The 572,537-nt window shown below is 51.4% G+C and overlaps 8 protein-coding genes and 1 non-coding gene across 15 annotated transcripts in view; 3 read left to right on the top strand and 6 right to left on the bottom strand.

Annotated features, from left to right (window-relative positions):
* Positions 1-180,088: 180,088 nt before the first annotated feature.
* NPHP4 (nephrocystin 4) lies at positions 180,089-317,111 on the bottom strand. The gene is made up of 31 exons (XM_061160531.1): positions 316,944-317,111; positions 315,907-315,963; positions 310,681-310,861; positions 302,213-302,365; positions 292,386-292,558; positions 291,243-291,307; positions 287,310-287,465; positions 276,641-276,777; positions 273,493-273,674; positions 272,687-272,813; positions 261,199-261,381; positions 248,669-248,807; positions 234,176-234,237; positions 232,236-232,346; positions 230,830-230,978; positions 230,482-230,673; positions 229,844-230,031; positions 207,093-207,253; positions 204,657-204,837; positions 199,094-199,219; positions 194,400-194,611; positions 191,119-191,345; positions 190,792-190,978; positions 189,829-189,912; positions 184,678-184,834; positions 184,073-184,158; positions 183,444-183,529; positions 182,264-182,435; positions 181,495-181,674; positions 181,093-181,236; positions 180,089-180,547 (listed from the first exon to the last, which is right to left on the bottom strand). The coding sequence occupies exons 3-31, from the start codon at positions 310,813-310,815 to the stop codon at positions 180,407-180,409; spliced, it is 4,296 nt and encodes a 1,431-aa protein (XP_061016514.1). The 5' UTR covers positions 310,816-310,861; positions 315,907-315,963; positions 316,944-317,111; the 3' UTR covers positions 180,089-180,406.
* Positions 317,112-317,363: 252 nt separating this feature from the next.
* KCNAB2 (potassium voltage-gated channel subfamily A regulatory beta subunit 2) lies at positions 317,364-412,659 on the top strand. 3 transcript variants are annotated; one of them, XM_061160529.1, is made up of 16 exons: positions 317,364-317,471; positions 354,617-354,745; positions 356,030-356,071; positions 383,682-383,725; positions 384,532-384,569; positions 393,803-393,882; positions 396,508-396,552; positions 398,279-398,323; positions 399,108-399,151; positions 400,096-400,182; positions 404,071-404,156; positions 405,860-405,980; positions 406,249-406,343; positions 407,208-407,328; positions 407,670-407,758; positions 409,819-412,659. In XM_061160529.1, the coding sequence occupies exons 2-16, from the start codon at positions 354,669-354,671 to the stop codon at positions 409,906-409,908; spliced, it is 1,104 nt and encodes a 367-aa protein (XP_061016512.1). In that variant the 5' UTR covers positions 317,364-317,471; positions 354,617-354,668; the 3' UTR covers positions 409,909-412,659. The 3 variants fall into 3 exon arrangements, with proteins under 3 accessions (XP_061016512.1, XP_061016511.1, XP_061016513.1); XM_061160528.1 differs by lacking the exon at positions 317,364-317,471 and adding an exon at positions 344,483-344,611; XM_061160530.1 differs by lacking the exons at positions 317,364-317,471; positions 356,030-356,071 and adding an exon at positions 344,483-344,611.
* A 568-nt stretch (positions 412,660-413,227) lies between these two features.
* CHD5 (chromodomain helicase DNA binding protein 5) lies at positions 413,228-481,458 on the bottom strand. Its single transcript, XM_061160527.1, has 42 exons — positions 481,350-481,458; positions 471,018-471,145; positions 462,974-463,153; positions 460,138-460,256; positions 459,332-459,570; positions 457,715-457,839; positions 456,418-456,541; positions 455,171-455,337; positions 454,756-454,977; positions 453,550-453,756; positions 453,107-453,318; positions 450,203-450,334; positions 450,009-450,117; positions 448,594-448,785; positions 448,307-448,507; positions 444,783-444,920; positions 444,573-444,694; positions 443,602-443,775; positions 443,082-443,223; positions 440,960-441,091; positions 437,973-438,090; positions 436,519-436,643; positions 435,257-435,488; positions 434,960-435,070; positions 434,503-434,675; positions 433,843-434,017; positions 433,323-433,415; positions 433,026-433,114; positions 432,561-432,694; positions 432,000-432,144; positions 431,482-431,641; positions 429,173-429,252; positions 428,797-428,929; positions 423,282-423,371; positions 422,540-422,677; positions 422,178-422,286; positions 420,247-420,379; positions 419,598-419,793; positions 417,865-418,028; positions 417,631-417,745; positions 417,477-417,530; positions 413,228-416,701 (listed from the first exon to the last, which is right to left on the bottom strand). The coding sequence occupies exons 1-41, from the start codon at positions 481,426-481,428 to the stop codon at positions 417,523-417,525; spliced, it is 5,865 nt and encodes a 1,954-aa protein (XP_061016510.1). The 5' UTR covers positions 481,429-481,458; the 3' UTR covers positions 413,228-416,701; positions 417,477-417,522.
* A 4,983-nt stretch (positions 481,459-486,441) lies between these two features.
* Positions 486,442-493,824, bottom strand: RPL22 (ribosomal protein L22). The gene is made up of 4 exons (XM_061160526.1): positions 493,695-493,824; positions 491,760-491,864; positions 489,497-489,621; positions 486,442-486,639 (listed from the first exon to the last, which is right to left on the bottom strand). Exons 1-4 carry the CDS (start codon positions 493,704-493,706, stop codon positions 486,495-486,497), a joined length of 387 nt encoding a protein of 128 aa, XP_061016509.1. The 5' UTR covers positions 493,707-493,824; the 3' UTR covers positions 486,442-486,494.
* A 408-nt stretch (positions 493,825-494,232) lies between these two features.
* RNF207 (ring finger protein 207) lies at positions 494,233-516,854 on the top strand. Its single transcript, XM_061160524.1, has 19 exons — positions 494,233-494,930; positions 502,030-502,186; positions 502,297-502,487; positions 503,370-503,502; positions 504,622-504,766; positions 504,855-504,936; positions 505,010-505,085; positions 505,166-505,291; positions 505,692-505,738; positions 506,000-506,072; positions 506,139-506,207; positions 506,761-506,829; positions 506,978-507,075; positions 507,816-508,002; positions 508,175-508,360; positions 508,654-508,705; positions 509,134-509,251; positions 514,542-514,622; positions 515,447-516,854. Exons 3-19 carry the CDS (start codon positions 502,297-502,299, stop codon positions 515,613-515,615), a joined length of 1,902 nt encoding a protein of 633 aa, XP_061016507.1. The 5' UTR covers positions 494,233-494,930; positions 502,030-502,186; the 3' UTR covers positions 515,616-516,854.
* A 34-nt stretch (positions 516,855-516,888) lies between these two features.
* ICMT (isoprenylcysteine carboxyl methyltransferase) lies at positions 516,889-526,476 on the bottom strand. The gene is made up of 5 exons (XM_061160523.1): positions 526,250-526,476; positions 525,330-525,418; positions 524,294-524,463; positions 523,322-523,539; positions 516,889-520,281 (listed from the first exon to the last, which is right to left on the bottom strand). Exons 1-5 carry the CDS (start codon positions 526,442-526,444, stop codon positions 520,099-520,101), a joined length of 855 nt encoding a protein of 284 aa, XP_061016506.1. The 5' UTR covers positions 526,445-526,476; the 3' UTR covers positions 516,889-520,098.
* Positions 526,477-527,511: 1,035 nt separating this feature from the next.
* TRNAG-UCC (transfer RNA glycine (anticodon UCC)) lies at positions 527,512-527,584 on the top strand. The gene has a single exon. It is a non-coding gene; the product is annotated as a tRNA-Gly (tRNA).
* Positions 527,585-537,438: 9,854 nt separating this feature from the next.
* On the bottom strand, positions 537,439-548,408 carry GPR153 (G protein-coupled receptor 153). Of its 2 annotated transcripts, XM_061160522.1 has the most exons (6): positions 548,323-548,408; positions 543,775-544,241; positions 543,036-543,465; positions 540,892-541,084; positions 540,123-540,310; positions 537,439-539,670 (listed from the first exon to the last, which is right to left on the bottom strand). In XM_061160522.1, exons 2-6 carry the CDS (start codon positions 544,128-544,130, stop codon positions 539,005-539,007), a joined length of 1,833 nt encoding a protein of 610 aa, XP_061016505.1. In that variant the 5' UTR covers positions 544,131-544,241; positions 548,323-548,408; the 3' UTR covers positions 537,439-539,004. The 2 variants fall into 2 exon arrangements, with proteins under 2 accessions (XP_061016505.1, XP_061016504.1); XM_061160521.1 differs by lacking the exon at positions 548,323-548,408 and having other exon boundaries at positions 543,775-544,306.
* A 3,160-nt stretch (positions 548,409-551,568) lies between these two features.
* ACOT7 (acyl-CoA thioesterase 7) overlaps positions 551,569-572,537 on the bottom strand; it is a 97,169-nt gene continuing 76,200 nt past the window's right edge. For all 4 annotated transcript variants that reach the window (XM_061160518.1, XM_061160520.1, XM_061160517.1 and 1 more), the window contains exons 8-9: positions 564,215-564,399; positions 551,569-551,945 (exon numbers count right to left, since the gene is read on the bottom strand). In XM_061160518.1, coding sequence (XP_061016501.1) covers positions 551,847-551,945; positions 564,215-564,399 — 284 coding nt within the window. In that variant the 3' untranslated portion in view covers positions 551,569-551,846. The remainder of the gene's footprint in view (positions 551,946-564,214; positions 564,400-572,537) is intronic.

The following is a 572,537-nucleotide window of genomic DNA, read 5'->3' as shown; positions in this document are numbered from 1 at the left end:
CCCCACCAGCCCCCAGACTCGGAAGTGAGAAACGCTTCCCTATGACATAGGTCTCTGAGATTTGGGGTCGTTTGTTATGCAGCATGATTTAAGAAATACAGATACCTATTTCATGTTTCCTACAGAACAAACAGCTAAAGGATTTAAAAAATACAATAGGAAAAACAAATTTTCAATTTTTTGAAGAAAATTGGCCACAACGTTTTTATGACAACAGGATGGAGAGGCCGTTTTACAATGAGACACAGAAAAGCCAGCACCATGCAGAAAAATACTGACAAATGTAGCTACGTTACAAGTGGAAAATAGGATCTGACAAAAGAGGCTATGAATAGAGTTAAAAGACAAAGATAATGCACAGCTAGAGAAAACATGTTTTTCAGATATTTGGCCACAAAAACACTCTTCAGCTCACACACAAACACACACACAGCACATAGAATTTAGCAAGAGAATCCAAAGATCCAGAGATGAAAATGCAATGCGTCAGTGAAGAAACTCAAAGGCCCAAGGGATACAAGGCTGGACAGTATCAGGAAACCTCACATTACAACAAGGAAATGTTATTTCACACCCAAGAGATTGGTAGGACGTTAGAATATGAAGATGAGCAAACAGGAAATTGCACGCTGCTGATGAAGCTGCAAAGGGAAGCTTCTGTCTTGAAGATCAGTTGGCTGTGTTTCATCAGCAGAACTGAAGATGGAAGATCCCAAGACCTCAAACCACACTGTGAAGGTGGTGCGGGGGAGGACCAGAGCATCAACATCACCTGAGGGAGGCAAGAGCACCACTTGCTTGTCAGATGTGCAGAATTCTAGACACATCCAGAAAACGTTGGTGAAGGGAAAAGCAAGCTACAGAAGAAACTGTATGGACAACTTGTATAAAATTTCACACATGAAAAAGATTCTATTTTCTTTATGGACAGGCATACTCAGTATTAAAATGTGGATGGGAGGAATACACACTGACTTCAAAATAGTGGGGAACGTGGGGGGAAGCTGGCAGACTAGATAAGGGGCGTAAAACTCATGCTTCAATTGAATCCGTCGTGTTTTATTCCCTAAAAAATAAACTCTGAAGCAAATGTGTCATAAAGCTGCCAGGCATTAAGTCTAACTGGTTGGTACATGAAAGCTGGATATCATTATTCTGCACCCTGTTTGGTGTGTTTGTAAGATTGTGTAATAGTTTTAAGAGATGAAATGCATGAAAGGAAGCATGCCTGAATGATGACAATGGTTATCGTTAGGTGGTAGGCTTATAGGTAGCTTCTTTTTTCTTTTTTTTTTGCTTTTATATTATCTTTTTTACTTTCACGAGAATATATTACTGTTATGATAGAAAAGCGTATATTTTGACCACTGTGTCATGAGCACGGCACACCCTGGGTTGGAAGGATGCTGAGGCAAGAACACAGTCATTCACCTGTCCAGTCCCTGGGGCAGCTCTGCAGAGAAAGATATGGACACTCATCCCCCACAGCCAGAGTTAAGAAGGCTCGATGTGAAATGAATCATTCCAGGAGAACTAAATCCCTGCCTTATCTAATTTTGTATCCTGAGGCTGATTAATTTAAACTCCAGAATAAAATAAACATCGGCCTTAAGTAAGGATTAAATACTCGGCAGGGTCCTTAATCGAGCAAACTGACATTGTACATTTTATGGTATGGACTGAGGGGGTCTGGGGTGGCAATAGGGGAGCAGAGGGAATGCCCTGAGCTTAGGAGAGAAAATAGCAATGTTTGGGGATTCTGGAGTGTATTCACCTTTGATCTCTTGTCTGGACACCAACAGAAAATGCAAGAGGCACAGAATGGTGGCTTTTCACCGAGGAAGAGGCCTCATGCTCTGTGTCCCCATGTCCTGTCCTCAAGGGGATGGTGTAATCAAGGAGTGAGGTCTGGAGAATGGAAGAAGTGCCTATGTTCTTAGAAAACAACAGAAAAGAGAATTCTCCCACCTAGGCATTACCACCAAACAGCTGCTAAGTGTGTGAACTAACAGCAAACATCCCCGGGTCTCTAATTGCAATGGGCAACCAAGAACAGTGAGATAGGTAAAGGATGGGGTGGCCTGAGTCGGGAGGAGGGAAGCAACTGATGGATGCTTCCAGGCCTTCAGCACAAAGCTGGACCATTATACCAAGGGTGAGCTCCATCTGCAGAGGGATCCCACATCCCCACTCCCATAGTGGCAGTAGCACAGGCACAGCAGCTATGAGAGGCCTGTGCAGCATCAATATAGTGGCAGAGCAGAGCCCAGAAGGCCTGGACTCAGGTCTGGCTGAGCCTCGACCAACTGTGTAACCTGAGCATCTCATCAGCCTCGGGTCCCCTGCAGGCACAGCAACGATGAAATCCCTCTGCAGGTATATATTAAGCAGATGCTTCATGTGCTATTGGCTGGGGCATAAAACAAGCCACAGTTCCTCCAGAGAAGGCATTTCCATAGTTGAACAGCAAAGTCAAGTTACTACAGCCAACCTGGGAGGGGGTAGGTATTGGGTAAAGAGGCAAGAAGCCTGGCCCCAAGTCCACCTCAGGGCATCAGGAATGTTTATGGATGGTCCACAAATGGCATCTTCTCTTCTCCCTCCTGAAATGCATAGTCATCCCTGTGAAGTCTCCCCAGGGATGCAGTGCATCTGAGAAAGAGAGGGCACAGAGTGTGCCTTCTTGGCATCACCAACCTCAGACTTCCTGCAGGAAAGCAAGCAACCCTCCTGGGTCCACAGGTGGTAGCTAAATGAACAGTAAGATGTTTGTGAAATCTTCAGTTCATGGACTTGGAACACATGCAGAGAGAGAAGCCGTGACTCTTCCCCACTGAGACAGCTTGGGTGTGGAAGTATCAAAAGGGATCCAAGTAGGAGAGATGGGAAGTCAGGAAAACGAGAAGGAATCTCTCAACGTGACTGATAAACACTGTCTCTGCCAATAGCAGCAATCATGAGTAGTAATGAGTGCTTTCTGAGGTGTAGATATCATATGTGTTGGCAAGCCTGTGTGCAGAGACTGTTGTTGTCTGGCCACAAATCTGTTAAATAATTGAGCACAATTGGTGGAATATGAGAGAGTTAGGTTCAAACTTGTCTTCTCACCATTTGCTTTCTGTTTACCCTATCTGATATTTATCCCCTTTTTCATCTTTTCCTGTCTCCTTTTGGGTTGAGTATTTTTATTCCATTTTATCTTCTTGGTTGGCTTATTAGGTGTAAATATCTGGTTTGGTTTGGCTTTGACTTTTTAGTAGTTGCTTTACAGTTGATAGTGCACATTTTAACTTATCATAGGCTACTGTCAAATGACATGCTGCTTCACATGTCAGTTTTTTTTGTTTAGTCACTAAGTCATGTCCGATTCTTTGCAATTCCATGGACTGTAGCCCACCAGGCTCCTCTGTCCATGGGATTTCCAGGCAAAAATACTGGAGTGGGTTGCCATTTCTTTCTCCAGGAGATCTTCCTGAGGGATTGAACCCAAGTCTCCTGCATTAGCAGGCAGATTCTTTACCACTGAACTACCTAGGAAGCCCTCACATATAGAATAAGAGCCCTAAATTAATACTTTCATCTCCCCTCTTTGGCTCTTGTATTATTGTTTTCATTCATTTTGCTGCTACATACACTATAAACCCCATAACCCATTGTTATTATTTTTATTTTTATTTAAATAGTCAACTATGTTTTAAAAACATTTTTTATGCTTTCACTTTTACTTATGTATTTACCATTTGGGGTGTGCTTCATTTCTTTGTGTAAATCCAAATTTCCATCTAGTATAGTTTTTCTACTGCCTGAAAGCTTTTGTTTATCATTTCTCATAGAGATAATCAGCTAGTAATGAATTCTTTAAGCTTTTTAAGTCTGAAAGCCTTTAATTTACTGCTGTATTTGAAAGGTCGTTTTGCTGGGTATAGAATTCTAGATTGACGATTGTTTCATCATTCATAATTTACAGACATTGTCCTGCTATCCGCTGGGTAGTGCTGTTACTGACTGGAAATCTGCCAACACTTTTATGTTTGTTCTTCTCTAAGTCACATATTTTTTTCCTCTGGCTTCTTCTACAATCTTTTCTTTTTCATTGGTTTTGAGCAATTTGATTATTATGTGCCTTAATATTGTTTTCTTTGTGTTTCATATGCTTGGGGTTCATTGGGATTCTTAGATATCTGGGCTTATACTTGTCATCAAATTTGAATTTCTTTATAAGTTCCTCAAATATTTTTTCTTCTCTCATTCTCGCTTCTTTCAGAAAATCTAGTTATACATATATTATATTTGTTGGAGCTGATTCTCTGTTCATTTTTTTCAGTATTTTCTTCCTGGTTTCATTTTTGATAGTTTCTATTGCTTATGTCTTCAAGTTTACAAATCTTTTCTTCTACAATGTTTGATCTGTTGTTAATCATCTCATCCAATATTTTTTTTATCTGAAACATTATACATTTCTTCTCTAGAAGCTCAGTGTTGGTCTTCCATGTCTCCACTTACCATGCTTAAGTTTCCTTTACCTTCTTGATGTGGAAAATCTAGTGATATTAAGAGTTTTAATGTAATTTTCTACTCATTCTAGTGCTGTTTCTGCATCTGTATCTTCTTACTGACTTTTCTTCTCATTACTGGTTGTAGTTTCCTATTTCTTTGCATGCCTGGTAATTTTTATTAGATGACAGACAATGAAAATTTTACCTTACCATGTACTGGATATTATTGTGTTTCTATAAATATTCTTGAGTTTTGTTCTGGGATGCAGCTAAGTTAAGTGAAAAGATGTTGGTCCTATGAAGATTTTCTTTTAATCTTTTTTAAATGGGACTAGAGAAACTTTGTCTTGGCATTAATTTTCCACACAACTGCAACTTTCTTTCTTTCTTTTTTTTTTTTTTGGGGGGGGGGGGTACTCTACCCAATGACCCAGAAAGTTAAGGTTTCTTCACCATTGCTGGTGAGAATATGAAGTGTGCCTAGTTCTGTGTGATTTCAAGCACTGCTCCTTTTCTTCCTTCCAGGTGATTCCTTTCCCCTAGACTTGAGTGATTTATTCACATACATACACTGACCAGTATCATGCTGAGACTAGAGACTTCCCTTTTCAATGTTCTCCTCTCCAGTATCTGGGTACTCACTCTGCATAATCTGTCTGCCTTGGTCTCCCCAGAATCCCAGCTCCAGCTCCCTTTCCACAACTTAGCTATATCACCAGACTCAGCCCAGAGTCTCCATCCCTGGGCCATGTCCTGGGAATTAAGCAGTTATAGGCAGTAAGTTGGAACAATCATGTGGCTCCATTCAGTTGTTTATGCTCTCTCAGGGACCATTGTCCTACACTGCCTGATGTCTCTGATAACCTATTATAGAGTTAGGATTTGAGCCTAAATTGTCTGACACTAGAGGGCTTCCCAGGTGACTAAGTGATGAAAAATCTGCCTGCCGCTGCAAGATGCACAAAAGATGTAGGTCAGTCTCTGGGTTGGAAAGATCCCCTGGAGAAGGAAATGGCAAGTCACTGCTATATTCTTGCCTGGAGAATCCCATGGACAGAGGAGCCTGGCAAGCTGTGGTTCAAGAGGTCACAGAGTTGGACACAACTGAGCGACTGAGCATGCAGCAAACATGCATGTCTGACACCAGAGGCCACGCTCTTAACCACTGGGCCATACCTGTCCCTCAGTCTCACCCTGAGGGTTTCACTAGCTTCCTAGAGAGGAGTGGTTGGGAGTTGCCGTCAGCACTATTCTATGTGTTATTAGTTGTTAGCTGACATTGGCTATCCTTATGTTACTGCTTAATAAGCTGCCTAGCACTCACTCCACAGTATGCAGCCTATCATGATTAACTGATCTGAGCCCCTCGCATCACCATTCCAAAGGTGCTGAGCTAGATCCACTTGGGGTCATTACCAGCCAAGATCTGGATGTTCAACAATTATAGTTAAGAGCCAGTGCTCCGAGTCAGCACATCAGGATGGCAGCCCTGTGAGAGAGGAGTCTCATGAAGACCACTCTCAGCAAGAACTCCACATGCTGCGAGTCTCGTCTCGGGGGTCTCATAGTACTGAATTGGGGAATTGAAAGTGATGGTTTCTCAGACTTTCTCCCTTAACAGCTAGGAGTTTATAATTATCCAAGTCCCCTCAGGGAAATGAAAACCATGATCCCTGATTCACCAGTGAATTTAGGAAAAGGAGATAGCAAAGAGTGGATCAGACCTATTCCTGGAATACACTAGACAGCTTCTGGAGATTAAAATAATGACCGCTAATGGATATACATGTTTAATGTTTCAGTTACTGGTAAAATTAATACCCTGTTTAATATTAATAGAAGCAGTGGATGTCTCTGGAGTTGTTAATCTGCTACCTTTCCACTACGTCAAGTATAAAAATAGCTCCCTGTGATTAGCCAGGTGGGCACAGATGGGTGGAGGGTGGAGAGGAAGGAGGGAGGAATTGAAGAGTAATAATGGGATGGTGACAACAGCATGCATTTTAAATGCATTATGGCTCATCAAGATTCTGAGAAAGAACATTTTCTTACAAGTACAGTTACTTTTTCAAACTTCATTCATGGGTTCTTTCCTATTCAATAAATATTTATTGGATGCTTTCCAGATGCCAGACACTGTGCTAAGCTATTTCCTGTTGTACCTTACTTAATCCTTGCAGCAACCTTTTGATGGGGATGCTCCTATTCCCATTTTAGGGATGATAATACTGAGGCTCAATGTCCCACAGGTAGGAAGGTGCAGAGACTGAACTGGAGCCCAGGTCTCTCTGAATCCAGAGCTGGAACTTCTAACTCCAAGCTTTCAAGGGTTTATTTTTTCTTTTCTAAATTGTCTTTAAATCCAGGATCATATAAACACTGCAGGAAATAAATAGGATGGTGAGACAGAAGATGACATAGCTGAGGTCCAGAAGGTCAGCACTTAGGCCCTGATTCCAGAAGAAGACTTGGAAAATTTACTTTCTTAATCACAATTTCAAATTTTCATCATAATTAAGCATATATGTGTTGAGTACCTACTCTGTGCCTGGCACTGTGCCAGACACAGAAATTGATGATCAAGATAGATACAGCCCCTGCCCTCAGGAAGCTCATAGTTTGTATTCTACTGGGAGAGACAACAAACATATGCAAAGACATTGCTGATAGAAACCAAACAAGTGCATAAACATAAAATAAACACAAGCTGTGTTGATTGCTATTAAGCAAACAAGGAGGAAACTGAGGCAGGGTGGGGAGGGACTGACTTAAAGAAAGTCATCACAGAGATTTCCCTGGTGGTCCAGCAGTTAAGACCACACTTCCACCACAGGAGGCATGGGTTCAATCCCTAGTCAGGTAGCTAAGATCCTGCATGCTGTGAGGCATGGCCAAAATTTTTTTAAAAGAAAGGAAGTAATCAAGTCTTCTCTGAAGAGATCTGTCTGTTAGGAGCCTTTGGATAAGCAGGAAAGACCACCTCTGTGTCCATCAGGGTAAAAGGGCATGATGTAGGGGCCAGGGTTTAGAGGAGGTCAGCAGTGGGGCTCTCCAAGGGTCCAGCAGAAGAAACCACCCTTGACAAAGCTACTGGAAAGTACACCTTCCAACCATATATCTACCTCCCTCCTTTCCTCTCTCTACTCAAGACCAAAACCCTAGGAAATACAGTGAAGAAGGGAGAATCCAGTTGGTCTCACTTGTGTCATGCGCCTGCCCCTTGGATGGGTAACAAAAAGGCATCTTCATGTTTGCTGCCCCATCAAGGTTATTCCTAAGAGGGGAGAAAAGATTATTTTTAAAAAATCATGTGCTATTAGGCATGGAGAATAGATGCAGCAGCCCCAGAAAAGTCAACCACAGGAGGAGACACTGCCTAGAACTGAGACTGAAGAATAAAGAACATTTGAAAGTGGAAGGAAATTCAGTCTAAGGAACAGCATGTACAAAGGCTCTGAGATGAGTGTGTATGTCAGGTAATAAGAGGTGAATTCCACTGTCTAAAGGAAAGGCAGTTGATCTGTACATAAAGATACACAGATAGGGTAAATATGTGTGTGTGGATAGATGACGATGACAAAGCATAAGAAGAAGGAAGAAAATGAGAGGAAGGAAGAAGGGAGAAAGAGAAGAAAGAATGAAAGATAATGAAAGGATTCATTGAAAATATAAGCTTGCAAAAGCAGATAGGTAGATGGGTGGATCAATGTGTGGAAGGATAGGTGGATGGATGGATGTGTTAATGACTGGATGGATGTGTGAATGAATGGATAGATAGTAGGTTGGACAGATGGGTGGATGTTGGATGGATAGAAGGTGGGATAGATCTTCCTGAGATGGTCTGTCTCCAAGTCTTCAGTCGTTCAGCATCACTTTCCATGGTCCTAATCATGATTGAATGTCAGGTCTGATATAAGCTGAACTGTATAGAGGGGCTCACTCTCAGAGTCAGGCAAGTGCTCTCAAGTAAACACCTCTTGAATTTGATGCTCTAGGAATCTTACTCATTTCACCCTAATCCTGGCCCCGTTTAGCGTTTCCCATAAACTTCTACTTCTTCTGTAAAGGAAATTGACATTCCATCAGAGACAGATGTCCCTGTAAGTGTGATGTGATGCAAATGCTCAAGTGTTCCAATGGTCTGTTCCACCTCCTGTCTTTTGATCCTTCACCAAGACAAGATGATGTAACAGAACAACTGTCTGCATGGCTCTAGACCTAGAACCATCAGCCTATTTTGCCTCTCTGGGCTTCAGTCTTCTTCTATGTAAAACAAGTGAGGTTGGACTCATCTCAAGTTCAAAATGAGGGTGGAAAAGAAAGGCAGAAGACCCCAAAAAACCTTTAGGGCAACCTCTCCTTAGATGGCTTGCACTGCCTCTTACCTACCTTCCCAGTATGATTTTACAAATATTCTTTCTACAAGTCCAGCACTGGACTAGACACTGGGGCACACAGACACTATCCCTGCCCTCCTGAAGCTTAGAGTCTGGATGTCAAGTCAGATTGTAAGTCAAGAAGGTTGAAAACCACAGTTGTAATATTTGCTCTGAGAGTCCAGTGGGCATCGGGACCCTGGACAGGGAGCCTATCCCAGACTTCAGTCAGAGAGGCTATCTGGAGGAGGCAACTATCACAGATGAACAGGAAAACATTAGGCAGATGATGGGGAAGAGATGACGAGCACACTCTGAAGTCTGGGGAAATGGAACACACCGTAACTCTGTGGACCCCTCATCAGGCCCCAGGGAATTTGTTCAACTGTGAGAGCATACTACTTCCAGCTTAGAGCATATGATTTCAGAGTCCTTACAACCCCTTCCCTCTGCCTCATGAGACTGGATCTTGCTGAGCACATGGAGGGGCTTTTCAGCTGTGATTTGTTGGAGCAGAAGAAGCAGAGGGTGTCATGCTTAACACACATGCCCTGTGGCAACCTGGCGTGAGATCTTAGAAAGATGATTAGGGTGTTTGTTCAAAGGACATGATTGCTACATTTTCTTTTCCACGTTAGATGTTTATGACTCCTTTTCCGTCTTCTGAGTGCTCCTACACCGGGCAGAGCTCGCTCTTCAAACCTCATCTCATTATCCATTTTCCCCTCGATTGCATATTTTAGGGGCTGGTAATAGGGCTGCCTACAGCGCTATGTATTACAGCCGAAGGATCTGCAGGACTCCAACACCCCCACACTCCCCCGCCAAGCAAAAGAGACAAAATATTTTCATTTCTAAGCCTCTAAGCCTAGAGGAAAAGAGTTATGCAACCGTGTGACTGCTATGACTTCTTAAGAGCCTTTGGTGACTGGAGAAGAAATCCAGTCTTAGCTGGCTTTTCTTAAATAACAAGTGTCTGGGCCACCTGACACTGCCAAAGGACTGAGGTGTCCTAAACATGTCTGCCATCATGCTCAGCTGCCTGTGCAGAGGCACCCAGCCCTTGCTCAAGACAGATGGCTTCTGGGATGAAGATGGGGGTGGGGCCATGCTAATTAAGCCCCTGCTCTGCAAAGGTGCTATGCCTTCTAGTGTCTAGTTTGCGTTAGTTTGCATGTGTATTAGTTACCAAAGCTGCGTACTAAATTATCACCAGCTCAGCAGATTTATCACACCACCCATTTATTTTTTTTAATTTTTATTGGAATATGTTGTTGCTCAGTTGCTAAGTCAAGTCTGACTCTTTGAGACCCCATGGGCTGCAGCACTCCAGGCTTCCCTGTCCTTCACTATCTCCCAGAGTTTGTTCAAACTCATGTCCATTGGAATATAGTTGATTTAAAGTGTTGTGTTAGTTTCAGATGTATAGCAAAGTGAATCTGTTATACAAACACATATATCTACTCTTTTTTAGAGTCTTTTTCCATTTAGGCCATTACAGAGCACTGAGTAGAGCTCCCTGTGCTATTAGGTCCTTATTAGTCATCTATTTTACATATAGTAGTATGTATGTCAATCCCAATATCCCAGTTTATCCCTCTCCCCCTTTACCCCCTGGTAACCATAAGTTTGTTTTCTCTATCTGTGACTCTATTTCTGTTTTGCAAATAAGTTTCTTTGTACAATTTTTTTAGATTTCACATATAAGCAAAACACCCATTATTATCATCTCATAGCTTCCAGGGTCAGGAGTCTAGGTTCAGTTCAGGCGGGTCCCCTACACAGGGTCTCAAGAGGCTGAAATCAAGGTGATAGGGAGCTTCTCATGTGAGAACCTTGGGGTTCTCTCCCAAACTCACTGGTTGTTGGATGAATTCAGTTCCCTGTGGTTGTAGGACTGAGACCCTCGGCTCCTCAGAGCCACTCACTGTTCCCTTCCATGGAGTCCCCTACACAGCAAGGATATTTGCCTCTTCAAGGTCAACAGAAAGTTGTCTGCAGCTTCATCTCTGACTTTTTCAGTCTTTGGTTTCTGGGCTCTTTTGTCAAAAGGCTCCCTGATTAGGTCAGGTCAGGCTCACCCACAACAATCCCTTTTTCATGAACTTAAAGTCAAGTGATTAGGAACACTTATCATATCTTTGGCCACCTGATGTGAAGACCTGACTCATTGGAAAAGACCCTGATGCTGGGAAAGACTGAGGGCAGCAGGAGAAGGGGGAGACAGAGGATGAGATGGTTGAATGACATCACTGACTCAATGGACATGAATTTGAGCAAACTCTGGGAGACAGTGAAAGACAGGGAAGCCTAGAGTGTTGCAGTCCATGGGGTCCCAAAGAATCAGACACAATTTAGCGACTGAACAACAATCATCTCTTCACTCACCATGCCGTATGCTGCTGCTGCTAAGTCACTTCACTAGGCTCCTCCGTCCCTGGGATTCTCCAGGCAAGAATACTGGAGTGGGTTGCCATTTCCTTCTCCAAACCATGCCGTATAAAGTAACCTAATTAGACAAATGTCATCCCATTGCATTCACAGCCCCTCCACACTCAAGGGGAGGGGATTATCCACGGGTGTGCCCCAAAAGGCCACCTTAAAAATATGCCCATGACAGTTTACAACACTTTTGTACTTGGGCTGCCTGTCTTCTGTGGCACTGCAGCTCAGGCTGCCTGGTTTGAATCTCTGCTCTGACTCATAATAGCTGTGTGACCTTGAGCAAGCCATCTAACCTCTCTGTGCCTCCTTTTTCTCATCTGTAAATTGGGTTCAATAATAGTACACACCTGCTAGGTCATTTTGAATGTTAAAGGACACAAACATGTGGCCGAGGGTATAAGGAGGACTCACTAAATGCCTGACTTTGCCTGCTCCCATCCATCTTCCCAGGGTGGGATCAGCACCGAGACATACTTTCCTCAGAGCACCACCCTCCCCTCTCCCCACCTCCAGCATCCCCCTCCATCCCAGGAGCACGAGGAGATGGAGCAATTAGCCTTCAGTAATGAAAGTACACAGAGCCATCAGCTGGGCTGCCATAGGGATTTATGAACTCCACGGAAGCTTGTACCGCTACAAGAGAGGTCATCAGGGGACCACTTCCGAGGTAAGAACAAAAAACATCTCACCCATCACTGCCAGGCACCCCCCCCCCCCATGGCAAGACATTAAGCATGCCTATCCCTTTCCACATTTTCCAATCCTTCTACAGCAAACCTGCCTTATTTTTATAATCAGACCCCTAAAAAAAAGAAAAGAAAAGAAACGCAGTAAACCTGATTTTTCATAGAAAAGCTTTGTGGTCAGAGACACCAGCTCCTGCCAGGTTGCCTCTGCAGGTGGAGCACTGCCAGGACGCCTGAGAGCTTGCATTTTGTTCTTTTCTTTTTTTAAAACAAAGATCCATTATGCAAATCGATCATAAAAATTTTAAAGCATCTTGTCCTGTCTCAATTAATTACAGCCTTTGTGGGCCCAGCTTCAGAAGCAGAGAAATTCTCGTGGTTCAGGAATGCTGCCCCAAGAGACAAAGCACTGGTCTGGTCCTGCCCTGGGTACTCTCTTGTCCCTTCAGCCCAAGCCTGCCTGTGTTCCTGACCACATCAACCTACTCATCACACTAGCCAGCTGGCCACCACACCCCACCACCATCTCACACACACACGCATGCACAACCCTTGGCAGCTGCTGCTCCTCCATCCTCCAAGAGGGTCCTTCTCCAACTGGACTGAAACTAATGGTCTGTAATTTATGGCTCAGCCCCTATGCTGCTGGCTAAGTGAAAGCAGCCACTTGGTTTAGTTCCACCCAGAGTGGAGAAGAGAACCAAGGCTGCAGAAACAGTAGTAATGACCACTTCTGTCCTCAAGTCTGCCCTCTGTCCCCTCCCCAGAAAGGAGCGCAGCCATGCCACTCCCCACAAGCCCTTTCTCCATCCTGAGAGCCATGCAGGACTGCTGAGACCAGCCCTGGCCCTCCCAAGTCTGGTGGCCAAATCTTCTCTGACATCCAGTCTCTCTTTCCTGAACATCCCATTCACTCACCAACCTACCCACCCAACCTGCATCCTGCCTTCTGCCTGCCAGAACCACTTCTGCCTTATTCTACAGAACCTCATTCTTAAGATGGGATTCTCAAAACTCATTCTCACTGTGGTCTAAGTGGCCAATAACCAATGAAAATATTGGCTGTGGATTCTCATCCCATTCTATTCACATTTTAAGAGGAAAGGCAACGGAGGATGAGGTGATTGGATAGCATCACTGACTCAACGGACATGAGTTTGAGCAAACGCCAGGAGATAGTGGAGGACAGGGAACCCTGGCATAGTGCAGTCCATGAGATCACAAAGAGTTAGATACAACTTAGCTACTGAACAACAATAACAACAACAAAAGGATGAATTCTTTGTACTAGTTTAATAGAATACTTGACATGTCAGAGCATAAAAGCGAAGTGTTTTACTTCCCTCCCAATAGCTGCTCCCTCTGTTCATCTCCTCCACTCTTCCTACTGAGTATCAGGGCCCTTGCTGACTTCATGGAAGGGATCACAACTTTCCTGCTTCACTGATCAGAGCAGCCTTTCATTCAAGGGCGTGTGTTTGGGCCAATGCAGCAGTACGCCTGCTTTTTCAAAGCATTCCGGACATAGAGGCTTAAACCAAAAGAGGAGAAAGTCCAACTGGGATGAGAAGGAGAGCCCAGGGCTTCCAGAAGACCCGTCAGTCACCCACTCCCACCTCACCCTCTGGCCCAGCAAGTCCATCCAAGAGCAACTCCAGCCTTGAAAACCCACCTACCCACCCCCCAACTCATGAGCTCCAGGACCACAGCTCTAAGGAGTGAGACCTCGGACATGAATGATCAGTTGCTCAGTGATGTCTGACTCTTTGCAGCCCTATGGACTGTACCCTACCAGAGTCCTCTGTCCATGGACTTTTCCAGGTGAGAATACTGGAGTGGGTTGCCATTTCCTACTCCAGGGGATCTTTGTGACTCAGGAATCAAACCCACATTTTTTGCGTCTCCTGTGTTGGCAGGCAGGTTCTTTACCACTGTGCCACCTGGGAAGCCCTTCTCACCCATCTTTCTTTCCTTTCCTCACCCTACCCAATCTTCAGTGAATTAAGTCAACGTCAATTTTATGACATCCACTCCACCCTGTAACACCTGTTGTTTGTTCACCTGGCTGGAGTCCCAGTCCTAACTAACTTATCTGCATCGCCCATGTCACCTTCTAACTGTCACACTGTGTTAGCAATTAGCCTCATGTAAAGCTTTGGAACTGAGAACCTCGTGTTGAGTCAAAACCAGTGAAAGCAGTCATATTGATTCAGGAGTCATGGACCAGGCCCCAGGCTTCGGGCTGCCTGCCTCACCCTCCCCGCAGCCTCAATGAGTCAAAGACACCACCAGTGTGTAGAGAAGTCTCCACACGCTACATGCTGCCGAATGCTCTTCCCACAATGTCCCCAGTTCACATCCACAGCCACCTCATTTTATGTCCCCATTTTGCAGAGCTGCACATTGAGGATCAGCCTAACTAAGGAACTGACCCCAAGGTACAGAGCTTGTAAGCTGTGCGGCCAGGATTTGAACCACTTGGGTTCTGGAGCCTGGGACCTTAAGCAGATGGCTTCCTGTTTTCTGGTACAAAGGACAAACAGCCTTTGAGAAGATGCACCAGCAATTAGGAGAGAAGGATCAAGGAGAGAGAAAGAGCAGCCGGGAGCCGCCTCTGCCGAAACCTTTCCAGCCCTGACTCTGTACCCAGTGTTGAAAGGCCTGCATTTTAAAACTCACAGTCTGAGATTTTGAGCTCAGGTTTTGAGCTCAAGGTTTGGAGCAAACCGTGTCTAACACTCCAGCTCAGGACAGCAGTGTTCACTGGAGAATCCATCCTGACAGAGAAGCTCCTTTGCAAAGATGCCAAGGGGAGAGAGAGAATGACCCTGCTCCTAGCAGAAGGATTCACTTGGGAACTGAATGTTGAAAAGTTGAGCCCCAGGCCCTGGTGGAAATGGTAACAGTTGTCCACGGCTCAGCACCCCAGGCTCCACTCTGATATCAGCCAACAGACAGAAAGGCACCCAGTTCTGCAGACGGTTACAAAGCGGGTGGCTCTGAGGACCACACAAAGGCATGACCTGTCCCTTCCCTCTGGATGTCCTGAGCTCCCAGCCCAGACCTAATCAGCCCACTACCAAGAGACACAGTCGAGAGTTCTAGAATCCCACGCTAGGAGGGCGTGGCCAGTGCTTCATGAGCTGCTCTCTGAAAAGCTAGAGGGTGTGGTTATCACTGTGCATCTGTCTGGTTTTTAACCTGGATCCATCAGTCAGGCTTGTGGAGTCTGGGAGGACACATCACCTTGAAGTTTCCACTTACTCCACAACAGAAGGCTCACAAGTCCTGCAGGAGAGTCAGTCCCTCTGACAGTGATCCCAGGCAGGACCTCCTGTGGCCACAAGACTTTCAGGCTGCAACAGCTCAGCATCAGCCAACTCACCCAGTGCCAATCACCCCCAGCTTCCCCCTGGTCGTCTTTATCTGGGGCCCCAGTAGGAAGCCAAGTGCTGGGGACCACTCCGTCCATAGGGAGCAGGGACCACTCTGTTCACGGGGAGCAGGTGTTTTCTAATGCATGAAGTAGCAGCAGGTGTGTTACATGCCTGGCTACAGGAATCACAGCCTGGATGTGACACTTTCACAACCGTCTTGGATGACATTGCCTCTTCTCACTTTGATCAGAACCCAGGCCAGGACTGCCGAAGGCCTTTGCAGGATGGAGATGAAGCAAGAAGCAGCAACTGGTTGTGAGATGTTACTTTAGGCCGAAAGAATGGAAGCCAGCACACACTGCCTCACTAGGACAACTCCTGCCTGCTCAGGCCTTGCTGGCAGGACACCTCCCACAGTGTCCAACCTGGGCAACCAGACATGGCAACCCTGCCCACTACTGTGGGGCTCCAATGCCAGCAAGCGAGCAAAGACGTTCTCAATGCATATTCGAAGAAGTTAAATTCCCAAGCATGAATTGAGTCAGTTCTACATCTCAGGCATAGAGATACCAAGTTAAGTGAATAAGACCTGGGAGAGCCCAGAGAAGGCAGGTGGATCCAGTAACCCTCAGTATCAGAAAGACACAGTAACCCACCCCAGTCTCATATGAGCTAAAAGGGGAAAGAGAATACACATAATGGGATGAGGGGTCAGACAGACACCTGAAGAGAACATTCCAGAAACCCAAAGAAGAACCCAGCACTCCTCAGTCATATAACGCCCTGAAGATGGGACTCTGCTTCTGTTTCCCTATCCCAATCCATACTCTGCTACACATAGCAGGACCCTCAATGCTCTAGATCCTTCTCTCTGTCACACCTCCAGCTTTCCACCTCTCTCCATCTTTGTGGTCCCCTTCCAGCAGCATCGGTCTCTGCTGGGAGCTTGCTGGGAATGCAGAGTCTCCAGCCCCACCCAAGAACTGCTGAGGCAGAACCTGCCCTTTACCAGATGCCCAGGGATTGATGGAGAGACACTGGAGAAGCCACAGTGTGGCCTGCACACAGACCCGGGTTTCATCCAGTCTCTCCTGGATTCCAGAGCCTTTCAGCTCATCTGTGACGTCTTCCCCTCGGATGAAGAACAGCTGATATCTCCCTCCTCTGCATGGCACCAGGCCCTGCACAGAACCTGCCCACCTTCCCCTACACGGAGCCACACACACCTGCTCACCTCTCCCTGCCAGCAGACCACATGCCTCTGGAAGGTAGGGATCAGGTTTATGCCTCTACACATCTCCAGAGTTAGCCCGCTGCCAGGCACGTGTGATGTGGGTTGTTCAGCTGAAATGCACATTTGTGAATGGACGAATAAACTGTGTCTTAGCTGTTTTATCACATCACACACTCTCAGGACATTGGCCAGCGGAGATGTGAGGACACCAGGCATAACTATCTTAAAGTCATGTGATTTGTTCACTGCCTTTTAAAATGTTGGAAGAAAAGACTGTGACCTTTTGGAGAGAACTGATTGATGGTGGGGTCTGGGGCGGGCTGTAAAGGCCGAGGCTGGGAGGGAGCCTGGTAAAGCAGCACTGCAGACTGAGCTCAGTTGGACGAGGGATTCCATTTGTCATTTTGTCCTTTTGTCCAGGTTTTTAAAGGTTCCTCTGAAATGGCTCTTTTGTGTGGGGCTGGGGCAATGGGAGAGGGGACAATATGGCAGGCAGCACCCCCACCCTAGTTCTTCCTGGCAAGACAACAACCATCTGAAAAGGAAGCGTCACTCTGCTTCTCAAAGAAATAAATTCCCAAAGTAGGAAGTGAGCCAATGCTTCAGCTCAGGCACAGAAATACAAAGATCTCAAAGGCTCAGAGATACCTTCTCAGAGAGTTTGGCTGGAGTGTTCTGTGCCTATACCTCCTTCGAGTTTCGGGAGCTGAGCTGAGGGAATCCAGGCTGTAGGGAAGAGTCCAGTGGGCCTGGGAAACAGAGCATGAATAGAATTATGCACCAGAGAGGTAAGACATACCACAAGGGGGTGGTGGGGTGTGGGGGTGGGCTGTAGTTACTAATTCATTTGGATGAAACCTCTAAACTATAATTAAGGAAGAATCTCTCCAACTCTGGAGCACACCGAACAATAAACAACTGCCTGCTTTGATTAATAGCCAGACCATTGCTGAATCTAGTGCCTGGAAACCAGAGCCTGCGGCAGTGTACTGACTCTGGAAGGCTTTCTCCACTGGGAAGGGCCAGCCTCTGGTCCTGGGACAGTGGTCCCTCCAGGCTGCCCTGCCCTGAATGGGGGAAAGACAGGGCCGTCTCATCAAATAGGTTGGGAACACACCAAATTGAACAAAACAACAAAATCCAAGTGCAAGAAGTATCTTGACTACGGAGCTTCTCAGAGCCCCAGCCCATACTGCCCATGTTGACTGTGACACCGCAAGAGAGGAAGAGGAGGGGCACTGATCCATTCCAGAACCCCTCCTGGGTGGGGAGGCGGGAGTTTGAAGTGAAATCTAGGAAAGCAACCTGAAAGAAAGTGCCCTCTCCTTTGGGGACACAGTGCTCCCAGCCCATCCCTTGTCTGCACTGGCCATTCTTACACGTGAACCATTATGTGGACATAAAATACACCCAGCCTTGTTCTCTACTCTTCCCAAAGCACTGACTCTCAGCTCCAGAGATTGTGTTAAATGTGGATAATAGCTTGTAAGCAGAAGACAGAGAAACTGAGGAACCCAGAGAAGGCTTCTGGAAAGGAGCTAAGTCTAGAATATTATCAGAAACAGTTAAAGGAACTGAGTCTTTATTTGGCAGGCTGCTGCTGCTGCTAAGTCACTTCAGTCATGTCCGACTCTATGCCCCCATAGACAGCAAGCAGCCCACCAGGCTCCGCTGTCCCTGGGGTTCTCCAGGCAAGAACACTGGAGTGGGTTGCCATTTCCTTCTCCAATGCATGAAAGTGAAAAGTGAAAGTGAAGTCACTCAGTTGTGTCCGACTCTTTGCGACCCCATGGACTGCAGCCTACCAGGCTTCTCCATCCATGGAATTTTCCAGGCAAGAGTACTGGAGTGGGGTGCCATTGCCTTCTCCGTATTTGGCAGAAGTGCAGATCAAAGAGAAACCACTACTATTGTTTAAAACCTATATCCTTTAAAGAGTCTCCCAACATCCAGGTTTTTTCCTTCTGATCAGAGGCTCTGTTCTTCCCACCTTTCCTGGAGTTAGGTATGTTCATGTTGACTTGCTCTGGCCAGTAGAATGGGAGCACAAGTTAGGTGTGGTCATGTGACTTGCTCTGGCCAATGGAATGAGAGCCCAAGTGAAGTATGATTATGGACTTGCTTTGGCCAGTGAAGGGAGCAGAAGTTAGGCATGGTCATGAGACTTGCTTAAGTTAGGTTTGGTCATGTGACACACTTTGACCAATGGCAGGGGAGCAGAATCCTGTGAGCCACCATGCTGCCTTCACCAGTCCATTGGTACCCAGGAACACTGCAGATGGTGAAGCCTCTGCACCCTGATTCCCAGAGGGAGGACAACATGCTTCAGAGCCCACAGTCAAACCAGCATGGACAGGGAGTATGAGAAATATGTTCAAGCCACTGAAACCTGGGGGCTGGTTGCTACCTCATCAAAATCAAGCCCGTTTTAACCAGTACAGAGGTTGACCCCAGAAGTAAGATGCTGCTGCCACAAAAATTCAAAATGTGTGACTTGGGCTTCATGATCAGGCAACGAGTTTAGAAAACTCAAGGCTGGAAAGATGGCAGCTGCTGTTAGGTGGTGGTGGACACTTGACAGCACCATCATCTGTGGTGACCTGAGAAGTGAATCATGTACCCAGCACAGCTACTGCCCTGAGGGAGGAGCTGGAAAGGAGACTGAAGAGCCTGTGCTGGCTGCTGTCAGAATTTAGCAAAGTGTTGAAAGAGAGAGGTGAGGTCAGAAAGGAAATGGCTAGTTTGCAGACACAAATGAAAGGGGGAACAGGGAATTCCCAAATTCAGGGACTCCTGGGTCTGGAAGAGTCAAGCTCTTCCCAACCACAAGTGGTAAAAGTAAACATTTTGAGAAAAGACTGCAAGTGAGCCACATGGTGAAGAGAGAACAGTGTCCCATCCAGAGATAAATGAATGGATTTGGAGGCTCAGGATAACAGCCCCAGTCAGGGGTGTGGCCCCCAGGTCATCCTTCCAGCTGGACAGAGTCACCCATGGAAAAAGTCTGTCCATGTGGTGCTCCCAACCAAGCCTGATTTCATGGGAAAGTGTGTTTCATTCTGAGGGGAAATCCTGTCCCTGTTCCACCCTCCTGTCGGTAGAGGGGAGCAGGCCATTGGTCTTTGTAGCTCATAGACACCTGAGCCAGAAGAGCCATGGGCAGGCCTGGGATCAAGGCCCCTATGCCTCCCCCGAAATCCTGGCCAAGCTCTGCTGGCAAGACTGAGGTTCCAGGGCTCCCCTTCCGAGTGGGCTGATAGCTGGCGAGGCCCCTTTATATTTATATTTGGAAATACAGCATTTGCTGATTAAAAATAGAATTAATGATATCTCTGTTCAACAGAAGAAGACAATTGTTTGGAGGAATTATAGTTTCCCTCCCCTTCAAATTTTCTGCAATCTATGGCATTTCCAAGCATACTGAATTTTTCAGACTATTTCTAAGAATAGCTTCTCCCAGGATCCACAGAGAGGGCATGAAATTTACCCTTTTCAGTAGAAGGAGAACTGTTCCCAAACCCTTGAAAGAGTCTGCCTGTGTTTGAAGCCACATGAAGTCACCAGAACAATAGTTCCTGGAAAATGTCTTTTTAGCTCACAGAATTGAAAGATTGCCCTTTTGTGTGCAAACCCACCAAGGAGCTGTGATGCCCACTGCTCTGCCCTCCAACATCCTTACCACCCGTTCTTCCCCACAGATGCCCACCCCCCAACCCAGGCCAGCCGTGGTTGGGACCCTCCAGCTCCAGCCTCCAAGACCCACCCCCACCACATGGAGTCCCATGCACATGTATAAATCACCACATTCCTCTGAAAACAATGTGCAGTCACCAGTAATAGAAACACATCTAAAAGGAGGCAGTGAGAAATAAAGAGGAAAGGAGAGAGTTGTCCAGTGAAAGCACACAAAACTAGAACAAAAAGAAAAACAACAGGCCGGGGGAAATAACAGCATCGAACATGACAGAGTCAATATCCCAGTGAGACAAGGACCTTGTACAGCCTTGTGTCTGTTTGGAGACAGTCATAAATGTGCAGTCAGGCAAACGAAGCAAAGCATAAGCCCGAGAGAGAGAGTGGGTGTGTGTGCATAAATGTGCAAATATGTGAGTATACGTATTAATTGTGGGTCCATATAACTGTGTGAGAATATAACGTGTGAGAATGTATGTTCACGTATGGAGTGTGTGTATGTATGATCCAAGGTGACTGGCAGTTCTGAAGTGAGAACATGAAGCCAGTGTGGTCCCCAACGTCCACCCTGACAGAGGGGGAGCTCAGACCCCAGCTCTGATGCTGTTCACCGACAGGCCTTAGGTGCAATTACTTAGCATCTCTAGTTTTGCTTCCTCATCTGTAGAATGGAAATAATCACTCAGCAGTGCAGATGAAGGTGATAATGCGTTGACTGGGCACGCTAACTTTCCCCTCCATGTTGGGGAATCTCCTTGCTACAGTCAGATATTCAGGCTGACCAGGTTTCCCTCTGGAGACTTTGGGCTGCTCATCTTCCCTGGTGGCAGAGACACACGGGTTCCATCTTGGGTTTTAACAAGAGAAAGGAACCAGGTTAGGCCTCGACCTGAGTAGGGAGGACCTCCATGAGCAGCAGGAGCCTCAGAAAACAGAAAGTGCCCAAGGAGTCAACTTCCCCCTCCTCCCGTGTGGACCCAGCCCTGCCACATGCAGCCAGGAGGTCACAAGGGCATGGATCTGGGGCTCAGGGTCTTACTATGAGGTTCAGGCCCTACCTCAGCCAGCTCCCAGCAAGATGGGGGCAAGTCACTGGAGTTCTTTCCCTGGCGGGGAGGACCGAATGAGACACACCATGGGTCTGATGCCCGCCCCCCTCCCCCAGTCTACACTGTCCCTGTCCTCATGTGAAGCAGAGACAGTTGGGCAGAACATGTGGTTAGAGTCACACCAGGTTGGGGTGGGCGAACTCTCAACACTGGTTTTAGTTGGCATCTACACTCTCTTTTTGGAAGAATTCCTTCCTGTTTCACAATGAACTCCCACGGGGCTATGAGAACATCCTCAAGACTCAGTGAAGAAAGGACAAAGGCAGGCTGGCACCATTCAGGCAGGATGAGAGAAAAATATGAGAGATATGACCCTCCTTGTTTAAAGAAATGCAAAGTGCCATACTGATGAAGTGCCGCTTTCAAAGTGCAGACAAACACTTTTATGATAATGAGGTTGGGGGGGGTCAGTGCTGACATTTTAATATACAGTGAAAGTTTTTATAATAATTCAAACATCCAACCTGGGGAGAGCATTTAAATAACCATGCGAAGGAATTCCAAGTTGCCATTTAAATGACTATGGGTGGCTATTGTCTTATAATTTATGCTTTTCCAGACTTTCTGAATCATCTATGTCCCAAGATGAGTATGCATGATTTTATCAAAAGCAAATAAATTAATTTTTTAAATTTATGGCCAGGGCTAAGAGTTAGGCATTTGAAAACAGTTGTATAAAGATGTGAAGACTCAGCATAAAGTTGGCCTTTTCTCAGATTTCCCCTAACGCTGCAAGGCTGTACTCTTAACAACAGAGAGAAATGAAGGTAAAACCTATTGGAGATGGTTTCTCAAGATTCTAAAGCAGACCCCATGGGGCCCAGTTAATCCAGGCCCTGCTCCCAGTGTCCTCCCAGGCCACCTCCTGTCCCAACCACATCCTCTCACACCTGATCATGACAACACAACTCATTTCCGTGCCTCTCACATCTCCCCCTCCTCCCAAGAAGACATAGTAAGGTCCTCACCCCCAGGACCTCAGATCAGAACCTTATTTGGAGAGGTTAAAGAGATCAAGTTAAAGCCAGGTCATCATGGTGAGCCCTCATTCAGTATGACAGCGTCCTTATTAAAAGGGGAAAGTTGGACCCAGAGAGAGATGCACACTGAGAGGAAATGCTGCAAGGACACGGGGAGAAGGCCACCGCCTGCAAGCCGAGGGGAGAGGCCTCAGAAGGACCCTGACCTGCCCACAACGGGATCTCAGACGTCTGACCTTCAGACTGTGAGACAGAATGGATTTGCACCGTCTAAGGCTCCCAGTCTGTGGTCATTTGTGATGGCAGCCACAGGAAACAAAAATAAGTCTGTCTCTAAAAGGCAGTTGGGGACATTTTTAAAAACCTGAGCGTGTCATAGCAATGACACACAAAAAACACATCTAAAAGCTTCCCATCACACTGCCCTCAGCAGAGGCTGGAATCTCAGCAGAGATCACAGCCCTGCTGATGAGGCTTCCCATCTACTTCAACCCCAGGACCTGCAAGGGCACTGGCTCCTCCCAGCCCCCCTTGCAAGGACCTTCCTGCTTGCCTCCCAGCTTTGTCACACACGTTCTCTGCACATGACTCTCTTCTCATGTCCTCCCTCCCTTCCCAACACGCAAATATGCCCACACACACAAACACAGGCACACACCTGCCCCTGCTAATTTCCCCTACTCCTTCAAGTGTCAGTTTAACCAGACACCTCTGCAGTTCCTGCCTGAACCTCATCTTCCTCCCAAGAGCTCTATCATCACGGGGGCTGGATCAGCCTCTGGGAACTTCAGGGCGCTTAGCCGCATGCAGGCATTCGCTGACAGCTGCCAGTTGAATCCCTCCTTGCTCACAGTGTGATAAGCAGAAATGATCCAGACTTAGCCAGGCATCCCCTGGGGACAGGACTCCCCATGACCAAGGGCCACAGTTCTCCAAACCTGAACTCCGCAAAGGCGTGGGTGGCATCTGCCTTCCTCCCCACCCTATCCATCACCAGGCACAGTTCCTGGCATCCAAGCTGGCCATGTGCGCCCAACCAAAGGGTTGGAGGATAACGAACCAGCCAGGGCAGGGCAGTCTCTGGTGGCTCAGCTGTAGCCTGACCTCACTGATGCTTTTGGTGTTGGAATGACCCCTGCAGGACCCCCAAGCAGCCTGGGCCATGCCCACATGAAACCCCCCATGGGGTTGTCTCTTGGTTCCTAGGTCTCTCTATCCACCGGGACCTTGTATACACATTCTCTCCATCAAGGTGAAAGCTACATAAGTAAAAACAAAGCGACAGAAGTGCAAATACCATCAGATCCCTCCCAGGCAGAGAGAGAATGTGCTGGCACTCTGATGGTTGTATTAACAATTTAATGGAGCCCCTAGCACCGGGGGACAGGCAGGTCTTGCCAGCAGGAGCAGCAGTGTTCTGCTGACATCAGTTCACACACACGGGAGACGGGCCAGGCCAGGACTCCTGGGTACTCAGGAATGGCTCCGCTGGGAAGTCTGGGAGCCTGACATTTTGGCATCCTCCACACCCTGGACAGAGGAGTCCCTGATGCTGACAAACCCTGAACTCTGCCCATTTACCACACTGTGGCTTCAGCCCTTCGGAGATGGACTGGAAGCAGGGCCCGTTTCTAGAGTCTGGTGTTTCTCATCTCAGCACCATCCACACTGACTAAGCAAAAGGCCAAGGGCCCTGATGGCTGGGACCACACACAGCCTCGTCCTCTTTTTAAGCCCTTTTCCAGTGGCTTCCCTGATGGCTCAGCAGTAAAGAATTCGCCTGCAATTCAGGAGACTCAGGAGGTGTGGGTTCAATCCCTGGGTTGGGAAGATCCTCTGCAGGAGGGAATAGCAACCCACTCCAGTATTCTTGCCTGGGAACTCCTATGTACAGAGGAGCCTGGCAGGCTACAGTCCACGGGGGTCACAGAAAAGTCAGACACGACTTAGTAACTGAACACGCATGCCAGTACAAAACTTGGCATTCAGTCAGTGCCCAATAAATGTTTGTCTAAATCGAAAGTGTTAGTTGCTCAGTCATGTCCGACTCTTGGCGACCCATGAAATGTAACCCACTAGGCTCCTCTGTCCGTGGGATTCTCCAGGCAAGAATACTAGAGTGGGTTGCTAGTCCCTTCTCCAGGGGACCTTTCCAATCCAGGGATCAAACCTGAGTCTCCTGCATTACAGACAGATTCTTTACCACTTGAGCCATGTGGGAAGCCCCAAATGAGTGGAGAACAATAAAGGGGGCAGGAAAGAGTTCATATGCCTGTGGTCAGAAAAGGCAGATTATGGCTTCAGGTAGGATGCTCAGAGGCAGCCCCTGATGCATGTTCCCCCTCTGATGCTCCTTTCCCTCTAACCAGCTCAGAAAGACTGAATACAAAGGGTGGGGCTCAGGGGGATCTTTGAAAGCTGATGCAAACTTGGGAACATGGACAGGCCCTCTGGAGGACTGAGGAAGGCTGAAGGGAGACAGTGGGGTCAACCAGGATGTTCTGCGACAGCAGATGGGTCTCCATGGCACCCAGACCACCCTCCCCCCAGTAAGATCTGGAAGATCAGTACCTTTGTCCCATTGATTGGCAGCGCTTAGTAGGGCCTATCCCACAGAAAGCAGTCAACAAACATTGTTTGAATAAATGGATGGATACTGCCATGGGGGAAGTCCCCAGGCCCTCCCACGAGGAAGTTACTAATGCGTGTTTCTACAATGCGGGTTCAATCCCTGGGTCAGGAAGATACCCTGGAGGAGGAAATGGCAACCCACTCCAGTATTCTTGCCTGGAGAATTCCATGGAGAGGAACCTGGAAGGCTACAGTCCATAGAGTCACAAAGAGTCAGACATCACCGAGCAACTGAGCACACACTTCATCCTGGAAACACCTCACACTGTTTGGATCACTTAGAGCCAAGGAGGGGCCGAGTCTGAGAACCCAGCTGCCACTTCCCAGCTTCCTGATCTTGGCAAGCCGGGACCTCACTGGGCCTCGCTCCTGCCAAGGAGTTCCAGGGGCTTCCTCAATGTCATCACTACTGTGTGAGCTCCAGGTCCCCAGCAGGCAGTTTCAATAAGCAGAGCATCTCCTGCAAGGAGGGAGGGGCTGAGCTGCAGCACATCCCCAGCAGGGTCTTCCAGGAACTCTTATGTCCCCCCAGGGTCCTTGGCAACCAGTCCAGCTGCCTTCCCTGTCCCTGCCAGAGCCCACTTCCCGGGCACAAAGACTTGCTTTGAATGGCAAGCTGTTTTCTTTATCTGTCTCATCTCACAGGGATGTGTCTTTGAATGAAGACCTGGTTACTTTTCTGTAAATAGTCAAGTCTGGGCTCAACATGTTAGAAAATCTTTTCAAAAGTTATCAAAAAAATGTGCACACACACATACACACATCCAGGGTGTTTGTATCATTTTAATAGGTTTCAGCTTTTCTGTTCTGTTGAGAAATACTGCAAGAAAAGTTGAAGGTTTCATATCTCAAAAATCAAATCAACAGGCACTTTTGAAAAACTGACACAAACAAATAGAAAAAACGGAAAAGAAGCAGAAAGAAAAGACTTTGTTCAGATGCCTTTCCCAGAGTCCACTGTGTTTCCGCTTAACTTCTTTTAAGTCAGAAGTTATCCTTATTCTGCTGCCTCCACCTGCTAGGCAGAAACCACACTTTTAACATAAAGGGAGAAAGTCCACATGTAATTTAGTGGTGATTATTCATCAACCATTCCTGAAAACAGATGCCCATGGCAGTGAAGGCCAGCTGATTTACCAGGAGGGAAAGATCTATATTTCCTGCACTAGAGTGATGTCACCAGGTTGGGTAATTGCCACATAAACAAGAAGTTAGTTACCCACTGACAAATTGAGCTTCTAGGATTTCTGAGTGCTTTTCATGCAGACAGTTGTGTGGATTCAAACAGTGAATTGAAATAGTCAAAGTCCCAGGGACCCATCCCCAACAGGAGAGAACAAAGGCCACTGGCAGGATTGCAGAACCTTCCATCTGTTCCACAAAGGTACCCATGACAATGAGGGACTGGACACACGAATCCTCTCCATCTGTAAAGGGTGAAGTTAAAAGCACACTCTCATGAGATACGAAGGCACATTGACTAGAGTGCCTGGAATCCAGGACACTGATGACGCCAGATGCTGGAGCTGTGGAGCAGCAAGAACACTCATTCACTGCTGGTGGGGATGCAGCCTGGTGCAGCCACTTGGGAGGAGAGGTGGGCAATTTCTTACAAAGGTTAACTTATCTTACCATACACTCCAGCAATCATGCTCCCTGGTATTTATCCAAATATGTTGAAGACTTGTCCACACAAAAACCTGCATGAGAATCTTCATAGAAGCTTTATTAGCGATTGTCAAAAACTATAAGCAACCAAGATGTCCTTCAGTAGGTGAATAGGTGAACAAACTGTGATAGGTCCAGACAATGGAGCATTATTCAGTGCTAAAAAGAAATGAGCTTGTCAAGTCACAAAAAAAGACATGGAGGAACCTTAAATGCATAGTGCTAAGTGAAATAAGCCAGTTTTAAAAGACTGCATACTTTATGATTTCAATTAGATGACATTCAGAAAAAGGCAAATCTATGGAGACAGAAAACAGTTCAGTGGTTGTCAGAGGTTTAGGGATAGAGAGGTTGAAATGGTAGAGCACAGAATATTTTAGAACAGTGCACTAATCCTACGTGATACCATGCACTTCTCAAAACACACAGAATTTTTACATCACAAAGAGTAAACCTTGGAACTTCCCTGGGGGTCCCCACCTTGCAATGCTGGGAACACACATTCTATCCCTGGTCGGGGAACTAAGGTCTCACATGCTATGGAATAACAAAGCCCATGTGCCTCAACTAGAGAGTCTGTGTGCTACTATGAAAGATCCCATGTGACCCAACAAAGATTCTGCATTTACAACTGAGATACAATGCCACCAAATAAATAAGTATTTTTTTAAAAGAGTAAACTTTAATGCACATAAAATTTTTTAAAAATCAATGAGAAGGTCAGGGGATTCCAGGACGGCATGGAGATTGTGACAAAAGAATTTAACTGTAATATAAGTGCATGATATAACCTCACTGGAGGGGTAGTGGGGGGATGTTAACCTAAGGTACATTTGAAATTGAGTAGCGTCTGTTGGACTAGAGATAAAAAGACATTGCACATAGGCATTGTACTCCAAAATCATTGCAGACTATAGCCAAGAAATGAAAGACACTTGCTCATTGAAAGAAAAGCTATGACAAACCTAGACAGCATATTAAAAAGCAGAGACCACTTCGTCAATAAAGGTCCATATAGAGAAATGCAAATCAAAACCACAATGAGGTACCATTACACGCCAGTCAGGATGGCTGCTATCCAAAAGTCTACAAGCAATAAATGCTGGAGAGGGTGTGGAGAAAAGGGAACCCTCTTACACTGTTGGTGGGAATGCAAACTAGTACAGCCGCTATGGAAAACAGTGTGGAGATTTCTTAAAAAACTGGAAATAGAACTGCCATATGACCCAGCAATCCCACTTCTGGGCATACACATTGAGGAAACCAGATCTGAAAGAGACACGTGCACCCCAATGTTCATCGCAGCACTGTTTATAATAGCCAGGACATGGAAGCAACCTAGATGCCCATCAGCAGATGAATGGATAAGGAAGCTGTGGTACATATACACCATGGAATATTACTCAGCCATTAAAAAGAATTCATTTGAACCAGTCCTAATGAGATGGATGAAGCTGGAGCCCATTATACAGAGTGAAGTAAGCCAGAAAGATAAAGAACATTACAGCATACTGACACATGTATATGGAATTTAGAAAGGTGATAACGATAACCCTATATGCAGAACAGAAAAAGAGACACAGAAACACAGAACAGACTTTTGAACTTTGTGGGAGAATGTGAGGGTGGGATATTTGAAAAGAACAGCATGTATACTATCTATGGTGAAACAGATCACCAGCCCAAGTGGGATGCACGAGACAAGTGCTCGGGCCTGGTGCACTGGGAAGACCCAGAGGAATCGGGTGGAGAGGGAGGTGGGAGGGGGGATCGGGATTGGGAATACATGTAAATCCATGGCTGATTCATATCAATGTATGACAAAACCCACTGGGAAAAAAAAAAATAATAATAATAAAAAGTAAAAAAGAAAAAAAAAAATTTTCAACTACAATAAATGTGTTTATGGTAATTCAAACAAAAAAGTGGTATATATTACAAAGTAATTTATTTCTCTTTGATTCTTTGTCATTCATGTATCAAAGATAATTGATATTCATAAGTTAACCTACTTTCTAGTGTAATTTTCCTGTGATGTGTGTAAATGTATGAATTTTTGTTTATTAAAATTATGATTTAAAAAAAAAAAAAAATGTCCATATAGTTAAAGCTACGGTTTTTCCAGTAGTCATGTACAGATGTGCGAGTTGGACCATAAAGAAGGCCAAGTGCCAAAGAATTAATGCTTTCAAACTGTGGTGCTGGAGAAGACTCTGGAGAGTCCCTTGGACTGCAAGGAGGTCAAACCAGTCAATCCTAAAGGAAATCAACTCTGCACATTCATTTGAAGGACCAATGCTGAAGCTGAAGCTCCAATACTTTGGACACCTGATATGAAGAGCCAATTCATTGGAAAAGACCCTGATGCTGGGAAAGATTGAAAGCAGGAGGAGAAGGGGGACAATAGAGGATGAGATGTTTGGATGGCATCACCAACTCAATGGACATGAGTTTGAGCAAACTCCAGGAGATAATAAAGGACAGGGAAGCCTGGTGTGCTACAGTCTGTGAGGTCGCTAGAAGTCGGACACAACTGAGCGGCTGAAAAACAATACATTGATACACAGGTTAGTGTGATCTTGTGATTAAAAGAAATACACATTTGGTCTTTGTCTCCATTTCTGACACAGAGCTCCTAAAACTTTGGGAATTTCTTAGTGATGAGAGCAGCAAAGGTATCTCTTACGTTAATGAGGTAACTTTGGCTGCACACTGTCTGAACCTATCTATATGTCAATCTCAGTTCAGTTCAGTCGCTCAGTTGTGTCTGACTCTTTGCAACCCCATGGACTGTGTCAATCTAGAAACAGAAACATCATAAGGACAGAAATCAGAGTTGGGTCTTGGGGGAGAGATTAGATGGTATAAGTACCCAAGGAAACTTTGGAGGGTGATGGAAATTTCCTGTATCTTGAGTATGACGATTACACTTACTGTATATGTTTATAAAAGCTCATCAAACTGTACATTGAAAAGAGTAATTTTGCATATGTAAATTGTCTTAATAAATCTTACTATTGCAAAAAAATTTAAAAAATCAGATTACTTTGGCACCACACATAAGGATGGGGACTGGTGGCCAAGAGAACCCACCATGTGATTAGAATCTGCCAATCCTCGCCTCCTCCAGGCAGATGACATGACCTTTGTTATTAAATGGTACATACATAGGCTAGAATAGGTACCCATGACTAATGAGGAGATAAAAACCAAGCTGGTTTTGGAAAAGACACATGGTTAGCCCGGGCAGAGCAGGGGGGATCCATCCACAGTGCAGGAGACTGAATCTGAGAGGGCAGATGGAGGAGGCAGCAGGAGCTGGGTGGGAAGGGAGGTCGATAGGGGGTCTGGGGGGCTGTCAGGAGTTTGCATGATACTCCCGCCACCGTGTTCATCTCGCTGCTGTTTTTGATGCCATGTCCATTCGATGAAGGGCTCTGCATCATAAGAGTGAGTCTGTGATTGTCAGCTAAGGAGAGGTTAAATACTGTTTGAAAAACCTTTTTCGTCTAATTTATGCTGTGCCTTTGAAGATGAAGAAGGGAGAGGAGAGACCATAACATCTTAGACCAGCAGAGGATGGGGGAGGGCTGTAGAATATCAATTCCAACCAATTCTATTCTAGCCCATAAAGGAGCCAGGACTCACGGAGAAAATCAGCCTTTCATAAAATTTCTTGGAAATCTGGTCAAGAAAACGTGCGTGTCTCCCACAGATAACACTGCTGTATTATAGGCATTTGACTTGATCAGTGGGCTATGGAAAAATAAAACACCCGTTTTAACACAGTGTCTGGAAATGCTGCCTAGCCATGGAAAGCCTGGGGGCTGGCAGGCTTCGGAACGGCCGGGAGGGTGGTTGGCACATGCTGCATCCTTCAGAATATCCCCAAAGTCCTTGAAGGACCCAGCCTTGGCCCACCGGGGGTGCCACTCAAGCCTGCAGTTTCCTTGGCCCCACTTCAGCCCTGCTGAGCCAGACACTGGGACTTCCCTAGTGGCTACAGCTTCTCTGGTGGCTCAGACGGCAAAGAATCTGCCTGCAACTCAGGAGACCCAGGTTTGATCCCTGGGTAGGAAGATCCCCTGGAGAAAGGAATGGCTACTCACCCCGGCGGTCTTGCCTGGAGAATCCCATGGATAGAGGAGCCTGGCAGGCTATAGTTCATCAGGTTGCAAAGAGTCAGACACAAGTGAGTAACTAACACTTCAACACAGTCCCCAGGAATCCTCCTTTGTAACACTTCCTCAGACAATTCTCTGCACTGGACAGGATGCCACAATGGATCTTCCAACTTGGTTTCTGCTGAGGGCCAAAATCAAGAGACCCCATGGTTACCCCCACCGTCCACAGCAGAGAGCCCCAGCATCTGTGTGTGACTGGCAAACCGGTCCCAGGTCCTCAGCCCAAGCCACCTGGAGGGCACGGGCCATCGGAGCTGAAGAGAAGGAGGCTGAAATCAGCAAGTCCACTTCTTGGGAAAGAGGCCAATCTGCTGTGAGCCCCTCTAGGCAATGGGTTGGAGTGTCCCTACCCTCCCCTGGAGGATCAGGAGGAGCTGCTAGGAGATTCTGGGAGAATATGACATGGTTCCCCAAAAGAGTGTGGAGTGGAGACAGAAGTCAGCTGAGTCCTAAAGAAGAGTCCAGAGCAGATGCTGTGAGCAGCACCTCCTCCAGGAGGCCAAAGGCAGAGAGGGCTGTGGGGGTCATGGGCCACCCAGTACAGGGCCAGCTGTGGGACTCCTGAGGACGAATGACTCCTGGGGCCAGTTTAAAAAGATTATTCTCAGGAGGCTGCCTGAAGGGGCAATGGGTTGGGAGCATCTCTGGAGAGTGGGTGGCAGGTGCCCTGGGCTGTCGGGGAAGCACGGGAGAGTGAGGATGGCCAGGCTAACATGGAGGAGCCAGAGAGCGGGGCCTCTCCAAGAAGCCCCAGAGCCTCAGCACCAAATGCTCTCTCTGTCCCACCATCTTCCCTCCCACTCCAACCTCAGAAGGACCACAGGTCTTGGAGCTGAGTGGGCAGTGGGTTCGGGTTGGCCAGAGCAAGGAAGGCCGCAAGCCCCCAGCCAGCCTGCACCACGGTTGCGGCCTCAGCCAGGCCTACCTCTGGGAGCAGACACTGATGTGGGACAGAGATCAGGTTTTGAGTGTTTTACTGGACTAAACACCCTGCTTTAAAGAAAGGTCAGACAGCTGTTGAAATTAACACAGACAATAAGACTGTATTTCCTTTATGTCTGTGTCTCCTTACTGCCCTGCACGTAGGATCATTGATCCTATCTTTCTAGCTCCCATAGACATAAAGAACAGACTTTTGTACAGAGTGGGAGAAGGAGAGGGTGGGATGATTTGAGAGAATAGCATTGAAATATAAACATTACCATATGTAAAACAGATAGCCAGTGGGAGTTTGATGTATGATGCAGGGAACCCAAAGCCGGTGCTCTGTGACAACCTGGAGGCATGAGGTGGGGAAGGAGGGGTCACATGTGTGCCTGTGACTGATTCATGTAGATGTATGGCAGAGGCCATCACAATATTGTAATTATCCTCCAATTAAAATAAATTAATGAATTTTTTTAAAAAGACTTTATTTTCTGAGAGGGACCAGGACATCGCGGGGTCTGGATGAGTTGTACATGTCAAGTGCTCAGCATACTTCGTGGATCTTCTTCACTCCAGGAAAGGCTTCTGCAGCCTGCAGAAGAACCAGAGGCCGCCTAAGTATTGAAGGACAGAAGCAACTCTCCTGGGCCCTGGACACCCCTTGGAAGCCAAGCTGACCACTTGAGAACTCTAGCCATCAAGTGACTAAAAACACTACTATGGCCCACCTCAAGGAGAGTGGGGTGGGACTCCCTGCTGTTGTCTCATGCCCACCACCTCCCCCACACACAAAACCTGGCATCTTTACACACACCACCAGGCTCCTCTGTCTTTGGGATTTCCCAAGCAAGAAAACTGGAGGGGGTTGCTATTTGCTTCTCCAAGGGATCTTCCCCACACAGGGATCAAACCCACATCTCCTGCATCTCTTTCATTGCAGGCAGATTCTCTATGCACTGAGCTATTGGAGAAGCTCCTCACATACACACTGTGTACCCCAAATCTACTCAGGCCCCCACTGCTGAGAGGCAGCCAGACAAGTCCTTTGATAGAGGCGGCAGAGGCTCCTAATTCCCTGCCCAATACCCAATCTCATCATCTTCTTTAGAAACAGAAGCCAGTTTCTAGCTGGGCAAAGATCAACCCAACTAAAAGACTACATATCCCAGCCTCCCTTGCACTAAATGTGGTCATGTGATCCAGCACTGACCAGTGAGATGTGAGCCTGGTATGGTACTTCCAGAAAGTCTCCCTAAGGGCCATCAACGAAATGGCAGGAGTTCCAGCACCATATTGCACCATGAGGATGAAGGCATGCTGGAGTGTTGATCTTAAACAATTTCCTACAGACACCCACCTCCAAGCCACTGTTATACAAAGAGTGATATAAAATATTTATCTTACTGCTGGGAAGCTTTTGATTAAATGCTGCCAAATTTAACCAAATCCAGGTTGGTGGATATACACAATCAAGGACCCCTCACATATATCATCTCGCCAAGCACACTCCCAGCCTGGCATGCAATCAGCAGATACCCAGGGCATGGTTAGCTTGGCCTCTCTTGTTTGCCTCAAGTAGGAAAAGCCTGGTATGGGGGTTTCACTCTCTATGCCAAGCCAAGGTGATTCACTGAGTTTACTGAAATCAGTGCCTAATGGAACTCAGAGGCAGGTGACAATGTGGCATTTGCTGGCTAACTCCATTAAGATTCCATGCCAGGAGAGAAGGTCTGAGCTGTGATTGGACCTGGATCTCCAGGCCCCAGTTTGGCCTAGGATGGGTCTTTGGGAAGATAAAATATTCACTGGAAGGATTGTTGCTGAAGCTGAAGCTCCAATCCTTTGGCCACCTGATGCAAAGAACTGACCCGTCATAAAAGACCCTGATGCTGGGAAAGATTGAAGGCAAAAGGAGAAGAAGGCACCTCAAATGATGCATCCTCACCAGCTCAATGGACATGAATATGAACAAACTCCGGGAGATAGTGAAGGACAGAGGAGCCTGGCATGTTGCAGTCCATGGGGTCGCAAAGAGTCAGACATGACTTAGCAGCTGAAAAACAACAATACAGCAGGCATCATGGGTTGAATTGTGTCACTACAAAAATCTTAGATGCAATTAGTTAAGAGGCAGTAAATAGGATGAGCCCTAACTCCATATGAATTATGTCCTAAAAAAAAAAAAAAAGAGGAAATTTGGACACAGATAACACAGAGAAAGAACTCTGTACTGAGGCTAGGGGTGATGTCAACACAAGCCAAGGAGCCACCAGAAGCCAGGAGAGAAGCCTGGAATATCCTTCCCCGGAGCCTCCAGAGGAAACACAGTCCCATCAACACCTCGATCTCAACTTGTAACATCGCAACTATGAGATAATAAATTCTGTTAAGTCACTCAGTGAGCCTAAACAGACTCACTTTGGCAGGTTACACCCACACCATCCTTGTCCTGCAGTTTACCTTCTAAGCATCACAGCTCACTGGATGTCTGGTACTCGATGTTTCTTGGGTAGGAGGACAGATGGGAGGATGGATGGATGGTTGAATAGATGGATAAGTGGATATTATGACATGGGTGCATGGATGGGTACGTGGGTGGGTAAATGAACAGATGAATAAGCAAATGAATGAATGAACATACAGGGCAGCCACCAGAAGCCTCAAGGAGTCTGCCAGATGCATGGCATGCCTATACATGCTCACAAATCAGTGCAGAGTATGCAGCTGGGAGCATGCATGTATCACACCCCCAGATTCCATGGAGATCAAGGCAGCCTCAACACCAGGAAAACAATAGGTCATCATTTTCTACATGACTGTCACAAACCACCCCAATCAATGATGACATCCATCTGGTTTTACTTTCCACATCGCCTATTTTTATTCCTTGTGAATAACAAAGGGGTCTCAAAGGAGGAAGCCATAGGAGGGTTTGCTGTAACGTGACTGGTGCCTGTCCCCAGGGAGGTGATGAGGCAGGTCCTTTCTTGAAGGAGGATGTCCTGCAGAATCTCTTTGTGAGACAGCTGGGCTGAGCAAGGGGCAGCAGGAAGGGGATGCCAGCTCCCAAGTGTGCCATCCTTGGGAGGCACCTCAATGGCACATGCTGGCCGACAACATGAGGGGGTCCAATTGCTGACGAAGATTAGATGGGACCAAGACCCTGGGGACAGAGCCACCTGTCAAGGTGCAAATCCAGGCATTAGAGAATGAGAAACCAGTCTCTCCCACTATGAGCACTTAGAGAGTGAACCTCACTGAAGCCTCGGCTTGGGACACTGTCCATCCTATTGACTTTGACTTGAGTCCAGAGGAACGGATGCCCAGCCGCTCCAGGAGAAGGAGAAAGACTGAGGGATGTCTAGGAGGAAAAGCGGCCCCAGAGGGGAACCCGCACTGCGATGCCAGAATAAGGCTCCTGCACCTCACTAACCCTTCTGGGCCTGGGCACAGCCTGGCTGAGCAGTCAACTTAAATAAACTGGCATGGTTGGCATCAGGCTGCCCCATGGGGCTCCAAACACCTAGCCTTATGGGTCCCCAGTGCATAGGCCACTGATTCTCTCTCCTCCAAAAAGAATAACTATTGGAAAAAACCCTATGAGAGATGAGAAATTTCTGGAAGCTGCTGCCAGAAGAAGCGGTTCTGCTATAAAGCTGTGGACTCATTTGGCTGGGCTTCTGGGGCATTCGCTGCCAGCACAGCCTCGGTTAATAAGTAATTAGAAGATAATTAACATTTGTAACATACAATGGGAAACATCTGGACCTACCGACTTATTAAAACCAAAGAACCTGATTAATCAATTGTGCAGTGAGATGGAAAACAGACTCAGGTTCAGGATCGGCTCCCCTGGGCTCGGCCCTCCCCACCTACCCCCAGGAAGGGTGTGCATCCCAGCCAAGCCCAACCCATTCTCAGGTCTCAATGTCAGAATACTCCAAGGTGAACTCTGTCCATCCAAGACATCCCAAGCTTCCCACTCACGCACGTGTCTCCAAGGATTAGAGGGAAGACGAGACCCAGCTCTCCCTCAATGTCTTAGTTCTCCTGGGATGGAAAGGCCAAGAGATGGGGAGTCACCTGTGTCCCTCTCTCCCCCTCTCCACTCCTCCTTCCCCAGACACTCACCTGGGAGTCCTGGGTGTGGCCGCTCACAAGGTACATCATGGAAGAATTAAAAATGCCTTTGACTCTCAGCCCTCACATCACCCCTGTGCACAGAGGAGACAAAAAATAACCAATGCAAAGCAGCCCAGCAGCCAGGACTGTGTCTGTGAAGATGAGTTGGTCCCCCCGCCCCCCCATTCCTCCTGCTTCTCCCTTCATCTTCTCAGCAGTGGGGCGGGGGGAGAGGGGGTGTGATGTGTGGGAACACATGTATCTGATGAGCCCAAACGCTCTCCCCAAGTGCCTTGGTTTTCAGCCAAAACATTAGGATGTTGCTCTACCAACTAATCACCCTCCCTCAGACAGGAGGGAGCTAAAATGAAAAACCTGGTGTTCCTGGCAACGTGGGGGAAAGCCAGTTACAGCTGCGGCAATTCCCTCCTGTGAAGTTGGGCAGAGTGGAAATCCTGAGGCTGTTCTCTGAATGTCACAGGAGCCGAGGCCTAGAGCGTGTTCTTTGAGAAATCTGGTCTGAGCTGTCTCCATTTTTTCTCCTCAGGGAGAAAGCAGCATGAAGAGAAACTCCAGAGGATGCACATAAGGTTCCTGGATGCTAGGATCCCCTCTCCCCGCCTGGGGCCATATTTATGTCTCCTCTTTCCTGCTCTGCTAGGGTCCAATCACTTGATTGGTGGGGGGAGCTGTCCATCATACATTTGAACCCTGAGGCCAAACTGACTGGGCAAGGGGTGGGAATGCAATATGAGCTGAACCAATGAGATACTTGTCCTGGGATTTTTCTCCCTCCTGGTAGGAGAAGGGAGTGTCTTGTCCAAGGCTGGAAGATGGCAAAGGAGGTCATTTGTAGCCCTGGCTCTGGTCGTAGAAAGGCAACATGTCTGAAAGAACAAAACCCCATGCAGAACCGAGGCAGGGTGTGGCTGACAGCACTCACGCCCCATTCCCTTGGACCAGCGCCATCCACTTCCCTGCTTAGACATGGTGAGCTGAAGGCAGTGTGGGCTGTGTTCCTGCTATTATTATTTCCAACCACAACTGACAAACGCAAATACCCTACTTTGGTTCTGATCATTCCTGGGAAAGGTATAGTCACTCAACTGGAGGGATCGATTCAGAGAAAGACAAAATAATTTTTAAAAGAAGATATGAGGTGGAGTAGGAAATGGCAACCCACTCCAGTATACTTGCCTGGAAAATTCCATGGACAGGGGAGCCTTGCTGGCTACAGTCCATGGGGTCACAAGAAAAAAGAAGAAAAAAAAGAAGAAGAAGAAGATATGAGGAAAAAAAGATAAAAGAAAGTGATATTTAGCAAGTTACTATGACGAATCAGCAAGGGAAAAGGTTTAGTCTACTTAGAAAAACAAACCAATTTAAGTATTTTTAAAACCTCATTTGCCTACAGCTCATGAATGTTTTAAGCAGAAATCATCTTACTTGGTTGTTTGCAGGCAACCTGTCTCTACCTAACTTCTATATGGTCTTGGGTTTGCAGCAGATTCTCTTTTTTTAAATAGCTATTTTTCTTCCTTCCCAGTGGAGCAAATGAAATAGGTGCTTCTTTAGGGGAAATGAGAGACCCCACAGGGGATATGGACAGCCCATGGAGAATGAAGGAGAACTTGAACAACTGGCAGATCCAGTGCCAAGATTCAGGGATCAAGGGAAAACTCTTCTACTTTGGGGCGGGGTTGGGGGGGAGTCAACATTGCCCCCCATGCCAGACCTAGAATCCTGAGATGTGGACAGGTGACCTGAGACCACCCTGGGCAAGACAGCCACCCAGGCAGAGGCACCAGCTATGTCCCAAGCTCTCCATTTTGCCTGGAACCCCTTGTAGTTTCACAAATGCCCTGGCTCCCATCACATATGGGAAACCTGAAGCTCACTGCCGAGAAGGAGCAAACAGGATTCACACTCAGGTCCAAATCCAAGATCTGGCTCTCAAACCCGTGTTCCTTCTGCCACGTGCCCTGGGTCATTGCTGGGTCATGACCCCCAGCCTCCTGTTCCCTCATTAGGGTCCTACCTCTTCGTGGTCAATCAAGACATAGAATGTAGCAGCAGGGCACCCCCTAACCCACCCCCTAATCCACAGTGGCAAGTCAGGCTGGCAAGGGCGATCATAGGAGGCAAAGTGGGCCCTCAGCCAACCCCAGAAGGGAAACTGGCCAAGAGAGAAAGTGCAGTCACTTAGGGCCATGAACTTACTAGTAACCAATTTGCAGAGAGCCTGTGCCACCGGCAAGGTCTGGACTGGCAATTGGGGTTCATCAGTTTTTAAATTATAGACGGCTGTATTGCTCCGTCAGGCCTGCCGCAGAACTGAGATGGAACGGCTGGGCGATGAGTGACAGCTCCAATAAACGCATTCCTGCCAGGAAAATAGCATTACCATGTGGAGGTGCTTTGGAAAGTATTGAACTTCAGGAAGAAATAAAATAAAAATAAAATGGCTCTGGCACTCCCGGGCGCTCTGTCATTATTGCCAGACACAGTGGGGAGGAAAAGAGCCCTACCATCAGATAAATCTCTCACTGTCCTTGGTGGAAAGGCACTGCATCACGGCTCATGAGCAGCTGGTCAAAAAGCTGGCATCTGGCACATGTGGGAACTTTTACCCAGCAAGAAAAGCCCCCCACCCCACTCCCTCCCATTGGGGTCATTTAAGGCAGCTGCCTCCATCACAGGCGGGGAAACTGAGGCCAAAGTCACCCAGCAGTCGAGTCAGTGGACCAGAGGTGTTTGAATGGGAAAGCACCAGGCAGGCTCCCCAGCACGCTCTTAACTGGGGGTGATCAAGGGCCTGCCCCCAGACTCGGGGACCTGCACAGTAGCAGTGCAGCCTGTGTGGGATGCTGTCTGTGACCTTGAGCAGTGATGACGTGCAGGTTAAAACCAGAACAGCCCCCAGACAATCCCCAGCCTGTGTTCGGAAGGCCCCAGTGATGGGCTGAATGCCAATCCTAAAGCCCAGCATCCATCCATCTGATCAACCTGCTCCTCTGTTCCCTGACCTCCAATCCCTGTGTCCTTTTCTTTCCTGGCAAGTGAGACCCATCCAAGGCCCTCCTCCAGCTCCTTCTCTCTGTACCAGGGTTTGGGGAAAAGCATAGGGTAAGCTCAGCGAGAACTGACTGCTGTCACTCAACTGCACCCCCAACCCTAAGGCAGCACCTGGCACGTAGCAGATGCTCAGCAAACTTGTGAACAGAGATTCAACAATAGACTTTGACACCAATAAGAGACTGGTTCCCAAACTTTTATCTCTGTGATACTCTTACCTCCCCCATGAAATCCCCTTGTCACCCGCGGCACAGAAGACTGATGATTGGGTGGCCAGACCTCCATGTGACTGCCAGGTCAGCACCTGGAGCCTGCGACTCTTCTACCTTCCACACTGCACTTGTCTTACCCAATTCCAAGAGGAGGTGCAAGCCTCTGGGGACCCACGAAGTATGCACCTCTCTTGCTTCGAAAATCAAGGAGGAACCAAAGAAGGGGTAAGGTACAAGAAGGCTAAGCTGGACCCAAGCGTGTCCCTAAAGTCACAGCCAGTGTAACTGGGCAGTCACTTTCCTCCCTGAGTCCACTTTCTTCAGCCACAAAGTGGAGGTAATGGCTTTACCTTGAAGACTCTAGTAGGGGAGAAAGCAGGAAATGCCCACCTACAGGCCCTCATCATCACTAAGGACTTGAGTTAATCCCTGGTTCTCTGACACCCCATCCAGCCACCAGGCATCTCTGCAAAGAGTTTTGATTCTAAAAAAGCATGCCTTATGTCTGGTCTCTTGTTACACAACCTCTCTGGGTTTGTCTCCTCACTCTTAGCATGTGCTGCTGTTCCCAGTGATGTTTTTACAGCTGCCTTTTTGAGCCATACAACCGGAAGTGATATTCGGGGCCTGGGGACTGTGTACCCTCATAAAGGCAACAGGGAATTTCCAAGATGGGTCATGGTCTTCCTGGTGGGGAAAGCCTCTGAAGATGTTTTCACCTAATTTTCCTTGACTCTGGGTTGGCTACCATTCACACCCACCCAACCCTGGCAGTGAAATCCCAGCTCAGTGCCGCAAGAAGGTCCTACTGACAGGAGGAAGGATCTTGTTGACCTGTCTCAGAGGGGAGGGTAGCTGGCCTGAAGAGGCAGCCTCATGAACAGGAGCCTTCACTGTGGTTTATGTGGAAGGGACCAGCAATGGGGCAAAGAAAGCAGACTTAGGATCAGCTGGTTTGGTTTGGATCATTTCAGTGGGTTCCGGGACACCAGCTGTCCTTCGTTGGCTAGCACCTTCCCTAGGGTAACTGAAGCAGATGGATAGTAGCCAAGAGTCTCAGGGTCTGATAAAGAAGGTGCGTGTGGAAGGAGCTCTGGACTTGAAAGTCACCGTCCCCCTGGGTCTGTCTCTGGGAACTGGTTGGTCCTGGGAAGGGGAACCCCCAGGCTCAGCAAGGCCCCAGCTGTCAAAGTATCAGAATACAGCAACTAAAAGACATGCCTAATACATATCCCCTCTGGAATCAGCCCAGGGAGGGTCCCAGTGCCCCCCACACAGAGGTTTTTGTGCAAAGGAGAATGTTCTCCATCCTCCAGGGAACACGGTAGTGAGCCAAGCACAGGGCTTGGTAAGCAGCTGCAGGCTGGACTGCAGCACCAGCTCCCCAGCTAGGCCAGGGGCCCTTGAGCAGTGCACAACCAGCACAACTGTTCAAGGGACCTTGAAGGGAGGCCTTGCCCTCCCTACCCAGGGCCTGATCCAAGCAAGCCAGGGCCAGCCAACTGCACGCCATGGAGACACCTGAAAGCACCCCCAGGCACAGCCCATCCTTGACCAGCTTGAGTTGTGTGGCTTGTGTTCTGCACACGAGTCTAAAATTTCCAAGTCAAGCAAAGCTATGTTTCAAAACCCTTGAGGAATAGACATCTTACTCATAAAAGATCAGGGCTTCCGAGGTAGTCCTAACAGTAAAGAGTCTGCCTGCCAATGCAAGAGGCATAAGAGATGAGGGATCAATCCCTGGGTCAGAAAGGTCCCCTGGAGAAGGCAACCCACTCCAGTATTCTTGTCTGGGAAATCCCATGAACAGAGGAGGCTGATGGGCTTCAGTCCATGAAATCACAAAGAGTTGGACATGACTGAAGCAACTTAGTCATGATGGAGTGACTGAGCCATAAAATATCAATGAGGGATGGGAACCATCAGAGAGGAGCAAATGCTCCCTTAAGAGCAGTGCTATATTACAGTGGCCAGGGAGGAAGGGTGGGAGGATGGGGTAGTTAGGAAGTTTGAGATGGACATGTACACATGGCTATATTTAAAATGGATAACTAACAAGGACCTACTGTGTAGAACATGGAACTCTGCTCGATGTTATGGGCAGCCTTAATGGGAGGGAAGTTTGGAGGAGAATGGATTAATGTATATGTATGGCTGATTCCCTTCACTGTTTGCCTGAAACTGTCACAGCATTTGTTAATTGATTATGGCCTGGGCTTAGTTGTTCAGTCATGTCCAACTCTTTGCGACCCCATGGACTGGAGTCCACCAGGTTCCTCTGTCCATGGGGATTCTCCAGGCAAGAATTCTGCAGTAGGTTGCCATGCCCTCCTCCAGGGGGTCTTCCCAACCCAGGGATCGAACCCAGGCCTCCCACATTGCAGGCAGATTCTTTAACATCTGAGCCACAAGGGAAGCCCTAGTCAACTATATCCAAATACAAAATAAATTTTTTTAAAAAAGAGAGAGAGAGCTGCTGTGTTCTGGGGACTGCCGCCTCCCCAGAATTCCCAGGCCAGACCTGGACCCCTTCTGGGGGTCCTGCAGGTGAACCCCGCCTCTCAGCCTTCTTTCCCCAAACTAGAAGGAGATCTTGGAGAAAGCAGCAGCCTCCATTAGAAACCAGAGAATAAAGCGTCCCCTTCAGTCTCCCTCTGCAAGGACCAGAGGGAGCCTCCAGAGTACAGCAGCGTGTGGTATGGCTGAATTGTCAGTGTTGTGAGTTCTGTTTTTGCAAAGTTGTTTTCTTTTTTTTTCCAAGCAAGAGAATGAAATGAAGGGACATCCTAACCTCGGGCTGTAACATGTTCGGTGAGAGGCAATTTCAAAGCAGAAAGATCAGCCAAAAGGAGAACGTGGTTTCTAAAACTAGATCCTGCAGAAAAGCAATCACTAGGATGCAGCCTGGGCACAACTCTCTGGCTGCCAAGGAGGCCGAAGCGAGTTCTGGTTCATCCAGGATGTGTCAATGGAGCCCCCCAATCTAGTTCAGTTCTGATCTTTTAAGGACAGATGTTTCTGGAAGCGATATTTGACTGTGGACACCCCACAAAGGCCATATTAGAGGAGCCCCATCCACTCACCAAGCCCAGCCTCAGAGAAGACTCAGACCCCAGTGGTCTCTTCTCCAACACTTCTTCCTCCTGCAGCCACGTTGCTCCTGAGACACTGGCCACAGATGCTATGGTCGGAGCCCACATCTGAAAACAGAGTCATGGCTGGTAGAGACAGCAAGCTCAGCCCTACAAGGACCCAGCCCCTTCTCCCCTTCAGGCAGTCTTCCCTTCAGGAGAGCCAATAGCCCCACAGACTAGGATGTCCTGGTCAAAATCCACAGTGTAGAACTTCACAAGAGAATGGTCTTCAAACCAAAGCCAAGCAGTCTCTGTAATAAAACATGTCTCCAAACACGAAACTTTCAAGTGTAAGGGGGCAAGCTTGACAGAGAAACTTAGAACCAAATAGGACCCTAGAAGTCACCCTAGAAGTCTGTGATGGGGGACAGGTCCAGACACCTGTGTTGCCATGGCAACAGAGATGCAGGGCTGGGGCCTCCACCAGGCCCTGCCCCCTTGTCCCATCGTGCAACTTCCACAGGCAGCCGCCATCACTGTGTGAAGAAGACCCATCCTTCTCAACCACCCTGGATCCAGCCTTTGAAATCCTGCATTTTAAATTGTCAGGAATCACCTTAGTGACACATGCTGTCCTGGCCTCCTTGGCTGAGAGCTAGTCTGTGATGGTTGATATTGACTCCGTGCATCTGACCAGCTGCTAGAGTAAAAGGAAAGTTACAGAATCAAGGGTCTGACTCGCTGCAGGGATTAGAAGCAGCTGAGAGTGTCCAGAAGTCATGTGTGTCGCTGGAAATAGACATGCAGAGCAGTCAAGCCACTGGGAGGGTAAAGGGGCCCCCGGGGCCCCCACTGGCAGTGTTGTCGCTGCCGCCACCACTTGCTGCTTCCTCGCCTCTGGAACTTTCCACTGGGTGCCATGGTGGCTCTCATGACAATGCCACTACCACCGAAGCACAAAACCTATCCAAAGAGGCATGAATGGACCTAGAGACTGTCACAGGGAGTGAAGTAAGTCAGACAGAGGAGAGCAAATACTGTATAGCAATGTTTATGTGTGGGGCCCAGAAAAATGGCACTGATGATCTTGTTTGCAGAACAGAAATGGGCTTCCCTGGTGGCTCAGCTGGTAAAGAATCCACCTGCAATGCGGGAGACCTGGGTTCAATCCCTGGGTGGGGAAGATCCCCTGGAGGAGAGAACAGCTACCCACTCCAGTATTCTGGCCTGGAGAAGTCAATGGACTGTATAGTCCTTGGGGTTGCAAACAGTCAGACACAACTGAGCGACTGTCACTTCAGACGCAGAGAACAAACTTATGTATACCGAGTGGCAGATAGGATGAACTGGGAGAATGGGATTGACATATATATACACTACTATATGTAAGGTAGATAACTAACGAGAACCTGTTGTGTAACACAGGGAATTCAGTGTTCTGCAGTGACCTAAACGGGAAGGAAATCCAAGAGAGGTGATATATGTATACGTACGGCTGATTCATTTTGTACAGCAGAAACTAACACATTGTAAAGCAACTATTCTCCAATAAAATTTAATTAAAAAATAAAACTAATGCAACACAAGTTCAAAAAGGACCACATATAAACATGTCAGCCTAGGAGCCCCAGCTCTGAAAAAGCCTGGGCACCACTGGAGGACACCTGAAGACCCCATGGCCGTCTTCTGTGAGGGGGTGGGAGGGGGCTGCTGGCTGGCCTCAAGCAACGCCTGCAGCAGCCCTTCTGTGGGGGCCCAGAGAGCCCCATGGCCAGGACCCCATGGACACTGGGTGGCTCCACATAAGCTTTGAGCTGAAAGGAACAGTCATGTGCCTAGAAACCCAGCTCTTCCATTTTGGGGTATTAAAAACCCCTTTGGGGAATGCTCCCACACTGGCGGTGGAACTGTAAGTTGGTGCAGCCAAGATGGAGAACAGTATGGAGTTTCCTCAGAAAACTAAAAATAGAGTTACTAAAAAGGATTCAGCAATCCCTTTCCTGGGAATATATCTGAACAAAGCTCTAATTCAAAAAGATACATTCACCCCTACATTCATAGCAGCTCTATTCACAATAGCCAAGACATGGAAACAATCTAAATGTCCATTGATAGATGAACGGATAAAGATGTGGTCCATATATATGATGAAATACTACTCAGCCATAAAAAGCAACTAAATAATGCCATTTGCAGCAACATGGATGCAACTAGAGAATGTCATACTAAGTGAAGTAAGTCAGAAAGAGAAAGACAAATGTCATATAATATCACTTACATGTGAAATCTAAAATATGTCATGAATGAAGGTATCTGTGAAACAGAAAGAGACTCACAAGGGATGGGGGAAGGAGAGAAATGGACTAGGAATTTGGAGTTGGTAGACGAAAACTATTACATTTAGAATGGAAAAACAAGATCTCACTGTATAGCTCAGGGAACTATATCCAATCGCCTGGGATAAGTCATAATGGAAAAGAATATTTTAAAAAGAATGTGTATATGTATCAGGTTGGTCAAAAAGTTTGTTTGGGTTTTTACACTACGGCTTATGGAAAAACTCAAATGAAACTTTGGCCAACCCAATGTAAAACTGAGTCACTTTTCTGTACAACAGAGATTGGCACAACATTGTAAATAAACTATGGAAAGTGAAAAAGTGAAAGTGTTAGTCACTCAGTCATGTCCAGCTCTTCGCAACCCCATGAACGGTAATCCATCAGTTTCCTCTGTCCTTGGGATTCTCCAGGCAAGATTACTGGAGTGGGTTTCCATTCCTTTCTCCAGAGGATCTTTCCAACCCAGGGGTCCCCTGCAGTGCAGGCAAATTCTTTACTGTCTGAGCCACTATGGAGTTTAACTTCAGTTTGAAAAAAAAAAAAAAAAAGAATATTTTTTTAAAAACCCTTTGGTTGGTGAAGCAGGAAGCAGCACCTTCACCCTCAGGGAGAGAGGTCACAGCTAGAGTGCCCTCCTGTGATAACTTCATAGAACCCTCAGCTCCATCAGACTACAGCCTAAAAAGCCACAACCACCCTCCCCAATGGAGACAAGGGAGAGGTGACTTCTCAGGACAAGACACACATTCAGGGCATCACCTCCAGGAAGCCTACCTTGACTTCCTTCTGCTGCAAGACAGGGGCCTTCCCAGTTCTCCTGGAGAACCTGGGCACATCGCCCGCCATCCTTGCTCTCAGCACACCTTGGTGGTGGTTTAGTTGCTAAGTCATGTCTGACTCTTGCGATCCCATGGACTATAGCCTGCCAGGTTCCTCTGTCTATGGGATTCTCCAGGCGAGAATACTGGAGTGGATTGCCATTTCTTCTCCAGAGGATCTTCCCCACCCAGGAATCAAACTCCCGTCTCCTGCATTACAGGCAGATTCTTTACCGAATGAGCTATGAGGGAAGCCCCCAGCATGCCTTATGGCTACCTTAATCCCATTTGGAGCAAGATGGGTATAAAAGCTAACATCACCCTGAATTGTAATCATTGGTTCACTTATCTCCCCCACAGGCAAAGATTGTGTTTGCCATGGCATGCACAGAACTTGGCAAGGTGCCTGCCTGTCATTAGGGCTGACATAATAAATGTCGCAGGGCTAATAATAACAATAATAATGGCCGACATGGACTGTGGGCTCTGGGCCAATGCAAGCACACCCTTTACCTGCCTGTGCCCTGCTGCTCTGTGCCCTGGGTGGGTGTGATGGGCTGTTTAGATGGGTTAAATCCCTCAGCCAGAGTAGGCTCATTGCCTACAGACAGAGGCTGTGGGTCCATGCACCCTCCACCCAACACTGCTGTGAGCTCACCCCAGGGCAGGAGGGGTGAGGGGAGGGAGTTTTGTCCTTGCAGCAAGGCAGGATGCAGGCACAGGGGCCTGGGCCAGGAGGCCTGAGACCCAGCCCAGTGTCTCCTGGAGAGGCCACAGCCTCACCCCACTCCAGCTGTCCTTTAAATGGTATAATACGAGTGAATGTGAAATGAATTCTAGTGCTCTCTCAGGGACCTCTGGGAAACCCCTGATCCTGGAAAGCGGAAACAGTAGTCAGAGTATGCAATGAAGACAAGAACCCAGAGATGGGGGGACGTGGGGGCAATGTCATGAGACATTGCCTGGTGAGGCTCCTGGAGGGAAGAACAAGCCAGTGCCCCATCTGCTCCCGAGGCCCCGTCTGCACCCGCGCCCTGCTCTGGGAGGCATCTGGAAGCATCTGGCCATGGTGTGAACAAATTGTTCCAGGCCTGTGGTGTGTTTGGACAGACTGATTAAGTTTCATTAAGTGTCTTTAAACAATTAATGCCTTCAAGAACACTGAAAATCATGATTAAGTCTGAACTAAATTCCAGGGACTTCCTTGGTGGTCCAGTGTTTAAGACTTCACCTTCCAGTGCTGGGGCTACTGGTTCAATCCCTGACTGGGGAGCTAAGATCCCTCACAGCGAAAAAACCAACACACACACACACACACATACAAGTAATATTGTAACAAATTCAATAAAGACATTTTCAAAAATGGCCCACATCAAAAAAAAATCTTATAAATGAATAAATGTCATTTTGAAATTTCACTTTCAGATCTGAATTAGTTACTGACAATTCTATTTGACTGGACTGAACTAGTATTTAAATGTAAAACTGAGCAGGGACCAGGACACCCAGAGGCATGGACAATCACTCTCTCAGAGTATGAGCACCAAGGGTCCAGTAGGTTTGGTTTTTCTCAGTTTCTGCTGGACTACACGTTTTGCTGTCATGCTCTGTCTGGCCAGTTTCCTCTTCCTCCCACTCACGCATCCTGCTCACTGAGTTTCAACTGCATATTCATTCCAACCCTGGTTGCAGATGTGAACATGTGACTCAGACCTAACCAATCAGAGGACTGCATTTCTCTGGCCGTAGTGATTGGTCCAGAGATGGGCATGTAATCCCAACTGAGCCAACAAATGCCATGGAATTTCTGCAGTGCCTGCTGGGAAGGAGATCTAGAGGATGGTGAGATCAGAGCAACAGCAGTCATCTTGCCATCATGAGGATACAACCAATGACAAAATGGAAAAGGAGCAGAATCAAAGCAATAAAGGGAGAGAGTGGACCTGGGGAGTCTATCTGAACCCCTGGATGACATCCTCCTTTCTAGCTGGATGGTTGAGTTTCCTGTCACTGGTGGTAGTTAAGTCGCTAAGACGTGTCTGACTCTTGCAACCCCATGGGCTGTAGCCCACCAGGCTCCTCTGTCCATAGGATTTTCCAGGCAAGAATACCAGAGTAGGTTGCCATTTCCTTCTCCAGGGGATCTTCCCAACCCAGGGATCGAACCTAAGTCTCCTGCACTGCAGGCAGATTCTAGTGGGTAAATAATTGCTCTATGGGAGGGAATTGGAAGGGCACGGGAGCTGGCGGGCCCTCCCCCAGCCCCCCGCCCCAGCTTGCTTCTCTCCCTCACGTTCATGGACAGGGCCAGGCAAACAAGATATTTGCAAGACCCTGAGAGTGAGCCTGTCCTTAAATTTCACTTACCTGCCAAGTCCTAGCCTGGTGTGGACAGCACATAACCTGCCAGAGCCGAGTCGGGCTGCGTGTCACTAGGGGGCACTTAAATTTGTTGATCTCAAGTTCCAATCCCAAGTTGCCCACCCCAACTGACCCCTAACAGGCCCCTCAGGACTTTGCTTTTCCCATCCACTTGGTGATAGAGGTGACAGGGTCCTCCTGGTATAATTCTTCTGGGACTGTTGTCAGCAAGCCGGTTCCAAAGCCCCCAACTCGCCTGTCTCTGGTCAGCCTGAACCTTCAAGGGACACAGCTGGCAACTGCCTGCTATTTGCTCACTGGGGACCTCGGTGAAACCCAACATGGGTTTTGCTCTGTGGCTCCTGGCGATGTCTGCCCTGGGAAGAGCCATTCAAAGAGGGGACTCGTTTCTGCACATCCTCTGCTGAGGCTCCCGGGACACAGCTCCCCCAGGTCTGTCCAGGCTGGCAAGTCAGGGCTATGACACCCCCGGCCCCCAACATCCAGGTCACAGAGCTGTCCTCCTCTGCCCAGGACCTGAGTACCGCACTTGGCATCGCTTGAAGCACGTCTCACACCCTAAGTGCTGGATGGCCTGCAGCTAATTAAACCCCGAGCAGCATGTCAGTCACTCTACAGACCCCAGGGGAAAAGAGAGACAACTTGAAACTCAGGGTGTGATCTGTGGTCAGCCTGCAGGGCACGGAGCAGTGAAGCTTGGGGAACAGCTCAGGCCCTTGCTGGCAAGGGAAGCAGCCCATCTCCTCAAGACAGAGGGACCCACACACCCACCCTCCTTCCTGTGCCTCCAACTCCACAGCCAAGAGTGGGTCCTGATGTGGAGAGACGAGAAAGAATAGGAGGCGCTGATGGAGAAATCCAAGTTTTCCCAGGTCTCTCTCATTGCTGCCACTTGCCCAGGGCATTGATGGGTACCCACCCAGCTCCGTCCTCATCAGCATCACCCCTCACACCATGAGGTCTTCACCGAGAGCTGCCACGTGCCCACAGCCATCCTGGGGGGCACAGGGAGCCAGTCCTGGCCGGCTACCCCTTCCCCAGTCCACAGCCCAGCCCTACCGTGGAAGCACTTACTTCTCCACTCACAGCCTCTGCCTCCTCCCACAGTGACAATAGAACCATCCATTCGTTAGACTATTGTGATCACACATGGCCAGCACTTAGTGGGGAGCTGGCACAAGCGGGTCCTCAGCCTAGCAGCAGTGTATTAGGGTCTCGGTGGGGTCATGAACTTCACTAGCACTTAGCCCAGGAGTGATTCCAGGGAGAATCATCTGAAGGCTGAACATAGCACTGTGCTCTGCGATGTCACAGAACAGGATGGAGGAGGGGGGTGGGCAGCCTGGCAGTGGGGAGGAAGGGGGTGGTCTTCTGGAAGGGGGTGTGGCCCAGGGGCAGACAGAGAAACCCAAAGATGGGGTGACCAAAGAAGGTCCCAGGCCCTTCTAATTCCCTCCCACAGAGCAATGCTTGAGCCAGGGGTCCGGTGCTGGGTCTGTTTGCATCTCAAAAAGGGCATAAACACAAAATAAACCTTAGAGCAAATTGCTGGGACAGGCAGGGGCGGTAGCCAGAGCAGCCAGAGGGAAGGTAGGGGTATGCTGTGCCCCCCAAGTTCCTGCTCTGAAAGGCCATAGGATCCCCCAGAGCTGGGAAGGGCAAGGCCCTAAATGAGGGTCCGGAGGGCAAGAAGTCTATCAGTCCTGGGACTGTGGGTGTGAGGAGAAGGGCCCACTGCAGGAGCCACAGGAAGGTAAATTCTGGGGGTCCTCAGCCACATACCAACCTATCTGTCAGAGACAAGGTTTCAGGTGAGCAGAACACAGAGGGTGGGCCACAGGGTTACGAGGGTCAGACCCCATCTCCAAGTTCTGGCCCGAAGTCTTTCATGCCTCCGGTACTGTGGGCGCAGTGGTTCTCACCTCAGGACTGTTGATGTTTGGGGGGACTCTGTTGTGGGGGGTTTTCCTGTGCACTGTGGGATGTCTAAGAGCATCTCTCCCCTCTACCCCACACCCACCACACATCCTCCCCACTGTGACAACCGATATGTCCCCAGACAAAATGTCCCTTAGGAGGCAAAATAACCCTTGATGGAGAACCACTGGATTAGTGAGAGGCCAAGTTAAGGTCTCCTTTTCAAAAGAGAGAAAAATAATAAATGCTCTTTCATTCCTTCCACAAATATTTATTAGGCAGTTACCCTGTACGGGGCACAGGTAACCTGTAGAGTTCACAGTCTCACAACATTCATCTACAGTAGAGGAGGCACTCAGATGTGCCTAGGTATTTAGTTCTTTAAATCTTGCTCCACATCTAGCGTCCTCTTAGCTAGGAAATGCAGTCTCCAGGAAGCAGCTTGCCATCTCCTGGAAATCGTCCCCAAGCCCAGAGTTGGGGCCTCAGGACCCCTCCCCTCTCCTCCAAGTACTCCCAGCACTGAGTCAGCTGAACCTTCTCTGCGAGACCTGAGACTTTTGATCTTCACTGGAGTACAGTTGATTAAACATGTCGTGTTAGCTTCTGCTGCACAGGAAAGTGAACCAGTTATACACACACATATATCCACTCTTTCTTACTTTATCTTGTTTTGTTTCTGGCCACACGTGAACAGCAACAACAGCATGTGGGAGCTTAGTTCCCTGACCAAGAATCAAACCCGGGCCCCTTTCAGTGGAAGTCCAGAGTCCTAACCACTGACCACAAGGGGAAGGAACCCCCTACCCACTCTTTCTAAGATTCTTTTCCCATGTATCATTACAGAGTACTGAGTAGAGTTCTCTGTGCTAATACCGTAGGTCTATTCATTATCTATTTTATATATTTGTTGTTGTTTTTCAGGTGCTAAGTTGTGTCTCACTCTTTGCAACCCCGTGAACTGCAACATGCCAGACTTCCCTGTCCTTCATTATCTCCTGGAGTTTGCCCAAACTCATGCCCATTGAGTCGGTGATGCCATCCAACCATCTCATCCTCTGTCATTCCCTTCTCTTCCTGCCCTCAATCTTTCCCAGCATCAGGGTCTTTTCCAGTGAGTCAGCTATTTGCATCAGGTGGCCAAAGTATTGGAGCTTCAGCTTCAGCATCAGTCCTTCCAATGAACATTCAGGGTTGATTTCCTTTAGGATTGACTGGTTTGATCTCCTTGTTGTCCAAGGGACTCTCAAGAGTCTTCTCCAGCACCACAATTCCAAAACATCGGTTCTTTGGCTCTCAGCCTTCTTTATGGTCCATCTCTCACATCCATACATGACTACTGAAAAAAACCACAGCTTTGACTAGATGGACCTTTGTTGGCAAAGTAATGTCTCTGCTTTTTAATATGCTGTCTAGGTTTGTCATAGCTTTCCTCCCAAGGAGCAAGTATCTTTCAATTTCATGTCTGCAGTCACCATCTGCAGTGATTTTGGAGCCCAAGAAAATAAAATCTATTACTGCTTCCACTTTTTCCCCTTCTATTTGCCAAAAAGTGATGGGACTAGATGTCATAATCTTAAGTTTTTGAGTGTTGAGTTTTAATCCAGTTTTTTCACTCTCCTCTGTCACACTCATCAGGAGGCCCTTGGGTTCTCCTTCACTTTCTGCCATTAGAGTGGTGCTACCTGCATATCTGAGGTTGTTGATGTCTATAGTAGGGTGTACACGTCAGTCTCAACCTCCCAGTGTATCCCTCCCCACCTCTTTATCCCCTGGCAACCGTAAGTTTGTCTTCTACGTCTGTGACTCCATTTCTATTTTGCAAATAAGTTCACTTGTACCATTTTTTCAGATTCCACATATAAGCAATATTATAGGATATTTGTCTTTCTCTGTCTGCCTTCCTTCACTCCGAATGACAGTCTTGAAGGACCCTGAGTCCTTACTCCCGCTACACACACTGTCTGTGTCCTCTTTCAGGCTAAACAAATCTCCCCTGATCTCTTTTTCACTTTGCTGTTTTGTATAAGCTGTTGGCATTAAATGGAAGTTAACTTGTAAGAACTCAGCATAACACCTTGGGGTTTTGTGTGTGTGTGTGTTCAGTCACTCAATCATGTCTGACTCTCTGCAGCCCCATGGACAATAGCCCACCAGGCTCCTATCCATGGAATTTTTCAGGCAAGAATACTGGAGTAGGGTGCCATTTCCTACTTCAGGGGATCTTCCCAACCCAGAAATCGAACCCACATGTCTTGCATCTCCTGCATTGGCAGGCAGGTTATTTACCACTCGTACCACCTGGGAAGCCCTTCGGGTTTCATGGAAGAGAATAAAGAACCATCACTATATGAGCTTGTCTCATAGCCCCAACTCTGTCCAAACTAGACCTTGGTCCTATTCATTCAGGGAGGACAGAGCTAGAACACAGAAAAACGGAGGAGGAGACCTCGGGTTCTGAACCTCCAGGGATTGAGTGGTAGTGATTTTTAGTACTTGCCCTTTTTTTCAACCTGTGCCGACATTAGAACCTACATGTACCCCCGTCTTGCCACAAGGAGCCCTGCGGTCTATCCTCAGATCCCAGGCGGGCAGCACAGAACCCAGCACTTGGTGTGTGCCCAGCAAAGGTTTGCAAGCTGAAATGAACTGAAGCCAGTACTATACTTTGTGATTTCTATGAAGCTTTCTAATTTCATAGAGAAAGCTGCGATGTTACAATCGACATGAAGCAGTTCTCAGCTTAAGGAAGCCAGTTGTTGATTCCATGACCCCAGCTCATGGGTTGCAGCTCCTGAACTTCAGGTAACCCATCAGAGGGCCAACAAATGCCCCTCACATCACCAGCCTGCAACCCCAGCCCCAGGAACAAGGACTCTGGTGACCCTCTGACAATCCACTAACGCTGAAGAGGAAAAGCACCTCCCTTGCTCTCTCCTAGCAGCAAAGCAAAGCCCAGGTCACCCTCCAGAGGAGGTTGGCCAGCCCATAAGCCCTGTTGAGTGGGGACCTCGGGACCTGCCACATAGAAACGTGGTCCAAGAACTTCCCCCAAGATGGGCAGAGGGAGAGACTGACGCTATATGAGGCCAACATGCCAAGTGCTCTGTGCTATTAATTAAAATTTGAAAATGAGCTCTGGAATTTAATTAACTATCCAAGTGCAAAGAATAGAGGTTTGGAGGTGTTTTTTTTTTTTTTTTTTCCTAACACATCTAGAATCCTTCATTAACAGCTGGAAATGTAGATTGCTTCACATAAGCGATGAACAATAGAGCAGAAAAGACACTTCTCATCTCTGAGAGTCGCAGTCTCAACAGCCATCAGTTACCAGTCACCCCTCATGGAGAAGGGCGTGCCGGCCAGGGCGCCTCAGGTGGCCCAGGGTGCAGCACCTGGAGCAGGGGTCCCAGCAGACTGAAGCTGCTGCAAACCAGCAGGAGAGCTCACAAAGTGACCAGAAGTTGATGGGGCCACCCACATCTGTAAAGCTCCTCCTCTGATTCCCCTACCCTCACCACAGGCCAGGGGAGAGGAGGAGGGGAAGGACTGTGAAGAACGACAGCCAGTATCAACATCTGGCTTGAAGGAACCCTTGGCTCTGGGGGGCACCACTACTGTCCCTTCTCCAGATGAGGGGACAGGCTCATGAGTTAGGATGAGGTCCTAACTCAAGGCATAGTTCTCCCTGGCCTCGGGTTTCTGTACATCTCAGAGAGGTAACAACAGCTTTGGTTGCAGACTATCTTGCCAAGGGTGTTTAAAATAGCAAACAGCATCATAGGGACTAGGAGACCATCTCTCTCCAGGGCAGAGACAGGTTTGTCTGCATCAGTATCATAAAGATGATGTCTCTCTCCAGGGCAAAAGGAGGCAGGTTTGCCTGTAGCTTATTCAGAAAGATAGCCCTAGATGCCCATCAACAGATGAATGGGTACAGAAATTGTGGTACATAAATGCAATGGAATGTTACTCAGCTTTAAAAAAGAATATATTTGAATCAGTCCTAATGAGATGGATGAACCCTAGAGTCCATTGTACAGAGTGAAGTAAGTCAGCAAGAGAAAGACAAACCTTGTATGTTAACGTATATGTATGGAATCTAGAAAGATGGTACTGACGAACCTATTTGCAGGGCAGCAATGGAGACCCTGACATAGAGAACAGACTTGTGGACACAGTGTGGGAGGGAGAGGGTGGGATGAATCGAGAGAGTAGCATGGAAACATATACATTACCGTATGTAGAATAGATAGCCAGTGAGAATTTACTGTGTGATAGAGGGACATCAACCCAGTGCTCTGTGACCACCTAAAGGGTTGGGATGGGGAGGGAGGTGGGAGAGAGGCTCAAGAGAGAGGGGACGTATGTATACCTGTGGCTGATTCATGCTGATGTATGGCAGAAACCAACACAAAATTGTAAAGCAAGTATCTTGCAATTTAAAAAAAAATTATTTTTTAAGCCTGAAGTCAGGATCCTGCACACTTAGCACCTAGGTCACGCGGTGTCACACTGGGGGCTGGGGGACAAAGAGGAGACAAGGAGACCAGGGAAGCTGGTGCCGCCCACTGTGCAAAGAGTAACAACAGCTTTGTCTCCGTGCCAGGGAGACCCTCTCTCATGTCTTCTGCCAGCGTCCATGAAAGGGTGGTTGGGAAAAACATTAGACCATCCACAGTCATTAGCGGGAGACACACGTCCAAGGTCGCACAGTCGAGAAACAAGCTGCAGGGCACTCTCCTGCACTATCGGTGGCAGTGTAAGTTGGTGCAGTCACTATGAAGAACAGTATGGAGGATCCTCGGAAAACTAAAAACACAGTTGTCATGTGATCGAGCAATCCCACTCCTGGGAATATATCTGGACAAAACTGTAATTCAAAAAGATACATGCACCTCTGTGTTCACAGCAGCACTATTCACAACAGCCAAGACTAGGAAGCAAACTAAAGGTCCCCTGACAGAGGAATGGATAAAGACATGGCACATATACACGATGGAATATTACTTACCCATAAAGAAGAATGAAATATGCATGTTTCGATGCTGTTCTCTCAAAACATCCCACCCTCGAATGGGGAATACATGTAAATCCATGGCTGATTCATGTCATTGTATGGCAAAAACCACTACAATATTGTAAAGTAATTAGCCTCCAACTAATAAAAATAAATGGAAAAAAAAGAATGAAATAATGCCATTTGAAGCAACATGGACACAAATAGAGACTGTCATACTAAGAGAAGTGAAAAAGAAAGACAAACATCATATGCTATCACTTATATGTGGAATCTAAAATGTGACACAAATGAACCTATACACGAAACAGAAACAGACTCGCAGACATCGAGGACAGACTTCTGGCTGCCAAGGGGGAGGTGCAGCGGTGGGGGGTGGAATGGGAGTTTGGGGTTAGCAGATGCAAGCTAGTACATAGAAAACAGAGAAGCAACAAGGTCCTCTGTGTAGCACAAGGAACTATATTCAATATCCTGAGAAAAACTGTAACAGAAAAGAATATTTTTTTAAAGGTACATATATATGTTTAACTGAGTCCTTTTGCTGTACAGTTGAAATTAAACTACTGCACAAGTGCACTCATTTCACACTCTAGCAAAGCAATGCTCAAAATTCTCCAAGCTAGGCTTCGACAGTACATGAACCATGAACTTCCAGATGTTCAAGCTGGATTTAGAAAAGGCAGAGGAACCAGAGATCAAATTGTCAACATTTGTTGGATCATAGAAAAAGCAAGAGAATTCCAGAAAAACATCTACTTCTGCTTCATTGACCACAGTAAAGTCTTTGACTGTGTGGATCATAACAAACTGTGGAAATACCAGACCACCTAATCTGCCTGCTGAGAAACCTATATGCAGGTCAAGAAGCAACAGTTAGGACCAGACATGGAACAATAGACTGGTTCCAAATTGGGAAAGGAGTATGTCAAGGTTGTCTATTGTCACCCTGCTTATTTAACCTCTATGCAGAGTACATCATGTGAAATGCCAGACTGGCTGAATAACAAGCTGGAATCAAGATTGCTGGGAGAAATATCAATAACCTCAGATATGCAGATAATACCACCATTATGGTAGAAAGCAAAGAGGAACTGAAGAACCTCGAGATGAAGGTGAAAGAGGTGAGTGAAAAAGCTGGCTTAACAACCTAGATGTCCATCGGCAAATGAATGGATAAGAAAGTTGTGCTACATATACACAGAGGAATATTATTCAGCTATTAAAAAGAACATGTTTGAATCAGCCCTAATGAGGTGGATGAAACTGGAGCCTATTAAACATAGCGAAGTAAGTCAGAAAGAAAAACACCAATACAATATATTAGCACATATATATGGAATTTAGAAAAATGGTAATGACAACCCTATATATGAGACAGCAAAAGAGACACAGATATAAAGAACAGAATTTTGGACTTTGTGGGACAAGGCGAGGGTGGGGTGATTTGAGAGAATAGCATTGAAACATGTATATTACCATATGTTAAATAGATCACCAGTCCAAGTTCAATGCATGGAACAGGGCACTCAAAGTCGGTGCATTGGGACAACCCTGAGGGATGGGATGGGGAGGGAGGTGGGAGGGGGTTTCAGGATGGGGGACACATGTACAGCCGTGGCTGATTCAGGGCAATGTATGGCAAAAACCTCCACAATATTGTAAAGTAATTAGCCTCCAATTAAAATAATAAATAAATTTTTTTTTTAAGTTGACTTAACTCAACGTTCAAAAAACAAAGATCATGGCATCTGGTCCTATCACTTCATGGCAAATGGATGGGAGAACAATATAAATAGTGACAGACTTTATTTCTGGGGGCTCCAAAATCACTACAGATGGTGACTACAGCCATAAAATTAAAAGATGCTTGCTCCTTGGAAGAAAAGCTATGACAAACCTAGATGGAATATTAAAAAGCAGAGACATTACTTTGCCAACAAAGGTCCATCTAGTCAAACTGTGGTTTTTCTAGTAGTTATGTATGGACATTAGACTTGGACTATAAAGAAGGCTGAGCACTGAAGAATTAATGCTTTTGAACTGTGGTGTTGAAGAAGACTCTTGAGAGTGAGTCCCTTGGACTGCAAGATCAAGCCAGTCAATCCTAAAGGAAACTAACCCTGAATGTTCATTGGAAGGACTGATGCTGAAGCTGAAGCTCCAATACTTTGGCCACCTGATGTGAAGAACCGACTCACTGGAAAGGACCCTGAGCCTGGGAAAGATGGAGGGCAGGAGGAGAAGGGGACAGAGGATGAGATGGTTGGATGGCATCACCAACTTGATGGACATGGATTTGAGCAAGCTCCAGGAGATGGTGAAGGACAGGGAAGCTGCAGTCCATGGGGTCGCAAAGAGTCAGACACAACTGAGCGACAAAGCAGAGCGCAGCGCAGCGCAGAGCTTCTCCATCTTATGCTGCAAAGAATACAATTAATCTGATTTCGGTATTGACCATCTGGTGATGCCCATTTATAGAGCCGTCCCTTCTCCTCAGCTCAGCAGAGTCCCCCACTCTGAAAGCCCCCCTCCCTCCCACAGTCTGTTGGGCTCTTGGGTGCACAAGCCATGGACATCTGGACTCACGGGGGTCCTGTCCAGCCCCGCAGCAGGAAATGGAGCGCTGACCTCTACTGTGACAGCCAGAACCTGGAGGCTCTTAGGGGCTTACCACCCGGCTCCAGGTCCCTCCCAGTAGCAAATCCAGTGGGGACTTGTTCTGTTTTCTGCTGAATCCCCAGTATCTATAAGAATACCTAGCACCCAAGAGATGCTCAAAAACTGGAAAATTGGGAAAGGGGAGGGAGAGATGAAGGCAGGAAAGAGAGAGAGGAGGGCCAAGAGTCAAGGGCAGGAACGCTTGAAGACCAAGATGGGCTTTTTGGCCAAATCTCAGAACCCAGGAAAGCTCAGTGTGGGGAATGTGCCATGTGCAGCCTTCTCAGCCTCTGCTGTGCCCACCTGCCAGGCCCTCTCATGGGTGCCCACACCCTCAGTGCCCGGCCTCAGGCTCCCCATGGCAGCACCCAGGAACACCATGGTGAGTGAGCCTGTGAGTGAAGGAAGGACCAGCCAGTGCAGCCTCACTGAGAGCATAAAGGTGTGGGCCCCAAATGATACACCTCTGGGCTGGAGGCAGCCACAGATCCCAGAATTGTCTGTGTCTCTGCTCAGAGGGGACACAGGTATAAAGAGTGTCCCTCACACCTAGGCTCTTAATGAACACCTCATAAGGAAGTCGGCTCAGAGAACAGAGATGCCTTGCCCAGGAGCCAGCTTCTAGAAAGTGGGGGAGGCAGGACGTGGCTAGCAGCCCTCCTGTTCCCCTCAGGATGCATCCCATCCCAGGGGGGGCTCTGCCCCTGATGCTACCTCCCACCCTGAGTAGAACAGGCTCTGAGCTGGTGGCCTGCGAGCAGCAGAAAAAAATGGATCCTCCAGCAGCCATCTCTTGATGGGCTATTAAGGTGCAGAGGCCACGTCCTGCCGAGGCATCTTGGGCCCTAATGTCACCTTATTAAGCTTTTCTGCTGGCATGAACGGTTATTCACATCCGGTCTCCACTCACAAGGCCCGCACCTCACGCAGTGCGAGTGCTGAATAATTAAAGGGAAAACAGTTCCCCAGCAGAACCGTGTGACCTTCTCCAAGAAGACACAAACCCCAGGGCACAAGCTTCTGACCGTGGATATAAATGACCCCGCAGCTGGGCTGCTCCTCCTCACCCAGCCCCCAGTTCAGAGCAGCCAGGGGCAGCAAGCAGGGGACGTGAACCATGCCCCCCTCTGCGTCCCCCAGATGATGCTTGATTCACTGAAAACAGTTTGCCTGGGGATTGTGTTTTCATTGCGATGCTTTCTGATGAATTTGGTTTGGGATTTCAGAGAGATAAAGATTTTTTTTTTAAGCAAACTGTCAGGCTTCCTGCTTGCCTCACCCTTGCAGGGCAGTGGGGACCTGGCCAGCTCTCTGTCCCCTGAACTGACCTCTGGCCCTGGGGAGGAAGTTTCCTTGGCTTTTGTCTGATCTGGCAGGCCAGCTGGCTGTCTATGACACAAACCCAAGGGCTCACGTGGCTGCGTGTGTGTGTGTGTGCACGTGAGAGCTCTGATCTGGGGCCAGGAGATACAGGTAGGGGACTCCCCTCCTAAGACGCACACATGCCATTGTTATGCAGCCTCTGGAGTCCACAGGTAAATCGGGTGAGGCCTTGGGAATCCCACAACCCTGGACTCGTTGATCTCCCAGGAGTAGGCCACGAGCACTGGTCCTTTGGGTTTGGTCCTGATGGATCCCGGCACTCCTCTCATGTCTGTAGTGTGTCCACGTCCTGTGCCCTCCCAAGATTTCTGCAAGTCCCTGAGGTTTCCATCTTCAGACTTCCATCTGCTCGAATCCTGGCCTTCTCCAAGCTCTCCAGCTCACTGTCTCTCCCACTTCTTTCCTCTTTCGTCTCCAGGATGGAGCTTCCCTGACTCTGTGCCCCCATGCACCAGACATCTCAAACTCATCAGTCCTTTCTTCCAAAGGCTTTTCCAGGGGAAAAGTGGAGGGGACAAGTGGAACCAGCCAGAGTGGAGGAGCAGACATCCCTTGGCCACCCAGCTACTTCCCAAAGGCAGGGGTCCCTGGAGGATTCTCCTGGGTTGTGAAACAATCAAAAGCACCCACAAGTCCTGATCTTCATGGCAGGCCCAGTCGCCTCTGCACCATCAACCTCATGGCTGATGTCCTCTGCATGATCTGGTTCTTCCCACAGGCCAGAGCAATTTACCTGAATCATTTATCATGGCATAAAGTGAGGAGAAACATGGAATCCTGGGTGGCCTTTCCCAACCACTGCCTCTTAACAGTTTTCCCGGGAGCCACCAGCTCTAAGCTGGACTGGGAGTTCTGGGAGGATCCTGTTCCTAGAGCCCACCACCCCCCACTCCCCATAGGTCTTCAGTAGACTTCATTCTAAAGTATATTTAATGTTGGAAATTAATTCAAATGAACCATCAAAGCCGTTATGTAAGCAGCTTACTTCTAAAGACCTGGGTCAGAGAGGGGACCTCAGGAGGCATTTACAGAAGCTCAGAGATAATGATCTGCTGCAATGAGCAGCCCCACGTCTGCACCAGGCCTTCCAGTGCAGCTGTGGAAGGCAGAATGGGGCACTCAGCACAGGGTAAGCCAGAGCAGGGCCACATGGGACCCCAGGGGCTCCCACCATCCACCTGTAGACCCTGCAGACGTGGGGGGGCCAAAAACAGAAGCAAAACAGGGCATGTTAGTAAACCAGACTTAGCACGTGCCTGCCAGCCCCTCTGCAGGGGCTCCAGGCTTGAGAACCAAGCTTCTCTGCTCTCTGCTCCCTCCCTGCCCTCACAGGTCCAGCCCCTCTGCTGTCCATAAACATGCTCTACCCCCAGCAGGGAATATCCTGCAGGACATTTTTATTTCACAAGGGAATTTCCTTCCTGTCCTTTGCATGCGTATAATTCAAGCTTACCCCTGATTTCTTCTGCGTCGCACTGAACAGAACTTCTCAGAAATGTTTCCAGCACTCAGTAGGCACAAAGAAAGAAAGAGAAGCAAATGACAATCACATGTATGTTCAACCTCCCTACTAAGCCCAGAAATGGAAATTAAAATGTGATTCCTTTTCACTTTTCAAATTGATCAAAAAGTTTTAATAAATTAGAAAGAGACTATTCCAGGCAGATAAAGATAGAGTGAAACAGACACTCAGAGACATTGAGGATGGGAAAGTAAATTGGCATAACCATCTGGAAAACAATCTGTCACTTTGTATCTATCAGCCAGGCCAGGCCAGAGTGTGCTACAGAAAAAACAACCAAAAATTGCAATGGCTGGTAGGAAAGTTTTGATCCATTCTTAAATCATATGTCTGAAGGAGTACAGTTGCTATACAGGGGGAGAGGGTAGTTTGCAGGTCATAGTGGTCCTCACTCAAGGGCCCATGTACACAAAACAGGAAATACCTAGAATGTGGCAACCTCTGTGCAGAGGAAAAAGAATGTGGCAGAGCAAGAATTGCCTCCAAACGTCTGCCCAGTGGTGACACGAATCACTCACTTCTGCTCATATTTCATTGGCCAAAGCAAATCATGTGCTTTGATTTCTAACACAGATATAGGATGACTGGCTGGAGAGATGGAAGGATGGATAAGTAGGTAGATAGATGGATGGATGAATAGATACTTAGATAGATAAATGTATATAGGTGGATGAGTGGATAAGTAGATGCACAGGTAGATAGATATAGATACATAGACAGGTAGATGGATGGGTAGATGGATAGACAGATGCATGAGTGGGTGGATAGATAGATACACACTTGGGTGGATGGATGTGTGGATAGAGAGAGAGAGATAATTGTCTACATAGATGTATGTTCTATAAGAGCATGGATTTTGGTCTGTTTTTTCATGGCAATAGTTTTTATGTTTGAACATCATTTGGGGTATAGTACACTTTTTGAGGCTTCCCAGGAGGCACAGTGGTAAAGGATCTGCCTGCCAATGCAAGAGACACAAGAGATGCAGATTTGATCCCTGAGTTGGAAAGATCCCCTGGGGAAGGAAATGGCAACCCACGCCAGTATTCTTCTGAAAAATTCCATGTACAGAGGAGACCAGTGGGCTACAGTCCAGGGGATCACAAAGAGTCGGACACAACTGAGTGACTGAGCACACACACACACTTTTTTAAAGGGAAAGATAGACAGATAGATGGAAGAGAGGTGAAAGAAAAAGCAATAACAAAATCAAAGGTGAAGGCAGAACTAAGAGAAAACCTATCAAGGGGAGAATGGTCCAGAGCAAAGGTATGTAATCTCTTAAGGGCTGGATGATGTAAGGAAGAGAAGACTATGGCCAGGCCAGGACCACTGGCCCAGGCACCATACGTGACCAGAGTTGGACACAACCCAGCAAGATCCATCCATGAGAGCTGCTTCTTCAACGCGGCCAGAAGAAATGTCTCCTCTCTGGGGAATGAGACTCCCCTACACTCTGGGGGAGGCTCCCCTGGGGCCAGGCGGGGCTAAGACCTGGAGGAGGTCAGAGCTCAGATCCAGTTGTACAGGCAGCTGGCTGAGCCTGGATTCCAATTACCTGGGCCATATGGTGTGTATGCATGTGTGCGTGTGTGTGTGTGTGTGTGTGCGTGCGTGCGTGTGTGTGTGTGTGTGTGTCTGTATGTGCCTGCCTGTCTGCATGTGAGCATATATGAGTTTGTATGTTTTCGTGTGTGCCTGTGTGTGCACACACACATTCTTTCTTTCCTTTATGCCTCTGTTTATTTATTTAATTTTGTACAAGCTGCTTTGATGCTTTCAACTGAAAAAAGTCCCAGCCAACCCACACATGAGACAGCAAGCCTACCTTCCCAGAACGTCCTGTGCTCAAGACAAGGACTGGTGTTGAATGTGTCTGGAATTCTGAGAATCCAGAGGTCACAGTGAGCCTCTACTGCTTCTGCCTCGGCCCCTCCCTGGACCTCAATCAATCCCCGGCCAGAGTTGAGAATCTGAGCTCAGAAGTCTGACGTTCAGCTCCAATAGTCAAATCAAGACACACACACACAGGCACACACACACACAGTCATCCTCACACAGACAAGATACAGACACACACATCTACGAGGGGCTTCCCTGTGGCTCAGATGGTAAAGAAACTGCCTGCAATGCGGGAGACCTGGGTTCAATCCCTGGGTTGGGAAGATCCCCTGGAGGAGACCATGGCAACCCACTCCAGTATTCTTGCCTGGAGAATCCCCATGGACAGAGGAGCCTGGAGGGCTCCAGTCCATGAGGTTGCAAAGAGTCAAACACAACTGAGCAACTAAGCAAGCAGCACACAGAGACCCGGCCAAGGCTGGAACACCTGGGTGTCACCCCACCTACCTGACTCATCAGAGGCCTTGAGATTGCCTGAAAGACCAAGTTTGCACGAGGAAATCCACATTTTCCCCCCAACACGGGCCTAGCACTCGGGCAAAGCCTTTTCCAAGCTGACATCAGCTCCACACAGAAGGTGTGGCCTTAGCATCACACCCCACACCGCATCTTCCTCCCTCTCTCCAGCCACCTGCCAGCTCTGGCCCCACAGGAGTGACTCTGGTAACAACCAGACACACGGGCAGAACCCTACACGACGGCTCTCACACACACATGTGTACATTCCAGGGAAGAACTGAAATCCCTGCTCCCGTTGCCACGGCAACCCAGCTCAGCGCTGTGGCAAGTTCTTTCACTGGAAGTGCTTATTTGGCTGAAGCCCCAGGAATCATCAACAGGAGATCGGGAACATTAAAACCCAGCAGGGGCCGCAGAGCATCTTGGAGGAGACGGCGACAGAAAGGACAGTCCCTCCAAAGACGCTGTCAACGGGAGCAAGAGCCATCTTCGCCGTCTGCTGAGTGACGGCAGCGCAGCAGGCCCCGGCTGAGTGCCCCACTGAATCCTTCGCTGCCTCATTTCTTCCATTTTACAGATGGGGAAGCTGAGGCTCGCAGAGGTTAAAGTGGTGGCCCAAGTCCACACAGGATCTAAAGCCATCTCAGAATGACTCTAGAGTCCACCATGCCCCTAAGCCGCGTGATGGGCCTCATGGCTCCTGAAAGTCACCAGCGGCAAGACCCTAGGACCCCCGGTGCCTGCAGCTCTAGAACGGCAGCTCATCTCCCAGGACACCCCAGCCCACAGCTCAGCTGGCCAGAAAGCCTGGAGTGGGTTGACCTTCAACACCAATAAAATCTATATCCAGGTTGCCACTGGTTTCCTCCCCGGGGCTGTCTGCCCCTGCCCCTAAGGCTGCTTCCAGCCACCCAGTGTCCACCCTCCAACCTGCTGTGAGCCTAGTGACCCCTGGTGGCAGCTGGGGGGCACTGCACCAAGATGTGGGCCTCCTCCCAGACCCCACACAAGGAAGGCACCAGTCCCAGGGGCTCCCTTAGGAGAATCTCCTGGAAGGTGCTTACAGTAGGGCAGGAAGGGAAACTTAGCTGGCACCCAGCATGTTTTAAGGTGATCAGGAGTGAACAGAGAAGCCAATAAGCACCCCCAGCATCTGCTGGAAACTGAAATGCTGTCTCATTTCAGTAAGTGGGCTGAGGCCCGTGGTCCTTCCCAAAGGGCACCAAGTGATTCTGCAGGCACAGGAGCCCATGCTGGATCCCAGGCAGGGTCTTAGGTGGAGGAGGGCCCTGCATACCCCCCACAGGAAGGGACCCCAGACCGCAAGGGCTGATGCTGGTGCCGGCTCACAGCAGGCTCCCCAGGAGCCACCCTCAATTCAAGCCCCCCAAAACCCCTGCTTGCTCTGTGCACAGGTGGCGCTGGGCTGCAGTGCTGGACGCGAACACTGAGCAGCACCCAGCAGACGGTGCAGACGGAGCCACCAAGGCGGCAGCCACGAGAAGGGTCCTTTCACCCAAATGTTTATCCACCCGTCACTTTAAAGTTCTTTCTTCAAAGCCCCTGGCATTTACTCAGTTGGCATCTGATTAAATTTCCCCTGCTTGAACTATTCAGATGTGCAAGTCCGTGTTATTCCAAATAAGAGGACTTACAATTCAAACAGTGAGGGAGCAAGTGTGCAGAGTGACCGCCGTCCCCAGGGGGTGTCAGACCCAGAAGGCTGCCGGCCTGTCTCAGCCCATCCTGCAGAGCTGTCCACGGGGAGCCTTGTGGTGCCAAAGGCTTCTGTGTCCCAGTCTACAGGGACCTGGGCCAGCAGGGGATCTCAGGGCTGGAGGAAGACTCTGAGGGGCCCACAACCTGGTCCCAGGACCCAGCTCTCTGCTGCTGGAACTGTGGGCTCTGGTATCCTAGGGTTCCAGGATCACAGCAGCTCCACATGGGACCCTGCAGAGGCCAGAGTCGTCTGCAGGTTCCCACGTCTTTACCAAACATGGAGATCCAGGCTATCTCTACCCCCCTTAGCTTGCCATGCCTTTGGTGGGCAGCACTCGGTGACCCAGACTGTTGGGTGGGAGCCACGGGCTGTCCCTTTTCACATTCTTCATGGAGAAGTCAGGGCAGGCTTGCCTGAGTAAGTAGGTGGCATCCCCTACCCCAGGCTGTGGGCACCATGTAGAGAGAAGACCAAGTGGCTCTGAGGCTCAGACCTTCACGCAACCCCCAAGGTCCTGGGCAGAGCCTCCTGTCTGGGAAAGACGGGCCCCAGAAGGCGCTTTAGCAGGTTGATGGGAGAAGGGAGGATAGAATGACATGGATCCAGGGGTCAGAGCACAGTCTGCTACTATTGTGACCTTGGGCAGGGTCCCTCTGTCTGATCTTCCTGTTTCCCCATCTCTTCAATGGAATCAAAGTGGCTCCTCCTCACAGGTTGTTTGAGGACCAGATGTACAGCTCACTGTGAGCCCCACACAAGAGCTGCTCAGTGAGGTTCATGCGTGGCCCTCCTCCAGGCTCTTCTGGAGGCCTCTCTCCCCTTGAGGCTGCCTTGGTGGTCAGCCAGGGGACAGCCGCCCTCCCTCCCCACCCAAGGCTCGGCCTGGCCCCAGTCCCACCCAGCATACCTGCTCCACTTCTGCTTCTGGCCACATGAAGCAGACCTCCCGGGACCCCTGCTTCCCCCAGCTCCCCAGTTTTTCTCCTACCAGCTCCTTCTTCCAGACTCAGGGACACACTTCTGCTCATCTTGGGGAAACTTGAGACTTTGGGGAGGGGGTAAATGAAAGAGAACAGTCTCCCAGAGCCCAGGAAAAATAGGTAGAGAGCATAGGTGGGTGGGAGCACCCTTGTAAAGGCCCCCATGTGGTTCCAGGGCTGTACCAGTGAGTCACTTTAAAGGCTATTACAACCATTCAAGGGCTTCCCTGGTGCCTCAGACAGTAAAGAATCCACCTGCAAGGTGGGAGGTCTGGGTTAGATCCCTGGGTTGGAAAGATCCCATGGAGGAGGACACAGCAACCCCACTCCAATATTCTTGCCTGAAGAATCCCCATGGACAAAGGAGCCTGGCGGGCTACAGTCCATGGGGTCGCAAAGAGTCGGACACGACTGAGCGACTAAGCGCAACACAGCAACCATTCAAAGTAGCACAGTCCTCAGGAAACAGAAGGGGAGAATGGCACTGGCCAATCAGACCACACTCCCTCTGGGGGTCCCGGGGGGGGCAGCCCCAGGATGCCATGCAGGCTACCTGGGCTGCTAACTGGCAACCTCCATGTCTGACCCCCGGGAACCTAGACAGGTGAATGGCATCAGCAGGCCCCCAGATGATGCTGAAGAGAGTCTGGGAGAGCCTGGAGCCCCAGCCAAAGAGAACGCTCCTGTTGGAAAACTTGGTGAAAGACAGTGGCCAGGCTCCCAGCACACCACAGCAAAGTCTCCTCCCCAAGTCAGCAAGGCTTGCATACATGACTAAGTTTCCCGGAGATGCCAGAAACTTTGCCATGGCGACAGGGAGCTCACAGAATCTGGATTCAGAGAATGGTTTAACCCCAGGGTGGGAGCATGACTCCCTCTGTGATGGGGCCACATGGGGGCTCCAGGCCATCTGCCCCCCCAAGCACTGGGCTGATCTCCCCCAGCTCTCAAGTCTGCCTGGAGTCAGCAAGGTCTCTGAGGTTCACGTTCATCAGTGCTTGACATTCTGGCTCCAACCACACCCCTCAAACCTAAGAAGAGCCACAGTCACAGTGTTAAGAGGGATAATTGCCATTTACGAGTGTCTGTGACAAGCCAGGGACTTGGCATCAGGTCACAGAATACTGCTCTAAACCCACATGAGCTGGGTGCTGCTCTAAGGTCATTCTCACTATTATTAGTGACCCAACTTAGAAATGAGAAAACCAAAGCCACAGGGAATTTGAATAACTTTCTCTGGAAGCAGCTGGACCAAAACGCAGACTCAGACTTGCCTCTGATCTTTGCCTGGGAGAAGTTCCCAGGTGCACCCCCACTTGCAGGCTGGGCCTGTGATCCTGATCAACTGCCCAGGATGGAAGTTGGGGGTCACCATGAAGCCCTCCTTGGCACAGGACCCAAGTCCAGAACCACAGTCCTAACTGGTAGTGGCCGGTCCCTCCTGCCCTCTGGGTCCCCTCCAGTAGCCTCGGATTTCTGCCAGGCCCAGGGCACACTCCCGGGAGAAACACACACTGGGACCCACTGCCGTGCCAGTCAGCCCACCAGGGCATCTCACCCTCATCTGGGTGCTGGGCTAGCCAGAGCCAGTGAGATCCCCTCGGACACAGCTGGAGGTGCGGCAGGCAAGCACTCACGGTGCTCCTGGGGGCTTTATTGAGCACCTGCTGTATGTTAGCACGTGGGTCAGAGGCGCCGTCTACAACCCCTGCCCTCCCGCGGCTTTCAATTCAGCAGAGAGGGGAGGATGGGAGTGAATAGACAATTCTGCAAGGGGATTAGAGCTGCTATTCAGGCCAGGAGAGAAAGACAGGGAGGAGAGAGGATGGACAGAGAAAAGGAGAGGCCCAGGGGTGAAGGTTACACTACAGGGGAGCAGACTGTGTGTCCCACCAGAGAAGAAGGGGACCAGGGCCAGTCCCACTCCAGGACACCCCAGGACACTGTGCCCCCACCCAGGCAGCTGCTGGGCTTTGCTTGGGCTTGGTGCTCGGGGACAGCCTGTCACATTCTGAGGTGTGGCTACACCTCCCCCTCAATGTCCAGGTTAAAATTTCCCTCTAGGCACAGGGCGAAGGTTCTAGATTCCTTCTCAGGCCCCACCAGCACCTGGAGCATCCCCCTCTGCAGTACCTCCCTCTTGCAGCCCCTCCAGCCAACCCAGCAGAGATCCACTTGGCCCTGTAACCAGGCCTGGCCTGCCTGGGACACCACGCCCTCTATCTGTCTGTCTGCACCTAGCCTCTTCCTGGCCTTCTCACCCTAATCTCCAGGAGCACCCTTCCCCAAGCAGCCCCATCAGTCAGCCCCAGCCAGTCAAGAGTCTACACTCTTCCAAATTGTTCCTGAGAGCAGATCTGTATGTCTAAGGCCACACTTCACTTCTTCCCGATGGAAGAAGGAGCTGCAGTGTGTCGGGGTTCAGACCCCAGACTGGACACGGTGGCCCATAGAACCTGTTCAGGTGAAGGCAGGAGTGAGAAGGACTCTCTGAGCATCACCTGAAGCAGGCCCAAAGGCCCTCCTGTGATGGGGACCTCTCCCCATGCCTGGAGGACAGAAACATCCACATCCCCAAGACGAGGGGATCCCAGATCACAGGAGTGATCTGAACAAACAGCCCCACCTTGGTTCACTACCCTGAGTCCACACCCTTGTCCCATCACATTTCCCCATAACTATTCACTCTTCATCCAACCTAACACAAAACCACTCAGGCTTCATCGTTTCCTTGAGTCTTCATTCTCTTATAAAGGTTCCCACATCACATAAAACTTATATTGAATAAACCTATATGCATCTCTCTTGTTTGCTATGGAGTCCCAGTGGACACCCTAGAAGAGTGGAAATAAAGGTGTTTTCTCCCCCTACAGGTGAGATCCCACTCGGGGGCCACAGGGAGGGGAGCGGGCGGTCAGCAGGTCCACACCTGTCTCACCTTAGCCCCTCCAAAATGAGTTTGTGATGCAGGTGCTTTTATTACCCTTATTTCACAGATTGGAGAAGGGGCTCCAAGACATTAAATAACTGTTCCAGGGTCACACAGCAAGTATCAGCAGAGCTGGGGTTTGAACTCAGTGTTGGTTCACACACTGGCTCCATCCCATGGAGGGCGAGCCAAGACAGAAGCAAGAAGCCGGCGCTCCAAGTCAGCAGGGCAGGCATGGGGAGAGGGAACTGACCCATGCAGCTCGTCTTGGGGCTGAAAGACCAACATATCCCCAAACCCACCGTCCAAAACCTTAAAAGTTCACAGAGGCCTTGACGGGGCTCAGATGGTCTTAACAATACATATCTCTCTTGGGGCTGCATGCTTAGAAATGACTCTGACTGCAAGAATGGGGTCCCAGCAGACATCCAAGAACAGGGAGGGGTGCAGATCCCCTGATGGCCAAGGTCCAGCTTGAGGGTCACCCGGGGGTCACATCCTCACAATGACCAAATCCAAGGGCTTCTCTCTCCTCTGTGCCTCTGCCACAGTGCCCAGTTCACCTCGTCCAGAGTCACGCACACACATAACACAATGGCAGCACTTCCTGGGCTAATATCTTTGCTTCTCAAAGGCAGGGGCTGCTCTGGTCCCCAGGCCCAAGGATGGAGGCACGGTGCCAGGCTAGGAATAAAAGTCTTCCAAACTGCAAATCCCTACAAAGGCTCACATCTCTTTCACATTCTTAGGGCTTGGGTGGGCTACCCAGGTGGCACTAGTGGTAAAGAATCTGTCTGCCAGTGCAGGAGACATGAGAGACTTGGGCTCAATCCCTGGGACAGGAACATCCCCTGGAGAAGGGAATGGTACCCCACTCAGCCTTCTTGCCTAGAAAATACCAGGGGCAGAGGAGCCTGGTGGGCTGCAATCCATGCGGCCGCAAAGAGTCAGGCAAAACTGTGTGACTGAGCACAAGAAAAAGCCTTGTACCTTATCAGTCACAGCCTCTGGGACAACTCCTGAAAACCTTATGGTGGTTTTCTGGGCCTTGCTTTTCTGTGGGTCCACTGCCCATCCTCTTCCTCACAGATGGTCCAGCCAAGCCTGCAGAACACCCTCAGCAGAGGCCAGTCTTCGTGTGCTAACATTGTATCATCCATGTAAGGGCTGTTCTTACTGATGTGGGGAGGGAGGAGGGGACAGGTCCTGGCTGCCATCCCATGGCATATAGGGGGTGCTGTGCATGTACCCTTGGGGATGCACCTGAAATGAGGTCCCTATTGCCCCTCCCATAGGAAGGCAAATTGATTTTAGTTATCAGAAACATGTACTTGTCAGTCTTTTCCATGAATCTCCTTGAAGATGAAGACTTTTATCAGGAACACTTTTCCAAAAACATGAGAGTAAAACAAAAATTGTCCGTAAATGACAAAAAAAAAAAACATTTTTTTATTTTTAATTAGAGGATAGTTACAATATTGCATTGCTCTCTGCCATACACCAACATGAATCAGCCATAGGTATACATATGTTCCTTCCCTCTTAAACCTGCCTTCCACTTCCCTCCCCATCCCAACCCTCTAGGTTGTCACATTAAAACAGTCATGGTTAAAATCTGATAAGACTTCATTATAATGAAATTGACAAGGAAATTGGATTGTCTCTGTGACATACATTTCAAAATTATAACTGATAACATTATATCAGGACATATCAGATTTTTAGAAATTTCATACAAATATACCCTAAAGAAAGTTGAGTATCACTCCTCATTTGACAATGCTTCCTGTGTGATTTAACATATGAAATAAGCCTAATTAGTTCACTATCTTCTTTTATAATGGGAGAAAAACACATCTTTTGAGATGTTCCAGGGACCTTCTGGAAAATCCCAAAGTTCAACATCAACAGACATTTGTTTAGAATTTTATTTTGGGGGGAGTGAAAGTTGCTCAGTAGTGTCCGATTCTTTGTGACCCCATGGACTATACAGTCTGTGGAATTCTCCAGGCCAGAATACTGGAGTGGGTAGCCGTTCTCCCTTCCCAACCCAGGGATCAAACCCAGGTCTCACATGTTGTAGGCGGATTCTTTACCAACTGAGCCACCAGGGAAGACCCTTACTTGGGGGAAGCTTATCAAAAATATCAAAGGCTTAAAACACTTGATTAAATAGGATTACAGGTCATTGTGATACAAAACTTAGTTATCCATTTAAACAAAGGGACAACTAAAGACTTCTCAGGCAACAATAGAAAGTTACATAGTTATTAAAAATAATAATAACTGGCTCTTTTAATAGAGAAGATTTGTTTTCCTTAAGTAATCAAACACAAGATGAAGCACAGGAAATTATGCTAATAAAACACAGAATCTTTGTTTTTCAGGCATACAGACACAACCTCATAGCTTTCATTCCAAAACTGTTAATTGTGAATCAGGTATCCACTCACATGGCTAAATGCTAATATTTGTAGAGAAGAGTTTTAAAATTTGTATTGTCTTTGACAAGTCATCTTATGGTGGCTATAAACTAGATTCGGGGCAAGGGAGCTTGTATAGTAGTCTGTATTTATAAAAAGCTTCCTTCCCCCTTATTTCAATTTTAAGCAAGCATGGGCAGTGTTTTAGTCATTTCTCAGGGTACTTACACCTCAGATGTGATAAGAGTTACAACTTTAAGGGACAGTGAAAGGATGCAAGTCTCCTCCCAGAAGTTTTAGGATACATTTCTCTATCACCGAAAGTCTAAGGTAATTCCTATTTAGAATTTTCTTTGTGTTGGAGGTTAGATGGTAGGGGGCACCCTGCCTCTCTGTCACTCCCCACAGCATCCTCACCTACATTCTCCTCACTTTCCCAGAGAATCTACCTTTTAATGTCCTGATCACATTTGTCATAAGCACTCGGACTTCCCTAGCTTTGCAAAATAGCACATTAAGGTCTCCTACTTATCCTCCTGCTCCCCACCTCATCTGCCAGCTCAAAGGGAGCAGAGAGGTGGACATGCACACATCCTCCTCTAAACTCAGCTCTGCCCCCCCACTTTCTGACTCAAGCTTCAGCCTCTGTTTGGGTATCAGGGTCCAGCTGACCCACCCATGGTGGAGGCCAGTCCTTTGCACAGCCATCCATTATTCTCTGTCGTAGCATGTTCTGCCTGGCTTCTCAAACTAGTGTATTAAAGCAACCAGTGTTTTCAGCATCTCCGTACTTAATGCAGCATCCACAAGCATCTGACATACAGGCTCTCCTCCTCACATAGAAGGTAATGGCCAGCCCAGAGCTTCTCCTGAGGACTCTTGTCCAAGTTCCCTGTTTCATGCTGATCTCACCAATGTTGATTCACCAATTGGCCCCTGAATATGAAGGGTGAGGAGAAACTAAAGAGGCTGACAACCCAGATTGGCAGGGGGCAGGTCAATGCACAGAGAACTTACTCACATGGCTTATCTTGGGCACCTGCCCACTGAATCTTAAAGGTTCATCAGTTCAGTTCAGTTCAGTCACTCAGTTGTGTCCGACTCTGCAACCCATGGACTGCAGTACCCCAGGCTTCCCTGTCTATCACCAACTCCCAGAGCTTGCTCAAACTCATGTCCATCAAGTCGGTAATGCCATCCAACCATCTCATCCTCTGTCGCCCCCTTCTCCTTCTGCCTTCAGTCTTTCCAAGCATCAAGGTCTTTCATAGAGAGGCCTTAAAGGGGCTCAGATGGCCTTAACACCTTGCTTTCTCAGGGCTGCGTCCTTGGAAACAGCTCCCACTGTGAGAATGGTAGACTTTCAAGGACAAGGAGAGGTGAGGAGACTCTGATGCCTAAGGCCAGCTCAAGAAACCTGGCAGTCAGGTCCTCTAGGTGACCTCCTCCAACCCCCTGCCCCCACCAGGCTCTCTGATGCCACAGTCTGAGTTCCTTTTGCTATTTCTGAAAATCTGATTTTTTCCTCTTTGGTTTCTGGTTCTCAACTCTCTTTATTCTGAGAACACCCTCTTCTGTTTTTAGGACAGACGGAGCAGTCAGTAAGGAAGTCTTGTGTGAAAGAATCCCCAGCAGGAGCATCATTTGGAAAGCAGGTTCACCCTAGAAATACTTTCCATCTTTTCCCTGCCAGTGACCAAAAACCCCTTCCAGGAAGAGAATGTTACAGGGCGAATTTTGTCACTTCCAAAAGGTATTATGGGCTTCCCAGGTGGCACAGTGGTAAAGAATCTGCCCTCAGTGCAGGAGAGATGGGTTTCATCCCTGAGTCAGGAAGATCCCCTGGAGAAGGGAATGGCAACCCATTCCAGTATTCTTCCCTAGAGAATTCCATGAACAGAGGAGCCTGGTGGGCTACAGTCCATGGGGTTGCAGAGTCAGACATGATTGAGCAACTAACACTTTCACACTTTCAAAGGCTTTGAAGTCCTAACCCCAAGTCCCTGTGTGTGTGGCTTTATCTGAAAGCAGAGTCTTTACAGATAATCAAGTTAAGATGATATCATTAGAGTCGACCGTAGTCCAAGATGACTGTGTGCTTATTAAAAGGGGAAATTAGGACAGAGATACACACATAGGAGGAGCATGGACTGAATTCTTCCTCACAGCCAGAAGGAACCAACCTGCTACCTCAGGTTCCTCTGGAACTGTGAGACAGCAGACCTCTGTTGTCTAAGTCCCCTGTCTCTGGTACATTGTTTCAGCAGCCCTTGTTTGTTGTTCAGTCACTCAGTCATGTCTGACTCTTTGTGACCCCATGAACTGCAGCAAGCCAGGTTTCCCTGTCTTTCACTATCTTCAGGAGATTGCACAAACTCATGTCCATTGAATCAGTGATGCCATCCAATCATGTCATCCTCTGTCATCCCCTTCTCCTCCTGCCTTCAATTTTTCCCAGCATCAGGGTCTTTTCCTATGAGTCAGCTCTTCACATCATGTGGCCAAACTATTGGAGCTTCAGCTTTAGCGTCAGTCCTTTCAATGAATATTCAGGGTTGAGTTCTTTAAAATTGACTGGTTTGATCTCCTGTAGTCCAAGGGACTCTTAAGAGTCTACTCCTGCACCACAATTTGAAAGCATCAATTCTTTGGTGTTCAGCCTTCTTTATGGTCCAACTCTCACATACATGACTACTGGGAAAGTCATAGCTTTGACTATATGGACCTTGGTTGGCAAAGTGATGTCTCTACTTCTAGCAGATTAATATAAATGACCAGACCAGGGTTTCTACAGCCCTCAGAATCTGGTAGAAACTCTGATAAGTAAAATAATGAGCTACCAACCCAAATGTTCTCTAGAATAGGGGCCCAACCTCTGGGCCACAGACCGGTACCTCCTATCAAGATCAGTGGCAGCATTAGATTAGAAATAAAGTGCACTATAAATGTAAGATACTTGAATCATCCTGAAACCATTCTCCCAACCCCGCCCCAACCCCAGTCCATGGAAAAATTGTCTTCCATGAAACTGGTGTCTGGTGCCAAAAAAGTTGGGGACTGCTGCTCAAGAAATATCACCGCCCTCACCTCATTCTGAGTAGGAGCAACCCAGCCAGTTGTGTTGAACATGAAGAATCTTGAAAGGTTATCTCAGCCCTGCATCCATGGCACTCACCACTTCGGGCAGGAATGTCGTCTCACTCCTCCCCAGGAAAGAGCCCTGGAAGGGCAGAGGCTGAGGACAGGGATGGTGAGAGGCAGCTATTCCCTGGAGCATTTGCAGCAGCCCAAGCAGGGAACTGATTTTCCAAAACCAGAGAGAGATTGAGATGCTTTGAGCACAGGCACTAACCAGGGTCACAGAACTGTTTATCTGGAATTGTTCTAAATAAAGCCTCCTGTCTGCCACTCGGATCCAGCGTGTGCTGCTCCTACAATAGCAACAAGTTTCCGTTATTAAGAGAGACAGCTCTCAGACCTGAAGGAGCAGGAATATTTGCAAATCCCATGCAAATTCTTCCGCACAAACCAGCTACTTAAAAAGCCTTTTGGGGAGAAGAAGCTTCCTGATTAGACACTTGTTCACCCTCTCCATTCCAGGGACAAGAGCTCCCCCCATTGTCACCTGCTGGCCACACGCACAGAAGCACCCACAGGCCTGAGTTGCAGCTGTGCCCTGAGCCAGATCCCCCCACTGTCAATTCAAGGCCATGAGTTAGGTGGAGGCCAGGCACCCCCTCATCCCCTCAGGCCCTGAATGCCCTCCCTGAGGCGGGGGAGGTGGAAGTAAGTACAAAGGCAAGAAGGCTCTAACCCTGTTGGCCACAGTTCTAGGTTGACCAGATGGCTCAGTGATGCCAATGAACTGAAGAGAAAGCAGAGATCCCAGGAACTCCAGAAAGCAGGGGCACCAAGTCCTGGTGCCAGAGGGAGCAGACAGAGGTATCAGGAGCTGTGGGTGGAAATCAAGTCACCAGATTTCATAAGAGGTTGAGTTGGGGAGGGGATGCTGGAGATTGCAGCCTGCTTCCTAGAGATCAAGTGACTCACAGTGGATGCTGCCATCCCACCCCAGAGCCCAGTGTCATGGACATTCAATAAATGGACAGCTCATTCAATAAATGAGCCCTTTCTGCCTCGGGTTCTCTGGGTCTGAGTCAGGCATACAAAGTAACATCTACCCTATGGCACTAAAGCAGCCACTGTGACTACAAATTGCCGTGTCCTTGGTACCCAGAGCTGACGCTTCACACCCAGGGCCCTGAAAGATGCTCAGTCATAATGAAGAGAAACCAGGAAGGCTTGGAACAAAATCTAAAAGTCATACTGATACAAAGAACCACTGAAGTTATCCATGAGATAGTGAAGGACAGGGAAGCCTGGCAAGAGGGAGTTCATGGGGTCACAAAGACTCAGACATGACTTAGCACCTGAGCAACAACAGCTAAGTTATTGAAAGTTTCTACTAAAATTAAATATGGCACTTAAGCACACAACATCCCTGGAAGTAGAAACTATCACTACTCCTATTTTCCAATCCAAGAAACCAAAGCACAAGAAATTTCATCATTTTCCTAAGGTCATCACAGCCCAGTCAGGAGACAAACTCAGTCCCTCTGGCTCAGAGTCTTGCCTGCACTGTCCTAATCTGCTCTCCTTGCCCTGAGTCTGCCCTTACCCATCACTGGAGACCCTACCCAGCACCTCCATGCTGGAAAGTTGTTGGGTAAAGCTATGAGATGTGGGATGCTCAATATTGTAAAGAAAATAAATAAATAAATAAAACTGGAAAAAAAGAAAGTACTAAACCAGACCAAGAGAGCTTAAGGCCCATTTCACAGGGGAACAAGCTGAGGCCCAGAGAGGAGAAAGGATTGCACACATCAGATTCTGACTCCAGGATGGTCTTCATCCTTGCATTACTGAACAGATGAGCAAGTAAGACTAAACAGATGAGCAAGTAAGAAAACAGGCTTCTGACTTGAATTTTGGGGGTGAGTGAGCCTTCTTGCTCAGGGTCTTGGGGTGACATGTTGGTGGGGCACTAGCCCTCAGTGATGAGAAAGGGGCAGAGGCAGACCAAGCTTGTGAGGGGACTGAGCTCTGTCCCAGGACAGAACATCAGCCCTGGCACCTACTGACCCAACACAGAGCTGAGGCCACAAACAGCTTCCAGTTCTCAGTTCCTTAACCTGCCCCTGGAGCTGGAGGCTGGGCAGCTGCTGGCCCTGCCCATCCTCAAAGGGAAGTGTGAGCCTGGTGGAGAGATGATTTCCCGAAACCATACACATAGCCCTGGTAGGGATTCTAGTCCTTAAGCTGCAGATTTTCAAGGCACTTTCCTCTGCTCATCTATAAACTCTCCCTTCTTGTGGACACTTGAGTCCAATGTGTGAACGGCTCCCTGGAAGGTGATGAACCAGGACGAGGAGGTGGCCAGGAGCCAGCAGGCAAGTGAGAAAAACATGGCTGAAGACACCCCACTCCCACTAAGAACCTCACACTTAACAATGGACTGTCATGCCCAACACCAGGCTTCCTATGCCTGCAGAGAAACTCCAGGAACAACAAAGGGCATGACCTAAGGTTCTCAGGGACCCCTGGCCAAGGCACCAACTGAAAACCCAACCATCTGTAAAGTTTCCTGTTTGAGCTTTGCTTTCCACTCTCCTTTGTATATCTGTCCCTTTGAACAGAAAACTGATGCTCTGCCTCTAAATCTTGGAGAGAAACAAATGTTGGAGCTGCCTCTCATTCACATAGGTATAACTGCAGAGCAAGACGCTGGGCCCCTCCCCACCCTGGCATGTGTCCCTGGTCCATACTTACAGGGAACTCTTTGCGGGGGCCAGAGTCCCACTGCCTGAGCACAAATCTTGGCTCTGCTCCTTTCTTAGCTGAGTGACTTTGACAAAATTGAGGCATCTCTCTGTGCCTCAGTTTTCCCATCTATAAAATAGAGGCATAATAATGCCTCTTACACTGAGAGTCCAGGCTTCCCTAGTGGTTCAGATGGTAAAGAATCTGCTGGCAATGTGGGAGACCCAGGTTTGATCCCTGGGTCGGGAAGCTTCCTTGGAGAAGAGAATGGCTACCCACTCTAGTATTCTTGCCTAGAGAATTCCATGGACAGAAGAGCCTAGCCAGCTACAGTCCAAGGGGTCACAAAGATTTGGACACGACTGAGTGACTAGCACTTTCACACCCTGAGAGTCCAAAGGCTAAATTATGCAATTCAGAAAACAGGTTTAGAGCCCTGCTAGACCTGATGGTCATTGTTGGAGTGAGCAGCTTGCAACGCTGAGGGAAGTCAGGATGGCTGGAAAGGAGGCCTCCAGGGGTTTCTCTGCAAAGCTCAGGAGTTGTTCAGGTTCTGGAAGACAGAATAAAAGGTGGGCATAGCAGGCAAGCCCCCCAGCTCTGCTGACCCAGTCCCTGGAAGCCAGAGCAGGTGTGGTGGCCCAAGGTAGGAGGCTTTGATGCCTATGCTTGTCCTCCATCCCTGGAGAAGGATTTCCCTCTCCTGTCTGTTCCCCAACAGCACTTCTGAAGATGAGATTTCACACCAGAAGAGGAGCTTTTAATGAGAGTGGCTGCAAACCTCTCCCCATTCTGACAAGAGAGCAGGCACTTGTCAGAGCTACTCGGGGATGCTTCACAGACTGGTCTTGAGGAGGTTTTGAGATCATCCTCAGCTCTGAGTGAGTGGGGGGTAGGCTTTCCCCTGTGCATCCTCAAGGAAACACCTACAAAGGTGGCATCTGGGAGGCAGGGGGACAGGGGAAACTTCTAGAAATAAGATCCAGTTGGAGGCACCAGGTGGGCCGTACTTTGACATCAGGAGGCTGGAGATGCTCGCCTCTCCAAAGCATCAAACCCACCCACCAAAATCACACCCAAGAGCTGGCAAGAGGGACCCACAACTTACATAGGTAAGGCAGGCCCATGACTGGAACTCACTCCACATACAGGCTGCAGGAGGAGATGCTGGGGGCCTGTCCATCTACCAGCCCTTTTTGAGTGAAAAAAGCTAAGAGCACCTGCAGTAATTTTCTGTCACTGCCATACAGACTGCAAACTCAGAGACAACACAAATCCATTATCTCATAATTGAATAGTTCAAAAGGATAACACGGGCCTCACAGGGCTTTTCCAGCTCCCAGAGGCCACCTGACACTCCTTGGCTCTTGCCCCCCTCCTCCATCTCCAAAGCCAAAGATGCTCTCTGACCCTGTTTCTGCCATCATCACATCTCTGCCTCAGACTCTGCCTCCTTTCACTTATAAGGACCCGGTGGCCACTTTGGATCAAGCTGGATAATTCAGGACACACACTCCCTGGGTCAAGGTCAGCTCAGGAGCACACTTGATTCCATCTGCAACCTTAATCCACACTCTGCCAAGTAACCTAACACATTCACGGTTGTGTGATTCAGACACAGACATCTCTGAGGCTGTTACTCTGTATACTAAGGTACCCATTGCAAGACAATAATAACACTTACTTAGTGTTTATTGTCTTCCTGGGCTTTAGATGCATCATGTGTTGCTTATTCTTCTAATTGGGCCCTTTTCTTGAATGAGGGACCAGAGGTTCTGGGAGGCTAAGGGATTTGCCTAAGGTCACAGCCTTCACTGTTGAGCCCAGGGATCGAGCTCAGGAGCCCAGTGTCAAAACAGCTCTCAGCCAGGCCCTGAGAAACCAGGACCACACCGACCACCCAGGGTGTGCACAGCTGGAGTCAGGGCCCCAGGCACACACCAGCCCCACCCCAAAAGCCCACATGAGTGTGCACTCGGGGCTGGGGGAGTGGGAGGGGTTCTGTGACAAGTCCTCAACCCACTGAGGGGCCTGCGAAACCTACGCACCCCAAGAAGATGGACTTTTCAACACTTGGGCAGCACGAAGGTGGGAGCCAAGATGCCTTTGAGGAAGGAAGCCCGTGATTATCTCAGCAACGGCTCCACCACGCCCCCGCGGTCTCCGGGCAGAGGAAAGAGCGCAGCACATTCTGGTGGCAACTTCATCTAAACACTGCCACAGCTCTAGGCCAACTGTTAGAATAACTTTTTGGTTGTTATTACGAAGTAATAGGTGTTTATTGTAGAAATTTTAGAAAAAGGAGACAAGCCAGATGAAGGGAATAAAAATTAGCCCAAATCCCAAACTGCAAATGTACCACTTGACATGTTTTTGTACATCCTTCCAGTGATTTTCCTAAGCATTCATTTCTGTTTTTCTAAAACAAGCTCTCTAAAAATGGGCTCACACTTTCTTCCTATCTGGCTAAATGCCTGCTCTCCTGAATATGTCACGAATATGTAAGGGGGAAACTTCTCCCCCTTCTCACCTCTACTCCACCTCAATCCCTCCCCAGACAAGGAAACTGATGCAGCCAAAATCTGGATCCCAAGAGGGCTGCACTTCCTAATGAGCAAGGTGGCCTGGTGTTAAGAGATCACATACACACATATAGGCATGTATACATATACACACATACATACACACATACACATTTACATAAACATCTGCATACATATCTGCACACACATGCACATATGTACACATTTGCATACATCAATATATACATGTGAATACATGCACAGGTGTAAATACATAGGAGTACAAACACATAAGCACACATACATACATGTACATATATCATCATACACACGTGTGTGCATATGTGTACACACATACAAATATATGTGTGCATGCACACATGGACAATGCCTATATTCACATGCACGTGTGCATACATATATAAACATATTCATATACAGACATATACATGTGCACATATGTATATGTAAACATATAATGCATATATGTATGCACACATATACAAATGCACATGTGCACATGGGTACCCATATGTGCATACATATATACATGTACACATGTGCATGCATATATACACATGCACACACATCCACATGTGATTGCATATGCATAGTGCATGTGTATGCGCATACACATGAAACCGTGTGTATATATACATGCACAAACACATACAGTCCTGTGTATTCGTGCACATACATGTATATACACACACATGCACTCACACACAGGCACTGCTCTCTCCTCTCCCTGCCCGGGGCTGTTCTCTGGGCTTTCCCTAACCATTTTGCTCTGCTCTTGTGTCCACCAGGGCCCCCTTGCACCCTTGTCATGGTCTCTGCAGTCTGGCAATTGGCAGACTTGGCCTTCAAAGGCAAATGAGTCCTACCTCAGCCTTGAGCCCAAGCTCTGCCTTCCAGGCTGCAGGGCAGGTCACAGGCCTGGGCCAGCCAACAGGACACTGTGTGTGCGGCCTTTCTGCTCCAGCTCCCGGGGCACACCGCTGCCCCAGGCTTCTGGGTCCCGGCCACATGCCACGTAAGATTCCTAGTGACTGTTTGGCCATGGTGTCCTTCCCACCCAAAGATCACAGTGGGAAACTTCAGGGCCTGTGTGGTATAGATTACATAGCCGTCCCCATTGAGGGACAAAGAGACAGCTCTCATGTCCCGAATCAGTACCCACAACATCGTGATCACCATCACACTCCTGGTGGTTTCCTGAGGATGAGGTGGTGAAATTATAGTGGGGAAAGGGCCCCCCCAAAGATCCCAAGCAGGCATGATAAAGGGGGGTCATTGCAGGGAAAGTCTGGGGGAGCCCAGTGCATGGAGGCAGGGTGATGCAGGCCTGAGGGTCTAGACAGGAAGGCACTGCTAAAATCTTAGTGCAAGAAAATCACTGAAAGATTTCAAAAGCATGGCTCTGGCTGCTGTGGGGAGAGTTTCAGGGACTTCCTGGCCCAACTTGTCCCTCCAGTCACTCCCCATCTTATCACTGAGGATGGTGCCCCATGCAACATTGGCCTTACCAGGGCAGAGTCAGAAACTGCTCATTAGTTCTTCCCCAAGCCTTGTATCTGCTGGAAGGATGCAGGCTCCCTGTGGGCAAGGCCCGACCTCTGGCATCCAGCCTGTGCCCACACAAAGAAGCACCTCACAGGGAATCCGGGCGGTACCCAGGCCGGAGCCTTGCCTCTTCATCCTTCCCAAGGTAGGCTCCCACTCACCTATGCTGAGAACTTCGCAACTTGGACAGGAGGATGAACAGCAGAGCAGCTGGGAGCTAATGGATCCCAGAACCAATCAATCCCCCATGGATGGTGAGGGAAAACCACATTGAGTATTATCTGATCTTGATGGACAGTGAGGTGACTACTAAGAGCTTTCTGATGAGGCAACACATCTTTATTGGCAGTATATACTATGTATATACTATATACATACAAACTAATGCTGAACATGAATGGCTTAGCAAGTAAAGAATCCACCTGCAATGCAGCAGACGTGGGTTCAATCCCTGGATCGGGAAAATTCCCTGAAGAAAGAAAATGTCAACTCACTCCAGTATCCTTGCCTGGGAAATCCCATGGACAGAGGAGACTGGTGGGCTACAGTCCATGGGGTTGCAGTCAGACACGACTGAGCATACTGACATATGCACTGTATATATGCTATATACATACATAGTAATGCTGAACATGAACTCTTACTTAAACTTCCTTCAAAATATCTTTTTAATTAACTTTTTAAAGATAACTGGAGATTCAGATGAAACTCTTGCTCAAAAAGATATATGCACTCCAATTTTCATAGCAACACTATTCATAATAGCCAAAACATGGAAACAATCTAAATGCCCATCAATAGATAAATGGATAAAAAAAAGATGTGGTCCATATATACAATGGAATACTACTCAGCCATAAAAAAAGAACAAAATAATACCATTTGCAGCAACATGAATGGACCTAGAGATTGTCATACTAAGTGAAGTAAATCAGAAAGAAAAATATCATATGAAAATATGATATTTCAAGACAAACACCATATTATATCACTTACATGTGGGATCTAAAATATGACACAAGTGAACTTATCTATGAAACAGAAAGAGACTCAAAAACATAGAGAGCAGACTTGTGATTGCCAAGGGGGAGGGGGTTGGGGGAGGGGTGAAGTGGGAGTTTGGGGTTAGCAGAGGCAAACTATTATATATAGAATGAATAAACAACATGGCCCTACTGTATAGCACAGGGAGCTGTGTTCATTAACCTGCAATAAATCATAATGGAAAAGAATGTGAAAAAGAATGTATACATGTGTATATGTATGTATAACTGAATCACTTTGCTGTACGGCAGAAATTAACACATTGTTAATCCCCTATACTTCAATAAAATATTTTTTTTAAAAAAAAGACCTAAGCATTGATATAATCAAGCTAGAGAACCTTACCATCAAGACAGAATTCCACATGCTGCCAGTTTATAGCCACACCCATCTGTAAGCCACGTCCTAGAGCTCCTACAACCATTACCCTAAGTCTCCATTCCTACAATTTTGTCTTTTCAAACATGTTACATAAATGTAATCATATAGCAAATAACCTTTAGGGATTGGCTCTTTTCACTCAGTGATATTCTCTGGGGAGTCATCCAGGTATAGTAAATATCAATAGTTCTATGGCCGGATACTATCACATGCTAGGGAGAGACCACGGTTCACTTAACCAAAGACTGTGAATGGACATCTGGGTTGTTGGAGGTTTTGATGATTACAAATCAAGTTGCTATAAACATTTTTATGCGGTTTTTGTGTGTGAATATAAGTCTTCAGGTTTCTGGGATAAATGCCTAGAGATTTCATCGCTAGGACATTTGGTAGTCACAAGATTAGTTTTTTTAGAAACTGCCAACCTGCTTTCCAGAAAGTCTGCACCATGTTACATTCCCAGCAGCCAGTTTTTCTACATTCTCAACAGCATTTGGTATCAGTTCAGTCAGTCCAGTCGCTCAGTCATGTCCGATTCTTTGCGACCCCATGAGTTGAAGCACGCCAGGCCTCCCTGTCCATCACCAACTCCCAGAGTTTACTCAAGCTCATGCCCATTGAGTCAGTGATGCCATCCAGCCATCTCATCCTCTGTCATCCCCTTCTCCTCCTGCCCCCCAATCCCTCCAAGCATCAGGGTCTTTTCCAATGAGTCAACTCTTCGCATGAGGTGGCCAAAGTATTGGAGTTTCAGCTTCAGCATCTGTCCTTCCAATGAACACCCAGGACTGATCTCCTTTAGGATGGACTGGTCGGATCTCCTTGCAGTCCAAGGGATGCTCAAGAGTCTTCTCCAACACCACAGTTCAAACGCATCAATTTTTCGGCGCTCAGATTTCTTTACAGTCCAACCCCCACATCCATACATGACCACTGGAAAAACCATAGCCTTGGCCAGACAGACCTTTGTTGTCACAGAAAACTAACCAATCTGATCACAGGACCACAGTCTTGTCCAACTCAATGAAACTAAGCCATGCTGTGTGGGGCCACCCAAGACGGTCGGGTCATGGTGGAGAGGTCTGACAGAATGTGGTCCACTGGAGAAGGGAATGGCAAACCACTTCAGAATTCTTGCCTTGAGAACCCCATGAACAGTAGGAAAAGGCAAATTGATAGGATACTGAAAGAGGAACTACCCAGATCAGTAGGTGCCCAATATGCTAATGGAGATCAGTGGAGAAATAACTCCAGAAAGAATGAAGGGATGGAGCCAAAGCAAAAACAATACCCAGTTGTGGATGTGACTGATGATAGAAGCAAGGTCCGATGCTGTAAAGAGCAATATTGCATAGGAACCTGGAATGTTAGGTCCATGAATCAAGGCAAATTGGAAGTGGTCAAACAGGAGATGGCATTTGGTATAGTCACTTTTTAAAATTTTAGCCAATCTGAAAGCTGTGTAAGAATACCTCATGATGGTTTTAATTTGCATTTCCCCAATGGTTAGTCAAGCTAAACATCTTCTCATGTGCTTACTTGCCATCTGCAGGTCTTCTCTGGTGAAAAGCCTGCTCATGACCTTTGCCCATGTTCTAATTGGATAGTTCTGGTCATTGAGTTTTGAGAGGTCTTTATATATTTGAGATACTACTCCTTTGTCAGATAAGTGGCTTACAAATGTTTGTCCCCACTCTACAGTTTGTCTTTTTATTCTTGTGACAAGGTCTCTCACAGAGCAAAAGTTTTACTTTTGATGAAGCCAAATTTGTTCATTTTTCCTTTAATAGATTGTGATTTTGCTGTCAGATCTAGGAACTCTTTGCCTGGACTATTTCCCCAAAGATATTCTTATATTTTTCTACATTTATATTTTACATTTAAGTTCATAATTAACTTTTAACTCATTTTTGTGTAAGGTGTGAGATTTAGTTCAAGCTTCAGTTTTTTGACCTCTATGTCCAGTTACTCTAACAGCATTTGGAACGATGCATTTTTCTCCCATTGAATTGCTTTTGTATCTTTGTCAAAAATCAGTTGGACAGGACTTCCTTGATGGCCCAGTGGTAAAGAACCTGCCTGCCAATGCAGGTAGGGACACAGGTTCAATCCCTGGTCCAGGAAGATCCTACATGCCACTGGGCAACTAATCCAGTGCACCTGTATTCTAGAGCCCGTGAGCCACAGCTACTGAACCCATATGCTGCAACTAGTGAAGCCCGCCTACTGCAGCTACTGAAGCTCGAGTGCTGCAATTTCTGAAGCCCGCAGCTCTAGAGCTCATGCTCCAAAACAAGAGGAGCCACTGCAAGGAGAACCCCACACACTACAACTAGAGACTAGCTAGTTGTAGCTACAACTACAACTAGCCCATGTTCCCCATAAGAGAAAGCCCGCACACAGCAATTAAGACCCAGAAAGCCAAAAATAAATAAATAAAATTTTTTAAAAATGAGTTGGGCATATTTGTCTGGATCTATTTCTGAGTTCTTCATCCTGTTCCATTGGTCTAGGTGACTTCCCTTTGCCCCTATGACACAATCTTGATGATAGTGGCTGTACATTTAGTCTTGACTCATAGACTGATTCTTTCATTGTGTTCTTTTTCAAATTTGCTTTAACTGTTCTAGTTCCTTTGTCTTTCCAAATAGACTTTTAGAATAATCTTGCCATTATCTACAAAAACAGTCCTGTTGAGATTTCTATAGGAATTGTGTTAAACTACTATATCAATTTAGAAAGAAATTATATCTTTACTATTTTTAGTCTTTGAAACCATGAACAAAACATACTGCTCCATTTATTTAGATCCTCTTCTATTTCTTTCATCAGAATTGTGTAGTTTAAACATACAAGTCCTACACATGTTTTATTAGATTTACACCTAAATGTTTCATTTTTGAGCAGTTCTAATAATATTGCAGTTTTAATTTTGATGTTCACTTGTTTGTTGCTAGTATATGGACATACAATTGATTTTTGTATGTTTATTTTGTATTCTGCAACCTTACTGAATTCATTTACTAGTTCAGGAAGGTATTTTTTGTAGATTCCTTGTAATAATCTGCATAACAAGATTATCGCTAAACAGGGATGGTTTTATTTCTTTCTTTTCAATCTGTATATCTTTTAATTCCTTTTCTTGCCTTATAGCTCTGGCTAGAACTTCCAACACTCAGTTGAATAAGAATGGTGAAAATGGACGTCTTTACTTTGTTCCTGATCTTATGTGAAAATTATCCAGTCACTAAGCAGTAAACACAAGCTTAGTTTTTATTGATGCTCTTTATCAAGTTGTGAAAATCCCCCCCATTCCTATTTTTCTGAGAAATTTTATCAATGGGTATAGAATTCTATCAAATGCTTTTTTTCCTGCATCAATTGATTTGGTCACGTAATTTTTCTTCTTTAGTCTGTAAATGTGGTGAGTTATACTGACTGATTTTCAAATACTGAACCAAATTTGCATTCCTGGAATTCCTTGGTTACGGTGTATAACTATTTTTACATATTGTTAAATTTTATTCACTAGTGCTTTGTGAAGATTTTTAAGTCTATATTCATGAGAAAAATTGGCCCTTGGTTTTCTTCTTTGTACTGTCTTTGGTTTAGATAACAAGGTAAAACTGGTTTCACAAAATGAATCACTAAGTTTTCTTTCCATTTCTACTTTCCTAAAGAGACTGTGAGAATTTATATTTAAATGTTTCACAGAATTCTCCAGTGAAAACTTCTTAGCCTGAAGATATCTTTTTGTGTATTTTTAAATTACAAATTTAATTTCCTTAATACTTACAGAGCTACTCAATTAATCTATTTCAAATTGCATGAGTTGTAGTTATTTGTGGATGTGGTTCATTTTTGAGGATGTGGTCCAATTTGTCTAACTTATCAAATTTACAGGCAGACAGTTTTCTGTAGTTATTCCTTTATTGTCCTGTTGATGACTGGGGAGTCTATAGTGATTTTCTCCATTTCATTCCTTATTCTGAGTCCATCCACCAAGCGTTTTTTTCAGTTATTTACCAGTTCTAAAATGTCCATTTGGTTCCTCTTTATATCTTCTATTCTTTTGTCTAGTCTTTTTAAGTTTGTATTTGCTTCAAAAGTATTCACAGTTTTTCATGAAGCATTTTTACCATGACTGCTTTAAAATCTTTGTCAGATAATTCTGATATCTTTGCCATGTCAGTGTTGATATTCATTGATTGTAATTTTTCAATCAGTTTGAGCTCTTACTGGTTCTTGCTACAATGAGCAAATTTTGATTGAAACCTGGGCATTGTTGTATTCTGCTGAGACTCTGGATCTTACTGAAACCTTCTGTTTCAGATGGTATTCTCTGGCACTGCTCCAGCAGTGGAGGTAGGGGAGGAGTGCTGCTTCATCCCTGCCAGGTGAAAGCTCCTCGATCTGCCTCTGTGGACACCTGACTAGAGGAGAGGAGGCTTTTATTACTGCTGGGAAGGGATGGGAGTTCCCAGCCCCACATGGTCTCCACTGACATCACACTTGGGGTGGTCTCACTGGTGCTTGGTGATGGTGAAGATCCAGATCCTTCATTGTGTGCGTGCATGCTATGCTTCAGTTTTGTCCAACACCGTGAGACCCTATGGACTGTGGCCTGCCAGGCTCCTCTGTTGATGGGATTCTCCAGGCAAGAACACTGGAGTGGGTTGTCGTACCCTCCTCCAGGGGATCTTCCCAACCCAAGGATCAAATCCACATCTCTTATGTCTCCTACATTGGCAGACACTTTACCACTCACACCACGTGGGAAGCCCAGACCCTTCCTTAGACCTCCTTTATTAGCACTAGAGAGAGGGGAGGGAGGGGCACCTCAACACATCCAGGTGGTGGCAGAAGTTAGGGCTCCCCAGCTGATACCACAGGAAAGGGGGACCTCATAACTATCTAGCAAGGATGACAGTCCCTGTTCTCCACCTGGCCTCCTCCTGTATGGCTCCAGTGGTGTTTGAGGTGCATAATCTGTGGGCTTTTTTTTTTTTTTCATTTATTTTTATTAGTTGGAGGCTAATTACTTTACAATATTCTAGTGGGTTTTGTCATACATTGACATGAATCAGACATCCATGGGCTTTTAAAGCGTTGCTCTTCAAAGCAAGCAAGCCTCTCCAACTGACATTCAATGTGGTGCTATCGTGTTTTCCTTGGTCGGTCTTGAGCTTTGCCTGAGGACAGAAGGACATTGCCTGTGCAGATGTGGCCATTACATACCCTTCCTGCCAAAGTCAGTGCTTGAAAAGTTGCGGGGGGCAGGGTTCAACACAAAGACGATCTCATCCTAAGGATACAATGATTATGGCCTAAAGATTCCAGAGAAAACATAGTAGGAAGAGGACTTGTTCTATGTCTAGGCTTGTTATTGTTCAGTCACTTGGTCGTGTCCAACTCTTTGTGACCTTGTGGACCGCAGCATGCCAGGCTTCCCTGTTCTTCACCATCTCCCTGAGTTTGCTCAAATTCATATCCATTGAGTCGATGATGCCATCCAACCATCTCATCCTCTGTTGCCCCCTTCTCCTGCTCTCAATCTTTCCTAGCATCAAGGTCTTTCCCAATGAGTCAGCTCAATCTCTATGCTATGTCACTGGAATATGTCTATTTCAATGTCTGTGTCAATGAAATTACAAGCATGATTGTAACATGGGAACCAGAGAGCAGATTTTTGTTCCCATCTTCCTACAACTCTAAGTAAGACTAGCATGTGTGGTCATCATCAATGAAGCACAGGGTCCTTTGAGACAAAGAGTTGCTGGAAGCCAGGGTTCACAGCCTTCACAGTGGATAATGCAGCATCATGAGTGATGATGTAGCTGGCAATGACTATATGGAATCAGGAGGTACAGGTTTGAGGTCAGGCTCCAAAGTGCCATGGCACTGAGTCATCACAGTATTGCCACCTCTTGCTCATAGCTGGAGAGATGAGATTAACCAAGAATGATGCATCTAACAGTAAAGACCAGGTGGAGAAGGTTTCTGAACCTCAACAAGAAGAGACAGCCCCTGGACACTGAAGAATTCTCATGTTTATGGCACAAATGGACAAACAAATATTCTTCCCCTCTGTTATTCTAAAGCTCCATCAGTAAATCCCTACACCTCACAGAGGCCCATACCTCATTCAGACTTCTGTGAAGGTTAAACTGATCACAGATGTCCTGCCCAGCCAAGGGGGGATGGAGGCAGGAAGGCCACCCCTCCTGGACCAGATGAGGATGAAAATACAAAACAACAGGGCAGCTGGATGAGAGGAGGAGACTCAGACCAAGACCTCCCTCCTCCCCCATCCCCAATTTCATCCCCACACCCGGGGGCCCCTGGCAGGAGGGTCAGGTCAATGAGGACCCACTTCCCACCCCGGGATGGAGCCTTGAAGCCAGCCAAGACCACGGGGCAGGAGGCGAAGTCAGCCATGTCCAGGTTCTCATGGTGGTGCTCTGGCCTGGGCACAGCATACGTGGCACTTCCATAGAAGAGGCTTGGAAAGGGGATCGGAGGACAGAGGCCCCCTCCCCAACTAGGCAGAGGGTCTGTGGATAGTGCACTGTGCCTGACCAAAGCCACCTGCGGAACCCAGCTTGGTTCCCCGAGAGTCAAGTTCTGTCCTTGTTTGCTTTTGTTGAATGTGTCTGTGTACAGGGGACAGGGAAGCAATTGTTTTTTATTAACTCTCTTTCTTAGCATTATGAATGCGCGTTTGACAAAAATCAGCAAACACAGAAAAGGAGGGGAAAAAAACACTGATAGTTTTATCACCCTAATAAAAACATGAAGTAATATAAGCTACATAATAGAAAGCTTAGAACACAAAAGAAAGCCAAAAAAATCAGAGGGAGAATTGGACTGAAGGCAAATGCATTCATCTTTCCAGCTCCCAGCACCCTCCCTCACCCCACCTCCCGGGACCCGCTGACCCCTCACACCACCCCAACTCCTGGCAACCACTGGTCTACTTTCTGTCTCCAAGGATTTGCCTGTTCTGGACGATTCATGTAAATGGAATCAGACTGTATGTGGTCTTTCATGACTCAATGTCATCATTTCTGTTCATGTAAATGGAATCAGACAGTATGTGGTCTTTCATGACTCAATTTCATCATTTCTGCACCCAATACAGGTAGGTGGCATGTTCTGTTTAGAATAAGAGTTTTCACCCCCTTTTTTATTCTTTGTTATGAAGTCTACCATCCATGAGTGAACCTAATATTTGGCCACATTCAGAATTCAGAAATGAATAAATCTGAAGCCAACTGCACACTCCGAGGGGGACTTGCCATTCAAAGTCAAAGCCGGTTTCCCCACAATAATGTTTCTCCCCATTGGCACTCTTGACCCTGGGGGTGACCACTCTGTGCTGGGCCGTCCAGCTCACTGTGGGATGTTTTGCAATATGCATCTCCTCCCCCAGGGCTTCCCTTGTGGCTTGGTTGGTAAAGAATCCACCTGCAGTGCGGGTGACCTGGGTTCGATCCCTGGGTTGGGAAGATCCCCTGGAGAAGAGAAAGGCTACCCATGCCAGTATTCCGGCCTAGAGAATTCCATGAACTATACAGTCCATAGGGTCGAAAGAGTTGGACACCACTGAGAGACTTTCACTGACTGTCCTCCCCAAGGGGATGCAGTACCAGAGCTCTCTGTAGGGGGCAGCAGGGCGCAGCGTGAGGAGGCTCAGACCACCTGGGCAAGAATCCCCTCTTCACCCCTTAGCTGCCTAGTCACCTGGGCACATGGCTCAGCCTCAGTTTCCCCATCTGTAAAGTGGGAACCCACCTCCCAGGGGTGTTGTGAGACTCAGATGTGAAAGTTAATATAAAGCGCTCAGTGGCAAATCCAGCATGTGCACTGGACTCCCGGAGTTCAGCTCATCCTCATCATCGGGTTCATCTGAGAGGCCCACCTTTGTTACCAGGCACCTGCCTAGAGCTGAAGGAAAGCGGGCCCACTGCAGCCTCAGATGCTCAGGGAGGCCCCTGCCAGCTGAAGCTCCCAGCCCCTCCGCCCATCACCCTCCCCAGGAACAGCCACTTGCAGGCTGGAGTCACTCTTGCTAGGCACCTCCAGAAACCAGCCCCGACCTCTGATGGGAGGGCCTGGCCCTTTCAGCACAAGTAATTCAATCAGTGGAAGGAGCCTCACAGCAGAGGCACAGCTACTGACATTTAACACGCCACACCCTCCTGGCAGCCAGCCTCTAGGACTAGCTCCAGCCAAATGTGCTTTTGTTTTGTTTTGTTTTGTTTTGTTTTCAAAAGGCAAATAAATGGGTCAGAAGCCAACCAGGAGAACCGGAAGCTGTCTCTGAAGGATAAGTTCCAAAGGATAAAGTTAGAGACTCGATTAAAGGAGATTTAATGAGTTAGAAAGAGATCAGAAACAGGACAGACCCAGGGCGTAAATCAAATATTAATCATCATAAAGGCAAGGCTTGCTAAGGCGTAAATCAACAGCACTGGGCCGACTTGCAAACATCTGCCTCTCTAAAGAGCTTCCAGAAATCCGGGGCTGAGATGGCAGGGGAAATGGGAGGTCGGAGGGGGCCACAGTCTCCATCAGCCAGAAGAACAGCATCCCCGGGAAACAAGGGGACTGTGTCGGCTGGCCCACTGCCCCTTGGAGCTTACATTCCCTGAAGTTGCTGGGCGGGACCCTGGAAAGGAGGAGCCCCACTCAGTCTCCCTGCTCTGCTGACCCTCCTTTGTGCCGGGCCGTCCTAGATGATGACATGCATCGTCTCTAGCCCACAATCCTCCTGTCATTGCACTCTTGCGCCGCCAAGCAAGCTGAGGCTCAGAGGTGTGAGTTAGCAGTGGAGTCAGTCTTCCTACCTGGGCCCTTTGGTTTAAAGACCTCCCTCCTCCCAGGACTCTACACTCTCCCCATCTCTCCCCGGGAAGTCTCTCCATCTGCCTTAAAGGGGAGAGTGACACATCCCTGTGGGTTGAAGAGGGGTTAAAGAGCCTGTCCCATCGCTGTTCTCAGTGCTGCCCATCAGCCTGTGCCTGCTCAGAGCACCAGATCCTCACCCGCCAGGAAGGGACCTGGTCACCTCTAAGCAGGATGGGAGCAAGGCCCACCCACCTCCCCTTGGCATGGACCACTTCTGCATCGAAATCCCGCACCTGCTGACCTTGGTGAGTTCCCAGGTCCGGCTGAAGGTGCTGGAGGGCTGGGGCCCCGGATGGCTCCCTCACCTTCTAGCTACTGTATGACCCTCCCAGGGCAGCCTTAACAATGCCACAAACTGGAGGCTTTAGAGCAGCAGAAGTTTATCCTCTCACAGTCTGGAGCCAGAATGTCTGAGATCAAGGTGTGCGCAGGGCTGTGGGCCCCCTGGAGTCTCCAGGGGAGAGTCCTTCCTATCTCTTCCAGCGTCTAGTGGCTCTATTCATTCCTTGGCTCATGGCAGCATCATTCCATTCTCGGCCTCCATTTTCACGTGGTCGTCTTCCCTCCTCCCTCCATGCCTGTTCTCTTCTACTTTTAGGGACACCAGTTAGGGTTAGGGTCCACCCAAACACAGTAAAGGAAATCAACCCTGAATATTCACTGGAAGGACTGATGCTGAAGCTGAAGCTCTGACTCATTGGAAAAGACCCTGATGCTGGGAAAGATTGAAGGCAGGAGAAGGGGACGACAGAGGATGAGATGGTTGGATGGCATCACTGACTCAATGGACATGAGTTTGAGCAAACTCTGGGAGATAGTGAAGGGCAGAAGCTTGGTGTGCTGCAGTCCACAGGGTCTCAAGGAGTCGGACACAACCGAGCAACTGAACAACAACAGATCCAATATGCCTTGGTCTTACCTCGATTATGTTGTATTAGAAAAAACCTTTCCAAAAAGGTCGCATTCACAGGTGCAGGGTTAGGGCTTCAGCATGTCTCCTGGGGACACAAGTCAAGCCCTGACAACTGGGAGGTGCGTCCAGGGCCGTGTGGACTGTGCACTGGCAGCTTCAGCTTCATCGGGAGTTTGTCCAAGATGCAGGATTCAAGTTGCCCCAGACCTGCTGGGCCAGGATCTGCACCTCACAAGCCCCAGGGCCCCCCAGGATACCCTTCTGCACAGCGTGCAGAGGTCCCCAGGGAGACTGGGCCAGTGGTCACAACCCCACCACCTTCTCAGCCCCATCATATCCCCTTCCCCAGAGTCCAACTCACCACCAACAGCTCACAATCACATCCTTCTCTCAAAGTCTGCTTCAGGAGACCCCACCTAAGAGAGGGGTTGAGGGCCCCAGAGACCCTGATCCTTTCTAGAAATCACTGCCCACAGCTGCCGGCTCACCTGGAACACAAATGCTCAGGGGTTAACTCACTTCACCCTGGCCAGAGATGGATGGAAGAGAGAGGCTAGTGGGGCAGGGGTCCACTGCTGGGAAGCCCCTTTCAACCTCCAGCACGAAGCGAGCCTATAGTGAAGGAGATGCTGGTGTGCAGCGAAGGCTCTTCCCCTCTTCCCAGCATCGACCATGACCCTTTCCACTGTCTCCCTGGCCCTCCCCGAACCTCACAGGATTCAGAGGGGGAATGGGCTGTGTGGTTGCATGGAAGCAGGTCCCCAGCCCCCAACTGGCCCCAGCTGACCAGTTTCTCTGGATTTTCTCAGGGACTTTTCTGGAAATGAGATCACCTGTACCAACTGCGGCTTTGAGCTCTCAGACCAAGGAAGACATGCAACGCTTCTGATCTTCCTTAAATTGCTCCGAGTTTACCACATGGGGCCAAGAAGCCCGATTCACTCTCTTTCTTCAGAACACACCTCCAGCCTCTTTTAAAATCTCCCAAAGAACAGGCTGACAGGACTGTCTCTGTTCCCATCAAACAAGGAAGTCGCTTCTTAATGGGAAGAAGGCGTCTGCAGACTCAGTGCAACAGCTTCTGTCTGAGCTGACTTTAAGGGAACCCAGCCCATCTCACTCTCTAATGGCTCACAGACTTGTTCTGAGAATGCATCTCAATGCCTGGAGACGTGGTGTTGCTGAAGTGTCCATGGTCTGGCTGTGGGATGTCCAGTCTCACCATGTGAGGACCTTGGCTGAGGGGCTCAGCCTCCATGAGAACCCAGGAGCCAGAGGCAAAGGGTTTGGGCACGTCCAGAGCAGACACCCAGATTCCAAAGAAGGAAGAGGAATTGGACTCGATTCCCAACAGCCAGGATGAGTTTAATTCAACGAACACTTATTTGATGCCTCTGATGGGCAGCTGGGGCCCGGGAGGTTCGTGTGTGTCCTCAGCATGGGCTCTGGGGTGAGAGCACTGGGCTCGGATCCCAGCTCCGAGCCTGAGCCAGAGCTCAGCGGGTGGTGTCACCTCTCGGTCTCAGTCTTTCTTTTCTGAAAGCAGGAATAATAAGAATACCTACCCCTGAGGGTCACAGTGAGAATCAGAATTCATGACACACATGTGGCTCAGCTGGTAAAGAATCACCTGCAATGCAGGAGACCTGGGTTCGATCCCTGGGTTGGGAAGATCCCCTGGAGAAGGGAAAGGCTACCTATTCCAGTATTCTTGCCCAGAGAATTCCATGGACAGTATAATCCATGGAGTCACAAAGAGTCAGACATGACTGAGCAACTTTCACTTTGACTTTCATGACATGCTAAGCATGGCAAATGGAAAAATATAACTGAAACTGCACAAGGACAGGCTGGACCAGAGAGGGGGTGCACTGGCCTCCATCACTGGGACATCTGAGGGTGGGGCCGACCTTGAGGGCTCTTTTTAAGATGTCACTGGGTGCATGTGTGTCTGTGTGTCCACCCTTCCTCACACGCTCTATCTCCCCGCCCCTCTTAGCTCCCCATTCCTCTGCATTGCTTCATTTTCAGATAAGTTCTCCCCACATGGCAGCAGGATGGCTCCCAGCAGACCAGGAGGTCCTGGCTTTTACTATGTTATGGCAGGTGAGGAAAGAGAGAGAATGAGAAAGAAAAAAAGGGCATCTTTCCCCATTACTCCAGCAAAACTCCCAGAGGTGACTCTGATTGGTCCTGCTTAAGCCTTGGCTAAATATAGATAGAGCTGGTCTCAGCTAACACAAAAATGCAATACAGTTTATCTTTCATGCTCCCTTTATTTCTGCTTTTCAGCCATTTCTACTACTCCAGTCACCATGGCTGAGGGATAGAGTTCTGCAGTTGGCTGACTGGAAGCATGTGATGCAGGCTGGACAGATAAAGTGATCAGTCTCTGCCACAGTGTCACAGAGTAAATGCTTAGTAAACATTAACTGCTCCTTTGTTGCTTCACAGAGAGGGTGTGCAGGCACCCAGCCAGGAGCTCCCCACCATGACAACACCCAGTGCTGAGCGCTGCAGAAGTCCGGGACAGCACCTGGCCCGCTCCCCTCCCACCCTCCCCCTGCCCTCCCCCACCATCTCTGCACTTCCCCTCCCATCCCGCCCTCTTCTCTCCTCCCCTCCTCTCCCTTCCACTCCCCTGAGACTGTACACTATCAGCTGGGCCTCCCTGGCCCACAGAGCCCTCTGTCTTCTCTGTTGCCCCGCTGGTGAACATCTTCACCCACACGACCCTGGCCCTGCCCAGGGACAGCAGCCCCTATTGTCTGCTTGTACATCAGAATCATCTTCTGGGAGGTCAGGTGCTGGTTGGTGTGTCGATGGCCCTTAGGTCTGTGCTAAGACTTCAAGTCAGAGGGACAGGACAGGGCCTGGGCTCTCACTGTCTACAGAAATGAGTCTTTGAGGGCACTTCCCATAGAGAGCACAGCCCTGGCTGCCCACCACCCTCACCCAAAAACATCATCAGAGCCCAAACACAGAAGAGCCAGGGAACTCCTGGAGAACCTGGTCTAAAGCCAAGGGTCCTGCCTGGAGGGTTGAGCAGTGGCTTGAGAAGAGGACCAGCCCCTCCACTAAGCCTAGCAGGGACGTCACAGAAGAAACACAGATGTCACAACTAACAGCTACCAGGAGAGGCTCCACCAGCGCTGGAGGACCACAGCCCCATGGCTCCCTCGGTACAGAGGTCAGGGCCCCGATGCACAAGCGCTGCATAGACTCTGACACACGGCTTCAGCCTCCATCAAAGGAGGTGATGATGAGATCACTAGCATTCATTGAGCCAGTCTATGGGAAATGGTTTAGATGCACAAATGCATTTAGCCTTCATCCAATGACCTTTATTCCCACTTCCTTGCACCAAGAGGTTAAACAAGGCACCCACAGCCCCACAGCCAGCAGACCAAGGCTGGAATTCAGCCCAGGCCTTGGACTCCAGAACCTATCCTCTGCCCACTGCCCACTGCCTACCACCCACTGCCCAGGACAGCCCAAGAAGACAGCCAGCAGGACTGGGGGACAGGGAGCTCTGTCCATGCAGAGGTAAGAGGGGCCGGCATTCCAGGAGAAGGAAACCTGCCAGGTGGAACCCTGCCAGGGCCACAGGGACCCTGAGGCCCTGCCAACCTCTAAACTTGATGCCTTTGACTGGGGAACATCTGACACTCTCCTAACCTGCTCACCACTCCGTGTGGTCAGTGGCACTACAGTCTCCACTTAGCAGATGAGAAAACTGATGACCATCAGCTTTTACGTGATGAGCAGGATCCTGTCTGGCTCAGTTCTGCCCCGGATGACTGTCTGAGCACTGGACACTCTGCCCTGGGCACTCAGCCCCTCGGCCAAGACTCCTTCTCCCACATCAGCCCCAGTGGAGTGATGGGAGTGGGTTGGGCTGTCCCCTGCAAGGGTTTGGGAGGAAGGGGCCCGGCTGGGAGGCGAGGGACAACCTCTCCCTTTCATGTCCCTCTCTTTTCTGCACATCAGTCAGGGGAAAGGAGAAGAGCTCACAGTGAGCATGAATCTGGCCAGTGAAGTGCCGGAGACACTGCCTCATTTGCCCCCTCTGTTCCCTGGCGCTTCAGCTCTGCCAGGCGACAAGCCACTGAAAGCGACGTGAGACTCACGCTTCACTTGCAGTCTGTACCCCCAGGTTTCAAAAGGGCTGTCTGGCGTCAGATCTGTGAATTGTTTAACAGGATTAATCCAACATGTGAGTGCTCTCCTGCTGCCTTGTTCCTGACAAGATGAGCTCTGATTCGAAGGAGCCAAAGGGGCTGGAAATCCAGGGATCCCCGCTCCCACTCATCCCCTGGAAGCTCCCACCAACCAGAGCTTCAGCCTGTTGTGTGTATTGCTGAGATGCTCTCAGGGACTGGGGGGCTGCTGGGACAGAAGCAAGACAGCCCTGCTGTGGGCAGCGGAGACCGAGAGCCCTGGTTCCCACCAGCAGTTCCCATTCACCCTGGCTTGCTGCCCTGCCCAGCCGCCATGCCCCACCCATTCCGCTTTGTCCAAAAACCCCAAGATCCAAGATCTGCTGGAGCTGCAAGACCCCAGGAGAGCTTCAAGCCTCAGATGCTACAGTAAATGTCAGAGGTGAAGGACTTGGATCCCAGGAGTAGAGGCGACAAGCTGGTGTTTACACTGAAAACAGAAGCGGAAGCCAGATGGCTTATGTTCAAACCCCAGCTCTGCCTCTTTCTATTGGAAAACAGTTGGGCATCTTAACCTCTCCGGGCCTCCATTTCATCATCTGTAAAATGAGGGCCTGATGCTGAAAGTGGGATCTGCATCCCAGGGGCTGTTGTGAGAATTAGATGAACTAGTCCAGGTCCAGACATTCAAGACAAGCATTCAAGCACACAGGATGTGCTGGATATTGTTGTTATTATATTACAGCTCTTAGACCATAGAATTATTATATATTATGTTCAATTCTGTTCAGTCGTGTCCAACTCTTTGGAACGCCATGGACTGCAGCATGCCAGGCTACCCTGTCCATCACCAGCTCCCAGAGCTTGCTCAAACTCATGTCCTTCAAGTCGGTGATGCCATCCCACCATCTCATCCTCTGTTGTCTCCTTCTCCTCCTGCCTTCAATCTTCCCCAGCATCAGGGTCTTTTCCAATAAGTCAGTTCTTCGCATGAGGTGGACAAATTATTCAAGTTTCAGCTTCAGCATCAGTCCTTCCAATGAATATTCAGAACTGTTTTCCTTTAGGTTTGACCGACTGGATCTCCTTGCAGTCCAAGAGACTCTCAAGAGTCTTCTCCAACACTACAGTTCAAAAGCATCAATTCTTCAGCACTCAGTTTCCTTTATGGTCAAACTCTCACATCCATACATGACTACTGGAAAAAACCATAGTTTTGAATAGATGGACCTTTGTTGGCAAAGTAATGTCTCTGCTTTTTAATACACGTCTAGGTTAGTCATAGCTTTTCTTCCAAGGAGAAAGCCGTGTTTTAATTTCACGGCTGCAGTCACCATCTGCAGTGATTTTGGAGCCCCAAAAATAAACTCTCACTGTTTCCATTGTTTCCCCATCTATTTTCCATGAAGTGATGGGACCAGATGCCATGATCTTAGTTTTTTGAATGTTGAGTTTTAAGCCAACTTTTTCACTCTCCTCTTTCACTTTCATCAAGAGGCTCTTTAGTTCTTCGCTTTCTGCCATAAAGGTGGTATCATCTGCATATCTGAGGTTATTAATATCTCTCCCAGCTATCTTGATTCCAGCTTGTGCTTCATCCAGCCGGCATTTCTCATAACATGCTCTACATGTAAGTTAAATAAGCAGGGTGACAAAATACAGCCTTGACGTACTCCTTTCCCAATTTGGAACCAGTTGTTGTTCCATGTCCATTTCTAACTGTTGCTTCTTGACCTGCATACAGATTTCTCAGGAGGCAGGTCAGATGGTCTGGTATTCCCATCTCTTGAAGAATTTTCCACAGTTTGCTGTGGTTCACACAGTCAAAGGTTTTGGTGTAGTCAATAAAGCAGAAATAGATGTTTTTCTGGAACTCTCTTGCTCTTTCTATGATCCAGTGGATGTTGGCAATTTGATCTCTGGTTCCTCTGCCTTTTCTAAATTCAGCTTTTATCACATAAATTGATTGCTGTTTTTGTTCAGTCACCAAGTTGAGTCTGACTCCATGGTTGCAAAGAGTTCTTTGCATGACTGCAGTACACCAATCTCCTCTGTCCTCCACTATCTCCCAGAGTTTGCTCAAATATATGTCCAATGAGTCAGTGATACTATCTAATGAACTCATCCTCTGCCACTCCATTTATGATATTGTTGGACTGCAAAGAGATCAAACCAGCCAATCTTAAAGGAAATCAACCCTGAATATTCTTTGGAAGGACTGATGCTGAAGCTGAAGCTCCAATACTTTGTTCACCTGATGTGAAGAGCCAACTCATTGGAAAAGACCCTGATGCTGGGAAAGCTTGAAGGCAATAGAAGAAGAAGGTGGCAGAGGATGAGACGGTTAGGTATCATCACTGACTCAATGGACATGAGTTTGAGCAAACTCTGGGAGATAGTGGAGGACAAAGGAGCTTGGCATGCTACAGTCCATGGGGTCACAAAGAATCAGACATGATTTAGCAATTGAACAACAACAAAAACAGATTATTATTATTGCCAAGTGATAGGCAGTAGACTAAACTTTTAACATGAATCATCATCTCCTTTAGTCCTCCCAACCACTCTCTAAGGCTGAAAACATTTATCCATTGTACAAATGAAGACCAGAGACTCTAAAGGTCAGGTGATTTGACCATGATTCCACAGTGAACAGTCAGCCAACCTAGATTCCAAACATAGGCCACTGGACTCATGAGTGACTTGACTTAATCCCAATCCTACTGTCAAGGGTCAAAAGCTCAAATCCCAGAGTACACCATGTAAAACACTGAGAAAAATTATATGGCAGACAGACACATGGGCTTAGCATTGCAGATGCTATAGGGAATGGTAGTGACTGTAGCAAACCACGGGGTGTGTCCAGGTGAAGGGGGCAGCTGCTTCCCAAGTCCAGGAGATGAGGACCATGGGGGAATATAGGCTAAGTGTGGCCAGAACTTCCTGTTTTTCCAAAGAAATATAGACTTTGATTTGACTTTTAAATGTTGGGAAATTATTTAATATTTTTTAAACACAGGATGACCCAAAATATATATATTGTTAAAAACTCTCTAAGGGCCAGATTTTACATGCAGTGCCCCAGCCTGGGGTCCCTGAATCTGTAGGGCCCTCACCTCTCCACAGGCTCATACAAGGGGCACTGGGCTCCAGTCCCCTGACCTCCCCTAGCGCCCTGTCCTTTCAGCCAGCCCAGTTTCTCCTGGCAGGAAGAAGCAGGCCTGAGCTGCAGGCCTGGGCTGGACCACAGGGCACAGCTCAGTTGTGCGCCCCAAATCACCGTCCCCCAAGCTTCCTGCCAGAGCAGTGCCTTCCCCAAGCCTGGCCCACCCCCACAGACCACAGAGCCAACCAGGGCAGGCAGGGTGGGCAGCAGCCTCTCCAGGGGAGGAGCCTGCGGGAGCAGCTCGTCCACTCCAGGCCCTTGAGTCCTTCTCAGTGTCAGCTGGATAAAGGGCACCTCGAAGCTCTGGAAACATTCCAGGGTCTCACAGAGAAGAGGTCTCTACTGAGGCCCCGAGCGCCTATGTTTTGATTCCTGGCTCACGCCAGGGCTTCCTCTGGTCTCTCATGGGTCCACCTGTGTCTCATGCATCAAAGTACCTCCTGGCCCCCAGGGCTGGGCAGTGTGTCTGGTGGAGAAACAAAGGAGCAGGAGGAAACACAGAAAGACAAAAGGAACAGGGGGGCCAGAGGCAAAGCGGGCCTGCACGTGCAGGATGGAGGGGAACATGACCCCAGATCCTCCCTCTGCAGCCGGCAGGCCCTTTCTGGAGCCCTTGGATCACCAGCCCCGGGCAGGGAACACAATGGCCTCTAGTGAAAGCACAACCTGGAACACATCAGGGTCATTTCCCCAGGGTGACTTTGAGTCCAGTCCAGAAAAGATGGCCCTCCCCAAAGACCTAGGACACGCCCCACCCCCATCTACCAAGCCCACCCTCAGTGGCAAACCACAGTTTTGTTTTCCTAAACCAGCTTGAATTTCCAAACCCATCTCCTGGGTATTGACCATTTGGCAAGTGCATTTAGGTCAATCACAAAATAATTTCCATGAAGTTAGTGATCTCAGGTGGCCTCGGCCTGCAGCAGCTTGAAGCGGGGCTTCAGTTCCCAGCCAGAGACTGAGGTCAGGCAGTTAGAGCACCAAATCCAAGCCACTGGAGCAGTGGTCAGTGAAAAGACCCTGGCTCTTCCACTTTGCAGAAAAGAATTCCCACAGAGATGGGAAGTGGTGAAAAAAGTAAAGCAATTACTAGGAAGAAAAAGAGTACCGTACATATGGACAGACATACAAATAGGCTCAGAGAGCCCCAGCCTCATGGTAGTTTAAATCACTTTTAAGGGGCATTTCTTCCAGGTTTCTTTTTGCCAATCATATTCCTTTGCCTGGTTCTGAGTCTGTATTTGGGACTTCCCAGGTGGCCCTGGGAACCCACCTGCCAATGCAAGAGATCCAGGAGATGCTGGTTTGATGCCTGGGTCGGGAAGACCCCCTGGAGGAGGAAATGGCAACCCACTCCAGTATTCTTGCGAGGAACCTGGTGGGCTACAATCCATGGGGTTGCAAAGAGTCGGACCTGACTGAGCGACTGAGCCTGCATGCAAGAGCCCATATTTGGTTTATCTTGGGCTCCTTCCATGTGTGAGTTCTCATCTCTCAGCCAAGATGGATTCTAGCAAGGAGGCCTATGGTTAGTTGCATCACTTACTATGGGGTGATGCTCCCTCTCTTTTGACCTCTAAGGAGCCTTTCTTTGTGTCTGTAAATGGGAGGTCTTCTTAACTTGGAGAATGAGGGACATTTGGTCTCTTATCTCCCATCTGGGCCTGTCCACCCTCCTCCATCATCCTGCTTTTATGCAATTTCTGCCCACAGGGGAGAAACTGTTCAGCCTATCTCCTGCCTCACTAGGAAGGAAACCACAGGTGAGAGACTGGCTGGTGAACACCAGCTCTCTGTGCCCCAGGACAGAAGCAGAGAGGGGTCAGACCCCCACGTCCTCTCCTTATAGAATTTACTGCCAGAATCGATGACACTCACTTGGAGAAACCCAGAGGCCTCGTGAAGCCAAGCCCCTCTCCCCCCACAACACACTGTGCAGAGGCACAGGCCCAGGGAGGGAAGGACCCTGCCAAGGTGACACAGAGGCACGCCACAGAGTACTCCCAGGGCCAGTCACCCTGAGTCCTGGGCCACAGAGCAGACAGGCTGGCCTCTGCCTCTGGGGTTGCACAGGAGAAGCCTGCTACTCTCTCAAAGAAAGCAGACTGGACTCCCAGAGACCATCCACAGGCCAGCCTGTCCCCTACCCATCGGATCCGACAGACACACTGCCTCATATCAAAGCCCATGAAAATACTTTGAACATTTCATACTTTAAAGCTCCCTTTGACTCTAAACCCAGGCCCGCAAAATACCTTTGCAGAAAAATAACCTCGATTTGTCATGGCACATTTTAACACATTTGTATGGTCCCTTGATCCAGCCTGGGCTGACAATAGCTCCCCGGTTTCACTTTAAATAAGAGCATTCACACGCAGAAGAAGAAGAATGGGGGTAAAATGGGCAATTACTTAAAAAAAAAAAAAATCACAAATGCAAAGACAGTTCGCTCTGCTGAGAACGGAGCCTGGCTTCCCGTGTGACAGATTCATAACCAGGCGGCTCTAACAGCGGATGACAGGCCCCCAACCTCCGAGGGAGAGAAGAGAATGAGGGTGAGGCATCTGTGGAGCGGGAAATGGGATTTGAGGCCCTTAATTTGCAGGTCACTGGTTTTAATTTATCCCCAACGCCCTGTCACTAGGAGTTCCTACGTCTGGCCGCTGGGGAAGAGCAGGCAGGCCTGGATGTTGACAGGCAGTGGGGGTCTGAGGGAGCTGATCCAGGAAGCCGCTGGTGGGAAGACTTGGCTGCAAGCGTTCAGGCACCTGAGGACCCTGGTTGGAGCTGAAAGTCTGTCTACAGCTGGCGGGGGGAGGGGAGGGCGGGTGCAGGTCCCCCTTCACTTCCGTTAGACCTCTAGTGCCTCCAGCCTAAAATCCGTGAGGTCCAGATTGGCCCAGGATCCCAGGATCCTTTACCACCCCCAGTTACTTCACAGGGAAAGTAGCTGCCCTCAGTCCTCATGTGCAGAATGTGGACTCTCCCAGCGACCCCAGCAGGTGGACCCATCTCTGCTCCCATTTCTCAGAGCTCAGAGAGGGCCAAGGTTTGCCCCAAAAGGGGGCAAGAGCCAGTCCTCAAACCCATGTGAGCCCAGCTCCAAAACCAGGGTGGCCACTGGCTCAGGCCACCTCCCACCTTCACAGCCTGTGTATACAGGTGAGTGGGTGCCTTTCAACACACAGTGGGAGGCCGTGCAGGCTTCAGAAGGAAGGAGGTTTGGGCACCTGCTACAACGAGGGAGAACCTTGAGGACGTTATGCTAAGTGAGCTAACGTGAAAGTGAAATCGCTCAGTCGGGTCCGACTCTTTGCGATCCCATGGACTGTAGCCTACCAGGCTCCTCAGCCCATAGAATTTCCCAGGCAAGAGTACTGGAGTGGGTTGCCATTTCCTTCTCCAGGGAATCTTCCCGACTCTGGGATCAAACCCAGATCTCCCGCATTTCAGGCAGAGGCTTTACCATCTGAGCCACCAGGGAAGCCCGAGTGAACTAAACCAGACCCAAAGAGTCAGATAACAGTATGATTCCACCAGTGTGAGGTCCCCAGGGGAGTCAAATTCACAGACACAGAAAGTAGAAGGGGCGGTGCCAGGAGTGGGGGAGTAGATATTTAATGGGGACAGTGTTTCAGTTGGAGCAGATGAAAAAATCCTGGAGACCAACAGCAGTAATGATTGCATAACAATATGAATGTGCTTAATGCCACAGAACTACATCTCAAAAATGGTTAAAATGGTGAATTTTACATTGTGTCTTTTTTTGATTGGCATGTGGTTGCTTTACAATGTTTTGTTGACCTCTGCTATGCAACAAAGTGAATCAGCTATAAATATACATATAACCTCTCTCTCAGATCTCTTTCCCACCCCCTCCCCCATGCCACCCCCACCCCTCTAGGTCGTCAGAGATCACCAAGCTGAGTCCCCTGTGCTACTTCTCACTAGTTATCTATTTTACACATGGTAGTGTATATATGTCAATGCTACACTCCCAATTTGTCCCACCCTCCCCTTCCCACACTGTGTCTACATGTTTGCTCTCTGCATCTTCATCTCTATTCCTGCCCTGCTGAGAAGTTCATCTGTACCATTTTTCTAGATTACACCCATATATGTGAATACTCACTGGAAAGATTGATGCTGAAGCTGAAGCTCCAATACTTTGGCCACCTGATGCAAAGAGCCGACTCACTGGAAAAGACCTTGATGCTGGGAAATATTGAAGTCAGGAAGAGAAGGGGGCAACAGAGGATGAGATGATTGGATGGCATCACCATCTCAATGGACATGAGTTTGAGAAAACCCTGGGAGATGGTGAAGGACAGGGAAGCCTGGTGTGCTGCAGTCCATGGGACTGGACATGACTGAGGGACTGAACAACAGCAGCAGCAATATGAAGCTTATTTTTCTCTTTCTGATTTACTTCACTCTCTATGACAGACTATAGGTCCATCCACATCTCTAAAAATGAACCGATTTCATTCCTTTTTATGGCTGAGTAATATGCCATTGTACATATGTACCACATCTTCATTTTTCATTCATCTGTCTATGGACATTTAGATTGCTTCCATGTCCTGGCTACTATAAATAGTGCCAGAACAAACACTGGGGTACATGTGTCCTTTTGCATTATGTTTTTCTTAGGGTATATGCCCAGGAGTGGGATTGCTAGGTCATATGGTAGTTCTATTTTCAGTTTTTAAGGAACCTCCATACTGTTCTCCAGAGTGCCTGGTTACATCCATTTTACCACTGACTTGGTCTCTTCCAGCCACTGTAATAAAACACCACAGACTGGGTCACTTGTGAACAACACTCACGGATTTCTCATAGTTCTCGAGGCAGGAAGTCCAAGAAGAGGGTGCCAGCATGGCTAGGTTTTAGTGAAGGCCTGCTTCCAGATTGCAGATGGCCAGCTCCTCATGTCCTCACATGTTTGGGGGGCAACAGAGCTCCTTGAGTTAGTCACTCAGCTGTGTCCAATTCTTTGCGACCCTATGGACAGCAGCCTGCCAGCCTCCGCTGCCCCTAGAATTCTCCAGATAAGAACACTGCAGTGGAAAGCCATTCCCTTTTCCAGGGGATCTTTCCAACCCAGGAATAGAACCCAGGTCTCTTGTATTGCAGGCAGATTTTTTACTATCTGAGCCACCTAGTAAGCATCAGGAGAGCTTCTTGGGGTCACTTTAATTAGAGCACTAATTCCAGTCTTGAGGGCACCATTCTCATCACCTAATCACCTTCCAGAGGCCTCACCCCCCAACACCATCAGCCTGGGAGGCTGAGATTTCAGTAGAAGATTCTGGGGACACAAACATTCAGTCTGTAGGAGCCATAGAAAGAAGATGCATTGTGGAGCCTGACATGTCTCCCTGCACTGCTTCCCTTCCACTCAGTCTCACTAAAGAGTCATTTCATAAGCAGGTTGCTCTGCTAGGCACGAGGGCTGGAGATGAAATATGGTTTCTACCCAGAGAGACCAGAGGCCCAGTGAGGGAGAAAAGGCTGGAAAACTCATAGCCCCTCACTGTGCCCACAGGTACGTGGCTCCATGCAGGGACAGCAGGCTGGGAGCCTGGCCGGTGTCCGGGAAGAGCCATGAGGGCCACGGGGCATCCTCCACCACAGGAAGGGTCTGCTCAGACCTTCCACTGCTAATAAAAAGTGGAGCACTCAAACATGAACACTTTCTCGCGCTTCATCCCAGAGCCCTCCAAGGCCACATGCAGAAGTTGAAGGTGCGCTAACACATACCTGCCCATCAGGTACTCTGTTTCCATTTGGGTCTCTATCAGAGTGAACCTGTGCTCTCAGCATGTGAAGAATGTGACGTTTCCTTATCACCTCCCTGGCCATTCTTCACGCTCCATCTACAGGGATGGTAGGGAGAGATGGATGTGGCCAGCGCCTCTGGCTCGCAGCACCACACGGAGCCAGGGTGTCAACCCAAGTCTCGCCTCGAACCTCGCTTCAAACATCATCCATCTCGAATTTATTAAATCTTGACCATGTCTCTTTGAGGTCTTTGTCATTTCCCGTGCCCAGGCTTATTTTTTACTTTTGGCAACTTGTCGAACAAGCTTTCCATGGAGCTATTGTTTCATGTAAATAGAAGTCCCTCGGTCTGGCTGTGATGGAGCACGCCTAATAGAATTGCTCATGTCGTATATAGATTCCATATCTGATTGTTGACAGCTTTCATCTTCAAAGAACCCATGCCATGAGGCCAGCCACACTGCTCAGCAGTGTCGCCAGATAGACACTCTGGATCACACGGTTGGTGCTTCTCCAGGCAGTCAGGACAAAGGCAAGGCTGATTCCCATGCCAACAACCTGGTGCCCCAGCAAGGAGGTTCTTATCTTTAAGACGCTTTCACATGAGTATGCCTTTGATGAACCTGATCCAAGGTGACCCACTGAAGTTGATCCTAGGATGGCCTGGGCCATTGGGGGATCATTGAGCATCACACACAGCTCTGAATATCTCCATTAACTAATTGGTGCTGCAGGGTTGCAGACTCTGCAAGGCTTCAGGTAGAGGTGGGACACAGCAGCGGGCAGTCCAGACCATGGGTAGTTGGCAAGCTGACCATGACGACCCTTTGATCATCAGCTCAATGGGTTGGACAGTCAGCCATGACTGAGAAATCTCCCAAACAGTGTCCTATAGATACAGCTGCCCACAAGGCAGATATCCCCTCTCTGGGAGGTGCCCCTGATCTATAAGGTGACCCCTGGCAGCTCATATATTCCACATGATCCCACCCCTGAGGGCAGCTCAGGAGCACACATCTGACCCAACTCGAGCTGATTGGATGGCCCCTCCTGGGATGGTTGGGTTGGGGCTGAGTGAAGAAATTGCCTGTCCAAGCAGCTAGTGGATAACCCACAAGCTCAAGGGCCAGGGCAGCCACAAAGATGGAGGAGAAACCTGGGCCGTGTAGTCAGGGAAGAACAAAGAGGAGAAGCAGAAGGGGAGGAGAGGTGGAAGCTGCCTGTCCTGCCAAGCTGAGGTTGTTTTATGTCCCTCCCTGCATTCCCAGGGATGTGCCCTAGGCTGGAGCAGCAGTGTTCTTGTCCAAGCTTTGTCATGCTGGCATCATTTCCATGGGGTCAGGAAGGTGAACCATCAAGGCAGGGCTGGTCCAGCCAGAGGAAATGGCAGTTGAGCCCAATTCTCAACTTCAATATGGAAAGCATGTGAGTTTCAAACCTGCTTTATGTAAAAATCTAATTTTCACTTAATCATGGGTGGTAATGATATTGATTTATGGAAAAACATCTTATTTGAAGCAATAAGTAGCCAACTTTGCCAGTGCGTGAAGAGTCAAAGAGAACCTGAATTCTCGAATTCATGAATGAGTCTCCTGGAATGACATTACTGGGTGGGTGTTTGATCTTTGGTTCCCTCTGAACATGTCAAAAGTCTTTGATGGTATCAGATCTGTAGATGAGAGGAAGAGGGAATGGACAGCCCAGAAGAGCCCAGAGCTAAGACTCAGGACATGGGTTCATCCTTTAAGAATAAAACATAAACTAAAAAAGAAGGCTGTGAGAGAAGGGATTAATTAAAACCTAAACTAAGAATCATACCAAAAATAAACAGATATATAAATAGATGGATAGATACATAGATATAGATGGATGGATGGAAGGATCGTTAGATAAACATGTGTGCATGCTCATTGCAACCCCACAGACTGTAGTCTGTCAGGCTCCTCTGTTCAAAGAATTCTCCAGGCAAGAATACTGGAGTGGGTTGCCATTTTCATCTCCAGGGGATCTTCCTGACCCAGGGATTGAACCTTCATCTCCTGAATCTCCTGCATCAGCAGGCAGGTTCTTTTCCACTGAGCCACCTACAAAACCCAATAGATAGAGACAGAGAGATAGATATAAATGCATGGATAGATAGATCCTAAGCTGGCTTTAACCACTTCTACTTTCTATTATATCTACTGCTGCATGACTAGTTAATACAAATGTTACCGGTTTACAATAATGCACATTTCTTACCTCTCTGTATCTGTGCGCTGGGATTCTGAGCACTGAAAAGCCAGACCCTCGACCCAGGATCTCAGAGGCTGAAGTCAAAGTGTTGGCTGGCTGTCTTCTCATCTGGAGCCCAAGGTCCTTTTCTGGCCCCATTCAGGGTGTTGGCAGAACCTAGTTCTAGCCCTTGTAGGGCTGAGGTTAGTTCCCATCAGTCTTAGCCCGTGCAGTCCACCCTCAGGTTTGAGCCGCCTGGCCTGATCACACATGGCAGTACTCTTCTTCAAGGCCAGAAGGAGATTGACTTCTGGAAGGTCCAGTCTCATTCAAGAACTCATCTGATTAGGTCAGGCCTATGAATTGCATGCTCAATTGCTCAGTTGTGTCCAACTCTTTGTGACCCCATGAGCTGTACCCTGCCAGGCTCCTCTGTCCATGGAGTGGGTTGCCATTTCTTACTCCAGGGGATCTTCTTTACCCAGAGATTGAATGTGCATCTCCTGCATTGGCAGGTGGATTCTCTACCACTGAGCCACCTGGGAAGCCCTTTGTCATGTTAAGTGACTTAATCACTGACACTTTAGTTCAGTTCAGTCACTCAGTAGTGTCTGACTCTTCGCAACCCCATGGACTGCAGCACACCAGACATCCCTGTCCATCACCAACTCCCAGAGCTTGCTCAAACTCATGTCCATCGAGTTGGTGATGCCATTGAACCATCTCATCCTCTGTCATCCCCTTCTCCTCCTGCCTTCAATCTTGCCCAGCATCAGGATCTTTTCCAATGATTCAGCTCTTCACATCAGGTGGCTAAAGTATTGGAGCTTCAGCTTCAGCATCAGTCCTTCCAATGAATGTTAAGGACTGATTTCCTTTAGGATTGATTGACTGTATCTCCTTGCAGTCCAAGGGACACTCAAGAGTCTTCTCCAACACCACAGTTCAAAAGCATAAATTCTTCAGCCCTCAGTTTTCTTTATGGTCCAACTATGGTCCAAAGCTATGACGACTAGAAAAACCATAGTTTTGACTAGACAGACCTTTGTTGGCAAAGTAATGTCTCTGCTTTTTAGTATGTTGCCTAGGTTGGTCATAGCTTTTCTTCCAAGGAGCAAGTGTCTTTTAATTTCATAGCTGCAATCACAGCCTGCAGTGATTTTGGAGCCCAAGAAAATAAAACTCTGTAATAGGTAAATATAATAGGTAGATAACTGAATCACTTAGCTGTATACCTGAAACTAACATGACATTGTAAATCAAATACACACTTTAATTTTTTTTCAGACTTCAATTTTTAAAAATAAAATACTGTATTGTACTTTTGAGTCTAGCTAAAGATTTTGATGTTCTCACCACAAAAAAGAAATGGCAACTGTGCGACAGGAGAGTAGTATTAGCTAAGGCCGTCAGTGGTGACCATTTTTCAATATACAAATGTGTCAAATCACCAGATCGTGCACCTTAACCTTGTATGATGTTCTATGTCAACTATGTCTCAATAAACCTGGGAAATAATGGACCTCAGCCACTCTGCCATGTGAATGAACTTGAGACCAGAACTTTTGGCTCGAAGGGCAAGACCTGAGTGTCTCAAGAAGCTCAAATCCTGTCTCTGCCAGAAATGAAGGAGTAACCCTCTGTGCTGGTTCTCCAAACTATTATCCTGGGGGGTCTTCGTAACCCTTTATTACAAACCACAAAGTATTGTTTGAAAGAAAATGAGTTGTGTTGAAAGAACCTGTCAGTAGGGCTCGGAATGCTTCCTGAGGTCACCTGAGAAAATCATTCTACAGGGAGGCGAAGGAATTACACAGCGTGGTCGACACTCCTGGGCACTCACGTCGCAATGCAGGTATTGGACAGTCTTTCAACAATCCCCTTAGAGAACAAGAGTCCATGGTGACCACTCAAAGATCACACAACTGCACTTATATGACAAAGTGAAAATGAATGATTCGTCTGTGTTAGAAAAATAGGTACATGTGGCCTAGAATAAAACTTTCAGTATCGGACACAGGTTCAAGGAGTCCTATAATCTTCTCTTCCTCATCCCCGACTTAACAGTTCAGTCCAAAAGCCCTTAGTCAGGGCCCAGCCAGGCAGCTGCAAGGGCTGGGGCAGGGGCTTGGGGGGACAGGGGTTCGTAGGGGCCATGGCCACATAGCACAACATGCCAGCTATGAACAGGAATGAGAATGGGAGGTTGGCCCCTGGAGTGGGAGCAGCTGGGAATTGCCCTGGTAACAACCTACTGCAGGGTGTTGGAGCCCCTGCAGGGTGAGGATAGAATAGGGGTTTGGAGCATCCAGTGTAGGATTCTGGCACCCAAGCAAAGCAGGGTGGGGGGTGGTGCAAGAGCTGAGGAGAGACAGTTGTGATAGAAGGAAGATTGGTTACAAACCAGTTCTAGCCTGCAGGGTTGGCTGAATAAATTATAGTCCCTCCATACCACAGGATATTATGTAGTCATTAAAGCCGACGTTGTAGAAAAACATTTAATGACATGAAAAGATGCTCATGAAATATTGAGGGGGATAAAGCAAGTTGAAAAAAACTATACGCAATGTTCCTAATGATGTCTATTGCGACTCCCTGCTGCTGTGTTAGAATCCAGCCAAACACTTGGTGTCCTATGGTTCTGCTCCTGGATTCTGTGGGCCCAGCATGGCTAGGGGGCATGGAAGGTGGGCTCCTCTCTACTCCTGGGCACAGCAGACCCTGGCTGAGATGGTGCACACAGCTCAGGAGGAACTGGAGGATACTTACAACATGGTGTCTTGACTCACATGCCCAGCACCTGGGCTGGGGTGCCTGAAGGACAGGGCAGCCAAGACGGTCAACCAGAGGGCCTACAGTGGACTTCCCAGGGCTCCTAGGGCCTGTGTTCTGCTGAACTAGGGGCACAGAGCATGGCCTTTTATGACCTAACACGGAAGCCATAGGGTAGTGTTCGCCTTACTCTATTAGTGGGGCTGGTCACAAAGACCCTCCCAGATGAGGGCACTGACCCCACTTCTCACTGGGAGGAGAGACCAAGCATTTGCAGCCATGGTTGAAAACCACCACATCCTTCCTCAAAATAAGCAGAATGGCCCCTGATGTCAACCACTGATTTCTAAGAGTGGTGAGATCCTAGGTGGGGTTTTCCTTCCTTATGATTCTCTGTGTTTTTTAAATATTCTGCAGTGATGATGAACTACTCATTAAATAGGAAAAAAGATATAAAATTTACCCCAAGCGTTTTCCTTCCCACAGGCTACTCACCACCATTTGCACCTCCTGGATGCACAGATGCCCTCTTCCTGTGGGTCTGCGGGGCGCCTGCCTGCCTGCCCATGAAGGAGCCCTTGTTGGGGGAGGGGGAAGGCTTCTCTCTCCTGCAGTGTTCCAGGGACAGCCTCCATGTCTCCTGAGGATCGTGGATAAAGACACAAACAGAACGGAGTTTAAGTCAGAGAACAAGGTACCTCAGACAAGTGGTAAGAAACCTCCATAAAAAGGAACAAAATCATGCCATTTGCAGAGATGTGGATGGACCTAGATTGATGCTTTTGAACTGTGGTGTTGGAGAAGACTCTTGAAAGTTCCTTGGACTACAAGGAGATCAAACCAGTCCATCCTAAAGGAAATCAGTCCTGAATAATGATTGGAAGTACTGATGTTGAAGCTGAAGCTCTAGTACTTTGGCCACCTGATGCGAAGAACTGACTCACTGGAAAAGACCCTGATGCTGGGAAAGATTGAAGGCAGGAGAAGGGGATGACAGAGGATGAGATGGTTGGATGGCATCACTGACTCAAAGGACATGAGTTTGAGCATGCTCTGGGATATAGTGAAGGACAGGGAAGTTTGGCATGCTGCAATCCATGGGGTCACAAAGAGTCGGACATGACTGAGCAACTGAACTGAACTGAGATGCTGGCAGGAAAGCCAGGAAGGTTGCTGCTTCCTCCTGTTTCTGCAGACTCTGGGTTCACTTGAGAAAGCTGAAGGTTTGATGACACAGGCTCATCCTCCTGCAGCCTCCAACAGGTGACACCTGACTGACTTGCTCCAGGTCCGTGGGCCCCCAAGGGAATTCCCAGGTGGTGTTAGTGGTTAAAAAAAAAAAAAAATCTGCCTGCCAATGCAGGATACAAAAGAGATAAGGCTCCATCCTGGGTCAGGAAGATTCCCTATAGGAGAAAATAGCAATCCACTCGAGTATTCTGGCCTGGAGAATTCCATGGACAGAGGAACCTAGTGGGTTACAGCTCATGGGGTTGCAGAGAGTTGGACATGACTGAACACACATGCACACACCTGGGCCCCCAAAGTGCCACGTGGGCACTCACACCTGGCTGTCACTCAGCCACATGATGGGCAAAGACTCCAGAAACAGTGGCTTTGCAATCCCAGACTCTCAGCAGTGGGAGGGTCCTCAGAAGTACCCCCACCACTTTTAGGAAAATAGCGTGCCTGGCAGATGCTCATCACATCCCACCTGAATACCTCCATGAGTGGGGAGCTCACCCCATTGTTTGACAGTTGTCATGAGAGCAATTTTCCCATCCAAAGACAAACATACTTCTATGTGGGTCAGATCAGGCCACTCCTTTGGCTGAGGTCCCCAAGATATCTTTCTACTCCCAGAACATAGCCAGTGGGACTCGCTGTGATGCACAAGGCTTGGCCCCCACAGAACTGCCTAACTCTCCAGCCTCAATTTGTTCCATCAGTGTGTGAACACCATCTCCCAACTTCTTGGGTATATCTCTCTGCCTCTTCCACCAGCTCCCCCTTTCCCAAACACCCTCAACAATGACTCTGTATTCTGCTTCTGGTCACCCTTCCCCTGACCCAAAATCAATCCTTCCCAATCTTGATTTTCTTCTATTTCATAGCCCTTAGCATAATGTGGAATTTCTATACTTGATTACTTTCTGAGGTATCTTCCTTCTCTATTAAGTTGTCAGCTCCTGCAGGGCAGGGGCTGGCTTGCTTTGTTCCCTGTTATAAACTTAGCAGCTGGAAAATGGGGGCCCTATTATAATAATCAGTATAATAGGTGCTTAAGGCAGGTGGAGAATGGATGGATGATGGATGGATGGAAGATAGATGGATGGATGGAAAGAAGGAAGATGGACAGATGGAAAATGGATGGAGGAAGGAAGATGGATGGATATACTGTTACTTTTTAATTCACACTCCCATTTAGTGAATACAGGCAGACATCACCTTATTAGGCTTTGCTTTATTGCTCTTCAAAGATATTGCATTTTTTACAAATGGAAGATTCGTGGTAATCCTGCATTGATGAAGTCTATCGGCACCATTTTTCCAACAGCATTTTCTCGCCTCATGTCTCTGTGTCACACTTTGGTGATACTCATAATAGTTCATAATTTTTCATTATTATTATATTTTTATGGTGATCTGTGATTAGTGATCTTTGATGTTACTACTACCAGTCACTGAATGCACAGATGATGTTTAGCAGTTTTTAGCAATAGGGTGTTTTTTAATTAAGGTATGCACATTTTTTATACATAATGCTATTGCACACTTAATAGACTACAGTAGAGTGTAATCATAACTTTTATATGCACTGGGGGAAAAAATTCATTGACTCATTACTTTGTGATACCCACTTTACTGCTGTGGTCTGAAGCTGGATCTGTAGTATCTCCAAGGTGTGCATGTGTTTCTGTCTTCCAGAGACAAAATTCTAATCCTGTTGATGGAAAAAATGGAAACAGTGACAGATTTTAATTTCTTGGGCTCCAAAATCACTGCGGAAGGTGACCACAGCCATGAAATTAAGACATTTGCTCCTTGGAAGAAAAGTTATGACAAAACTAGACAGCATATCAAAAAAAGCACAGACATTACTTTGCTGACAAAGGTTCATATACTCAAAGCTATGGTTTTTCCAGTAGTTATCTATGGATATGAGAGCTGGAGTACTGAGTGCTGAAGAATTGATGCTTTTGAACTGTAGTTTTGGAGAAGACCCTTGACAGTCCCTTGGACAGCAAGGAGATCAAACCAGTCAATCCTAAAGGAAATCAACTCTGAATATTCACTGGAAGAACTGATTCTGAAGCTGAAGCTCCAATACTTTGACCACCTGATGGGAAGAGCCAACCTTGATGCTAGGAAAGACTGAGGGCAAGAGGAAAAGGGGTGACAGAGGATGAGATGGTTGGATGGCATCACAGACTCAATGGACATGAGTTTGAGCAAACTCCAGGAGACAGCAAAGGACAAGGAATCCTGGTGTACTGCATGGGGTTGCAAATAAACAGACACGACTATGACTGAACCACAATACTGATGGGAATTACTAATACATGAATGTGGTTGGCCTTGCTCAGGACCACATTGCAAGTATTGGAAGATTCCCAGGCACCAAACGATGAGTTCCTACTTAGTCACTGGTGACCTTTGCCTCCTCCGATCATCCCTGTTGCCCTGGTCCCTCAGTCCTCTGTTCAGACCACTGTGCAGGGCTCCCAACTTTCCCTGACTGCTGTCCCTAAAAATAGGAGTGTCCTCTACATCTGGCTTAGCCACTATCTATGGAGAAAGACAGTTTTTTATTTTCAATTTGTCACAAACCTGTACTTTTGTAAAATATGGTAAAAATGAACTAGAAAAATGAAATGAGGAAAAGACACAAAATAAGAGCCCCCAATTTTTTATTAGATTCAACAGACATAAAATTACTCTGAAAATTGCTACACAGACTCTAAACACTTGCTCTGAATGTCTGTGCTTATCTTGTCCAAACTGACAAGTGAGGGACCGCCTTGGAGCAGCTGTGTGGATTTTGAGATGAGAGAGCAGGTGTGGGGCCGGCTGTCTGTGGCCCCAGCATGAGGCAAGGAGGCCAACAGACAATGCCCCACCTGCTTCCCCCGAGCCCAGAGAACCTGACCTAGACAGCCCACCTGCCCCGAGGCTGGCCCAGCTCCTTCCTCTTGCCGAGGGCCAGAATCCAGGCAAAATACCTGCCTTCAGCAAGCCGGTATTCAGTGTGGGGGAGGCAGAAAAGAGTTAATAACTAGATACAGGGATGTTGATGCTGAAAGTTGGATTCTGTGCACTGATGCCAGATTGAATCTCAGAGACAAGAGTTTTGGGTGAAGTAGAAAAGAATGGTCTTATTGCTTTGCCAGGCAAGGGGGGCCACAGCTGGTTCCTGCCCAGAAAAATTCTGTCCCCACCCAGGGGAGTTTGGCACAGAGTTTTATAGCAATAGTTCGAGGGCAAGGTTGCTGAAAAAGGATCAGGGTGTGTACAGGGCCTGCACTCCTTTAAATCAGGCCCCAGGTGGTTTCCTGATGGGCTTCTGTGGTTTTTGAGGTTATCGAACTCTGACTTTCTCTCTGGAATGAAGAGTGCTTCATCAAGTAGTTAACATCTTCCATTTGATGGGAGTTTAGTTCTGCAGAACATCTCAAAGATGCTGCTGTGTGCATCCCTTGAGGGGAACCAGGACCTGCCCCAAAGCTGCACCATTCTTTCTTGACTGCTCCTCCCTGTCTCTGCATCCTCTCCCTTCCCTGACTGGCAAATGCTTGAATCTGCCCTTTGGAACCCAGGGAAGGTCATGGAGACTGAAGTCTACTTCCTACAAACAAGAAACAGGGCACCCAGAAGGGCTTCTGTGCCCAGGAGCCCCACAGGGCCCTGCTTGGTTTCAGAGTCAGGCGGTGTATGTGAGAGGGCGGGACCACAGGAGGGTGATCTGAAAGGGCTGATGGAGATCACAGCGACCTGAATGCAAGCAGGACGGTGCCATGCTGACACCAGACAGAGCATCCCAGGCAGTGGGAAGAGCAGATGCCGAGGACTGAGAGGAGTGTTCCAGAAACACATCTTCCAGGAAGAGAAAGGAGGATGGGCGGACGGAGGGAGGCCCAGCACTGCCAGTTCACCATAGCTGAAAGCCTTTGGCCTTGAACCTGAGGGTGAGAAGCAAGCACACCTTGCCCTTCAGTCCCAGGTCGGGCTGTTTGGGATTAAGGCTAGCAGTCTCTCTCTCTCTCTCTCTGATGGCTTCTACATGTGTTACCTTGAATTTGATGCTGACTACAACAGCCTGTTTGTGGCCAATCAAACATACATTGCACATCTGCTTTAATTATTAAAGAGAACGGCGCACTTACCAGAAATAAGGAGTGTCTATGTTAAAAATAAAGATTAAATGCCTCTCTTTCTGAGACAACAATGCTGGTTACTCATTTGATGGTCAGATTCCCTTCCCAGGTGCCAAGGCCACACTGATGACCTGGGTATATGGGGATGTGGTTTTCTGAAACCAGAAGGAAGTTCTCCCTGACTTGATGTTCTCTGTTCTGACAAGACAGAAGACTGTGCTGAAAACTCTGCTTCTCTAGAGCAGATGCTCAGAGTAATCTGAGAGACTGACTGCTGGGCTACAGTCCTCAGTTTGGCTCAGGTAAACTCATTCCTAATATTATTGGTTGTTTATTGATGATTTTCATCAACAACAGGAACAAGTCAGATCTTTACACCCTATCATAGAGGGCAACTTCATGTGTCCCCACTTCAGTTTTATTGTTGGCACCCCCAACAAGAGAGTGTAGAGCAGGTATTAAAGTAAATAAAGGAAATATTCTTCTTTTAAGGAGAATATAAGGAGATAAGGAGAGCAACAAGTTGTCTTTCTCAGGGCCAGCAACCAGGAGCAGAGGAAAAGCTTCCAGAAGCTTTTACTGGGGTTCATGCTTTGGGAATGGACCACTGAGGGTTCTGAAGGGCTTCCCTGGTGGCTCAGCTGTAATGAGGGAGACCTGTAATGCAGGAGACCTGGGTTCGATCCCTGGGTGGTAAGATCCTCTGGAGAAGGGAACAGCTACCCACTCCAGTATTCTGGCCAGGAGAATTCCATAGATTGTATAGTCCATGGGATTGCAAAAGAGTTGGACACAACTGAGCGACTTTGACTTCACACTCACTGAGGCTTTTGTATCACACTCAGGAGGCCAGGGCCCCATGCAGCATCTGAAAGAGAGAGAAATAAGAAGAAAACCATAATATTCTCCACTAATAAAAAACAATGCCTCCCAGAGTTACTTTGGAGCAGATGAGGAATTGGAGGGCATTTAGCCCTTACAGAGTGAAATGTTCTGTTAAATTACTAAAAGGAGAGATTCTGGTTCCTTTGAACCTGAAAGATACAGTAATTACTGAACTAGATCTCTCAGCAGGAGATGTTTTATGGGACCTAATTAAAGCCAAGAGGGAGGAGCAAGTCATGAGAATTGGGTAAGAGGATCCATCAAGGGGCTCAGTGAGCAGAGCTTGGGCACAGCCACCAAGGTGGTCTCCAGGGATGGATGCGACCCACCCATACAGAAGCCAAAATGGTAAGGACCAGGGCTGGGGCTGCTCCCAGTCCCAGAGTGAGGCCAGGCTCTGAAGTGGTGCAGGGTGCATGAGTATCCCCTCCAGTGTCCTTCTTGAGGGCAGGTCATTTGTTCACACACAGGGACCCACAGAGACATGTGCACACACACACATGCACACACAAGTACAGAGACACATACACACAGATGCATGCACACACAGACACAAGCACATACAGGCACAGGGACATATCCACATGCAGAGGGATATATGCACACACAGGCATACACACACATGCACACACAGACATGTGCACACACACACACACACACAAACACATTCATAATACACACATATGCAGGGGTATGTGCATATCCATGATTTCCCTGGTGGTTCAGCTGGTCAAGAACCCAACTGCCAATGCAGGAGATGCAAGAGACACAAGTTCGATTCCTGGGTCAGGAAGATCCCCTGGAGAAGGAAATGGCAACCCACTCCAGTATTCTTGCCTGGAGAACCCCACAAATAGAGTAGCTTGGAGGGCTACAATCCACGGGATTGCAAAGTCAGACATGTCTTAGTGACTAAATAAGAACAACAAATGTGCATGTTCACAAGTGCACACATATACACACATGTACATAAACAGTCAACCAAAGCCCCGTGTGAGCCCAGCACTGCAGCTCTCCTCTTTGCAGTCCCATCTTCATCACTCACCTAAGCGGTCCACGCCCACCATGAACCCACTACCTTGTTGGAAAATCAAGACCACACGTGTCCAACTGAGACACACAGAAGAACCCAGAATCCCATTTTGTCCTTCAAGAGAAAAAGTTTCCTAGAATCAAGAATATAAAACCATCTGCATAACTGAATCGCTCTGCTGTACACTTGAAGCTAACACAGCACTGTAAATTAACTATCCTTCAGTAAAAATGTTTAAAAGGAAAAGAAAATCCTGGGATTTTTCTTTAATGGAGAAATGAGGTTTAACAAAGGGAAAGCGTCAGCTTGAAGCACAGCCAGAGGCGAGGCCCTTGGCAGGCAGGTGGGGGAGTCGGCTCATCTGATCGACTTCTAGTCCGACTTAGCAGAGACAGTGTGAGATGAAGAGGAAGGGGACATGAGAGACTTGGGGAGCTCTCCTTTGAGCAGAGAGGGACCAGCTCCTGCTCTGTGCTCCTCAGCTGAAGGGAGACCCCCACCCACCATTCCCAGAGAGCTCCTGTGTGGCAGCCCCGACCCCCATCAGAGAGGGCCCCACGCCTGCCATCTCCAGGGAGATTCCAGAGCTCTGCTGTAAGTTCTCCACCTGCAACTGCTTCAGCCCCCCTCCCCCAACCCCCATCCCCATCCCCAGGAAAGGGTCAAGCCTCTACCAGGCAATCAGCAGGCTCCGTCCAAAGCAATCAGGCATGCTGACAGCTCTCTTAGAAAAATGGGAGAAACGTGAGGTGAGCAAGGACATCATTTGGCTGTTTTTTCCCCCGAGGCATTTGTATTCCCATGGCATTTGGGCTGTGATTGCACCCAGCACTTTTGCCCCCATCCATTTTGTTTCACTGGCAGCTGCCAGCAGGGTGATGGAGTGCAGAGTGCCCAGAGTCAGGTGCCATGGCCAGCCCCTGCCCGCCTCTGTGGCCTCTGACAGACCCTTAACCTTATCAGCCTGCAAATGAGCAACATCAGGTTGGAGGCTTTGGACTTGTCATAGGAGATGCTCAGCACCCAGAGGCCTCTCCCAAGGCTGCTGCCAAGACCCCTAGGGGAAGAGGGATTAGGGAAGTGGAGGGCCTTGGTGCCAAGGAAAAGGGTGAACCCCCCAAGGGCACACCCTGAAGCTGCTTCCTTCTCCTTGTTCTGAAGCCCAGCGTGGACCTCCCTGACCACCACTGCTCTTGCTGAAGCCCTGGGGGCACATCTAAGCTCGTGGAGGGGGAAAGGTGAGTAGGGAGCCATGCAGAGCTATGAAGTCTCCTCTACCCCGGGTGGGGCGGAGGTCCCAGTGCTCCACCAGGGACCCCAGGCCCCATAGGGGCTGACTCAGCACAAGCAAAGACAGGCTCAGTCCCGCAAGTCCTGGAAAGTGACGAGCGGGGGAAGGAGCCTCTAATAGTTCAATAACCCAGACATCATCCTGGCAGAGCCACCTGGAGACCCTGGGCAGAGACCCTGGGGACCATGCTGGCGAGACCTGTGACCTGGGCGCAGGGTCTCAGAGAGGACAAGAAGGCAGTGCTTAGAGAGCAGGGATCCGGCTGCCTGGAGGAGCGTCCCAGGCCAGGAAGGTGCAGGTAGAGCCAACTTTGAAGGTCAACTAACAGGGGTCCATTTCCTGACAGCTGCCACTAATTAGGACCTGACTTGGGGAGACAGTTACCCCAGGGTCTCCCACTGGTCACAGGTCCACCTGCACACCTGAGCATCAGCCAGGGTCTCAACTCTGACCAGAAAGCTCAGCCTCTCCCAGCAGATGAATGCCTGTGTTACATCAGCAAGATGATGTAGGGGAGGCTGGAAAGGCCTTCCCTGTTGACAAGCAGGTAAAACCCAAACCGAAGGCTTCAGAAAGCTGGCTGGGAGCACTGATAGCCAGGGGGAGAAGGAAGCCGGGGACAGGATGGCCTCCCAGGCTGGGCCTTGTCCTGAGAAACACAGAGTCCTGGGAGAAACTCAAGGAGCCAGAGTGGAGTCAGAAGGGACCCCGCATCCCTTGCTGAGGGCAGAACAGGTAGCTGTGGGTGGACAGGGAGCCAGGGCATCTCGGGGGGCTCTGCCAAGCCCTGCCCCCAGCTCTGTTTTCTAATTGCCCAGAGCCAGGACTGGGTACAAGGCCCTGGTTCCCCAGAGCCTTAGAGACATGGATCTCTCTGCCAATGCCTGGACCCTGCAAAGCCAGGTGGTGGGTAAGACCAGCTATGGCTCTGCGTGATGTGGCCAGCAGCAGCTGGAAGCCCCTGACTGCATCCCTTCAAATCATATGAGATCCTGACTTCCCGAGTCCTGACCACAGACACTCAACCTCTTGGGGGTCCTGACAACTCTCAGAGTCACGCCCTTGAGCTCAGGACCTGCAGAACCAGGCAGAGGGCATTGACCCCAGCAGGTGGCCGCAGTCTCTCCTTGCGTCTCATCCCTGGCGGCAGACACAGGCTACACTGATGGTGCACGACATGGAAGAGCCCTGCTGTGCTGTTAAGAGAAATCAGACACACAAGACCACAGATTTGTTTATATGAAACACCCAGAATCAGTAAATCCACAGACTCAGAAAGCTGCTTAGTAGTTAACAAGACTGGCGGTGAGGTGGGAGAGGGTAAGGGGGAGACTGCTACGTGGTACAAGGTTTCCTTTAGGGATGATGAATTGCTTTGGAACTGGCAATGGTTGCCTAACGTGTGAATGTATCAAACAGCACAGAAGTATTTGCTTTGCAACGGTTAATTGTATGTTATGGCAATTTTACTTCGCTGGGAGAGTGGAGGAAGAAAAGAAAGGGAGAGAAAGAAAAAGGAAGGAAGGAAGAAAAGAGAGAGAGAAAGATGGGGAGAAAAGAGGGAAGGAAGATCAAAGTGGGTGTGATGAACACTAAACAGAAGACACCAGAAAGACAGGTATAAATCCAGACAGCCCCAGAAACAGGATTGCATAGTCACCTGCCCAAGGATATCACCTGAGGACAGATGGCTTGGGCAGCCAAATTTCCCCAGAGATGCAAGCATGTGCTAGTCAAGTCCCAAGTCCCCAGCCAGCAGCCCAGTTGGGAAGGGCACCTGAGGCTGGCTCACAGGGGGCTGGGTGCCATGGGGTGCCCCCTCCAAAACCTAAATGAGAACATCTGGGACTTGGCCTGCCTGCGCTCTGACCTCAACCACAGCCTCTCTGCTGACAGTGTGTTTCACCACAGATTTGACCTCAATTAGAAATGAGCCTTTCTAAAATGCTTAGAAACACACCTGCATGGGGCTCAAGTTCCCCTCTGCCATCTCCAGAGTGCATTGGAAAGAGATCTGAGCTGTGAAAGTGAAGCCCAGCTCCCCGTCCTAACCCCTCTCCAGGCAAGAGCCTGATTTTGGAAAGATCCTCCCAGTCACAAGAAACAACAGTGGCTCTAGGAGTCCCTGGAGTCCTCCCTTGGACACTGCTTCCCAGAGCATCAACCCAGAAGTGACTGCAAGAGACGCTGGAACGAGGGACCACTGGCCCTTCTAGACACATGAGGATGTGCTGATGCTGAAATGAAGTTTCAAGAAACAATTACAGCCTGTGCTGGACAGAAAACATAACACGATGGAAACCTTTAAAAATGGAAGATGTTGCTGTACCAAGGGAATTACAAACCAGCGGAGACTTGATTGGTGAGGGACTGCAGAGGGACTGTGATTATTCTGGGAGCCTGGAGGAGTGCACGGACACAATCAGTGAGGTCCATGTGCTAGCCACACCATTATTTGAAAAGATCCCTCCCCACCCACGGGAAGAGGAATAAACCCAACTCTGCTCTCCTCAGCCCTTTGGCCACCTCCCTGTACACTGAAACTCTGGAGGAAATGTATTTCTGGTATTCAGACCAGGTGAGTCCATGAGAGATGAAAGTAGTAGGTTCAAAGGTGACCCCCAAAAAGATATGTCCTCTTTTAAAGCTCCTAGAACCTGTGAGTGTTAATTTTGGGTGGCAGAAAAGGTCTTTGCAAATGTGACCTGAAGTTAAGGATCTCCACGTGAGGTCATCCTGGATTCTCTGGGCAGACTCTGAATCTGATGACAAGAGTTCTTATAAGAGACACAAAGGAGAGACACGAGGAGGAAAGCCGGTCACCTGAATACTGAGGCAAAGATCCACGTGATGCTCATGGGACTCTGCTCAGTGTTAATGCAGCAGCCTCTGCATAACACTGGGAAGGGAGTTTGGGGGAGAATGGATCCATGTATACGTATGGCTGAGTCCCTTCGCTGCTCACCTGAAACTATCATATTGTTAATCTGCTATGGTGGTGGTGGTTGAGCTGCTAAGTCATGTCCAACTCTTGCAACCCCATGGACTATAGCCTGCCAGGCTCCTCTGTCCATGGGATTCTCCAGGCAAGAATACTGGAGTGGTTGCCATTTCGTTCTCCAGGGGATCTTCCCAACCCCAGAATAGAACCCGGGTCTCCGCACTGTAGGCAGATTCTTTACTGACAGTCACCAGGGAAGCCTAATCTGCTATCAGTTCAGTTCAGTTGCTCAGTCGTGTCTGACCCTGTGCAACCCCGTGGACCGCAGCACGCCAGGCTTCCCTCTTCATCACCATCTCCTGGAGCTTGCTTAAACTCCTGTCCATCAAGTAGATGATGCCATCCAACCATCTCATCCTCTGTCATCCCCTTCTCCTCCTGCCTTCAATCTTTCCCAGCATCAGAATCTTTTCCAAAGTGTCAGTTCTTCACATCAGGTGGCCAAAGTATTGGAGCTTCAGCTTCAGCAGCAGTCCTTCCAAAGAATGTTCAGGACTTTAGGATTTCCTTTAGGATTGACTAGTTTGATCTCCTTGCTGTCCAAGGGACTCTCAAGACTCTTCTCCAAAACCACAGTTCAAAAGTGTCAGTTCTTTGGCACTCAACTTTCTTTATAGTCCAGCTCTCACATCCATACATGACTACTGGATAAACCATAGCTTTGACTAGACTGACCTTTGTTGGGAAAGTAATGTCTCTGCTTTTTAATATAGTCTAGATTTGTCACAACTTTTCTTCCAAGGAGCAAGCATCTTTTAATTTCATGGCTGCAGTCATCATCTGCAGTGATTTTAGAGCCAAAAAAATAATAATAAATTCTCTCACTGTTTCCATTGTTTCCCCATCTACTTGCCATGAAGTGATGGCCCCAATAGAAAACAAAAAGTTTAAAAAATAAAGGATCCATGTGATGCTGCCGTGAGGCTGGCTGGCAGTCACCAGAGGCTGGATGAGGCAGGATGGATCCACCTCCACAGAGCCTCCAGAGAGACCACAGCTCTGCTGACACCTTGATACAGGACATCTGCCTCCAGAGTTGTGGCAGAATCAACTTCCTCTTATTTATGATCATTTGCTATAATGGCCACAGGGAACTACTGCCCAGAGTCTAACCCTGTGAGCCTGACTCTCCCAAGGCCTGTGCCTGGCCTTCACCTGCTCAGGTACCCCTGTGGCTCTCTGTCAGCCCCACCGTAAAGGTCAAATTCCTTTGGGGTGTCCAGAAATGTCTGTGGTCAGGCCCTACGTGCCACTGTGAGGGAGTCAGCCCACTCCAGCTTGAAGCTGCCTCAATGCACCCTGATAAGCTGGGCTGCCAGAAACGGGGCATGGACTAGGTCCCTTATGGGATGCTCCTGGATTTTTTTAAAGTATTTATTTATTTATTTGGCTTTATCAGGCCTTAGTTGCTACATGGGGAATCTAATTCCATGACTGTGGATGGAACCTGGGCCCCCCACAGTGGGAAAGCAGACTCCCAGCCACTGGACCACCAGGGAAGTCCCACTCCTGGATTTAGAGACTGTGAACAGGGCAGGACAAGAGGATCCTGAGTCCACAGAGGACATCTTACTTTAACCAGCCGTGGGTCCAGGTCCTCCACTGGCCTTGCCAGGCACCACGTCTGGATGGTCCAGAGCCAAGGGACGGAAGTGCCAATTAATAGCAGGCCCACAGCCAGTCTTAGCAGATCTCAGAATCACCCCACTAGGACAAAGCCATCAGGGATGCAAGAACATTGTCTGCCTCGGCTGCCCATGGGTGGCACCGCTTGGCCCCATGAAAGCTAGGACCCAGCTGACAGCATCTTGCTTGTGGTGAGCAATGGGTGAGCCCAGCTTCCCGCCAGAGCCTTTCTGGTGCTTCTCCACAGAATAGCTGAGGCCCCAGCCCATCGCTGATGGGTGCAAATAGACGACCACCCCTGAGACCCTTTTCTGTTCATGGCTGGGCTCTGAGTCCTAGTGGCCAGAAGGCTCAGGACTGTGCCCTCGGGTAGGTGAGGCCATGGCGGTGGTCTGTCCCTGGTGGGCTCCTTGGTGGACTCTCGTTTTACTCAGGGAGTGGTCAGAAAGAAAAGAAAAAGCCCTGGGGAGGCAGTGGCTTACCACTGATAGTGCTCAGTGAGGGAATGACAGTCCCCGAGCACTCAGCCAGGCCCTTCCACCTACAGCGCAGGAGAGCGGCGCGGGGTGGCCCTGGACAGCTCGGACTTTGCTTTGAATCCTGGTTTAGCCACCTCCTGGCTGTGTGACCTTGGGCAAGTTACCTACCCTGTCTATGCCTGGTTTCCTCATGGGTAAGTTGGAAGTGATAATACTAATACCGGTCTCACAGGGTTATTGTGGGGGTGTGTCAGCATTTCCAAAATTAGGAAGAAAGAAACTCTTTATGAGTCATGGCCATCCCACCTATCAACTCACAGAATTGTCCTGAGGAAAAACAAAAAGTGATATGGTGGCTATTTGGCACAATCCCTGGAACACAGCCCACAGTGAAGAGTAGCTACAATCTGTCATCATCACCACCATCAGTTTTTTCATCTCGCTTTTCATGTGCAGCGGAATCACCAGTGTCTCTCGCATGGACTTCACAGGGCTGGAGGGAAGGCAACAAGTTAAATAATACCTCATAAATGCATTGTTTTAATTGTTCTGATCCCAAACAAAGCTGAGTTCTGTTTCTTTTAACCCCCTAACAAGGTTTTCAGTATTTACCCTTCGGTTGTCAGCTCCGTTATCCAGAAGTCTCACACCTTCCTCAGCTCAGGAGTCACTACCTCATGGTCTTTATGAGTTTGGGGCCCGTCTATTCCTCAAGATACAGGCATATTCCCCAGAGTCCACCCAGCCCAAACCAAGCCTCCCAGAAAAAACACCCATTGTATGTATTGAGCCTCTGACCTCTGAGCACTCAGCCATCCTCCATCCCCCAACCACAGTGAACTCACACACACACACACCTTCACATTCTCTCTTGCCTGCCACAATAAAATGCCACCCAAGTCTCTGGCCCTTCCCGATGAACCACTTTCATCAGTGACAGCATTTGGGTATCAGCTGGCATCACATGATGTATCTGAAAATGTCAAGCCCATTGAGTCAGACAGGAACAGTTTAAGAGAAGCTGAGCGAGTCTCTATAAGACTCCACTCTCTGCTGGAGCCTCAAGTGAGCAGAGAGAGAAGATGATTTCCCTCCTCAGATGGAGGTCAGTGCTTATCAAAGTGCTAAACACCTGAGCCTCCCCCACCCCAGCAAGCACTGACTCAGAGCAAACAAAAAAAAAAAAAAAAAAAAAGATAACAAGAGGGTCAGGAGTCAGGGACTTCCAGTCTTTTCCACAGCTTGGAAATATTGCATAGTTCTATGGCCCACAGAAGTCCTTCCTTCTTTCTATCCATCCATCCATTCATCTTCCCCTCTGTCCATCCCTCTGTCTGTTTATCGAGCCATCCTTCCTCTCATTCTTCCCTCTGTCCATTTCTTTGGTTCTCTCGGACATGATTCTTAGGATTTTCCTGGTGGTTCAGTGGCTAAGACTCCACTCTCCCAATTCAGGGCGCCCAGTTTCAATTCCTGGTCAGGGCACTAGATCCCACATGCCACACCTGGGACCCAGAGCAGCCAAATAAATAAATAATTTTTTTTTTAAAAGAAGTGCTTCTTTCCCCCAAGGGTTTTGCACACAGACTAGAACATTCCACAGTACCCTGGTCCTTGTAGGAGATTCACATAAATGTGTCATCCTGTTCTGTGTATCAACATTTCGGAGCTCCAGCTACAAACGATTCCAGAGGGCATTTTTAAACAGCAGTAAAAATATAAGACTAAACCCTGCGGGGGTTGTTCTTCAGAAAACATGACTTTTTAAGCACATCTCAGCAATAAAATAATTGTTTGGAATACTCGCACTATGTTTCCGTTTGACTCAGTTTTTACAAGGTTATCACAGCATTTGGATAAGCCAGATCTCCCTAGGGGAAGAGTATGAGGCAAATGCTACAGTCTGCTCAGAAACCTCATCGTGTTACCAGGAGGGGATGCTGCAGACCTTGGCTCACCAGGATCCCTTGTCCCTCACAGCAGAACCTCCATCACAGTAACTCATTCTTTCAAATGGGACCATCTCACTGGCAACCGCATGGCTCCCGCCTCCCCCTGATCTTGCCAGAGCAGTTGATTGAATGATTCTAGGTGGTGGAGAGTTTGAATATACCAAGTGAGAATTTCACCCCCACCCCACTCCGAGGAATACAGAAATAATGTAAGCAAATTAGAAAGAGAAGTATCAGATGTTGCTCTAGGTAGCTTTTTTTTTATTCTAAAGCTAGGCCACCAAATTTTTGTGTATCTTTTAACAAAAAATCAGCATAGGATCCTCCAGGTTGTCTCTTTAGGTTCTGGCCAGTTGGGACTTTGAAGGAGGAATATCAAAAGAAGCAGATGTCAATGCTACCCCGTTCCAGAAGTCCCCATGGAGAAAAGAGTGGTCAAGGTTTAGAGACCAGAATTACAGAAACAAGCTCCAAACTACCCTCATTTTCCATGAGCAACACCTTCCCCCAAACTTAACAAAATAAGCTGCGCTAAATATTTTGACTACCTTCATCTCTCTTTCTGCAATTTGGATCGACTTCAAGAGTCTTTCAGAATTGATTTGATGTAGTGCTGCTCTGTTTCATTATTGATTTCAGTTCCAGTGTAAAACAAGAAGTTTATGTCCACATTTAGAACATAAATGCTACCATGCTGTCTAAATATTATACTTCACTGTCAGACTGCATCAATGAAAGCGTAAACATTCTTTTAATTGACCTTCAGGCACTTTCTGGAAACAAAATTCATAGAGATGCCAGGATGGGAACCCCCTTTCAATACCGAATGGCTATGCAAACACTTGCAAAGCCATTACTCTTCATTAAAAAACAAAGACACGTGGAATCTTCCTTGACAAGAACCACCTCCACCTGTTTACTCCACGAAAACTGAAGGAACAATGAACAAGTGATGTATCCTCCAACGTGAAGGGCATGGTGGCTGGTCTTCAGCCACCTAAAAATCATTTTGGTTTTTCTTTTCCCCACCTCCGGTAACAAACAATGCTTTTAAGAAGTCAAGGGCAAGCATGTCCAGTACCATGGACAGAGCATTGAACTCCCTCCATGAAGTTTCCCAAAAGAAAAGAGTGTTTTGTTTTGCTTTTTAATTTCTCAATTTTTATCTTTTTATTATGTTTGGCTGTGCTGGATCTTCATTGCTACATACAGGCTTTCTATTGTTGCAGTGAGTGGGGGCCCCTCTCTAGTTACAGTGCATAGGCTCCTCACTCTAGTGGCTTCTCTTGTGGAGCACAGTCAGTGGTGCTCAGGCTTCAGTAGTGGTGATGCACAAGCTTAGTTGTCCTGTGGCATGTGGGATCTTCCTGGACCAGGGATCAACCCCCTGTCCCCTGCACTGGCAGAAAGATTCTTAACCACTGTACCACCAGGGAAGTATGTAAAAAAGTGTTAGGCTTCTACATGTCCATTTTCTTCTGGGGAGGAAGGGAAGAAGAGGGGGTGAGTTAATTCTGAATTAGATTTTTTTTTTCACATTCTGTACTTTAAACTGGAAGTCAGTAAACATTTTTATTTTTTCAAATTTATTTTATTAAAGTATGGTTGATTTATAATGTTGTTTGTTTCTGCTATAAAGAGATTAAGTTATATATATATATATATATATATATATTCTTTTTCATATTATTTTCCATTATGGTTTATCACAGGATATTGAATATAATTCCCTGTGCTATACAGTAGGAGCTTATTGTTTATGTATTTTACATAGTTTGTATCTGCTACTCCCCAGATCCCAGTTTATCCCTCCACACCACCCTCCCCTTGGCAACCACAAGTCTGTTCTCTATGCTGTGAGTCTGTTTCTGAAAAAACATTTTCTCAAAGAACCAGCTGCAAATATGTTGGCTTTGCAAACCTTAAGATCTCTGTCAAAACCACTCAACTCCAAGGGCGTCCCTTGTGGTTCACTGGTTAAGTACCATGGTTAAGTACTAGCATGGTTAAGATACCATGCTTCTACTGCAGGGTGCATGGGTTCTATCCCTGGTCAAGGAACTACAATTCTCATGTGCTATGGGGAAAGAAACTACTCAAGTCCCATGTTGTAACCCCAAAGCAATCAAGGACAGTATGCAAGTGAATGGCCAAGGCTGTGTTTCAATAAAACTGTATTTTTCTAATTTATTTATTTTTTAATGGAAGGATAATTGCTGTACAGAATTTTGGTGTTTTCTATCAAACCTCAACATGAATCGGCCATAGGTATACATATATCCCCTCCCTTTTGAATCTCCCTCTCATCTCCCTCCCCAGCCTACCCCTGTAGGTTGATACAGAGCCCCTGTTTGAGTATCCTGAGACATATTACTGTTGGCTATCTATTTTACATATGGTAATGTAAGCTTCCTCGTTACTCTCGCCATACATCTCACCCTCTCCTCCCCTCTTCCCATGTCCACAGATCTATTCTCTATGTCTGTTTCTCCATTCAGTTCAGTTCAGTTCAGTTGCACAGTTGTGTCTAACACTTCGTGACCCCGTGGACTGCAGCACACCAGGCTTCCCTGTCCGTGATCAACTCCCGGAGCTTGCTCAAACTCATGTGCATTGAGTTGGTGATTCCATCCAACCATCTCATCCTCTGTTGTCCCCTTCTCCTCCTGCCTTCAACCTTTCCCAGCATCAGAGTATTTTCCAATGAGTCGGTTCTTCACATCAGGTGGCCAAAGTATTCAAGTTTCAGTTTCAGCATCAGTCCTTCCAACGAATATTCAGGACTGATTTCCTTTAGGATTGACTGGTTTGATCTCCTTGCTGTCCAAGGGCTCTCAAGACTCTTTTTCAAAACCACAGTTCAAAAGCATCAATTCTTCAGTGCTCAGTTTTCTTTATAGTCCAACTCTCACATCCATACATGACTACTGGAAAAACCATAGCTTTGACTAGACAGACCTTTGTCAGCAAAGTAATGTCTCTGATTTTCAATATGCTGTCTTGGTTGGTCATAGCATGACTACTGGAAAAACCATAGCTTTGACTAGATGGATCTTTGTTGGCAAAGTAACGTCTTGCTTTTCAATATGCTGTCTAAATTGGTCATAGCCTTTCTTCCAAGGAGCAAGCATCTTTTAATTTCATGGCTGCAGTCACCATATGCAGTGATTTTGGAGCCCAAAAAAATAAAGTCCGTCACTGTTTCCATTGTTTCCCCATCTATTTGCCATGAGGTGATGGGACTGAATGCCATGATCTTTGTTTACTGAATGTTGAGTGTTAAGCCTACTTTTTCACTCTCCTCTTTCACTTTCATCAAGAAGCTCTTTACTTCTCCATTGCTGCCCTGAAAATAAATTGTTCAGTACCATTTTTCTAGATTCCATATATATGTGTTAGTATACAATACTTATCTTTCTCTTTCTGATGTACTTCACTCTGTATAATAGACTCTAGGTTCATCCACCTCATTAGAACTGACTCAAATGTGCTCCTTTTCATGGATGAGCAGTATTCCATCATGTATATGTACCACACTTCTTTGTCCATTAATCCGTCAATGGACATCTAGGTTGCTTCCATGTTCTAGCTATTGTAAATAGTGCTGCAATGAAAAATGGGATGCATGTGTCTTTTTCAATTTTTGTTTCCTCAGGATATATGCCTAGTAGTGGGATTGCTGAGCCATATGGTGATTTTATTCTTAGTTTTTAAGGAATCTCCATACTGTCTTCCATAGTGGCTATATCAATTTTCATTCCCACCAACAGTGCAAGAGGGTTCCCTTTTCTCCACACCCTCTCCAGCATTTACTGCTTGTAGACTTTTTGATGATGGCCATTCTGACTGGTGGGAGGTGATATCTCATTATAGTTTTGATTGGCGTTTCTCTAATAATGAGTGATGTTGAGCATCTTTTCATGTGTTTGTTACCCATCTGTATGCCTTCTTTGGGATGGGTAGTCAAGTGGGCCTTAGGAAGCGTCACTAAGAGCAAAGTTAGTGGAGGTGATGAAATCCCAGTTGAGCTATTTCAAATCCTAAAAGATGATGGTGTGAAAGTGCTGCCCTCAATATGCCAGCAAATTTGGAAAACTTAGCACTGGTCATGGGACTGGAAAATGTCAGTTTTCATTCCAGTCTCAAAGAAAGGCAATGCCAAAGAATGTTCAAACTACTGCACAGTTGCACTCATCTCACATGCTAGCAAAGTACTGCTCAAAATTCTCCAAGCCAGACTTCAACAGTACATGAACCATGAACTTCCAGATGTTCAAGCTGGATTTAGAAAAGGCAGAGGAACAAGACATCAAATTGCCAATATCCGTTGGATCATCGAAAAAGCAAGAGAGTTCCAGAAAAATATCTACTTCTGCTTCACTGACTACGCCAAAGCCTTTGACTGTGTGGATCACAACAAACTGTGGGAAATTCTTCAAAAGATGGGAACATCAGACCACCTGACCTGCCTCTTGAGAAATCTGTATGCAGGTCAAGAAACAACAGTTAGAACTGGACATGGAACAACAGACTGTTTCCAAATCAGGAAAGGAGTATGTCAATGATGTATATTTATTGTCACCCTGCTTATTTAACTTATATGCAGAGTACATCATGTGAAATGTCAGGCTGGATGAAGTACAAGCTGGAATCAAGATTTCTGGGAGAAATATCAATAACCTCATATATGCAGATGACACCACTCTTATGGCAGAAAGTGAAGAAGAACTAAAGAACCTCTTGATGAACATGAAAGAGGAGAGTGAAAAAGTTAGCTTAAAACTCAACATCCAAAAAACTAAGATCATGGCATTCAGTCCCATCACTTCATGGCAAATAGATGGGGAAACAATGGAAACAGTGAAGGACTTTATTTTTTCAGGCTCCAAAATCACTGCAGATGGTGACTGCAGCCATGAAATTAAAAGACGCTTGCTCCTTGGAAGAAAAACTATGACCAACCTAGACACCTTATTAAAAAAACAGAGACATTACTTTGCCAACAAATGTCCGTCTAGTCAAAGCTATGGTTTTTCCAGTAGTCATGTGAGCATTGGACTATAAAGAAAGCTGAGCACCAAAGAATTGATGCTTTTGAACTATGGTGTTGGAGAAGACTCTTGAGAGTGTCTTGGACTGCAAGGGGATCCAACCAGTCAATCCTAAAGGAAATCAGTCCTGAATATTCATTGGAAGGACTTATGCTAAAGCTGAAACTTGAATACTTTGGCCACTTGATTGGAAACTCATTGGAAAATGAGTTTTGGCCACTCATTGGAAAAGACTCTGATGCTGGGAAAGGTTGAAGGCAGGGAGAGAAGGAAATGACAGAGGATGAAATGGTTGGATGGCATCACTGACTCAATGGACATGAGTTTGAGTAAGCTCCAGGAGTTGGTGATGGACAGGGAAGCCGGACTCGCTGTAGTCCATGGGGTCGCAAAGAGTTGAACACAGCTGAGTGACTGAACTGAACTGATGTCTTCTTTGGAGAAATGTCTATTTAGGTCTTTTTCCCACTTTTGATTGGGCTGTTTGTTTTTCTGGTATTGAGTTGTATGAGCTGCTTCTGTATTTTGGAACTTAATCCTTTGTCAGTTGTTTCATTAAAACTTTAATTTAAAAGCAGGCAGATCTGGTCTGTGGACTATAGTTCACTAAAGCCTGCTTCAGGTTAGTAGTAAAAGTCCTAAGAAATGGACAGGGGCATCATGCAGATGAGAATGCTAGGGTATCTCTGATTTTAGAAGAACCATGACTGTGTAGCCAGGTCATGACTGCCCAAGGGATTTTCCAGTAGATCCACTTTGTATCTCTTGATACTCAACAAGGACCTAATGGTTTTTTGTTTTGTTTTGTTTCAGTTTATCATGCATTTTGACCTTCTTGAGTTTTGCCTCACAACCTTGAATGTGAGAAGGAAGAACTGAGACAGGGAAGAAAAATCTAGATACCAGTGAGCATCTTTCTAAAACTCACTCCTCTACCCTGACCCAGGCAGTCTTCCTGGAGCCAGAGTGAGCGTCAATATTCAGGAGAGTCAATATTCAGGCTACTAATCTCTCTCTAGCATCCTGGTAACAGCAGCAGTGACAGCCCACCTGCCACCCCCCACCCCACCCCCACCATTTGCCTCTGAAATGCCACAGGTCTAAACAGAAGGTTGGTAAGGGAAAAGCTTGTTCTTTGTTTTGGGGTTTTTTGTTTTGTTTTTTTAAAAAAAAAAAAAAAAACTTTTTATTTTGTGTTGGAGCATACTGGTCAAGGCTATGGTTTTTCCAGTGGTCATGTATGGGTGTGAGAGTTGGACTGTGAAGAAAGCTGAGCACCAAAAAATTGATGCTTTTGAACTAAGGCGCTGGAGAAGACTCTTGAGAGTCCCTTGGACTGCAAGGAGATCCAACCAGTCCATCCTAAAGGAGATCAGTCCTGGGTTTTCATTGGAAGGACTGATGCTGAAGCTGAAATTCCAGTACTTTGGCCACCTCATGCAAAGAGCTGACTCATTGGAAAAGACCCTGATGCTGGGAGGGATTGGGGGCAGGAGGAGAAGAGGACGACAGAGGATGAGATGGCTGGATGGCATCACCAACTCGATGGACATGGGTTTGAGAAGACTCCGGGAGTTGATGATGGACAGGGAGGCCTGGCGTGCTGTGATTTATGGGGTCGCAAAGAGTCAGACACGACTGAGCGACTGAACTGAACTGAACTGATAACCAGTTAAGAATGTTGTGGTAGATTCAGGTGAGCAGCAAAGGGACTCAGCCATACATGTACACGTATCCACTCTCCCCCAACCTCCCCTCCCATGCGTGCTGCCACATAACATCGAGTAGAGTTCCATGTGCTGTACAGTAGGTCTGTGTTGTTATCTGTTTTGAATAGAGCAGTGTGCACATGACCATCCAAAACTCCCTTACTATCCCTTCCCCACATCCTTCCTGCCCCACCCCTGGCAACGATAGGTTTATCCTCTATGTCTGTGAGTGAGTTTCTTTCTGTTTCGTGAGCTCATTTGTATCATTTCTTTTTGTTTTGAGGGATGTCATGCCATATTTCTCCTCTGTCTGACTTAGGGAAACTGATTCTTTAGAGAATAGAAGTAGGAGGCAAAAAAGGAAAGAACAGGCAGAACTGGGCTGAAAAGCTCCTTCAGGAGGGCTTTCCTTGGTTGTAGATCTGAATGCTTCTCTCATAATTAAACACTTTACTAGCTAATTGGCTTCAGCAATTAAAAAAAAAAAAAAGACTAGATTCAATTTCCACTCCCTTAAAATGCAATTTAGGCAATTTATGAAAAGCAACCAAATATACTGCAGAGGTGAATAGACTTTTTCTTGCCATAACCTTCCTTAAAAGCACTTGGAGAGGTAAAAAATATTCTAAATCAAAAGGAACGCCATACTCAATAAAATGGAAATTGGCATAATTAATTTAGTGGCTCCCTTACTATCATCAGGGACAAATAAAGAGGTCTGCCTCTACCCGTTAGGGTTCTTCCTGGATGAATCCACTTAGTAAGGTCACTTATGAAATAAGGAAGGATACAGCTGCTAGAGAAATGTTCAGAACCCGCATTGAACTTCCTGCTATTCAGAAAATGCACAGCCTTCGCAAGAAGAACAATCCTTGAAGAGAATGAGGCTGCAAATAACAGTCTCCAGTTGGAGTGAAGAGAAGTAGGCGACTGGTGTCTGAGGAATGAAGAGCAAAGCTGAGGCGGAAGATTCTAGAAGAGGGATAAGGATGTAACCAAGCAGGACCCTATGGGAACCTTCCTAGGACAGAAACCCCCACCATGTTCTCCATATGCCTCTTGTTTGTAGAAAAACTTTAGCTTCCTATGCCTTCCCTGAGTCCCAAAGAATAAATAACATCAGAGACATGAGAAAATGTAGAAAGAAAGGAAAGCAGTCAAACAAGACAATACAATAAGTTGAGACACTAAACAAAGTCAAGGACCTTTAGTTTCTCCCCAGGGGCTTTAGATAATATCCTGAACCATGTCCTTTGATCTGTTTTGCTGATGCTGAAACCTCCAGGCTCCTCTGTCCACGGAGAGGCTTTCTCTAGTTTTGCAGGACAGGGGCCACTCTAGCTGTGCTCGGGCTTCTCACTGGGGCAGCTTCTCTTTTTGCGGAGCACAGGTGCACAGGCTCCAGGCATGGGTGGAGTAGCTGAGGCCCCACAGGTTTAGTTGCTCCACGTCATGTGGGATCCTCCTGGACCAGGGACTGAACCTGTGTCCCCTGCATTAGCAGGCAGATTCTTAACCACCAGACCACCAGGGAAGGCCACCCTATTTTCTACAGCTATCTCTCCCACTCCAATCCTGGCACTGATACTCCTGGGCTACACTATTGTCCATTGCAGTGTCCCTTTCTAATCTATTACATAGTTCACTGGTGTATAATGCAAATCTTTATCCACTCATATATCCCAAGCACTTAGAACAATGCCTGCCACATAGGCAGCCCCACTAAGGACTGGATCAATAGACGAGTGAATGGACTATGGATCGAATGCTGGCTCTTCTGTCGTGCTCAGCTTGGGAGGTAAAAGGTCAGAAAGAACAAGTTCAGTGGTTATGAATCCAAGGTTCCACTACAGGGTCACTAGTTTGATCCCTGGTTGGAGAACTAAGATCCCATATGCTGTGCAGGGTGACCAATTATTTTTTTAATTTTTAATTAAAAAATAAAAATAAGAAAGAACAAGCCAGAGGTCCAACATCTCTCCCACAAGAACCTCTTTCTCTATTCTCAAGAAGCTTAGTTGTTGTTGGAGTTTTTTCCCCATCTCAGGGACTTGCCTGAGGCACTCAATAAATCCAGAACAAGAAGTCAAATCCAGGACTTGAACTTCAGACCGTGTGCTCCATCATTGAAGCCGCTGGAAGAAGTTCCAGGAGTTGTTCATGGGCATGCTCTATAAGCTCCCCAGGGCCACAGTGTGGGCAGGGGGAAGGAATGCAGTTGTTAAAGGTGCGCCTTATTTTGAATCTCAACAAGGTTGACCTGATAAGCAAGCACAGTTCCAAATGGGAGCAAAATCAAAGGCGAGGATCCAAAATCAGTTAAAAGCATTGGTAGGAACATTTAAATAAATCATTCACCCGTTCGTTTCCCTCCATTTTTCATACCTGCCAGAGCCACAAGACGCATCGTTTAAAAATTCATTCTAAGGTCAAAGAAGAAGAAAAACCTAAATTCGGGGAGTGTGAGAGCCCTCTGTTTTATTCTATGTATGGATTTTTTTTTGCATGGATTTTTTTTTTTAATGAAAATAAGCTGTGTGACCCAGGGGTGGGTGCTGTGGGAGGGGAGTCTAGACTCCAAAGGGTAATCAGAGACCGGGGGGATACGTCTGCCCTGAAGCCTGTATTGGGCAGGGGAGGTGGGCTAGGGGCTCACTCACCCTCTAGGAAGGACCACCTCTCTCTCATGTTACATGGCAACAGTGCTCAGGAGGAAGCCTCTTCATGGCAGGGTGCCCCTGCTCGCTGGGTCTCTCCCTCCTTGATTTAAGATGATATCATTTCTATTACCCTTGACCCACAGAAAGTCTGTCAAGTTTCCATCGTAAACCCTCTTCCAACTGACACCCTCCATTTAAAGGTCCTGTGACCTTGGGCCAGTCACTTAACCTCTCTGGGTGTCCATTTATCTCCCTGGCTCACTGTCAAGGCTGTCTGGAGATTCCAGTGGGAACAGGAAGAGGGATCCCCGCCCCCCACCTCAGTCATCTTCAACCTTCCTTGAAGGCTGGCTAACCCCCTTTCCTCTACCATCTCCTTCTAGAAACCAGTTTCAGCCTTTCATCTGCTTTCCTGTGATGGCTCTTCTCTGCAGTTTCCCCAGGCTTCACACACAGACACACACACACACATGCCCATGCTCATATGCTCCACCCTCACTCTGTCACACACCCACATTCATACACATGCTCTTTGTTGGTGTTTAGTAGCTCAGTACTGTCTAACTCTTTGTGACCCCACAGACAAGAGCACACCAGGCTTCCCTGTCCTTCACCATCTCCTGGAGTTTGCTCCAACTCATGTCCATTGAGTCCGTGATGCCATCCAACCATCTCATCTTCTGTTGTCCCCTTCTCCTCCTGCCTTCAATCTTACCAGCATCAGGGTCTCTTCCAGTGAGCTGGCTCTTCGTATCAGCTGGCCAAAGTAGTGGAGCTTCAGCATCAGTCCTTCCAATGAATATTCAGGGTTGATTTTCTTTAGGATTGACTGGTTTATTCTCCTTGCTGTCCAAGGGACTCTCAAGAGTCTTCTCCAGCACCACAGTTTGAAGGAATCAATTCTTCGGCACTCAGCCTTTTTTATTGTCCAGCTCTCACATCCATACATGATATGGGGAAAAACCATAGCTTTGACTATACAGACCTTTGTAGGCAAAGTAATGTCTCTGCTTTTTAACACACTGTCTAGGTTTGTCATAGCTTTTCTTCCAAGGAGCAAGCGTCTTTTAATTTCATGGCTGCAATCACTGTCCACAGTGATTTTGGAGCCCAAGAAAATAAATGCTTATATACATTCCTATATGCTCACACACACTCCATATACACACTCACGATTATCATGTGCCATAGTTTCTCATACACCATACGATCTCACTCCCATACTCACTCATGTACTCACATATACTCACATTCACACACAAAGATTCATACACACTCACATACATACCATGTACTGACACACACTCACAACATGTTCACCTTACCCCTTCATACATATTCACACACAGACACTCTCACACCTCCACACTGCCACACGCATCCACCCACACACCCTAAGGTGCAGAAGTTTGTGCAGAACCTCTCCCCTCCCCTCCAAGACTTGCAGCACCTGCCAGCACCAGCCAGATAGATTCACCCCCACCAACATGCCCACCAGATGCTTCTACCTGAAAAGAACCTGAAGAGTTGACACCCCCTTTCTGATTGCACCACATTTGCAAAGAGCTCCCTCTCTCTGGTTAGTAGACTGACCAGAAGATAAACAAGGTGGGCTCTTGCCCATCAGGGCTGTGGGCCAGTTAGGAATCTAGAGAATTGTAGCCTCAGCGTGTCCATCTTGGTAAAAAAGAAACAATCCATCTCCCTCCCAGTCACTGACCCCATAAATCCTCATTAGAGTGTCTGGGACCAGGTGGTCAGCCTCTGCTAATGGCCTCCAACACGGTCAATGGACAACAGCACAGCTAGCCTGAGGGCTCAGTAACTGCCTTTGGCCATTTCAGAACCGTCATCACTCTCCCCAAAGCAAGTCTGCCTTCTCAGGCTGCAGGTGCACTCTGGAATCCTCCCAAGTTGGAAATCTCTCAAAAGCGGAGCAGAAGGAAGGCGTCTGTCAGAGCTCTGACATGCAGAGGCAATTTCTAGATGCATTTGTCCTCTCTCAGCTTTGCAAAGTTCAATGCCCATTTCAATAAGGAAGGAGCCTCACGAGACTCCTTTGACACCAGGGAATTCTGACTTTATTTGGCTCCACTGGGTCAAAGGGAATAAGGATACAGTTTGGAGATTTAAGTTTGGGAAGTAAAATATTTTAAGTCAAGGCAGCTTGAAAAGAGAAATCAATTGTGCACAACTATGAGAAGATATCTTGCCCAATATAAGATACCCCCAAGGGATCTGAACAGACAAACCCCATGTCTAAAAATGAGGTCACTCAACTGGAAATGCCCTCAGAAGCCATTTTTAGAATGAGATGGTATTGTGTATCGATCAGATACTGAAGACCTGAAATTCTGCTTCATTGACTCCAAATGTGAAATAAGATGAAAAGGGGTCCAGGAAATAGAGGCTTTTAAAACAAGTTACAGTCATCACCAGGGGAAAATTAAATGTGAAATTGGCTGAGCGAGGACTCAGATTTCAGAGTGAGCTTGACACAAGGGGGGTTGTATGTTTTTCATCAATTGAGCTAATACGGGAACATTTTAGATCACCAAAACCAATACCACTACAACCTGCATTTTTCAGAACAATTTAGTCAAATGCCTTATCTTTTCTCTTGCCTCTGCATGGACATCTGCTGAGTTGACCAATGAATGGAACACACTATTCTTCCCACCAAAACCTCTTTATGACCTGTTTAGATTGAATGGATAAATACATCTAGCGTGATAGTAGAAAGATGAGCCTGGAATCAGACAGACCTACATTCAGGCTCTGTTCTCACTGCCTGAGTAAACCTTGCTGAGTCCTTGTTTTCTCATCTGTAAAACGGAGATACTAATGCTGACTTTTCCTCAGACTGTCATGAAGATTAAATAAAATGATGTGAGAAGGCACTAACTCCAGTGCCTGACCTAGTAAGTGCTAAATAAATATTAATATTTGACTAAGACATCACAGCCCACTGCATCTCAATCTTTATTAACATATGATTATCAGAGATGAGTGTTTTTGGGTTAATAGGATTCTCTGGCTAAGTGGACATACAAGACAATTAACACCCAAAATCTCAGCATTCACATAATACTGGTTTACATCCCTCATCACATTGTCCAGAGTAGGCCAGATGGCCCCTTTGGGGGCCTCCAAATGGTGACTCAGAACCACAGGCTCCTTCCATCTTGTAAGAATATCCTCTTGATACCTGGCCTCCAGGGGTGCCAAGAAGGAGAAGGGCAAGCAGGGACCACCGTGGCCAGAACTGAAAGGATGCACACCATGGCTACTCTCATCCCATTGGTAGGAACGGAGTCACAGGACCCTGATCAAATGCAATGGACGTTGGGAGATGGAGGCTTCCTGTATGCACAGAAAGAGAAAATGGAATTGATGGTCCTCTAGGCAGGTCAGCCAGGGAGGATTAGCTGGAAAATACTTTTTGTTCAACATTGTCATTTTACAGTTTTCTTTTTCTTTTTTTTCTCTTCTTTATCTTTTTGCTGTATTTAACTCTTCCTTTGGCTTTAGTAAGCAAAGTCTTCTGAATATAGTCCAGACTTTTTTGGTGAAGATAGGGTCATCATTCAAAACATCAATGGAAATAAACTTGTTATCAACAAGAAATAGATATGATAGATAGATATTAATAGATAGACATATCTATCTATCTAAATATACATATATATGTATATGAGAGAGACTAATGGATTTTGGAAACAAACTTTCTAAAAGTTTTGGAAACAAACTTTCTAACAGTTTTGGAAACAAACTATCAATGGAGATATACAAAATTTGTGAGTTTTGGGTCTATGAGTGTTGACAATGATATAGTCTATGGAAAAAAATTTTATTAAAACTTTGGTAGAAACAGCTTATTTTCTAGGCATACATTGATTCATTCAAATTATATTCTGCTCCAATCTAAATTTGACTTAGAGATTTCATTTAGAAACCAGTCTTCTCAGGAATTCATTTCAGTTTTCAGAAAGCCAACCAGGAGATCAGGTGACCACAGAGAAGTAGTCACATGTGTGTTCTGGAACACGTGTATTCACGGGCTAGCACACCTGGACAGGTACCAGAACATATGTGCAACTGGTTAGAACACAACTTCCTGAATCGCATCCCTAGTGACTGGATTTGGAGCCAATACAGCTGAATACTTCTTCAGTATTTTGTGAGGTTTTTTTGTACCTTTATTATTTTTATGCAGTATAATTGATTTATAATATTATATAAGTTATTAGTGTACAACATAGGGATTCACAGTTTTTCTAGATCATACTCCATTTAAACTGATTGTAAAATATTAGTTATATTCCTTGTGCAATGTATCCTTCTAGCTTATTTCTTTTATATTTAATAGTTCGACCTCTGTATCCCCTACCTTTATCTTACTCTTCCCTCTCCCCACTGGTAACCATTAGTTTATATCTGTGAGTCTGCAAGGTAGCAGAATATTAACACATTCTACCAGTGTTGATAGGGCTCAACAAAGCTTGAGAATCCACCAGTGTTGTAGGAAGAAATAAGCCTTTGGGAATGAGAAAGTCTTGGGTTTTGATCTAGGCTCTAAATCTGACAAAATGTGTTCCCTTGGTGGAGGTACTTAAACATCCCAAACCTCAGTTTCTCCATCCCTAAAATGGAGGTGACACCTCCCTGTAGGTTATTGAATTAACCAGACAACAAGAGCAAAGCCCTAAGATCAGAGTCTGGCACAGCAGGAGAGTGATCACTAGTGACTGCTTGAGAATGATCTCCCCACATTGCAAATGTCCACTGAGGATCAACTTTCTAGCCTGGAAAACGAGGACTGTAAGGGTGAAAAAGTTCCCAAATGTGCATGGTGAATAAGAAAGGGAGAGAGAGATGTGGACGGCTGCAATTTCATCTCTAAATGCCCAGGGAGAATCAGCATGAACCGTTCCCAAGAAAGACAATGAGGTGGAGCTGAGAAAGGGGCGTCTTCAAGGACATGCCTCTCCCTGAACAGCCTGATGGATAGAAAAAAGCAGCTCCCAGACAAGCTAAAACTAAGCCACCCCAAGTGGTGCAGAGGGTCCAAGGAAGGTGGGTGGGGAGGAGAAGAGGGAGAAAGAAGTTTAGGAGATGCTCTCCTCCTTGCTGTTTTTTGGTTCTGGGGAAAGTTCGCCTATGTGTGAGCATCAAAGGCCCAGGGTGTGGGGAGGGGAACCATGCCTCAGCTTGATAGAATCTATCTTTTAACATCTCTCTCTAATCCATCTACTCTTCCTTCTTATCGAGACGAGGGGAGAGAAGAGGATAGGAACAAGGAGGAGGAGGTTGGAAAGGAAAGAAATACCAAGCCAAAGCAAAGATTCTCTTGGATAAAAGCCAGTATTTGCTACAGTTAAAAGCATTGTTTTATCTTCTCTTTTTACAGTCACCTGCTATTTTGGAAAAGTGAATTCTGGTCTTTAATGTTGGATAATGATACACATGCCAAATACAATACATGTATTTAGCTCAAAAATCAAATCCATTTAAAGAATAGTCATGGTAATTTGGTACAAGCAGTAAGAGACAAAGCCAAAACTATGGACAAGGTAAGAAATGACTGGGATCCTGGCTGGGCTGCCCCCACCACCACCACCCCCATCACCACCCCCATCACCCTGGGAATGAGGACAGTAGGTCTGATTAGAAAGGTGAAAGTTGCTCAGACGTGTCCGAATCTTTGCAACCCCATGGACGATATAGTCCATGGAATTCTCCAGGCCAGAATACTGGAGTGGGTAGCCTTTCCCTTCTCCAGGGCATCTTCACAACCCAGGGATTGAACCGAGGTTTCCCACATTGCAGGCGGATTCTTTACCAGCTGAGCCACAAGGGAAGCCCAAGAATACTAGAGTGGGTAGCTTATCCCTTCTCCAGCAGATCTTCTCAACTCAGGTATCGAACCGGGGTCTCCTGCACTGTAGGCAGATTCTTTACTAACTGAGCTATGGTCTGATTAGTCCAAAGCCCAAACACCTGTAGCACTTCCTTTTCCCAAATGCCTTGTACCTCCAGATATAAATATTTCTCTAAGCATGAACCTCAGCTTTCTCTTCCAAGTGATACATGTGTGCTAAGTCACTTCAGTTGTGTCCAACTCTTTGCAACCCCATGGACTGTAACCTACCAGGCTCCTCTCTCCAAGGAATTCTCCAGATAAGAATACTAGAGTGGGTTGCCATTTCCTCCTCCAGGGGATCTTTCCAAACCATCTCTTAAGTCTCCTGCATTGGCAGGCAGGTTCTTTGCCGCTAGCATCAGATGTGGCCTTTCATCCCACCCAAGTGACAAGGTCTGGGACAAAGGTTTAGGGAGTGGGGGAAAAGATGGAACTGTGTGCACTCAGACCAGCTGGCCAGAGACCTGCCAGGAAACTGGGCCAGAACTGCAATTGGTAATAAAGCATCACTCTGCTTCCCCTGTCCTCCCCCAGGCATCTCCCTTAGGGCTTTACAGGGAGGAGAGGGCTAGACTGAAGCAGAAGGTGGGGATCCAGACTCCCTAAACAACATATCAATCCTAACAGCTGCTGCTCCCCGTCACTGACACAGAGCAATCATCCCTGAGTTAGATATACGTGTGTGTCTCAGTTAAAGGGTGTCCAAATTCTCCGAAATATGTTCAGGTGGCCTTGGGGTGCCATAAACAGGTTGTGCTTGGTTAGGAAACTGACCAAGAAAGAAGCGATTTGAACACACCTTCATCTGCCAAGATTTTCTTTCACCAGCAGAGTGACCAGAACTAGCAGTTCTGACATCCTTTTATCTGCTCCATTATAACTAGGGATTCATCAGAACCAGAGGGTACTCACTCTGCCCAGGCGTGACCTTCACAGGACACCCACCCACACAGAAGTATTCTTCCCAATAGCTTCTCCCTTTTCTCCCAGGTGAGGGCAGACTCAGAAAGTCCAAGGCAGGGCCTCCTTTCAAAGGCAGCAAAATCACCCAGTCATTTTCTGGTTTTTTTTTTTCCTCTATATCTTTATGATGGGTAGGAACTTCATATATGCACATTAATAATAAAAAGGTCAATCCTAAAGGAAATCAACCCTGAATATTCACTGGAAGGACTGATACTGAAGCTGAAGCTTCAATACTTTAGCCACCTAATATGAAGAGCCGACTCATTGTAAAAGACACTGATGCTGGGAAAGATTGGAGACAAAAGGAGAAAGGGAGGGCAGGGGATGGGCTGGTTGGATGGCATCACCAACTCAATGGACATGAGTTTTGAGCAAACTCCGGGAGACAGTGAAGGACAGGGAAACCTGGCATGCTACAGTCCATGGGGTCGAAAAAATCAGACACGACCGAGTAACTGAACAACAACAACAACAACAACAACAATAAAAATGTATCCCAAATGTGGGGAAAGGAAAGAGGATGCCCTCTGGCTTTGCCGGTATCCAGCTAGAGAATTTTCTAAGTCTGCCTGAGCATCAGACTCTCTGGGGAGTGTAGCTTTGTTTCCTGAATGCTATACAATGACTTGAGAGCCCAGTGTTCTGCAGCCCTGGAAGGTTAAGGGTTTTAACCTGTAGAAACTGGCAAGGAATAATGGTTTTATGGCCCAGAAGAGAAGATGGCCCAAAAGGTTATAGTTTTATTTCCCTCCCAGGCTATTAGCTGATTTTGCATCTAACTTAGCAAGTTCGTTTCAGCTTGCCTCTCCCAGCTGACTTATAAACCCCTGCTCTGGCTGTACTCCTCAAATCAGCTACTTTTAACTTCCTGCTGGTTCATTAATTCATTCATTACTCAATTAAATTAAGCTTTAACATAGTCTCACCATCTATTTGTAAAAGAATTCTGTTTCAAACAGCAAACAATTGATATGGACCATTACTTGTAGGACAGGTAGAATAATAATAATCAAAATTCAATGTTTATTAAATGCATACCCTTTACCAGGCAATGTGCAAGAGGCTTTAAAAGTATTATCTACTTTAGTCCTCATAAAAGCCCTACACTGTGTGGCATGCTGTTATTGTTGTTGTTTAGGGGCTAAGTCATCTCAGACTCTTGCAATTCCATGAACTGTAGCCCACCAGGCTCTTCTGTCCACAGGATTTCCCAGGCAAGAATACTGAAATGGGTTGCCATTTCCTTCTCCAGAGGATCTTCCCGACCCAGGGATCAAACCTGTGTCCGCTGCATTGGCAGACGGGTTCTTTACCACTAAGCCACCAGATAAGCCCTTGTGTCATATGATTTTGCCTATTCAGTACATGATAAATAGAAAGGAAGTAATTTGCCCAAAGTCACACCTCCAAGGAGACAGACTGGGATTCAAAACCAGGTAGTGTGGGTTCCTTTGCAAAAAAATAAATAAATAAAAGACACACTTACCATAATACAAGTAATGCAATCCCTATCCCATGAGCTTTTTGCAAACTTAAACACAGAAGTTTGCCATGTGCCAGAAGGACTCCAAGTGGCCAAGAGTGAGCAGCCACTGAGATGCTTGAGCCAGTCTCAACCTGACTGATGTCTCGGATCCATTCCAGAGGCCAGCCTTCCCCGACTCTGTAATCCATGCCACCTTAGAAAAGTGCAATGTCCAGGGCTTTCCCGGGTGTGTGGGTTTGGGGTACTGGCTCTTTCCATCTGTTTCTGCCATCTTCCTGGAACTGGAAAGGCTAAAACTACATTTCCCAGAAGCCCTTGCAGCTTGGGATCAGTGTCAGATGCAGATTTCCCCAATCAGATGCACTTCTGTGAATCTCACCTAGGGAACTGAGCTGTGTGTTGGGTGGGCTGGCCTGCCTCCAAGGGCAGCTTCCTGACCTTCACCTGCTGATTGGTCCAGTTCTGTGATATCGCTTTAAAAGTCTTTCCTGGAAACCCAGACTTGATCCCATGAGCCACTTAATACCCTGTAATGAATCACTTTCCACTACACTAACTGGAATAGATCTTTTTTCTTCCACTGAGACCTAAGCCTCACAGAGATTGGTACTGGGAGTAAAATCTGGGATTGGTTATCTGATCTGACTACATACAGCTAAAGGACATACCAACATTCAAGGATAAAGTGGTGGGGAGAGGGCTCCAGGGTGGACAGAGAGAAGCAATTACCCTGGGATCTCAGAGTAGCAGCACTGATGTCCCAGAGGCCAGGAGGCACAGTGACCCCTATGGACAGCACAGTCAGAATGCATATCAGAATTACTCAGCTCATAAGATTCTTTGATAGAGGTCGGTTGATCATGGGGCCCCTGGGGCTGAAATAGGTGGGCAGCCTGCTATGGTCCTGCTTGACCTGTGTAACCAAAAAAATAAAATTCTCTGGGCCTGGTGAACAGAGACCTAATAAGGGACCACCATAGACAAGCCCCTCATTCAGTTCCCAGAGTTGGCTCACAAACCCTGAGCCCTTTGAGTGAAGAGAAGGCCAGGCTCTGCTGGGGATTAGTGCTGGGCCACCACCTATGATTCTGAGGGATGCTCAAAATTCTCCAAGCCAGGCTTCAACAGTACATGAACTGAGAACTTCCAAATGTTCAAGCTGGATTTAGAAAAGGCAGTGGAACCAGAGATCAAATTGCCTATATCCATTGGATCATTGAAAAAACAAAAGAGTGTCAGAAAAACATTTACTTCTGCTTCATTGACTATGCCAAAGCCTTTGTGTATATAACAACAAACTGGAAAATTCTTCAAGAGATGGGAATACCCGACCACCTGACCTGCATCCTGAGAAACCTGAACGCAGGTCAAGAAGCAACAGTTAGAACTGGACATGGAACAATAGACTGGTTCCAAATCCGGAAAGGAGTACATCAAGACTATATATTGTGACCCTGTTTATTTAACTTATACGCACAGTACATCATGAGAAATGCCAGGTTTGATGAAGCACAAGCTGAAATCAAGATTTCTGGGAGAAATGTCAATAACCTCAGATATGCAGATGACACTACCCTCATGGCAGACAGCAAAGAACTAAAGAGCCTCTTGATGAAAGTGAAAGAGGAAAGTGAAAAAGTTGGCTTAAAACTCAACATTCAGAAAACTAAGATCATGGCATCTGGTCCCATCACTTCATGGAAAATAGATGGGGAAACAATGGAAACTGTGACAGACTTTATTTTGGGGGGCTCCAAAATCACTGCAGATGGTGACTGCAGCCATGAAATTAAAAGATGTTTACGCCTTGGAAGAAAAGTTATGACCAACCTAGACAGCTTATTAAAGACAGAGACATTACTTTGCCAACAAAGGTCCATCTAGTCAAAGCTATGGTTTTTCCAGTAATCATGTATGGATGTGAGAGTTGGACTATAAAGAAAGCTGAGCACCAAAGAATTAGTGCTTTTGAACTGTGGTGTTGGAGAAGACTCTTGAGAGTCCCTTGGACTGCAAGGAGATCCAACCAGTCCATCCTAAAGGAAATCAGTCGTGAATATTCATTGGAAGGACTGATGCTGAAGCTGAAACTTCAGTACTTTGGCCACCTGATGCGAAGAACTGACTCATTTGAAAAGACCCAGCTGCTGGGAAAGATTAAAGCCAGGAGGAGAAGGGGACAACAGAGGATGAGATGGTTGGATGGCATCACCAACTCAATGGACATGAGTTTGAGTAAACTCCAGGAGTTGGTGATGGACAGGAAGGTCTGGCGTGCTGCAGTCCATGGGGTTGCAAAGAGTTGGACACAACTGAATGACTGAACTGAAACTAAAGCCACCTATGTCAGCTAGCCCTTGGTGTGTAACAGACTGCTCCAAAACCTAGTAACTTGAACTTTCATTGTCACTAATGGGTCTTCACATCAGTTGGGAAGTTCTGCTTGGCTAATCAGGCTCCGCTCAGCCTGGCTGGCCTCTCCCATGGTCTGGAGCCTCAGAGGGGCTGGCTCGTCTCTGACCCATGTGTTCTCACATCCTCCATTGAGCTAGCATGGGTTTGCCCATATTGAGAGAGTCAATTCCTAGGTAGGTTGATAAGAAGTCCAGGGTTCCCAAGGAGGAGAAAGTGATCTAGGGCTCTCAAGAAGAAAAGGACAAATGTTCTTTTCTACATTGCTTTGTCTTAGCCAATATAACAATGTATCTTGCTCGAGGACATGTTTCTCCTTAACAAGAACCTTCTGACTAATCCTGTCATCTTAAAATGTATAAGTGGGTCTGGTAAGATCTTTCTAGTGTTCATTCTAATCTTGTTAACTTAAGATGTATGTTGTGGGAGTGGGTCTGAAAAAAGTATATAAGGCCTTGTGATAAGACTAGATGGGGGGCATTCTCCATCCCTCTTCTGATGTCTTGTCAGAAGCTGTCTCTGTCCCTTTTTCACTTTAATAAAACTCTGTTACACAAAAGCTCTTGAGTGATCAAGCGTGGTCCCTGGTCCTGAAGCTAAATCTTCTTCTTTGGAGATCATGAATCTGACCTCGTTCACCGTAAGCTATCAGTATGAAGGAGCAGGGTCCCAAGAGAAAGAATGGAGGCAGGCAAAACTTTCAGAAGCCTTGGTTTGAAACTAACAGATGTCATCTAAACACTTCATTCTTTTCATCAAAGCAAGTCACAAGGACATCCAGATTCAGGGAGAAATATACTCCACCTCTTGGTGGGAGGAGCTGCAGTCACATAACAAAGGGATGTGGACACAAGGATTAATATCCGCCAGTCCTGCCAACAACCTGCCTCAACACTTGGGCTTACCTGATGGCTCAGTGGGTAAAAAATCTGCCTGCAATGCAGTAGACACAGAAGACACTGGTTCAATACTTGGGTCCAGAAGATCCCCTAGAGGAGAAAATGGCAACCCACTCCAGTATTCTTGCCTGGAAAATCCCATGGATAGAGAAGCCTGGCTGGTTACATTCCATGGGGCCACAAAGAGTTGGACACAACTGAGCAACTAAACAACCTCCCAAAGCACTGAATGTGATGCTGTCAGCCTTCCTCCCAGTCTTCCACAAAGGGACCTGCAGACACTGCCCAGTGTACTGCCCACAGAGGGACAGAACACCCAAACCTCTGAGGGCTGTTGGACTTTGTCTTTGAGTTGATGCTAATCCCTGAAATCTTCCATCCACTGTGGCCTCAGTCAGAGCTGGAACTTGTGGAGGTCAGATCAGGCTGGAGCGTGAGCCTGAGTCGTCACACAGTGAAGCCAGTAGTTTATTTCTGTACTTCCCAAATATATGGTTGGAAGACACAAGCTTTGAGCTGGCACAATCCTGCACTGGCCCCAACCTGTGAGTGAGAGTTATTACAGTGGGAGGGGCAAGGAGAAATCTCCATCCTTTCCTATCAAAATAGGAAATGAAAGCACCCATGCCTCCCTGGGGGAGATTCAAGTGTTGGGTCCCATCGAGACTCAAGAGTCTTCTCACATCCCCTACTGGACCTGCTGGACCCACACAGAAGATGTGCAGGTCCTGGCTTGTGACTAGGCATCTTCACAGTTACTCAGCTGGTGACTCCATCAGAGTCGCTGCCCCAGATGTGGTTTCCTGGCTGGAACACCTGACACTTGGCTATTGATGTGTCAGGTGTTTTTCTCCTCTGAACCTTGACAAAGGCGGCCATGCCATCCCATTGTCGTATGCAGAGCAATGTCAGGTCTCTGTCTCGGAGTCCTAATTTCATGGCTGGGTGCCTTCATCTCCCCCGCATCCCACAGGACACCATGCTGGTCCACTACACTGATGACCCTGAGGAGACAGGATCTTGGGGAAAAAACTCCTAGGCAGACACTCTGAAACCTTGCTCACACCCAGGTGAGCCAGAAGGGAGGAGACCAACTTCTGGAAAATTTCTCTAGATCAGGGACCTGATCTAGGTTGTGTTTGGTTATCCCCTTCAAAGGTGGGGGGAGAGGGGAAAGCTTGCCACACCTTTCAATTCATCACTGAAAAAAGGGCACAAGGTGCCCATACCTTGAGCAAAGAGACTTTCATCCCCCTCTCTCTGAGCGGGGCCCAGAGCAGCAGGAGGCTGGTTGGCTGGTCTTGACTGCAGCATAAGCAGCTTTGCCTCTTGGCACTTACAATCCTTAAGATCCAGCAGGGCTCCAAGTGTGGGCGACAAATGGGAGACTGTGTGGAGAATCAGAGCACCTGGTCCCCGGGGTTTTGAATCAGAGTCACAACCTCTGCATTGAGCAGAAATTCCCTTTGGAGACACAGTTCATCAGTTGCTCTCAGACCTAATGGACACTGTACTTCTAGTCCCAGGTCCCTAAGGAGCACCAAGGGACCCTACATGACTGGAGGGGACACAGTCCACCAGGCCACACCCTGGGCCATGCCAAGTGGCAGCCCCCACCTAAGGCATATACAAGAGAGCAGGGCAAGCAGACCCTGGAAACACAAGAAATTGTACCAGGGAGTGACTCACGCTCCATTCACCTCCTCCAGTATCTCGGCCACCTCTCTCTCCACCCACCTCCATTGTCCCATGGGTCACCCTGTAACTAGCTGACTGAGGAACAAAGAACTCAAGCGTGGCTTGCAGGTTCTGCGTGAATCTCCCTGGCATCAGCCATGAGCAGATGCCACCACACCACAGCTCCACCCTGAGGTTGAGTGGAAAAGGGAAACCTTCCCGGGGTGGGAACCCCAACAACACAGCGATTTTCCAATGGGTCCTGGAAGGAGCGATGAGAGGAGATCTGCCCAGTGAACATGAGGACTGCCAGAAGGTGTGGCCATGTGGTCAAGGCCTGTGAAGAGCAAGGTTGGAGGAGTTGTGGGGTCAGGGGGCAGCCTCAGAATGACCCAGAGTGATAGGCTGTCTGGTCACCATAGCAGAGGAGGCCCTCGTAGCAGATGGACAAGCTGACCCACTGTGAGCCTCTTTCCCCAGCCATCCTGTACCTGCTCAGTGGGCTCACGGAGGCAGGGTTGAAGATTACAGCAGGAGCTCAGTGCCCTGCTCTCCCCTCCCTGAGGTAGCTCCACCCTCCCAGTTGCAGCAGACATAGCAACCGAGCCCCACAGGAGCACACACCCTAGGAGAGCCAGGCCCTTTGCAGCAAAGGCGGGTAGACCAGTTGGCCCCGCTGGAACAGGCATTTATCCAAAATATAGGTTTGCTTTCTCTGCCACTCTTTGGATTGGTGACTGCCTTCCACAGCATCTCGCATGGGATTGTTCCTGGCAAAGGAACTCATTTCACAGACAGAGAAGGAAGCCAGTGGTGTGATACATGGAATCCACTGCTCTTTCCCTGCATCCATCACCCAGAAGCACTTGGCACTCAAGAATAGTGGAGCATGGTAGAAAGATCCTAGAAAGACTTAGTTATAGGTAGAAGCCAATGATGTGAGGCTGCTGGCTGTCTTATCCAGGGCAGTGCATACTCTGAATGAGCAAACCTCACATGATGCTCTTCCTCCCATAGGCAGGACATCTGGGTCAGCCAGACAAGGGAGGTATGCACTCAGTGACTCATTGCAAATAGGTTACATTCTAGCTTCCCTTCTCCAAATCCTTCAATTCTGCTGTTTTAGGGATCTAGTGCCCAAGAGAAGACACACCCAGAGGACCCATCAGTGGCATAACAAAGTGAAATTACCACCTGGCCATGTGGGGCTAATTGTGCCACTGGATCCACAGAGAACAATTTGGCTGCATTAATTAATCCTGAATATCAGGGGGAAATAGGGCAGCTTCCCTCAACAGGGGCAAAGTGACTATTCTGGGTCCCACATGATTTTGGGAAATGCTTCCTGTTATTGCAGCACCTTGGGATGGAGGTGATGGAGTAACCCCATACAGGTAGGACCACAAAGAGCCCAGACCCCATGTGAATCCTTCGGGTTAAGAACCCAACTCCTCTGAGATGCTGAGGACAAAGAACATGGAATAAGCATTAGGAAGATGTTATGAACATCACCTATGTGGCCCCTGGGCTGGTTGCATAAACAAGGCGTGTGTCCTGGATTTCCTTTTCCCCCTCCCTTTGCCCTACTCCTGTGAACCAGTGTGACATAGGTGGCTGATTTTAGCTTTGGGTGATGGCTGGGGTCTGGTCTCTCCTTTCCAGACTGAGGAGAGTTGCAGTTTTATGAGGGATGTTTAGGAGTTGAAGCTTGGGAAGCAGTAGGGATGGGGAATAGTGGCTTCAATGGGTGGTCTGCGAGGGCCTATGCACTGGCCTGCTGGTGTCTGCTTCCACCTCCTTCTAGAGACCACCTGGTCCTGCAGAGGCTGAAAGGTAAAACTACATCTCTCAGGATTCCTTGTAGCCCAGGCTCCAGGTGCGCTATCTACCATCAGCGGGAGGCAATCCTGCAAGGAGGGACCAACTTCCTGATGAGAACTAAAATACTGCTGCCGTATCAGTAAACAAAGGATGCTGCAGCCATCAAGCCCTCACATTACAGCCACCCAGATGGTGAGCCCTGTGGGAACTCATGATGGAAACAATACCTGCCATCTAGCAGTCGACCACTGTAGCCGCGCCCCCACCAGTGGTGCTGCCAGAGGAGACTTAAAAAGGCACAAGACGTTGGCCCCATGTAGCTGAGATGCACACGAAGGGAAGGATTTCAATAAACCCAGACTCTTGCATCTTCCTGTACATGTATTGTGCTTAGTCGCTCAGTTGTATCCAACTCTTTGTGACCTCATGGACTGTAGCTCACCAGGCTCCTCTGTCCACTGGGATTCTCCAGGCAAGAAAACTGGAGTGCATTGCCATGCCCTTCTCCAAGGGATCTTCCCAACCCAGGGATCAAACACAGGTCTCCTTCATTGCAGGCAGATTCTTTACCTTCTGAGCCACCAGGAAAGCCCTGTACACAGAGAAGTGCAAAGTTCCTTAACTTGAGATACCTAGTTTTCTTTTTTTAATATTTGTTTATTTTGACTGCACCAGGTCTCAGTTATGGCATGTGAACTCTGAGTTGCAGCCTGTGGGATCTAGTTCCTTGATAATGGATTGAACACCCTGCATTGGGAGCACAGGACCAACCAGGAAGTTGGTTGGTCAGCCACCAACCAACTGGACAGCCACTGTCCAGCCAACTGGACAGTCCACAGTCAGCCGCTGGACCAACAGGGAAGTCCCTGGTTTTCTTTTATTAATGGTAATCTTTTGATGTTCCACTGCCTAGTCTTTGTGTAAAAACTCCTATATATCCTGGTTCCCCACCTCTCTTGCCCCTTCAGAACAGTTTTCTCAGCATTATCTGAGGAAACAGGCTTGAAGTCCTCAGAAGGTCCTCGGAAAGTCCACCAAACAAAATGTACAAAGCAAATCGAGTGTTCTGCCCCCACTCTCATCCCTGCCCCACCCAGGCCTCACTGTACACTGAGTCACTGTCACCTCCCCTGGCCCTGCCTAGAGAGTCAACAAGGCCGGCAGGAGCCCAGGTGCCAGGGAACGGATGGAAGGGAAATACTAGCACTCATGGTCCATGACAGAAGCTATTCTGACATCCTTGGGAACACAGAGAGCCTAGAGGCCCTTCTTCAGATGAGATTTTCTTCAGACCAGGGATCTTGGCTACATTAAGGACTGTCTCAATTAGATGGAAACACAATCCAGACTTGTTCTACCAACCCAGGGGACATTCTTGACTCGCGTTAGTGACAGTCGCAGGACATGCTAAGACGACTCCAACAGTGTCATCGGGACTCAGTTTCTCTCTGCGTCCTTTGGCTCTGCTCTCCTCCTGCTGACTTCATTCCCAGCAGGCTGACTGACTCCTAGAGACTGTCCTTGATGCTGTGAGCCTATGCTTCCCCAGCTTCAAGATCAGAACAACATTTTCTCTTTTCAAACAAATCTAGCAAAAGTCCCAGGGCTGAAGCTCCTCAAATCAGCTTGCTGGAGTCAGCCTAGGTCGAGCATCCAGTTCCTTTGGGGAACCTGAAGGAAAACTCTCATTGGCTAGATCTGGGTGCCATCCTTACTTCTAGAACAAGGTCATGAGGCAGGGAGGAGTTGTCCTGACCATGTGACCCAGAATGGACAGAGTGAAGGAAAGCATGCATGTGTGCTAAGTAGCTTCAGTTGTGTCCGACTCTTTGTGACCCTGTGGACTGTAACCTGCCAGGCTCCTCTGTCCCTGGGATTCTCCAGGCAAGGATACTGGAGTGGGTTGCGGTGCCCTCCTCCAGGGGGTCTTCCCAACCCAGGGATCGAACCTGCATCTCTTACGTCTCCTGCATTGGCAGGTGGGTTCTTTACCACCACTGCCACCTGGAAAGCCCCACATGAAGGCATAATCCCAAGTTAAATAAAAACAGAAGAAGGAGAATGGATGCCAGACCAGCACAAAGATAGCCGTGCCCCTCACTGGCTGTGTTGGACCAGGGCTCCTTCAGTTGCAGGAAGCCAGATCATTGGGTTCTAGGAAGCAGGGGCAGAGCAATGAGGGCAGGACAGGAATCCCAAAGAACAAACCAGGCTGGAGGCCAACCAGAGTGGGACTGGCCCTCTGTAGCATATACAGCCAAGCTCAACTCCGTGCCAAGTCCCAGCCCTTTAACCAGCTGTATGGAAAACACTCCATTGTTTACAAAACCTGATAACTCTACAGTATTCAGCTGCTTGAAATGAACACTGCAGAGCCCACTCAGCTGTTAAAATGGCATTAAATAAAAGCTGCAGATGGGCTCCTGGTTCCCCAGCAGGAATAAGAAAGCACCTTATCCTTCCAGGCCATGATGCCTGTCCTGACCTGCTAGGAGGTAGGCCTCCATCTCTCCCCCTCTTCCAAGAGTGGGTGTGGCTGAGCATGTAGCCACACCCTCACTCTCATCCAACCCATCCCCTTCAATAGATTCCCTTTATCATAAAAGCTGGGCCACCCTGGCCACCCAGATAGTAAAGAATCTGCCTGCAACGCAGGAGAAGAGTTTGATCCCTGGGTCAGGAAGATCCCCTAGAGAAGGGGAGCCAGTCCAGTATTCTTGCCTGGAGAATTTCAGGGACAGAGGAGCCTGGCGGGCTACAGTTCATGGGGTACAAATAGTCAGACATGACTGAGCCACCATCTCCAAGTTACATCACCTTTGGTTAATCACAGAGAACTTTTGTGCCATTTGAAGCTCAGAGAAATCCTACCTACAGAGAGTGGCAGTGGTCGTGGTGGTGACATGGCATGGTTAGGGGTAGGTGCCAGGGGTGTGGTGGGGACAGGGTGATGGGACTGATGACTGCAAGGGGGTGGTAGTACTACAGTGGCCATGGTGAGCAATGATGGTAGTGATGTTGATGGTGGAGGACACCAATGATGGTAGTGATGTAACAGCTGGGAGGACACGTGATCATGGTGGTCCTAGTGTTACGTCCTCTCTGCTGACTGTGACTTGAGACACTTCAAGCTCAAAATGTTTTATTCAGGAGAGATGAAAAGGTTTTTAGAGACTGCCCTAGCAACCCAGTGGTTAAGACTTCACCTTCCAGTGCAGGGGGTTCAATCCCTGATCGGAGACCTAGGGATCCTAGGTGCCTCACAGTCAAAAAAAAAAAAAAAAGGCATGGAACAGAGGCAACACTGTGGCAGTTCAATAAAGACTTTGAAAGGATGGCCCACATCAAAAAATAAATACTTTTAAAAAATAAAAGGGTTAATTATCCCTGATCTAACCCATCCAGCAAATACACAAGTGGGACTACTCCAGAGGTGTTTAAACTACTTAGGAGCAAGTGTTATTTTGGCCATGCACGTCACAGGCTTCCTGAGTGACTGACACATGCAGAACCAATCGTTTTTGTCCTTCTGGGAACTTACCCTGGGAACCCAGCCACCATGCCGTGAAGAAACCCTAGGCCTCTATGTCTGTTTCCATGACTGGAGGAGACATAAACAGAGCCGAGTTTTAACCTGATCTTCCTGTATATCAGAAGCTCCTTGAATGTCTGGAAGTGTTTGGAAAAAAATGGGTCTAAGTATGTTTCTGGGACAGGAGTCCATATGTACTGGTTATCTTTGTTGTTTTTGTTGTTTAGTCGCTAAGTCGTGTCTGACTTTTTTGCAACTTCATAGACTGTAGCCCATCAGGCTCCTCTGTCCATGGGATTTCCCAGGTAAGAATACTGGAGTGGATTGCCATTTCCTTCTCCAGGGGATCTTTCCAACTCTGGGGTCAAACCACGTCTCCTACATTGGCCAGCAGATTCTTTACCACTGAGCCACCAAAGAACCTTGTATTAGTTATCTATTGCTACCTAATGCATCATCTAAGCTTAACAGCAAAAAACATTTATGATCTCACAGTTTCTGTGGGTCAAGAGTCAGAGGGTGGCTTACCTGGGTGTTTCTGGCTCAGAATCTCTCATGAGATCAAGTGGTCAGCTCTCAGGAGAGGCAGACTCTGAAGGCTTTCCCAGGGCTGAGGACCCTTCCAAGATGGTTCGCTCACCTGGCTGTTAGCAGGAGGCCTCCAGTCCTAACTGACTTTTGGCCAGTGAGACATAGTTTTGCACCATAGGGACTTCTCCATAGGACTCCTTGAGCATCTTCCCAGCATGGCAGCTGGCCTCTCCCAGAGCAAGGGATCCAAGAGAGAACAGGGCAGGGGCTTCTCTGGTGGTCCAAGGCTAATACTCTGGGCTCCCACTGCAAGGGGCCCAGGTTCAATCCCTGGTCAGGGAACGAGGTCTCATACAGTTGCTGCAACTGAAGATCTCACATGCCACAATGAAAGATCGAAGAGCCTTCCTGCCTCAACCAAGACCTGGTGCAGCCGAATAAATAAATAAATTTTAAAAAGAGAGAGAGAGCAGGGCAGAAGTCAGAATGACTTTTATGACCTAACCTCAGAAGCCGCACTCTCACTTCAACAATATCCTATTGTCTACACAGGATGGCTCTAGTCAGTGTGAGAGAGGGACACACAGGGCATGGATATCGGGAAGTCCACATGGAGGTTGGCTACCAGAGCTTTCATCATATTCAAAGAGGTCCTGAACCCCAAAAAGCTTAAGCATCTCTGAGTTCTTCAAAACTTCAGTGCAGGCATCTGTTGCTACTACTGATTGCTCCCTCTGCTTCACTGGAAACCAACAGGGAAAGTGATGTGGCCAAAAATAGAAGAGTCCATCTCCTCCTGATCTGTCCCGTCTCTGGTAGGTGAATGAGACCAGGGTGGAAGAGGGACAGGGAAAGGTTGCCCCTTGTTTTCCGCCTCTCCTACCAGTCCCATCACTGCCCCCGGAACAAGCCATCCACACACTTTCCACTGAGCCAGCTTGTCCCAGAGGAACTTTATGGTCTTCTGTCCCGTCAGAACATCTCTGCTTTCTCAAGACGTGAAGTTTCAAAGCACAGATATGCAAGTGTCTGTCTGAAACACTCAGAGCAACAGTCCCTGAGAGGAGAGAGACAGGCTCCATGGTGACAAGCACAGTTTGGAGATTGATGTGTCTGAATTCTGACCTCAGCTCCGGAATGTGATGGCTGTGCCTGGGGTCAACGCCTCAACCTCCATGAGCCACCATGCCTGTCCTCACAGGACTGTTGAGGATCATTTTAATAAGAAGAATGAACTGCAGCTATGTGTCCAGGCCTGGTAATAAGTATCTGACACCTCTCACCTCCTCTGGTCCATGGCATCAGCCCCAATTTATAAGAGGGTAAAATGAAGAGAGTTGGGTTCTGCTTTAGGTCAAGTTTCCAAATAGCAGAGCCAGAAATGAGACCAGGGAAGGCTGATTCCGAACCTGAGTCTTTCACCACCAGATGAGCCCTTAGGCTAGAATGAAGATAGTGGTGGTGATGGTGATGATGGTGGTGGTGGTGACGCTGATGCTGATGATATGATGATTATGATGGTGATGATCCTGATGATGGTGATGATGCTAATAATGATGGTAGTGGTGAAGATGGTGATGATGATAATCATGGTGGTGATGCTGTTGCTGCTGCTATTTATGATCATGATCATGGTGATGACAATGACAGTTATGTTGATGACGCTGTTGATGGTGAGGATGATGGGGAGGATGGTGATGATGTTAATCATGATGATGAAACTGGGAAAGAGACAAGGTCCCAGGGAAATAGACAAGGTCCCAGGGACAGGGAGGGGCTCTTAAGCCAAAATGACGAGGAAGAGTTAGGGGACATGTAAAGCAGAAGGCCTACAAGGGTAACTCAACAAAGAGAATAAAAGCCTGAACCCAGGACTGAAAGGAATCTCTCCCAACACCAGAGTGGAAAGGAACTGAATCTCATCCAGTTCTTCCATTTTCCAGATGATCAGACTGAGGCCTAGAAAGAAAAATTATTGGTCCAAGGTCCAATACACCAATACACAATATGTGTGTCCTGCATCCACACACAGGCCCAAGCCCCACCTCCCAGCTCCTAGTGAGCAGTCAAGCACTCAGTCTCAGAGCCCTGGGCAAGAAGGAGACCCTCTCCACAATAAGTTGAGTGCCAATATGGTACTGGGCTCCTGGAGGACTTCCATTTGTATCAGCTGAATTCTTTCAACTTAGAAAGAGTTCCCATGTAGGTCAGAGGTCTGGAAGGATGTCAGGCTTGTGGCCAACAGGGCACCCAGTTCTTCTTCTAAGAAAGGCTGAGAGGTCGCTGGGGTGCCAGGAAGGCCCTGGCAGGAGGCAGGCCAGGACAGGTCTTTTCCTGCCAATTGCAGGTATCGTCTCTGGGAGGGGCAAGTTGTGGGGCCAGCCCAACAATCAGACCCCAACCGCTGAGCCTGGCTGCTCTCCCAACCATAAGCAAACCCCTTGTAGAAGACCTCCCCAGTTATAAAGAAGTGTCCCCAGGCTGCCAGGAAGCCAGCAGAAGCAGGGCCCCAAGTCTGGAGAGAAGATGCTCGGGCCTGTGAGCCTGGAGGCTAGCGGTGGACAGAGCGGAAGCTGTGGGTTCCCTCGGCTGGACCTGCTCCATCCTGCTGCTCACTGTCCAGCCACCATCCTCGCTGCCACCGAGGAAGGCTGGGGACCTTGACAAGACTTGGCAATGGACTCAGGCCAGGAAACCCTCTGGAAGAAAGGGAGAGGGCTGGCTGCCCGCAGGGCTCCCCTCCCTCCATCCCTTCCTCCCTGGCCTCCCGAGGCTAGCAGAGCCGACTGCCGTGGTGCCTGGCGTGAACCAACAGTGCCACCATCAGCTGCCAGCTGGGAAATCCACCCTTTGGCTCCACCAAGCCCTGCACTTTGAACAGGGGCTCAGCAGCTACAAGTCAGCTCTGCCTTGGGAAGCACAGACCTGAGAGAGAGAGCCTTCCAGGCTGGGTCTCGGGGCCACGAGGAAGCCTAACAACCACGCCCGTCCTCCTTCCCAGCTGTTAGGTGGGAGCAGCGATGGTGAGGCAGAGGGCAACAAGGGCAACGTGGGCCCAGCAGAGAATCTGGGCGGACAGAGCCAGCCTGAGCAATGACAGTGAAAAGAATCAGGAACTCTGCCTGATGGCTCCGGGGCGCAGAGGGCAGGCTTCACTGGGGCAATCTCCTCTTAGTGACTTTCGTCCACCCTGCTCCTTGGTTATAAATCCCCACTTGTCCATGCTGTATTCAGTTGTTTAGTCACTCAGCCATGTCTGACTCTTTGCAGCCCCGTGGACTGTAGCCCTCCAGATTCCTGTGTCCGTGGGATTTCCCAGGCAAGAATACTGGAGTGGGTTTCTATTTCCTTCTCCAATCTCTCCCCTACTGCAAAACACCGCTGCAGGTCTCTACACCTATCTCACGCCCCCGACCCTCTTGAATGAAGTCTGTCTGACCATTCTTGAACAAGTATCACCAGATAATTTTTTTTTTAACAAAATCTTTAGGAAGAAAGAATGTGTGAAGGCACGCCAAACCGAAAGTTTGCTTGGAAAGTCCTGAGTTCAGAAACAACTGTCTGCCCCTTCTACCCACCCCCTCAGAAGTTCAGTTTCTCCCAGTCAGCCCAGCCTTGAGTCCCTCTCTGCATGGGCATCAGATGGCAGCAGCTTGGCAGGGCTGGGGCTGAGGGTGCGGAGGAGGGGGTCAGGGGTGTGCCAAGGCTGAGAGCATACAGTAGTCACTGGCTCTGTGGGGAGAGGGTCTCTGGTCAGCCGTGCCCCTTGTGACAAGGGACACATTCAGACCTCACTCAGTGGATGAAGGGGGCAGACGCCACTCTGACAGTGCGGCTTCCAGAAGGAGCAGAGCTCTCCTGGAAAGGACGGGTCCCAGAGCAGACGACAAGCGCACGCTGGACCCCGGCTACAGCAGCCAACACCTGGCCACCTGTGGGTACAAAGGCCTCAGAACAGTGTAACCGTGACCCCCACCGGGGCAGGGAGACCCTTTGCTCCCTGTCTTCTTGGAAACCCAGTGGGCCCACCGCCGGGAGTCTGTGGTGGGACAGCTGGCTGGTGGGATGCAGGAGAGTGCAGAGAAGGACAGCGGGGGACGTCAGCCCGCCAGGAATCACCTGATGTCTGGAAGATGCCGCTCAAAGAGACAGACGCAGGCGTCCTGACAAAGAGGAGCCAGGAGGGTTTCCACGGTGACGGAGCTCCCCAGAAAGGAAGACGGATGCACAGCCACGGAAAGGCAGCCTGGCAGGTCGCGCTGCTCTGGGTCCCCTCACTGTGTCCCAGACATTCGGCTTCCCCTCTAGCCCAGGGCTGCCTCCAGGCTGTGGAAGCCCCTGAGGCTGTCTGTCCTCCCTCGAAGATGCTGGCAAACCCTCGTCACCTAGGTGCCTGAGCCCAACCACCGCTCAGGCTCCCGGGCCGTCGCTGTCAGAGTCAAGTGGCCTGAGCCTCAGGGAACAGGGAGCCCCAGGTCTGAGCCCAACAGGGTCAGATCCTCCTCTTTTCCTGCAGTGCTCTCCCCTTCTCCTGGCTTGTAGCAGACTTACTTCTTCCCTCCACCCTCAGGACAGGGTTGAGTCAGGCTCTGGCCATGAGAAGGAAATGAGAAGCAGGGCCAAGAAAAGAAAGAGCCAGGCATTATTGAGAAATGCAAATAAAATATGCAATGAGATACACCTCACACCTGTCATAATGGCCATGATTTAAAAAATATATAAACAATAAATGCTGGAGAGGGTATGGAGAAAAGGGAGCCCTTTTGCACTGTTAGTGGAAATGTAAATTGATACAGCCACTATGGAGAACCGTGTGTGTGTGTGTGTGTGTGTGTGTTAGAAGATTCCTTAAAAAACTAGGAATAAAACTACCATATGATCCACAATCCCACTACTAGGTATATACCCTGAGGAAAAAAATAATTGAAAAAGACACATGTATCCCAATGTTCACTGCAGCATTAATGACAATAGATAGGACGTGGAAGCAATGTAGATGTCCATCGACAGATGAATGGATAAAGAAGCTGTGGTACATATACACAATGAAATATTACTCAGCCATAAAAGGGAAACATTTGAGTCAGTTCTAATGAGCTGGATGAACCTAGAGTCTATTATACAGAGTGAAGTAAGTCAGAAAGAGAAAAACAAATATCATATATGAACACATATATTTGAAATCTAGAAAGATGGTACTGATGAATCTGCAGGGCAGCAATGGAGACACAGACGTAGAGAACAGACTTATGGACTCTGTGCATGGGGAAGGAGAGGGTGGGATGAATGGAGAGAGTAGCATAGAAACATATGCTCTACCATATGTAAAACAGACAGCCAGTGAGAGTTAGCTCTATGACTCAGGGAACTCAAACTGGGACTCTGCGACAACCTGGACGTGTGGGATGGGGTGGGAAGTGGGAGGGAGGTACGAGAGTGAGGGACCATATGTATACCTGTGGCTGATTCATGTTGATGCATGGCAGAAACTAACACAATATTGTAAAACAATTATTCTCCAACTAAAAATAAATAAATTAAGGGGAAAAAAGAGCCACGGGCTGGTTACTGCCCTGACCCCTGGGTCCCTGAGTCTCACCCAGCGTGGGTCTCCTCCCCACTCTGAACAGCCATCCCCACTGTCACCAGGGCGCCTCCAATCAGCTCCAACACCCACTTCCTGAAGCTTATTCCAGCCTCAGCATGCCCTGTGCTTTCTGCCCTCCAGTTCTTCCCAAAAATGCAAAAGAAAAAAGAAAAAAAGTGAAGACTGGCCTTACCGTGGGGTCCAGAGCTCTCCCTCTGGTTTGCACAAACCTCTTGAGGCTCTGGAGGCCCTGATGTGTCATGAGGCTCCACTGGTTAAACTCCCTTTCCCAAAGGGTCTGCCCCACCCCCTCCTCCACCACTCAGTAGGGGACCTCCGCCCACCTGCCTCCCCTTCCTCGGGGCAGCGGCGAGGACAGTCCTGATGATGCAGTATTATCCAGGCCGCCACTGCTGTGACTTCCTCAGGTACTGCTTTAGCAATCAGGTTTCAAGCACACATGCCTGCTGAGAGCTTGGCCCGGGGAAAGCCGGGAAAGCGAGGCTGCTCCTTGGACTTTGTTTAATGTCTCATTTCTGCCCCACCAAACTGCATCTGTTTGGGGCCCAGAAAGCTGAGTCTGGCTCACACTTGCCCAGCACCAGGGCTAAACCACACAGAACATCAGCCTGTTTCCTGAACTTGGGGAGGACTGCTCTGTTCACACAAATACACACACACACATACACATACACACACACACACACACACACACACACACACACACCCTCCTCCCCACCGGCATCATAAGACCCTTCCTCAGGCTTTGTCTACATTGGTACCAACTAGACACAGTTTGGGGAAGGAGCAAGAGCTATGCCAGGACAGCATAGCCAGGAAGCATCTCTGCCACAGCCCAGCCTGCCAAGCTGGAGCAGGAATGCCCTGACCCCTGGCACAGCCTCACCTCAGCCTCCACTTCCCTCCTCCCTCCCAGCACCTCCCAGGAGCCACTGCTCAAACCACTGGGCACAGGCCTAGGGCAGGGCATCCCCCTATCCTGGGTGGAGGTACCCACCAGCCCTCCAAGAAGTGAGGATGCTATATTCTTGGAAATTGTATTAGTAGCTCAGCAGTTTCTGACTCTTTGTGACCCCATGGACTGTAGCACACCACGTTTCCCTGTTCTTCACTACCTCCCAGAATTTGCTCAAACTCATGTCCATTGAGTCTGGGATGCCATACAAATATCATCCTCTATCATCCCCTTTTCCTCCTGCCCTCCACCTTTCCCAGCATCAGGGTCTTTTCCAATGGGCTCTTCGCATCAGGTGACCAAAGTATTGGAACTTCAGCATCAGTCCTTCCAATGAATATTCAGGGTTAATTTCCTTTCAAATTGACTGGTTTGATCTCCTTGCTGTCCAAGGGACTCTCAAGAGTCTTCTCCAGCACCACAGTTGGAAAGCATCAATTCTTTGGTGCTTAGCCATCTTTATGGTCCAACTCTCACATCCGTACATGGCTACTGGAAAAACCCACAAAATCCAAACTTTACCAGTTCAGGAGGTAAAAATTCTCCCCCAAGAATGACCCACAGGGAGCCCATCAGCGGCCAGCCCCTGGCATTTGTCTTATTTCTGAGCTTAATCATCAGCTTCTAAAAAGCAAAATAGTTGAGCAGAGACCAGAAAGGAGACATCGCTCCATCCTAAGTGGTCTCACAAGAAGGGGGCTGGGGAGCAGGGGAGGAGGCAGAAGGGGTTTATCATTTCCATGAGCTGAGCTTGTCTTAGAGCAATGAAAATAATATTATAAAAACTCTCTTCAGAGGTAAGCACGGTACTTTATTTAGTCTGAGCTGCTAATGTGCCTCAGTGCACCATCCAGCCCTTTGTGGCCAGTTTGGGCACAGCTGGGAGGACCTAACTCAGGGATTCCAAGTGCTGGGCAGAGACCCTGGGGGCGGACAGCTCTCAGGAACTCTAGCTTGAGGCACTAGCCGACTCTCCCCTCCCACCCACCCTGGGGAAAGGGGAGGGGGAATATCCTAGCTGTGAATTCATTTGATCGTCACCAGAATCCAATTTTCCTCCTGATATGGAGGAAATCGTAGGAGAATAATAAGACAGGCAAGCAGCAAGCAGGGAGTGATATGAGCACATTATTGGGGACAACTTCATCAGGCAGCCTGAGCAGAATGTAGATCACACTGCCTCCCGCCAGGCCGGCGACAACGGGAGACCCCGTTTTCCCCCGTCAAACTGCCTGGGCCCCGGATCCCGCAGGTGCTGTGGGTCCAGTCTGGGCCCAGGGAGGCGGGGATGCTCTAGGACTCCACAACCACTTCCTGACAACCTCTTCTCTGAATTTCACTCTGGGGCCATGGCCAGAGGGAGCCCAACCAGGACCCCTTTGGACAGTTTGGAGTCCAAAGCTCTAAGGGCAAGTGTTAGAGGCATCTTGCTGCAAAGGTAATGAGGACAGATTAACGGACTTGCGAGGGTCCTGAGAGCAGGGCAGGATGGCCCTTTGCAGGAACAGGGGAACCTCCTGTGCAAAGGGGTAGCACTAGATATCGGGGTCACAGTCCCCTGGCCTCAGGGCAGCTCTGGGCAGGGCTGTGCTGGGCCTGGCAGGAAGGGGTGGGGGGCCTAGATGCCTGAGCGCAGAGTGGGGCTTCCTGCCCGGATGGTGCCCTGCTTGGTGACCAGATCAGGGAAGGAGTGGGAGGTGACGGACCACAGGCGGCAACTGTTGGGGCAAAGCTGGTCCTCCCAACACATTTACTCATTCCTTCTCTCCTTAGAGTTCACAGCCTGCAGGGACCCGGGAGGAGCCCTTGCATCAGGTGGGATTCAGGGCCGGGAGCTGGATCGGTGCTCGGCACCTTAGGGCAGAAGCAGACCGCCGGGAATGCTCTGTCTGATCAACTGTTCGGATTCTGCCCAGAGTTCCTGGGCTCCAGGATCCACTTGGAGGTGGGCCCATGAGGGGAAGATGTCCTTCATGAGGGAGTCGCCTGTCTTCCATCCCGTACACAAAGATTCACGCCTGGCAGTGGTGTAAATCCTGCCACCATGCCATTGCTCATTAACTGGCATATACATTTGTGAACAAAAGGCCCCTCTAATTAAAGCTGTCACATTAGGGCTTTATGTATCTCACCCAAGCTGAATGCTGAGAGGGCCTTCACTGCCTGTGGAGCTGGCCTCGATGTTCATAGAAAGCAGAAGTGTGCGGGGACTGGCCACCCTCCTGTCCCCACGGGTAACAAGTCCCCAGTGCCTGGATTCCAGGGGCAGCCCAGTCCCCAGAGAAGCTGCTTTCCCCGCTGCACTCTCAAGCCCCTCACTGCTGTCTGCAGCACGGGGCACACTGCCCCACGGCCCCTGGGCCTCCAGCTCCCTGGGTGCCACCCCTCCTGGCCCAGGACATGCCAGCTTCCCACCACATGGCCATGCTAGATGGTGAGCCCCCAGGGGTGGTCAGGGCCCCAAGGTTTCCTCCCCATGGGATCCCTAGGGCCTCACCCATTTGTCCCCACAACTCTTGGGTAGAAGGGTTAGCTCACCCTGGCCCTGCCTAGGTCGCCCTCTCCTGCCCACCGCCACCCATTCTCAGCACAAGCTTCCTCCTCCAGGGATACCCCGGCCCACCCCAGCCCTGCTCAGATTCCCATTGCCCCGTGCTCACCGCGAGCATCTCAGCTCCACGTCAGGAGCGAGTCTCACCCACTGCTATTGAGCAGCACAGAGCAGGAGCGCATCTGCCTCCCTTTCCTCAGCCCTAGTCACAGAGCATTCTTGGGATCACTGGAAGCTTCCCTGGAGCAACCCCAGCAGAAGCCAACATTGCAGACCACATCGTCCCCACCAAAGACCTCCCCCCCCATGGCAAGAGTTCACAAAGCCCGGCTCCACTAGCAGCCCCACACAGCTGCATCTTCCAAGAGTTCCTTCCCTACTCACCTGGCAGTTGCTTGACAGAGCATGAAGCAGAGCCACCAGTGTGACTTCAGAATCATGAGCAAAAAAGAAATGTTGCGGTTGTAAGCCACTGAGTTTGGGGAATGTTTGTTTTGCAGCATTGTTTTAGCATGAAGCTGCCTAATACACCCCTCTTCTTCCCACCATCTCTGAACCAGCTGAGAAAAAGGGACCATCAGGATGATGGAAACAAATGTCAGGTTTCTACTGACGAAGGTGAGTTCAAGGTAATGGCTTAGGTGAGGGCAACACCAGCTTCCTGACACTCCCCAGATGTGGGTAGAATCCCCTACCTGTCCCAGGTAGAGACATGCTGACCAAAGCACAAGCCACAGCAGGCTGGCAAGTCCCCAAGACAGAGGGCAATGGGGACAAGCTGAGCTGCCCAGACCCAAGGCTCCTCCCAAAGTCTCCAGTCAGGGGTTCTCAACACTTTCCTAGAGAAGCCCCATCCCAGAAGAGAAGGAAACAGGGCCAACTGCACTGTTTGCAGGGCCCCCCCGCAAAATGTCCTGGGGGAGGAAATGACAACCCACTCCAGTATTATTGCCTGGAACATCCTATGGACAGAGGAGTCTGGCAGGCTACAGTCTATGGGGTCACAAAGATTCAGGCACGACTGAGCATGCACTCCTTCCTGCAGCAAAATGAGAACATGGGGCCCCTTGTTAGAAAATTATTTAGAATTTCAAGACAGCAATGGCAGGGCATTAACCAAGTATGGAGCCCTCCTGAGCACAGGCCCCCATGTGACTGCCTGCCACACTACCATGAGACCTTCCCAAGTGGAGGTGTCTCCACCACCATCACCACCATCACACACCCAGCCTGGGCTGGACAGCGGCTGGTTGACTTTCTCCCTGCACAGAGGGGCTTCAGAGCCATAGGCCCTCAAAGGGCAAGAGCCAGGTGATGGTTCAGAGTCTTGCCAACCTGGGTTTCAATCCCTGGACTTGAAAAAATGGGCATGTTCCTGTCTCCTTGGGCCAGGGACACATCCTCAAAGGATGGGGCCAGAAAGTCACCCCACTCCCAGATAGTTAACACTTCCAGCAGATGTTGGGGACCCCGTTCAGCACCTCCCTGTATCTGGAAAGAGTCACAGGGATCAGAGGGCAGTGCCCCCACTCCCCAGGCACCTTCTCCCAACTCCAGCCCCACAAACTGGAGAAAGTTAATCAGAACCCCATTCAGGACACCCGGAAGTCTCCTGTGGGCTGACCCCTGAACAGAGCCAGCCTCCCTCATCCAAGATAAAAAACCCAAAGACCCAGGGGGACAAATCTTTGCCAGGTTCCCAGCATCACAGTCCTGGGCATGTTCCATTTCCTCAGTTGTTCTGCATGGAATATGTTAGTTACATTGTGAGTGAGCAGCTGGAAATCACAGTTTCCAATCACATGTCATCTGCACATGACTCCAGAGCTGTCCATCTAACTCTGATCCATATGTCTCATGCAAACCTAATTGTCTCTGCAGCTTTAGACAGTGACGCGTATCCACCCTCGGACACGTGTGGCTCGTGGTAGCTGAGGAAAGTCCAGGGCTCATCCATAATCCTTAAGAAATATTATTATCCTAGGAAAATTATTCAGTTAATCTACTTTAATAACCCTGTGTAGGGCCCTTGATATACTGTAGTCTTTACAGAATTCATTTCAAAAATATTACCTGTCACTTTCCAACCAACTGAAGCAACAGGGAGGTGCCCAGCGTGGTCTCTGAGAGGGGTGCCCATTTGTCAGCTTAATATGCCATAAAGAGCAGTGACATTGCTCCCCTCAGGGCATAAATCTCCCCAAGTCTCAGCAGGGCTTTAAGGGAGCAGGAAGGAAGAGCAGTGAGAGACTCCTGCCAACACCCAAGGCCCTTCCTTGCCCAATGAGGGCACTGATGAGTGTCTGTACCTGGGGCCCACCTCACCTCTCGCAGCATTCCAGGGCCAGCTCTGCCCAACACCCAGGGAAGCCGGGGCCGGCCTCCATCAGCCTGCTGGCCTCAGGTTCTGTAATTGAGGAGTGGTGGCCTGGCTGTGGGCTTCCCAGGTGATTCAATGCTGAAGAATCCGCCTGCTAAGCGAAGATGCAAGTTCGATCCCTGGGTTGGGAAGATCTTCTGGAGAAAGAAACAGCAACCCACTCCAGTGCTCTTGCCTGGAGAAGCCCGTGGACAGAGTAGCCTGGTGGGCTACAGTTCTTGGGTCTCAGAGTTGGACACGACTGAGCGATTGAGCTCAAACACCGGACCTGGCTGCATAGACAAAGAGATGTGTCTGGGATGGAAGGATAGCAGCTGGCCCATCAGCCATCTCTGGGACACAGCTGTTGAATGAAGGAAGGAACCAACCAGCCATCTGACACAGCCTCCGGGAAGGGCCACAGGTACGCGCTTGCTGGCCTTCAGTGTCGGGTGCCCAGGGAGACTGGCAGGTGCTGAGACCATGTTCCGTTATCTACACATCGCATCATGCTAACGCTCACCTCCGTCTCTCCCCGGAGGCCCCGGCCCATAGCGCCTGCAGCCTGCGGCACCGAGGACCAGCTGTGACAGCTGCAGCCTAAGCCCAGGGGGTCTGGGAGAGGTCCTGGTGGCAGCTTCTAACTGCCGTCTAGCCCAGGCCTCCCTCAGGGCACCGACTTCAGATCTCTTCCAGGCCGTGCTGCTTCCAGAAATAAATCGTTTCCCACAGTGTCTGTTTCCAAATCCTCATTGATTTTTGTCTCTGTTTTCCCAGCTTCCTGTCACAATGGGGTATTCCAGGTGATGGATCAGAACTCACCCTGCACTAAGAGCCTCTTTAAAGTCGTCTGAGGCAGGACCCAGGCCCAGGGCTCCCGACAGCTTTGGGGAGGGGTTAGGAGAGGGGGTAGTGTGGAGGCCTCTCCTCTTACTCCCCCAGGCAAAGGCACCATACGTGGGCCCCATGAGATGGGCTGCAGGGTCCACCTGACTCGGGTCCAAGTATCCCCTCTCGTATGACCTTGGACAAGCCACCCAACCTCGGGGCCTCAGCAGCCTCGCCTGCCAGTCCCAGGGGCCCAGGACCAAACACGACACAGCAGGCTGTGGTCCAGGGTGGCCCGGCTGCTCATGGCGTCAAGGACCACGCTCTCCACTCTTCTGTTCAGGCTGTGGCCTCTGCATCCCCAGCCCCCAGGAGGGAAGAGGAGCCTGCATCCTGTCCTGGGGGTACGTGTCCCCCTCCTCCTGCTGGGAATAGCCCTGCCCACCCAGGCTCTCCCTCTCCTGCCGGGCAGGACTCCAAACACCTGACATGGGATCTCCTCAATCCTACAGCACCCACGAGGCTGCAGTGCTGTTTTCCCCTCTTACAGGGAAGGAAGTCGAGGCTCAGAGAGGTGAAGAGTTTGCTGACATCACCCGGTTGGTGAGTGACAGGCAGTGAGGGGCAGAGATCAGCTTAGAGGAAGACCATGCCACTTACTTCATGAAATGCTCATCCAGGCTGGTGGACAAGGAGGCTGAGGCTCGGAGTGTTTAACCAGTTGCCTGGGTGGATGGTGGGAAGAACAGGTGCCAGGGTCTCCTTCCTGGCTCCATCCTGGACTTTCCAAGCTGCTTCTCTGCTGCCAGGGAGCCTGCTGTGCACGCCAGCCATGGGGATAGAAGGGGCAGGGGAGAGCAGGTGCCACCCAGACCCGGGTAAGCAGGCCTGAGCATCTTCCCTGAGACCTGACTCACAATTCTGTCCTGACTCTAGAGAGAGAGGGCAGTCAGGACCCCCACAGACCCACAGGTACCCTAGATACAAGTCCAGAGAGTGGCAGTTACAGAGGCTTGGAGCTACTAGGAGGGAGTAAGGGGCTTCGAGCTGGCACCACCTGCCCCTAAGACCTCTAGTGAGTGTTGAAGAAGACAGTGGGGGCCCAGCATCTTCTGTTCAGGAAATGACCAAGCAGAGCAGACAGCACAAGACAGAGAGGAGGTGCCCAGCAGGGCATGCAGGATGCAAGCTGTGGGGAGAATGGCCCGTCAGCTCCCTCTTGGGCCCCAGAGCCCATCTCTGCAGAGACCAGAGTCTCTGCAGTGACCAGAGTCCTCCCCAGAGAATGGGGACAGCAGCCAGGCCCTGATTGGAGCCTTGAGGTCAGGTGGGCAGAGCCTCTAGGCCCCAGTTTTCCACTTCTGGTTCCCAAGGCATCTTGTCTTAGAGCTAACAGCTCAGCCACCAGTCCAGCACCTCACAGCTTGACTCAAACCAGAAAGAGACTCCAACATAGCAGGGGGTGGGAGTGAGGGTGCTGTGGCTTGGGGGTGCCAGGACAGAGACATGCTAGGGGAGAGACATCACACTAGGGAGGGAGAGATAGAGACACAGCACGAGAGGCCCTTGCAGAGAGGGGCAGAGTGATGGGGACAGATGGGGGAGCATAAGAGAGAAGACAGGTGCCCAGGTGGATGGGGTGGGCTGGGAACCTTTGACAAGGATGCCCCTGCAAGTCCAGGCCTCTCAGTTCATGACCAAGTGGGACAGTGAGTGGAGAGGCCAGGGCTGGGGTGGTGCTGAGGTTGAGTTTGGGTTAAAAGCAAGACCCTGGTTAGGAGCGTCAAGCTCCCCCATAGCCCAGCAGCCTCAAGGGAAAGTTGTGAGATGGTGTTTGAGTCCCTCGGTTCTGCTCTTTGAGGATCATTTGGTAAATGAACGCCAAAGATGGGGGTGGGAGGAAGCGCTACAAAGGAAATCAAACAGAAGCAGCTTCCCAAGCGAGCACATTCATCACCAAAGATGACAGCCAGAAACTGCCAGCTCGTGCTTCAGAGAAACACCAGCTGAGCGTCTACTACAAGCCTGGCTCTGGGGGCTAGCCAGCAGCACCTTGAAAATGGATCAGAGTCTCCTCACCACCTGGAGTTGAGATTCACCTGCCCTGTCCAGCTCCATCTCCAGTGTAACTGTTCAGTGTATTTACAAAGGAGTTGAGCCATCTGGGAAACAGCCAGGTGTGGGGTCCTGCCCTGAGGCCAAAGAAGTGGAGCACAGAACCGAGGTCACCTCTGATGCTGACTGAGCCCCTCAGCAGCAGTTGCCAAAAGGCCCCCTGATCATCACCAGCAGGCTTCCAGGCCCCAAAATAGGCAAGAATGCCCAACCCAGTAGTCACCCTATAGTGCCCTAACCAATCACCTAATGCCAACCTTCCAACAGAATTATTCTTTGTCTCAAGGCTATAAAAATTGGCTACTAACCCACTAAAAACATCGGCTCTCCCTTGGTTGATTCTCCCTGGCCTCTTAGGAGGTTGGCTCACTGTGCTCTCAGTGTCCTGATTATCTCTGCTCCTTGTTCTTAGTAAACTCACTCCCTTCTGAAACACTCTGTCTGGAAGATCTTTCCCAACTCGCATTCAGACTGTCACGACACCAGGCTCCATGACTAGCTGGCTCCAACTGGCCCAGCAATCCATCTGGGCAGCAGCACGCCCACCCCCACACCTAACTCCAGGCTGTTGGCACCTTCCAGCCCCTCAGCAGTCTGGAGGGACGTCCCTGGTGTTATCCAGCAGGAGGAGGGGGTTTAGTCCCAGCTCTACCTCTGGAGCACTGGGTCTAGCACCACTGGTGCCAGGACCTGCAGGCTGAGCTCTGGAATCTTCCCCCACTCTTGGCTGGTCAGTCTCCTGACCCTCCTACATCCCAGCTGTAAGTTCAGAAGGAAACATGGAGATGGTGGCGGGCCTGGCGGACCCTCTGTCCATCCCCGCTCAGTCACTGCTGGCAGCCTGCTGCAGACACCCTCAGCTCACCATCCAGTCTGCACAAGGCTGATCAGACCTCCAGGAGCAGCTGGGTGTGGATGAAGTTGGAAGGGGAGAGACCCGGCCTTGTCATCCTCGGTGGCCCATCACTGAGTGTTTTCTCCTGCAGCCCAGGGGAGCCCGCTGACCACAGTGGAAGAAGACTGATGTCTCTCCCTCCAAGGACCCCTTCCCTTCCTCTGCTGGACACACCACCTCCCTCCAGTCTGAGAGCTGGGAGGCCGCACTGCACAGGAGTGAGTCCCAGCAGCATTGGAGGGCTCGAGTTGTTTTTCAGTCACTAAGTCCTGTCCAACTCTTTGCAACCCCATGAACTGCAGCATGCCAGTGCTCAAACTCACATCCATTGAGTTGTTGATGCCATCCAACCATCTCATCCTCCGTCATCCCCTTCTCCTGCCCTCAATCTTTCCCAGCATCAGGGTCTTTTCCAATGAGTTCCATTAGATAGCCAAAGTATTGGAGCTTCAGCTTCAGCATCAGTCCTTCCAATGAATATTCAGGGTTGATTTCCTCTAGGATTGACTAGTTTGATCACGTTGCTCTTCAGGGGACTCTCAAGAGTCTTCTGTAGCACCACAGTTCAAAAGCACCACTTCTTAGACACTCAACCTTCTTTATGGTCCAACTCTCACATCTGTACATAAGTACTGGAGGCCTGAGACCAGCCTGCAAAAGTTTTGATGCAAATACACAGCCATCAGGATTCAGGAACCCAGAGCACAATGCCCCACATTCACTCTCTTCACTACCAAGTTTTCATTAAAAAAAAAAACAAGACAAAAAAAAACTTCATTGCTCTCTTTAAAACAAAATTTAGGGACTTCCCTGGTGGTCTAGTGGTTAAGAATCCCCCTTCCAGTGCAGGGGACGCAGGTCTGATCCCTGGATGGGGAACTAAGATCCCACATGCCACAGGTCAACTAAGCCCAAGTGCCACAACTGGAGAAAAGTCTGCCTGCTGCAACAAAAGATCCCACATGCAGAAATGAAGATTCATGCAACCAGATAAAGAGATATTTTAAAAAACAAGACAAAATTGATCCAAAATAATTGATCCCTGGCTTACCTGCTTGAAAGAGTAATAAGCTGAAATAAAACCAAACTTGGTCTTTATTTAAGTCATTGACCCAAACCAATCTTCCCTATGATCAGAGCCTCAATAATCAGTTCACAGTCTGGGAAAGGACGGGGTTTGGGAGCACTCCCCAGGGGATCATCCCGGGGTCCCTGACAGTGGGATACACCGTGACAGAGAGTGAGATACTGCTGGTTCCCTATGGGTCTCATGGGTCATCTCCATTTATTTTTAATAATTATGAAACACAGCTATTTAGAGCTTTCTTTAAAATATATATATATATTTATTTCTTTTGGCCATGCTGCATGTGGGATCTTACTTCCCCAACCAGGGATCAAACCCATGCCCCTTGCTTTTGAAGTGGAGTCTTGACCACTGGACCACCAGGGAAGTCCCTCATCTCCATTTTCACTCCACATGTGGACACGCAGCAGGAGAGTCATAAGCAGACATCAGCTTAGCAGGTCAGCAAACTTCTCTTCACAGATTTATCAATACTTTGTATTTCCTTCCTGAAAAGGCCCCAAGGTCTGGGCTACAAGACTCAGGAAACCTATTTCTCAGCACCCACCTTGGCTTGTTGAGTGGGGCCGTCGGACTCCCCCTGAGACCAGTGCCCCTTGAGATACTAGAGACCTTCATTTTGTTCATGGCATGAACGGTGAAGGGAGCGCAGCTGGTGTTCCAGGAGGATTAACCCCACTGGCCACACACAGCTGGACCAGTAAGACCCAGCAACACTCCTGAGGAGCCAGGGTTAAAAATATAAGGGTGCTTCCTGGTGAAGTCAGTCATAGTGGGGCTGTGCCCAGGGCCATGAGCCCCATTACTGTGAGAAATGGTCAATCAGGATTCATAAAGATACATGTGAACTTCAGAGCAATCTTGTGGAAAAGTACAATCTCCTCTCACCCCACCCATCACCACTAAAGGACAAAATCTGGACTCTTTGATTCCAAAACCCTGCCAAGAAGCAGTTTCCAAAGAGACTTCCACGGAACCCAGGTTCTGCAGAGTGTTCCTCAGACAGGGCGCTATGGTTGCACACGTTCATGTGGTGATAACACATTGACAACATCTTCTTTACAAACAGGGCCAAGACAAAGATAGTCCTACGGAGCACTTTACTAGAAAGCCTGGCCCAGTACATTAGAACGAGCAAGAGAAATAAAGAAGAGATAACAATTGGACTATAAAGAAATCTGAGCGCCAAAGATTTGATGCTTTGAACTGTGATGTTGGAAGAGACTCTTGAGAGTCCCTGGGACTGCAAGGAGATCAAGCCAGTCAATCCTAAAGGCAATCAGTCCTGAATATTCTTTGGAAGGACTGATGCTGAAGCTGAAGCTCCAATACTTTGGCCACCCGATGTGAAGAGGTGACTCAATGGAAAAGACCCTGATGTTGGGAAAGACTGAAGGCAGGAGGAGAAAGGGACGACAGAGGTTGAAATGGTTGGATGGTGTCACTGACTCGAAGGACGTGCATTTGAGTAAGCTCCAGGAGCTGGTCATGGACAGGGAAGCCTGGCGTGCTGCTCTCCTTGGGGTCACAAAAAGTCAGACACGACTGGGCGACTGAACTGAACTGAAGGACTAGACAGGGAGAGAGAAGGCTATCGGGATCACAGATGATATGAGTATTCACACGGCCAACCTAATATACCCCTACAGCCAAAGAATTATAATTAACAAACAAGTTTAGCCATGTTGCCAATTATAGAACAAACACAAATGGCAACTCTGTTCTTGAGATCAGCCTAGAGTTTTAAAAGGAAAAAAATTTTTTAAATACCATTTCATTATATAGTGGTTTCAAAAGTATTCACTGTAGTAGTATTTTTTAAACCATATTTAAGTTGTAGATACTCTTCTGAATACGTATTTTAAAACAAAACCTTTAAATGTGTATGGTAAGACATTAGCAAGAAGTATTAATAAATATGTAAGACTCAGCAAGATCTGTATGCTACATTTTGAAAAGATCGCTAGGAGACAGAATTAAATGAGCAAATAGAATTCGATCCCATGTGGATATAAAACTATATATATTTATGCACAAAATGCATAAACATTTCCCAGAAGGATCTAAGAGAAATGGTAGTTTCCTCTGGGAAGTGTTACTGGAAGCTGCAGGTAGAGGAAAGAATATTCAAATTTTTATTTTATACTCTTCAATGTTGTTTGAATATTTTTACAAAGTGCACATATAACTTTAAAAATAAAAAGATGTTTCCACAGTGTGAGGCCTTAGAATCTCATGTTTGGACTTATTTCTTTACCAGGGTCCTATAATTGATTCTAATTAAGGAAAACATTAAGTAACGTTTTTCCAATTAGCTCACAAACCGTTTTCGTCCTGTGGTAGAATGCATGTTTGTTCTTCGCTGGGGACATTGCTATTATTAAAAGCTTATAAAAAGAACAAAATAAATTTTAAAATGTTTCGATTTTTAGGGGACCTAGTAAATTCAATACTAGGATCAGTCATACAGAGCATTCACAGGAGAACATAAAAGTACAAGAAAAGGTTGTTGATTGCAGCATTTTATTGGAGGAACATTGGGAACATCTCAATTCCCATCACAGGGGAATGGCTTGAAAGATGGACCTCCGGGTGAACAGAAGATCTGGCAGCAAACAGGGGCCACCTCTAACCAGCAGAATTGGGGAACCATCTACAGAGAAGCAGCAGGCTTGGAAACTGCCCAGACAGCAGCCAGAGGCAGTGTTGGAAGAGGTTGGGCAGGATACGGGTGTGGGGGTGACAGACATGGTCATGCTGTTTGGAATCATGGAACAAGAGGCCGTCACCAGGACAGATACCATGAGGACAGGTAGCAGCCAAAGACTGGGCTGAGGAGGGGACAGAAGCTGGAGGAACATGGCCTCCTTGACTCCAGGAGACCAGGCAGCGGAACCCTGGTGTGGTCAGGCAGCCAGAGAAAAGAGGAGAGACAGTGGCTGTAGACACAGCTTCTTAGTGGCCACAAGTAAGCTTGTAGGTGAGGTCTCTATGGAACAGAAGAGAGAACAGTCGGGTGAGCTGGGGAAGGAGAGTGGCTTTAGACACTGGCCGTAGACAGCAATGGCAAGATTTTCTGTACAGAGGAGCAGAGAAGGTGGTAGCCAGAGGGGAGAACAGACAAAGAAATGGCTTTTCTTGTGAAGATGGGTGATGGAGAATGACTGTGTGTGGAATGTTCCAGAAGAGACAGAGGGACAGGAGTAAGGCCCTCTGGAGTTAGAGGGGTGGGATTTGGGCCCCATGGGGGCCAGGACACCTGGTCCTTGGTTGGGGAAGGGGAGGCACAGGCCAGGTCACAGATCATAGTGGGACCACAGGGAGGGTTTGGTTTGCTGGTTTCTCTTTTCCTCCATGAAGAACGAGGCCAGGTTAGCAGCTGACTCTGAGGGTGGGAGCTGGGAGGTTTGAGAAGAAAGGAGCAGGGGTGTGCCAGCTCAGTCAGGATCCTGGAGAAAAGATGGCCCTGGAAGGCACAGTAGGCCCATGTGCCTGTGGCCCATCTGAGAGTTGGGGCCACAGATCCAAGGAGAAACTCAGCACGTGGCCGAGCCTGCCTCCCTGTTCTGCTGCCAGGGACAGACAGAGGGGCACTCTGCCCAGCAGTTGTAATGACCAGTGATCTCAGGGCTTCAGGGTGTGGTAGTAATGATGGGAAAAGGCAATGAAAACAAGAGGAAAGAGAAGGGGCTGAGATGCAGAGGCAGGGGTGGAATGAGCATGAGGATGGCAGCCAGAGGTCAGTGTCATGAGCTGAACTGTGTCTCCCAAGTTCATCGGCTGAGGTCCTAACCCCCAGGACCTCAGAGTGTGACTATACTTGGAGATGGGGTCTTAAATGTGGTTAACTAAACTGAGGCCATAAAAGTGAGTCCGAATCCAATAGGATTCCTGTCTTTATAAGAAGAGAAAATCAAGCTGTAGATAAATACAAAACAGACCATAGGAAGACTTAGGGAGAAGATAGCCATGCACAAGACAAGGAGAGACCTCAGGAGAAACCAGCCAGCCAGCACCTTGATCTTGGTCTTCCAGCCTCCGGGACTAATAGAGAACTGATTTTATGTGGTATGTGTTAGGATAGGTGACTAACCAGATGGGGAGGAAGCAGTGACTGGGGCCACGTAGGCCAGTGAATTGTTAGGTCAAGGTGTGGGATGGTCATCCCCTGGCCTCATGACCTCCTGGAAAAACCACAAGCCCGGTCAAGCACTGTGCACTTCAGAGAGATATGGATGATGACAACTACCCACACAAAAATCCACATTCACTTTCTTTGGCCTGAATGTGTGCAAGGCCTGCAATCAGCATGAAGGACACAGCTCCCAGGGCCGGTACTGCACTCAGTGCTGTCTGGTGGGACAGCAGTGGTGTTTGGGACAGTTCCGGGGCTACCACACTGGACCTGTACGGTCCTGAGCTCCTCCTCCGCATGAACTCCAGATCCTCACAAGATCCTGAGTGGTAGGAGCTCCTAAACCCTACCGAGGGCCCCACCTCACACAGGAGACCAAGTGGCCACAGTCCAGGCAGGATTCAGGCCCACCTGGATCCAAGTCCAGCCCACACCCACTGTACAGCCAAAGTCAATGGAGAGGGTGTTCAGAGCCAAGAGAAAGTTCTGGGCCTGCAACCTCTGCAGGATTTCCACCCCCGTCTCCCATCCTGCAGAGTGGAGGCAGGGAGGCCAGGGAGCAGGTGTGTTGGTATCACTCCTGCTGGCTATGGGGCCTTGGGCTGGAGGCTGTGAGAAGCAGAAGAGCAGGAGGAGGAGGCGTGCCCTGATGGAGGACCTGGAAGGACAGTCTTGCCTGCAGCCCGGGGCCCTTGCCCGGTCTTGGTGACCTCAGCCCTTCCCCCTGGCCTCACCCCCAGCCAGACCCAGCGTCCCAGCTGAGCCTCAGGCTGACCTCCTGCACGCTCAACTTTTGGACTCAGGGAGGCTGTTCTGACTGTTCTTTTCCCTGCAATGTCCTTGGAGTCCCCATTTTAGTGACTTTGTCTCCTGGAGAAGAGCTCGTCACTTTGGTGTGAGATTATTTCAAGGTTGAATTCTTGCAATGAAATTTATCTTTAGACCTTGATTCACAGATCAATTCAGGATGCTGACAACAGAGATGACAGACACGCGAGGCTGACGCTGCTTCTCTGAGCAGCCCCACTGCTGCAGGAAGCCACCTGCCAGGGGGTTGGGATGGGGGTGGTCTCCCTGTCAGTGAGTCACTCCTTAGATTTATATCGGGCCCTCCCTCCCAAGGACTAGAAATCCATGATTCACTGGTCACATGGATACTTAGGACCCCTGGGGCTGCCATCAAAAATGGCCACCAACTTGGTGGCTTCATATAACATATCTTCCCACAGCTCTGGGGGCAGAAGTCCAAACTCCAGGTGTGGACAGGCTGGTTCCTTCTGGCGGCTCTGAGGAAGAAGGGGTCCCCAGCTCCTGTTCTAGGTCCTGGTGACCCCAGGAATCCTTGGTGGTCCTGGGCCATGATCACTCTGATCTCTGCCTCCACCATCTCATGACCTTCTCTGTGTGTCCTTTTCTGTCTCCTATAAGGACACTCACTGGACTTAGGGACCACCCAAACCCAGTATGGGCTTCCCTGGTGGCTCAGACGGTAAAGAACCCACCTGCAATGTGGGAAACCTAGGTTTGATCCCTGTATCAGGAAGATCCTCTGGAAAAGGAAATGGCAACCCACTCCAGTATTCTTGCCTGGAGGATCCCATGGATAGAGGAGCCTGGCGGGCTATAGTCCATGGGGTCGCAAAGAATCAGACACGACTGAGTGACTACACATAGTTATCCAACATGACTCCATCTAAGTCCTTACTTTAAAGGCATCTGCAAAGACCCTGTTCCCAAATAAGGTCACCTTTTGAGGTTCTGGGTGGACATGAATTTTGTAGGGACACTATTCACCTCACTGCAGGTGGGGTGACTTCCTCACATCACTCTGTGACTTGCACTTGACTTTCAGGTCCTCCCTAACAGCCTCGGAGGGGTGAGGAGTGGTGTGGTGGCACAGTGATGCACAGTTGGCTGTCCCCAGATGGGCATCCCCCGACACAGCTGCGCCTTCGTCCCTGCACAGCTTCCCATGACAGCTCAGACCTGGCTCTGCTGTAGGATCAGGGGAGCCACGAGAGACCATGTGTCATTGCCAGCAGATGTGTCCTGATGACAAGGTTTCTACTACATGTGGCATCCCACCCCCTCCACCAGCAGGAAGGGCCTCCAAATTCTCTCTGTCCCCCAGACTCAAAGGCCGCATCCCACATGGGTCCAGGGAGACCCCACGATGCTTAGATCACACCAGACACCGGCCCACTTGAATGACTTCCTGAAGCCACTGGCTGTTTCCCTCCATCCCCTCCTCCCCTGCTTATTCTTTGTAAAGGTCTCAGCACACATCCCTGAAAATAAAACTAAAACTGCTGCAACCCAGATCATCAGGGGTCAGAGTTGCATGCACCCCAACCCTCTCCACCGGGAGGAAAAAAGGTTGATGAGGAAATAGAATGGTTGTTTTCCCCAACCTCGTCGAACCTGAGGCAACAATTTTAAAAGGCACCTTAATTTATTTCTAAAAAGAGACAAACATAGCATTAAATCATTATCAGATGTGAGCAAAGCAAAGCCGCTAATCTGGCTTTTATTTGACTCCATTTAGTTAAAAGTAGCTTTCTGCTGGGGTAGGAGGAGGACGGGCAGGAGAGAAGAAATAAAATAATACTACTAAAAAATGCCTTTGATGGAAATGATAAGGCTCCCTTTGAAAGATGGTGCATCTCTCTGCGTGGAGGCAAGGCAGCAGCTCCCAGCCCTTCAGAGATCCGGGGAGGCGGCTGGGCCCGGCTTTCTTATGTAAATCACCCACTGCCACGCTGCCAGCAGTACCAGCTGGCCCTGGAACTGACTACTAGGAAGACAGAAGCCAGACGGAAAAACTAGTCCACACGTAGGGCGTCGGTGCAGGACACCTGGAGTTCGCAGAGGACGGAAGAAGGCCCGTCTTTCGCAACCCAGAGTGCACAGTGAACTGGACTCAGGGTTTGGGATCCAGCAGAAGAGCCCCAGGATGGCAGAGCACAGCCATGGCTTTTATTTGACATTGAAAATGTATCACAAAACAAATCTCGGTTCTTTGTGAGAAAAAGGAAAAAAAGAAAAAGAAAGAAAGAAACAGAAGGAGGAAATGCTCAGAATGGCATAAAGTTTTCTTTTTTAATTTTTTTAAATTTTGACTCTGCTGGGTCTTTGTTGCTGTGCTAGGGCTTTCTCTAGTTTTGGCAAGCAGCAGCCACTCTCTTGTTGAGGAGAGTGGGCTCTAGAGGACACAAGCTCAGTGGTTGTGGTACACCGGCTTAGTCACCCTGAAGCATCTGGGATCTTCTTGGACCAGGGACTGAACCTGTGTCCCCTGCATTGGCAGACGAATTCTTAACCACTGGATCACCAGGGAAGTCCTGGCATAAATTCTTGACAAGCTTAAGCCCCACCTTGTGCCCAATCCTCACTCCCCGGAGGAGCTTCAAATCCTCACCTGTGCCCAAGAGAGGGCTCTGTGTGCCAGAGTGACCGAAGACCACAGTCCCCAGGGGAGGAGGTTTGGCATGGGAAGAAAGGCAGAGGAAAGCCCCTCAGGTGTGTAGAGAACCTGCTTTTCAGACTTAAAAAAGCATGGACCACCTTCCCACCCCAGCTGAGCCCAGCTTCACCGGCCCAGGCCCCATGGAACCAAGGCCATGGTCACTGGAAGAAGGCGGGTCACTAATTCGGCCCCCAGTCCTGGTCCTGAGGCAAAGTGGCTGTCCTCCCCAGCCCAGTCACCCGTTATCAGCCAAGCATCAGCTCACCCCATAAGCCTGAGACCCTCCTGGCCCCCACACCTCTGCCGGCTTCCTTCTCACCCACCCTCCTCTGAATCAACTTCTTTCTTTCTACCCCCTCCCTGCCCTTCTCCTGCTTTTCCTCTGACGGACTTTATCACCACCCGATCATCGATGCTGTAGCCTAGTGGTGTCTGAGCACCAGCATGAGGTCAGCTCCTGACCTGTGGCAGGGATGGGGGTCGTCTCAGGGCACCACAGTGTCCCAACTCCTGCACGAGCTGGCCGGGAGGAGTGCCCACAATCCAGGTCAGATGGATGAATGAATGAAGCAACGAGGGAGCGACGATAGACAAGCAGCAGCCCTGGCTGATGGCCTCTCTCCTGCCAAGGCCCCCTCGCTGCTTCCTTGAGTGCTCAACCTCCCCTGGCTCCTGCAAACCTGTAGCCTGAGAGTTCCCCAGGCACACCATGGAGGGGCGCCCCCCCCCCAACTTCCAGTCAGGGCAGGACTGCCACCAGTCCCTCCACACAACTTGCTGGGACAGTGGCCTGAGCTACACAAGAGCCTGTAGGGCTCCCTTTCCAGTCTCTGTTTTATAGACTAGACGTGAGGTAGGGAAGTAGCTGGGCCACCATTTTGCATGGACGGAACAAACTCCTGGAGGATCTGCCTCTAGGAAAAGAGCAGACCCTTGACTTTCCAGTTCTTAGAAGTATCTGGAAATGGGAGGAGATGGAAGTGAAGGATCCTATGCCCACCCCCACCCCCCCACGGTGCACCTCCTCCCCACTTCCTCCTCCTCCACCTCCTTGGCCTCCAGGACAGAAAGCAACTAAGCTCCAGACCACCTTCCTTCCTGAAACGCACTCCTCGCCAGGGCCTGGTCCCTGGAGACGAGGCCTGGGCCTGGACTGGCCTGTATGGACGAGCCGAGATCCTGCCGTGCGTGCAGCGGGCATGCAAAATGCAGGGGCTGCCCTTGAAAAGACAGCTTGGAGAATCTAAACAACAGCCAGGGACGCCCTTTGGTGGGTTCTCACACTGTAAACTCAGCTCTTTTGGCCACACAAGCACTGGGATGGGGGTGGGCAGAATAATTCCACCGACTCCGGCTGACCTGATCCCTGGAAGACATGACTCGGTCATGTGGTCAAAAGGATGGAGTTAAGGATCTTGAGATAGGATGGTTGTCCCAGACTCTCCAGGTTAAGTCCAGGGTCATCAGAGGGCCTCATGGGGAGGCAGGGGGACAAGAAGCAGAGCAGAGGCAGAGATCAGCACTGCCCTCCCCTCAGGTCAGGGCCAAGCACACTCTCCCAGGGGCCACAAGCCACAGGCCACCTGACTGCCCTCAACCATGTCAGCCTCCAGGGAAACCAAGCTTATGCTGTAGACAGAAAACCTCTGACGAAGGTGAAAACAGCAGAAAACACAAAAACTGCCAAAAGAAAAAATGTGTAAAAGTTAAGTATTTTTGTAGTTTTTTTAAAAGATGTGAATAATACCAGTATAAAAAAATATTACATACCAAACAATACAGTGTTTGTATAAAACTCAGTAAAAAATCATAATTTTATCATTTAAAAATAATTCATAAAATACATTTTGCTGAGAGCAAATCCTAACATCATAGACAGGGACGACTCCCGTGTGCCACAGAGAGAAAGCGGCCTGGGTTCACCCGGGCGCTCACATCTCCCACGGCGCTGCTGTGCAGTCAGTACTGGCAGCAGCCTGACAGGACGGGACAGGACCACCATACACGGTCGGGGCGTGGGGACCCCCGATCCTTGGCCGAGTTCACGGAGCAGAGTCCTGGCACAGGAGCAGCTCCTGAGAACGGCGGGACAGCCCCCTCCTCTACTGGTAGATGACCTTCACACAAAAGGTCTCCTCGTTTTTGTCTTCGTGGTCATTGATGTAAATCAGGATCTCCTCCTCCCCGGCTCTCTGACGGGGCGCAAACCGCAGGCCGATGGTGTAGGTCTCACCTCCCCCGATCTGGAAAGAAATGTCACCATACTCGTGCCCACCCCGCTGGCTCCACAGGCAAACACACACACACACACGCCATACTCGTGTTCCCCCCTCCCCCACCCGCCAGCTCCTCTCTCTTCCAGCAGCTTCCACATAGGCAAATTCACACACACACATACCCCAGGCTGGCAGGCTTCAGAAAACACAAGTACGTTCGGAACCCAACCTCCCATGTTACTGTCAAGCCCTCTCCCCCATAGCTGCTCTTCCCAAGTCCCTGGGAGACATGTCACTAAGCCCCCTCCCCTGATTGACAGACTGATCCACTCTGAGCCACTGCTCAGTTTCCCTAAAATAGCCACGGTGGATCAAGGCCTCACTTGCCAGACAATCTGGATGAAACTGCTATGAAACTGCCGAGGAGGTAGGGGCCTAGGTGTGGGGTCAGAGGCCCAGACAGAGTTCAGCGGGGGTGCCCCTGGGAACTGCAGGCATCTCCCTGTTTCCCCCAGGACTTCCTAGAGCCCCTCCCCCGCCCCTGCAGGGTCCCGCCCCCGAGCAGCCCGCACCTGGAAGGCGTCCTCCTTGAACTGCAGCAAGTGGGGGTGATCGCTATGCAGGCGGTAGGCCCTCCGCGAGGGGTAGGGGTTGGTGTAGGTGATGCGCTTGTTGGCGCCCCTCCCGCCCCCCGCAGGCAGCTTGATCTCGAAGGCCTGCAGGGAGTGCAGGAGTTGGCCCCTGGCTGCTTCTCCGGCAGCTTCCCAAGCCTGCCCTGCGTTCGGGGCCCTTAGACGCTGGATGGCTCCACAAATACAGCAGACAAGCCGCCCGAGGTCCTGGCCGAGGAGGCTCACAGTTCAGAAGCCAACACCCCCCAGACCCCCAGCCACTGGGCAGGCCAGGTCAGAGGACCAGGTGACAATCAGGGGACACCCCACCCCAGCCGCGTGGCCCCGCACCCCACATCAGACCTTGGAGATGAGAGGCGGCCGGCAGGAGAGACACAGGAGCCATGAGGCCACCAGCTGGTGGGCGTCCACGTCGACCAGGTGGAGGTGCGCGAAGCGGCTGCCCGGCCTGCGGGGCCTGACGCTCACATGCAAGTCCTGCACCCCGTGAGGGGGCAGCACGAACACACCTCTGGGGTCCGTCTTCCGGGGGACAGGGGAGAAGGGGGGCGGGAGGTAAGGGCTTCATCCGAGGGAGCCCAATGGTTCGGGGCGACCACTTGTGCTGGGCGGGAAGCCCTCCAGTCTGCATGAAGTCAACCTTGCCACTGGCACCAGTACCAGCGGGGCACAGTCCATGTCCCCATCCTTGGGGTTGAGTCCCCTCCCCCACAGCAGGAACCCCTAAGTGCTGGAGCAGCCTCGGCAGAGAAGAGCTGAACCAGCCCAGCCTCGAGTGAGGCATCCGCATCATCCCATCATCGAGATGTACAACTGCGGCCACGCTGACTCCAGAGTCACAGTTAATTCTTCCCATGACATACAATATATACTCCCATAAATACGGTAATATATACTCCCAGCAATTCTACGAGTTGGCCCTTGGGGTCTGTAAATAAGTCAGTCATCCCACAAAGGCACATCTGGCAAAGGTGATATGAACTAAGGCTCCATTGACTTTCAGGAACCCCCTGAGTCGAAGCGCCATTCCCATCCCCTCCCCAGGTGGGCAAGGATGGGAGGGCCCAGGGGACCTCCTCGAGACCCAACAGCCCCCACCCAAAGGCCATACCGTCAGCTCCTGGGGGTGTGAGCTGAAAGCCTGCACTCTCCTAACTGTCTGCGTCCCCCGGAGGACGAGAGCCAGGCGGGTCCTCTGGCCAGTGATACAGGAGACGTCCACTCGCTGCAGCGAGTGCAGGTGGACCTGCCAGGTCTGGACAGGTGTTGCCAACCAGCGGTCTCTGTGGGCAGAAGCCATTCATGGTCAGCGAAGACAGTACACTGACTGTTGGAGGGGAGCCCCAGGAGGCTGAGAAGGCGGCCAAGAGGGCAGGTGGGGCCCAGATGCTGTCACCCCCGCAGCCCCCTTCCCTCTGAGGCTGAGGCTCTCAGGCAGGGCTGTGGCCTCTGGTGGCCTTGACCCTGAACAGAGACCCCAAATGTGTGGCAACATGGGCTTCTGCACACTTGCACCTGGGTCAGCAGAATCCCAAACCAGACCTAGAGCAAACCCCATGGACAGCATGGCATGGACAAGGATGTGGGCTCAGAGGTCACATGGGCCTGAGCCTGGGCTCTGCACCAGCCGTCTGGGGCCAGGGACACTGACCCTTGGTGGTAAATGGGCCTCAGGGACACCTGCCCACAAGTCATCATGAGGACAACACTCTTTAGCCACCACATGGCACCTCCAAGCCAGGCACTGACCCTCGGCTGGGGTGGGCACTCAGTGCAAGGGACACCCCCCAACCTTCCCCATTCCCAGACGGGCTGCAGCAAACCCTCCAGCTTGCCTGTACTGGTTCCAAAGGCTCTCAAGGCCTGGGAGATACGACCCACAGGGAGAGGGAAAGGGACTGAGGTCATTTCCCTGGGTCCTCGGGCATCACAGGAAACGACACCACCTTCCACCTCCCTGGGGAGCGGGGTAGGCACAACCACAGCCTGCATCCCTCAGACACGGGAGGGGCCACAGGGACAAGGCTGTCTGGCCATTCTGGCACATGCTGCAGCAAAAGTGGCCTCCTGCCTGGGTCTGAAGCATCCCACCAGCTGGTAATGCCAGCTGAGCAGAAGCTCCTTGCAAGACCTCAGTCAGTCTCAGCTCACGTGGCCAAATGCCTGACGGCCTCCTCATCACAAGTGTAGAAGCTGCAGGGCTGGCTACTTCCAGGGCCACCAGCGGTCCCCAGCCTGCCTCCTCACCACCGCCCCCCAACCCTCCACACTACCAGGGCCCACACGCTCACACATAGATGATGACAAAGAAGTTCTTGACCTCCGGGCTAGGGCCACTGGCCACCTTCAGGAACACGTCACGGGGCTCCCCGGGGCCCTGTCGACAGGGGGGCGCATCACAGCAACACTGGGCTCCAACCCCAGCCCCCCAAGTCCCCAGGAAGCGAATGCAGGTGTGAACCAGGCCCCCTCCCCCAACACATTTTTAATTCTCTGTACTCGTCAGAATTCATTATTTTTGTCACTGCAAAAGAGAAAAATCCTTAACTTCTTGATTTCATATTGAGTTTAATAATTATATTCTGCAGGAGATTTTATCCCATTTCCTAACCAGTCATAACATAATTATGGCCATTATCCTTGCACAATGGCAATTAATAAGTGCCTTAATTACCACTCACTTTATTCTGTTTGCCTCACACATTTTTTTTTTTTAATTTAAATTCAGATAATCAGGGAACTGATCTGCTAGCAGGAAAAATGAAAACTCATTCATAAAACTCTCATGAGGATGTCAAAATAGCCTTTTAGCAGCTTAGAAACAAGCCACTTTGGTGAAAACCTAAAATGAAGAGGCTGCAGGACACCCGGGATGCAAACAGTAGGCAGGGCCTGGAGAGGGCAGGGCTACAGAACTTACCATATTCTGTGTCTCACAAATGATGTTCGGGTCACTACATCGAACATGGAGTGGGGGGTCCTCACTGGACGTCCCTACAGGGGCACCTGGAGAGGGGAATATGAAAGCAAATGTCTTTTCCCAAAAGCCAAGGCCCCCGTAGGTGCTTAACGAAACCCACGAGGGGACACAGCTGTCTGCGTGAACACCAGCACTTATTTCCCACCCAAGAGAGTAACCAAAGGAAGCGGGCAGGGGGGGTGGGGGGTACCATGGAGCCAGGAGCCAAATACAAAGGCTCAGTTCTATTCTGAAGGCACCAGGGAGAAGCGAATCAGCAGGTGAAGCCCCAGGCCCAACACGGAGGGCAGCACAGAGCCTGACACCCAAGGCTGGAGATCTTCCCAGGGCTGTGGATTTCAGGATGGAATCCGAGGGCCACGGGCGCCCTGCCACTGAAGAGGATGTGAGAAGGTCACCGTGTCAAATGGTCAGGCAGGAGGCTACGCTGGGTCGTTTAAGAGCATCCCGAGTTGATGGAAGAAGAATACTTGTCACCCTCAGGGAGAAGCCTTTTCCACCTGCTGAACCTGCCACAGGCCGGCCGTGGGGAGAGTGGGACATGCCTGGAAGCGTGTGCCAGGGCGGCAGGCGGATGGCCTTCTTCAGGAAGGTGAGCTCCGGGTGGTAGAAGCGGAAGACCTGGTCCACCACGTGGGGCTGCAGCTCCACAGTCAGGCAGAGCACGGCCAGGGGCTTGCCGCTGCCTGCGCGAAACAGGACCTGCCGGAGAGCGGGCAGCGCAGGGTCAGGACCCACACACGGGGTCTCAGGCAGCTGCATGCATGGCACCTCTCTGGACAGACAAGGTGGGGGTCCCCGTAGGGTCTGCTCACCCCCAGGAGGTGGGAAGGGCAGGCAGAGTCAGACACACAGGGTCTACAGTCATGGGTGCCCACCCGAGGTGACCAGCCCGGCACAGGTTCTTACACACATGGACCACACACGGCTGCTTGGAGGGAAGGGAAGTGCTCAGAAGGCCAGTGAGAAAGGTCTGCAGCCCTGAATACCCCTCCGATACTCACACTGCCTGCATGTGCTGGGAAGTCATTCTAGAAGACCTAGACACTAACCCCACCAGGTCCTCATGGGCGGGAGCAGAGAACGTCCCCCAGATGGTAAAAAGAGGCTGTGCCTAAACCCAAATGGCTACAAATACAAACTTTCTTTTTTTTAAAAAATGTTATTCACTAAAAAAAAATTTATGTCCAAGAGAGGTTCTAACTGGGGAGATGATGGAGCCAGTGTCTTTATTCCGGAACTCGGCCGGCCCAGTGAGCTCTCGGGAGCCAGGATGGAGAGCGGCACATCGTCAACCCCAAAGCTGGACAACCTTCCCACATCGGCGCAAAGCTCAGGCCTCCAGACAGACCTTCCACATGGAAAGGTCATTCTCCCACTTTGTGGGTTTTATTCTGAAACCTTTTATATGTGTAACTGGACACATTATAACTGGACAGCTACCCATGAGGCCACGTGGGCTTGAAACTGCCCCCCCTCTGGGCCCCCAGCAGTCAGCCGCCCTCTCCAGGGAGCCCTTCCTGAACTCACGGTCACTATCCCTTGTCTGTCTTCACCGTTCCCTCCGGGTCTTTAAGTGACTCCGTGTTGGCGCCACCTTTTTGGAGGGTCACCTGAAAGCCACTGCCCCATGCAGCTGTCCCCAAGTCTGCTGCCATGCCTTGTGTGCGCCCACCCGGCTTCATGATCCACTGGGAGGGGCGGCCCACCACTGCACCCACATTCCTGGCAGCTGCGCCCTGACACTCCTGCTGAAATTTCACTGCTACGCTGGGACCTTTAGCTCTACAATGACCGACTGTTTATTTACAGCAAGGATCTGTTCAGAGGGAACAGGAGCAAGGGCACCCCAGTCATAATGAGCACACCCAGCACCAGACCTTAGTTTCTAAACACCATTCTCCACTAACAGGGACCTTAGATAACTGGCTGATCCAGACACGGAGCAGAAAGTCTAAGATGACTCAGGATGGAACATCTCATGTGCCAGGCACTGAGGAAGAGATCCAACAATGGCAGGGACCTGTCAAAAGGACACAGGGGCCAGCTCAAAGCAGAAGCCCCTGGTGGATGAGCAGTAAACAGAGAAAGACAGTGACAAATGACAACCTGCTGAATGAAACAAGAATTCATGCTCCAAAATGGTGACAAATAAACTACAGGAATGAATGGAGGGAGGCAAAGCTCTGCCTCACTTAGAACGTAGAAGGGATGATCGAATCCGAAAGTCACCGACAGCCAACCAACCATCACGCAAGAATCATCAGTGAAGAATTATTTTAAAAAGAATGTCTATATGTGCAAAACTGAGCCACTTTGCTGTAGAGCAGAGATTGGCACAACACTGTAAGTCGACTATACTTCAATTAAAAAAAAGAATCATCAGTGGATATGAAAACTAGCAGTGGAAGTTGCATGAGGAGCAAGATATTGACATAGTCTGAGTATCTCCTGACAAAATACATAGTCTGAATATCTCCTGACAAAACTCAGATATTGACATAGTCTGAGGAGCTCCTGACAAAACACTATAGTTCTAATTATCATCTATAAAATACTTGTGAATTAATTTTACATTGAAGGAGCCTGGCAGACACCATTTTAACCAAGTTAGAGAGTTAAATTAACATCACTGGAAATAGAACAAATCAACATTGTGTCCCTCCCGATCAGAGGCTCTGAGAACACAGCATACCATCTGTGCTCGTCCAGGCCTGGATGCACAGCCTGAACCCACTGACTCACGAACACCAGACAAACCAGACTGAGGGGCAGGTGGAAGAATTGGCCTTTGTGCATCCAAAGTACTGAGGTTGTGGAAGACCAGGAAAACTGGGTGGGACCACCCGATGCACCATGGGACCCCGGGTGGGTGAGGGGTCCAGGGTTGGGATATTTGGTAAAATGCAATCCAGGCCTATGACGAAATTGTATCAGTGTCAATTTTCTGATTTTCCAAGGCTGAGCACCGAAGAACTGATGCTTTTGAATTGTGGTGTGGAGAAGACTCTTGAGAGTTCCTTGGACAACAAGGAGATCAAACCAGTCAATCCAAAGGAAATCAACCCCGAATATTCACTGGAAAGACTGATGCTGAAGCGAAAGCTCCAATATTTGGCCACCTGATGCAAAAAGCCAACTCACTAGAAAAGGCCGTGACACTGGGAAAGACTGAAGGCAAAAGGAGAAGGGGGCAGCAGAGGACAAGATGATTAGACAGCATCACCCACTCAATGGCCATGAGTTTGCACAAACTCCAGGAGATAGTGAAGGACAAGGGAGCCTGGCATGCTGCAGTCCATGGGGTCGGACATGACTGAGTGACTGAACAACAACTGTGGTTGTGGAGTACAGAGTCCTTATTTTCAGGACATACGAGTTCTAAGTTTCAAGGAGCAACCAGGCATTTTGCCCATAACTTATTCTCAAAGTGCTCAGAAAATATATATATATATATATATATATATATATATATGTGGATAAATATAGACACCAAATGATAAGGTGAAGGTAAAATGTCAACAACTAGGAATGTGAGTAAATAGTACATGGCGATTCTTCGCACTATTCTTATAACTGTTCTCTAAGTTTAAGATTATTTCAAACTAAAAAAGAAGGCACAAAAATAAATAATTTTTTTTTTTAAAAGGCAAAGGAGCTAACTTGAAAAGGATGGCCATGGCCAGAGAGAGGACAATTTAATGGCCACTGCCTGCTACACAGCAAATATAAAACCACGAGTTCATAATGTGACTCCCCCAAAAACTGACCATCTTTGAAGGTTCCTAGGGCACAACTCATTATTTTAAAAATTGATAAGTAAAGGGAAAGAATCCAACATTTACCCCAATCTTCTGGTGTAAGATATATTTCAGGGTAACCAAACTGCTGACGGGGGAAGCTCTTATTTATAGAAGAATCACAAGCAGTAAGTATAGGAACAATGAGCAAAGTGGAGTTTCACCATTTTCCACCCTGATGGAATAATGGGTGTGGACAGTGGGCCTTTAGTGGACACATTAGCCACCAGGAATAGCCAGCTGTCTCGGCCTCTGCACATGAGGCCACAGTCAGCCCAGTGAGGCTGGCCCATGGTGGCCGGCCCTCGCCCAGTGACTCCAGGGACAGACGACAGTGGGCCCCGGCTTCCACAGACCAACCACAAAAGGATGAGTGAGTACAGAATGGACATCAGGCCATCCTGAGGATCTGCTGCTAACTTGGGGGCAGTGATGATGGCACAAAGCCAGGTTAAAAAATTAGTTCTCATCAGTTTAGAGATACATATGGAAGTAATTATGAGTAAACTCGTAAGGTGTCTGGGATTTGTTTTAAAACTGCAAATTCACGTAAGGAAAAATTAGCCTCTCAGATTTCATTTATAGCCCTAACTAAGAAGTTGACACATTCCTTAGACAAAGGCAAAGCTGTTGGCTCCATGTTTAAATAAAATACAGCAAATTTTCCTCGGTCATGGGTCATGGGCACAGGACTGCCCCTCAACATGGAGAATCAGGGATGCAAGGCTGCCAGGTTCTCAGTCTTGGAAATCTGTTCTCGGGGCAAGGGGTGGGGCAAAAGTGTTCTTGTTTTTACTTTCATTTACTTTCAAAAGGCAATTTTTTTTTGGAAAGTCACTCAGTCATGTCCAACTCTTTGCGACCCCATGGACTATACAATCCATGGAATTCTCCAGGCCAGAATACTGGAGTGGGTAGCCTATCCCTTCTCTGGGGGATCTTCCCAAGCCAGGAATCAAACTGGGGTCTCCTGCATTGCAGGTGGATCCTTTAACAACTGAGCTATCAGGGAAGGCCCTTCAAAAGGGCCTGGAGAAATCCACGGACTCTACAGTCCATTGGGTTGCAAAGAGTCACACACAACTGAGTGACTTTCAAAAGGCATTAGTCTATCAAAAAGAGAAAACAAAAACAAATTTCTATAAAACAACAGTTTCCCAGATAACTAATAAGGACCTATTGTATCGCACAGGGAACTCAATACTCTATAATGACCTAAATGGGAAAAGAATCTCACAAGAGTGGATATATGTAGATGTCTAACTGATCACTTTGCTGTCCATCTGAAACTAACACAACACTGTAAATCAACTGTACGCCAATAAAATTTAAAAAGAACACGACGGTGTACCAGGCTCCCCTAAGGACATCCTATATCAGCAGGCGTGTGATTGAGAAGTGCACCCTGCAAAGCCACCCCCAGAGATGGCAATGGGTGAGTCCTACTTCCCAGAAGTAACACACAGACACACACACACCACCTTGATTCTACACAACACGGGATGCTCTGTCAGGGTCAGAAGGCCCGTCTGACCCTGAGTGTGGGGGCTATGCGGTGCTGGCTACAGCGGACACTGTGGGGGTGGGATGCTGGCTTCCCACTAAGCAAGTCTCCAGGGAGGTGTTTCCATGCTAGACCTCTGCCTGGAGGCCATACCAGCATCTGGCTGAAGCTGCCACTGCCCTGTTAGGACACGTAATGTCCACCTCCATGGGCCCTGCCTCACCCCCACCCTAGACCTCTCCCCTCCAGGAAGTGCAGAGAAGGGCACGGGGCCCTGAGAAACAAACCACAGAACCCATGACACCCTTCACTCTCCACTCAGAGGACCCCTGGCCGGCACTGCCAGACCTCAGACCATCCAGACGGGAGGCTTACTGTCCTCTGCCCCTTACCTTGGCGTGTTTGGTGGGCATCGTGCTGGACTTACGAGGTGACCCGGCATCCGTGTCCTTCTCTGATCTCAGCTCAGCAGAGGCCTGTGAGAAACCATGAGCCCCCGGGGTCATGAGACGGAGGCCCAGGGTGACAGGTACTTCTTCCCACCTGTAGGACAGTCTACCTGTAGGACTTTCTACCTGTAGGACCTTCTATCTGAAGGACTTTCTACCTGTAGGAACGGCTGCCACCCTGAGTCCATGGCCTCAGGGGCCCCTTTATTCTCACAGTGACCCAACCCCTGGCAGCTGCTGTTATTAACCAACCTCCACACCCCAAAGAGGAAGCGGGGCATGCTGAGAGCTGTAAGGGGGATCAGAGCCCATAACCCAGCTCTGCTCAAAGCCAGAGCCCTGACACCTTCACTACAGTCCAGACAACCTCTTGCCCCAAAAGTGCATCCAAAAAGCCTGTACTGAAAACTGTAAGCCCCTCACGCTCATCTCAGTGGTGAGCACTGCCTTGCAGAGCCGACCTCACGGGGTCAGAATGGAACACGCCCACCGTATCTGCCCCATCACAGCATGCGCTCTGCTCACACCTCGACAAGAAACCGCCAGGTGTCTGCAGTTCATGTTGGGGAGCAAGCAGCAGTGACGAGAGAGTAGAAAACCCTAGAAAGTTTCAACCTGCCAGCTCCTCTGAGATTCAAGAAAGGCTCTTCTACGAAATTAGGAAAGAGGATGAAGAGGAAGCAGTCCAGCTTTCCTGAGAGCTGAGTGACCCGTCAGGGCTGCTGGATCACAGCACAGATGCTGGGCATGGGGTGGGTGGTGGGGGTACAGGTGAGACAGTGACAGCCAAGAGCTAACCGTCTCCCACCACATGGAACGAGGCCCCCACCTCCCACATTACTTGGCAAGCGGGCTTTCCCAGGTGCCCGGCCAGCCCCTTGGCATGAGAAGACTGGCCTTCCTCACCTGTGCTGTGGCCTGTGGGCCCACAGAGAAAGTCTGGAACTTGAAGGGGATATGGGCAGTCTCCCGGGGTCGCAGGAAGAGTTGGGGGGCCAGGTTGCCCCGCAGGTGGAACATGTCCTCCTCCAGCGGCGTGTGCAAGTCAGCTATGTCCTTGAAGTACCGCCACTCCTGACCATCCAGGATGAGGCTAGAGGGAGGGAGTGGTGGGGTAAATGCCCCCAACCACTCAGACCCGGTGGCTGGGACCCTCGAGGACAAAACAAGCTCAGCTTTCAGTTGGAGCTGAGGGCAAAGGCTGGGGGCCTCACGGGGTGCCCGCAATCCCACCTGAGCTCGGGGTTGTCTATCTCGATGGTCACCGTGTGCTGCGCGTTGTGGGGGTTCCTCAGGGCGAACTCGAAGAACTCGGCAGCGCCCAGCGCGGCGTGGATGGTGTGCTGCGTGGTGATGGCCGTGCTCAGCGCGCTGGCGATGCTCTCTGCCTTCGTGCGCTCACGGTAGGCGGCAATGACCTGCAGGTCTCGGGCGTGCTGGGCATGGAGGCTCTGCTGGGCCTGCAGATACAGGGGCCAAGGGGGCCATGGTCCCGAGGCTCAATGCGGCTCAAGGGCTGTTTTATGGCCACCTCCCCTTCTCCACCCCAAATGCCAGACTCCTTTGGCATCAATACCACCTCCTCCTTGGACTCGGGGTCGGGTGGGACTGGCTGCCTCAGGCCCAGGATCTGGGGAGGTGCCATGTGCCAGGGAGGCCACGAGGGCCTCCAAACACAGAGGAGGCCTGGACAGCTGAATGCCTTCAGACTCTGACGCAGAAGGTAAGGATCAAATTTGACTTCTGACTTAAATTAGTTTGGATATTGACTTGCCCATGTCCAACACTCTGGCCTTTCCCCAGGAGGAGATTGACGCTGAGCCATGTGTCTCCCACGGGCTTTGAAAAGAGGAAGGCAGTAGCGCTGACACTTGAGACGTCCCTACGTGGGCATTTTCTGACCAGAGCTTCTCTATGGAATGGAACCTCTGCCAGGCTGGGCTGGACACCACAGCCAGACCTAATTCAGGGTGAGAAACAAACAGCTGGGCTTTTCAACCTGGACTTGAGACAGAGGGCTGTTCTGGCCTATCTCCAAGTGGAGGGGACACAGCCTGTACTGCCCACCAGTTAGAGGCCCCAGGACGAGGGCTCTGGGGGACAGGCCCCGTTAAGATGGGCTCAGGGCTGGCCCATCTTCAGACTGACCGCCCAGGTGTGCACAGCGACGGCTACTCCCCGGTTCACTATAGGCCGGGTGGGTAAAGCCACAGACAGAGACAGTGTGGCCCAGAGCATAAGGTGCCCACATTGTTCCAGGCCAGGGGGAAGGCTGGCAAGAAGGATGGACCTCCCTGTGGGGTCTGGCTCCACCTGCAGTTGCCTGGCACCCAGCTCAGTCTCGTACACACACAAGCCAATCCTCCAGTATCAACTTTATAACTGGTGAAGTGAAAAGTGAAAGTGTTAGTCGCTCAGTCGTGTCCAAGTTTTTGCAACCCCATGGACTGTAGCTAACCAGGCTCCTCTGTCCGTGGAATTCTCTAGGCAAGAATACTGGAGTGGGTTGCCATTTCCTTCTCCAGGGGATCTTCCTGACCCAGGGATTGAACCTGGGTCTCCTACACTGCAGGCAGATTCTTTACCATCTGAGTCATCAGGTATGCCGAGAGCCATCAGTAAAACAGAAGCAATGTCTTGGTCTTTTTCTGCCATAGTTCTGTCTTATTTCTTAATTCAGAACCCATGCAGGCAAAGGTGATGACACGTATTGGACCCCTCTGACTCCCAGAGGCAGCAGTTGGTACTGCGGCCCCAAGACTGGTCCAGAGGTAGGCATCCCACCCACCAGCGCAGGGATACTCGTGAACCACGCGCTGGCATTTCTGGAAAGTAACGCCCTCTCTTCCATGGCACTTGGCGTGGTCTGACAACATGGAACATGGGACTAGTGCCACCAATTTGCTAGTGTGAGGGGCAATCCTGAGATGCCAGGGAGACGGGGCGGTGACCAATCGCAGTCACTAGGGCAGCCGCTGACCTGGGCATTGGACACAGGGTAAGCTGAGTGCCCCTCACATGGAAGCTGCGGCTGCCCCAGGGCCCGCCGGAGGTTCTGACTCTGCACTCCTGGCCCCAGGCCAAACACCTCCCCCCAGAAGCCAGAGACCCACAGCCTTGAGTCTGACCATCAGGGAAAGAAAGCTGCACCCCTAGCTGTCTCCTGACTGTCCTCACATGACCCCCAGCTCCTGGGGTCCATGGAACCACATGATTCCATGCGCTACACATGTGCAGGGTCAGCCAGGACACCGTGCCTGCCAACTCTTCCCAAGGACCCACTGACTTCACAGAACTTCCATCTCTGCTTCAAAGATGAGAATCTTTCCAGAAAGCTCTGGAAGAGAGAGAGACTACCGTATATTTGATAAATCAGGTTACTTTCACCTCAAAATTCTCCAGGGCTATGAACCCAGGAAATTATCACAATTTGGCAGAAAATTTTCTTATATTTGGAAATCCAGTTACTTCCAAATTTACTGCTGTATTCAAAACAAGGGTTCTGAGCTGTTGATTTTCTCTATCAGAACATATCAAATAAGAGGAAACCAGCCAAATTAATCATAATAATGATGTTGGTAACAAAAGCACTGGCAGTTGTCGGGAGGAGGACCTGCTGTGCGTGTGGCCAGCCACCCAGAGGCTGGGACCCCTGCATCCCCGGGTAGCAGCTGATCGGCCCTCAGAGGCTGCACAGGAGGCAATGGCCTGGATGCCCTGTGGCCCGGAAGGAGGCCTGCCCCCAGCCCAACCCTGGGTCAGCCTCCCCTCAAGGCATCCTCACAGCCATAGCTCTGCTCCGCAGCAGGAAGACTCTGCCGCACTTGGCTCCCATGGCCCACCAGTTGTCTGGGCCCAGCCATGTCCCCTCTCACATCCCCTCCTGCTGTGCTCCACGCCCTTTCTCCCCTCAACCAACTCAGGGTGGTTACTTGTCCACCTGTGGGCACCGGGTGAGGGCCAGGCAGGGCAACTCTGCTTGTGTCCACCAGGCCACGGGCACAGGCCTGGCTGGAGAAGGCTGTCATCTGTTCAGACACCCATCTGCCTCGATGTAGAGGCCCCTAGGGCCCCTGTGGGCTCCTCATCCCATAAACTCATAAGGTACAACCATGTTCGCCTGTTTCTTAGCTGCAAAATACTACAGGGTCTTACTTAGATTTTTAGTCCAAAGTGGGAATTCTGATCATCACGGTTGCTCTGACACCTGTGATTAAAAAGTCCTCATGACTTTGCTCCCCAAACCTGGGGAACCCTCAGAATCCCTCTCAGAGCTGTTTTAAAAGTTTAGGCTCCAAGGACCCCACCCCGCACCAGAAATTGATTAGAATGGAGCCCAGGAATTGGTTTTTATTCAAAGTACCACCATAATTCTGGCTTGAAAACCTCCCCTGATGGCTTAGAAGTCGAATCTCTCATGTTCTGTAATGAGGACGCAGAAGGGACAGCGTAGCTCCTGCAATGTTCCAGTGAACCCGCCCGCTCCTGCTGGGGGACCCAGGACCCAGACTCACCAGGGCACCCAGCCCACGGCGGCCCAGCTCTGATCCACACTCCCGCAGTCGCACGGCCCTCATGCGCTCCAGCTTGCGCCTGCGGACGGCATCCCCTTCTTGACCAACGCCCTGGGGCCCCCGGGCTCCCGGTCTCTGGGGTGTGAAGAGCAGGGCAGCCAGTCCGCTGTCCACATCGGCCAGCTTCTGGGCTTGGACCACATTTTTCACTGCTGGAAGGTTCAAAGAGAGGGTCGGAGGTTAAAGGGCAGAGTTTATGCTGTCTAAGCTGCCAGGGCTCCATGCCTAGCAGAACACTTCGCCCAGCGAGGGAGCCCAGAAAGCACCCAGCTTCTCATGAACCCTGGGGTGCTGACAAGGGTGGAAATGGTGCACCCTGCCCTGGTCGGCATCCTTCCCTTCTCCAGCCTCTCACATAGAGGGGATTCGGTCTCGGTCCCGGGACACAAATGTATGAATCCCCCTAGGTGATCGTCTAGGAAAAATCTCAGTGTTGCAGAAGCTCACGCCCTCAGGATGCCCCAGGGCCATGACCCTGCTCACCCCTAGTCCCTCCAGCAAGCACCCTCGACACCCGGCTCCACTCTGAGCTCTCAGGCACATGGTCCCAGCAGGTCCTCAAGCTCACCTGGGTGGGGGTGTCACAAGCCCCAAGTTCAGATCAGGAATTGGGGGCTCTGAGGAGTCCTGTCCCTCAGCCTGAGGTCCCTGGACAGCCAGGGTGGGTGAAGACTGTACCACCCTGGCTCATACCCCAAGTCCTCTGCCCTGCACCTGCTTCCTCTGACTGGTGGAGTCTCCCGAGCCCTGTCTCCTCTGGGGGTTCTACTGGAACCCTGGACCCAAAGGCAAGTGGTGCAGCTGACAAACGGAAGCCGCAGCAGGCAGGCCAGGCCCCTGTAGGCAGGAGAGCTGCACTGCCTTCCTCCCGTCCAGCAGTGCTCCCGGGACATGTGCACATGACATGAGCCACATCACAAGCTGACACACAGACTCCTGGGCAATCACTACACCAGGCACAGGCAAGCAGGTGAGAGGGAGCCCCCGACCTCGAACTGGGTACTTCCTCCAGGCACTCCCAGAATCACAGGATGTAACCTCTAGCCTGACTCCGCTGGCCGGGCACCCACTCCCTGTCCTCGTGTGTCTCCACCTCCTGCTGCAGCGCTCCACATCCTCCCTCAGTAGAGACGAGCACTATTTCCAGGTTCTGGGTGCCATGAGATGGTGCAGACATCTCACACTGTCATCCCAAAAGAACACTTGTCCTGTGTCTGGGGTTCAACTCCACAGGGATAGGAGCTCCAATCTGGATCAGGCTCGAGCAGCCCGAGGCCCACGGTCCCACGAGGAGGAGCCAGGGTAGGAGATGAACAAGGATGGGGGTGATCGATCAGCTCGTGTGTTCAGACTGCATCACCCCAATAATCACTTTCCCGGTTCCAATTAAACCAGAAATGAAATTCAGCATGACCATGCGGGACCACATTGCTGAAGCCAGGAAGCACCTTGTAAAGCTCAGCACAACTTCCTGCTTTCAGAACCTTGCCAGGGGGTGGACACAGCTTCTGGTGGAGCACCCCTACCCTCTGGTTTTGATTAAAATAGGGATTGGAGGACCAGTGACCCTGGAGGCTCTCAATCCCTTCAACAAAACCTCACTATTGTAACTCCCCGCACTCCCCAGAGGAGCCCCTGATCTGCCAGGCCCCGGACCATTCATTTTACAAAACCACTCCCACTTTTTTGGCTTTATACTATACTGTTCATGCAAAAAAGGCAAAATGGTTGCCTAAGGAGGTCTTCCAAATAAGTGAGAAAAGAAGAGAAAAGAAAGGCAAAGGAGAAAAGGAAAGATACACCCATCTGAATGCAGAGTTCCAAAGAATAGCAAGGAAAGATAAGAAAGACTTCCTCAGTGATTAGTGCAAACAAATAGAGGAAAACAACAGAATGGGAAAAACTAGAGACCTCTTCAAGAAAATTAAAGGTACCAAGGGAACATTTCATGCAAAGATAGGCACAATAAAGGACAGAAATGGTATGGACTTAACAGAAGCAGAAGCTATCAAGAAGAGGTATCAAGAATACACAGAAGAACTATACAAAAAAGATATTCATGACCCTGATAACCACGATGGTGTGATCACTTGTCTAGAGCCGGACATCCTGGAATGCAAAGTCAAGTGGGTCTTAGGAAGCATCACTACAAACAAAGCTAGTGGAGGTGATGGAATTCCAGTTGAGCTATTTCATATCCTAAAAGATGATGTTGTGAAAGTGCTACACTCAATATGCCAGCAAATTTGGAAAACTCAGCAGTGGCCACAGGGCTGGAAAAGGTCAGTTTTCATCCCAATCCCAAAGAAAGGCAATGCCAAAGAATGTTCAAACTACCATACAGTTACACTCATCTCACATGCCAGGAAAGTAATGCTCAAAATTTTCCAAGCCAGGCTTCAACAGTACGTGAACTGAGAACTTCCAGATGTTCAAGCTGGATTTAGAAAAGGCAGAGGAACCAGAGATCAAACTGCCAGTATCCGTTGGATCATCAAAAAAGCAAGAGAATTCTAGAAAAACATCTATTTCTGCTTTATTGACTACGCCAAAGTCTTTGACTGTATGGATCACAATAAACTGTGGAAAATTCTTCAAGAGATGGGAATATCAGACCACCTCACCTGCCTCCTAAGAAATCTGTATACACGTCAAGAAGCAACAGCTAGGACCAGCCATGGAACAACAGGCTGGTTCCAAAGTGGGAAAGGAGTACGTCAGGGCGGTATATTGTCACCCTGCTTATTTAACTTATATGCAGAGTACATCATGAGAAATGCCAGGCTGGATGAAGCACAAGCTGGAATCAAGTTTGCAAGGAGAAATATCAATAACCTCAGCTATGCAAATAACGCCACCCTCATGGCAGAAAGTGAAGAGGAACTGAAGAGCCTCTTGATGAAAGTGAAAGAGTGAAAAAGTTGGCTTAAAACTCAACATTCAAAAATCGAAGATCATGGCATCCGTTCCCATTACTTGATGGCAAATAGATGAGGAAACAATTAAAATAGTGAGAGACTTTATTTTCTTGGGCTTCAAAATCACCGCAGCCATGAAATTAAAAGACGCTTGCTCCTTGGAAGAAAAGCTATGACCAACATAGCATATTAAAAAGCAGAGACATTACTTTGCCAACAAAGGTCCATCTAGTCAAAGCTATGGTTTTTCCAGTAATCGTGTATGGATGTGAGAGTTGGGCCATAAAGAAGGCTGAGTGCCAAAGAATTGATGCTTTTGAACTGTGGTGTTGGAGAAGACTCTTGAGAGTCTCTTGGAATGTAAGGACATCAAACCAGTCCATCCTAAAGGAAATCAGTTCTGAACATTCATTGCAAGGACTGATGCTGAAGCCGAAGCTCCAATACTTTGGCCACCTGATGCGAAGAAGTGACTCATTGGAAAAGTCCCTGATGCTGGGCAAGATTGAAGGCAGGAGGAGAAGGGGACGACAGAGGATGAGATGGTTGGCATCACCAACTCGATGGACATGAGTTTGAGCAAGCTCCAGGAGTTGGTGACGGACAGGGAGGCCTGGCATGCTGCAGTCCATGGGGTCACAAAGAGTCAGACATGACTGAGTGACTGACTGAACTGCACTGAACTCCCACCAGTTACCTGGGATGGGGACTTCCTGCTCCATCAGCCAGCTCTCCATCCATCCTCTGGGTGACCAGAGGGACCAGCTGGGGGTTGAGAAACACTGGCCCCAAAGCAGAGAATCCAGACTCTAGTCCAAGTTCACAGCCCTTAACCACACCGCCGGCCAAGTCACCTGACCTCTCTGTCTCGGCTTCTCTGACATTAAAATGAGGTGCCTGACTCACGCAGCATGGACCCCCTGGAGCATCTGAATGTACCCCGGCCCCTCTCCTGGGAAGAATGAGAAGGACCCACAAAGTTTGGGCTGAAGTTCCAGGAGACTGTGGGATCCTGGAGGCCTCCTTCTCCTGAGCTCCTCAGCTCTGACTTCCCACCTGGGGCACAGATTCAAGGCCAACAACATCAAGGGCCATCAACACAAGAAGTTCATGGTGGTTTTGGATTCACATGAGATGACCCACAACATTTGGGGGGTGCTCCTCTACGGGCACCCTCCACTTTTCATTCCAAGGACAGTATTTGACATTCAGGTCTGTGGGTCATTCGACAGAAAATCTTCCCGGTTATGCAAGATTTTCACCAAGCCCAGGTCTTTATCACCCGAGTTTCCTAACTGGTTTATTCTTCTCTTTCCGACATGAGGAGTTTCAAACTAGTTTTAAGAATCAGTCTCTGTGTATCCTGACCTTTCTCCATTTCCTCTTCCCTCACAAAGCAGCAGATGCCTAAAAACAGACGTCACTCATAGAACTGTGAACTCTGAAGAAGAACAGTGGCTTCCACCATCTGGGGAGGGCAGGGTGGAAGGGCACGGTGACTCAACATGGCCTGCAGGTCACTGAGCCAGATGCTGAGCCACCAGTCCACCCCCAGATCCAGGACAGCGGGCACCACACAGCCTCACATGTGTGTACCTGCATAAGCATGCACACACGCACACACAGCCTCCCCTCCATCCCCCCCACCCCCCCAGCCCATCACACCAAGCACAACCCTCCCCTCCTGCCCACAGGTTCCTTGCCCTCTCCACTCACGTCTGGGGCCCCCGGGTGTCAGGAGGCTGCCTCCCGTGAAGCCGCCAACGCCGTCATTCGAGATGACCCTCGACCTGGAAGGTGGCAGGGAACTGGGACTCCCCACTCTCTGTTCACACAAGTGACCTGCATGAAAACACCCCCCACACACACCACCCCGCACAACACATTAATACCAGAAAAGAGTCTGACAACACACATACACCCCTGATAAGGAGATCTGGCTTCAAATACCCCCTGATCCACCATCATCCCCACATTCCACTCTTGGCCTGAATTTGTTTTGCAACAGAGATGGTGGGTGGCCAGCAGAGGCCTGTGTTCCCTCGAGCACCCTGCTCTCCAGGCCCACACTTCCTCTCCTTCCCCTGAGCAGCCATCTGCTCTCCGGAGAGGAGTTGGGGCTCAGGACCCTCAAGGCAGGTCTCCAGGAGCCCAGCTTGTGCTCTGGGATGTTCACAGACTCTGTCATCAGCCCTCGAGTGTCACGCTGCTGCAGGAAGGCCTTTGTACCCTTCTGCAAACATCTGTGCCCAAAAACTCCTGGCGGGGAGGAGTCTCCATGTGAGACCCCCCTGGGGAGAGAGGAGACCCCCACAGAGCCCCTGGGGGAAGGGTGAAGGAGCCTCAATAGGTGGCCCTTGGGTGAGAGAGAAGCCCCCATGCAGGGTCCCTGCGGGTGGAGGAGAGGAGACCATGCAGGGCCCAGGGGCTGTTTGCTGAAAGAGCCCTGGAGGGGACAAAGTCGCTTCAGGGGACAGGGTGTCCCAAGGGCCAGCCCCACTTCCCTCCAGCTGAACCAGGGCAGGCTTCACTACTTCCAGTGTCATCGGGTCCCAGGGATGACAAGTGTTTGCCGCAGACGTGCTTCGCCTGGGTGGACGGGCCCTGTCCTCGGGACCACCACCTCTCTGCGTTGACCTGACACCCCTCGGGGTGAGGCAGACAGAACTCAGCTGTCAGACCCAGAAACAACCACCAAACACAAGACACGCTATCATCTCTCTGATTCCAGCTGGGAGCTGAACACCGGCAGTCTGGGGTGTCCGGCGGTCTTTCTGGGAGGGGTTAGAAGGGGACCCCTCCCCCAGATGGGAGCCGGGGGAGGGGGTGACTCTCCTGCTCAGCTCAGCAGCCCCCTTCGGCCCCACCTCCGCAAGTCTACTTGCTGCCGGGAGGCTGCTGTTCACGGGCAAGCCCAGGGCCCAACCATCAGCACGCCCCTCTGCCTGCAGGTGTCAGCTCGTCCTCGCGGGGACGAAGGTGGGGCTTGTGTCTCCAGCAACCTGATGAGAACTCTCTCTGGGCTGTTCTCAGCCAAGGCTGGAAAGAGGGTAGCCATCCTTCCAAAGGAAGTCATGGTCCCTGCACTGCTCCAGAGGGGGGCCGCCACCCCCAGACACCAAGGAACAGTAGCAGACCCTGGAACTGAAGTTGGAGATCCCAAACACATCGGTGCGATAGCAGACCATCCCCCACAAAAGATGAGTGAAGACAAAGGCCTGCTATGGGCATGGGAAAGGCCAGATTCAGAAATGAAAAACCAAGGGACTTCCCTGGTGCTCCGAGCTTCCATGACAGAGGGCACAGTGTTCGATTCCTGGTTGGGAAACTAAGAACCTTCAGGCCATGCAGCAGGGCCAAAAATAAAAATGACAGACAGAAATCGTCTCTGGTCAATCAAGGAGCAATTCACTCGACAAGGTTTAAAGGCTGGTGACACAGCAGTGAGGGAGTCCTGTCCTCAGCGAGCTTTCGTTCTGATCCTCTTGAGCATTTTCTGGGAATCTCGGCTCCCCGAGGCCTTCCTGCCTCCCCTCCTGTGATGGGAGCTGCCTCCGTCACCTGCCCAGCCACCACACACTCAGATGCAGTCCTGGCAAACTGGAGGTTCCGCTTCTTCCACATCCTCCTGGGGAAACGGCCGCATGGGCGGGTGTGGAAGCCCATGGTCCAGCGCCCCTGTGGGCAGCGGCAGCCCCAGAGAGTCTGCGGTCAGAACTGTTCTGTCGTTGCTCTGGGAACCAGCAGGAAGCCGCCCCACCGTCCACTCTCATCGCCCGCAGCTGCCCCCACGCCCTTTCCAGGGGTCTTCCATCTTCCCCTGCAAACTGAAGCCGCTAAGCATTGTTCTCATCTCCAGGGTACCTATTTTTGACCTGACACCAGCTATCGTCCTAGGATCGTGAACCTCCTCCCTGAGAAAGGAACCTGGTATCGACCCCTCCTCACTCAGAGGAGCTCTCACATCTGAGGTTGGCTTCATCCCCTGACGTCCAAGATGACGGAATCCTGAGGCCAGACAAGTTCTCAGACTGGCCGGCATAGCGATTACTTCCTGAGTCCTCCCACGGCTGTGCTGGGTCAAGGGCAAACATCACAAGGGAGAACCAGCAGTGTCCTTGAGGGCCCACTGCCGTGACTTTCTCCACCACCTTAACCCAGCGAGTGGGTCCCTGGGTCGTGGGCAAGGCGGCCTATGGTCCACCCGGATCCAGTTGAAAGGAGGCAGGCATGTTGTGAGCCTGATAATAGCTCCACTGAGACCCACAGAAACCCAGGGAACTGCAGCAAAGCCTAGATCTGCTCCACCAGCTCGCGGGGGCAGGTGACAGCATCCTTGGAGCTCCAGCTCTCAGGAGGACCGACTATCACCACAGCGTGTGACCCAACAGAACACATGGTCACCTCCCCCACAGACAAGGGCCGTCCTGGGTTTCCTGACCACTTCTTCCCACTGTATTTGTATTTGGAGCTTCGGTTTGTTTAGAAACATGCTATCGTGCTAGTGCTGTCACTTCAGTTGTGTCCAACTCTTTGCGACGCTATAGACCGCAACTCCCCAGGCTCCTCTGTCCATGGGACTCTCCAGGCAGGAATACTGGGGTAGGTGGCCATGTCTTTCTCCAGGGCATCTTCCCAACCCAGGGACTGGACCCATGTCTCTTACATCTCCTGCACTGGCAGATGGGTTCTTTACGACTAGCGCCACCTGAGAAGCCCTTGTTTAGAAAGGGGTTAGTAAACTGGAGAAACCGGGTTTACATTTGCACACCTGCTCGAGGACTGCATGGAGTGAAGGTGCCACATCTCATGGGGGTACAATTTGCAACCTGAAATTGCTGAGTTTTTCTTCCCCTTCCATGAGACGGAAAGTTACATCTGGGGACCAACACATGGCTACAGAGCAGTGTGTGTTAGTCTCTCAGTCGAGTCTGACTCTGGCTCGTCTGTCCATGGGATTTCCCAGGCAAGAATACTGAAGTGGGTAGCCACTTCCTTCTCTAGAGGATACGGAGCCAAGACCACCTCAAATCTGCATGGCTCCCAAAGCAGCCAGGTAACCACCCTCACTTCCATTGCGCTAACAGAGTGATCACACTGTTCGACTCCAAACCCAGGTCATCCATCAAAGTCCACAGCAACGGGTGCTCCCATAACCCCGAGAACATCAGTACTTGACCGTGGAGCCCGGGGTCAGGTCCCTCAGGAGGCCTGCAGATACAGTGCAGTGGTCACACACACAAGCAGGATCCTGGGATAAAAAATTCTGAGATCTCTAAATGATGAAAAGGAAGTGTTGGTCTGCTCAGCTGTGTCCGACTTTTTGTGGCCCCATGGATGTAGCCCGCCAGGCTCCTCTGTCCGTGGCATTCTCCAGGCAAGCATACTGGAGTGCATAGCCATTCCCTTCTCCAGGGGATCTTCCAAACCCAGGGATTGAACCCAGGTCTCCTGCATTGGCAGGCAGATTCTTTACTGTCTGAGCCACCAGGGTAACGCAGCAGAAGCGCCTGGCATGAAAGGAGTATTAAATAGCTCGTCTGAGCCGAGAAGCCGCAGAGCACAAGGACAGCCCTCTGCCACAGAAAGGTTCCCAGGGGACCCAGGCGTCATGCCTCGATCCACAGCCTCACACTTGAACTCGGCTGTGAATGCAGAGGCCCTGGTGCCACCCAGGCGGGTGCTGGCCCCACCTCTGTCCCCTCAAAAGGCCCACACAGCCATCACCGCCTCTGCCAGCCTGTGCCTGCTGCTTGGCTCAGAACAACCAGTTTTATAAAGAAATAAAAGCCATGACACTTTTATTTTTCTCTTTTCAAAAACCGCAGACTGTACAGAGGAAAGCACAGTGCGGCCGCGTCGTACAAGTGGGCTGCGTGCTGCGGCGCTTCGTTATCCATCCCTGCTCGGCGACAGCGCAGCCTCCCAGGCAGGCTGTCTCAGGCTCCTTCCCACCGCCTTATCTCTGTCTTGCAGGCAAAGTATGAAAATGACAATTTAAGATAACATATAATGGAGCTAATCTTTCTTCCGAAGATAAGATTTTAAAACCTGGAGTCACTGCATATTTGTGGGCTGGTGAATTAAATATAAAAATAGCCAACACAATCTCAGAGGCAGAAGAAGTCTTCTAGCAACTCCCCTCCGTCATGGGCACTTTTGAATAATGTCTGCTCCTCACACGCAGCTCATTTATTTCTCTAGGACCTAATTGAGTTTTGCTGTTTCCATATTGTCTGTTTTCCGGGCTGCCTTGGATCCAACAGCTGTAAACAAGCGAGCAGAAGCCTCAGACCCAGCTTAATGAGCTCCACGCTGGTTCCCGCTGCTCGGCTCTGGCTCTCGGCACACGTCGGTGAGGCCCATGGGGCTGCAGGCTCTAAAATCAGGCTGGGCTGTGAGGAATGGAAAATTCCCCAAGAAAGTGACAGAGAGGCTAGAGTCCAGAAGCCTCGATGGCTTGGTGGTGTCCTGCTTTCAGTCCTCCCACGGTCCCCTGGAGGGGATGGAGCAGGCTGGTCACTAGGCCCCCGGGGCTCATGCTGCCCTCTGCCCTGAGGCGAGCACAGGCAGGCCTGCAGGCCTAACGTCCCCTGTCCCATCAGCGCTTAGTGGAGCCATGAGAATGTCCAGGCAGGACCATGCCAGGGCCAGAGAGGGCTTCCTCGGGGCCTCTGCCGAGCAAATGTTGGGATACCATCTGACATGAGGTCAAGGTGCTTGACTCTGAAGGAGAGCATCCCTGTGCTCCTCTGTCCCTCTGTCTCCCTGTCCCTCTGTCCCTCTGCTCCTCAGTCCTTCTGCTCCTCTCCCCAAGCTGTGCGTGTGGAGCTTAGGAACAGTTCTCTTGTCTCTCCCCCACAATGAGGCAGTGGTATGAGCTGACCGAGCTCTCTCCTGAAGCCAGGCATCTTATGTGAGGATCATCACGGAGATGTCCCATGCACAGTACCGAAACAGAAGCTGGGCAAGACCAAGACAGCGAACAATCCCAAACCCCAACCAGATATCAGGAACACCAAACAATCAGTGCCAGGTAAGGCTCAGTGGTTGAGACAGAGGCTCTGGGATCATGGCAGGCACTCAGTGGACAAGGCTAGACTCAGTGGTCAAGGACAGACTTGCTGGTCAAGGGCAGACTCAGTGGTCAAGCTAATGAGAGCTGAATTCCTACCGAGAGCTGCTGCCTATGTGACCACTGTCCTAACGGGGCTCACGCCCCAAATGGGAAGCAGAGTGGCTACTTGGGAACAACAGCCAAGCTGCTGGGGATTCTTACCCACGTTGGCCAAGGTCAAGTGCAGTTGGCCCTTCACCACTGTGTGGACGTCAATGGGCTTGACGCAGCCAAACCTGGTCACGTCTCCACTCACCACCATAGCATCCTGCTCGTATTCAGTCGCCACGACCTCCAGCTCGTGCGAGACCTGCACGGCCGGCCGCCCTTGGCGAAGGAGGTGCTGCAGAGGAGAAGGGATGGGTCAGAGGGCGGCTGAGGCAGAGGCCATCTGCTTCTGAAAACCCGAGTCCTTGATGTTAAAGACTGATGTCAAGTCTTTAACAAAGTGCATCCTGGTCCACCCACTGAGCAAATATGAGCAGGCCCAGCAGCCCCGCACGGAGCCTCCTCTGCAGAGGAAAGTCGGGAAGTGCACGACAAGGGGGCCCCTGAGGAAGCCCAGTGAGAGCCCCAAGGAGTCTCCACTGGGCCTCCGTGCAGGGAAGGCAGGGGGCATGCCAGGCCTGGGTTGGGAGCGCTCCAGAGTGGCTGAAAGATGGGCAGCGGGTCTAAGGAGGGACCACAAGGCAGACGGAGCCAGGTCAGGAGGGTTTCCGGGCCAGACCTAGGCTCAGAGCCAGGCCAGGCAGACCCAGGAAGTACCGGGATATTCTAGAGCCCACTCTTCTCTGCTAATCAAGTTTAACCCCTCAGTCCTCAGCCTGAGCCCAAGGGCAGTGGGGCCGGGTGGGACGGAGGGCTCAGCCCCTCCTCCTGCATGGCCTGGGGAAGGTGACCAGGCCTCTCGACTTCATATAGCAATGGAAGCATGGGGCCAGGTTAAGTTCCTGCTTCTGGAATTCTGGCCCTGTCCCCCCAGCACCCATCTCTGGGGTGGACACACTCAGACCAGATCCCTCCTTAGCAGGTCTGGGGGCTTCCAGCTGCATAGACCCTGCTTGCTCAGCAGTGCTTGTCCACATGATGCCAACACAGGCATGGTTCAGGAGTCTCGGTGGCCGGATGGGGTGAAGACTCCTCCAGAGGGACACTGGTCAAGGCAAGAGGTGACACCCAGCTGCCCAGGGAGCAACGATGGCAATTAAAAACGGTACTGCTTCTCACCTCAGAAACTGCAGAGACTTTTTTAAGAGCTAATAACCCATAAAGGGTAGGACGGCAGCAGGTCAGTCTTCCCTACCCAGTGCTCTGCACACACTGCCCCTGGCTCCTTCCACTGCCCTGGGGCCTCACCCCCGCAGGGATGGGCCCTGAGACCTAGGGGGTGGGGGCAGTTACAGCCGGAGTCAGCTGAAAGAGGGAAGAAGGGAGGAAGGAGCAGGTGGCTCTCTGAGGATGGAGAGCACAGGGTCAGAGCCACTGCAACGGGACATGCAAGTACCAGAGCCATGAGCTCCTCAAGGGGACAGGGCGCTGAGGAGCAAGGGGGGATGGGAGCGGCCCTGCAGGTCTCAGGGACCAGCCATGCAAGGCTCAGGTAGGGTAGCCTAGGGGGCTGTGGCCGGAATCCAGAAGGAAAACAGCTGTGGGGCTTCCCTGGTGGCCCAGTAGTTAAGAATCCACCTTGCAAGGTAGGACCTGTGGGTTCAATGTCTGGGAACTAAGATCCCATATGCAGTGGGACAACTAAGTCTAAGCACCACAACTACTGAGCCTGAGCACCACAACCAGAGAGACCACGTGCCAAAGCGAAGGATCCCATATGCCAGAACTAAGACCTGATCCAGACGAATAAATAGATAAATAATTTTTAAAAAAAAACGGGATAAAGGAAAAGTTGGTGAAGGTCAGAGAGATTCCAGAGCCATAGGGATGGCTCTGTATCCTCAGTCCTTCTGCTCCTCTCCCCAGGGCGGAGGGTTAGGGGGCAAGCTCTCATGACGGCACATGGGCAAGTGGCTGTGATCCAGGGCCTGGTCTAGAGGCTGCCATGTGACCCCATGCTGACCCTCTGGGGTCCTGGTCACATGACAGGGAAGGTTCGGGGAGAAGCCCCAGAGAAGAAAATTGAATTAATGTGTAGATTTCAGTTTTAGCCTATGAGGAGAATAGAAAGCACAGTTAGAAAAAGGATGAGATTCTAATTCTCGTGATTCATGGAACTGAGAACAGGCATCGGGAAACAGTTCCCCAGCCCATCACTCACTCATCATGTCCTCCATCCTGAGGGTGCACCTCAGTGGGTGGGCCCAGCCCCTGGGGAACAAGGCCGACCCCTTGCTGCTCTCAGGGAGCTGTCATGCTCACTGTCAAGGGAGCAGAGCCAACATTACCTGCTCAATTGAGGGTCTGATGACGGATGTAACCTAGCGTGATGGAGTTTAGGCTCTGTGAACATCGCTTCCTTTGGGGAAGGCAAGGACTCGGCAGTGTCGGAATTTGTGAACCAAGGAGCCAGGCCGACACCCAGCACTGGGCAATGACCAACACCGCCAGGTGACAGACCTTGCAGGAGAGACTGTGGGAAAAACCTACCTTCAGCTGAACGGCAGCAGATCCAACAAGAAGCAGGGAGTCCCCATCCCAGACGTCGATCTGCAGGGTCTGCATGGCCAGGTAGCGGGCAAACCAGCGCTGCTCCCCAGGTCTCAGGAACCCAGGGTCCACCAGGTACTTACGCTGAAAGCCCGGAGACCCTGTGCAAAGAGGCCCCAAACAGGCCCAACAGTAACTGGAATCATTTATCATCTTTATACACTTGGAGGACTTTCTGCTCTGAGCATGATGAAAAATTTCCACTTCTAGCAGAGCCGTAACTTAATAAATATATTAATCAAAACATTACAAAATACCCAAATTAACAACAGGAAGAGTAGTGTTCAGAAGACTATATTTCTTTCCAATATATGCAATAAGCTACTCCTCAAATAAGACAGATGTGTTTCACCAAGTCCTGGTGAAACAGTCAATGCTGAACAAGGACAGATGCCCTGATGGGGCCAGCCAGGGAATATGAAACCCGATGCATAGGATTTAGGGAGAAATACCATCTACTTCTTCTGTACAAACTGGGACATTCAGGGACTTTCCTGGTGGTCCAGTGCCTAAGATGTCACCTTCCAAAACAGGGGTTGCAGATCTAATCCCTGGTCGGGGAGCTAAGACTCCATATACCTCAGGGCCAAAAAGCCAAAACAGAAGCAATGCTGTAACAAACTCCAAACTTTAAAACATGGTCCACATCAAAATATCTTTAAAAAAAAAAAAACTAGGACATTCACCAGAGACAGAAGATGTGATAGATAGGGAGAGAGATAGATATACAATGGAATATTACTTGGCCATTAAAAAGAATCAAACAATGCCATTTGCAGCAACATGGATGGACCCAGAGATGATCACACTAAGCAAAGTAAGTCAGAAAGACAAATATGATAGAATTTCATTCATATGCAGAATCTAACACATGACACAAATGAACCTATCTACAAGACAGAAATAGACTCATAGACATAGAGAACAGACTTGTGATTGCCAAGGGGGAGAGGAAGTAGAGGAGGGAAGGGCTGGGAGTTTGGGGTTAGCAGATGCAAACTATTTATATATAGGATAGGTAAATAACAAGGTCCTACTGTAAAACACAGGGAGCTATATTCAATATCCTGTGATAAACTGTAGTGGAAAAGAATATGAAAAACAATATATATATATATATATATATATATATATATATACACACATATATATATATATACGTACAACTGAATGAATATACTTCAAAAAGGTTTTTTAAAAACTGGGATATTCACACACAGGCATGTACAGAGCTTAAGCTGAAATAGAGCTTAGCACATGGTGCTGAGCCCACCCCAAGTCACCACCGAACCCCAACACACCTAGTCCCACAGGGACCCAGGCCTCTCTGGGGTCCCCCTGGTGTCAGGCTTTTCAATATGAGACAGGAGTTGGACTGTGACTCCTGCCTTCCCTTTCCAAAGTGGCATCATCATTAATCCTTGATTGACAAAAATGTCACTGAAATCACCATTAGTCAAAGTGCAGGAAGAGCAACACGGGGGTGAGGCAGTCAATTCCTAGGCAGGTTGATAAGAAGTCCAGGGTCCCCAAGGAGGAGAGAGGGGTCTGTGGCTCTCAAGGAGGAGATAGGGGTCTGGAATTCTCAAGGAGGAGGAAAGGACAAACATCTTTTTTCTCTACATTTCTTAGTCTTAGTCACATAAAGTGGTTTTTTTTCTTTAAGCCCAGAGCTGATGATTACACAACAAACAACTCAGCTTAAACTCTGTACTAAGGGCTTTCCTCATAACTCAATCGGTAAATCATCTGCCTGAAATGCAGAAGACCCAGGTTCAATTCCTGGGTCGGGAAGATCCCCTGGAGAAGGAAATGGCAACCCACTCCAGTATTCTTGCCTGGAGAATCCCATGGACAGAGAAGCCTGGCGGGCTACAGTCCACGGGGACCCAAGAGTTGGATACAACTTAGCAACTAAACCACCATCACCAAGGATTATATGACAACAATGAATCATGCTTGAGGACAGTTTCTCCTTCTTGAAAACCTTCTGACTAATCCTGTTATCTTAAAATGTATACTTTGGGAGTGGGTCTGGTAAGATCTTTCTATTGTTAGTTCTAATCCTGTCATCTTAAAATGTAAATTGTGGGAGTGGGTCTAGTAATATCTTTACAACCTTGAGACATTCTTTTGATTTATTGCAATAACCAATTTAAAAAGTACATAGCTCCCTTCCTAAGAATAGTAAGTGGGAGCACTCTCTGTTCCCCTTCTGATGTCTTGTCAGAAGCCTTCTCTGTCCCTTTTTCACTTTAATAAAACTCTGCTACACAAAAACTCTTGGGTGATCATGTCTGGTCCCTGGTCCCGAAGCTAAATCTTCTTTGGAGATCACAAATCTGACATTGTTCACCCGTAAGCTAGCTATCAAGGGAAACATACTGAATACAGCAGTTCTTCCCTTTCCATCAACCATATAAGAGTATTTTAAAAGCAGTCCATATAATCAAAGCTATGGTTTTTCCAGTAGTCATGTATGATGTGAGAGTCAGACCATAAAGAAGGCTGAGCACCAAAGAACTGATGCTTTCAAATTGTGGTGTTGGAGAAGACTTTTGAGAGTCCCTTGGACAGCAATGAGATTAAACCAATTCAAAAGGAAATCAAACCTGAATACTCATTGGAAGGACTGTTACTGAAGCTGAAACTCCAATATTTTGGCCACCCTGATGCAAAGAACAGACTCACTGTTAAAGACCTTGATGCTGGGAAAGATTGAGGGCAAGAAGAGAAGGGGGAGGCAGAGGATGAGATGGTTAGATATCACCAACTCAATGGACATGAATTTGAGCAAACTCCAGGAGATAGTGAAGGACTGGGGAGGCTTGACAGGCTGCAGTCCATGGGGTCGCAAAGAGTCAGACATGACTCAGCAACTGAACAACAACAAAAGCTGGGGAGGAAGGCAAATGTTCACTCAGCAGCCTGAGTTGCCGGGCCAGGCTTAGCCCCTCACCCCCTGCAGCCACCTCAGCCCATTGGCACCCACATAGCGCCCCCTCCACTCTCCTCAAGGCCAGGACAGTGGGAGCAGTGAAGCAGGTCAGGACAGTACCCACCGGGCGTTAAGGGGGAATAGGGGGTGGTCCTGGTGGGCCCAGGGAACACAAAGAAAGGTCCAGACACATGCTGGCTCCAGCCAGAAGCACCCCCGCCCCCCCACGCCAAGGCAGTGCTGGGTAGCAGGACAGAGGCCATGGGAGGGGCTTGGAATGATGTCATATGTGGCAGGCCAGGCCCCAGTGTCCCATCTCCAGTGACCAGAGCAACTCACCAGGCCAGTGGAGGTCAAGGACCCTGCTGCCCTGCCCCAGCCCCACCAGCCAGCTCCAAGAGCTAAGCAGCCTGGGCATCTAGTCAGTCTCACGACACCCACCCTGAGGCTGCTCATCCAGGTGCCCTGGGGACTGGAAAGAGGACCAGGCAACGTGGAAGGTCAAGTTCACAGCACCAGGTAGCACCCACCTGCTGGGCCCCTGGGCTACAGAGAAGGAGTATCGGAAGCACTGACCCCTACACTGGTCAGACTGCTAACTCCAGGAAACGAATTGTGTGGGCTGACCTCCCAAATGACACCACAGACACCCTTCCCCGGGGGCCCTCCACACTCATCTCCAACACCCCCAGCCCCACTGACCCTTCCACCCAGACTTGCACTTGTGCCTGAATGCAGCCCATCCCAGCTGGACCCTGCATCTTCTTCCTCAGCCAGATCCTCCTTGCGTCAACCCAAGCTGCCACCAGGCACCGTATCCTCCCGACACCCCTGCTGGGCTCCATCATCACCACATCCCTTCGGGAGACAGATACTTTCAACACAACAATGAATTCACACACAGTACATGCCCCAGGCCCCGTGTGGGGTCATGTGAGGGGACAGGATGGACAGGCTCCTGCCTTGATGGGGCTCATGGTCTCAGGGGACACTTCATGTGTAGACATTCTAACAGTCTGGTAAATTAGAGCTCACAGGCCAACCCACTATGAGCTAAGAATGGCTTTTACAGGACTTTACTGATGGTCCAGTAGTAAAGACTCCGCCTGCCAATGCAGGGGACACGGGTTCAATCCCTGGTCCACAAAGATTCCACATGCTGAAGGGCAATGAAGCTCATGAGCCACAACTACTGGAGCCTGAGCACCCTAGAGCCTGTGCTCCTCAACATGAGAAGCCACCGCAGTGAGAAGCCCGCACACAACAAAGAAGAGTGCCTGCTCACTGCAACTAGAGAAAGCCCACGTGCAGCAACAAAGACCCAACACAGCCAAAAATAAATAAGAAATAAGAATGGCTTTTTTTTAAGTGTTGTGGGAAACAAAAATCAAAATAAGAAGAAAATGATTACACAGAGAGCATATGTAAAGCCAGAAAGTCTAAAATATTTTGTTCTGGCCCTTAAAATAGTTTGCCAACCTCTGGGCTAATGGAACAAGCAAGAGAATCCAAAATGACACCGAATCATTAAAAATAAAAAAAATGATATATGATAAGTATGGCTCTCAAGTTACTGGGGGAAAAGATAAACCTTTTAATAACTAGTGCCGGATCAACTGGAGAGACATTTGGGAAGAGATAAAGCTGATCCAAATCTGCCATCACACAGCAGGATAAACTGCACAGAGATCAGAAATCTACATGTGAGAAATGAAACCTACATGAAGCAGAAGAAAGCATGCACGAATCTCTTGCAAAGGAGAGAAAGCCCTTGTATCTATGACTCAGGAATCTAGAAGTAACAAAATACTGACGCATTCAACTACAGGAAAGAAACACCTTTACATGGCAAAACCCACCCTAAGCAAAGCAAAAAGACGAACAACAAAGTAGAAAACATATTGGCGATTTATATCACAGGCAACAGGCTAGTCCTCCTAACAGAGTTCCCGAAACAGGACAAACGAAATGAAAAATCTGATAGAAAAATGGAATGGAAATTAGTTGCTAATGACAAAAGACATTCAACTTCATTCATCTCATGTCAATGAGATTATAAAAATCCTAAAGTGTAGCAACCTGGGACTTCCCTGGGGGTCCAATGGCTAAGACTCTGGGCTCCTAATGCAGGGGGCCTGGGTTCGGTCCCTAGCAGGGAAACTAGGTTCCACAGGCTACAAGTAAGAGTCAATGTGACACAACTAAAGATCCCACCAGCCAAGATGAAGACTGACAATCCTGGGTGCTGCAGCTGAGACCTGATGCAGACAAATAAACAAATACTTAAATTTTTTTTTAAGTGTAGCAACCCATTTTGTGGGGGAGGCTAACAGAGAGAAGGTTCAATCCTATAAACCCACTGCCAGCAATCTGCCCCAAAACACATCTTCAGACACAGAAAACCCCAGAAACACAGAGCTGCTCATTGCCTCGTTGTCTGAAATAGCAGAACCCTGGAAAGACCCAAACCTCCATCAGTCGGATGATGGTTGAATAAACCACAGAATGTGCACCCAACACAGGACAATGTAGCTGTAAAAACAACGCAGGTGGTTTCCACATGGAGTAGAACTTGGGAGGATGGAAAGTTAACTGAAAAAAATCATGCTGAACACATGTATTTGGTATGCTACTTTTTGAAGAAGAAAAAAGGAAAGAAATAAAAATATAAATATTTGCTTAAGCCAGAAACTAGAAACCAGGTTGCCTCCAGGAGGCTGAGCAGGTGGGGACCATCTAAAGGGATGACAATGGGAGGGAACTTTGAGTGTATAGTCAACTATGGTTTTGTGTTTTGAGCCATGTAAATATTCCAACAGATTAAAGCAAAGAAGAAAGAAAGCTGGGAACTCCTCAGCCGTCTAGTGGTCAGGACACGGTGCTTTCACTGCCACGGCATGGGCTCAATCCCTAATCAGGAAACTAAGAGCCTCAAATCACACGCCACAGCCAAAAAATAAAGAAAGGAAGGAAAGAAAGCAAGCATAAAACTGAAAACAAACTGAAACAGGCAAATCTGATTGAACATCGAATTGGGAACAGCACGCGCTTTTGGCTGCACTAACTCACTCTGCATCCTGTGGGACACAGCCCAGGACCACAGAACTTTCATCAGCCATATGTTGTTTGTACTCACATTAAGAGGAAAGAGATACAAATATAATATTTTAAGGAAAAACCTCTAAATTTGAATTAGGAATATCAAAGTGAAGTCATGTTTTAATACATGCGTCAACTCTGCCCAAGGAAAGCCCTGGAAGCAGTTGAGATCCAGATCAAAAGCACCTGCATCATGGCCTCTAGCAAGCACTCACAGTGTGGGCACCAGGCTCCCAGGAGAAACAGGAGACCCAGGGAACGGGAGACTTTCGCTCCAGAAAGCGAGGCCCCAGCCAAGTCCAACCAGAGTGTGTCAACAGACCCAGGCCAACCAGAAGAGCTACCACTGGCCAAATGGGGGGAAATTAGGGCATCAAAACCTAGCAATAATGAATAAATCCGAGAGATCTGAGTGCTACCCCAAAGACAAAACAAAGAGCCAGACATATAAAGCCTCAACTGTCACTACTGGAGTAACTGTTACAGTAAGTTCTTACTCTGAAAATTAGAAATTAAAGGAAAAGGATTAAACATTTGTTCTGTCTTTTTTGGAGGATATAGATGTAGTTCACCACTGGTTGACGACAGAAAGTCTCTCTTTATAGAAGAATGTCAGCTAATAAAGGGAGACCACATGCTAGCATTAGAAGAATTACCATTTCGAAAGTAAAAGTGTTAGTCGCTTGGTCTTGTCCAACACTTTGTGACCACACAGACTGTAGCCCACCAGGCTCCTCTATCCTAGAATTCTCCAGGCAAGAACACTGGAATGGGTAGCCATTCCTTTCTCTAGGGGATCTTCCTCACTCAAGGATCAAACCCAGGTCTCCTGTATTGCAGGCAGATTCTTTACCATCTGAGCCACCAGGTAAGCCCTTTGGAAAGTTTCATTAAATAGCTGATTCAGGCACAGCACAGCCGAGGATGTTAGCCCAGTAGAAAAAGGGGCTGAAGGGGTCAAATATTCACAAGAAACCAAAGAACAGTCCCCAAGAAATCTTCCAAATGCAAATGGAAGTGCTTCCCTCTTCCCACTGGAGACATCTGGGGCGCAGGTGCCCCAAGGAAGTGCTCACATGAGCATCCCCACAGTGACACAGACTGAGATTGGTGCCTTCGATGGGATGCACATGCAGCACAAGACTTCAACAACGACGTGTTCACGCCAAAATCCAAAAAGGGATGGAGCCTTCAGCCCTCACCCAGCCAGTGGACAAGAACTGCTGGGGACAAAGGAGGTCGACAACTGGTGCAGAAACAACCAGAAACACACGGAACACGGGACAGTCTACGACTCACTTGGTCTCTTCAAAAAGGCACCATCATCAGACAAAGAATGCAGGGGACGTCTCGATGCAAAGAGACTAAAGAGATGATTGCAAATAATACATGGACCTGGACTGGATGTTGGGCTTCCCTGGTGGCTCAGCTGGTAAAGAATCTGCCTGCAGTGTGGGAGACCTGGGCTCAATCCCTGAGTTGGGAAGGTCCCTTGGAGAAGGGAAAGGCTACCCACTCCAGTATTCCAGTCTGGAGAATTCCATAGACTGTACATCCACGGGGTCGCGAAGAGTCGGACACGACTGAGTGACTTTCACTTCACTTCACTGAAGTGGATGTCAGAGTGAAAAAATAGCTATAATGGACATAAGAGGGGAAATGGGAAGTTTTGACTATGAAATTCTTATCATCTTTAGAACTGTGTGCACAGAAAAGGGCATCCTTATTTTTAAGTAATGCAGATCACTGTATTTATTTAAAGGTAGTGTCATCATGCCTGCACTTTACTTTCAACTGACTTGGTGTGGCGAGGGAGAGGGAATGAACACATAGATAAAGCACGTATTCCCAATCGCACTGATGCAACTTCTGTAGGTGGGGACACAGGATTAGGCCTCTTGAAGGAAGCACAGAAAAGAAGGCAGGAAATGGTGGAAGACGGTCAAAGGGTCCACACTTCCAGCAAGGAAGAGGAGAGCAAGGCGGTGCTAGAGGGTCCAGACCTGGACACTGGTCTGGTGGGAGATGCCCCCGGCCATGACAACCCAGGGATAGGAAGATGAACGTGAGTTCTTTAGGACAGAGGATGCTCTTGGCTGACCCGGACTCCAGCCTTCACACTAAGGAAGATCCCACTAGATGAAAACACTGAGAGAAGCAGGTTAGAGAGACAACAGCCTGGACAAGGAAGCAAGGGGAGTAACAAGGAAAGACAGTCCCATGCATGTGGTGTGGAAGGACAAGGGCCAACGCAGGCAGACAAAATGGCCACAGACTCAGGGGAACCTTCCTGAAAGGAGAGGGGATGGTAGTAAGAGAGGAAACTCCAGAGGCACACTCCACTCGTGAAGAAAAAGGAGAAACAAAAAGAAATTCTTCTCACAATGTAGAACAATGAATAGTGTGGCAGAGGTGGCCGCCAGGCCCACGGGCCCCAGGTTCCACAAGCTATGATTCCTACTGCAGGACCTCAAGAGCCTGCTCAGAGCTGCCCATGAGGGAGCGTGGGAACCACACCATGGGCTCTAGAGACCAGGACGCAGACCTAGAGAGGAAGCGGTGCCCTCCATGAGAATAGCAGTCGGGGCTGCCAAGACTGTAAATGTCCAGTCTTTGCCTAGAGACAACAACGTCTCGAATGCTGCTTTCCATAAGCGGGTCCAGCCACCAAGAAAAGGCAGCTGTGTGGCGGAGCTGAGACCGAGGCTTTGTCCCTCTGCCCTCACTCACCCCGAGTCTCCACTTTCGTCTTTGGCAAAACCAAACTTTGGATCCTAGGAACATCGTTTTGCTTAAGACAACTATTCAAGGTTGAGGAATGACTCACTTTTCAAGCTTGGTGGGTACGGAGTCAGTGCTTTTTAAAACCTTTTATGTCCTATTAACTCTCTGGAATCTTTATGAAGGTCACAAACCTCCACCCCCCACCTCACAGGATACACAAAATCAATTCCAGATGGATTCTAGGTGTGAATATTAAAAAAGGCTTCAAGAAGACAACACAGAGGGTATCTTCAAAACTTTGTGCAGACAGACTCATTTTGGAGTGCAGCTTAGGTGTGCTGTGTACTCAGTCATGTCCCCATGGACTTGTGACTCTTGTGACCCCGTGGACTGTAGCATGCCAGGCTTTTCTGTCCATGGACTTTTCCAGGCAAGAATACTGGAGTGGGTTGCCATTTCCTTCTCCAGGGGATCTTTCTGGCACAGGGATTGAACCGATAATTCTTGTGTTTCCTGCATTGACAGGTAGATTCTTTACCACTAGCGCCATCTGGGAAGTCCGCAGCTTAGGATATCTATACATTAAGGAAAATACTGATAAACTGAACTTAATGGAAAACTACTGTTAACCAAAAGACACCATTAACAGAATCAAAGGCAAGGCACAGAGTGGGAGGAGCTATTTGTAACATCTTGAGAAGGACTGGGATCAGGATATACACATAACACCTACAAACTGAAAAACAGACAGCACAATGAAAAGTGGGCGAAGCACTTCACAAGAGGATCACCCTAAGGCGATGGTGTGTGGAAGGTCACTGGTCATCCAGGAAGCTGCACACAGGGAGACGCCGGCACCCACCAGGACCGTGAAAGAGACAAACAGAATCACACACACTCCACAATCGGAAGGACACAAGTGGTTCAGATGTGGCATCTACTCTAGTGGGTGTGTAAGCTGCTTGGGGAACCCACCGAAGTTAGACCTGTGCTGCCAGAGACCCAGCGACTTCAGTCCCAGGCACAGAACAACGCGGATGCACCAAAAGGATGGTCTCCAGTACTGGCTGGTACTGGAGAGGGCGTGGAGAAAAGGGGACCCTCATCTACTATTGCTGGGAATGTAACTTGGCGCACCTACTATGAAAGCTCTGTGAAGGTTCCTCAAAAAACTTAAAAATAGAATTACCATATGAACTAGCAGTCCCACTCTTGCATATTTAACCAAAGAAAATAAAGAGAAAAAAAAACACTAACTCAAAAATATTCTGCAGCCTCATGTTCACTGTAGCATTATTTACAATAGCTAAGATGTGGAAGAAACCTAAGTGTCCATCTGTGGATGAACAGATAAAGAAAATGTGGTATGGGGACTTCCCTGGTGGTCCAGTGGCTAACAATCCACCTTCCAGTGCAGGGGATATGGATTCGAGCCCTGGTCAGGGAACTAAGATCTCACATGCCGCAGGGCAACGAAGCCCAAGCGACACAACTACTGAGCCTATGTGCTCTGTAGCCCACATCGCAACTGGGGAGCAGCCTGTGCACCTCAGTGAAGACCCTGTGTGTTGTAACTAAGACCCGATGCAGCCAAATAAATAAATAAGAGCTTCAAGAGAAAGAAAACATGTTGTGTATATATGTGAATTATTATTCAGTCATTAAAAAAGAAGGCAATCTTGTCATTTGCAACAATGTGGATGGATCAGGAGGTTCCCAGGTGGTGCTAGTGGTAAAGAATCCCCCTACCAATGCAGGAGATGCAAGAGATGCAGGTTAGAGACATACACCATATGATCTCACTTATATGTGAAATCTTAAAAAAAAAATCAGGCTTGTTAAATACAGAGAACAGACCAGTAGTTGCAAGAGGTGGGGGCGGAGTAGGTAGGTGAAATGGTTGAAGGAGTCAAAAGGTACAAACTTCCAGGTATAAAATAAGTAACTCATGGGGATGCAATGTACATCATGGTGACTATACTTAATAACACCATATTGCACATCTGAAAGTTGCTGAGAGAGTATATCATAAAAGGTCTCACACAGGATTAAAAGAATTTTATGATTCATATGTTTGATGATGGATGTTACCTAGACTTGTGCTGGTCATTTCACAATTTTTATAAATGTTCATAGCAGTAGTATTCAAAACAGCCAAAACCTGGAAATGATTCAACAGACTGTGAACAGCAGAATGGGTAAACCCTGTGGAATATTCCAATGATGTATTTCTATACAGCCAAGACCACAGATAAGCTACTGCTACATACAGCAACATAAATGAATCTCAGACATGAGGCTCAGTGAAAGAAGTTAGATTCCAAGGGTACATACAGTATGCTCCTCTTTAAGTTCAAAAAATCTAGAATGATAGACCTCAGAACAGCATCTACCCTTGTTGCTGCTGTTCAGTCACTAAGTCATGTCTGGCTCTCTGCGAACCCATGGACTGCAGCATGCTAGGCTCTTCTGTCCTTCACTATCCCCAGAGTTTGCTCAGATTCGTGTCCATTGAGTCAGTGATGCCATTCAACCATCTCATCCTCTGCCAACCCCTTCTCCTTTTGCCTTCCATCTTTCCCACTATCAGAGTCTTTTCCAATGAGTCGGCTCTTCACATCAGGTGACCAAAGTATTGGAACTTCAGCACTAAATCTTTCCAATGACTATTCAAGGTGGATTTCCTTTAGGATTGACTGACTTGATCTCCTTGCAGTCCAAGAGACTCTCAAGAGTCTTCTCCAGCATCACTGTTGAAAAGCATCAATTCTTCAGCATTCAGCCTTCTTTATGATACAACTCATATCCATACATGACTACTGGAAAAACCATAGCTTTGACTAGATGGAACTTTGTTGGCAAAGTAATGTCTTGGGTATTTAATAAGCTGTCTGGGTTGGTCATAGCTTTTCTTCCAAGGAGCAAGTGTCTTTTAATTTTATGGCTGCAATCACCATCTGCAGTGATTTTGGAGCCCAAAAAAATAATGTCTGTCACTGTTTCCATTTTTCCCCATCTATTTGCCATGAAGTGATGGGACCGGATGCCATGATCTTCATTTTTTGAATGTTGAGTTTTAAACCAACTTTTTCACTCTCTTTCACTTTCATCAAGAGGTTCTTTAGTTCCTCTCCGCTTTCTGCCATAAGGGTGGTGTCATCTGCGTATCTGAGGTTATAGATATTTCTCCCAGCGATCTTAATTCCAGCTTGTGCTTCATCGAGCCCTGCATTTCACATGAGGTACTCTGCATAGAAGTCAAATAAGCAGGGTGACAATATACAGCCTTGAGGTACTCCTTTCCCAATTTGGAACCAGTTGTTGTTCCATGTCCATTTCTAACTGTTGCTTCTTGACCTGCATACAGGTTTCTCAGGAGGCAGGTCAGGTGATCTGGTATTCTCATCTCTTGAAGAATTTTCCAGTTTGTTGTGATCCACATAGTCAAAGGCTTTGGTATAACCAATAAAGCAGAGATAGATGTTTTTCTGGAATTCTCTTGCTTTTTCAATGATCCAACAGATACTGGCAATTTGATCTCTGGTTCCTCTGCCTTTTCTAAATCCAGCTTGAACATCTGGAAGTTCACAGTTCACGAACTGTTGAAGCCTCACTTGGAGAATTTTGAGAATTACTTTGCTAGCATGTGAGATAAGTGTAATTGTGCCGTAGTTTGAACATTCTTTGGCATTGCCTTTCTTAGGGACTGGAATGAAAACTGACCTTTTCAGTCCTGTGGCCACTGTTGAGTTTTCCAAATTTGCTGGCACATTGAGTGCAGCACTTTCACAGCATCATCTTTTAGGATTTGAAACAGCTCAACTGGAATTCCATCACCTCCACTAGCTTTGTTCATAGTGATGCTTCCTAAGACTTACTTGACTTCGCATTTCACGATGTCTGGCTCTAGGCGAGTGATCACACCATCGTGGTTATCTGGGTCAGGAAGATCTTTTTTGTATAGTTCTTCTGTGTATTCTTGCCACCTCTTAATATCTTCTGTTTCTGTTAGGTCCATCCCGTTTCTGTCTTTTATTGTGCCCATCTTTGCATGAAATCTTCCCTTGGTACCTTTAATTTTCTTGAAGAGATCTCTAGTCTTTCTCATTCTATTGCTTTCCTCTATTTCTTTGCATTGATCACTGAGGAGGGCTTTCTTATCTCTCCTTGCTATTATGTGGAACTGCATTCAAATGGGTATATCTTTCCTTTTCTCCTTTGCCTTTCTCTTCTCTTCTTTTCTTATCTCAGCTATATGTAAGGCCTCCTCAGACAACCATATTGACTTTTGCATTTCTTTTTCTTGGGGATGGTCTTGATCACTGCCTCCTGTACAATGTCAAGAACCTCCATCCATAGTTCTTCAGGCACTCTGTCTATCAGATCTAATCCCTTGAATCTATTTGTCACTTCTACTGTATAATTGTAAGGGATTTGATTTAGGTCATACCCAAATGGTCTAGTGGTTTTCCCTACTTTCTTCAATTTAAGTCTGAATTTGGCAATGAATTCACGTTCTGAGCCAAAGTCAGTTCCTGGTCTTGTTTTTGCTGACTGTATAGAGTTTATCCATCTTTGGCTGCAAAGAATATCATCAATCTGATTTCAGTATTGACCATCTGGGGATGTCCATTTGCAGAGTAGTCTCTTGTGTTGTTGGAAGACAGTGTTTGCTATGACCAGTGCATTCTCTTGGCAAAACTGTTAGCCTTTGACCTACTTCGTTTTGTACTCCAAGGCCAAATTTCCCTGTTACTTCAGGTATCTCTTGACTTCCTGCTTGGAGAAGGAAATGGCAAACCACTTCAGTATTCTTGCCTTGAGAACCCCATGAACAGTATGAAAAGACAAAAAAAATAGGACACTGAAAGATGAACTCCCCAGGTTGGTAGGTGCCCAATATGCTACTGGAGATCAGTGGAGAAATAACTCCAGAAAGAGTGAGGAGATGGAGCCAAAGCAAAAACAACAACCAGTTGTGGATGTGACAGATGAGGGAAGTAAAGTCTGATGCTGTAAAGAGCAATATTGCATAGGAACCTGGAATGTTAGATTCATGAATCAAGTCAAATTGGAAGGGTCAGATAAGAGATGGCAAGAGTGAACATCGACATTTTAGGACTCAGTAAACTAAAATAGACAAAAATGGGTGAATTTAACTCAGATGATCATGATATCTACTACTGTGGGCAGGAATCCCTTAGAAGAAATGGAATAGCCATCCTAGTCAACAAGAGTCCAAAATTCAGTACTTGGATGCAATCTCAAATATGACCAAATGATCTCTGTTCATTTCCAAGGCAAACCATGCAATATCACAGTAATCCAAGTCTATGCCCCAACCAGTAATGCTGAAGAAGCTGAAGTTGAATGGTTTTATGAAGACCTACAAGACCTTCTAGAACTAACACCCAAAAAAGATGTCCTTTTCATTATAGGGGACTGGAATGCAAAAGTAGGAAAGAACTTTTAAGACAAAACAAATAAGAAAACCCAAAAAATGGTATAAAGATCTAAACAGACAGCTCGCCAAAGAAGATATACAGATAGCAAGTAAGTAGATCATCATGAGGGAATCATAATTAAAATAACGAGCTACCCTACGTGGGCTTCCTGGGTGGCTCAGTGGTAAAGAATCCACCTGTCGATGCAGGAGACCAGGGTTCGATCCCTGGGTCGGGAAGATCCCCTGGAGGAGGAAATGGCAACCCACTCCAGTATTCTTGCCTGGAGTATTCCACAGACAGAAGAGTCTGGTGAGGTCACAAAGAGTGGGATACAACTGAGTGACTAAACAACAACCACAACCATGACACACCTACTCTGACAGCCCGAATCCAGGGCACCGACGACGTCAAAGGTTGGCAAGGCTGTGAAGCACCAGGAACTCTCCCTCGCTGCTGATGAGAATGCAACATGGTGCGGCCACATGGAAGACAGCTGGGCAGTTTCTCTCAAAACCCAACCTACTTTTACTATGTGTGTGTGTTAGTCGCTCAGTTATGTCCAACTCTTTGTGACCCCACAGACCATAGCCCACCAGGCTCCTCTGTCCATGGAACTTTTCAGGCAAGAATACTGGAATGGGTGGCCATTCCCTTCTCCAGGGAATCTTCCCAACCCAGGGATCGAACCCAGGTCTCCCACACTGCAGGCAGATTCTTTAACGTCTGAGCCACAAGGGAAGCCCATATGATGCATCAATTGGGCTCCAAGGTATTTACCCAAATGAGCTGAAAATGTTTGTCCACACAAAATCCTGAACAAAAATGTTTACAGTAAGTCATTTGAACCTTGAAGTTGCAAACCTTCAAAGATGTGAACGTGCCTCCCATCTACTTCAGGCATGAATGAAACTGCAGCTTGCCCTCTGTCTCCTACTGCTGACGCTCCTGCAGCTCGGCTGTCTCCCACCTCCTCTCCCTCCTCCAGTCAGTAACTCTTCTTGACTGTTCATTCGATGCCAGCCCATGTGCCAACTGTTGTGCTGTACTATTGTACTGTGTTGTAGGTTTAAAATGTCTTGATTTTTTCATATTTGTTTTTTATGCATTAATTGTGTGAAAAGCATTATAAACCTATTACAGTAGAGTACTGTACAGCCGATTGTGTTGGTTGGGTATCTAGGATAATTCTGTTGGACTTAAAATGCGGTCTCAGAATGGAACTTGTTTGTATTTTGTATGTAGGGGATTCACTGTATAGCAATTTTGTCCATAATTGTCAAAAACTAGAAGCAACCAAGGCACCTTTCAGTAGATGGATGGATAAATAAACTGAGGTACATCCAGACGGCAGAGTATTATTCAGTGCTGAAAATAAATGAGCTATCAAGCCACAAAAAGACATGGAAGAACCTTAAATGTGTATTACTTAGCAAAAGAAGCCATCTGAAAAAGTGTATGCTACACAGTTTCACCTGTATGATATCCTGAAAAAGGCACAACTATGGAGACAATAAAAGGATCAGGAGCAGACAGGGTGGAGCACCCTGGAGGTTTCAGGCAGTGAAATTACCCTGGTTGGTATGGTAACAGTGGATATATACATTTGTCAAAATCCATAGAATGTACAACATCAAGAGTAAACCTTAAGGTAAACAATGAGCTTCAGTTAGCAACAGTGTATCAATATTGGTTCATCAATTATAACAAAGGTACCACATTAATGTAAGATGTTACTAATGGGGGAGCCTATGGGGCAGGCTCAGGATCATTTCATGGCAATAGATGGGGAAACAATGGAAACAGTGACAGACTTTATTTTGGGGGGCTCCAAAATCACTGCAGATGGTGACTGCAGCCATGAAATTAAAAGACACTTGCTCCTTGGAAGAAAAACTATGACCAACCTAGACAGCGTGTTAAAAAGCAGAGACACTACAAAAGCTGACAAAGGTCCATCTAGTCAAAGCTATGATTTTTCCAGTAGTCATGTATAGATGTGAGGGATGGACCATAAAGAAAGCTGAGCGCCAAAAAAATAATGCTTTGAACTGTGGTGTTGGAGAAGACTGAAGAGAGTCCCTTGGACTGCAAGGAGATGAAACCAGTCAATCCTAAAGGAAATCAGTCCTGAATATTCATTGAAAGGACTGATGCTGAAGCTGAAATTCCAATACTTTGGCCACCTGAAGTAAAGAACAGACTCATTGGAAAAGACCCTGATTCTGGGAAAGACTGAAGGCAAGAGAAGGGGACGACAGAGGATGAGATGGTTCGATGGCATTATCAACTCGATGAACATGAGTTTGAGCAAGCTTCAGGAGTTGGTGATGAACAGGGAAGCCTGGCGTGCTGCAGTCCATGGGGTTGCAAAGAGTCAGACACAACTGGGCAACTGAACTAAACTGAACCAATGGGGACAGGAAGTATAAGGGGAATCCTGACTATCTGCTCATTTTCTCTATAAATCTAAAACTGCTCTGACAAATAAAATCTATCAATTTTATAAAATCCATGGACCAGTGCACTTTGTTGTAGGCATGCTATATTAGGTTGGCCAAAAAGTGTCATAGCTTTTTCCATAACATCTGGTAGAAAAAATCTGAACAAACTCTTGGACCAACCTAATATTTCAACAACAAAAGAAAACATGTCTTAAGTGAGGGCCATGAACGCACTGGTGTTGAACCAATACAACTTCTGAAGCCTTGAGGGACATCCACAGAGGACCCCTGAGTTTAAGCTGCTGAAGGAAGAAGCCCAGATCTGCCCAGTCAGAGGCATCTTTTGCCAAGACTCAGCTGTGTAAGAAATTGTAAAGCCTTTCTGGACTTTAAGATTAACTTTAGGCTTTGAATTTTAATTCACCCTGACAAGGAAAATTTGATTTTGGAGTTTAATTTCTTTGGACTTCCACTTGCAGGGAAATTTAATTTTTGGACTAATTTCTCTCTGGGCAATTCCTAATGGAAAGGGGTTTATAGTCAAATCAGGAGCACCTCTAAGTGGTTGGCCTTTTTTATTGAATTATCTTCAGGCTATCATTTAACCTCACAGCAGAACCTCTGATGAGCTAAACTGGATCAAGGGACTGGGCAGAACTTAGAATGGGAAATAGGGAATAAATTCTCAGCAATGGGTGCAGAGGAGTCTTGAAATCTATGCATTATTCTGGTCCAATTCAAAGCCTTCTGAGGATATAAGCTATAAACTATCCACCACTGGTCCTGGAGGACGGGCAAAGGAAAGATGGTTGGTTTGGGAGAAGTGGTCCCAGGGAGGCTGGGAAACCTCCCCAAGATGACTAGTCCCACAAGGAAGGCCACACCCCCACTGACCATACCCTCAATGGTTAAGCCATTGAGGCTTAAGGGGGTAGAGAGAATGAAATGCAAAAGGTTGCAGGAGCCCATCCTTCCCCAGCCCCACCTCTCCACAGAGGGGCCTCCTGTGCCCACCCTCTGCCCAGCACACGCCCCTCCCCAGGGCAAAATTAGCTTATGGGCTACTGGGTTTGGCAGAAAGAACAGGGCCCGAGCTGCTGACCCTTTCCCCTGCCTATTCTTTTCAGATTTATCCACAGGAAGAGAGGATGCTATGGTCCACAGGCAAACGGGGGTGGCAGCTCTGCCCAAGGATCAAGGCTGACTGTGGCTGCCAGCCTGACCTCTGCCTGCCTCTCACCTGATGGGGGCTCAGAAAGCCTGACTTTCAGACTTAGCCCCACACCCACGCCTGCTCTGCTGCTCCCCACTGATGCTGACCTTGGGCAAGGGAACAGAGCATCACCTGCGTGCCCATGAGCCCTAGCACCTAACAATCTGGCTGATCCTTCGCACTGCTTCTTTGTTTTCCAACCATTTATACTCATTTTTAAATTTTTTTCCTTCTACTTTTATTCGGTTTGTTCTGTTTTTCTTTTTTTTTTTTTTTTCACCAGACTTCCTGAGCTGAACAATTCAGTTCAGTCGCTCAGTCGTGTCTGACTCTTTGCGACCCCATGGACTGCAACACACCAGGCTTCCCTGTCCATCACCAATTCCTGGAGCTTGCTCAGACTCATGACCATCGAGTCGGTGATACCATCCAACCATCTCTTCCTCTGTCATCCCCTTCTCCTCCCACCTTCAATCTTTCCCAGCATCAGGGTCTTTTCCAATGAGTCACTTCTTCAAATCAGGTGGCCAAAGTATTGGAATTTCAGCTTCAGCATCAGTCCTTCCGATGAATATTCAGGACTGATTTCCTTTAGGACTGACTGGTTTGATCTCCTTGCAGTCCAAGAACTCCAAGCATCAATTCTTTGGCGCTCAGCTTTCTTTGTAGTCCAATCCTCACATCCATACATGACTACTGGAAAAACCATACTTTGACTAGACAGACCTTTGTTGGCAAAGTAATGTCTCTGCTTTTTAATATGCTGTCTAGGTTGATCATAGCTTTTCTTCCAAGGAGCAAATGTCTTTTAATTTCAAGGCTGTAGTCACCATCTGCAGTGATTTTGTAGCTCAAGAAAATAAAGTCTCTCACTGTTCCCATTGTTTCCCCATCTATTTGCCATGAAGTGATGGGACCGGATGCCATGATCTTCATTTTTTGAATGTTGAGTTTTAAACCAACTTTTTCACTCTCCTCTTTCACTTTCATCAAGAAGCCCTTTAGTTCCTCTTTATTTTCTGCCATAAGGGTAATATCGTCTGTGTATTTCAGGTTATTGATATTTCTCCCAGCGATCTTAATTCCAGCTTGTGCTTCATCTTGCCCTGCATTTCACATGAGGTACTCTGCATAGAAGTCAAATAAGCAGGGTGACAATATACAGCCTTGAAGTACTCCTTTCCCAATTTGGAACCAGTTGTTGTTCCATGTCCATTTCTAACTGTTGCTTCTTGACCTGCATACAGGTTTCTCAGGAGGCAGGTCAGGTGGTCTGGTATTCTCATCTCTTGAAGAATTTTCCAGTTTGTTGTAATCCACATAGTCAAAGGCTTTGGTATAACCAATAAAGCAGAAATAGATGTTTTTCTGGAATTCTCTTGCTTTTTCGATGATCCAACAGATGCTGGCAATTTGATCTCTGGTTCCTCTGCCTTTTCTAAATCCAGTTTGAACATCTGGAAGTTCATGGTTCATGTACTATGGAAGCCTCGCTGGAGAATTTTGAGCATTACTTTGCTAGCATGTGAGATGAGTGCAATTGTGCTGCAGTTTGAACATACTTTGGCATTGCCTTTCTTAGGGACTGGAATGAAAACTGACCTTTTCCAATCCTGTGACCACTGTTGAGTTTTCCAAATTTGCTGGCATATTGAGTGCAGCACTTTCACAGCATCATCTTTTAGGATTTGAAACAGCTCAACTGGAATTCCATCACCTCCACTAGCTTTGTTCATAGTGATGCTTCCTAAGGCCCAGTTGACTTTGCATTTCACGATGTCTGGCTCTAGGCGAGTGATCATACCATCATGGTTATCTGGGTCAGGAAGATCTTTTTTGTATAGTTCTTCTGTGTATTCTTGCCACCTCTTAATATCTTCTGTTTCTGTTAGGTCCATCCCGTTTCTGTCTTTTATTGTGCCCATCTTTGCATGAAATGTTCCCTTGGTATCTTAAATTTTCTTGAAGAGATCTCTAGTCTTTCCCATTCTATTGCTTTCCTCTATTTCTTTGCATTGATCACTGAGGAAGGCTTTCTTATCTCTCCTTGCTATTCTGTGGAACACTGCATTCAAATGGGTATATCTTTCCTTTTCTCCTTTGCTTTTTGCTTTTCTTTTCTCAGCTATCTCTAAGGCCTCCTCAGACAACCATTTTGTCTTTTCGCATTTCTTTTTCTTGGGGATGGTCTTGATCACTGCCTCCTGTACAATGTCAAGAACCTCCGTCCATAGTTCTTCAGGCACTCTGTCTATCAGATCTAATCCCTTGAATCTATTTGTCACTTCCACTATATAATTGTAAGGGATTTGATTTAGGTCATACCTGAATGGTCTAGTGGTTTTCCCTACTTTCTTCAATTTAAGTCTGATTTTGGCAATAAGGAGTTTATTTAGAAAGATGGTCTTATATAAAAACTGATTATTCATTGATATGTGTATACATCTCAGGTCACCAAGCAGGTATTGCCATATACCTAATCTAATTTTACAGCATTCTTTGACTGTCATACCTCAAGGTCAGAAATCATTCACTGCCTTTCCCCCAGAAGGCTCAGTGCTCTGTGGTGACCTAAATGAGAAGGAAATCCAAAAAAAAGGGGATATGTGTGTACGTATGGCTGATTCACTTTGCTGAACTATAGAAACTAACAACACTGTAAAGCAACTCTACTCCATTAAAAGTTAATTCTTAAGAAAGATACTTTCTTCATTCCCAATAGAAGCATTTAAAGCTGCAAATTTCCCTGGAACTGCCATTTTACTTATTAGTTTTGATGCACAATATCATTTTTTCATTCAGTTTTAAACAGCCATCTCTATATTGATTTCTTTATTGACCTACAGGAAAATTAGAAGCGTATTTTAAAATTCAAAAATCCAGCAGTTTGGAGCCTTCTAGGGGAAAGGTAGTGAATGATGATTTCTGACCTTGAGGTATGACAGTCAAAGAGTGCTGTAAAATTAGATTATGTATATGACAATACCTGCTTGGTGACCTAAGATATATACCTATATCTATGAATAATCAGTTTGTATAAATTTTTAAGTATACCTGAAAATAATGTATGTTCTCTAAATTGGTTGTACAGGTTTTATAATACCACCTTTCTAAACTGTATCTTATAATATCATCATTAATTTTTCTCCTTTATCTATCAATTCACTGAGAGAAATGTATCAAAATCTATGGTTATAAGTTTGTCAGATTCTCCCTATAAAGTCCATTAACTAGTCCTTCATATTTTGAGGTTGTGTCTGTTGGAAGTTCACGGATTGACAGTCATTTTTCCTGGTGAATTACTCTCAATTATTATTTCATAGGTGTCTTGATCCCCAGCAATGCATTTGCCTTGTCACTTTTGTCTGATGTTAATGTTGTTAAGCTACTTTCATTTAACATTTTACCACACCTTTCTCTACCTGTTACTTTCTACTCAAGAGGCAGTGGTGGTTCAGACCTCAGCTCTGTTCCTTACAAGCCATGTGACTGGCCAGAGGCAGGGCAACTGGGAACCAAAAACAATACCATATTTGGTATATTCCAATCCACTGCAGTGTAAATCCATTAGTTTATAATGACATGAGAAAAAAAAAAAGCCATTGGAGCCATCTTTGAAGGATGCTGGTAACTGTCTGGTTACTTTGAAAATTAGCAAATAAAGGGGAAAACATGCATTGTTTGGCTTCCCTATATGAATTGCACCTCTAGGTAACCAAATAGTTGATGAGGAGAAGTTTCTTTTTAAGGAAGCATCCTGGCTGATAAATAAATTCGTATTCTAGAAGTAGTATAAGAAGTAACCAGGTGCCACCAGAGATGCGGACATACCACCAGTGACAAAGACTCCCTGTCCCATACGAAGAGCAGGCATCTGCTCTTGCACCTAGATCTCACTCCAATTTACAGGAAAAATGGGGATGAGAAGAGCACTGCAGAAGCCACCCCTGAGCCTTGAAGCCAAAGTGCAGGCTCTGGGAGGCTCTAGGGAGCCAGCAACTCTATGGCTTCAACAAATAATTTAAATGAAAAAGCAGGGATGGGAAGGTGATGACAACTATAGATAGAAAGAGACTCGAGAGGCACACCTTCCCAACATATAGACCTCAGATCTTGATTTGAACAAACTATTAAAAATTTTTATGACGTTACTGGGGAAATGTTAACATTGGCTAGATATTTGCTAATATTAAATCATCATTCTTTGTTGAGTGGGGTAATATCATTGAGTTTATGTTTCTCAAAAAAAAGACTCTAGGGACTTCCCGGGTGGTCCAGTATCTAAGACTCCGTGCTCCCAATGCATGGGGCCCGGCTTCAATCCCTGGTCAGGGAACTGGGTCCCACAAGCCGCAACTAAGAGTTTGCATTGATCAACTAAAAATCCCACATGCTGCAGAGGAGTCTGGCAGGCTACAGTCCATAGGACTGCAGAGTTGTACACAGCTGAAGAGACTTAGCACGCATGCTGCAATGAAGATCAAAGATCCCGCATGCTTCAACTAAATAATAAAAAATTTTTAATGGTTAAAGCTAAAAGGCTTTTTTAAAAAAGACTCTACTTTTTAAGATACACATAAGGGAACATCTAGAGATGAAATTATATGTGTAGGATTTAGTTCAAATAGCCCTGGTTTGGGGAGGGGTCTGGGTGGGGTGTTGTTGACAATCATCAAAGCTGATTGGCAGAAGCACTGATTATTCATTATACTAGTCACTCAAATTCTGTGCTTGTTTGAAGATTTTCATTTTTCAGCATGTTTTAAATAATAAAACCCACAGACAGAGCTCAGCACTGGGTTCTGTGTGTGCCGGAACCCCGGGCTCACCCGCATCAAAGGAGCCATCCTTCTGGATCTGGGCGAGGATGTGCGACAGGGAGGCAGAGCCAGACTTCCCGGCGTCAGCCAGCTCCACGAGTTGCAGCCGTGGCGTGGTCTCGGGCGGGAAGCGGTAGAACTGGAAGGTGAAGTACACAGTCTGTGGCCATGGAGCTGCCTGCTCATCCTGGGGCACCCTGGATCCAACGACACCCCGAGTCAACCAGGCATCCCAGTGGAGAACCGGGCTTTCATCACACACTTGCGGGGAGACCGTGGGCGAAAGGCCACCTCCTCCACCCCCACAGCAGCCACACGGTGACCTCAGGGAGCCCTCTGGGCATCCCCCCTTCAGGCGTGATGGAGAGCCCTGCCCTTGGGGCTACACCAGCACCCGAGGACTGGGCAACATGCTGTCCATGTTGTAACTAAGGACCATAGGAGTCCAGGTAAAGCAGAGTTTATAGCATTTGGAAATGGCTGGGGGTGGGTCTGAGCCAGACTGAAACAAAGACACAGGGCATTCTGTAATGGCTTAGACCTGGTCATAGGTTTCTGCTGGGTCAGAACCACATGGAAGCTTTCCCTCGACGCAAGAAATGCAAAAGCCAGGTAAAGAGTAACAGGTGAAGTAATCAAGAATTTACCTGCTAAATGCAAGAAATTGCAGCACTATCTCATTGCCTTGCAGACAATCTGATTCTTCCTTCTGAGGGCTGAACTTCACGGGGTCTGTAGGACTCACAGCCTCAGCTGGTTGCTTGTTGGCATCCAGAATCTCAGGAAAGCCAGCAGACTGCAGCAGTGCCAGGGAGGCCCGTGACAGCTTCCCTCCAGAGCTGGAATGGATGGCCCCCTGAGCCAGCCTCCAGGAGAAGGCCGACTGAGGGGCAGGACCCGGACAGTCACCTCTCTGGGAAAGCCTGCTGATTAGGGAGTCACAGGGTCTTGATGCTCAGTGCTTGCCTGGGCTCCCTCCCAGACCTGCTCCTCACCTCCTAGTCTGGGTTCCTGCAATGATCGGGGCATGCACGGGCGTGAAAGGCAGTTCCTGCAAGTGGTCAGCAGTGGACGTTCCCAGGGCCAAGGCCGTCTGGCTCAGGTCAGCCTCCAGGTGAGAGATCCTGCCCTCCAAGGGAAACTCCTGTCAAACACAGTGGGGCCCCAGGTAAGGCCAACAAGGAGCCCCACTCATAACCAAGGAAGCTGGACGTGGGGCTCATGGATGAATCACCCCTGCCACATGGCAAATGAAAACACAGGAGGCTCAGCTGCATTGCAATCTCAGGTAAGTGGTGAATAATTTTAGTATAAGCATGTCCTGGGCAATATCCGGGACATACACTAAAAAGTGACTGTTTATCTGAAATTCTAATTCACCTGGGCATCCTGTATTTTATGTGAGTTGAAAAGCAACAAGGAAGGAACCACTGATTTTATGAACAGGTCAGTAGTCTGGGAGATGCCTGATGCCTGAGAAGACAAATTAACATTAAAACCATGTCCATGGAACAGGAAGATGAAACTGTCTCCAGCAATGCAACGGAGCCTGTGGGACAGAGCCCTCACATGTACAGACGTTCCCTGTCCCCACGTCACCCAATGCTCTAGGCACCCACCTGCAACCACCTTCCACCTCTGTCTAAGTGAAGACCTTAATAGGATACAGGATACTCTCTCTGGAGCTGGCTTCCCCAGCTTCTCATTTCATTCAGAAGGAGCCCCAAGTGACTTGGTCGCCGGTAACAGAAGAGATATAAGATCTTCCTGACTACACGAGCCCAGGGATATTTTGGAATAAGGTATTTCAGCATGAGGATTTTCAGGTAAGTAATTAACTAGAGCCGCTTTTCCTCGACAGGCTTCCAGGGCAAGACTGAAGTTTGCAGGTGAACCAGGAAACTCTATGTGGGTCCCCCCAAGGCCCGTGGAAGGAAACAGGCCTATTTCGGCCCATTAGCTCCAGTGGAATCTGGGGTGGTGAGCTTCACGGATTCCTCCAGCCTCAGACAGGAAGGCGAGCATCCTGGAAGGGGAGCTGGCAGCTTGGGTCAGCCTCTAGTTACATCTCTAGGGAAACCTCTTTTTCTCTTGTGTGCAGAGGTCTAAGGGCACTTTGTCTTCTCTGGTAGAAGAAAGACAGAAATCAAGCCCTGTGGCAGGAACACCTCCCAAACCAAACCCTTGGTCACCAAGACAGATGGTGGAAGATATCTGGAACCTGGAAAGGAGGCAATGTCCAGCCCCCATCCCTATGCCTGCTTCACAGGGACCCCATGAAGGTCTCGACCACCTCGCCAAGGGCCAGGGCAGCCGGCTAAGTCAGAGACTTCATCCGAGTCGGGAGTCTGGAGCCATTCTCAGGAAGGAGGCAGGGCGGGGGGAGGGGCAGGCTACTTACCCCTGGGACCAGGGAGGGCGCGGGGCTCCCAGGAGGCCGTGATGAGGGTTTGGCCGAGCGGTGGCGCGGAGCCGGGGACGGTGGGGAAGCCGCCAGTTGGGAAAGCGACAGCTGAAGGGAAGAAAGCTTGGGTAAGATGACAAAGGGCACCCCAGTAACTTCACAGAGCCCCTCCTGCCCTCCCAGCACTGACCCTCCGGGGGAACAGGACTCTAGTTGTGGCCCCAGGAGGCAGCAAGGTCTGGAATCTCCTGGTCACCAGTTGCTCTGGACCAGGCACTGAGTCTAATTGCTTCACCAAGAGCTGCAATTAGGTGATCTCTTCCACACCACAATATTTGAATAAAAATAGTATTAATAAGGAAAAGCAAGTGGAAGGGATGCTGGGTTCTCTCCACTCAGGCTGCAGGTCTTGTCTCTGAACTTCTCTGGGTTTTAGCCCCATCCCCGGGCTGAACTCCTCCATGACCCCTTCTGATTCTAACCACCTGTGTTCCTATGACATGAACCTGCCCGTTATGGGATGACCCTGACGGCAGCTGATGTGGGCCCTGGAATCCCCGCTCCACTACTTGACTGCCACATGACGTGGGCAAGTCACCTAACTCACTGGTTTAGCCTCAGTCTCCTCACCTGTAAAAGGGGGATGCTGACAGCAGCTAAATCACAGGGCTGCTGTGGGAAAGGACCTGGCATGTACCCGACATGGAGTCAGCCTTCTGCAGACGGTACACAGATGCGGGGAGTGAACATCAATGTGAAAGGCTGGTGTGGGGAGGTGAAGGGCCCTGACCTTACTGAAGACCCATCTCTCAAATCCTGTTTATAACGTAGTACACGTTACTCATGGGACCTCTGCCATCAGCAGTGACCGTCAGCCCAGGGGTAGCAATGGCGGTGGCGTGGCAGGTGGTGCTGATACAGAAAGGACCCAGCACATGAAGAGGTGTTGAGGAAATGGGCGGGGGCCCTGGGGGATCCGGGCAGCATTTTGGGGCAGAGAGGAATGTAGGGTCAGCTCAGTTCCCCTGGACCCCAGCAGCCATCCTGAGGCTCTCCAGCCTCTGGGGGCAGACGGTGCTGTTCTGTGGCCCCCAGCACTCAGAAGCACCATGCCAAACACTGCAGGGGATACGGGGACAGGCCAGCAGGGGCCGGGAGGCTGCCCCGACTCTGCCTTCAGGCAAATGCAACATCCACTCTGATCCAGTTTCCAAGCTGCATGGTGCTCGTTAAAGCCCTGTCCTGGGCCAGCCTCAGATACTGAACAATTTGACTTTTCTAGAAAGTCAATGTCCAGGATGGTGCTGGCAGACAAGGTCATCAGGAAGACAAACCAGCTCTGACCTCATTCAAACCACGTGGCCAGAGCCAGCCCAGAGCTACAGGCAGACCCAGAGCCAGCTCAGGATCCCTGAAGGGTGGCTGCACACTCCCAGACCAGAGGAGGTATCTGCTCTCTGACAGGCCTGCAGGTCAAGGTCCTGTCCCCACCGGCACCAGCTGCTCAGGGTACCTGCCCGGATGCTGTCCAGGGACGCTGCAGCTCAGCCAGCACCCTCTCCTAGCAGAGAGGTCAGGAGGGCACACCCCAGGGTCTCAAAAGAAAAATCAAGGCTGACCAGTCCTGAATGATCATCAGCCACCAATCGTAATTGCCAGGGAGAACACATTCTGAGTGTGGTTAACAACCACCGGAGCCACTGCCCCGACAGCCGGCTCTGGGACCCGCTGCAGAGACAGGCAGGGGGACGGCTGAGGACACCCCGGCTGCTGTCCCTGGGGACCCATCCCCTCGGGCTCGCCGGGATCCTTCCCACCCACACACATAAACAGGATATCAAGTGTTCTTAAAGATGCCAAGAGGACTTTGCTGCACCCAGAACCTTTAAACACGTGATTTTAGAATTCTGAAGCAGGCCTCTCAGGCCTGGACTTACCCCTGGTCCCATGGGTGAGTCCTGGGGAGCGATGAGCCCCTGGGGCGGCGATGCTGGTGGGCCTGCGAGGAAGCACAGGGGGACGGGGAAGGGACACCAAGAGCCCGGCTCAGTCAGTCTGGGTGCGCATCTCCCCCAACCCCACCCAAGCTGTAACCAGTGCTACAGCCAGGCAGTGGCCACCCCACAGTCTACCCACTTGGTGGGCAGACCAGCATGTGCGTCTGGGGTCAGTGTCTGCAGGATGGAACCCGAGCTCACTCCCCACTTCCACAGCCTCCTTCTCCTGCTCCTGTGGGCACTCTGCCTGTGCTCAGGGAGATGCGAGGCTCTCAGAAGGCTCACCCTTCCTTTCACCCTCTCACACACCCCTGCCTTCGGTGGGCCAGGCTCTGACATCTGTCCAGACTGGGACTTCCCCAGCTGTGGCCCACTGGCTGTTTAGTTAAATAAGAAACTTCTACGCAGACACGCACACATGGCAAATGCCACAGCTGGGGGTTCTGCTCGCGCATCACTCACGGCCCGTCCCCCAAAGGCTCACTCACTCTAGGGGTGTGAGTGCCATACCAGGAAGAATCCAGGCCAGTCCTCCTCAGGGTCCTCAGGGCGAGGGTGCCCCTGGGTGACGCCAGGCTGGTCCCTGCAGTGCCCAAGATGCCCACCTGCGGAGGGGGCAGCCGCCCCCACAGTACCATCCCTACCCACAGAGCTTGGTCCCACGCGGCGGTCCAGGGCAGGGCCGGGCTGGGTTTGCCTATGCTGCTTCCACCCCCATCCTGGGCCCTGAACTCCAGCCCAGAAGCCCAGGCATCGCTCGAGTCCCAGAAACCCCCAGCCTCTCGGCACCGAGCTCCTGCGTTTGGGGCCACCGCCACCTCACCTTCACCCCGCCCACACCATGTCTGTCCTGCCTTCACCTGCCAGTACCACCATGCCCAGCCCGCCTGGCCCAGGCCCACACTGACAGGGTACTCCTCACCCACCCGAAGGCCCAGTGTGACCGGACACCTGTCCGAGGCGACCTGCCTGGTTCCCCTGAGGACCACGCCTGCCTCATGCACCACAGTCCCCTTCACGGGGACCTGACTCTGGCCACTGCATGTGAACACCACCCCCTCTTGAACTTCAGGACATGCTGAGACACCACGGCCCTCCCTGAGGTAACCAGCCCTGCTCCAGTCACCCCCACGTGGCCCTGAGGACCTAACTTTAGCCCTTCCTTCTCCCCCTGTGGTCTCTGCTGCCCACGTCCCTGCACAAGAAACCATCAGAACGGCTCACACACTCCTGCAAATGGAAGCCCTGAAATAAAAGCCGGTCCATCCGTGTGTGGAGCCTGGAAGCAATTAAAAAGCGGGAGGTCGACGGGTGCATCGTGAGGTGGGACTTTGCCAGGCACACGGGGCGGCTCAGGGCTGCGCAGTCTCAGGAAGGGCTGAGTCAGCAATTTCACACCACCCGCGCCAGTCACGATACGGTCGGCCACGCCGTGCAGGAGACAGAGAACCTCACACTTGCAGCTGCAGCCACTGAGCCTGTCTGAAGATGCATTTCCTGACAACCGATTACCTCCCCATCAGCCTCCACTCGCTGAAAAGTCCTGTCGACAGAAGCTAAGGTGTCTAGTCCTCTCTCGGCTCAGCTTCTAGAAGCCCAAACGCTCTACGCCTGACTGAAAAGGCCATGAGGGGGCTTGCAGCCTGCCCGGAATCTGGGCTGTCCGCATCCCACAGGGTCGCATAACTGCACTGAGCACTTCTCTGCACTGGGCCTGGGGTGGGTGTGCAGACTATGCAAGTCTGAAGCCCACCCACACTTCAGGGCGAGGGGGACTACTTTGCGGGTCAGCCCTTCTTGTGAGTCGAGTGGGTGGGCAAGCATCACAGAGAGACAGAGAGTAAGCGCACAGACACGTTGAGTGCTCAGGCACTGGGCTTGGCAACATCCTCCAGGCTGGAGAGTGCAGAGGCCTCACCAGTGTCTTCCCTGGAAAGGCTACCAGCACATGTCCTGCACAGCTACCAGCCAGGAGCCAGCCCTGCGTGAGAGACAGCATTAACGCCCTTTGCCCCACGTTACGAGCTGCCTTCCAGAGAGCACTTTTGCGTGAACATAGCTGTGTATTTGGCTGGGGGTGGGGGGGAGGGTGCTGGGGAAAAGACAATCAGCTGGCAGGGCCTGATGAAGGGGGTTTATGGAGGAAAACGCTGCCCTGCAGACAGACCTACTTGTACTTAACCTAAGGGAGAGGTGCTTGTTGCTTAGCAACTGTGGAAACTGAGGGCCAGGCCCCCGACCAGGAGGGTGGGGGTCTGGGGGTGTTCCAGCATGGGGCCAAACAGCTGGCTCCAAGGGCAAGGGGATGGAAGGGGTCATCACAGCCAAAGACACAATCGCCATAATTCAAATAAGAATTTTGAAAAATAGCTTTCCCCATCAGACCTTGAAAATAAAGGATTAGTGAGTGTTTCATGGTACCTGGGATACTAAGAATTTACAAGGCAGACCCATTTGAAAGGCCTTTATTCCTAATTATTTGGCCTTTGAAAGCCATTCTCTTGAAGGCTTTGATCACAGAAATGGGGGAAGTGAGTAAAGTCTAGGAAGACATAACGAGATGCTGGTTGATGCAGCAGGCATGGGTCTCTGTGCTGAAGGAATCCAGATCTCAGGAGGCCGAGAAACAGAAGTGCCCCACGTAGTAAATCAGGCCCGAGAGCGGTGAGGAGCGCCAGATGTGCCCAGAGCCCTAGACTGAGCCACCTTCAAGGCCCAGGCTCAGAAGCCGGGGCTCTGAGCTGCTCACTGATGGTCTCCTGCAGAACGCACCCTCAGAGAGCCAGCACCGACTTCCATCCCCTGGGTGACATCTTTTGCTCTCCCCACCGCTGCCTCATCTTTGGATGACATGTACCAGGGCACAGAGAGGATGCTCCCGAAGGGTGTCGCCAGCACAAAAGTCAAGAATCTAACTAACGCCTTATTACTCTGGGAAACACCATGATTACATACTGTCAAAGACCCCTTCTGCTTTTATATCTATTAAGCAAATGCACCAAAATTCCGACACCACCGGAACATTCGAAAGCAAAATGTGGGTCAGGGAGATGCTGAGTTCCAAAAACTGGAGATGGAGGGCCCTCTAGCGGCCCCATGCACACCCTCTCGTGCAGGGTGATGAATGGACCCTTGCTCCCTGGTAATTTTGCAGAAAGAATAAAAAGGACAATTCATAACAGGAAGCCAAAGCACCTCACTTAAAGTGACAGCCGCATATCATTAAGATTTCCAGAGGAACCATATAAGTTGGTAAAATATTGAAGCAGGAGAAGTTTCCATCATCAGTTAAACACCAGCAGATATTTGTGTCTCCTGTATTAGGTCTTGGGAAGCAGTGTTTTCAAATGCTTGGAACCTGGGGTGAAGGCGAGCACATTAATGCAACGTGAATGCGGCGATAAATCCAAATTAAATAAACCAAATGTCCCATCCGTGCAGATCTGCTGGTCCCCAAACGAGAGTTGAAAAGCAGACGACGCTTCCACGGACCACCTGTGCCAGAACTCAATTCCTGAGGTCCCAGCAGCACGAGCATCCCCTCCTGTGTACTGAGAACACAGCAATAAATCTCTGGGGAAAGAACTAAGGGGTGTGCACCCAGCACCTCTGAATCCCAGGAAATCACGCTGCGACTCAGTGAGCCCCACACATGGGAGTAACACTCTCGGCCCGTCAGCCAGAAAGAGGCTCAGATCATCTTGAGCCCGTAACTAGCTGCCTTGTGGGGAAGCCCTTCCTGGGGGATGGGGAGGTGTCCCCTGCCGCTTGAACTGCCACAGCGCTCCCTGGAGCCCATGCCCTGCTCTGTGCCCAGCAGACCCTCTGCAGGTCAAGGTGATGAGCTTCCAGAGGACAGGCCAGGTCCCACGGGCAGGAACTCTATTCAATCAAAGACGGGGAAATGCAGGAAAACATGGTTACAGCTGGGAGGCAATCTTGTGGTAGAGGCAGCTGAGCGCAGGGGAAGACACGGGACATGAAACCAGGCCCCCGATCCATCGGGTGGCCACCTGAAAATACCCTCTCTTTGAGAGCAGGACCGAGAGATGGTTTCCCTTTGGGGATCACCCTCCCAGCCCTTAACCCTGGGGTCAGTGGGGCTGGAAGTCTGAGCCATCCCGACAGAGTGTGTGACCCAGGACAGATGTCCCTTGCCCACATCCCAGTCATTCAGGGTAAAGACAGCGGATGCGGCAGAGGGCGGGGACTCCGGCTCGGGACTTTGACTGGACAACTGGACAACAGAAGTTCTTCATGCTGGGATTCCTAAGCCCGAGGATGACAGAGAAGCTCCCAGAGCCACCCTGTAAGGAAACCCTGCCAGGAAGGAAGCCGACGGGGAGAGCTAGAGGGCAGATGGATGGGGTGCGGGAGACAGACAGACACACCAAGTCGTTACCACATCACTCAAGTGCCAGGATAGAGCCAAGACTCACGCGCTCAACAACAGCCACCCCTTCCTACACTGTATGTATATCCCATTGGTTCTGCTTCTCTAGGGAACCCTGACTAAACGCTCATTTTACCCACCTTGTTGCTGTTGTTCAATCACTAGGTCATGTCCGACTTTTTACGACCCCATGGTCTGCAACATCCCAGGCTTCCCTATCCTTCACTACTTCCTGGAGTTTGCCCAAATTGGCCCACTGGTCAAATCTGACCCACAATCTGTGCTTATAAATAAAGTTTTATTAGAACACAACCATGCTCGTTCATTTACACACCCTCAACAGCTTTCACCAGCAGAGATGACTAGCCATGACAGAGGTCATCTGGCCCACAAAGCCTAAAATATCTCCTCAGTTCAGTTCAGTTCAGTCGCTCAGTCGTGTCCAACTCTGCGACTCCATGAATCACAGCACACCAGGCCTCCCTGCCCAACACCAACTCCCAGAGTTTACTCAAACTCAAGTTCATCGAGTCGGTGATGCCATCCAGCCACCTCATCCTCTGTCGTCCCCTTTTCCTCCTGCCCCCAATCCCTCCCAGCATCAGGGTCTTTTCCAATGAGTCAATTCTTCAAATCAGGTGGCCAAAGTATTGGCGTTTCAGTTTCAGCATCAGTTCTTCCAATGAACACCCAGGACTGATCTTTAGGATGGACTGGTTGGATCTCCTTGCAGTCCAAGGGACTCTCAAGAGTCTTCTCCAACACCACAGTTCAAAAGCATCAATTCTTTGTCACTCAGCTTTCTTCACAGTCCAACTCTCATATCCATACATGACCACTGGAAAAACCATAGCCTTGACTAGACGGACCTTTGTTGGCAAAGTAATGTCTCTGCTTTTTAACATGCTATCTAGGTTGGTCATAACTTTCCTTCCAAGGAGTAAGTGTCTTTTAATTTCATGGCTGCAATCACCATCCGCAGTGATTTTGGAGCCCAAAAAAATAAAAGTCTGACACTCTTTCCACTGTTTCCCCATCTATTTGCCATGAAGTGATGGGACTGGCCTTAAAGTCTGCTGACCTCTGCCAGAGATGGAGCTCAAATATGGAAAGAGAAACATAAATACTGAACATAAGTTAATCAAATCAGGACAGGCATAACTGTCAAGTAGCCCACACACCATTCTCTATCTTATTCTCTAAGAGGAACGGTAGCCCGCCAGGCTCCTCTTCCAAGGAATTATCCTGGCAATAATACTGGAGTGGGTAGCCAGCCCCTTCTCCAGGGTATCTTTCCGATGTAAGGATCAAACCCAGGTCTCCTGCATTGCAGGAGGATTCTTTACTATCTGAGTCACCAGGGAAGCCCCTTTATTTTTAGACCAGTTTTATATTCACAGCAACTGTGAGCAGAAAGGACAGAGAATTCCCACGTATTCCCTACCCCACAGACACACAGCTTCCCCCACTATCAACACCCCACACCAGAGTGTGACAGTATTCTTTTTGCTGGTCCTTTGTTTATTGTCTCTTTTTAAAAATATGACCTCTATGAGGACAGGCGCCTGGAAGTTTACCTGGACATCACAGACTCTCAGTAAGGTTTTCTGAATGGATGGGGTGTGGGGGTTAGTGCTGAGCAAACCTATGTGAATAAACATTCCCTCACTTTCTCTCAGAGTGGTTAATAAAAAATGCTGGAAGCAGGGCCAACACCGAGCTCTGCACCGGGCAGGAATCCACTTCCCTGGATGGCAGCACAGGCACAGGTGTGTACCCATCAAGGACTCTGGAGTCAACAGTAAGTCTGCACAAATGTTGCGTTTGCTCCCGATCTGGTGGTTGCCTTGTTTCCACTGAGATTTGGGATCTGTATTTATTTGGGCCAGTGATTGAGAGAGGTTATGAACACGTGGCCACTGCCCACCGATGCTGCCAGCTAGGAGGATGATAAGATCAGTGTGACTGACAGCCACTACCAAGCATGTGCCCCGTTTCCAGGCCGTCCTGAGCACCCTGACCGATCTTCACTCATCTGACCCTCTCTATAATTCCTGAAAGCCTCTGCCCGTTTTTCTTTCCAGTTGTTTATCTCCTCCCTGTTGATCTTTCCATCATCGTTCTTCTTTCTAATCTTCTCATTCCTTCAATTAATTTTTAATGGTTTTACGTACTGCAAATATCTTTCAGTCTGAGGAACTGCTTTTTAACTTTGTTCATGGAATCTTCTCTCTTAGAAAACTTTCTTTATATGTTAACGTAATCACATTTCTCAATCTTCTCTTTTTGGTTTACACTTTATCTTGTTTAAGGAAGCCTTCCCAACCCCAGGGTCATAAAAATATTCTCCAACTTCTTCCTAAGACTCCTCAAGTGTTCTTTTTCATCTAAACAGTACTTTCACCCATCTATTTTATAACCAAGGACACTGAGGGACAGACGCAAGAAGCCACTGGCCTAAGATCATCCAGCTGGCAAGTCTGAATTGTCTTCAAAGCCACTTACAAGCCACTATGTGTCCACTTCCTTTCAGAAACCACCACACTTTCAGAACTCAGAACACCGGTGTGAAGGTTCAGACATAACAATATGCAGAGACCTATCTCAGCATCATGGCTGCTATGCAACACCCACTGTCCAAATAGACCAGCTCACTTCCCCATCCCCCCATTGGGGCACAGGCAGGTCATTCCTGCACTTCAGCCACAAAACACAGAGGCCTTGTGAGCATCCTCATCCAGGCCCTGTGTCACAAGGACTCTCTGCAACAGGCAGAGAAATGACAGTTCTCTGCTGTAAGGTATTAACTGTACATGCGCATGCGTGTGTGCTCAGTCGCTCAGTCGTGTCCAGCTCTTTGCAGCCCCATGGACTGCAGCCCACCAGGTTCCTCTGTCCGTGGGATTTCCCAGGCGAATACTGGAGTGGGTTGCCCTTTTATCCTCCAGGGGATCTTCCCAACCCAGGGTATTAACTAAACACTACAAAGTCGCTCTTTAAAGTGGTCCCTCCCCATGTGGTGGGAGGTCCTCTTTTCTCAAATTCTCAACCTCATGCTGTCATTCAGCCAGCTCTTTCCAATACAAGGGAAATGAAATGAGTTCTCACTTTAATTTGCATTTCTCTGATTACTAGTGAAATTGAGCACTTTTTCATACATTTTGGTTATTCTGGTTTCTCCTCTGTGAACTCCCTTTTCATATCCTTTGACCATTTTTCTGTCTTGTCTTTTATTATTCCTTATTGATTGGGAACAGCTCTTTTTATCATTTTTCTTCTCTCTAAACATCTAATTAAAATTTCTAAAGTTCGGTCTTGTAATCCATCCAGAACTTATGATCTGTTATTGTTGTTGTTCAGTAACCAAGTCGTGTCTGACTCTTTGCAAGTCCAGAGACTGCAGTACTGCAGGTTTCCCTGTCCTTCACCATCTCCCAGAGTTTGTTCAAATTCATGTCCATTGAGCCGGTGATGCCATCCAAACATCTCATCCTCTGCCACCCCCTTCTCCTCCTGCCTTCAATCTTTCCCAGCATCAGTGTCTGACCTACTTGCAGTCTGAGGTATGGTTTGTATACAATATGAAATTGGAATCTGATTTTCTGTTTTCTACAAGGACAGCCAGTCCAATGCTGTTAATTGACTGGTGTGCCCTTACTCCCGTGGTGGGCGGCATAATAGCAATCCCCCAACCCAAAATGTCCATATTCTAATTACCAGAACCATGACTATGTTGTATTAACACTGCCAAGGGGGCCAAGGTTGCAGATGGAACTAAGGTTGCTTATCAGCTGACCTTGAAATGCAGAGACTGTCCTGGATGGTCAGGGAGGGGGTGGGGGGTGCAGTAGGCAATGCTACTATGACAGTCCTGATGAGTGAAAGGGAGGCAGGAGGGAGAATCAAAGAGAGATTTAAAATGTAACTCTGGGACTTCTGTGGCACTCCAGTGGCTAAGATTCAGAGCTCCCAGTGCAGGGGACACCAGTCTGATCCCTGGTCAGGGAACTAGATCTAGCATGCCACATGACAAAAAATAAATAAATTAAATTAAATGTAACTCTGTTGCCTCTGAAGATGGAAGCAGGGGCCGAAGGTACAGCTAGCCTCTGGGAGCTGGAAAAGGCAAGGAGACAGATTCTCCCCCAGAGCCTATAGCAGGAACACAGCCCCAAGACCTGGATTTCAGCCTGTGAGACCTCTGGACTTCTGATCTCCAGAAATGTGGGATAGTAAGTCTACGGGGTCGTGCAGAGTCGGACACGATTGAAGTGACTTAGCAGCAGCAGCAGCAGCAAGCTCATGCTATTTTAAGCAACCAAGCTTATAGTAATTTGCTATAACAATTAAAGGAAAGCAATATGTTCTTTATCTATAATTTGTCATGTATCACACTTTTTATCTTGTCCCGTTATCTACTGATCTGTGTCTGTAGCAGTGTCACACTGTTCTAGTTACTATAATTTTACACTAAGTCTGCAAGTCAAGAAAGGGGAAGCCTCCCTTCTTCACAACTGCCTTGGCTATTCTTGAATGGACTTACCTGGTGGCTCAGGGGTAAAGAATCTGCCCGCAACACAGAGACCCGGGTTCGGTCCCTGGGTTGGGAAGATCCCCTGGAGAAGGGAAAGGCTACCCCCTCCAGTATTCTTGCCTGGAGAATCCCCATGGACAGAGGAGTCTGGTGGGCTACAGTCCACAGGGTCGCAAAGAGTTGGACACAACTGAGTGACTAAGCACATACACACATACGCACACATTCTTGAATATGTAATTTTTTAATTTAAAAAGAAAAGAATACATCTTAAAAGAAAAATAAATGCAGTGCACAGCAACGACGCTTTCTAGGGAGAGGGTGTGAGCTAAAACTCAAAACCATGAAGCAATGACACAGTTAGTGAATCACACACAGCACAACGCAGCTAGGAAAAGCTTCGAAACCACTGGACTTATCACCCCTGGGGTGGAGGATTTCAACAGCCTAGAAACTGTCAACAGCAGGCAAAAACTTTACTTCTGACCAAACTCATTCTCCTGACTGAAACAAAAATTATTTAACTAACAAAATACATAAGACAGTAGTTTTAATGACATTGGAATTCAGCAAGAAATGGTCCTAAGGAACTGGAAACAAAGAAGTAAGCCCTCCGACGGTCCCAAAATTAACATGTTGAGTGATTTTGCAGATTGCAGTGCAGGAAAGGGGAATGCAGAGCACAGTGGACCCCTGATTGGAAGGCTGGGCTAAGAGTTCAAGGAGACCAAAGAAACTGAAGTTTGCAAGGCTGAGCACAGACAGGAGAGGGGCACAGAGAGGGAACTCCAGCCACTTACAGAGGGTCCCTCTAGGATTCAGTAGGATTCCCTCTAGGATTCCCTCTACCCAAGGATGGGGAAAGAGTCACCCCCAAAATTAGAGGGGCCAGTACCCTGTGCTCACATGGGGCCATTCTCACAGACTGGTAAACTTCATAATTCAAGGACATCAGGCAAAGTTCTGAAGGAGGTCTTCCCACTTAGTGAGGAGTAATTAGCCCTAGACTAAATGCTCATGGGGTCCCATCTCACAACTCTTAAAGGCAAGGCCCTAAATGACCAAATAATTTCCAAAGTTCAGAAGTGTTTACCAGCTACCTGGACTTCCCTGCATGTCCAGTGGTTAAGACTCCAAGCTTCCACTGCAGAGGGAACTAAGAGCCCACATGCCATGGGGTGTGGCAAATATATATATATATATATATATATATATATATATATATATATATGTATATATATATATATAGGTATATATATATATACACATAAAAATATTTAGCAACCAGAAGGAGAAAACTCAAAATATCTGGAATCCAATCAAAAGTTATGACCATAGAGAAGCTGGTCATATAAAAATATTTAGCAACCAAAAGGAGAAAACTCAAAATATCTGGAATCCAATCAAAAGTTATGACCATAGAGAAGCTGGAAGATACAACCCAAATCAGGACAAAAACCAATCAATCAAAACTAATGCGCAACTGACCAAGATTTTAGAATTGGCAAACAAGGACATTAAAGTAGTGACAAACTTTGTAATGTTATCTCCAGATTCTGATACCTTGAAACTAAACTAGGTTAAAGTGAGAATTACTATATGGGTCATTTCAAACAGGATAAAATACTGGAATTTTAATTGTTGCACAGGTCTAAGTTCATCTTACCTCTGCCACCTTAGGAGAGAAATACAAAAGCATAAGTTTGTCAGTAGTTATACCTATATTTCACTTCTGGAGATGAAAACGACAATATCTGTGAGGAAAATGCACTGGGTGGGATTCATGGCAGATCAGAGACTGCAGAAGAAAAGATGAGTGAACCTGAAGATGCAGCAATACAGAGTATCTAGGATTGGAGCACAGAGAGAAAAGACCACCAGTAAAACTGAGCAGAAGCTCAGCAGGGTGGGGCGCTTCCCCCAGCTCTGCCACCTGATAAAGGCAAGACCAGGAGCCTTGAGGGAGAAGAGAGAGGAAAACAGAGAAAATAATTGAAGAAGGAGTGATCAAAATTGTTCCAACTTTGATTTAAAAAAAAAACAGAGCTCCAAGAAGTTCCATGAACACCACCAAAATTAGTTAAAGGACCATTTTGGGAAACAAAGGTAGCAGCACACTAGGCTTTAAATCTCTTCCAAGGGACTTCTCTGGAAGTCCATGTTCCCAATGCAAGGGGCCCAGGTTTGATCCCTGGTCAAGGAACTAGATCACACATGCTGCAACTAAGACCCAGTGCTGCCAAATAAATAAATAAAAATAAATATTTTAAATAATAATAAATAAATCTCCTCCAAGCCCCGCATGAAAACAGACGGGGCAGCTGGGAAAGCAAACACAGAGCCCACAGGCTATGCCGACAGCTGGTCAGGCTGGAGAAGCCAACAGGGTCATCCTGTCCTGGCTGAGTTAATTCGATTAGAAGGCCTTAACACAAGCTGTCTGTTTACAGTGTCATAACTACACAGAAGTGTCATAACTACACATGAAAATTCCTTTCCAGAAAAAGTACTTATTATTTTTCCATTAACGATAGCTGTAGAAGTTTCTTCTCTAAGAAAATGATCTCTTCAGGTATTTCTAAGGACCACAGTAAACTATATTTATTATTTTGAACTGCGTTTATTACATTTCACTACTGCCCTTTTGGGCTTCCCAAGTGGCTAGTGGTAAAGAACCTGCCTACCAACAAAGGAGATGTAACAGACGAGTTCGATCCTTGGGTCAGGAAAATCCCCTGGAGGAGGGCATAGAAACTCACTCCAGTATTATTGCCTGGAAAATCCCATGGACACAGGAACCTGGCAGACTACAGTCCATAGGGTCACAAAAACCTGGACACAACTGAAGTGACTTAGTATGCACAGCACGCATTATCCTTTTGAATAGCTTAATTAAAAACCAGAATAATCATGTTTATATCAAATTAGAAAATACACATATTTTATAATTTCAGATACTATCTTTCTTTCATACTAACATTTCTTAAAGGTTGGCCTTTGTTTTATTTTTAAAATGTAATTGTGAATATGTCAAAGAAAGGAAGATACTAGAGTTAAAAAAGGGAACGGGTTTGACCTTTTGGTATTTTTTAACTATGTATTCTATACTTTCAATGCATTTAACTTTATCCAATAAAATTGTAAATTCATTCTAAACTAACTCTGATGGAAAACACATGCCTGCCACCCACCATTCCAGGGGATTCTGGCAGATATTCTGGCAGATATTTCTCAAGTACAAGCAATGCTGCACATTTCAGTACCAATTATGTGTGTGTGTGTGTGTGTGTTAGTTGCTCAGTCGTGTCTGACTCTTTGCAACTCCATGGACTGTAGCCTGCCAGGCTCCTCTGTCCATGGGATTCTCCAGGCAAGAATACTAGAGTGGGTTGCCATGCCCTTCTCCAGGGGATCTTCCTAACCCAAGGATCAAATCCAGGTATCTGGCATTGCAGGCAGATTCTTTACCACTGAGTCACTTGGGAAGCCCATCACTTACATAAGATGTGATTATACCTGAGAACATTCTGATAAGCACAAAAAACTGGAAAGAATAAAACAATTAAAAACAACAAATGCACTGCCTTTTTGGGGAAAAAGGAAAATGCTTAATAATACAGTTTTTCCTGAAGCAATAAACGATCAAGTTTTGGTATCTGAATATTTTTAAACGTCTCAGAAAATCCTGGAGGACCATGAAGATGAAGGCCAACACATCCAGGACAGAGAAACAAGTGTGCTGCTGCTACCAACTGTGAGATTAAATTCAATGAGACCAGTTTCCAAAAACCAGAATCTCAACTGATAAAAAAAAAAGTCATTCCCAAACAACAGACTCACTGGCTCCTTTGTACCAGCAGCCAGGACCTGCTGCCCAAGAGACACTGGCCAGCCTTCCCTGGACACCCAGCAGCATCCATCAGAGGAAAGCCATCCAGACGGAGGATAGATGGACACTCAGCTCCCCTCTAGGGCTTCCACATTTGCCCTACCTTTCTGACTTTCTAAGAGCCTAACTGCCCATGATTGAGAATGTTCCTTCAGTCAGTGAGATCCTTAGAAGCCAAGAGCCAAGAGCTCAGTGCTCTTTCAACCCTCCTGCTAACCTCCCTCTCTTCTCACCACTGGTGGGACTCCCCATCAGGACGCTGGCTTCCTGTCCTTGGGGATAAACTAAGAGGCCCTGAACACAAGGTACCAGCCTCAGCAGAAGGAGCTGGTACAGCCAACATGAAGCTGACAGCTGCAGTCACACACATGGGGACGGGGACATTGCCACCCATCATCATCCATCATCGACAGCCCTCCATCCCTTTTTTAAGGCCACACCCTGAAGTCGTGGCCTCCCCACTCCCAAGACTGCACACCAAGGAAATAAAAAGCAGTTTTTAAAAACAACAAACACAAGGCTACATTATCAGTGCAACATAAAGCTGGCAGAAAAGCTATGACAAACCTAGTGAAAAGTGAAAGTGTTAGTTGCTCAGTCATGTCCAACTCTTTGTGATCCCGTGGACTATAGCCCGCCGGCTCCTCTGTCCATGGAATTCTCCAGGCAAGAATACTGGAGTGGGTAGCCTTTCCCTTCTCTAGGGGGATCTTCCCAACCCAGGGATTGAATCCAGGTCTCCAGCATTGCAGGCAGATTCTTTATCATCTGAGCCATCAGAGAAGCCTAGACATCATATTAAAAAGCAGACATCACTTTGCCGACAAAGGTCCATCTAGTCAAAGCTATGGTTTTTCCAGTAGTCATATACAGATGTGACAGCTGGAGCACAAAGAAGGCTAAGTACCAAAGAATTGATGTTTTCAAACTGTGGTACTGTAGAAGACCCCTGAGAGTCCCTTGGACTGCAAGGAGATCAAACCAGTCAATCCTAAAGGAAATCAACCCTGAATATTCACTGGAAGGACTGATGCTGAAGTTGAAGCTCCAGTCCTTTGGCCACCCGATGTAAAGAGCTGACTCACTGGAAAAGACCTTGATCCTGGGAAAGATTGAAGGCAGGAGGAGAAGGAGGTGGCAGAGGATGAGATGGTTAGATAGCATCACAACTCAATGGACATGAATTTGAGCAAACTCTGGAAGATAGTGAAGGACAGAGGAGTCTGGCGTGCTATAGTCCATGGAGTTGCATACAGTCTTATCGATTGATATGACTTAGCAACTGAACAACAACCATAAAGTTGGCAGTCCGTGGCTGTCAGCCAGCCTTTGACTCTTGAGCCCTGTGTCTGCAAGACACCCATGAGAGATGCCCCTTTAAGTGTCACCAACAGACCTTTCAAAGCCTTCAGTCAGGGAGCTAACTCATGGCTAAAGCACAAAGTGTTGGGCCAGGCTTTATCACTGTCCAATTCTATACCTCTGTAGTCAGCAAAAACTCAATCAACTGATTCCAGTTAAAGCAATTTACAGCAAGTATCTGATAAATGCCATTTACCTGGGCACACAAGGAGCTGTGCTGTGAGCTTGAAGACTCAGCTCTCAGCACACACTTACTTGAAGGGGACACGGGTGGCTTCCTAAAAGACCGCCGCTCTGCCCTGGGGCCGCTTGCATTCCCTGTGGGTATGTCCGGGTGTTCTTCAGGGTTCAGCGAGTACTGGAACTGGACCGTCCCTGACTCCACCTGCTTCACCTAGGATGCACCACAACAGGAGAAGTGATGGCCATGCTCCCTCCAACAGCACTGTGTGGTCAGAATAATTCAACCAGGAACATCCGCCCAGTCCCAAAACAATCAGTGTGGATTACCCTCAGCCAAGCAGAAACCAACACCACTGCTCCAGTTTGAATGCATTGTTACTTAACCTATGTTATGCTGACTCTTCTTATTTTGAGTTTAAGCACATGTAACCACCACCAGCACCAGGTACAGAGCAGCCCCACCACCTAAAACGCTCGCCCATCCTGTGCATACCCACACCCAACAATCACTGAACTGCTCTCCACCCCTGTCTTCGGTCCTATAAACGGGGTCTCATGCTACAGAACCCTTGAGACTGGCTTTTTTCACTCCCTGGTAGGCGGATGAGACTCATCTGAGCAGTACCGTGCAAGCACAGCCGTTCTTTTTCATTACCAAACAGTTTTCTATTGTACCATGTGCCTCAGCATACTTATCCATTCACCCACTTAGAACATATGGGCTGTTTCCAGCTTGAGTGGTTATAAATAGAGCTGCTGGGAACACTGGTGTACATATTTCTGCATGGACTTAAGTTTTCATTTCTCCATGTTTCATTTCTCTAAGAGTAAGATTGCTGGGTCATATGGTGCATGTATACTACATTTTACAGGAAACTGCTAAACTGTGACTTACTTCTGAACTCTGTATTCCATTCCATCAGTCTATGTGCCAATGCTTTTACCAACAGCACTTTATCTTGATTACCATAGCTTTAATGAAAGTGTTGAAATTGTGTAGCATGAATCTTCCAACTACACTGTTCTTTTCAAAATTGTTTTGACCCTTCTAATTCCTTTGAGAATCAGGGGTTTTCCTGGTGGTCGAGCGGTTAAGAATCCACCTGCCAATGTAGAGGACATGGGTTCGATCATCCCTAGTCCAGGAAGATCCCACATGCCAACGGGCAGCTAAGTCCATGCACCACAATTGCTGAGCCCGCACCCTGAAACTAGAAAGTAGCCCCTCCTCACCACAACTAGAGAAGGCCCTTGTGCAGCAACAAAGACCCAGTGCAGCCAAAAATTAATTACAGTTTAGAATCAGTTTGTCTCTATTTATTAAAAAATTATGTAAGGGTTTTGATTGAAATTGTATTAGATCTATAGATCAACTTGGAGAGAATTTGTATCTTTATCATGTGAGTCTTTCGATCCATAAAGAAGACCCTCCATTTATTTAGGTGATCACCTAAGAGTAATCAATGAGAAAAATGACATGCAGCAAAAGGAATGTTTTATCATTTTCGGCACACAAATCCTGTACATATTTTGTTAGATTTATTTCATTGAGGTGGGGGTGCTTTGGAAATAATACTGCTTTTTAGATTTTGCTTCCCAACTGTATATATTTTGTTAGTATAAAGAAATGTCATTGATTTTCCATCACCTCCTGCTGTATACTACAATCTCCCTAAATTTACTGTTTATTCTGGGAGTTTTTTTATAAATCCTTCGAGATTTCCTACACAGAAAATCATACTGTTTGCACATAAGAAGAGTTTTGTTCCTTTCTTTCCAGTCTCTATGGGTTGTTTTTTTATTCTGTTTTATTCCTCTATTGTACCAGCTAGAACTTCCCATGCAATGTCAAGTAAGATGCTGAACACTGTGAGTGGGCATTCTTCACTTGTTCCTGACCTAAGTAAGAGCGAAAGCATTCAATTTTTCACCATTAAGCATGATGCTAGCTAAAGAATTTTTGTAGATACTATTGATCAAGCTGAGGAAGTTCGTCTTTATTCCTGTTTGCTCAGTTTTTGTCATAAATGGATGCTGAATTTTGTCAAAAGCTTTGCCTGCATCAGTTGTTATTATTCATATGGTTATCCTTCTTTAGGCTATTAGAGTGAATTACATTTTCCAAAAGAAAATAGCCTTGCATCCCTGGGATAACCCCCCACTTGGTCATGGTGTACTACTCTTCTATACTGTTGGATGGACTTCCCTGGTGGCTCAGACGGTAAAGCATCTGCCTACAATGTGGGAGACCTGGGTTCAATCCCTGGGTCGAGAAGATCTCCTGGAGAAGGAAATGGCAACCCACTCCAGTATTCTTGCCTGGAAAATCCCATGGACGGAGGAGCCTGATAGGCTACAGTCCGTGGGGTCGCGAAGAGTCGGACATGACTGAGCGACTTCACTCACTTATACTGTTGGGATTCAATTCACTAATATTTTGTTGAGCATTTTGCATCTGAGTTCATGAGGAAAATGCATCTGTGATCTTCTTTTCTTATATTGTCTTTTTCTGGTTTTGATATCAGGATAATGAAGGCCTTGTTACATAAATTTGGAATTGTTCCCACCTATCCTATTTTCAAGAAGCGAATCTATACAATTGGTGTTGTTTTTCCTTTAAATGTTTAGTACAATTTATAGTGAATGAAAGTGAAAGCCACTGAGTAGTATCCAACTCTTTGCGACCCCATGGACTATGGCCTGCCAGGCTCCTCTGTCTACGGAATTCTCTAAGCAAGAATACTGGAGTGGGTTGCAGTTCCCTTTTCCAGATTTTCACAACCCAGTGATTGAACCCAGGTCTCCCAACGTTTCAGGTAGATTCTTTACCATCTGAGCCACCAGGGAAGCCCTCTATATTACATATTATAGTGAACAGGCCAGGATATTTCTTTATCAAAAAAAATTTAATGATGAATTCATTGTCTATAAAGTTATAGGACTACTCAAGTTATGCACTTCATCTTGGGTTAGTTTTGATGGTTTGCTGTTTAAAACAAACTGGTCCATTTCATCTAAATTTTCAAATTTATAGTATTTCCCCTAACATCTTTCTCATACCTGTGTGGTCTGTAGTGGTTATCCTTTCTTCCATTCCTATTATTAGTCATTTGTGTTCTCTCTTTACTTTTTCAGTCTTGTTACAGGCTTGTCAAAGAACCAGTTTTTTATTTCACTGGCTTTCTCTAGTTTTTCCTCTATTGTTTTTCTGTTTTCAGTTATATTGGTTTCTGCACTTATATTTATTATTGATTTTTCTTTTACTTGCCTTAGGTTTATTTTCTGCTTCTTTTTCTACTTTCTAAAAGTGGATGATTAGATTATTGATTTGAAACCTTTTTCTGTTCTATATAAGCACTTAATGCTATAAATTCCCTGTAAATATACTTGAGCTGCAACCTACAAATTTTGATATGTCATATTTTCACTTTTGTTCAGTTCAAAGTATCTTTTATATTTTCTTAAGGTTTCCTCTCTGACTTATGGATTATTTAGAAATGCATTAATTTCCAAGTGTTTATAGTTTTTTAATGCTATCTTTTTTATTGGCTTCTAGTTTAATTCCATTGTGACCACAGAAAATACCTTGTGTAATTTAAATTCTTTTAAAATTACTAAAATTTGTTTTCTGATCCAGGCTATGGTGTTTCTTGGTAAATGTTCCATGTGCACTTGAAGAGAATATGAAGAGAATATATCCTGACATTGCTGGGTGGACAGTTCTATGAAGGTCATTTAGATCCAGATGCTTCATAATATTGTTCAGTTCTATATACTGGTGATTTTCTATCAGTGTGCTTATAGTTTAATCTAAGAGGAGTGCTGAAATGTCCAAATGCAACTGTGAATTTGTCTATTTCTTCTTTCCATTCTATTAGCTCTTTGCATTTTGAACCTCTGTGTTAGATACATACACTTTTAGGTTTATATGTCTTTGTGGTGAATTGACTCTTTTATCACAGGTGACATCCCCCTTAATTCCTGGAAATTTCCTTTGCTCTGAAGTCTACTTTGCCTGGTATTAATATAGCTACTCAAGTTTTCTTTTGATTCGTGTTTGCACACAATGTTTTGCCATCCTTTTGCTTTTGAAGTGAGTTCTTGACAAACAGCACATAGTTGGACCTTGAGATTTTCATGTCACCTGAAAATTTCTGACTTGAATTTGGTGCATGCAGACTATTTACACTTCATGTAATTATTGGTGGGTCTGGGTTCAGGACCGTCATTTTATTATGATTTGTTCCTTCTGTTTCTCATTCCTGTTTCCCTTTCCTGCCTTATTTTGAATTATTCCATTTTATCTATCTATTGGGTTTCTTACTATCTCTTGGTAGTTTATTTTTAGTGACTGCTCTAGGGTTTACAATGTAAATAATTTTTTCACAATCTACCCAAAAATCTACATTTTATTACTTCAAGTGGAATGTAGAAATTTTATCACCCTACAGGTCTCTTTATATTCCCCTTTATTTTATAGCTATCTTACCTATTATACCTACATACCTTAAAAACCCCAACAGACACAGTTATGATTTTTGCTTCCGTGATCAAACCCATTTTAAAGAACTCAAAAGAAGGAGAATAGTGTATTCTATTCATCATTTTTGTTGCTCTTTCTTCATTCCTGATGTACCAAGTTTCCATCTGGTATAATTTTTCTTCTGTCTAAAGAAATTCCTTTAAGCAATTCTCTTAGAGCATCTCTACCTGCCAATGAATTCTCTCAGTTTTAGTTCATCTGAGGATGTCTTTATTTAACCTTCATTCCTGTAGGACAGTTGCTGGAATAGAATTCTGAGTTCTGGGGTCTTTCTGTTAGTACTTTTAACATGTTGTTCCATTTCCTTCTGCCTCCATGGTTCCTGCAAGGAACCCACAATATTCAAACTATTGTTTCTCTATAAGTAATGCATCATTTTTCTACTGTCTTCAAGACTTTGTCTTTTTCAGCAGCTTGATTGTGATGTGTCCGAGTGTGGATTTCTTTGCATTTATCTCTGGATTTTGGACCTCTTCGATCTGCAGGCTTAAGTCTTTTGCTGAATTTGAGGACTTTTCAGCCATCATTTCTTCAGACATTTTTTTCTGTACTGTACTCTTTCTCTCCTACTGGGACTCTGATGACATGGGTGTTAGCCTTTGTGGTCCTTCCCCACAGGTCCCTGAGGCTTCGTCCACTCTCCTCCAATCAACATTCTGTGGCTCAAGTTGAATAAATTCCACTGATTCATCTTCAAATTCATTGATCCTTCGGTCATATCCACTCTGCTATTGAGTCCACCTAGTGAGTACTTTATTTTTGCAATTTTATTTTTCAGTTCTAAAATTTCCATTTGCTTCTTCTTTATCTACCTCTTTGCTGAGACTTTCTATCTTTCCCTTTGTTTCAAAAGTGTTCACTCTTATTTATTGGATTATTTTTATAATGCCTGTTTTAAAGGCTTTGTCTGATAATTCCAACATTTGTGTCATCTCAGTACCACTGCCTGTTGAATGTCTTTCCCCTGCAAGGTGAGGTTTTCTTGGTCCTTTGTATGTCAATTAAGTATACACTGTGTCATGGACATTCTGAATATCACTTTATAAGATTCTCTTTTAAATATCACATTATAAGAATCTCTTTTAAAAGTTTATGGAGAATGTTGATATTTTTGTTGGGTCACAAATCAACCCAATTGGGTTCAAGCCCCAGTTTCCAAGCAACCTCTTGTGGTCTCAATATCAGTCACATTCTCAAAACCTGGGCAGGGCTCTACAGTCCTCTCCTAGCCATGACGCATGCAGGGGAAACTCCATCCACAGTCCAGTTCTCAAAGTCTGCCATACGTTGTTAGGGTCAGATTCAGGCACATGAAGCTGGGAGTTAACTTAGCATTTCTTAAACAACTTTACAGGGGACTTTCCAAGATCCTCCCTCTCCAGATCCCCCTTGTCGTTGTTTTTGTTGTTCAGTCACTAAGTCATGTTCAGCTCTTTGCAACCCGATGGACTGCAGCACACCAGGCTTCCCCATCTCACTATCTCCCAGAGTCTGCTCAAATTCATGTCCAGTGAGTTGGTGATGCTATCTAACCATCTCATCCTCTGCCACTCCCTTCTCCTTTCGCCCTCAATCTTTCCCAGCATCAGGGTCTTCTCCAGTGAGTTGGCTCTTCACATCAGGTGGCCAAAGTATTAGAGCTTCAGTTTCAGCATCAGTCCTTCCAATGAATATTCAAGTTGATTTCCTTTAGGATTGACTGGTTTAATCTCTTTGCAGTCCAAGGGACCCCAGATCCCACTAGTTCTTTTCAATTCTCAAGGGTTCCCCTTCCAATCCTCTGGTAAGACCCCACTGGGCTGCAAGCCTCTGGCAACGGTACCTGAATGCAAGGCCAAGCAGAGCAAGGAAGTGGGGAGAGGGCAGAGTGTGGTTGCTGTTTAAGTGCAAGAGTGTATAAAAGAGCTTATGTTCTCATCTATCATTATTATAAGTCAGTGTACAATTTATTTGAGCATTCTTTGGGATTGCCTCTCTTTGAGACTGGAATGAAAACTAACCTTTTCCAGTCCTGTGGCCACTGTTGAGTTTTCCAAATTTGCTGGCATATTGAGTGCAGCACTTTCACACCATCATCTTTCAGGATTTGAAATAGCTCAACTGGAATTCCATCACCTCCACTAGCTTTGTTCATAGTGATGCTTTCTAAGGCCCACTTGACTTCACATTCCAGGATGTCTGGCTCTAGGCAAGTGATCACACCATCGTGATTATCTGGGTTGTGAAGATATTTTCTGTACAGTTCTTCTGTGTATTGTTGCCACCTCTTCTTAATATCTTCTGCTTCTGTTAGGTCCATACCATTTCTCTCCTTTATCGAACCCATCTTTGCGTGAAATGTTCCCTTGGTATCTCTAATTTTCTTGAAGAGATCTCTAGTCTTTCCCATTCTGTTGTTTTCCTCTATTTCTTTGCCTTGATTGCTGAGGAAGGCTTTCTTATCTCTCCTTGCTATTCTTTGGAACTCTGCATTCAAATGGGAATATCTTTCCTTTTCTCCTTTGCTTTTCGCTTCTCTTATTTTCACAGCTATTTGTAAGGCCTTCTCAGACAGCCATTTTGCCTTTTTGCATTTCTTTTCCATGGGGATGGTCTTGATCCCCATCACCTGTACAATGTCACGAACCTCCGTCCATAGTTCATCAGGCACTCTAGTGCCTATCAGATCTAGTCCCTTAAATCTATTTCTCACTTTCACTGTATAGTCACAAGGGATTTGATTTAGGTCATACCTGAATGGTCTAGTGGTTTTTCCTACTTTCTTCAATTTAAGTCTGAATTTGGCAATAAGGAGTTCATGATCTGAGCCACAGTCAGCTCCCGGTCTTGTTTTTGCTGACTGTATAGAGCTTCTCCATCTTTGACTGCAAAGAATATAATCAATCTGATTTCGGTGTCAACCATCTGGTGATGTCCATGTGTAGAGTCTTCTCTTGTGTTGTTGGAAGAGGGTGTTTGCTATGACCAGTGCATTCTCTTTGCAAAACCCTACTAGCCTTTGCCCTGCTTCATTCTGTACTCCAAGGCCAAATTTGCCTGTTACTCCAGGTGTTTCTTGACTTCCTACTTTTGCATTCCAGTCCCCTATAATGAAAAGGACATCTTTTTTGGATGTTAGTTCTAAAAGGTCTTGTAGGTCTTCATAGAACCATTCAACTTCAGCTTCTTCAGTGTTACTGGTTGGGACATAGGCTTGGATTACCATGATATTGAACGGTTTGCCTTGGAAGCTAACAGAGATCATTCTGTCACTTTTGAGATTGCATCCAAGTACTGCATTTCGGACTCTTTTATGACCATGATGGCTACTCCATTTCTTCTAAGGGATTCCTGCCCACAGTAGTAGACATAATGGTCATCTGAGTTATTCACCCATTCCAGCCCATTTTAGTTCGCTGATTCCTAGAATGTCGACATTCTACACATCGCACAATTACATTCATCTCACACACTAATAAAGTAATGCTCAAAATTCTCCAAGCCAGGCTTCAGCAATACGTGAACCATGAACTTCCAGATGTTCAAGTTGGTTTTAGAAAAGGCAGAGGAACCAGAGATCAAATTGTCAACATCCGTTGGATCATTGAAAAAGCAAGAGAGATCCAGAAAAACATCTATTTCTGCTTTATAGACGATGCCAAAGCCTTTGACTGTGTGGATCACAATAAACTGTGGAAAATTCTGAAAGAGATGGGAACACCAGACCACCTGACCTGCCTCTTGAGAAATCTGTATGCAGGTCAGGAAGCAACAGTTAGAACTGGACATGGAACAACAGACTGGTTCCAAATAGGAAAAGGAGTATGTCAAGGCAGTATATTGTCACCCTGCTTATTTAACTTATATGCAGAGTACATCATGAGAAATGCTGGGCTGGAAGAAGCACAAGCTGGAATCAAGATTGCTGGGAGAAATATCAATAACCTCAGATATGCAGATGACCCCACCCTTATGGCAGAAAGTGAAGAGGAACTAAAAAGCCTCTTGATGAAAGTGAAGAGGAGAGTGAAAAAGCTGGCTTAAAGCTCAACATTCAGAAAACTAAGATCATGGCATCTGGTCCCATCACTTCATGGGAAATAGATGGGGAAACAGTCGAAACAGTGTCAGACTTTATTTTTGGGGGCTCCAAAATCACTGCAGATGGTGACTGCAGCCGTGAAATTAAAAGACGCTTACTCCTTAGAAGGAAAGTTATGACCAACCTAGATAGTATATTAAAAAGCAGAGACATTACTTTGCCAACAAAGGTCCATCTAGTCAAGGCTATGGTTTTTCCAGTGGTCATGTATGGATGTGAGGGTTGGACTGTGAAGAAAGCTGAGCACCGAAAAATTGACGCTTTTGAACTGTGGTGTTGGAGAAGACTCTTGAGAGTCCCTTGGACTGCAAGGAGATCCAACCAGTCCATCCTAAAGGAGATCAGTCCTGGGTGTTCATTGGAAGAACTGATGCTGAAGCTGAAACTCCAATCCTTTGGCCACTTCATGCAAAGAGTTGACTCATTGGAAAAGACCCTGATGCTGGGAGGGATTGGGAGCAGGAGGAGAAGGGGATGACAGAGGATGAGGTGGCTGGATGGCATCACCGACTCGATGGACATAAGTTTGAGTAAACTCTAGGAGTTGGTGATGGACAGGGAGGCCTGGCGTGCTGTGATTCATGGGGTCGCAAAGAGTCGGACGTGACTGAGCGACTGAACTGAACTGAACTGATACAATTTCTAAAATTGTTAAACTAAGAAGTAGCAGTAGACACATATTATTTAGAAAACAAGGTAAATACCATATGTCACAGCTAAGAGTTGAAACTGGCTACCTCTGGAGATATTAACTTTTTTAAAGACAATTATTTGTTTGAGGGAAGACTACAGGAGCTGTTTAAGAAGGAAAACATAAGACAAGTGCTTGGGCCTGGTGCACTGGGAAGACCCAGAGGAATCGGGTGGAGAGGGAGGTGGGAGGGGGGATCGGGATGGGGAATACGTATAACTCTATGGCTGATTCATATCAATGTATGACAAAACCCACTGAAATGTTGTGAAGTAATTAGCCTCCAACTAATAAAAAAAAAGAAGGAAAACATAAACATAATACACTACTTACCTTCACAGTAAATAACACTGAAATAATCTTAATAACATAAACCCCAAAATTTACTTAGCAAAAAAATTATGGGATGTTTATAATATGTATCTTTTTTCTTTTGATTAATATCTGTCAGTCCTGGAACTATAAGTTCCATGGGATTAGAGAGTTTTCCTAGAGTAGATACAGGTGCTCGGTAAAAATTCACTGAGTGAATGAATAAGATAAAGAATTAACTGGTGTCCAGGCAGAGACCAGGCTTAACTAGGAGTCCACCCTTATGATGTGGTAATGCACTACTACATGAGATGAGAAACAGGAAGATGCAAAACAGTGCCTTTAGAAAGCAGGAGAATGAACAGAGTTTGTGATCAGTGGCAGTTTATTATTTTAGTTAATAATATCTGTTTACAGTAGTGGTCCTCAACCGGGGGCAATTCTGCCACAGAAGAACACATTCAGCCATGTCTATGAACATCTGGGCTCTGATAACTGGGGTGGGGTGCACTACTGCCTCTAGTGGGTGGAGGCCAGCAATGCAGTTCAACATCCTCCAGGGCAGTGCTTGGGACAGACCCACAGCAAAGAACAGTCTGGCCCCAAATGCTAACAGTGCTGAGTGGAGAAACCCTGATTAGAAGTGATATTCCTCATGGAAGATGATGGAATTTGATACATTTGTGACCTTGAGATGGTCCAACCTTCACAACACTTATGTTCCAATATAGTTTACACACTTAAAAAGCAAAGGAAATGTAGTGGACATGAGAAGGCAAAAATTAAACAGAATAAGGATTTATTTACATAGGTACATACACAGCAAGACAGAATGAGAATATGGCAGTAGCTTCAGGATTTCTAATGGCAAGTTTATAACAAGGGCTGAAACCAGACCATGTGGGAATGCAGCAAAATGTAGTCCTGTAATGAGGGACATTCCTTATAATAAGAGAAGCTGCACGATCAGCTGCTCGCTGATTCAGGTCCCCAAGGCATAATCCACATCATAAATAATAGCACTGAATATGATGCTTGTCACTGGAGTCAGCACACGAACGACATACTGAAATAACAGGTATGGTCCTTTACCCAAGAAAAATGAGCCAATTGAGTCCTAGAAGGCTCCCATTTGATCTGCTGAGACAGGACAGGCGTATCTCAGTAATGTCAGCAGAAGAATAAAACACACACCCAGGCAGAAACCCTGCCACAACCCATTAGTGTCAGAAGGACCCAGACGTCAGCCAGAGCAGGGATGTCACACAGCATCTGTGTCCCGGGGTCCCTGCTCCCCACCCTGTAGGACTGCCAACAGGCCAGGGGAGCATGGGGTGAGACCCACACACAAACATGCTTCCACCAGCCCTGCCCCACTTTTGTTTGCTTTCTACAGTGGGCATCAGAGAAAGCTTCATTTCAAAATGGATTTATATAAGTTCTGCTGTGGTCCCTCCTCTCTGGACACAGCTAGAGAGAGTCGAGGTCGAGTGAGGATAAGTGATGAGCCACAAAGACCAGCCAGGGGGATGCCAACTGCCCAGCTCCCACTCCAGCCCTGTGCACACAAGCTGCAGCCCCCAGTGTACACACATTTCAAGAGGGCTTTTTTATGGGGAACCCTCCTCTACGGCTGGTGGGAATGAAAGCTGATGGAGCCACTGTGGAAAACAGTACAGAGGTGCCTCAGAAAGCTAAAAATAGAATTATTACATGATCCAGCAATTCCACTCCTGGGCAAACATATGGAAAAAACTGTAATTCAAAAAGATACATGTATCCCTATGTTCATAGCAGCACTATTCACAATAGCCAGGACATAGAAACAACCTAAATGTCCAACCACAGAAGTATGGATAAAGACGACGTGGTACATATACACAGTGGAATACTACTCAGCCTTGAAAAAGAACGAAATAACGCCATTTGCTACAACATGGATGCAACTAGAGATTATCATACTAAGTGAAGTAAGACAGAAAGAGTAAGGCAAATACCATACGATATCACTTATATGTGAAATCTAAAATATGACACAAATGAACTTATCTACGAAACAGAATCACAAACAGAGAACAGACTTGTGATTGGTGGGGGAGGAAAGGATTGGGGGTTTAGGGTTAGCAGATGCAAACTGATACATATAAAATGGATAAACAACAAGGTCCTACTGAATAGCACAGGGAACTATATTCAATATTCTGTGATAAACCATAGTGGAAAAGAATGTGCAAAAGAATGTAGATATATATGTAACCAAGTCACTTCACTGTATGGCAGTAATTAACACAACACTGTAATTAAACTGTATTTCAATAAAAAATAATGTTTTTAAAAAAGAGGGCATTTTAAAAAGCACAGAAGTGCATCTAGTGGCTCTCTATGTAAAAATAAGAGGCACAGGCCACCTTGAGAAATGGATACATAAGCAGGGACATAATAAGACCCCAGATAACACCACCTTCATGGAGGTCAAAACTGATTATAATTCAGCAGTCACACTTATATTTTTTTCTTTTTTTTTAAATTTTTTCCTTTATCCAGTCATCATTTTTTAGTCATTATTTTTTTTAATTTGTTTTTAATCAAAGGATAACTGCTTTACAATACTGTGTTGGTTTCTGCCATACATCAACATGAATCAGCTATAGGTATACCTACATCCCCTCTCTCTTGAACCCCTCCTCCCACCTCCCATCCCATCCCACCCCTCCAGGTTGTCACAGAGCACCGGGTTTGAGCTTTCTGTATCCTACAGCAAATTCCCACTGGCTATCTATTTTACACATGGTAATGTGTGTTTCTGATTATGACTCAGCAATCATACTTAGTTTTTAAGGGCAAATCTGTGACCTGAAAAAATACTGCTCATGAAACATTGACAAACGTTATTTGTCAGCTCTGGTGTTGAAAGTGCATGAACTTGCTAGAAGCATGTAGAAAGCAATCACACTTATGGGGTCTCTAACATTTACCTCTTCGGAGCTCATGCTGGCTGGGGGAACCTTATAGACCAGACAGTGCGAAGGGTTGGATTGGATGCCACCCTGGAGAGGTAACATCACCCGCCCGGAGACGGCTTCCAGCGAGGGGTTCCAGACAGCCCAGCGAACCATGTGCATACATGCCAGGCTGGACAAGGAGGTGAGGGAAGCTGCCTGGAACGGAAACAAAGCACATGGGTCAGAGGTTGTCGCCAAGCCCACGTGGGTGGGGGAATCAACAGTGCTTTCCCGGGACAATCTCATCACAGGGCAGCGGAGCAAGGCAGGGGGTCATCACGAAAGAAGGCCCACCACAGAGGAGGATGTGGCACCACGTCGGTGGCTCAGAGCGGGCAAGAAGCCAGCCTCTGATTCTGAGACCCGCCCCACCCCCACCCCAGTCTAACCAGGACCCTCCAGAAGACCAACACTGCCTTTATGATTTCTCCTCTTCCATAGGATCTTTATGCAGGTTTCCTTTTCTTCCTTTTTTTTTTTGGAATATAGTTTCTTTACAATGTCGAGTTAGTTTCTGCTATACAACAAAGTGAATCAGCTACATGTATACATACATCCCTTCCCCCTAGAGCCTCCCTCCCCTCTCCCCATCCCACACCTGAAGGTCATCACAGAACTCACACTGAGCTGAGTGTCCTGTGCTTTACAACAAGTTCGCACTAGCTGTGGATTTTACACATGGGAGTGTATATATGTCAATACTACTCTCCAAGTTTGTCCCACCCTCTCCTTCCCCCAAACTGTGTCCACATGTCCATTCTCTAGTCTGCATCTCTATTTCTGTTTTGCAAATAGGTTCATCTGTACCCTTTTTATAGATTCCACATATATGCATTAATATTCAATATTTGCTTTTCTTTCTGACTTACTGCACTCTGTATGACAGACTCTGGGTCCATCCATGTCTCTACAAATGACCTAATTTCATTCCTTTTACCGACTGAGTAATATTCCATTATATACATGTACCACATCTTCTGCAGGTTTTCAAACACTCTGCACTTTAACATCCACCCAGATCCATGAATAAAACACCAGGAGTGGCACTTTGTGTTAGTAATGAGACACTTCATAAAATCATGAAGAATATACATTCACACTCAGTTTAGGGTTTTAGCACACATTTTCTCCAGCAAAGTTTCAGCTCCTCATTGTATGTTCTATATACGTAGCTTATATGTAACTTATGTGTAACTAGGAAATTACCCAGGCCAAATGTTTCATGCTGCACCTTCTTTCACTGCCTCTACCACTGGCCAGATGAAAGGGAGAATGCTAGGACCCCCCTCCCCATAATTAGCCTCCTCCTTCAGACAAAGCCATTTTCACAAATATGGTTTCAAGGCTTGAGTCAGTGGTATTTTAAAGAAACCACCTTCATCCATTATTCAAAAGGAAGTAAGAATAAAATGGAACTCGGAGTGGGTCCTGGTCGGGTCCTGACATTCCTGCTCGGCTGGGCAATGAGACTCATGATCTACCCCCTTAAGGCAGCTCCAGAGACACTGGCTCATTCCCTGGCAGGAGACACACCGTCACCCCCAGGAAGGCCATTTCCCGACCAGAGGCCACCAGGCACACGACAACAGCAGGTGAGATGGGAGCCCGGGAACAGCGCTTTCCACCCCAAGAGCCCAGTGGCATCAACTGAAGTCAGACTGACAGCCCAGACTCAGGGCAGCAGCCACACCTACCTCCACCCCAGATTCCCAGCCTCCCTGGGGATGTGGGGGAGAAGCCACCTGAAGGCGGCAGATATGAAATGGAACACGGTCGTGAGAAGACTGAGGCCTGGGACCTGGGACCTGAGACCCTTGGCTGCAGTGCTTGCACCTGCACACACCTCTCCTCCAGCAACAAAATACAAAGAAACTATAAGGGACTAAAAAATAGCTTCATGCATGCATAGTTGGGGCAAATTATGAACAAGATACAAAAAGACCAAAAACCCAACTGCCACTTGCAAAAAGCCAAGAGCAAAAACAGAGCACTACTCACGCCCCTTGCACACACCACCACCAAGGGGTGAACAAACCACCTAAGCCACTCCAGCCCAACCCCTAGACCTGCTCGACCCTCACCCCATAGAAGGAACCAGCTCACCCGGTCCTTGGGGAACAAGCAAGAGAAGTTGTTGCTTGTTCTCACGCCCCTGCAACCAACCAGAATCCCAATAAAGCTTTGCCTGGATTTCCTGTCTGGCCTCTGATCAATTTCTATTGATCGGGAAAGGCCAAGAACCCTGATCAGTACCAAACTCAGCATCTTCCTTCCCGATGCTCTCCACACCCCGGGGCACTAGGAGAGCAAAGGACTGGATGGTTCCTCACCAACAGCCCTCCATCCCTCTTGACCACCAACCACATGAGCTAACCCAGCAGCGCTCCAAGTCAGGCCATGGTCACAGGGAAACAGACAACCTGCAAGGAGGCGGTCTCAGACTCTCAGAAGGAGTGGAAGCCAAGGCTTGTCTACAATGGTGCAGAGTAAGGTCCCCAAGGAAAGGCGATGCCAATGGGAATCCTTTGACCTGAGTTGTGTCTGGGACCACGGAGCCCAGGAAGGCTCCAGCAGAGTGCCCTGGGCTCCCCACAGACCCTGCTTGATTGGCTGGACACGAGTGAGCCGTGGATCACTGTCACAGCCAGGACTTGAGTGCACTCAGGTTGAAGGCAGGTCTCACATACACACACAAGGACTCTGGCTGGAATCCAACACAGATAAATTGATGGTCAACTGGGTGACACCTCAGCAGGGGGTGTGTGCACACAATATGGAACAGGAAGCTGGGACTTCCCTGGTGGTTCAGAGGTCAGAGCTCCACACTTCCACTGCCGGGGGGGTGTGGGTTTGATCCTTAGTGAGGGAACTAAGCAGGGGGGCAGAGAGAACAGGAAGTTCAAGTTTCATCCAAGTCGGTCTTTAAAGACTGCTCCAGATGATGGCCCATCACATCACATCCTTTGTATCCACGTGGGGAACATCCAGAATCAGTGTCTGGTTGTGAATTAACCTTTCTTTTCTGAGGTCCCCTCGTAAATGGACCTCAAACCACCCGTTTTAGCCTCTTCTGATCCTTTACTGGAGCCAAACCCATTTCAGACCACGGGTGAGGATACTGCCGTGTTCTGCACAGTCACAGGGCTGAGCAGGGGTTTGGGTCAATTCAATGAGCAAAAACCCACATCCTGGAAATACAAGCCAAGAACGAACCAAGTAAGAATCCTAAGCGTGAGTCTGTCTGCCACACCTCCAGTGTCAAATATGTACTTCTGGTGTCTGTCAGATATACAGAGGACACCTGCCCTTCCCATCCCTCAGCCGGGTGACAATAAAACAGCCCTGAGCAACCACAGTGTTATCAGTGAAAAGCTGCTAAAAAATATCCACTGCTTTTTAAAAAATAAATGATAGGGGCTTCCCTGGTGGTCTAGTGGCTAAGACGCCACGCTACCAATGCAGGGGGCCCAGGTTTGATCGCTGGTCAGGGAACTAGGTCCCACCTGACACAACTAAAGTCCTGCAGGCTGCAACGAAAATCGATAATCCCATGTACCGCAACTTAGACCTGGTGCAGCCAAATAAATAAAGGAGAAAAAGTTTAAAAGCCAAATTAAGGAATAGCATCACAATTATATTAAAAATAAAAATACTAAATGTATTCACAAAACTGGCCAGAAAAAAAAAAAACTGTGAGGACGCAGTGATACCTATACTACTTTACTATAAATAGCCACCTCCCCCAAATTCATAAGTTTACTACAGGATCAAAGTTAAAATAAAACACATGCCCCCAGTTTCATGCTATTTGTGCCAGTCCCTTCTGGCTTAACCTCTCAAAAGCAGCAACCGATCCCCAGCTTCCTAGTTTCACACTTTCTGTTGATTTTCTTGTCCTCAGACTATACAGTGTTTCTCTGTGTGAAGCAGATGTCAGATAAACAAATAGCCACTTCCCCCACTTTGTTTCAACATCTCTAACAAGAAGGGAAGGTCAGTGAGTTATGGCTCACTCCTTCAGTGGGACAACGGCTTGGTGACAATCCACTGGCCCTTTATTAGTCTGCACTCTCTCCCAACAGGCCAGGGCAATGCCTGAAAACAAGACCCTCCCTAAGCCCACACTCCCAACCCGCACCCCCAGCTCAAGGACAAGGCCAGGTGCAGCCAAGCAGGTGGGCAGAGCAAGAGTGGTATTTCATCCGTCAACATGACAAACCTCCTGTCTGTGAAATTTAGTGGGTGAGATCAGATCTGTTACTTTAAAGTGTCTTATCCTGCCAAAGTGGGTTTGATTTCATGCAAACTGTAAAAAAGAAAAAAACAAAAACACACACACATTGAATTGTTGCCATTCACATTTTCAATTACACTAGGAGACAACACACAAAAGGCCAAAGGAATACACTTGCATCACCAGTCAGGTTTGCCATGGAACAGAAGAGCATGCTGACATTCCCCAGGCAAGGGGCACACAGAACACAGACACCTGACCCCCGGAGATGCTGCAACCCAGGGTCCCCGGAATAGGCTGAATGGTGGCCCCCAAAAGGCATGTCCACTCCCCAACCCCTGGACTCTGTGACTGTGACCTTATTCAGAGAAAAGGTCCATGCAGAGGTAACTGAGTACCACGAGATGATGAGACCTAATGATCCAGGCAGGCCCTAAACCTAGTGACAGGTGTTAGTACAAGAGCAGGAGAGAGAGACCCGAGACAGAAAAACAGAGGGAGACGCACAGAGGGAAGGCCACGTGAAGACGGAGGCAGAGGCTGGAGCGATGTGGCCGAAGCCCAGGAACAAAACCTAGGAGAGGCAGGAAGGATGCTCCTTGGAGCCTTCGTAGGGAGCAAGCCCCTCCTGATGCCTCGATTTCAGCCAAGTGGAATCAATTCTGGATCCAGGGCTGGGAGACAATAGATGTCTGCTGTTTTAAGCCAAGGCGTTCAGGGCAGTCTGTTCAGGCCACCCCAGGAGACTGAGGGAGGGGCTCCCCTCGGCCGCTGTCCCCAGACCAGCTCAGAACTTCCCCCAAGGCAGGCAAACATTTCTGAATGTTTCACACAGTTGACTTTTGTCTAGATCTTCAGTGAGAACTTTTTCCTCCTGGAAGGGCCCCGTGTCACCTGCTGAGCCCCCTCCATGCCAACTCTAGGTACCACAGCCCAAAGCCCAGAAACACACTGCAGAGGTGATGGGGCACCCATGGGGTGGGGTTTCCCTGGCCTGAGGCCACCTCCAGAGACAGAATTGGAACCCCACACCCCAATGGAGGCAGCCACACCAGGGCCCCTGGTGAACACAAATGAGAAAAGCAAACTGTGATGTCAGAAGGTGTCCAAACATCCCCAACAGCAGGCCCATCACAGGATGGGAGGCAGGGGACAGGGAGCTGAGAGACAGAGAGAGATTTAGGAACCTTGGGACAGATAGAGGAGCCGGGCAGAAGGCAGCCCAGCCCAGGTGGGCACAGGCCCCTTCTGGGGTGTCCACCACATGCACTGGCCCACGTGACCCTCCACACAGCTCACAAATGCCAACCACGGAGGGTTTGCAGCCGCCCACGGAGAGTAGGCCCAGGCCTGACCTGGGCAGCACAGACCAAGATGCTTCCACCTGCATGGAAGCCAGGCTGGCCCACATTGGCAGCCAGCAGCTCTGGAGTCTCAGGGCTGGGCCATGGGCAACACCTAAGTATAAGGTGACTGTTTCCATGTCCTCTTTATAGCACCCTGGGTGCCTGACCACTGAGAACTTCACAAGGCCTGAGAGCCTGAAACCCATCCAAGGGGCAGAGTTAGGAAAGAAACATGCACTCAGGACCAGGGACTCTGTCCTCCTTCCTGCCAAGGAGCACAAGGCCCCCAGGACCACTAGCCAAAGAGAAGGCTCACTGACCACAGACCATCAGCCCGAAGTCATTCCTTCCAGAAATGGATTGATTATACGCCAAAACCTTTTCCAAACTTGACACACAGTGAACTCAGCAGCTGCTGCAGAATAATTTCCTCCTCACACATCCAGGCTGGAAAAGGAAACCTAAGGATGTGTAATTAAAGTCGTTTAATCTGCTCGTATACGACACAGTATACGCAGAGTCATTTAAAAGCCCAGTAATCACTTGGCAGGCAATATTTTCATTTCCTTCTACGGAGTACAGTAATTACTTTTAAACACACACATGTGCAATGAAAAACAATGGGGTATGGTTTTAAGGAAGTTCTACAACCTAGAATTACTCTGCATGCTGGCTAACGGGCTCATAACATTCTGGTCCTCTTTGGAAAAAAAGGTATCAACTCAACAAGGCTTGAAAGGAGCAACAGGGTAACCATCATGAGTGGGGCTGAGAGTGGTGAGGTAGACAGGTGGGCAGCCTCTTGCCCTTCAGAGTCTGCAGCCCAGAGACCAGCATGTGGCTACCCCAGGGCCTTTGCATCTGCTTCTCCAGAGAACTTGCCCCTTGCCTAGGTCTGCTTCCCTTCCCCGTATCTCCCACTGGGTCCTACAGAGCCAGTGACAATGGGGCTCAGGCTTAGCGACCTGGCACCCCTTCCCATGGGCATGGCCCCTCTACTCCATGGGGCTGTGACCTCAATGCAGGGAACCCCACAGCCTGAGATGTAGGTGTAGCAGCTACCCCTGGGAATGAAAGCCAGTCCTAGTTTTTCTATGAAGGGCTCCTAGGTGTCTCAGGAGAAGGCAGCTCACCTGCACTGGGGAAAGAATTGAAGCTGCCCACAGCCTAGAGCCCTCCACCCCTAGAAATTCTGAGCACAGCGAGAGGGGAGTGGACAACACAGATACACGCAGGACAAGCGGAGGGGCACACAGGGGAGAGGATCAAGGGGAGCAGCCCCAAGGTCAGCCAGGCAGAGGCCGTGCAGAACACACAACGCCTGAAAGACGAAGTGGGCCAGCTGGACTTAAAGCCAAAAGACAGCTTTACCACTGGGGCCAACTGGAAAAAGGACATGGGATCACTCTGCTTATTTCTTACAACAGCATGTGAATCTGTAATGACGTCAAAATAAAGTAGAATTTAAAAAACAGTGAGGGGGACTTCCCCCGTGGTCCAGTGATTAAGACTCTGCACTCCCAGCACAAAGAGGCCCAGGTTCCATCCCTGGTCAGAGAACTAGGTCCCATATGTCACAGCTAAAGATCTCACATGTCGCAACTAGGACTCGGCACAGCCAAATAAACGAATATTGAAAAAAATAAAAAACAGTGAGGTATATGACAAAAGCTATAGAAGGTGCTGGTTTTAAAAAAAAAAAAAAAAACAAAAAAAAAAACTGTTTAATGACTCTACACAAAAAGAAAACCCGTGGTGTTAAGTTAGAATACCTGGGAGAGAAAATTCCACTTAAAACAGCAGCACAAAAATTAAATATCTGTGAATAAACTTAGTAAGAGCTATTCAAGCTGTTTAAAATCTACACTGTAAACCCATCTGGGGGCTACCCAGGCCACACTAATGGTAAAGAATCTGCCTGCCAATGCAGGAGACACAGGTATGACCCCTGGGCTGGGAAGATCCCCTAGAGAAGGGAATGGCTACCCGCTCCAGTATTTGCGCCTGGGAAATCCTATGGACAGAGGAGCCTGGCAGGCTACAGTTCATGGGGTTGCAAAGAGTAAGACACACCTGAGCACAAACGATCCTATTTTAAAATCACCCCCAAATACACCAAAACAGAAGCGGACAAGCAGAGAGACTTCCCTTCTGCCCAGTTAGGACATCACAACTTCCACAACACGTCAATTCTCTCTAGTTAGTTAATAAATGTAATGCACTCCCAAAAACACCAGTAAACTCTCTCTACGGAGCCGGACCTGTTGATACTGAGGTTTCTTGGGAAAAGCAAATGCAGGCAGAGCCATAGGAGCCATGAAGGGAAGGGGCTGCAGATTGCTGCACCACCGAGTGACCCAGCAGCCGTGGGGCCCCCACCACCATGCTGCGCTCCCAGCACAGAACAGACAGAGCGGCCCCGGGCAGAACTGAGGTCTGGGTGGGGGGGGGGGGGGGGGTGTGTGTGCGCTCAGTCTCTCAGTTGTGCCCGACTCTTTGCGACCTCACGGACTGTAGCCCACCAGGCTCCTCTGTCCATGAGATTCTCCAGGCAAGAGTAATGGAGCGGGTAGCCATTTCCTAAACAGAGATCTCGTGTACGATTGAAAGAAGCTAAAATCACTGGGCACAAAGGACTTATAATAAGTAGCATCGGGACAACTGGAAGGACACTGTACAAAGATGAAATGAGATCTATTCCTCACACCACAAATGCGATCTAAACATAAACATGGTAACTGCACCCATACTAAGAGAAAACAAGGATGAATTCTTCTTCTACAGGAGTAGGGAAAGGCTTTTTCACTACAATTCAAAATCCAGATGCAAGAGAAGAAGAGACTGATACATTTAACTACATCAAAACATGTTTTAGCATTTACATGATGTCATGGACTGAATGTCTGTGGTCCCCACAAAATCATACTGATGCTGAAACTGGAGCTCCAGTACTTTGGCCACCTGATGCGAAGAGCCAAGAGCCGACTCACTGGAAAAGACCCTGAGGCTGGGAAAGATTGAAGGCAAGAGTAAAAAAGGAAGGCAGAAAGTGGGATGGTTGGATGGCATCACCAATTCAATGGACATGAATATGAGCAAACTCCGCAAGATAAGTGAAAGACAGAACAGCCTGGCATGCTGCTGCAATCCAGGGGGTCACAGAGTTGGACACAACTTAGCAACTGAACAACACTGCTTTTGTTGACACATGGAATGTCCACAGAGCTTTTTAAAATGAAAGAAAAGGTAAAAAGGGATTTGCAGGCTGAATGCCCCCGAAAACACGCTCCATAATGGACTGCGAGGAGGAGCAGGAGCAAGCCGGCAGCGACCCGCCCCCTCCAAGGCCAAGCCCTGACCTTGCAGGAGCCCCTGTGGCTGCATCCCCTCCTGGGACACGCCAGAGGGAATGAGAGCCAGGCCAGCAGCATCAGGGCTGTCTTCTCCGCTACATCTAAGTTTGGTCGTGACCGGAATGCCTGAGTCAGCGCTCACCGCCAGAATGCTAACCCCATACTCGCTGCTTCACGCAGCAAGTAATTTGTGCAGAAAATCATTTCAGACGCCAGAACATTTCCTCTCCAGATTACACTGAAGAAAGTACACTTGATGACAGTAAAATGGAATCCAATATTCCGTGTTAAGATAAACCTCCACATCAAAAAGAATTGATGAGCTATTACAAGCCACATTCCAAGAGCTCCACGAAGCAACAACGCGTGGCGGACCCACCTGCCAGCCGGTGAGCATTTCAATGAAGAGTTAAAAAATAATAATAATCAAGTGTTGGGTAAGTCATATCAGTTTCAGCACATGGACTTTATAATAGCAAGTGGATTATAATTAATGTTCTCGAGGCGACACAATCTACATGTAAATGAGTGGCGAGCGGCATGGAGCCCCCCACAGAGGCATCAGGCCTGCTGCTCCTCCAGGGGTTCCGTCTGCATCGACTCCAGCCCAAGCCCAAGACAGCAGGGGTACCCTGCACCTCTCCAGGGTGGGGAAGTCCCTGAAGCCCCTCCCTCCTGCTGTAGCCCCACCCTAAGCCAATTCTGCCCACCCCATGCAGACAAGCTTATCTGCACAGAGTTGCATGTTGGCTGAAACTTCTGGAAACAAAGAAAGAAAAGCAGAGCTGGAAACAACAGCTTTGTGAGAACAACGGAAATCACTCGTTCGGCTGCACTCAGAACACCCACCTCTGGGTCAGCTCACCTGACTACACGACGGGGAACAGACATCAGAGGGGACCAGGAACTAACATAGCAGCTGTGCTGATACCCCATTCTCCTTCCGAAGGCCTCCAGGATCACCCTCTGTCTGTCCCCTGTTTTTCCATCAGCTGCACAGTGATGCAAGCAGACTGACCACCACAGAAGGCATCTTGTGGCCTTTATTTATTCTTAATTTGCTTGTTAAATGATCTTTTCTTTTTCAGTAGAGCTACCATATGTTTCCCTGGTGGCTCAGATGGTAAAGAATCTGCCTGCAATGCAGAAGAGCCGAGTTCAATCCCTGGGTCAGGGAGATACCCTGGAGAAGGGAACAGCTACCCACTCCACTATTCTTGCCTGGAGAATCCCACCAGAGGGGCCTGGTGGGCTGCAGTCCATGGGGTCGCAAAAAGTTGGACACAACTGAGTGACTAACACTACTACCACTACCATATAACCCTGCAATCCCACTCCTGGGCATATACCCTGAGAAAAACTTAGTCCAGAAGGACATATGCACACCAGTGTTCATTGCAGGACTATTTTCGATAGCCAAGACAAGAAAGCAGCATAAATGTCCATTGACAGATGAATGGATAAAGAAGATGTGGTACATATATACAATGGAATACTACTCAGCCATAAAAGAATGAAATAATACCACGAGTAGCCACATGGATGGACCTGGAGATTGTCATACTGGAGGGAAGTAAGTTAGACAGAGAAGGAGAAGGATAAATATCATATGACATCCCTTATATGTGGAATCTAAAAAGAAATGATACAAATGAACTTAATTACAAAACAGAAACAGATTCACAGGCTTAGAGGATGAACTTATGGTTGCCAGAAGGGAAGAATGGAGGGAAGAGTTAGGGAGTTTGGGATGGATATGTACACACTGCTATATTTAAAATGGAAAACCAACAAGGACCTACTGTATACCACAGGGAACTTTGCTCAGTGTTACGTGGCAGCCTGGACAGAGGGGAGTTTGGGGGAGAATGGATACATATATGTGTATGGTTGAGTCCCTTCAATGTCCAACTGGAACTATCACAACATTGTTAACCAGCTATACTCCAATATCAAAGTTTTAAAATTTTTAAAAAATAAATAAATAATGATATTTGCTTTTTCAAGCAAAAACCTGAATGTTAAGAATAGCATGGTTTGGATTTTCTAAAAAATCTGTATCAATGATGTAAATGATGTCTCTTTGCTACCTTTTCTCCAACTGAAGCCTATAAATTCTTGCTCTTGGTTCTCAGACAGGCACATACAAGGTCCAATCAAAGAAAATATCCATCTCTTGTGCAGATTCAAGCTTAACCACACTTCGTATCATTTGAAAAATGCACTAAAATGGCCTCATTTTTCAAAATAATTATTGATTCAATAATTAGAATTAATGTTATCATGAAGCCTGCTGCCTTCTGAACTATTCACACCATCTGCCAGCAGAACATACTGTTTCCATAAAGAAGGAAATGATCAGAACAGAGCTATCACCAGAAAGAAGTGATTTCTAGTCACGTTCCATGCTTGTTCTCCACACCGTTAATAATCATCACACTGCTTTTAAACAAAAGAATATTAATGGTGACTATGCTTATCCTCCGTGCTCGGAGCCCATCGCTGGGTGGGAACCCAGTGGTTCTTACGTTGCCGTCCGCCCCCGAGGGGCTGTTAAACACGTACTCCAGCTGGAAGACAACGGCGAACGCGGGGTGACGGACCATCTCAGGGAGTCGGAGACGGCTTCTCAGGACCAGAGCCTGGTTTCCAGAGCTGGGCCGAGAACATAGAGAAGGGTTGAATCAGGCGGTGGCTCCCACTGCCTGGCACCCAGCACCCCTCATCAGCTCAGGCCCTGGGGCCCCTGGGGCTGCATGAGTCCCCCTGAGCACTGCCCCCATGCTCTTCTGGGCGTTTGGCCACCAAGGGAATGTCCCAAACCAGAGTGTTTTTTAGGTGCCGCAGTCAATACTTGACTGCCAGCACTAGGGATGGGAGGACGGAGGGTCTCCAGCAAGGCGCCCCCTCCAAGGTCAGCTTCTGCCCAGCCTCACATGTGGCACCGCTGGGGGACATCTCTGATGGTCATCTGAGGAGCCCGGGACTGAACCTAGCAGCAGAACTTCCTGCCCTCCGGTTCCCCGTCACGTGAGGGTCACAGGACACTTTTGGAGGGAAGCGTGTGGGGGCTCCACAGCTGGAAGCATCTGTAACACTAACCCCAAAACCATCAGGGCACAAAAACAGGATCTTTCCAACAGCAGGATGCTGAGGTCTGCTGTGGACCAGATGATGGAGCGGGAGGAAACAGAAGCACCAGGGAAGAACCCAGCTGGGAAAGTGCATCCCTCACATGAAAGAGCAACAGCCTTTCACTCTGATCCCTGGTCGGGTGCCCACCCTGATGCCCAGCTCCACAGGGGGCCAAACCCAGGGCCCCAGGGGGAGATACCTGGCCTTGGAAGAGGAGCCGACCTTCCGGCTAAAGCTGGCAGAGCGTGTCAAGGCCACCTCCAGCTCGGGCACCAGCACGAGGACCTGCGGCCGCTGCACGAAGCCCAACCCATTGTGCACGCCCACGCACAGGCGCCGCTCCAGGATCTCCAGGGCGCCAACGTCCAGCGGGCTGCCCGCCTAGAAGAGCACAGAGTGAGGCCAGCGCAGAGCAGGGGCGGGAGCCCGCCAGAGAAGCCCCCAGCAGAGAGGCCGACAGGGAGACAAAACTAGAGGTGTCAGACATTCCAGACCAGATGGAGCTTAGTGAAAACATGATAAAGTGTTAGCCGCTCAGTCATGTCCAACTCTTTGCAATCCCATGGACTGTAGCCAGACAGGCTCCTCTGTCCATGGGATTTCCCAGGCAAGAATACTGGAGTGGGTTGCCCTTCCTTTCTCCAGGGGATCTTCCCAACCCAGGGATCAAACCTGGGTCACCTGCACTGCAGGTGGATTCTTTACCATCTGAGCCACCAGGGAAGCCCACCCAAGGAGCTTAGTAAAGTACCATCCAATCAGGGTAGGTTGGCCTTAGGGCACTTTCTTGGTACTTTGGGGGTTCCTCAAATAGCATCACCTTGTAGAGGAATTGCCCCCTAGATTCCCAAATCAGCTAAATCTCACTTTCCAAGGCTGAGCTATGATTCTCAAGATGCAGCAAACTAGCAACAAGGGGACCCGGCTCCTCCAACAGAATCTGAGGCTCTGGGGTATAGGGGCCCCCAGAGTCAAGGGCAGGCAATGACACAATGACAGAGGTGCTTAGAAGCTGAACACAGAGAGTGTCAACACCTCTGCCCTCCCCCGACTCAGACACCTGAGACTTGGGGTGGATTGGGCAGCAGTAATCATAATCCAATAAAAATGGAATCTGCCCCAAAGTTATCTCTGGATATTAAAGTGTTTCATCTTAACAAAAAATGTACAGGCATGCTAACAAATGGGCAAGGATATTCCTCCAGGATATTATTGTTTATTAAATTATGTGATTGGTGCAAAATGATCCCTGAATTTTTGAGTTTTCTTCATTGCTCATTAATCATGCTGAACTGACCTAAATGCAGCCCATTAGTATTTGAGTAATGAGAATAAAACGGGGGCAGAAACAGTATCTACTGACTGAATAGGAACAAAAATACAAAGAGAGTATAAATATGTAATAAAGTGATCTTTATGGGAACATATAAAATTCAACAATGATACCGTTAAACATCTCAGTAGTCATATAGACAATCTACTCTGAGCAACAGGAAAACAGCAGGAACTACACCAAGAAAATGTTTGCTGTTGTTTCAGTTCTCTGCTTTGCATTTCTGTTTCTTCTGGGACTATGTTACACGGAGCGACATTTTCAAGAATGGGTTGCTGTTCAGTCGCTAAGTCATGTCTGAATCTTTGTGACCCCATGGACTACAGCATGCCAGGCTTCCCTGCCCTTCACCATCTCCCGGCATTTGCTTAAACTCATGTCCATTGAGTCGGTGATGTCATCCAACCACCTTATCCTCTGTCACCCCCTTCTTCTCCTGCCTTCAATCTTTCCCAGCATTAGGGTCTTTTCCAATGAGTCACATCAGGTGGCCAAAATATTGGAGTAGAGTGGGTAGAAAGCAGAAAAAAAAGAGTCCATCTTTTAAAAAATTCCACCTTATTCATGCATAAACACATATTTGTGTGTGTGTGCAATTAATCATTTGCAAGCTTCATAATTGCTAACTTCATGATGGACGCCAGATGACTGAATCATTCATTCTCACAAATAACAACTCACTGGACATGAATTTGAGCAAACTCCAGGAGACGCTGAAGGACAGGGGAGCCTAGCAAGCTGCAGTCCATGGGGTAGCAGAGTCAGACACAACCTAGAGACTAAACAACATGTCAACTGTTTGGGGTACATCAGGTACAGTGTTGACTTGAACCAAGTCCCTGTCCTCCTGGTGCAAATACTCCAGACAGGGACTGACAGTCCCTCAGTTAACAGGCAAGTGCACCAGGTCCTCTCCACGGCCAAGCACCCAGAGAAACAAAGCAGAGTGGTGCTCCAGAGAGCTCTCTGGGCGGGGGGATGGGGGTGCTGCCCGCAGCTCTGGCAGGGCGGCTGGGTAGGATAGCAGATCGGAGACTGAAGCCTGAGAGGGATTGTGCAAGGATCCGGATACGGAATATGTGGGAAAGTGGGCCATGTGCTCATGGGCCCATGTGGGGACAAGGTGTCACGCAGGCAGGCAGACCTGGGCAGTGCCTGGGGGAGTGCCCCTCCCAGAAAACCACTTCAGTGAGCCAAAGTGGTTGAAATTTATAGTCATCTCCTTGGAAATATCCTCATATACTCTGAAAATGTCCCTTGTAAATGTAGACTATTTTATAGGTTTCCCTAAGCTCATTTGGTGATTTAATTTACTTTTAAATGAGGAGTGATTAAGATACATTAGGTCTTCCCTGCTGGCTCAGACAGTAGAGTCCACCTGCAATGCAGGAGACCCGGGTTCAATCCTTGAGTTGGGAAGATCCCCTGGCGGAGGGCATGGCAATCCACTCCAATATTCTGGCCTGGAGAATCCCATGGGAAGAGGAGCCTGGCGGGTTATAGTCCATGGGGTCGCATAGAGTTGTACAGGACTGAGCAACACACACACACGTAAGATACATTAACATGTGTGTGTGTGTCAGTCACTCAGTCGTGTCCGACTCTTTGTGACTCTATGGACTGTAGCCCACCAGGCTCCTCTGTCCATGGGATTTCCCAGGCAAGAATATTAGAGTGGGTTGCCATTTCCTACTCCAGGGGATCTTCCTGACCCAGGGATCAAACTCACATCTCCTGCGTGGGCAGGCTAATTCCTTACCACTGCACCACGAGGAAAGCCCCTAAGATATGTCAAAGTGAATGTTAATTAATGTCTCAGGTTAATAGCACTCTCTCAGCAGTAAAGTTAAGACAATGGGCTAGTGCCCCTCTTTGGGCACAAAGAGACAAGAAGACAGAAACAGGGGCATCCCTGTGACCACCCACATCAGGGGCTCAGGAGGCCGGCATCTCCCAGTCTGCCTGCTGTTCCCTCCCCATCGTTCAGACTAAACTCCCCAACCCTGGACTGTACCTCCCGGAAGTGATCGCTGATCACGAGTTCCAGAAGCTCCTCCTCAAACTTCTCCAGCGAGGGATACAGCGTGAAGAACACATCGTCCAGGTAGCACGTCAGAGACTTCTGCAAGCGGGGCTTCCGGAGGGCATCTCCTAGACACAAGAGGCTCAGATGGATGACCCGTGGAAACACAACCACCGAAGGGCCCTCTCGCCCACGGGGGTCCAGGCCAAGGGCTGAGCACCAAGAAGGTGTGGGCATCGCTCAGACAGGACTCAGAGCCAGAGGCCCCGTCAGCCCAAGCCCAGATGCTAAACAGATCAAATGAGTGCAAATTTCATTTGGTCCAAATTCCTCCCCAAACGTCTTCCAGAAACAAATTTCCTAACTCAGCTATCCAGGGCACATAGGCTGCCAGAGGCAAGGTGACATCTGTTCCCTTCCCCACAGCTTCCTGTCCAGCGAGAACATGGCCAACTATGTCATTTCTCATTTCCTTATGTTTACCCTGAACGATGGGCTTCCCCAATGGCTCAGCAATAAAGAATCCACCTGCAATGCAGGAGATGCAAGAGACGCACGTTCGATCCCTGGATGGGAAAGATCCCCTTGGAGGAGGAAATGGCAACCTGCTCTAATATTCTTCCCATGGACAGAGGAGCCTGGCAGGCTACAGTCCATGGGGTCCCAAGTGTCAGAAACAACTGAGCAAGTCAACGACAGAAACGACACCCTGAACCATGTGGAAACACTCAAGCAAACGTGTGAGCATGGCACAGTGATAAGCAGAAACAAAGGTGGGTTGGGAAGATGAGAGGGAAGTCCCATCCCTATCAAGAAGCACCCAGACCGTGAGCTCCATGAGGGTGAGGACAGAAAGGGAGGGCGGCCCCTGGCATCCAGCCCAGCGTCCACGCTGAGCAGGTAAGTGGAAACCCGGCCTCGAGGGGGGAGCATCACACCTATTTGGAGAGGCTTCTCCACGGGCCCTAGAACAAAGGCCACCACAGCAGGAAGAAGGCAAAGCCAGCTGCCCCTACAAACACACCCCCAGGGGGCGTCTGCCCCTTTACATCCCCATCTGTGTCATCTCTCTGGTTTTGGTCTTCTCTGTCTCTTCCTAAACTTTTATGATTATTTAAATATTGAGGTACAAGGTCTTAGATTTTTTTTTTCTAGGATCCTTTTTTTTCTTTTTTTTTTCCCAATTATTTTTATTAGTTGGAGGCTAATTACAATATTGTACTGGTTTTTGGCATACATTGACATGATTCAGCCATGGATTTACATGTGTTCCCCATCCTGAACCCTCCTCCCACCTCCCTCCCCATCCCATCCCTCTGGGTCATTCCAGTGCACCAGCCCCGAGCACTTGTCTCATGCATCCAACCTGGACTGGCGATCTGTGGTCTTAGATTTTTTAAAGCCAGTCCCAAAATTTAAAAAAAAAAAAAAACAATTGATGTGAGACGCAGTGCTGATGAAACCATGCCGGAAAGAACACTATCTTACTGGAAAGTTATCAGTCACTGCAGCTGAGAGGCGGTTGTCTCTGTAACTTAGAGTGTATCAAGAGCCTTAAAAATATACATATCCATAACCAACAAGGACCTACTACAGAGCACAGGGAACTCTGCTCAACGTCATGTGGCACCCTGAATGGGAGGCGGTGTCGGGAGAATGGATACACGTACACGTGTGGCTGAGTCCCTTCCTGTTCACTGAAACTACCACAGCATGGTTAATCGGCTATACCTCAACACAAAACAAAAAGCTTAACGTTTGAAAAAGAAATCCATATCCACCGTCTGCCCCAGCAATGCCACTTTTGAATCTATTTAGCAAAATAATCAAGAGTTAAGAGTTCACTCAGTCGTGTCCGACTCTAAATAATCAAAGATGGAAGCAAAGCTTTATTTGCAAGAATACTCATTAGAACATTATTTATAACAGACAAAAGTAAGAAACCACCAGATGTTCAAGAATATGAGAATGTTAAATAATCTCTTGCTCATCCATATAAAATGAGAAAAAAATCATATTGTCAGAGATTATTTAAAAGCAAATCAAAAAACAAAAAAAGAAAGAAGGAAATAAAAACAAAAAAGAATATTTAATAATCAAAAAATAATATGACATTGTAGGTGAAAAGAACAACATATAACAACATATAAAACTGCACATTATTAGTCCATTTGATGACAAGATTACTTAAAATATATGCATTTGAGACATTATTTTGCCAACAAAGGTCCAAAAGCTATGGTTTTTTCAGTAGTATGGATGTGAGAGTTGGACCATAAAGAAAGCTGAATGTCAAAGAATTGATGCATTTGAACTATGGTACTGGAGAAGACTCATGAGAGTCTTTTTGGACTGCAAGGAGATCAAACTAGGAAATCAGTCCAGAATATTCATTGGAAGGACAGGTGCTGAAGCTGAAGCTACAATACTTTGACCACCCGATGTGATGAACTGACTCATTGGAAAAGTCCTTGATGCTGGGAAAGATTGAAGACAGAAGGAGAAGGGGACGGCAGAGGATGAGATGGTTGTATGGCATCACCGACTCTATGAATATGCGTTTGAGCAAGCTCTGGGAGTTGGTGATGAACAGGGGAGCCTAGCATGCTGTAGTCCATGGGGTCACAAGGAGTCAGACACCACTGAGCGACTGAACTAAACTGATGCATTTGCATGTATACACATATATCTTTTTTCTTGGAGTAGTACTCTCTTCTTGTTTTTTTTTAACTGAAGTATAATTGATTTTCAGTGTTTCCAGGGTAATTCACTGCAAATCAACACATATATCTGAATCATAGCAAAGTGATTCAGACATATATATTCTTTTTCAGATTCTTTTCCATTATACATTATCACAAGATACTGAATAGTTTCCTAGGCTGCATAGTAGGTCCTTGTTGTTTATCTATTTTATTTATTTTATGTATTTTATATATAATAGTGTATTTGTTAATCCCAATTTATCCCTCCCCCAGCTTTCCCCTCTGCTAACCATAAGTCTGTTTTCTATGTCTGTGAGTCTATTTCTGTTTTGTAAATAAGTTCATTTGTATAATTTTTTTAGATGTCGCATATAAGAAAAGTCATATGACATCCGTCTTTCTCTGTCTGATCTACTTCACTTGGTGTGATCATCTCTAGGTCCATCCATGTTGCTGCAAATGGCATTATTTCACCCTTTTTATGGCTGAATAATATCCCATTGTATTTTTATACCATATCTTCTTTATCCATTCATCTGTTGATGGACATTTAGGTTACTTCCATATCTTGGCTATTGTAAATAGTGCTGCAATGAACACTGGGGTGATATATCCTTTCCAACTAGAGTTTTCATTTTTTCCAGATATATGCCCAGGAATGGGATTGCTGGATCATGTAGCAACTCTATTTTTAGTTTTCTGAGGAACCTCCACACTGTTTTCCACAGTGGCTGCATTAATTTACATTCTCACCAACAGTATAAGAGGGCTCCCTTTTCTCCATATCTTCTCCAGCATTTATCATTTGTACTTTTTGATGGTGGCGTCTGTAGACAGTAATCACATTACTTTATTCCCCTCTTTATGGTTTTCTATACCTTTCCCATCACAAATACACACTAAGGTTTGATACTTCTGGAAAAGTTTATGTATTCCTTTCATCATATTGTTAAGTGTTTAAAGCAGGTCAGTTGATGAATCAGACCCAATTTAAAAGTACAGATAACTTTTTTCACAGTAGACAAAAGGTGGAAACAACTCAATGCCCATCAAGAAGTGAAAGAAAGACAAACAAACCGTGGTCCATCCACACAACACAGCATCATTCTTCCTTGGTGGCTCAGAAGGTAAAGAATCCACCTGCAATGCAGGACACCCAGGTTCAATCCCTGGGGTGGGAAGATCTCCTGGAGAAGGGAATGACAGCCCACGCCAGTATTCTTGCCTGGAGAATACCATGGACAGAGGAGCCTGGCGGGCCACAGACCACAGGGTTCCAGAGAGTCAGACACTGAGCTACTCACACTTTCACTTTCACTTTAAAAGAGGAAGGAGATTCTGACGCATGTTACAACATGGATGAACCTTGATGACATTTTGCTGAGATGAGCCAGTCACAAAAAGACAAGTACTAGATAATTCCATTTATATGAGGTGCTGAAAGTCATCAAATTCCAAGACAGAATGTAGAAAGGGGGCTGCCAGGGGCTGGGGCAAGGGTGGGGAGTTAGTGTGTCTGCAGGGTCTAGTTCTGCAAGATGAGAGCGTTCTGGAGATGTGGGGTTGCTCAACCAGGTGAATGTGCTTAATGCTCCTGAACCACGTGTTGAAAAATAGTTAGAAAAGCACATTTTATGACATGTGTATTTTACCATGATGTTTTTTAAGTGCAGAAATACACAAAGTGCAACCTTTCATAAAATGGTCAAGCAAGTGTCCGAAGCACATCCTGAGCTGGGAGCCTCGGTCAGAGACAGAAGGAGAGAGGGAGGGCCCAGAAGGGAGGCGGGCACGGAAAAGGGACCCCTCTCCCAGCAATAGGCAGGAACTCAAGATTCCTCCACCCATAGGAAGCACATGAATCATCCATGCAGGATTTCAGGGAACACAGCAGAAAATCACCAGGCAGAGGGTCCCTCTGGGAGCTGAGGGGAGGGAGGGGGTGATGCTGGCAGGACCCAGAGCAGCAGGAGGTGAGGGAGCAGAGGGAAGGGAAGGACACAAAAAGGATGCCTGTCACCCCCTTATTTTTGCAGATGCATATTATTCACATTCTGCAAGTTAATTCATGTGTCTACATCATAGGGCAGGACACATTCCCCTCCAGTGATTTCAGCCTTTTTAACACACAACCACTGTCTTCTTCCTTGACCTTGATCCACAGGACCCTGTCGCTGGCACATGCTCACTGCTTTAGAGCCCAGACGGCTCATTTGCTGGTTACCAAACAACCCCTCGGCTCTTGATCACAATTAAACTCTTGGCCAAAAGAGGTGTTCAGGGTCAAGTGGCCCAGGGCTCCATGGGCAGTCACAGGAGGGGGGAGGGCTCCAGGTAAGGTGGCCACGACCTCCACCCCAGAGGGAGACGGCAGTGATCTCCGAGCTCCCTGTGCTCCTGTGAGACCCCCCACCTGCCCCGCACCCCACACTCGGAGCTGCCCCACAGTCTCGGCCTTGACGCCATCGAGACCATATCATCCTGCCTCCCACCTGGGCTTCCATCACTCAGTCCAGGGAGCCAGAACCCCCAGACACACCCCAACCTCTGGGGCAGAGAGCATCCTGGGGGCTCCCACTGAATCCATGGAAGGACATACAGACTACAACTGGCACCCTCACCCTATCCATGCTGGGCAGCAAAATCACCCAACCCCAAAGATACACCCCAGCAGGTTACCGGCTCATGTCCCCCAACGCCAAGTCTTGTTTCCATGGAAGCATGAACGGGGAACAAGTGCCCTTCCCTGAGGGCTGCTCCCTCAAAGGGTCTGTGCGGCCCCCAAGCCAGAGGTCACTCCCTGGTCAACAAGCACTGGGACAGTGAGAACAGCCACCAGCCAGCACTCCCCTCCCCGCCATCTTCAGGTGCGATGGAAACAGAAGGAAACCCAGAGCCGACCCCATTGCCTTTCCCAGTGCAAGAGGCCCAGTTCTGAGCCTAGTTTGGCCAGAGACCTGTTCTGTGAACTTCCAGAAGCCATGGCCAAAGAAAGAACAGCTCTGAGGGGCCCTCTGACACGAGACAGATCAGACCTCCCAGACGCCCTGAAGCAGCCACAGGGGGACCATGACAAAGGAGCCATCCCAACGCAAGACAGAACGTTCCAGACCAAAGAGCAGCCACTCACCCTTGTCGGGCACACTCTGTGTGCCCAGGGCAGGGCTTCACTGACCCAATTCACTTGCTCCCCAAACACATCTCTCTGGGCAGGTCCTCACAATGTCCCCATTTTACAGACGAGACCGGCCACAGCAGAGGCTCGGAGTGGTCACGTGGGGCCAGAGTGGAGCCTGCTTACCACCACAGCCTCGGGGCACTTCCCCAGCGTGCCAGCACCACCCACGGGCACAGCTTCACCGCCTGACACTGTCGTTCCCTCCTTCAACCAGCACCAGCAGCCAGCACAGACACACGGGGTAGCCCTGCTCCTACTTCTCAACGATGCCTTTTCTCCTGAGACTCCCCTGAACACAGCGCAGAGAAAACTAGACGGTGAGAACCCCTCCCTAGAGACATCCTTCAAGGAAGCGCTTGGTAACACACCCCCACCAGAGGACCTCAGGCTCCCAGGGATGTAGCTCCCCTGACGAGGGTGTTTCATTCACCAGAACACAACTCCCAAGACAGAGAAAACATGGCAGCAGCAGCAACAAAATGAAAATGAAATTTAGGAACAATTTAGACAGGAACATAAATGAACTTGAGCTGGTCTACATTTGCTCTAGATGGCATGAATGCTCAGCATGTCAGACTGTTTTCGACCCCATGGATTGTAGCCTTCCAGGCTCCTCTGTCCATGGGATTTCCCAGGCAAGAATACTGGAGTGGGTTTGCCATTTCCCATGGATCTTCCATGGGAAGATCTTCCACTTCCAGAGGATCTTCCCAACCCAGGGATCAAACTTGCATCTCCCGAGTCTCCTGATTGGCAGGCAGGTTCTTTACCACTAGGCTACCTAGGAAGCCCCAGGTTTGCTCTAAAACACCTTCTAAGGCCTGTGAAGACCGCTGTTGGACTTGAGGCCGGCCCTTACCCAGGAAGGATGCACTAACTCTGTACTGGGAGCGCAGGGGTGCAACCTCAGCCCCAGCACAGGGCCTGCCGCCCACAGGATCTACTCTACAAATACATGTTGAGTATTCAGTAAATCAATTACTATATAAAAGGTATACACCAACCTACTAGGAGCAGTTATCTCTGGGGAGTGAGGTTGGAAGGGAAAACTTTTAGTTTTATGAATTTATTGGATAATGATTAATTCTGTTATTTTAACTGTCCTCAGCAAAGGACCAGAATCGAAGCTGTAGTGCCCTGGCCCCTGACCCACAGCAGCCTCAGGGAGCACAGCCCTGTCCCTGGTCACTCCCTCACCGCAGAGGATCGAAGTCACTATCCAGGAACTTAGGAGACACATAGCCCGATTCCGGAGGGTGGGCAGTCAGCTTGACCTGGGAAGCCTGGTGGGAGAACCCCATCAGTACACAAGGTGCTCAGGCTTGGGGCACAGGGCTCCTCCCAGGACCCATATGTTGTTTTTGAAAGTGCAGCATCAGCAGTTTGGGGCTGGGGAGGCACCTCAGTAGGTGGAGGGCCGGCCCAAGGACACACCAGTCAAGAGGGGTCACCACCACATGGCAAGCCTGCACGTCAGTTCTCGGGAAAGCTCTGCCCAGCTCGGTTCAATAGGTGAGAAAGCAGGGCTGGAGTCAGTAAGCTGGCAGGTCAGCCCGGGGACAGCCCCGCAACAGCACAGAGTTGGCATGCCGATGCTCAAGATACAGGAGGGAGGGAGGATGGGTTCCCGGGGAGCAGAGGGCAGTGAGCCGGGCCAAGCAGGAGAGGAGAGATGACTGACAGCACAAAGGCCCAGCAGGGCAGCGGGCAGCGGTGAACCCCTGCACTGACGGCCCAGCACAGTGCTCTGGGGCACCCCCTCACCACCCCTGCCAGCCAAACCTCCTGCAGCTACACTTATGAAAATCACATGTGAACCTACAGTGACCTCCATCCACATTTCAGTTGAAAACAACCCACTCCTAGCCCTGACATATATCCACTACCATGCATAAAATAAATAGCTAGTGGGAAGCTGCTATATAACACAGGGAGCCCAGTCCGGTGCTCTGTGACGACATAGAGGGGTGGGATAGAGTCGGAGGGAGGCTCAAGAGGGAGGGGACATGTATACACTTATGGCTGACTTACAGTGTTGTATGGCAGAAACTAATGCAACATTGTAAAGCAATTAACCTCCAATTAAAAATTAAAAAAAAAAAAACAGAGTGAAAGCAACTCACTTCTCCCACATTGTGGTATTTTACAAATGAATAAATAGCCGAGTCCCATCACGACATCAAAATAAAACCAAGCCCTCGGCAAGTTAGACATGTGATTCCCACCACTGAAGCCAGCACCAGCCCCTGCCTGGGCCCCTCAGGGCCATAAAACACTATCCAGCAAAACAACTCTTTCAAGAGTGAGTCACAAAAGCCCATAAGATCCTGTGCAGAATTTGTAACAGAAACAATAACCGCTGTCAGAACACAGGCTGGGTGCCTGGGAGGCTGCCCATGGGGGCTGAGCAAGAGGGTCTCTGCTCCCAGGTGGTCTGGGGACTGGAGAGGAGGATGCCCTGGTCCCCTCTCAGAGGAATGAGCACAGCTCCTGCCCACTGAAGGCAGCTCCCGCCCACCTGCTAGAGCGCATTCTGGTCATTTGTTTCTAAACAACAACATGAATTGTTCCTCATTTTTGCCATTTTACAGGCACCACCTGCATCCGTCAAAGGCCCCAGTGCCCGCCACTCCATATCAGAGGCAAACCGGAGGCCAAGGGGGCTCAGCTCGTCCAAAAACGCGAACTCAGGGTCAGGAGCTGAACTCAAGCTCCTTGAATCCAGAACTCCTCTCCATGATGCAGCCCTTTACCCCTCCAGCCCGACCTGAGATGCTGAGAACAAACACGGGGCCTGTCTAGGCCCCTGAGCTGCTCCTGCGCCTCCCAGGAGGGACACAGAAGCCGGGTCCGTGCTCCGCTTCTGTATCTTCATGTTTTAGCTGCAGTTCTACTGACCCCAGCTGGTGACAGACGCACATCAGGCCCCAAGAACATTCTGCTTAAATACCCAAAATCCCAGGTCAGAAAAACTCATCCGCTGACTTCCTACTTCCTGCAGGTGCCCACTTGGGTACCTAATACCTTCGCTGTCCACGGGGGCGGGGCGGCGGGGGGAGGGTGCCGCGCCGCACCTCCCAGACCAGTGGGCGGGGCGGGGCGGGGCGGGGCTTAGAGCCAGATGTAGGTGTCGCATTCTCATCACTCAGTCCTGCAGCACAACCAGGAGGTGATCTCTCCAGCCTGTAACTCTTACTACTCCTCCCTCTGGGCTAAACACGGGCGCCTCACCGGGGGCAACATGGCTGCTTAGAGGGGGTGCTGCAGGGACGGGGGTTAGGGCTCAGTGACCCAGGACAGATCCAAACCTGGAACACACACACACACACAAGAACATGCTCCTGTTCATGGCTAATTGGTCATTTCTGATATATCATCATCTGGTCTCTGAGACGTTGGAGAAACAATGAGCTCAGGATGGTGACAACCACCATACTCCCGTCCCAGGAGTTCGTGACCTCAGACGACAAGGTCTGCAGCCCAGGCCACGTGCACAGACGCCGTTGCTGAGACGCACACTCCTTCCTGGAGGTGAGCCTCCTCTTTGGGTCCTGGGTGTTTCTGTTCTGAGCCAAACACTCGGCACCTCCCACCTGTCCTCCCCGCTGCTCACGCCCAAAGCCACATCCTGCCTCTCCTGGATGGGGCAGGGAGCCAGCTCCCCAAGAACAGAGGTTCCAGCGGCACCAGGTGGGAAAGGCTGGTGCAGTCCCTTCTCCTAGATTCTTCCAGACAGCCAGAAAAAAGCCCCCAGAAGTGCCCGGAAGGAGCAGGAGGCCAAGGAGGTGCGGCCCATCAGTAGAACCTAAATGCAGATCAGCCCCCAGAGGGATTCATGGTTGTGGAGGGCTGACCTTTATCAACCAGGAGAATCAACTCCTAAATCACACCAAGTCACAGCCCTGAGCCTGTCCCATGGATTTCACTTCCAAAGTAATCAAGCAGCTTCACTCGCAAGTCGAAAGGTGGACCAGCCCAATGTCAGTGGACAGGTAAATGGATAAACAAAAGGTGGTCCTTCCATACAATGGGATACTATTCAGCCTTAATAAGAAAGGAAATTTTGACACATGCAACAACACAGATGAACCTTGAGGACATTATGCCAAGTGAAATAAACCAGCCACGGAAGGACTGACGGAAGTGCAGGATTCCACTTCTGTGAGGTCTCTAAAGGAGTCAATTCATAGGGACAGAGAGTGGAATGGTGGGGGATAGAGGCTGGAAGTGGGGGGCAGAGGGGGCAGAGAGATGGGGAATTGGTATTTATTGGGACAGAGTTTCAGTTGGGGAAGATGAAAAGGCTCTGGAGATGGATGGAGGGATGGCTGCACAACAGTGCGAATGGACTTAATGCCACTGAGCTACACACTTAAAACTGGCTAAAATAGTAAGTTTTACGTTATACCTATTTTACCACAATTAAGAAGTTACAATAACCAAGCCACTCATATGGTGGTCCAGCACAGGTGGGATCCAGCAACAGTGGTTTTCCTGGTCATGGTCATAAAGACATGAGCTATCTGCCTCATGAGACCATTTCCCGAGGAGAGAAGGCAGAGAGGACCCAAGGGATGCGAGGTATGTTCAGGAAGGGAATGCCAGTGAGAGACACAGCCACCCTCCTCCTCCTACCCACTTCCCCCTTCTTCTCCCCCACCACCACTGGGCTGTTAGCCGGAGGGACCCAACCAGCGCTCACCCCATGCAGCCCAGTTCCTACAAGATCTGACCTAACAGAGACTCATCAAGTGACCAGAAACAGAAGAGTCCTCACCTGATTCTCCGTGAGCTGGAAGGAGGCCAGGTATCTGCTGCAGACCAGACACCAGAAGGTTCTCGGGAAGAAGGTGGAACACGGGCTCCAGAAGTGGGTGTGGCCTCAGCGTGTACTGCAGGCTGCAGTTCTCAATGAGGGTCATGTGCTTGTTCTCTGGGGGAGAAAACACCTCCTGTGACAGCTGAAACCAAGGCACCTTCAGTCAAACCGGCCAATAAGCCGAGCATCCTGGGAAAGAGCCAGACAAACAGGAAAAGTATTTTTCTAGGGAGAGAGGGGAATTGCTCTGTTCGTTCAGCCAAGAGCAAAAAAGAATCAACCCTTCATAACACTCTTTGGTAAAACTGCAATGAAAGAGATACCTGTTTTTGATATGACATAATAGAATCTCTGGACTCACCTCTTCCCCTGAGCAGTGAAGTCAGGTATGGCTCGTTCCCATGATCAGAGGGACCTTGGAGGGAGCTCTGACAAGAATATCTCTTCTTCACCCTCAGCCTCGCATTCATTGAGCCCCACAAAGCAGCAAGACTAGGTGCTGGGCAGCCAGCAACCTCCAAGACAGAGTCCTGTCCTCAAAGAGGACATAAGCCTGTGGTGACTAAGATACAAGCCCACTGACACACATAACACATGGGAGAATGGGATCCAAACCCCAAGAAAGTTTTGGATAACACACTGGGGAAGTGGGAAGAAAGAGAGCATCCTGAGAAAGGAATCGCTGGGAAGAGCTCAGAGTTCTCAGGGAGGTGGAGGGAAGGCGTCAGCAGAAACTAGGCGCAGGGCCACAGGGCCTGGGGTTGAGGGGGACACAGACACACCCTCAACACATGGCCACCAAATGGTGCATCTTGCTACCACTGGATTTCCTCCACTGACAGGGGACTCACCACCTCCTAAGAACTAAATGTGCATTCATTTGAAAATAAAACTGTATTATTGAAAATTGCATTTTTAATATCTGACCACTCCACACATGGAATCTGCTTACTGTAAGATGTTAAATGCTCTAAAAGGCACTCTGCTACATGGCTGGCTGGAGAACACATTGGTACAACCTCCATGGAGGGCAAACAGAGGAAATAATACAAAACTGCACATGGAGGGGCCCCCAGACCAGCAATCCCACTTCCAGGAATTTACCCTATGGATTCACGTGCACATTCACAAAAGGGCAGATGTTCACTGCACCTTCAACCCTCTGCTCCTACAGAACAGCTCCGAGTGTCTGTTTGGCAGGGGGTGGTTCAATCACAAACAGCAATTCAACTAAATGCCACCCAGTGGTAAAAAAAGTAAGCATGCTTCCTAGTGCTGATATGAAACACCATTCAAGATAAACAGTTAAGGGGAAAAACAAAGGTCTAGAATGACTAGACGGGGGCATAAACAAGACCACGGGTATGCACATTTGCTCGTGTGTTATCAGAAGACATGGAAGGACCCACAAGACCCCAGAGAGGACATCACCTGTGATGCAGGCGAGGAGCTGAGCACAGGGGTGAAGAGACCTCACCTGAACCTTCTCACACTGTTTCATACTTTGAATTCTGGATTATGTGAGTGCATCACCCAGTCAAGAAAAATACCCCACATTTCTGGAAATGCCCCCTGAGAGGATGAGCTGTCAGTCTGTGGCTGTCCCTCCTCAGGCCCCTCATACATCCATAGCCCCCATACCCTCCACCAGAACAATGGTCCTAAAATGGACCCGGAGGGGGAGGTGGGTGCTGCTTGCTGTTTAACAGTTGCTGAGTCTAAGGATACTTCAGGAGAGAAAATGCTGGCAAGTTGATGATTAAATTCAATTGGGAAATAACCTAAAAGGGCTTCCCAGGTGGCTCAGACAGTAAAGACTCTGCCTGCAATGTGGGAGACACTGGTTTGATCCCTGGGTCGAGAAGAAACCCTGGAGAAGGGAATGAATACGCACTCCAGTACAGTAAGGCTGTATATTGTCACCCTGCTTATTTAACTTATATGCAGAGTACATCATGAGAAATGCACAGCTGGACGAAGCACAAGCTGGAATCAAGACTGTCAAGAGAAATATCAATAACCTCAGATATGCAGATGACATCACCCTTATGGCAGAAAGAGAAGAAGAACTAAAGAGACTCTTGATGAAAGTGAAAGAGAAGAGTGAAAAATCTGGCTTAAAACTCAAAATTCAAAAAACTAAAATCATGGCATCCAGTCCCATCACTTCATGACAAATAGATGGGGAAACAATGGAAATAGTGACAGACTTTATTTTCTTGGGTTCCAAAATCACCGCAGATGGTGACTGCAGCCATGAAATTAAAAGACACTTGCTCCTTGGAAGAAAAGCTATGACCAACCCAGACAACTTATTAAAAAGCCAAGACATTACTTTGCCAACAAAGGTCCATCTAGTCAAAGCTATGGTTTTACCAGTAGTCATGTATGGATGTGACAGTTGGACTATAAAGAAAGCTGAGCACCGAAGAATTGATGCTTTTGAACTGTGGTGTTGGAGAAGACTCTTAAAGAGTCCCTTGGACTGCAAGGAGATCAAACCAGTCCATCCTAAAGGATATCAGTCCTGAATATTCATTGGAAGGACTGATGCTGAAGCTGAAACTCCAATACTTTGGCCACCTGACGCAAAGAACTGACTCATCGGAAAAAACCCTGATGCTGGGAAAGATTGAAGGTAGGAGGAGAAGGGGATGACAGGACGAGATAGTTGGATAGCATCACTGACTCAATGGAACATGAGTTTGAGCAAGCTCCGGGAGTTAGTGATGGACAGGGAAGTCTGGTGTGCTGCAGTCCACGGGGTTGCAAAGAGTCAGACATGACTGAGAAACTGAACTGAACTGAACTGACCCACTCCAATATTCTTGCCTGGAAAATTCCATGGACAGAGGAGCCTGGCAGGCTACAGTCCATGGGGTTGCAAAGTCAGACACAACTGAGCAACTAACACTAAAAGCCAGTCTTTATCATTAAAGCTAAGTTTCTGACCAACTGTTCCTCGATCATGAGATTTTCACCAAATTCAGGGAGTGGAAGGAGGCTCAGGGTTTCACACAGGCTGGAAGGCAGACACCAAGTTCCCACCATGGAATTCAGGGAATATCTCAGAGACAGAAAGTCACCCCCCCCCACCACTGTCCCCAAACAGATCCACCTCCACTGCTAGAACCCTGTTCACATCACCCAGGTCAGAAAAGAGCCCCACACCAGGCCCCTGAAATGGCTTGTCAGCCCATCCCTCTGCTTCACCGGGCACCCCTCCGTCCACCCTCCACTCAGCCAGCAGCCAGGGGGCGCCTCACATCTCTCCCAGGAGCACCCTGGTTGCTCGGGGGGAGAAGCCACAGAGGCAGGCAGGAAGCCCCCACTGCTCTAAGGCGGCCGCTTGGCGCTGAGTCCACACAGAGTAGGCACTCCTGCAGGATGTCCCTGTAATTGGCACCACTGGATACCTTGCTGTGCTGGAGACGACCCATGCACTTTCTGGTCAGAGGCTTCCAGGGACAGCCGGTGACCATGTTCAACAGCAACTACTCACGTGGGGGCAAAGCTGCTACCCAGAGGCCGGGGGGCCAGCAGCCCCACAGGGTCACCCTCACAAAGTTATGTGCTCCCTTCAGGCTCGTATGTCTCAGGTCTTTAAATTTTCATTTTTTTTTAACTTTTTGGCTGCACCACTCAGCACGCAGGATCCCAGTTCCCCGATCAGGGATGGAACCTTTAGCCGCTGCAGTGGGAGCACAGAGTCCCAGCCACTTGGCCATCAGGGAAGTCCCCGGGTCTTTAAGTTATATCAGACTCCAAGCCCACATTACACGTTCCTCAGATCTGTTAACACCTGAGCTAAGCTGGTGACGCTCTAATACTCAGGGAAGTGACATGATGTCAGCAGGTGCTGTGGAGGCCCGGCCAGACGGCGTCTCTTACGTTCTATGGGGTCCTGAAGGAGCGGGTGGAGGAGGGCTCGCGGGCTCCCGTGATACAGTCTCAGCCTGCAAAACAAGATGCGTGAGCCGCATGTCAGCACATTGCATTCAGTCACAGGACCCCAGCTATGCTCTTCAAAAGCTAGGCCTGTGGGGACCTCCCTCCACCCCTCTGGGAGCTTCCTCCACCCTCTGCGGGAAACAGGGATGCCTGAGCACAGCATCGGCTCCATGAGCCCACAGCGCTGGTGGGCAAGTTTGTCCAGAGTACACTCTGCATGGTCCGAATGCAGCCTGAGCAAGGGCACTAGAAACAATGCCTGGGGAGCGGCTTGTGCCTGAAAGCGTCCCAAGATTTGAAACAACATTTGAGGGGCTTCCACGGCTGTGTGTCTAGAGCGATGGTTCCCAACCAGGGAGGATTTTGCCCCATTGGGGCAACTGGTAAAGTCTGGAGATGTTTTTGGCTGTCAGAGCTGGGTGGGGAGGGGGCAACTGGCATCTCATGGGCTGTGAAACCATACATTGTTCAGGATAGCCTCGTAACAAAGGCACACCTAGCCCAAAGTGTCCATGGAGCCAGGGTGGATAAGCCCCCATCTACAGTGACAACGCAAACCCCACCATGGCTGAAATGACCACACACCATCTCACCCATCTGGGCACGTTCAGGTCCTAACATAGCAGAGCCTGGCACATAGCGGACCCCCAGCCAGTATTTGCTGAGTGAGCCCCTACTGCTCCCTGGGAGCTTGCCTGGGAAGAACCTACTGCTTACACTCCGGACCCTTAGGAGGTGGACACTGCTGTCCATCAGGCACAGATGACGAATTCAGAGTCAGGAGTTTAAACAGCTGGCCCAAGACCCCACAGGAGTACGGATGGAGCAGGACTCAGCCCTTATCCTCCTTACGTCAGATCACACCACCTTGGCCAAAGCCAGTCCTGCTCCCACCTGGGAAAGGATGGCTGGGCTTACACAGCAACAGAAAACACAGTTACAACCTGAAGCAAAAACATCCCCAGGAGACTGTGATAAACACACACCAACTGACAAAGTCAGAGCTTCCTATTGGGAATGAGCCGTTAATTCACCACAGAGAGATGCTGGGAACCCTAACAACTGAGGAGACGAGGCAGATACCGTTTGTCCTGGGAGGTGGAAGTTGGAGATTCCGGCTTGTGGCTGAAGATCCGAAGGATTCCAAACCCACAGGACAGAGTCTGGAGGGTCCCATCTCGTCTCCTGCCTTCAACGACCACCTCCACCACGGCCACGACATGAGGGTGGTTCAAGGATGTGTGAAAATACAAGGGCTGCCAAAGAGAAGGGGACAGAGTGAACGCTCTTGACCTGCAAGAAGGAAGCTCAGGGACAGAGGCGGGCGCCCTCCTCACCCTCCACCATTCTCATGTCGATGCTGCAAACACACCGTGTGGGGAACAGCATCCCTTCCAGGCACGAGAGGAGAAGGGGCCAGGAAGGGAGCCCCTCAGAGACAGACACTGGGGTCACAGGTCCTCCTTCCAGGACACCCAGCATCTGGATGTAAGACTGCTTGCTCCTCCTTTGGGAGTTTTTCATCCACAAAAGATGCCAGAAGACATCAGAGCCTCTGGAGAGGATAGGGGTTGTGGCAGCCGTGCTCCCCACCCCTGTCACCCGCCAGGACCATAAGCCTAAAGATGTAAGTAGCCCACGGCACCCATGCATCCAGTGAACTGCCCACCACACCCACACGTCCACTGAGCCACCCACATTGCCCACACGTCCGCAGAGCCCTTTCATGCAATGCCCAAACTTCAATCACTACTCGCCGATACTGACTCTAATCCCTGTTTCCTGTGGAAATACCATGAGGCTGCATCTGAATGAATTCTGTTTTAACTAAGCAATATCCTGGGATTTCCTGAGGATTTCATTCTGTCATTTCCAACCCAGAATGAGATGGTTGGATAGCGTCACCAACTCAATGGACAAGAGCAAACTCCGGGAGATAGTGAAGGACAGGGAAGCCTGATGTGCTGCAGTCCACAGGGTCACAGACAGTCAGACATGACGACTTAGCAACTGAATAACAACAACAAAAATCTTTGTTTATAGCAAATATAGCCTTGAGAATATTGAAGACACGATTTGGTGAGGCAGGGGTCCAAGCCAAGCAGAGGATACTCAAATTGCTACTAAAAGGTTTCCCACTTGTAGCTTCTCCATGGGGTGGGGAGTGAGAAAGACAACACAGACAGGTCAAACCCAACTCCTGTCCTGAGATGCACATGCCCACATGGGAACAGAAACACCTTCCTTCTGCCACTGTTTCCAATCTCCTGAAATCCAATGCAGTCACTCTCATATAAAACTAACAAACATCATAGACACAGATGACAGAAAAGGAGGTGCTAACTGGGTTTGCGAATCTTCAGGGAACAAGCGTCCCGGGAGCCCAGGTCAGTGCTGAACTGAGGCTCTGTACTCGAGGGGTCCCTGGCATCCAGCATCCTTGTTAGGGTGAAGCCCAGGTGGTAGGGTCACCAACTGAGCACAAAGACCACCCCCCCAGTGCAGGGCCGGCCAGCCAGGCTGCAGCAATGTGATTTAAACTTGGAATAATCCCCCATTAACGAGTCATTACCACGGTGTCACCAAGAAAACGTTTACTGTAATCATAGACTGTCAGCCCAGGATAACAGAGAGACACATTAAAACATCAGCCATGAGATATAAATCGTTATTCTATTATCTTTTATTGCAAAATGATGAAATAATGACCACTTACAGCTGACAGGTGGTTGGACCAAGAAAGAATTATGTTTCTGTTTCTAAGACTTGAGGACTGTTTTAAAAAGCCCCACCGTAAAGTCAAGTTTGTCATTATCTCACCTCCCACATTTACACCTGTGCATGTCGGTTTTATGGACACTACCCACTTTCCTTCTTGGCAGTGAAACAAACATTGTCAGCTCTGATGCAGAGCAGAGATAATCCTCCAGCTTAGAGGTCACCTTGAAATCCTTTGCTCGGAGGCGGTAGGACCAGCTGCTTTGGGCATGTCCCAGGTACCAATTGGACTTCCCTAGTGGCTCAGCTGGTAAAGAATCTGCCTGCAGTGCGGGAGACCTGGGTTTGATCCCTGGGTTGGGAAGATCCCCTGGAGAAGGGCACGGCCACCCACTCCAGTATCCTGGCCTGGAGAATTCCATGGACTGTATAGTCCATGGGGTTACAAAGAGTCAGACACGACTGAGCGACTTTGACTTTCACATACCAATTCATGGCTGTTGCCTCTCCATTTCCTTTACCACTGCAAACAATTACTGAGACCAGACTAACCACAGAGCCTCACTCTGGTCTGTCCCAGAGACTCCACTTTCACCAGTAGGGTCGACCTTGGAAGCTCAGCGTGTTACAAGGCAACACAAGGTCTGAGTGCCTCATCCCCTCACTACTGATGGGTAAGGACTAATGCTTTTCCAGACGTGATTTACTGCCTCTCTAATGAGCACGCTGTGCATATTAAAGAATTTCTAGGGACTTCTCTGGTGATCCAGTGGTTAAGACTTCGCTTTCCAATGAAAGAGGCGAGGGTTCGATCCCTGGTCAGGGGGCTAAGATCCCATGTGTCTCTCAGTCAAACAAAACAAAACACAAAACAGAATCAATTTATTGGAACAAATCCAATAAAGACTTTTTAAAAAATGGTCCACATTAAAAAAAAAAAAAAAGAATTTCTAAGGAACCTGGAAACAGGATCTAGCCCTCAAGAAGTTCAAATGTAAAGGTTAATTTGTTGTTGTTCTTCAGTCACTAAATAGTGTCCAACTCTTTGTGACCCCATAGACTGTAGCACACCAGGCTTCCCTGTCCTTCACTATCTCCCAGACTTTGCTCAAACTCATGTCCACTGAGTCCGTGATGCCATCCAACCATCTCATCCTCTGTCACCCGCTTCTTCTTCTGCCCTCAGTCTTTCCCAGCATCAGGGTTTTTTCCCATGAGTCAGCTCTTTGCATCAGGTGGACAGAGTATTGGAACTTCAGCTTCAGCATCAGTCCTTCCAATGAACATTCAGGACTGATTTCCCTTAGAATTGACTGGTTTGATCCCCTTGAAGTCCAAGGGACTTCTCAAGAGTCAGCTTAGGCAGGTAGAAAACGCACACCCTGCCCAGGGCCGACCAGCTCAGAAATTCTGTGCAAGTAAAAGCCCTGGGGATGAACCACGCAACTCTGTGGCTTCAACCCTTCAGGCACCCGGCCGGGAGATCCCCAGAGGAGCCCAGTCACCTAGAACCCAGGCCCCCTACCCCCACCGCACCCCCATGGGCTTGGTCAGACATCCCAAGCATGATCAAGCAGTGCTGCTAACAAGCCCTCCAGGAACTTCCCTGGTAGTCCAGTGGTAAAGAATCCTCCTTCCAATTCAGGGGACACATATCCAATCCCTGGTCAGAGAACTGAGAACCCAGTTCCACATGCCTCAGAGCGAGTAAGTCCACGCACAACTACTGAGCCCATGCACCACATCGAAAGACCCCACATGATGCAGCTAGGATCTGACACAGCCAAGTAAACAAATATTTTAAAAACCAAGCCCTCCAGGGTCAGGATGCCTGGCAGCGGCCATGCAGGATACCTGGAGATGCATCAGCTGTCACCGCGGGATTAAATGTTGAAGTCAAGCCCGTCCAATTACCTAGAAAGAAGCCGTGGGACACAGCAGAGTGGGGCTCTGGTCCCCCCACGCCACAGCTCACTCATCCACCCTTGACAAGGTGCCCCCCTGACAGGATAAACTGGTTAATAAATCACAGAAATGCTCCTGTCTTAATGCCTTCATCTTCAAAAATGCCGACATTTTGCCTCAGGGCTGAGGGTCCATTTTTCACACACGTGACAGAATCAAAATTGGGCCTCAGATGAAGACAGGCATTTGTGTAGAGGGTTCGTCCATGGCTGCCCAGCCGCTCGACCTGCCCTAAGTGACACACACTCTTCCGTCCCAGGCTGAGGACAAGGCCGGGGAGAGAGGCGCAGAAATTAAACTAGTACCTTCCAAACAATTTTGTTTTCCTCTTCTTTGACCTCACCACGCAGCCTGTGGGATCTCAGTTCCCCAACCAGGGACTGCACCTGTGGATACATGGTGTCCTAATCACTGGACCACCAAACAACTTTCTTTAGTAAACCTTTAGTAGGGTAGCTTCAGGAAGGTAAATACACCACATATCCGCCTGCCGCCACTGTCTGTCAGCTCAGCCTTCCACTGGAGGCTCAGAACAGTTTGCTGCACATGACCGGCCGCGGGACTGACCACTCCAAGCACAGTGAATCCAGCGAGCAAAACTCTCCTCCAGGAGATGCAAAATCTCTAATTCCAGTCAGAAGCTTCCACTCATCTGGGGTGGGGCCCACCATTATTTACAGGAAAAGAACACAGCTCTGGAGACATCGCCCCCACCCCCGGCCCCCACACCAAGAGCATTATCTGACTCTAAGCGTCTGTGGAGCCAGGGTTGACAAGCTCCCATCGACAGTGACAACGCAAACCCCACCACGGCTGAAAAGACCACACATCATCTCGCCCATCTGGGCATTTCCAGGTCCTAACATAATAGCCAGGCACAGAGCAGACCCCCAGCCAGTGTTTGCTGAGTGAGCCCCTACTGCTCCCTGGGAGCTTGCCTGGGAAGAACCTACTGCTTATACTCCGGACCTTTAGGAGGTGGACACTGCTGTCAATCAGGCACAGATGATGAATTCAGAGTCAACAGTTTAAACAACTGGCCCAAGACCCCACAGGAGTAAGGATGGAGCAGGACTCAGCCCTTATCCATCTTACATCAGATCCCACTCCCTCAGCCAAAGCCAGACCCACTCCCGCCTGGAGAAGGATGGCTGGGCTTATTCAGAAACAGCAAACCCAGTTACAACCTAAAGCAAAAACAGCCTCACGAGACTGTGATGAATACACAGAAGCTGACAAATTCAAAGCTTTCTATTGTCCCCACATGTATGTCTTTGTGCTTAGACGCTCAGTCATGACCAACTCTTTGCAACCCCATGGACTGTAGTCCACCAGGATCCTCTGTCCATGGGATTCTCCTGGCAAGAATACTGGAGTGGGGTGCCATTCCCTCCTCCAGGGAATCTCCCAGACCCAGGGATCGAATAGTCAGCTCTTAAATCTCGTGCAATGGCAGGCAGATTCTTTACCACTAGCACCACCTGGGAAGCCCACATGGTAGACAGTTCAATCACCAAACAACTAAATCCCCATGGAAACATTAAGGAGAGATATCATTTCTCCTTCTATTCATTCACTCACTTCTCTACCCGCCCCCCTCCCCATTTCTGGCTCAGGGTCCCCAGGAATTGTTTCTGTTGAGCCAGACAGGAAAGAAATCCTCCTAGGTGACATGGTTAAGACCAGGCACTCTCGGCAAAGACGGCACCCTGGAGCCATGCTGGATTCCTGCTTTGCAAAATGGTTTACATCAGGAGCAGCTCCTGGAACATGAGAGTGGGTAAGGAGAGCGGAGGGCATGTTCAGGAACCTGGCGATTAACCAAGTCACTGGGCAGAGCCTGCTGGAGTTTCACTTGGATACACTGACATTTCTTGACAGCATCTACTTGTCTTTTAATTTTATTGAAGTAGAGTTGATTTACAGATGTTGTGTTAATATCTGCTGTATAGCAAAGTGATTCAGTTATACATATATTGTTGCTGTTCAGTCACTACATCATGCTGGACTCTCTGCGACCCCGTGGACTGCAGCAGACCAGGCTCCTCTGTCCTTCACCATCTCCTGGAGTTTGTTCAAACTCATGTCCATTGAGTCAGTGATGCCATCCAACCATCTCATCCTCTGCTGCCCTCTTCTCCTCCTGCCCTTAATCTTTCCCAGTATCAGGGTCTTTTCCAGTGAGTCGGCTCTTTGCATCAGATGGCATATTCTTTTTTATATTCTTTTCCATGATGGTTTATCACATGATATTGAATATATCAATAGTTCCCCATGCTCTAAATATAAACCAGTTTGAATCTGCTAACCCCAAACTCCCAATCTTTCCCTCCCCAGCCCCCACACACCCCTTGGCAACCACAAGTCTGTTCTCTATGTCTGTGAGTCTGTCTGTTTCATAGATACGTTCACTTCTGCCATATTTGATCTGGGTTCTGGCTGCCTGGGAAGAACCACTAGGATTCCTACCCAGTGGCCCGAGTCAAATAAATACAGGAGGAAAAATGAGCCTGTCACTGCAGGCTAAGCGTGGTTAGTTAAGGAAAGAATTTAAGGGAGAATTATGTCCATCGCAGAAAGAAAGTGCAGGAACTGCATGGTGCTTTGGCCTCCCAGATTATTTTTTAAAGATAGCTTTTGAGAGGCTGAAAGAATGATCCACCATCTCAGCGCAAGTGAAGGGGGTGATTCCTCTCCACCGAGGGCAGCCTCGGAGGAGAACACAGAGTCCTGAGCTCAGAGCTGAGAGGCCTGGAGCTGGTGCCCTGTGGTCCGCCAGGCAGAGAGGGGAGGCTGGGATGAGTGGGGCATAAGGAATTCATCACTCCCGGAAAGAAACACCCGGCTCAGCTCAAGGCAGGACTCCTTTCACCCATGGTCTTTCCTACAGGACACTGTTTGCAAAGTAATGAAATAGCATCTTCTGTCAGGGCTGTGCATTACAAGGACAACTCAATCAAAACCCAAAGCCCACATGGTTGATTCACGAGTCTACACAGAGACCAGACAACCACATTGATTTCCAGATGGGCCCCTGCTACTGGCCGCTGGTAACCTTCGTCACATCACCCCTGCTAATGTGGCTGCTGCTGCTGCTAAGCCGCTTCAGTTGTGTCTGACTCTGTGCGACCCCATAGACGGCAGCCCACCAGGCTCCCCCGTCCCTGGGATTCTCAAGGCAAGAACACTGGAGTGGGTTGCCATTTCCTTCTCCAGCGCATGAAAGTGCAAAGTAAAAGTGAAGTTGCTCAGTTGTGTCCGACTCTCAGTGACCCCATGGACTGCAGACTACCAGGCTCCTCCATCCATGGGATTTTCCAAGCAAGAGTACTGGAGTGGGGTGCCATTGCCTTCTCTGCATCACCCCTGAGCCATAACCAATGGGTAGAATCAGAAAAGCCCAGGCGATTAGTAAAATCAGAAAAAGATCTTCACCAAATTTCAGAATCATCTCTAAAAAGGGCAAATTGTGTTTCTCTCTATTCCCATAGGTGTGTACACAGAGCTTTGCTCAGATGACAGAACCCCATAACCAGACCCTCCACATATCCAGGCCACCCCAGGAACACACCACATTTCATGTGCACATGTACATCCATGTATACACACACACACACACACACACGGCAAAGCGGAATCTCTGTAGTTCACTAAACTCTGAACGTCAAGGACAAGAGGACAGTGCTGGTGGGGAGGATGCTGCCAAGCGGCCCATCAGGATGGACCATTCCTGGGGCAGCACTGGCCTCTGCTGCCTGCCTGGGGCATAGCACCTGAACACAGCTCTGGCTGAGAAAGTCCGGGGCCTTGGCATCCCCTCCCAACCAAAACTGCTCTGTTTCCCAGCACTTGCCTCGCTGCGATCAGTAACTGAAGGGTGCAGATTCTTCTGAAAACATTAAAGACTGTGGTCCTCCCTAACACATGGCCCTGGTCCCCTCACCCCGCTGAGCAGAGCCCAGATGACTGAGCGGCACTCAGCTCCCACAGCTCGGACCAGACATGAACTGAGCTGAAAAGGCCTCGACCCACAGCTCCCAGGATAGGCGGACACCTGAGAACCCTCTCGGGCATGGATGCTGAGCCCTTGATGAGCCCAGAAGGTGGAGCAGCAGCTCTGAAGGCCGTTTCTTACAATGCACCTTCTACTCTGCAGGGCTCTCAGCCCCGACCTGGTCGGGGTGACAGCAGGCCCTCCGCATGTGGCCTGTCTTGGCGGTGACCGCGGCTACAAGGAAAGCCATGGGGAAGGTCACGGGAGGAGGGTTCATCTTGGGACCCCAGTGGTGGCAGAGTGCTCCTCTGCTGATCTCAGGGGATCACCATCCCCTCGACACAGCAGCACTTCCAACAGAACCTGCAGAGCCCCTCCAACACCAGGGTTAAAACAAGGCTCGAGAACAATCACTGTGGTCAAGGTGTCTGTCACTTACGGCCTCTGACCTGCCAACTGCTCTTCAAGACAGAGACATATATACTGACCTCCAGAGACAGAAAGCAGGGCTGAAACCTCCCCAAGAAGCTGGGAGCCAACCATCCCGTGGTGACTCCCCAGGAGAGGACACAGTCACTGTAGTATATCTGTCACCATGCCAGGCTTTCCAGGGCGTGACTGTTCACTTGAGAAAAAGAATCCAAACAGCCCAGCCCAGGAAGGCGGCACCCCAGCCAGGCTCCCAGCAACATTGGGGCCACCGCACTCCTGCCAGGCCTCAGCAACCCCCAACTGCCCGCCCCAAGACAGAGGCGCAAAGGTGACTCAGTGCAGAAGCTGGGACAGCACCCTAAACAGCCGCCCACGGTCACAAGTGGTTTACAACACACAGCCTCTCTCTCGATTCAGATACCAGACTGAGGGGCTCAGCATGGGCCATCTGATGGCCAGAACACACCAGTCAAGGTCCTGATCCCCAGGACACACGTCCCCATGGCTGTATCTAATTTCCCTGAACCTCTGGGCACAGCATCTCCCTCTCCTGCACGTTCAGTAAGGACCAGTAATATCAATCCACGCTGCACACAGCATCCTGACCGTGGGTGACAGCCAATGCAGAGAAGCCTGGCGGCTTCATGACTGGGCAGGACCATCCCCCACAAACAGGGCGGCTCGCACGGTTTGGTCACGTACGAGACCTTCCCCAGGACAGCTGCAGCCACAGCCACCACCTCTGTTACTCACTGTATTGTCACCTACTGGGCTTCCCTGACTCTGCGCAGAGAAGAACAAAATCAACGCCACACCAATCCTCCAATACTGTTCCCTGCAGGACCCACTGCATTCAGGTGCAGTTTGAAGGAGCAGCTGGGAAGAAGACCGCTGGGACACCTCCAGCTCTTGAGGAAAACCCCGTTGTCTCAGGAAGGCCCCTCCCAGCTAGCTACCCGCCAAGCCTACCCTCGGCCGCCCTCCTGCCCCTCACCCCGGGACACAGCTTCTGCCACTCCACTTATCCTGGGCTGGTTCCCTCCATCCCATAGGCTCAGCTACCCAAGACCCTCCTTCACCACCTGCTTATGTCTCCCCTTCTTCCCTAGGGCAGTGGCTGTCAGTCTCCTCTGAGAACTCACCACACCTACACTTGCTGCCGCCTGCCTGGTCAGCAGACTGTAAGTTGTCCAGGGTGAGAACCACATCCGTCCCATCCACCCAGCACCATCGCCTTGGCACCCGGCCCCATCGCAGGTGCTGGAAGAGACGCTTGTGGGTTTGGTGCAGCTGAACGAGGATGTGACACTCGATCTGCAGGGTGGCCAGGCACAGGGTTGCTGCGTGGGCAAGTCTGCAGGCAGAGACGGGGGCTCCGGGCCCTGCCACCTTCTACCTGGGCAAGGCACCTCATTTCTAAGTCTCAATCTGCTCATCTTAAAAAAAAAAAAAAAAATCCTGAACTAAAAAGAAAGAAAAAGAAGGGGGGAAGTGAACAAGGAGGAAAACTGGGGAAATCTGATGAGATCAATAATTTCCTAACTTTGTTGCCAAAGCTGGAAGTTTCCGTGAAGGTGATGAGACCTACATACGTGCCCTCCCACTCCACCCGCCCCCTGCCACCATCCACTCAGGGCACATGACTGCCACACAAGTTTCTGTCTGGAAACAGATGCTGGCTGCCAGGATGAGCTTTGTGGGAGCTCGGCCTGCTGCTCGGGGCAGTCCTGTAGTCTGGGGTGCACTGGTGCTGCCCCCAGGTCTGGGTGGAACCCACACACCTGCCAGCCACTGCACCCACCTCATTGAAGACGATCCTGGCCGGCTGCCCGCTGAGCGGCTCTGCGGGCCTCGACGAGCTCTTCCACGTCCTCCCGAAGAAGTGCCGATAGGTGACATCGAAGAGAGACACACGCAGGTGGCAGCCCACCTCCGATAGCAGCTCCAGCACGCCCTAGGAGACAGAGGGATGGCCCTGAAGGATCCTTAATGTTGCGAGCCTCCCCACAGATGCTGTGGACCATTTGGGGGAAACTGGGCCACTCAGCATCCATCCCCTGGTTTAGGTATCAGGCCCTTCCTTCCAAGGGACGACCTCTCTCCATGGCCCTCCCTTGACCTCTGGAGTCCCACCCAGAACCAGCAAGGCACACAAGAAGCCAAAGCTGTGGAGACAGACACCCATGACACCATGTGGAACCAAGGAGGAGCAAGTTCAGGTGACAACACATGAGATCCTGGATCAAGCCACACCTGAAGCTTATGCTAATGATAGGTCTGTCTTTAAGTGAGTTAACAAATTATCTTTCCTTAGGCTATTTTACTTGGGTTTTTTTGGGGGGGTGGGGGGGTGGGGAGGAGTTATTTGTTATTACCATTTACAGCCAAATCATTCCCAGTATAACCACAAACTCTAAATCCTCAGCTTGTCAGAATTATTTGGGTGGGTTGGGGTCAGGGTATAAATAAAAGAAAAACCGATCTTTGAGAACCACAGATACTGACAAGGCACCAGAGACTATACAGACCTGCCCTGTGCCCAGCAGTACCACCTACAGAGGGTTCTGCCTGGGTCTTCAGTGCTGTTACCACCAGCGCACCTGGCAAGAGGGCAGCTCTTACTGTCTATCCAGGACCAGGAATTCTGCTTTCCTTTCACACAATCATTTAATAAATGTTATTTAAGCATCTATTTTCTGTGTCCACTCTGTGCCAGACACTGTTCTAGGCACTGGAAACGCAACAGGGAATAAAACACACAAAACCTGCGTCCCTGGGGTTCATGTGAAGACAGTGAAACTGGGAGCAGGGGAAGATGGGTGGGTCAGCTCTTTGAAGAAGACAGCCAGGGAAGGGGCTCTGAAAGAGGACATCTAAACTGAGAACTAAGGAGGCAGGGTGGGGTGGACGGGAACCAGGAGTGGACCCTGGGAGAATGAACCAGGCAGAAGGAAGCTCTGGGTACTCAGGAAAATCATCCTGACTACATGTATATTTTTTGTTGTTTTTAGTCACTAAATCATATCTGACTCTTTTACGACCCTATGGACCGTAGCCCACCAGGCTCCTCTGTCCATGGGGTTTCCCAGGCAAGAACACTGGAGTGGGTTTGCCATTTCCTTCTCTAGGGAATCTTCCCGACCCAGGAATCTTCCCACATCTCCTGTTGGGAAGCCACGTATGTTATTTTTGTTGTTTTTCAGTCGCTAAGTCATGTCCGACTCTTTGTGACCCCAGGGATTGCAGCATGCCAGGCTCCCCTGTCCTTCACTATCCCCCAGAGTTTGCTCAAACTCATGTCCATGTATGTGTATTTACATTAACTAATTGCTCTCACTTTCTGGTTCTAAGTGTCCCTAGTGCTCTGGCACCTGGAGCCTCCCTGATGGGAAGAGGCTGTCCTGCCCAGGGCCAGCTATTTCCCAGTGATAGTAAACAACCTGCTTTCAAGTCCACACCCCACTTGCCCTCGTCTGGCTCACACTCGAGGAGACAATATCTTTCCACCCCAACAATCCCAGAACTAGACCCAGGCAACTAGTTCCTCCAACCCAGAGGCCAATGAACTAACTCAAACTGGCCAGTCCTAAGTGTGTGCAGCTGCTTACCCGGCCTTGCCCATCCCTTCCCACAAAAACCACGATACAGGCCTTTTCCCCAGCTCTCCTCTCACCCCACTGCCTCCCTACTGACCCAATCGCTTCCCAGTGGGACCCTTTGGGGATGTGTGCCCCCTCCCCTGGGAAGCCCAGAGGAAGAAACTATCTTTTCAGTGGCAATCACCCCACTCTGCTGGCCCCACCACACCTGAATAAAAACAAAAGCCAAGGTGCATTTCAAAACAGAGCACCCAGTGATTTCCCTGGTGGTCCAGTGGTTAAGACTCTGAGCTTCCCAGGCTAAGGGCACTGGATTGATCCCTGGTCAGGGAACTAAGATCCCACATGTGGCACACAGTGGCTGAAGTTTTTTTTAAATACTAAAACAAAAAATTTAATAAAACAGAATGGGATTGCGTTTAATCGGAGAAGGGGCAGGAGCCACCCATGCAGGCCACTTCTACTCCAAACAGGATGACGGGTCAGGGAAAGAGCCTGAGAGGCAGTGACACCACCTGATTCGGGATTCCACGGAAATCAGTCCAACGTGAGGTGAAGTGTGTGTTAACTAAATCGGGGGTGGGATCCTTCCACAGTTTATGTGGATGTCAGATCATCATGCTGGGCACTCCAAGTATCCTATGGCTTCATCAGTTATACCTCAGTAAAGGAGAAAGAAAACCACTCCAGCTCCATGTGGGGATGGGAACACAGGGGGAGGACGTGAGGAGTTGGGGTGAGGAGGTGGCACATTCGGGGTGTCAGTGAAGGAACTGCCGAGGGCCCTGGCGATGGCGGGGTGTGGAATATGAGGGGAAGAGAAACAGGGAGGACCAGCTGGTGGCCGCCTGCCCGCCCAGCCTCCCAGGTCCAGCAGGTGAGTCCCAGCAAACGGGAGCAGCTGGCAGAGGGGTGGTGTCGTGAGTGGAGGTGGGGAGTATGCCAACAGGTCTGGGGGGATCTTGAGCCCAGACCCTCATCTCTCCCCTCCAGCACTGTTCCTCACTCTGCTCCCTGCCCCCATGGAATGCCCCTTTACTGCACTCACCCCCACTCCCATGAGGTCCTGACCAGGGAGGGCCTCCCTGACCCCGCCATCCAGACCCTCATCCTCTGATCCCGCTTTATATCAGTATCTCCCATGCTTCTAAGTTGTCTGTTTACATCGGTCTCAGCTCTGGGGGGGGAGGGATGAGAGCCTGGAATATTCTCCTCCTGCTGATGCTCAGGACTGGAGACCAAACCATGCAAGGGGTGGGGGGGCTCAGTGTGCACACCTCCCCAGGGCCTGGGCCTCCCCTCGCTACAGGTACCACCGAGGGCACCACCGTTAGCCCCCTTGGCCCCCTCACCACGGTCTCAGGGAGGTGACCAGCAGCCAGGACCAGGGAACTCCCAGATCACCGGGGAGAGCTGGGTCTTCTCCCAGCCTCCACACCCCGACCACCCCCTCCGCCTCTCTGAGACTCTGTGCTCAACTCTACTCAGGTAGGTTTCTAGCTGTCTCCTCATGCTGGACAGAGAGCTATGAAGATAGAGTTGGGCAGGGCGGGGGGTGGTCACCCTCGTGTCCCCTGCACAGCTCCAAACACACAGTAAATACCAAGTGAAATAGTCATTCCAAAGGAAAGAATTAGGTTGGTCCAAAAGTTTGTTTGGGTTTTTCTGTAATTATCTTACGGGAAAACTTGAATGAACTTTTGGGCCAACCCAGTAATCAACATTCATGGTAAAATGAAACTAAACCAAAAAGGTAAATAAAAAGTAAGAAAAACATACCAAAATGACTAATAAGTGATTTGAGTTCAAAATTAGTATGTAATATTTTTAGCCAACACCTTTTACAGGCAAGTTTGCTATCATCTAAAGCTATCGATTCTCAAAATAACTAAAACTTTACAAATCTGTAAGATCATTTAAACTGAACTTTTTACTTTTTCCCTACTCAATCTTTTAATCGTGGCCGATTTTTGTGTGTAAAACCAACTTTGCATTCCTGTGATAAACCCAACCATGATGTCCTACCTTCTGTGTACATTGCTGGATCTGATGTCCTAATATATTAAGGAATTTTGTGTCAGCATTCATAAGAGATGGCAATCTGTACTTTTCTTTTCATGTCTTTGTCCAGTTTGGGTATCAAGGTTATGATGGCCTCAAAATAAACACCTGAGAACAATTCCCTCCTATTCTATTTTCTGAGTGTTGGTCTACAATTGGTATTATTTCTTCCTTCAATATTTTATTAAATTCAACAGTGAAGTCATTTAAGTTTGGAAATGTTTTAATTATGAATTGAGTTTCTTTAATAAATATGGGGCTATTTAAGTGGGAATGTGCTGTGTGACTCAAGGAACTCAAACCCAGAGGGGTGGGATGGGGTGGGAGGTGGGAGGGAGGCTCAAGAGGGAAGGGACATATGTATACTATGGCTGATCCATGTTGATGTATGGCAGAAACCAACACAATAGTATTATTATCCTTCAATTAAAAATAAATTAAGGAAAAAATGAATAAAGAAAAAATATACAGGGCTATTTAGATATTCTATTTCTTCTGGTGTCACTTTTGGTAAATTGTGCTTTCCAAGAAATGTATCCACTTCATCTAAGTTATTTTTATTGGCATATAAGTTACTCATAATGTCCCTTGATTATCTTTTTAATGTCTGTAGGATATGTGGTAATGCCCCTTCTTCCTCTCCTAATAATGATAATCTGTGTCTCTTCTCTCTTCTCATGATCAGTCTTGCCACAGGTTTATCAATATTATTAATCTTTTCAAAGAACCAACTTCTAGCTTTACTGATTTTCTCTACTATTTGCCCTTTATTGATTTCTGCCCATATATTTCATATTTCCTTCTTCTCTTTTCTTTGGTTTTATTTTTTTTTTCCCTTTGGTTTTAATTTATTCCTTTTGTCTAGATTCTTAAGCAGAAAGCAGAGATTGTTGATTTTACACAGGCAGGCCTCAGAAACAGAGGGTTCAGTCCCAGACCACTGCAATAAAGCGAATATCACAATAAAGTGAGTCACATGGATTTTATGTTTCCCAGTGCATATAAAATTATGTTTATACTATAGTGTAATCTATTAAGTGTACAGCTGCATTGTGTCTAAGAAAACAATGTACATACTTTAATTCTAAAACAATTTATTGCTAAAAAATACCAACTATCATCTGAGCCTTCAGTGAGTCATCAAAGATCACTGATGACAGGTCACCATAACACAGATAATAATAATGAAAAAGCTTGAAATATTGCTAGATTACCAAAATGTGACAGAGAAATAAAATAAGCAAATGCTGGAAAAATGGCACTGATGGACTTTCTCCATGCAGAGTTGTCAAAAACCTTCCATTTGTGGGGGGAAAAAAAAAACAATATCTACAAAGCACAATAAAATGAGGTATGCCTGCATTTTTCGTCTTTTCTAATGTCGTTATATAAAGTTGTAAGTTTCCCTCAAAGGGCTGCATTAACTTCATCCCACAAATCTTGATATATTCTTATACCACTTAGTTCCAATTACTTTCTAATCTCTCTCTGAATTCTTTGACCCAAGGGTTACTAGTGACCAGAGTGTTGTTTAATTTTCTACTATTTGGAGATTTTCTGGTTATCTTATTGTTATTGATTTTTTAACTTAATAACATATTCTTCATAATTTCAATTCCTTTAAATTTATTGGGATTTATTTTCATGACCAAGCATATTATCTATCTCTGTAAATGTTCCACAGGCACTTGAGAAGGTGTATTTTATTTGTTGGGTATAGTGTTTTCACGATGACAATTCAGTCAAGGTGGTTGGTGGTGTTCAGATCTTTCACACTCTAATGATGTTTTTTTTGGGGGGCGTCTATTTGTTCTATCACTTATTGAGAGAGTTAAAAGCTTCCAATTATAAAGGTGAATCTAAATGCAATTCCCTTTGGTTCTACAAACTTTGCTTCATGGATTTGAAAGCTGTGCTGCTGGGTGCTGGGCAGAAATGAGATATAACAGCAGGCCAGTTAGTCTTTAAAATGCTGGCTTACAGGTCTGGCCCTTGGCTGGAGTTTGCAGTCTGGGGACACAGACTTCCCCACCACCCTAATGGATTGGAATGGCTTACTAGTACTAAATTTCTTGTACAAAGCGATTTATGTTGATCACTTGCTTTCCTTCTGGAACTCTGGAATCCTACTATGTGCTAGGCAGAGTGTGTCTACATGACCAGTTCCCAAAAAGCCTGTTGGGAGTCATACATTATAAGCTATTGGCACTAAGTCTCTGACAAGCTTCCCTGGTTGGCAGGATGTCACAGGTATTGTCCCAGCTCGTTGCTGTAGTGTGTCTTGTGGGAATCCCATGGCAGAGGACCCTGGGAGTTCATACCCATTGCCTCCCGTATGCCGTTCCCTTGGCTGATCTTATCTTACTCTATTTTTTCACCGAAAGAATTCTTTCCTTTGAAGATGACTATGTGCTGAGTCATGTCAAGTCCTCCTAGTCCATCACCAAACCTGAGGGTGACTTTGGGGGCTCCCATCACAGGTGCACACACATTTAGGGCTGTCACGTCTTCCTGTCACTGTCAGTATGAGACGTCCCTTTATCTCTGGTGATATGCTTCACCTTGAACTCTACTTAGTCTGAAATTAGTACAGCCACAAAGCTTTCTAATGCTTAGAGTTTACATGGGTATCTTTTTTTCCATTCTTTTCCTTTCATACATATGGTTTGAAGACATATATTTAATGTCTTCATATTTAAACTGTGATTTTTTTATAAACAACTTAGAAGTGGGTTTTAAATGTTAGTTTTTACTGTATGACTCTATTCTACAGACAGTGTACATTTTTAAAAATTATTTCAGTGCCATTATCCATTATCATAATGTCTATAAAAGCAAACGCCTGGAGTCAGAACAAGTGGTCATTTTAAGGAAGGACCTAAAGAATGGATGACAGGTCATTCATACAGGAAAAGCTATGCTGTCTTAAGGAAGAATAAGAAATTCTTTATGAAATGACATGAACAGTCTATAACATATATGTGGGGGAAGGGGGAGTTGTTGGTTTTTGTTTATTTTGTTTTTCAAAGAGTCTCATTTTGATCCTTTCTTTCCCAGAAATCCCTGAAGAAACCCAATTATGAGACTTGCGTGAAAGTATTGATTTTATCTTTGGGAAGGAAGTAAAGATGACCCACATTTACCAATGTATAATACATACTGTTAAGAATATTAAGATATAGAATATAGCAATAAGCAACCATTCATGCCAAAAAAAAAGAGAGAAATATACAAGCATATTTATTTGTTGTGGTTGCTTAGAATGTCTGAAAGGTTGTACAGAAAACAGGTTAATACCGGCTATATCCAGGATGAGACAGCCATAGGACAATACACTTACCCTGTGTGCCCTCTTGTATTTTGAACTATGGGAATTACCTTTTCGAAAACAAGTTAAAATGCATTAATAAAGTAAAATAGAAAAGTAAAAGAAACTTCCTTTGTAAAATTCCTAGGAAAGAGGCAACTGCCGTCTACTACCTCATGAGCCCCTGGAGGCAGGGCTGATGGAGCCAATCTCCCTAGCTTGGAGTCCCAGCTGGCCAGCTGGATCTGTGTTACCCTAGGCATCTGACTCCATGTCTCTCATGTTGCTTCCTCTTCTGTAAAATGGGGATAATAATGCTACCTACTTCGTAGGGCTGTCCTGAGGATGAAGTGAACCAACACAAGTAAAACGCTAAGAAGTAAAGTTGTTGGGGACGTCCCTGGCAGTCCAGTGGTTAAGCCTCTGCACTTCCAATGCAGTGGACAGGGGTTCGATCCCTGGCTGGGGAATGAGGATCCTATATGGCACGCAGTGTGGTCAAAAAATAAAACAAGTAAAGCTGTAACAGCAGTAATCACCGCAGTATCTACACGGCAGCAAACACACAGCAGGTGCTCAATCACGGGGTTTGAAGTGATGATGTAGGATGTGAGCAATTTAACATTAGGTTATTCTCAGACCTAGTGCTCAGACAACTCTGAATGCAAGGAGAATTGCTCTGCCAATTACAGAGGAAGAAGATATGGTCTCGCCAAGCCACACCCTACAAGCTGCGTACTCACAGTGGCAGGCCTGGATCCTTCCTGTGCATTCCCCCAGGACCCTGGGCCTCCCCAGGACTGTACAATCATGTGGGTGTTCTGTGGAGGCACAGAGACACCAGCTTCTCCAGCAAGTTCCCTGCCAGCTGAGGGCAGAGATGGACACAGGAACCCAGAGCAAGGGCCTGAGTGTGCAAAGGCGGTAATATCTCCACCTCACATCTCCCAGGATGCCCAGAGCTCCACCCCTGCAGTTCTAACCCCCAGGCCGTGCTGAGCCACGCACAAGGCCAGCCCTTGCAAACAGCCTGGCCAAGAAATAACTCAGGAAATCGAATTATCCGAGTTTTTGGATTGCTCCACTGTAGGCAGCAAGAAGCCTTGAGTCAGGGTCAAAAGTGCTGACCGAGTCGCTGAATCACGTACCCTCTTTGCTGATGGGCCACTTTGCCTCCAAATGCTGCTACCACCTGGGGTGATGGGCCCAGTGAAAGACTCAGATAAACACGTGAAAATCGATATTGTATCAGTTGAGAGCGGTGACAGCATGCATTTGACAGTAAAGAGTCGGTTTCTTTACCTGCTTAATTTGCGGGCCATCGAGCCACTTCAGAACACACTGAAATGCCGTCGACTCCTTCACAGGCTGGCGTGCTCTCTGTGGGTGCGGAGGGACCAGCAGGTTTTGGTCAAAGATCCTGCGCCAGTCGTGCATTCTGCTGGCCCCCAGGTCCCTGGGGCCTCTGGGATTACCTGCACCACTGGCGTTCAAATAAATAATAGAGTTATGAGGGCCCCAGCGCTTAGAGAACCTCCCACTAATACCAGGGGAACCACCATCCCGGTGACCCATACTCTGCAACCTCCCCAACCCCCACTGCAGCCAAGGACTGGCATCCATGCCACCTTCCCCTGGCCAATCAGAGCACTCCTACCCCAGCCTCAGTGACTGGTTTAGGACGACCACGTGCTCTGTCCAGCTATGAAGGTGGAGCCCTGCACAAGGGTACCAGGCCTTGGGAACTGGGGTGCTTAGAGGGGCCTGGGGGGCATGACCCACTCAGAGCCAATAAGATGTGAGCTCAGAGCTTCTGTTGGTTCTGTTGCAAGAACACTCTCCTCTGGGGCCTTCAGAGCAGAGAGGCCATCAGCTCGGAGCTTGCAAGGGGGACACCACAGGAGTGGCCGCCTTGAGACATATACAAAAAGGCAGGCAGCATGGGAGCAAGGCCAGCAGTCCAGATGTCACCACGAGCCCTGGCTCAAGGGGACCCTGGAGTCCAGCACCCAGGACAGCCAAGCCACAGACAGTCCTGCTGGTGGAGCCAAGTGGGGACACACTGGGTATTCGGGGTGTCTTGGCAATGAGGTTCAATCAAGATTTTATCTGCCTTCTGGCAGAGGAGGATCTGAACCTTCTCAAGACTGTCTTCAGCTGAAACAGAATCGTAAGCCCTTGGCCTTGATAAGAGGCCGAATTCTACCAAAATGGCCAGCAAGGAGAAAGAGCAGTGGGTTTGGTCTTCTAAGACAGCAGGTCTCTAAATGCAGTCCACAAACCCCCGAGGTTCCCAGAGGTGGTCAAGGGCTCCAGAGGCCTAGAGCTATTTTCACAACCTCCAGATGCCATCTGAGTCTTTCACTGGGTTGGCATTTGTGCTGACAGTGCCAAGGCTATGGTGGGTGAAGCTACTAGGGCCCCATCACCTCCCGAGACAGCGGCAACCAAAGCCCACAGCCACGCTGTGCTCTGTGCCCCTCACAGCACAGAGTCCAGCAGCTTTGCTTAATAAGGTCCCTGGGGAGGCTGTGCACACTATGGATTTTATGACATCTTGACTTGACCCTTGAGGATGCGTGCTTTTAACATTCCGTGATAAAAGGGGGTAAAGCACAAAAAGCATTTCTGCTGCCAAATGAAGGGCCAGGGTCACCCCAGGGTAAGACGGGCATGATCACTGGGCTGCGTGTTGAACTGCCTCCTTCCTGCACTCAGCAACACCATTCTTACTAAAAGAACAGCTCAGAGACAAACAATGGTGATTCAGAAGTGGGAGCTTCAAACACAGTCTGAACAAAATGAACCTGTCACTTCAAGGTAAACTCATAAAAACTGAGCTTTCGGGCAAAATTCAGAATTGGGAAAATCTGTGCCCTCCACTGTGAGCCTGACAGCTTCATAACTCTTGAAGACTTTCCTGACAAGATGGGTAGTGCTGGTAACAAAAAATGAGCTTTTGAAATTGTGTGAGTAGATGTGTCAATATTTGGAAGATCTGCCTAACTCAGAAGCAGTTATTGTCCAAGAGAACAAGCACAATGATGTAAAATCTTGTATGGGGGAATGATCCACCCAAAGTGTGATGCAAACCAGAGGATTTAATGTAACAGTGTGAAAGTTTTCAGACAGGGTGTCAAACTCTGCTCGCAAGAAACCCTTAAGGAACGATCGCTTGAGTTTGGGTACAGCATAGAAGCAGTTCTCTAAGGGCTCCCCCCTGCCCATCTGCATCTCCTTCAAATCCTTCAAGCAAAATGACTCAACACAACAGACTCAACAGAGAAGCTGTACCAGTGAAGCAGCGCCCAGCAGTCTGTGGGCCAGACGTTAAAGGGATTCACAATCATGCAAAAGAAAACAAAGCAAAACCCAAAAAAGGGTCTTCCCTGGTGGTCCAGTGGCTAAGACTCTGTGCTCCTAATGCCGGGGGTACAGGTTCAATCCCTGGTCAGGGAACTAGATCCCACATGCTGCAACTAAAGATTCTGCATGCTGCAACGAAGACCCGGCACAGCCAAATAAAATATTTCAAAAACAAACACACAAAACAACCCCACTCTTCTTGCTAATGTTTTTGTTTCAGAAAACATGTCTGGCTTTCATTAAAAATATATTTTTTTATGTTAACACGTAACAGGTCTACTGTTTTTAAATGAATTAATAACACTGTCAACATTTCTCCACAATAAATGTTGTTAGGCATCACTCACATTTTAGGAAGTTATTTGGAGTCCTCAATCATTTTTTAAAGCATAAAGCAGCGTGACACTAAAACGCTGGAGAAAGGTTGCTCTAAAGGGACTCGAAATGCAGGGCTTCAGGCAGCCGGCCCACCCTCTACACTCACAGGCTGTGCTGGGAATGCAGGGGGGCCCTGGAGGTATGAATGCGACTGGCCCCCCTGAGATGCTCTCCCATACCCAGTGGGCCTCAGCGTGGGGTCCGGCCCCCATTGGAACACCACTCCGACCCTACACACATCTCCTTGGGCCTTCAGATCCAGACTGTTACTGTATGAACAATAAGGCACACACGCCGGTTTATGTGGGGTTTTTTCCTTTGTGGGTTATGTCTGTCTGCTCAATACCCCTTGTTTTGCGGAACTACCCTCCCCAGTTCTGGCCTGAGGGCTTCGGGGCTGGTCTCAGAGATGACATACACTGTGTGTGTCTTCACTGGGACCCCAGCCACGGCGCCCTCTGGACAGGCTATCTCCCAGGGCCAGCTCCTCTGTGCTTCTGCACCCAGCAGGCTTCTGTGCTTTTGGTCAGAGCACATATCAGCTGCACATATTAGCACATACCTGCTCCCTGGCCCACTGCTTGCAGAAGGAAACCTACTCTCCTGGGGTCTTGATACTGCACTTAGCATCAGAGCTCAATTAACTCAGCCCTGAAACTGAAGTTTCAATAAACTTGTCTCCCCAGTTTTTCTCTTTTTCAGGGAAATGTTTCATCATTGACATTAGTTATAAAATTGAGAGGTTTATTCCTGCAAAGTGAGAGCCTTCACAGGCTGGGGGATAACTCCACAGCAAAGCCCTTTCAGCCTCAGAAGCACATGTAGGGAAACACCCTACAGAAGGAGCCCCCAACGGCGGTGTTTCCTGGCTCCAGGACAGCGCCTCCTTTGTAGGTGGCTCCAGATGTCCTCGCCCCAGATCCCTAACCTAGTACATCCCCCGACTTCCCTGGGTGACGAGGGGACCCAATACCACATTTGGCAGGACCAGCTGTGATGAAAGGACGGCACTGCAGGAGACGCGCTGGGACGAAAGGCAGGTCTCCCAAGATCAAAGCTCTGAGCCAGGCAGGTGGAGGCAGGTGGTGGAGATGGAGCGACTACTGGAGTGAGTGAGGGAGGGAGAGGCGACTCCTGAGACACAGGCTCCTGGGAGTAGGAGCCTGGATGGTCCCCGGGGCTCCGTTACACACAGAGGTCTTCCCCTCCTGCCCCACCCCCGACCCAGTGCCCCAAACGGCTCTCACCCAGCCCACACTCCTGTACACTCCATCCAGCCCTTGCTTCAGTTCCTCCCATTCAGCATGCCCTCTATCCCCCTTGACAGGCACATGCACCCCTAGATGAGTCTTCCTCTGGTGCCACCTCCCCAGGAAAGCACCTCCACCCACACATACACCCTCGAACTGGACCCTATCACAGAAGAGTCACCCAGCTTCCCCAGGCTACATGGTCACTGTCATCCTGCAGGACTGAGCTCCATGAGGTCAGGACTAGGTCCTCAGTGTAAACCTTTCTAATGATTAGGTCAATCATTCAGTTATGCTGGAGAGGAATGAAGAAAGCTGCAGAGGAAGGCAGAGGGGCCTTTGGGGCCAGATGAACCATAAAGAGAAAACTAGGAGGGCCCCGTGCCTTGAGGCCAAGAAAAGGGCACAAGGGGCTCTCCAGAGGAAGGGGGAAGAAAAGGCACCAACTTTTATCGAGTCCTTATCATGAGCAAGGCACTCACATTTTCATATTTGCTACTGCAATAACTCTGGAAGATAAGTACCACTATTGTCTCCTTCTTACAGATGTGAAAAGTGAGATCCTGAGGTTAAACAGCCAGCCTGAAACCATATAGTCAGTCGTACAAACGTCAAAGCCATTATAACCTATGCCGGCCCCTCTGCCCACCAAGGCTAGGAGAAGCCCCCAAGGGCAAAGTGAGAGCAAAGAGGTCGAGGAGCCTGGGCTGATCCTTACTCTCCTCTCTGACTTCTGCAAAGTCTCTTGCCCTCCCAGCATCTATCTCCCACCTACAAAAGGAGGGGGGCCTCTGAAGCTCCCTGGAGGTCTTTGCTGCTGCAGACCTACCTGATCAACAAATATTCACCAAGCACCTGTTCTGTCCTAGTACGGTGAAGCGGACTGTCAAATACCCTGTCTTCAAGAACCTAAATATCCAGTGGAGAAAAGACTAGGGGGCAAGCCTGAGCATCGCACAGAAGACAAGCCTAACCCAGTCTCCTTTTTTTGGGCAAGGTGGGGGGATGGAGAAGAGGAGGGACCCAGGCACTGCAGAGGTCAGCTGGGCTGAGGTCTCATCAGCAGTGGTTCACCAAGGAAAGGGAGGGACAGGAGCCACAAGGAACCTCCCAGGCACAAGGAAGCTTCCCTCCCAGACACGTAAGAGATCTGGCCTGCCTGAACCCTGAAAGCTTAGGAGCTTTTTTGAGAGTAGACACCAAGTGCATGTGTGTGTGTGTGTGGTCAGTAGTGTCCAACTCTTTGTGACCCCATGTGTCACAAAGAGGAGCCCGCCAGCCTCCTCTGCCCATGAGATTTCCCAGGCAAGAATACTGAGTGGGTTGCCATTTCCGACTCCAGGTAATCTACCCAACCCTGGGGTCAAACCCACATCTCCTGCATTGGCAGTCAGATTCTTTACCAACTGAACCACTTGGGAAGCAACGCCCCCCTCCCCCCCCCCCCCCCAGCCTTTATTTTCGAGAGTAAGCAGAAGTCTAATTAAGCCCTGCCTGGAATTCCTCTTTCAAGGAGTATTCTTTGAGTACCTACCGAGTGCCAGGCCCTGGAGAACACAGCAGACAACCTCCTTGCCCTCCAGGAATGTATCTGAAGGGAGGTAGGAAGACAGGATACAAGTTAGCACACAAAGGATGTGGTTGTGACCTATGAAAGTCACAGAGGAGAGGAGGGTGCAAGGAGCTGTGATGGAGACCCGGCTTGAAACTAGCGGCGACTAGGCACAATCATCTAAAGTACACCTTTTCCAACTACACAAGCTTGTGAGACTTCCGACCTGTGCTTCAGTCAAAATGACACAGTGCGACACAGAAGGCAGGACCAGGGTTGCAAGGCATCTGTCTTCTATAGAGACAGACATGGAAAGAAATGTGCAAAGGCCTGAAGAAGACAGCAGGAGACCGAGCACTGGCGGTCTCAAGAGCACAAGGGCCCAAGTTGGGAGCTCGGAGGCGGTCAGGAGGCCGGCGGGCTGGCCAGCGGAGGGGAAGGCGGGAGCAACTCCAGGGTAGGCCTTCAGCAGGCAGGACCTTCGAAGCAGGGAATCCCGCGATGATCAGGGAGTCTCCAGATCTCCACTGGGCAGCGGCGCAGAGTCGGGTCTGCAGGACCAGCAAGGGACAGGTACCCAGCAGGGACAGGCAAAGCAGGGGTCCCCAGCAGGGGTCCGAACGGGAAAAGGGGAGGGCCAATGCCGCGGTCTCAGCATAGCCCAAGCCGGCCGCACCGCGGTCGCCAGAAGCTGAAGCGCTGCCAGCGGGTGCGGGGTCGAGAGGCAAAGCACAAAAGTTGAGCCCCTAGAAGCCCCGGATAACAGGACCCGGCGGCCCGGGCCACCAAAAGTCAAGGAGGGGGGGAGGAAAAATGCGACCGACCCAGGCACAGCCCCGCGCTCGCCGGGTTGCCACGCCCCTCAGACCTCGGACCCCAAGAAGAGTCGGACGGAGCACCCCACACACACTCCGGGATCAAGGCCTCGGGCCGCTCGGGGGCCCCTGACCCTCTGGACTGAGTTCAGCCTCCCCCACGGTGCCAGCCAACGTGGTTCCGCCCATGGCGGGCAGCGTTACCTAGGAGACGCGCCTGCAGCAGCCGCACCCGCCCCCGGGCGTCGAGCCCCAGGCTTCTGAGGAAGTGCCTCTACGACGGATCCAGAGGCCCGGCGCTGGCCGGTGCCCACCGGAGCCGCAGACCCTGAGGGCCGAGGACCGGCCAAGGGGCGCCCGATCCCCTGTCACCAGCCGGAGGAGTCTTGGAAGGGGAAGAACTCGCTCTCCGTCATCCGCGTCAGCTGGAAGCAGGGACCAATCAGAGCCCAAGTCCAGGGTCTCCGCTCCAGCAGCGCCAGCCAATCGGCGCGGCGGCGGGCCCGTCCTAATTTGCATGGTCGGCGATCCCTCAGCCAATAAGAGTGTGACTGGCGTGAAGAACAGCCAATGAGAATCTAGAAGAGGAGTGGCCCCGGGCGTCCCACGAGGTGAAGATGCTGCGGGCGGAACCTGGTGGAGCGAGCGGGATTCGGGGGCGCTAAAGTCGCAGGGGCAGGGCGGGAAGGAAGATCCGGAGCGGGATAGAGGATCCGGAGCTGGAGCCCCCAGGTGAGTGCAGGGGGAGACCCCAGCCGTCCGCGCAGTCCCCTGCAGTGCGCCGGGAGAGCGGCGGCGGGCACCGCGAGGCCCGCGCTGACTCTCCATCTCCTTGTCCCCAGCGCGTCCCCGCACCCGCCTCCATCCTCACCTCCTCTCCAGCCGGCTCACCTCCTTCTCCATCACATCCCTTCCCCCATTCCGCCCTCCTTTGCCTGCCCTGTCTACCAGCCTGCCCGACCTTTTAGCTCCCATCCCGACCCCTGTCCTAACTTCATCCCTCCCTGACCCCTCCTTTTCCCGCAGCTTCGCCTCCCCCTCCCCCATCCCTCTTTCCATTCCCTCTTCCAGCCTCAGCGCACCACCCCCCCCCCCCCATCGGAGCGCTCCTGGTCCTAGTCCTCCCCATCTCTCTCCCAAAGGCTCATCCTGCCTCTCCTTTCAGGTCCCTAGCCCCATCTTCCCACCCACTCTGCTCCCAATCCCTACGTTTCCCCGTGGGCGCCCTCTCTCCACCTTGCCCTGCTCCCCAGGACCTTGGCACTCCCCTCCTGCACCAGTTCATCTGGCTACCTGCACACAGCACCCCACCCGGGTCCTTCTGCCCCTACCCCATCTTCAGCTTCTCTTAGCTCCCCACCTCCCCTACCTGCTGCTGCTCCCGCAGGACGCAGGACACAGAGCCCCAGCTGCTGCACCGCGTCCTGCTGCAGTGGCTGTCCTGTACCTGCCCACCTTTCCACCCTGTCACCCAGGCAGCTTACCCTGGCTCTGCTCACCCTGGCATTTGTCTAGGGGCTCCTTTGGGGTCTACACTTTGTCTAGAGCAGCCTCAGGGGGTCTCCAGGTGAGAAGTCCCTTAGCGTCCTGCCTTCCTCCCTGGCCAAGATGTCCCTCCCCACCCCACCCCCACTTTCCTGCTCAGCTTACTTTGTGATTCAGCATTTTTGGGGTGGTAACTTTCTTTGCCTCCTGGCATGATAGGGACCTGGTTGTGGGCTGAAGGCAGGGGGTCTTGACCCTGAATTAGAGGAGCCACATTAGGAAACAGTCCTGAGCTACCTGGTGGGGTCAGAGTTGGGGAGCGGGAAACCCACCGGTGGGGGCAGTCCTTTCCTTTTTCATTTGTCTGCCCTGTGTTGAAACGCATCCAAGGGGAGATGACATAAGTAATAGCTCTTGGGGAAATGGGCTATTAGCATTTATGGAAATTAATACATCCACATCCGAGGCACAGGAACACCAAGTTCAGGCCACAGCTGTCCCACTGTCTGTCGTTTCAGGATTTCTCCTTTCTCTGCAACTTCTCCTCCCCCTCAAAAATGCCATCCGCCTTTCAATGCCAACAGCAAGCCCCTGCTCTGCAAAACAGAACCGCATTGAGGCCCCACGTTGCAGGGTCTGGGGACTGTGGAGAGTCGTGTCTGCCCTCTCGATTGTTGCTTGGTGTGTGGATCTCCCTGCAGAGCCTAGGCTCACATGTGGTTCCTGGGCTCCTACCCCTGAGCTGTCATGACGGGGTGCCCAGAGTGCATTGGCTACCCAGGTCCTGTCCATGGGGCACACTCTCCAAGCCCATGCCCAGCCTCAATGACATTGAGGGTGTTCCAGCTGCAGTGCGTTCCTACCTCGAAAGCAGCCTGCTAGAGGCTCCCCTGCAAACCCGAGGTCCAGTTCCTTGTGCCTCTTTCTGCTGCGCCGGCCGCCAGACCATGTGGGGGCTGAGCCAGTGCATGAGGAGGAAGGGTCTTGAGCAGTGTGAAACCAGGTCTCATGCTCAGAACCCTTTTGGGTCTGGACGTGGTGCCTGGACAGGGATGAATGAGCACGAAAGCAACTGTACACAGGTGTGACACAGACAGCACGTTTCTTGTCTGCTGAGGGTCACGGGCCGTGGCATTGAGGGACACAGGGGCGAGCAAGCTCGGGTGGGGCAGAATGAGAAGCTTCACACCTTGGGGCTGGCTGGCTTTCCTTCTTCAATGATCTTCTAAACCCCAGATGATTCAGGAGGAAGTGAGTGGTACAAGTTTTGGTTTGGCACTTTCCGGCAAGGGAGGGGGCCTCCTCTCAACTTTCCTGTTTGTTGGTGCTGGGGCCATAGCAACTAGGCAGCTCCACGCGTGGCAAAGGAAGGCCTCCTCCGCTTCTGGAACCCGGGGGAATGTGTATGGTTTCCCAGGACTCCGGCTGGAAGGAGCATGTGTCTAGTCCTTGACCTCCACTTCTCCATGACCTTCACATCACCAAAGATCCCAGAGCCATTTCCTGGAGTCCCTGAATTACAGGCAAAACAGTGGCACTTCTGGCAGCATTTGGGGAAGACTGTCTTTGACAGTCTTCAGGGCCAGAGACAGCCCCCCCATCCCTTCCCAGCAGCTAGGGTTCCCACCTCATAGAAGTGAGCATGCTAAAGCTGCAAGGGGCTTGGGCATCTTCCACTTGGGAGGCATCAGCAGAAGCCCAAAGGCAGAGACTTCTCCAAGGTCACTCAGAGGTGTCAGACCCTTTGCCTCCTGCCAGTCTGAGCCAGGCATTTCTTTCTGCCCACTGGAGGAAACCAACACCCCATGGATGTGCCAACCAGTGGCCCTTTGGGAAGCACTTGTGAGGTCATGCTGACACATGTGGGGAAACAGCACCATGGGTGCTTCTGAGTCACTGGGGCTGTTGGGAGTCAGAGATGCCACCAACTGCAGAGAACCCTCAGCCACAGCATCCTGCCCTTCCTGGCAGCACCCCAGAGCCAGGGCCCTGTCGTCCCAAAGATGTCATCAAAGAGATGGCCACTGGGTGAGACAAAGGGAAGAAGGGACACTGCGCTTTGACCTTGCTTCGCTGCGGGTCCTTGTAAGTAACCGTAAACCCACCCCCTGCGAAGGAGGCTGATTGGTCTGGATGGGAACCAGGCACAGAGAGGTGGCGAGACAGGCCCGGCCTCCAGATCATGAGGAACGTGGCTTCTCTTCCCACTGCACCAGCCCCCTGCCTGACCCACCAGGCTCCAGCCCATCCACAAGTGCCAGAAATCCTTACCCCCTATAGATACATCTCTTCCAATGTGCAGGAGGGTCAGGTTCAACCCCCACTCCTGAGGGATATGGAGGCCACCTTTCTCATGACCAGGAAGCCCAGCACGCTCAGTCCCCTAGCGTCTGCAGGTTCCCCCTTTCATTGGACAACTCTAAGGGGATGTGGTCCTTGGCTCAGCCGGTGCAGAGGAGAAAAAGGGACAGGACCTCCCCCAGAGGGCACACAAGGGGCCAGCTGGGGACATCACTAGATTGGTCATCCCATCACTGCTGGGATGAGCTTAAGCCTTTCCATCCGACCTGGCCTTGGCAGGAATGTGAGTTTCCTCCCCAGGCGGAGGTGAGCAGCTACTGGGTCTTCATACCTTTGGCCACATCCCACAGGGCTGAGACAGGGCCAGCCTTCCTCTCTCTCTACACCAAGGGATGCACTCCAGGCCCGGCCACCCCCACTCAGATCGTGCAGTGCACCCGCATACTTTCTAATCATCAGCTAGAAAATGGAGTCTCAGGAGGTCCCCCCCCCCGCTCCACCAAGTGATCAGGTGGTTAGCCCTGGAGACTGGGGGCATCTGGGGTTGTATGTGTCCCTTGCCACAACACCTGTTCGCCCGCATCTCTGGCTCCCTCCTCCATTGAACTTCCTCTTTGCAGGCAGCCCATCTTCCCTCTCACTCCAACACACAGGCGCTTGCAGAAACGACTGTCTTGGTGCCACACAGGGTATAGATAAAATGGGATTGGGAAAAGGGGGAAAGCAGAGATGGGCCGGGAACTCTCCTGTGCTGCAGACCCACTTGGGGGCCTTTTCTCCACCAAGATCTTGAGACCTGTTAGGGGGTTTTCCACACCTAACTTGATCATGGATCTTGAGCCCAACTGCTAAGTAGCTGAGATCCATCATCCAACTCAACGGATGAAAGCCAAGTGCATGTTACTCCTTCTCAGATCCCCACACCGGGTTCAAAGCAAACCAGCAAACTGTTCATCGTCAGGCTAGTTTCTCCAGTGAGCAAGCAATTTCTGGGTCCCGTAGATACAGGATCTGGTCCGTAAGCACAGCGGTCCTGGCCTGTGGCTCCCGGGGAAGAACTAGCTCTCTGAATGTTCAGCTCTCACTCTCCCAGCTGCTTGACCCTGTGCTTGCATCTCCCTTTTTCAGGCTTGGTAAAATGATACAAGTAGAGGCATAAGAACAGTCCCTGGCATAGGGCTAGCTCCTCATCGGCTTCCCAGCCTCTGTGTCCAGTCACAGGCTGAGCACAAACCTTTGCCCTACCTGGAGCCCAGGTGGCTCCCGGGAAGGCTCAATTAGAGTGACTCAGGTCGCCCTCTGAGTCATTTCAGGAGCCCACATGGGGCTCCTCAGAGGGGCTTATGCTCCTGGAGAGGAACCTGGGAGAGCCCAGCTGGTGGCTCTCATGGAAGGAGGAGGGCTTTACCTATCTGTGCAGATCACAGCCTCCCTGTGAGTGGAGGGACACACCCTGCCCTGTCCTCCCTACCCTAGGCCTCCTGGAGGACACCCGTCTGCCTGCCTGCCCACCTGTGCAGTGGCCCGTGGGCACCAGGAGGCTGCAGAGCCCAGCCCCCAGCTCACCCACCCTCTGCACCACGGCATGTTTTCATCTTCCATCCCTCAGCAGCTTTACGATCTCTCAGAGCAGACTCCAGTCTGATGTCCAAAAGCTGTCAAATGCAGCCCAGGGCAGAAGGAGCTAGAATTCTGCCTGGGAACGTTGCATTCCTGTGATGGCAGGGGCTCCCTGGAAACAGTGCCCTTCCTGCCCCTTCTGGATGGAGGAGACTCAGAAATAACTCGAACAAGGAAATTCTGATGAATCCACAGATTAAAAAGTAAATTAGAATTAAACATTGTTTAAAACCTGTAATACCTCCAATGGGGAAAGGCCTTTGCGGCAGACACATGAAGGGCCAAGAGTGAGCAAGACCCACCTCACCTCCACCTCTAGAGGCCAGGAGCCAGGAAGGGGAGGCAGTAACCACAGAACATGAACCATCAGAGATGCCTCTGCTAAGAGAGAAGAGATGAGGGCAAGTGGGGTTGACCCTTGACCCAGACCTTGAAAGGAGGCAGGGTTGTGACAGCAAAACTGGGAAAGGACTGTCTGGGAGGGGACCCTGCATGGGCAAGACCCTGGAGGCAGGACAGTGGGGGCGGAGTGCATTGGACAATGGCCGAGATCCAGGGGAAGCACAGGTGGAAGGTGCCTATGGGAGTCGTTGGGGGGGAAGGAACTGGGGTCTGAGAGACCAGCCGTCGGATGAGTGGGGGCTTTGGAGGTGGCAGTGACATGTCCAGGCCAGGATGGAAGAGGCAGATGTGTCTATGACATGTGGTGAAGACCGGGTATGGTGGTGGAGGAGACCGCGTGTCTTCTTAAGGGGAGACTGTTGTCTCTATTGGGTGCTTCTGTAGACCCAGCATCTAGCACAGAGCAGGACCCCATAAATATGTCTGGAGCCGACGAATAGAACGAACAGACAGGAGGGCAGCAGAACACAGCCTCTGTGGAGCTGGGTGGCAGTGGGATGTGGAAGGTGAGAGGAGCCTGGGACCCCAGGCTTTCATCCCTGGGTGTCGTCAGCCTGCACCCTGCTGACCCTGCCTCGTTGGGTCCAAGTTATGTGCCTTGGCCTTCGGTTTGGCTGTGGGCATTGAATGGGGAGCCCTGGGTTCAAACGGGGTTCAAGCCAAACGTGATCACTAGCACCCACCTGTCACAGCCCGGGCAATAGACCAGGTCACCCTGCAGGTGGGGACAAGAGTGAAGGGGGCAGAAGAAGGAGCCTAGGAAGTGGTCCTGAGTGCAGGATTCAAGAGAGGAGATGAAGGTCAGGACAGGAGGAGACCCTGGGTTACCCTGGAGCCCAGGAGGAAATGGAGACAGGGGCGGGAGAGGTGTCCATTGCATCAGGCGGGCCCCATGCTGCGGGGACCAGTCTCTACCAGGAGTGGAGGTGATGGAGCTCCCCATCCCCACAACAAGTGCACATGCCACCCTCTTTGCCCTGTTCTATGTCGACTTCAGTTTAAGGAGCTGATATTGTCCCCCTTTTACTGGTGCAGAAATAGGCCCTAAAAACTGAGGTGATTGTCCTCAGGTCACAGAGCATGAACAGGAGGGAGTCAGGATCTGAACCCGGGCTACTGGGGGCCAATGCCCCCAGAGGGGCCAGGAGGTCCTGAGCCCTGAGACACACATTAGGATCACAGGGGGAGAATGAAAACAGCCCTCTCGAGTCCTGGTGGGGCTCAGCGGCCACTGGCCTGGGGTTCCGAGGCAGCACTTTGAGAAACACTCAAAGTTTGCAGCAGACTTTCCCATTTCCACTTTGTAAAGTGACACCCAAGGATACACACCTTGACCATTGGAAGCTCTGATGAGCGGGGCTTCCTGGGGCTGCTTCAACGCTCTGGAACTTGGGAAGCCCTCACTCGACTGGCCACCTGCTATGCTTTTATCAGCTTCTAATCCCAAATCCAGCTTGATTCCTGCCGTTGGTGGGGAGTTGCTGATGTCAGCCATGCCCCAGTCATCCTGGGATGACACTTGGCCAGGAGGCTGACTCTCTCACCCGTCCTGAGTGATGGAAGCAGGTGCTCCACTCAGGAACGGGCCGGTCCTTCGGGACTGAACCTGTGACATCCCCTCCCCTTCTCGTGAGGCCCACCCTCCCCCACACCTCTGCTCAGCAGCTCCCTCACCCCCCGGGGAGTGTTGCCTTTGTCTCTCACCGAGGAGAAGGTGTTTTTTGTCACCCAGTCCAGGAGCCTAGAGCCATCTCTGCCCTGCTATTGCCAAGGTCACGGGATGCCCAGAAAAGGGATTATTGCAAATCCCAACAAAATGCCACCCCCTTCCGCAGGGACACATAGCCCTGACCCTCCTGTGTCCCTGCCGGGGGCACAACAGGGGCTCTGGGGAGACTGTCATGCTTCCTCCTCAGCTCGAAGGTTGAAAGTTGGGTTGGGAAAGACCACTGGTGGCACTTGGGGCAGCTCCTGTGGGGTACATGTGGACCACGTCCTAGACAAAGGGCCTGTTCAGATGAGACCCATCCGCCACCCTGGGCCTGAGGTCACAACACGAGGGACTCTCGTTGCTCGTAGGAGCAACCCTACTCCTGAGCCTCACCTTGTGCAGGTGCGGCCTGTGCTCCACCCCGTCCTTCACTGACCCAAGAAACAGGGGCACAGACAGGGCCACTGCCCTCAGGCCCCTCAGTCAGCAGGGGAGGAGACGTGGGCTCAGCGAAAGTGACTGCAGGCCCAGTGGGTGCAACACGACAGAACAAGGTGCATCCACGTGGTCAGGAAGGGAGGAGGTGAGGCTGGAGCTGCTGTGGTTCTCACTGAAGACAGAAAGGACAGGGCGGCTTTCTGGGCAGGGAGAACCACACACAAAGGTGCAGAGATGGCTGGCGGTTGCAGCGGTGGTGTGGGGAGCTGGGGGGAGTCCTCATGAGATGGCGCGGGGTTGGTTGAGGAAAGATCTTGGAGCCTGCTCATCTGTTTTGGTAGGGACCACACCAAGCAGCATGTGGGATCTTAGTTCCCCAACCAGGGGTCGAGCCCATGCCCCCTGCATTGAAAGTGCAGTCTTAACCACTGGACCGGGGAAGTCCAAGGCGCTGCTCATCTTTATTTTTTGTTGTTGTTGTTCAGTCACTCAGTTGTATCTGACTCTTTGCGACCCCATGGACTGCAGCAAGCAAGGCTTCCCAGTCCTTCACTATCTCCCAGAGTTGCTCAAACTCATGTCCATTGAGTTAGTGATACCATCCAAACATCTCATCCTCTGTTGTCCTCTTCTCCTGCCTCCAATCTTTCCCAACATCAGGGTTTTTCCCAATGAGCTGGCTCTTTGCATCAGGTGGCCAAAGTATTGGAGCTTCAGCTTCAGTATTAGTCCTTCCAGTGAATATTCAGGGTTGATTTTCTTTCAGATTGACTGGTTTGATCTCCTTGCTGTCCAAGGGACTCCCGAGAGTCTTCTCCAGCACCATAGTTAGAAAGCATCAGTTCTTCAGCACTCAGCCTTCTTTGTGGTCCAGCTTTCACATCTGTACATAATAACTACTGGAAAAACTGTAACTTTCACTATATGGACCTTTGTCAACAAAGTGATGTCTCTGCTTTCTGATATTTATTTATTTATTTAGCTGTGTTGGATCTTAGTTGCAGCATGCGGGACCTTTGATCTTTGTTGTGGCATATGCAGGATCCTCACGGCATCTTCTGTTGCATTGCCCAGGCTCTCTAGTTGTGGCTTGGGCTGTGGAGTGCATAGGCTTAGTAGCTGTGGTACGTGGTCTTAGTTGCTCCACGGCACGTGGGATCTCAGTTCCCTGACCAGGGATCAAACCCGTATCCCCTGTGTTGCATGGCAGTCTTAACCACTGGACCACCAGGGAAGTCTAAGAGGCTACTTATCTTTAAAGGAAAGATGTGCCCTGGCTGGGACATGGGAGGGTGTAAACAGGTAGGCATCTCTGCGCCTGAGAGTCAGAGCACCTGTTTCCCTGCAGAAAGGGGGCACTGTTTTGTTGGGATTTGCAGTGGTTTTTTCCAGGCATCCTGTGACCTTGCCAAGAACAAAAGAACAGATGAGGCTCCTCTGTGGGTCTGCGCTGGGTCATGCATCCAGAATGGGGGAGAGGGAGCCGACAGGTCCCTGGAGGCCCCCACCCTGTCCCCTGCTCATAGTTCCCTTGGGAGCCCTGAGCTCCTCAGCTGCCATGATTGCCATAGCCCCTCCCCCCCCACCACCACAAAACACATGCACAAATCCTGTGTATCAGACTGGGCCCTTACTCCCTGCCTCACCCAGGGCTGGAAGGTTCTGGCAAGGCCCACTGGGGTACTGCTGGGAGGGATGTAGAGGAGAGGGTTTCTCCCCACCTTCCGGCACCCTGGTAACCATGGTAACAATGGGGAACTGCTGGAGGCTTCCAGCCACCTGCTGGGCTGTATGGATGCCGAGGGCCTGGCGGGGACCCATGGTACAGGCGTGTGGGCCCCTGGGCAGCAGCCTTTGTGAGCAGCAGGAGAGGGGGCGGCAGATGCAGCCCCAGTCACCCAGACCTCTGCAAAGCAAAGGGCCCTGGGTCAGGGGCCAAGGGCACAGGACAGGGGACACTTCCCCAGTCCCTTGAGGGGATGAGAGAGCACTTGCCCTCAGGTTCATGCAGAGCCCCTGGTCTCTAAAGCAGCCCTGAGCCAGCAGGCATATAAACTGTTATAGGGTCTATTTAATTTATTATCGAGTGGCTGGGCTGAGCTCGAGTAGCCAGCAGTCCTCAGGAAAGTCCCTTTGGGCTCCTTACTCTTTGACACCATGTGATCCAGCCACTCATTTGAGGGAGAGAGGAACTGGGGTTCATGGAGGAATCAGACTTGTTGGCAGCATGAGACCCCCAGGCAACTCTGACCGCCAGCTAGTGTCACTCCCTGAGCCCCCAGCCAGCCTCCCATAAGTCTCTCTGAGCTACCAGTGTCCGGTCCCTTCTAGAGCATGTGCCCCCTGAAGATAGGTCATGTCTGTCCAGTCACCTCTGTACCCCCAGCTCAGCCCTTGGGCAGGCACATGGCAGAAGCAGGTACTTGGCAATGATCAGAAATGATGGACCCTCCCAGAAGGCAGAACAGGGGAGGCTGGTGGCTGCCACCTCACTCAGGAATATCAGAGAAGTGAAAACCTTGGTCAGAAACCAAGTGCCAAAGCATCCCTGAACCTCCTCCATTCATGAGAGCACTTTCAGGGTGCACCCGCATCCCCCAACCTGGTCCCTTCCCTTCTTTTATTAACCAGACAGCCCGTGCCTGGTCTTCCAGGGAGATACTCACTGCTCTGTTCATGTGGGTGAATATGGGCTTCCCAGGTAGCACTAGTGGTGAAGAGCACACCTGCCAATGAGGAGACATAAGAGACTCAGGTTCGATCCCTGGGTCAGGAAGACCCCCTGAAGGAGGGAGGAAATAGCCATCCACTCCACTATTCTTGCCTGGAGAATCCCATGGACAGATGAGTCTGGTGGGCTACAGTCCATGGAGTCGCAGAGTCTGACACAACTGAGTGACTTAGCATGCAGCACATGGGTGAATATTGCTGGTGGGGTAGGACCTCCAGGGCCGTCACCCTCCCTTTAAGCCCAAGGAAATCTTGCCTGACCCAGGCTGATTTCTTCGACTTCCATGAGACCTTGGTCCTTCAAGCAACTGCATCTCAAATGTCCAAGGCCCACCCTCACAACCCATTCCCTCACTGTGTTGACATCTCCAGGGCTCGGAGCTGCAGAGAGGTGATGCCACAGTCTTGAGCACCCTCCGCTCTTCCATTTCTTGTGAGGCTTCACTCCAGGAATGAAGTCCTAGTGCCAGTTCTGGCACTGCCCGCGGGCAAGACTGCCCTCCCGCCTCCCCTTCTGTCCACTCATCTGCCCCAGGAACTTCCAGAGTCCGTGCTTGGAGGAGCTGACTTGCAATGCTCTGGCCACCTAGTGAGCTTTGAGTCCTTGAGCTGAAGCCATGGGACCAGGCCTGGGCTACCTGGAAGCAGACACAGGCCGTCCCCACTGTAGGCTCCCTTATTGCATCTCCCTCAGGCAGACCGCTCCATTGATGGATCATCTGCAAAGTATCATATCCCCGGGGCACAATCCTGCCGCACCTTGAACAACAGGCAGTGCCTCAGGGAAGGCAAAGCAGCCGTGGCCTCTGGGACCTGGCACCCAGCCAGAGGTGGCAGTCGGCAGGGATACATCCCTACAGCTGAGGGTGAGACAAAGCCAGGTGTCAGAGCCTGTGTGCTGAGGCAGCTGTGGTCCAGGGACTGGCATGACAGGCTGATGGCCACAGGCTCCCAGCCGCCTGGCATCTAGACAGATGAGCCGTGTCCTGCAGCCCGGCAGCCCCACAAACAGATCACATGCTTAGTGCCCAGCAGCCACATTCATGTGTTTATAGCAGAGCCACTTAATTATGTGGAGATAATTCCTTCAAACTGCAGAAACCATCCCAGGGCACCCAGATTGAGTGGTCCCAGGTGGCAGACAGAGAAGGCCATGTCCCGTGGGCAGATTTCCAGGGAAGCTGGTGGTCTCCAGGAGGGAGGCTAGATGACCAAAAGCCTTTGCCCTGCTGCAGAAAGGAGGCAGGTGCTTCAAATGATGCTGGAAAAGGATGCTGATGCTGGTGGTGGTAGTGGTGGTGATGATGGTGCTGGTGGGGATGATGGTGGAGATGGTGGTGATGAGGATGACGATCATGTTGGTGATGACAACAGTGATGATGACCATGATGATGGTGCTGGTGGGGATGGTGATGATGGGATCGGTGGTAATGGTAGTGAAGGTGGTGATAGTGTCGATGATGCCGATCATTTGGTGATGACGATGATGATGCCCATGATGGTGGTGCTGATGGGGATGATGATGGAGATGGTGGTGATGAGGATGATGATCATGTTGGTGATGACAACAGTGATGATGACCATGATGATGGGGAAGAGGAGAGCTAGGGTGATGGCTTTCCTGTCATTATTTGTATCAGCAGCTGCCCTTGGTCCAGGATTTGCTCTGTCAGGCTCTTGCTTAAACCCACAAGCATTTACTCTTGATCCTCCAGCCACTCCCGAAGTTGGTGCTTCATGGGTGAGAACGGGTTTCATGCTTAACCTCAGGTCTCACAGCCACCAGAGGACTCTGGGCCTCAGGTCACCTCACTCCTGGCCTCCCCGCTGGGCCAGAGTGGCCAGGATGCCTGGTAAGGGGAAAGCGCAAGAAGGCCCAGCCCAGCCCTCAGCTCGGTGCTGGCAGAGCCCCATGTGGGACTCCCCGTGCTACCCCTGGAGTCTGTCTTCCCCTGCCTCATACACACAAACACCCCACCAGAAGGGAGTCACTGAGTCAGCAGTGATGCAGTTGGGAGGTTGGACCCCCTCCCCACGTCCTGGATGCTTTCCCCTCCCACCTGCAGAATCATGGGGCTCTCCACTTCCCTGACTCACATCACTGTCTGAGCATCTTCCCAACAGGGAGTCATCACTGCAAGAACCCGACTCACATCCCATCATTTTTCCGTAATTCACTTAAACATGATCTCCTTAGGGGTTTAGCAATTTTTCACCCTTCCCAATAGTGCCATCATGAACACTGGTGTGCATCTAAGTTTATTTCCTCTTGAATGGTTGTTGTTATTCAGTTGCTCAGTCATGTCCGACTCTTTGCAACCCCATGGACTGCAGCACTCCAGGCTTCTCTGTCCTTCACTATCTCCTGGAGTTTGCTCAAATTAATGTCCATTGGGTCAGTGATGCCATCCACCCATCTCATCCTCTGTTGCCCGCTTTTCCGCCTGCCCTTGATATTTCCCAGCATCAGGGTCTTTTCCAGTGAGTTGGCTCCTCTCATCAGGTGGTCAAAGTATTGGAGCTTCAGCATCAGTCCTTCCAATGAATATTCAGGGTTGAGTTTCTTTAGCATTGACTGGTTTAATGTCCTTGCTGTCCAAGAGACTATCAAGAGTCTTCTCCAGCACCACTATTCGAAGGCATCAATTTTTTGAGGCTCAGCCTGCTTTATGGTCCAACTCTCACATCCATACATGACTATGGAAAAACCATAGCTTTGACTAGACGGACCTTGAATAGTTAGGTTATGTTTATAGAAGTCGGATTTCTGGATCCAAGGCTCTGGGCCTCTATTACCGGATTGCTTTCCCAGAAAATTGTGCCGCACACCCACAAAGCAGCCACGCCTCACTGGAGTAGCTTCCTCGCAGCTTCACCCTCAATGAGTATTTTCATTTAAAAATGCATTTTTTTTTTCCTGTTCATTACAAGATTGCAAAGGTGCAGTGCCTGATGACTTTCTTTTGCATCCCTTTTAATTTCAACAGAGCCTTTAATGGATGGGGTGGAATAAACCTGGCTTTCGAATTGCTAGTATAGTGCTGCATGGGCAAGATATTAATCTTTCATGCCTCTGTCATGTGGTCCCAGCAGCGTAATCCTCTTTGAAATCATTTGTTATTTATTCCTACAGTCCTCTGAGAGCAGGGAGAGCCCCAGGAGCCTATTCACTACACACGGAGAGCTGCAGAAATTTGCCTGCAGACACCCCCTCCCCCAAGGTGTGGAACTGAACGAGGGCTGGAGACACAGGCCCCCAGCAGAGGGTCACCACCCCCATCGAGAGCAGCCTCTGCCTACAACCTGCTAAGGTTAGGGGGTTTCCAAGGGTGGCCGGTGAGTCTGCTTCCCAGGGGTGCTGGAGAAAATGACCACAAGTGGGGGAGTTAAAAATGGCTATGTTTATTCGTTGGCCGCTCTGAAGGCTGGAAGTCTAAAATCAAGGTGTCTGCAGGGCTGGTTCCCTGTGGAAGCTCTGAGTCTGCTCCAGGCCTTTCTCGACATCCAGCATCACTGGTCATCCTTGGCCCTCCTTGCTTTGGTAGATGCATCACCCCAAACTCTGCCTCCGTCCCTTGCCTCCTTTTCTGCATCTGTGTCTTCTCCTCTTGTAAGGAAACCTGTCACTGAATTTAGGGTCCACTCCAAGTGATCCTAGTGGTAAAGAATCTGTCTGCAATGCAGGAAATGCAGGAGATGTGGATTCAATCCCTAGGTCAGGAAGGTCCCCTGGAGGAGGGCATGGCAACCTAATCCAGTAGTCTTGCCTGGGAATTCCCATGGACAGAGGAGCCTGGCAGACTACAGTCCATGGGTCACAAAGAGTGAGACACAACTGAGTGACTAACACACAGGTCAATCCAGGATGTGCCTGCACATGCTCAGTAGCTCAGGCATGTTCGACTCTTTGTGACCCCATGGACTGTAGCCCACCAGAGTTTTCTGTACATGGGATTTCCCAGGCAACGCTACTGAAGTCAGTTGACATTTCCTTCTCCAAGGATTTTCCTGACCCAGGGATCAAAACCCATGTCTCCTGGCAGATTCTTTACCACTGAGCCATTTGGGAAGCCCCAATCCAAGATAACATGCCTTAATTATATGTGCAATGACCTTTTTGCTGCAGAAGGGCATATTCAACCATACTAAGGATCAGGACTTTGACATGTCTTTTGATGGGCAGGTCGGGGAGATCCACTGGAGAAGGGATAGTCTACCCACTCCAGTATTCTTGGGCTTCCCTGGTGGCTCAGCTGGTAAAGAATCCACCTGCAATGCAGGAGACCTGGGTTGGGAAGATCCCCTGGAGAAGGGAAAGGCTACCCACTCCAATATTCTGGCCTGGAGAATTCCATGAACTGTATAGTCCATGGGGTCGCAAAGAGTCGGACACGACTGAGCAACTTCCACTTCACTTCACTTCTTTGATGGGCAGGGACATGGTTTGAGCCACTACAGCAGGTTTCTGCCACTGATTCCCACCACCGCCCCCAGAGCCCCCTCTGTGGCTTTCTTTCTGGTCTTCTGATTCTTCGTCATTGGTAGGGACTGCATGTCAGGTGTTACTGTCTACAGGGCAAGAGTGGAAGAGTGACAGGCGGACCTGGGGTTGAGCTGGGTTGAGTTGGATCACCCTGCTGAAAAGCCAGCAGTTGCACCCAGAGCCGGGGCCCATGGTGAGGAATGGGATCCAGTGTGGAGTCACCCTGCCCACAGCTGCCAGTGTGCTTAGAGGGCAGAGTGTCCTCCTGGCCTCAGAGCAGTGGGCAAGCAGCCTGGGGAGGCCTCACGGAGCTCATCTGTGGGTGACGGTGAGCAAGTGAGGCAGGACAGTGTGTTCCATCAAGGGCAGATGGGAGGAGCTCAGAGAGGCCCCCCTTTTCAGGATGCAAGCCTGTGCCTCGCCAGGGAGGGGCAAGTTTATGCTACAGCCTTTAGGGGTACCAGATCCATCAGACACTGGCAAGCAACCTTTTTCTCAGCCTCCCTATTCCCTCTACAAAAGGCACCAAGGTCTGTCCCCCAGCATCTCCTAAGAGTCACCATTAAAATCCACCTGAATTCCAGGGGTCCAGCACCGCCATGTGTGTGATCATGCAAAGTTCTGGGGATCAGCCACGGATAGTCAGCCTCATGCTGTACCAGGCACTGTGCCAAGTACAGGGAAGGGGCTAGCTGGACACGGTGGCCAGAGGTCCCTGAGCAGGACTGGCCAGAAGTAGGCAGCCCCCATCCCCACAGCCCATCACCAGCCCCTCAGTGTTACCTCCGCGGGTGAGAACATCCACCACTCCCCAAGGCCTCCCGGCCCCAGGTCATCCAGAGCCCCAGAGAGAGAGACCCCCGCATGCCCGGGGGAGGGGACAGGGGACTGTGTGTCCAGGACTGCTTGGTGGCACAAGAGGGCGCCAGTGCACCCACTTAGACTGGAGAGACCGGCTTTGAGACTGCCTGTCTGGGGGACTCCAGCATGCCGGCCTCTGCCTTCTGCTGCCATCCTGGGGGGTAAGCAGTTAAAAAACCCACCCCTCTCCCCAGACCAGGGCAGCAGCTTGGAGCTGCTTCATCCATCCGCCTGCCGGGAGCTGGGGCCGCCTCTGCTCTCTCCCGTGTCATCTGCTGAGTCAGGCTTTGAATCACTGCAGGAATCACAGCCCTGATCACTGGTTGGTGGGGCGGGGACGCGGTGGGGGGGGGTGGGGGGGCGGTCCTTCTTCCCTGCCCCCAACTCTGTGTTTTCCTCCCATCCTGACTCAGCTGGAAAGACCCCAATCCACTGTGATAGGAGATGAGATGTCTCTCTGTCCCTTCTATTCAGGATGCCCCTCAAAGAGTGGGGAAAACCAGGTTCACTGTGGGTCTGACCACTTGGGGGGAGAGGATGCGTGTGCTTGGACCTCCTCCCCTCCTGCCCCCCACCGCCCCGCAGTCCTTGGGCTTATTGATTATCCCGCTCAGAGGTGGATGCAGAGCTTCTGTCTCTGACGCCCCAGCCAGGTACTCACAGCACTGCAGCCTCAGCCAACTGACTGGAGATGCGCACCGTGCTGGCCGCAGGGTGCTGCCTGTGGGTGCTGCCTGGAGTCCTCTGAGATTGCATGGCCGCCCCCCAGGGAGCTGGTGAGTGGTGGTGCAGGGGGAGTCCAGCCTCACCTAGATCCTTACCAGCACCGGTGCGAAGGGAACCCTGGAGGTGGGCCGTTTAGACCTGCAGCTGGTTTTCGCTTTGGGATGAAGGGCAGGGCTTGGGTTTCACAAGGAAAGGCCTTTCAGGCAGTCAGCTGAGTCCCTGTTCTGCAGCAGGAAGCCCCAGTCCCCCTGATGGTGGCCAGCACAGGGGACAGAGCTTTCTGGTCCCACTGTTCTTTATCTTTAAGACCCTCTCCCCCTGAAGGACAAGCTCCTGACACCAGAATGGAGGAGAGATGCTCTCATCATGAAAAGAGAGCAGGGGTGGGGGAATGTTGGGGACACAGCTCTGCCCCCCCCAGCACACCCCTACTCAGATCTCACACTGTGTGGGGCCCCCCGACCCCCAGCCTCCTCCAAGGGGCTGCTTCATGTGTGGCTGCCTGGTGGGGAGATGCCTGTTGATTTGATTGTGGCCTGGCTTCCCAGAGGAAGCAGCCCCTCCTCCATCACTCTGGGAGCATCCACTGAGGCAGGAGAGAGAGGAGAGCAAACACACCCCTGGGTGCACTTCGTCCCAGGGGAGGTGGGAACGGGCCCAGCCCTTCTGCCTCCCCCCAGAGGTATGGGGCACACTCTCTGAGGGTATGTTTGAAATGTTCTCTGGCTTGATGTCTGGGTCACCCAGGTGGCTCTCAGGACCTTGTGGCCATCACCGCCTACCTGGTGGAGACCTGAGTCCTTCGTCTTCACTGACCCTGTGGAGCATCTGCTTTTCAGAGCAGCAGGAAGCTGCCCAGGGCTGGCCTGGGACATTGACCATGAGGTTGCAGGTACTTCCACATGCGGGGCTCGGTGCCACCTTCCTGGACTGGCAGGAAGCCAGTGGTGGAGCGTGCAGGCAGTGGAAGGAGAGGGCTTCCCTGGCATCTCTAAGGCTATGTGAATGGACAGCAGACCTTGGGCTGCTGGGCTGATAAATAGAGTTGGCCCGTGTGTGTGTCTATGTGTGCACGCACACGTGTGCTTGTGTGTGTACACACACACACACCTTCAGAGGCACATCCCCCACCCAGACCTTCATTAGAGCACCTCCCCAGGGCTGGCCTGGAGCACTCCATCCTGCTGGGGTTGTGGTCTCTCCCTAGACTGTCTTGATAAATTTCCTATAATGGGAGGAACTCTGATACACTTTCACAAAAGGGCATTTAAAATTAGTTCTAATAAAAAAGAAAGAACTGCATGCTGACCCGGAATTCACTCTGCCCTATGCAGTCTATGCACCTCCTCCTGGGATTTCCAGAGATGAGATTCTGATGCTACAGGTTCAGGAAGCACTGTCTCTCCTGCACTCTGGTCCCCCTGTCTCTCTATCTCTGTCTATCTGTCTGTCTCTGTCTTTGGCAAGTATTTCCACACTCCAGCCACCGGCCTTTCATCTGCTGCTATGAGTCATATGTGCACACAGCCAGATCTGTTTCTGAGTTTGCATTTCTCTTTTAGCTGGTTAAACTTTCTTCTTAAATAAGCTTATTTTGAAATGAAACTCACTGTTCCTGCAATCAAGGGAAAGCCAGCATTACTTGTTCTAATTCAGAGATCACTAGAAAAATAAGTAGATAAATTTTAGATTGAAGAACTATCTAAAGTGTGACCAGAACACACAGACTTTGAAAAATCCCTGTCTTGGGGATCCCATAGGGATTGTTTTCTGGGAACTGGGGGATTGCTGCCTGCCCCTCACCCTTCAATCATCCCCATCCCCTGGGCACAGGTGGAATGCCTGGTCCAAGGTTATTCATGTTCCAAGGACAAGTTAACAAGTCCTTTCTCATCCCTGCTCAGGTGAATTAAAGGGGTGGGAAAGCCTGAGGTGTGGGGCGGGGGGCCTAGTACATTGGCCCCTTATATTTCCCAGTTGGATTTAGGCAAGAGAGGGAGATTTTATTGGAGATGAGGGTGCCCAGAGGCTGGGCTGGTATTTGAATATCAAAGATTTAGACCAGAAAGCTATAGGGAGCATTCTTCTCCAGGAATCATCATGAGAGTCTGGAAAAAGATGGCAGGAGGTCGCCTTAAGAATCTTGGCTTTGGAGTCGAGTAGACCTGCCCCAGCTGTTTGCTTCTCGGAGCATCAAGAAGGGTCATTTAGAAGATGTAGCTGACAGAGGTGTTAGAAATGAAAAGTGCCAATTCCTCCCCACTGTTGGTTAACCACTGTAGTATGATAGTGTGGGGTGACCCATGCAGGCTGGAGAAGCAGCCATGGCATTGGACCCCAAGGCTGGAGACTTTGCCAGCAGATGATGTTGCTCCCCCAGGGGGAGTGGCAGGAACGAGGGCCAGGGCTGCCATAGGTACAGGAGCATCAGGGAATGGGACTCTGGTGACAGGTGGACAACCCCAGGCCAGCAGTGAAGATGGGCAAGAGAGGGAATGTTCTAGAGGCAGCCATGTGGATGGAGCCAACAGGCCGCCAAGGTCCTGAACCTGGGGCTCAGGTCAGAGGGGTGGGATGGAGGTGCAGCTGTGGGCTCATTGGCATGGAGGTGAGAACTTAAGCTCAGAGGGTTATTCAGCAGGGGAGATTCCAAAGTAGCAGTGCTTGGAGGAAGAGGAGGCAGCCTGGGGTGAAGGTGGAGGGTGTGATAGAGATGGAAGTTGTAGAGGTTCTAGAGGTGGTGGAGGTGGAAGTGATGAAGATGAAAGTGGTGGAGGTGATAGACATGAAGGTCATGGAGGTGGTGGTGATGAAGGTGGAGTTGGTGGAGGTGGAGGTGATGGAGGTGAAGGTCATGGAGCTGGTGGAAGTGATGGAGGTGGAGTTGGTGGAGGTAGAGGTGAGGGAGGTGAAGGTCATGGTGGTGGAGGTGATGAAAGTGGAGTTGGTGAAGGTAATGGGTGTACAGGTGGTAGAGGTGAAGACTGTGGAGGTAATGAAGGTGGTGGAGATGGTGATGGTGGAAGTGATGGACGTGAAGATGGTGAAGATCATGGAAGTGGTGGACATGATGAAGGTGGAGTTGGTGGAGGTAGAGGTGGTATAAGTGATGGAGGTGAAGGTTATGGAGGTGGTGGAGGTCATGAAGGTGGTGGAGATGGAGGTGGTGGAAATGATGGATATGAAGATGGTGAAGGTCATGGAGGTGATGGAGGTGATGAAGGTGGAGCTGGTGGAGGTTGAAGTGATGGACATGAAGGTGGTGGAGGTAGTGGAGATGGAAGTGGTGGAAGTAATGGAAGTGAAGATGGTGAAGGTCATGGAATTGGTGGAGATGATGAAGGTGAAGATGGTAGAGGTGGTGTGTGAGTGTATATACGTGTTCACACATGCATATACATGTGCTCTATGTCCATGCATGCATGCCTGGTTCTATACATGCGTTATGAACCAGAGATCGCACTGGTCAGGAACTCCAGACCTAGTAGAGATTGTCAAGTCCAGTGATGGCCTGCTATCCCAACCTGGGCCTGTGCGGGCTGCACTCTCCCACCGTGAAACCCCTTGGCGGAGGTGCTGAGGTTGCAGGAAGCAGGAGCACATGATTATGCTGAGTGGGCGTGACCTGCCTGCACATATTCAGCACCACCGTGTCCCAGGACAAAGGATTCCCCAGGGAATGAGACTGACCCAGTGGCTGCCCTCTGGGCTCACCGTCTGCTTGGGGGACAGCCAGGTGGTGTTTCCACAGGTTAAGGTACAAGCTCCTCAGGAAATGCACATGCTGACATGGTGGACGGGCCCCTGGAGAGGTGACATCTGAGTAAGGACACACAGTAAGAGTGTCCTGGGCAGAGGGGTGGCACCTGCCAAGCTCAGTGGCAGAAGAGAGGAGAGGAGGACCCCAGCCCCAGATGGGTGTTCCATGCACTCCTCGGACTGACCACAGCTACCACCAGTCTCCAGAAAGCCCCCAACATGCTGCACCCCGCCACTTCCCCCATCTCAGGAGCTGGCAGTTCTTCTGCAGAAACCTGAGGGTCACTCTGCACCTCAACCTTCCTCTAAGGCCCCACATCCACCCACGAGCTGACCCTTTGGTCTCCACCTCCCAGCTCCACTGGTCACCCGGTCACTCCAGCCAGGGCCTCCCCAGCTCCCACCTGGATCATCACTGGTCTCCTAATGAGACCTCCCACCTGACTCTGCCCTTTGTCCCCTCACCCTGCCTACTCTCACCCTGGAAAGCACACTGTCTCACCTTTGTCAGGAGGAGGTATTCGGCTATTCCTCTCTGCTCAGGGCAGCACGGGGCTGTGGCTCAGAGGAGGGACTCACAGGGCTGTTGGGGGGCCATGGCCAGACCGACTTAACCGCCCTGAGCCTCGGTTTCCCGGCCATCACCAGTGATGGGTAGTAAGTAGTATGAGCTTCACAGGGTGTGGGGTGAAGGTTGAGTGAGTGAGTGCACATGGAAGCCTTTATCCTGGCTCCTCAAACCTCCGCACTCGGTCCCCAGCAGCTTGGACTGGTCCTCGCTCAGGGATGAGGTCAAGGATGCTGCTCAGGTGCACGTCTGGTGCCTTCTCCATCCACACCCCTCAGAGGACACTCAGATGTCCTGGACCCCAGGCTATTCTAAGCCCAGTGTCAATGCAGGACCCTGAAGGCCCAGCCTTTCCCGAGGACTGGACAGGTCACTGTGCCGAGGAGAGTGACGCAAGGCTGCAGCCCCACCTCCGATGGCAGCACCTTCCAGGTACCATGTTGAGGCACCATGAGCAGGCTTTTAAAATTCTACACTTATTTCATCTCAGTGCAGGAGCAGGAAAGAGAACATACAGTCTGTGTGAGCAACCCAAATCAAAAATAAATGAGACAAGAAGAGTAACCAAAAATAGTCAACATCAGAGGCAGCAGCCTGCAACGGTGGCCAGCTGTCCCCGGTGAGCGGTTGGGAGAGCGGCTTTACGTGTATTACTAGGAACAGATTAATCAGGCCTGCAGTCTGATGATAAATCAGAATTACTAGCAAAGTAAAAGAGGTTAATGAGGACTCAGGGGGCACAGTGCCTCTGTGCCTTCCCCCCTCCTCCCCAGCACCTCCAACTAGGCAGTGGGGCACAGGCTTGGCCAGCAGGCAGCATCAGAGTCATCTATAAGTGAGGGGGTCCCCTTCCTGACCAGAATGTCCCCACAAAAGGACAGAGCAGAGCTGCAAGTGCCATGGACCTCATAAGGATCCACACTTTCATCTTTTTTTGGTGGATGTCACCTCTTTTAATTGTTCAGTCGCTCAACTGTGTCCAATTCTTTGTGACCCCATGGACTGCAGCACACCAGGCTTCTCTGTCCTTCACCAACTCCTGGAGTTTACTCAAACTCATGTCCATTGAGTTGGTGATGCCATCCAACCATCTTATCATCTGTTGTCCCCTTCTCCTCCTGCCTTCAATCTTTCCCAGCATTAGGAAAGGGTCTTTTCTAATGAGTCAAGTCTTCGAATCAGGTGGCCACAGTATTAGAGCTTCAGCTTCAGCCTCAGTCCTTAGAGATCAAAGTTCTGCAAACTATGACCTGAGGGCCAGATCCAGCCCACCACCTGTTTTTTGTTTTGTTTTGTTTTTAAGATTTTTTTGATGTGGACCATTTTTAAGATCTACTGAATTTGTTATGATATTGCTTCTGTTTTATGTTTTTTGGGGAGGGGGGTTCCGCCGAGAGGCATGTGGGATCTTAGCTCCCAAACCAGGGATTGAACCCACATCCCCTCCATTGGAAGGCGAAACCCACATCCCCTCCATTGGCAGGCGAGGTCTTAACTACTGAACCACTAGGGAAGTCCCTGTTTTTGTATGTAAAGGTTTAGTAGGGTTTGTTTTCTTTTTTTTCATTTTTTGTTTGTTTGTTTTTTCCTTTCTTGGCCATGCCTTTCGGCAAATGGGATCTTTTTTTTGTTTGTTTGTTTCACAAACACTTTATTGATAAAGGCAATTTTAAGTTCTTAGGTACAAAAACAAATAAGTTCTTAGGTACAGAAGCTATACGGGCAAGGCAATTTTGGTTTACATATTTTAAAGATAGAGTAGGAAATCCACATGGTCTGGTTAAGCAGCAGAGAATAAGCAATGTTGCCTAATGACAGAAATGCAGCTTTTCTTATTTCCCCAACCAGGGGTTGAATCCATGTCCCCCACAGTGGAAGCTCAGAGTCTTAACCAATGGCCTGCCAGGGAAATCCCTATAAATAAAGTTTTATTGACACACAGCCACACCCTCTCATTCACAAATTGTCTCTGGCTGCTTTCACAGGGCAGAGACTCACAAAGCCCAAAATACCGCCCTCTGGCCCCTTGCTGCACAGGTTTGTGGTCCCCACCATAGATGTCTTTCATCAGATGCTCCAGCGTCCAGAGAGGTATCCAATCCATCAAAAGACATCTCCCAACAATGGGAGTTTGTTTAGTGGTGTTTCAGTTTGCTGATGTTGATTTGGACTTTGGAGATGTCGTTTGTCAAAAAAGATTCTGCAGTAATTTGCTTTCTCTCGTGCAAGGAACATCTTTGGGGCAGACACATTTGAGTCACCTGATTAACCTCAGACCCCGAAAGTTAACAGCCACAGGAAAGCCCTGGGCCCAACCTGCTGGCCACCCTCCCCGCTCTGTTCCCCGAACATCTGAGGGGGAGGAGGAGGTGGACCCTCACTGGGCAGGGCAGAGCAGGCCCTCTTGGGGGTCCTCTTTCCTGTGATGTCCTTGGGACCCACCCCCTACTCCATGAGTCACACAGAGTCCTTTCAAACCTTGAGCCTTGCAACACGTCCACCACTTGGGAAGGAAAGGACCCTTTAGACAGACTGTAGTGCCCGGTCATGATTCTGAGTAGGCATTTTCCCATGGCCTGTGTGGAGCACTTGGAAAGTTTGCATAACGTATCACCAGGGAGGTTTCTCCCAGGAAAAGAAGAAAAACCACAAGGAGCTTTTCAACCGTGAAGCTTTGCATTTCTGTGATGCCTCCAGGAGACCCCTCACTCCTGACATGACCTGGGTGGGGACTACAGGATGTAGAGCTAGTGTGCACTGGTGGTGAATGCCCCGGATCATGATCAGGGGCCCCTCCAGGCACCAGCGTCGACAAATACACCTCCTGCGTTTGTCTCCCGCCCCAAGAGAGGTTTTGAACAGAGCTGGGCAAAACGCTACACATTACACCACTTTTGAGATTACTCTGCTTCTGGGTATCAGTTATTAAACTGGATTAGCGTCCAATCCCCAGAGAGGAGGTTGTGATCTCATATGCTAAAAACTCAACTGAATCCCAGAGTTGGCTTGAAAATCACCAAACCACCCAAGCTCACCTAACCACATGCAATGAACAGGGACCAAGAGCTCCCATGGGGGCCCAGCTGAGCACTTTCTGCGGTGACCTCACTCAACTGAAGCACCACATGGAGAGAAGTACTGCCCGAGATGTGGACCCAAGAAACAGGTGTGGGCTCACAGTGGTGGGGATGGAGTCCTGCCAGGGGGCGGGGGAGGGGGGGGGTCTGTGCCTCCAAAGGGTGTGTGTGAAGGTTGCCCACAGCCCCTTTGCTCAAGGAGGGGGGTGTGGCCTCAGTAACTCCTAAAACAGGGCTCTTCAAACCTTTTCTACAGAGGACCAGAAAGGAAGCATTTTAGCCTTGCAGTCTGTGCGGCCTCTGTCCCAGCTTCTCAGCTCTGCCATGTGACATGATAGCAGTCATAGCTGATACATGAATAAGTGTTCTGGCCTGAATGTCTGTGTCGCCTGAAATTCATATGAAGAAATGAACTACTCAGTCGCTCAGTCATATCTGACTTTTTCCAACCCCATGGACTGCAGCCTGCTGGGCTCCTCTGTCCATCAGTTCTTCCAGGCAAGAATACTGGAGTGGGTTGCCATTTCCTCCTCCAGGAGATCTTCCCAACCCAGGGATCGAACCTGTGTCTCCCACATTGGCAGTGGATTCTTTACCACTAGCCCCACCTGGGGATGTTAAAGCCCTAATTCCCAATGGGATGCTCTTTGAAGTTGAGATCTTTGGAAGGTGATTGGGCTTCCCTGGTAGCTCAGTCAGAATAGAATCTACCAGCAACTTGGGAGACCTGAGTTCAGTCCCGGGGTTGGGAAGATCCCCTGGAGAAGGGCATGGCTACCCACTCCAGTATTCTTGCCTGAAGAATTCCATGGACAGAGGAGCCTGGCAGGCTACAGTCCATGGGATTACAGAGTTGGACACAACTGAACAACTAACACTGGGTTTAGATGAGGTCCTGAGGGTGGAGGTCCTGTGACAGTTTGGTGCCTTTATAAGAAGAAGAGACCACAACAAGCTTGTTCTCGGCCTCTGAGGACACAGGGAGAAGGCAGCCATCCTCAAGGTCGAAGGAGAGTCCTCAGCAAACACTGAATATGCCCACACCTGGATCTGGGACTTCCAGGCTCCATAACTTTGAGAAAAAAATGTCTGCTGTTGACAGCCCCACCATCACCACCACATGTGGCATTTGTTATGGCAGCTGAATGTGCATGGCTCTGCACCAATGAGTTTATTCATGGACACTGAGATTTGAATTTTATATAATGTTCATGTCCCATGAAATATTCTCCTCTTGTTTTTCTTCCAACCACTTAAAACACGTGAGAACTATTCTTAGCTCAGAGGCTGGAGAGCGGAAGTGGACCCCGTGGGTGGAAGTTACAAGGATGTAGATTTCAACTCCTCATTAAAAAAAAAAAAAAAAAGGAGCTTTTTCATCATTTCAGTTGTCCCCAGAAGACTAATCTGCTTAGAGTTCCCTGCAGGTGGAGGTACATGCAGCTCAGCAATGTACGGAGGAACTTGTGTGTCTCCGGAGCCCTGGACCCACTCTATTCTTCTCAACCTTGGGAGCAAACAGGACACGTGAACCCAGTTCTCCCGCTACACTTGGGGGATGTGCCCGCCACCCAGGGTCCTGACCCAACGAAACGTGAATTACCATGAGGCAGATCTATTCAGCACTTGCTCCTTAAGTTGTGAACACAGCTGGAACCCCTGTGTGGTCTGCCCTTAACAGGAGCATACTTGAGACACTCTCAAGACCTGCCTGGCACTCCACCTTGGTCTGTGGTCAGACGGAGGGCACAGAAGAAGATGACTTGCTACAGGTAACCCCATGCAGGCCACCTCCTGCCCCCTGCCCCAGCCTGAGACACCCCCACCCTGCATCACTCCTTGTGCTGAAAGTGGAGGCAGAGGACTTCCCTGTGGTCCATGGATAAGACTCTGTGCTCCCGACACAGGGGGCACAGGCTTGATCCCTACTCAGGGAACTAGGATCCCACATGCCACAAGGCACGGCCAAGAAGAAAAAGAAAACAGAGGCAGAACTCAGGAGGCAGTCTCCTCATGAGGAAGAAAAATTCCAGAAGATTCCCTTTGCACAAGGAAAGCAACATTTCCTGGAACCCCGCCCCCCAACCAGGATCCTGCTGATAGACTGTGTCCCAGCCTCACCAACTGGAAGATGACTCAGGAAGTGAGGCCCGTGGGTGGCCAGTGGACCACTCAGCAACTCTGTCACATTTATTGATCCAGCTCAAATCTATGGCTCAGACGCATCCACAGAGAAGCCCCTGAGACTAAATGAAGTATCCTGAACTTCGAAACCCAGCGTTTAGCGGTGGCCTGCCCTCCCACTTCCAAAGGAACGTCTTGAAGAAGCTTCGGCAGATGCTTGAAGAAAAACAATTTACTCTTAGGGGCCATGAAAGAAGCTGCTGTTTGAGGCCTGACTCATTGTGGCTTCCCTGGTGGCTCAGACGCTAAAGAATCCTCCTGCAATGTGGGAGACTTGGGTTTGATCCCTGGGTTGGGAAGATCCCCTGGAGAAGGGAGTAGCTACCCACTCCAGTATTCTTGCCTGGAGAATCCCATGGACAGAGGAGCCTGGCAGGCTATGGTGGCCTTGAGTAGCATTTAGTATTCATGGGTCTAGAGTCCTGACTGTAAAGGCACCCCCACCTTCGAGGGTTAAAGGCGGCAAGGGCTGTGTGTGACTGGGGATGCTCTGCCAGGGGGCTCTCCTCCCAACCCCCTCTCCAGGGTTTCTCTTTTTTTCTCTTTGCTCTCCCTCTCCCCTCCTCTCCCCCCTGTTCTCCCCCCAGCACCTGCTCTCTTCAGTCAGTCTCGAGATGATCCTGAGCCCCCCAGGCTGTTTACTTCTCCCTTCTCTTTCCCCTTTGTTTGCCATCACCCCTTCTGTGTCTTCATTCTGCCAGGACCCGCAGCAGCCTCAGAGCCCCGTGCCCACCCCAGGGCAGAGGGGGGCCCACCCGGGGGCAGGGGGGAGAATCTGAGGTTGGGCAGGTGATGGGCCATGCCTGGGGCTGCAGACGCAGCACAGCACAGATGGAACGTTCCATCCACACCCTCGCTCTGGCTCTCCCCTCTCCCCCCCGAGAAGGGGCATCCCCCTCACCTGTCCTCCCAGGCTGCCCCACCCCCATGTCACCTGCAGGCACCTGCTGTGTCCTGGCAAAGTACTGGGACCAGGACTGGGATGTGAGTGAGGGGCAGATCCCTGCCCAGATTCACTGTCCCCCGGGGTTGGGGTGGGGGGCATCCTAGCAGTGCCTGACTCAGAGCGCAGCTCTGGAATCAGCCCAGTCCTGGGTTTGAATCCTGGCCATAGGCCTGACCTCTGACTCTCAGGGTCATCATCCGTGCAGCAGTAACCCCCACCCCCACCCCAGGGCTATGAGGACAATCAAATGAAGAGACCAGGGTAGAAGGTGTGTAGCCCAGCCCTGGCACAAAGCTGGCGCCAATAAGCAGGAACTCTTTTTAACAGCCCCAGAGCTAGCTGGTGGCTGCATGGTTGTATATCTGTCCCCACCCCCTGGCAGAGAGGGGGCCCCCTGGGCTGTCTGGGGCCCTCCTCAGGACACGCCTGGGACTAGAAGCCACACCCCGTCTCGCCAAGCATCCTCCACGTTGTTGCTCACGCCACCAGCTTCCTGGTTGGCCCGTGGTCCCGCTGTGTTCACCTTCCACCTCGTAGACACCAAGATGTTCTTGTCTCCAGCCATTCTGACCCAAGAGCAGGTACTCAGGGCGTTTCGGGGACTCTGCTTCCCAGGATGGGTTCTGTGCTTGAGGGGACAGCAGCCCAGCTCCCTCTGCAGGGTTGGGGTGCTCCCCTGACTTCCAGGGTTCCTTGGCCCAGCAGCTCCCTGGGCCCTGCGCCCCCACAGGACTGGCTGCAGCTGGGTCCCTGCTGGACCCAGGCGGAGCCCACATGGCCAGCTGTCACAGCAGCTGCAGGTGTCCCCCCACCCACCCCGGAGAGACTGGTGAGCCTCCTCGGACCCAGTGACTGCTGAGCGGCAGGCGGGGCGCTGCGGGCAGCACCCACTGGAGGTGTCTGACACAGCTCTACCTCCCGGGTGTCTGGCTTCTGCTTTCATAGCCCGGTCAAGGAGCTGCTGGAGATCAAGGGCTCAGCGGGGCCTCCTCTGTGGGCCCTGGGGGGTGAGGGGGCAGCTGCCGAGCGGCCCCAGCAGCTCCTGGAGAGGAGCCTGCCAGACTGCTGTCTCCAGAAACCTCCCGACCACCACCCCGGGCCTGGGTTCCCATCTCTGAGTAGAGAGTAGTTTCACAGTCAGAAGGAGCAGGGGTCCTGCCTTAAAAATGATGAAAGGGGCCCCATCCCTCCCCTCTCCTGCAGGGCAGAGTTCAGGGCAAGAGGGGGTGGCAGGAGGACCCCTTGGATCCCTTCCCCACCCTTCAGGTCTGTCCTGGCAGAGCACCCATGGTCACCACGTGGAGGGGCACAAGGCAAGCTCCCTGGGGCCTAAGGGGCCTCCTCCAGGCCCGGAAAAGCTCAGCTTCTCAGTACCTCCCTCCCCCACCTTGCTCTCCTCTCCACTCTGGGCCCCAGCAGGATATCGGTGTAGGCTGTGGTCACTGTGGGAGGCCAGGGCGCTGGGTGGGAAGGAGACCCTGAGCTTCCTGGGCTGGGGCAGGAAGGCTCTGATGGTTGCTGAATGAATGACCACAGGGATGCCTTGGCCTGGGCATTCGGGGAAGGTTAGGGAGATTTCAGAGCATGTGTGGGATTTTGTTTCCTGTGTCTTGCCCTGACCCACTGCAGCTCACATGGTTTGTAGAGCACCAAGGCCCCTCTTCCCAGGATCAAGTGACCACACTGTTCCACCTGGGGTCACCAGGATCTGGATAGTGCTGGGGGAGCCATGGCCGGGAGATGAGCCCCCCACCCCACCCCATGAGCCAAGCCTCCATCCCCTCCCAGGGTGTCCCCAAGCCTGGGGGTCTTTGGCTGCTGACCCCAACTCGCCATCACTACATGCAGTTGGGACATACCGAGGAGCCACAGTGAAGCTTCACCTCAAGTGGAAGGCACCCAGCCAGTAGGTGCATGAGCAGTGGGTGTGGACCTGGGTGGTCTGCACTAGGGGAAAGGCCTTTCATTGTTGCTTTGGGAGAGGTGGGTTTGGGGACTGTAATCTTTTTTATCGTGGTGCTAATTATATGTAAGCAGGAACTCTCCCTGAAACAGTCCAGCCCCAGCTCTGTGCTGACTGACCCGTTTGTAATCAGGGAACAGACATCTGAAGGTTGCTCTGAAAAGGTGGAAACTTTTAGTCTGTGATCTTGATAAGGAATTCTTAATGGGGCACCAATCAGACATGTGAACAGACGCCATCAGGCAGTCTTGCCCCTGGGCTCCATGACCGGTCCAGATTTCTCCACTGTTGTCTGACCACACATGGGCCATGCTATGAAGTGTTGAGTTGGAGGGGTCACCGTGCCACCCGTCCCCCCGGCTTAGGCCTCTGGAGCTGAGAGGAGACTATTTCTCATTGGCAAACAGCAGGGCATCCTGGCTGTGACCCCCAGCCCCTAATAAAGATTGCCCCGTTCTCCCCACCCCCAACTCCATCTGACTCAGAGCAAGATCTGGATGGTGCTGTTTGGGAGTGCTGCTGTTGACCTCCAGCCCCTTCTGGCAACCAGGCCTCTCTGCTTGTCCCCCTCGATGACTCCATGAGCACAGTGGACACCTCAAGTGCACGCAGATTCGGTAGCTCTCGCCCTTTGCTGCCCATCTTGCTCTTGGGGGAGGAGTCGTCTCCTATCTTGGGGCTCCCGGCTTCTGGGAGAGAGAGGAAGGGGAGTTACACAAGCGCCTTTCCGGATCTGTGTGGTTTCGAGCAGTTACACCTCTTCCTGTCTCTTCTCGAGGCACCCTGTGGCCGTCGTGGCTCCCGCAGGCTCTGGGCCCGTAAGGACGGTGGTTTTATGCTGTGTCACAGTCAGAGCGATACCTCAGGGCTTTGGTAGGAAGGATTTCCAGGGTTCGAGAAGCAGCATGCAAAGTGACATCAGTTCGAGAAGCAGGAACTTGAGTCCTAACCCTGAGGCCTGTGTTTCCGGGGAGATCACCCAACGCCCATCACACGCCCGTCACACCCAGGCACCATGAGCTTCTCCCTGGTCCCCCAGTCAGTACTCACAGAGCATCTTCCGTGTACCTGATGCTGCTGGGACAATCAGTGGGCACGGGAAGTGACGCCCCCTCCCCTGTTGGAGCCAACATCCCTGTGGTCTCAGGGAAAATGTTGTTGTTCAGTCACTCAGTCGTGTTGGACTCTGCAGCCCCGTGGACTGCAGCATACCAGGCACCTCTGTCCTTCACCATCTCCCAGAGTTTGCTCAGACTCACATCCATTGAGTCAGTGATGCCATCCAACCATCTCATCCTCTGTCGCTCTCTTCTCTTCCTGCCCTCAATCTTTTCCAGCATCAGGGTCTTTTCCAGTGAGTCGGCTCTTCATATCAGGTGGTCAGAGTATTGGAGCTTCAGCTTCAGCACCAGTTTTTCCAAAGAATATTCAGGTTGATTTCCTTTAGGATCGACTGGTTTGATCTCCTTGCAGTCCAAGGGTCTCTCAAGAGTCTTCTTCAGCACCACAATTTGAAAGCATCAGTTCTTTGGCCCTCAGCCTTCTTGAGCCTTGGGATTACAGCCTTGTCATGGTGAAGGGACTTGCATAACTCAATGAAGCTATGAGTCTTGCTGTGCAGGGCCACCCAAGACAGGCAGGTCATAATGAAGAATTCCAACAAAACGTGGTCCACTGGAGGAGGGAATGGCAAACCACTCCAGTGTTCTTTCCTCAGGAACCCTATGAACAGTATGGAAAGGCTGGGAAAATGAGGACAGAGTAAGGATGAGGAAGAGTCTGTCGCTGGTGTCTCCATGGTGAACCACAAAGACGGCCTCAAGGGGCCCCACGTCCTGGTCCTCACACCCTCCGTCATATTTGGGCTGGGCTTTCTGACCCATAGATACATCTCCTGAGTCTCAGTCAGGTAAGACACAGCAGCTTCTCTCTCTCCATCCCTCACCCTGAGGGAAGCCAACTGCTTTGACCTGAGAGATCCAGGGAGTACAGGACTCATCCTGTGCACGGCCTCATCCAGGAGACGTCTAAGAAGAGGAGCCTTCAAGGGAATTCCCTGGAAGTCCAATGGTTAGGACTCTGACCTCTCACTGCCGAGGGCCAGGGTTCAGTCCCAGACCAGGGAACGAAGATCCCGTAAGCTGCATGGTGAGGCAAGAAAAAAGAAGAGGAGCCTTCAAATGAGACTGTGGCCCCAGCTGACATCCTGCCCGCAGCCTCAGGAGAAACCCTGAGCCAGAACCACCCAGTCAAGTCAGTCCCAGACTCCTGATTCCAAAACTGTGTAAGAATCCTTTGTTGTTGTAAGCCACTAATCCTTGTCATGTGGCAATAGATAACTGATACAGTGTTGTCATTCCTAAGACCTCAGCAATCTAGGGCCAAGCCTTCTGGACCCTCCGAGCTCCCAGGGTGGTCCGGAATGAGGTGCAGCCCCAGACGGCCCCCACCGTGACACTGAGTCGTGCCGGTGCATGGTCTCTTCGGTAAGCAATGAGACTTTTTCTGGAAATGTGAAAAACATGAGAAGACTTCTGAGAGCAAGGGAGAGCGGCAGCAAAGAAAAAGAGTTGTAGTGACTCTGAGGACCCTGAAAAGTGATTTTTCTGGAAGGCAGGACCGCTGCCCGGAAGCAGGCTGCCTCTAGGATGGACACACCTATGCAAGAAGGACCTCACCTGCCGTTGGCTGAGGACGCACATGTTCAGGAAGGAGCTATGATCTCAGACTTTCCGGCCCTGGGCAGCACTTTCCCTCAGGCAGGCTGAGAACAGGCAGATCCCAGCCCCCGAGGCCCTCACTGCTCACCCCACCTGGTAACGCATCAGCTCCTCCCCGACTCCTCTTACCATCCCATCTCACAGATGGAGAAACTGACACTTGGGAAGGTCGAGAGATTTGCCCAAGGCCAGACACAGGTAAAGAGCAGTTACAGCTCAAACCGAGGGGGCCTCGCCTCCCTCCCCAACACCGGGAATGGTCTCCCGGAGTCCCTCAGAGTGGAGCCCTGTCACCCACCCAGCCCTAGAAGAAGATGGAAACGTGTATAGGCTCCCACAGGATTCTTTCTAAATATTAATTTTTATTTATTTGACTGCACCAGGTCTTTAGTTGCAGCGTATGGGATCTAGTTCCCTGACCAGGGACCAAACCCGGACCCCCTGCACTGGGAGCACAGAGTCTTACCCACTACACCACCAGGGAAGTCCCTCCAGCAAGATTTCCATTTAGAAACAGTTACCCTCTCCAGAAGGGCTTCCTGGGTGGCGCTAGTGATAAAGAACACACCTGTCAATGCAAGAGACATAAGAGATGTGGGTTCAGCCCCTGGGTTGGGAAGATCCCCTGGAGGAAGGCATGCCAACCCACTCCAGTATTCTTGCCTGGAGAATCCCATGGGCAGAGGAGCCTAGCGGGCTGCAGTCCATGGGGTCACAAAGAGTCAGACATGACTGAAGTGACTTAGCACTCATGCACCCTCTCCAAAGCTCAAAGGGCTAACTTCGCATCAAGAAATCTCACTTACATGAAGTTTCCCGTCACCTAAGTTTTGGGCTCCAGAGTCTACGGTAGAGAGACAGCCTGACCTCCTTTTCCAGTAACTGGAAGTAGCTCCCCGTCACCCACTGGAGTTATAATTTAGTGTAACAAGAATGACCCTGAATACCAAAGCACAGCAGAACCTGCCGCCAGCAGTGCTAAAGGTAAAACTCCATTCACCTTCTGGGTAACAGTCCTGGTGGCAGGTCAGTGTGTTCCTGGTTCTGCCAGCTCCACACCACAGGGCAGCTGGCGATGCTCAGTTAAGACCAGGTGGCTGTTGCATGGGAGCCTGGCCTCTTTGGACCATAGTGGGTGGGAGTTATCTCGGGCAGTTTCGTCCATGACAATGGCAGAGGCTCCAGTGCAAGTCTCCTATGGCTGAGGCTGGAGATGACACCTCGTCATTCTGCTCATTCTCCACTGGCCTGAGCGTGTGTGTGTGTGTGTGTGTGCACAAGATGGGGGGAAGTGACAGAGTCATTCAGCAAAGGACCTGTTTATGGGAGGAGTGAGGCATGGAGACTGATGACTCAGTCTCCTAGACCCTCCTTCCCTCCTTCTATGCAAATCAGATGCCAGCTCATCAACCAGAACATCTGAGAAACCAGAGCAGGTGGTCCGCCAAGCAGACTCAGTCAGAAAGCATCTCTCTACTCATAGGCTTGGTCTGAACTTTATGGTTTCTTGGCTTCATTGTGAATTCTCTTTCTTCTCTCACATGGATGCGCTAAATTCTTCCCTCTCATGCAAGTAGCTCTTATCAAGTCTGAGAAGTCAGATTTCATCTTTAATGCTGAGGGTGAAGGATCAGAGAAAGAGGGAGAGAGAGGGAGCCACTTCCAGCTCTGAATTGGACACCCTCAGGGACATCAGCCCCCAGAATACTATAGTCATTTATTCTGAGCTGCAACAGAGAAATTGAGGGTCTTATAGGCCAGTCACCCATTTTGCAGATGAGAAAACTGAGGCTTGAAGACAGAGCTCATGTGTTCTAGTCAAGAGTGCCTCACCACGGTCTTCTATGACCCTGAACTTTTTGCCCAGTTCATCCAGTTTATTCTGGGGCTTTCCCTCTGTGGGTGTCAGTGCGCGTGTCCATGTTTAAAATCATGTCATGGGTCCACTTGCCCAGAAGGCTGTCAGCCCAAGTCTCAGGTCCAATCCCACTGCTCTGGAGCCCTCGGTCAAGTCCCTGAAAGAGTCTGACCATCAGGGCCTGGCTGGGGTTGCAGCTTTGATGACAGCCTGAGACCTGCAGGAGTCCGTGTTTGTGTTTTCTTCCCATTTAAACTCGGCCTCCAGCCTCTCATGTCGTCTGCGCTCGGAGCCTTAACTGGCTGCATAGCGGCCTTTCTGGGAAAACTGAAGTGGGGAACACACTTACAGTGAGAGGTTGCAGGGCAACTGGATCCTCACGCAGCCTCAGAGAGGCCTCCTTGTGGTTACCGGGTAATTATGAAGGAAGGAGTGCACCGCGCCAGGTGGAAGCCTTCTTAACCAAGTGACAGAACCTGGCTTGCCCGTCATGGGCAAGCACACGTGTGCGTCCTGTTTAGGTGCTCCAGAAGGACACACCTCGCCAAAAAGGTTTCAGTTCAGTTCAGTTCAGTCCAGATCTAATCATCAGGCTACAGTCAGACAAATGCAAACCATGGGGCCGTCTGCAGGACTCACGGCCAGAGCTTTGCAAAAACCTCAATACCGTGAAAAGCAAAAATGAAAACATTTTGTGTGGGGGGTGTGAGTGGGGGCGGTGCTGGCTCAGGAGAGACAGGAGGGAAATAACTGAGGCCATTTGTGAACCTTGAGTGGATTCTGGAATTTTTTAAGCTGTAGAATCATTGGGAAATTTTTAATCATTTTGCAATCATTGGGAAATTTTTAATCTCCATTTTATTTATTTCTTCTTTGATCTTTATTACTTCCTTCCTTCTGCTGACTTCAGATTTTGTCTGTTCTTTTTCTAGTTCTTTTATTAGGTGGTAGGTTAGGTTGTTTATATGAGATTTTTCTTTTTTGAAGAATGAGGAACATTTTAACATAGGCTATATATCAGATTGTTGTTGTTGCTAAGTCGTGTCCTACTCTTTGCAATCCCATGGATTTGCAGCCCACCAGGCTCCACAGTCCATGGGATTTTTCCAGGCAAGAATACTGAAATGGGTTGTCATTTCCTTCTCCAGGGGATCTTCCCAACCCAAGGATTGAACCCATGTCTCCTGCATTGACAGACAGATTCTTTTCCACTGAGCCACCTATATGGGGTGGTATTGAGTTAATTGCCTTAGTCATGATCCTAGTACTGGGTTATATAAGACAGAATTCTTATTCTCAAAAGATGCTTGTTGCAGTGCTGAGGGGTGACGTGCATGAGCTCACAACTATCAAATGGTTCAGGAAAAAAATGTGTGTGAGAAGAGGGGGGAGAAGATGTGAGGGAGGGGGAGGGGAGGCAGTGCGTGCAAACGGGGCAGATGTGGACCATGGGTAAGTAGGATGAAGGGTAACAGGTGTTTGCTGCTGTTCTAAGCTTTTACAATCTTTCTGATGTTTGAAAGTTTTCAAAATAATAAGTTTGAAATAAGTTGACTGTCCCCACTTGGAGTCTCCTGACCCTCTAGGTTCCCTGTCGTCCCTCAGCTCAGCCTGCAAAGGGTGAGAGCTGGGACTGACTCAGCAGCTCTCCTCCTGGGCTCAGAGCATGTCTTCTCTTTGCTTCCTTGAGAAGGTATGAACAGGCCTTTGTGAGCACTCCGTGCTGTTGTCTCCAGGTGTAAATCAGGTAGTTTGTTCAAGGTCACACGTAGATCCAGTCGGCATGCAGGAGACGGGAGGGACCCAGCCTTCAGACTCACAGCCTGGACCCCGAGCCACACCCTCTCAGCTGCCCCTCCCGTCCATCTTGAGGCTGGTGTGTTGGCACACGGTTTCTGAATAATCCCGGGGAGTGGGGGGCATGCCTGCCTGCCTGCCTGCCTGCCTCAGAGGTGCGGGAGCCCAGCGCAGCCTCGGAGTCACAGCATCCCCACTGGGATGTCATGTCCTCGGGGATTGGCTGCCTGGCAGATGCAGTGGCTCCTGATTGGATGGTGGCAGCTGCAAAGCAAGGAGGTGGGCTCTGGGCACGTTGGCTGTGCCCCTGAACTGTGTCCTGAATGCTAAGCAGGGGGCTTGGGGAAACCTCACCAATCCTTTGTCCCCCTGGGACAGCCAAGGTGCTGACCTCCCCAGGAGGAATGAGACAAGCACGGATCGTAGCTTGTGGTTCTTTTCCTCATAAGTGGGCATCAGAGCATGGGCAGGGCCAGGCTGTGAGCCGAGGAGCTCACTTCTGACCCTGAGGGACCTGACCTTCCAAAGTCCGGGCTAGGGGTAAGGAGCAGGGCGCCTGCCTCCCTAAGTGACCACTGCCACCTGTAGCTGCCATGAGCGCCCCTACTGGACAAAACGGGCATTGCAACCCCAGAGAAGACTGCCCTGTCGCCTGCTCCTCAAGCCCCAGTCCCTAGCCCTGCCCCTACCCGAGGTGTGCCAGGCACAGCTGTGAACCCAGCAGACAAAACTCCCTGCATCCATGGAGCTGACATATCGGGGTCATAAATGAGACAGCAAGTGAAATATAAGATGCGCTGGAAGGTGACAGGTGCCAAGGAAGGGTTAAGATAGTGTCCAGAGAAGGGGCTTCCCAGGTGGCTCAGTGGTAAAGAATCTGCCTGCAGTGCAGGAGACTCCACAGATGCAAGTTCAATCCCTGGGTTGGGAAGATCCTCTGGAGAAGGAAATGGCAACCCACTCCAGTATTCTTGCCTGGAACATTCCATGGACAGAGGAGCCTGGTGGGCTACAGTCCATGGGGTTGCAAAGAGTTGGGACAATACTGAGCAACTGAGCATGCATGCATACACATCCAGAGATGATAATGTGACCTCTGTATCAGGAGGTGAAGGCCAGGGTCCCTCAGGTGGGTCTGGGGTCAGAGAGCTTGGACAGAAGGAAGAGCAGGTGTGGACACCCTGAGTTTGGGGTTCTGTGGGGTTCACGGGACCCTATGGAGCCCATATATCTGTGGCAGTGAGCAAAGAGGCAGGAGGCGGGGTGGGATGTCAGAGAGGTCGTGGCTCAGGCGGAGGCCACTGTTGAGCCTGAAGCTTTCACTCTGGATAGACGGGAAACCACTGGAAGGACTGAGTGGAGTAGCATGATCTGCGCCCCTCCCCCCTCAGTGGGCTGGGGTCAGGGAAAGGGCATTCATACCATGCAAGCTAAGTCGCTTCAGTCATGTCTGACTCTTTGCAACCCCATGCGCTGTAACCGGGCAGACTCCTCTGTCCATGAGATTTCCCAGGCAAGAATACTGGAGCAGGTAGCCATTTCCTCCTCCAGGGGATCTTCCCTACCCAGGGATCGAACTCCAATCTCTTGCATCTCCTGCATTGGCAGGCAAATTCTTTACCACTAGTGCCACCTGGGAAGCCCCAGGGAAAGTGAATTATCCAGTATGATACTGGCTGACCGTGGTGTTACTTCCTGGCCTGAGGAAAACAGCCCAGACCCCAAGTCCACAGATTGGCTCTGGTCCCCCCATCTCTACAGAGTTTGGGCAACAGAGAAGTACTCCCAGAACCTCAGGAAAGCAGTCAAGGAGGGGTGGGGTAGGAGCGTGGAGGGATGGAGTGGAATCTTCACCGGCACTGAACCGGATCTCAGGCTCATCTGAGCCCCCGTGGGTTTGTCTGTTTGTCTGATGTGTACGTGTGTGCTCAGTCAGTCCTGTCTGACTCTTTGCAACCCCATAGGCTGTAGCCCGCCAGGCTCCTCAGTGCATGGAAATCTCCAGGCAAGAATACTGGAGTGGGTAGCCATTCTCTTCTCCAGGGGATCTTCCCAGCCCAGGGATCGAACTTGTTTCTCCTGCATTGGCAGGTGGATTCTTTACTGCTGAGTCAACAGGGAAGCCCTGACTATCTGACAAAAGACGTACAGATGCCCAAGGAACCAGGCTTCAGGATTACAGAGCATCTTGACCATACCTGACTGGTCTTTTTTAACCAGCTCCCCTCTTTCTCTGCTCTCCCTTCAGAACCTCGCCTCCGTGAAGAAGGGAGTGCATCAGGACGAGTAAGGCCGGCTCCATGTATCCGGAATCAACCACAGGCTCCCCAGCTCGGCTCTCCCTGCGGCAGACGGGCTCCCCCGGCATGATCTACAGGTGACCCCCCTATGCCATCCCCCAAGCCCCTCCCAGGATCAGTCCTGCCTCTGAGGAGGGGTCCCCAAGCGAGCCGCCTCCCCATGACCCAGAGAGAAGGGACTAAGTGAGCCCACAGGGCTGTAAGTTGCATGCAAGCCAGCCATTTCTCCATGGTACCCCGTGAACTATAGCCCACCAGGCTCCTCTGTCCATGGGATTTTCCAGGTAAAAATACTGGAGTAGGTTGCCATTCCTTCTCCAGGGGATCTTCCAGACCCAGGGATCAAACCCGGGTTTCCTGCATTGTAAGCAGATTCTTTACCATCTGAGCCACCAGGGAAGACTTTAAGACCAAAATGGGAAAGAAAAATATGAGAAGTTTGACCAGGTGGGATAGAGCCAGGATTAGACTCCTGCCTTGTCTCTGACTCTTCTGAAATATTCCGTGGGAGGTAACAGAGGCCCTTCCTGGATTCCGTTTCTCTTTTACACGTCATGGCTCCTGTGGTCCCACCAGCTTCCCCGACACCCTGAACGAGGCTCAAAGCCTTATAGCCAGTGTGGAGCCTGTGGACAGTGGGGGTGGCCAGGTGCTCACTGGGCCCATGAGAACTTCTCCTGGAAAGGCCACTTCCAGATCCAGCCCTGGGTCTTTCCGTTTGGAAAATAGCCCAGGCTGAACCACAGGGAGGCTGTGGGGAAGGTGTGGGGTGGAGCCGCTGGCTCCATGGTCAGAGCACGGACCCTGATGGCGTTGCTGGCACAGAAGACTGGGGTGTGAGTGGAACCCTGGGGGCTCATCAGCCCTTCAGCTGCTGGATCTTCAGGTCACTGTCAGGGCCTGAGCCAGAGTAAATGTCTGCAAAATTTTGGGGAACAGGGGCATCCCTCCTTCATCGAGATCCTAAAAAGAACCCCATGGTCACGTGCAGACTTGCCAGCAGGTGGATGTGGGCATTTCCTGGTTTGAGTGTTTTCAATCGTTGTTATAAAGCATGATTCGTGAAAATCCAAAGACTCCCCCAGAGGTTAACCTCTAGGCTTCACTTCGCCGCCTGAATGAGAACCAGGCCAGACACAGAGACGCCCCCGTGTCCAAATAAACGGGCCTCTGCCTCCCTGTGCCACTGGGTGGCGCTGCCGCCGAGCGCTCGGTACCCAAGCGGAGGGGGGCGGGGCCGGGGTTGCGGGGCGTCGGTGATGCTTCCCGGGCTGGCACCTCCCTGTGCATGGCTGATGACAACTGTGGCTTCTCTCTCTTCTCTCCCTGTCTCCTTCTGTCTCCTCCATTGCTGTCCGCAGTACTCGGTATGGGAGCCCCAAAAGACAGCTCCAGTTTTACAGGTAATGAGCTTCTCCGTTTTCCCTAAAACCAGCGGCAAGCACGGGAGCGGGTGGGAGGACCCCGCCATCCGGGCCGGGGGCGCTGGTGATTTCTCCGCGCTTGAAAATCCTCCCGGTGAGACTCAGGCTCTGGTCCTCTCTCGGTGTTTCGGCGGCATCATGATGAAACCGTGCAGTCGGGCTTGTCGTGTGGGTTTATCTGGAACTTGCTTTGATTTGAGCTGGGCTCCCGCCAGATCTGTCTTAAAACCTCGCTCCTCCGGCAGCAGATCGAGTCCTTTCCTGTGACCCCAGCTTTGTGCTCTTGGGTGGTCAAAGTGAAAGACATGCCCCCAGCCCCTCATTCTCCCCCTTGTCCTTGAATCTGAGCTGATTTGCAGTCTACAGAGCTCCCTGGGGTGTGTGGCTCCGTCGGGACCTGGGTCAGGGTGGGGTTGGATGTGCTGGCTTCTTTCTGATTATTTCTCTGAGGAAAGTCAGCACACCCATGTCCCCAGGGGGAGAGGCTGTCACCAGACGTTCAGGCTTGCAGTCCAGCCTGAGGCACGTCCCATCAGCAGAATCCTCTGGGACAGATCCCTTTCTCCCTCTGTGCAGCTTCTTCCTAACCTCTAGGGTAAGGCATGCACCACGAACACACATGCTCTTGAAAATCTCTAACTCCAGGAATTTACTTCGACATTTTCCTCCATGGGGAACACTTCAGGCTTATGGAACTCACGGGGTAGCGCCGCCAGCTTTGGGACTAGGCACGCAGTGGGCAGGGCTCTGTGTTGCATCGTGGCCTCCAGGCCTGAGAGGTCTCTGTCCAGAGCCAGCTCCCTGGCGTGTGCACCCCAGAGGTGACAGAGCAGTGCCGTCTTATTGGTGATGTGCCAGGGGTCTTGCTTGGGCAGTGGATGCACCCCAGCAGTGACAGAGCCGAGGTGTCTTATTGCCAATGCGCCAGGGGTCTTGCTCGGGCAGTGGGTCTGAGGGTCGGCACTGGACTTCCGTGTGATTCTTCCTTCATGCAGTCTTGGGCCTGGGTCTGAACATGACTGTGGGTCTGGGTCCTCAGGCTCATTTTCCCACTTATGCTTCGGTGCCTCCCATGAGATCTCTCCCCTTAAAGAGAACTCTAAAGTGAGGTCGAAATCTGATTCTGCTGGAGGTTTGGCTAGATAAGGTCTTGCTCGAAATAGTTAGGGCTGAACTTATTAGGTTTGCAAATGCTCTTACTGGATACAAGTGTTTATCATCATATACATATGTATGTGTATGTGTACTGTGTGTATGTGTGTTTGTATTTGTATGTGTGTGTATTTGTATGTGTGTACATGTGTGTGGGGGGGGTATGTGGGTATGCGTGTGTGTATATGTGTATATTGTGTATGTGTGTGTGTGCACATATGTATGATGTAATATGCCAGAATGAACGTGTGCCATCTGCCCAGAAGGATTCAACCAGTGAAACCAGACATGCACTTAAACAGCATCCTTAGACGCTGTTCTGAGGCCTGCCTCACTCCCAGAAGGAAAGGAGTAAGGTGAGATGACAGCAGGTCAGGCCAGCAGCTGATAGAGCTCATAGGAATTTCCCAGTAAGTTGAGTGGAAATGAAAGGGTGCCCCACGCCCCTTGCTAACCCCAGAACCCCCCGGATCCACCCTTTTGTCCACCCTCTGGGGAGCCTTCTGGGTGAGCATCTGATCCCTGTGAGGCCTTCTTGCCCCGAGGAAGGGCTGTGTGGGGGAATTGAATCCCCGAATCTGAAGACACACCCCACCCCACTCCCTGCTCAGCCTCTCAGCTCCACTTTCAACACCACAGGCTCTGGCCTTCCTGCCCTTTGAGGCTCCAGTGTGGTTACTTCACACAGACACTCAGGCGTCTTTTGCAGGGCCTCTGGTGATGACCTTAATGGGGTGTGATCATCCAGCATACTGGGTGCCACTCCCAGTGGGGTATCCTCATCACCCAGCTCTGACATGGCTGGGGGATGGTTATTTAAGTCAGAAGGGTGGCACCCCTCCTCCAACAGGGCAAAGTGTCCAAGGCCCTGCCCTCCAGCACCTCACAGACAGGTAAGAGGGAAGACCGTGTACCTGTCAGCTCGTACACAGGAGGTTGCATAACAAACTACCCCAAGACTCAGGGGCTTATGTGTCTGTGGGTTGACTGAAGTCAGTTCATCTAGGCTCAGCCGGATTGGTCTCTGAGCTTCAGGATGAAGGCAGGTTTCACCCTCTCTCCATCCTTCCTAACCAGGGACCATCCCAGGTCTCTTCTCGTGGCAGAAGTGCCAGAGGAAAAATGTCTGTGAAGGCCAATGGTTAGAACAGGCGCAGCCACTGCTGCTCATTCTTTGGGTCAAAGCAAGCTCATGACCAAGCCCAATGTCAAGGGGAAAGTATACTCCCCCACCCCAGGGGAGAATCACAGTCACGTGATACAGAGAAGGGGAAAGGATGGGCCACAGTCACGTGATACAAGGAAGGGGGAAAGGCTGTGCCACAGTCACGTGATACAGGGAAGGGGGAAAGGATGGGCCACAGTCATGTGATACAGGGAAGGGGGAAAGGATGAGCCACAGTCACATGATACAGGGAAGGGGGAAAGGATGGGCCACAGTCACGTGATACAGGGAAGGGGAAAAGGATGGGCCACAGTCACGTGATACAGGGAAGGGGAAAATGATGGGCCACAGTGGTGCAATCCTGCTGTTCCTGTTGTTCAGTTGCTAAGTCGTGTCCAACTCTTTGTGACCCCATGGACTGCAGCACACCAGGCTTCTCTGTCCTCCTCTATCTCCCAGAGTTTGCTCAAACTCATGTCCATTGACTCAGTGATACTATCTAACCACCTCATCCTCTGTGCTGTGCTGTGCTTAGCCAATCAGTCATGTCTGACTCTTTGGGACCCCATGGGCTGTAGCCTGCCAGGCTCCTCTGTCCATGAGGATTCTCCAGGCAAGAATACTGGAGTGAGTTGCCATGCCCTCCTCCAGAGGATCTTCCCAACTCAGGATCTTCCCAACTCAGGGATCGAACCCAGGTCTCCCGCATTACAGGTGTATTATTTACCATCTGAGCCACCAGGGGAGCCCAAGAATACTGGAGTGGGTAGCCTATCCATTCTCCAGGGGATCTTCCCAATCCAGGAATCGAACCGGGGTCTCCTGCACTGCAGGCGAATTATTTACCAGCTGAGCTACCAGGGAAGCCTTCTCATCCTCTGCTGCCCCTTTTATGACATTGTTGTGCTGCAAGAAGATCAAACCAGTCAATCCTAAAGTAAATCAGCCCTGAATATTCATTAGAAGGACTGATGCTGACTACAATCTATCCCAAACCTAAGTCACTCTAATAGCATCTAGGAGGCAAACGGGTCTTGGGAGAGTCCAGAGAGCTGTTGGAGGTTCGAGGATGAAGTGAGTGGTCAGCTGGCTGAGAGTCAGGGAAGGTGTCATAGAGCCTGTGAGCTGGACCTTATTCAGGCTGGACAGAATTCAACACACACACCAGTAAGAGCATTCCAGTAGAGGGGACAGTCTGAACACAGCTCAGAGAGGTACCCAGAGAACAGGAAGTGGCAGTCACATCATCTGGGCCTTCAGGGACAGGACAGGAAAGAGAGTGACCAGAGGCCAGGCTAGAGAGGCAGATGAGGATCTGAGGATGGAGGGCCAAGAATGCCAATCAGAGGAGCCTGACTGCCTTTGGTGGGCATTGGGGAGACATCGATGGTGTTAGAGCAGGGCAGGGGGCAGGGCTCTGCTGCAAGAAGGAAGCATAGGAGCAGGGGATGAGAAAGGGGGAATGGGGAGGCTGGATGTGGGAGCCAGGAGAGGTGAAGAAGGGCTGAACCACTGGGACCATGGGAGGACGGAGTGGAGGTTATGAGGAGCCAGGTCCACAGGGCTTGGTGTCCGAGGGCAGGCGTGGAGGACAATGTGATGAGAGGGAAATGGTGCCCAGGAGAAGGAGATGGGCCTCATTCCAAGCAGGTCAGGCTAATGACCACCACCCAGCAGTGAGGCCACAGTGGCCACTTCCAGCCTGGGCATGACATGTGACACAGAGGCCACGGAACTGACTGTGGGCTTCAGCCTTTAAGAACCATCCCAGGGGCTTCCCTGGTAGTCAGTGGTTAGGACTCTGTGCTTCCACTACAGGGAGTATGGGTTCAGTCCCTGGCCAGGAAACTAAGATCCCGTAAGCTGCATGGTGCAGCCAAAACAAACAAAAATCTAAAGAAAAGAGAGAGAAGGAACCATCCCAGGTCCATCGCAAAGGCCTTTCCAGATCATCCCCCACTACCAGTTACCTCTACTTCCTCATCCTCGCCCAGCCTCACATTCTTTCCGCTCCAGATCTGGGGGTGTGATCCCCCCACTCCTTGCAGCCACCCCGATTAGCAGGTGTGTCACGAGGTGATCAGCTCGGCCTCTGTCCAGAACCCCATGCCCCTGGCACGATTTCTCAGCTGGAAGATAGTGTCATACTGAGTCTTTGGGGGGCAGGGATCCCAGGATGACATGAAGGGCCCCTGTGGCCATGAGCCCAGAACAGGGACTCAGCATAGGTCACCCCCAGGCTCAGCCGCAAAGCGTCTTCTGAACCCCAGCTCAGGACAGTGAGGAAGGGTCTCCATGTGGTGTCTTCACAGCGAACTGCAGAAACCTTCTGTCCATATGTAGGTCCTGGCAGCATAGGACATACAATCTGGGGCGCGTCCCGGCAGAGGGAGGCAGGGCGTCCATCTGTGTGTGCTGAGGGCCTGTCTCGCCAGACCCCCACCCATTCACTGTGGGTGGTGGTCTTATGCTGTGGGCCCTTGGGCTCCCCCATTTGCAGATAGTTAAGAACGTGGTGGGAAGAAAGCCAACCAGCCTGGATCCCTTCCTCAAAGACCAGAAAGCCCAGCCTGCGCCTCCTCCCAGGGTCCAGTCTCTCCAGGCAGGGGAGCATGCGCCCAAGGGAATGGCAGGACCCCAGCCGGTTCCCCCTCCCAGCCAGAGCGCAGGAGGCTGCCTTGCCAGACTGCACTATGGAACCGCACTTCCCGGGCTTTTAGGGGAAGAGGCGCGCTCGTGAATAATTCAGCCTCTCTCACTGAGATGCAGACGCCCTAATAGGACTAATGGACTCACTGCCTCCAAACCCGACCCTTGTGGGACCTCTCATTCACCGACTGCTTCTGACGTCCTGCAGTGACACTCCCTAATGAAAGAGCTGCCGCATCAGCTCTGTAGACGCCTGGTGAACCCTAGTAAATCAGACTGTGTCCCTTTTAACCAGCAGACGCCAGCGAGGCAGGTGAGTGGTCCCTTCAGCTCAGGAGGCAAGTGGCAGCCGCCTCCTTGGTGGGGGGGAGATGCTGCTGCGGGACAGGCACCCCGGGAATGGACAGCATTTGGGGATGCATTTGGCTGATCTGAAATGAGACCCTCTATATATTTTCAAAGTGGGAAACCTCAAAAAGAAAGCTAGTCCTAGGTAACCACAGGAGGAAGGAGGGTGGGCGTTCTGCTGCTTAAGCCTGCTTGCCTCCCAGCCCTGCCTCTCTGCCCTTCCGGGGGACCTGGACTCCAGCTGGTACCCCGTTGGGTTCCCCATTAAGACCCAGCATTTTCGAATTTCCTCCTGATGGCAACAGGAGGCTGGGTGCTGTCTGAAAGGTCTGTTTGGAAACACAGGCCTGAGAGAGCTGGGGGCTGTTTCTTTGGGCCTTGGATTACTGATGGTTCTCGAGCAAAAATGATTTTGTTTTTCCCCTGATGCAATGCCCTGCATTTTCGAGTTGTGCCCCGGAATGATGCCGCATCAGCTCTGTAGACGCCTGGTGAACCCTAGCAAATGATGCCCCCTGCCTCCATGCGCGCCCGCTTTGGGAACTCTGGCCGGTTTCTCTGGTGTCCAGACACATGTTGCCATTTCAAAGAGACCTTCCAGGTTCCTTCTGGATCCCACATCTCTGGCTTTGGTGGCTCCCAGTAAACAGATCTCGGTTCAGGAATCCCAGGTGGAAGGCTGTTCAGCAAGGTTGCGATTCCCACGGCTTAATGAGGTTAATGTCTTCTTTCCATTTTTCTGTGTCATGGGGTCCCTTCACATGAATTCCCCAGGTCCCCATCCACAGGAACAGATTTGCAAAAGGCAGGCCCCAGTGCAGAGGGGACCCTGTAGGGTCTTTAGTTAGCAATGGTTGTTAAGGAAAGCTAATTCTTCTTGAGGTGAGTGGGCAGGGTGGCAAAGAGGAGGAGAGAGAGGGGGTCACTGAGAAATCAGGTGGCCAAGGGAGGTGTTCCAACAAGGGGAGTCTTCCCGGGACCCCTCATCCGAGCACCCAGCCCTGCTTGCCTGTGCAGGAGCCAGCTTATTTCCCTGTCCTCTCCCGCTGGGCAGCACTGTCACCGCCAGAGTCCCTCTGTGTCTTGCCTCCCTCAAGGACCTTAGGACGAGGAAGGTGTCCCAGCTCCATCCTCACTGTGCTCTGCCCCTGGGGCACAGACCCCTTGTGAGCACTGCAGCCTTGCCCTCCACCCCAGGCCAGGGGCCACCGTGCCCACCCACAGCCCACGTCTCCTCCCACAAGTCCCCTGACCCGAGCCTGCCCTGTGCCAGGGGGACCCTTTCACCCAGCGGCAGACTCTGGGCTCCCTCTGTGTGGCTGGTGGCCCTGCCCCACCCGCGGGCCCCTCCCAAGGCCACTATAACACAAGATAGGAGAGGTGACAGGCAGGGGAGACCCCAGTCCCCACAAAGATAATTGTTGTTCAGTCTCTAAGTCATATCTGACTCTTTGCAATCCCATGGACTACAGCATGCGAGGTTTCCCTGTCCTTCACTATCTCCCAGACATGATTGCCAGGTGGCAGTAGTGGTAAGGAACCCCACTGCCAATACAGGAGACCTAAGAGACGTGGGTTCAATCCCTGGGTCAGGAAGATTCCCCGGAGGAGGGCATGGCAACTCACTCCAGTACTCTTGCCTGGAGAAGCTCATGGACAGAGGCGCCTGGTGGGCCAGAGTCCATGGGGTCGCAAAGAGTCAGATATGACTCTTTAGCAATTTAGCATGCACAAGATTTAGCCTGCACGAGAACCCTACAGAGAGGCTCCCTCCAATTCCTGGCAGCACCCACCAAGTTTGTCTCATTAGGAATGTGTGACTCTGCAAGACGAGGGGCAATGGATAGAGTTTACATTTCGTCCTGAACGGCCCCTAGAACCACTCAGGCCCGTGGTGAGGCTCCTGCCTGCTGGCTCGTCTCCCCTCCACCCTGTCTTGTGTATTTTTGTGCCCACGCCACTTAGCATGACTGGTACCACGTTCCACGTCTCATGGTTGGCAGCCACCTCCCACAAACAGCACTCTCCCACCGCAAGGCCAGCCCCTGTCCAGTTATCCAGGATGGTTCCATTTCGCCCACAGCAGCCCACACAATAGGTCTCTGCCTGTCCCATTTCACAGATGTGGAAACTGAGGCTGAGAGTGGTCCAGGTACCTGCCTGGGTCACACCAAGCAGGTGACACACAGGGCTGACCCTGCCCATAACTGGGCCACTCAGCCACATGGTTACTGCAGCTCTGAGGCTGTGGCTAGATTTCTGGAGCCAGACCAGGATGGCTTTTTGCGGGTAATGTCTTGAAAGCTAATGGCTGTTGATCTCAGCCTGGCTGGGCTGGGCTGGGAACGTGTGTGTCTGAGTTTAACCCTGTTTTTCGGGAGGTGCCCTGCAGCTGCTCCCCACCCAGCTGGTCTCTCTGAACACAGACCCCCAGGGAAGCCAGGAGTGGTCTGCTTTTGCCCCACGCAGGCCACGAGTCACAGGCTACACAGCTGCCTCTGAAGCAGCTGCTTGACGGGTTGTGGGCAGCATGCATGTGGAGGGGAGGAGGGAGTTGGTGCTGCCCACCCCAAGGGCTTCCGAGGTGCCATTTCCTGGGCCACCACCCCCCCCACACCTCGAGCCTGGGGCCCCTCTGTTGCCGGCAATGTGATTCTCCGGAAAAGTGGGGATTTTTGTGTTGGGGTGTGCCTGCCGGCAGAAGCACCCATCAGAGAGACCTTAGTCTAAACCCTGTGGGAATCCAGGGGTTCCAGGCCTTGCAGCCCCCTCCCCGTGGGTCTGAACCATGGTGATGCAAGTCCTGGCCAGGAGAAGGCAGCCTGTAGAGGGCTTGGCCTGATCAGGGGCCAGCTCAGCCCCTCCCCGTCAGCTGGGCCAGCCCAGTTCCTGCTCTAGGTGCTGAGCGCGCTTGCGCACAGTAGTGAAAGTGGACAGAAGAGTCCCTTTCTTCTTGGACCTGACTTTCAGGAGGATCAGCTCAGCAAACAAGGTGATAGAGATACCTGTGGTCTGTCAGGTGATGACGCCTGCTATGGAGAAGGGACATTGAAGTGTCAGGTGGGGGTGGGGAGCTCACACGAGGAAGGACCAGCCCAGGCAGCTCCAACACCATCTCCACCCTCAGGGACTCTGCAGCTGTCTCAGGCCCCAGGATAGCCCCCAGCTCTTCCCAGGATAATGGAGCTTGTTCTCCCTTGGGGCACAGGTGGGGACAGAGCTGGTCCCTCCACCTCCCGGGCTGGCCCAGCTGACCCAGCTGAAAAGGTGAATCTCACCTGACTCAGTGATGGTGACAATACTGGGGCCCCTGTGCAGGCATCTGGGCTGGGGTGGAGGTCCATGGTCGGTGTTGGGGGGGAGAAGGGAGTCCCTGGACTGTAGCATAGCCCCTGCCTCCTGTGACCATGTCCGTGTTGCCCAGTCAAAGCCCCTGTAGGATGTTAACGTGCAACCATGGTGCAGCCCTTCACTGATCCGTTCACATGTGTGTGTGCATTGACACAGGGCAGCATTCCGTGCACACATGTGTTCCCCTCGCCTAGTCTTTCTTGACTCTGCCTCCTGGGGCTCATTGCCTATCAGTTCACGCATAGACACCTCACTCCTGAAGGCTGCACAGATTTCCATTCTATGGATGGACCATCATGTACATAGCCAGTTTCCATATTGATGGACACTTAACGTTTTTAGTTTCTGAGTATAATCATCCCTTCAGGTGACGATTTAGCAGTGGGTTTTAACGTTTAAGCTTTGCAATTTCCCAACCTTTTCCCTCCCCCTGCCCCCGCCTCACTCCCTCCTTAAATGCATCCGCTCAGTTTTCTGTTGCAAAAACTGAACTGTGACATAATTCTTTTGCGCTCGGAGCCAAAGAACTGCGCTGGCGCAGTGGCGCTTTCTACAAGAAGAGAATGCCGGTGTGGATAGCACTGCTTTCACCAGTCTGTGAACAAGTAGGGCCTTCCCCGGGGGTGCGACACCCCCGACAAAATCACACGAGAGTTTGCTTCAGCGACAGGTGTGCTTACGCTGCTTCCGGGTTGGCCCTGTAGCTGATTTTACCCAGCGAACAGCTCATGGGGCGCCGTAAAGTCCTCCGCTCTGGGGGCCGGGCTCTCTGCATGCTCCTGCCCTGTTCTCATCTGGAGCGCTCTTTTGACAGCGCCCACCTAGAACACAGCTTCACCCATGCTTGTCTCGTGGGTGCAGGGGACGAAGGGGGTGGCTCAGCCAGAGTTCCCCGCCAGCACAGCTTTGAGGACCAAGAACCTCATGTCAAGAGGTGGTTACATCCCGGGGCCGGGGCCCTGTCCCCAGGGCCCAGGACCCCTGGGTGGCCGCTCTAGCTGGAGGATGTGTCTCTGCTGCCTCCCCTACCCCCAGGGCCAGCGTGCAGCCCGAGGAACTGAGGTTGGCATAGCTCTCTAACCCATCACCACTGGGCGTTTCCCATCCGGACAGTGGCAGCTCCCGGGCCGGGTGGGACCATGTTGTCCATGACGTACAGCGAGAGCCTGAGGAGCGTGAGCAGCAGGTGTCACTCGGACTGGGCCCTGCACCCCGTCCGCCAGACCGACACGCTGGAGCTGCAGCGGCTGCGGGAGGTGCGGGCGGCCGCCCAGGCCAGGAACATGGAGAGCTTCCTGCGCATGCACGGCCTCTCCCTGGAGGGCTGCACCGCCCGGCGCACTGGCATGAAGTACCGGTAAGGGGCGGGGCAGGGCGCTGGGCGGGGGCAGGAGGTCCCCTGGACGAGGCAAGGGCTGCGGCGAAAGGGGTGCAGCCCAGGAAACGGGGTAACCACTTTGTTGTCAACTGAGGTAAATTCTTGGGGTTTAAGAATACTGACCATAGGACGTCCCTTGGCGGTTCAGTGGTTAGGTCTCCGAGCTTCCACTACGGGGGTCATGGGTTTGATCCTTGGTCAGGGAACTGAAACCCCACATGCTTCGTGGCAGGCCAAAAGCAAAAGCAGAATGCTCACTGTGGAAGAATCTGTAACGGAGGAAAAAGGAGTGTCTGCACAGTCCTCTCCTCCAGAGATAAGCACTGCGGTGTTTGGTGTCTCTTCCATGGGGAGACGGTGGTTTTTTGAAAAAACTTTGCAGCAGAGTATACTTACTATGTCATCCGTCTTCTTGCTATCTCACTGGGATGTGTTAATTATTACGGGTTGACTAATACGAATTGCTCCCCAAATGGCTCAGTGGTAAAGAATCCGCCAGCCCATGCAAGAGTTGCAGGAGATGCGGGTTTGATCCCCAGGTCAGTAAGATCCCCTGGAGGAGGGAATGACACCACACTCCAGTATTCTTACCTGGAGAATCCCATGGACAGAGGAGCCTGGCGAGCTGCAGTCCGTGGGGCCGCAAAGAGTCGGACACGACTTAGCAACTGAGCACAAGCACGAAGCACTAATTAGGGGAAAGTCCTCGATTCCTCATCTCTACCCACAAATCCATGGCAGCATCAGACCATGCGAGGTCCCAGGGACCAAGATGTGCTTGGGTTGGGCTGTCCTTTCCATGGGAAGTGTTTTTCAATAGGTGGCCTCTGAACTGGTTGCTGTGACTACGCTTAAAGCTGTGATTAGCAAAGGCTGTGGTTTGGGTGTCCCTGGTTCTCGGATGATGGGCTTATAGGGCTCATTCTATTGGAAACTCAGAAGGACACTCTGTTTAGCTCGCTTGTCATTGGAATCAGCATCTGTGACAGTGTACTGACCCACCCCCTTTCTCCTCGGAAAGTGGCCAGAGAGCCCCAGAGCTGGCAGCTGAGTCTGTAAATGACCAATATTCAGCTTTATTCCTGTGCCTTCCAGGGACAAGCACTGGCCAGAGCCAGTCACCCAGAAAAAGCCTCCTCCCCCCTTCTGCTCAGTCTGTGTTCAGTTGCCAGATCTAGCAAATAAAAATACAGAGCACCCAGTTAAATCTAAATTTCAAACAAATAACAAGTTTATGCCCTAATCGGGACATACTTATACCAGAAGTTATTTGTTGTTTATCTCAAGTCTAGATTTACGTGGGTATCCTGTATTTGATTTGATTTCCACCTACCACAGACCCCAGGCGTTATCTGGCTATTCTCTGGAGACTGGAACAGAGACCAGCCCTGTTGCTAAAACGTTTTCTCCTGTGGACAAGTGTTTGGGTCTTCAGGGGTCATTGCATGAGCACGTGGTTGTCATTTAAAGATATAAAGCACTTCTGCCCTGAGTCCAGTAGGTGGCAGAATTCTTAAGGCTTTGCATTCTAAAAATCCAGACGTAAAAGAAAGACAAAGGGTCAGCGAGACTGGCCCTAAGGACCTCCTGATTCTGCTGGAGATTTCTCAAGAGGGAGATGAGGGTCTGAATTTTCTTCTTTTTTTTTGGTGGGGGGGGGGGCGCGGGGAGCTATCCATTGATGTTGTTGTTGCTGCTCAGTCACTAAGTCATGTCCGACTCTGCAACCCTATGGACTGTATCACACCAGGCTCCTCTGTCCACGGGATTCTCCAGGCAAGAATACTGGAATGGGTTACCATTCCCTTCTCCAGGGGATCTTCCCAACCCAGGGATCAAACCTTCATTTCCTGCATTGGCAGGGGGATTCTTTACCACTGGGCCTCCTGGGAAGCCCAAGTCATTGATTGTTGCTGTTTGGCTATTTGTTGTTCAGTTGCTAAGTTGTGTCTAACTCTTTGCGACCCCATGGACTGCAGCACGCCAGGCCTCCTTATCCCTCACTATCTCCCAGAGTCTGCCCAAGTTCGTGCCCATTGAATCAGTGATGCCTTCCAACCATCTCATCTTCTGTCACCCTCTTCTCCTTCTACCCTCAATCTTTCTTTCCCAGCATCAGGGTCTTTTCCAATGAGTCAGATCTTCACATCAGGTGGCCAAATTATTGTAATATCAGCATCCTTTAATTAATTCAGAAATATTTGAGGACCTACTTGACTCCAGGCAACAGGCTTGCAGACATTGCATAACCAGGACAGACAGGGTCCCTCCCCACCCTCTTGGATGTTCCATCCTGGTTGGGGGGTGACAGAGAAAAAGCAGATAAATGGCCTAAGAGAGTCAGGGAGGCCAGGGACAGCTGAGACTCCAGCCATCTGAAAGGAGGACCACTGGAAGTGGTGGGGAAGAACCTTCCAGTTCAAGGGGACAGGGGAACATTTGAGAAAAGAAGGCCTGGGCCAGAGTGAGGAAGACAAGAGCAGTAGAGGGGAGGCCAAGGGAAGAGGCCAGGGGATTGTCCTCCTCCTGGGAGACCCCAGCTCCATCAAGTATAGATATCATTTGTGATGGAGGGTGCCCTGGGGTGAATTATGTCCCTCCAAATTTCATCCACCCAGAAGCCTAGGTTGTGAGGCTACTTGGAAATAGGGTCTGTACAGATGTAATTAGATGAGCTTACACTGGAGTCGGGTGGGCCCTAAATCCAATGCCTGGTGTCCTAATAAGAGGCCCAATGAAGATGCACAGGGAAGAGGCTTTGTAATGGTGGAGGCAGAAATTAGAGTGATGTGGCCACAGGCCAAGGACTGTGGTCACCAGAGGCTGGCCAAGGCCAGGACAGACCCTCCCCTGGAGCCTACAGAGAGAGCCCTGCCGTGCCCACACCCAGATTTCAGCCTTCTGGCCCCCGTTGATGTGAGAGAACCAAGTTCCGTTGCTGAAAGCCCCCCAGTTCGATGAACTCTCTTGCAACAGCCCTAGGACCCGAACACAGCTTGAGGTTGTGGATCCTGGGAAAATGTCCTATTTTCCTGACACTCTAAGAAAAAGGTCTGTGTCACATCTGAAGCTTGATGGACTAACAACTGTGAGGCTGAAACACCCTGAGAACCTTGCTTCACAAGCAGCAGGGTTGACAAGAAAACCGCTTGAGCCTTTAGCATCTGATGGGCCAGAGGTAGTCACACTGTGGGGCCCTTTATTCATCTGGTGGATTTCATCTGCTGTACCCGGGAATTTCAGTTAACTGGGAAGAGAGCCTCTGGAACCATGGCCACCTGTTATGAAAGATCCCAGATAAATGCCCTTCCAAGGTTAATGTTCCCGGCAGCAGCTGGGCTGGGACTCTGTTAAACCTGGTCTTAAATATTAATGTAAAAAAGATAATGCCTCCAGATAAGTGCTGCCTGGTGGAGCAAGGTGAACACCATGCCGCCGGCCCAACACATTATCAGTTGAACTGAGCCTGCAGCTGGGAAAAGATTTCATGTTAACTTCACCCTTTTTTTAAAGACGGTCCTCAACTCCTGCTGTTTTTAAAAAAAAAAAAGGCACTGAATTTTAAAATCTCCACAGTCCCTGTGTCAGCTCCCCCTTCCCACATCCAGCTGGCTGCAGTGATGGAGGGTCCGGATGTGTGGCATGAGACAGGGCAGCAGCTGTGGTCGCGGGCCCACATGGTGCCAGGTGGACACTGGACCCTGGTTCAAGGACACTCCTCTTCTGCCACACACGGCCCTGAGAAGGAACCCAAACTCCCCACTGGATCCCGCACACGCTGCCTCTGATTTTGGCCTGTACTCCTCTTCCTCCCGCTCAGGGTGCACCTGCCTTTCATTCATATCTCAAAGGAGCTCACTGCATCCCGCAATCCTTGCACATCCTCAGTGTCCCCCAGAGGGTGCATCCTCCAGATTTTCACAGGGCCGGCTCCCTCCCATCAGCACAACTTTGGCCTCAGAGAGACTTTCCCCACCACCTGGTCTAAACAGATGCCCAGTGAGTCACCCTCAAGCCCACTATCCTCTTACCTTGTTTTTGCGCGTTTGCATCCCGCTGACAGCATGACCTTTGTTCTCAGCATCTAGAGCGGTCCAAACCTCTATAAGTACTGGCTGGCTGGTGTTTCCCAGTCTTAGTCTTAACCCACTTTTCAGAACATTCTCCTTCTGGAAATGTCTCTTTCCTGCTGCTTCCTCGGCAGCAGGACTGGAAGCTGCGTCTGAGACTCTCTGATGCGGCCTGGAGGGCAGGGAGCCCTAGGCAACGAGCCTTGGCCATGAACTTCTGGCAGGGTGCAGGGTCCTACCTGCCTGCAGTTTTTGACTCTAGAGTGTGGCCTCTTACCACTAGCCTCTTACAGGAATCACAGACAGTATCTGATTTGTGGTCAAGCTCATCAAACAGACTTGCTCGTTTATTCACAGGAGGTCACTTCAAGCTGGGCCAGTCAGAGAAAACTTCCTTGAAAAATCTGGGAAGCCAGGTGTGTCTTGAAGGATGGGTAGGAAGAAGGAGGAGGGGCAGGAGGAAAGACAGGTAAGGATTGGTGAGTGGACCAGTCTCGGGTGACAGGCAGGGCAGGTCTACCTTGAGCTGGTCCTATATCAGTGTTAGGGGTTGCCCTAACACAGCACACACCACACAGAAGCCCAGAACAGCAGCTATTTATTCTCTCACGATCGGGAGCCCAGAAGTCCAAAAGCCAGGGGTCAGCAGGGCCACACTCCCTCTGAAGGCTCTCAGGAAAGATCCAACCTTGGCTTTTTTTATAATTTTAATTGGAGAATGGTTGCTTCACCATGTTGTGTTAGTTTCAGCTTTACAGCCAAGTGCATCAGTTATACACACGCACATATCCACTCTTTTAGATTCTTTTCCCATATAGGTCATTACAGAGTACTGGGTAGGTTCCCTATGCTGTGTAATAGGTCCTTATTAATTACCTATTTTGTATATAGTAGTGTGTATATGTCAATCCCAATCGCCCAATTGAGAGTGGAAAACAGTGACAGGTTTTATTTTCTTGGGCTCCAAAATCACTGCAAATGGTGACTGCAGCCATGAAATTAAAAGACATTTGCTCCTTGGAAGAAAAGCTGTGACAAACCTAGACAGCATATTAAAAAGTAGAGACGTTACTTTGCCAACAAAGGTCCATGTTGTCAAAGTTTTTCCAGTAGTCACTTATGGATATAAGAGTTGAACCATAAAGAAAGCTGAGTGCTGAAGAATTGATGTAATTCTTTTCAATTGTGATGCTGGAGAAGACTCTTGAAAGTCCCTTGGACTGCAAGGAGATCAAACCAGTCAATCCTAAAGGAAATCAACCCTGAATATTCATTGGAAGGACTGATGCTGAACCCGAAACTCCAATACTTTGACCACCTGATGGGAAGAGCCAACTCATTGGAAAAGGCCCTGATCCTGGGAAAGATTAAGGTCAGGAGGAGAAGGGGGCGACAAAGGATGAGGTGGTTGGATGGTATCACTGACTTGATGGACATGAGTTTGAGCAAGCTCTGGGAGATAGTGAAAGACAGGGAAACCTGGTGTGCTGCAGTCCATGGGGTCACAGAAAGTAGGACATGACTTAGTGACTGAACAACAATAGCCCTTCCCCTTTGGCAACCATAGGCTTGCTTTCTATAATATATCTGTGCTTCCTTGACTTTGTCTATAGACATATCACTCCAATCTCTGTCTCTGTCTTCACATGACTATTTTCCCTCTGTGTGTCTCTGTCAGTCTCCAAATTCTCCTCTCCTCATGAGTACAGCAATCATTGGATTTAGGGCTCACCCCAATCACCTCCTCTTTATGTCATGACATCTACAAGATTCTTTTTCTGAAGATGGTCATATTCATGGGTGCTAGGAGTTAGGACATGGACTTGTCCCTTTGGGGGACATGTTTCAACCCACACCGGGTCACCAGGGCTCACTCAACTCCCAAGCCTGCAGGAATGTCATTGAGTGTCCTGGGGGGAACCCAGCTCTGGACAAGTCATGTAGTCTCCCCAGGTCTCAGTGTCCCCATCTGGAAAGCAGAGACTATAGTCACTTCCTCGTAGAATTGTCCTGAGGACTAAAGAAAGTAGTGATGGAAACCAAAGCTCCAGGCTTGGCTCCTGGTGAGAGAGAAACTGTCTTGGAATATCATGGGTACCAACAGAAGCACCTGGAGAAGCAGCTCATGTTCTGTGTGGCCATCAAGCAGATGGGAAGCGAGGGAGGGAGGGAGAGAGGTGGTGAGACGAGCCAGTCATTCTGGAAGAGCTGCCGTGCCACTATCCAGGGGTCTCCCCAGCCCCCTGGGGCAGGTTGGGGGGGATCCCAGGCACCATGCCAGAAGCTCCTGTTGTAAGGAATTCTCTTTGGTGGCATTCTGTGGACATAGCAGGGCTTTTACTCGGGGTGGCTGCCCCTCAGATTCATCACGGCAGGAACCAGCCACTTTGTTTTAACAACGGCAGGTACTGGAGAGGCAGAAAAAGAACCCCAGATCTGCTGTGGCTCAAAACCATCCACACTCGATGTTTCTACACCACGCCCTTGTCTGGGATTCACTTCTCCACCAAAACACGTTTGAAAGGAGAGACCCTTTGGAGTGACATTTAATTGTGGCAAGTTCAGGTTGAGATCTTATGCTTTCGGTTTTCCACTCTTGTCTTTTCTTGTGATTTTCTAAGTACATTAAGAGTTTGTGACCCCTGTCTGAGGCACGTGGAAAGTTCCAGCTGTGCAAACCCACCCACCCAACTCCTCCGCTCAGCAGTTCTCTGCTGGACCCGCCACATTTGCCCTGGATTCCCCGGGCGGGTTCTGAGGTCAGACGTCCATTCCCACCGTCCCCACAATGCATTACAGAGGCTTGAGCAGAGACTGGGGACTCTACACCGGGCCAGGTGCAAGAGTCCTGGGAGAGTGGCTCCTGTGTGGCCCCCAGGCCTCTGGTATCACTGGGGAGGCTGAGGTCTGACACCCGTAGGAAGGAAGGTTTATTGGTGCTTGAGAAGCGGGGGAGACTGCTTCACACGGCATGTGCTATCTCAGCTGATGCCAGGGGATGACAGGAAGTTAAAAGGCAGAGAAACAGGAAGGGCACTGCCATAGGGAACAGCAAGAGTGCAGGCCCAGAGTCTTTTGAAAGCGTTGACATTTTTTTTCAGTAACAGTTATATTGAGATATAATTCACATACCATATACCCATTTGTTGTTCTGTCACTCATTCATGTCCAACTCTTACAATTTAATGGTTTTAGTATATTCATATAACTGTGCAAAAATCACCAATTTTGGAACATTTTTGTCACCCCCATAAGGAAATCCCATACCCACATTAGCTATCATTCCCTGATTCTCCACTCCCCCCACCCCCTAGAGTCACTAATCTGCTTTCTGTCTCTATGGATTTGCCTATTCTGAATGCTTTTTTTTTTTTTAATTTTATTTATTTTGGCTGCACTGGGTCTTCATTGCTTTGTGCAGACTCTCTCTAGTTGTGGTGAGCGGGAGCTACCCTCTAGTTGTGGAGCGCGGTTTTCTCACTGCAGCGGCTTCTCTTGTGGCCAAGTGGAGCACGGGACTGATTCAGCAGTTGCAATGTGCAGGCTCAGTAGTTGTGGCACACGGGCCTAGCTGCTCCGAGGCAGGTGGGATCTTCCTGGACCAGGGATCAAACTCGTATGCCCTGCATTGGCAAGCGGATTCCCAAACACGGCACCACCAGGGAAGTCCCCTGAACATTTCATATGAATGGAATCATACAGTACATGGCCTTAAAGAACCCGCCTGCCAATGCAGGAGACCTAAGAGACACAGGTTTGATCCCTGGGTTGGGAAGATCCCCTGGAAGAGGAAACTGCAACCCACTCCAGTGTTCCTGCCTGGAGAATGCCATGGACAGGGGAGCCTGGTGGGCTACTGTTCATAGGTTCTCAAAGAGTCAGACTCAACTGAAGTGACTTAGCATGCCCATGACTCGTTTCTTTCTCTTAGCATGATGTTTTCCAGGATCATCCATGTTGGGACCTGTGTCAGTACGTCGTGCTTTGTATGGCTGAATAACATTCTACTGTGTGGATATAGGAAGCTAAGATCCCACATGCCTCGGGGCCAAAAAACCAAAACATAAAATGGAAGCAATATTGTAACAAATTCAATAAAGACTTTAAAAATGATCCACATCAGAAAAAGAAATGCATTTTCTCAGGCCCAGCCCTAGAGCTGCTGATTCCGTAGGTGTGGTTGGGGCCCAGGAATCTGCATTTGTAACAAGCTCCTCTAGCATCCTGCTCAGGTATTGAGCATCCCTGCTGTGGACTGTAAGCTCCACAAGCCTGGGGAGGAGCCAGAGACAGGGTCTTTGCCACCTGCAGCCTCTTCAGCAGGTATGTGGGCTTCCTGAGAGCCAGGGTCTATTGTCTTCAAGTGCAGGGCCCAGTTGGTAGAGGGCCCAGCTCGTAGAGGGGCCAGCACTGCAGCCTGCCCTGCCTCCTTCCCATCGCCCGTCACCCAAGGGGCTCAGGGACCCACGCCAGGCAGGTGGAAGAGGAAGGCAGCGCTTGCCTGTGGATCCTGAGGGGCCCCTACTGGCCTCCACAGGTGGCGTCTGTGACCTGCCAGGGCCCCCTTGGCAAAGGTACCAGCTCTGCCCTCCTTTGTCCCCAGGACCAGGTCCCCCCCTGGGGAGTGGTTCCTGCTGCCGAGTCAGGCCATGGGGAGGGCAGACAGGGTACACTTACCGATTGGGGGTGGGGAGAGTCTCTCCCAAGGGCCTCTCCTAACTCCATGGCCAGAAAGCCCTTCTTCTCTGCTGAGGGATAGTGGGAGTGCTTCCTGAGGACCGGACCCCAGTGTGAGCACTTTTGTGATCTGAATGCCCTGGTGACCTGCACTGGACCCAAGAGCACTGAGGCTTGGGGAGGGAGTCACTTGCCCCTGGCTGCCCAGCTCGGGAGCAGCGGGGCTGGGACTGGACGGAGCAAGGTTTTATTATTAACTTCTCAAAAAGGCAGGGCCAGATCTGAGAGCAAGTGCAGCCACCGTCCTCTGTGAACATCTCAGGGTGGCTTCTTCTCTGAGTCCTGTCAGAGCACAGGCTAGATAGCCAGCAGGCGTGCAAGGTTCCTGCAGAGCCGGCTCCTGAGGGACAGAGTGGTCCTCGGGCCAGCCACCTCATTCTGTCAGTGGAAGTCCAGAACTCAGAGATGGCGGGACACTCGCCTGGGATCATACAGCAAATTAGCAGCAGAGCCTGACCACCTGCCTCCCATCCACCCTCTCCTTCTCAGTCACAGGGCAGGAAGGGACCTAAAAGTCAGCCATGGCGAGGGCCACCCTGCAGGGTGAGAGTGGCATGCTTGGGGTCAGAGAGCAAAGCCAGCCCTTCCTGCCAATGGGGGCATCTCTCAGGGTTTCAGGGAAGCCCTTAACCTTGTTCCAGAAGAGCTTGTTCCCATCTTCATCCTGATCCCCTTAGTGTGGGAAAGGAGGCTGGGCTAAAGCAGAGGATTTTCATTCATTCATTCATTCATTCATCCATCCTTCCATCCATTCATTCATTCCTTAGTTTATTCATACATTCACTCTAAAAGTGTTTATTGAGCCTCAGCTGCAAGCTAAGTACTGTGCAGAGTGCTGGAGCGTCTCAGGTCTCTGAGACCACAGGCTTCTTTCCTCACTTCACCTGGGTCATTACCATTCAGAAAGAGTGGCCCTCTGTCCTCCAGATCTCTGGTGATTTGACTTCTTGTGCCAAAACCTGGTTGCAGCCTTGTTTTCTTGGATGAGAATCGCCACGGGACAGAGTTGGCCAGGCCGACTGCCTGCACGCTCAGCCATCCACTCGGCTGCAGTGCCTGCCTCGTCCAGTCCCAGCTGAGCAGCTGTCAGCCTGGAGCACCCGTGCCGGCCTCCCGGGGATCGGCCAGGGCAGCCGGGCAGCTTGTGCATCCGCTTCATTAATAATGAATCGCCAGACGCCTCCCACACCTCCCGCGCCTCTCGCCAGTCACCTCGTTGACTTGGTGGGAGTCTCAACAGCCACGGTGAGCAGACCCAGGCTCCCTCTGAGAGACCCGGGGAAGCCTGGAGAAGCAGCTGCTTCCCGAACCCCCTGGCTGCCACACTGATGGGAGACACCCTCCCTCCCCCTCCTGCTGTCAGAGGACGGCAGTGTCGCTCATTGGTCGCGAGTTACTGGCAGCCCAGCCCTGCCGGACACAGCTGGGCTGGGGGTTCAGGCGGGCAGAGCCAGACCAGGGTGGGGCAGAGGACGGACCCGCAGAGAAGGGAGAGAAAATGGCATTGCCCCCCACCCCTGGGTTTCTGAGTTCTATCTGATCAGATCTTCTCTAGCACATTTCTGGAAATTTGACTCCCTTCTGTCTGAGACCACATGGGCTTTTTCTACATCATTGCCTTTGGAAATCTTCACTTCTGGCAGCTCCTTCAGCTTCTGAGATAAAGTCTTGTCCCAGGCGGAGAGGGGCTTCCTGGGGCAGATGACCTTGGAGCCCAGAAAGAGAGGGGACGTGGTCAGGAGCTGATCGCCGGCGACATGCAGGTGTCCTTCGTATGCTCGGAGCATGGCCTCAAGGGCCGGGGCCCTGAGGAGCGGCTGGGCCGGCCAGCGGCCAGCAGCCCCAGCCTGGGCACCCGAGGCCGCTTCCGTGCGGTGGCCATGGTGGCCCGGAGCCTGGGACAGCTGTCGGTGCAGAGCCTCCCGAGCGCAGGCGACGCCAGCGTGAAGCAGCCCGGGATGAAGTATAGGTATGCAGTGCGCGGGGCTGTGCGGGGCAGGGTTGCCCTCCCCACAGTGTCTGGGGGAGCTTGGCAGATGTGGGGGGAGGAATAAAATCGAGGTCAGGGTCAGGCCCCAGTTTCTTCCCCATCATTGGTGGGGAGGGATGATGATGCCTTTTCTCTCCTTCTGCCTGTTTGTTTCCCTTCCTGGGGGCAGGGGCTGGGGGTTGTCACTAGAGCTGAGCACGCCCCACCCCATGTCAGATACTGTGTGATACTTCCTTTTCCTGGCAGCCCCAGGGCAATGACCACAGGTGCCCTGCCCTCTCCCTGGGCACACAGGCCTCAGGAATGCCCCCTGAGTGGTCTGATACCTTTGCAGCTAAGCCACCTTGACAAACCTCAGTTTAAGAGTCAGGGATATAGGGTGAACCATGTGATAGAGTTAATCTTCCCCCACTCCTTGACCTGAGCCGAACCCCAGACCCAGATTCCTCTACAGCAGGATTCAGCCTCTGCAGGGCACAGGCAGCAGCTGGAGTTCTCTGCTAAGGGCTCAGACCTGGCTTCTGTGTGTCCCTCTGCTTGGGCCTAGCCCCCCACGTGCTCTGGGGGGACTCTGTACGTAGAGAGCATGCAAAGGTCCAGTGTCAGCGGGGCCTTCCTGACATTCCTTGCTTCCCCCCTTGCCCTACCCAGGGTCTTGCTCAGATGCCCAATGGGATGCCCCCAGGTGCAAAAGGAGGGCTGGATCTGAACCCTGGACCCCTGGGTCACCCAGCTAGAGGTCTGGCCTTCCTATAATTTTCTTAATAATTTTTGTTGAAGGAGAGTTGCTTTACAATGCTGTATTAGTTTCTTCTGTTTACAGCAAAGTGAATCAAGTTTATATATACATATATCACCTCCTTTTTGGATTTCCTTCCCATTCAGGTCACTGCAGCATGTTAAATAGAGTTCTCTGTGCTATACATTCGGTTCTCGTTAGTTATCTATTTTATACATAGTATCAATAGTGTATATGTGTCAATCCCAATCTCCCAGTTCCTCTTCCCCTTCTTTCTCCCTTGGTACCCATATGTTTGTTCCCCACATCTGTGTCTCTATTTCTGCTTTGCAAATAACAAAGGAATATTATTCAGCCATAAAAACAAATGAAATTGGGTTATTTGTAGAGACATGGATGGACCTAGAGAGTGTCACACAGAGTGAAGTGAGTCAGGAAGACAAAAGCAAACATCATGTATTAGTGCATGTGGAATCTGGCCTTTCTTACTCACGAGTTTCTCTGTACTTAGAGCCTTGAGTGCTTTGAGAATGATGTTCCAGGGAAAGGGTAGTTCTTACCACAAACCATCTTCATGAACCAGAAAAGCTAAGTTAGGTCCCTGGTTTCCAACTCTGCTCTCTGAGACTCAAATCACATGGGCCACCAACCTCAGAAAAGGCTGCAGAAGAATCTGGTTGTATTGGAGGAGGATGGGTTTCTAGCTGGTATTACTGCTGCTGCTAAGTCGCTTCAGTCTTGGTTGGTACCAACTTGAAAAGTATTGAAAGAATGGATCCTAAGAAATGAGCTGTGTGGCTTAAACCTCTAGCTTAAACCTTAAACCAGTGCCCAGAAAATGGACCTCATGTGAAGGACCCGTGTCATAAGTCCCAGGCCTCCTCAAGATGAATTCTGGGATAACAAGGCCTTCTGCATCTCCACCTGTAACCCTCCTGCCCTGGATCTTTGGGGACATTTGACATGCTTTTATGGGTCTTTGGGGTACAGAGCTTTTGTTCCCATCCATCCTCTCAATTCAGTAAGGACAATTCAGAGCAGAATTCTCTTCTAGAAACTCTGGTGGTTTATCTTTTGTTAAGTGGGAACCAAAAACAAAGAGTAAACAGAATCTATTTTTTAGTTTAGATACATGTTACCTGCCGAGACTTTTAAGTCAATCCTAAGATCATCAAAAGAGTGAGACCATTTCTAAAAGTATGAAGGATAATGTACACAGGAAATGTGGCTATTGACAGGATTTCCCTGCCAAGATCTTAAGATCTGTTGAAGATTGGACATCAAAGAGCCTGAATGCTTAAGATTACTGTGTGCACCTATGTGTGTACATCCGTGTGTGTGTGTGTGTGTGTGTGTGCATCTATGTGTGCACCTATGTGTGCATCTGTTTATGTCCACTTGTGTGTACATCTGTGTATGTGCACCAGTGTGTATGGATCTGTGTGTGCATTGGTGTATGTGCATCTATGTGTGCATCTGTATGTGTGCACTTGTGTGTGCATGTGTGTGTGTGCACCAGTGTGTGTGCACCTGTGTGTATTGATCTGTGTGTGGATCTGTGTGTGTGTGCACCAGTGTGTGTGTGTACCTGTGTGTATGTGTATCTGTGTGTGTGCATGCCTGTGTATGTGTGTGTGTGTGACATGTTGGAGGCACTGAAGGCAAGACAGGCAGCGTAGGGAGGTGCTCGCTGGGTCAGAGGGTTCAGAGTCTGAGACCCCAGCCCCAGCTTTCCACCCTGGGGGACCCCACCTGTCCTTACAGGTGGCAGGGCCTGGGGAGCTTGCCTTGGCGGTAAGAGGGAGAAGGTGGGCTCATTTCCCTGTAGGTGTATAGTCTCAGAGCTGAAATGGAAGTCAGAACCCAAACCACCAGACACCTCTGCTGAGCACTAGGTCCCTGCCTGATGGGGTTGTTCCATGATGACTCTCCCAGGATCACAGCCAGGGTACATGTAGGTGGGAGCTACAGGGGGCCTGATCCAGGAACACCCACTACTGACCACCTCCTTAAGGAGCTGGCCCTTCACAGTGGCACTGAGCGTGATGTGGCCTGTGCCACCGGGGTGCACGTTCTTGCCAAAGGGTCCCTTTGGCACTGAGCAATAGAGATGCTCAGTGTGGAGGAGGGGAGACCCCAAGGCCTGTGAGTAAAAAGAGGGTCCAGCACTGGATCCTGAGGGTCTGGTCCCAGGCCTGGGCTTCTCAGCCCCACCTTAAACCAACAAGCACCCCCAGGACCTGTGGCTGCCAGATGCAATCTGATGGCAAAGGTCTGGTAGCCCAGGTCCGTCATAGGAAGCCTGGAGTCTGGGGGCGGGCAGGGCTGTAAACAGATAATCCCCTGCAGGGTGACAGCCGACAGGAAACCCCAGCATCCCTGTCCATCAAACCATCTCCAAGGCCAAGTTGCTTTCCATCACCTGACCACATTTTTGTCCTCCGCCCAGATGGCTGAAGTTAAAGGCCCTGAACAGCTATTTTTAAAGGATGCATAATTGCCTAGAATGTGAAATGCAGTGTTTAAGGGTGCGGCCCATTGGGGTGGGGGGGGGGGGCAGTGCTGCATGAAAAACGTCACTATTTTCCTCCAGCAAAGGTTAAATCCCTGAGTCCTCATTAGCCATTTTTCCAGACCACAGGAGGGCCAGGAGACAAATTAATAAAGACTAACATTATCGGGGTTTAGGGATTTAGCCAACTATTATATCACTGTGGCGAGTTTTAATTAAGGGAAGAAAACCTGTAAGAAATGCTTTCCCCATGTAGAAAGTTTTGAGCGGCAGTGTGTCTCCAGCCGAGGTCCACACGAAGCTGTGCTCTGTTGGGCTGCCCCCACCCCCACCAAGCTGCCATATTTGTAAAGCTTCCAGCCCGGAGATACCCTGTCCTTTCTCATTCCTCCTCTGGAGGCCTGGCAGCGGATGGCAGAACTAATACCATCATTTTAACAGGGAAACAACTTGAGCGGGGTAATTGCAGCATGGCGTGGTGTCCTAGTTTTGCTAAATTATTCCTGTGGGCAGTGGGTGGAGCCACAGCTGCATCACCGAGCACCCTACATCCGCCCGAGGAAACTCGGAGCCCCTTCTGATGGGCAAGGGCAGTCGCCTCTCTTCAACCACAGACACAGGTGGGCTCAGCCTGCTGTCCTGTGTCCTCACCTGTCTGCTACTAAAGCCGCCCAGCCCCTGAACAAGCTGTGCGTGCCGGCACTTAGTTGCACACTGATGAAGGGCAGTTGCAGGAGGACAGGCCTAAAACTTCACCTTCTGCAGAGCCTGGCCAGGAAATTGCTCCTCCACCATCATGCCTGGGGGTGGTTTTAGAGAGGCGGGGGTCTCAGTCTCCCTCCCAGCACCTGGATTTATCCAGACCAGGTGCCCAAGTCTTCAAACACCCAGGCATCACAAACAGGGTTCTAAAGGTTTTCATGACTGTGCTCATTTCCAGGGAAGGGGCTTCTCAAAGGGGTTTATGACCCAAAATGGTTAAGACTACTGATTAGAACTTTTAGTCCCTGATGCTTTGTTATCGGACCACTCCTAAGCAGCATTCTAATTTCTCACCCCAAGTATTTTCTCACTGGTGTAAGATAAACTAGCTAACCTGCTAAAAAGAACTGGCCTGATACAGGGTCTATAAGTGATGTCATTGTGCTTTTCTTTCTTTCTTTAATTCCTTTTTAATTCCTATTTCTTTATACATAACAAAACACAAGTTCACTTTCTACTTAGCAAGCAACATCAATTCAAGTATAATTTAAACTATGTAAGAAAATGTTTAAAGAATGTGTTCGAGTCATCAACTCTTGAATTTCATACATACTGTATTTCAGATCTCTCCTCTCAAGTCTGAAGCTAAATCAAGAATATTCCAAGTATTTTTTCCCTGTTTTTGGAGCTATAATTGACCCATAACATTGTATAAGTTTAAGGTACAATGTGATGATTTGATACATTTACCTGTTGTGACGTGATCACCACCATCGGTTTAGTTAACATCTGTCACCTCACAGAGTTATGAATCACGCCTCTTTCTAGGGTCATAAACCAAGTGGCTCTAGGTTGGAATGTGCAAGCAATGCTGAGGGCATTAGTAGATTATTTCACTGATTTATAGGAAAAAAAAATAAACACAAGGGGAAACTTGAGTTCCGTTTTTAACATGGTACCATTTAAAGCCTATTTGATTTATATAGTTTCTCGAATAAGGGAAAGGCTGCCGTCCACCCCACCCCACCCCAGTGCTGTGCTTTCTTGAAAATGAGACTCCTGCAGAGTCAGTGTTCTGTGTCCCTTTGCCCAGGCGCACATGTTATCCCATTTCATCCTCACAGCAACCCCCTGAGAGAGGCAGCATCGCAAACCCATTCTATAGATGAGCTCACTGAGGCTTCAGGTGGTTACATGATACACCCAGGGGCAGTCATACAGCCAGGAAGGTCAAAGCAGGGTTTGAACTACAGCTTCTGAGCCTCTGCCGATCCACTCCCCTCTCTGGAAAAGAAAACAGCTGCTATCATGTCCTCATTTAGGAAAAACTACCAGCATATCCTGTAGGAATAGTGGGCCAGTGGCTGGGCTGATTTTAATGGAAATGTAATGAGAAATCTGGGCAATTTAGAACTACTTAAATTTGGTGACAAACTGTTACCAAACTGCTTACAAGTTTATTCTATCCACCCCCGATCAACAACCAGCTGTGATGTGGGCAGGGTCCAGGGATCTTATAACCGGGGAAACTGAGGCTGCAGAAGGTCAGAGAGGGGAGGGTCAGGCTAGCCCCACACCTGCTTCCCAGGGGGCCACCCACGTGGGGTAGAAAAACAGGACATAACACCCACTGAAGTGAGAAACATCCAAGGGCCCTGGGAAAGGAGGCTGGGGTCCACCCTGTGCATCTCTCACAGCTCTCTGGCTGTGAGGTAGGGTATCACAGCCCAGGCAGGTCCCAGGACCGGGATGTCTCAGGAGGGAGGTGGACTTGTGCCCTGCCACTTGTTGACCTCACCATCCAGGCGGCTTCCATAAAAGGCTGGAGAGGGGGCCACCACTGGGGTGGGGAGCGTGTTCTCAAAGTCTGGGTGGAATCCAACTTTCTCCCAGGGTGCTCTTCTGTAAAACAGGATATCAGAAAAAGGGGATTGCCTGCCGCACTGAGCTTTTGGGGAATCGGTGACAGGGCCACCCTGCCCGCTGCCCTCGGGCAGGCTCCAGCCCAGCCAGCCTTGGCAGGAGGGACAGGCCAGGCCGGACAGGAAGCCCAGGCCTCAGCAGGGCGCTGCCGCCCTCTGTGACCCCCTGAAGGCATTAGTGACAGCCTGCAGCTGGTCCCCATGGACCCGGGACAGGCCCCATCTGGCAGGCACTAAGCAGGCCTGTGGTGGGGCCCCAGGCAGCCCACGCAGCTGTGGCCACTAATCCTGACCAGGACGTGTGCCGCCAGGGGTCAGTCTGGCTCTCGCCCTCCTCCGTGGCTCTGGCTGGGGGTCAGGCCTGCTGCGGGCACGGGCGCCCCTCCGTGGAGCTCTCATCTCCCCTGATTCCTCCTGCAGAGAGACAGGTCCAGGGGCCACATGGCCCAGGGGATGTGAGACTAACTTGTCCTGTACTCCACGAAGAGGGGAAGTGAAGATAAACGCAGATGTGGCACTAAAGAAATGCAAAGAGAAGCTTCTCACGAGAGAGGGTCCGCAAGGCCTGACCCAGTCTTGTTTCAGCCCATGAAACAACACGGGGCCCATTCCATGTTCTCCCCCAACGGTGGCTTCGAGGGCCCTGCGGCGGTCACAGCGTGGCCTGTCCCAGCAACATGGCTGTGCCCTGGTGTGTGGGGTGGGGGACAGATGGCCCTTTACCCCAGGGTGGGTGAGCAGCAGGCTTCTCTCCAAAGGACCCCTGGCCTTCAGAGCCTTAAACGACATGCATGAGGGGTTCGGGAGACTGGGCAGTGGAAACAATGGGTCCTGCCCTTAGCTTCCGAGAACTCACACCACGTTTGTCTTCCAGGAACCTGGGCAAGTCGGGCCTGCGAGTCTCCTGCCTGGGGCTCGGTGAGTGTGGGGGCCTCTCAGTGCCGTGGTACCCACAGAAGCAGGGGTGGTGGGAAGGCTGAAGGGGTCACCTCTGGGGGTGAGGGGAGGGAGTTTCACCCGGAGCCAGGGTTGGGGGGAAGGAGAGGCTTGGTTGCCGTGACAACCAGGAGGCCATGGAGGAGGGGCCTAGGACAGGGAGGGGACAGAGATGCAGCCTTAGTGAACACCAGGGCACTCTGCACACACAGCCCCCTGCCCAGCAGCAGAGAACCAAGGAAGCCCCCTGCCCCCGAAGCCGGCACCTTCTTTCCTTACATAACAGGGTCCCTCATGAACAGCAGTCAGATTTTGCCCTTTTTTTCCTTTTGCCAGATATGATCTCTGTTCCGAGAACATGCTGTCTCTCCACTTCACAGTGCACATGTACACACACACACACACACACACACCACCCAGGAAGTGTGAGGACACAGCTGTCAGACCAGCGCATCTTCAAAGAGACAGCCCTGGCCCTGCTGCCCACAGGGTGTCCCCGGAATAGGAATTGCAGTGGCAAGAGCCCCAACAAACCCGTCACAGCCCGCCAGCCAGCTGCCTGCTCTGGGCGCTTACTGTCCCCTTCGTTCCTTGGCCCCAAGAGACAGAGACTTGCCCCAAAGGCCAGGAGTCCACACGTGCCCAGCACACGCTCACGCAGAGCAGCAAGGTGGCCCATGGCTGCCTTCCCCCACTGCCATGTCCTGCTACCTGAGGTCTAAGCACCCTGGGGAGAACTAGCATCCCTGGGGGCATTCTCTGACTTCAGCCTCTGTCTCTCCTTCCAGGAACATGGGTGACCTTCGGAGGCCAGATCACCGACGAGGTGAGATGGGGCTCCCTCGTTCCCCCAGGCCCCGGGGAGGGCCACCAGCGCCCTGGGTACGTGGTAAAGTCTTCCAAATGTACCAGGTGGTCTTCGCTCAGGGCGGCCTCCATGGCTCCCTCCTTCTGTTTCTCCAGGGTGCCCTGGGGGACAGCAGAAAGGGTGAGCCAGGCAGTGGTGCCAACACCTAGCAGCTGGGTGCCTTGAGGCTTCAGCAGATCCTTTAAAGTCCCAGAAACTCAGCTTTCTCATCTGTGTGACCCCCGCGTCACGGTTAGGGGAATTCCAAGAGAGCTCACTTTCCAAATCATCAAGCCCTATGCGATCTATGCTGCTGCTACAGAGGATGCCCATGTGGCTTTGAAACTTCAGTAAATGTCTGTCAAGAGCATGCAGATTGTGGGACTTCCCTGGTGGTCCAGTGGCTAAGACTCCCCGCTCCCAATGCAGAGGGCCTGGGTTCAATCCCTGGTCAGGAAACTAGACCCCACACGCCACAACTAAAGATTTGTGTGCTGCCATGAAGATCAAAGGTCCTGTATGCTGTAGCGAAGACCCAACACAGCCAAATTTTAAAAAATTAGAATGTAGATTTGCAGATTTGCTGCAAACTGAAGACCAAGCAGATGAACATTTGACTGAGCTGCTAACTACGCATGCCCCAGAGCCAGCGTTTGTGGGATACACTGCCATGGGATGGACCTGCTAGGGCTGCTCTCCCCACCCTGAGATGCAGCATGGCCAGTGTCTGTCCTGAAGAGGATGATGATTCCCAGGCTGGTATGCACTTCTGGGCAGGAAGTGAGTATCTTGGAAGTGAGAACTGTGGTATTTGTTCAGAGAGCTCAGAACCTCTACACGAGATGCTGTCTGCCTTCGCGTCCGCCCTGATTACTGTTGGGAAGGTTGCATTTAAAAAATGAATGGGCACCCAGTCATGTCCAACTCTCTAAGACCCCGTGGACTGTAGCCCACCAGTCTTCTCTGTCCATGGGATTCTCCAGGCAGGAATACTGGAGTGGGTTGCCATGTCCTCCTCCAGGGGATCTTCCCAACCTAGGGATCGAACCTGTGTCTCTTGCGTCTCCTGCATTGGCAGGTGGGTTTTTTACCACTATGCCACCTGGGGAGCCCTTAAAATATAAATTAGTTCATTTGAGACCTTTATCTATGGTTGCTCAGTTACTTTTCGAAGGAAAAGCTTGGCTTCTGTCACCATCTAGATGCATTTCATTTGCATTCTGGTTCCTTCTGTGACCATAGCTGTTACAGAACTGTTGATATTCGCCCCTGCTCTGAGGTTCCAGGTCTGAGCTATCTCAGACTAAAGTTGGCAGTTTTTAAGGTGCAGGCAATTGTTTCACTTCAGCCACCAGATTGTTTCCGAGCACTTAGAAGGTCAGAGCCCTGGAGTCCACGTGCTTTACCCCAAATAAATTGAGTCTGATTCCCCTGCTTCCCTTTCAATGTGGAAGAATTCTGTCAAGGATATGGCTTCATTTCCGAAAGGCATTATTAGCTACACTGTGTGTGATGTCCTTGTGGGAAAGATACAGAGAAGTGGTCGGATGGTAACCATCCAATTAGGTGACTTTTTCAGCAACAGATCCATCGCAGCCAAAGAGTATTGATTAATGATCTGATGACAGCCACAGCTGGCTCCTGCCTCCCCCATGTCCCCATCAGGGACATAGTGACACGTATGAAGACATTGGAAGTCGTTTGCAAATGACACAAAGCTGGAAGGACGGTGGATACAACAGATGACAGATTCAGGGTTCTAAAAGGCCCTGGCAGGTGAAAATGATTGAACAAAAGAGCAAGCAGAATTTTTGTATTAAATCCTACAGTTAGTGTCCCAAAAAATCAATACATCAAGACTAAGGGGCCCACCTTGCCACGGTTCAGATGAAGAATGCCTGGATTTTATTCTTTAGCTGACTGCCTGGTCTGAGCCAGCGGGATTAGTGCCGCAAGGAGGCAAAGCAAAGACCATCTGGGCTGCAGAGGAACACATGTGCAGCCCCAGGCCCACTGGGCACTCCAGCTGGGTGACCCCACCTGGAATACTGTGTCCCTTACTAAGTTCATGTCCAAAGGAAGGCATTCAGCATGCTGTGGAATTCAGAAACAGAGTTCTGTTTTTAGAGTGGCTTCCTGTGTACAAGACACTGTGCCAGATGCCAGGGAGACCCAGAAATGAGGAACCAATGGATTTACTGTGGCAAAGGGGTGTTCCCTGGCTGGACTTGGAAAACATCAGTAAGTGATGGCCCCAGGGCCAAAGCTGGTCCCCAGCCTGTATTCTTTTTATTTTTTGTTTTTCCTTTCTTCTTAAATATATGAAACGTAAAATTTGCCATTTTAATCACTTTTCTTGTGGTTAAAATAAGCATAACGTAAAATGTACCATGTTAACCATTTTTGAAGTATACAGTTATCTTGAAGTAAACAGGTATTAAGTACATTAACTTTGCCGTGCAACCATCACCACGTTCTATTTCCAGCATTTTTCATCACCCCAGACAGAAACTCGGTACCCAGTAAGCCAGAACCCCCCAGTCCCTGGCCACCTCTCATCCACTCTCTGCCTCTATGGATTCCACAGCCACTTTTGTAAACAAAGTTTTTTCGGCAGGCAGCCACATCAGTTCAAATTGTCTGCGGCTGCTTTCAGGCTATGAGGGCAGAGTGGAATAGTTGCCACAGAGACCATCTGGTCTGAAAAGCCTGAAATATTTACCCTCAGCCTCTTTACAGAAAAGGTTTGCTGTCAGCCATCCTTTGGGGTCTCAGCAGCATCTGCAAATATCTGTGGGTTGTTGTCCCAGGGAAGGGGACTTCCGTGGGTCAGGCAGGGATGCAGGAAGCACTCGGTGTTAATAGACCTCACATCTCATGGACAGAATCAGGTTTCCAAACTCTAGTTCAGTGTCCTTTCTGTGATCTCACACAGCTGCTCAGGCAGAAAATGCCCCCTCGGGCCTGTGTTCCAAGCAGCCTGGGCAATAAAAACTTAATAAAAACAGTGGCTGAGAACTTTACATTTATTATGGCTCTCAATCCTCTATCAACTCAGAGAGGTGGGTGCTGTTATCCCATTCCAAAGAAGCAGAACCTCCAGACTGAGCAGGTACCCACGGTCACACCTGGAGAGCGACTCAAGGGGACGCCACCTGGGCTCCTGGCCTCAGAGTCAGCAGCCCCTCCCAGATCTGGGGCAGGACGCTGTCCCCGGGTGGGGGTGACAGGGAGGTGGCCCACGTGTCTTCCAAAGTTCCTCCTGCCTCCAGCCTCTGAGACTCTGACATTGGAAATAACTGAAAAGTCACAAAACAGAAGCTTCATTACACAAAACCGGATGCACCCACAGAGAGGAAGTCTTTAGAAGCCGTGTTTTGATGACTGACACGGAGACAGGACCATGATGAAACAGCACAGAGGACAACAGAGACAGCCATCTGTATGTCACAATTGCAGTGTTGCAGGAAAAACCCATGTGATTGTTGTTCAGTCGCTAAGTCATGTCTGACTCTTTACAATCCCATGGACTGCGCACACCAGGCTTCCCTGTCCTTCACTATCTCCTAGAGTTTGCGCAAACTCATGTCCATTGAGTCAGTGATGCCATCCAATCATCTCCTCCTCTGTTGCCTCCTTCTCCTCCTGCCCTCAATCTTTCCCAGCATCACGGTCTTTTCCAAGAGTTAGCTCTTCGCATCAGGTGGCCAAAGTATCAGAGCTTCAGCTTCAGCATCAGTTCTTCTAATGAATATTCAGGGTTGATTTCCTTTAAGATTGACTGGTTTAATCTCCTTTCAGTCCAAGGGACTCTGAAGAGTCTTCTCCAATACCACTGGAAAGCATTTACTTAGAAAAACCTGGAACAGAAATTACACCAAAATCATAGCAGAGCAAAAATCAGCCCTGAAAATTCCCAGATTCCCCCATTCTCTTTCTGTTCACAGTCACTCAGGCACTGTCCTGGGTGTACTTAGGATTGTGTTCAGATTTTTCTTCCTTCCTCTGTCAGCTCATGCTGTCTGCGCACCTGCTGAGGGCCAGGTCCCTGCCCTCGGGCTGCTCTCTGTCTGGAGAGTGGGACAGATCACAGATCCTAAGCATATCCTTAAAAAAAAAAAAAAAAAACTGAATAATCAGAGTAATCTGTTTTTTTTATTTTATGTATTTATATATTTGGTTTTGGCTGTGCTGACTCTTTGTTGCTGTGCACGCGGGCTTCCCATTGCAGTGGTTCTTCTTGTTGTGGAGCGTGGGCTCTAGAGTGTGCAGACTTCAGTAGTTGCAGCCTGTGGTCTCAGTAGTTGCAGCTCCCAGGCTGTATAGCACAGGCTTAGGTGCTCCGCGGTGTCTTCCTGGATCAGGAATCAAACCCTTGTCAGGGATCAAAGCCATGTTTCCTGCGCTGGCAGTTGGATTCCTTACCACTGAGCCCCCAGGGAAACCTCGTAAGCACATTTTAGTCCTGATAAGAATACGTTAAATGAACGATGAAGAATGCATTCTTTTCCTGTGGCTGCTGTAAGAAATTAACCACTAACTGCATGGTTTAGAACAATAGACATTTATTCTTCCATGGTTTCAGAGGCCAAAATCCAAAATTGGTATCACTAGGCTGAAATTAAGGTCAGCAGGGCCACGCTCCCACTGGAGGCTTCAGGGGAGAATCCTTCCTGACTCTTGCAGTGTCCAGGGGCTGCCTGCAGTCCTCAGCTTGTGGCCACACCACCCCAGCCTCTGCCTCTGTGGTCACATTCTCTTCTGTCTGTGTCAAATCTCCTGCAACCTCCCTCTTATAAGGTCACCTGTGGTGGCATTTAAGACCCATGTAGCTCATTCAGGCGCTTCCCAGGTAGTGCAGTGGTAAAGAATCCACCTGCCAATGCAGGAGATGCAAGAGACTCGAGTTCAATCCCTGGGTCGGGAAGATCCCCTGGAGAAGGAAGGAAATGGCAACCCACTCCAGTATTCTTGCCTGGAGAATCCCATGGACAGAGGAGCCTGGTGGTCTACAGTCCATGGGGTCGCAAAGAGCTGGACACGACGACAACAGACACAGCTGAGCCACTAAGCATGCATAGCTCATTCAGGAGAATCTCCCTTAATTTAATCACATCTGTAAATGTGACACAAATGTTACCTAAGGTGACATTCACAGATTCTGGGACCTGATATCTTTGGGAAGCCATTATTTAGCTGACTACAGAGAACAGGAAAACAGAGAAAGGAGGATTGTGAGGCAGACGTGAGAGAGTAAACCGCTTGATGACCAAGAGCATCCCAGCCCAGGGGACAGAGAGGAAGAAAGGAGGAGAAACAGGAGAGGAGGAGGGAGGCAGGGCTCATGGAGGGGAGGCAGTTATTTTGGAGACATTGTTACACTTGAGCCCCAGGAGGGAGGAGAGTAGCCAGTCCACTCTGCCATGGAGGGATCCAGAAAACTCCCCCACCAAGGAGCCTTCCTACTCTGATGACAACAGCTGACTAATGGGAGTAGCTTTGACCTTTTCAGCCTCTGAAACCTTTGGGATTCACTGCCAATATTTGAAAATCAGATTTTACACCCGCTTTCCAATATCAACACCCTCAGATAGGCAGATGACACCACCTTCCTGGCAGAAAGTGAAGAGGAACCAAAGAGCTGCTAGACGAAGGTGAAAGAGGAAAGTTAAAAAGCTGGCCTAAAACTCAACATTCAGAAAACTAAGATCATGGCATTTGGTTTCATCACCTCATAGCAAATAGATGGAGAAACAATGGAAACAGTGGCAGATTTTCTTTTCTTGAGTTCCAAAATCACTGTGGATGGTGACTGCAGACATGAAATTCAAAGACGCTTGCTCCTTGAAACAAAAGCTATGACAAACCTAGACAGAGTTTTAAAAGGCAGAGACATCACTTTGCCGACAAAGGTCTGTATTGTCATAGCTATGGTTTTTCCACTAGTCATGTACAAATGTGAAAACTGGACCATAAAGAAGGCTGAGTGCCGAAGAATTGATGCTTTCAAATGGTGGTACTAGAGAAGACTCTTGAGAGTCCCTTGGACAGCAAGGAGTTCAAACCAATCAATCCGAAAGGAAATCAACCCTGAACTTTCATTGGAAGGACTGGTGCTGAAGCTGAAGGCCCAATACTTTGGCCACCTGATGTGAAGAACTGACTCACTGGAAAAGACCCTGATGTTTGGAAAGATTGAGGGAAGGAGGAGAAGGGGCGACAGAGGATGAGATGGTTGGATGGCATCACCAACTCAAAGCACATGAGTTTGAGCAAACTCCAGGAGATAGTGAGATTGGGAAGCCAAAGAGTCCGACACGACTTAGCGACTGAACACAACCCCAGTATCCTGTATTTCTGGCTTCTCTTGAAAAATAAAGGGATTTGGTTGCACCAGCCACCTTCCCATAGGCAGCGGTTGAATGCCCCCTTCACCCCACTGACACCAACTGGGCAGTGCCCTCCCACTCCATACCTTCCTGGCCAGTGGGGCTTCTGCGTTTGGTGTTATGAGAAGCTCCTAGAAGCCACAAATGGCTGGTTTTCTGTCCTACAGTTTTTGAGGGTTAAATATGAATTGGCCGAAAAAGTTCATTCAGATTTTTCCAGAGGATCCAGGGACTTTCTTGGTGGTCCAGTGGTTAAGACTCCATGCTTCCAATGCAAGGCGCATGGGTTTGATCCCTGGTCAGGGAACTAAGATCCCATATGCTATGCAGCACGGCCAAGAACAAAATTTAAAAAAAAAAAGAAAAAATCTTATGGAAAAACTCGAACGAACTTTTTGGCCCATCCAGTATTATTCACCGAACCCTGGGCTGGCCTGAGAGGGAAGCTCAATGCTCTGAGCTGAGCTTTGAGAAATGGCTAGTGGAGGAGTTTGGATCCATGATCCTGCTCAGAGGGATGCCTGCTCTGTCCAGAGATCCAGAGAGTTCGTTCTCCACTGCGTCTTGGAGGGAGCTGTCAATTGCAGGCAGATTTCCTCAGCTCCTCGCCTGGAGAAGCACAGGCCAAGGCCAGAGAGTTATCTGAGAACGACAGTTTCTCCATCTGCAAACAATCACTTCACCCCCTGCAGTTGCTGGGAAGAATTTGAGGGATTTGACCTCACAGGCACATTCTAGCTGTAGTTTGCATCCGGTCCCATCACTTCATGGCAAATAGATGGAGAAACAATGGAAACAGTTACAGATTTATTTTCTTGGGCTCCAAAATCACTGCAGATGATGACTGCAACCATGAGATTAAAAGACGCTTGCTCCTTGGAGGAAAAGCTACAACCAGCCTAGACAGCATATTAAAAAGCACAGACATTACTTTGCTGACAAAGGGGTCAGTCTCATCAAATAAAAGTCTCTCAGGCATGTCCAACTCTCTGCGACCCCATGTTTTATACAGTCCATGGAATTCTCCATGCCAGAATACTGGAGTGGATAGCTGTTCCCTTCTCCAGGGGATCTTCCCAACCCAGGGATCGAACCCAGGTCTCCTGCATAGCAGGCAGATTCTTTACCAGCTGAGCCACCAGGGAAATCCAAGAATACTGGAGTAGGTAGCCTACGCCTTCTCCAGTGGATCTTCCTGACCCAGGAATCAAACCAGGGTCTCCTGCATTGCAGGAGGATTCTTTACCAGCTGAGCTACCAGGGCAATGGTTTTTCCAGTAGTCATGGTCATGTATGGATGTGAGAGTTGGACCAAAAAGAAAGCTGAGCACTGAAGAATTGATGCTTTTGCACTGTGATGTTGGAGAAGACTCTTGAGAGTCCCTTGGACTGCAAGAAGATCCGACCAGTCAGTCCTAAAGGAAATCAACCCTGAATATTCATTGGAAGGACTGATGCTGAAGCTGAAGCTCCAATATTTTGGCCACCTGATGCGAAGAACTGACTCATTGGGAAAGACTCTGATGCTGGGAAAGATTGAAGGCGGGAGGAGAAGGGGACGACAGAGGATGAGATGGTTGGATGGCATCACCGACTCAATGGACATGAGTCTGAGCAAGCTCCGGGAGTTGGTGATGAACAGGTAAGCCTGGCATGCTGTAGTCCATGGGGTCACAAAGAATTAGACACAACTGAGCAACTGAACTGAACTGATCCTGCCAGGTTTTATCATGCCCCTATTGTGGCCTGTTTGTTTCCCAGGACAGTCAGAACAAAGTCCTACAAACTGGGTGGCGTAAAACAACGGAAATTTCTTCTTCACAGTTCTGGAGGCCAGAAGTCCAAAGTCAGGGTGTCCACAGGGCCGCACTGCCTCCAAGGCTCTGAAGGAATTCCATTCCTGTCCTCCAGATCTGCTGGAGGTTGGCCGTTCTTGGCATTCCTTGGGCTGTAGACCCTTTACCCTAACCTCTGCCTCCATCTTCACATGGGCTCTTCCCTGTGTGTCTGCGTCTATTCATATAAAGACACCACTCATGTTGGATGTAGGACTCACCCCAATGCAGCGTGACCTCATCTGAACTGACCACATATGCAAAAACCCCACTGGCAAACAAGGTCACTTTCTGAGAGTCTGCGTGGACATGAATTTGGGGGACAGGATTCAATTTAGTACAGGTGCTAAGCCCTGTGATGACCCAATAGGCAGGGTCGCTGCTCGCAAGAAACTCACAATCCATGGAACTTCCCTGATGGTCCAGTAGTTAAGACTCCACACTTCCACTGCAGGGAGCACGGGTTCAATTCCTGGTCAGGGAACTGAGATCTCACTTGCCGTGTGCTTGCCAAGTCGCTTCGGTTGTGTCCAGCTCTTTGCAACCCTATGGACTGTAGCCCGCCAGGCTCCTCTGTCCGTGGGATTCTCCAAGCAAGAATACTGGAGTAGGTTGGTGTGCCCTCCTCCAAAGGACCTTCCCTACCCAGGAACCGAACCTGCACCTCTTATGTCTCCTGCATTAGCAGGTGGTTTCTTTACCACCAGTGCCACCTGGGAAGCCCACTAGTGCAGCCGAAAGAAAGAAAACTAAATTCACAGTCCAGAGGCTGTTGCTTCATTCTTCCTGGCTTCTTTCTTCTCTATGGGTCTGTGGTTGAGCTGCTTCCACATTCACCCTGCGGAAGGAGAGGACTTGGGGACACAGGGCCTAGGCATTCAGAGGACCTCCCCAGACCTCGAGGTTGAGCTTTGAGCCTCTGGGCCCCACTCCGCCTGGGTTGGCAAGACAGTGCTGCCTGTGAGTAACCCAGATTTTCTTATTTCAGATGGCAGAGCAGCTAATGACCTTGGCCTATGACAATGGCATCAACCTCTTCGATACCGCAGAAGTCTACGCGGCGGGCAAGTATGTTCCTTTTCTCACGGGAAAAAGCGGTGCAGGCCAACCATGGCTTCCTGGGGGAAAGCCGGAGCTTCTGTTGCTCCCAGGCTCTCATTCGTTCCCAAGACAGTTTGCACCTCCCACACCCCACGTGCTCTTCCAAACTCTAAACGGCTGGAGGAGGTGTTGTTTTCATGGGGTCAGAATCACAGAGCACTTGGTGACTTGCCAAACTCACGTGTGTTCAAGCGGCTGACCACAGCCCCCCTGGTGCCCAAGATGCCACGCTGGGCGAGAGCATGATTAAGCTGTAGTCCCAGCTCTCCTGCCGCGCCCGCAACCTGCAGCCAGCCCCGCATGCCTGGCACTCTCACATCTTAATGGTGCAATTAGGGCTGCAGGGAACACGGGGCCCCTCAGGAGCCGGGGAGAGTGGGGTCTGCTGAGCCGAGCCCAGCGCTGTAGGAAGCACTTCCCATCTTGGCAATGAACTTTCCTACTCAATTATGTAAAAGCGCTCTTCAGCCAAGGCCGCTGGCTTCAGTTTTAAAGACCGACTGTAATCAAATCATCCACTCTCCTGCATTGGGTTTCCAAAAGTCAGCTTTTGTTTGTGAAATCATTTGTTGGCTCGCTCTCTGTCCTCCCTCTGGCCCCCTGCTGCCTAGTGCGAGCCAAGTTCCCATCAGCTGAGCCACTCAGCCTGACCCGCCCTGTGCCATGGCCTCGGGGCCAGCACCTGCCTCTCAGGCTCCGGGTTATTACCTGCAGCCCAGGATAGAGTCCAGAGGACCAAGAATCAGGACCCCAGCTCCGCCTTTGCTCAAGTCCTGGCCCAGGGGCCGAGGGTCTCACATCCCCAAGGGCCTCTGCTGGGACCCCCTTCCTGAGTCTCCTCCAGTCCCCATCAGTGGCCTCTGTCCCCTGTTGCCACCACCCCCCAATCCCTCTGCACTGGCAACCACTTTCGATCAGAGTGAAACGCTTTCCAGACGGATGAGCTAAGCCAAAGGGTCAGAGTTGGAAAAGCCAGATGCAGATGCCAAGCCCAGAGGCGTCCCCCATCCCAAGCACCCCAGCCTGTTCCCTGGCCCTGCGCCTGCCTTGGCTTTGCTGCCCACAAGAGCGTGTGAGTGGCAGCTCCCCACAGTCTCCCCCAGCTCCAGGTGGCACTGTGTCCAAGTCCCGCACACCCCCTTTCATGGCAGCCACACTCCTCAAGGCATTGCTTTCACTCCCCTCAGCCTAACTGGACATCCAGGGTGGCGTCACAGGCCAGCACACTGAGTCCCTCTTCTAACCAGAATGCCAAGCACCCATCTTACTGAGTCCCCCTGCTTCTCATGCTCTGGGCACTTCCCAGAGAGCTGCAGGATTTCTGCACCCCCGCTGGACAGAGGCCAGCCTTACCAAATTCACGGCCAGCAGAATTCAAAGCTGAAAGCAACAGGCTTCAGTTGTCACTGCCTACAGCTCCTATAGCCCCAGGACTGCTGCCTGCTCCCCATCTCCTTCCTTCTTTCCTAATCTTTTGTCCCACCAAGGAGAGACCCAGGAATGAAAGGAAAGAGGCTCGGGGCTGAGTGACTTTCTGTGCATCTTGACCATAAATGAAGAGCCTTCAGAATGGATGCTAAACAGCTTGCAAATTAGAGCCCATGATTTCTGAGTGGATGACTCAGGCGCTGTTATAATTGGAATGGAGCACTGGGTATGGATCATTCTCCGTCTGTTGTTTTTTGCTCAGAAACATTTTGCCACGAGCAGAAAGTTCTTCAAAGTTAATCCAGTGCTGCAGTGCCAAACACGGCTGGAACGGTCAGCGCATGACCCTGGCTGACACGAGTTTGGTGCAGGGCCCAGAGTGACACCAAGCAGAAAGACAGCAGTCAGCATGGCATCCTTCTCTCTATTGTTAAAAAAGCAAGAAACAAGAGGGACACACACACCCACACTCAGTGCACACACTCATGGGTGCACACTCCCACACTCATGGGTGCACACCCCCACACTCATGGACGCACACCCCCACACTCATGGACACACGCCAACACTCGACACACTCACACTCGTGGACACACACACACACACACACACACACACACACTTGTGGATGCACACAATCACACTCGTGGACACGCACACACGCTCATGGACACACACATAAACACAAACACAATTTCCGCTGGAAATTCAGCCCTGAGTTCTTGTTGATTGTCTCTGCAAACAGAGAATGTGCTTGGTGAATAATCTATGTTTTTTTTAAAAAAGAAACACACACTTGTCTGTAAACTTCGCCCATGTAACATTGCCAAGCATTTTCCCCAGTGAATTTCCAAGGGGCCAGGGAAGCAGCTGCTGCTGGTCTTTCCAAGCAGGATGTCGCTCCTCCCTTCTCTGTGGGAGCTGGAGCCACTGTGCTGGGACAGTGGCACATGGCCGTGGCCACCTCCACGGGGAGCAACCCTCGCTGCTCCCAGGTGCTCTCCTCACTCTGGAATGAGTGGCCCGAGCCAAGGCAGACCTTAGCAGCCCTGGGCCGGGTGGTGTTTTCACCAGGGGCCCCTGTGGCTGATGAGCAAGGTGGGGTGCGGCTTGAGGTTTCTGTTACCCAGTAATGAATTCCCCACGTCTCGGTCTTTTCTGCAGAGCTGAAGTGGTGTTGGGAAACATCATCAAGAAGAAGGGATGGAGGTAATTAGTTCCTCTGCTCACGTGCTCCAGCTCCAGGGCACATGCATGCACACAGGCACAGGGAGAAAGTTGGAGAAGGCTGCTGGAAAGGAAGAGGCCTGCTCTGGGGCCCCGGGAGGGGTGGGCAGGCTTGGATCCCGTGGCTGTTCCTTCCCGTTTGCCGGCAGAGTGCCCACGGTTGGCCTCACGGCCCTGTGCAGCCAGCCTGGCTTACTAAGACCTGGTGGTCCCAGAATTTTCTTGCTGGGAGAAGGAGAATGTCCCAGAATAGAGGCAGTCCCTGTGTTTCCTGCAAGGGGAGCCAGCGTTCACAGTATGGGTAGCCACCACCAGGGAGCCAGGGCCTGAGCCCGAGGGTCAGGAACCTCCATCTGGCTTGACACAGAGTTTCCCGCCCGCCTGGGGTCAGGCCAGGCTGAGCACTTGACTGCACTTTGGGCCACTTGTGGCCTGTGTGTCTTCATTTTCAGCAAAGTCAGAAGCAATTAGAAGGCTGGGCCTCCCCCACCTCCACCAAACCCCCCCACCCCCTCCCCTGGTGCACACACTCAAGTGTCCCCCACGCCCTCCCCTGGTACACACACTCAGGTGTCTCCCACCCCCTCCTCTGGTGCACACACTCAAGAGTCTCCACCAGCCCCTGGGGCCTGGATAACTGACACCCTCCTCTTGACCCAACCCAAGTTGTTTCTTCATGGCTCTAACTGATCCCCAGATAAATCCCTGCTCACTCTGTAAGTAAAAGAAACTGCAGGTATGAGTGAGTCCCAATTGTGTCTTAGGTGAACACACAGGGAGATGCCTACCAGGTCATCCCACCTGCCCGAAGGTGATCCTGGTCGCTGCCAGGATCAGAGCCCCTGGCTTTGAGGAGCTGTTTCCTGAGCAGTAAACTGACATCCCCCCCACCCTCATGGGAAGAAAGCACAACCACAGGGGCATTGCCCCCACCCCATCCCTTGGGAATGGTCAAGCTCAAATGTGGACAGGAGGAGCCATCATCACCCCACCCACCTGTCCCTCCAAAACAAAGTCAGAGATGTCAGCATTGCCTCTTGTGAATTTGCAGTGGGAGACCTGAATCCATTCCTTTCCCCCAGGCTTTCAGCCACCCAAATCTGAGCTTCCAGGAGCAGCACCTGCCTATCTCTCGGGTCAGCCCCACCCCAACCTCTCCCCCAACCTGGTGGCACCCAGGATGCTCCCCAAGGCTGTCCCACACAGCTTTTCTGAAATGCTGCCTCAGCCAGTAGAAAAGAGCCATACTGGGTAGTCCCTTATTTCACTCCATCCTCACCAGAACCCTCCAACCTCCGGCCAGCCCTGACACTTGACCTCCTCCAAGTCCCCACAGAGGAGCAGCCTTCTGTTCCCTGGACCATGTGCCCCCCTCCTAAATGTGCCCCCTCCGCTAGGCTCCAGGCTCCAATCACACTCTACTCCATCTCCACCTGGCCCTTCACCGTCCAACCCTAGTTCCACAGTTAGTTAGTTGCATCCACATAGTTAATTACGTCTGTAGGTTTTCTCCTGGCTCGATCCAGGCCCCTGGGCTGGGAACACCCCAAACATTGAGTGATAGAAAAGCACCCTGTTTCACACCCTGTGCTCCCGGGTGAGAGGGTTTAGGACTCCTGGGTAAGGGCTGAAGACAGTGGGGAGGGTCGGGGAGGGACGACCCCAAGGGGTCGCACCCAGTAACAGCCCTCCTTCTGTTGTTCCACAGACGATCCAGCCTCGTCATCACCACCAAGATCTTCTGGGGAGGAAAGTAGGTGCAGCCACAGGGGACCGCCTGGCGGGGGGCCATGTCTACAGAGACCCCTGGGGGTGGGTATCGGGCAGTCATCCTGGAGGAACAGAGGCTGCCCGGGGTCTGTCCTGGACACACCAGCCTCAGCGCCTGGGCAGCACGCTTTCCCATCTCCTGGGGTGGAAAGCAGGGGACGGGCTGGTGTGCGTGTGGCCATCTTCTCTGACTCGTGCCATCCCTGTTGAAGGACCCCAAGTTCCAGAAAAGCAGCTTTGGCTGAGTTGCCTTGTGCTCAATCCTTGCTTCCCTTTTATTTTTACTTTTGTGGTTTTGTTTCTGATTACAAAGGTAACATTTTAAAAACTTCTGGAAAAAGCAGAAAATTCCTGAACTGTCCTGTTCACTCCACTTACCCTGGGCCACAGACCACCCTTGCTATCTTCCGGGAATCTGGCCCCATAGTTTCTCCGGGGCTGGACAAAATGGGCTTCATAGGAATTAGAAATATGATTCATTTTAAGTTTTGAAAAATCCAAGTCAGAAAGAAGGAAAATTGAAAAGCAGACACCCTCACCCTGCACTGAGCCCCACCACGCCCAGGGCGGCCAGGGTAGAGGGCAGCCCGGCTCTGCCACATCTTCTCCACATGAGCAAATCCTCATAGCCTCGTGGTTTTATCCCCAAAGTGGAATCAGACTACAAGTGGCACGCACTGACCTACTTTTTTCACCTAACATTGCGTCATAAACATTTTCCCCAAAAACCACTTGAAACATCACACACACTGTCGCCTTTTTTTCAGAGCTGAGACGGAGAGGGGCCTTTCCAGGAAGCACATAATAGAAGGTGAGGAGGGGGTGGGCCTTAGGATGCCCCTAAACCCTCGCCATCCTCCTGTGGATGCAAAAGTAAAGAAACCACTGTGCCCCAGCCCCATCCATGCTACAGGCCTGGAGCTCTAGGGACGGCCCAAACCCTGGTCCACCCGGGCTCACAGTGGGTGGTCCCTCTGCGTCACGAGAGAGGGGCAGGGGTATGAGTAGGTGGGGCTCACGTGACCCCGGGAAGACACAGACAGTCCTGGGTTTCAACCCAGACTGGGCCCTGTGCCCACTGGGTGACCTTGAGCAAGGGACATCATTTCCCCAGGCCTCTGTGGCAGCATCTGTTAAAGGGCAGGGGAATAATGCCCACCTCTGGGGTCACAGGAATCGGGAAGGACCCCAGCAAGGTCCTGTGTGTCAGACTCAGCCTGGGGCTCAGCACACGGGAGTCCCGCACGGGGGTGGGGAGTGGGCTGGGATGCCTTGCATATCCCCGTTGTTATTGTCTCAGTACCTTTTTTCCCATGTTCATTTTGTCGAAGTAATACAGTCACTCTATTAAAAATAAAATGATTAGGAGGTCTTGCTGCCTGCCCTGCCCTGCCCTGGCCCCCAGCCCTGCAGCTCTGTTCTGAGCTGCTGCCAACTGCTCATTGGGCCCCATTGCCCTTCCATGCCGTGGACGATCCACTCCGTGTCGGGCGGCCTAGCTCCTCCCAGTTCCCTCCCGGGCCGCTTTAGGAGGGGTCCCCTCCATTTGGTCACAGGACTTTGTGGTGTGCCACCTCTTCTCTCGTGGCTGTTCGCAATCTCAGTGGCCTGTGCCCACACATGCGCCCCACCGTCCACAGCTCCCAGGGCCAGGGGCCTTGTCCCTTTCATCTCTTGCTCACGGGGTGAGGGCCCAGGAATGTCTGTGAAGATTGTAACACAACCCCTCCCACCCCCGACTCCTCCCCGACCCAGGTCTGAAAGCTTCACTGGAGCGACTACAGTTGGAATATGTGGATGTGGTATTTGCCAACCGCCCAGACCCCAACACGCCCATGGAAGGTACGTTCTCCTTGGAAGCACCTGGCCAGACATTGTGGTTCCAAAAAGGGCAGAAGGTTCTGAACCTGAGGCTCTGATGACACCATCCCAGGGCCCACTGGGCACCCAAGCCTGGTGGGGTGGGAGGTGGGGCCCACCCAGTGTGGGGAACTCAGCCTCTGATCATTCCCCCAGGTGCCCCCGGCACCTCCAGACTGAGTCCCATCCTTGCTCCAGGTTCCCGCCCCATCCTGGGCTTGAACGCATGCTGTGTTAGCTAAAGTCATGATCCCATGACTCCTTGCTGCATTCTTTTCAATTCTTTCAGTCACCATCCACATTCTATTGGGAGGCTTTAGGGGTCTTTTGCTCTGGGAAATAAACTATTACTTAGAGGAGGAAAAGAAACGTGCAGTGCTTTGAAAAGCAGTTTTGGTTTCTTGGGCGCTTATTTATTCTTTGACTCCTATAGTCTCAGTCCCTCCTATCTCCTCCAACTCTCTGCTTTGGGCATCTTCTCATTTGTGCTTCGCTGCTTCAGGGTCTTGGAAAATTCAGTTACATTCAAGTTACTTTTTCTTCATTTGTTTGTATATATACATGCACCCATGCATGTGTATATGTGTGCGTGTGTGTGTGTGTGTGTGTGTGTCTGTTATCCAAACCAGTAGTCTACAAAAAGTGATTTGAGCCTGCGTCCCCATGCCCTTTGTCAGACTGCGCCCCTCAGCATTCCCACAGCTGTGAACTCTGGTCTCTTTCGATCTTTCTTTTATCACCAGGGGATCCATTTAGTTCCTCCAAGTCAAGGACTTTCATCATAGAAGGTACACAGTACCCTCGGCCCGACCACTGACCTCTGTGTCTGAGTTGCATTTTATGAGACAGTGTTTTTATTTACACAACTCTCTTCCTGCCCCCATGACAAAACTTCTCCATAAAATGCACAAAGGAGAAATAAGTGCCTTATGGGAACATCTTGCAAGTGAAGAAAAGCAAAGCAGAGCGGACCCCCGCCACCCCCCCTCCCATCCCCATCTATGCTGTCACCTCTTTCCTCCCATCCTCCCTCCCATGCATGCACGCCCCCCTCCTTGCCCCGCCTTGCATCACCATGATCCGTGATCCAAGGGGGCTTCCTCTTGATTTGGGGATGCTGTGATCAGTGCCTGACACCTTGACCCCGGATGGTCTGGGAGAGGGCTGGGGAGACCAGGTTTCCAGAGGAGTGAACACACTGGGGACCTCAGAACATTGGCCCCCGGCAGATTGTATCTTCTCCATAGTCCAATTTGCTAAGCCCCCACCTCAATCAAAAACAAAAGGACCAGGTACCAGCTGCTCCACCTCCACCCTGGGCAGGCTGGGCCACCTGTTACTCTCACCCCATGCAATGTGGTCAGAGCTCGCCATTGAAATACAATCATTTTTCTCCTGAAGAATACCTGCATGAGCTGGGGAAACTCTGACATCCGGGGCAGCCTCTGGCCAGGCAGTGGTCTCTGCCCTGCCCTAAACTAAAGGACCCTGGGCGCCCCCACACCAAGGGCAGACTTTGGTCTCCCTGGAAGCTGGGCTGCATCCCACAATGGAAGGGCTCCCGCCTGCCAGCTGGCACTGCCACCCAACCCCTCCCATGTATTATTTGTGACACAGCAGGAGATGCCCTGGGTTTTGGCAGCAGCTGGAAGAATTTGGTCCTCCTGCTTCTATTCAACAGCATTAAATATTGAGGTAGACAGTCATCCCTAATTGTCCGTTTCTGGTGTCATGACACCCAGCTTAGGCAGAAGCACAAGGGCCATGCTCCTGTGCACGGGCTCCATGCCCAGCCTGCCAAGGCCATAGACCCTCAAGGTAGCCAGCAGCATTTGCCCAGGACCCCTTCCCTCCCAGGCCAGCCGCAGGCTTGCACACCACCCTGGCCCCCAGTCTCCCGCTGGACCCTCCTCTCTGCATGGAAGGGAGATAGCTGTGCTCGAGGAAGCCAGGCTGGTGAACGGGGTGTTGTCTGCTTCCCCAACTCCAGCATGTGGGCCTGAGCCTTGGCTGAAGACTCGGGTGATCACGCTGCATGGTCACAAGTCCCCCCAAGGCTGTTTCTAAAGAACCCGACAAGGACGGCCGGGCTGACAGCCTGGGCTCAGGGCTCGAATGTGGGCAAGTGCCTTCCTGGAACCCTCAACCTTGCAACCAAGTGCTGCTCTTCATGTCGAATAGTGTTGGCCATTAAAGTGGTGGCCTGCTCATAGCCCATGGGCAGGGGGCTTCCCTGCCAGACTTCCTCCCTGGGATGGGTGGAGAGGAACCAGGCCCCAACCTTGGAAGGAAAAAGAGGGCAGGACTTGGCATACAGACCTGGAAGCTGAGGTATAATTTTTCAGGGGTCCTGGGCGAGGCCACCGAGACCACCACCCCAGAAGTCCCAGCTACATTAGTTTTCTCCTGAAAAAGGGGACCTTGGCAAAGGGGCACTCAGGGACCGAGAATGGGTGGAAGAGACACCCCAAAAGAGAGGTACCACTCTGCCAGAGACTGTCCCCGTGGGACTGGGGCCTTCCAAGGTGGAGCCCTCAGAAAGGACCTGCATCCTCCTTTCTTCCTTCCTTCCACCCATGCTATCTTCAGGGACCTCAGCTTCCCGACATCTGTGGCCACTTCAGGAGAGGTGGGATTTTCAAGGAGCAGTGTCCATTTTGGGAAACACTCATTCTTCAGCTGAAATTCTGGGACTACCCTGGGCAGTCTTACGTGCAAGCACTATGTGTGGGATCTGAGAAAAGCCTGATGGGTAGCCTGCTACCCTTAGCAAAGCTGAGAGAGAGACATCTGAAATTTTAAAATTTGAGGCCAAGTTCAGTTGTAAAGACCATAGCATCCCCCTGGGGCTGAAGCAGCCTAGGGGCGACTCTGGCAGATTTTTATTTCTCAGAAAAACTTCTTTTGAACTGAAGAAAAATCTGTCACAGTGGAGATAGGGAGAGGGTCCCTTGCTGGATAGTGACTGGTTTGAGAAGCCGGGGCATAGTCCACAGGGGGCTTTCCATGTTTCCTGCTGGCTCTCTTGGACATGAGGGGAACTCCGCCCTACTGCCCCACCCTCTGGGACCAGCCAGGGCCCCTACCCTGCCCTTTGTTGGGACAGACACTGTTATTACCTCTACATTCAGTTCTCCAGATCCCAGTGACAGTCTGGAGTAGCCCCAGTAGGTGGCTCAGACAATAAAGAATCTGCCTGCAATGCAGGAGACCCAGCTTCGATCCCTGAGCCAGGAAGATCCCCTGGAGAAGGGAATGGCAACACACTCCAGTATTCTTGCCTGGAGAATCCCGTGGACAGAGGAGCTTGGCAGTCTACAGTGAATAGAGTTGCAAAGAGTTGGACATGACTGAGCAACTAACGCTTTCAGAATACTAGAGAAGGGCAAAAATTGAGTTTATTTCCTGTTGCCGCCTGTCAATCTGATCATAACCTTAATTTGTTTATCTGGTTCTTCCTGAGCAACAAGAGTCCCCAAATCTTGCCCATACTAGCGAATGCCCCCCATTCTAGAGTCCAGAGTCACATTCTTTGACCTCACCTTTCCTTCATCCCTCTAAGCTGCCATAGAAACATCTCAATCCATCCATAACCCATATTTTCAAACATTCCATAAGGCCTGTAACTATCTGGGGACACTGTTTTCAAGATCAGCTTCTTGGAAAGCAGCTCACTTTTTTCCGTCATCCCAGAAAACCCCGGCCACCCACGCCTCTGGAGCCAGGAAGCACACTGCTTACAAGCTGTCCTGGCAGCATCCTCTCCCTGCTCCTGGCCTTTTTTTTTTTTTTTTTGCAGAATGTCCCCAGATGGGGCCCTGTGCCCTCAGTCATCCCCCCAACCTGCAGTTTCCCCTTCTCTCCTGACAGAGACGGTGCGCGCCATGACTCACGTCATTAACCAGGGGATGGCCATGTACTGGGGCACATCGCGCTGGAGCTCCATGGAGATCATGGTAATGTGACCTCTCGGTGTGTGTGCATCCAGGGGCTGGGCTCCCGGTGACGACCCTGCGGCTCTGGCAGGTTTGGTGCCGTTGGTCCCTAACGCAGAGACTACTGGGTACCAAGAGGAGGGTCAGTATGGTGACTTGTGGCACTGATGTCTGCAGACTTTGCAGACGGGACTCTGGGCTTAAATCCCAGCACTGTGTGGCCCCGGACCGATGGCTTCAGCTCTCTGAGCCTTGGTTTCCCCACCTGTAGAACAAGACTGCTAGGATGACCTACTGTCATGAGGCTGTGTGAGGATTATCTGAGAGGTCAGAGGTGAAGCTTTTAGCAGGGATCCTGGAGCTCAGCCAGCACCCAGCAGTGCTGACAGTGCCAGCCACTAGGCTGAGCTCCCGCAGTGTTCCAGGTGCCGTTAGATTTGAGGGCTTCGTGCGGACTAACTCCCATTTCATCCTACAGCCTATGAGGTAAGTGCTGCTGTCACCGTTTCTCACATATGGCCACTGAGGCACAGAGAGGTTAAGTAACATGCCCAAGCTCACACCAAATGATGGGTGCCCCAGGCCGTGCAGCTCAGAGCCTGAGCTTCCATCTCATAATCCATGATGTTTCTCCCTCACCCACACTTTCAGGAAGGCATCCCCTTCCTTGTAATTTCCCTCCATGGGAGCCATCAGAAGCTGAGGGTAAAAGACATTTTATAATATTCCTGGGGTATGCCAGAATGGTTGGCAGAGCAGCTCCCCAGAGGCAGACAGCTGGTTGGTGGGGGGAGGGCAGAGGCCTGGGGACTGCATCTTCTCAGACTAGCTCTCAGGCTGACTCCCTCACCCTCAGCTCCAGGCCTCCTCCCCATCCCAGCCCTTCCCATGCCCCACCTCCCAGAATTTCCCACATCTTGGCATGCCTCAGAGGGGAGTTTCTCCCCTAGTGAGTCCCAGATTTCTGGTTCATCCAAAAAAAAAAATTAATCAGGATCTTCAAGTTGAATACAACTCAAGAATCCTATGGTATTAATCAGCCTTTGGCATCTGTGACTTTCGTATCATTTGGCATTTTTCTGAAGCTGCCTGGACGCAGTGCAGAACTCACTGAGGTGTCAGGATCTCATACCCACTTTACAGATGTGAAAGCTGAGTCTCAAGCTAAACGGGAAAGGGCCTCTCAGACTGGCAGATGGGCTTCTGCCTCTGAGCTCATGCCCATTCAGTCTGAAGAGTGGAGGCCTTGGCCTCAGAGTCCCAGAACTGGGCTGATGCCGGCCACTCTCCCGTCCTGACCTAGCATTTCTTGCCCCTGCTGTCGTTCTGGGTCCCGGCCCTAGACTGACAATAATGATAAAATCAGTAACAAGCAGGCTCTGTCCTGAGAGCGGGCAACACATGACAGATGGGGAAGCTGAGTCACAGAAGGGTGAGCCCCTTGCCCAAGGCCACCCGCCAGTAAGTGCCAGAACCTAAGCCTCACTACAGAGTCCTGCTTTTCCCCCAAAGCCCTTCGTCCTCGGGGTTCAATAGCCGACCCGGTGTTCTCAGTACATGGAGGGGGAGCCTAACAGTCTTCCAGGGAAGCTGAGGAGCGGGCAGGGGGCAGGCGGGCTAGCCAGTTTCCTGGAGATGCCTTTATGCCTTCTCCCTGCTACTCAAGAGGGCCCCCAGATCGGCTGGCCCGCAGACACCATCGGTGCCCCTCTTTGCTTCCACAGGAGGCCTACTCCGTGGCCCGGCAGTTCAACCTGATCCCGCCCATCTGCGAGCAGGCGGAGTACCACATGTTCCAGCGGGAGAAGGTAGAGGTGCAGCTGCCGGAGCTCTTCCACAAGATAGGTGGGTTTCCCCGCCCTCGCCCCGCCCTCGCCCCGCCCCTCTCCTCTCCATCGCCCCGCCCCCCAGCCCTGCTCCAATCTTATCCCCAGTCTTCCCCCCATACCTCCCCAGCCCCGCCCCCTTCCGCCACGGCCCCGCCCCTCTCACGCCCTGCTGCTCGGCCTCGTCCTGCCCAGCCATCCCCGCTCTCTTCTGCCACGCCCCTTTCCCTGCTCCCTGCTCCTTCTCGGGGCCCTGGGCCTGACCTCTCCCCGCTCTCCTCTCCCAGGAGTGGGCGCCATGACCTGGTCCCCTCTGGCCTGCGGCATCGTTTCCGGAAAGTACGACAGTGGCATCCCGCCCTACTCTAGAGCCTCTTTAAAGGTGAAGCAGAGGCGGGGGCTGGGGGAGGTGACAGGCAGGGACAGGCATTTTGGAGGGATGGAGCCTTTGGGGCTGGACACCTTCCCTGGGCCACTGTCTGCGGAGCGGTTCCAGGCGTGGGAACTTGGATCCCCCAGCTGGCCTGACCCCATGTCTAGAAAGGCTGACCATCTGTGGGACATCTGCCGGCTGCCCTCACTCCCCCGCTCCCCTGCCCTGGCCCCAAGTTCAACACTCACAACCTGGGCCAGGGCTGCGTGTTCCCTTTCAGATGCCTCCTCCCCTATAGACACCCCTACACTCTTCTGGCCCATCATTGAACCTCTGGGTGGAGGGCTGCGGAATTTCTTCAGTATCCCTCAGAGGTGCCCCCAGGACAAGTGAACACCCAACACATACACCTCAGAGTGGGGACTCAGAGGGTCCCCAGACTGAAGGGTTTGGCGGACAAGGAGCAGGCAGAGAAAGGCCTGCCCAGGCCAGGACAGAGCGAACACTGGAGCCCCCAGCCCTAGGGATCGGGATGGCCTGCCTCCCCCATTTCTCCGCAAACCACAGAAGCCTCCCAGACGGCTCCCTGACCTTGCTGTGGGCACACCTCCTGGGCCGCCCAGCCTCTCAGAAGAAGGGAAGATCAGTTTGTCCACCTCCTTGTCCAAGCTCATGGGCCCAGCCTCAGCTTCCCCTCAGACAGCAGCCTTCAAATGCAGTGGCCCCCATCCTTCCACCTGCCTGGGTCTGGACTACAGCATCAGGGCCAGGGGGTGCCACCCCAGCACAGATCGTCATTTGTGCCGTGCATACAGTGGCCCAGGTGACCTGCCCTCACCCATGGGCTGTGCTCTCCCCACATCCCACAACCAGGGCTACCAGTGGCTGAAGGACAAGATCCTGAGTGAGGAGGGCCGGCGCCAACAGGCCAAGCTGAAGGAACTGCAGGCCATCGCCGAGCGCCTGGGCTGCACCCTCCCCCAGCTGGCCATCGGTAAGAGGGCTGGGGCGCAGGGCAGGACCAGGGTCCCCAGAAAAATATCAAGAATCCCTGAGTGCCTGGGCCACCCCCTCCATCAGCCAGCCGTGGGTAATGGGCTCCCATATTCATGGGGAGGGGATGAGGGGGTCCCTGAGCACTTGGGCCATCTCTCCACTGGGGGCAGCTGGTGCCAGCGCTGCTGAGCCCCTGGCTTGCCAGGGCCCTTCTGGGGCACCCTCAGTCCTATGCCTGAGAGGCTGGGTCTCTCTGGCCCCATCATGGGTAGGACAGAACCAGAGAGGGCCCTGTGTGGGGGTGCCTTCCTCACCTCTGGTCTTGCTGCCCGCCCCCAGCCTGGTGCCTGAGGAATGAGGGGGTCAGCTCCGTGCTCCTGGGTGCTTCCAGCGCAGACCAGCTGATGGAGAACATTGGAGCAATACAGGTGAGTGGCGCCTGCCAGCCTTGCGGGCCCTGGACAGAGTTCAGGGTCTCAGCCAGGCATCTGTCCAGCATGTACTTATTGAGCACCTACTACATACCAGGCACTGTTCGAGGCACCTGGGCTACAGCAATGAACCAATAAAAGCCTTGCTCTTGAAGGGCTGGCTTTTTATCTGGATAAACAAAAAACAGAAAATGCAAAGAGTAAGATTAGAATGTGTGTCAGAGGGTGATGGGCACTCTGGAAAAGGAGACCTAGAGCAAGGTCAGGGGTATCCAGTAGGGGCAGAGAAGGGGGGAACCATGGACCCCAGTTAAAGGGGGCTACAGGGTAGCCTTGTTGATAAAGTGACTTGTGAGCAAAGGCTTGAAGGATGAGAAGTGGGCGGTACAAATACAATCCAGGCTGATGTGAAGGTGCAAGGTAGGCACAAGCCCAGGACAGCAGCAAGGCCAGAGGCCCGCAGCAGAAGGGCACCTTTCCCTAAAGGTCCTCTGGGCACTGCATGCCCTCTAAGGACCTCGGCGACGATCGAGTGAGCTGGGAGCAGAGGAGGGGCAGTGTGACTTAGATTTCAAAAGGCTGCCTCTCGCTCTCTGGCTGCTGAGTGGAGGAAAGAGTTGGGGAGCAGGAGGGGGAGCAGGGAGATTGCTGGAAACTGATGACAGTCTGGGGGCGAGAGATGGCCTTGGTACAGATGGACAGCTAGTTGGGTCCTGGATTTCTGGAAGGTGGACTGACAGGACTGGCTGACAGACTGGATGTGAGGGTGTGGGACAGTGGGCCAGATCCTGGGGACAAACCACGGGTTTGTCACCTGGAAGGGGGGGTGTTGCTCTCAGGAGGGCTGGAAAAAGCAGTTTGGGGGTGTGGATTATCAGATGTTATGGTCCTGAAGTCTGCAACTTATGCCGCCACTGTCCATCCATTCAAGGGGCAGAGCTTAGACTAGGGCAGGCTTCCCTCTGCCCCAAACCTGGAATACAGAAGCAGCAAGGCCCCCTCTGCTCCACAAGCTGCATACAATGAGGGTGGGACAGGCCAGGGCCAGCAGATAGCTGGAAGAATGTCCCCCTGTTACCGAAGTGAGGTTTGACTGCTCATCATTCAAGAATCCAATACTGAGAGATAAGTGTTACGTAAAAGGAAAGACATCTTTATTGAGGAAGCCAGCAGTCCCGGGGAGAAGGTGGACTCCTGTCCCGAAACAGACTCCCCCTTGTCAATAAGGGAGCAGGAGATTTCAAAGGGGAGTTTCAGGGTACACAGGTTGAGGAGTGGCTACAAGCAGAACAGCACAGTCAGCTCCAACAATCATCTTGAAATTGATCATGTGATCATCTGATCAGGGTCATCTTTTTTTCCAATTGGAGGATAATTGCTTTACAATATTGTTAGTTTCTGCCATACATCAACATGAGTTAATCAGGGTCATCTTAATTGTTTCAAGCACAATTAATCTTCAGTTCTGTCCATAGAATTCTCCAGGCAAAAATACTGGAGTGGGTAGCCATTTCCTCCAGGGGATCTTCCTGATCCCCTGGCCCACAGTCCATGGGATCACAAAGAGTTAGACACGACTGAGCGACTAACACACACACACACACAATCTCCAGTTCTAGGGTCAGTTTGTTCCCATTTCCCTGAGGCTGGTTCTCAGAATTGTGCATGATGGAGCAGTTCATGTCATGGCTACAGTCTGGTAATGATGTTGTTAACTTCTTCCACCTAATGGGAGTTTTAGTATCTACAGAAGAGCTCAAAGGGCATGGCTCAGAATACAATCTATAGCCCTTGAGGAAGAACTAAAAGGTCCCTGACTTTGTTTAATGGCCACACTATTATTATTTTGTCCTGTTTTACTGCTTTTCTTTGTTTTTCATTTTCTCACTTCTCCAATTGAAATTATTCTTAGGTTAAAGTTTTTCTACAGACAAGAGGCAGGTATGGAGGACATGGGAGGGGTGGGTCTGTGCCAGGAAGGCCCCATAACTTCCTGCTCCATTACACATCACCTCACCTGCAGGTTGATTCTGACTAGCTCCCGTCTTTGCACACAGGTCCTTCCAAAACTGTCGTCTTCCATCATCCACGAGATTGATAGTATTTTGGGCAATAAACCCTACAGCAAAAAGGACTATAGATCCTAAGAAGCCCCCAACCATTTGCCTGGACAGTTTCATCTCCCTCCTAGCCTCTCTGTTTGCTCGCTTAAGCTATTTTGAAGCCAAGAGTGTGGTTTGCATCAAAAACAAAACAACGCACCAACATGTCATCAGGAGAAGATCTCAAAAGTCGCTGCCACACAGTACCCGCTGCTTCACTGGACTAACGTCAGATTCATGCCGGAGGGTCGGCATCAATTCAAAGGCGTTCGAGCCGTCCCGCCCAAGCCTGCTGCCTCTGCTCATCTTCCACCAAGAAACGACATTTCTCCTAGCCATGCCCCATCTCAGAGACTCAAGTCCAGGCCAGGCCGAGACCCGTTGGGGCCTGGGAGCTGGCAGAGCTGGCCTCTCCTCTGCCGAGAATCCCATCTGGTACTGGGGAGGGGAAGAGGAAGCCAGGTCTGGCTCTTCCTGTGGCCCCTCGGCTGGGCCCTGGTTGGGGTGGCCTCCCACCGGGGTCTCCCTCATCCCCCCTCTTGCCAAGGGCTCCAGGTACTGTCATTGGGCCTGACATCAGATTCTCCCACACCCCCTCCTGCACACCACCTGCCCTGTTGGGTCTCCAAGGGGCCTTCAGAGCTGTCCTTTGATGCCCACCCCCACTCTTGCTGGCAGAGGCAAGGATCCAAGGGGGTTCGATTGCTCCAGGGGGGACCCACAGGAAGTCAGGGGTCTGACTTCAAGCTCGTCGCCCCACTGGCTTCCTCATCCTCACAATTGATGAGCCCCAGTGCCCAGACTCCAGCCCAGGTCCCTCCCCACCTGGTGCCCAGTCCATTGCCCCTCTGTCCTTGCCCTGGAAGGCCCCAAGATCATGTGTGCTTCGCTGGACTGTGGCTGCTGACCGCACATGGGGTGGCCAGCCTCTGCTCTGCCCGGGGTGGTGGCCTTGGGGTCTGCAGAGAGGACATTCTGGGACCCTTCAGTGAGGGAAGGTCCCTGGGGTTTTCTGTGCTTCATGCCCAGGGCCTGGGCAGCAACCACCCACAGTCCAGGAGAAGACCCCCGTAGCCTCTCCCTGGAGCAGCATCCCCAGCAAGGGCTCAGACCAGGTCAGGTGGGGTGCTCAGAGCTTGTTGCCAGGGCAGCTAAGCAGCAGTTCTACCCCCAGGACACCCTTACATGGCCTCTGAAGAGGGAGGGATGGCTGGGTTGATCATTCCTTTCCACACCCCACACCCCAGCCTGGAATAGGCTGGGCACAAGAACAGAGGGCAGGACCTTCAGAAGTGTCAGCCCCTCTACAGCCAGGCCTGGGGCTGCAGGGAAGGAGGAGGGGAGGGGCCCTCAGCCAAGAGGCCCAGCCCCCATGGTCCTGAGTGGCACCCCAGCTTTTGCTGGCTGTGCAGGGGACCCGAGCCAGGCTCTGTGAATGCACTGGCCTTCTGTGTATGGGCCTGGGTGACTCCTACCCTGGGCACTCCCTACATTCTCACTCACCCCTGGGCAGACATGGACCTCCCTGCCATTATTCCCAAAGGCCTGCCGTCCAGTCCTGGCAGAGCTGAGGCCCAGGAAACTGACTTTAGGAAAGCCACAAGGTGGGGGGAGAACAACTTCCTCCACTCCAGACCTTTGTGCTGACCCTGGAGTCTAGAACCTTCTCCCTCCTTGTAGACTAGGCCCCTGGGGGTCTTCTTCACCAAGTCTCCTGCAAGTTTCACCCTAATGAGCGTGAGGAGGGAACAAGCCTGTCCCAGCAGAGTTGCCACCATCACATGGGTGGGGGGCCTAGCTCCGAGGACAAGATGCTATAGTCCACCAGGCAGAGCCCAAGTTTCCCAACAGCTTGCCACGCTCAGGAGCCAGGTCACCTGCCCCTCCCTGGAGAGTCTGGCTGGACCCCCTCCACAGCACTACCACCCTGCCCACCCACCAATGGAAGAGGGACCTGGGCTTGCTGTTGGGCCCATGTTTGGGCCTGCCGCCCCCACCCCACAAGCTTTACATCTGGGAAGGACAAGCCCAGTGGGAGACGTGGGCTCTCAGGGCCAAGCTCTTCCAAGGCCAAGATGCCCAGCACCAAGTCCCAAGCCTGTTCCAGACCCTGGCGTGCTGTCTGCAGCCTAGTTCTGCATTGCACCCCCTGCAAGTGGGTGTGGAAGGATGGGGCTCCGCTTGCTGAGGAGCAGTCCCCAGACTTAGTGGGAGGTGGCTGGAGTGGGGAAGGGATGGAGTGGGGCTCAAGAGCAGGGAGAGCCTGGAGATGAAGAGCTTGGCCAAGGCAGGCCCTGGAGGGGAAGCCTGGGCTTCGGCATGGGTTTGAGGCCAGCCGTCCTCACCCTACCCTGTTGAGGAGAAGCCCCCCTGCAGTCCCCAGCCATCTGCCAGCCAGCCTCTCACCCTCCCCTGGAAGCAAAGTTTGCCCCCAGGGGTCCACCTTGGGAGTTCCCCCCCAGGGAAGAAGGCCCAGTCTGCGTGGGAGCGGGACCAGTCTTCCTTGCTAAGGACACATGCAGCCCCTACCATTTTTCATCCCAAATCTACAGCAAGTCTGAGGTCCCAAGAACAACAGAGGGGTCTGCCCTGTCTCCTGTTCTCTCTGGCCGTGTAAATAATGTGCTGTTTCTCTCCCCCCCCTTTTTTTTTAATGACTGTGGCTCCTCAGCTAACTGCATCACCGCCCCCCGCCCCCGACAGGCAGAAACACCGTATGCCTCGCGCTTCCAATGACACTCAGTGGAGACACAGCGCCGTATTTATGGAATGACAAAATAAAACCCGAGCCCATCAGGGTCTGCTCCTCTCCTTTGCAGGGTATTCAGGGTCAGGGCTGGGTCGAGGGCAGTGGGAGGAGGTATCTTTGAAGGCCAGCAGACCGAATCCTGAGCTTTGAGCCAAGGGGAGATTGGGAGACATGGGCCCTGGGGGGAGAAGCAAAGACTGGGGACCAAGCACCCAAGTCTGTCCCAGGTGATTTGGGGTGAGAATGCCCTGCTTGCCCCCCTCACCAACACTGTCTCTCTTGCCACCACAGATTGGTGGCAGGCTGCTGGGCCCCTGGGGACAGAGAGGTCGGGGTCCAGGGGGGCCTACGGGCCCCTCTGGGGGCTCAGTGTTCCCAAGCAATGTGATTTCAGGGTGCAGGGGGGAGGGGCTGGCACCACCCCTCCTAAACACCCCTTCTCGGGTGCCCCCCATCCCAGTAAGCCCCCCAGCCTCATGGGGCGTGGCGGGTGGCCGTGTCTTCTCAGGCGGGAGGTAGCTTCAGGCAACACCCCCTCCCCCCAACATCCTTTCCCACCCCCATCCTAGATCAGTGAGAAGATAGAACACTCTGATTCAATCCTTTCCCAGAGGATTTATTAAAACACGGAAAACCAAGACATACACACGGAGTACAAAGTGAAGGGGACGGTGTCGGGTACAGTCCTTGTCAAGCCTCCCACACATCCTCCCAAGGACCGGATAGGTCACCACGCACAGGGGCTCAGCCTCCAGCTCCAGCTCCTGGCTGGGACCACCCCCCCGACCCGACTTGCCCCAGCGCCCCGGCCCCTTGGCCAGCCTGGGCTTGTGCTGGGGAAGGGGCAGGCGCTTCTCAGCAGGGCCAGATGCCAGCCTGGGTGGGGCTCTGCTCCCTCACCCCCCCACGCACTGATGCCTGGGGAGGGGGGCAGTGCAGGTGGGACCCTCCCCGCCTGCTCAGGCCCAGAGGAGCATAGGAGGCTCGGATTCCCACCTCGGTATCAGGGGTTCAGGACACACACACACCCAACGGGCCCTTTCTGGGTTATCGCACCTAAAAAAATACTTTGTTTAAAAAAAATCTGAAAACTAAGAAAAAAATCCCAAAACACAAGCCAATGACTTTGGGCTGATGCACCACAACCTGTAAACTTCCAGAAATATAAAATTGGGGTGGGGGTCGGCTTCCTCAATAGACAGGTCATCAGCAGAGGACAGCTGCAGGTGCAGAGGGGGTACACTGGGTTGTGGCCAGGCCAAAACCTCAGCTCCCACTTCCCACCCAAGCTCCTTCCTGCCACCCGACTCTGGAGGTTCCCGAGCCCACCCTCTACACGACCTCCTCAGGCCCTCAACATCCCTGGGACCCAATAACTGGGAGCAAAGGCTGCAGGTGTCCATGGGGTGAGAGTCGGTCGGCCCCCCACCTGGGCCAGGGATCCCCCAGAGGACCCTGGGAAGGGACCCCCAGCCAGCAGGAGGCAGGTGCCTGCACCAGTCATGAGTACCAGCAGGATGGACCCATGGTCATCACTTGCAGAAAACAAAGGAGCTTCTGAAGGCGGCTTGCAGGGAGGGTCTCCGTGCATGGGGGGGATCTCAGGTTGTGTTTCCATGGTGGGCGTGTGCGAGGGGACCCCAGACACAGTCCAACCCAAACTCCCGTGGTCACCGGGGAGCCCAGGAGGCAATGCTGTCCGAGACTGTGCCCAAAGATGGTTCAACAGAAAGCCTATTCAGCACTGGTCTAAATAATAAAGTGGCAAAAATGGGGCTGGCACTTTGGGGCTTCTGCTTGCACAACAACCTCCACTGTGCCAACAGCAAAAACAAAACCAGCCTGAAGATGTCCAAGAGCACGGACGCCCCACTCCCCACACTCCACTACAACTCTGGGAGGGAGATAACTGATAAACCAAGAAAAAACATTCTCTAGATCCTTTTTCCTCTCCAAAACCAGAAACCCACTCCCCAGCTGTCCGCAGCCCCCCTCCCAGGCCTCCCAGGTGCTGGTCTTGGAGAGCTGAGCCCTTCCTGGACCAGGCAGTGCAGATGGCTAGGCCGATCACTGGTGCCTGGTTCCAGCTGGTCATGGAAAAGGGCAGAGGCCTAGGGAGGAGATGGAGGAGGAGGGGAAAGCAAGGGCTGGCGGGGAAAGGACCACCCGCTCTTGGAGTTGGGCAGTGGGGACGCAGACTCCTCTCCTCCGCCAGGTGCCCCCTGACACTCAGGACCCGTCCACCATGTTCCCCACCAGCCCAGCCGCAGGACTGACCGCCGGCCTGGGAGGACAGTCATGGGGCCCTGGGTGGGAGGCTCGTGGTGGTCACCCGGCCCACGGCCTGAGCCAAAGCCTTTGCAAGGAACACACAGGCCCACGTGGCACTGGAAAAACCACAGTGGGCAGGAGTGACCCAACCCTTCCTGGAGGGCGAGGTCAGCTGCTGCCACACGTGTCCTGCCACACGTACACCCGTGTACCACTTTCAGGCTGCCTCCCATTCCTCCACCCACAGTACCAGGGTCAGTCAGCCTGGAGATAGACGGGGCCTTGGGGTCCAGTCCTCTAGGGGTTCGGGGAAAGCCATTTATAGATGAGGGCTCTGGGAGGGCTGGCCAATGGCCCCGTGTCCCCAAGACACCCTCAAATCCTGGCCCTAGTCCTGGCCAGGAGGCTGACAGAGGCCTCCCATGGTGCCCCACCCCCCAGGCCCACCCTGTCTCTCACTTGGACAGGATTCTGCACCAGGGCTCCACTCCAGGAAGGTCAAGGCTCCCTGGTCAAGGTTCAGAAATCCCTTCCAGGCTGAGGCTGGGCCAGAGGGAACATTAGACACGGACGGACCCAGGTCCTGGCCCATCCCTCCGCTCCTCTGAACTGGAGACATCAGAGGGCACCACCAGCTGGGTGGAAGGCGATCAGGATTCCAACAGGCCGCTCCTGGCAGGAAACAGGGCAGGAGGCTGGGGACACTCCAGTTGGGAAGACTGGAGAGGCCAATGGGTCCAGTCCCCTGCCTCCAAGCTTTCCCCAAACCTTTGAAGAACACAGTGAGGGCTGTCACGGGCCTGCCCCAGATGGCAAGTGCCGGGATCGAGGCCTCTCCAGGGACAGGGGAGGGATAAGTACAGGCCTGAGACGGCTGGCCTGGTTTCTCCGTGTCGGCCACCAGAAGACGACATGGGGAATGGGTGTGAAGGGCCTCCCAGGGCACAGGGCAAGACCAGGGGCTCCGGGGCCACGCTCAGCACTGCTGGGACAGCAGCCACACCCGGGGAGGGAGGGTAAGCCCCTTCCCGCAGCGGCCAGAGACCAAGGCCCCAGCAGCCCCCAGGCTGACACCTGCCGTCTCTTCTCTCCGGGGAGCACATGCCGTGACCTGCCACGCAGGGCGGGGGCCGCAGACCCTCCACGGGTGACGACAGAATCCAGGGGGCCTGCGAGACAGGCTGGCCAGGGGCAGACATGTGCTGACGGAGCCCTCTCCCCCACAGACAGAACACATTACCTGTGGTCTCCAGCCTTGCAGGATGCAGCCTGGCCTGGCCTGGACGCCAGCCAGGTCTCTAGCTGAAGGCCAGGCGGCTCCCCAGTCCTGACCCACCTGGCACTGGGGGGCCCCGGTGGGCCAGGGTCAGAGTACAAGCAGTCACACGGTGCAGACGGGACACGGGGGAGGGGCACGCAGAGTGCATCCAGGGCAGGCGCCGCATCCCCCTCCACCGGGCCAAGTCCAGGGCTTCCCTTGGGTCTGGAGACCGTCCACAGAGAGAGGCCTAAGTGCTGCAGGTCAGACTCCTCCACACGTCACTCAACTTTTATCAAGACAAATTTGTTCAAGTCTTCATAGGAAAGTGCAAAAAGATGTACAAAGAAATGAAATCTCTTCTAGGAAGTCGTCCTGGCAGAGCTGGCCAAGGTGGTGTGGGGGACACTGGGATTAAGAGCAGGTGGCACTTCTGGCTGGGTCTTGTCCCCAGCAATGGCATGACTCAGTTTCCCCTTCTGTCCTTGGGTGGCCTGGCTCTAGAAAGGCGGCAGCTTTTCTCTCCTGTGGGGGTCAGGCAGGGGGCCCGGCAGGCGTGGCTGCAAGAGGTGGGTCATGGGTCACAGAGCTGGGTGCTCACGTCCCCATTGGGGGTTCACCCAACACCCAGGACCACCACTGCCACCTGTCACAGCCAACTGTGACCAGAGGGGCTCCTAGCCCAGACCTCCCACACCTGGAGTATAGGAAGTAGGGACCGCAGGGAGGGCCCATCTGGAAATCACCCCCACCCCAGGGCCTCTACCCTGAAGCAGTGGTTCTACCAGGACAGACAGCTTAGCAGGGGCTGCCGGCCAGGTGGAGGAGGCCAGAGTGGACTGGTGGCTTCTCATGAATAAAACCATCTCCCAGCCAGTGACACTGACCCACACACACACCCTGAGCCACCCTCCTGGTCCTGGGCACAAGGTGGGGTGACCAGGGAAGGGGGGCGATGTCCCAGGGCCCCCACCACCCAGCAGGAAAGTGCAGGCAGAAAAGGGTTCCAGGCTGGGGGCAATGGTCCCTGACTCACTACCACAGACATGCAAGCACCCTGCATATGTGCACACAGACACACCCATGTACACAACAGAGTATCCCCACGTGTACCTGCCCATGTCCCACCTCCCAGCCTCCCAGGGGAGTGTCTGCAAGCCTGGGAAGACACGCTGGCCGCAAGATGGTCCCCAGAGGGTAAGGGCAAGACCCACTGAGCCCCAAGAGGCAGCGGAGACCCCCAGACTCAGGACTGTGGATACGCGCAGGGAGCAGGGACTGACTGGTGCAGCCATGGAGGGGAGAGGGACCGCGGAGCCCCTGGAGAGGCCTCACCTCCGCTGGAAAGGAGCGCTGCACCAGAGCGAGGTCTCGGGGCCGGCTAGATATCTGTGCAGAGAGAGGGAAGCTCGGCTCGCTGGGGCAGCGGACGCGGGCGGGGCCCGCGGGCGCCCCTGCACATGCCGCCGGGGAGCAGACGGGCACCTACCGGTCACATAGGGCCCCAGGGGCATCTGGTTGTAGTTGACAATCCCTCCCGGTCCAGGGCCCCGGAAGTTGGGCCCAAAGTTGTTGTTGTACATCTGGGAGGAGCCGAAAGCGCCCTGGAGGCAAGGACTCAGGTTTAAAGGTCCAAGTCCCGCACCGGCCCGAGCCCCGCCCCAGGGCGCCCAGGACGTGCTTGCGTGGGGGGCTGGGGCCCAGGGCGCGCGCCGAGCCTGACCTGCTGGATGGTGGGGTCGCCGGCTCGGTTGGTCAGGCGGCTCAGGATGCTGCGCTCCGACATCTGGAGGCGGGCGGCCACCGGGGGGATGCGGGACAGCATGGAGGGGAGGCGCGTCACGTCCGCCTTCATGTCACTCAGCAGCTCCTCCAGCTGGTTCAGGACTGGGGAGGGAGGCAGGGAGGGGGAGAAGCTGGGACGCGGACGCCCAGGCCGGTGTTTAGTAACAAGGTTGTGTTACTTTGTGACTTGCACGCCGCGCAGCGGACGCCAGGGGGCGCCCCCCAACTCAGCCCTCCCAGCCAACACATCAGAGACCTGCCCGCTGGACAAGAGTCCAGTTTTCCAAACAGCTTCTCCCAGGCTCCGAGGGCTGCGGAGGTGACAGCCGGGAGTTCTGACCCAACACTGGGCTTCCCTCCGGACCCTCGGCCAGCCTCCTGGCGCCCAGGGAGGTCTGCAGCCCTGGCCACACCTCGAGAAACTTCTCCCAAATGGCCAGGGCCACAGAGTCCAGGGCCCTCGGGGTGAGCTTGGCTCACCCTCCCCCTAACCAGCCTGGGCACTTTCTCAGGATTAGGATGGCAAGGGTCAAAGGTCTGAATCCCAGGAGACCTTGGGCAATTACTCTCTAAGCATCAATGTCCCCAACTTTAAAATCAGATAAGAAACCTCACCACTTAAAAATATTACAAAGAGTAAAGGGACAATGTGTTTAAAGATATTGCCATAAATTGGGAGACTGGGATTGACATATATCAGTACTATATATAAAATAAGGATTTCCCTGGTGGTCCAGTGGTTAAGAATCCACCTTGCAAGGCAAGGGATGTGGGTTCAATCCTTGATCGGGTAACTAAGATCCCACATGCCACAGAGCAACTAAGCTTTCCCACCACAACTCTTGAGACCACACACCACAGCTTGAGTCCATAAAAAAGATCCTGCACGCCGCAACTAAGACCTGGCACGGTCAAATAAATATTCAAAAAGGATTAAATAGATAACCAATAAGGACCTACTATACAGCACAGGGAACTCTGCTCAATACTCTGTAATGACCTATATAGGAAAAGAATCTAAAAAAGGGTCATTCAGTCATTCAGTTGTGTCTGACTCTTTGTGACCTCATGGACTACAGCATGCTCAGGCTCCCCTGTCCTTCACTATCTCCCAGAGTTTGCTCAGACTCATGTTCGTTGAGTTGGTGATGCCATCTAACCATCTCATCCTCTGCCGCCCCTTCACCTCCTGCCCTCAATCTTTCCCAGCATCGGGGTCTTTTCCAATGAGTCAGATCCATATGTATAACTGATTCACTTTACTGTACAGCAGAAAGTAACACAACATTATAAATCAATTATATGTCAATAAAAACTAAAAAATTTTAAAGGGTCCTTATCTCTTTCACTAAAAGAAGTTAAAAAATAGAAATAAAGCATACTGTCAGGGCTCAATAAACAAATCTGTACAACTTAATATTCTGCTATATCACCTACCCCCCTACCCAGGGCCTACATGGTGCTGACTTTCAGAAAAAGGCCAGAAAAGCAAGGGCCTCACTTTCCCCACAGGTAAGAGCAGAGGCTGGGTGACAGTCTGTCCCATCTGGTTTGGAGGCTGTGCCCTCTGGGCTGATGTCCTATCCTCAGCCCCACGTCCCCACCTACTGCCAAGGAATCACTGGGCGGGAGCGAGGTGTGGGCCTATCTCCAGGGGACGGGCTCACTCACCCTTGTGCAGGACAGCATTGGCAGGCTTGTTCCCGGCGAGGGACTCCTTGGAGAGGTGCTGGTGGCTCTCGGCAAGGCACTCCACCTCGGCCAGGCGGGCGTTGAGGGCCATGGCGGGATGGTTGGGGTCCTGGGTCATGTTGAGGTATGCGGCCCTCCGGAGCTGTTCCTCAATGACCAGCGCCTGCTCCAGCAACTGGTGGGGGCAGGGGGAGGGGGTCAGGGTGAGGGGAGGGACTGAGTGCTGGCCTGGCTGCCTCCCCACCAGCACCCACTCCCACCAGCCAGGGCTCTGAAAGAAAGGAAGGAAGGAAAAAAAAAAAAAAAGGAAGGAAGGAACACAGCCCCTCCCCACCCAGTTGTTGTCTACCCTCTTGGCCACCCCTCAGAGCCCTCTCCAAGCTGGATCCTCTGCACCCATTACCCAGAGCAGGGACACTCGCCCAGCAGGGTCTGGCTCCAGAGCAAGGAGCCAGAACCTGTTGGTTGACTGACTCAACAATTCCCTTTCATGGACGGTCTGGCCCACACCCGGATATACGGGCAGGGTATAAGAAATGCTTGCTCGTTTCTTTGCCCCAGGCCCTCCCATAACCCACCCTCTTGCGGCCCCGTCACCCTCAACCTCTGGCCCCTGCCAAGGACTGACCTTGAACCTGCGGGCCAGGAACTTGTTCTTCATCTCCAGATAGTTGCCCTTGTGGATCTCAGACTTGAAGGGCTCGTTGAGGATCATGTATCTCGGGTCGTTCTGGATGTCTTGCCAGCGGGCGTAGCCGTGCCTAGGTGGGGGCTGTTAAGGGCAAACCTAGCCATGGGGTGGAGGGAGGGGGTGGTGGGGGAGCAGCCCAGGGTTTGGCATCTTGGCTCTCCACTTTCCAGACAGGCATTAACCTTGGCTGCAAGAGGATCGTGTGGGTAACAGTGACTTGACAATCAGCAGACTCTGACAGGGGCCCCCAGGGGTCCAGACAGGGCCTGAGGCTTCACTGGATGAACTTCTTCATCCCCCAGATCCAGAGGGTGGAGACAGCTGAGTCCTAACCCCCAGCACCTGTGCTGTGACCCTAGCTGGAAATAGGGCATTTGCAGATTAATCAAATCAATTGATTAAATTAAGAAAGGGTCATCCTGGGGTGGAGTGGGCACCAATCCAGTGACTGAGGTCCTCATAAGAGGAGGAAATTTGGACACAAAGAGATACCCAGGGAAGAAGGCCCTGTGACAACAGAGGCAGAGATGAATGATACAGCTGTGAGCCAAGGAGCACCAAGGAGCCGGGGACAGGCAAGGAAGGGGCCTCCCCTGGAGCCAGAGGGAACAAAGAAACACCACAAGGTTTTCTTGCCAAGGGCCCACAGTTAGAGAGGGGCCAAGTCGGGATGTGAACCCAGGCAAGCTGGCTCCAAGCATCTTTTTTTGTTTTTTTAACTCTATGTATGCTATTTATTTATTTAGCTGCACTGGGTCTTGGTTGCAGCATGTGGGATCTGGTTCCCTGACCAGGGATTGAACCCCCATCCCCTGAACTGGGAGCACAGAATCTTAAGTCACTGAACCACCAGGCAAGTTCCAGCTCCAAGCAACGTAACCTCAGTAAACTGTGGCCTACAGGCCAAATCCAGCCCACAGCCTGGTTTTGTAAATTAACTTTTATTGGAACATGGCCATGCTTGTTGGTTATGTATTATGGTTACTTTTGCTACCCTGGCAGAGTGAAGGAGTCTTCTGTGAAGTTCAAAACATCCACTCCCGGGCCCCTCCCAGGAAAGATCTGCTGACTCCTGACCTACAACTTTCCACCTCTCATTATGATGACTAGTCTCACTCGAGACTGTCATCAAGGCCAGCTTTGCTGGGGGACTCTCCCCAGGTAGTTGTGTGCCCCTCTCCTTGTCTCTGGAAGGTCTGCACTCAAATATCACCTTCTCTGACCTTCCCACATTAAACACAACCCCCACCCCCAAAGCTCCCTTTGCCTCATCCCCCCTTCCATGTTCACTGAGCCCCACACTTTGCTAATTTATGTTTTTCACCATCTACCCCTAGTTGGGTATGAGCTCTGGCTAGACAGAGATTTGGGGCTGTTTCATTCATGACTGCATACTCCATGCTTGGCACATGGTAGATCATCAGTAAAGATGGAATTGAAGAATGAACAAATGAATGAAAGCCCTCCTAAATGGTGAAGCACCCTTCAGGTGTCATCACTGAGAGGAGGTGAGGTCTGGATCAGGTAGGAATTAGGAGCATTCATTGTAGAGTCAGATGGAAGGGCTGTGTTGTCCCCGAGCAAGTCACTTGGCCTCTCTGAGCACCCATTGCTTCCTCCATATAATGGGGATCACAGTAGCAACCCTTTGGGAAGGCTGCTGTGAGGATATGGAGTGAGTACTGAGTATAAAGGGACAAGCTACCTTTATGATCACAGTCACTGTCATCACCACCACCAGGAAAGGGTCCTTGGTACCTGGTCAGGAGCACCAGCCCAGACTCCACCCCACACCAGCCCCACACCCCTCCCTGAGGCCCACAGAGGGAGAGACAGGAGCCCTGCCCCGCTGGCGTGGCCAAGGATACGTGACGATGCCCGCCAGCAGCCAGTAGTCATGGCGCCGGTGCCAGATGTCATAGATTTTCCCCGAGGACACAGCGGCACGCTCCTCGTTCTGCCACAGCGTGTGTAGCTCTGGGAAGCCAGCCGAGGGAAGCAGGATGAGGTGCCCCCATCCCGCATGGGGTGGGCCTGGGTAAGCCTCTCCCTCACCACCCCCACCTCCCCACCCCAAGCACTTCAGTATTCCAGTGCTACAAGGAAAGGTTATACCATGGACTTTGTCAACCATTCACTCATTAGTATAAAATAACCATCCACCCAGACTCCTGGGACCCACGGTCAGGAAGCCTGTAGCTCTCTCTGCCCATGGCCCCACCCCCGATACCTGTGAAGCCCCCGTCTGCAATGTTGAACATAAATTTGAACTTCCCGATCTTGTCCTCCTTTTTCCCCTCTTCATCTTCCTCTTTGTCACCATTTTGCTGGGTCTCAACAGGCTCCTTCTCCTCGGCTTTGGTGTCATCTGGGGGAGGTCAGACCCAGGCTCACTCGTCCACCCCAAAGACAGTGCCCGGGGGAGGGCTCGCCAGCAAGCACTGGGGACCCAGAGGCAAGCAGGAAACATACCTCCCCACCCACAAGGGACTCACTGCCCCCAAGGGTTTTAATCAGCAGGCCCCTCTCTCTGTTCTGAGCAGGGAGGGCTGCTCTGGGCCTGGGTGCCCCTCCACCACCAAGTCAGGACCACCTGGGGAAATGGGGCAGGGCGGGGAGGACTGTAAAAATGTAGCTTATGTTGAAGGACAGCAATGCTGCCTCAGGGTTCTGATCTGGGGGCAACTGTTGCAGAACATTCCAACACTTAGAAGGACACAGGCTGCCAGCTGAACCCCAAAGCTCCAGGCCAAACTCTGTGACCAGCTCTCCTTCCTCCTAGTGGTGGCCGGGACCACAGGAGGGGCCAGGAGATAGGTGGAGGGTCTGTCCCCTGAGGGCTGGCAAGTCCAGGCTCCCATCCAGCAGCTCTAATCAGGGCCTTGGGTCGAGGGAAGGCTCAGGAGGCCCCTCGTGGCTCCTTCAAGAGACCAAGGGGGACATGCGACAGAGCAAAGTCCAGGGCCCCAGACCTGGCCTGAAGTCGCTGCTGTCGCCTCTGCTGTGAATCAAGCTCAGTTCCAGCTTGTCCAGAACTTTTTCCTTCTCAGGAAGCACTTCTTCTGCAAGATAAAGGGTGTTCAGAGAGCAGGGAGGTGTCCAGAGGGCAGAGGGGACTCCGGACTGGTGGCTTCCCAACAGTATTGAACCCACTCACGGAATCCACTCTAGCATCTTACTCAGGAGTCCAACAGGTAGCATCTGGGAGGATCCACTGGGAAGGCAGGTGGGGACGGGGCCTCACTCCACCCACCCATCTCAGCAGCGGCCTCTCCCAAACTTCTCTCAAGGCACAGTCCCCAGATCCTCTCTACTGTAGTAACAACCAGAAGACTCAAAGTTCTGGCAACATGTCAGGCCTTCATCAACACAAAGCACCTCTTACAGACACCCAGAAATGTCAGGCAAAACCTATCACATTAAAAAAAAAAAAAACCACACATAGGTGTGCTCACAAAACTAAAGAAAATTATCAGGTGCCATAAATGAAGACAGAACTTCCCTGGTGGCTCAGAAGGTAAAGAATCCACCTGCGATGCAGGAGACCTGGGTTCAATCCCTGGGTTGGGAAGATCCCCTGGAGGAGAAAATAGCAACCCACTCCAGTATCCTTGCCTAGAGAATTCCATGGACAGAGGATCCTGGCGGGCTACAGTCCATAGGGTGGCAAAGAGTCAGACACGACTGAGCAACTAACACGTTCACTTTCTATAAATGAAGGGAAACTAAAAGCTCAAGAAGCATGCACTGGGGTCCTGGGTTGGGGGTGAGTGGACACCAGAAAGAGGCTTGCGGGACTCCAGCTGTGTCTCAACACTGAATAGGAAGTGTGAGGCCACAAAGATGCAGTGAACTGGAATTAAATCAAGAAACTAACACTCTTCAACTAGTATGCCTCTGCAAAGGAGAAAAAGTGCCATCTACCAGCTGATGGCCAAGTTGTGGAAGCCTGGCTCCCATGTGGAGTCCAGGGTCAAAAAGTCTCCAGTGAGGAGCCAAACCCAACGCACAGGTGTGCAGGCTGTGGAATCTGAATTGTGCCATAAGACTGGCCCCAGACCAGCCAGGCCACTAGTCAGACCACGAGGCCCCGGAGTTCTGGAGACAGAACGGGGAACATTCCTGCTACCCAAGTGACATGGGTTCTCAAGGATAAAACAATCCCTGATGAAGATGCACCCAAATGAAACTCAGGAAACAATACCCAGACTTCCCTTGGTGGTAGAGTGGATAAGAGTCCACCTGACAATGCAGGAGTCACAGGTTCGATCCCTGGTCTGGGAAGAATCCACATGCTGCGCAACAACTAAAGCCCATGGGCCACAACTACTGAGCCCATGTTCTAGAGCCCACAAGCCACAACTCCTAGAGCCTTCAAGCCCTAGAGCCTGTACACTGCAGCAAGGGAAGCCACTTCAATGGGAAACCCACACACCACAATGAAGAGTAGCCCCCACTTGCTACAACTAGAGAAAGCCCACGTGCAGCAACGAAGACCCAGTGCAACCAAAAAATAAATAAATAAATAAGAATTGTTTAAAAAAAAAAAGAAAATATCCATCAGCCAGACAAAGAAGGAAGAGAATCCATAGGAAAAGTACAAGTCAAAAAAAAGGAAGTAGAAAAGGCTAGATTAAAAATTCTAGAAATGAAATGCATAATCGCTAACATGTTGGACATTTTGCTGCATATTTTTAAGGTGTCCTCCCAGACTTCCTGGCCCTGGAGTACAAGCCTTGTACATAATCCTTGGAATTGTGAATGTGATGGATTCTATTCTCCTGAGCAAGTCATGTGACAAGGCACAGGTGACCTTAAAAGACAGAGATTATCCAGGTGGGCATGACCTCATCACACCAGTCCTTTAAAAGCAGGGTTTTCTCTGAATGGTCACAGAAAAGGACATCAGAGATCTGAAGTATGGTGGGGATTGGTGTACCACTGTTGGCTTGAAGATGGAATGAGTCCCGTGGCAAGAAACGTAGGCAGCTTCTAGATGCCGAGAATGGCCTCCCGCTGAGAGCCAGCAAGGGAAGAGGGCTTCAGTCCTCCAACCCCAAGGAGCTGAAGTTAGCCAACAAGAATGACCACGGAAACAGATTTTCCTCCAAGTCTCCAGATGAGAACTCAGCACAGTCAATGCCTTGACTTCGATCTTGCAAGTCCCTTGGCAGAGAATCCAGTCACACCACCACAGACTTCTGACCCATGCAACCATGAGCTAACACATGGGTGTCATTTCATGCTGCTAAATTTGTAATAATTCACTGTGCAACCATAGAAAATAGTACCAAAGGTTAAAAACAGGCGTATGAAGAAAGTAAGAACCGAAGCTAGATCTGAGGGTGATTCAAAAAGCCTTGCAGGGAAACAAATCTTGTACCTGCTTTGTTTTCTTTTTTTTTTTCTGCTTTGTTTTCTTTGTTGAATCTGAAGCCTTTTGTTAAACAAGATCTACTTGTGTCTATTGTTAATCACCGGGGTACCCCAGTAGAATACAAATTCTATGTGAAGGCTTTGGCTTTGGTTCACTGTCTGTGTCCCCAATGCCTGGGACAGCTCCCAACACACAGTGGGTACTCAAAACATATTTGTTGGATGAATGAATAAATAAATGAGTAAAAGGAATTCCAGAAGAAAATAAACATAGTGGGAGGAAAGATAACATTAAAGGAGGGGATGACTGAGAATTTGCCCATAATCAATAGAAGACACAATACTCAACTTTAAGAATCACAGCCAGTCACAAGCAGGATAAATAAAAATTTCATTGTAGTGAAACTGTACAAGACCAAAGACTAACAGAAAGTCTTTAAAATGGTCTTACCATGTTAGTAAAGATAGGAAAGGCAAGTTTCCTACAAAGGAGCAGCAATTACCCTGAGAGCAGCCTTCTCAGCACAACGGAAGTCAGAATACAAAAGAAATAACATCTTCAAAGTGCTGAGGGAAAACTCCTAACCCACCTTGAATTTTGCTATTATTCAAGAAAAATATGATAAGGTATAAAGGAAAAATAACATACAATGAGAGAAATTTGCCGTCCACAGAAATTTGTTGAAAGCACCATTGAAGGGTATATTTTGGGAAGAAGGACATTGAACAAAGCAACAATGAACAAACTAGAAAAAACAAAATTGTTAAGAGGGTGGGAAGATCTAAATAAGGATTATAGTTTAGAAATAAGCAACAGCACATGGGAGATAAGAGGGAGTGGGTCAGAGCTAAAGTTGTCTGTAGTACTTATTACATTCAAGAGGCAACATGTTAAAAATTTAAGAGTACAAAATAGAATTGACAGCAAACTTTCCAAAGGAGTTGAGAGTAAAGAGGGAAACAGAAAGAAATTCTGATCAGTCCAAAAGATGCTAGGAGAAAAAAAGAAGAAAAGGCAAGGGTGATATAAAGCACAAAATAAGAACAGAAATTCATTCAGATACCCAGCTATTACAATAAATATAAAGAGAGTAAACTTGCCAGCTAAAAGGTAGAGATTCTATGATGAGATTTAAAACAACAAGTCCCACCATATATTATTTACAAAAGGTATACCTAAAACTCAATTATACAAATAAAAGTTAAGAAATGTAAGAAAATACCTGCAAATCATGTACTTGATATGGAACATGTATTATAAAGAACCCTTATAACTCAATAATAAAAAGATAAAGAACCCAATTGAAAAATGGACAAAGGACCTGAAAAGACATTTCTCCAACAAAGATATACAAATGGCCAATGACATTTGAAAAGATATTCAGCATCTTTAAACACAAGGGAAATACAAATCAAAACCACTTGAGCTATGACTTTTCACCCACTAGGATGGCTAAAATCCAAAAGAGAGATAATAACAAGTGTTGACAAAGATAATGGGGAAATTGGAACCCTATGCACTGTGGGTGGGAATGTAAAGTGGTGCAGCCACTGCAGCAAGCAATCTGGCAGGTCCTCCAAATATGAGTTACCAACCGATCCAACAATTCCACTCCTAGGTATATACCCAAGAGAACTGAAGCCTAGCCACACAAATACCTATACATGAATGTTCACAGCAGCATTATTCATAATAGCCAAAAAGCAGAAATAACCCCAAAACCCATCAATGATGAATGGAAAAATAAAATGTGGTGTATCCACAGGGTAGAATATATTCAACGAAAAGGAATGAAGTTCCAATACATGCTACAACACAGAAGAACCTTGAAAACTCAAGTGAATGCTCAGTGAAAGAAAACAAAAGTGTTAGTTGCTCAGTCATGTCCAACTCTTTGCAACCCTGTAGACAGTAGCCCACCAGGCTCCTCTGTCCATGGGATTCTCCAGGCAAGAATACTAGAGTGAGTAGCCATTCCCTTCTCTGGGTGATCTTTCCCGATCCAGGGATCAAACCTGGGTCTCCTGAATGGCAGACAGACCCTTTACCATCTAAGCCACCAGGAAAGCCCAAAAGTAAGCTCAATCCACATAAGCCTAAATAAAACTTAAAGCAAAAAGAATCGGGAGGAATAAGAAGGTTATTACATAATAAATAAACACTTCACCAGAAAATTAGAAAAAACCTGAACCAATATGCACCTAACAACCCAATCCCAAACAAAAGCAAAATCTGGCCTTAGGAGAACAGAGACTAACCCACAATCATAGAGATTTTAACATAAGTCTCTTGCTTTGACTGATCAAAGCAAACCAAAAATGAGTAAGGGTATAAAAAATCTGAACAATATAATGATCTAATGCAGCAGTCCCCAGTCTTTTTGGCACCAGGGACCGGTTTCACGGAAGACAAGTTTTCCCATGGACCCAGGGGGATGATTCAAGAGCATTACATTTACTGTTCACTTTATTTCTATTATTATTATATCGACTCCATCTCAGATCATGAGGCATTAGATCCTGGAGTTTGGGGACCCCTGATCTAATGCACATATTTAGAACCTTACATCCAGCAATAAAAGAATAGATATTCTTTCCAAGCACACATGAGCATTTACAAAATCTGACCACATAAAACAAGAAAAGCAGGTTTCAACAATATCATACAGACTCATGTGTTCAGATCACAATGCGATTGATTCAGAACTCACTAATAGGGATTGCCCTGGTGATCCAGTAGCTAAGATTCCATGCTCCCAATGCAGGGGCCCTAGGTTCAATCCCTGGTCAGGGAACTAGATCCTACATACCGCAACTAAGAACTCGCATGCCTCAACTAAAGATCCCACAAGCTGCAACTAAGACCTGGTGTAGCCAAATAAATAATATTTATGCTTAAAAAAAAAAGAAAAAAAAAGAAACCACTAATAAGATATAGCCCAATAACCTCCAAACTGTACAGTAGGAAAAGTTAAAGCCCACATGCAGAGAACTGAGGCCCTGGCCCTTGCCTCATCCTGGGCCCTACGCCACTAGGACACAGCAGTGCACGGTCCCCCACCCAGCCCGGGAGAGACAGGCCTGACGCCCCATCAGGGTGGAAGCCCGCACCTTTCGGCCCCTGCTCCGGGGAGGGCTGGGCCTTCTCCATCTCCTCCAGCCGCTCCTCTCGGGACCTCTCTTTGCCACTGGAGCTCTCCTGCTTGTCCTCTCCCTCCACTCTGTCCAGGGCAGTTGGCAGGGCCTAGGGAGGAGAGACTCAGGAGCTACAGGGCCTGGGCCTCCATAGGAGCCAGGGAAGGGGCCCTGGGCTTAGAACCCACTCTCTGGTTCCCAGTGCTTGCCCTCAACTATGCTCCAGTCCTGGGGGCTCAGACTCGGAGCCAGGAGGCCTAGCTTACAGCTGCCAGGGCAAAGCCTGAGAGGGTCCCTGGACCCAGCCCCCACCCCACACCCACAGGAGTCCAGACACCGGCATCTTCCCTACCTGGATTTCTGGGGGCTTCTTTGGCTTCTGCACCCCCACCTCCTTCTCATCCATGTAACCTAGTGGGGCTTCCATTTTGTCTGAAAGAACAAGGGAGAAGGGTGAGAGGGCTGGGGTTGGGGGAGGGAGAAGGGCAGGAAATGGGGAGTCAGAGAGGATCCTGGGCTAGGCACCTGCAGAAGGACAGGTGAACCAGGGGAGCCAAAGAGCCCGGGCCAGGCCTGCAATGTGGGAGCCTTGGAGGACCCTGGGCCCAGTGAGGTCAAAGCCAGGGGCCGACAGGACAGAACTACAGGCTGTGGAGGCCTCCCGTCTGGAAGCAGTAGGTGAGGTGGGTGGAGGCCCAGACTGGAAGCCAGCATGGCAGCTGTGGTCCTGGCTTTCAAGGCTGGCTGACTGACTACCTGCCTTTTCCACGCTTAGTCAGTTCTTGACACTGCAAAGGGCCAGTGACCCACGTGCTCTGAGGAGCCCTGGGAGATGGTCACTACCCATCTCCACATCACAGATGAGAAAACAGAGCTCCTTGGAATAAGGGACCTGCCCTTATTCCTCTGCCCATGGGCACAGGGCCAGGAAGAAAACTAGGCATGTCCACCTCCAGAGGGCACCTGTGCCCAGAAGCAGGATGTCCTCAGAGGCGCTGAGCCTCTCGGGGCCTCACCTGTCACCTGCGACAGTGGCAGAATGCCCCAGGCCTGAGGGGTACAACAGGGAAGAAGATGTTTTACCCAGATAAATACACAGATCACCAAAAAGAGACTCAGAGACAAATAACCCATTAAGGAAGGGCAAAGGATGTGAAATGACGTTTCTCCAAAGAAGATGCACAAAAAGCTCAGAAGCACATGAAAAGATTCTCAACTTCTTCAGCCACCAGAGATGGAAATCAAAACCACCAGGCTTCCCTGGTGGCTCAGTGGTAAAGAGTCTGCCTGCCAATGCAGGAGACAAGGGTTCGATCCCTGGTATGGGAAGATGCCACATACTTTGGAGCAGCTAAGCCTGTGTGCCACAACTACTGAGCCTGTGCTCTAGAGCCCAGGAGCTGCAACTGCTGAGTCCACGTGCTACAACTACTAAAGTCCGAGAACCCTTGAGCCCATGCTCCACAACAACGGAAGCCACTGCAGTAAGAAGCCTGCACGCTGCAACTAGAGAAGAGCCTAAATAGCAACAAAGACCCAGCACAGCAAAAATAAGTAAGTAAATAAAACACAATGAGACTCCCCCCATCACACTCACTAAGATGGCTATAAGCAAAAAGTTAAATAAGTGCTGGTGAGGAGGTGGAGAAATTGAAACCTCATACATGGCTGGTAGGAATGTAAAATGGTGTAATAACTGTGAAAAAGTTTGGCAGCTCCTCAAAATGTTATGCCAAGTGAGCCAGAGATTCTATTCCTAGCTATACACTCAAGAGAAATGAAAACACCTATTTCCAGTTGAACACAAAAGTTCAAAGCAATGTTACTCACCACATTATTCACAATAGCCAAAGGTAGAAACAACCCAAAATCCATCACCTCATGAATGGATATACAAAATGTGGTGGATCCAAACAATGGAATAAATATTATTCAGCTACAAAAAGGAATGAAGTGCTGACACCCTAAAACCTGGATGAATCTGGAATACATCACATGCTAGTGAAAGCTGGGCACAAAAGGCCTCATGGTGCATTTTATTTACATGAAATGTCCACAATAGGCAAACCCATGGAGACAGAAAGATCAGTGGTTGCCAGGGAAAGACATAAGGAGAAGGAATAAGGTGTCACTACTAATGAGTATGTGTTTCTTTGGGGGGGTTAATGAAAACATCCTGGAATCAAAGGCAATGGTTGCAATGGATATCCTATGGATATGCTAGAAACAACTGGATAATATACGTTTAAAGGCTTTTGGCTTCCCAGGTGGCGCTAGTGGTAAAGAACCCACCTGCCAGTGCAGGAGACATAAGAGACACAGGTTCGATCCCTGGGTTGGGAAGATCCCCTGGAGAAGGAAATGGCAACCCACTCCAGTATTCTTGCCTAAAGAATGCCATGGACAGAGGAGCCTGGCAGGCTACAGTTCATAGGGTCGCAAACAGTCAGACATGACTGAAGCGACTCAGCACACACACAAAGATTGAATACTGTGAATATTGTGGTGTGTGAATAACATCTCAAAGCTGTCATTAAAAAGAAAATCTCTTAGGGGAGTGATACTTTTTCAGGTGGAAGTTTTGTGGGGGTAGGATGTGGGGAGGATGTGGGGTCTCCTGCCATGACCTGGGTACCCAACCCTCCTCATTGGAGTCCAGACCTGGCAGGCCCAGAGGGCCAGGCAGGAGGTGGGCAGGGCTGGCGGGCACTGGTGTGTTGGGATCCGAGGAGATGACTTCGCCTGGCTTCTTGCCCTCAGGCCCCTCGGGGATCAGATCCGGGGTGCTGTACTTCCCGTTGACGTGCTCAAACTCCTGAACCTGGGCAGGTGGGAGCGAGGCAGGAGGGAGGTGGTCACAGCTCAGATGTGAGGGCCTCAGGGTGGCCAGCAGGACTGGGGGTGTCCCTGGCTTGGGGTGGCTGCCGACTCCACCCAAGGCTGACCGCAGACCCCCACGCCAGGCCCTACCCCCACCCATCCCCACCTGTCATCCTGGCCTCCAGTCCCTCCCCATCACTGCCCACTTCCCCACCCAGAGATGCATTCTGGGCCCATCCCTCTAAGCTGATTCAGACCCTGGACAGCCAGGCGCTTGCTCTCTGCCCACTGACCCCCCTGGGGCACACCCAGGCCATGGGCGACCACCAGGAAAAGCCCAGTAAAGGTTACTCACCCACCTTCTTCCTAACTAGTGACATGACCCCAATGCGCGTGAGCACGTGCTGCCTGGAGAGGCCCTCGCGGGGCACGCCGTCCGCAAAGGTCTCCGCGCCGTCAGCCCCCGGCTCACACAGGTGCCGCATGAAGAGGGACACATAGGCTCTGGGGTGGGGGGGACTGGGGCTCAGGGAGTGGGGGGCCGGCAGGACCCCGGTGGACCTCCTGGCTGGAATCGTCACCCATCACCTGCCTCCCAACCAGGCCTGCTGGGTCAGGCCCCAGGGAAGAACAGAGGGGGCCCCGGGCAGGGGATCCTCTTGGGACAGCCCTACCCCTGGAGAACCCAGATCCTCCGTGCTTCCGTTAACACCAGCTGCTCTGGCAGAGGTGACCGGTCATGGTCTCTGCACAGGAGCCCTGCCCAGGCCTGGACTTCAGCTACAGATATCAGACAGCAGTGAGTTCTCTGGCCGCCCCCAGCCTGGCAGTAACACCGCCCACTGTCCTGGCCCATCCAGAGGAGCCTGCCCATTCCAGGCGGGCGGCCACAGCCTGGGCCACCACCTCGGCCCCTTTACCTAAACTCCTTCTCGCTCTTCCCACGAAGGTCCCGCACCAGCCAGTGGGAGTTGAAGGCATCCTGGGGGGGCATGCCCCAGCGCATGATGGCGTTCAGAAAGGCCTTCCGCTGGCGGGCATTAAAGCCTAGCACCTGGGCAGGGCGGGCAGCGGGGTAGGGGAGCAGGGAATTCAGAGTTGAAGAGAAAGACACAGGGAGGGGAGGAGATGGGGAAGCAGAGGGGGAGCAGTGGGAGACGGGGGGGGGGGCCTCCACCTGGGGCAGGACCCAAAGGGGCTCAGCCCAGACCGAGGGTCTGTCCCAGCCCCCCCACCTCCACTTGGCATGTAACCCAGTGTAACCCCAGCCCTCCTGTCCCTCCTCCACACCCCAGGGTAGCAGCAGGGGTAAGCTCTTTGCTCTGAAAGATGAGATAAATTCCGGGAAAGAGAAGTGGGAAAGTGGGGGTGCAGGCGGGCCCCACCTCAATGTTTCCGCCGACCCGGGCAAGAAGAGGGGGCAGGGGCTTGTCCCTGTCGCTCTTCAGCTGCCTCCTGGATTGTCGCCGTCCACCTGGGGGAGAAGCCCCGCTACAAGCCATCAGTGGGGCCCAAGATGTCCTGACCCACCCCATCCCACAACACGCCCCAGAGAGCATGACCCTTCAGGGCCTACTCCAAAGGACGGATGCTGGTCCCGATGCCCCAGGGACCCCCAACCTGATCATCAGCTCCCCGACACACAGCCTGGCCCCAGCCCAGAGTCAACAGCCCTGACTCACTCTGCCCTTCCGGCCTTTCCTCAAAGTCCTCGTCCTCATCCTCAGAGCCAATGGAATATTCAGACTGGTTGTCTGAGAGCTCGTCCTGCCACTCTGTTGGGGGGTCAGGAAGAGGGGGCACAGAGTGGGCTGTGCAAGCAGAAGCCCGCCGGAGCCCCTCACACCCAGCCCAATAACAGTGATGATAAAAACAGCCACCGTGCACTTCCTATGAGCTCACTTAACAACCTTACAACCTTACACTACGTTCTCAGGCCTTATACCATCAATGGCCCTATTTAGCAGATAGAGAAACTGAGGCTTGACTAAAACCACTAGCAGTGAAGTCATTGAGTCACTACCCATCTCTTTCCCCCCAAAACCCAACACCCCACACCAGCTACCAGCCCCACTTCTCCAAGAAGCCTTCCCACCATCTCCCGGCTCAGGCACTCCACAGGACTCCCACTCTCCCGCCCCGAGAATTCCTGCCACAGGGATGTCCTCCCCGCCAGTAGGACCCTGCCCACCGGTCACGCACCCTGGTCCTCCTGGGAGGCGTCGTTGTAGTTGACCTGCTTGCGGATGCGCTTGCCCTTGCCCAGGTTGCGGGCCAGGTCCTCCTGCTGCTGCTCGTAGTGGTGCCGCAGCAGCTTCTCCCAGTAGTCGGGGTCCACGTTCTCCTCCTGCTTGATGATCTCCCGTTCCACCTCCTCCTGGGGGCGCGGGGGCCGCAGACGGTGATGGTGGGGCCAGCGAGCATCTCCACTCCCACGGAGGCCTCACTGCCTCTACCACAGCTCATCCTCTAGCGGCTCAAGGGGAACTGGAAAGCCTGCCTACTCCAGGTGGCCCTCCCTGATCACCCCAGCCCTAGCTGGTCTTCCTCTTCCTGCTCTTGTCTCAGTAATTCACTCATCCATTCATTCATGCCACAGTATGCCCTGGCCTTGTGCCAGGCACTGAGATACAGAATTGAATAAGCGCCACCCCTGCCCTCAGGAGGCTCCCAGTTTCAAAATGAAAAGTGGCACTTAGAAGAATGATTAACACCCACAGTCTGTGCGTAGGGCGGTGGAATTTGAGAGGTAAGGAGAGTAGCCACTCAGGAGAGACCCAGGAGCCAGAGTTTCTCAAATGGAGAAGTCGTAAAGGGGTGAGGGCGGGTCCTCGAGGGGCGGGGCCGCTGAGCGGGGCTTACCACGCCATCCTCCTCGCGCACCACATACTGCGCCACCTTGAAGGAGCTCAGGTATTCATTCATATTCTGGAGCTCCGTGTCGTCCGTGGCATCCTGGTTCCGGTCCAGCAGCTTGGAGATGGCCGCATCGTCATAGTGGATCACACTGCTATCCTCCACGTCCTTGTTGTCACCTGGGGGCAGTCAGGATGCAGTCAGGGGACCCCCCCCCCCAACAGAGCAGGTTCCAGACAATGATGCTTCCCAGTCCCCGCCAGGGGCTGCTGCTGAAGAGTAAGTGACCACAGAGAGGAACCTCTATTGTCACAGCCCCTCAGCCCCTCCACCGAAGGTCCGCAGGCACCCGAGGGGGGCAGGCAAGGGAACCTGACAAAATGGGCTTGGGGGCCCACTTCCTTCCAGGAACAGCCATCCGGGATATAGGAGGAGCTGGGGGCTGGGCTGGGAGGGCCCCTACCTGGAGGAGTGCTGCCATGCTTTTTCTTGGCGCTGGCGGCCAAGGCTCCCCCTTTGGAGGACTGGACATCAGGGATGGGCGTGGCGGGTCTCTGGCCCTGAGACATCATGCCTATAGGACACAGGGATGGGGAGTTGCAGGGCTGGGGGGTAGCACCAGAGATGCCACCCTGGCCCTGCCCATCCTGGCCAGGAGTGGGGAGCAGAAGGAGGAGAGACTGGGCACTGGGGGTGCCCTGGGAGGGGAGTGTCTCAAGCAGGTCCACCCCCCACCATGCCCAGCACCCAGGACACCCACCCTCCACATCATCCTTGAAGAGCTCCTCCGTGCCAAACTTGAGGATGTCATCCAGCTCCTGCTTGGTCATGGAGCCGGACTTGGAGCCCAGGCCAGGTCGCACCACCAGGTGGGTGAGCATCATCTTGCGCTTGGCCACCTGCGTGATGCGCTCCTCCACCGAGGCCCGCGTCACGAAACGGTAGATCATCACCTTCTTGTTCTGCCCAATGCGGTGGGCACGGCTGAAGGCCTGGGGGCAACCTGCAGCTTAGCACCCGTGTTCAACAGAGGACTGGGGGCCCAAGGCCAGCCACCAGGGGGCGGGGTGGGGGGGAAGCGGGGAGGCATGCAAATGCGCTCATGAGCACCCTCTGCATGGAATGGGCTGTGTGACTGCCCGTGGAGATGTATGTGCACTAGGGCACCTGCATTCCCGACCTGACTGTGTCTGCTCTAGTGCGGGCCGGGGTGCCTGTGCGTGTGCAGGGGTAGGTGTGAGGGGCAGTGTGGCCAGTGCACTTGATGTAGAGAAGCCACACGGCGATGATGGCACTCATGCCAAGGTGGGGGCTGCATCTCCCAGGGAGTGACCACTAGTGGGGCTGTGAGCCCACCTGTTGGAGATGGATAGCTACCCTGCAGGGACAGGTGTGACATGAGGACAATTGAGGTTCTGTGTATCAAGCATCCATATGACTTGACCCAGTGTAATAAGGTCTGTGTAGGCAACTGTACACAGGTGCACACATGTGTGCATGAGACATGAATTTGTATGTGTGCCCCAAGAGTGTAATGTGTGTATGTGCCTGGTCCCAAGAAGGGTGGGGAGGAGACAGCAGAGTGTGTCTCTGCTCCTACACCCCCTAAACCTCCCATCCTTCCTCACCAGCTCCAGTGCCCCTTCCTCCCCCCACCTCCACAGGCCTTGTCCCCTCATTTTCCTGTCGTTCCCAAACTGGCCCCCTCTGGGTCCCAGGACCCCTCATCCTGACTCCCTCCATGGCCTTCATCCTAAGAGTGATGGGACAGAACAGGGGTCATGTTCACACAGAGGGCTGCATGTTCTTGGACACATCCCCTGCCCTCCCTGGGCTGTTTCCTCTTTTGTACAGTGGTGGGGGGCTCACCTTCCAGGTGGCCCTTGGGGCTGGGACTCTACGAGGTGGGTCCAGGCAGAGGTAAAGCCCTGAGACAGTCTGGGGGTGGGGGAGAGGGGACGCCCACAGAGCCAGGGGCAGCAAGGGACCCTCTGAGAAGGTTCTGCTGTGGGGGTCACATACCTGGATGTCATTGTGCGGGTTCCAGTCCGAGTCGTAGATGATGACCGTGTCCGCCGTGGCCAGGTTGATCCCCAGGCCACCTGCCCGGGTCGAGAGGAGGAAGCAGAACTGCTGGGCCCCAGGGGCTGAGGAAGAGAGGCGGGTGCCCAGTGGGGTGAGTGAGGGGCATACCCAGAGGGGCGGGATGGGGGACAAGGGGGTGGCAGGCAGGAGGGCAGAGGGGAGACCAGAGGGAGGCAGCAGGAACTGTGCCCCCATCACAGGCCACAACGGCCTCAGCTGTGCTTGGGGAAGCCAGAAGAGGCCTGGGGCCCCTGGGCATGGCACGGGGACAGGGCAGCCCACCTGAGGCCCACAGAGCCCCCAGCTGTACTCCGAGCCCTGACTCAACAGGAGGGACATAAAATGAGAATGAACTGATTTTCAAAGCCCAGAGCGGGCAAAAGAGAAACTACAAACAGCCAGCAAAGACCAGCAGAGCCCCTGAAGGTCAGGCCCCTGGGAGGTTAGCAGAGCTCAGCCTTCATGCCTTCCCAGCTACCACCACCTGCGATGCTGTCAGAGTGACCACTGAACACTCAGGGTCACAGCTCCAGGGCACAGGCCAGCCCTCTGGTCAGTCCCCACTGCCCCAAGACAGCTGGGTCTCAGGCCCATCCTGGCCTTTCATTAAGTGACCTGGGACTGACCGTGGTACCTGCTTGAGCTGCACACAGGTCCCCAATCCACCTGATGCTCCCCACTGCCATGTGCGCTGGGACCACGTCTACATCCTGAAGTCACACTTGCTTTACCTCTGACATGAGTGGGCAACAGGAATCGCTGCTTTGGGTTTGGGGGCGGCAGGGCCCCAAACCTGCTCTGAGGGTGGAAGGCAGGAAGCAGCCACAAGCCCAGAGAAACAGACTTCATCTTTCTGAACACCTCCCACTAAAGAGGTGCTGGATCATGTCTTCAGACATTCCCTCCACTCCAGAGCCAGCTCCCAGCCTCCCAGCATCACCAAGGAGAGTTTGGGCTGGGGTGGCCCTGCCCCTTCCTCTGTCCTTCCCCTAGGGCAGTCTGCTCAGCTCTGTCCCTCCTTGCAGCAGTCTCTATTGAAGGGACAGGCCTGTTCAGCCCTGCTCATAACTGCAGCTTTAGCTGGTGTCAGTATCAGAAGCCCAGGGGTGCTGGCCAGACCCTCTGCACCAGCTTCATTTAGTAACAGAGGAATTTTCCTCCTCTTCTGCCCTCCTCCTAATTTCTCAGGTCTAAACACCCAAGCAGGCCCCTGGAAAGTTCCATGGGATGAATTCTTTTTAATCAGCTACTAGGACCTAAGGTTGGGTCTGCTTTCTTCAGCAGTTTGAGGAGTAGTTAACCTGACCATAAATTGGGTGGTCTGGCTAAGATCCTAGCCTGGGAGGAGAGACAGGGGTCCCCATCAAGAAGTTCTGGGTAAGGTTAGGTACCATTGAATCTGTCAATTGCTTCTTGCCGAAGGCCCCCCGTGATGCCACCGTCAATCCGTTCATACTTGTAGCCCTCATACTCCAGGAAATCCTCCAGGAGGTCCAGCATCTTGGTCATCTGCAGGGGACATGGTATTCCTGAGGGGCTGCCCCAGAGGAGGGACCCCCATAGGGGTCATGGGCAGGGTCCTCATGACAGTTGGGGAGAGACAAAGCAACCTACTGAGTGGGGAGACAGGTGGGACCCAGGCAGGCCTGACTTGGGGCCATTCTCTGAAGAAAAATGCAGTCTCCAACCTCAACCCCCAGAGCCACCCCATCCCCCATACCAGCCCCACAACCTTCTGCCTAAGACACAGCTCAGAGCATGTGCCACCCTGCTGTCACCTCTCAGAATAAAGTCCCAAATTCTCATCTTGGCATTCTAGGCTTGCCAGATTGGTGCCAGTCCATTGGGCCTTATATTCCAGTGCTTCCTTTGTATCCCACAGCCATCCCAGATTACCTGGACTTTTTTCCCACCCCCCTTACTGCCTAGGGAACTCAAACAGCACCTCCTCTGTGATGTCTTCCCTGATTTCACTCCTCTCTATGAGAAGAGAAAGGCAGGCCCTTCTGAGCTCCCATAATCCTCCATAATCAATCCTGAGAGATAGTTTAGCTAGACATAAAATTATCAGTTGCAATTTTCCCATAGTGTAATGAAGATATTGCCATTTTCTTTTGCCACTTCTATTGCTGATATAAAATCTGAGGACAGTCTAATTAATTGTCATTCCTGTGTAGGTATAAGATCTGAAAAGTGCAGCATTTTCCTTACAATGTGCCTAGGTTTTCCTTTCATATTAAAATTTTTATTTATAGTTCTTGGTACTCCAGAGTGTGCTTCAGACCTGAGACCACATGTCTTTCTCTAGGTGTACAGACTCTCATTAAATCTGACTTCTTTACCATTTTCTCTAGTTCTTTTTCTGCAACGCCTATTACGGATACATATTGAATAGTTACTAGAGCCTCTCAAAGTGTTTTCCATGCAATGTCTCATTTTTATCTTTGTTTTTCTGTGCTGCATTCTGGGAAAATTCCTCAATTCCAGGTTCCCATTCATCCGTGTTCTCTTCAACAGTGCTGAGAGTTTATCTAATCTGTTGAAATGTTTTGTTTCCATGTTATGCAGATCCTTTCCCTGGTTAGGGGCTTTCCTGGTGGCTCAGTGGTAAAGAACCTGCCTGCCAATGCAAAAGAAGCAGGTTCCATCCCTAGGTAAGGAAGATCCCCTGGAGAAGGGAAAGGCTAACCATTCTAGTATTCTTGCCTGGAGAATTCCATGGATAGAGGAGCCTGGTGGGCTACAGTCCATGGGGTCACAAAGAGTCGGACAAAACGGAGTAACTAACACTTTTTCTAGTTAGTTATTATTTCATTTCTTGCTGCTTGTGCTTATTTATTTCATTGGAGTTTTTTGTTTTGGTGGGAGTTTTGCCCATGCCACACTGCTTGTGGTATCTTAGTACCCCAACCAGGGATTGAACCCAGGCCCCCGGTAGTGAATGTGAAGAGTTCTAACCATTAGACAGCCAGGCTCATTCTGAAGACTCATTCTGGATGTCAGGGCCCTGTCTCTTTCACTTTCTCTTTGCACACACTTCTAGGAGTTATGCAGTTCTCTCTACTTGGTCCCTCAAGGGCTCAGTTCAGAATCTTGTCTTATGTTAGGGGGCTAGAGGATTCTGGAGGCTTCCCTGGTAGCTCACTGGTAAAGAATCCACCTGCAATGCAGGAGACCCTGGTTCAATTCCTAGGTCAGGAAGATCCCCTGGAGAAGGGACAGGCTATCCATTCCAGTATTCATGGGCTTTCCTGGTGGCTCAGACAGTAAAGAATCCACCTGCGGGAGACCTGGGTTCAGTCCCTGGGTTGAGAAGATCCTCTGGAGGAGGGCATGGCAACCCGCTCCAGTATTCTTCCATCCAAGTACTAACCAGGCCCAACCCTGCTTAGCTTCCGAGATCAGACGAGATCGGGCGCGTTCAGGGTGGTATGGCCGTAGACGCGCTCCAGTATTCTTGCCTGGAGAATCCAATGGACAGAGGAACCTGGCGAGCTACAGTTCATGGGGTTGCAAAGAGTCAGACACGACTCAGCAACTAAACAGAACACAGGGAATTCTGGATCCAGTGTCCAGGCCAGCCTACAGTCACAATCTTGATCTGCTTTCCCCAGATCCCTCGGCCTGCTGCAGGCCGCTGGTGGGATCAGGGGCTACAGGCAGGAGCAGCTGTTACCAGCAGACTTTTATCCAGAGTACACAGAGAAGCCACATCTTAGTCCCTGGTTTGAACAATGGACCTGGCTCAGGCCTACCATCAGGTAGCATTTTTCATGCCAGGCTTGAGCAGCATCACTGACTCCTGTCACAGACATGTGTCTACTTCCGTTTCGCACTCTAGACTGTAAGTGTCTTGAGAACAAGAGCTGGACCCCTGTGGCTAGCACAAAGCCTGACATACGGCAAGTGCAAAAGGACAAAGGAACAAGTGCACTGATGAACAAATCTCTGAGGCTAGACAGCCCTGCCTCTAACCACCCCAAAAGCGATGCTGCAAGTGCAACTTCAGGATCAAGCTTCAGAGAGGACTTCCCCCAGCTAACCCAACACAGGGCTCCTCGTGAACCAACCCAAGGGGCCCCACCTTGGGTTGGTTCATGAAAAGTGGGGCTGCACGGGTGAAGGGTGAGGGCTGTTGTCCCAGCCTGGACAGAAGCTCCAGGAGGAGCAGGCCAGAGGGTCAAGTAGCGGGGAGGACACTGGTCCCCATGGCCAATGTGCCCTGAGTGCCTTGAACTTGGAACCCAGCCAGCTCTCCTTGGTTGCCTCATGCCAAGGCCTGGAGGAGCGACTTTTGACACACAACCCACATGGGGATAGCATCAGGCCCTGAGGGCTGGAGGTGGAGAAGCCAGTCAGCCACCTGCAGGCGGCTCACCTGGGAGAAGATGAGCACACGGTGCCCTTCATCCCGCAGTTTCTTAAGCATCTTCTGTAGCAGCATGAGCTTCCCTGAAGACTTGACCAGAGAGCTGCCGTCATAGGAGCCATTGGGCAGGACGGGGGCTTCCTGCAGACATAGCACAAGGTGGGGTCTTGTGGGGGCTCCCCTCTTCTCTCTGACTCTCCACCAAAGAAGTCTGGAAGGCGGCAGGGACTGGTGGGGATGAGGGTCCAGCAATGAGCTGAGCACCAAGCCTAAGCCCAGGTCAGGCCAGCCTCTGCAGGAACATACGAGCAGGCCACACAGATGCCCCCTGCACTGTGTCCCCAGGCAGGGCTCAAACTCGCCAGCCCTGGCCTCTGTCTCCCGCTGCTGGCACTCCACCAAGACCACAGACATAGGTGGATGGATGGATGACAGTCTTAAAGCAAGCTGGCCTTCCCAACAAGGTTCTAACCTGGCCTCTGCAGTCTTGCAGGGCACATCCAGGGAAGGCTAACCGAGCCTCCCAGCTGGGAAGACACTCAGCTCAAAGGCTCTGCTGGGCCAGAGTGGTGAGAGCAGCCTGGGATGGCTCAAGTCTGCATCACCCACAGCACTGCCTCCACGCTTAACTCAGCATTGCTCTTCCTATTTGGGGGTCGGGTGGGGGTGTGGGGAGGTATAAACTCTGTAGGGTTTAAATTAGAACCAGAACAGCTGTGAGGGTGATGAGTACTGGTGTCCCAGGCTCTCCATGTGGGCACCGAACACAGACTTTCTCATCTGGTCCTCACTTTCCAGAGATGCTGTCATTGCCCTCATTTTATAAAGGATAAACCCGGGGCTCCAAGAGGACCACTGATGGTCCTGAGACCACAGGCTGGGGCCAGGTGTCTGACTGGGATTCTGGTCTCTCACCTACGACTGCACATCACAATCACCACCCAGGCCTGCCTCCCTGACTCCCTCAGTGACTGAGTGCAGCCAGGTCATCCCTCGGATCCCTGGCCTGGGGTCCCTGAGGCTGTAAGGAACTCTCTGATGTAGCCCATCACTTTATGGTCACACATAGGGGCCCAGGAAAGGAGAGGGCCTGCCCGAGCACTGGACGGAGGTAGGTTTACAGAAACTTCTGGCACAATGGGGACCTGTATCACCTCCCCGTCTTCATACTCGGGGAGGACTGGGGGCTGAAGGCTTGAGCACCTGTCCCAGCAGCCAGGGGCACCATGGCAGCCATGACACTTGCCATGAGGGCCACAGAAAGCCCCCCACAGCAGCCACATGTATGTACCATGGTCTCAGGCCCCTCACATGGCAGCCTCAGGTACTCAACATGGTGGTCAAGGGCCCCTATCACGGTGGCCACAGGGACCTACCACAACAGCCATGGGGGGACCTACCACAGCAGTATCCAACAGGGGAGCTCCCACAGCGGCCACAGGGGACCTCCCACAGTGGCCACAGGGACCTACCACAACAGCTACAGAGGACCTCCCATAGAGGCCACGGGGGACCTCCCACAGCAGCCACGGGGACCTACCGCAGCATCCACGGGGACCTCCCACAGTGGCCACAGGGACCTACCACAGTGGCCACAGGGGACCTCCCACAGTGGCCACCTGGGACCTACCGCAATGGCCACAGGGACCTCCCACAGTGGCCACAGGAACCTACCACAGCGGCCACGTGGGACCTACCACAGCGGCCACGGGGACCTACTGCAATGGCCACGGGGACCTCCCACAGTGACCACGGGGACCTACCACAGTGGCCACAGGGGACCTCCCACAGTGGCCACAGGGACCTCCCACAGTGGCCACAGGGACCTCCCACAGCAGCCACAGGGGACCTCCCACAGCGGCCACAGGGGACCTCCCACAGCGGCCATGGGGACCTCCCACAGCGGCCACGGGGACCTACCACAGCAGTAGCCAACAGGGGGCCTCCCACAGTGGCCACAGGGACCTATCACAACGGCCACGGGGGACCTACCACAGTGGCCACAGGGACCCACCACAACAGCCACAGAGGACCTCCCATAGTGGCCATGGGGGCCTCCCACAGTGGCCACGGGGACCTATCACAGCAGTAGCCAACAGAGGACCTACCACAGTGGCCATGGGGGACCTACCACAGCAGCCACGGGGAAGAGGTAGGGGTGGTTGCAGCACTTCTTCAGGTCCATCATGATGTTGAGCAGTGACACCTGGTTCCCACCCCCCTTGGAGTTCAGCGCCTCAAAGTTCCGTGTGAGGATGAACTTGTAGTACTTCCTGTCACAAAGCAAGGAGGAAAGGCAGTCTGCATGCACCTGGCCGTGCCAGCCTCCGAGAGGATACTCTGCTCTGCAGGGAGGCTGGGAGCTAGCAGCCAAGCACAGTTGCAGAGAGACCAAGGGGAGCCCCAAGAGGTGAAGCCACAGGCCTGACATCACCCAGCAAGTTACTGGGGGACAGGACAAAGTTGGCAGCCCCAACTCTGATCAGTGAAATCTAAGAAGAGGCCCCAAGAAGGAAGCTTGTGCAACAGTTGAGTGGAGGCAAGGGCAAGGCCAAAGGCCATTCCACCCACCCCAGGCAGTGGCCCAGGAAGGCCCACTCAGGCCCTTCTGGGAGAAGACAGGCCCAGGGGACCCAGGGCAGGCCGCTCACTTCTGCATCTGGCTCAGCTCCACGCGGACAATCAGCTCAGTCTTTGCCGGCATGTTCTTGAACACGTCAGCCTTGAGCCGCCTCAGCATGTGCGGCCCCAGCAGGTCGTGCAGCTTCTTGATCTGGTCTTCCTTGGAGATGTCAGCAAACTCCTCCAGGAAGCCCTCCAGGTTGCTGCAAGAAAAAAACTGGAATGACAGCCTGGAGGAGGCCAAAGCCCTCTGTAGAGGGAGCCAGGACTAGGGTGGGGAGAAGGCCAACCAGCTCCCTGCCACTTGCCAGAGGGTCAGAAGGCAGGCCAGCTGGCTGCTGGGCCAGGGAGCACAGGCCTTGCCCTTGGTGTTCTTCCAGTCTCCATCTAAGCCTGGGTCACCCCCACACATTGCAGCTGTCTCAGCCACGTAGGCTATCTTCCTGTCCTCAAAGCCATCCTGGACATGCAGTCTCTAGGACCCTTACCCATATTACAGAGAAGGAAACTGAGGCTGGAGGGTGCCCATGGTTATACGGTCCAGCCTGCCCTTGAATCTATATCTCCTGATTCCAAAATCAGCATTTTTCACCCTGAATCCCCTTTCCAAGCAGGAATATGGAGGTAGGTAAGCAAGGAGGCTGGAGCTCCATCTTCACCCCCATTTCCACCATCACCCTCAGTCTTCTGCCTCCCAGCACTGTCGCTAATGTGATCACTCAGGTCTTTGTGGAGGGACAGGGATAATCTGAGGCATGGGGGAGGGACAGGCACCAACGGTGACCCCCAAGGTCTTCTGGGGCCAAGTCAGTGAAAAATCACAGGCTGACCACCAGCAGGTGTTCCTCAAGCTCTCAGCTTGTGCCAGTGCACTGCTAACACTCCCATTTTACTGACGGGGAAACTGAGGCCCAGTGAGCAGCCCCAGAGCCAGACAGGCACTGATGCCCCTTCCCTGACTGCACTCGCTCCGCCTCCCCGGCCAGCACCCCTGACTCACTTGAACCTCTCTGGAGTCAGGAAGTTGAGGAGGTGGAACAGTTCTTCCAGGTTGTTCTGAAGGGGGGTCCCTGTCAGCAGCAGCTTATAATCGATCTTGTAGCTGTTCAAGACCCTAAAGAACTTAGAGGGGAACAGGGGGCCCGTCAGGGGGCACAGGGTGGCCAGCCCACCCAGATGGCTCTAGGGGCCAGTGCTCAGCACCTCCTACCTTGGACTGGTTGTTCTTGAGCCGGTGGGCCTCGTCCACCACAAGGCAGGCCCACTCGATGGAGCCCAGGATGGCCTGGTCGATGGTGATGAGCTCATAGGAGGTGAGCAGGACGTGGAATTTGATCTGCACTTCTTTCTGGAGGGAAAGGGGAGTGTTTGGGAGGAGAGCTGGGAGCGCAGTGGATCAAGGTCTCCAGAGAAAAAGGAGCGAAAAGGAGTGTGGACAGGACCCCCAGAGAGCTCAGGGAGCCTGGAGACCGAGAGGAAGTCACGGGCCACCAAGTCAAGGGGTCAGCTGAGGCCCAGAGCACTGTCCCCAAGAGAGGGGGGCAGAGGTCAGAGGGGCAGAAGGGAGCCTGTAGGCAGTCTGCACTCATCCCTGCCAAGCAGGAGACAGGGATTTGATCCCTGGGTTGGGAAGATCCCCTAGAGAAGGAAATGGCTACCCACTCCAGAATTCTTGCCTGGGAAATCCCATGGACAGAAGAGTCTGGTGGACTACACTCTATGGGTTCGAAAAAGAGTTGGACATGACTCAGCAACTAAACACCAGCAACAACTGCTATTTTGAGCTAGACCTTGGTAGAGTTAATTAACCTCCCCGAGCCTCAGTCTCCTCACCTGTAAAAAGGGAGCAATACTGTGTTTGGTAAGAATGCCACAAGAATTAAAAGAGCTAAGTAACTGCCTCAAAAAGTTACAGGTTCTATCTTCCTTTTCCTGCACTGGCAGGCGGGTTCTTTACCACTAGCGCCACCTTGGGAAGCCCATGGAGAACATGGAACCTATGGAGGTTCCTTTAAAAACTAAATCAGAGCTACCATATGATTCAGCAATCCCACTCCTGGTGATGTATTAGGAGAAAATCATAATTCAAAGAGATACATGTACCCCAGTGTTCACTGTAGCACTATTTACAATAGCCAAGATGTGGAATAAACCTAAGTTTCCATCAGCAGAGGAATGGATAAAGATGATGTCATCCATATATACAATGGAATACTATTACTCAGCCATAAAAAAGAACAAAATAATGCCATTTTCAGCAACATGGATGGACCCAGAGATTGTCATATTGAGAGAGGTAAGGCAGACAAAGATAACGACTGCTTATATGTGGAATTTTTAAAAGTTGCACAAATGAACTTTTTTTACAAAAGAGAAACAGAGTCACAGATGTAGAAAACAAATCTGTTTCGGGGCGGGGGGAGGGGGAGGGATAAATTGGGAGACTGGAATTGACATATATACACACTACATATTAGATAGATCATAAATAAAAACATACTGTATAGCACAGGAAACTCCACTCAATACTTTGTAATGACCTACATGAAAAAAGAATCTAAAAAAGAGGGAATATATGTATGTGTATAGTTGATTCACTTAACTATATGCCTGAAACTAACATAACATTGTAAATCAACCATACTCCAATAAAATTTTTAAAAAATAGAAACAAACAAAATTACACATAGAATTACTGTAGCATCCTGCAATTCTGCTTCTGGGTATAGACCCAGAAGAAATGAAAGCAGGGATTTGAATGAATATTTTTGCACACCCACGTTCATAGCATTATTCACAAGCACCAAAAGGTGGAAACACCCAAGTATCCATGGGTTGAGTGTCCATTCATACACATACAGGGAATGTTATCCAATCTTGAAAAGAAAACCTGACACATGCTACAACGTGCTGAGTGAAATGAGCCAGACACAAAGGACAAATACGGTATGATTCCACTTATACAAGGTACCGAGAACAATCAAAGCCAGAGACCAAAAGGACGAGGCTGCCAGGGGCTAGGGGTAGTCAGTATCTAACAGGGACAGGGTTTCAGTTTTACAAGATGAAGTGCTTGGGAGATGATGGAGAGATGGCTGCAGAGAAGTGTGAATGTACTTGGTGTCCCTGAACTGTACTTGTAAAAATGGTGAAGATGATGAATGTTAAGTTATGTGTATTTTACCACAAATTTTTAAAAAGACAGTAAGTTAAACAACTGAATCAGCAAAGCACCCAGCCCATCACACAAGCCCAGTGTGAGCTCAGACAGAAGTTGTTTCTGGAACCACTGAGATTATCACCCTCATTAAACAAATGGTAGTGAGAATTCCCTGGCAGTCCAGTGGTTAAGGGCTTCCCTAGTGGCTCAGACAGTAAAGAATCTGCCCGCGATGCAGGAGACCCAGGTTTGACCCCTGGGTCAGAAAGATTCCTTGGAAAAGAGAATGGCTAACCACTCCAATATTCTTGCCTGGAGGATCCCATGGAGAGAGGAGCCTGGCAGGCTATAGTTCATGGGGTCACAAAAAATTGGACACGACTGAGTGACTAATACTTTCCCTTCCACTTTCCAGTGGCCAGGACTCAATGCTTTCACTGTTGTGGCCCGGGTCAGGGAACTAAGATCCTGCAAGCCTCACAGGACAGCCAAATAAAAGTTACTGGGCATCTCCCGGGGCCACGATTGTTCCTAATGCATGGAGAAAGCCGAGGTGAGAACCCTTGGGGAGGCTGGGGATGGTCCGCCAGCCCCCAGCACTGCAGCTAGCGTGAGCGCCATGGCTGCCCAAGGACCCCCATGTGCCATGTGCAGGAAGCACTGTCCACTCTGTGTCCTCGCTTCTCAGACTGCAGCCTGAGGACCAGAAATGTGCACACCATCTGGGACTTCAACAGAAATGCAGAATCTTGGGACTTCCCTGGCGGTCCTGTGGTTAAGATCCTGAGCTTCCATGGCAGGGGGCATAGGTTCCATCCCTCATGCAATGCAGCATGACCAAAAACAAATTTAAAAAAAGAGAGAGAGAGAGAGCTTCCCTGGTGGCTCAGTGGTAAAGAATCCTCCTACCAATGCAGGAGACACAGGTTTGATCCCCAATCTGGGAAGATCCCACAGAGCAACTGACCCTGTGCACCACAACTGCTGAGTCCAAGCGCCCTAGAGCTCTGCAACAAGAGAAGCCACCGTAATGAGAAGCCCACGCACCGCAACTAGAGAGTAGCCCCTGCTTGCCACAACTAGAGAAAAGCCGGCGCAGCAACAAAGATCCAGTGCCACCAAAAATAAATAAACTAAAATCAAATTAAAAAGAGGAGACACAGACACACACAGGGGAGACAGCCACATAACAACAGAGGCAGAAACCGAAGAGATGGAACTGCAAAACAAGGACAGCCAAGGAAGAGCAACCAGATGCTGCAGGAGATGCAGAAGGGTCCACCCACAGAGCTTCCGAGGGAGCAGGATCCTGCCCGCAGCTGGGTCTCGGACTCCTGGCCTCCAGAACAGTGAGAGGGTGAGTGTTATTCTCAGCCCCACAGCACCCTGTGCTACTGCAGGCCCAGGACATGGATAAAAGGTAATCCTGCCTTAAAAGCAACTCTTCGCCAGCTGCTGCCTCCACTGGAGCCCAAAAGGAGAGACCCCAGATAAACCGCAGAACCCCTGTGCACCATCCCCCAGGGCAAACTGGGCTCCTGTGCAGAGTCCTTCCCGGGGGGAGGGGTGCTCACCTTCATCCGGAACACCTTCTTTCCACTCCGAATGGCATTGTCCTCAAAGGAAAACTCGTTCTCCCGGATCACGGAGCGGCTCTCCTTGTCCCCCGTGTAGGTGACCACGTAGAAGTCAGGGGCCCACATCTCGAACTCACGTTCCCAGTTGATGATGGTGGACAGGGGTGCACTGACCAGGTAGGGCCCTTTGGAGTGCCCCTGGGGAGGGAGATGGATGCGCTGAGGCTGCCCAGCCACAGCCCACACCGGCCACCCTCCCCGGCCGCCCCGCCCAGCCCTCGAACCTCCTTGTACAGAGAGTAGAGAAAGACGATGGTCTGCACAGTCTTGCCCAGACCCATCTCGTCGGCCAGGATGGTGTCGGTTCCCTGGGCCCAGGAGAAGCGCAGCCAGTTAAGGCCCTCCAGCTGGTACGGGTGCAACGTGCCGCCTGTGGAGTCGATGTACCATGGCTGTTTGTCAAACTTGACCGTGGGCTGCAGAAGAAGCAGAGGTTCAGTCATACCCTGGATCCTGGGCCACCAAGGTCCACCGACAGGCCTCTGCATGCATGATTCTTTATGCCTGAAATACTCTTCCCACTCCTCTTGTCCCTGCTGACTGATTCATTCTTCAGGCCTCAGATGGAATGCCTCTGCCTCCAGGAAGTCTTCCCTGACTCCAGGATTGGCTTAGGAGTTCCCACCATGCTCTCCCAGGGTTGGCCCCATACATCTATCAGGGCAGTTTCCCAATTGTTGCATTCTCTGATTTTGAGCCCAGCATGTGGTCACCATACTGGTCCTATTCTGACACAGCGGGGACTGAGTCAACACCCATTTGATGCTTGCCCAGGGTGCCTGATCTCAAACATCACCCTCTTTGAGTCTTTTAGTCTACAGCTCAAGGCCGTCATCCCCATGAAGTCCCCCTGATACCCTGCATCTCAGACCCAAGTCAAATCCCCATTTCTGTTTGGACCTTCCATGAGCCCCTGGAAGATGAGCACTTCGTGGAACAGGTGGGTAGGGCCTTGCCCCCCAGAGCCAGGTACTAGCAAACATCCCAGAGAGGTTTGCTAAAGGAATAAAAGCCAACCTTCCATTCCCCAGTAGGCTGAAAGCTCCCAGGTTAAGTCCTGGATCTCCTCCCCCTGAACTGATAAGAATGGTGTGCAATTAGCAAATCAGCTGCTGTACTCCTGAAGTGAGGGGCACTTTTTGATTTAAAGACTTGGAATTACAGATCCAGTGATCCAGTGGTTAAGACCACGATTCCACTGCAGGAAACGTGGGTTCGATCGCTAGTTGGAGAACTTAAGATCCCACGTGCCACGCAGTACAGCCAAATAAATAAGTAAATAAATAAATATTTGGAATTCGCCCATCTAAAAGAACACAAGTTCATAAACTGCTCTGAGAAGAGACTCTCTGCTCCCCAGTTTGTGCACCGAGACCCGACCCATCCTTCAAATCGCTCTGTCCCCTGGGAGCTGCCGCTCTACAGGACTCGGGACCAGGACCCCAGGGTGTGAGCCTCCACTGAGGGGAAGGCTGGGTCCCATCATCTCTGTCCCACCAGGTACCTGGCAGGAGTGGGCTGAGCCGCAGCACCCCCTCCTGCAGAGACACAGACCCACGGCAGAGTTCTCCGGAGACCTTGCCCTCCTCCGAGGCCCAGCCTGGGTGGCAACCCCACCCTGCGACCCTTTCCCGCTCACATCCACAATGGGTGTGTCCGGGGGCTTCTCCTGTTTGTCATCCTTCAGCTTCTTGCCCTTCTTGACCAGCCTCTTGGGCAGCCTGGCGTCCTCTCCCAGCATCAGCTCCCTGGGAAAGAGGGCAGGATGAGACAGCAGGGCTCAGGCCGTTGGGGAGGCGGAAGGCTCCACCCAGTGGCCCCAGCATGGCGCACCTGTGGCCCCAGTAGGCCTGCTTCAGGCTGTCGTAGTAGGGGATGTCAATTTCGTCAATCTCCCAGGTGCACTGGTCATAGGGCAGGTCTTTCCACTTGATCAGGTAATGCACGTCCCCCTTTTTATCGAAGCTGCAACATGGTAAACAGATGGAGGAGGGCGGGTCATCCAGGCAAGGGTCCACAGAGGGTACCTCGCAGGATGCAAAGCCTCTCACCCTCACGGGTCCCCAGGAAGCCCCGGCCAGGAGGGCAGCACCAGGCAGAGACTCCCAGGGCCACACAGCTAATAGGAAGGAGGTAGGAGGGCACGGGGTGAGTGGCAGAGCAGAGGGACATCTGGGTCCCCCACACTAGCAGAGGAGCAAAGCTAGTGTCCTCTCCATCCTCAGTTGTCATGAGTCCCATTCCGTCATGAGGAGTCCTCCAGAATTCTCCACTGCTGAGTCAGACAGTTCTCCCCTGACCGAAGACCTTTGTTTTCTCACTTAAGAAGTCCCAAGAAGGAACCTCCCTGGTAGTCCAATGGCTGAGAATCTGCCTACCAGTGCAGGGCACGTGAGTTTCATCCCTGATCCGAGAAGATTCCATATGCGGTGGGGCAACTGAGCCTGCGTGCCACAACTGCAGAACCCATGCACCCTAGAGCTTGTGCTCCACAAGAAGCCAGCACCATGAGAAGCCAGCACACCCAAACTGGACAGTAGCCCGCCGCCCGCAGCAACTAGAGAAAGCCCAAGGAACCCAGTGCACCCAAAATATTAAGTTTTTTTAAAAACTCCCAAGCTATAGGGAGTTTGGGGTGGACATGTACAAACCACTATATTTAGAATATATAACCAACAAGGACCTACTGTACAGCACAGGAAACTGCTCAATGTTATGTGGCAGCCTAGATGAGAGGGGAGTTTGGGGGAGAATGGATACATGTCTATGTAAGGTTGAGTCTCTTCGACGTTCACCTGAAACTATCATGACATTATTAACTGGCTCTACCCCCCCCATACAAAATAAAAAGTTTGAAAAGGAACAAAGAACTCCCAAAGACTGAAGAGGGGTGTCCATCCCCACGAAATAGAGAAGGATGTGATTCCTCCTGGTGGGCTGTCCTCTCCCAAAGACCCCCGGGGACCCGGGGACCTGACGGCCCAGCCAGCAGCACACAGAGGATGCACCAGAGAAGCCTGTCACACACTGCAGCCTGAATACAGCTCCTGGGAGGGTCTCGGGACCTCCCACCCAACACAAGTGCACTGAGCAACCGAGCCAGGGCAGCCCTGCAGGCCGGGGTGCCATGGCTGCCCCAGATGGCAGTGGCTCGGCCTGGGGACCACACGCAGAGAGGTACCAATCCCCGTCACCATGGAAACCAACGGATTTTTTTTTTTTTTTTTTTTTTTTTTTTAATAAATGATTGGTTGTTACTCAGACTCCATTCAGGTAATATATTTGGAGGAAATTCACCTGCCCCACTTTGAAGGCAGGGAGAAAAATCAGCATTTATGTTTAGAACATGCAATTTAATAAAGGTAAAAAACTGTGGATCAGTTCAGCTGTGGAGGGGGCCTCAAGTCACTGTCAGTGAGGCCAGGGGATGGGAGGAGGAGGCATTTCATAATCAAGGGGGTGGCTTTTTCAAATTCTCCTGCACCCCCACCACCGCTTCCTGACGGCCCTGCTATCAGGCACTGGCATCCTCCTTGAGCCCCCACAGCAGCCTGTGGGGTTGGTACTCTTACAGTCCTGTTTCCCATTAGAAACACGGAGGCACAGGGGACTTCCCTGGTTGTCCATGTGCTAAGACTCCACACTCCCAAGACTTCTAGTTCCCCACCAGGGGGGCCAGGTTTGATCCCTGGTTGGGGAACTAGGTCACACACACTGCAAGTAAGATTTCACATGCCACAACTAAAGACCCAGCACACTCAAATCAATAAATAAAAAAGAAACACAGAGGCTCAGAGCCCAGAAAATGGGAGCCAGGGTTGGGATCTGAGTGGAAGACTCAGGTTCTGAAGCTCTGCTCTACCCAGCTCCTGCCTTCAGGACACATGTGTTCTGTTGGACCCCAAGTCGCTCTGAGACAGAACCTCCATGGACCCTACCCTGTGCCCGCCTGTCAGCCACCACTGGTTCTCAAGCACCTGAGCTCAAGAATCAGCAAGAGCTCCCACCACCCACCAGACCAAAGCCAAACTCTCGGAGGCCTCTGCCTTTGTCTTTTTATCTGGCCTCTGCAGCCTCTGACCACTGTTACCTAGGGAATTTTGGATTGCTCAACAAAGGGCTATCGAGGGCACTGGAACTTGGAATAGTGGCCAAGAAAGCAACTCCTGCCATCAAGAAAGAACTGGGTTCCAATTCCAGCACCCCTGCCTGTTGGCTATGTGACTTTAGGCAAGTGACTTAACCTTGATGGTGTCCACAAAAACAAAGGCGGAGGTAAAAGGCCTACCTCTTGGGTAGATGGCACTCAGTGGTGATAGCTGTGTTATAAAGAGGAGCAAATGTGTACCCACACCCACAGCTCAGGTCCACTGTGGTCCCCCAGACCCTCCCGCAGGTATCAAGCACTGACTTCAGCAGAGGCCTAGGAGCACAAGGGTCCTAGCCCTCCAAGCGTCCCATCTGCAAGTTTCACAGGCCATTCATCAAGTTGCCCTTTTATACATATGACTAAGGAACTGTTCACCATGAGTGTAACATGTGCATATGCAAGTGTAAACATGGGTGCATACATGTACCTACGTGCATGAAAACCCCTCCAGCTGGATGGTCAAATCACCTGCAGCGGGTGTCCTCAGCCTCCCCTCCTGCCCCCACCACACCCATATGTGGTTCTGTGCCCATTTAACAGACTGAAGGGGCCGCATGTCCAGCGCAGCTCATGCGCGGGGCACACACCTGTGGTTCAGGATGCGGTGGATCATCATCCACTCGGGCTTGATGCCGTAGCGGTAGAAGCGCTCCTCCATCTTGGCATAGAGAGGGTCCTTGTTCTTCCTCTTCTCGCTCTTGCCGTCCTCGTCGCCAGAGCCGTAGTCAAAGGGCGGCGGCTCGTCCATGTCGTTCTTTCTTTGGTAGTTGCGATACATCACTGTGTGGTAGAGCTCCAGCTGCTTGCGGAGGGGACAGAGGTTAAGGAAGGCATATGGTCATAACCCCCCCCCCTGTTGTCCCCGAACCCAGCTCCTCCCCCATCCCCCCAGCCCCCAGCCTGAGTCCCAGGCAGGACAATCCTCACCTTCTTCCTCCCCCTCCCCAGCGCCCAACAATGTCCCTCACTCAGGGAGCTGGCCAGAGCACCTCACGTCCTAAGCACAGCCGCACGTGCCCAGGTACCTCACCTGGAGCTCCTTTACCCAGGAGCAGTGCCAGTAAGAGAGCCCAGCCCACTTGACGAAGAACTCTCTCTCTGGGATGCCCTCCAGGGGCTTGGGCGGGGGTACACCAGGGTCCACATCAGGCCCCGGCAGCCCAACCATGAAGGGGGCTGGGGGCTCTGTCCACCGCCAGTGCAGGATCCGCTGGACTTTGCCCTTCAGTGGGGGACACTGTGGACAGAGGAAGGTCCCCAAGTTCAGGGCTTAGCTTCAGGTCCCCACCCCAAGGCTCCCTCCGACAGGCTGCTTTGCTCCCCAAGTCAGACAGCACCACAGTGACTCCAAGACACCATCCTGTCCTCAGGAGCCCGCCCATGCCGTGCGGGCAGATGAGGCAATGTGTGTCTGCACACACACGCATGCACACACATACACGCACACGCACAATGGAAGCCCAGATGCACACGGGGTGACCGAGGGCTGGCCCAACCCACAGGGTGGGGTATCCAGCACTGGGGGAGGGCTGGGGACATCTCAGAGCATGGACACCTTCAAACACCTATGGTGACTGGAGGGATGCTCTCCTCTCCCTGCTGAAACTGAGGCTACAGCCCGAGACCTTATGTGACCTTGGGCAAGTCACTTTATCTCCCTGAGCCTCAGTTTTCCCATCTAAAAAATGAAAATAACAAAAGGCCTGGTACTTGAAAACTCAGTAAGCATTAGAGAGACGCCCAGTGAACAGTGGCTGTTTAAGGGCAGTGGCAGGTTTATGACCACCTCTCTTTTCGTAGCTGTTTCCAGCGAGTCTGAAGGGAATTGAGAAGCGGCGCAGGCCTAGGTGAGGCGATGGGCGGGACTCGAGGCGACTGGAGAGGGCTTGGGACTGAGCGGATGGACGATGGGGCGGGGCCAGAACGGGCAGACGCCTTGTGGGCGGGACCTGGACGGGCAGGGGCGGGTCGAGGCCTTGGCAGGCTGGGAGCTCAGAGCTGGTGGGTGGCCAGCGGAGGCGGAGCCTTGATGGCCAGGGCCTGCTGGGGCGGGGCCTAGGTGGGTGGAGGCTGGAGGGGGCTGGAGGGGCCTGGGCGTAGGCCGCGCTGGGCGTGGCCTGGATTGGCGGAGGCGGGGCCTTGATGGATGGGACCTTTGTGAGCAGGGTCCTTGCGGCAGGAGGGACCTAGATATGTCGGGGGTGGGGCGTTCGGCGCGGGCCGGCGTAACACTCACAGTACAGCGCGGGCAGAGCCATTCACCGTTTGGGATCTCGGGAAGCGGCGGGTTGAGGCAGTGCAGGTGGTAGGAGGAGGGGCAGGCGTCGCAGCAGAGCAGCTCGCCTCCGTCCTTGCACACGCGGCAGAACTCCATGTGGTCGTCCTCCTCCTCCTCGCAGCCGCCCTCGTCCTCGTCGTCGTCGTCGTCCTTCGGCTCCCACTGGATCCCTTCCTTCTCCTGGAGGTGGGGGGTGGGGGGAGGCGGGGAGTCCAGGTGGAGGCACCCTGGGCAAGGACGCCCCTCCACCATGGTGCAGCTCCCTCCCTCACTCGCACCGCCCCATGTTCTGCCCCGAGAAGACCATGCAGGGAGGGGTCTGGAAGACCAGGACTGACAAAACCCCCACCCCCGGCGTCTGCCAAGGGCTTACACAGTGGGGACAGCTCCACTTGCCCTCAGGAGCTTTCTCCAGCTCGGGGTCCAGACAGACGAGGTGGTAGGCCCTCGGGCAGGTGTCACACAGAATGATCTCCCCACCCTGCTGGCACACCTCACAGTAGTCCTGGTGGTCCGTCTCGTAGCCATCGCCATCATCAACTGGGGCGGGGGAAGAGGCAGTCATGGAGGGCCGTGTTCCCACTACCCATGCACAACCAATCACCACCACGGGCTGTCCTGGCACATACTAGGCACTCAATAGATGGATGAATGGATGGCAATGGACAGACAGGGTGAACAGAATGATTGAAGAGTAAAGAGGGAAAATCCTTGGGAATCCAGTGGTTAGGACTCTGCACTTTGACTGACTAGGGCTCTCATTCATCCCTAATCAGGGAACTAAGAACAAGCCATTGTGCCCGGCTTCCCTGACAGCCTGCAATGCAGGAGACCCCGGTTCAATTCCTGGGTCAGAAAGATCAGCTGGACAAGGGATAGGGTACCCACTCCAGTATTCTTGGGCTTCCCTGGTGGCTCAGCTGGTAAAGAATCCACCTGGGATGCAGGAGACCTGGGTTCAATCCCTGGGTTGGGAAGATCCCCTGGAGAAGGGAAAGGCTACCCACTCCAGTATTCTGGCCTGGAGAATTCCATGCACTGTATAGTCCATGGGGTCGCAAAGAGTCGGACACAACTAAGTGACTTTCACCATGACTATGCACAGCCAGAAAAAAGAAAAAATGTAAAGGAGTGAAGAGATGGATTGAAAACAAGTAAAAGGAAAGAAGGATGGGAGGGAGGAAAGAGGAATGGAAGAAGAAAGGCAGGTGGATGGACAGAACGATGAATGGACAGATGGATAAAGGGGAGGGAGGAAGGACCGAGGGATGGAAAGAGGGAGGGTGGGTGGGAAGGCTGGGGTGTGGGGGGATAGATGAGTAGAGGGTGGATGACTGAATGGGTGGACGGTGGATGTGGTTAAGAGACAATTCCTTCTCCTGTGCCCCTCTGCCATGCAAATGCCCTGGGGTGACTCACATTATGGGTCCCTAATAGATGTGGACCCACTGAGACAGGACCCCCCTCTCCTAAACACAGAGAGGAGGGTGGTTGAGTAAACACAGGGGACCTGCCTGGCCTGGCTGAGGCCTGAGGATGCCCTTCCCTGCTGCCCAAAGAGGGCTCTGCACTCCACATCCATGTGATGCCCACAGGAACCCTACAAACAGGAAGTCTTACTTCTCTTCTTCTTGCGCCTCCTCTTGCTCTTCTTCCCCAGGGCAGCAGAGCACTCAGAGCGCACGGAGGAGCTGTGGATGCTGGCGCTGTCGAAGTCCGACTCCTCTCGCTCATCCTCCTCGCTCTGCAGGGGCAGGGGAGGGCCCTATGAGCCCAGAGCTGGCCCAAGGGGCTCGTTTCAAGGCTTCTCAGGCCTGGGCAGAGGGTAAGGTATGGCAGGGTACCATGGAAGCTCCGGATACAGGGTGCTGTCTGCAGTTCATCTCATCTTGCCACCCAGCTAAAACACCCCCTAGCCCGCTGGTCCAGGCTGATGGCCTGCCACCCTCCCCAAGCCCTGCTCTCCAGCCCTCATAACTCTCCCTCCACCCTGCCAAACTCCTACACACCCCTCAAGGGAAAGCCCTAGGGAGCCTCCCCCAAGGAGCCTTCCCAGATCTCTCCCTGATGAGACCTGTTGCATAGCCTGTGTGCCAGGTCCGGCCTATTCCCTTTGTATGTCATTGGCTCTCTCCCAGTACATGCACCCAAACCCTTCCAGACTGTGAGCAGCTCCAGAGCAGGGTACACCGAAGTGGAGCAGAAGGCCAAGCACCTTAGTCTTGGCTCAGAAGCTAAGCTGAGTGGGGACACCTGTGGCTCTATGCTCCCCTCCACAGCTACACTTGAGACCTGTTACTTGCCTCTCCCAAGAGACAAAGAGATGGCTTCCATCCCTGCCCCTTTGCAGGGCTGAGCAGGTGAGGGAAACAGGTAACCTATGGGAGCAGGAGGGAGGGATGAATGCCCCCATCCCAGAGAAAGAGGGCTCAAAGGCTCAGATACGGACTTAGGGTCATTCTGAACTGAGTGCCAGAGCTGCCCTTGAAGGGCTGGAGCCCTGCCTGCCCCCACCTGCAGGCCTCCTTCCTGGGCCCACTCTCCTAGCAGACCTGGGCATCCAGGCCCCACCAGGACTCTCCCGCCTGCTGCCCAGATAAAGAGGCAGCTGGGGCCAAGGGAGCTGGGACTGAGCCTCCAGCTCAGCAGGGTGGACAGGAGAAAGAGCTAGAGGCATGGACCACCCAGAGGCCACACTCCAAGGACCCCTGGAAGGATCCAGGCTGACCCCCTCACCAGTCAGGTGGGGACACAAGCCCAGAAGGCAGGCATGTAGCATAGGAAGAGAGAGTGGGGAAGGGGAACAGGACCTGCCCCCTGCCTGGTACAGGAGAATGAACTGACAGCCTGCTTTTCAGTCATCCAATCTTTGCGTGGTGTGCACTCCACACACACTCAGGCTCACACTCGCACTCACCGAGGACCCCTTCTTCCTCTTGCTGCCGACCCCTCCGAAGCGGAACTTGAGCCCAGTCACCTTTCTCCCTTTGCCCTTTTTCTTTGCATCCTTGGAGCCTTTGATCTTCTTCCTCACTCCAGGCCCTGAAAAGCAACACGGCTCGCTCACTTACCACCATGCTTTCACTCAGCCTCACAGGAACCCGGTAAGGAAAGGATCGTTTCTGCTGTCACCCCTTTTCCAACAAAAAAACTGAGGCTCAGAGAGGTGAAATCTTTGCTTAAAGCTGCACAGCAAATAGCAGGGGAGGCCAGAGCATAACCCTGGTCCAGTCTCGGTCCTAGCCACTGCACTGCCATCTTGGAAACAGCCTTGTTTCATCCCTCTCCCCAAAAGGAGCTGTCCCCAGTAAAGCCACAGACTCCCAGGGCCAGCAGAGCCACCAAGGGCACACCCACCTACCTGCAGTCCATACCTGGGCCCTGGAGGGGTAGGCTAGAGCAAGAAGCCCTTCCCCCAGCAGCCAGCCTCCAGGTTGCCCACTGTACCCCTATACTGGTACCACTCAAGACCTCCCCCACCTCTGTGGCCAGTAGAGGTGAGGCTGTGTTTTTATGGAGCTGGCCACAGGATAATTATCCACCTGCGGAGTAACGACCCGCCCCCAGCAGCCTTTCCCACCAGGCTGAGCAGGGAAGGTGGGGGCCTGGAAGCAGATGGCCTCGCCCTCCTCTATCCACATCCACACAGAGAGATGGAGCTGGCAGCCCAGCTGTAACCTCAGTGGCGCCACGGAAAATCTATTTCAATTTTTCAGGCTCTGAATAGGCAGCTCAGGGAATCGATAACTCAGCAGCTGGAGCCCAAGAGGAAATGAGAAAGAAGGCTGGCTGGGCGGCTGGAGAGGGAGTTGAGCGGGAGCAGATGCTGAAGACTGCATCACTTGCCCACCAGGGTCCCTGCAGGACCTAGCAAAGGAATGCATCATCCCAGAGACCAGAGCTGCTTGGGGCAGAAACAAGAGGTCCCCAGTCTCCTCCACCCTCCATCAAAACCCAGGTCATGGCACCAGGAAGGTGAGCTGCAGGTGAGCCCACCATTCAGAGTCTGGGGGACATCAATGGCCCTACCCCCAAGGGGGCCAGAAACCCTCCATTCAGGGCAGAGAAGCCCCTCCCCGTGAACTTCAAGTCACAGACAGCCTCTTCTGTCCCCAGCCAGACACCACCGTGGAGTCCGATTTTGTATCTGGACCTCCTTCCAGGTCTCCCTGGGAGGCCAGCACTGACCACACCCATGCCCACCTAGACCAGGCCCTCAGAAGAGGGATCAATAGGTCATTTTAGGACCTCTTTCCCTGGGAATGGTGCAGCCTCAAACACAAGTTTTCCATGCCTGGGAAAACTCCCAAAACTCTGAGCCCACTGTCCCCTCCACTTGTCCGCCAGCCTCAGAAGGGAGGCAGGACAGATGCTACCACATAGATGAGAAAGGGCGTGTGGATCCAAGGTCAATCAAGGCACTGGGTCCTGGGTAAAGACCTGCCCAGCTGTCCCAGCCACCCCAAGCTATAGGGTCTGGGGGGGGGGGGGGCCTCAGACAGCAGAGCTGGGTGCCACCCACCCGCAGCCATACCCTTGCCCTCTTTGGTCTTGGCCTTGCGGATGGGCACAGGCTGGGGCGCCTGCTGGGGGCTGATGGCCAGTGGAGGTGCGATGGTGACCGTCTCCACGGCCGCAGCCACTGCCGCTGCAGCTGCTGCCGCCGAGCTGCCCTTGAAGGGGTTGTTGGCGCTGAACTCCCGCCACTTGGCACCCAGGACGGTCATCATCTTTGACATGGGGATCTTCGGGTTCTTCTTGGCGATGAGCGGTCTGCATGGGGGTGGGGGGAGGCAGAGGGTGAGGGTAGCCCCATGGAGGGGACGAGACCCCCATGTGACCCCCCAAGGCCCACCCATCTCCTCCTACATTTGGAATATGTGGCAAACTGGGAAAAGTGGGACGAACGGAGGGCCGAAGAAGAGGACCAAGCCAGAGACAGCTGTCCACCCTCAACACCCCTGATTTCCTATTTATAGGGCTGGTCACCTTCTAATTGGGTTTCCAGACCCAATAAGACTGAAGACCCAGAGGCAGGGGCCTCCAGCAGGACCCTGGGAGTCCAGTTCCATTTCTTCTAGAGCTGAGAGTGGCCACAGGGGTTTAAGACCTCGGGACTGACTGAGGCCATCGTTCCTGGAGGCAGGACCAGCAAGGGAGGGCAGGACCATCTGTGGAAGTGGAAGGTCCTGTCCCTTCTGCCAGCTCTGCCCAGGGTCAATGTCAGCCTGACACTCCCCCCACCCCAGGAACCCAGGGCCCTGTCCCTCTGGCTCCCCACTTGGTTCCCCAGGGAGGCTGTCTCCGTGGGTGCCCAGCCATGGTGGCCCCAAGGCCCACCTGAGGAACTGGCTGAAGGCCTTGTAGTTGGTCAGCGTGTGGTAGTCGGCCTCGGAGAACAGGTAGTCCACGTCGTCCAGGCCCCACTCAGCCATGAGCTGCCCCGAGGACTTGGGCTCCTGCAGACACAGGGCCAGAGATGGAATCAAAGGTGGGGGTCCTTCTAACCTGCACCGCCATCCCTGGGGCCCCACCCAGGAGGCCTGGGGAAAGCCGGGGTGATCATGTCTGCAACTTGCAACTTAACAAGAGCAGTTCACACTCCAAACTGAAAATATCCTAGAGCACCCCAGGCCTCCAGTCCCTTGGGCAGTGGGAATGGCTCAGATGCCAGCTTACGAGGGGGTGTGGGACCATGTGTCTGGGTTTAATGCGGGGGTTTGAGGGGAAGCCATGTGCGTGCCCAGGGCAGGAATAAGTACAAGACTCTCTCTGCCCCAGGCTATCACCTTGGGGTAATACAGTCACACTTGGACCTCGTGAAAGGACAGGCTGCTGCTGGGTTCTGGGGCCAGGAAGGTGTGCCCTGGCCAGGGTGGGGCATGGGGCAGTGGCCCAGCTGGGGGCAGAGCCCAGAGAGGGGCCCTCAGCAACTGTTTCACTTTGGGAGCAGGGGCACAGGGAGGTATGTGAGTTCCTAAGGGCACAGAGGTGGCCAGCCCGGGCATCAGGTCACCAAGCAGACCCAGGCTAGCTAGGAAGGGGGATGGCGGATAGTGCTGATTGTGAGATTAGAACCTGCCAGACAGACTCAAGTACCAATCCTGGTTCTGCCACACAGTGTCAGTGAGAGGTGAACAAGCTAACGTCACCTCTCTGTGCCTCAGTTTCCCCATCTGTAAAGTGGGGATAAAGCACCTACTTCATGGAAGGGAAGGAGTTAGCAGAGGTCCTTGGAACAGTGCCCTCACTCTGATTCCCCACTTGTTCCAGGTAGCCCAGCCCCGACCACCGGTCCATTCCACCAATCAGCACACACCACTCCCAGGCTGCATCTTTGGTCCAGGTGGGCATGTGACTTACCCAGTCCAGGCAGGGGCAGTCCTAGGTCTCCTATAAGGAAAACTATAAGGGAGACAAGCCAGCTTCCCCTCCTGCTGGATGGGCCAGTGGGAGTCCAGGAAGCCCTGAGCTGCTGCTACACTTGTTCTCAGCCATGAGGATGCCTGGCCTGAACCCAGAGCTGATCCCACAAAGGCAAAGAAACAGGGCCCTGGATCACACCATCAGGTCCCCCGAACTGGAGTCCCCTTAACCTAGCAGCTCTTGGGGCTGCTGATCTAACAAACCCCTTTGACTCCCTAAGTCCCTCAGGGTTGGGCTGTCTGCTCCAGCAAGATAAGGCCATCTGGGCAGGACACACAGGCTCCCTCAGCCCCAAGGGACCCGCTTCCTGGCCTCCCAATCTCTGTGATGCTTCAGAGGCCCTCCCATGTGGGACCTCCTCCCTGGGCCGACCTGCCCCTGACACACAGTCATTCCTGGAGGCACATCAGGCCTCTGCTCCCACCAGGAAGCAGAGCAACAAGTGGGCAAGCAATGGCATCGCTCCAGGATCACCCTGAATCGCTCCCGTAAGTTCATCTTCCAAAGTTGTCAGTCTCTCAGCTGCTATCAGTCACAGATGACTCACAACACACCAGCCAGCTAATGAGCTCCCCCTGGGTGTCAGGGCACCGCAGGCATTTCCCAACTTCAGTGCCTGACAGTCACCACCTCTGCCTCACCCATCAACCTCTGTACTAATATTTATGGAGTGCTAATCTTCAGATCCACAGCCAGCCCAAACAGAACCTCGGGGAAAGATGGGCAGAAGCAGGAGACTCCTGGGTGTGGTGCTGTCATCTACCCCTGCCCGCCTTACCCTCAGCCCTTCCCCTATCCACGGAGTGGCCTTGAGATTTCCGGAGCCTTGGCTCAGTCACATTGCTCCCCACATTCATGTTCATGAGGAAGAGGCTTCTGCCCCTGGGGAGAGCTATAGGCCCATCACTATAGCTGCCCTGGCTCACGCTCCCTGGGACAGTCTCCTAGACACCCACGCAGGCAGAATTTCAGAACACGTGCTAAGTAAATTCCCCTTCTACAGTAAGCAGAGATGTCCAGCTGCTGCAGCTTTTTTCCTTTCTTTCTTTCTAAGTTTTTAGTTGTACCATGTTCAGTCCCTGAGTCAGGAATATCCCCTGGAGAAGGGCATGGCGATCCAGTCCAGTATTCTTGAGTGGAGAATCGTATAGACAGAGGAGCCCGGTGTCCTATGGTCCATAGGGTCGCAAAGAGTTGGACACGACTGAGCATGCACACATGCAATATATGGGATCTTAGTTCCCAAACTAGGGATTGAGCCCGTACACCCTGCACTGGAAGTGCAGTCTTAACCACTGGACCGCCAGGGAAGTCCCACAGCTGCTGCTTCTTGACAAAAGCTCCGTTTGTTCTATTTTCCCAAACTGTTCTGAGTGAGAGGCTCCTGACACCAAACTTGAGTTCAGACCATCACTCCCCTTGAAAACAGCTCTGCACTAGGCCAGGCAAGACAATGGGCATCAGCAAAAGGCTGCCTGACTTCCTCCCCCAACTCCTAACGGTCATCCCATTGTTGTTTCTGATGTGTCTCGAAGACTTATGGATACAGTATTTCTCACAAACTCGTGTTCACTTCTCCACGTGTGCACATGGATACACTCACACCCCCAGACCCATCTGTCTCTACACCCATTGGTGGGAAAGGAGGCTCTTCAGGCAGGGGCTCTGGGGTCAGAAGGCAGAGAGCTGGCAGCAGGGCCTCAGCCCCCCTCCTGAGAACCCCCCACCCCCAGCCAGGCCTCAGTGTTACCTTGAGGCACCCATCTTCATTGTCATCCTCCTCATCATCTTTCTTTTTCCGCTTAGCTTTTTTCTCCTTCTTGTCCTTGAGTTTTTTCTTCTTCTTTTTATTCGGGGAGTAGTCACTACCTTCACTCTCTGACTTCTCTTCCAGATCCTCTTCATTTTCTGACAGCTCGTCATTGCTCCCCTGGAAGAGAAAGGGGGATGGTGAGGACAACAAGGGCCCCCCAGTCCGAGGCAGCAGCACTGCCCTGCAAGTGGCCTCCTGGAAGAGTCAGTCGGCCCACGCTTTCTGGATAGTCTCAGCCACCAGATCACCAAAGCTCCGATCACCTGGAACCAGCATGGGGCAAGGGTCTCGTCCCCGACGTGACAAACGTGCCGTGCAGGTAAGTCAAGTCATCGTGTGATGCCAGGCTTCACCCTTACAATACACAAGCACAGGGCAGCTGTTTGGACAGCCCCGGAGTGAGATCCAGGCTCTGCCTCAGGTTTCTATGGACTCAGATTGTAACACAAGTGTCAGGGATGACCCTTGGACACACAGAGGACGTGATGCCCAGAGCCAAAAAACAAAATGCAGGCTAGGCTGGAGAGGAGCCCCTGGCTTCTGCCCCGGACCCCACCTCCACACCTCTCTGCTTATCTTTGCATCCTATGGAGTTGTTTGTGTCAAGTGAAACTGTGGTTAACATACAGCGCACGTGCTCAGTGCTCAGTCACTTAGGTTGTATCCAACTCTTTGCAACCCTACGGATTGTAGCCCACCAGGCTCCTTTGTCCATGGGATTCTCTAGGCAAGAATACCGGACTGGTTTTCCATGCCCTTCTCCAGGGGATCTTCCCGACCTGGGGATCGATCCTACATCTTCTGTGTCTCCTGCACTGCAGGTGGGTTCTTTACCCACTGAGCCACCAGGGAAGTCATGCCAGTCTTATCTGCGTGTGGGCTCTCCAGAAGCTGCTAATGAACAAGTCCACCTTCCCCACAGCCCTCATCCTGGCTGCTTCATCTCAACATGAGACAAGGTAATTTAGGCAGCTCTTAAGCTTGGCTTCCTTGATTTAGTTTCCTGTCTGTACAGGCAGAAAATGGCCCATTTATATGGAGATAAGGGTGTTTACAGACAGAGCATCCCCTATTAGAAAGTCACTGTCCCTCTGAGAAAGCTGTGTATTTGGGGTTTTGAAGATGCAAGTGGGCTGAGGGGGCCCCTCCCAGCCAGGGTCTGCAGGAGAGGCCGGGCACAGATGCTCCAAGGAAGATGATGTTTGGCATCGTCATGCTGGTGGTTTACTCTCTCTTCAAGGTGAGCAAAGAGAGGCACAGAAGAGATGAAGAGAGAACTAGGGAGATGAAGGATGTGAGAAGAGGAATGAGGGAGGGAAGAAAAAGAGGAGATGGAGAGGGAGGAGGAAGGAGGGGAGGAGGGAGAGGAGGGCAGGTGGGGGAGGCAAGGAGCAGATGGAAGAGGAGCCGAGCAGATGGAGGGCAGTAAGGACAGTGGGTCTGTCTGTCCAGGCCAACTGCTGCCGTGTCCAGCCACGTTTACAGTCTGAGAGTCTCTTTCCAGGAGGGAGGTTCTCCCTGAGGTACATCTGGGAAAGGACCCACCGATGGGGTCCCTGCACTTCCTGACTCTTCTGCTTGCTCAGCTCACTCTCTGCCTAGGCCGGCTCCCTGCTTCCAAACCGTTTATGCTCATTAAGCTGCTGAGTCAGTGTGCTGGCTGGTGGCTGGCAGGCAGCAGGGCCTGGGCCTTTCCGGAACCCAAGTGTTTCCCTGAATACTGACTCAGTTGGCCACACTGGGCCCCAGGGGCAGTGCACCGGTCCTGGCGACTGCCAGAGCCTGCCCAGGATAGGACAGCCTCACACGCAATCCTGTTCCCAGGGCTCATAGCCACAGCTCCCTGCTCTGCCTCTGTCCTCTGGGGAAGCAGAGGTCACACAGTGATGTCCATTTCCTCTGAGGGTGTAGAGTTCGGCCAGCTTGGAAAGAGCACCCTTCGGAAGACCTGAGAGACAGCAAAGGTAAGGATGGGAGGAGGCAGCCACCACCAGCTTCAGCACCGCGGACAGAGGCTGTGGGGCCCGCCAAGGGAGGGGCTTGGGGCTGGCTCTCACCTACCTACAGACCAGACCAGGGATGAGACAGGAGGACCCACGACAGGTCCTGGGACTCCCTTGGGAGGCTGCAGGACAGAGGCTATCTCTGAGCTATGAAACCCTTGCTAACCAGGGAACTGGGCAAGTCACTGCAACACCCTGATCTCAGTCTCCTCATCTGTGAAATGGGGATGTCTTAAATGGCAGTGAGAGGAACAAAGGAGGTCCTGTGAGAGAAGGCTTTAAACATTTTGAAACAGGGGAGACTCAAGTACCCACGATGCCCCCAATTCTGCTTGGAAGTCGAAGATGCGACCAGGACCACAAGCTGGAGGACCCAACCAGCCTCATCTCCCTCATTTCTGCAAATCCAGACTGGATTAAAGTCAAGTGCATGGACAGTGCCTGCAGCTGGACGACAATTACAGTGCAGCTGGGGCTTCCCTGGTGGCTCAGCAGTAAAGAATTCGCCTGCCAACGCAGGAGACACAGGAGACAGGCATTCGATCCCTGGGTCAGGAAGAGGCAACCCTTCCTTCAACTCTTCCTCCAACTCTTCAACGGGAGGAGGAAATGGAAGCCCACTCCTGTATTCTTGCTTGGAGAATCCCCATGGACAGAGGAGCCTGGTACACTACAGTCCATAGGGTCACAGAGAGTCAGACACGACTGAGCACGCGTGCACGCACACACATGTGCGCACACACAGGCAACAGGAAGGGGCTGTTGTGGCTGCGCCTGTGGGGTGTTTCCCTGGGCATCTGCTGGGAGCCGGCACTACCACATCCCAAGTGCAGGAGCAGTGAGCAGTGGCTGGCGCAGTTCTGAAGGCAGGGCCCAGAGGGAGATAGAGGGAGGAAGAGGAGCAGGGAAGGCCCCTCTGGCAGACACTCTGTCTGTGTGTGCACAGTGCAGGAGGAGCAGGCCTGGCAGAGGGCCCCAAGCTGGGCACTGCCAGGAGGATTGGTCCAGCAGCCACTTTGGGTCTAAGTGGGGAAGCAGGAGGGCAAAGTTCCTTCTAGAGGAATGAGCTGGAGTGACACCGGGCAGGTCAGTGGCCCCAATCATCCACTAGGGTGACAACGATGGCAGCCTCCCATTTCACAGAATGGGGAGACCCTCCTCACCCCATCTACCTGCATCAAGGAAAGCCAGTCAGAAAGAAGAGGTGGTTCCCCAATTCTCCAACTCCCCACCCATTCCCTAATCTCCTCTGTGCCCTTCCTTCTCGCCCCACCAAAATGAGGCTCAGCTTGCCTGGTCCACCCCTATCTGTACCCCAATCTCACCCAAGCCCTCTTGCTCACACAGCCAGGGGCAGGGGGGTTGGTGGCCAGTAGGACAGGTCTTTGGGGATGAGTTTCCCACTGGTCTAATAATTCTGTACACACAGCACCTCTCTGCATCCATCGAGACCAGGGCCTCCTTTCTCCTGTGTTTTGTTTTTCCAAAATCTTCCCTTGCAGACAAAGGGGCAAAAGGAAGGGCAGCACATGGTTCTGAAAACAACTGGAAGAGGGGGCACCCATCAGCAGGGCCCGGAGGGGTGCAGAGCAGCCAGTGGCCAGAAGGGCAGGAAGGACCAAAAACTAGGAGTAGACCAGCCATATGGCATCTTGAAACTTTCGGGGGTGGTGCGGGCCAAGCCACATTCACAAGGTAGGTAAAGGCACAGGACAAAAATGCCCTAAAAAAGTCCCTAAAGCAACCTCAGCCCCAAGCCACCTGGGCTCTGAACATCAGGACTCATCAGGCTGTGACCTTGACGCTGTCCTCTGGGCTGCAGCTGCCCCGGGTGTGACTCCAGAGGACGCCCCTGATGGTCAAAGAACCCAAGTGAACTTGGAGTCCCAACAGAATCCATGTGCAAAACTGCCTTAGATGCTACTCCCAGGCTGGGCATGTGAGGACTTGGGGGTAGGCAGAAGGGGGTCTCCACCCTGAGCCTTGGGCCCATGAAAGGCACAGTAAGCCACCAGTGCAGGCCCTGGGGATCCCTAGCGGGCAGCCAGTGTCCACCCTCCCACCCTCCCTGCAGCTCTGCAGATGTCTCTCCATCCAGGCCTTCCATCTCCCTCTCCCTTCCTTCTATGCCTGAGCTTGGCACACACCACATCTCTCAAAAAGGAGGCATTTCAACTTAAAAGGAGGGACTCAGAGAGTTGGTCATTCTCAAATTGGGGTCCTTCAAGATTGAGAGGGAAAAAGAAAGAATGAAATATGAGCCTTCCCATTCACGAGTGTTATAAACAGTTATAATTTAGCACTGAATAATTGGTTGCTATGGTAACCGCTGCAGTACAGGTTGAAATCATCTCTCCCTCCTGCGCTGGGTCTGACAAGGAGCTTCATCTACATATGCTCAGGTTCCGGCCGAAGCCCGGTTATTTTATGTAAATCAGAATTCACGACTCGCTGCCTGTCCCCCCACCCAGTCCCCCCCCAAAAGCCTGCTGCTGCATGGGTTCCACCACCTGGGGGGCCCTCTGCTCCCTCCACCCATGGTCTTGGGTTGGAGCCACCTGGATGGAGATGAAAAAGAGCAAAGGGGTGACATCCCCCTCACCCACATCATGAGAACTCGGGTCTGCAGGCGGGTGGAGGAGCAGGCAGTGAGCACACAGTGGCCGAAATCCCTCTCTCCAGCAGTAGCGTGTTTAGACCTTGGAAATCTGACAGCTGCCAAGCCAGGCTCTCAGCAGTGCGGTGGTGAGGGGTGGGGGGGCAGCAATGGTCCGAAAGCCACATTGGGGGCCTGCCTGGCACTGCCCAGGCTCCTGCAGCCCTCCAGTCTCCCCTGGCCTCCATTCCCTCTGAGATCTGGAACTGCATCTCAGTGGAGAGAGGAAGGAGAGAGGGTGAGGAAGTGAGAGGAGGGAGAGAGGAAAGGATGGGGGAGAGGGCAGGAAGACGATGAGGTGGGCAGGGAAGAAATGCAGAGGGGCGAAGAGGAGGACAAGGGAAGCCAGGGAAGAGGTAGCAAGAGACGGGTCCCTCACAGAGGCCAAGTTCCGGCCATGGCAGTGAGAGCTGGGCTCAGAGACAAAAACAAAACCCTGTGTCCAGGTAGGGCTGGAGAAAGGAGACGAGAGACCTGGGTGATCAGGGTGATCCCAGCATGCGGATGACAGGCACCAGCCCTCCTGTCCTCAGAAGCCACCAGCCCCTCTCCCCTGGCCACACGCCCCTCAGCCAGCCCCCGCCTCACTGCCGCCAAGACTCTGCCCACATCCTGCCTCCTTCCTGACCAGGGCCTCGGGGAGGGGCCTGCTGTACCCAGGATCCAGGAAGGCCAGAGAAAGCTCACCCCCACCTGGAGCTGGGAAGGGAGGCCACAGGCTCCCGGTGCTCCCCTCATGGGCCTTCATCACCATTTGGGAGCCGGGCAGAGACCCAGCCTGAGGCCTGAGACCAAGGGCCAGATGGAACAGCCCACGCTGGCCCAGCCTCCCTCCCTGTCCCAGGAAAGAAGCTGAAAGAGAGAAATCGCTGAGGACGCGGGGAAGGAGGTGCCTGTGCTCAGCCCCAGGACCCAGAATCCCCCTCCACCCATATCCAGGGAGCCCCGGGTCTGGGGGGTGAGCCCAGTGGCCGCAGCAGGTCCAGATTTCACAGCTTCGACCAAAAAGTCGACCCCTGCATCTCAGGGCCCCACCAGCCCCACACCATCTATTCTCTACTCCCAACAAGGACAGACCTGCAGGCCAGGGTGGGGAGAGGAGCTGCAGCAGGTCCCCCCATTGCATGGGGCCCGGTCCATTGCATCTCCCTGATGGGAGCCTCCAGGCAGGGGTCCCCCTCTTCCTCTCTCCTGCATCCACTTCCTCTCTTGGATAATGGGGACAGGACGCTTCAGCTCACAAACCTTCCCACACACAGCCCTGGGTTTAGGGGTGGGGTGTCCTGGGAGGGGACAGACCTGCTGATCAGGGAGCCTAGGATGCCAGGAGCGGGCGGTCAGGACAAAGCTGAGGCGCAAAAGTGATGCAGAGCAGAGTGTCGGACAGGGGTGGTGCTGGGCCCGGCGGAGACTCAGGCCCCTCCAGGGGCAGAAAGGGCAGTCTAATGCACCCGAGGAGACAAACAGCCTGGCAGGGCCTCAGAGGGCAGGGAGAGGCTCAGGGACAGCCGAGGTCAGGAGCCTGGACAGGGCAGCTGTCCTATCAGGGCCTCCCAGAAGCAAGGACAGCAGCACAGCGGGCAGTCTTGGAGAGGAATGCTGACCCCTAGCTCCAGGAGCAGCACAGACAGGACACACCTGTGAGGTTCCAGCTGGAGGAGGCGGGGCTGACCCCTCCCTGCCTCAGTCCCCGAGCTCCTGACAGGCCAGCTCCAGCTGACCACCATGAGAACCCGGGGGCACGGTCCAGGGCAGGGCCCGCCCTCCAGACACTTGTAAGGTAACACTCTGGATGTCCCCAAGGCTACTGGCCTTTCCCGTGGCACCGGTCATATGAAGGCTCCCCCCTCCCGGCCCACATCTGATTTGCCCCCGAACAAGGGACTGGGGACAAAGTGATCACCACCCCCTTACCGCAGACACAGAAGTGAGGCTCAGACAGGTACGAGCAGTGGTCTGGGGAGATCTGGGGAAGAATCCAACCCACCATGGCCTGCCGGGCATCACAGGCCTTTTGTCTTCAGGGGTCTCCTCCTCCCCACCCCCTGCAGCATCTTCAAGGACCTTCCATAGCGAAGTCATAACACTCCCCACCTCGCCACTGCCCCCACACAAAGCCTTGCAAGGGACAAGCCAGAGGCCCATGGTGGCCTTTGAAGCACATCAGAGAGTTCCAGCAGGCTCCACATACAAGCAAATTGCTACTCTACCCCCAGGGTCACCAAGCCCATTAACACCTCCCCCCCAGCCTCCCCTGCGAGGCTGGACCAGGAAGGTCTCCTCTGGACAGAGGAGGCGAGAAAGCCAGAGAACTGACAGCACTTCCCCTCCAAAAATCCCACAGGCCAGGGGAGGACCAGGCTGGGGGGACAGGCTGCTGGACATCCCTGGGGCCAGATCTCAGCCATGTTGCTGTGACCCTGGGCAAGTTCATCTCTTGAGCCTCCTCTGTAAAGCAGGGTGCACACCACCCCCTCCCCATAAGACTACCTGGAGGATGGGGTAACTCCAAGGAGAGGTGGCAGCTCCCACATAGTGGGAGACAGGAGTCCCCACGTTGCCCTAGGATCATCCCCTCTGAGTGCAAGGGGCTTTAAGCTGCAAGTCGGCCCCAGGTTGCTCCTCTGCCAGGAGGTGATGATCATCTGACCCCAATTCCCAACGTCAATGTTGAGGATAAAGTGATTCTGTGTGGAGTGTTCTGGAAATGTGCACTCAAATTACTCGTAAGAGACCCATCCCATACTCAGGTCTCCTTATTCTTCTCCCACTTTGATCACATTCCTCAGGATCCCAAGTCCAACAGGTTGGATGCAGCAAATCCGAGGGACAGACGCCTGCCAGTGATGGCAGAAGGTGCTGCCCAGGGCACTGAGGAAGTGGACACAGAGGCAGGGGACACAGGTGCAAGCGGGAATAAAGGCCCTTCCGTGAAGAGGTGCAAGCGCCGGGGACCCCGTGTTGTCATGGCCTAGGTCAGCCACCAAGGGGAAAAGAATAAACACCCCAGAACACCCTGATTAAGAAGACAGCACACCTGGGAACTCCCTGGTGGGCCGGTGGTTAGGACTCTGCACTTTCACTGCTGAGCGCCTGGGTTTGATCCCTGGTCAGGGAACTAAAGTTGATGGGACACGACGTGAGATCCATCTCGGGCAGGTATCGGTGGGCACTGTGCATGGTAGATGCCAGTTTTGCCGTTCTCACACAAGCTCAGTTCTCAGGACACACCCTCCCCCGCTGGAAGGTTCTGGGAGCCCAGGTCTTTCTCCACAGGCCCAGGAGGAGCAGCCAAGCCCCCCACAGCCCCGGCCCTGCTCACCTCTTTCTTCTTCCTCTTCCCTTTGGACCTGTTCTCCTTGAGCTTCTTGGGCTTTTTCTTCTTGGGGAGGCTCACAGGCTCCTCCGGGAAAAAGTCATCGAAGACTTCAAGGCCACCATCTTCTTCTTCTGAAGGAATAAGAAGGGGGAGGGAGTTAACTCTGCTTCTTCCTTTAGGGAGAGCCACTCCCCAACCCAGGAACAGAGTGAGAGGCAGGGCCACTGGACAGCAAGCTCCTCTGCCATCCAACTGTCCCAGGCCCACCCACCCCTCCCTGCCCCCACTTAAAGCCCACCCCTTCTCCCTCCACCTAGTTCCCCTGCCCCAACCCCTCAAAGTCATCCCCCAGACCCACTGAGTGGAACCCAGCCCCTCGGGCCATGTCACACCATTCCACTTCTCTGGGCCTTTCCTCCTGTCATCTGTGAAATGGGACAATAACCATCTTCCTCACTACAACAGTGCTCCAGAAACTGAAACAAAAACAACTAATTTTGTTGACTAACAAGCCGAGCTTTATTGACCCAGCTCCCTGGGAAGAAAGCAGCTCCACAGAGTCAGAAAGCCATCTCCAGCTGGCCCAGGGAGGGTCAGGGCCTACCTCCCCTCCAGAGGCCCACAGTGGGGCCAGGAGACAGCTCATGCGTGCGGGTAACATCACCCTAGGTGATGCCAGGTGGGCCGTGGGGCAAGTGCCTGGGAGTTTGGAGGAGAGACCAGCGGGGCGGAGGCCAGGACCCCCCTTAATGGGGACTGCCCCGCCACCTGGCCTAGTCCCCACCTGCACCCACACAGGCCCATCCCCGTCACGTGGACCCAGACCGGCATAGCAGGTGCCAAACACACTCCACTGGGTGCTCCGGACAGTGTGGCAGTCGACAGAGAGAGGTGTGTTTTCTAGAAACCGCCTGCCTTTCCTGAATTCCTTGCACTTTCATGCAGCCAAAAGGCCAGGTGAGCAGACAAATATGTCACGTGGGCATCTCTGTGCTTCTCGACACCCCCCAAAGGGAGCATGTGGCTGGGGTCTAACTCCCACCCAGGATGTCAGGGGGATTAAAGGGTATGAGCCCTGAGTTCTGTGGGGCTGGGGTGAAGGTGGGGAATGGGAGGGTCCTCTTGGGGGCAAACGGCAGCAAGACGACACGGGAAGAACAAACACCCAGAGACATCCCTGCTGGTGCAGTGGATAAGACTTTGAGCTCCCAATGCAGGAGGCCCAGGTTCAACCCCTAGTCAGAGAACTGGATCCCACACGTCACAACTAGGAGTTCACATGCCTCAACTAAAGATCCCACGTGCTAAGTCACTTCAGTTGTGTCCAAAATCTTTGCGACCCCATGGACTGTAGCCCACCAGGCTCCTCTGTCCATGGGGTTCTCTAGGAAAGAATAGTGGAGTGGGTTGCCATGCCCTTTTCCAGGGGATCTTCCTGACCCAGGGATCAAACCCTCATCTCTTATGTCCCCCGCATTGGCAGGTGAGTTCTTTATCACTAGCGCCACCTGGGAAGCCCAGAGATTCCCCCATGCTGCAGCAAAGATCCAAGAGCCCACGTACTGCAATTATGATACAGCGCAGCCAAATAAATAATTTTTTTAAGTATATAAAATGCCATTAAAAAAAAAAAACACCTAGAGGAGAGCTACATCTGCCCTTCCGGGATGAAGGAAGATTCCAAAATGAGCCAGTCGAACCTCCAAAGGGTCCACCAAAGGAGCTTCAAGAAAGCCAGTCCCCCACACCAGCAGCTTGTCCCCCACCCCCACCCTCATGGCCCATGTGGACAGGGCAGGGGCACAGAGAGAAGCACCGGGGGGTGGGGGACAGGATGGGGAGTCTCACTTAGCCTCAGGCTGGCCTCTGAGAGGGACCCCACTGTGAGACTGACACCCTGGGGGACCCTGAGGAAGGCGAGACGTGCCAGGGCCACCCAGGGGACTTTCCTCTGGGAAATGGACCGAGTGTCCTCGATGAATCAAGTTTAAATAACAGCCCCCCCCCCCCCCCCGCCAGGATGCCTTCTAGAGCAAAACATCCTGGCTGCTGAATGTGTCAGACCCACAGATGTTTGGACACACATCTGCACCCTGGACACCCCCAACATCCTTCCACCCATCCTCCACAGGGGTCTACTCTAGGGCCTGGGGCCTTCCCAGGTGGCCCTGGTGGTAAAGAAGACAATGCAGGAGACATAACAGATGTGGGATCAATCTCTGGGTTCGGGAAGATCCCCTGGAGGAGGGCATGGCAACCCACTCCAATATTCTTACCTGGAGAATCCCATGGACAGAGGAGCCTGGCGGCTACAGTCCAGAGAATCACAAAGAGTCAGGCATGACCAAAGCGACTTAGCACACAGTCAGGGGCCTGAGACCCCTGTTCCCCACAGTCACCAGTGGGGAGGGGGAAGGTGCCCCTGGTCACACTCTGAATACAGCTAGAGGGCGCTGGCGACCCAGTGAATGCCCCCCTATGCCCTGGAGGGTCATCTCCCACACGTTCCACTCCCTACCTGGGGAAAGTAAGGGCTGCACCACCGACTGGGCACCCCTCTGCACCAGGGTCTCCTCCAGGGTAGCCAAGGGCCTGTGGCCTGACCCCCCCACCCCCCGCCATCTTGCACAGCAGAGGTCAGTCCACTGGAGCAGGCGGCAGGGCACACCCGAGTCCCAGCCCCTCCCCATCCTGCCAGGTGGATGACAGACGTGGAGAGAGCCAACTCCAGGCAGGTGAGGGAGCTGTCACGGAGGAAGGAATGACCTGAGGGTGGGCTGAGTGCTGGCCATCCCCGGGAGGCTCACTCAGTGGTCCTGACCAGCAGAGGGGGGCAGTGCCGAGGACCCTGTGGAGGGCACAGCTGCTGTGGCTGGCACAAGGGCCAGGCAGTGAGGGTGGGCCCAAAGCTGGGATTCACGTGGGCAGGCTTTGAGGGGAGCCGGGCAGAGGAGGCAGGAACCAACCCCATCCTGTCCCCTGGACCCTGACGTGGGAGGGGTAAAGATTCTCGTGCCAGTTGGAAAGGTGCAGGGGCACCCCCAAAGCCATCCGGGAGTGGAGGGCTCTGGGGAACAACGACATGGTTGGTGGGGAGCCAGGCTGGGAATCCGATGCCCGTCCACGCCTGCCCACTCCCCCACCCACCTCCACCTCCCCTGGAGCTGCAAAGAGACCGCCTGGGCAGAGCCGCCCCCGCACCCTGGCAATGCCCAGCACAGTTATGTAACAGGCTCAGCTGATGCAATCGGGAGGGGGCCTCTCCCTCCTCCCCCTCCTCCGGCCTCCTCCCCACATCCCCCGTCCCCTCAGCAGGGCAGTTCCCCAGACTGGGGAGGCCAGCCCAGCACACAGTCACAGACTGACCGGCTGGCGGGCACAGACAAGGGGATGTGCAGGTGGCTGCAGGAGATTCGAGAAGAACGCTGGGATCACCCATGGGCGGTGCCCCATCCTGCCTGGGAACGGGGTAGGGGCATCTCAAGCCTTAAGCACAGCTCCGGCCTCAGAGGATAAGGCCTCAGGCCCTCGGCCCCTGGACAGACCTCTCCCTCCATTCCCAGGAGACCTCACAGCCCAGGGCCATCTGCCTGGTTAAATTCCTCCTCTGGGAAGGTTCCAGACTGGCACACGATGAACGGGACCCCACGCTGCCCACCCACACTGTCTTCTCCCAGACGGCTTCTGGTAGCCCTGAGGACCCCCAGGGCTGACTTTCTGTGACAGTGCTCCCACAAACCCCCATAATTCCCGCCCAGCCCTGCCCCCTCCTCTGTCTTCTGAGCTTCTTCCAGAACCAGACCTGAGGAGTCATATCCAAGCAACCCTTCCTGGTGCCCCTCCCAGAGACCGGGCATCCACCCCCTCCCCAGGGCATCCAGCCAGTAGTAACGTGGGAGCCCGCACTCCCTGGGGTGAGGCCACCAAAGAGAAGCAGCCTCAGGACTCCTCATCCTGCCGGCTCCCAGCCCCGCCTGGCTCCCAGCTCTGCCTGGCTGCCCCACAGCCCTTCCAGGCTGCCTGGCAGTGTCCTCCCGCACCAACCAGGGCCCCAGGCTCCATCGATCCCAGACAGGCTATAATTAGGACCCATTTGCCCTGTTCTGTCTCCCAGGCCAGGGGAGGGGGCAGGGGAGGCTGCTTCAGAAACAAGACAGGGGGACATGTGGGGGACCGTGAACACAGGTACCTTCTGTGGCTTTTCCCCGAGTTTATGCCCAGCCCCTCACCAACTCCCTGCACACACTGGCTTAGCCCTGAGGGACACCCCAGGCTGCTCAACAGTCTGCAGCCCAGGCAAGGGGGATGGACCCATACCAGAGAAACACCTTACAACAGTGGATCTACCTACCGCCTGCACCAGGCTCGAAGCAGGTAGCATATGTTTGTTTATAGGACTTCATCTACTCCACACAGCAACCCGGGGAGACAGTAATATTACCCTCATTTGCAGATGAGGAAACAGGCTCCAAGGATCTCATCACTTGCCCACTTCTCAGTCTCACAGCTGGCAGGCGGCAGAGCCAGGATAGAACTCTGGCCGGTGGTCCCCACACCTGCCCCTCCCTCCAGGTGTAGGACCCCCCCCCCCGCCCGCCCAACAGAACTTAGCCCTTCCTTGCACCTACTTAACAAGCATTTAAACAGCACTGCCCCTGTGTCATGCTTGTATGTGCCCTGGGGACGCTGAGGTGACTCAGGCTGGCCCCTGCTCTGGAAGGTCATCAGGGCTCCCTTGGGGTGGGCGTCGTCTGAGCTAGTCCACCCCAAGTCCCCAAGCTCTGCCCACCCCCTGCCCCTGTCCTCTGGGGAGGGGCAGCAGCAGAGCTCAGAGGGGCCTGGGTAAGAGTGCAGCCCCCCAGGCAACTTAGCAAACACAAGGTGATCAGAGCAGAAGAAAAACATGATTGTGAAAGGAAGAGTTAGGTCATCTGATTCCGGGCAGCTGATGGATCTAGGGAGGCGGAGCCAGGAGCCAGATCAAGAGCTCCATCACAGAGGTCCAAAAGAGTGAGCAAATGTCAGTGATGGGGACCCAGCCCAGCGTCCACCCTCTCCTCCAGGGCCTGGGGAGAGGGGCTCCTTCCGTTCCCCCAGACAGGAGACAAGACCACCTGGTGGCCAGGAGGAGGGACAGGGGAGCACAGGCTTCAAACCCCCGCCCCTGCCTGGTGGGTGGCCCCCAGCCCCTTCTCCCCTGAGCTCACATCTTCATCCTTATAATGGGCTGAGTCCTGGGAATTCCCTGGTGGTCCGGTGGTTAGGATTCCACACTTCCACTGCCAAAGGCACGTATGATCCCTAGTTGGGCAACTAAGATCCTCCCAAGCCGAGTGACGTGGCCAAAAATCAATCAATAAATAAAAATTAAACAACAAACAGGCCAAGCACTGCCTTTCTCATGGGATGATGAACTAGAAACTGTGAGATGCAACTGAAGTGCTTGGCAATGGCAGGTGGGGCCCAGGACCTCAGGAAGGTTAGGATGGTGGGAACTGAAGGACTTGGGGGTTCAGGCATTGCTGGGCCAGGGGTTCTCAGGGCCACTCTAGGGCCGACCAAGGAGGGGCCACCAAGACTAAGGTTCCCATCAGTCCCCAGAGTGCCCCCACATCATGGGCCTCCACAGATAACGGCAGGGGCGGGGGGGGGGGGGGGCAGTACTTCTGCTCAGGAGAGGATTAATAATTTATTTATGACATTTAACAAAACCCAGACATCACCTCATTGGCGTCTCATCAAAGAGCCAGTCCTGCGCACCATGGGCAGGCAGCAGGAGGGGGGAACAGGGCAGGCTTTTACCCTAAGGGACTGGGGCCCGGAAAGAGTGAGGAGGGAGGAGGGTGAGGGCCCAGAGCACTGCCAGGGAGGAGGAGGAAAGAGAGGCAGGAGGGGGGAGATGGGGAGAGAACCCTGGAAGGCCAGGGACACATGAGGGAAAGAGAGGGACAGCCAGACAGAGAGAAGCAAAGACTCAGGGAAGACAGACTTGGAGAACAGACAAAGGGACAGACAGGAAGACAAAGTGAGAAGACAAACAGAGAGAGGGAAATAAGGACAGAACCAAAGGCAGAAAGTCTCAAAAGTTCTACCTGCAAACCCCCCAGAAGATCAGACACTATATAGTATGTTCAGTACTTGGCTCAGAGAAGGCATGCAAGAAATCTGTGCTGGGTGGGTGAGTAGATGGATGGATAGACAGATGATGGATGGATGGACAGACAGATGAATAGATGAATGGACCAATGGATGGGTGGATGGACTGGACAGATAAATGGATGGGTGGACAGATGGATGGATGGATGGATTCCGTTCAGTTCAGTCACTCAGTCATGTCTGACTCTTTGTGACCCCATGGACTGCAGCACACCAGGAGGATGGATGATGGATAAATAGATAAATGGATGGATGGATGGATGGGTGGATGGATGGATGGAGACTGCGTTGGATGGATGGAGGGATGATGAGTGGGTATGATGGCTAGCCAGTGGGTGGTGGGTGTATATGGTTAGTTAGTTTTGTGGTTAGATGGGTAGATGTTCAGAGAGTACATACATGGGTGGGTGGATGAACAAGTGAGTGGGTGATTGAATGAACTGATGAAATAATAGATCAATTGGGAATGAAGGGAGTCTCTCACAGGCCAAGCCACTGATCAAAGAGTGCTGATACTGTGCCTCCCTCCTCTCAGCAAAACATATTAAATATGATCAGGCTCCCACCATTTCCCCAATGGCGGGGGAACAGGTTAAGAAGACATAGACCTTTGGGAATCATGGTGCTCTCTGCCTCCTGCTCTCTGTGCCCACAGAAGCCTAGGTGGGGCCCAGTCCTGTGGGCTAGGGGTGCATGGGCCAGGCAAGTGCCAGAGTGGTCCTACTACCTGGCCAGGAGAGAAGCTGGGCTCACCAGCTCTAGGAAACCCACCCCCTCTGACTGTGTGGGATGGAAAGGCTGGGCCTACCAGGCAGGGACCTCTGAGGAAAAGGCCTGGAGTGCCAAGCCCTCTTCTCCCTTCCTCCCCACCTCCCTCCAGCCCCTCACGCCCAGGCTCCCTGCCCCCAGCTTACCAGATGAGGGTGCATGTCTCGGAAGCATTTCCTTGGGGAAAGCAGGCCAACTGCCCCCCTTGGATGGTGCTAATTATAAGCCACACTTTATGGGCACCTATTATGTGCTGGGCACTGTGACCTACATGTTCCACATGCACCATCTCACCAGTCCTCATAATAACCCCTCTATGAGGTAGCTGGTGCCACACTCCCATTCCACAAGTGGGGACACTGAGGCAGAGGGACCAGGTGTTCTGCCCAAGGTCAGGCCACGAACAAGCAGCAGAGGTGTAGCCACTGAAGCCCACTGAATCGTGGACTAGCCCACTGAATCCCCAAGAGACTCTGGCAGCCAGGGTCCCTGTGCCCAAGAAGCAGGCACCCTGCCCTCTTCCTCCAAGCCCCTCTCCTCCCTCCTCCTCACCCACTGGCCTCAATGCCAGAGAGCTGGCCTGGGCAAATCTGGGTGGCAAGAACACTGCTGAGGAGGGTGGGAGACAGGCGGACCAAGGAAAGTAGATGTGACAAGTACTGAGCCCACCACAGCAGATTGAAAACTTGGCGTGACAGCTCCCAGTACACCGGCTCCCCCACCAGCAAACTGCCACATGCTGGACCTGTCGGACCTGCATCCCTGTGGGCCACGGTCACCAGCTCAGGTTGACGGTTGCAGAGAGGCCGAAGGGGAGGACAGGGGCCCAGGCAGCCAGCACTTCAGGAGAGACACAAGGCCTAGACTGAGGCTGTCATTATGTCCAGAGGTCAGGGTGACCCAGGGACCCCCCAGCCCTCAGACCCCAAGAATGAGCCCCTCTCTCCAGCACCCACAGTGCCAGGCACAGTGGGTGGTCACAGGGTCAACCTCAAGGGGGGGAAGCCCACTGATGCAAGTCAGCTGATGATAATATTCCAGAGAAATACTGTCAAGAAAAGGAAGCATTAAAACGGGCCTGGGAATGAGAGGGTGGGCCTACGCTCAGCCGGGAGCTGGAGACCCGAGTAGCAGGAAGGAGGCAGTCGTGAGCCGGGAAATATTGGGTCTGGCAGAGGTCACAGTCAATGTTCAGGGCAGGATGGAACCTGGGGGGTTCCAGAAGAATCTAGAAGGCTAATACATGAGCAAGGAGGTGGGAAGTGGCACTGGGGGTGGAGTAGAACAGGGGTTTTGCAGTCAGTTCACACCAGTGGGCTGGGGTCTGCTTTGTGTTTACAGAGGTGACCCTGGCTGCCGAGCAGAGTGTGGTCAGTGAGGACTGGTTAGGAGGCTCTGCAGTGGACCAGGTAGAGGGGACAGTGGCTGGGACACAGAGAGGGGCTAGGAGCTCAGGAAGGCTCAGGACACGCTCTGAAGGTGTCTCCCTGGGGTCAAGCACCTGGTCTTGTGGAAGGACAAGCTGTAGTCTCTGCTTGGCAGGGCTTTGAGGGGCTTCCTAGAGACCCTGGGGCCAACCCTACCCCCCACACCTGCCTGGAGCAATGGATGCAAGCAGGAGGGAGACAAGGTGGTGGGCAGGCGACTCTGGCCAAGGCCCAAGCCCTCTGGCCCTAAAGGAGTGAGCTGGGTGCCCATCGGCCTGGGGCCACTTCCCTGGCCACCTCCTCTCCCCACTCTCGGAGCCTTGACACAACCAGAGAGATTCAGAGAGTATGGCACAGGGGGACAGAGGACCCCATCAGGGGGTTGGTAAAGTCTTGGAAATAAACCTGTTCATGCACTCTCAGCTGTCCACTGCCCCCATCAACCAGTGCCACAAAGGGCCACGCCCCGAGTGCCATGCACCAAGGAAGCCAGTAACCAGCTTTCCCTAAGCCAGCTTCCGCGGTAGAAAACAGCCCTGAGTTTCAGTGCCTGTGTTGGGCCTCTGTGTTCCCTTCCAGGAAATGGGCCTAATTCCCTGGCCCCCACGATGTAAGAGTCAACCATTGTCCAAGCAACTCCGCCCATGTGGGGCCACCTCACCCCCAATCCCCTCACCCCAGCAGGCCCTTTGCAAACTTGGCCAAACTATCTGAAGAGCAGGGTGAGGCCCCAGTCACCATGTTAAAGGAAGCAAACAAGTGGGAAGGGGTGAGGAGGCCCCCCCAGTGGGCGTGGCCACCTGGTGGGAATCCCCTCTAGGAAGAGACAGAACTGCCACCTGGGTCCTTCCCTTCTCACCTCCTGCATGCAGGAGTTGAGGTGCCAATGTGCGGAATACTCTTGCCCCTGGAAAAGGGGCTCCGGGGGCCAAACAGCACACTCAAGGGCGAGGAAGGGCTCCCGCAGTTCCCGCAAGTCCCCTGGGAGGCCAGAAGGGGCCATGACTTGGTGTGGGGACGCTGAGATGTGACAGAGTCCTCCGGAAGGGAACGAAGACGGCCGGCCCACAGTGTGAGACCCTGCCCAGCTGTGCCGGGAGGGGAACGTCCCAAACACATTGTGAGCAGTTAAGTAAGGAATGATCCTGCAAGGTTGCCCCTGAGGCACAAGCCCTGTTTTCTGCTGAATTCAGGAGAGGGATGGAAAGGCAGGGGCGGTGGCCCTGGGAGTCAGGCCCGGAGCCAAAGCAGGGTGGGCTGGGAACACCACTAGGCGGGCGACCGCGGGCTGGAGACGCCGGCCGGCGCTAGGGCGCGCCAGGACGACGCCGGCGGCCCGGGCAAAGTGCTGGGGAGCGGCGGTCGCGGCACTCGGCGGCCGGGAACCGGGAGCGGAGTCCGAGCCCGCGCGCCTCAGCCTGGAGCCTTCGTGGGCCCGGAGGGAAGTCGCCCCTGCCTGGGCGCTCGCCCGGTCCCCTAGTCCGTCCCGTCCTCCGCCCGCTCCGGGCCCCACCCAGCCCACCCAGGAGCCGAGATAGGCCGGGTCCCGGTATCTGGTCCCGCCAGCCCCGCCGGTCCCCGCGAGGGCAAGGGTGCGCGGTGCGGGGCGAGAGCGTGGGGTGCGCGGCTCCAGCAACCCAGCGCAATTCCCGCCCCCTTCAAGGGCACGCCGGCTGACCCCCGCGGCGCCGCGCCCCCTCCCCGCTTCGGGCGCCCGGCGCAGGCCCCCGGCGGTCCTCCGCCCGCACCGTGGCCAGGGTGGCCCCGATAGCACCCGCCCTTGGCGGCCCGCGCGCCGCGCCCCGGCGCTCGCCCAGCCCCGCGCCCTTGGCCGCGCGGCGCCAGCAGGGCGGGAGCGCAGCCCGCAGCCCGGCGCCCCCTCCCGCGCGCCGCCAGCGCCGCCCGCGAGGTCCGGCCCCCGGGCCCAGCCGGTCCCCGCGCCCCCCGCCGCCCCGGCCCCGAGCGCAGCCGGCGCCCCGCTCACCTGACATCTCGTCCTCGTTCTCCATCTCGTCCGTGAACAGCCGCGGCAGCTCCTCCTCGGTGCCCAGCGGGCCCCGCATGCCCGGCACGGGGGGGAGGGGAGGTGGGCGCCCCCCCTCCCGCCGGGCGCGGTGCCAGCCTTAACCCGTGCGCTGCCGGACGGGCGCGCGAGGCGGGCGAGGCGGCCTCGGCGAGAAGATGGCGGCCGCCTGCCCCCCCACCCCCCCAAACCTCCACCCCCCCGTCTCGACCCCCTTCTTCTCGGCCGCCTTCGCCCAGCTCCCCGCAAAGCCCAGGCTGCTCCGCCCACCGCGCCCCGAAGCCCGAGTCCCGCAGCCGGCCGAGGTGGTGGCGGCAGAGCCGGCGGCACGGCGGCACGGCGGGGGGGCGGCACACATGCCCGGATTGTGACGTCCAGTCTGGTTGCTGTGGCAACCCCATCCCATCGTTCGGGCAGCGCGACTAGTTAACAGCAGAGAACAAGTTGGGGGGACTAGTCCGGACCCTCCGGGTGCGGGGTGGGGGACCCGGCACTCCGGCAGGGGGAGCCGTCGAGGCGCCCGCGCGCCCGGGGACCCGACGGCCAAGCGGGCAGCTGGGACACGGGCGGGCCGGGCCCAGTGGAGGCAGGGAAGGGCCGGCCCGCGCGTACCCGCGGCAGGGCCCGCTGCCCCCGCCGTCCCCGCCGCCCCCGCCCGGGAAGGGTCCCCAAGGGCGCAGGGGCCGGGTCCCCGGAGCAGCGGGCAGCGAGCTTCCTCACTACTCACACGCGCCCCGCCCCTGGTCGCCTCGCACCGAGCCAAACACGCTTCTATAACCCCCTTTCCAAAGAACATTCGAAGAAAAAAGCGTTCCGCACTTGGGGAAGGGCCGATCTGGAGTCAGCGGGTCTGATTCCTCCAGAAAAATCTGCAGGCTGGCTCCTCCCTCACTCCATCGCACCTGGCTCCCACCGCCCACGTACCCCTCCCAAAACGCCCCTCCTGGCCGGTCGGCTTTAAATACATCCAGCCCCCCGGGGGTGAGGGGGAACCGCGTTCTCTGTGCCCAAAACTCCCGCTCTGAAGCGACACCTGTCGCGGAGTGGGAAGGAACCGCGCCCCCAGTCCTCGGGTGTTAAAGGTGAAGATGGAGGCCAGAGCCCTCGGGAGCAAGACTGGAATTTTAAATAAGCGCTGCCAGTCTCGGCTGCAGCGAGTCTTAAAGCTACTCTAAGAACGCGAAAGTTTCAGCGAAGGACAGGCTGGCCGGCTTTCTAATCCTGGAAGAGCCCGGAACCCTCACCTCACTGCCTGGGGCCAGACATCTCTGGAGGAACCCGCGGGAGACCCCGTGGCGCCAGCGACCCGCAGCTAACCACCTGACTCGGGAAGCTCAAAGCAGCTGTGAGACGGTCTCCTCTCTGGCATCCACCTCTCTGGTCTTGGCTGAACACCTGCTTCCTCCAGGTGGACAGACATCAGTACCCATGCCACACTGGCATCAGCAGGCAGGCTCACCCTTCCTGGGGCCTTTGAGGAGCCAGGAGAGTTGTGGATGCTTAGCGAAGGCTCCCAGCACAAGACCTCTTAAGGAGGTGGCATGAAGAGGACAGGTGATGCAGGGAAGGCTGGAAAGATGTGTCCCACATTCCTCCTCTCCCTTCCTGTCTAATGAATTGCCAGTAAGCCTCAAACCAAAGATCCTCTTCATTCATTCCTGGGCAAGGACAGGTCTGTCCAGCCTCCTGGACAAAGTGCAGGGAGCTGGGAATACCATCTCTTGAATTGCTTTTAAACCACATTAGGAGAGACGTTGAATCCACCCTGGGCAGGCACCCTGCCAGTGTCAAGGGACAGGCAGGGAGGAGGCGGGCTAAGAAAGCAAGGGCCCCTCCAGGTCTCCTGAAGCTGTATTTTACCTCCTGGGCACCTAGCTGAGGGAGCCTCAATCACGGATGCCTCAGCAGGCCTGCATTTTCCCCAGCAAGGCTGCCTTTCTCTTCCCAGACCTCCTGTCTTCCTGAAAGTTAACCATCCAGGAGAAAACTCTAAAAACTGCCCACCCTTTTGTCACCAGCCTTGCCCCCGGCCCCTCCCAGATGGAGGAATCAGGTCAGGGCACTTCCACAGGTCCCCTGTCCCACTCTAGAGAAGCTGGGACCCACAGTATTTCCCGTCACCAGAAAGCCCCTCACCACACAGGAACCATTAACTGTGGCTCCTGTTCCCAAGGTGAGGTTGAGAAAGTCAGGTATCTTTCAACCAAGAAGAGTTCCAGCTGCTTAATTTCACAAATCAGTCGTGATGTTAGTCATCATCCTCCACCATAACTAGAGCAGTCCTTTCTGAGAAAAACCCGCACAGCAAAGAAGATCCAGCAAAACCAAAATATATATATATTGACTCTGTCCAAGGTTACCAAGCAAAGGCCATGGTACTGCCAAATCTGTGGTTGTCTGGTCAGGGACCCACCTCCTAGGGGTGTGCCCCCTCACAGGAAAGGGTCAGCACAGGACCCTACATACAGCCTTGAGAAGTTTGGGAGCAAGTCAGAAGACGGGCCAGGCAGCAAAAGGGAGACAAAAGCAGACTGCCAAAGCCAGTTTCCAGGCTCACCTGAGCCTATCAGTGGCTGGAGGACCATTATCAACTTACGGAGATGCTGCCCACCTTCCAAGAAACCAAGTGAGCCCTAAAAATGCTGAGGTCTACATGCCCCATTAATTTTGATCAATTGTCTTAGTATATGACATGATCAAACCGTCCCTCTTTCTCCATGTCTGTGACACGTTTCTGAACACCTCAGTGCTAGGCACCACTGATTGGCCGGAACTCATCTATTTCAACACAAGTCTCCTCCTGAAATGCTGCAAGGATGACATGACAGAAAAGCACAGCTCCACCACTGAAGGAGTCATGGGGTGTGTGGGGTGGTCACAGGGGCCTTTGAAAGGAAAACAAAGTCAAACCTTTAGTTAAAGAGCTGGTATTGATCAAGCCAAGGGTGAGGTGGAGTTGGAGTCAGCTGAGAACAAGACTGTACCAACTTCCTACTTCACTACCTGCATGAACTGAAATCTCAGCTTCAAACTCTCCATGACCTAATCTTTTCCTGTGCCTTGATCAGGCAGGTGAGTCACGAGGCAAGACAAATCAAAAGGAAATTGGTCTAAAATGTAGCCCAGGCCCAGCTGGTATAATGGGTGCCAAGTAATTCAAGTTCACATCACATCCATCAGAAAGTCATGTGTTTGCCAAGTTATTTCTCTGGCTCTGGGTCTGAAGAAATTCTACATGGAGAGTTTGGTTATAGTACTCTCCAGAATCTGAGGCACAGCAACATAACTAAGGTGAAGAAATTTTTGAGGGAATAAAATACACATTCTTATCAAACTTAATGAAGTTCAAGGTCATTGCTGTTACAGCAGAACAACCAATTTTTTTGTTGTTAAACAGATTAACATGAAGTCCTTTTAAAAAAAAAATCCTTGCACAATAATAGTAGCCAGGTGTAGCCACTTTCCTGTGATCAGAAGTCAAAACACAAGAGTTAAAAAAGGCACAGAAAAACCAAGAAGTTTCCATTTTATTACAAATTTTAAATCCTGGGAATAGTTTAAAAGAAAAAACTTATATACTAATTTCAGCCCAGGGATAATTTTTTACAATCAAACTAAGGTTTCTATAATGGAACATCAGTGCAACAAACAAGTACAACTTGCAAACCCAAATCACAACCTTGCTAACAAAATTAATAATCATAGTAAGGGACAGTACCAAAGAGCTTCAGTTAAATTTGAAAGAAACCCTGCCTTCTCTAGAACAGAAACATGCAAATAATTCTGCTTCAAGAAATTTGCATAGAGAATGGTAGTTTACCACAAATGAACTTGCAAACCCTCAATGTTAAATTCAACTCAAAAAGCACCAAATGTTAACATTTCTAACTATGCAACTATCAAGAATGTAAGAATTGCAGGTGTGGAAATGAACCGTAGGCAAGCTCTGGAAAACCATGAATTTGTTACATCATCTTAAGACAATGCACTTTCCTGCAGGATGGTTTAGACTTGAGGGCACCTTAAGGTATTAGATCCTCTTCTCCCTCTTGATTCTATCAGCAAATCACATCTTTACAATCTTAATGAGCTCGGATCTTTAGTCTCTACACACAGGGCAACAGAACCCATTGTGGGAATAGTATGGAGGGAACACTGCCTTCAGTTTGGTCTGTAGAATGACATTAAGTCCAGCTGTGGCCTAAACGGAGTGACTATTCCCTGGGCATCTGGACACTTCTCTTCAGCCTGAGTTGTCTCCCAGCCCCTTTCCTTCACACCCAACCCCAATTAGACTCCAGAGCTCTGGGCATCGAAGAATTTCGATCCCAACCCATGTCTCGATCCCAACCCATGTCTCGATCCCACAGATCCTCACCCCCTTCTGCAAACTCCACTACTCCTCATCTCCAGCTCCCCCTGCTGGGGTCAGAATGACAGTTTGCTGCAAAGACTTGCAGAAACAATTATTTTACAAATTCCTATAGTGTAGACCTTTCCTTAATCCAACACCTGGGACTTTTACTAGAGCCACTCCCTAGACCCTTTCCTGAGGGGGAGCAGAATACAAGGCAACACTGAAGGACCACAGTTTATTTCTATGGGAAGAAAAAGGATTAGCATACATAGTAACCATGTGTATCAAGAGTAATTTGTGATCACAAAATGAAGACAGAATCACAAAACTGCCCCAGAACCCTGCATTTTTTCAACACTGCCACTTTCCCAAAAGCGAACCTCAGAAGCAAGTCTCTCGTTCTGCCTGCAGTGAATCAGGAGTTGCCACGTTTGTATTCCTCAGCCTTTGAGAGTTACCAAATGGAACTGACAACTCACCCCCAACCCCCAGGCCCTCCTCCACCTGCTCAGTGTCACACAAGTCAGTTCCCTCGAAGGAGCCTTAGCTCTGTTTTGCTATTTCTACCACAAGAATTGAAATCTTTAAGCAGAAAAAAAGTTCAATAACAAGTGAGAGACAGCCCAAGTGAAGCCCTTTTACTATGATTTCCAATTTTGTTCAGTCCACACTGCAGAGATACAAGGAAAACCACCATTTTGGTTGATAAATTTTATTTAAGAACTTATACAAATATTCCCGTTTGAGTTTTAATCCTCATCTTCCTCCTCTTCTTCATCTTGATTAATCTGGAAGTAACGCAATTCGTAACTTTCTTTGCTGTTAGCGACTACGCGTAACCAATCTCGTAGATTATTCTTCTTCAAATATTTTTTGGTAAGATATTTCAAATACCTGCAGAGAAAGAACACTTGAGAACTCCACTAGACACAAGACATTCTTATATTCTGAAACACTGTAACTTTTACGAAACCTGTGCATTCAAAGTCACTACAATTCAAGGTATTTTCCCATGGTTCAAAAAATGGCAGTTGGGAAATATACCCAGTCACTGTTCTAATGAGAATAAACATCAGCCACATTTCTTCTAACTAACCTGGCCATAAAAATGAGAACAGATTAAGATGTGACCGCTGTCCATGAAACAAGAGCCATCACCTAGAAAATGGTCTGTAGTGACCACTGGGGAAAGAGATCAAGGTGGTCACTTGGAAGTCAAGCACACAATCTTAATACCTTTTATTGAGAAACTGCTGGGTTCCTAACAAGCTCCAAGTACTTCACCTCATTGACTAAAACCTCCTTTTAAGGTTGCTGGCTCCTGGGACCGCAGCTCAGGGCCCTGTCACATTCTCACTCCCACTTTGAGATGTCCATCTCCCACCACCCCCACCCCCCCCCCACCCCGCCCCCCGCCAACTGCCCTAACTCAAGCTGTGCACTTAAGCACCTGGTCTCTTTAGTCCACTCGCCCAGTGGCCACCTAAGCCTATTTGGGCTAAGCCTCACCCCCAAACACTGCTGTCAGGAAACCGTTCACCTAAAGGCAACAGTGGCTCTTTTGCTCAACACAAAGCCCACAATCCTGCTCTCTCATCCATCTGCTTATGAGGCCCTGGGGTTTATCTATTCTGGCATCTTCCCAGAACCATAAAGAGGGAATGGAATGTTCAGCAAACCCACCACTGGGCAAGTTAGTCTTTCTAGACATCAGTATCATCCTCTATAAAACAGGACTCAAGATACTTACCATCTCTTCAGACTGGTACAAGGACTAAATGAGATGTACTGGCAAACTCTGGCACTTTAGATGGGACCAAGTGTTAACAAACCGAGAAACCCGAGACCTCCAGGAAATGAACACTGTTCCACTGTGTTACTTACGCCAACCAAGCAATCTTCACAAAGATGTGAAGATCTCAGTTCAATTCTACCCACTTTTCCCTACATAAAAATAAAACAATTTGGTCGTTTCACCTACAAAGTATTCTCTTTTATTTCCATTTACTATTTCTACTATATTATATCCAGGTAAAGTGGGTTAATTCAAAAGTTAAGGTGGCTGGAGTGTTTTCATAATAGAATACGGGGGCAAGCTAGGTTAAAACACAGAAGTTCTGAAGTAATTAGCCTCCAACTAATGAAAAAAAAAAAAAAAAAAAACACACACACAGAAGTTCAGAGATAAGCGAGAAATGTTCCACTGGTCCCTGGTGGTTCAGTGGTTAAGACTCCAAGCTTCCACTGCAGGGGGCACACGTTTGATCCCTGGTCAAGAACTAGAACCCGCTTGGTGTGGCCAAAAGACTGTTCTAGATTAGGAGCCCCTTAAATGTTTCAAGAAAACATAGTTCTAACACATCAGGTTCTTTTCCTTCCCTACTTGTCAAACAAGAGAAAATCTGTGAAAACTGAAGTGACACGGGTTAAGAGACATTCTCACACTAGGTTAGGAGATTTGGAAACAGACCACAGTGGACGGCAGGCTCTTCCCTGCGAGCTCAGCGGGGGCTGGTGGGGCAGGTGTTAAGTACACCTTGGAGGCCCTTCGGTTATCCTGTCTCTCATGCCATCTAACTGCCTTCTGCACACATAAAATAACTCAGCCAGGCAGAAGGGGAGTAATTCAGGGACTTCTCTGGCAGGCCAGTGGTTAGAACTCCATGCTTCCACTGCTGGGGGCCTGGATTCAATGCCTGATCAGGGGACTAAGATTCCACAAGTCACACAGCCAGAAAAAAAAGGAGTAGTTCTAAAGTCATCTCTCTTTTTTTAAATTTTTTTTTTTTTTTTTAACACCAAAAACATTTTGCATCGGGAGAGTCAATTAACAATGTTGTGATAGTTTCAGGTGAATAGCGAAGAGACCCAGCCATTTGCTGATTTAATTAAAAACATAAGCAAAGGGGAATTCCCTGGCGGTCCAGTGGTTAGGACACAGCACTTTCACTGCCAAGGGTAAGGGTTCAATCTCTGGTCTGGGAACTAAGATCCTGCCAATCACGTGGTATGGACAAAAAAATAAATAAATGGGCCTACAGGAATTAAATGAGGTGGCTTCAGTCTAAACTAAGACTTCTGATCCCTCATCTAACTATGGTAGCATTTACAGGAAAAAAAGCCTAGTGTTGTTGCAGTCCACAGGGTCAAAAAAGAGTGGGATACGACTTAGCAACTGAACAAAAGAAAAAAAAAACAGAAATAAAAATAAAAATGAAAGCTCTTCAAAGTGATCTAGAGGCAAAGGAAGTAATATGCTCACTTTTAAGAATACAGTCTAAGCAAGTCTGAGCATCATTTACTGCTGGAAATCCTTTAGCCCAGAGGTCCCCAAACCCCAAGCTGTGAGACTCGTCTGGTCCAAAGCCTGATAGGAAGTGGGCCACAGAGCAGGATGTGAGCAGTGGGCCAGACAGCCAAGTTCCCCATGGCTTGTATTATTGCCAGAATCATTCCCCACCCCCACCATGGAAAAACTGTCTTCCAGAAAATTGGTCCCTGGTGCCAAAAAGGTTGGGGACCACTGCTTTAGGCTGCGGAAAACAAAACTGCAGAGAACTACCAATAGGTGAATACTTTTAACTACCACAGTAACATTCGTTCATTCACCACCCCTCACACTGGACACTGCTCCAGAAGTTAACAGAGGCAACCACAAAGCAAATGACTCTGCAGGGAGCAACCTTCCTGGCCAGGGTGGGTGGGAACCTTAGCTGAGGAAACAGACAAGTAACGCCTCTCCTTCCCATACCTTTTGGAAAAGGGCACCTCGGAAGTTACAGTAATCTTGCTCTTGCTTCTTTCAATGGTTACAACACCGCCACCCAGGTTGCCAGCTTTTCCATTCACCTTGATCCTCTCCTGAAGAAACTGCTCCTGTAGAAATCGTCAAATGGACCAGTTAGTGAGGAGACTAGTTCACCCATGTCACCAGCAAAACACTTTTTAATTTTAATTTCTCTTCTTCTGGTAAAGAATCCACCTGCAATGCAGACCTGGGTTCAATCCCGGGGTTGGGAAGATCCTCTGGAGAAGGGAAAGGCTACCCACTCCAGTATTCTGACCTAGAGAATTCCATGGACTGTATAGTCCATGGGGTCACAAAGAGTTGGACATGACTGAACCATTTTCACACACTACTTATTTTTAATTTTTTGGCTGCGCCACGTGGCATGTGGGATCTTAGCTCTCTGACCAGGGATCGAACCCGCAACCCCTGCATTAGAAGCATAGAGCCTTAACCACTGGACCATCAGGAAAAGTCCAAAAATATTTTTTTACACTCCTATCTCTAAGCATATAGCTGGTCATATGTTCAGTCTCTGACTCTTGGGTCAAGGGTAAAGAGTAGACAGGAAACCTAGGCCCAAGCTTACATCTGTAGATATAGGCAAAAAAATGGCAAGCAGCCTCTGAACCTAAGACATGTAAAGCACTGTCCTCAGTGTGATCAGAGAAAATAAATCTTCAACCACGCAGAAGAACAAAAACATGCGGCAACCAGAGCTGAGGGGCCACATGCACCAGCACTTAAGAGCAGGAGGGACACTGGCCCAGAAGCCCAGAGACGGGACTCGGAAAACCCCAGAGGAAGCCTGGGCTGGCCATTCACCTCTCGGACCAAAAAGGAGGACTTTTATGGCTTTCTTGATATTGCAAAGACAGGAAGGCCCTTCAGCTCCCATCCCTACAGTCCTCTATTTAAAAACTCCAATCTGGGGACTTTCCTGCTGGTACTAGGACTCTGAGCTTCCATTGTAGGGAACATGGATTCAATCCCTGGTCAGGGAACTAAGATCCCAAATGCTGCACAACACAGCCCCCCCAAAAAAAAAAGACACCAAATACAATACGATAACTGGCGACAGGAAGTGTGATGAGGTCAGAAATCTCGACTTTTGTGTCTTAGACTCATAAACAACTGTTTTCTATCCTAAGGAGGCACCTAAAACAAAGACAGTCACATACACATATTGAGACAGTGGAGGGAATAATGGCATAACAGGGCCATCAGACACAATGTGGAAGAAGCTACAAGTTAGGAGGGACAAGAGGCCACAGAGAAAAGCAAGAAGACAGAAGGAACACGGAGCCACGGAGGGACCTGCAGGCCAGGCCAGGGCCACGCACGGCAGGCATCTACAAGAGGGCCAATCAACTACAGGCTACCCAGACACCACACTTTGTAAGTCGTGGCCATAGGCCAAGCTGCTAATTTTTTAATTTGAAAATTATTCTTGTTGTAATGATATTTATCTTGGCAATAGTTGACCTCTGGAGACTCAAGAGAAAATGTCGACTTAGGGCTCCACACAACAGTATGTCTGAACTCCCCCAAGCTTTGCTTGGCTATGGAGAGGAAAAGCGTAAAATGCCAAAACCAAGTTGCAGATTCCAAAATGTGGCAATTAGGTTCATTTTTCTAGATTTAGGTGAAATAGAGGAGTATTGGGGAATGGGGCCAACATGAGGGCAAAAAAATCAGTACAGAGCAAGGTCTGAAAAAAACCAAGCTACAATTACAAATCAGCAAGCAGGATATTTTCGCATGAATACTGAAGCTCTGACACTTAATACAACAGAAAGCTCAAGGAGATGCTGTCCTCTGTCCAAGGCCCCAGAACCGAGCATCAGGCCCAGGGAACAGGCAGCCCCTGGGCCCAAAACGTCAGCATCAGGGCCAAGCTTACACCTAAACACACCTAAGTGCAGAGGAGATGCTGGATCCAAGGAAGTTCACCAGATAAATTTTAAGTAAGATCTTTTTGGAAACCGAAGAAGAAAAGGTGGCCCTCTGGCAGTGACTTGCTCCAGTGCATCTCCTTTACTCTTCACTGTCACACCCCTGAGAAAGCAAGGCTTAGAACCAGAAGCAGACAGAGATCCAGAGTCGAACCCAACAGCAAGACCTGCAGAGCAGCCTGAGCCTGCAAACAAACAGGCTCCAGTATGTCTTCTCAGCAATATCCCAAAGGGTTTGCTACTGTCCAGAGTGGCATCAGGGGGTAACTTACAAAATTGGCGGCATCCATGATTCCATCTTCTACAGGGTGGGTACAGTCCAGAGTGAATTTTAGGACTTGCTTCTTTTTTTTGCCCCCCTTCGCCACAAGCTTTTTCTAAGAATAGGATAAAAATGACAAGAGAGATAAAGGCATAACCAGTCAAAAACAAAAAAATAAACAGAAGTGGAAAGACCAGAGTTGTAAAAGTACACACAAATGCAAAAACCACGGGATTCTGTTCCCCTGCAAGGGCGCCAAGGATGGAGGATGGATAATACTCAGGATGCTGCTCTGGGGTCATGCCCTCTAGAAAAGGAAACTCATTACAGCACTCTTTTCCCATTTACACTTTCCAGCATCCCTAGTTTCCAGGCGAATAATGGAAGGTCTGTTAGTTTAAGAACTACAATAAAAGAAATGCTTCCTTTTATTCACTCTAAAATTTCCAAAATAAAGAAACACTCACTTGTTTTCTTCCAGGATTAAGGCACAGGCATGAAAATGCCTTGCATACCTAAAACAATTTTAATCTGAATTGAATACGTGTCCTAACTTTTCTGACTCAGGGGCCAATCCAGTTTATTTGTTTTTTACCTTCGTCCTGTCTCATCTACTTTCTCAGGACAGTGACCAGAACCACACATCCTAGCAGCCCATCTAACCCCAAATGGAACAAGGGTCTAGCTAAAGGTTCTAATTACAACAAGACGTTGACAATTTCTGGCCTTCTAACTGATTTAATCTCTGAATGAGCACTTTCAAACCACCAGTTTAGCTACAAGGTTCCAGCTCCTTCATTCTCACAAAGATCCTTATATAAATATTCTCCCTCTACAAATTCCGACTCCAATTTTAAAAAAAAAAGCACTTGGACAACATACTTACCTGTAGTTGCACTTTAAAAAGCCATTCAGAATCTAAAAAGACCTTTCCAAGAACACATTTCGCATCCTTTCCTGTCTCAAAGAACTTCACCTAAAACCTGTATTAACTGGATGAATTTTTCAACACTCAGGCTTCGACAAAAGTCACTCATTCTTTTCCTTCCTAACATGTCTTCCTAGTAACACTCAAAGGGGCTGCTTTAAGCCCCGGAAACACACAATCAGCAAGCAGAGGACCTGCCGGCAGGATACGGGCTTCATTCCCCCCCACACCATGGTCTTAAATCAAAAACATACAAACGCCTAAAAGCATTAAAGGCCCAAGCAGGCAGAAAGCTGGAGATGCGCCCAAACTGTTAATAAAGGTGTCCCAACAAAGAAGGGTAGGGAAACTTTCTCCAAGTACCCTGGAAGGAGACCATCTACAGCCAGTGACATGAGGGCGCCACACGGCCCAGGCTCAGCCTGGCCGACACAGAATCCAACTGGGCCCTCTCCGGACACCGGGAAGGGTCTGCAGAGCTGCGCCCTTTAAGATCTAACTTCCTCCGGAGACGCGAGAGAGTCCTCTAGCCCAGGCCTCCTCGTGAAAACTGGCCAGTGAGGCCTCCTTTCGTGGACCCTGCCACTGATCCCCTGAGTCCCGCAACAGGTTTTCCGGTTGCGCACGGTCCCCGAGAGTGGCAGGTCCCCTCCTTCCCCTCCCGCCGCCCAGGTAACCGGGCCCAGGCCTCGGCTGCCTTACGCCGGCTCCAAGGATCGCTGACCAGCCCAGGCTGCAATCTCAGTCCCCCAGCTCCCTGCTGACCACAGGCAGGAGCCCAAGCCCGAGCGGCGGCTTCCGAAAGCCCCAGATCTCCCCCTCGCGCCTCGGGCCGCGGCCTCCTCCGCCCACAACGTGCGGGGATCGGCGGCCACCCTGGCTCACTCCGGTCGGCCTGCTAGCCAGGCCCCGGTAGGACGATGCTGAGCGCCGTCCGCCAAGAGCCACGTAGGGGCCGGGCCGGTGAGGCCCACGTGCTTCCCCCAGAACCCAGGCCTCACGCGGAGTCATACTAACCACAGGCGCCATGGCGGCAGCGGAGGCAGAAAGGGAGGTGAGCGAAATACGCAGACGCAAAGAAGCCGCAGCGCGCAGAGCACGCAGGGCTCAGGCCGTACTAATCTCTCTGCCACGCCCCTCGGTCGCCACTGTCTTGCCCCGTTCTGTATGCTCGGGGAGCGATTATTTTTACCTGAATGCCAAAACCCATCGTCTTACGCCCCTCCCACCTAGGATTGTAGGGGGAGGGAGGAAGCCGAGTAGCCTGTCCCACTGCAAAGGCTCGGAGGGGGGAGCCTGACTAGACGAGCCCGAAGAGAAATGAAGGGATTCGCTCTACTTTTGACAGTCTTTAAAAAAATGAATAAGGAGATTCAATAAACCGTCAATAACCAGGTAGTGGGATGGGAATCGAACCCACTAATTTGGGGAGGTGAGGCCTAATTTGGGGTCCTAATGTCCGAGAGCACTTGGCTGCTTCCTACCCAAAATCCCAGTCAGGAAGCGGGTCCCCAGGGGCTGCCTCCCGGTGCTAGCCCTCTTGGCTGCAGTCAGGTAGAGTCTCCACCACCTCAGACTCAAGCTGCCCATCCTCGGGTCATCCTAGCTTTCCAACTCATCTCTTTTGGTGCGTACTAAGCCGCTTCAGTCGTGTCCCACTCTTTGAGACCCTATGGACTGTAGCCCGACAGACTTCTCTCTCCATAGGATTCTCCAGGCAAGAATACTGGAGTGGGCTAGCATGTCCTTCTCCAGGGGACCTTCCCGACCCAGGGATCGAACCTGAGTCTCTTAGGTCTCCTGCATTGGCAGGCAGGTTCTTTATCACTAGCGCCATCTGGGAAGTCCCTCATCCCTTCTAGTTTCCCAGCTTCAAAAATTCGTCTGCCAGCGCTCCCCACACTGTCATACAGACAGGAACCACCTGGGAATCTCGCTCCAGATTCCAATTCAGTGGGTCTCATTGGCCTGAGATTCTTCATTTCATGAGAGCTCCCAGGAGATGCTGCTGCTGCTACTGCTGCTGGTCCACGGACCAAAGTTGAGTGGCAAGGGGTCTTCATCCCCAGATCTCCCGTTCCACACACCGGACTACTTTCAGTCCCTCATGTCCTTGCTGTTAGGGGAAACACTGACTGGAACCGCCCACTTTAGCCATGCACCATAGTAATTATTTGCATGATTTGTGTTATGAGAGGACGTCCTGATAAAAACACAAAATTAACAAGCCACCGCCAACCAGAAGAATTTCGGGTAAGTCAAAAGGAGACACCACGTGTCCTACCAACCTCCCAGAATCCTCCTTGCTGGAATCCATCTTGACTGAGTGATGCGTGTGCTACAAGGAAGGACCCTCAATCAGAGTCAGTGAGATCTGAGTGTTTCAATCAGAAACAACCCAGAAACTAGTCCCATCACCATAAAACCCAAGACTTTCTCCACCATGTGGTGGAGCAGTCCTCCTGGGTTCCCTTACTCTGCTGCTCTCTGCCCTGGCACCCCTTCCCAAGGAAGTCTCTTGCATTATCAGCACATGTGTCTCCTCAGACAATTCATTTCTGAGTGATAGACAAGAGTCCACTCTCTGGCCCTGGAAGGAGTCCACCTTCCTGCAACATTACCAGTTCCAGTCCAGGGTCCTGCATTATAATCACTCACTTGCACACACCCTCCAGTCCCTGTATCCACCTGCCATGTAGTCACCTATCAGAAGCCCAAGCCTAGCTTACAGTGGTGTTAGGATACTCTCCCATGCTGATTAGTCCAGATGTACCAGTTGACCAAGCTCCAAACCCACCTTACTATTCTTATTTTTTTTTTTTTTTAATAATATGTATTTATTTGTATTTGGCTATGCTGGGTCTTCTTTGCTTTGCAGGCTTTTTTCTCTAGTTTTGGGGAGTGGGAGCTACTCTCTAATTGGGGTGTGCAGGCTTCTCATTGTGGTGGCTTCTCTTGTAGTGGAGCAGAGGCTCTAAGGCACACGGGCTTCAGTAGTTGCAACACATGGGCTCAGTAGTTTTGGCTCTTGGACTCGAGAGTACAAGCTCAGTAGTTGTGGCACACGGGCTTAATTGCTCCTCAGCATATGGAATCTTCCCTGATTAGGGATCGAACCCTGCATTGGCAGGTGGTTTCTTTACTGTTGAGACACCAGGAAAACCCCCATGCTGCTATTGCTGACTGCAAACCACATTTCTGCTTTGCCAGCTGGCTCTAATCAGATTCTTTCAATGGGGACCTAGGAGGGAAACTGCAGGCTGGAGGAAAAAGAAGAGACTTATCTTGGTTTACTTCCTGCTTGTTCCTGTTCTGTTGGTGTCACCTCCTCCTGCTTCTTCATCCTGGTAGCAGCAGTTGGAACAGTCCAGAAACCTCAGCTGAATCCAGTTGCAGTTATTCCAACACTTGTAGAACCAGCTTCATTGTCTTCTCCCCAACACCAGCTGAGCAGTGCTCAGCTTCCTGAGCCCCCTCCTTCAAGTGTCTACAGTCTAATAAGATCATCCTAGGAGTGGCAACTACTTCTTGCAGTTGCTAGAGTTCTTATGTTACCCCTCAAGTTACCTAGTTCACAAACCTTTGTACCTGATTAACAATCCTTAGTGTGCTTTTTCCCAAGTGACCTGACCCCTCTCTTAACTTAGCAAGCCTTGGGGCTACCTGCCAGTCCTCTAAATAATTTTTTTCACACCTCTGGCCAGAATGCCAGCTCCTCAAGCCAAAACATCCCTCTCAACTGATGACCTCCATTGCTCTCTTTTTGAAAACACAGAAGCAATCCAAAAAGAATTTTCAGATACACACCACCTGGGTCTTCCAGACCCAGGAATCAAACCAGGGTCTCCTGCATTGCAGGAGGATTCTTTACCAACTGAGCTATCAGGGAAGCCCAAGACCCAATGCAGCCAAAAATAAATAAATATTTTTTAAAAGTTGACTGCTAATCTTATAAAAATATAATAATAATTTTAAAAAAACTCCCATCTTAAAACAGAAAAAGCAATCTCTCAACCCCCAACATTTCCTGTCATATACTACCCCTTTCATCTCCTATCTGCTATGTACTGAATGTTTGTGTCCTTCCAAATTCATAAGTGAGACCCTAGTCCCCAAAGTGATGGTATTTGGAGGCAAGTCCTCTGGGAAGTAATTAGATTTATAAGCGATCATGAGGGTGGGGCTTTATGGTGGGACTGGCAAAGAAGACACCTGAGATCTGTCTTGCCATGAGAGCCACAGGGAGAAGAGAGCCGACAGCAAGCCAGGAAGAGTGGCTGCACCAGGAGCCCAATCTGTCTACACCTGACCTCGGGCTTCCAGCCTCACAACTGTGAGAAATTTCCGATAAACCACCCAGCTGGTGATATTGTTTCCTCTGTGCACTGTCAATTTCTCCTTCCATTTCCTTTTGAACCCACTTGCGGGGGTGGGGGGGGGGGGTGCTTTGCACACACACACACACCGGCCACCAGGACAGCTCTCGTCAAGGTCACTGATGATGTCCTCCTGTTAAGAACTGGGGTTAGGTCCTGGTCTTCTTCCTGCTTCTATTAGCATCTGATACCAGAGGTCACTCATCCTTGGTGACCCTTCTTCCCTGGGTCCCCAGGACCTCAATCTCTCCTGGTTCTCCTTCCACCTCTGGCCACTCCTTCTCTGTCTCCTTGCTGCTCCCTCCTCCTCCTCCCTGGACTTGAAGGTCTACAGGAAGCAAAGCCCCTCTCGTTTTTATCTACACTTGACCTTTGCCATGCTCCAAACATATATATATATTTTTTTTTTTTTGGCCATGCCACAGGGCATGCAGGATCTTAGTTCCCTGACCAGGGATCAAACCTGCATCCCCTGCAGTGGAAGCGCACAGTCTTAACCACTGTTCCACCAGGGAAGCCCAGACACATAACCTTAAGTATGACTCCCCAAGTCTGTATGTACAGCCTCCAGCGTGGACTCCTCTCTAGTCTAGAGGGTGAAGATGACCACCTTCACCCCAAAGATGCAACCCTCAACTCTCCATGCCCTTGCCTCCACTCTCCATCCTCAGCCTCACCCCAATCCTGCATCCCTTCCTCTCCACCCACATTGGTCTTCCTTTCCTTCCTTCACATTTATTCCAACTTCTGGGAACTTGTACTTGCTGTTGGCTCAGCTTTGAACTCTTCATGGCTTTTCTTGTGTCTCATTTCTTCTCATTCTCCAGGAGCTCTGCCCATCCATGGTTATCTAGTGTGTCTTCAGCTCCACCTCCCAGCTGCCCTCCATTACATCATTCCGATTCTTTCCTTCAGAATATTTAACATAGACTGTCATTGTTGTATTTGTTGATTTGTGTACTTGGTGAACCTGGTTTGTCTATTTCTATGTATAGGGCCCCTGGTGGATGCTCAGTAAATATTGATACTACTCAAATAGTAAGGCTGTAAGGTGGTCAGGATTGGTGACTCAGATGGTAAAGAATCTGCCTGCAATGCAGGAGACCCGGGTTCAATCCCTGGGTCGAGAAGATCCCCTGGAGAAGGGAATGGCTACCCATTCCAGTATTCTTTCCTGGAGAATTCCATGGACAGAGAGGAGCCTGACTGGCTATAGCCATGGGGTTGCAGAGTCAGGACACAGCTAAGCGACTGACACTTTCACTTTTTTTAAAGATGGTCAGGGTTAGTTGAGATAATACAAGTAAAGGAGCTTTGAATAGTACCTTGACCTGTAAACACTTGCCACTGTTACTATGACTTGGAACACAAGGGCTAGAGAGGACTATGCTAGCGTTAATTTAGGCAAGTTGATAGGGAGTCCAAGGCTCCTTTAAGGAGGAGGTGAACATTCTTGCTCCAGTTCTTTTGCCTTAGTCACATAGGCTGCACAAGCAACAATGTATCTTGCTCATGCTTTCCTTAAGCCTTGTGCAACAATGTATCTTGTCTGAGAGCCGGCTTTTCTTTAGATCTGGAGCTAATAATTACAGAGCAGTACTAGAAGGTGGCTGGATGGCATCACTGACTCCATGGCCTTGAGTTTGAGTAAACTCCGGGAGATGGTGATAGACAGGGAGGCCTGACGTGCTGCGATTCATGGGATCACAAAGAGTCAGACACAACTGAGCAACTGAACTGAACTGAACTGAATACATCTTACTGGAGAAGGAAATGGCAACCCACTCCAGTATTCTTGCCTGGAAAATCCCATGGACGGAGGAGCCTATTAGGCTACAGTCCATGGGGTTGCCAAGAGTCTGACATGATTGATACTCATGGGTATGCTTTCCTTAGGCTCTAAGTTGATGATTATAATTGTAACAAATCTTGCCTGGGAACCTGTTTTCTCAGCAACACTATATCTCTCCCAGAGGCATATTGCCTGGAACCCATTCTCCCTGGCTAATCTTGTGTCAAAGTTATCTCAGGATGTATGCCTTAGGAAAGGGTCTGGTAAAACTTTCAGTCTTGAGGTATTCTTTTTATCTATTTTCAGCAGCCAGCTGAAAAGTGTATAATGCTCTGCTCAATCTAGCAAAGTGGGTACTCTTCCCACCCGCTTCTGATGTCTACGTCAGAAACTTTCTCTATCCTTTCATTTCAATAAAATCTTTGCTGCACAAAGCTCTGAGTGACTGAGACTGCAACTTTGGTTCTGGAGTGAAACCTTCAGAGACCACAAACTCAACACCTACCACCATAAGCTATCAACCCTGAAAAGAATAGATGTTTCCTGCCTAGAATTCACTTCCTTTCTTCTCCCTTGCAAACTTCTACTCATCCTTCAAAACCTAGCTAGAATATTATCTCCTAGTTTTTCCTAGCTGATTAGTAAGATTTAATTGAGAACCTTCCATGGGTCAGGCTGTGGCTTGACCCTGATTTCCGGGACAGGGGTCAGGGTGGGGGGCGGGGGTGGTGGCGGGAGCAGAGATGGGGGCTGCTCTCCAGGAGCTCAGGATGGCATGTGCAGAGAAAGCAGGCAATTTGGAGAAAATCACCCTGGGTGAAACAAGTATACAGCAGGCCAAGAAAGGCAGAGGGGCCCAGGTGGAAAGGCTTAGCATGTCCTCTCTCGTTCTCTCCCTCCTAAAGCTACCTCTTTGTGGGGCACTCCGCTGTTGATGGGACTGGTGTCTTAATTATTTGGAGGCTTCAGTTCAGTTCAGTCACTCAGTCGTGTCCGACTCTTTGCGACCCCATGAATCGCAGCACACCAGGCCTCCCTGTCCATCACCAACTCCCGGAGTTTACCCACACTCATGTCCCACGACTCAAGTCGGTGATGCCATCCAGCCATCTCATCCTGTGTCGTCCCCTTCTCCTCCTGCCCCCAATCCCCCCCCAGCATCAGAGTCTTTTCCAATGAGTCAACTCTTCGCTTGAAGTGGTCAAAGTATTGGAGTTTCAGCTTCAGCATCAGTCCTTCCAGTGAACACCCAGGACTGATCTCCTTTAGGATGGACTGGTTGGATCTCCTTGAGGTCCAAGGGACTCTCAAGAGTCTTCTCCAACACCACAGTTCAAAAGCATCAGTTCTTTGGTGCTCAGCTTTCTTCACCGTCCAACCCTCAAATCCATACATGACCACTGGAGAAACCATAGCCTTGACTAGACGGACCTTTGTTGGCAAAGTAATGTCTCTGCTTTTTAATATGCTATCTAGGTTGGTCATAACTTTCCTTCCAAGGAGTAAGCATCTTTTAATTTCATGGCTGCAGTCACCATCTGCAGTGATTTGGAAGCCCCCCAAAATGAAGTCTGACACTGTTTCCACTGTTTCCCCATCTATTTCCCATGAAGTAATGAGACCAGATGCCATGATCTTAATTTTCTGAACATTGAGCTTTAAGCCAACTTTTTTACTTTCCTCTTTCACTTTCATCAAGAGGCTTTTTAGTTCCTCTTCACTTTCTGCCATAAGGGTGGGGTCATCTGCATATCTGAGGTTATTGATATTTCTCCCGGCAATCTTGATTCCACTTTGTGCTTCTTCCAGCCCAGCGTTTCTCATGGTGTAGTCTGCATATAAGTTAAATAAGCAGGGTGACAATATACAGCCGTAATGTACTCCTTTTCCTATTTGGAACCAGTCTGTTGGTCTCTGTCCAGTTGTAACTGTTGCTTCCTGACCTGCAAATAGGTTTCTCAAGAGGCAGGTCAGGTGGTCTGGTATTCCCATCTCTTTCAGAGTTTTCCACAGTTTATTGTGATCCACACAGTGAAAGGCTTTGGCATAGTCAATAAAGCAGAAATAGATGTTTTTCTGGAAAAACATCTTGCTTTTTCAATGATTCAGCGGATGTTGGCAATTTGATCTCTGGCTCCTCTGCCTTTTCTAAAACCACCTTGACCATCTGGAAGTTCACGGTTCACATATTGCTGAAGCCTGGCTTAGAGAATTTTGAGCATTACTTTACTAGCATGTGAGATGAGTGCAATTGTGCGGTAGTTTGAGCATTCTTTCGCATTGCCTTTCTTTGGGATTGGAATGAAAACTGACCTTTTCCAGTCCTGTAGTCACTGCTGAGTTTTCCAAATTTGCTGGCATATTGATTGCAGCACTTTCACAGCATCATCTTTCAGGATGTGAAATAGCTCAACTGGAATTTCATCACCTTCACTAACTTTGTTCGAGGCTTAGGACGTGCATTTCACTTCATTGAAGTCTGCCCTGATCACTGGGAGGTCCCCCTGTTCTAACCCACCTCCGAGGCTCTGAGAGGTCGGAATCTTGGCCGGGGGCCCCCAACCTGCCAAACGCAGCAGTGGCATGCCAAGCCCTCTCACGTGCCTCCCAAGCCAATGGGTGGGAGGGGCGGCTGCTGCTCTCGGGCGCCCTCAACTGGCCGTTGAGGAAATAGGACCGCGCTGACCAACTCCTGTCCCGGCCAAGTCCGACCGGACAGAGCCATCTGGCCGGGGGGCCATAGACCCCTGAGGAGCCCGCAGCCAGGGCCTTCGCCCCGCTCTGCGCGGCGCTCCGGCGACTCCCGGCTCGGGGCTCTGCCATCCCGGGCGACATCCAGTCCAAGTTTCGAACCCTGGCCGAACGGGGTCATTTCCAGCCGCGCGTTCCCGCCACACTCCTCCAGGCGTGGGGGTACGGTGGCCGTGGCCGTGGCTGTGACAGGAGCCCTGGGTCAGAGCGGTGGGGGAGCGCGGAGTTCGTTCGGTGCAGGCCCTCGCGGCGAGGCAGCAGCCGCCGGTCTGGGAAAGGTGGAGCGGAGCACCGGGGGGCGGAAGGGGTGCCGCCTGAGGGTCACCCAGAGGACACCGGCGGGAGAATTCCTAAGGTGGGAGTAAGGGGAGGTTGGGTGGGGGATAAAGAGGAAGGCTGGGCGTTGGGTAGGATGCATTGACTGACCTTCCAGGGCCGCCTTGGAGACGTGGGAGGACGCACAGGGTCTGGCCTCTCTGCGGGCGTCCTGCCCATTCTCCCCGCCCCGGCGCTCTAGCCCCCAGCCCCGAGCCTTAGCTGCTCCCCCGCTCCACGATCTCTGGACGCCGCGAAGGGTCCCGGCTGGACAGGTAAGGGGGACCCGCACAGGGGAAGGGGGGCTGCAGATGCGGGCGCGGGCACTGTGAGCGCTCCCCCCCAAACAAGGGCGCCCCGCCGCCCTCCTGCGCTGTCCCTGAAGATGTCCGGAGCTATCTTCACGCCTCTGGAGGGGCCGGGCGCCCTGGATGGGACAAGCGGCCACCCCCTCGTTTGCCCGCTGTGCCACGCGCAGTATGAGCGCCCGTGCCTGCTGGACTGCTTTCATGAGTTCTGCGCCGGCTGCCTGCGTGGCCGTGCTGCCGATGGCCGCCTCGCCTGCCCTCTGTGCCAGTGAGTGCCTGGAAGCCCCAGAGGAGGGGAGGCTGGCTCCCTCTGGGAAGGGATCTGGGTGCTGGGAGGGAGGGCAAGACTCTTCAGGAAGAAGGCTGGGAGAGAGACTGCACCCAGCTGGTGCCTCTCTGCCAGAGATTGTGAAGGCTGCTGCCCATTTTACAGATCAGGGTAACTGAGACCTGGGATTATGACCCAAGGCCTCTCAAGATAAGTCAGGGGGCAAGGACAGGCTAGAGTGCCTGTGCTGTGGAATTGGATGCTGCTGGAGTAGGCGATCGCAGCTCCGCATCTGGACACTCCCAATGACTCACTTAGGGGTCCTTAAGTCTTAGGTCAAAGTAGCAAGTTATGTTGGCTCAAGTTACCTGTGCATGTGTGCTCAGTTGCTCAGTGTCTGAGTCTTTGTGACCCCACGGACTGTAGCACTCCAGGCTCCTCCTCTGTCCATGGGATTCTCCAGGCAAGAATACTAGAGTGGGTTGCCATTTCTAGGGGGTTTTCATGACCCAGGGATTGAACCCAAGTCTCCTTTGTCCCCTGCATTGCAAGTGGATTCTTTAGCCGCTGGGCTACCAGGGAAACTCAGGATACCTGGGGTGGCCCTGAATTTGCCTAATGCAGTGAGAGGGGCTTGAGGGGAGGCTTCTGCCTTTGACACCCTGAGTCGCCAACCCCTTCCCAGGATCCCTCCAGGTCTGGGAAGGGACTGGGTCGGAGTGAGCACTGACTGAGCACTGACTGAAATATTTATAGATGTCAGGCCTGCAGGCACCCCACCTCCCACCCTATTTTTAGTTCCGCCTGGAATGTACGCAGTAGGAAGTGGGTAGGGAGCCTCGGGGAAGGGGCATCTGGAGCTTGGCTGAAGCTTCTCCACAGGCACCAGACGGTGGTGAAGGGCCCCAGCGGGCTCCCTCCAGTGGATCGGCTGTTGCAGTTCCTGGTGGACAGCTCAGGGGATGGCACCGAGGTGGTGCGCTGCGCCAACTGCGACCTGGAGTGCGGCAAGCAGGCAGGGGCACCTGGGGTGCAGTGGGGAGCGGAGGGCACCAGGCTGCACTGTCCTGATGCCATATCCTCAGAGGATCACCCAACAGTGGGCTCTCCAGCCCCTCTCTCAGGCACCTCATATCCAGAACAGGGGCCCCATTTTACTGGTGTGGGGACTGAAGTCCAAAACAACTCACTTGAACCAACAGTGTGTTAGGTGCAGGGGTTAAAGCCATTTGGATTTGGGGGGAGTTTACTGGCCCCCAACACAGGGCAGAGTTGTGAAATGGAACAGGAAGAGCAATCCAATGCACAGACCTGGAGTCCCTCGAGGGTCCACGGCTACCTGGGTAGCGGCGAGCTGCTATCTGCAGCCAGAGAGGACAGGGGATGTGAGCACACTGTCTCACTGGGGAGAGGTCATCCTGAAGGACCTGGGAGCATAGGCCAGGCTTCAGGCTGGACAGAGAAGTGCACAGGGGACTCTCTCTGGACTGTGGAAGCTGATCTGAGGATTCCCAGGAGGATGTCCCTACAGGAGCAAAAGGTCAGGGTGTGCTGGCAAGTTCTAGAATATGCGCTACCTGGAAGTACAGAGATAAAGAGTAGTAGGTGATGGGCCGGATGTAGGGAGAGCCTGGGGAGGAAATGGCCTTGAATGCCAAAGAAATTGGGAGTCTGTGTTTTCATAGCCATCCCTGGGATCGATGCCTTGGACTCTCAGCCACAGGGAAGGGCACCTGCAGACCTTCACCCCTTTCTCCCTCCCAGTCAAGTTCCAACTCCAAATGGCTCGGGTGAACACAGTCATGTAGCTCCTATTGAGGGTGCCAAGAGGGGCTTGACAGGTCTTGCCCACGGGCACACATACGTTTCTGTTGTAGGTTAAATGTTTTGCAAATACAATATCTGCCTTCCCCACAACCCTGGGGAACCCCCTCCTCAAGCCCGTTATGGGTACCTCCCCGTTACCTACTCTCTCAGCCTTGATATTCTCGTCTGTAAACTGGGGATACAGAGCACTGCGCGTCGGGTTTACATGAGAGGGCTGCCGGCGGCCCTGCCCCCTGCCGGAGACTCGCAGACGCGCAAAGACAGGCTCCCAGTTCACCGGCGGACTGAGCCCGAGCTCTGTCCGCAGGACGCGGAGACCACATACTTCTGCAACACTTGCGGGCAGCCGCTGTGCGCGCGCTGCCGCGACGAGACGCACCGGGCACGCATGTTCGCGCGCCACGACATCGTGGCCTTGGGCCAGCGCAGCCGCGACGTGCTCCAGAAGTGCAGTGAGTGCGGCGTGCGGGGACCGGGCCGGCGCCGGGCGGGGATGAGGGCGGGCGCTGCCCGGCGCCCTCACCGCCGCCCCCGCCGCAGCGCTGCACGCCGAGCCCTATGTCCTGTTCTCCACCGACAAGAAGTCGCTGCTGTGCATCCGCTGCTTCCGGGACATGCAGGGGTGGGTAGAGGGCGCAGGAGGTGAGGGGCTTGCGAGCGTCCCGGAGCGGGGCTCACGCGCGGGGTCCTTGCAGGGAGAGCCGCGTCCACTGCGTGGACCTCGAGTCAGCTTACGTCCAGGGCTGCGAGCGGCTGCAGCAGGCGGTGCTGGTGAGCGCGGGCTGCCGGGCGCGCCGGGGCCGGGGTTGGGAACGCGCGTCCCCAGGAGGCTGAGGCCACCCTGTCCCCAGGAGGTGAAGGCCCTGCAGACCGCCACGCGAGAGGCCACCGAGCTGCTGCAGGCGATGGTGGAGGAGGTGCGACGCAGCGCGGCAGAGGAGGAGGCCGCCATCCACGCCCTCTTCAGCAGCATGCAGGTGAGGCATAGAGGGGACTGAACAGCCACAGCCCAGAATCCTTATCAGCATGACCTGACTGGGACCCAGGCCTGCCCCAGCCCTCCTAGAGATTCCAGTATAGCAAGCACTGAACTACTTTCAGGAGTTAGTTAATCTTAGTAGCCGGGAAAATTCAGAGGAGGAGCAAGAGCCCGCCCTAGGCTGGGGCTGGTGATGGGAGGTGGTCAGGGAAGACTTTCCGTAGGAGGTGACATTGAAGGTGAGGCTGTCAGTGCTCCCAGGCAGGGGTAGCAGAGCTCGTGGGCTGGAGAGAGAGCCAGGCTAAGCAGCTGTGTGGCTGGGACCCAGGAGCCTGGGAGAGTGCTGGGAGGGGGCAGGGCCGAGTCTGCCCAGTCAGTTAGTGGACTGTCCCTCCCAGGACAAACTGTTAGAGAGGAAAGCGCTGCTGCTGCAGGCCGTGCAGAGGTGAGTAGTGGCAGGGTCTCCACCCTCTGCCCCTTGACCTCCAGACACCAGCTGGAGCCTAGGCCAGCCCTGTCCCACCCTAAGAGCAAGACATCCAGGTGTCCACCCCAGCAGGGGGAAGGCAGGGTGGCTCAGGGAAGGGGAGACAGGGAAGGATGCACAAAGTGGATGGGGAGATGGAACCACTCAGTTCCGAGGCCTCGCCCAGGTGGGGGTGGGCAGCCCTCCCCTTGGAGATGAGGCTGCCTGCCCCTCCCCCAGCCAGTATGAAGAGAAGGACAAGGCCTTCAAGGAGCAGCTCTCCCATCTGGCCACTCTGCTGCCCACCCTGCAGGTAAGCGGAGCTGGGGGCGTGGGACCAGGCACCCCGCCCAGGCACTGAGCAGCGTCCCTCTTGCAGGTTCACCTGGTCATCTGCTCTTCCTTCCTCAGCTTGGCCAACAAGGCCGAGTTCCTGGACCTGGGCTATGTGAGTGCCCCCAGCTCCTGGGTGCCCCCCCCCCCCAGCAGGAGCCCACTGTGCACGTCTGAGACCCCCACCTCAGGGCTGGGCAGCCTGTTACCTGGAGGCTGGCCACCTCCTCCACATCGTCATCTACAAACTACTTGCGGGCCAGCAGAGCCCTTTTAAGAGGACAGCAGGGAATTCCCTGGTGGTCTCCATTGGTTAGGACTCTGCAAGGGTCAGTCCCTGACGGGGGAACTAAGATCCCCCAAAGCCGCCAGTGCAGCCAATAAATAAATAAGAGGACAGCAGCGCCTGAAGGGAGCATAAACCTCCTCCCCTAAAACGCAGAGTCTACTGAAGTCCAGACATCCCAGCCTTTCCGGTCGATTTGGGGGGCGGGGGTGGGGGCGGGGGTTGGGGTGGACATCCGGCCAACCCCAGGGAGGATCGGAAGGCAGGTAACCGTCCTAAAGGCAGACTCGCCCTCCGGACCCCTCCCCTCAGTGTCACACCCCTCCCCCGCCCGCACCCACCCACCTGAGAGCCCTCCCCTTCCCCGCTCCCCCCGCCGCAGGAGCTGATGGAGAGATTGCAGGGCATCGTCACGCGGCCACATCGCCTGCGGCCGGCACAGAGCAGCAAGGTGCGTGGGGGCGTGGGGTGAGCCGGGGGCGGGGGCGAGGGCCGGGACGCAGAGTGGGCGGGGGAGACCGGGGCGCGGGGTGGGCCGGGGGCGGGAGCGCAGTCCCGCAGGGTAGGGACCTACCTCACGACCTCGTCCCGCCACCCAGATCGCCAGCGACCACCGTGCCGAGTTCGCGCGCTGCCTGGAGCCGCTACTGCTGCTGGGGCCACGCCGGGCGGCGGGTGCCGGGGGTGGCACCAGCACGTGAGCCGCGAGGGCGCCGGGACCGGGAACGGGGAGGCGGGCACAAGATTCCCATTGGGGTGGGGGCAGACTTTCCCAGCTCACCGAGCTCCGGGCGCCGCGTCTGAGCACCTCCGACCTCCACGCGGAAGCCTGCCCAGCCTGAAAGCAGCCATCCTGGTTGGAAGCCCACGGTAGACGGCTTGGAGCCGGGTCAGGGGTAAACAGGAGGACTCAGGGGCTGCCCCCAACCGCAGTTGTGCATCTGGATTGGCGTGTCTAAGCCCTGAAAGGAAGGGTAGCTTACAGTGGGATCTCGGTCACCAGAAGCCGCAGGAGGTCTGACTTCCGGGAATTGGGGGGGGGGGGGGGGGGGCGGGGGGCAGCCTGAAGAGCTGGAGATCCCTACGAGTTAGGAGAAATGCCTAAGCTGGGGGTGTCTGCCAAGGGTCCCAGGGCCCGAAGCACCGGAGACTGGGCATCAGGCCAAATTTTCAAGGTCCAGCATGTGTGTGTGAACTTACGGTGTGCTGGGGACCAGCCCTGAGGACATCCTGATGGACTCTTCTGCACACTGGCATCACCCTCAGGATTTTTAAAAAATACCCTGCTGATGTCATTGGTCTTGGGTGGGCAAAGCCTGGCATCAGGTTTATTTTGGGCCCCTGTGTGGTTCTGCTGTGCCGCCTGGGGTGAGAGGCTGGGGGAAGGGAAGACTCTCTGGACCCCCACAGCCACATCCACACAAGTTCTCTCCCCAGGCTCGCAGGGGGCCCGGGCCCCAAGGTGCTGATGGGGCCCGGCTGCCCTTCCCCAGTGGGGAAGATGTTGGGGTCACCGGTCCAAAAGCCCACACTGCACCGGTCCATCAGCACCAAGGTGCTGCTGGCGGAGGGCGAGGACTCACCCTTCACGGAGCACTGCCGCCACTACGAGGACTCCTACCGGGTGAGGAGGCCGGGATGCGCCAGTGAGGAAAGGCCCCACCCCTTCGCACCAAAGTGCAGTGGCCAAACCTTATCTGGCCACCAGGGCTGCCAGACGCCCCTCCACCGAGGCCCCCACAGTGCACCCAGCCTGCAGGGCACACGGGCACACACTGATCTCTCCCCTCCCCCAGCGCCTGCAGGCAGAGATGCAGAACCTGAAGGACCAGGTACAGGAGCTGCACCGGGACCTCACCAAGCACCATTCCCTCATCAAAGCCGAGATCATGGGTGACATCTTACACAAGGCCCTGCAGGTGGATGCCCAGATCGCCTCGGAGTATGCTTCCGTGGAGGGCCTGAGAGCAGTCTTCCAGGAGGTAGCCCTTCCCGAGGCACCTCCCTCCCCTGCAGCCCCACCTGTCAGCTTGTTGGTGGGCTACCCCCAGATAGGAAGTGGGAGGGGACCTCAGCCTGGTGCCCCAGGAGGCCCTCACAGGCTCTGGAACCTGGGTCTCTGCTGCCTGGAACCCAGGAACTTCCTGGGAGCACACTGGAACCATGGGAACTGCCTGGGAGCACCCTGTGGTTCTGAGCAGCTAGAGGACAGAAATGCCAACAATGGAACTTCCAATTCAGCCATGTGCAATATCCAGCTTACTTTCTCTTTCAGATTTGGGAGGACTCCTACCAGCGGGTGGTTAACGAACAGGAGATATATGAAGGTCCCGGGCTGCTGCTGCTGAGTGCTCCCCCTCCACATGTTTTCAGGGGCAGGAAGCTAGTTACCCAATAACCAGATTCGAACTCCCAAACTCTTATTTATTTGGCTGTGCCGGGTCTTAGTTGTGGTATGGAGGATCTAGTTCCCTGACCAGGGATGGAACCCAGATCCTCTGCATTGGGAGTGTGGAGTCTTAGCCACTGGACCACCAGGAAGTCCCCCACTTAGTTCTTGACTCACAGCTGCTAACTGACCCCCCAAAAATATATCTGAGGTCAGAATTCAGTAAGTAGGATGACTTTAGGAATCTTACCTCATGCTTTAATTAGAGGTAATCACTCAAATAGTTGGGATATTTACATGAATTGAGGCTGGAGAGTGAGGATCTGAAACCAACAAGACCTCATGCTCTGGCCTGGGCCCCAACAGCCCAGCTCCATGACCTTCTCCAGCTGAAGCAGGAGAATGCCTACCTGACCACCATCACCAAGCAAATCACGCCCTACGTCCGCTCCATTGCCAAGGTGAAGGAGCGACTGGAGCCCAGGTGAGCCTGGAGGTATTCTGGGGGAACCAAGATACTTCTGGATGTGCATAGAGAAAGTGCCACATCTTTGGAAGAGCCCCTATCAGGGAAGTGGGCCAGGTCATGATCTGGGCAGGTCAGGTGCTGGGCCTCTGCTAAAACACAGAATGCGTGGGCTGCTCTGAGTTTCTGCTTCTAGGCACACAATCACCCACCTCTTTACACTTTGGAGATGAAATGAGGATCTTCAGCTGATTCAGGCAGCAGGACACAGAGGAGAGAGAACTTCCCCAGCCCATGATTAAGCCAAGTCTAGACAGGGACCTGGACCAGGCTCTCAGCACCATCGTTGGGCACTGGAAGTATTATGGGGGGCAGAGGGTTTCTTGGTGGCAAGTCTTCAATGTGCCTGCCTCTCAGGTCACAAGCCCCACGGTGGTTGCCCTGTAGCACTGGTACACAGTGGTCAGCCTGGGTTCTCCTTCTAACACCCTCCAGGGGACTCCATTTGCCTTGCCCCAAAGTGAGATCTCCTGATTCCAATATGCCACATGTTCCTTGTTCGTGATTTGGTGGAGCCTATCCTCCAAACAGCATCTTGAGAGGATGGAACAGACATGTTTTGAACAGCACAAGTCTGCTGTATCTTTCTTTCTTTCTTTTTATCTTTTGGTCATACTGCAAGACATGAGGGATCTTATTCCCAACCAGGGATTGAACCCTTGTCCCCTGCATTGGAACCTGGGAGTCTCAACCACTGGACCTTCAGGGAAGTTCCTGTAGTATCTTTATTCTGCCTTCATGCTTGACTGACTGATAGTTTTGCTGGGTATTGAATTCTAGATGGAAATTCTAGATTGGGAATTATTTCCTTTAAAGGCACTGCTCTACTGTCTTCTGGCTTCCAGGGTTGTCTTTGAGAAGTTTGAAAGCATTGTGATTCCTAATCCTTGTAATGTGACCTACTTATTCTCTTTAGAAGCTTGTGGAATCTTCTCTGCTCCCAGTGTTATAAAATTTCATATTGGTGCAGGTCTAGCTATAGTTCATGGGTTGCAAAGAATAGAATGTGACTTAGCAACTAAACAATAGCAAAAGTTTTATCCATTGGGTACCAGTGGGTCCCTTCAATCTGGAAATATGTGTCCTTATCTGGGCATATTTCTTTTTGAACTGGTTAATTGATTTTCTCCACTTTTTTCTCCACTTTCTGAAATTCTTATTGAACACTGGACTTCTGTGGCTGGTCCTCTGATTTACCTTCCCTTTTCAGTCCTTTTTTTCTATCTCTTCATTTATCTGCCATACTTTCTGGGAGATTTCTTCATTTATCTTCCAACTTGTGTATTTAGTTCATTTTTGAAGAAAAATTCCAAGAGCTCTTTATTTTTAAAAATTTATTTATTTATTTGGCTGCACCAGGTCTTAGTTGCAGCACATGGGATCTTAGATCTTCATTACTGCATGTGTGATCTTTAGTTGTGGCACTTGAACTCTTAGTTGTGGTATGTGGGATCTAGTTCCCAGACCAGGGACTGAACCCATGCTCCCTGCATTGAGAGCACAGAATCTAAGCCACTGAACAGCCAGGGTAGTCCCCAAGAGCTCTTTTAAATGTTATAAATTGGCTTTCACTTCCAAAGAGGTGTTTTTGGTACCCTGACTGCTCTAGTTACATAGCATTCAGTTGTTTCATGGACGTGACATCTAACCCCTTTGGGAGCTGATAGATTTTTTTGCTTTTTTTTTTTTAAAGTTTCCTTCTCCCTGAAGGCTGTTTCCTCCAAGTTACTTTTTGTTTGTTTCAGTTTCTACCTTCCATGTTAAAGGCTTTTCTCAGATATCAGGAAATCTTTGATTGCCTCTTCATGTTAGGAGTGAGGTCGGGGAGAGCAGGTTCAAGCTCTGAGCATGTGGGTCATGTGAGGCATCTGGGTGGGTGGGGTTTTTTGCTTTGCCTTTTTTTTTTTTTTTTTTTTTTTGCCTACTTTTAGCTGTTCTGGGTCTTTGTGGCTGCTCAGGCTTTTCTCTGGTGGCAGAGAGCAAGGGCTGCTCTCTAGTTGCTATGAGCAGGCTTCTCATTGAGGAGGCATCCACTGTTGTAGAACGTGGGCTCAGTAGTTTCACCTCCTGGCCTCTAGAACACAAGCTCAGTGGTTGTGGAGCACAGGCTTAACTGCTCTGCAGCATGTGGAATCTTCCCAGACCAGGAATTGAACCCGTGTCTCCTGCATTGGCAGGAGGATTCTTTACCACTGAGCCACCAAGGAAGCCCCGTGATTAATTTTTTTTAATGCCCCAATATCAGTTTTAGATCTTTGCCCAGTTTCCTTCCTGGAAGGTCACCATGTGGATCATTTGTCTGCACACCTAATTTTCTGATTTTCAGTAGTTCTAACCTGTGTGTCATATCCTCCCAGAGACTAACCTTTCAGAATTCAGGGTTGGGGAGATGCAGCTGTTCAGAGGTAGGGACCTTAACCTTCACTGTCCTAGTTCAGTCCCATCCCCTGAGTTGCAGAGGCAACGGGGCTGCCTATTCCTGAGCCCCCCGAGGATTCTGTGGTGGGAACTGGTGGGACCTCAGCTTCTCAGGTCTGCTGAATTAGTGGACACTTATCTACTGCTCTCCAGCTTCCAAATTTTGCTGTTATTCTTTCCTACTGTCAACCTGGAAAGGACATCCCCCCTCATTGTTTTGGTCCCTTTACTAGTTTTAGTGAGTTTGGGGAAGGAGGAAAATTAAGAGTGTGTGTGCACAATTGCTGTATTAATCCAGAACTGCCAAGCCACTTTTTATTTTTCTAATTTTATTATTTTTTTAAATATTCATTTACATATTTATTTTTGGCCGTGCTGGCTTTTCATTGCTGTGCAAGGGCTTTCTCTAGTTGCAGTGAGCAGGGGCCACTTTCTAGTTGCAGTGCTCGGGCTTCTCATTGAGTTGGCTTCTCTTGTTGTGGAGCACAGGCTCTAAGAGCATGGTTCTTCATGGTTCTTCAGTAGTTGTGGCCCATGGGCTTAGTTGCCCTGTGGCATATGGGATCTTCCCAGATCAGGGATCAAACTAGTGTCCCCTGCACTGCAAGGTGGAGTCTTAATCACTGAACCACCAGCGAAGCCCCAAGCCACCTTTTGAGTGACTACTTTAACAAGTCACATTGAGTGGTTGCACTCATCATACTTTTTGCAGTTTTTAAAAAATATTCACTTATTTAGCTGCACTGGGTCTTAGTTGTGCCATGTGGGACCTTCATTGTGACGTGCTAGCTCTTAATTGCAGCATCTGGGATCTAGTTCCTGGACCAGGGATCCAACCCAGACTTCCTGCATTGGGAGTGAGGAGTCTTAGCCACTGGACCACCAGGAAAGTCCTCCTTTTGCAGAGTCTTGATCAAATCCTAGATCCATGGATCCCTAGATCCCTTGACCAAATCCCTAGATCAAATCCACCCAGGACTAATGACAGTGTCCTCCTAGACTGACATTCAGTGCGATTTACTCCAGATACTGTGTGATTCCATTTATAGAACCTCAAAACCAAGCAGAACTAACCTCTGGTGTTATAGTCAGGATGAGCGTAATCCTGGGGGCCTCTAAGTGGAGGTGACATTGTGGTGTCACAGACCCCACTTGTTCACACCGTGTGCATCCTTCCCTTCCATGTGCCGTGCTTTGGTGAGCATTTGGCTGCCAGTAGTGCACTCCTGCCCGCCTGTAAGGGGCAATACCCTGGCAGTCACACCTCTGTAGGGAAGTGTCATCTGTGGTTGGTGTCAGTGACTAGAAAGGAGCTCAGGCTGGAGCCCAGCCCCTGGGGGTTTGGGGTGAGCAGGGAGGCTGCCCCTCCCCTTCTTCGTGGACCACTTTGCAGGTATCTAGCATTGCCCGCTGCCTCCTCCCCTCCCAGTGCTGGGAACCCCCTTCAACCCCATGCCCTGGATCTGCTTTTGTTCCATCATCGGCGACCTTCCAGCTACATCCTTTGACCTTGGAGCAGCGATCATGAGCCTGGACTGTCTATCGCCTTCATCTCGCTCTTCTCTTGCTTCTGAGACACTCCATCCTCCCAGCTTCCCTCTGACCCTTCCAGCTAGTCCTTCTTAGTACCTTCGGCTTGGCTCTGCCTCCTCGGCTCAATGCCCAAATGTCAGTTTTCCCCAGAGCTCAGTCTCAGGCACTCTTCTCATCCTGCACCCTCTCCTTAAGGGGCTTCACCCAGCCCCACCCCCCACCCCCCCCAGCTTTAAAACCCCATGGTATAACTACCCTCACTGTCCACTGGTTAGGACTCTGTGCTTCCACTGCAAGGGGCATGGGTTCTATCCCTGCTCAGGGAACTAAGATCCCACATGCTGCATGGTGTGTCTCCCCAATTTTTTTTAAAGTTAAAAACTCCAAAACCCCATGGTGTTGCAGATGACCCCCAACCCACTGCCCCATCACAGACCCACCCAAGACTCACCTTAATGTACCCCTTCCTGGGGGTCTCCGCTTCGATGTCTCAGGGCACCCCAAACCCCACAAGGGCCCCAAGAGCTCAGTTTCCTTCTCCTGAACAAGCTACTCCCATCTCATCTCAGTGCAGGCATCACAGTCACGCAGGCGCTCGTTAAAAGCTCAGGAGACATGATTCCCCTCCTCCACTCACCTCCATTGCTAACCCCTCCCCACATCCTGTTGACTCAGCTGTCATGGTCCACCTGCTCTGTCTCCATTGGGGCCCCCAGTCCAAGCCACCATCATCAACCCCCTCTCCACCCTAGCCCCTCCAGCAGGTCACAGTCAGTGTGGCCTGGGGCCTGAGAGTCCTTTCGGGACTCTCTCTGCCCACCTCTGTTCTCGTCAGCCCCTCTCCACACCTGTCATGATGGCCTCTTGGTTCTGCAAAGAAGTTGGACTGGCTCCCACTTCCCCATCTCCGCCTGGAATGTTGTTGCTTCAGCTTGTTCCAGGGACCACGTCACCCAGGCCTCAGCTCGAGCATCAGCAAGGAGGCCTTCCTGAACCCTCCTTTTGAAAGCAGGTCTTACTCACAGTCACTCCCCCCCTATTCGGACTTGTGGTGCCCCACCTTGGCATGTCTCCCCAACCAGAACAGGGCTCCCAGGAACACAGGGCCCAGACTCTCTCATCCACTGTTATGGCCTTGGCCCTCGGTAAATATCTGAGGCCCGAAGCCCAAGGTGGGCCCTGAGGGTGTGCTCAGGTTAGGGTTTGTGCCATGAACCTGAGCACACACACCAGGTTGGCTCCACACCGGGTCGGCTCTGCTGCATCCAGACCCCGGGAACTGCTTTCTCTCTCGCAGGTTTCAGGTCCCTGTGGATGAACCATCAGACCATCCACAAAACATGCATGATGATGGCGTGAATGCTGAGGTCCCGGCCAGGTAAAGCGGGTCTTTTCAACCTGAGCAAGCAAATGATTTAATCTCAGAGACAAACATAGATGATAAAGACAGACTTCGGGTTTTCTTTTGGTCCCTGCTTGCCACTGACCAGCTCTACAGCCTCGGCTGGGCCTCCGTGTATAAAATCTGGGTGGTGCCTTCAAACCAGTGATCTTGTAGATGACAGATGTGACATGGATGGACATGACCAGAGTTTTGTAACCAGGGATGACCATGGCTGCCACCTTCCTTCCCCATACACCTCTGAGCACCCTGGCTCTTACACCATGTGACTCAAGAAAAAGTGACTGAGGGTTATTTCTTCCTTCATTGGAGCCACAGTGTTTGCCAGAATACTTGCCAGAGGGAGAAAAGAATGTGCAGTAACAGAGTCACTGTCACAAGCAGATCTTCTCGTGTTTCACTGGAGTTGTAGAAAATTGGAGCTAAGAGGGCCAGTGGGTGGGGAGAGGTCTGCTGTGTCCAAAGCCGCCGTGGGGTTGGTGACAGAGCAGAAAGCAGCCCCAACCACTCCAGGCACCGCGTTTAGCTGCTTCAGGGGAGGGTTGACTCAAAGAGCAGGGTCACAAACCTCCAAAACGGTCTGAACTGTGGACGTTTTTGCAGCTAGAGTCTTAGAAGCAAGATGAGTCCTTTAGGAGACGACGTGGTTCTGGTTCTGTTGTGGTCACCCCCTGGTGCCCTTTGGGAAGGCTTGCTGTTCTGAAAGCCTCTGCCTGGGTGGATTTTAGTGCTGGGACTCCAGGGAGATGGGGACGGGAGCGGGGGGGGAGGGGGGGGGGTCACGCCTAGTGTTTCTTTAGGAGCGATCCAGTAAGTGTCACAGAGAAGAAGGAGAAGAACTCAGAGCCGAGAAACAGCCGAGCTCTGGGCAGCCTTGCAGAGGAGCCTCCACTGAAAAACAAAGACACACACAGACCCAAATCAAAAAACGGGGGTGATGTCTCCACCCGGAGGGAACGCCCAGCTTAGCCTGGGACCAGTTCCAGGGTCAGGCACTTTGCAACAAGCCAATCAAGGTCAGGACAGTTAAGAAAAGACAGTTCCTGTTGTTGTTTTTTTTTAATTTGTAATCATTTATCATCAGTAAAACCCAGACACTCCAGCAGGTCCCCATTTCAGGTTCTCTGGCTTAGGCTAGACTTCTCGTGGCTCAGAGTCCTGACCCTTATCACAGTGGCTCCAGGAGGCATCCCAGTTCATCCTGTACCTCCCTGTGTACTGGGCTGTGAGCTCCCACCAAAGTGCACACTCTGAATTTCATGAACGAGCCTCTTGGACTACTCTGCCTCAGAGGAAGCCTGTTCCTTCTGAACCACAGCCCTGCTGTTAGCTGGAAAGTTATCCTAGTGCTCATCACTAGGTTCATTGTGACCCTAGTGCTGACTCAGCCAAGGGGAAAAATCTTCACTCCAGCTTTTCTCACTGTGGGGCCTGGGCTGAGCTCATAAAGCGAAGAAAGAGCACCTCCGAACCCACATACCCAGGACTGTCCCCACCTGCCGTCACTCTCCTGTGTGCACCTCTGATGACGTTAAAGCATGATTCACCTGCAACTTTGCTCCAGTGGTTTTTCATTCTTACCCAGGAGCCTTTTTGTCAAGTGGAACTTAAACAGAACACTTAAACATGCAAATTAACCTTCAAGACCCTGATGCTGGGAAAGATAGAGGACAGGAGAATGGGGTGACAGAGGAGGAGATGGTTGGATGGCATCACTGACTCCATGAACATGAGTTTGAATAAGCTCCAGGAGATAGTGAAGGACAGATAAGCCTGGCATGCTGCAGTCCACAGGGTCACAGAGTCCAACACAACTGAGCCACTGAACAACGACCTTCATGACCTAACGTTCAAAGTTCTGGAGGCAAAATGATGCCGAGAGTCACATCTTAAACAAATACCAGCTTGATTTAGCGATTCGGGTGGCTTTCATGTGCTAGGTGGGCCTGCAGGTCAATACACTGGTCCACTGGTCACAGCAGCACCCAAGGCCTGCACATCTGCTGTGTGCGCCCAGGTCCCATCCCAAAGCCATCACAGACCTCCCAGGTGGGGGAGGGAGGGGCGGACCTCCACAGTGCTGCGGGGGTGTGGGCAGGAGGAACACAAGCTTAGAGGAAGGAATTCAGAACTGAACCGAGGAGGCAGACATGTCTGGCTTTATGCTGGAGGTTCTGGACGTTTCTTAACTGGAAGTAACAAGACCTTAAGAGTTTCTGAATCCCACACAGTCACACTGCTGTTCATAGCGAAATCAAGTAGTTTTATTTAAGAATTGGAAACCATCAGTATCTGTGAAAGAAAATCCAATATTTAAATAAACATTTCTGCATGTAAAAAGAAGAGCAATTACTCTGTAAGGTTACTCTCCTAGCTTAGCTATGGGACAGACCCACAGGAGCGAGCCCAGGAGGGCATAGACTGACAGCAAGTCTCCCCCCACCCCCACCCCACCAGCCAGACAGGCTGGGGGTGGCCCGGCCTTGCTAAGTTGCTACAGAAGCAAAACGCGGAGCAGAGAGAGAGCACAACTATCTAAGGCAGTTAAGAAAGTGCAGAGAAGGGCCAGGGAGTCACCATTCCCATCACCGAGGGGCTGCTACCAAAAGGAGACCCTACTATTAACGCAACCCCTGGGTTCAGGGACGTTTCCCCATCATGATGACCAACCAGAGTTAGATAGTTAAAGGGATTAATAGAGTTTACTTTTTAGGTGTACAAAACGGCTCATGACCATGAAAAGGTGGTGGGGTATGCTGCCTTCTGTCAGGTTCGCCCCACAACTTCTTTTCCATAAACCAGCATTCTTGGCCCCAGCCTGCAAACTCTCATGAAGTGTTTTGTTTTACACTGCTTCCAAACAACTTTGTTCTATGCGGCACCTCTCTTCCATTTCAGAGTCTCCACTTTGAAACCTGGGATGGAAAAAGAAGTCTCCTGACGGTTTATTTAATTGGAGGGAACTGGCAATATGGCCCTTACCCAAAGAAAAGCTTTCGGGAATACCCAAAAAGCCTGTACCTCATTAACCTGATTCTCCTCCCTGCACGCTGGCACTGCTAAATTTATGAAGTTAAAAATAACCTGAAGATCTCAGTGCTAGATGAACGTCGATCGCTTGCCAAAGCCTGTCCCAAAGCGGTTCATCTCTGATCCCTAAGTAATTGCTGATTTCCGCCCTAGGGGACAAAGCAGGGCAGAACGTCCTGTCAAGCCCGGGTGGTCAAGCCCGGGTGGGTGGTGTGACAGCATCTCCCTGGGACACCAGGGCCGGCCTCCTGAGCCCCCCGCCTGGCAGGCAGGTGGAGGAGGGACAGGCTGTCAGAGGCCAACGCCTTCAGTCTTACGGTCCACAAAGCCAGGCGTTATTAGCGGCTCTCCGTGTGCTAAAGACAGCCTCAAGGTCCCCAGTGTTGAGGAAAGCTGGGTCCTATCCGGCTAGCCACAGCAAGAACTTTGCCTTGGAGAGTAGGGGTGGCTGCCAAAGCTGCAGCCACACTCGCCTCCATCCTGCAGTCCTACTAAGTGGGTTGATTTTGCTGAGCGTGGCCTGGGGAACAAGTTTAGGACTGATTCAATCCTCACACACACTAAGTGCATCTGACGTCCCACCAGGCAGCGTTCCCGCCAGAGGGACCTCCCGCCTTGAGGCTGCCGCCTGGGCTGTCGGCAGGCAAGACCTCAGGAGGCCAAGGCTGGAGCGTCACACCCCTCGCCGACGAACCCGTACACCTCTTTGGTATATATAATCATCAAAAAAACTAATTCGGCCAGGAAATCTAGAAATAAATAGCATTTTGAGTTGGTAAGATGCTTTTCTGAACACACTTTTCCGGTATCTGGTACAGTGAATCCAATGTCCAGTTTTGTGTAACTCACACGGTACTGGTTTTGTTTGTCATCTCTCTCACCAAAGTGTTAAAAACATTTGACATCGTTCTTCTAAGTCTTCACAACACCCCTGTGAGGTAGGTGGTATGGACCCATTCTACAGATGGGGAGGTCTAGGCACAGCAGGGTTTAGTGACTCCTTGAAAGCCAGGTGGCGTGGTGCAGCAGCGCTCCAGTCAGGCGCCGACGCTGCCTTCGATCCACGCTCCCAGGCGCCACCGCAGGGCTTCATGGACAGAGTCACACTGAGACCAAGTTCCTCTCTCTAATCCAGAATTCAACTAGCGCCTCAGAGCTCGGACTCGTAGAGCCAACCACTCTCCCCAAACTTGAAAAACAAAAGTAGTTGTAAAGTAATTAGCCTCCAACTAATAAAAATAAATGGGAAGAAAAAAACATAAAAAAAAAAAAAAGCAGTGACTAAATCTCAGCTCTATTTTTTTCATGAGTCGACTTGCTGGAATTTTATAGTTGCTTATGCTCAAACCCCTTCGAAAAAGACAGTCTGAAATGGCATTAGGGATGATAGAAGTTTGAGAACAGACCATAGGAATCAATGGTTAATACATTTAAGTCAAAACACAAAAATATAAGCTATGGTAAAATAAGAATAAATCCCAAATAAACGGAGAGCAGTATTTCTCAATGTTTAACAATGCCTTGCACAGAGCAGGTGTCCAGGAAGCATTTCTTGGATAAAGGACGAATGACACATCTTTGACACGCCTGTCACTGCTAACGCCAGGCCCTTTTGGAAGGAGAGCAGGTGCCAGGCCCCTCAGAAATCCACAGGGGCCCACCATCTCCCTGGCGCAGAGAGCCTTGGTAACCTGAAGCCTCAGCCAGGTCATTGGGGGCATCCATGCTGCCTTTCTGCCGAATAAAGTGTGAGGCTCATACACCGTGTTAAGTCCTCTTTGAGTTTATACTGCTATTTTTAAAAAATATATAAGTAAATAGGATGAGATATGTGAGGAACCAAAGGAAGCATCTTAAATTGTAGAGAAGCTCACGCATGTAAGGACGGAAATAAGGAGGTTAAAGCTGTGCTGTTTCTGTTTTTCGGTTAAAGTGAGGATTCTGAACGTGTCTCTAACACTAATAAGCACTGATGCCCGTGCGCCCCTTCCTGCGGCAGGCGCCTCACTCACGTGAGGGGGGAGCTCACCTCTCTCCCCAGGAGTCTTGATTATAACTCAACACCCCTGGCCTCGTGAGGGGCTGAAGTGTGGCCTAGGCACTCCCCAGGCACGTCTGGGGGGCGCTGCTGGGTATTGCTGTTATTTGCTTCTTGTCCACCTTTAATCTACGTCCTACCTTGATTCAGCCCAAGAGCAGGCTGCTCCAGGGCGGTGGGGAGTAGGGGGCTGGGGGTGGGGGTTCCTTTGGTCCTAAGGCCTTCTGACCATTTGATTTTGAGTGATATTCCGGAAGAGTAATTGGTGACATAGAAAATGATTAAGAAAATCCATTCTGCAGAGTGGTCGACAGGAGGCAGTTCTGTCCCCAGGCTGCAAGGAGCGGGAGGCCCCCCAGCCTGGCCTGGGCCACCCTGGGCCTGTCATAGCTCCACCTTGACCCCTTTTATGAAAGGCAGGCCCGTGGGCACCCGCTTCTTATACTCCAGGTACTCCTCTCCGAAAAAGTGGATCAGCGAGATTTCTTCCTCCTCTGTCCGGTCGCGGAAGAACCGCCACACTGTCAGAGCGTAGCTCACCCCGCAGATGGGGTTACACAGCATCACCTGACGGAGGGAACACAGCGTTAGTGGGCCAGGGTCAGTGTGATTTCACACCGTGAACCTGAAGGGCATCAGCCGCTCTCCAACACCCACAGAGGACTTCCTGTCAAGGGCCCCGAGGGACTCTCGAGATATGTGACTAGGGTCTTCGAGACCCTGAGCCCAGGGCCAGAGCCCCATGAACTGGAGTCCCACCAGCGTGTTCATAACAGAACTGAATACTCGTCGCTGTAGCTTTGGCTGGTCTGCTTTTCTCTTGTTCCTCTTACCTGACAGGTACCTAAAAATTACAAGGGCGACCCCACGTGTGAATTCCTGTTGTAAGCACCACTGCCTTCCCCCATGGCTCCCAGCTTGACCACTTCCTGTCCCGGCCCAACACCTCAGGACCTGCTCCCTCCCACCCCACAGCTCCCTGGTCCTCTGCCCCCAGCCCGGCCTCCCCATGCACACTGTACACTGTCCTCCCTGGAAACCACTCCCCCTGCTCAGAATCGTGCCTCCTTAGCACAGCTTTCAAAGTCCAGAAAAGTAGCTTCTTGGCCCACTTCTGTGCAGCTCAGGAGGCCTTCTGACCTCCCTTCCCCAACCTGCCCAGGATGTGTTTCCCCCCATGGGTGACCAGACCTCACTTCTTATTCTCACCACTTGACTGAGTGTCTCCTGTGTTCCCAGCACGGGCCAAGCCCTTTACCACCGACCAGGAAGCCATTCAACCCCCAGAGCAAGCCTCTGAGGCGGTGCTGCCACCCTACTTAGGGGAGGCCAAGGAGTGGACGTCAGAGTTGGGACCCACCTGGCCGGCAGGCACGTGAGGCCTCTCAGCACACCCTAGAGTGGGTCTTCCCACTCTTAGGCCACAGCCCGCCATGGAGCTGAAATCAATCCCCTGCATCAGAAACAGCGTCGCAAACACTAACCGCTCGAACATAGCATGTTTTGTACACCGACAGGGTAAGGGCTGTTTCAGAAAAGATTTATTCTGCATTCACATACACCTGTGTGCTGGATCACAGTGTATAAAGATCTACAGTCAAAGAGGTGTGAAAACCTCTTGAGGGACTTCCCTGGTAGTCCACTAGTTAAGAATCTGCTTTCCAATGCGGGGGATGTGGGTTCGATCCCAACAGGAAACTAAGACCTCACATGCCGCGAGGCAACTGCTGAGCCCACAACTAGCAGTGGGTGTGCACTGCGACAGAGATTCCCCAGGACACAGCAAAGGGCCAGCGCGCCACACCTGATACCTGGCACGTGCGTGCTCGGTCGCTCAGTCCTGTCCGACTCTGAGACCCCAGGGACTATGGCCCGCCAGGCTCCTCTGTCCATGGGAATTCTCAGGTAAGAATACTGGGGTGGGTTGCCATTTCCTTCTCCAGGGGATCTTCCCGACCCAGGGATTGAATCTGGATTTCCTGTGCTGCAGGCAGATTCTTTACTGTCTGGGCCACCAGGGAAGACTCAACACAGCCAAATAAATTTAAAAAGGAAAACAAAACCTTGAGTCCTAGAGCACTTAGGTTTACTAGTCAGCATTTATGGCAAATTACATGATTCCTCTGCAATCAGTTTGTAGCCAGAGGACGTGACTGTTAACACAGGAAGTTGCAGAAATGCAAGTTTTAAAATGAAAGCCGCACAAGAACCTGCCCCTTCTATACCACTGGGGGTCCACCAGAGGGTCCCCAGGTACCAGCGTGCAACAGGATGCCTGGGGCCCAGACTGGATGTTCCCAAAGAGGTGATGAATCTGCTAAGCTCTACCCATATACTCTGGCCAAGTCCTTCTAGGTCTAAGAGAACAGATTCAAGAGACAACTGTCCAGAAACAAGGCTCAGCCTGCAGCCTAAGACCCAGCGAACCTACATCACTCACGTTAAACCTGACACACACCTCTGAGCTCACTAATGTGCTGTGTGTGTGCTGTGCTGCGTGCTAAGTCACTTAGTCGTGTCCGACTCTTTGCGACCCTATGGACTGTAGCCCGCCAGGCTCCTCTGTCCATGGGGATTCTCTAGGCAAGAACACTGCAGAGGGTTGCCATGCCCTCCTCCAGGAGACCTTCCCCACCTAGGGATCAAACCTGCATCTCTTCTGTCTCCTGCATTGGCAGGCAGGTTCTTTACCACCAGCGCCATCAGGGCTCATTAATAGCAGCTTCTAATGAAAATCAGCTAAGCTGCCCCTTGAGTGGCAGAGGGCTCTCCCCACATCCGCACCTCTGTCCTCACCCCACTGGGTGAGGCTCCAAATCTAAGTTAAAGAGATAGAAAAGGGGTACAAAAGATGGGGCAACAGCGCCCAGAACCACCGAGAGTTTACAAGTTTGGGACACCCGGGTTTTAAGTATACAGCAAAAAATGTTAAAGACTAAATCAGTCCTTTTAACTTTTACTCAATTATCACTTGAAACACAGCAGGGAACATGTATACCTATATAAAAAGGACCAAGACTCCCCTGGTGGCCCAGTGGTCAAGAATCTGCCTGCCGACGCAGATAGGGTTCTATCCTGGTCTGGGAAGACTCCACATGCCTCAAGCAACTAAGCCTGTGTGCCACAACTACTGTGCTCTAGAGCAGACAGAGATCCACAAGAGAAGCCACGTCCGTGAGAAGCCTGAGCACCACACGGAAGGGGAGCCCCTGCACCCTGCAGCTAGAGAAAGCCCACGAGCAGCAGAGGCTATCCAGAGCAGCCAAAAACAAATAAATTCATAAAAATAAAAAACAAGAATAGGACCAACAAGTAATTCTCTGGTGGTCCAGTGGTCAGGACTCTGCTTTTATTGTCCAGGGCCCAGGTTCAACCCCAGTCAAGGAACCCCTGGTCCCACAAGCCACGCGGCACCACCAATAAATAAATAAACACAACATTTTAAAAACAAAAGTGGGGGGAGAACCAACAACTTTGTAAATACACTGAAATCCACTGAATCGTACACTCTGAAATGGTGAATTTCACGGTATTTGAATTACCTGTCGATTTAAGATATTATTTTTAAAAACTTTAAAGGGGACTGGCATTGATTCTGACACCATACCTGGGTTCCAATACTCCAGTAAAACCACCCGACGTAGGACGGATGCCGGAACCAAGCGTATACCCCGCTGGTCACTAGAGTGTGGGTTTCTGACTTTTCATTCTGCACCACGTGGTTGAAATTGGAACCAGCTGTAAACATTGCCGCTTTCCTCAGACACTCTCCAAACACCACCATCAGCAGCCCCGTGGCGCTGATCCAGGTGATCTGCTTCAGTTCTGCAGGACAGAGATGGTGACAAAGGGAGAGTGAAGACTCTGGACCACTGAGCTCTCCCTCTGCAGGCTTAAAATTAAGCTGTTTCCAAAGATGGGACACTAGAAAACACGCTGGCGGTAGGGGGATCAGCATCGGTCATCACATTGAAGCTTAATTATAAGCAGAACACATCCCCCAAAGTTGTGCTGTTCATCCATTTACTCGGAAGCACCAACAGTCCAGTTAGAGTATCGTGGCAAAGAGCTGATGGGCTCCCATCCTTCCTCTGGGGACAAGAGCAGCTAAGTGAAGCAAAGTAGGCTCAGCCTTTCCCACCTTGGCCCTCTACTGAATCTGAGGAACTACATACACATTATTTAACTTGTTGCACAAAGGTCAGTGTCAGAGTAGCTACCAGATGCAGTGGTTTTTGCTAGTAGAAATTTTCATACGAAATTTCTCAAGTCGCAGAAAATGAACAGATCCAGATCCCCTGGTTATAAAACTGGGGTTACAGCTATCAGAGGCTGAAACTTCATGTTAGATGGTGCAAACTATGTCTCACAGGGCTTAAAGTGAAAGGTCAACATGTCCCCCATTCAAAATCCAGACGTGGAATTCACAAGCGAAGCTCACTTTTTATAAAGAGCTTAGTGAGGATAGAGATCTGGGGAAAATCACTCGAAGAGATTAGACCTGGGAGGTGACGCCAGGTCGCTGTCCTCAGGCCCCGGTGGAGGCCACCCTGGAGAGGGAAGAGCAGGGCACACTAACCTGGCCAGAAAATATTCTCAAGTGTGAACTCTATCCAAGAAGAAAGAGCCGCAACTGTGTACTCCAGACTGTGATTCAGGAGAAAGGAATCCAAGGACAGGCTCTTGGGGTTATTGACTGCTGTGACTAAATATTCAGAATAGTGGAACAATGACAGGGAGCACATATACCTATTTAAAAACAAAAAGAACATGAGGTAAGCTGAGGCAAGAGAATTAAGTAAGCCATAAGTCCAAGTGCTGATTTGTTCTGAACTGTCCCTGAATTCTCTGATGAGATTCTGTTGTCACCTGACAGTGGATATCAGGCACAGGCACCCACATTACTCCCTGAGGTTTGCAGAAAGTGGGGTTGTAAAGGGACTACGTCTTTGAATATCACAGGAGGAGGGGGAAAAAAAGAAAAACATAGGTTAGGAAGGCATTATGGGCCTTCTGCCTTTAAAAGAAAAATGACATTACACACAGTAAAACATGAAAGGGGGAAGTATCAAAATAAAGTAGTGATGTATGTCAAATACAAAAATCCAAAAAACCGAAATAATTCCAGCAAAGGAGGATTAGATGGCTCAGAGTATCAACAATAGGAGATAAAGTTTTTACCTGGAAGCCACTGGTTCATATCCAGGTCAGGGACTAGAAGGCTCAAGGGACTGAAATCATAGTGTAGGGAAAATCCTACACAGGCCGTGGGGGAAGCATTAGATGTGACCTAATAGAAATTAGAGATGGAAAAGGCCTGTGAAGACGAGCCAGAGCCTTGCCCCTTCCCGTCACTGAGGACCAAGACCCTCTTTCTGGGAAGGGCTGGTCACATTACTGAAGGTGCAGTGGATGAGGACACCTACGGGGAGGATGCCACGAGAGACCTCCTTCTACCTGCGAGGTCCAGGATGCAGGAATCTAGGAATCTAGAGGCCTCAATCCCTCAGAACCCTCACTAGCCTTCAGCCAGTCAGGGACACGGGACCATCACTAATGACCCTCTGATCCACCCACCCTTGACTCACAACTATGGTTCCCAAAGCACTTCTTACCAGCCAAAGTGATTCCAGGAAGACTGGCTAAAACTTAGCAGCACTCCACAGCCAAACACAAAGCCAAGGAAACAGGCTCGGATGGCTATCTGAAACGGACCCAAAAGAGGCTCAGTCACCTGGCTGTTCAGAGCATATGTCCTACTTCCTGGCCTAAGTAGGCCACCACCAACTCCATCGAGTCGACTTGCTAAGAGGTTAAAGGCGTGAAGCACGGCTGCCTGGACTCGAATCCTAAACTCCCCTCTCTGTGGCCTTAGGCAAGTTACTTAACCTCTCTGGACCTGGGCTTCTACATCTACACATGGGGATGACCACAGTACCTACCTTTTGAGGGCTGCTGCGAAAATGACCCATGTAAAGTACTTAAGAGGAAGTGCTATATTAGTTTTTAGCTGCCATTACTATTAGGATTGTTTTATATTCAGGGCTGTGGGAAAACAGCGTAAACCTAGCGTACTGGCCGGATTCTCCCAAGTCCACGCAGCGAATCTGGTCGGGACAGGCGGGACTCCGCGCCCAGCCCCCTCCACGTAACTGCGGGAGCCTTTGACCTCAGACTTGACAGTAGGTAGGCAGTTCTCCACACCTCAAATTACATAAAAGAACTCGTGGGCCCGCTCACTCCCACCCCACGCGCTCATCTGCCGCAGCTGCTGAACCGCGCCAACTGCAATTTTCCACCCACTCCGCCGGGCGGAGGGGGCCCGCGCCTCACGCCCCCCAGGACTGACGGGGAGGGCGCCCTCCCGCCGCCTGAACTCGCAACTGCTTAAGAACACGGCCGGAGGAGGCAGCCCCTCTCGCGGGCCGCGCTGTCGGCCGACCTGGACCTCGACCCCGGCGGGGTACGGTGCCCACGAGCGACGCCCAGCCCGCCCGGCCCCCATCCCCGCCCCGGCCCTCGGCCCGGCCCGCACCTGGTAGCGCGGCGGCCGGTAGAGCAGCAGCAGCAGCGCGTTGAGCCCGGCCACGTAGAGCGCCAGCCCGGTGCGGCCCTGCAGGCCGGCGCGCGTGAGCAGCGGCAGCGCGAGCACCGAGGCGCCCAGCAGGAAGGTGGCGAGGCTGAGGCGCGCCTCGGAGCCCGGCGGAGCCCGCGCCGCGCAGCCTGCCATGGCGCAGGGAGGCGGACAAGCGGGCGGCGGCGCCGGCTGTAGCCCTGGGAAACCTGCCCGCCGCGCCTGCGCACTGCGCCGCTGACGCCGGCCGCGAAGGGCAGCCGCCCGGACCTGCACGCTGCCGGCAAGCTCTCGCGATACCGCCGCGCCGCGCGGCTGGGGCCAGAATTTGGCGGGAGCGCCCCGCCCCGCGGCCCCGCCCCGCCCCGCGGCCCCGCCCCACTGTGCCCCCAACTGGGTCCACCTGACCCAGGCGGAGCGGAGCGGGGCGCCACGGGAGCCTGGGTCTTGAGCCGAGAAGTCACCGCCAGGAGTCGGCCCCAAACTTCAGGATGTCCCTTGTCCGGAGAAATCACATGAAATCTATAGCTTCCCCTCTCCCCGGCTGCGTGGTCCCCCGGGAAACCGACACTTGAGCGTGCAGGCGTGAGCCGGCGATTCGCCTCCACCCCACCCTGCCCGGCCGGCCCCGTAAGGTCCGCGCGCAGGGACCGCCTCGCCCTCGGCAGGGTCTCCGAGCGCCCCGCTGGGGGCCCTTGCGGCATTCACGCAGCGGGATGACCTCCCACTTCACTTCGTGTCGGGGGAGAATGTTGACATACGGTGGAAATCCTCAGGACATTATTTTATAGGACAGAATAAAAAACTTTCAGTGTGATCCTGACTTCACTTGGGAAAAACAAAAGTATACGGATGAACCTGGGAAAATGATTGTAATAGAAGCCGAAATTATTTCACAGCAGTAATCTTCTGGTGGTAGGGGAACTCTGGGAGACTTTAGCTATCTTTTTTATATGGTTTGTGTATTTCCCATATGGCCCAAATCAATATATATTATTTTATAATTAAAAATTGCTCTTTTTTTGGACTTTCCTGGCTGGCGGTCCACACTTACAATGCAGGGGGACAATGTGCCATCCCTGGTCAGGGAACTAAGATCCCGCATGCCAAGTCACAGCAAAAAAAAAAAAAAAAACTAAAGAAAAATTGTTCCTTTTTGAAAGAGTAAATGCCTCCACTTCGGGTAATGGACGGATGATGGAGAAAGGCAAGTAAGCGGGACTTCCCTGGTGGTTCAGTGGCTAAGACTCTGTGCTTCCAATGCAGGGGGCCCGGGTTCAAACCCTGGTCAGGGAACAAGATCCCATGTGCTTTAACTAAGACCTCATGCAGTCAAATAAATAAATACACATATATTAAAAAAAAAAAAAGAAAGGCAAGTAAGCAAATGACTAGAATAAATTATTGTGGGATGAGAGTGAGGCAGGAACCAAGTGAGGATAGAGCATAGAGCGGGAATGAGAGGGACCCCAGGGAGAGACCCATGGGAGAGGTAGGAGTCTGCCTGGAAGAGTTGGTACTGGCAGCCTGCGGCTGGAAATGAGAGCAAGGGCAGCTACAGGAGAGAGAGAGGGAGGGAGGGGACAGAGTCTGCAAACACAGAGGCAGGAGGAAGCCAGCCTGAAGCAGGATAGGGGACAGGCCCCAGGGGAGGCTGGAACCCAGAGCAGTGGGTCAGAGAGCGATATGCCTGGCCCACCTAGTGGTCAGCTCAGCCTGCATCTGAGGCTCTGGCCACCCTACCCTTCTCTGTCTTTGTGGGACCTGGCAGGAGGCCTCGTGTTTGGACAGCTGGGTTCAGTGGAGGATTGAGAGCCTGGCTCAGCAGCTTTGTAACCTTGGGCAAGGCACCTCGATGAGCCTCAACTTTCTGTGAAATGGGGATCCTGACTTCAGTCTCCTGTTGGTGATCTGCAAGTCCAGTATCTGTCTAAAAGGTGTTCAGAAGACATTTGCTAAACTCGGTAGATGGGGACTGAAAGAAGATTTAATGTTTTAAAAGTCTAATGTCACCCAGTTGCAGTGTCATGTGGGAAGGAAGTCTGGGCCTTTTCTGGGGGCTGAGAGCAGGGACTCCTGCCACTGCCCCCAGTTTCTACCAGCTCCACCACTCAAGACCTCTCCAAAAAAAAAAAAAAGACCTCTCCAGCATCGCCAGGACACCTCACAGCCACTAGAGGGTGCTTATTGCATCCTCACTCCTGGGAGTGAGTTTGGTCCTGGGGTACAGGGCTGCTCCCGGAGGCTCCCTTTCTAGCCAGGGGCATCAGCTTTCCACGCTGACTAGTGGATCTGATTTGCCCCAGAGCAGGGACAGTTCCTGCTCTGGGGGAGGGGCACAGAATAACATGTAATCCAGACTGCAAGGCTTGAGCAACTGTCTTTTCTCTGCCCATCAGTTCCCCTTGGACCATACCTCTCCATCAGTCTCATCGTGGAGAAGGCAGAAAGAATGAGGAGGTCATCCCCTCCCAGGTGGGGCCAGGCCAGGGGTTCAGGGGAATTTTTAGAAGTCACTAGAGTCCCTGGAGAAGGAAATGGCAACCCATTCCACTATTCTTGTCTTGAGAATTCCAGGGACAGAGGAGCCTGGTGGGCTACAGTCCATAGGGTCCCAAAGAGTCGTACACAACTGACACTACTAGAGTTCTGAATCTGTGAGGACCCAGGGTTCACAGGGGAGTGATGGAAGGTAAAAGCAAGTAATCAGATGTATGCATGCACTGACATAGACCCAGAGAAACAGAGTCACATGGAGATACAGGCACACAGAGGAAGAGTGAGTAACACAGATACAGACAGAAACTCAAAACACAGAGATCTGATCAAACAGGTTTTGCCACCAGAGAGGAAAGGGAGCTGATCAGACACGCCCATTCACCACGCAGCTCTCCAAGTGTCCCTCCAGTTTGTCATCCCCCCAGGATAAAGGAGCAGCACACCTACAATAGTAAAAGAAAATAAAGAAAAACTGCTTGGTCTGAAGATGCCTTGCTTGTTTTTGTCCCCCCCCCCCCCACCCAAATAAGCATTTGAATGTGTTTTGTTCTAGGAGCTGTAAGGCACGCACAAAGGGACCCCTTTCTCATGCAGGAAGGTCCTTCTCTGGGGCCTCCTCTCCGCACCCCACCCCCAGCCAGCCAGCCACCCACCAGCTGAGGTAGCTTTCCATCCTGGGCCCAAGAAGAGTTTTTTTTTTTCTTTTTTTTTCCCAACAAGAGTTTTTAAAGAGCCCTAAGAACCATATCGACTTTTTCAAGTTAAACTGGGGGCTGAGATGAAATTAGGCTCCCTTTTTTCAAACAGGGTTGCTTTATTGAGCAAGAGGAATTTTAGCAAGAGGGAATGCTGCAGAGTGAGTAGGAGACAGGGGCAAGGATGGGTGCTAACCAGGCACCTCCACCCACACCAGCTTCCCAGGATGAAAAGCTGACTCCTGGCCAAGCGTGACATGGAGTCGGAAACAGTCCGGGAACTCTGCCTCTCCCTCCTTCCTGCTGGTGGGTCTCCGGTCAGGTGGTCAGACATTGTCAGAGAGGTCTCCTGGGACTCCTTGTCACTCACAGGCCTCTGTCCCATCCACTTTTCACATGGAGGCCAGGAGGGGTCTGTCCAGTGTGGTTGCAGCTCACTCTGACCCTCCAAAAGTTTTTTTTTTTTTTTCCCTTTCCCTTCCTCTGGCCTCTGCCTGCTCTGGGCATGAAAGCCCCCTCCCCACAGTCTGGTAAATGACTCGTAATTTATGAGCACATCAGTCCAAAGTGCATAAGTCATATGGGCACAAAGGGGCCGGGTAAATATTTAAAGATTACAGCCAGCTGGGGAGAAGCACAAAGGCCTGGAACAATGAGGGTCTCCAAGAATTCACTCTCTCCGCATTGGGCCAGCCGGGTTCAGTGTTGATGCACTCACCGGAGTCCCAGCCTTTGTGCCCCGGAGGGCCCTCTGCTGCCAGGCTATTCGGAGTCCTAACCCTGCTAAAGAGAGTTAAACAATCGCAGCCTCTCCAACCCCATCTGGAGACAATTGGCTGAGTCATTTTGGCGCTTTCGCTGTGTCTCAATAGTTAATTACATGGAGCCGTCACTTCATTCCATTTTGAAATGCATTGCGCGAGGTGGAAGGGTACGCACTTTTCTCCCTCCAGTCACCGCACCAGGGGCAGCCTCCACAGCACCGCCCGTTAGGGTAGCTTTACATGCCTAGGGACTACAGGAAGGATGGGGTTCCCACCCAGGGATGTGGAGAGGCTGCATCGTTCTGTGATGTTCTTTCTTTTGCCAAAGTCATAAAACCAGTTGGAAGGGAGGACAAAGGCACAGGTCACTTGTGGCCTTAAATTCCCCAGCCTGAGGAAGCAACTGGCACTGAGTAGCCCTGGAAGCCCCCCAACACTTCCCTGGACTATAGAAGGAATTTTTCTTGAATGAGCAACGGAGGCCTGTGTCCTCCTGCCCCCCTCCACAATCCCCGCAGCGCTCTGCCTGGACTTGTGCTCTTTTCCAAGCCCCCTGGGAACCCCAGAGGCTAAAGATGGAAAGGGAGTCAGTGGCCTACATCCCCGCTTGCATAAGTCCGGTTTCTAAGTTGGTCTATGCCCTTGCCGGCAGCCCGAGGGCGCTTCGTTCTGCTTGCTCTCAGGGAACGAAGTGACGAAGTGAACCCGCTGCCTCTCCCTCTACCTGGTAAAAAACGCCTCCCCCGCCTCTGCGCGCCCTCGGAGCCTGGCCTGCCTGACGGTGTCTAGGATGCTCAGACGCAAAACTTGCAAACACACCTGCAGGTCCCTAGCCTGGGTCTCCCAGCAGCATCCCGATGGAGACTCCTGTCTTTCCCAGTGACCTTGCCAAATGCAAAAATCTGCCTTTAACTTAGTGGGGGAACCTGCTGTCAGAAGACAGAGCCTGAATTAGGGGTAAAAGGGTGGCTAAGGGTGGGTGAAAACACTCTGAAGACGGGGGGGTGGGGGGGTGGAGTAAGAATTTGCACGAAGATCTTTCAGTCTTGAGTCCTGCGCGATCCTCAACCAGCTTAGGGCGAGCAAGGAGTCAAGGTTGGTGGCAAGGATGGTGGCAAGGAAGCCGCGCGAGGACCGGGGCAAGCCCAGAAAATGAGGGAGGGGAGTCAGCCTAGGTGGGGAGATGCCGGCCTGAGGACCTGCTGCGGGGGAGGGGGCAGTACTGGGGTAGGGGTGGGGAATGAAGATGAGGGTAGAGGGCAGCCGAGGTGGAGGCCGGTTAAGCCGGCGGGGGCGGAGCTTGACCACTCGAATTCCGCCTGGGCTGCCACTGCCGGCTTTGCCTCCCGCAGCCAGAGCAGAACATTGCGAATTAGCGCATTTTGCGGTCAATTTTCCACTGCTTAAGAAACACTAAGCCACCACGTGAGCGGCCCCACCCAGCGCGGCCAGGCTCTTAAGGCACTGGCTCTAGAGGAGTGTTGGCTCTAGGAACTGCGGATGCCTGGGTGCAGGCGGGGGCGTCTCGTGGGCCCCTTTATTGCTGCCCTAACTCTGGAGAAGGGGCGGGCCCGGTTCCCCCGCTGCCGGCCGCGATTGCTGCGCGGAGGGCCATTGGTTTGCTAATACCGCCGGCGCTGAAAGGCGCGGGCGGAGGTTTATGGCGAGGGCTCGTAATTAGAGGACAAATTGCCCGGCTGCCCGCGCTCCTCCAGAGAGGCGCGGGGGTAAGGGGACCGCCTGAGCGAGGCGCGCGCCCACCTCCGTGCAGGGAGCGGGGGTGAGTGAGACCGCCGGAGCGAGGCGCGCGCCCGCCGGTGTGCAGATGTGCCGCAGCTGGAAGCCCGCGCGCAGCGGGGCGCCAGGAGTTTGGTCCCGAGGAGGCGGGCGCGGGCGCGGCTTTGTGGGGCCAGCACAATGCCCTTAACACTCGGCTGCCCCCTTTGTGCCCAGCCGCGCCTCCCGCCCCCAGGCGCCTTTGTATCGCGCCGCCACCGCCCCCACCCCACCCCCCCTCCCCAAGCCCGAGCGAGCGCGCGGAAACCACTCGGGCCCAGCCGGCCCCGGCGCTTCAAAGCTGCCCGGCGCGTGCCAGCGCCCCCAGTCCAGCCGCGGCCCCGCGGACCGCCCGGGGCCCGGCCCGGTCCCGATCTGAACTAAGGGCCCTGCGGCCGGGGAGGAAGAACACTTCGGAGCCACGGTCACCAAGCTTCTGACTGAAAGGAGGGAGGGGCGCGATTCTCCACGCTGCTTGGCGCCTAGAAACGCCGCTGCCGGGCAGGGCCGGTCAATACCCCGAGCGGGGGTGGATGTCAAAGAGGATGCCCCGGCTCTAGGGAGCTGGGGGCCCACCAAGGACCCAGCAATTTCCCCTACCCCTCACTGCAAAGGCCAGGTTGTAAAGTCATCGGCAGCAGGGCTCCTGTGCTGAACTTTTGGGTCCTTGTGACTTTCCCATCGCCCTCACAAGCAGCAGTAGGGGGCTGCATGTTCATGAACTGAGGCCAAGATAACTCAGTTAAGGGAGATGTGTAGGTTTGAATCCAGGGACTCCCCCGAATGGACAATTCCTGTCCCTCGCAGCCAGTGTAGTCCAGTTCCTGAAGCCCAACAGGGACTGCCCAGGAGTTTTGCTGGAGTGCCTAGCCGCTGCTGGCATGGGGCCTCCTCCTCTGAGCTCCTTGGGTCTTCAGCCTGAATAATGAAGAAGGGGTTGGCATCTTGGGCCTCCAGTGATGCACTCCCTGGAGGCTTAGTGCTCTTCCCCATCGCCACCTCCCACTTGTTAGGACCCTGAGAAGGCTAAGGGGCAGGAGTGGGGGGAATAAATTCCAAGGCCTTCCCTGTAAGGGAACAGAGCCTGAGTCGTCCAGCCTGCAGACTCAGGACTGGGGGTAGGAGAAGCGATTCTGACTGCCCTGTCCTGAGGCTGCCTGCAGCTTGCCCCTCCCCAGCTTGAAGAGAGTGGTTTAGGTCCTAATAGGGCCAGAGGGCCCCTGAGCCCAGACTGCACCCCAGCACAGTACCTCTCCCAGTCCTGAGGTCCCAGCAAAGAGGAGGCTGGCTGTGGCCCCGAGGGTGGGCTGCACGCTTTAATGGGACACATGTTGCTGCGTGGCCCCCGCGGGCCCGGCTTTCAGTGGCCACAGGCAGAAAATCGCTGTATTGTCCCAACATTAGGGAGACTAATGCGGCGTCACCAGTGGCCAGAGCGTGAAGCCGGCGGAAAGGCCTCACGTATCTTCATCAGGCCAGAGGAGGCCCGGTGCTCAGTCACCATCATTAGCAGGGCCTGCAGCCAGCTGGGCTCATGGACCTCCCCCAGTGGGCTTGTTGGTGAGGCCCAGAACCTAGGGAGATTGGGACGGTACAGGGTTTGGAAGGCATGGGCGTGGGAAGGAATCTCAGACTCAGGAAGAGGCAAGGATGAGAGGGATAAAGGAAAGACTGGAGGTGAGGCCTGGGCTAAGGGGAGAAAACGGGCAGAGGGAGGTGGGGAACTTGCCTGTTTGTCCCCCTCTCACCCCTCCCCTTCGGGGTTCCACTCATCCAGGAGCGCCTCATTGACATGTAAACGAGGGTTCCCTATAAAGGTGGTGCTGCCTCCAGCGGGCTCCGCTAGGACAACATGGGCACTCAGCCCGAGACCCAGGGCAGCTCTGGTGGCCCCACTGGCAACTTCCGCAAGGTCTGGGGTCCTGAGGGTTGCGGGGGTGAGGGGTAGGACACAGGGCGCCGAGAGGGCCAAGGCACTGCAGGTCATGTAACTATTGCTCACCCACAGGTCTCCAAGCCGCTGATGGAGAAGAAGCGAAGGGCACGCATTAATGTGTCACTGGAGCAGCTCAAATCATTGCTAGAGAAACACTACTCGCACCAGGTGAGACTGGGGACACGGTAGAGGTGGGGGGTGGTGGTGATATGATCCCCGGCCTCATTTGCTCGAACCCAGGCTGCGGTCCTGAGAGCCCTTTCCATGGATCCGCAGATTCGGAAACGCAAGTTGGAGAAGGCGGACATACTGGAGCTGAGCGTCAAGTACATGAAAAGCCTTCAGAACTCGGTGCAAGGTAGAGGGAGGACCTGGGAGGGTGGGGCAAGGGGCTGGAGAGGGAGGCTTGTGGGGTCAGAGCCATGGATTCTACAAGGCCAGATAAAGCAGAGATGAACAGAAAAGAACCGCTCAGGGCAGCTGAGTGAGGAGGTATTGCTGTAAGCGGGGAGGCAGCAAAAGCCTGGCTGGCTGCAGACTTGTAATCCGAGTGAGTGAAGGTCTGGACCCATGGGAGGGGGTGACTTTCGGCATCCCTCCCGTCCCTCCCCTCCCTCCCTAATCGTCCCTTTCTCCCCTCCCTCCTCTTCCATTCCTCCTCTCCCTCCTCGCCTCCCTCCTCTTCCCTCCCTCCACACTTCTCCCCTCCCTTTCTCTCTCCATTCTACATCTCTCCTTTCCTCCTCCCCCTCCCTTATTCTCCCCTCCTTTCCACTTTTCTCTCGTCCGCTGCCCTCCCCCCAGGGCTCTGGCCGGTCCCCAGCGGAGCCGAGTACCCGTCGGGCTTCCGCGGCTGTCTGCCCGGCGTTAGCCAGCTTCTGCAGCGCGGAGAGGAGGGCGGCGCCGGCCTGCACGGCCCGCCGGTGCACGAGCGCGCGGGCGGCAGCACCATGGACAGCGCCAGCCCCGGCCCGGAGGCGCCCGAGCGGCGCGGCCACTGCGCGCCCCCAGTTTGGGCCCCTGCTCCGGCCGCCCGCGGATCGCGGTCCCCGCCACCCCGGCGCCTCCTCTCTGGCGGTCTCCCCGGCGCGTCCACCAGCATCCCGGCGCCGCAGTCGACTTCTTGCCGCTTCGCGGAGAGCCCGGGGCCGGGGCTGCGCTTGTGGCGACCCTGGTGAGGCTCAGATGCGGCCTCGGACTCAAGGGGACCCTCGTCTGGCCTGAGGATGCAGAAACTGTTTTGAACGGCCGGGACCCCAGGCGTAGGTTCTGATCCCAGGACGGGGTGACCGGGAGGGGGCCGCGTCTCTGCTAACTCGGGGAAATACACGAAACTATGATTGGACCGGGTTCTGAGCGTCTAGGCATAACCCCATCCCCGCCCCAGTTCTACCTACTCAGGCTGGACCCGCTCTCTGCTCCTCCCACCCTCTAGTGGGGCTGGGAGGGGTTGTCCCGGGCTGCGCCCCTTTCCCAGGGCCCTTGGCGGGCAGCCCGCCCTCTCCCCCGCCCCGCGGCCGCGCGGCGGTGGGAAGGTCGCCGTCCGCAGCGGCCCAGAGCGGACCCCTCACAGCGAGGAGAATCGCTGCCCCGCCCCGGCCCATTCAGCGGGCGGGGGACGCCCGGTTCCCACCGGCACAAAGCGAGCTAGGCCCCGCCCCTCTAGCGAGGGGCCCCCAGCCCACCCCCACCCTAGACCCACTCGGCTTCCACGGATTCCCACCCTCTCCGCACGCGGCGCAGCCCACCCGCTGGCCCGCGCTCTGAAGTCAGTTCTCTCAGAAGCCCCCTACTTAGAGGCCCCGCCTGGTGAGGTGCTCCGCCTACCGCCCCCGCCACCCGACGCCCTGCTCCGCCAGGCTCCTGGTAGGGAACCCCTGCACCGTCCTGCCAACTGGAGATGTGCTAGGGCAGACTCCGGCTCCTCCCAGGGGGTAGTTCACTTATCCCCTCTCGGAGAAGACCTCGGCCTCCCAGAGTCTCGGCCTCGGACCGCTGCCTCTAGGGAGCCCACCATCCTTGACAACCCTCGGAGCGCTGTGCGACGGTTAACGCGTCCGAAAATGAAGTCATTGCTATGCCGGGACTCTAGCCCGGGAGTCCCGGCCCTCGAAGGGCGGGCCGGGGGCGTGGAGAACAGGGATCCTGCGCTGAGACCAGGAAGAGATCGCGGCACCTCCTCCCATCATCTTGGAATGCAGAATAAAGACAGTGCGAACCTGTGGAATGGGTATAAAGAGGCCATGAAGGTTCTAATTTCTCCCATGATGATGCCTACTTGGGTGAATCTGTTTGAAATACAAACATCAACTTCGTATAAAACATTTCTTTTGGGGTTGCCCCTGCCTTGCCCTGTGCTAAACCCGTTCTGGTCAGACCGCGGAGAGAGGCGGCCTGGCTCCCGTACCTGACCCAGCCGGCTCTCTGGAGCCGGGGCTGGGGTCCCGCCGTGGTGGTCCTGGGACGGCCTCTTGGGTCCCGCTTTTCTGCACTAATCATGAGGGCCACCAGGTGGCGCCCTTACACCGCGGACCCAGGGGCGCGTCCTCCAAATCCCAGCCCAGGTTGGTGGGCGGGTCAACCCGCACAATGAGTCCGCCTCCCCAGGCACGTCTCCCATCGCAGTGCCCCTGGCTTCCCCGATGGCTCAGATGGTAAAGAATCTGCCTGCAATGCAGGAAACACAAGTTCGATCCCTGGCTCGGGAAGATTCCCATGGAATGGCAACCCACTCCACTATTCGTGCCTGGACAAACCATGGAGTAGCAAAGAGTCAGACATGACTTAGCTACTAACACTTTCTCGCTCTAAGAACCAGCCTCACTGGGGTTAGGGGTCCCTGAAGCCATCCCTAGGCAGGCGCTGCCACCTGCACTCACAGGGCTTTAGAGCCCACCAGGCCGCTGCTTCTGGCCCGACTCAGCTCCAGGATTTGCAGAGAGGAAAAAGTCAAGTCCCACCCAAAGGAAGGGCGCACTGTAGGAGGAATTCAGGACCCAGAGGGAGAGACGTTTAGGGGCAGCTTGGCCAGCAGTGCTGTTAGATTCCAGGGAGGTGTTTCCATGAAACTGGCCTGGGATTGCCCAGTGCAAATTATATAGGAAGTTTTTATTGGAGTCTGTACAGAAGAGAAATGCTCAGTTGTCAAAAAAAACTACAAACGGATCCCTGGCTCTGGGCTGGGAGGTGGTATGAAGACAGATCTCCCTCCCAGGTGAACCCAGGGTCAAGCTGCTAATCAAGGCAGCAAACAGGCCTGGAAGCTAGACAAAGTGAGAGAGGGGAGCCCCAGGCCCTGGGGGCCTCCACTTGGGGTTCTCCCTCCTCTTTAATTTTGCAAAATTCAGGCCTGGAGGGACTTGAGGGGACCAGGCTTCCCTGCAAGTATTGCCGTTGGATATGAGATACACAGAGTGAAAACTCAAGGTGGACAAATCGGCCAGCCTGATGGGGCGGGGGGGGGGGGGGGGGTGGACAGCAGCTAACTGGTGACCTCTGCCCCCATATGACATGTCGATCCTTAAAGGCACAGCAGCGTTGGCGAGGCAGGCCTCCCATGGCTGAGGCTTGACTGGAACATTTTGATTTACTCACCTGTGGCTAGCTCCTCCCCCCAAGTTACCCCACAGCCAGAGATTGAAGAGGCCTCTGAAGCTGAGACAGAGCTGGGTAATCCTCCCCAGGTCTCTCTGGAGCTGGGACACTGTCTGAAGGGTGAGGAAGCCGGATCGGCCCTCAGAGGGGCAGAGGCAGTGCTGCAATTCCAGATTGCAGAGCAGGAGGGTAGAGGGTGTAGGCCAGCTCCTCACAGGCCCCTGGAACCCACTTCAGACCTTCACAGGTAGGGGCCACTGCATGGAGGCAGGGGATGGGATGGGACCGCCTTTGCACACACCCCCATCCCTACAACCCAAAGTCCATGGGTATTCCTGGGCCTCTTCTTAGCCTGAGCCTAGGGTCTTCCTCCATGCAAAACCCAGCAGACACTCCCTGGGGGTCCATGGCCAAGCCCAGCTCTGCAAGAGGTGTGCCTAGCATGGACAGCAAGAGAGTCCTTACTCAAGGTGGAGGAAGACTCACCATGGACCAGACCTTATACCCAGAACCTGGGAGGACTCTAAGCCAAGATCCCTTTCTGGCCAGACATGCACAGGTTGGGGATGGGCACCGGGATAAGGTAGCCCACTCCTGCTTTGCTTCAGTTCTCTCCACCACATAACCCACAACCTTCACGGCAGGGGTCCCAGGGGTGGCTGATGTGGTGGGCACAAACAATGAAGGCAGAGTGATGAGGGAAGGGATGCTAATAGGGGTCAAAGTGAGTGTTGTGCTTGTGTTTGGCTGGGGAGAGTGCCCAAGGGGGCCAGGGACACTAAGCATGGGAGGCCTCAGGCTTGGGGGCCACACTAGGCCACTGAAGACTGACCCCCACAGAGGACCCTGGGAGGATCCTACACTACTTTCCCTCCCTGTCCACTCCGTGGCCAGGTTACACAGACCAGGAGACCTGTCCAAACAGTCCTGAGAGTTAACATGGTCACCTGCTCATCACAGATGGGGAAAGCGAGGCAGAACAGGTCAGCAGGGAGACCTGCTCAGAGAACTTGGCTTGGGCTCCGAAGACCCCTGTGCTTAGAGACCCTCTGTACCCCACCCCCTGAGGTGTGACAATTACAGTGCAGAGTAGAAAGCCGGATGGAGTCTGCTGGCTCCTGCACGGCTGGGCTTTGTTCTGTTTGGCGGTGTCCCTCTCTGGGCAACCCACCATCACCATCACCCTAGCCCAGTTGCTCCGTGTGGAGCCCACCTTTTCCCAGGCCCCAGCCTCACTCTGCCCCGGGGGTGCCCTGCCCAGAGGCTAGTCTGTAACCAGGGTGGTTGTCCAGGGGGGCCGTCGTCCCTCCAGGCAATGGTCGCCCCGTCAAGGCTGGCACATGTCCGGGCAGCTTGCCCCAAGCCCAGCCCGGGCTAGGGTGGCATCTTTGGTGCTTTGGCCCCGTAGGCGGCCCAGCCCGCCTGGTGACTTGCGGGAGGCGCCGGCGGGTCCTAGGACGCGGAACCCAGGGAATCCGAGTGCAGTGTGACGTAGCCCGACGACTCCGAGGGCGAGCTTAAGAAGCTGCTGGTGCTGCCCGCGCCCGCCGCGCGCAGACCCCCGGGCTCGCCCCACGACGCGCTCAGGCCGGTCCGCAGGGTCCCGGGATGCGCGTGTGCGGCCGGGAGCGGCCTGGGGCTCCTCTCCGCGCCGCCGCCAGGGGGCGCCACGTCCCCACCGGGCTGGGCGCGGTCGGGGGCAAGGGCGCAGGCGGGGAAGGGCCCTGGCGGGCCGGGCTGGCGGCGCAGGGACTGCGGCTCCCGCTCGAAGGCTGTCAGCGCGAAGGCGTCGGGCAGCAGCGAGGCGGAGGCGCACCGAACGCCGGGCCCGGGGCGGCGGCAAGGGCTGCTGGGGGGCGAGCCGGGGGCGCGGCGCGGGCCGTCGTCCAGGACCGGGGGGCGCAGCGAGAGCAGGCTCTCGGCCGAGCGACGTCGCGGGCGGAAGGGGGGAGCGTCCTCTGCGAGGGCCAGCAGGCTGCCGCGGCGCCAATCGGGCCCGCCTGGCATCACCAGGGCGGCCAGGTCCTCGCCGGAGCCCCAGCGCGGCAGGAACGTGGGCAGCGGGACGGCGGCCCACACGTCTGCGTCGTCGTGCGAGAAGCGTCGCGTAGGCGGGACCTGTGAGGATCGCCGGGTTACCACCCATTACCCACCTGGAAAATGGGGACCTAGCCTCCCCTCCCTGAGCAGGGTGGCCTGGAGTCGGGGATCACCAGGCCAGGGGCCCCTGGTTTGAAGCTGTGCGATTTGGGGCAACTGACGATCTCGCCAAATCTCAGTGTTGTCATCTGTAGCTTGGGTCAACTGAGGAGAAGTCCCCTTGAGTGGGGTGCTGAGCCCCAAGGAAATAACACAGGTGCCAGGTTGGGCACCCTCCTAGCGCACAAGGGAACTGGGGCACAGGGGCTGGGGTGCCCCCCATGGGCTCTGTGACCTGGGGCCAGCCCATTTGGGGAGGTGAAAGGCAACCCTGGGACAAGATGGGCTCCTACTCAGAGAGGAAAGGCCTTGCAGAGGTCAGGGTATCCCCCCCATGCATATTGCGCGTCTCCAGCCCTGCCTCTTTCTACCTGCAGGTACTGCATCTTGTCCTCCTGCAAGGGCCGCAGAGGATAGAACTGGGGCAGGCCCCCCTCCTCCAGGGCAGAGAGCTCATATTTGGCCATCCTGTCCAGGGCCACAAAGTCGCCCCCGTAGCTGTAATCCAGAGAGTGCTCCAGCACTAGGTCTGGGGGGACACCACCTTCCAGGCTGGTATCTGCAGGGCAGGGCAGAAGATTAGGGCCATGGAAACTTGGGGGGCTTCAGGAGTGAACCCCCAGAGACCCCTAGAGACACATGCAGGGCTGGTGGGCCGGCTAGCAGAAAAGGAGAAGGGTGGGGTGCTCTGTTCAAATCCTGACTCTGCCCCCTTTTAGTTGCGGGGCTGGGGAAGTCACAGACCCTGAGCCAGTTTCCTCTATGGGGATGGGAACTAAATAGACACAAGGCGTTGACACTACCTGGCAGGTGGCAGGGTCTTAGCCCAGGGTCACATTGTTACTGCTGGGGAGAGACAGGACTGGGTCCTCAGGAGCCCCTGGGGGCAGTTCGCCAGGACCCCTAAAGTCAGAGACTCCAGGAAATATTCAGGCTGGAGTCCACAGCCACTGTTAACCGGAACATCTGATTAACTGAAACCCTAGTAGAGGGGCAAGCCAGACAGAAGAATGCTCCATGGGACACTAGGTCCCTTAGGGGTTCAAGCACCTCTGGGGTAAATCAGGGAATCTGAAACCTGTCCTCCCACTGACCCCACTGATCTCCCCCAGGCGCCACTCTCCACAGGGCCTTCCTCACCATCATCCGAATCCTCATCATTGGCCATGAGGGCCATACACTTCTCCCAGACAGCCTTGAGATCAGCGCGGTAGCGGTCACAGGCCCAGAGGAAGACGGGCAGCAGCAGGGCCTGGGTCACCGAGCACCACAGCACACACAGTGCCATCCAGGGGGCCGAGGCATCTGCCCGTAGGCTGCTGAAGCTCACCACCTGTGGGCACAGGGGTCGGCCTGGCACCCGGCAGGACCCCCATCACCCCGCTTCCCCTCCCAGCCTCAGTTCTCCCATATGCAGGGCAGGTCTGACTGCCCATCCGCCACAGAAGGAGGCAGAGGAGGTGACAGAACTCCAGGCTCTTCTTGGGCAGGAAAGGGCCGGAGTGTGAAGGGAAAAGTCCATGCCCGCCCACCGACAGCTGCTCACTGCCAAGATGGACGGTCACAAGACTGTGTGCGCACCGGGAAGCACTGAGTATGGCCTCCCTCCCTCGTTTCATCTGTGACCACCCGAGGACGGGGAGCCAGGATTACCATCCCATTTTTGAGAGCCAGGTCTCCAATCTCCCGGATCAGAGCCTTTCTACCATCCTCCTTGCTCCCTGGCTCGTGATCTCCTTGGCCCTGCCTCTACTCTTGGGGCTGACCGCAGACCCAAGTGGGGAATCAAAGCAGTTTCTGAGGATCAGAGGGTCTATCTCGGTGGCTTTTGGCTCATGGCCCAGGGGCCCCTCATTCCTCTGCTCCCAGGGGAGTTCACTCCTCCATTTAGAGTGACACTGAACCATTCCCCTTTCAGAGCCGAAGTGGGCATGATGCAGACATACATTGGTTCTTCCACGCGAGCTGTGTGACCTTCAGAATGATGCTAAACCTCTCTGGGGCCCAGTTCCTTCATCTGTGAAATGGGCCGAGAACATCTTGAGGCAAAGATTCCAGACACTGCACCAGCCCTGCAGCATCATGTGGGTTCCATAAACAGTACTCCCATCTATTCACTACTGAAGAGAAGCTGGGGGGCCCTACCCCACTGCTATTCCCATCTGGCTCTGCAATTTCACACATGTGCCTTCTCTCTACCAGCAAAGGGCCCCACTGCACACAGGAGGTCTCCATCTAAGGGGTACCAGACCCGTTAAGGGTGGGGCTACACCCTACCTATGAAGCTGCCACCCCCCTACCTGTCACCTGCTGAAGCTGGGGTCCTGCAGTGATGCCCTGCTCAGCTGCTGGGATGAAGCCTCTCTTGGGGTCCTTGCCCCTCCACCCGTCCCTGTCCAGCTCTAGACCCTCTTCAGGGGCTGGGCTGGAACCTTATGTGTGGGAGGGCTTGGCTACTGAGTCCAGACATCATTCTTGGGCTAGGCCTGGAGCACAGCCTCATAGACAGGAGCCCAGGCAGCCTCCATGGACCTTGGACCCTACCTGGCAGGGTCTTCAGACCAGCCCTCACCTTGACCTTCCTCAGCTGCTGGTGCATGCAAGCTAAGTTGCTTCAGTTGTGTCCAGCTCTTTGTGACCCCATGGACCATAACCCGCCAGGCTCCTGTGTCCACGGGGTTCTCCAGGCAAGAATACTGGAGCAGATTGAAATGCCCTTCTCCAGGGGATCTTTCCGATCCAGGGATCAAACCCACATCTCTTACATCTCCCACACTGGCAGGCAGGTTCTTTACCACTAGCATCACCTGAAAGCTTGTTCGGCCGCTGGGATCAAGTCCAACTCTCCAGCACACATTCAAGGCCTGTCCTGCCTCCCAATTCAGGACCAAAGCCAATTCTGCCATACCACATTCCCCCTCTGTCCACCCTGGGACCTGGGCCCAAGAGGAAGCCTGTGAGCCCACCTTCCATACCCTCTGTATCAAGTGGATCTCACCCAGATCAGGGGTGGAAAGTCTCCTGCCGTGTGATGGAAAGACCCTGGTCTCTGCAGCCACCTAACGTGGGTTCAGTTCCCACCACAGCTGCCCTGACTGTATATTGGTCACTTGACCTATCTGAACTTCAGTTTCATAACTTATAAAGTAGGGGTGATGATGATGCCTCCTGAAAGGATCAGTGTGAGGAAGATTCAGCTGCTAATGCCTGGAGCACCCAGCCCTAGTCTGTCCCAGAGCCCATGTCCCCCCTCGGGGCTCCTACCACCCGCCAGGCTCACCCACCAGCACAGGGAAGCCCATGAGGCAGTCGTAGATGACCACGATGGTGGCCACCAGGCCAGTGATCTGCAGCGAGGTCCTGGCAGGCTCCGAGCCGTCGATGGAGGAGCGGCGCTTGCCCTGCGCGTCCTCCACCACAATAGTGGGCACGGTGAAGGCACGGCGGTCTGCCCGGCGCCCCACCTGCACTGCCAGTGTCTGGAAGAGGGCAATGGCCGTGCAGACAGCACCCATGGCCATGCTGCCGCCCACCAGCAGCAGGAAGCAGACACCAAAGCCCAGGCCAATCTCAGCCACGATGAAGCGGCAGCCGTGGGTATAGAAGCGCTCACTCGTGTCATGCCAGCCGACGGCAGGCAGGGCCGACAGGATGAAGGACACCATCCAGATGCCCATGACCGTGTGGACCGCCTGCTTCTTGGCGTTGCTCAGCCTGGCACAAGGCAGGGATAAGACACAGAGGGACCTGGCGTCACTCACAGGTCTCTCCTCAAGCCCTGAGGGTCCTCGACTGCCCTGGTCCCCACGTACATCATCACATGTCCCTTTCCCCAAGCACTTCTCTACTGGGTACCTGCACACCCACACACACCTACATGCACGCACCCCTGAGCCCTCAGTGTGACACAGGTGACGCACCCCGCAGGGGGGCCCTGTCCCCACACTGAGGCCGCTGTGCGCTCAGGCACATGTACCCCCCTAGGATGTTTGTGTGCACACCGGTACCCGCCCAAGAACTCACCTGTAGTTGACAGGCCAGCGGACCATCCACATGCGGTGGTAGGAGAGGGAGGTGACGGAGAAGCAGGTGGCCAGGGTGAGGGTGTAGAAGGTGGACACGAAGACCTTGCAGAGGCCCTCGTTCCACTCGTAGTCGGGGCGCTGGCGCCGCAGCTGCACCACGGCATAGGTGGCGATGGGCACGGCCACGTTGAGCATGTGGGTGGCCGCCAGCATGCACAGCAGGAACTCTAGGGGCTTCCACTTCTTCTGCTTGGCCCCCACGCTGAGGATGCCCCAGGCGTTGGCCAGCAGCGAGAGGCCTCCGCACGCCAGCCAGCCCACCGCACTGCCAGGCAGCCGCCTCTCATCACTCATGGTGCAGACGGGAGCTGGCCGGTGGCTGGGACATCCTCTTCAAGCCGGGCCTCAGCTCAGCGCAGCAGTCCTCACACGTGGCGGCCCAGGGACACCGGGGACCACGAGCATCTGCGGGGGGCAGGGGCGGGCAACACAGGGCACTCAGTGACTCTCCCCTGGCTCCAGCAGCAGAGCTCTTGGGGCTCCTGCAAGTGGGAGAGAGAGGGGTCCCCTGATGCTCCGTTATCTGTCCGGTCCTGGCTTGGGCGGGGCTGCTTTGCCTTCCTCTCTCTTCTCTGAGGCCTCCTGGCTCCTGGGGGGGTGTATACAGTAGTGCTCAATCAGTGCACATCCCCTCACTTCCATCTACTCCTGGTAAAGGTGCAGCATCTAGGCTTGCTTCCAGGCTGCGTGCATCCTCAGGGAAGCTGCCAGGTCAGGCCCAGGTGGGCCCTGTGCCACAGGCGTACCTGGTGTTGTCCCAGGACCAGTCCTCTCACCTTCACACTTCCCAGACCCACACGCAGCCCACATGACGCTGCCCCAGTGCATGATGGGGGCCCTCAGCCTCATCCGTCCCACTTCATTTGGCCAATGAGGACAGGCCTGGAGGATGAGCCCCCTGAATCTCTGCGTGAGGAAAGGGTGATCTGGGGACCAGTTTCCTGCCCACTCTGGGAAAGCATGGCCTGCTTGTCCTGGGTCAGCCCCCAGCAGGCCTTCCACGGCTGGGCACACCTGGAAGGCCCTGGCAAAACCTCAGGCTGGGAGTCCCACCAAGCTCCAGCACACGAGCTGTGTGGCCCCACAAAACCTCACTCATATCCTCTGAAATGAGGATGATGATGCTTCCTCCAGGGGGCAGTTAGGTGGACAGACGCCTCATCTCTAAAGCCCAGGGTAGGCCAGGTCACAAACACAGTGGGTGCTCCGGACACCTTGAGTAACATGGGACTATAGCTGGCCACAGACCAGAACTTTGCCCCAAGGACAGCCTGCACACAGGATCCAGGGACACAGGACCCAGGCAGGAGGCACGTGTTGGGGAGCTCCCCCATCCTGCCAGAGAGTGAGAGGGTGATCCCCCCTTCCAGCCTGGCACCTCCCTGCACAGAACAGTGGCCAGTCGTCTGATATGAGGCCCACCATAGCAGGCCACTCTGGCCACAGTCTGGAGCAGGCAGTGTGGGGAGAAGCACAGTGCTAAGTGCAGGCCTCCTGTGTACGCTGCCTACACTTGGGCCTTCTCACTCTCTAGCCTGTTTAATCTCAGTGGCTGCAATTCTCTTGTCCCCAACAGAGAAGATCCCCTGGAGAAGGGAATGGCTACCCACTCCACTATTCTTGCCTGGAGAATCCCATGGACAGAGGAACCTGGCAGGCTACAGTCCATAGGGTCGCAGAGAGTTGGACATGACAGAGACTAACACTTTTAACACCTATGGGTACCCCTGAACCAGACACAGCCATATGATCCCCCAGGCACTGTTCCCAGCTTGGTGTGGACAGGCCATTGCAGGCCCCTGGTACTCAGGACAGGGGAAACACTTCCCAGCCCACTGCTGGGCGCCCCTGCTGTGTTGTGCAGTGTGTGGCCTTGACCCCTGTGGACACCAAAGGACCTCTGAGTCCTATGAGTATCATTCATCTCTGTGCCCCTGCTACAGGCCTGCCTGGGCCCCTGACCCAGATGAGAGTCTATTCTGGACCACACTAGTGCCCACTAATGGCCTTAAGGGGGGCTGGGGGACTTCTGGAGCCAGACAACTTCCTTCCCAAACATTAGGCTTCTACTTATACACCTGTTGTTCCTTCGTCACCCCAGACCCAGCATGGAAGGAGAGGTGGCCCCACTGGACCCTCCAGCAGTTGTTCAGGCGTCCAGCAAGCCTCCTTGACCTCAGCATACAGAGGCCACTGGTGTGGGGTAAAGAGCTGTTAAGACTCCAACTCCAGCTCCCCAGCCAGTTACATGACTTAGCTGGGCGTTAGTTTTCTCATCTATAAGTGGACATGAGGGTATCTATCCGGAGAAGCACGTGGGTAGCCAGGAAGTTATGCCAGAGAAAGTGCTCAGAATGGAGCCAGGCACATAGAAAGTGCTCAGTAAATGCTGGCCGTGTAGATGTGTGTACTAAAGGCCTCCCTGCTCTCTGAGCTACAGCACCTCTCAAGGTCCAAGACATTGAGCTCAGAGGTGTACTTGAGCCTCAGACCTGCAGGCAGACACAAGGTAACCCTAACCGAAACCTGGGACAGGCCAGCTTTGGGGGTAATGAGGCCCCAGGGCTACCCTAAGGGGTACCTTCCTGGGGTCTGGCAGCCTACTCTGGGTCCAGAATGGGCAGAGTACACATGCTGCTGTGGGTCAGAGGCTTATGTTATCAAACAGAAAACCAGGTTCACCATGCACCTGGGCTGGTGTCTATTTCTACTTGCATTGGGCTTCTGTGGCTGTCAAACTGGGAGGCCTTTCCTCAGATGCCCAAGCAGGCTGTCTGATTCCTGGGACCCTGGGCCCAGCCCAGCTCACGCTACCCACCTGTTGATTACTAGTGCAGAATGGTGGGGAAGATGCCACGGGCTGCCACTGGCACAACCCTTCATGGTGCCAATTCTTCTGAGTCTAGCCTAACAGTGTCTCACTTCAGGGAAGGGTCCCAGGTGTGTGGGCAGGAGAATGTGCCCTACAGGGGACATTCATCCTTCCAACAGGTGCCTTCCTCTCAATTCATATGCCCAGTGATCTTGTCTGAAGGACTTCCATCATCCCTGGTGGTCCAGTGGCTAAGACTCTGAGCTTCAAATGCAGGGGTCCCCAATCCCTGCAGATCAGGGAACTAGATCTGTAACTAAAACCTCGTACAGCCAAACAAATAAATAAATGTATATATATTTTTAAAGATGGTTAAGCAGAGGTAAAACCATTTGCCCGAGTTCTTATGTGCCTGAGCCAGGATCCAAATTCTGTCTGACATCAAAATCCTGACTTCTTATACATTAAAATGCTTGGATACTTGGCTTTTTCTTGTTCCTTGAGCTGAGGTTGTCTTTCTGAGCCTCCTACCCAAACAAGATGGGTCCTACTGTCCCAACAATACAGACAGGAACAGTGAGGCTCAGAGTCCAGGGCAACACTGGGAGGAAGCCTGGACTCTGTGGACTCCTGAGCTGGTTGGTGGTCCTGGGATGGGGGAGGACTATCTCCGGGATGGGCTGGGAAGCGGACAGGACGGTCTCCAAATGCAGAGTGAGAGCGGTCTGGCTCTGCAGAAACCAGGAGACCCTCTTCTTCCAGATTGGTGACACCTTCTGCTCATTCACCGGGAGCAGGGCCAGACCCCAACACGCCGCATCACAGTCTCCGCAGCATTCCAGGACCGGACTTCTCCCTCTCTTGCATCCCGGAGCCGCTCCCTGCCGTCCCCTCCCCCTAGTACATCGCTGGGCAGGCTGCAGGTGAGGCGGGCCTGGGACCCACCGGACTCCCTCCGCAGGGTCTGCGGGCGGGGCCCCGACGTGACGTCACGGCCGCGGGCCAATGAGGCCGCATGGCCCCAGGGCTCTATTGCGCAACAAAGAGAACCCAGAACTTAAAAGGATTCCCGGGCTCTGCTGCCGCCCCCAGGCTGCTCTCCGCCCGCGCTGCTGCCCATCGGTCCCGCAGGGACCCGCTCGGCCGCCGCCCAGGGAGGAGCTCTCGGCGCGGAGCCTTCACATCTCCAACACGCCCCCCGCCCGCCACGCCCGCCCCCCCGCCCCCAACCGCCGCGGTCCCTGCTCCTCTGTCCTCCGATCCCCTCCCGACCTGGCGCTCGGTCCGACCCCAGCGGGGCCCCCGGCCCTGCCTAGCCCCGAGGGCGCGTCCGAGCGGCGGCCGGGAGCCGAACGCCGACGGGACTGCGGTCCCGGACGCCCCCCGAGCTTCTCTGGACAGGGGTGGGCCCGGGACCCTGGATCGGCCATCCCCGCCCCCTGCAAGCAAGTCCCCCGGGGCGGCGCTTCCAGGCCCAGAGGGAGCGGCCGACCCCGGGGAAGTTACCCCGAAGGTCCCCAAGTTGGGGGGGCGGGGTGCGCAGACCTAAGCGGAGCCCGCAGCCATCGGACAGGCCCTGTGACGGGCAGACCGCGGACAGCCCCTCCCCGCCCGAAGTCCCCCCGCCTGGGGTCGCCTGCCCGGCCGCCTCCGGGCCAGGGCGGCGGCGCTTACCCTGCATTCGGGCGCCCGAGGCTCCAGTTCGCTGCTCCCGCCTCCGGCTCCGGCTGCGGCTCCCGCGCCCCACGGCCGAGCGCGGGCCGCCGGGGGCCGCGAGGGCGGCCGGCGGCGGAGCGGCCCGCGGGCCGGGGCATCCTGGCGGCGGCCGCCCGTGGCCGGCGCGTTCCGCTCAACTCGACCCCGCCGCCCCTCCCTCGCTCCCCTCGCGCCGCCGCCGCCACCGCGGCTGTGCTCGGATCCCGCCGCTCGGCTGGCTGCGCCTCGGCGGCCGGGGGCGGGGGGCGGAGCAGGGCGCATGCCTCCGCGGGCGCCTCCGCGCCGCCCCTCTGACCGCCCCGCCCCCGCCTCTCGGAGGCGCGGCCCGCTGAGTCTGTCTGTCGGTCCGCGAGTCTGTGGGTCCTAAGCCTCGCATCGGCGGGGGCGCGCCCTCCGCATGCGCGCCTCCCGGCCGAAGTCCCCTAGGGAGGGCGGCGTCTCCGGCGAAGCATGGGCAATCTTGGCCTCTTGCTGTCGTCTTGGGTCTGTCCACACTCTGGACGCTGGACACGGCCTGCCAGCCGCCTGGGGGCTTGGGGCAGGAATGGACAGTGGGAACCTAGGGTCGGGAGTAGAGGGCTCAGGGACGGCTTCTCAAAGAAAGCCGGATCTAAGGTGAACTATAGGGGCGGAGCAGGGAGAATACTTGGGGGGGACCTGAGGACTAGCGGCCTCCAGAAATTAGGGAGTCGTTCATGCGGGGAGTCCGGGCAGGGAGAAGTGAGGTTGGATCAGCTAAAGGTTCAGACATAGCTTCTGGCCGGCGCGGAGGTTGGGGAGTGGCGGGGGCGGGGGGTCCACCATGGGAATAAGGGATCGTGTGAAGGCACCACTGGGCTGCCGGTTTTTACCTCTCCTCCCATGGGCTCAGAAATGTTCTCTGTGAAGCTGAGACCAGACCACTCAGCTGGAAGGAGGCAGGAAGGGCGAGTCGGAGTCCCTGGCCCTCTCTCCTCCCTCCATCGGGAGTTCACCCTCCACGTAGCTAGCTGGGACAGAGGCTGTCACCACTAGGCTAGGAGGGGAAACCCAGTAGTCACCTTGATGGGGGTCTCTGGAGACCCAAGTCACAAGAGAGAGTGGCCGCTGGCATCCTGGCATCCTGGCCTCCCTTCCAGCCAGAGGATGCTGCCTGCCTCTTCTAGGAAGCCAGTGACCACATGCATCCTGGACAAGAGCCCTCCAGAGTCACTCCCGGGCATCACAGCATTGTCCTGCCACACATCTGGGAGGCATCCATGAGCGGGAAGCCCTGTGCCCAGAGGAAGGTAGGCATCTGCCCAGGACCAGAGTCAACCAAATGCAGCGAGTGCTGGCTGCGCCACCCCATAGCCTGGCTCCTGTGCCCACCTACACCGGTTCCACACCTGGAGACAGCTGGAGAGTTAGGAGCAGCTTTTAGGGGACCCAGAGGGAGCCTTAGGGTCAGTCTTGTGAGACACATTAAAGCTGAATAGCATGGTTCCACAATGAAACGGGGTTGGTGAGTGCGAGTCCTGGGCCATGTGCTCCCTGAGTGTGGCTTCTGGGTGATCAGGGCCCCTGTGAGCTCTCCGTGGACAGGCCAGCTCCCTGCCCATGTGGTCCTGGTGATAAACAGACCAGCAGCAGTGGGAGGCTGACACAGGGTAGCTGGTAGTCAAGTGTGGCATTTCTAAGGCCATCCAGAGCCTTGGGCCCGACTGCTGCCCAGCTGGCAGAAGGCGGCATGCCCCACGCCTGTGGCCCCAAGTGCACCTCCACAGCTCACCACGGCCACCTGGACTGGTACCCCTGCCCCAGCTGGCTCTGGGGGCATGTGGGAGATAAGCTTCCCAGGGCTGCCTTGGGGAACCCCAGGACCAGGGTACTTGGGGCCTGGCATGACTGACTATGGTTTCTCAGAGCAAGGTTTGGACGGCCTGCACAGGATGGTCTTGCTTGCCCTGCCAGGCAGGCCACCTCCTCCTCCCTCCCTGCCTTGGGCACCCAGGAAGCTGGCATGGGAGGTGGGGTATGGAGCTGGGGAGGCTGAGGCAGCCTCCAGGGGCTGGGTTGCTGTGGCCTCTTGTGGGTGTTCCCTCCCGATGCTCCCAGGCAGGAAACAAACCCGTCAGCCGGGACTGGGGCCGAGACGGATTCCAAAGGTCTTGGCGGGTGTTTCTGCACATCTGGAGCCGCATTCTCTCTCCTGGGCCCAAGGGAGCCCCGTGTGAGGATGCGCCATTGACGACCAGTCTCATCTCCAGGCTTCGGGGATGAGCCTGGGTCAGGAACATTCTCACAGGCAGTGATGACCAGGAGTGTTGTTGGAGGGGACTTTCTCAGCTGTGGGTGGGTGGGTGGGTGGGGACCTGGACCCCGCAGTGGCCTCAGCAGCTTACCTGCCCTGAGGCTGCTGGACCAGACACTTGCGGCGCACACACATGCAGCCTCCTCCCTCACACGTGCACACACGTGTTTGCAGACAGGGATACCAATACAAGTGCATGCACGCACACAGGCTGACACACTGCCCCTCAGACCCCCATGCCACAAGCCTTCCCAGTAACCCCACTTGCCCTAGTGGCTGGGGGCTCCTCCTCAGGCACAGAGGCCCTGGCACTAGCTGGGGAGGACCCCCTCCGGTAGAACCCCTGCCTCTTGCTCTGAGGTGTTCGAGCTGCCTCTGGTGAGGAGAGGCCAGGCCCAGGGCAGGGCAGCTGTGGTCGGTCTGGCTGAGTTTGGCTCTTTCTTTTTTTAAATATTTGTCTGTACTGGGTCTTAGTTGCAACACGAGGGATCTTCAATTTTCATTGCGGCATGTGAGATCTAGTTCCCTGACCAGGGATTGAACCCTGGTCCTCTGCATTTGGGAGCGTCTTAACCACTGAACCACCAGAGAAGTCCCTGAGTTTGGCTCTTTCTGCCGAAACTTTGTCCTCACAAGTGCCCCAGCCCCCATCAATTGGAAGGCACTGGATGGGGCCTCAGAGCCTGGAACCAAGGCCCCTGGGGTGGGGTGGGGGGTGGGAAGGGAGGGAGAGGTGATCTCTCTGACGAGCAGGTCATCAGGCAAACGCAAGTGGGCGCTAAGGCAGGTCCAGGTCCAGACACCCAGAGGAGTAAGGGGCAGGAGGGTGGCCCCAGGAAGGTAGAGGAGCCCACTAGGCCCCTGGGTGACCCCCAGATCCCACACCCAGGGAGAGTGCAACCCCCCAAGACACACGACCACCCAGACCAAGGTCCAGCCAAACAGTAGCTTTATTAGTGAAGCTGAACTCTACATACGGTACGTGTGTGCCCAGGTCACCCCAGGGACTGCGCGGGCATTGCGACAATACTGTGTAGCGTTTACATTGGGGTGATATAAATAAAGCTTTGGTGTAGAGGTTTTCGGGAGAGGTTAACACTGTGAGACAAACACTTCACACAACCCCAGTTGTCAACGTGAACTGGGTTTTTGGCCGGGGGGTAACTTCTAATGATGTGGCGCTGGGGTCTGTTCCAGGCTGGAGGGGCGTCTAGGCCTGAGTCTCTGCCTGGCCCTGCCGCTTCGCCTTCATCTGCAGGTACCGCCCTTTGCCTTCCTCGAAGCGCTTCTTCTCGTCCTCAGTCTCGGGCTGTGGACACACAGAGGAGCAGGCAGGTTAGAGAACCAGGGAACGTGGGCACCGCCCCTGGAGGGCACAGAGAAGCCGGGCCAGGCCCCATCTTCCTGCAGCCCGTGGGGCAGAGACCCCACATTACTTTCCACAGCAGGCGGAATGCTGAGCCCAGGGCCTTCGAGAGAATGAACTTTAGCTGAAAATGCAGTTGATAATGAACTCGGAAGAGGGGCCAAAGGGGGACCCTGTGTTTGCACTCCCAGGGAATGCCAGCTACTCTTGGTCTCTGCCCCAAAGAGAAGTGGGGACAAACACCGTGCTGACTGTGTGACCTTGAGAAGGCCACTTTACCAGGAGCATGTGACCGCTTTGTGGGCAGTCACCCCTGGCCAGCACAGAGGCTTAGGAAGTGGCACCTCGTGTCCACCTCGTCTCTTCTCTGTACAACCTAAGAAGCCAGGTCCTCAAGTGACCAGAGACTTGGCCAAAGGCCATGTATCGCCCAGGACCATCCTCGCTCATGCCTGCTGACCAGTATGACAGTGAATGGACCCCCTTTCACTCTTGAGGTTGGCCTGACCCAGTCACTAAGTGCTGTGGCCCCAGACGTCACGGCAGCAGCACCATTGGTCACTTCCAAGGCCCCATCTGTCCCACCGCAGAGTTCTTTCTCACCGCCCAGGGGTCAGGGATTCAGGCTTAAAGAGCTCTGCTAATTCCTCTGGACAACACTGCCTTGCGACACTCTGAGGGTGTCTGAAAGCCAAAGAAACGGGGCAGGCGCCCTTCAGCTACAATGACACCAAGCCCCAGCAGCTATTTTTAGGCCCAAGGGTTTTACAGCAAATGGTATATTGACAAAAGAGAGAACAATCAGCCAGAGGACGGAATGTCAGGTTATACCCAACACTCCCTCCCTTTCAGCCTTCTCAGAAATGGGTCTCTAAATGTCACCAGGTGTGAACTATCAGAACCTCTCGGCCTGGAGCCAACAGAACATCCGGGCATCTGAAGCACTAGGCTGTGCTTCTGAGAGTGGTTCTGGTCCCTGACTGAAGACTCTCGGGGCACACGTGGAAAACGCTGCCTTTTCCAAGATACTTTATTGAAGGCCGGCTCTGGTTTCATCTCTGGCTGACTTTTTCAAAAATGAAACTTGACGCTATGCAATTTGACCTAAAACAGCCCAGGAAAATAGAATGTTCTATCTCCATTTTAGCAGGAAATTCTAAGTCGGGGGGGCGGGGACACAAGACATCCTTGGGGCCCCAAGTACTCCAGCCCCTGCTGAAGGCACCCCATGAAAACAAGGCCACATCCTGCTGAGCCCAACCCAAGGCTCCCGCGTACATGCAGGTAAAAGGTGCAAGATCGGAGCTTCTCAAATGTGCATGTACAAGTCACTGAGGATCTTCTAAGTACAGATTCTATGTGTCTGCAGTGGGTCCGGGGGCTAGGACCCATTTCTAACACATGTCGGGTGATGCAAGGCAGCTTGCCCATGGAGCACTGTAGGTAGAAGGACCCTGGTCCCTCTCCATGTCCATCCCTGTTCTAAATGAAAGTCATGTCTGACTCTTTGTGACTCTATGGACTGTAGCCTGCCAGGCTCCTCTGTCCAAGGGATTCTCCAGGCAAGAATATTGGAGTGGGTTGCCATGCCCTCCTCCTAAGGATCTTCCTGACCCAGGGATCAAACTCAGGTCTCCGTCATTGCAGGCACAGCCAAAGTGGCCAAGAATGCAAGGTCAGTGCCACCAGGCTAAGAGAGTAGGGACTTTTTCCTCTCCCACCTCTGTATGGGACTTGCCTGGCATGGTTGACCTGTGGCTCCCATCCATGATACATGAAAACCCACTGGATTGTACATTTACATGGGCGACCACACAGTACATAATAATATCTCAAAACCACTGCAGAGGTGTGAGTGCCATCCTAGTTTACAGAAAGTCAAAGGGAAGGTTCAGCGTGGCGGGCCCCCACCCAAATCCGGGAACCCGAGGGAGGCAACAGGGCAGAGGTGATGTTCTCGGAACTCAATCAGGGCTGGATACACACGCTCCATGAACACACTGAGCACCCTCCATGGGCCCCTGCCTTGGGAGCTGACTGAATGGCTGACCACACACCAGGAAAGAGGTGGGCGGTGCTGCACTAGGAAAGTGACAGTGGCCTGGATCAAAGGCCAAGTGGAGCAGAGTAAGACGGTCTCAAGGGCCAGGTATAATGAGGGTTCCTGGGAAGCCATGCAGGCACCCCCCAGCTCGTGAGAGTCTGTGTAACCACCCAGGAGGCGTCCAGGGTTATCACACCCCCCTCCTATGAGGATATGGGGCAGAGGCTGAGTGACCTGCCCAAGCAACCGCCTGTAAGAGGCAGAGCCACAGTTTGAGCTGCTGCCATCCCCTAGGCCAGCTTGTGCTGACAGGCTCTCAGGGGTGGGGCTGCTGGTGGGCAGCAGGGCACACGGTGGCCCTCCAGCATCACCCTGGTGAACATCCAGAATGAATCTGGAGCCCACCTGAGTCTGCAGGGCCCCAGCCTCTATGGCCTTCTGCAGCCAGGAGGGGACAGGTCAGGGACAGGGGCAGATTCCCCTTCCAGCCCTGGCACCAGGCACCTCCCGGAGGAGGCAAAGAGACGGACGCCGCACCTTCCCTTCCCACCAGGTCCCAACGCACCCTCAAGGGCGAGGGGGGCTCACGTGGCCCTGATGTGCGGCTGTGATGAGCCTGGCCCTCCAGCCCTCCATCAGGTTCCCCCAAATGACTGCCACTACCCCACTCCCAGAAGTCTTTATAGACATGTGCACTGAAGGTTCTGGACGCTTCTCTCAGTGCACGACCCCAGGAGGGCAGAAGCCCAGGTGCAGGTATAAGACCTAGGCAATTCTGGTGTCCGCCCGGCAGGGAGCGGGGAGGAGCCACAGCCCGGCACCAGGCCCCAAGGTTGCTGTTCCAAGCGAGTCCCTGACGTTCAATATTCCGCAGCTAATTCATCAGCCAGGATCTGCCCTCAGACAGACCTCCTGCCGCCCGATGACGGATGTGCGGGCAGCGGGCCAGCTGCAGAGCGCGGCCAAACCCTGTTCGGCCTGGGAACAAGGAGCTGGCGAGGGCTCACCCCTCACCTTGTCTCCGGGGATGGCAGCCTGTGCGGGGAACTCTGGGCTCTGTGGATTCAGTGCTGCCACCCCACATGCTGATGGCCCTTTCCTGCCCACCTGCCCCGGGGGGTGTTATAAAGACACCTCAGGGCTGGGGAGAGGTGTGTGGGGGCAGAACAGGGGTGAGCAACTCTGCTCTCGGTGGAGGCAGGGTCCTACCCGGCCGGCTGCTGGACGCTCAGCCTCCCCAGGGCTGTGAGCTCGGATAAACAGCTCTCCCAGCCAAGTGACTAAGAGGGGCCACCACTTCCCTGCTGGGCGCGGAGCTGGCAGAACTAGACAGATGGCTCCCTGCACGCGGCCCCACCCACGGCCCAGCTGCCGCTGCCTCCTCGCAGCCGTCTCCCTCCATCCGGCAAAGTAAATAAATACATAAGTTGTTGGCTGTTGCTGTTTTTAATGGGGGGTTGGAGGTGACGGGGAGAAGGACAAAGTTCCTCCGTGGGAATCATACTTCCTCTCAAGTGCCTAAAGCTGTTGGCAGGAACTACCAATCCCTGCAGGCCACCCGTCCCCCAGCCTGGGGGTGAGGGCTTCCTGTGCATTTGAAAAAGCACAGGTGACAGCCAAGGAGCCCACGGGCAGCTCAGGGTGTGGTGACCCCTGTTTACCTGCCTGGTGGAAGAGACAGTGTGCACCAAAGGCTCCGGACGCTTCTCTCAGCGCCGGGAGGACATCGGAATTGACCAGGTCTGGTACCTGCACCTGGGCCTCTCCCCTCCTCGGTGGGGTGCCAAGGACCATGGGGTCACCGGGACCTGCCATGCAGCCTCCAGGATGCTCCCGGGGCCAGCTGCGAACCAGGAGTCTCCAGGAGGTGACGTGGTGAAGGGTCTCCTGTGGGGCCAGTGCAGGCCACTCTCCGCACACAGCAGTTACACTGTGTGTGTGTGTGTGTGTGTGTGCTCGCCAGCACACTCATGAACTCCTGTCATCGTGAACAGCCTCAGAGACGAAGTGTACTCCTGTTTGCCAACACATAGCCGACGCCCTGGGAGGAGGGCACTGGGCCCTGGGGGTTAACTTAAGGCAGCTGGATCTTTGGAAGGGCATACTCAGGCCCAGGGACACAGGAGTGGGGGTGGGGTCCCGGGGCATGGGCCCCCTCTGCTGGGGGGCGCCCTGCTGGCTCTTGCCTGCTGGCTCTGGGCCTCCGATGTTCATCTTTCCCTCCTCCCGCCAGCACTGTCTCCCGGGCTCCTTTCCACTGGTGGGGAAGCCTGTGGCTTTCAGAGCCTAACAGTGCAAACCAAATGTTTTCCATTTTGCATTCTCTGTGCTTCAAGAACACACATTTGGAACTTGGCAGAGAGGGTGAGTGACTAAGTTCCACCCTCAGTAAAATCAAGAGCTTGTCCTTTTTGTAATTAATGAATGTCTGGTGCGAAGAGGGTTTCCAGTGGTAATAGAACAACTTCCTGTGAGCCTGAGGGACGCAGACCTTCTTAATTAGGAAACCATGCAGCACAGCCTCTCCAGCCTTCATAACAGGAGACGAGAGGGATCTTGGGAAAATCACCAGGCAATTAAGATATCGTCTGATGACTGGGGCCACTTGGCATGGTGTGGCCAGGGGCACTGGCGAGCTGCCCACAGGCGGCTGTGTCCCCCGGCTGGGCCCACAGACCCTGACCCGGGGCGGGGATGGGCTGGGCACCGGGAAGCCACAGTCCGCGGTCTGGTGTCTAGTTCCTAGGGGCTGCAGGCTGGACTGTGCAGCTATTGCGCCAGGCTCAGCACCGCAGCCCCCAGCACACAGCATCACAGCCTCCAATGACACAGCCAATGTGGAGAGTCGTAAACACCCTCACTGGGGGTTCCCCTCACTCTACAGCACTGGCTCCTCTCCTCAAATAACTGCCCTCCTGTGCGACCATGAAGTTCTCCTGCAGAAGGGTCAACAGGTGGCCAGGAGAGGCAGGGAACACAGGTGCTGCCAGGCAGGAGGGTGCCACCCCCACAGGAGAGGGGGCTCGGGACCTGCCCGCAGTGCTGGCCCCCGGCCCGGGTGTGCTGACACGCCAAGCCCTCCCACGGGCTGGGCCCGGGCCAGGAGCTGCGCTCTCACTGCCAGCCTTTGCCCTGTGTGCACTGTGTCAGCATCTTTCCCGCCGCCTGTCTGAGGCCACACGGTGCCCGGAACACAGTGGGGTCCCGGAAGCATCTGCTGAGTGAATGAACAAGCAAACCAATGAAGATCAAAGCAAGAAAGTCTGAATTCCAAACTGACGTGACTCTGTGTTAAATATCAGAACCGACTCAATGGACGAGTTTGAGCAAACTCTGGGAGATGGTGAAGGACAGGGAAGCCTGGCATGCTGCAGTCCACGGTGTCGCAGAGTCGGACACGACTGAGTGACTGAACGACGATTCAGAACTGAGGATTCTGCTCAGAGGACACATTCAGGCATCCTCCACCTCGAGGAGCTCCAGAAGGCTAGGACCACTGAGGGGCTCGATAGGGGCCTGTGCTGGCGACAGGAGGCACGAGTCGGGTGTCCAGTACACCTGGGGATGGACCACGCCCCAGATGAAGCATCTCTACTCCTGCAGGCAGGGCTGGCATGCTATTCTCTAATTCTGTGCGCACCTCCCAGTGAGTGGGGAGGCCCTTCTGCACCCTTCCTACCCCTGGGGGGTTCCAGGGTCTTTTCGTCCTTGTATCTCTGAGCACCCAGGAAGGGGCCGCCTTGGCCAAGGGGTTCAAGGTCTGCTCCATGTCGACTTCATGTCAAAGTCACGTCTCATCGCTGGCACCGTGATCTGGGTGGGTGCGGATAACCCACCCCAACACCTAGTGAGGAGGTGGGTTGGCACTGTGTGAATTCAGTGCTCAGTTCCCGCTGTGGGCCCAGAGCACACCCCAATACCAGCCCCATCCTGGAATAGGGAACGGCCTCACGGGCACACAGGCCTTGGGAGCCGGTCCTCCTCAGGAAACCTGTATGGTGACTGGCCCTGGATGGGGCCCTGAGGTTTGGCCGTGATGGAAGGAGGAAACACCTACAGCTGAGAGAGTACAGAGCTCACATTTCACCACTTCTTGGTGGAGCCCCACCAGTTATGAGCCCGCCCCTCCAAGAAAGAGGGAAGGCCAATGGCCTCCTCAATTTCCTCCCTGCCTCCTGTTTTCATCCTGATCTGTCATTTCAGTGCTGGCAACAGAGGCCCCCGGGTCCAGGCCCTGTCTTCCACCTGTCAGCAGTTCCTGGTGGACCAGGAGGGGACGGTCTACAAGCAGCAGCCAAGACCCCCGCACCGCAGGTTGCTCTGAGGTTTGGGTTTTCTGGAAGCCAAGCAAACCGGCTTTGAAAAGACCCTGCTCCATGACCCCAATGTGAAGTGGCCATGCTTCTCAGCTCACCGGGGAAAACAAATGATCCTTTTCCAAATGACCCACAAAGCAGTTGTGAATGCCCGTGTCCAAAATTGGCATCATGTGACTGCCCTGGCACAGGGTCCAGGTGGCTCCCTTGGTGAGGGGAGACCTCCTCCAACACGGGTCTCCCAGGACCTCAGGGTCTGCAGCACCCACGTCTGAACCAGAGAACAGAAACCAGCTTTGCTCCCGCTTTAACACAGGGTCCACTAGTTCTCACGTTTGGTGGGACTAAAGTCCTCCCACTCCCAGGTTGAAAAGTCACCCCTAGGAGGTGCTGGGACCAGTGTGGAAGCGGGTCCCAGGGAGCCACCCCTCCAACTCTGCCCTTCACCCCGACCCTCGAGGTCAGAGGGCACAGCTGCAGGGAGGCCTTCAGAGGGAGCTGGCTGGCTCCACAGGCCACACTCGCCTTTAACAATCAGCCTGGAAGTGCCGGCATCTGCTGGCGCGGTGCAGAGGGCCCTCCCAGCATAAAATATTCATCAAGACAAACTCCCACAGCCACGCTGCCTTCCGTGTCAGCCAGGCCCTGGGGACGGGAGCTAAAAATAGACAGGAGGAGAAGTGCTGACAATGGGGGTGGGGAGGGCTGAGCCCCCACGTGCCACACGTGGGCTCAGAGACAGACGACGCGGTGTTGGTGGTTCCCCAGTGAGTGCTGCAGAGGCCAGGCTGGAGGCTGGGGACTCTGCCCACCCTCCCCTACCAGAGGCTATTTTTATCCACATCGGTGGCCCCAGGACACCTCAGTGAAGAATCAAAGACCATCTTTAATTAGCAAGGATAGCCTGAGTCTACATGCAGCCAGCCAGTGAGAAGCAGCCATCACCAGCACTGGCCCCGAAAACCTGGGAATTCAGTCCCCGTCCCATTCCCTTCATCAAGCAGGTGACTTCCCCTCGCCTGCCCACCCCCATCCCAGGTTCCTGGGTTTCTGGAAAGGGCGCAGGCAGCCTCCCAGGTACAGAAACGGGCCCAGCCTGGGAAGGCCAGGGGCTCCTCCACAAAGGGCTCCATGATCACAAGCAGCTCTCCATGGAGACTGGACCCTGGGGGAACCCAGACTGCTGCCGGCACTGGTCTTCCCAGCAGGCTGAGTTCTGGGGTACAGGCAGGGCGGAAGGGGCACCACAGTGCCTTCAACTGAGCCTAAAGCAGCCCCTGGGCAGGCACGCCACACAACCACCAATAGCCGGACTGCAGACCTTGCCAGGACACCCTGTCCACCTGCATCTACAATGGAAGGAGCCTTTTCAAAATGAAGATGGTGGATATCCTCAGATATCCTTGGTCTCAGGGCCATGTGGGGGGCCCTGCAGGCCCCACTCCTTCAGCCAACAGCAGAGGAAAGGGCCGGAAGGAGGTCCTGGGCCAGGCCTGCCCTCCAGCAGCTCAGGGGGGCCACACGTGGTCGCTGCCCCTCCTCTCCTGTGACCAGCCCCATCCCCAGCCCTCTCAGTTGCTGGCTCCTTTTGAGCTCCCCCTTCTACCAACTCCAGGCTGTTTCCAGGCAACAGGAGTCACGGGGTGATGGGGGGAGGAGTAATAAGGCTTTATCCAGAGAGGGGAGAGAAGGTCATCGAAGGAGGAAATTATCTGGGAAACCATGGCAGGAGCTGACATCGTGATGACTGGAGGGAAGTGTCCTGGCAGAGGAACAGCCAGTGCAAAGGCCCTGAGGTTTGGGTTTCAATTGGGAGAACCTGTATGGTGACGGGCCCTGGATGGGGCCCTGAGGTTTGGCCGTGACGGAAGGAGGAAGCACGGGAACAATGGCGGCCGACCTGGCTGGACCTGTCTGTGCCCAGGGCACCAAGGAGCTGCTGAACCATCGAGGTGGGAGAGGCACCGAACATGATTCTGTTCTAACGTTTGCACGGACACAGTGCAGTCAGGGAGGTGGCAGCAGGAACAGGGCAGGTATGTGGCTTGGAGCTGAGAGGGGAGAGGAGCCAGGCCGAACACACCAGGAGGAGCGGGGTTCTGGGGGGAGGAGGCTGGGAATGTTATGCTTGAGATGCCTGCTGAGACCCTGGGGAGGAAACAGAGGCGGCCTGGGGCCTGGGCCCACCCCCAACCGAGGGCAGGGTGCAGGCGGGCTCTCTCAGAGCCCGGGTGAGCTGGCCATGGGGTGGCTGTCTGAACACTGCAGAGTCCCTCACAGTTGAGTCATGCCAAAGCCAGGGAGAGGTCAGTGAGATTAAAGATGGAGAGCATCTTTGGATGGGGCTGCCCTGCTGGAGCCTGGAGGCGAGGGAGGCAGGAGGATGGAAGTCAAGGCCTCGCTTGTGTGTGGTGCGAATTCAGTAAATAGGACGGAGATGCTGGGGGCGGCCAGGCTGACAGGTGTCCCCAAGGGGCCCTGTGGCAACATGGACAGAGACGGGACAAGGGTCTGGAGAGAACAAGGGTGAGCCTGCACTTGGGGCCGAGAGGGTCAAGGCTGGAGGTCAGGTCTGTGGGTAGAGGTCAAGGGGATACAGATCATCAACCAAGGGGCCAGGTGGGGTGGCAGCCATCCCGCTGCGCCATCAGGGTGGCATGCAGGTGAGGTGAGCACCCCGTCCTTGGGCTCAGGAAAGGCCATCAGGAATGCTGGGTGGAGGTCGGGGGGAGGCGAGGCTTTCCCAGGGAACCCACCACAACTGATGAGAGGTGGGGGGTGCTGTGGCTGAGGACCTGAGAGGGAGAGGCCGAGGCTGATGGACCCCTACCCCCGCCCCCTACAGGCCTGGTCACCAGGCAACAGGGCCAGGGCTGTATGAGGGGAGGTGTCTGTCCAGAGCCTACCCGAGGACAGCACCCTCCCTGGCCACCCCTTCCTTCCTTCAATACGGCAGAGCCCCCACCCTTCAAGGCCAGGTTCACCAGCCCTCCTCTCTGCAGCCTCCCCCACTCCCCAACCTGCTTCACCAGAGAGGCCATGGGGGACGGGGAGGGATAGGAGAGGGCCTGGTGGGCAGCCAGGGCTCCTCTGGCCACGTTAGGGGCCTTCATGAGGCCAGATGGCTCCCCCGCCAAACCAAGGTGCTGCCCCGTGGGCCTGTGAGGCCCCAGAGAGGAGGAGCAGGGTGGGGGGGCACATTAGCATCTCCGAGAGGTGGGACTCAGCTGCCACCAAGAAGTACCCCCCCACGCAGGCCAGACGGCCATCCTCAGCCAGAGAAGAAGCACGCAGGACCTCCTGCAGTCCCATGAGGAAGTGAGCTTCAGCGCCATATGTTTACTGTGACAGAGGCTCTCAGTACACGCTCTTCTCCAGGAGGTGGGGATCTGCGTGGGGCACAGACGTGGCGGGGGCGGTGGCAGCCCCGGGAGGTGCTTCTGGAAGCAGGGCTCAGACTGGCAGGGGGCCCGAGTCGCTTGCCAGCCACTTCCACAAAAGTGCCAGGCGCTGGAGACCCTAACACACCCCCACCCCTGCCCAGGCTTCTGTGCTCTGCACAGCCCAGCCCAACCTCAGCCGGGGATTCCAGCTTCCTCCCGGCCCCCTGGTGGCAGACCCAGGGCCTGCCCAGGTCTTGACTCAAGACCAACCAGGGGCAGCCTGAGCAGAGAGGCCTTCTCCACACCCAGGCTCCCATGGGCCAGCTGCGTGAACATCTACAAGTGACTCAGACTTGCTGGGCTAAGGGGGTCCTCACCAGTGTAAGAGGGTAACGCGCAGGGAAGCCTGGCCCCAAGGGCCGGGCTGAGCTTGGCTGAGAGAAGCAGGCAGAGGACTCAGAGCTCTAGGCAGGGCACTTACTGGAATAGGCATCACTAAGGAATGTGTGAGGTTATAAAGCTCTCATTAGCCTCAAGGGAAATCTGGACGCATCACTCATTCCTTCATTTGTTCCTTCATTCCTTCCTCATTCGTTCAATACACAATTACCGAGTGCTTCCCAGCCAGGCTTCCTCACCACTCGCCCCCCCACCCCCCAATCCTGGCCACCTCTGCTCCCTAACTCCTGGGCTCTCTCATGGCTAGCTCGTGCCAAGTTGCTGGCATTTGAGCTCCTGGGACCTCCCAACATGGCCCTTACCCACTGGCTTTCCTGGGGGCTTCTGCTCACACCCCGGGCACCACTTCACAGCCCTCAGGTGGAAGCCACCAGCCCAGCACACACCCTGCTCCTCTGAGCACCCACATTGCCTGTCTCTCGCTTCAGGCCTTGCACACAGCAGGATTCACACACTTTCCAGAGAGCACCCCCCAAGTACTGAGACTTGCAGCCCCAGTGACCCCTAGGGAGCACACGTGTTCTAGTCTTCATGAGACTCAGACAAGTGGGGGTGGGACAATCGGCAAGTGACCAGCATCACCAACTTGGGGGGCTGGTGCTTTGGAGCAAGGCAAGGCGGGGACAAGGCCAGACCATGATGGGGATGCTGGATGGGGGTCAGTGAGGCTCCTCCAAGGAGGCAACACTGGGCTCACCCTGGGGGGTGAGGACTGACCCCTGCAGGTGGCCTGGAACCTCTGTGGGGGCAGCAGGGCTCCAGGTGAGGCAGAAGCAGGCTGGGGTGGAGTAGATGGCAGGGGCGGGGTGCACAGACCCTCAAGGCATGAGCCTTAGGACCATGCGTTTTATTCTAAATGAACCAGAATCCTGAAGTTTCAGCAGGGAAGTGACGAGATCTGCACTGCTGAGAACAAATCACCCCTGTGCTGGAGAACTCTGTGTGTGTGTGTGTGTGTGTGTGTGTGTCTGTGTGTGTGTGTCTGTGTGTGTGTGTGTGTACGTGGTTGAGTGTGTAAAGGAGCGAGGACCAGGAGGAGGTGCTGCCAGTGATCCCAGAGAGGGGCAGGGTGGTGCCCCAGGACCAGGCAGGGCTGGGCATGAGGGAGGGGGAGCCTCAGAAGACTCTGGTGAGGTGGGAGGGGGGTTCAGGATGGGGAACACATGTAAACCCATGGCTGATTCATATCAATGTATGGCAAAAACCACTACAATATTGTAAAGTAATTAGCCTCCAACTAATATAAATAAATGAAAAAAAAAAAAGACTCCTGTGATTGTGGCGTTGAGTGCTGAGGGTCTGCAGGTAACAAGAGCTGAGAAGGGGGCTAGGGGGCGGCGCTGAGGCGGGTGGGAAGAGGGAGGGAAATCCTTACATGCTCAGTGAATCCAACCTTCTCTTTTCCAAATTAAGAAAATGCTCGTGACCCTCACCCCCAGCATCCCCAACAGCAGTCTCTTGGGTTGTGGAACCCAGGACAGTTCCAAGGGAACCCTGCTGGGGACTGAGGCTCTCCAGGATCTGTGCCTGGACTGGAGACCCAGGGTCTGCTTGTGGTGGTAGCTGCCCGCCTGCGCCCAGTCTGGGAAAGGTCATGAGGCCCAGCCTTGAGGTGCGGGATCTGGTTTGGCCCCATCGTGCAGGACTCAGGCCAGGGGCTCCTTGAGAGGACCCTGGGAGGGTCCTCTCCCCCTACCCCGCTCCAGCAATCGTACACAGCATCAGGACCCCCAGGGCAGCATGCTCATCCCTTGGCAAGGAGCTTGTAAGGGGCACCACCTCTCACACTGTCTGCCCAGCCCCTCCCCTGCGCCCCCAGGGATGGGCTTTCACATGTGACCTGCACCTCAGCCAAGGCCGCTGGCCCCTCAGGAGTGGAGGGGGGCCCAGCAGCCCAGAACGGACTCTTGTGACTCGGTTTCTCCTGGAAGCCCGGCAAGTGCCCAGCGGGCTGGCCCAGCATGGGGGTCAGTCACTCCCAAGGACACACGGGCCAGAGGGGTCACTCACCACGAGCTGAGGCACCGGCAGAGACTTGCCCTCCGGGCTCAGGGACACGTAGGTGAAGAAGGCACTGGCGGCCCGGTAGCGCTTCACAAAGTTGTTCACCACGGGGTCAGCGTCCACCAAGACCTCAATCTCCATGGACTTATTGCTGGTGAAGGTCATGCGTCCGGAGATGGTGATGACACAGCCTGCGGAGCACAGAGAGCGGGTCAGGGTGGCCAAACCAGGCCGGGCAGGGAGGGCGCTACAGACGCCGGTAAGACAGCACAGACCACAGTCCTCACTGTGGATGTCACAGCGCCAGCACACGGGAGCCCAAGAGTGTTCGCTTTCTGATTAGCCAGTGGGCCTCCTTCTCTTACGGAAACATTCAGAGCCGAAGGGGTCCTGGCAGCCACCCAGGCGAGGGTCTCTACCCCCAGGGTGGCAGCGTCTGGGGAAGGGTGCCGGCCCCCCACGTGCTCTCAGGTCCCTCGGCGGGTTAAGGCTGAATCTGTGCTGACCACGCTCTGGCCTTACTTGTGGCCCTGGAGCTGCATGGCTGCCTCCCCCCGACCCCCCACCTGCTCTAAGGGCCACTGAAGAACCTTCCTCCACCCTCCCCAGTCCCTCCCAGTCGGCTCTAACATTCTGGATGCTGGTCTGATGGCAGGGTTGTGTGTATGGTCAGGCCAAGCCTTCATGCTGACCGCAGTCCTAAGTCCCCTGGAGCCACCATCTGCACTTCAGCCCACGTCTCCTTCCTACCTTCTGTCCAGGTGGGGCTGCATCTCTCCTCCCCGCCAGTCTTGCCCATGGGACCAGCACTCTTCCCTGAGCCAAAGATCTGCCCTCCAAAGACACCCCCATGGCCCTCTCTGTGGTCAGAGTCCCCGTGTGCCCCCACCTCCCAACTCCAGCAGTTTTCCTCACAGACGGTTACACATTCCCATGATACTGTCCCTGAGGAGGGGGGTCCCCTGCTTTCCCCCCACCCCCACCCAACCTCTCTGCACTCCCCACACCCTTGGGTCCTGAACACCTACCCTAGAGCATCTCTCCCAGTCACAGGCTCCCTGCAACCTCTGGCCCTGGCCTTCCCTTCCTCGGACTTAATCTCACGGAACCCAGTTTTTCTCCTATAAGCAGACTTGAGGTGCCCCTCGCGGTAACCAGGGACTGGCATGAAACGAGCCAGGTGCTGAAACTCCTGCCTGGTGGCAGCAGGCATGCGGTGCACTTATCACCACCACTGATGGTGCTTTGCACCCCAAGGCAGCACTGATGCTTAGGGCTTTCCTCTGACACGTGCCCAGGACCACCACCCCAAACCAGCCCGCTTCTGAGCCAGGCTCAAGGAAATTCCTGTCTAGGTCAGACCAGTGCTGGCTGCAGTGACCTAACACCTAAGAACCCCAACATCCCAGCTCCACAGAGACAGCCCCACAACACATGTTTAGAGACCAGGACAGACAAGTCGGGGCAGCGGGTGATGGTTAGGGGTCAGCGTGTGGGCAGTCAGAAGCAGGAGCAGTTATTTGTGTTAAAAAGTACAGATGCTCTGTGCCACACTCACCCCATATTCACAGGGAGCACTCCGTGTCACACATGGCCACTTCTGGGGGAAAGGAAGGCCAACGAGTCAGCAACGTGCAAAGTGCCTAGGCCCACCCTGGGAACAACCCCCATATGGCCCCCATGGGCCGTCTCTAGGGGAGTAGGAAGGGGAGGTGGGCGTCCCTGAGGGATCTCCCAGCATCCCTACCCATCCCCATCAGCCTACCCCAGTGCCGGCCACCACCCTCTCACCCGTGACCAGACAGAGGGCTTGGGGGACTACAAGCTGAGAAGCAGGGTCAAGCCCCTTCCTCAACAGGAAACTCACCAGAGCTCCCAGCCAAGGGGAAGGGATGCAGGGGCAATGAATGCAGAGCCTTTTAACAACTGTTTGTCCAAAGAACAAATGAAAACACACCCATGCCGTATCTCCTGTGTAAGCTCCCCACCAACTGCATGGCTGATCATTTCAGGTAGAAATGTGAAGAAATTTTTCATCAAAACTGACTTCCGACAATGAAGCAGGCTGATGATAAATGTGAGACCCGAGGGGACACGGTCCTGAGAGCCACTCACAGGAGACACAATGACTGCCTCCTAGAAGTCGGGAAAGCTTCAGTACAGCCCCAACACCAGCCTCTCCACCTCTCGGAGACGGCAACACTCCTACCTCACGAGCCCCAGGCTCCACTCACCCCAGGTTGCCTCACATGGAGGTGCTTGAAAACGGGAAGCCAGACTCGGTAATTGAGGGGCAGGGACTGGACTTGAAACTGACAAGAAGAGACCCCAGTGCAGCCAAGGGCCAACCTTCCCTGACCCTTGGCTGGGAAAGTACACCCCACACAGCCCTGGGGTCTGCAGTCAGTCACTGGGGAAGGGGTCAGTCACGGAGGTCAGGGGCACCCCAGGGCAGCTGTGGCCACACCCATGGCTTGTCAGCTCCTAGGAGCCAGGAAGCTCCCACCAGCCGCTGCCATGTCGCCGGCTCCCCCCAGGACCTGAGAGCACAGAGCGGTCAGTCCACAGAGGCAGGAGTCACCAGCAATGGGCCCAGCTTTGTGGAAACAGACATGCCTACTCCACAGACCACCCCCCACGCAGCCCCACCCCAGTCACCCTCTGCACGGGCACCTCTTTCTGGAACGGAGCTCTTCTCCTTCCAGGCATCCAGCCCCAGGCACCTGCAGGTCTGCTCAGCTCCCTCACAGCCTGAGAGCCCCATGAGAGTGGGCGCCCCTCACCCCCGAACCAACACGTGGCCCTGTGTGGACAGCGGCCACGGAGGACTCCAGCCGGGTGGGGCCCCTCCTGCAGACGCTTCACCTCAGATACCACGGTGGCCGTCTCTGCCCAAGCAGCCCGGCAAGCCACGCTCCCTCCCTCCTCCCTGGGACCAGGGGCAGGGCCACTACCTCTGGGGGTGCTGGGCCGGCCTCAACCTCAGCCCGGGACAGTGGGGGCCTGTCTGGGTAGAGCACGACCCCAGCCTGAGTCCAGCTAGGCTTCTGTTCGCTTTGTCTCAGAAACTGCAAAGGCAGGTGTGACCTGCCATGTGCTCAAGGGTGCCCCATGGGGGGCAGTGAGACACACGTGGCCCTGGTAGAGTGGTCCAAAGGGCTGAAACACTGCCTGGGGACTGTCCCACTAGCTCACACACCCAAACCCACCTGGACAACAGCATGTTTAAGAGTGGTGGAACACGCTCAAGGGGAAAAACAGCATCTCCCGCAGGCGCTGGGTACCACGTGCCACCTTGGATGGGGTGGGATCCCAGGAAGTGAGGCCAGGAGGGACCACCCAGTTCTCCTTCAAGCCACAGAAGCAGGGACAGATTAGCCCTGACACAGACAGACCGTCCCCATGAGGGGCAGGCTCTCCAGGTCTGGAACTGCCTGGGGGGCCCGCCAACCCCCCAGGATATGGTGCCCTGCGGAGGAGCCCTGGGGCCCACGGGCACTGGGGGTCTCACAGCCCTAGGTTTGAACTTGGGCAGGAGGCAAGGCTGGAGCCTGCTGTGCCTCAATTTCCTTGTCTAGAAACAGCTGTCTCTCTGGGGGGTCACTCCCGCACAGTATGTGTGTGGACAGAAGCCCAGGACTGTCACGTCTGGGGGTCTGAGTGTCCTTCTCTCACAGCCCTTGGGGTGGGGGAAGTGTCTGAAAACCCAGGGGAGGGAGTGCCCACGGAACGCCCTGTGGTGTCTTGAGGGCATGAGAAGAGTCCTTCTAACAAGGTAATAATAAGAAGTGACATTTAAAACAAATGGCTTCCTTCCTCTCTTTCTGCAGCAGGCACATTTGCATCGGGCAAGAAGCTGCTTCTGCATCGGGCAAGAAGCTGCTTCTGACGCTGTCACAATGAATCAAACGGGCGAGTGCACTGGGCAGGGAGCCTCAGCTCTTCAGCGGAGAAGACATGGATGAACCCCTGCCCTTCCACCTGGGTCCCAGGACACGGGCAGTTGTCCCGGATCTGAGGCTGAGGAGTGACTGCATTCATGGCTGGACCCACGGGGGGCATCCCCAGCATAGGAGCCTGTCTGAGAGGTGGGGGCTCAGCTGTGCTCTCGGGGACCCTAGTTCCAGTGCAAACCCTCTGTGATGATCCACCCGTCATCCCTAACCCCCGAACCTCAGAGGGGCCCATGACCACTGCTGGGAGGCTGGCCACAGAGGGGGAGCACTTCCCATCCCACAAGAGCTGAGCAGCTCTGTGCTCTCCTGGGGTTTCTGCGAGCGTCCTATCCCCAGGGCTCACAGGGTGAGACCAGGGTGGGGAGAATGGCAGAGCTCAGAAGTGGGCTGGAGCCCCACCGCCTCTCTGTGTCAGCTGGAATTTAACACAAAGGGACCTCACAGGTGGGATGAGGTTAGAGACCTTGAGGTGGGAGCTCAGCCTCCATCACCCAGGTAGGCCCAAGATCATCTCAGCAGTCCTCACGAGAGGACGAGGGAGCCGTGACCACAGACGCAGGGTCAGGGAGATGCTGGGCTGTGGCTGTAAGGGTGGACAACGGGCCACAAGCCAGTAAGTGCAGGCGCCTCTAGAAGCCGGAAAAGGCAGGAAGCAGATTCTCTCCTGAAGCCTCAGGGAGGATCGCGGGCCTGTTGACCAGAGAGTAGCACTTTCAATACTGACACTTTCATTACTGACATTGAATCATGGCTGCATGTGGCTACTGACGGTTGTGGGGACGGTGCTGGGGGGCTCGTGTCGGTAAACCTGACATAAGCAGATTTAGAGCTACTGGGAGCAGAGACTGAACTGTCTGCCTCTAACTGTCCGAATTCAGCAGAAAAAGGGGTCCCTGGGCCAAGACTATGAGGGGACACAGGCAGAGCCGAGCCTTCCTTGGGGCCAAACGCCAATGACTGCAGAACCCTCAGCCCTGTTTCAGTTTGGAGTCTCACATACGTGTGATGGGGGAACCATCGCTCCTCTGGCAGTTCAGTGAGAGCATCTACAGTGACTGGCGCTGCACCTGATCAGCATCGCCGCTGAGGCTGACGCCCCTGGGCCCTGGCAGAGGACCCCGTGCAGTTCAGGCCCGGAGGGTGGTGGGAGGGCACCAGGCATGGGTTCGAGAGCTCTGACCTTGAAGCCACTGTCCCCGCCTCCCCTCCTGGCTCCACCACGGACCCACCCTTTGGCCATGGGCACTTTCCTTAATCCCTTGACCAGCAGTTTCCAAATCAGAAAACTGAATAAACAGGGCTCCTGTCTCATTGGGGAGGACAATCGTACCCTCCCCCATGTGACGGGTAATTGTGTGAAGCATTCAGCACCATGTCTGGCACTCGAAAGTGAGCAATGCACCAGAGTTAAACAGAAGAGGCACCCGCAGCAAGCTGAGCTGCAGGTCACAGCTGATCCGTTTCTAAGTCACGGCGGGGCTGCCTCGAGGGGCCACCCAGGAGGGCCGCCAGCTCCCCCTGCAATGGGGCCTCTTCCAGGGCAGGTTTCAGACAGGGATTCAGAAAAGAAAGCAGAATACTAAAACATCACTCTTCCCAAGGCTACACTGCCAAGTACTGCAAACTTTGAGAAGAGCTCAGTGTCTAAGCTCCAAGGAGCTGGGGCAGCAAGTGTGCTTACGATAAGCATCTTCTAGAGACTTCGCTTCCCACCCTGAGAGTCTGGGGGGATCACTTCTCCACAAGAGCAGTGTAGGTCAGCTGTAGGTTTTCCTACCCAAGGCCTCCAAAACCACTAGTTGCCTCCAAAGGCAACTATTTTCCCCTTTGCACTTTTCTTAGCATTTTGGCATCTCAACAAAAAGTCAGAAATGGAGCAAGTGAAAGTAAGCTCAGGACTTTAGGCTTCACCAGCTTGCCCTGACTGACGCCGGCAGCCCTGTTTTCAGGTGGGCGGTTGGGGTCCCCTGTGCCCTCCCTCAGCACTGACCTCACCTCGGTACCACTTTCTGAGGGGTCTCAGGTATGTGACACTGGACTCCCCCCCAGGCCTGACTCCTGGACAAAGTGCTCCTCCTCCACCTCGATGGCCTGGCTCGAGTTCGATTCTGTACATGACCGCCAAGACCCCCAAACCCACCTACCTCAGTGGGAAGGGGGACGAACGCTGGAGGACTTTCAGTGCCCGGTGGAGGGGCTGGGCTGAACCCGGAGGGGTCACCAGGACGACAGGTCACCGGTGTTAAAGACCGTGAATGTGGGCTGGAGGGAGGGTTGATGAGGGTATGAGAGGTGGTCCAGGCGGCAGTGATGGTGTGCTCCAGGAATCTGGGGGGTGACAGCAAACCTGCCACACCCTACGAGAGGGCACTGTCCCCACCCTGCAGGCTGCCCCCACTGCGTCAGAAGTGTGGGTGCCACCAGCCCCCTCTCAGTACACACCGGCTGGGGCTGAGATTCAAAGTCGTCCTCTGAACTACTTCCGGGCGACGTTTTCATGCCACAAAGCTGCACACGTGGCTCCCTGACAGACACCCCCCCAAAGTGACCACTGAGGCCACAGCCGGGCCGGCGTCTGCCGACAGCACACCAACGCCCGTCCTCTGAGGAAGCAGCCTCCCGGAGGCTGAACAAAGACACAGCTGAGCAGTTCCTGCCTCAACCCAAAGGCCTGGCCTCCTCTCCATTCCAGCTGTTGTTCAAATGAAATATGGTGAAACAGGGGAGTCAGAGAAAGTCACCCCCCTCTGCTAAGACCCCCATCTATGGTCATCAGAATAACGGCCCCCAAAGGCGCACCTGGCCTCCATTTAACGGGGAGGGGATACACTGCTGATACCTGGAGCTCCCAGGCTGTGGTCACTGCTGCACCGCCTGGGAGCACTCACACGCCCTCTTGCTGCCCTGCCCTCCTGCCGGCAGAACTGGACACAGCCATGCAGCCCTCCCCTCCGCGGTGGCACTGGCTCCCGCCCTCGCGGCCGAGACCAAGGACTGGCAGCAGCTCACACTCTGCGCCCCGAGAGCCCCACGGGCTCACAGCCATCTCAGCAGATCTGCATCAGAAAATCGAAGCGGAACCATGGGGAATGTCAACACCGCCCCTTCATCAAGTGTCTGACACTCTTCTGATGCCTGGCACCAGGAACCCTGAGCCCGCGGGGTCATCCAGGCGCGGCCGGCCTCGCCCTGAGCATCCCCAGAAAGGAGTGGACAGTGAGAGAGGACGAGGGGCCAGGGAGCGGCAGTTCCCCCGGGGCCTCTGCCCCTCCGTGTTGAACACGACATGTGACAACTGTCTGAAGCGGCCAGGACTGAGACCTCATCGGCAGTGACTGGCCAGGCTCCTCCTCCTCAAGCCACAGTGAGGCAGGGAGTGAAGAAGTCGACAGCTTCACACGGGGACACTCCTTGGGAAAACAACAAATAAGGTGTGACACTGTCTAATGGCCCCGGGGACACTGCGCTGAAACAGGCCAGACTCCATAACTGTTGACTTCAGTGTGGCCCACATTCCTTTATACACAAAACAAGATGTGATCCGAGAAAAGAGAAACCGTCTCTCTGCTCCCTGGGGCTCCCCAGGCCGGGAGGCCCAGCTCTGGGGCCCCGGGCTGCACAGGCTCAAGGCCAAGGCTCTGATGACGCAAGGGGTTTGTGGGGGTGTGGGGTGCAAAGGGCTCAACGTCGTGGGGGGCAGCCCACAGCTCAGCCCTCACTCTCACTCCACCCGCAGTGGAATGTTCCAACAGAAAAGCACGGCTTGTGAAAAGGAAGATCCCTTTCACTGTGTTTTGGGCTTTTTTTTGGCCACGCCCTGAGGAATGTGGGATCTCAGTTCCCCGAGGAAGGAGTGAACCTATGCCCCCAACATTGGAAGTTCACTCTTAACCTCTGGACCACCAGGGAAGTCCCCTTTTCTCTGTGTTTTGGAATAAAACTAACTTTTCAGAAACAAAGTCTTTTCTGCACCCACATTGCCCTGACATCTCCCAGGTTTCAATGCATCCCCAGGAAAAGTGCTCTCCTCCGGCCAGGGTTCACAGTGTTCCCTCAAAATGAACCAACTGAGCATCTCCTTGCCCAACGAGCATCTCCTTGATCTCCCTAACCTCCCTGTTGAAATGTGATTCTGGTCACAAGAGGGATGGAGGGTGAAGAGCCAGGGGTGAGGAGGGGTGGGCTCCCTGTTTCTAACAAAGGCAGACTTCACTCTCTGGGGCCTTCCCCTCAGTGGTGAAAGACCTGGCTGATGGGCTGATCTGGAGGAACTGGCCACCTCTGGAGGACACCCAGCTGGCAGTTCTCAGAGGTCACTGGGGATGCACTGAATGAGCATGATGTCCACTGTGGGTTCTGACATCATGTTTAAA

Source organism: Dama dama, chromosome 14, assembly GCF_033118175.1.
Source record: "Dama dama isolate Ldn47 chromosome 14, ASM3311817v1, whole genome shotgun sequence".
Classification (NCBI taxonomy): Eukaryota; Metazoa; Chordata; class Mammalia; order Artiodactyla; family Cervidae; genus Dama; species Dama dama.
Note: the sequence above shows the minus strand (reverse complement) of the source record. Positions and strands in the feature narration are given on the sequence as shown.

Excerpts from the sequence above, each read along its gene's own strand:
- NPHP4 (XM_061160531.1), bottom strand. The coding sequence starts at position 310,815 with ATGCACGACTGGCGCAGGATCTTTGACCAAAACCTGCTGGTCCCTCCG. Across the intron at positions 230,979-232,235 it reads CGCCCTCCCTGGTCCCAGGG|GAGTTTCCCTTGGAGGGCAG; the intron begins GTAAGTAGCCTG and ends TGTGTTTGACAG. Across the intron at positions 182,436-183,443 it reads TTCTTTGTCATCATCTATGT|AGACCGCTGGTTGGCAACAC; the intron begins GTGAGCGTGTGG and ends TTCTGCCCACAG.
- KCNAB2 (XM_061160529.1), top strand. The coding sequence starts at position 354,669 with ATGTATCCGGAATCAACCACAGGCTCCCCAGCTCGGCTCTCCCTGCGG. Across the intron at positions 398,324-399,107 it reads AAGATCTTCTGGGGAGGAAA|AGCTGAGACGGAGAGGGGCC; the intron begins GTAGGTGCAGCC and ends CCTTTTTTTCAG. Across the intron at positions 399,152-400,095 it reads CAGGAAGCACATAATAGAAG|GTCTGAAAGCTTCACTGGAG; the intron begins GTGAGGAGGGGG and ends TCCCCGACCCAG.
- CHD5 (XM_061160527.1), bottom strand. The coding sequence starts at position 481,428 with ATGCGGGGCCCGCTGGGCACCGAGGAGGAGCTGCCGCGGCTGTTCACG. Across the intron at positions 444,921-448,306 it reads AGAAGGTGTTCCGGATGAAG|AAAGAAGTGCAGATCAAATT; the intron begins GTGAGCACCCCT and ends CTTTCCCTCCAG. Across the intron at positions 420,380-422,177 it reads CTGCTGGCGGGCATCGTCAC|GCACGGCTACGCCCGCTGGC; the intron begins GTATCCTTGGCC and ends GCCCCCACCTAG.
- RPL22 (XM_061160526.1), bottom strand. Across the intron at positions 489,622-491,759 it reads TCATGGATGCCGCCAATTTT|GAGCAGTTTCTTCAGGAGAG; the intron begins GTAAGTTACCCC and ends CGATTTCTACAG. Across the intron at positions 486,640-489,496 it reads GAGGTGCCCTTTTCCAAAAG|GTATTTGAAATATCTTACCA; the intron begins GTATGGGAAGGA and ends CTTTCTCTGCAG.
- RNF207 (XM_061160524.1), top strand. The coding sequence starts at position 502,297 with ATGTCCGGAGCTATCTTCACGCCTCTGGAGGGGCCGGGCGCCCTGGAT. Across the intron at positions 504,767-504,854 it reads CGACGTGCTCCAGAAGTGCA|CGCTGCACGCCGAGCCCTAT; the intron begins GTGAGTGCGGCG and ends CCCCCGCCGCAG. Across the intron at positions 506,830-506,977 it reads GGCCGGCACAGAGCAGCAAG|ATCGCCAGCGACCACCGTGC; the intron begins GTGCGTGGGGGC and ends CCCGCCACCCAG.
- ICMT (XM_061160523.1), bottom strand. The coding sequence starts at position 526,444 with ATGGCAGGCTGCGCGGCGCGGGCTCCGCCGGGCTCCGAGGCGCGCCTC. Across the intron at positions 525,419-526,249 it reads ACCGGCCGCCGCGCTACCAG|ATAGCCATCCGAGCCTGTTT; the intron begins GTGCGGGCCGGG and ends GGTCCGTTTCAG. Across the intron at positions 520,282-523,321 it reads ACTGGAGTATTGGAACCCAG|GTGATGCTGTGTAACCCCAT; the intron begins GTATGGTGTCAG and ends TCCCTCCGTCAG.
- GPR153 (XM_061160522.1), bottom strand. The coding sequence starts at position 544,130 with ATGAGTGATGAGAGGCGGCTGCCTGGCAGTGCGGTGGGCTGGCTGGCG. Across the intron at positions 543,466-543,774 it reads CGCTGGCCTGTCAACTACAG|GCTGAGCAACGCCAAGAAGC; the intron begins GTGAGTTCTTGG and ends GCCTTGTGCCAG. Across the intron at positions 539,671-540,122 it reads ACAAGATGCAGTACCTGCAG|GTCCCGCCTACGCGACGCTT; the intron begins GTAGAAAGAGGC and ends CGATCCTCACAG.